Genomic DNA, 552,396 nt, shown 5'->3' on the forward strand with positions numbered 1-552,396 from the left:
AAAATCAAATAGATTTTATTATCTCAAACTTTACCTGGAGACATTATCTTAACGTTTCACATCTCGAAAAACCCAATTTTCTACCTAAGCTCTCAGGGCTTGAATGCTCCAAGTTTTCTGGCTTTTTGCTAAAGTTGAACTTCGCTAGCTATAAGCTGTGTAAATTATGGAACTCATTTGGGTAAGACACCGTTCAGTTTTCCAGTTGTTCTGTTTTCCTTTTAAAAATTGAAAATACCCCTTTGTGCACCGCTGAACACGCTTTGAAGAAACACAAATATTTGCTGAAAAGATAATAGTGTTTGCGTTTCTCTAAAAATGTGTCCCACTTGCCAGAGAGAAGTGAAAGATCATTTAAAACTTTGACAATAATTTCTTAACGATATGCCTGTTACTATCTAAAAATTAATGATATATGCGTTCACCGTCAGGCCTACTTGAAACTTTGAAACACCAGAATCATTTGATTAGCCACCATACAAATTCATGAAAAATACTGACTTGTTAACCTATTAACATTGAAACAAACGATATCAAACACAGAAGTCAAGTACTTTTTGGAGTGGTATGTCAACTCGATCGAAATCATTGTTACTGTCTTTTGATTTGTTTATTTTATTCCAAATATCTATTGACAAACGTTGGCCGTGAAGAAAACAAAACATATGTGATACACTTCATATCTAAATGATATATAGTTGGGTTACTTTAGAGTACTAGTTTTTCTTTTTTCTTGAAACACTGAAGCTTGTAGTCTTGGTTATGCGAAAATATCTGATTAAATATGTAAACGGGAAAACATCAACATTTATCTTCCTACTCACAAATAATTGAATGCCATACATCTAAATTCTCGCAAATAAACGCAAAAATTTGTCTACCAAGGAAAACGAATCGAGTGCCGAAGTGACACTTGTACTTGTGCGTTGCGTACACGATGCATCCATGTATTTCACTCTCAAGGACACAAACTCGACTCCATTAACATTAAACACGAGTGTGTTGCGTTCGGCTGTCAAAATCGCCCGGGGATCGATTCTGACAGATACAAATTTTGACGCACACAAAGAAAGGCCCCTTTAATTTCTTCAGCACGTTCTTCAGCGTTACACGTACCGCGCATGCATTTGGCAAATCACCACGCCTTATTGGTCAAAAAGGCATGTAACGCGCGCGTACCACCTGTCCACGAGCGTTGTGCCACCGCAGTAATTGCTTCTAGTTCTTGTTGTCGAATCTATGAGGGATATCAAACAATGGTAACTCCCGACAAGATGCTTATGAAAGGTGATAAAGCTTTTTTCCGTTGACTAACTCATATATAAGTACAAAATTTGATAGGATCACTGTGTTAGCGTGTAGGCCTACATGCACGTGTATATTTTATGTATGGTTGAGGCAAAACGTTTTCATACACCGCCTGAATGTTCGCGAGTAGACTGATTCCCGGTCAGAAGGGAAATTTGTTCAAGGAACCAGAGTAATTTGTGGGTAGCTCATACCCCATATGATGCAAAGGGGAACCCCTCTATTGTGTCTTATTTTGTGTTGATGGAATCTTTGGAATTCCTTTCAGGTTTCTGAGGGGGGTGCAGTTGGCGCAATAGCCATAGGGTATACAGCTTGTGAATCACATTGAGGGGAAGGGGCTCCCCCTTTCCCACGTATCGTGCCGGGTATCTCATACCCGGTGATAGATCCGTTACGACTGCTTAATGTTGATGTCGAACACAAACAGTGGACCATGGGTTGCAGCCAGCTGATCAACAACAATGGCGGCATGACGTGCGACGTGCTACTACAAGCCTTTGCTCTTTTATTAAATATGCCACTCATCATTTCGTGTCCGTTGCTAGCCTTAAAAACCCAACTGTAATTTAAATCCGAACATAATTATTGTGATATCAACGCCATCGAAATATACAACGTTCACCGCGGGATTCCAATTTTGTTTCTCTTGACCCCCCTTCTTCAAAACGGAGGGCCTAAATATGCGGTAAATTATATTCTCTATAAGAAGGAAAGTAACATGACTCAAGTGACAGATTTGACAAAGCAGGAAAATTTTTCTGATGTGAGTCGGACTCTCGAAGTCTTATTCACAGGATATTGTATCGAGTGGAAGCTCCCCCTCCATCGGTTGAAGAGAGCCGCGTCGGGATTGTTCAATTTGTTGGTAGCGATGCGACCGTGACGCGTGCTTTTCCTAGTCGTTCGTGAACCAGCGAAGTCCAGTTCCCATCAAAGGAGCCTCTGTTGCTAAGAAAATAGCGCCCTCTTATGGTCCAGCTCGAGGCTCATACTGCCCGGAACACTTTTGACACATCCAGTGAGCCTGATGATCGATGTGTGATACTGAATTTTCATCTTAGTTTTGGTTCCCTTTTCATGCATAATACACTTCAAAGAGAAGAAACTAACTATTGCGAACATTAAGTGCGAAAATGTTGCTTATTTTATTTTAATTTCACACATTTGGAATATTACAAGGTGCTTTTTAAAGCACTCTTCTAATAGTGACTGTAACTGTTATCACCATGTTACAATAGCACATGTTGTATTGCTACCTAAGTTCAATGCACGGATTGACCCTTCAACAGTAGAACCGCTTTCCAAGTAATGAGCCTCACTTAAGGAATGACTAGTTGAACCACAAGGCCCTTGGGGAGGAAAGCAGGGCTGGACCGGATGGGTCATGAGGCAGCCCACTGGCCTTATAAGGAAAAGTCAGTGTTCATTAATCTGACTAACCCTACCCTCAAATCCAAATGAACCAAACATATTCATGCACGCTGTATTAATATTCAAAGAATAGTAGCTAATACCTAATAAGGCAAGGAAACTTGTATGATGGATGAAAAATGGAATGTCCAGCAAATGTATAAAATCCCTATGAGTTCTGGCAATTGGGCAGGGAGCCGCACATCGAGCCAGCCGAATAAACCACATCAACTATTCATATAACCTGTCGGGTTATAATGTTCACTAAAACCAGTACAGAAACGTATGTTTACAAATTCACAGCAATTCAAAGAAGACCCTTTGAAAACAACATCGAAATCCTGCATTTGCGACTTGGAAGAATATTATAACTCAGTTATAACTGAACAAATTTCCGTTCACGCTGGTGGGGGTTTTAAGATTAAAGGAACCGGGAAATAGGAATATTTTTATAAATTTGACTAAAACCCTTGGAATTACATCTTGGGGTTTCAATTAAATTGATTTTAAATTTTTGTTTTGCAATTTTAATCCATATTTTGATGCTTTTTGGTTTTTATGCTAAAGTATATTTGCATATTTATGAGCAGAACTATGATGTCATCCAAGGTACCGAATCTCAATGTTGCTCTGATTTGTGCACAGAAAATTTCTAGATTTATTTAACCACTGCTTTGGCAGATCTTATTTTCTTTGGCAATATATTGCTGTTTAATTATATGGCAATAATCCAGCAAAATTCCTTTTGACAGATATGTTCCCAGACAGCAAATTAAGGGTTCACAATTTGAACGTGAAAACATGCAACCTGAACCATGTCTTCCTGGATTTACATCAAAGCAAAATCGCCCTCACTTGGCCAGAAATACTTGACCAATTATTTATGTTGGAAAAAGTGCACCGTTCAATTCACGTAACTCAAAAAAGATGTCAAACAGTCTTCATACATGAAAGAGGAGTAGAGAGATACACAAAAAGTTGTTCTAAGAAAAACTCATTTCCTGGTTCCTTTAACACCGCAGGTGAAGCTTTTTCTTCGACAGACCGTCAACTGCGTCCTCTTCTTCCTCCGCACTTTACATGTTACAATTAACTTTGAGAAATTGAATACTTTCGTCCTGTATTAATCAATATGGAATTATGGCGTGGCATATATTATGGCGTTATGCACAGTAGCCTATTCGTTGCATGATAACGACTTAAATAATACGTAAAACAAACCGAGAAATTCCTAGTAACTATCACAGTGTTCCGCAATAATGTAATTCTTAAGCAATGAATTAAGGTTCCATATGAACAGATTAATAATCCATACTATTTGATACCCCCCTGACATGGCACTGGTACAAAACGAAGAATACCAAATTTCACACTCACCATGCAGATCTAAGAAAAACGTTTACGGGAAAGACTCTTAAATACAGCACCTGCTGCGTAGCAGGTCCTTTCAGCGAGCCTATTTTGGATACACATGATAGAGGCGGGCGGCTACATTCAGAAATGAGCGCTTAGTTTTACTGCTGTTTTGGGGTATCTTTCTTGAAAGGTGAATAAAAAAAAAATTCGTGGCTAACCCCCATGAAATTTAAATGAAAAGTGATCTTTTGGCCATTATCTTGAATTTCCAGTAAAAAAAGGAGGCCAACCTCTCTTGACGAGAGTCAACAGGCGGCGCTATTTCGGTCTGATTTTGCAGCGTTTTCTATGGGTGCGTTCGATTAGCTTACACGTGTAAGTCAAACTTACGCGAGAGCGTTCAATTAGCCATCACGTGACGTTCGTGCCTGCCCTGGTGTCAGCCACTACTACCCCAGCTGGCGAGCCGGTCTCTGGAGGCTGCCCGAGTGTAATGACGTCACGGATGGACTGTTCGAGCATGAACGTACATGATGGAACGAGGCGGGGACTTGACCTTTTTCCCAGAATGCCTTGGAAAACACACTGCAGCGTTCGATAAGCCTCATTTTGAGGCTTCCCTTGAGTGTAACACTGGTGTTTTCAGGGAAGCTAATCGAACGCACCCTTTGGTGTGCGCGTATGGGTGCACCCTCGTATTTAGGCCAGAAATATGTCCGCCGAACTCATTAATAAAAGTTATAGACTCGTAATATTCTATATTAGAAGGTCCTGAGAGCCATGGGACTGAACTGGACCTCTGGGCTGGACTTAGGGCTTCCAATTCTGAGCAGTTTGGATGCAATCGGGTTTGAAAGTGGCACTATTTGAGCCATTTTGCCGAGGGAGGGTTTTTCAAAATGGCTACTTTTCTGGACAGGGACACTTTCTGCAATTTAGGGATGGTCTGCTTGTGGTGAAAATTTCTCAAAAAATCACTGGTCAACCCCCCGAAAATTAAAAGGAAAATGAAAGACGACATGTGGAACATCATTATTCTGTGCAGCCTGAACACCTGTGAGAGTTGTGAGTATTTTTTAAATATTTGTGATTTATCACTGCTGTCTATGGGAATTTATTTGTAGTGGTGCACCCTCTGGTGCGCGCGTATGTGCCATGAACGAACGAACCACGTGCCAATACGTAATTACGTATTGGTCAACAGGGGGCGCGTGTTTAGCCTGTGATCACTAAAATGGCGGCAGGTTCAAGCAATCTTCTCTGAAAAATGAATGACAAGAAAATTGCCGAATGACTTGACGGAGTGGACGCAAAGAATACGAAGAAACAAATTCAATATGCTGTACGTCGACTAGAATCTTATTTGAGGTGCGCTGGTACGAGTTTCGATGAGGGAGAACAGCAATCCGCAGCAGAACTTGACCAGTTCCGGTCGCGTTTTTACTGTCATGACTGTGGTCTAGGCCTACGTAGAGACGACGGCACATAGGCCTACATGTACACTAGTTCATACATTTGGTCATACGGCGGTTCATCCATTTTGAACTTTCAGCCATTGCTATTTTGTCTTTTGGCGTTCTTGAACTTTGAAGTTTAGGAAAAAGCAGATGACAGAAGGTGGGCCTAGGCTAAGTTAAAGAAGGCTACCCTATTCAAATGGTATCCTCTAATATAATCAAACGACAAAGATCTACTTAAGTTAGTTGATGTTGTATACAAATAATGAATGTTTTTCATTGGTGCAATGTAAGAAAATGTTTGTGAGTTGAAAGATGACGTGTTGAAAGATGACATTCAACAAGCCTGCGGCTCGATCGTTGAATGTAACATTTCGTCTTTCAGCTCATGAAAATATTTGTATACTAAATAAAATAAAAGTAGATTTTTGGTATAATACTCTGGACATCAGAAGTCTGTGTACAGTACCGACTGTCAGACACACTTTGCTATGGGAGGACGCCATGCTCGTTGATGTTTGATACCCACTATAGCCTAGGTCACGTGACTTAGTGGACACAATTGGTCTATTTAGCTTTTGATCAAAGATTAGTCGTTGGTCAAGGAGTGGCAATTGGTCAACTAGCTTGTGGTCAGCCAGTATCCTTTGGCCATTGAGTTATGTTACGCCCCAACTACAGCATCAGTCCCAACTACAGTTGGGACCATCCCAACTATATTTGGGTCCATCCCAACTAGCGTGCTATAGTTGGGCCGGCCCAACTACAGCACAAAGGTCCAGTGAGCATGTGCCTAGCATGTGCCAGAGTCATATTGTTTATAATATTGTTTATAAATTTTCTACGGAAATGGGTCAACAATAGTTGGACCAGCCCAACTGCAGCGCTACAGTTGGGACTGTCCCAGCTATAGTTTGGACCTAACAATAACCCGTGGTCAGTGAGTGAGTAGCCTATGGTCAAAGAGTAACTCTTGTTCGAAGAGTAGTTGTCAGTCTAAGGGTCATCGTTGATCAAATAGGTTAGTAGCTTGTGGTCAAAGAGCTATTAGAATGGTGGAAGAGTAACTTGTGGTCAAAGAATAGCTGTTGGTCACAGAGTAACTGTGCCATATAATAGCGGCTGCTGGTTGGAGATTGTAACTGAATGGAACCACACAAATGATGCCGTTCTTTGTTTACGTCTCATTTAACGGAGGCTTTGTGCCAAAGTTGGGGTTAATCTACTTAATCTCATTTGCTGCAATCTGACATTTTCTTGTCTGAATTCCAACGTACATGTAACTAAAGCTCCAAGAATCTACAAATTTTTCAATAGTCCAAGATAAAAATAAGTCCAAGATTCAAATCGTGCGGGTATTTAGAAATTTGGCTATTTATTGAGAGAAATATTGAATCTTTTCTTTCCACTAACCTTAACTTTGGAAATTTGTACATATTTATGAAATTTGGCCATTTATTTGGAGAGGTATTGAGTCTTTTCGGAGCTCTAACCTTAACTTTGCAAATTCGCACATATTTCACCCTATCTTATTTGCTGCATTCCGATGTTTTCCCGTATGAATTCCAACATAATTAAAGCCCCACATATCTACATTTTTCAAGAAATCAATTCCTAAATAGTCCAAGATTCAAATTGTGCAGGGTATTTAGAAATGTGGCCATTTTAGTTGGAGAGATGTATTTATTTAGTCTTTTGTTTTCTTTGGAAATTCATACATGTATTTGGTTTCGAGTCAACTTAGACCCAAACCAACTCGGACCCATGCCAACTCGGACCCATGCCAACTCGGACCCACAACCATCTCAGACCCATCCCAACTCGGACCCAATACTAACCCAGACCCATGACCAACTCGGACCCACAACCAACTCGGACCCAATACTAACTCGGACCTACGACCAATTCGGACCCACCCTGAGTCAACTCGGACCCAACCCCAGGAGCGTGATTAACTTGTTGAAAATTTTGATTTTGTCCACTTTTACATTTTAGCATTTGGTAAATGACACTTTTGCACTGCATGCTGTCGAGATGTAACGTCCTCTCTACACGTAATGCTTCCCAGAATTTCTCAGTTTTTGAGTTTGAACAGGCATGAGGGTTGAAAACCGTACAGGACTAGATTTGATATCAGTGATGTCTTGGAACACGTGAGAAGTAACAGGCGAGCGTCGTATTTTTATTGAGGCACATTTCCTTTGATGTCTTATTTACCGCTTGTAATCTTGAATCTTAATCGGTCATTAGCTTCCGAGGTACCAACGTGATTGACCACAAAGACTGATTTTGTCACCTTCCATTCTTGAAACCCTATGATCGGGGAGTGGGAGCTTGGGACAACCAATGGGAGCAGCTTTTGGAGGGTGATTGACAGTACCAAATCATTGACACCCTCTCTTCGAAGTTTTTTTGGCACTCCACATCACCAGAAGAAATCGAATGAACTTTCACCAAACAGCCCTCAAAGTTTTTGTTGCAATAATAAGCAACAGATAGACCCTTCTGCTGTACATAAGAGATGCTGCATGCGTACAACACATACTGCAGATATACATCAATATCACGAACATTGACCATTTATAATGTCTCATGGTGTTATCCCCCACCTCACTTTTCAAATTGTTTTGGCCTGGCAAGTTTTACACCTCCACCTTGCCCCATCCCCCCTGAATACCGGCAAAATTAAGGCAGATGGAGGAATTCATCCATACAGGCCTAAACTGACTGTCCAAATAACGCAAATAGGTTGGTAATTTAGAACAACACAAATCAAATCATTTTAAAATAAAAATGGGGAATATTCCCTATTGTCTTAAACTTGGAGACTGTTTTGAAGCGTCGTATGTCTGCTCGCGAGCTCATTATTATTTTGTGATCCCACTTTTTTTTTTACAATAAGACTTGCCATAATCACGAGGGATGATAGAATTATTCATATAAATAGAGTATTTCTTTCACAAAAAGCCCCACATTGTGGGCCTATTTTGGATAGAGACAGGCAACTACATTCAGAGCTGAGCGCATAGTTTTACTACTATTAGGAGGTATCTTCCAGAAAAGGTGAATAAAAGAAATTCATAAAATTGAAATGAAAAGTGATTGATCTGGCCATTTCTTGAATTTCCAGCGAAAAAAATTATCTTGAATTTCCAGTGAAGAAATGAAGGCCAACCTCTTCGCAAGGTTCATGAGTCGGCGCTATTTCGGTCAACGGGCGCGTATTTGGTGTCGTGCAACCACAAGACTCCGTGGGTCCGAGTTGGTTGTGGGTCCGAGTTGGTTGTGGGTCCAAGATGGTAGTGGGTCCTAGTTAGTATTGGGTCCGAGTTGGCGTGGGTCCGAGTTGGTTGTAGGTCCAAGATGGTAGTGGGTCCAAGTTAGTATTGGGTCCGAGTTGGTCCTGGGTCCGAGTTGGTCCTGGGTCCGAGTTGGCATGGGTCCGAGTTGCTTTTGGTCCGAGTTGACCTGATCCCATGTATTTCACCCTATAACATTTTGACATGGTTTGGCGACTAATGCATGTAGAGTCCAAGTACTGTAACAGGACAGTGTACCAGTCTGATTATGTAGAAGTGCATTATAGGAAGGCAAGTCTCACGGCTTGTCGAGATGGCTCCTGTAAGTTGACCATAGGCTACACTGATTGTTGTTGATAGTAATTAATGGACCTCTGCTGATATCTCATGCCCTACATCGCCATCCAATCCTGTAGCGACGGTACGCATTGTTACAGTACCTTCCATATACTTTTGGTCCCGTAATTCATTTCAAAAGGTTAGACCGCCCTGCTAAAGTTTTGCCGCCCCGCCAAAATTCTCACTGCCCTGCAATTTTTTTCTGTTGGATTTTCCCTATTCTCCATCTGCATCATCTTCAGAGTTTATCTAAATGCAAAGAAGTTTACCACATTTTATGGAACGAACATTATTAGTTTGCCATCATTATTCAGCACAACAGAAAAACATTTCGCACCATTTGTGATCAAAGCCAGACACAGTATGCATGTAGTACGAAAGGACAAAATTGGACTGGTTCCAGTCTCCTAGTCATAACATTTTCATTTTGGAGCGTCAAGAACCAATACCTGGAATTCATTGTTTTTTCCTTGGAAAATACAGCCAATTTCTTACATGTAGTTCCAGATTTTTCCTAGATCCGGATCGTTTGAAATAAAACTTTTTTCTTCTGCTTCTAAAAGTACTTCTTATGTGTTCTACAAGTTCAGGTGAAATGTAAGCTTCTTATACCAAAATTTTTGTTTTAGAAAAATCTAGAAAAGAAATTTTTGGCCAGCTAGATTTCCGTCTCGAACTTCAACATTTTTTAATGGTTCGTCAAAAATCACGAGAGCCCAAAAATTGACCTAAAAGCACCGGTTGATAAGTCATTCTGTACGTGTGATTCCAAATACTTGTGTCTTACTTAACAATCCTATAAGCGTTTGCATCTAGTGTATGTTTAATCAAACTGACTTTTGGAGTTTTTTGTAAATTGGCCAAAAACTAAATGCATATTTTTCCTGCATGTGTAGTTGTGGATTACACTGGTAGTACATTCATGTGCGTTGCCAACTTAACTACACGGGCATAACAGAATGTACATGTACTGTATGTAAGTAATTGGTCAACTGTGCAGCGTGGGGGATAGTCGCTGATTGCTCGCAGTACTGCTGAAAAACTTACTCAAGTTTCACTTGTTAATTCACTGAAATTGTTATTTATGAACTATTTTTCTCAAAATTAAGAAATTCTCAATTAGAAAATTGGCTCTGGCTGACTTTTTATACGAGGAAAAACTTGTTGCTATTCGGAACCGGTTAAACTGACTCAGAACTAGAAAAAGTGTTGTCACTTTTGTCGATCCCATAAGTCCAGATTAAAAGCTTAGATTTTGAAAGTAATTTTGTAATTTTACCACTACACAAAGTGGATTGCACCGGATTTATAGAATTTTGTCGCTGAAATCTGACCATGGAGTTATTTTTGAGATCCAGAATTAGGGAAGGGACTGTACATCATCCACTCGCACAGTGCCCATGTACGTACACTGTACATGTAATCCCGAACCATCCACTCAATGGCGAGTTCCAATCAGTCAAAAAAGAAAATGCCCCCCCCAAAATCAACTTTTGATGACCTCCCGATAACAATCTTGCCTTCATTTCAACACGAGCAAATTTGATTCAAGGAATCTACAGAAAATGCCCTGGAAATACCCCAGATTGCAGAGCATCTTAGAATCCAAAATCTGCTATAAGGGGTTTTGTTACAGTCATTGTAAGTTGAAGACCACATGCATGCTAGCCCATGAGAATTGAGCACAGCAGTGGAAGAGTATATGTTTTTGGTTGAACTGTCTCAGAAAACAAAGGGTGCTCGGCTAGAACAATAAGTGGGATTTTTCACAAAAATGGTGTCACAATGACCACAAAGAATTACTGTTGTGATATCAGAATACATGTAAATGTTAAGTGTCCCCACCCCAGCTCTTTTAAGATGAAGTTGATCAATGAGATGTTCTTCAAGAAATCCCCACTTGCATACTCGCATATTTCACTCTTTGTATAGAACAGAAGTTACTGGGTACCATCTTTTGTTTGTACAACCAAATCAACTGGCTTAGGCTGACAGTAGTTCATAAGTCTATGGGAAATGACTGCAGCCGCTTGCTTGTGGCTCTATACAGTAGTTATTGCCCTTACTTCTAGCTGCAGCCATACCTTTTGCACATTAGCTTTTTCAAGAGGTAGTTCCCGAGAACATTTGTCTACCAATGCAGACAGATAATAGTGACCTCTTTTTATCTTTACCAGGTACCAGATCTGGCATCACCTGATAGAGTAAGATGTAAACAGTGTGGTTGGTCCCCTGCCTGTGGGCTCATCTTCTGGCATCACTGGCCTGATAGAGTAAGGCGATAGCAGGATGGTTGGTCCCCTGCCTGTGAAATCATCTTCTGGCATCACTGCCCTGATAGAGTAAGGTGATAGCAGGATGGTTGGTCCCCTGCCTGTGAAATCATCTTCTGGCATCACTCTGGCATCACTGCCCTGATGGAGTAAGGTGATAGCAGCGTGGTTGGTCCCCTGCCTGTGGGCTCATCTTCTCACATCACTGCCCTGATGGAGTAAGGTGATAGCAGCGTGGTTGGTCCCCTGCCTGTAAGCTCATCTTTTAGCATCACTGCCCTGAAACAGTAAGCATTACATAAAACGTGATTTGCTGAACCGATTTGTTCTTGTACATTTATTCTTGTACATGGGTAATCCTGCAAAATTTGGCCCATAAAGTCCTGAAATAAGTAATGGAAATCAGGAACATGCCAACCTTGGGCTAATTTTGATGGCTTTATGGAATAATGATAAATACACAGGCTATCCTTGTCAGTCCGTAGGAGTGGCTATGGTTGTCGTTCATACTACCAAACAACTTTTCTCCGCAAAGTGGCATGAAATGTCATGGAAATTGTCGTATACTAGTCCTGGAAAGTCCTGAAAGGTTACCGACTTTGAGTAAGATTACTGTATTTGGTTTTTCAATTTCTATGGGAACCCTTCTTGTGCCAGTCAGACCCCACCTGACCTGTTACTCCCTGCACTGCCAAACACTGTGTGGTTTTATGGATTTAACAGCGACCAAAATAATACTCTGTGATTGAAAAACCTTAAAGGTAACCTTTTTTTGTTATTTTTTGTCATTTTTTCCTTCTTAGATTTGGGAAGAACTTGTCTCCAGTTGAAGGTGGTGCAATGGCTGGCTACTTTGAGACGGGCTAATGTATCCTGCATCATGGTGCAAGTTGAAGGACTTGTGATGAGATCTCCATAGCTGCAGACATAAGTTATGTCATAAGTAGCACAGGTAAGAGTCATGTGTTGCATATGATGGCTTTCAGCAAGGGTGTATCTGGGAAGGGGGCCATGCCCCCCCCCAAGGCAGCCAAAAGGAAATAAAGTTTCCTCGTGAACTGTGTATAAATAGCCCAATATGTTGCCAAACCCCTCAACAAAATTTCAAAAGCAAAACAAATCCACTCCGAAATTGTTGGTCCTGGATCCACCCTTGGCTTTTGGTTAATAGCAAAAAACAATGAGTTCTTTAGGTTAGCTTACACGGGGTAACCCTGACCTTGGGATGGCTGTGAGTGCTATGTCAAGCAAGACGGTGGGGCGAGATTCGCTTGTCACCCAGCGCCCAAACATTGTGCATGACCTGTGACCACGAGGTCACTTCCACGATCACTTCCTGTTATTGAAGCGTTATTTAAATTGTTTGGTTCGGGCTAAAGTGTCGGCTACATGTGTACGACGACAAGGCCTTGGTACAGTCACAGTGGTATTAAAGTATCACTGATCACGCGTCTTTTAGCAATATTTTTCAAATCGTTGGTTATCTTGACCAGTTTTGGACGAATGAATAAGTGTAGTGAAAATATTTTCAGCAATGAAGAAGAAAAAGAAAAAAAATATTGAATTGGTAACTGTCGCTTGTATTTCAACGCATGACATTGAGCGAGCTCGTACACCTGGCAGAAATCTACCCAAAATGCTCTGCATGTTAGTAGTAGTGACCCACTGTGACAACCTTCCTTCACTAGAATCTGTGCAAGGCCATGAGCCCTTCCTAGCACCCTGTTCAGGCGCTGGGTGATGGGCAAAGGGACATGATAAAGATTAAACCCTTGTAACCGGGGCAAGCTAGTTGAATGCACCAACCGTACTGGAATTGTTCTCAGTTCCTGGCCTAAGTTTCCTTTTCCTTGCTGTTTCATTGCAAATTACCAAAGATCAATGGTCAACATTTTCTGAGACATGTTCAAGGAGTGAATTTGGGTTTCTGAGTTTTGATGGAAGAACTCATGAAAGAAGCATCTTCCCCGTTGGTATAATAAATTGCCCAAAGATTGAGATTACAGCGCCCTCAGTTGTCCAGAAAGGCATGATGTCACTTTTAATTCACTTTACCCCAAAGGGATGTTGAAGTTTTCAAGTTTACGATGTGCAGTGTTAGTTTAATCCGTCAGAAGTCCTATCATGAGTTACAGAGACTTTTCTTTATACATGTAGTTCATTTTCTGATTAGAAATGGTTGAAAAAAAATGATAGATTTAGAGGAACTTAGGTTGAGTTTGGGTGGCCTGCTCTTAATGGGCAGCCTCTTCTTGCTCTTGCACTCGAATGGCTGGACCATAACCGGAGAATACTGTTCTCAGAACAGGATCATACACTACCTTCTCGCAGGGTTGGCCAATTTAAATCACCAATTTAATCATGATTTAAATCAAACGATCTTAGAAAAATCTGGGATTTAATCAACGTTTAAGCTTAAAAAAAACAGGCAAAAATGTTTCAACTCTTCAATTCTTTTCAACTTTTCATTTTAAACAATAAATCCCTCCCTCTGTGAGCCTTTCAGTTCCCAGTTTTGATAAAATGTAGGTGCTATACTGCATGCATTGCACTGGGTTTAGACAAGTTTCAAGGTGGTTTCTGAATTTACATGTAGTCATGTACTTGATTTAAATTTCTTTATTCAAATCCAAATTTGGTTAATTTTGTAGCAAGAGAGAAAAATAAAGACAATTAATATACATGCAGCTAATTTGCTTGCTTTGGAAAAGGTAATTTAGCCAATTTGTCTCCAATTTTCATTAAAAAAAATCTGATTTAAATCCCAAAATCTGATTTGAATCACAGATATCCAATTTTAATTTTTTTTATAATAAAAATATAAAAATCCCCAACCTTGCAGGTTCCTAGCCAGGTTTTACAGGAACAGACGGAAAAACTCGTGAGATTTTGGTTTTGAACAACCGCACAAAATAGCGAGATGGCTTACAAAGCCGGAGACAATGGGAAGTTTTGCAAAATTAACATTACTAATTTTCCATAACACAGAACTGAATGTTTCTTTTTAAATAGAAAAGAATTCCGGATAGTTATCCAAACATTAACCATCGGAGAACGTACATGGAGGCCTCCATGTTGCATGTTGATCACCACTAACTACATGTACCAGCAATAATCGGTTTTATGTTCCCAGCGTTTGAGCGGCTGACCCAGGAAGAACATATCAAGCTGTCTGTAAACATATGAGTGCAAGCCACCTGAACTCAGCCTTAATGTCAAATCCAATTACAACGCAGACTAGTTTGTATGAATAAGGTGTAAAGTTAAGGACTGTACAAAGATCCTTGAATGTTTGTCAGAATTCTCTGAGTATTTTGCTGTAACTCATTTTTCTGTGTCTAATTTCATCCCAGACATTGTTGGCATGGAAGCTGTGCGTAAGAACCAGATCTACAATGCCAATGAGAAGAGCGCCCTCGCCTCCTTTAACAAGGAGAGAAGCAAGATGGCAGGCAAGATCCTGTAGGACTTCCTAGAGATGATTCACGAGCATGTCAAGAGGAGGAGGTAACTCAGATAGATGCCAGTCCTCGCCTTCATCACTGAGGAGGAACAGCTTCCAAGACTGAAGGAGGGATCCTTATCAGAATCGTAGGCATTGATTCACAAAGGCAAGGAAAGGACTCAATCTTCTCAGAGATGCAGTTCTTTGCTTCTCCACCTTAGTGATGAAGCAAGTCTGTCTACATTTGCACACTACTCAAAAGGATCAAAGGAACAGAATTTTTAAAAAGATTTGCATTGCAACATGTGAGTGTCATTTAATGTGGTTATGTTCTGGCAACAAAACAAAGACTGTATTGGTTCCCGTCCAATGCAAACTTTCTCTACAGAGTACTGAAGTCCCATGACACTGAGAAACACTTTGGTCAGCACCTTGTCGAGGTCTTCTACACAGCCCTAAAAATGATGAAAGCGGAGTTTTGGAAGAATATGAGTTGTTAAAATGATGTCCTGTTAATGTGAGGGCGCTATTTATGAGTTAGAATTATATCCTGATAATGTGAGGGCGCTATTTTTTTGTCTGAAATTATTACGGCTGAGAAATGGAGCACTTCCAAGATGTGATGTGCATCGCAACATGAAAATATGAACTGTTGAGACCTTTGCTCAGAAAACAAATGCATACATCTGTACCACATACAAATGCATGTCACATTTTTTAATTATTAACAAAAATGAAGACTGATACATGACCAGCGAAGTTCATTTCTAACCATAGGACCCTCCGTTGCTCAGAAAATTGCGCCCTCTCTTGGTCTTGCTCAGGGCTCAGTGGACTCTGAAACACATACAGTAAAACTAGACACCTGGCTGAAACTTTCAAGACAAATGTCTGATCCTTTAATTTTTTTTGAGTAGTGTATGCAGTACAATGCTGCTATAATGAACAGGGCAGGGTCCATACACAATGCTTGGTGTAGCATACCTCGCATCTGTTTCGATTTCAGTGGATGATATTTAGAAGGCCCAAAAATTGAACCGTTCCAGTTTGTGCGAAAAAGGGAGAAAAACATTCTTAGCAAGAGGGCGCTATTCACCAAAAAGGAGGTGCCATTTTCAGAAAAAAGAGGGCGCTGTTTACAGAGTCATAAACTGGTAGCTCTGATTTTTCAATGTTGAAATCGTAGCTTTCGAGTCATTCTCATCAGTCTTAAATTTGTTTCTTGAATTTTAAAGCAAATTTCAGAAGAAATGCATGGAAAATTTCGGAGACAAGGGGCCTGTATGCCCAATTGTTCAGCATAGAGACATTGTACTTAGGAGGTACTTGTGTACGTTCACTACAGCCAGACACAGTCAGTCAGTTTGCTTTGAAACAAAAAAACTACTGTTCACAAATTACCTTGTATCTTTAATGTATCGTAATGCATCTACTTTCATATTTATGCACATTTAAAACATTCAGGTGTACGTAGGTTTTCACAATGCTCTACTCCAAAAATTCTAATGTACGAAAACTTGATTACCATTTGGAAAGCCGGTAGACACTTGATAGACTGGACTCGTATGAAAATTTTTAACTCTTTTAAAAAAATTTTGAACAGTAAATTATGTAATTCACATCTCCCTTTCCCATTCAGGCAGCCAAAATACCAACACTATTCAGTCAATCTAGAGGCCGTTCTAAACCTCACTTCAACAAGTTTTTCCTTGGACAACATTCCATGTGCATTATGTATTTTCCAAGTTGCACATTGCCAGAGCATTGGAAAAAGTCTTTAACTTAAAATTACATGTATCACAAAGCGGCAAGTGACAAAATTGCTGGCTCAGTACTAATAGGCCATTACTGAAAAAAAATAATTTTTGAAAATAGGGCATTACTCTCAATATGAAAAAATTTTTTTTGGGAACAAACATTTTTGAAACTTCTAGTCATAAACCTTTTTTTTTTGCAGCCGACATATAAATTTCAACCAATGTATATTCTCATGTTGATGTTTACAACGTTTTTCAATAAGGACTGTTTAGCACTGATACAAAATTTGTTCACGTTTGAAAATATTGCCATTGTGTGTATGTGAAACAATCACCATTTATTGCTATAACCAGTTAATTTCTGTTTGCAAGTGAAATAAATGTTCATTTATCTAAACTAACAGAACAACGTTTGTGTGTATAATCTGTTTGTGAAATTTAATACTTAGCCATTCCCCAATCTCAACCACACTACACTGCCAGAATTACATCTGTTTCCCACCTTTATATTTTACATTGCAGCATCATCCTAAGCCCTGCCAGTCTTAAACATCTTCCAAGCTCCTTATTTAAAGTTCCCTCTTAGAGCCTTTTAGTCTCAATCCCACAATGGCCACAATAAACCCACTGGCAATATGGAAATTAAGAAGCTATGTCCTTCAACCCCATGGGATCCTTACAGCTCTAATCCTGATAGTCTCAAGCCCTCAGCCATCCACTCTACCCTTCCTATCAGCTCTCAGACTTCCAGGCCCTGGGACTTCCACCCTTGCCCATCTCCTGTACAGTGTTTGGCAGAAAAATATTCTAAGTCCAAACAATGAAAGGTTTAACATTTAGAAACGAGCACATTCTTTCAAGAAAGTGCCGTGGCATAGCGGTTAAGGACACTAACTGCTATGCACAAGGACCTGGGTTCAATTCCAGGAGGGCATGCACAATTTTGCCAAAAAACTTAGTAAAAAAAAAAAAAAAAAAAAAAACCTCCTTTTCCAGGGACCCCGGGATTTGAACCGGGGTCCCCTGGCCTGGCAGCCAGCAAGCTAACCACCAGGCCACAGGCCTCTTGATAGATAAGATTTCGGAACTTATATTTAAAGGTTAGGATTGCGCAATTTCAAAAAAGGTCAAAGGGCACAACTTATCTGCATGTATATAAATAACAAAAGCAGAAATTTGAATATGCCAAAAGCCAGAATAGACAAAATATTCAGACCATGCATATACTTCAGTATGTTGTAGGTCCACAATATATTTGCAAGCTTCATTTTTTTTTCTCGAAATATCCATATGTACATGTAAAGTTATGTTTGTCACAAAAAATTCAACTGTTGGTGGAACATCAGAGATTGAGATTCTGCAAAGACTGAAATTTCAGGGCGTCTGAATTTTTAACTTTTTTGGGCCATTAGAAAGTTTGGTAGTAAGCCTCTAAGTCTATCTTGCTATATACGTTCAAGGAACATGATGGGCAATACAAGTACTTGCTTATTTTGAATAAGAAGTTCCTACAATCTGACGAAAATTATGCAAAAAATCTCAAAAATTCAGGAAAAAATGAAAAGCAGTAAAAATGGTACATCAGTTACTTTCTCCAGATTTCTCAAGAATTTATGAGTCCTATTTCACAGCTTAAAAAACGAACAATAGTGATTACTTTGTGCAATCATGAACAGTACGTATGATGGACATTTTGAAATGTCTCCACTTGAGTGAACACTTTGTCTAATGCTTTGTAATTTTTATTTACTCAGATGTGACTTTTTTTCTAGCAAAAGTAACTTAAAACATGCTTGATTTCTTTTTCTATAGACTAAAATACACCCTGAAAAGCAGTTCTAAAAATATGGATTTGTTGTGTAAAATGAAGTTGTGCATGTTCAACGTTAACTTAAACATCTACTCGTATTCCCTATTCCAGAAAGCCTAAAACTGTCCCAAACAAGACAAAAAGCCTTAAACCATGTTTACCATCAGAAGATAGTCTGTACACATTTTTTCTGCAAATCTAATCTTTAAGCATTGTAGCATCTGGTTTGTGCTGTCAAGGTTTGTCAATTGAAGCCACGGCAAATAACACGGCAGACAGGAACCACTTCAGCCTACAGGAACAAGAAAAAAAGAGAGAGTGTTTCAAGACGTTACATACATTGACTTCATGTAGGACAGTGGATGTTTAGTCATTGCCAAATTTAACTAACAGTATTTAGCAGACTACAAGTAGACAGCGCCCTCTGTCCTACGTAATCAAGCCAGTAAAGATCATCAGATTATCACAAAATTCAAACTATATTTGGCAGTCTGGTGAATAGCGTGCACATCTAAAATCACAACCTATGCCCCCAGCTGGCTGAGTTCAATCCAAAGGTGTCGTCCTTTTTCATCCAAGAAAATGAACAATGTTTTGGGTTTAAAAAAAAAACAGAGTGTAACATTTTCATGTTAATATTTGTGGCTCTGGAGGATTTTTTAGGGCAAGAAAACCGAATTTATGAGACGTCGCAATGATTTTGTGAAAGAAGACCCAGTCAAAGGACGATTTTTTATGGTGGGGAAAAAAGTTACTGTGTATGTGTCCGGCAAAATATTGTTTAGTAAACTTTGCCAACAACGGCTAAATATCCAATGTTATTACATTAGACTGAGAAAACTGACAGACAAGATTAAGGAATAGCTTAAATTTTTTCAAGAAAGTGCTGTAGTTTTTGCAGTTAAGTTTTTTACACTCCAACCTCACTACAGGGTAGCTGCAATCAATTCCTTTTAATACCAACCTTCAAAATGCACCTTTTTGCATCAGTTAATTGTCTTTTCAAGTTTAATTTCACAATTTCCAAGGGTATTTTACAACCTTTTTAGGTTTTTATGCAAATGATGAATATCTCCATGTTAATGAGCAAAACTGTGATGCCTCAATTGCTTTGTACACAAATCCTGCAGTTTGTAGATTTTACTTGACTCAGTTTTCACTTCTATATTGATTTATTGTTGTTTACGTGCGTAGCAACAAGAAAGCATGAATACCTCCCTCAGAAATGTTTTCAGTGAGTAAACTCTGCATTCACAATTTGAAGCACCTACATGTATAAACACATGTGTCCCGTAGATGACTTCAAGCAACAGCTCCCTCAGTTGTCCAGGAAAGCACGAATAGTTTGAACTATTTAAAAACAGGTTGTTTTCAATACATTTGATAAAATAGGATTGTAGAGGGGTTTTTGTACAATTAAAGAAGATACACAGTTGAAGAAACTTTTTTTAAGAAAAATACATCACAGCTATGCATTTTTAATAAGAGGTCCTTGGGACTTTACTGATTACCTTGTATTATCAGGAGAGATACCAATAGAGAACAAAGCATGGGGACCTCAAAATTCCCTTGTTATATTAAAGTAGAATGTTGTATTAACTGTGTTCTCAAGACTGAGGTTTGATTTTATTTTTCTGAACCCTAACAGAGTCAGGGGAGGAATTAGAATCTGCCCCTCCCTATGTTCCAATCTCTTCACAGTGTAGTTTTACACATCAAGCCTTCAGGAAATTTTCTAGTAATATCTTCCAGTCATTTTGATCCCAATTTGGTGAAAATCAGATATATTCCTTTCTTGTGCTGCACCTGCTTTGTCAAGAGAGCTCATTGGCCAAAATGCCAACTTTCCCTACTGATATGCATGTAAGCCAACACAAACGTAGCCCTCAAATGACAGGAACAAAAAGGCCATACATCAGATGGAATTGACACTTCCCCTCTGTGCTGATAATGAGTGTGTCTATACGCATGTCAGGTCTAAAAAAGATTGGGCAGAGGAAAGCTGAGTTCCAAATGGGGAGTGGGGATGAAATGGTCTGCAAAAAATGTTCTATGAAATTGTCTGGAAAAAAAAACAGCTATTCCAGGGATAAATAATTAGTTTTCAATTGCCAAATTTCAAAAGATTTTCTTTGCTTGCGAATTCAGTGTTACTCATTTCTCTGAACTCAAAAGTGAAAGAATCTATCACTACTTACCCACACATCATCAAGAAAACTGATTCTTCAAGATGGCAGACCACTGTAATTGCAGCACTGAAAGAAAGAAGTGAATAACAAGTTTGGTAAAATCTACAGCAATTGGATACGTTTGATGTTTGTAAATAACTCCAGAAACACGACACATGGCTCAAACAAAAATCTTCAAATTTATCCTGAACCCTGCCGTGTGTGACTACCATGCATGATATTTATACTGAGGCTAGAATTAGGATTAGTCTCTCAATCCTGGATGGTGTCAGGCTACCGGTAGATCAAGTCCACCTGCTTCTTTTGTTGCTAAAGCCAGAGCTAGGATTGGTCGCTCAAACCTGGATGGTGTGAGGCTCGAGTTAAACTCAAGCCTGGTAAGAGGCTCAAGAACTAGGACGGGTCACTCAAGCCTGGATGGTTTGAGGCTCAAGTCCATCTGTTGATTTATATTGCTGAGAGTAGAGATGGATTGGTCACTCAATCCTGAATAGTTTAAGTCTCAAGTTGACTCAAACCTGTATACCAGGCAAGATATGGGACGGAGGGGTACCCCCCTTACCTGTCCAGTCCCTATACACACTGTAGATTATCATGTTACCTAACATATCCCCCTAGAAGTCTGTAAAGAATTCCTGAGATTCCGATTAAACAATTGTAGAGATGCCCCATTTGGTTCCCCATTGTTGCTTAATTGTTTGTTTAATCCCTAAGTGTAGTCGGCAGGATGATAGGTAGTTGGAATGATGGGTAGTTGGGATGATGGGGAGTTGGGATGATGGGGAGTTGGGATGATGGGGAGTTGGGATGATGGGGAGTTGGGATGATAGGGAGTTGGGATGATGGGGAGTTGGGATGATGGGGAGTTGGGATGATGGGGAGTTGGGATGATGGGGAGTTGGGATGATGGGGAGTTGGGATGATGGGGAGTTGGGATGATGGGGAGTTGGGATGACGGGGAGTTGGGATGACGGGGAGTTGGGATGACGGGGAGTTGGGATAATGGGGAGTTGGGATGATGGGGAGTGGGGATGATGGGGAGTTGGGATGATAGGGAGTTGGGATGAGGGGGAGTTGGGATGACAGGGAGTTGGGATGACGGGGAGTTGGGATGACGGGGAGTTGGGATGACGGGGAGTTGGGATGACGGGGAGTTGGGATGACGGGGAGTTGGGATGACGGGGAGTTGGGATGACGGGGAGTTGGGATGACGGGGAGTTGGGATGATGGGGAGTTGGGATGATGGGGAGTTGGGATGATGGGGAGTTGGGATGATGGGGAGTTGGGATGATGGGGAGTTGGGATGATGGGGAGTTGGGATGATGGGGAGTTGGGATGACGGGGAGTTGGGATGATGGGGAGTTGGGATGATGGGGAGTTGGGATGACGGGGAGTTGGGATGATGGGGAGTTGGGATGATGGGGAGTTGGGATGATGGGGAGTTGGGATGATGGGGAGTGGGGATGATAGGGAGTTGGGATGACGGGGAGTTGGGATGATGGGGAGTTGGGATGATGGGGAGTTGGGATGACGGGGAGTTGGGATGACGGGGAGTTGGGATGATGGGGAGTTGGGATGATGGGGAGTGGGGATGATAGGGAGTTGGGATGACGGGGAGTTGGGATGACGGGGAGTTGGGATGATGGGGAGTTGGGATGATGGGGAGTTGGGATGATGGGGAGTTGGGATGATGGGGAGTTGGGATGATGGGGAGTTGGGATGATGGGGAGTTGGGATGATGGGGAGTTGGGATGACGGGGAGTTGGGATGATGGGGAGTTGGGATGATGGGGAGTTGGGATGACGGGGAGTTGGGATGATGGGGAGTGGGGATGATGGGGAGTTGGGATGATGGGGAGTTGGGATGATGGGGAGTTGGGATGATGGGGAGTTGGGATGATGGGGAGTTGGGATGATGGGGAGTTGGGATGATGGGGAGTGGGGATGATGGGGAGTTGGGATGATGGGGAGTTGGGATGATGGGGAGTAGGGATGATAGGGAGCTGGGATGATGGGGAGTTGGGATGCCCGGAAGAATACAGGAGTGTTGCAATTTTTGGTGTATGGTTGATCGCTAGTTAATTGTCAGAAAGTGTCAAAAAGTATGTAAATTTGCACTTAACTTTGCTGATTTGGATTGTGTACTTTAGTTTTCTGGAAAAGCAGAGTGTTTATAATCAAAAGCTAAGTAAGTGTATCAGTGCTAAATTACTGGCATTAAAGTTTTACAGTTGTCAAATGTATTAAGTGTAAATGGTATTTTTGACCGGAAGTTGAGCTGTAATTCTAAATTGCCTTGGAAAACCGTCATTTGCCAAGTGATAGTTGACCACACGTTCCAGTCGATTGTGTGTTTTTTCTCATCCTTGCCTTAAGTGCTGAGTATATAGTACTTTCAATAGAAGTTGGAGCTTTAATTAAGTCCAGGTACATAACTTCGGACTACCATAATTGATATTTTAATTGGTAATAGTTCATTGTTGACAAAAAGTATGAATCTACCGTGAATTATTTCATTTTTTTTTTTCAAATTTGTTTGCTCCCATGTGGTTATGTGTATTTCTGACATAGGGATCCAACTCTTGCGATATAGCCAGAATTTGAGTTGTTGTATATGTATACATATTTCTTGTAGTATGGCGTACACAAGGATTAAAGTTCATAAGTCAATACAGCGTTACCCCTTAGGTGGAGAGGGTGGACCCCTGTTGCTTGCCACCCTATGTTCACACCACCCTTCGGCTACTGGTTTGTTGTATGTTGAGGGAGAGGAGAAAATAGTTGTCCCTGCTCATGCTGATGTAGTGAAGCCACCACCAGACGGTTGGGGTGAACGCACGTATACAGTGCTTTACCCAGAAGATGCGAAGGGTATCACTGAAGCTGGTTCACTACAAGGACTTGAGGCAGAACTTGCAAAACTACTGTCCAGACCACAGGCTCCCTTCGTGATGGCCCCAGACTGGAAGATCACTGTATTTGATGGCAAGGATGGAGAAGTCCGTGATTTCATGTAGAAGGCCATACCGCGGAGGTAGGAGTAAAGGGCTCACCTTCCATAGATCGACACTTTTTAGCAAGAGCTGTTGGGGAGGCATACCTTGAGCCTAAGGGCTTCCGTCTGAAGCCAATTCCCGAATTCTTCTCTCTTGTCTCAGCCAATGGAAATGCTATCCCATATGTGGGATATTTTGAAACAAATATACAAGTCTTAGGCCAAACCATCCAGTCTCGTGTGGTGCTGGTGTTGGAAGAGAAATCACCCATGAAGTTAGGAAGAGAAGGAGTACCCGGCATTCTCAGAATGAATGTTTTGCAACAGTGCTGGGACCAGTTTGTGAATTCTTTGTCCGGTGAGTGCCTCACCAAGATCCCTTGGCCACACCAAGAAGTTGAAAGTGCTTCAGTTGATGGAGAAGACAGTGAAGTTTGGTTCTGGAGGAGGAATGGTTGGACGAGCATATCTTGGAGGTCAGACCATCGTAGTATCTGCCCGTCAAGAGGTTGTTGTCGAGGGTACAGGAGGTATCTACCCAGGGAGGGGTTCTTGTGATGCCATTTTGGAACCCCCAGAATGTGGAGGCCCACCTTCAGGGATAACTGTCCCACCGTGTTTTGTCAGGGTAGAGTCGGGGCGATTTTGTACCACCCTGTATAACGAGAGTAATGTTGACGTCGTCATACCCAAAGCTTCTGTACTGGGAACGCTACACCTTGGTAGAAAAGTTGACGAACACGCACAGAGCCTGGTCGAAGCAGAGAACCTGGACACCGTCATGTCAAACGGCATCGGTGCCTATCTGCGTGGAGGTCAGTTCTCAACTGACACCTGATCAGAAGCGAAGGATGGAGGCCCTGCCAGACAAGCATCAGGAAGTGTTTTCAAAGCATGAGAAAGACCTGGGATACGCAAACACTGTTACTCACTGTATTGACATTGGGGACACGCACCCATTAAGTCAGCGGCATCGCCCACTCCCACCTTCACAATACCAAATGGTGCGTGAACACATCCATGACCTGCTAGAGAAGAATATCATCCGAGAAAGCACGAGCCCTTGGGCGTCTCCTGTGGTCATTGTACAGAAGAGAGACGGTGGGATCCGACTGTGTGTGGATTACAGGCAGATGAATAGGGTGACGTACCGTGATTCCTTTTCTCTCCCAAGAATTGAAGAGTCACTCCAGGCTCTGGGGGGAGCAAAATTGGTCACGGTACTTGACCTTACCAGTGGGTATTACCAGGTAGCCATGAACCCTTCAGACATTGGGAAGACAGTATTTGTGGTGCCTTTTGGCCTCTACGAGTACTTGCAAATGCCATTTGGGCTTACAAATGCACCGGCTACGTTTCAGCGTCTCCTGCAGGGATGCCTTGTTTACTCTCGAGACTTTGACTCCCATATGATGCACCTTGATCGAGTGTTTACCAGGCTTGGAGGTCATGGGCTGAAGCTTTAGCGTACCAAATGTCATTTGCTGCAGTCTCAAGTTTGCTACCTTGGCCACCTTGTGTCTGGTGATGGGGTCGCCGTTGACCCGGAAAAGATCCAAGTGCTTCGACAATGGCCTCAACCAACCACTGTGAGAGAAATATGGGCTTTCCTGGGTTTTACTGGCTTCTTCAGACGGTTCATTCGAGGTTATGCAGCCATCGCAGGACCTCTCTTCAACCTCCTGAAGTGTGATGGAAAGGGCAGAGGGAAGTCCAAGCAACCGAACCGTAGGGTTGACTTTGGAAAGCCTGCTGGAGCAGCCTTTAAGGCCCTGATCGACCACGTGACCAATGCGCCAACCTTGTCATATGCAGACTTTTCACAACCATTCAGGGTAGAGACAGATGCGATTGCTACTGGCTTGGGGGCTGTGTGGCTTCAGTTGAATGAGGATGGAAAGGAACAGGTCATAGCACACATGTCCAGAGCGCTGCGACCTGCAGAATGGAGTGGACATTACAGTACATTCAAACTAGAGCTGCTGGCCATAAAATGGGCCACAATGGAGGTCTTCAATGACTACCTGATGGGGCAGAAGTTCTCTATCGTCACAGACCATCATCCGCTCCTGTTTCTAGACAAAGCAAACTTAGGCTGTGCAGAGATGAGGTAGGTCTTGCAGTTGAGTTCTTTCAACTACAAACTAGTGTACCGGCTGGGGAAGTCAAACCAGGTCCCTTATTTTCTCTCAAGGCAAGCTGAGTTTGGCAGCTCCACTGCTGCCTTGAAGGATTCCCCTGCCACCCCAGAGGATAAGGTAGACAATGGCACCTGTGCCCCCCAGGGTGAGCAGTTCAACTGTAAATGCTTGTCTAGAACACCATTCCTCTGGGACCACTGTTCTCTTGCAGCTTCATGATAGCATAGATGTCTGCCGGATTGGTGGAATCTCTTGCCTGCCACGGCGCTCCACTGAGGAAATTGTCAGCCTTCAGAAAGAGGACCTGGTTCTGGGAAGGGTGATTGAATTCATCAGAAGAGGGGTATAACCTGCCAGAGGGGAGCGTGCAAATTTCAGTAAGCTGGCCTTAGTCCTCCTTCAGGACTGGAAGAGATTGTCAGTGTACGATGAGCTGTTGCAAAGGAGGGTAGTCTGCCCATCTATGCATCAAGTTATTTCCCAGCTTCTGCTTCCCTTTTTATGATCACAATGGCCATTTTGGAGCAAAGAGAACCTTTCAGTTGTTGTGGGACCGGTTTTATTGGCATAACATGGAGAAGGCGACTAAAGAATGGTGCGCAAAGTGCAAGCGTTGTGCCATTGCAAAGGCTCCTACCCGGAAGACCCGTCCTCCTTTGGGGACACTATCAGCAACGGCACCTATGGAAGTCTTGGCCATGGACTTTACCATCTTGGAGCCCTCAACCAGTGGGATAGAGAATGTATTAGTTGTAACTGATGCATTCACAAAGTTTGTGTGGCCGATACCTACAAAAGACCAGAAGGCCCTCACTGTGGCCAAAGCCCCCTTCGCCTTCATTCAGATCGCAGGCAGAATTTTGAATCCCAGATCGTTTTCTCACCTGTGCCAATTATATGGGATACAGCGTAGTCACACGACGCCCTATCATCCTGCAGGCAATGGCCAATGCGAACGGTACAATAGGACCATGCACAACATGCTGGCGGCTCTATCTGAATAGAAGAAGCGGAAGTGGCCAGATTACCTTCAAGCCCTTGTGTATGCATACAACAATTTGAAACACTCCACAACAGGCGTAGACCCGTTCTTTCTGATGTTTGGGTGAAATGGCTGGTTCCCACTGAGCACCAACTCAGGCAGGGAAGCCCCAACAATGACGGTGACATAGGGAGCTATCTGTATCACCACCAGCTGCATCTCCGAACATTCGGGCTAGAAAGGCCATCCATGCAGCCAAGGTCCTTGAGAAGCCACTTGTATTTTCACTTCTTCATTTTGTAACCTAAAGAGATATTTGTTGGTTCTTAAGTACCTCACTTTTACAGCACATTATCATAGACCGGTTTAATGGTATATTTGGGGACAGCTGAGAACTAAAAGTGGTGATTTTTTTAAGGCATAAATTTGGTTAGTGTTGTCATGGAAATGGGGCCTCGATAGCCCACGTGTAGTACATGTAATGATGTGCATGGCATGGCCTTGAGTGATACATATAAGTGTACACGCATACTGTTATGAACATGTGTGTATGCGTTCAAGCAGTACTTTATGCGAGTGAATTTTATACATTTGTAACAAGATGGCATAGGCCCGGAGGTGCTCTGGTACTATAGTTCTGTGGTGTATTATCTCTTAAGTTTGGCTAGGGTTTATGTTTGGTGAAACGATAACGCACGGAACTTGACAGTAGGCTGGGGACTACTACAACTACCACGGCTAAACCAACCCCCCTCGCATCGCCCACTCTTCACAATGACCAACACAAAGGCGGGAGGAGGGGGTTCTCTCCGTCCCATATCTTGCTTCAAATGCAAGCCTGGTTAGGGACTTAAGACTTATGATCTTTTGATCGTTTGAGGCTTAAGTCCACCTGTTCTTCACAGTGCTGAGGCTAGAGCAAGGATTGGTCACTTGATCCTGGATAGTTTGCAGCTCAAATCCACCTGCTTGTTCAAATTGCTGAGACTAAAACTAGGATTGATCACTAAATCCTAGATGGTTTGAGGCTCATATCCTCCTAATGGTTCATGCTGTTGAGACTAGAGCTAGGATTGGTCCCTCAATCCTGGATAGTTTGAGGCTCAACTCCACCTGCTTATTCATTTTACTATAACGAAAGCTAGGATTGGTCACTCAAGCCTTGTTGGTTTGAGGCTCAAACCCACCAGCCGAGTCATATTGCTGAGACCAGAGCAAGGATTGATCACTAAAGACTGGATAGTTTGAAGATATGGCTTAGCCAAGCCCGGTTTGAGGTTCAAGAGCTAGGGTTGGCCACTCTGGCCTGGATGGTATTAAGCTCAGGTCCATCAGCTGGGTCATGTTATTGAGACCAGAGCAAGATTTGTCACTCAATCCTGTATGGTTTGAGGCTAAAGGTCACTTCCTTGTTCATTTTGCTCCAACTAAAGCTAGGATTGGCCCCTCAACCTGAATGGTTTCACGCTCAAGTTCATTTACGTCCTGTAAAGTCTCATGAGCCACGATTGATCAATCAAGACTGGATGGTTTAAGGCACAAGTCAACCTGTTTGTTCATGTTGATGAGACCAAGCCAAGGATTGGTCTTTCCATCCTGGAAGGTTTGAGGCTCAAATCCACCTGCTGGTTCATATTGCTGGGAGTAGACCCAGGGTTAATCACTCAAGCCTGAATGGTCTGAGGTTGAAGTCCAGCCGTTTCTGAAACTAGAGCTAGGGTTTGTTATTGAAGCCTGGATGGTCTAAGGTTCAAATTCACTCAAGTCTCATAAAAGGTTCAAGAACTACCGGAAGGACTGGTCAGTCCTAGTCAGGACTCAAGCCAAGAGGGTTTGAGGCTCATTCCAACCTGCTGGTTCATTATGCTGAGATCAGAGCTAGGATTGGTCACTCAAGCCTAGATGGTTTGATGCTTAAACTCACTCAAGTCTTGTAAGAGACTCAAAAGCTAGAACTGGTCACTCAGATCATGCCTGGATGGTCTGAGGCTCAAGTCCGCCTCATTGTTCATGTTGCTGAGACTAGAGCTAGGGTTGGTCACTCAATCCTGGATGGTTCGAGGCTCAAGTCCACCTGCTGGTTCATGTTGCTGAGACTACAGCTAGGGTTGGTCACTCAAGCAAGATTGTTTGAGGCTCAAATTCACTTGGACTGGTCACTCAAGTGTGGATGGTTTGAGGCTGAAGTCAGTCCAACCATTGCCGAGATTAGAGCTCTGATGATTATACTCTCACGTCCATCAGCTGGTTCAAGTTGCTGAGACTAAAGAAAGCTAGGATTGGTTACGAAGGCCTGGAAGGTTTGATGCTCAGGTCCACCTGAATCCATGAAAGAGATACTTCCTCATTGTTTGCCTTAATTTAAGCTGGTAATGAAAGTGTAATGGATGGGGCTCTTTACTGCAGTACTAACAGAAATGTAAGATAGATGATCACTTTTCTAGTCAGAGATTCACGATAACTTGAAATAAGAAAACGGAACCACGAAAGGCAACAACAGTGAACACCGGTTTGGGAAGATGAATGTGGAATAAAACATTTTGCAGTAAAACAACTGGAAAAATGTGCCAATAATATTTAAATACAACTCTACCAGTGAGAGATTGAGCTTATCTTCTACTCTGACTGAAACATGTCAGTCTATCTCTGGTTTTCTCTCAATAAACTTTGACAACCAGTTTAACATATGAAATACATGTCTCACTTCCGAATGGTTAAAAGCTAGGCTAAGGTAGGTATACTTAGGACAATTATATATAACAGGTTTTGCCCTTACCCAACGTATATTAATAAGCACTGTATGCTCAGTGCTTGTCTGAGAGCTTGCGAAAAAACCTCACAAGCTTACTCGGGTGGGACTCGAACCCACGACCTCCTGCTTACTAGTGCAGATGTCTTAACCACTCGACCACCGAGCTTGCCGGGGTCGGCTGGCCGGTCCGAGTCAAATGAAGCAGCGGGTACCGCGAACTATTTTCAAGATGTATTTTTGCATTGGGGAGATGTTAATTTAATAACTACTATTTAATAACTAATTACTCAGGACAAGTTGGAGTGACAACTTTGGTTAAAAATAGTATAAGTAACATCACCTGAATGACGGATGGTTTGGAACATCCAGTCAATGGACTGATCTGCATATGAAATCTCAGACTTCAATGCCCCTTTGGAAAGTTTTCCATATCCCTGAATTGGACAGAAAAGATCAGAATTTCATAGTATTATTAGTGATATCAATAGGATCAACAGATTTTTATATAGGATCAATCAACTGATAGCACAGCAGGATGGAACAATCACACAGATCCATCAATCACACCAAAACAATGTCTGTACATGTACAACACGGCGGCGCAAGCAGACAAGGCCTGTGAAAAATAAAATCACAAAACATGAGACAGTGCAGAGGTTGACCTCCAAGAATCTGATATTCCCTGACTCAAGACTCGTTTTTGCTCCTTGTCCCCAGTAGAGTGCTTGAGATGAAAGCAAGCTAGGGTTAGTGCAGAAAGGGTCTTTTGACAACCCACAGGCCACTTCATATACTTCAGGTGAATGGAGTAGCAAAGTAAATTAGACACCAAGAACGGAGGCGTTACTACAAGCCCCCCCCAGATAACGAGAGAGAAAAAAGGGGTGTGTGATAGTCAATCTTGGTCTTGGTCTGTGTTAACTTTGACCAAACCCCACTGAGTGTTCCCCTCTGAAAAGTGAGGACATCCAAAGTGCTCCTCCCTCCCGCAAAGTTTAACCCACTTACGCCGGTAAGTAAAAGTGAAAATGTCACCGCATTTCAGTGATGTGTTGTGATTCCAACAGGTGCTGCATGGTGTCAGCGACAGGACATTCACTAGTACTGCAGGCAGAGAGGTAGACGAGTCATGTCACACTACAGTCAGGCATCAGTGCTGTGAACATGACAAAACATTCAACACTTGGACATTAACATTTGCTGAATAGAACAATCATACACTTGAGCCTAGTATTACCAATTAAGGCTCAAGATATCCCATCGTCCAATTTCCCCCATTTTCCCCCAGTAACTCTGACTGGAGGGTAGGGTAGTGGTTAATCAAACTATACTAAATGGCGTCTTGGCCAGAGCATTTGCGACCAAAGCTAATCCAATCCTTTGTATTTCTCAGTGTCAGCTCATGCTAAGAACCACTGTGCGTAACACCATTAAGCACTTAAAGGCTGTCTACCACCAACGCACGGCCAGTTATCTCTTGAAAATGCCCTCACACTTGTGTATAGTTGGGTGTTTAACCAAGGGACCTGTCTATCTGTTTGCTAATTCCCATTTCTCGTATATCCCCCATTATTATTATTGTTCAGTCGTGACACCATAAAACACTAATCCACATGTGTGTCAGTGTTTCCACAAGATTTTGCAAGTGTAACAAACCGGTGACCATCTTCTTAAAAGTATTGCACTGAGGTATTCCCACAGGTCTGCATGAAAGTCTTCCCACTCCAATGGGCCCCAAACCCATCATCATAAAATGGCGTGTACGGCAATTGAACCCTGCTTGCAACAATGTCACTGAAGTCTGAATGGCCCTAGCAAACTGAGGAATTCGATTGATAAGGCATGCACATTTGAGTTTAAGCACAAGCTATATAGTTGTTAAGGAAGCCCAGGTAAAGCTGAAGAAGAATGGCGGTGCTCTCTCAGGCAGGATACTACAAATTCCCACATATATGTACAAACTGCACCTGCTGCTAGAAGACCGGTGAGGAGAAAGATGTGATCGAGCGCAGGGCTTCCCCTGCCCATTCAAAGGTAAACCATCCAATCTCGCTCGTTTTAGTGACCATGCACCGACATGTATCAGCAGTTAATTTTTATCAATGCTGGCACCTCGCATAAAAACTTACAAGCAAAAATTGAACAGGGAAAATGAATAACCCCAGTCTGAGGCGTTCATGGAGTGGTTGTGTTTCACATTGTCCTGAGTGGCAAAGGTCACAAAATGCAAGATTTGAGGAAATGAAATTAGAGTGAATGCCCAAGGAATGATAAAAATAAATTAATTCCAGTCACTTTGATCATAGTAATTTGTCTCTTTCTTTTTCACAAGTTAAAACAATATTGGGCCAAAAATAAAGGAAAGACAAGCTTACCTGGGGCTTGACTTAACTGACTTTGGATGGAGTTCCTTGATGTCACAGAGGTTAACATCTGGGTGGTCACAAAAGGGAAGGGTGGTTGTTGGAGAGGTGAATTGGATCAGCTCCATCAAGGTAGACCTATGGGACATCTTGTACTCTGTATTGACAAAGCATAGGAAATATGAGGTGAAAGGTATGAGTTCAAGACAAAGCAACTTTGGGACATTCCACCCGTTTCCTAGCTCAAATGAAACTTCGAAGCAAGTTCTTTGAACCTTAAAGTCATGTTTGCTATCAATCATTTCATAAAATACAAGAGTAATACAGATGAAATGCAGACTGAAAACCCAATCCACATGTATAAGCAAATTTCCTTCTGGGAAGGCCCCTGGTTGGGATGATCTAAGTACCTTTGTCATCAAGCAGGCAAGGAACGCACTTGCGAAGCACCTGGTTGATATCTTTAACAAGTGTCTAACAGCTGGAGTGTTTCCTGATTGTCTAAAAATAGCCAAGGTAAAACCAATTTACAAAAATGGTTGTAAGCACAATGTAACCAACTATAGACCTATTTCTGTCCTATCTACATTTTCGAAATTGTTTGAAAAGCTTAAATCTCAGAGATTAATATCTTTCATCAATAAACATGACATTCTTTCTGAATGACAATTCGGATTCAGACAAAAGTGCTCTACTAAATCGGCAATATTGTGTATTGTTAGTAAATTACATGAATGTAGTGCAATTGACAAACAGAATTTCTCCATTGGTGTATTTTTAGACTTATCACAAGCTTTTGACACTGTCAATCATAATATTTTAATTACAAAATTAGAGCATTACGGTATCCATAGTACAGCTCTGGAATTATCTGAAGTTATCTCTACAACAGAGAGCAGTCCATGTCATTTAAATCTGTTAATTCCAGCAGTCCAGCCATCACATGTGGGGTACCACCAGGTTCTGTGTTAGGTCCATTGCTATTTCTAAGTTACATCAACGACATATGCAGTACCTCAAACAGTACAACATTTTGTTTATTTGCCGATGATACAAGTTTGTGGTATACGCACAATAATGGAAATGAAGCAATCCAAAACCTTAATTTGGAACTAAATGAGTGGCTTTTAGCAAACAAACCGTGTATTAATGCCCTAAAATCACATAACATAATATTTTGTTCAATTACAATTTAAGTATAGACAAAATGCTCATTTCATCTTCAACAATTTGAGGTTGATGCAGGTTAAAAGTTCAAAATTTTTGGGTGTAACCTGGATGAAAATTTTACTTGGAAATCTAACTGTAGATTCGTAACTTACGAAAACAGCAAACTGTAGATTCGTAACTATCAACAGCAAAACAAATCTATAGTTATTGTTGTCTACTATAACTGTAGATTTGATTCGTGATGACGAGGAACGTATCCTCACGTCCACCCTCCACTGGTTTCAATCACACTAAGTGTGACCGGAAGATTGGTTTGGGTAAGAGTAACATTGCATTTGGCTGCCGTGACACTGATTTTACTGGGCCTCGTAATAGCTACAGTTGACAAATTTAAGAGCTACCAGGAAAGCCCACAATCCGGCATTATTGTGTATGTTTGCCTTTCTCCATAGAAAATGACGTATAGTTTGTTATCCCTCATGTTGTCAAGATCACTGCTTTATAAAGCAACATTTTCAACAAGGATTTGAATTTTCTCTTCACTTTTCAAGAAGGAATTAATTTGATGTGTTTTGGCTTTTCTGTGTCTACGTTTTGCCAAGTTTTCTTTTATGATGTTGGATTATAGCTTTTGATGGAATTTCAGGATGTTATTTGTGAAAGACAGCAATAAGTGGAAAGGTTTGCGGCAGCACCATGCGAAGGAATGTATCTCTTATGAGTATGTGTGGTTCTGAAAAGCCTAATCGGGAGTATACTCAACGTTTCAGGCTGTGTGCTCAGTCCGTCGTCAGGAGACTGAAGAGATGCTGATGAGGAAGCTGTTTATATAAGGTGACAGGATGCAGTGGAATGTGACGAGGATGCTAGTGGTGGAGCCAGCTGGGCACCATCATGCGGAAGGGGTCCAGCTGGTCAGTGAGGCGTGTCAGTTGGGCAGTGGTTGGGGTGGGGTGAGGTGGCCGGGGGGTATAGGAGACCCATAGGCGGGTGTCCTAGGGTATAGAGGACCCATTGGACTGGGAGGTCAGCAGGTGTTGCTGGATGTCACTGATGGAGAAGCCGATGTCTTGGGGAATGGTGTCTTGCTTGAGGATCTCCAAGGTTTCTCTGATGCATCTTGGGTACCAGTGCTCGATGCTGGTGATGAGATGGGCTTGGTCCCAGTTGATGCGGTGGTCTTCAGAGTGGAAATGCTTGACTATCGCTGACTTCTCATACTCTCCCTTCCTGCCATGGGCTTGGTGTTCTTTGAGTCTGGTATAAGAACGGTGGTTCTGACAGAGAAGGTTTGCAGGTACGCCATGTGTAGAATCAATCTCTTCTATAAGAACGGTGGTTCTGGCAGAGAGAAGGTTTGTTGGAACACCATTTGTCGAATCAATTTCTCCTATAAGAACGGTGGTTCTGAGAACTTGTGAGTGTGAACTTGATGTTTCCACCAGGAAGCTCCGGTTGTCTCCCCTGAGGAGTTCCCCCTCCAAAGAAGAGATTGATTCCATGTGGTGTACCTACAAACCTTCTCTCAGCCTAGTCTCCATCATGCAAAGTTTCAAATCTTACTGTCAGAACTGCTCTTTGATGGTCTCCACAGCCTCCATAAACTGATGTCCATGAAGAACAGAAAGTTGAGTATTCAAGGCATGGCAAAAATGCAAAACCATCAAGGAATCACTGCAAACGTGACAGTAACTTGCTAGCCCCTTAATGACTATATTTATCTCTCCCGCATCATGTTTAAACAGCTGAAAAGACAAATTGCATGCAATCCTGAGGGGAGAATTTACAGTATCAACGTCATCCTTAATGCTTGAAAAGACAACTTACAGTCACTGCAGAAGGTAGACTTCTCCTGGACAGACAGCACATGTTCCTTCCACTCTCATTGCCACCTCTGCTTCTATCCACTTGCCAACAAGTGCCCTCATAATGAAAAATGGAAAATTGGGCTGGAGAAATAGAAAGACCCATGTCTGTTAATTAACATGAATGATTCCAAAGCATAATTAAAACAAGCACAATATTGTTTAGATAGAAACCCCGCCAGACACATCAAACTGCATCATTTGTCAAAGTGGCTTGTCTGCCAAGTGTAACAAGATTCAACAGGTCAACTCTCCCCAAGGGCCAAACAGCCTGGAAGTCTGTGGTTGCCAGTCACCACAAGATCCAACAGAGGTATTGTTCAATGGGACTAGCTCCCATTTTCTTTACATGGCCAGTGCATCTGGCAGGGTTAGGATTAAGATGGATAAGAAAGGCACAAAGGAACCAGTCTATTCCAGAGATGGTGGTTGCAATGCAAAAGTTTGCTCCGAATCATGAGGTAGAGTAAGTGTCTTTAGTCTGCGGAATTCAAATTGTTACATTTATGCACAATCACATAACTCAGTATACCTGATTTTATTCAAATTTAACTTGCAACTGGCTTACTAACACAGAACCATACAGTTTTTGACTGGCTGCACCAAGAGGCAACTGGAACTTTAGTTTAAATATGTAAAGGTATTCAATTTATGCCTGATCTTCCTGACCCAAGAAGGGTGGGGAAAGGTTATTTTCCCCCTCCCCCACACACAATGACAAGATTCTCGCTTGCCACCCCATTTAACTCAGAAGGGTTAGCAGGTGTCAAGTATGTATGCATGAGCATTATGTCATGTCTAGACTTACGTACATGTACCTCAATCATCCAGTCATCTCTTACCTGAATGAGATGGATGTTCGTTACCCAGCTGCACATTATGTGCACAGGTGGAATCCAGCATCAATGCGTGCCTGTGTGCAGAAGAAGTATGTTCAATTGGCAAATGTAACCTGCAAAAATGGCACTTGACGAGGGGAGAGAAACTCCAACTAAATGAAGAATCTTCGAGGGAAAAGTTGCAGAGAGCAAAATTAGTAAGGACTCAGACACCATTTCTAGATATCAAAACCAAAACTATGATCAACACCCCCCAAAAAATGATGTAATCTGAAGAATTAAACAAGCTAGAAAACCAAGCACTATGAACTATAACTACAAGTTAAACCATAAAAAAAGCTTGGGGGGGCGTGTGGAATCACCTGCAATATATTTTCCGGTATCTCTGCGAAGGTTTTTTCACAAGCTTAACCTTGAGGCATTTTACAGTCTTTCTTTGTGGTCATTTTGACTTTTAATTAATGTAATTAAATTAATGTAATGTTTAATGTAATTTTGTAAATTCATATCAAATATTCCATTCTTGGGCAGTGCTCATTTTTCCAAGACAGCTAGATCAGCCCCAAATTTAAACTTCTCCACTACCACACTTGATACAAGGGGCCAGCGCATACAAGTATGTGGTCTTGAACTTCACATGACCATAACAACAAAAGCATACCTGTACATTGAATTGAGCACATGCAGTTTTATAAAAATGCGGTGTGCATTAATTAACATTCTCTGAGATCACCACAACTGCTGGTGCCTGGAGTTGTAATGTGTTCATCACCAGTAAAGATCTTGAGCAAATCACTGTAGAAGGGTGTCGACATGACAAAATTGTAAACAATTTGCCAACAGGCATGATGGTCAGAGAATTTCAGTTTGGGCAAATGAATTAACATGATAAACTGCTGGGTGAATTAATCAAAAAGGCAATTGAAAAATGTGTGTATGTTGCTCAGCTGTTCATGGCCAGGGAGCTTTTTCCCAATGTTTAAGCCTTCCTGCACTTGTTTCCAGTTTAGGAATAAAGCCAAGGATACGGAGGTACCCATAGTCCACTAGACTGGCCCTAGTATAGTTGAGTCCTCCAGCGTGCCGCTCTTCAACCTTTCCTTCATTTTCCTCATGCCTCACTGCCAAATCTCTTTGCTAAAAACATTTAAATTCATTCAGTTAAACAATGATATTATAACCTTCGTAACATGTTCCTGATCACCTCTGTCAACAATTTTGGTGTAATTAAATTTACTAGCCCAAAACGACAGCATCCTGAAGTTGGCACAAATTCAGCCGAGTGTTCCCTAATAATGCGGTGCACTAGAACAAATCTCTGAAAATTCCACATCCCACATGGTGGCCTTCGTGGCCAAGCGAGGCTGGAATTCTTGGAGTCGGCTTTTGGGAAGCAATTCCCGTCGTCAAGGGGTTAAGACAGGTGGCAATAAATACTGTGTTGATAATAAATACTGTTATTGAAGATAACATCTAACAAGTTACTGTCAATATCATAAGACAGGCATTTCATTTTTGTTTCTTTATAAAATATGTACCCATGTGTTGAAACTGACATGTCTATGTACTATAATTACACTTAATGTCTTATAGGAATTGCCTTTCTACACACCTGCACGTTCATCTGCTATTTCATTAAATGTTCAACTGATCAATTAATTAAAGTCAAAACAATTTTCTTCAATGTTATTGCACCACACAGTCTGGGGAAAGATGTCACATTACTACATCTGCAGAAAAATGGCAATAAATATGATTTATAAATGTAAGCATTCTTTGGAAATTTCACATAAAATTTGAACTTATTTGAACCTAAAAGTGCTCTGGCAAATCCAAGAACTTTATGTAACTGCAGGGAAACGGTTATTTCCATGTACCACGTAAATCCAACAAAATACCTACTCTTCACTTCTTTTGCTTGTGTTTCTAGCATTTTCATAATGAAAAAGTTCTGGAAACGGGGAAGCCAAGTTTGATTCGCCTTGTCAGAATCTCTGGCACAACATATCCTATGTAAAATTCCTTCAGTTTAGGAAAGACAATGTTTCCCATGCTTGTTGGTCAAACCAGATACGCTCAACAGGAATATCTTTTCCCTTGGGTGTTTCTATGTACATGATAAAATCACACCATTCTCTCTTTGTTACTGCAAGCTGGCACTGTACTTGGTAATAATACACATGCTGATGGTTAAGCTTTAACTTCCCTGTTGAGTCTCTCTGAAGTGGAAAGGATGAACCGCGCTGAATTACAAGGTCTGCCTCTGTTAAATTTGATAATGGACACTTGATTTCAGCGTTTCCTTTATGAGGTTGACTTAAAGGATCTGAAACAATTCTGTCTATACTGGCACCTAGCCATGAATTTTATGGCATGACAGAAAATCCTGTTTGCTTCAAACTTGACTCTCATAAACACCATTGTTATAACAAAATACTGTTACTTATAAAGGATTTTGAGAATCCCACTTTCTTGAATTCTTATTTATTCTTTGTTTTTCTACTCTTTATAACAAAGTCCTGGCTACAGCAAAGTAATTTGTAGTAGTAACAGGTACATACCGCGTCATTATTGGTGTCACTTAAAATTATAATGGCTCAACAAAGATATCCAACATCTTTCAAAAGTTCAGTAGTCTTCATTATGTCCCCACAGAAGTCATTTCAGAAAGGTTATTTCACTATTTGCCATTAGCATGATTAATGGTTAGATATCAGTATCAGTTACCTGTACAAGAAATCAGACCCCCCCCAAATTTTTACAATATTTGCTATGAAAAGATTCACGTAACTTACCTCTGTACAAGTTCTGATTTAACTCCAGAAGTTGAAGCGCCTCTTCTGCATGCCAACCATCTCTTTAGCTGCAGCACTGTTGCTGACAAAGGGTCGTTTCAAACTTTGCACCTGGAATATCATCCTCCATTAAAGATGATGCCATGATTGTGTTACACATCGGCACCATTCTGCAAGTTCTGTAAGTAGGGAGATAAAAACTACATTTATAAATTTGAGTTGTTATTATCTAAAAAAAAAAAAAGTCAGTTTCTCCCAAGGCCAACAGCAACACGCTCTTTATTGCACTTTGTAAAAAAATTAAATAAATTTTCAAATATTTGTGAGAGGAAAAATCACCCTTAATTGTCTTTTTTAAGGGCACAAATCATTCTAGGCTGAAAATAACGTGATTGGTCAATACAGGATGAATGAGCTACAACTTACAAGTCATGATTTTGATTGGGCAATAGTACTCACGATCTCAGTCAAGGCGTGGTCTATGACCAGATAGTATTATTGAAGGGATTCCCTGAATTTTTCTTTTCTGCCATGTGATACTTCAAGGTTTGTGACTATCTTCATCCCAAATCTGTAATGCAACACTGTGAGAAGAGGATGACTTGAACTGGAGTATGAAATAAAATGGTAACAGATTGTTTTGCAGGCATGTACACTTCACTCATAGGGTTGTGCATAAAATGTATTGCTTGCTTGTCATCCAAACCCATAATGCATTGCAAAACAACAAAAGGTTTATTATTGGTAGGGGAATGACTACATGAGTGAGAGCGCTGTTTATTTGGAAACTCGTTTTTCTTAAATAGTCTTTTTGCATGCAGTTCCATTCTCAATTTTTTTGAAATTTGAAGTAAAGCCTGCATTTGATTCATTGAAATAAGGCACAAATAAGAACAAAGATTTTACAAAAACATAAATGTTAAGCTTTCAGTTAAAGTCTACACTCACTTTTGTGTACAAAATAATCACAGTTTGCCCTGCATTACACGTGTACAAAACACATCTCAAAACATCCCCACTTCAAATAGATTTTTCTTTGCTTTGCAGAGTCCAATGGAATCCAAATTTATATCAAAATATTTCTTACGACATCCTCTTCAAGATAACATCAGTAGAGTGATGTAGGCCCTATAATAGGGAGGCTAATACAATTAATTCAACAATTTATTAATTTATGTTGCCGAGTGGTACTAGACCTAAGCCTAGGATGGTTTCTACAAAAAGACTAGCCTAGCCCAGCCGTGCACATGGTGCAGCTCACAAAGAAGTGAGGGACTGCAAAAATATTGAGGACTTTTCTCGGGGTTGAAGTTGTTGCATTAGGCCTATATCTTACCAAACTATCAAGAGATACTCACCGGAGCTTCACGCACAAAATGCTACAGATGGAGTCATCCAGCTTTTAACGAATGTGGCCTGTTCCCCCTTGGGGTAGATGCCAAGTGCCACGGCTAGCCAGCTGTATGCAGTCAAGGTCGCACAAAAACTTTCCTTCCTATCCTTGACAACATAACCCCCGGAAGTGAAAAATTCGGTTTTCGACAGCGCCCCCAGCCTTCATAGAGAAGAATCAAGACTCAGTGATGTTGGCCCAGGCTGGACAGACGTCCAGGGAATAAAACTCCTCCCATGATGCAAAATTTTTCCAAAGTTTTTCCTCACATTTTTACCTGGCGAGGGCAGCTCAAATGTCGTTCATAAGTGCCTTGTATCCCAAAGTCCATAAATGCTGTGTTGAAATAACGGAATACACCCGCAGACAATGTATTTTGCAGGAAATTTTGCAAAACTCCACACTTTGGAATACTAGGCACCTGTGAACAACATTTGAGCTGTCTTCGCCTGGTAAAAATGTGAGAAAAAAGAGTTGAGAAAAATTGCGCATTGTTGGGCGTTAGTCACAATGCAATGTACCGGTAGACGACGTCCAACCTGGGCTACGAGTGACGTCTAAAAGGTTGTGATGAAAATGAAATTTCAGATATTGTGAAATTTGAAGAATTGAGGTAAAAAATTATTCTAACCATGGAGCTATAAAAGCTTGTCCAAGTGAAGCAGCGGGCGAAAATCAAAGTGCGCCACGTTATGGTATGTTGCACGGACGGGACTATAGCATGTTCAACTTAGCCTAGTTCGAACTTGCTCGTTCAGATTCGAGGTGAAAAAATACTGAACAGAAGCAGTGAAATGCTAAAACTAGCAGTAATCTCTCATGCATTGAAAAAAACACTGGGCACAAATTTTGAATGAAATGTCTCCCTATTTAACACAAAAAAATGAAGCTACCTTTCGTCTGCTTACTCTTCTCTCCACGCACGTGGGCTCGCGAATGTTCAACAATGGCAGCTACAGCGCCCCCTATATGAATGCATTAAATTAATAGAAAATGAAGTATAATTCAGACGAAATCCATTCATCAAACACAATTTATTTCTTTTCAAGCAAGCTCTCGAGTTCCTCCAAGTTTCACTTACCACTTCTATAGTAAGGTAGGTCAAAAGATGTTTGGTGAGTTTTCACGAATTATATTATTTATTCATTCCAAACAATCAGTCACATTGTCATTGAGGCCTTGTGGAAGTCAGGATAATCCGTCATAACGTAATGCTGCACCTTAAGAAACCGAATACCAAAATCCTCAACATTTGACCAGATTTGTTTCTTTCCATAATATACTTCCGATTTATTCTTTTAATAGGTATAAGCAGGAGTTGAGAAACGACTAAAGAAAATGATCACAGATGATGTTCATCAGGCAATTAAGGTATACTTTTATATCGGTTTATTGTACCAAGACATTGTCAGGATACTTGCAATTGTACATGGAGTTGTATTTTCACTGCGTCAGCTAAAACGGCTACTGAGAGAACTTGGTATCTTTAGAAGGAAGAACTACAGTGGCATTGGAGACGTGATTGAATTTATTCGTGCACAGATACAAACTTTGGGAAAATTGCACGGGTATAGGTGGATGTATGAGAAATGCGTACTACGTAACCTGCAATGCAGAAAGGAGGATGTCCGTGTCATTTTGGCTGTGTTGGACCCAGAGGGGAATGCGCAAAGAAGAAGGAGAAGATTGCTTCGCCGATATTACTCATCAAAGGGTCCCAACTACCTGTGACATTTGGACAGTTATGACAAACTCAAAAGATACGGAGTGTGCATCAACTTGTGTGCGGATGGATTCTCGAGGACAATTTTGTGGTTGAATGCGTATCGTACTAACTCCGACCCAAGATGATTGGCGGCTACTTCACAGCAGCAGTAAAATCTCGAAGCGGATGTCCACGAATGGTACGCGGTAATGCTGGTGCTGAAAACGTGTATGTGCGTGCAGAGATTCATGCGAATGGAGGACAATGACGCCATGGCAGGCGATCTCAGCTACTTAGAAGGAACAATTAGTACCGCCAATCAGCGTATTGGGTATTTGTGGTCACTCCTCAGGAGGGAATGCACAGACTATTGGATGCGCTCCTTCCGCCAGATGCTGGACGATGGCCAATTCGGCGGATACTTCCTGGATGTGAATTTGATGCGTTTCTGTTTCCTGAGTCTTATTCAGGTATAGGACCCAGCATAAGTTAGAGATATTGGAACTATTTATCGAGCGAACATCAACCTGAACATTATCCTTCGTTTTGGGGGTTGCACCGTACCTCAAACATATTCAAAAGCTAACAGATCTTGTCAACAGTGAGTCTACACGGGCTATACTGCGCAACTGAATTTGGTTTGTCGTTTTGCAAATATAGATTGGCTGTGATAACGATTGTGTTAATATCTTAACTTTTGATTTACTCGTATTTGGTATGTTACTGCAGGGTGATCTTGATATAGTCACGACGTAGAATCGACACTTCATCCCTCCATCAAGAAATGCCCATTCACCAAGTGGTCGTCCTGATGTTATGTACTACATGCCAGAATTGCCACGGCCTCATTGACTACCTGTGTCCGATGTCTGATGAACCGTCGACATTCTAGCCTGTCAAGACGAATGTACATCGAGAAAGAACATTCCATGTGACAAAGATGTTTATGACATGTGTTGTACATGATTGGTGAAAATGGATGTCAGTTTCCAAAAGACGCTGGGTCAGCTCTGGACTTCTACATTCAACTCATGCGAGAGATCCTCCATCTTCATGTTTGCCATAATACCAATGAAATCCATTCTTGTGCACTGCACTTTCTGGTTCAGAGTGACGTCACACTTCAGTACTCGTACCACCGACCACCGAGACCCGTGTGCCACGGTCTTACCAAAAAAGCGTCCTCGTAAACCACGACAAAGCATGTCAAAATAACCATCGATATAAATGCAATAGAAGAAACTGCAGAGAGAGGAACCCAAGTTTTTGACAAGTTAGTTAGTTGTAGCTTACTTCGATAGCTTTCAAGGGGACACTATTTGAAAGGTTCGGGCAAGCTGCCAGCATGCCATTGCGGCTGTGCACCGAATCGATCCGGAGCTGTAGTCTCGGGCTCCTAACCCGTCTAATCTTGATATCAATTTGTCAGCGAGCGGCGGGAACCAGTATTGTGCATGCCGGGCGTACGTGATGTCTCCGAAGAGCTATAGCTGCTGTCCTATGAAAACTTGTGCGTGTGTGCGACGCGTGCACTATGTCGCGTTGTGGAAGTTTCGTTCCATTTCGAGTGCATTTTGCCGATATTCTGGTAACATTTAGTCGGTGTTTTTGAAGAATTCTTTTTTCAAACCTCTGATTGCAACGGTTCTTAAACTTAATATTCGCATTCCCCAGGAAAACAGAAGCGTATCGGGGATCTTCAGCGTGTCAGGGTTTTTGCTCAGTGTATCGGCCCGATATGCTTTTGTGCTTCGAAGGTATAAATGGGAACAAGATTGCAGTGAAAATCTGTCCTACTCTCGTCTGTCCTTCCCGTTCAGGAGTTGTCATGAGTTTTCCAATTTCCGTAAAGGCCAGGTGTAATTAGGCCTATGAGACATTATAAACGTTGAAATAATAACGAGGCAGGAGTCGATCGCTTTTGTCACGCATTATTGGAAACAGCTGCGAGACGGCGTATTCCTCCAGTCAAGAGCGACTATTTGATTGTTCTCGGGATCGCTGAAATCACCGGCCTCGCCGGCACGGTCTTTCACAGAAGTAAAGTTCTGTTCACTCAGCTCGCTCGTGATTTATGGTGCCTGTATTATTTCTTCATTGTGCAATTCGAAACCACCTCCGAGTCGAGACAACTTTAGGCCTAAAAGTATACGAAAGATCTTTGAGACATACGAGAAGTACTATAAGAAACAGAACGGCACATAATTTTCAGATGAAAAGATGGTGCTTTGCAAACTCTTCGTCCTTTTGCTTGGAGTAGCCGGAATCCAGTCACTAGACATCCTAGCCAGATGTTCATTTGGCTGGATACCTGGTGGTCAGTCCTGTTGGAAGGCCGTTAGAGACGCAAAGCTTGGATTGACTGAAGCCCAAAAGGTGTGCCAACAGAGGAACGGCAACTTGGCTGTTCCTAACTCAAAGGCTGAAAATGATTTCCTCAGTCAACTTTTCAAAAAAACGTGGCCGAATAGGAAGAGACATTTGTGGCTGGGCTGTATGGCCAAATTACCTAACAACACACTGACGTGTTTTCAGAATCTCACCGGCCCTGAAGGGTTCTACAAATTCGACACATCCAGTAGGCCTGATAAGCGATGTGTGGTACTGGCTAAATCTGGAATGCGGTGGATTGGAGTTAATTGTTATCGTTGGAGGTACACCATATGTGAGCGTCCTGCCACAAGTCTCACCAGGACCCTTAAGTGTTCTGCCATTAGCATCGATCACGCTGGCCACACCCGAAGCTGCTGCCTACTGAACCACACCTTCTCCGTTACCCAGACCAAGAACCCTGTGCGGTGTTGCATTGCCTGCATCAAAGATCCCAAGTGCCACTCCTTCAATCTGTCGAAGCAGACGTGTCAACTAAATAATGCCACCATCGGCCAGGTTGACCAAGGCAAGTACTTGAAGTTGAACCTAGAAGAGGACTGTAGATACTATGAAATGAAGTAAGTTCGCGTTGAATTGAACAAGTAATGAAGATTATTGAAGTTATTGGTAGCCAGAACTTGGTTTTATTCAACGAAGTACCTCTAAAGTTTGCTAAAAATTGGGTGAAATTTTACTTATATTTTCAATCCTGTTTGCCAGCGCGAGTATTTTCAAATGTCGCTCCATGACTTGATCACGAACCCAATTACTGTTTTTCCATCATTGTTAGAAATTGTGGCTCTGTAGAACAAGGTGAGAAAACGGTTGAAGCAATGCAGTGGGTCCTGAGATTTTTTTTCATCTGTCCTGTTTGACATGTTTTTTTTCTGGAAAGAATGCAGCCTAATGGACGACAGGAAGGGTATTCCTGTTTGACTGATCCCTAAGGGTGTATGTAAATATGCCTTTAAATTGAAGGAATTCGGATGTTTAGGATTAAAGTTCTTGACAATCTGGGTTTTTGCACTTGAGCCCTTTCCAGCTGCAGCCCACTCTCGCCAATAGAAAAGAGTAAAAATACTCTAAAAAAGAGTGAGTCCCTCATCAGAAATCCAGTCCAAATGAGTGAAAACCACTCTAAAAGGAGTGAAACCTAGTCTACATAGAGTGAACTTTCTGCTTTTTCAAGGAGCCGTAGAAAGGACAACTCTCGTTCGAGTTATATGGCTTCTCTGTTAAGGTGATTTTCACTCTTTTAGGGTGATTTCACTCTTTTAAGGGTGGTGTTTTACTCTCAAGAGTGGCTTTCACTCTTTTAGAGTGAATTTATGAGCGATTCAGTCTTATTGAGAGTGAGTTTTTCACTGTTTTGCCTTGCGGGACTGAAAGTAGTATTTTTTGTCCCTGTATTTTCAAATTCACACTATGTGAGCTGCACTGGAAAATTTTGATTGGAATACTTTCCAACCTATTTATTGCTAAATGGCGGGCGCAGGGGGCAGGGTATGCTCCCCGCGATCTTTTTTTTTTTAAAAAGGGGCATCAAATCCTGCAACCTTTATGCAGCCCCATTGCCACTACCACTGCTATATGCTGTACTCGTCAGACACGGCACATTTTAGTCACCGAAGAATATTTTACGGATACTTGCATAAATAAAAATGAAACAAGTAACAAGAATCAGACAGTAGTCTACCATTTTATGGTCAGCATCGTGTAATCAGGACCTCAAAGCCCAGGTATAAATTTTCTATTTTCTCTTCAAATGATAAACGGCAGTGGCTATTGAGAACACTTTATTTGAATGTTATGATCGAATTAAGAAGAAAAAACTGAAGCGTAGGGGCCTACTGTAATGCCTTTCTGGCAATCTTTGTACTCATGTAGCAAAATGTGTCCTTGTAGAGAGTTGCCTTCACTGGCTGTCAGTTAGGATAAGCGTACCAGCACTTGAATTGTACCTTTACTGTCTATCAGTGCCGGTCTGATAATGCACCCATTAACGTAGATGGTACATTAAACATTTCAAATGTCTAAAGTTGCAGGGAAAATCGCATGGAGTAGCCTAATTTTTGCGGTTTCATTCGGCTTTAACAAATGCAATTTAAAATTTTGCACCCTTGACATCAATATCTAATAACCTAAAAGATGTTTGGAGCGGAACGTATTGCATTAACGATTAATAGTTAATATCTGAACTTCATTTCAAATGGAATACATAAAACATGACTTTATGGTGTACTGGAAATTTTGCGGGGTGTTCTGTTGATAAGAGGAAAATGCGCAATGTTAAATTCTCTCATAGACAGCAGTGATAAATTCCCTTCAATAATTACGAAAATACAAGTTTGCCAGTTGTTCAAGACACGTTTCAAAGTTCGGCATCAGTTTTTATCAGTTTTTAGTGGCTTAACCGATGAATTTTGAAGATATAATATCTCCAGAGACAATCACCTCCAAAAGCAAAATTTGGAGAACCCCGTTTTGTCCCACACTTTCTGAAATACAAGCTGGCAGTCCAGTTACTTGCTCTCATCTCTTATTTTCAGCTTTCTTTTCATTTTCATTGTTCAAACTATCCAGTCCATGTGCCATGAAGTTCTCAGACAGCAGAAACTGATTCGACAGCATGCAATCGTGATTGGCCCGCGCAACCAATTTTGGGCAAAGGTACCGGCCTGCAACTTTCAAGACACGGCAAAATTTTTCAGATTTGCCCGAAAACATGCGTAAGAACGGATAAAGGGTGGAAAATGCAGTTTGGATGAAAGATGGAAAGGGTATAATTCCAGTAATAGGTCTATATAACCTGAGTCGTGGGCGTTAATCCCGGGAATGCGGGATATAACCCCCCCTTTAGGGGTGGGGATGAGCTATGCAGTCGACCCCCCACACACTTTCATGATGACGGACGACGCACGACGGGCGACGCACGACGGAAAATGGCATGTTTGGAAGTGGTATATGGCAGACTTGGGACACAACAAAAAGCAACATGTGACGGGAGACGGCAGATATGGAATTCCATATTTGCGTCTTGTCTCCTTACTTTCAATCGTCTGATCGAATTGAAGCTGACACATACAGCCTCGTTTTCAAACGCGGAAGTGCGCAGGTCGACGCTAAATTGGGATCCCTCTATTGGTCCAAACACGAGCAAATCACAAGTCTTTTTGTTAAAGTACAAGTTAAGCCGCGCCATGTGTGATTTCAGGACACAATGTGGCCTTGTGCAGACAAGACAAAAATAGAAGCCACGAGCGACCTAAGTCTTAAGCTGGTTGATAGGCCTAATGAAAAACGTTAATGGTTCGATTGAAACGCTTTTGACTTGTGTTGGTAACAAGTCAAAATAAGCCAGTCCAAGTCAAGTCAAAAGTCATATTCGTAAGCACAAGTCAAGTCACAAGTCAAAATTGATAGTTACAAATCATATCATGAGTCACAAAAATAGCGACTCGAGTCAGCTTCGAGTCCTGGTCGAGTGGCTCGAATCTTCAACTCTGAAAATTGCGCCCTTTCTTGGTCGAGTCCGTGGCTTATATAGTGCTGAATTCCAGCTTCCACTATTGCTGACTATACTATGTTGAGATTTGCCAATTGGGTCAGTTTCTGCTACTTCATAGTTTGTGCTAACTAGGGTTTCAATCGTGTTTAACTGGAAGAATGAAGCTGTATGGTTTTGATTTTCCAGCCTCTCAGACTGTATGTTGGCTGGTCAGGGTGTAATTTGTGCTCCGTGCAAAACACGTAGCATGTGAAAACAACATTGCTGAATTTATGACAATTCTCCATTAATATATATACATATTTCCACGCGTCCTCCATGTCCACGGTGTTTTAATAAAGTTCAAAATGAGCAGGCAAGAGCCGGTCGCTTGTTATCATAACTGGAAATAGCCACAACATTTGTGTTCCTCTGGTCACAATCGATCGTGTGCCGGGATCGTTGAAATTACTGGCCTTGCTGTCACTTCTTTCACAGAAGTAAAATTCAGCACGCAGCTCAGATGCAATCCACAGTTCGGTTTGAAATATCCTTCACCGCGCAATTGGAAATCTGCTTTGAGTCGAAACAAGTAAGAAAAACACATGAAAGGTCTGTAGAACGCAAGGAAGCACCACAAGAAACAAAGCGGCACACAAATTGAGCTCAAATGATGGTGTTGTGCAAACTGTTTGTCCTGTTGCTTGGAGCAGCTAGAATCCACTCACTAAACACTCTACCGAGATGTCCATTGGGCTGGATACCCAACTGTCAGTCCTGTTGGATGGCCGTCATAGACACTCAGCTGGGAATGGCTGAAGCACAAGAGACGTGCCAAAGGATGAACGGCAACTTGGCCGTTCCTAACTCAAAGGCTGAGAATGATTTCCTCTATGGGCTGTTTAGAGAAACTTGGCCGAATCTTGAGAGAAGTTTGTGGCTGGGCTGTATGGCCAAATTACCTAACAACACACTGACGTGTTTCCAGAATCTCACTGGCCCTGAAGGGTTCTACACATTCGACACATCCAGTGGGCCTGATGATCGATGTGTGGCACTGGCTAAATCTGGAATGCGGTGGATTGGAACTGATTGTTCTCGTTGGAGGTACACCATATGTGAGCGTCCTGCCACAAGGTTCACTAGAACCCTTCAGTGTTCTGCCATCAGCCTAACTCGAGGTTATTCGACCCAAAGCTTCTGCCTACTGAACCACACCTTCTCCGTTACCCAAACCAAGAGCCCCATTCAGTGTTGCATCGCCTGCATCAATGAGCGGGTCAGCTTCATCCAAAGTCTGTGTGGCTAACACTTTTATAACGTCCAACGGCAGCTGACGATTTTTACGGAAGCGTGCCAAAAAAAAAAAAAAAAAAACCCAGACAGGAGAAGAAAAAAACAAAAACAAAAACGAGAGGTTATCTGTCTGTTTGCCAACAGAACAGAGGGCTTTTCCGCATTCTTTTGTACATTTTAACAACTAAGGCATAATCACATCAAGTCTTTTTTCATATGTAACAGCTCTCTTTCAAGTTATCTGCAAAGTTTCAACCTGATAGAACATGTACTTCAGGAGATACAGGGCTTTAAAGAGTGCACCTTTAATGACAAGTAATCAGGTGGTGTACAGGTGCCGTATGTCTTGCTCAGCAACGGAGCTCACTATTGGAAATTGGACAGTTGCATGGCAACAGCCTGCACAAATTAGGGCGTCCCTTTTGTGCGATTCTACGGAGCTCTGGAAGTGCCATACGACTTGATGAGATCCTGACATTTTTTTTCACGGGATGACAACTTAAAAGTTGGATACACGACATCCTGAGATAATTAATCATGGGATGGCGACATCCTAAAAGTTGGATGATAACATCCTGAGATAATTTGTCGGGAAATGACAACATTGTGAAAGCTGTAAGATTTAATCTTCGAACTTTTTTTACCAAAGAAATACATTGAAACTTGACTGTATAATGTACTAGAGCTTTTAGGGTGTGCTGTTGATAACAAACGGAAATGTATTTTAAATTTTCTCTTAATTACACGACGAACTCCTCATAAAACAAACTGATAAAGGCTTTTCTAGGTGCTATTTCAATAGACAACTCAAGAAAACAGTCCACAAACTACAGCGCACGTTGCACCAATCCACTCCAGCCCCCTAAGAAATCCCATACATGCAAGCAAACAGACATCGATTTCAAACACCATGAAATTTCACTTCGTCGTTCCAACTTCTTTTTTATTTCAACTTCTTCAATGTGGAAGTTTCCATATGACAGTAAAAACTCCCGTTATAGTAGGCCTTAAATTTTTCACGCAATAAATGAAATCAATTTATCAGATCAGTATAAATTAAACACTGCGTTGTGATAGCATACAATTATATTTCTTCGACCGAAATGATTCATTAAACTAAATGTTACAAACAAAACCCAAAAATCATCCCAAGGTGAAAGTTGTGAAAACAGGAAGTAATAGGATATAGCACGTTCTTTAGCCTGTTTGACAACTATTTGACCAGGCACCCAATTCGACATGCGATAAGTGAAATTACAATGCTATCATTTAATGTCCTAATGTTCATTAAATGTTCTTAATTCAATTTAAGCATAGAAACAGCAGGACTGGCTGGACCATGGTAATGTACAAATCAAATCAAAACTGTTTCTGAGGTTACTTCAAGGGTCATGAAAATTGGAAAAAAATACTTTGATGATGGTTCATAATGAAGGTCCATCTGTTGATTCATTTGAAGAAAAGATGTTAGAATTCTAAAGATATGTCACCTGTCACACCACAAGATGAGCAGCGTTTTTGTTCCAAATAATGCTATCGTCGAATTGCCGAGAAAATGACATTGTAAATATGAGATCCTGTGAAATATTTGGAATTAAATAGGAGACGGGTTACTCTTTCCAAATATTACAAAACCCCTAAACTGACCTCAACTTCAATCGGACTTCGAACCCTCAAAATAGGAAGGAGCGGGATGCGACTTCACTCTCATTTTGTCGTGACGGGTAACATATTACTATCCTTAAATCTAGACAATAAATATTGTAAAATTGTTTTCTTAAAAAAAAATGTGCACTTCGTGGACACCTCTACATGTAAATTAGAAATAAGAAACGTGTTCCGATGTAAACATTTAAGTAGATGTACAAATGTAGACTATTATATAACATGTAAACATGCATTGTCTTACTAGCCGTTCCTCTGTTAAATGTGACAATGTAAATACAAAACTTTGATATAGGTTCCTGTAGGGGCAGACGGATGAGGGGTTGGTGGGTAGAGGGGTATCAAGCAGGGGAGAAAAAAGGGACAAGTTGCCATTTTGTCTTTTTTGGAATTGAAATCACAAATATTGAGAAATAGCACTGCCATCTTGTTGGATGTAGTGATGGGTCATGAGGATTCTTTTACTGATGAAAAAATTGGACGGTTGCAAAAAAAATTCAATTTTGCTCCCCATCCCGTCCAAACCTGGATAGGCCCCAGAGAGGGGGGACTAGGGCAAGTAGATTAGTTGTATTGTATGATCATGATTAAGAATGATCTCTCTGTATACAAACAATGGCAGTACAATTGGTGACTTTTTGTGAAGTTGTGACTTGTGTAAAGCTGAAGACAAAGTGCAAAAGTAAAATTCCAATTTATCTCTGATATTTTCTTCATTTCAGGTGGATCTGATCTTCACAAAAATAACACACTTAAATGTTGTGCTTGGTGTATTTGACTACCATTTTTAATATATATTAAATAAATTTTAACTGCCTTGATTTTGGCTAAATTATATCCAATCTCACGCCACAGGCTACTCTATAAGCTTGGCATTTAAGAACCTAACAGCTCTGAAATGAACCTGTAATGTAATCGTCCTTGCAATGAGATGGCGTGGTAATTGAAAACCATTGATATCTTACAAAGTAAACAGGTGGCCTTGCCTGAGTAGTGCAGAATAAAATGTTGTACAGTAAGCAGAGTCACTAAGTAGGATAAAGTGTTTAATAAATGCAAGTATCACAAATATTTCTTGTTTCCACTTGCAGCACACTGCATTTTATGTTTTCTCATGTATGTTAAACATTTTTAACTTTAACCCAGGAAAGTACTGTTATTTACATCTTTCACTCCGTGAAGAAGACATTGAATAGGGATCGCTTTGTCAATTTGGGCACAAGGTGCTGCATTGGCCGTTAGCAATTTTACACCGTTTGGTCAAAAAGCTGTTTTACTGTGGTGGTGTTCCAGGACATAACACATCTCAGCCCCCTCCAAAATTTTTTTTTCTGTTGGAGAAGGGGACTTTTTGGAAATTTTTGAGCACCCTACCTAGATGAAATCTTCAGTGTGCCACTGTATTCTTATGCAAGTTTAGGGTTAGGGATGTACACCATAGGTATGTGTAAGCACATATGGCGTGGTTATGGAGTACCAATAAGCTTCCATGAACTAAAGGGGACCATGGAAGGCAAGAAAGTAGGTCCTATCTTCCAAAGTCAACTGTCAAGGGAAATGGGACGTGCTTGACGTCACTCAAAGATGAAGGAACCACCAAGATACATGTATATAGCAGCCCAGCCCAGCTGGAACTTACATTTCTGCTTTCCACTGACATAACGCCAATAACAAAATTTCATGAGTGTAAGAAAAGCTTTTTACGCAGTGACACATGAAATGTTCAATGCAACACTCCATCTGCGAGTGAATGAAATTTATTCTTACCATTGCACAAGTATGAAAAATGCATCGATTCCATTTACACAACACTTCAATAAATCTTTGTGGACAAGTCACTACTGTCATATCTCAGTCGGTAACTCAAGAAAGGGCTCAGTTTAATGACATGTGCTTCACAGTACTTCAAAGTTCTGTGGTTCAGTTTTAATACAAAATAGTTCCTTTCTTTCACTACATTTCTGCCGTACTCTCAGAACAAATAAAAACAATGGCCAATGCCAAGGTAACGTGGAAATTGGTTGCACGATTACCAACTTCATTAACATTTTTAATTACAGAAAAAATTCAGAACATGAAAGTGGACAGAACAAGTAATATCATTACCTCTTATTTTCCTATTCATTTTTGAAAAAGGGGTCTTTGTTTATATATAAAAATAAGGCCAGTAACAGTATGACTGATTTCCACTTCTGTATGGAGTTGCCCTATTCCGATGAGCCAGTTCGGTATTCCAACAGTTCTTGCCTAAACTGTAGGCACTGCCAATATCGTATTTTGGACAATACCGATTTATCTTTTTTTTTTATAGCGATATTATCGATATATCGAATTTTATTCATTTATTCATTTTAATTTTCAAGGTATTATAGTAGGAGTGAATTGCTGGTAAATTGTTTTAAGGGTACAACGGCACCCTATACGGTAATGGAGTGATCCAATTCACTTTGGTGACATGTTCTAGCGTCCGTATTGCGTGCGTTGCCTACATGGGATGGGATACACGCTGCCGTACATAGCGATATCATCAGCACGTGGTGCTACTCTACGTACGCTTGGTTGGCATATAATTCTCTTTTTTTGGGGATACATTTTTTGATATTTTCGAGGCAAAGTGTATGCGAATTATTGATTGCCAGACTGAGATAGGTGACTGAATTTATTCTTCAAACGTCGCCGTATAAGCCGCCCACAGTATAAGCTACGAGGACGATTTTTACTCAGTGTGAGAACCAACGTGAGCCGTGGCTTATCGAAAAATGACGGTAATGTGACCATGCACTTTCATATTTTTTAATACAGTTCGTTCCTCAGTAGCGATATATTCCATACATTTTTCAATTGCGATGTTCTCTAAATTTCGATATTTTCGATATTTATCCAAAATCCGATATTTTTGATATCTCGATGTTACCAAATATACTGTGACTAACATTGATGATATCGATATCAACCCCATATTAATAATATTGATATATCAATATATCGATGGTGCTTACTAAATTGAAGTGCGTCCGTGGTTCTTTGGGACCAGGGGCACATGTGGGACAATCTGTCCTATCGGTGCAGCTCTACACAAACTCATGTGTGCACTTTGTACCCGAACGACCTTACCTTTCTGGCTCACTGAAGCATAACCTATCTCAGCCTAGTTGGTCAGGAGTGACCTGTTCCTCTTCTTTTGCCTGTGCTTGGAGATGCAGACGCCTGTTCCACCAAACACTACGATGATCAGAGGAAGACCCAGGCCTACCGATATGACGATGTAGACAGTCAGGGTCATGTACTCTTCAGGTGGCTTTCCGTAACCAAAGGAAGCTGACCTGGCAACAAGAAGGAAAAAAACAACAAACTTAAGAACTGTGGTGGATTTGGTCTTTCATTCCTTTAATGTAAATTATTTATTCAGCCCCACACACTCAGAACTTTTCAAGAGCTTGTGGAAATAAGGTTACTTACCCAGAAAGCACTCAGTTATTGCTTACTATAAGGGCCCACTCAGGGTTCCAGCTGGAAGACTTCAATTAATAGCCAAAGTTGTAGCCAAATGTTTGATTTTATAGCCATTCTACAAATTTATGTGCCAACATTATGTATTTTGGCAGCCAAATTTGTTTAAAAATAGAGATAACGAAAAACATGTTATTCACTCTGATTCATTTCAGTTTGTGTGAACTGCTTTTCAAATAGATTAATTATTATAAACAGAATAACATTTGATAAAAACTACATCCTGTACATCTCATGTTTCCAACGTTTGTTGGAATACATCTCATATTTCACACGTTATGCTGGTACTGTTTTTGGCTTGCCCAATAGGATAGGCCATGCCATAAATTTGTTTGCCCAAATTGGATCAACACTTGCCCAAGATTTCTCAGAATCAAGGATTATTATGGTTTACTAAGGCCCACTGCATACACGCAGTCTTTTATTTGGCCACATAAATAGTTGTGCTTCCGATTACACAATTGGTCGGTAGGTCAGAAATTTTGTTTGGGGGGAATTTTTTTTGTGCTGATTGAATGGCATGAATGGGGACGACAGCTTCCCAAATTATTTAAAAAGTGATGAACACCTGTGTTAATCTGTGTAAAAATTTCTATAGTCGATAATCCACAAGGATTACGGACAATTTACACAGTGTTACTCAGGCAATAACGATGGAAAACTAGCAAATAATATCCGTGTATCACATGGTAAGGGGGTTGATGCATCCAGACGAGCGGGCGATAAACCTTGTGCTACGGCAGGAAATTTGTTGAAACACGCTTGCTTCAAGTACAAGCAAAACAACCTCAAATTAAACTCATGAATACAGAAAATACATACACAAATAAGTGGCCAAGTTCTGTGAATTAACTTGCAGAAGACCTCTTGCAACATCAATGCTTTTTCGACCACCAGCTTTAGGGTTGCATGCGATATGCGTGTATGGCTCATGTAGAGTAATTGACCAGAATGTACAGTACATGTATAGAGTGGTTCTGGTTGCTACATTTCCATCACTCATTCTTTTGCATGGGTACAGCCGGCGGGAACCAGAGCAGCTTTGTTTAATGCATTGAGCTTTGCGTAAGCATTTTCACCACTGGACAGCGAATGTGAATGGGAACTGTTCGTGAAAGTTGGAAGTTAATACCACTCTACATTTCGGTGACGAACAAGTGGTAAGGTTTGTCTAAATTTGCAAAATAATCGCCAATTTTTCTCGCCACGTCAACGGAATAATAGCCAAACTTATAATTATTCGCCAACTGGCGAGAATGGTGAATGGCAGCTGGAACCCTGGCCCATTGACAAAAGATGACGGAAATTCCAGATGCACATACCTTCCATAAATTCCTTTTTAGTCAGAGAGTCAAAAGAAATCAATGAATGACAGATTTCCAATGATTTTGTTGCAGAATTTTACTTCCATTTTTTTAAACACCCCCATCCATTTTATTTGAGGCCGTGTTTGTTTCACACAGATCTAAATCATGATCAGTGAGCTGTCGTAGGTTTACTGACACAAAAACTCGCTTAATGGATGGTGTGAACCAGCATAAGGATAAATGATCGAGATCTGTGTGGAACAAAAAGGCCCTTATAGTTGTCCAAAAGAATCTCCCTACATGCGTATGGACTTGGCGGACGTGTGACGAGCCACAGGCACGCAGACTGATGACCAGTCAGAATCAATGAAACTGTCTCGAATCCAGATTGCCAGCGTGTGACGTATGCAGCGGGCATTATCACTTCTCAGCGGGCATTATCAAATGTTACATGGTTAAGTTGCACACTGTTGGGGAGGGAAGACTGTCTGTGGTATTTATGAATGGACCCTTTATCACTCTTCAACCCAGCACGCCGATCTGCCAGGCAGGGCTGGCCGGCTCACTGGAATCTCATGCTGCTGTGGATATTCTAATCACTGGCATGGAAGGCATTTCACAATTTTGATGCCAAGCTCAAAAAAGTCAGTCAGTTGCTGCTGTTTGTGTGTTTAGCAGCTGTAAACCCCCCCTACAGGTTCAAAAACGGGTTGAATTTATGACAATAAAAGACATATGTTATGATACATGCATGTAGAAGTGCGCCCTCACCGGCAAAGAGGAGAAAGGCTGGTGGGTAGTTCTTTCAACTGAGCTTCACAGGTGCCTCGCACACATGCAAAGATCATATATTCAAACAAAAATTGGTAGCAAGTGCTCAGGATGTCTGGCACCAAACGCACACGAAACTGCACAAGCACTGAGCGAGATCCCAACAAAGGATTGTCTTTGCTGCGTAAAAATACGCCCTCTCTTGTTCCCACTCGTAGGGGATGCATCAAGATGTCAATATTCATGCCTATTTCTTGTAAAGTTTTGCAAGCAACTTGCTGTATGAAAAACAGAAGGCCAACACTACCAGGCAAGAACATTTCCAAAAAACATTTTATAATAAATTTTTAACACATTTTTACATCAACCCATATTTTACATCAATCCATATTTAAAGTCAGAGTGAAGAGAAAAAAAGGATAACCCCCCAAAAAGAAAACTTAAACTCAATTTTTTTTAATGGAAAAAGGTTTACAGCATCGGCCCCTCACCATGAAGTGTAGTTGGTTTTCTTAAAAAAACCATCTTTGGTGATTCCAAAGGAGATATTCACGGCTCCGACCTGCACCATTTCAGCCGCAGAGAAGAAGGCATGAGCAATGCTGGCATTTGGCATCTTGATCTGGTCCCTTTTTGTGTCCAGGTTGTACTGATACACCTTTCACAAAACAAAAACAAGGGAAACTAACAACTTTTATTAAAGAAAATAATCTGAACCCTTACGCTGAGTACTTCCACCAGGCTGGCAACGAACTCTTTCTAAGCAACTTTGAGCAGGCATTAGTCAGAGACCTCCTGACAACTACTAACATCTTCATGAAAAAAAAACCGCACCAAACCGAATCCCCCCACCAAGAAAAAAAAAGTGGTAACTTGAATAATTAAATGAAGCCATGCTACAGATGAAGATTATTTGTAAAATTAAAAAAAAGGTCCACTGTAAATGATTTCAGAAGGCCAGCATACACTGAGAACCTACTTTCACAGAGTTGCCAGGCAGAAAACACTACTTGGAAAATGTCTGTGCCGATCCAAAAAATGTTAAATTCAGCTATCAACAGCTTTAATATAATTTTCAATACAAAAGGAATCATTCACATGAAAATAATTGTTGAAGATGCCATGAACAGCGAAGACACCCGGAGAGTTGCAGCCAATAGCAAAATGAAATGTGAGTGATTATGAAACGAGTGGTAACAAAACAGTTGAACTAGGCCCATACCAGTGTGGCTGTATTGCACGTGCATATTGTTTAAAAGCAATGGAATGGTGGTCCAAATTATAGTTCACACCCAAACCTGCCCATGACTGCACGACAGTTTGGCCAGTGACTATTAATTTACAGTGCAAGTATTTTCTATCATCGGCAAATTTCTGCATGGTCAACTGTATCAACTTGGCCCAGTGTTTCGAGTATAAGCTGGGCTAAGTTTGACCAGAAATGACTCACATGGCGTGCATTCTCCATTGTCCGCTCGGTCAAGACATAGGAAACTGGCTTCCACTGTAGATAACTTCCTTCTGGTGAGTCTGGCAGTTTCAGATTTAAAACCTTGTCAGAAAGTAAAAAACAGTGCCAAGAGTTCAGTTAAGACAAACGTTTCCTTTTTATCACAATCTTGAATTTTTGGGGAAAAAAATGAATTGGAATAAAAGCCCTCTGCACATCTTTCCAATTCAGCCAATTCACTATCCTCAGTTGAGGCAATGAATGAAGACAGTTCCATAAGTCATTGCAGTTTACAGACGTATGTGCACCTTGACCACGGAGAGTGAAGCAGCAAAGATGTGCGGTGGGCTTAACCCAAAGAGCTGGGGGGGATTTTCTTCTGCATCATTGCAGTGCATGTTTTCTTATGCCGAGCCTTAGGGCATTTTTCAGTAATGTCTTTCAGATGTTCTGTGAAAATCAAATGTACTATTCTTACACAAAGCCCTTTTTCCCATAACGGGGAAAAATAAAAATTTATTAATAATAATCTGTTCATTTATTGAGCGCAAATTTCATACAGGTATGTTCAAATGCGCTGAGATGCATAGTCGTTCCACTGATAGGCTCAACTGACACACAGGGGCTGACACAGGTCGGCACCACTCACTGAAAATGTACCAGGGGTGTACTGGTCGTCAATGGTTGTATCTTGCTTCAGCTCCACTCCGCCTGACCCATTACTGCTCCCAACCACCATCATCTCAAGAGCAAAGCGGGTGTTGACATAATTCGACGTCAAATTCTGCATGGTCAGATCTAGCTGAGTGCTGTTTTCTGTGTGTGGAAGGTGTGGCAGTGATGTCAGTCGACCGCTGTCGCTGAATGCCGTCAACTGATGACCGGAAACAAGCAAGAACCATCGATAAAACACCAAATAAACAAGAAGAAAATGACTCATCTCTGACAACTACAATCTTGTGACTTGTCAGGTGCATGTGGTGTCATCACAGAAATGGCATCTCATTGGATGAGTCTTTTTCACATTACCAATAATGTTTATGTAAATTGACAACCTGGGACCTTAATCAGATCAGTCCTTACTACTCAGGTTGAAAGTTTACATACACTCAGACTATAAGTGTATTCCTGGCAATCGTTCCTCTTCTACAATCAGATTATCTACTGTATTTTCAAAAATTATTTTCAGGTTTAAGTCAACGAAGTGGACGTGCTAGCCCATCAGCTATAGCGAAATAATTGATTTCCAAGAATCGGCACTTTGGTAGAAATTGTAATTGAGCATTTTCCGTCCAAGTGCATGTGAACATTTCAACCACAAGTGTGATCATACTGTCTCTTGAAATGCTAAAATAGAATCGATTGTTACACATAATAAACACTTCAAACGAGGTTCAAAATAATGTTACTGGGAAAGGCTTATCCCCCGAGCTAACCATGGGCATACATGTACAGTGTGACTCACTTTCATGGCTATGGTTCCATAATCTCCCAGCTCTCCCAGCGAAGTGTTGAACATGGCACTAAACTCTGTCTGATTGATGGTGGTGTTTTGCCATTGCAGCCCGTTCAGGACAGTCGGCACCAGGACATCTTTTGATTTCATCATGCCGTCGTCCTCTGTGTCATTGTACTCTATTAACTGAAAGGAACCAAGGAGAGATTTTGCTCGTGTTCATATACTGTGCAATGCTGCTGTAACAAACACAATAGGGTTCATGCAAAATGCTTGCTAAAGCAGTCGTTAGATATGGCAATTTTCAGTCACTGACACAACGATGGATCAGTTCCTGGCTCTAGCCCACATAAGGATTTTGGGCCAACACTTTCAATGCAAAAAAATATATAAAATGAAAAAACATGAAAAACCAAAAATAAAGTTTCCTATGGGCTTTCTGTGCACCATAATCTAAAACTTGCATGTGACAAGCAGCATGGTTGCACTGTTTCCCACTGCCTATTTACAACCATGACAGATGTGCCTGAAACCATTCTATAGTACTTGAGTCTCAGCAACATATGAAAAGTTGGCAATCGTTGAAAAAGATCCAAAATTAGCAAAATACTGAACAAAGAGTTCTGTCAGTCAAGTTGCAAACGTTAATCTGTCTGCGCATCTGTGACTGAATTTCTGTATAGATGAGTTTTTAAAGTAAAAAGCCTTGCTTCTGTAGCAGTAACACGCCAGAGTTTTGTACCCGTATGCCTGCACATTTGTAGGTACAGTAGGACCACTGTACCTACAAACGACATCAACTGTGCTAAGTGCTCACCATTTTTCTTTCGGGATTAAGATGCTTCTTGGATCATGAGTCATTATTATCTTTCCTAAATATGTTTTGTTTATCTACAGCATATTTTCGGTGTTGCATAAAAGTGCACAGAAAATTTGTGCCCCAGCCAAGGGGCATGTTCAGTACAACCAATTGGTTGGTATAGCAGTGTACCTTACAGTGGCTTTGTATTATTCTGTAATCCCCCATAGACACACTAGCAGGCAAAAGCATCTACCACCGAATGCAAACCTATGATATCAAGAGTTTGCACTGGGCATTCACTAAAGTTGAACTCATTTTCGCTTTCTTAGAACTGCCATGACTACACTGCGACATAAAATTGGTATTCACACCCTTTTTCCTGCTAAGTACAAACCAGCCTTTTCACATGATCAAGCGGCTCTGAATCATAAACTGTCTTTAAATCCTTTCTGGTCAATATGAAGGACACAGCACAGTTACTTTGCCAGCTTTCAGTGAAACTCTCCAAAGAGTTCACCACTGGTTGAAATAATTTCTCTTAAGGAGTCAATCGGGTTTTCCTATGAGACAACAAATCTAGACAGGATAAAAATCCCACCAGCTGAGATTAATTCAGAGCACAACAGCTCAACCCTGTTGATACATGTATGGAGGTACTGTACTTCACTGAAACAAACCTGAAATATACTGATGTTATGCTTTGTTAACACGTGCACTTTCCTACGGGGGCTTAATGGGTCATGTCCCATCTCACAGCCACAGGAAAGCACACCTGTAACACAGCGTGACATCGTTATGTTAGAGGTCCACTGTTTGTTTCCAGTGCCCTGCAACATGCTTCATGTTGTGCATGAGCTGCTAGAAATAACGAACAGGCTCATTCTATTTGGTCCTTTAAAACAATGAAGTTCCGATATGCACATGGACTATTGAGAGAGAACGTAATGCAGTGAATATGTAAAACCCCATCATCTGATTGGTGGATAACTGATCATGTGACATGAATTACTCATCCCCATACGTGGGCAGCTGTACCGCAAAAACAAAAAAACAAAAACAAAAAACAGAGCATTCTGTTTTGCAGTCTTTAAATTTCAAATCAATAGTCAATCCAAATCCCTTCCATTATTTGCACGGTTACACAATCTGAGTTGGCACAGGTTGAAGATGGCTCTTGACACAAAATAGCTGCTACAAGGAATCAGTAGGCAGGAATTTATTCAGGTGATTGAAACATCAGTTCCAGATAAAAATACCTTGGTAAACATCAAAGCTGACGAGTAAAGCACCGAGTCAGCCGGTTTGAATGAGATGGAGCCTGTCGTGGTGTCCTGAAGCAAGGCTGCCCAGTTGACGACAAGTTGAGCCTCGTGGGTCGTTCTTGCCAAGAGGAATGTGGGGGTGCCAATGGAACTCCACAGGAAGTGGACCGTGTCATTGTCTCCTGTCCCGGTGACGTGCACCAAGTTGGGCTGGTTGTCCAAGTGGGAACCCATGCATTCTGGAATGTCGCACTGCTCATTATATGTGATGCTTAGCTGGTGAAATAATACCGTCAAATCTATAACTTATACAACTGAAGTTAAAAAAGTTATACAACTGAAGTTGAAAATGACGCTACTGTCCAGCTGCTCGCTATCGTATTTACATGTGATCCATCAAGAATGGACAGGTGGTGGCCTCCAACTTTTGTGAAAACCTTAAACGTTCCTATGAGAATCTGGACATGGATGCACCCTGTTTCTTACACAATAAAGGATGTGAGAGTCTTTTAAATGTGATGAAACATCTATTGACGCTGTTTGGAGCATTCTCGGGTTGTTGACACATTGCTTACCACTTAGTAATCCATTCTTCTTTTTTTTTTTTTACAATGGCAGTGGAGATTGGACTCTGAACCTGTCTGGAACTGCTTTTGGTACAGCAAATCTCTAACTAAACATACATATACAGTGAGTGTTTTGGGGGCCTGAGAGCTACAAATCACATAAAAGACAATTCAATATCCTGCAATGTGAAACAATAACAAGGTAAGTTTGGGGATACACAAAAATTATTGAAACGGCCCGTGGTGGATCTCAAATCCAGGCTGTCCCCCCTCTCCGAAATCCAGTGCATTTCTTAGCATCTTTGCCATTTTTGGACACTGGAAGCAATTACATTTATGGACAGTCAGGTAAAAGTTCCATGTTTGGACATCACAAATTTTATCCAGTAAAAGGCGAAGAAGCCATCAGAAAGAGATACATGTACAGCTATAAACCAGCCTCACAGGGTTTATGTCTGTGTATGGAAATCTTTCCCCTGCAAGCAATGCCAAGTTGCTTCTGTGGGTTGGAGAACCATGAGATCACTTTCCCTTCTGCCGTCATGTCCGGCCCCTTCGTGGGGGTGCATTGCACTAATTCAAATTCAGCTTAGCTCACTGCCATTAAAAGTGTCCCCCAACAGCAAACTGTTTGGCCGAAAAAATGGAAGGATTGTAAAAATGTAGGCAAGAATCAACTCCCTGGTTTAAGGGCCTCCATTCGAGGGCAGAGTTGATAAAATTATGGATGGAAAATGGTCCTCAGTGCAGGGCAGAGCAGGGATGAGTTTGTTTTGCTTGAATAGGCCTAATTGAAAAATTGGCTAATCAACCAAAACATTGACAAGAAATGGAAAAACTTAGGTCAAAATAATAATTCAAATTTTGTTTGAGAAACTTCTGTGATGTCAACCTGCATGTTATTGAGCCCTGAACTTCGCTCATTTTAGAATGTTTTCAATGGGGATTGAAATAGTTCGTGGCATCTCTCAGGCAAGACCAGTCTTTAGTAACCAGGGCCCTTTGTATACTCCTCTGTGGATAGCCTGGCAGATTTCAAAGAAAAAAGTTGCCTGTGTTTCATATATCTCATCACATGGCTTGCTATTGATGGAGGAGTTGACAAAGGGTACCCCCAAAACTGTGGGGTTTGTCGTCCGTTGCGTTCATGTGGGAGTGCAGCGGAGGCCACAGTTATGGGGGACTGTACAGGTATATTTGGGGACCTCATTCCTATAATGGAAGGGGACGGGACGGCTATGTCAGGGCACGCAATACACACTGCTTTGTCAAGCTAGCTGTTTACGCACATTTAAAATGTTGAGAAATATATATGTACTTCAGGGAGTGATAAGATTTTGTGAAGATACAGTTGCGAAGTTGTGAGACTAATAAGGTGTCTTATTTCCATGTAATTCTGGGATTTATTTATTGAAAAATGGTTGAGCCGATATGTGATTAGTGTGGTTTCCCGACCACTGATTTTCAGACGTCTCTATACATAATCTTATGAGGACTGGTATCCAAAGCAACATAAACGTTTGTTACGCGAATATGCTGTGTCTGTTTTTGTCATGTGACGTACGGCTACAACAGAATGCAGATGTGTGCGGATCGTTGTGGGATGAGAGGCGAGGATGGTAGAAAAAACTCATTTTTTCACAATAATAAAGGTTAAATGCTACAAAATACACTCGAACCCAGTAGTTCGATATAGGCAGAATTTCAATACAAGGGTCTTCAGGTGAAGATTTGCTTATTAAGCGAGCGCAAACGGATGTTTTATCTGGTACGATCATTTGACGTTTACAGGGCAATTTTCAAAATGCCACAGTGTATGGAACCATCAAAAAGATGGCCCCAGTAAGGCCTACGGAGCAGTTACCCCCAGAAATTCTGGGGGGACGCGTCGGACCCCACAGTCTGACCATGGAGGTAGAATTCTACCTCCATGGTCTGACAGTTCCGTGGGTACCATGGGCATGATCATGATGATGGGTACCGAGTCATGGGAGTAAGTTACTGTTCAGGAAGGCCTAAAAAACTAGTACCTTTCTGTCAGCGGCAAGACCTTTCGCTAACAAAGCCAAAAGTATGCAGAAAACAAGTGGAGTTCCCCTTTTCACCCAGAGGGCCATCGTCGCACTGCACAGGAAATGACAGGTTTGAATGATTTGGCCGAAACAGTAGAAACAACGTTAGTTCGGTTACATGCCGTTATCCACTGTTCCAACATCGATGGCAATAGTCGTGTTCTTGGCAGTATATCCTGGTTCGGAGACTGTGTTAGAAGTCCAAAAACCAGACGATTTCCTAATCAGCAGTCACGTGCGAAAAGTCCTTGGTACTTGGGTGACACCTGAACACGTGCGGTAAAGGGGGACCCTCATGGGATGCACAAGCTGTGTATGCCCTAAGGCTATTCTGCCTATTGCACCCCCTTCGGAAATCTGAAAGGAATTAAAAGATTCAACCAACACAAAAGAGACACGAAGGGGTTCCCCTTTTATCGCATGTCTTGAATCATATCGGTTGGGTGACTGACCATGCTATGCATAATTATTCAGAATCCTTCTGAAGATTCCCCGGCCTCGCGTCACGGGTTTAACCGTGGTTTAACTGCTCCCTATTAAGGGTCACTTAACAGTATCTTCTGGAGGATTTTCGATTGGAAGCAAGCTCTGAGTGGAAAGAGGGGTGGGGCCAAATTAAGAAATCAGTGGGGGGGGGTTAGGCAAACCAAAATAATTTCGGGTGTTTTTTTTGGGGGGGGTTAACCCTAGAAGAGCCAGGGCGGAATGAGCAACTCTTTGCAGTACGTCATTTTGACGCTAATTTTGCGAAAATTGAATGTTACACTGTTCTTGTGAAGCGCACTTTTTCCGAGACGGGTCAGCCAAAATACTTTTTCCCCTGTGGTGCTCAATGCACGCAGGCTGGCACGCATACATTAACCTTTACCTTAATGACCGTAACAACAAAACCTTATATATGATTGATTTCAAACCTCAAATTTGTAATGATAAGGAGTGCCTTTACGTGCATGCGAAGTAAAAAAAAAAATCCAGCGTGGTGCAGCCGAGTTCTTAGGGGTATCCGCACAACGGCTGTGAGATGGGCCAAAATAACCTGGCTCTTTAGGGTTAAATTAAAGGTTTTTCTATGCACCTTGTGGCTTTTATAAGGTAAATTTTGGGACTTCTGTTAAATGCTTTGGGGAGGAAAGGGAATGAAATAGTTGGCCTTTCTTTCTCTTTGTTTGTAAGGTCCCTGAATAAAAAGACTTTTAAATATGAGTAGTCTTAAGTCTGCTAAAAAAAAGTGGCCAAAATGAATGTGAAACATATACAGATCTTGTTTCCTTGACCTCTTTGAAGGTGAGGGCGCTACCCTTTGTGAAGTGGTGGATTGGAGGGGGGCACCAATGTTCGGTCAGTAATAAATAGTGTCCAGTATGTGAGTTCCTTGCTTTATATGCGGGAGATGAGTTCAGTATTTTCAGAGGGCATACCAAGAACAAATTGAACCCACCTACCCCAAAGCATCACTTCTCCCCGTCGTTTCTCGAAAAGCTATCCATCATGCACTGGACATTCTGAACAATTATGCAGTCGTTGTTTCAAAACTGTGTTTGGCATCCCGTTGACACTTTTTTTTTTTACCGCTGAGCGTCTACTGTCCTTATAGAACCCCGTCCTGTTGGTGGCGTAAACCTGTGCCGGAAATGGGGGGATTGGGGATGATAAAAGGAGGTGGGGAGGGGCTATTGAATCATCCCCTCCCCCACTTTTTGTGCATGTGGTGAGCAAAAAAAGTGAAGCAGATTGGGAAGAATTTTTCAGAATTCCGTCGACTAAAATGCGTTCAAACATCACTCAAAAAAGGACAAAACAATCTTTTGTTAAAAAGCCATAAATATGCCCTTCTGAATACATATTACACATGTACATCAATATCATTGACCTACAATGTTCAATACCATTGAACATTGACGTCTATAGAGTCATAATGTCCCCCACCCCGCTTTTTTTGACGGCCGGGCAAGTCACTCCCTCCCCCTGCTAAGAATCCTGGCTACGCCGCTGCTGGCGAACCATTGTTTCCTGTCAGTGGGTATTTTATCAAGTACACATAGTTTTAAAAGTAGCAACTGGTCAAAAACTAGCCAGCGGTTTATCAGCAGGTGGTTAATACAGATGATAGTGCCATAGTGCCACGGGCTGGTAGCTCTATGGTAGTGCAGACGAAGTATATCGCATAGTCCAATCATAGAGCAGTGTGACGCACCCTGTTTTTCGTCGATAGATATTTCATGTGGTTGTCTAAAAGTAGACTGTGGTTTATAAAGTAGCTGCAAATGACTAAATGGATACACAAAAAGTGGAAAACATTCTTAACATGCCAACATGCCCCCGCCAAGGCCCACCAATCAGTCTCAAAGAGGTTGGTATGACTCGAAACCATGCATCTCCCCTCTGTTTACTGTTTTTCGTGGATAGTCTTGGGACTTAAAACTTCCCCAAAGCCCCCCCCCCGCGGGCCGGCCCGCCGGCGTATTTTTATCTACACTAGACTTTTTTTCAGTGGTGGTGCCAATTAGTGCAAGAAAAAAGACTAGTGCTGAGTACGTACACGAGCGCATGGGATTTAACGCAGGGGCGGAAACATGACACAATTGTGACAGTCTTAAGGGTTTCAATGCATGTCACTAAAAACTGGAAGACGTTTCGTTATTGCATAGCTTTAGATGTTGCTAAATGTCATGTGAGAGCTCCGCTAAGAATCGTGGTAGGTCTACGCAATGCAAAACGTGAACAAACCAAACGTAACTTCACGACCGAAATACCAGGCTCATAATGAGTAAAACTTTTATTAAGTCTTTTGACGGTTTCTCTTCTTTCATGCTTCAAATGCATACAGGCAGTGGCGTACCAAGGATTCGAATTTTGATATCATTCTTTGCTGTGCTATACGGTGCGTAGCTAGCAGAAATAATTTTTGATATTGAGAGTCTTTTACCGTAGGTATATGAAGCATTATTGACGCCTTTTGCTGCAAAGCCATAACCTGTCTGCTTGTTCGACTCTGTAAGATGAACAAGCCTAGAGGAAATGACGCAGATGAGGTTGCAATCAAGGCTTCAAGACCAACCTCAAGTTAAATATTTTGAAATTAAGATCTTCTTATAATGAAAAAGAAACAAAAAATGAAATAAGAGAGACGAAAGGGATGGAAATCTCAATCTGCTTGAAAACAACCCTCATTAATGACCAACCTAAATTGTTCATAATGTTTGCCCTCCCCCCGAAAAAAAAATAATGCTAAAAACATTGCGTGAGCTTGGCTATCCTAGCTCATCAAGCCAGCGATCACAGTGGTGATTAAAATTCTACTTTTTCACACACACCAAAGAAATCACTTGACCATCAGAGGAAGAGGAATCGCCCCAATACTATCGCAATCCATTGGTCTATCACCTCTGAAGTATCAATTGTCGGAACTAAATACAGATATTTATTTGTTGTAGTAGGCCTACGGGCACCATCGTTTCGTGTTCTCGTGCGCTCGCTGTGACTGGTTCAGTCAGCATTAGTCTCTTTTCAAGCGCGAATAAGCGCCACCAACGCGAAAAACCCTAGGCTACGGTGTAGATAAAAAATACGCGACCCGCCGCGCCTTTATAAACTTTATAAGCAAGATTAACTCTACAGAGGGCGCCCTTTACATCTGCCAGGCGCAACAAGCAGAAAACGGGGAATTTTTGCTTTACCTTCGAAGTTCGAATAAAAACCTCCCAGCCAACAGTTCAATCATGTCAAAGGCTGCTGCAAAAGAATTTGCTGATGCTGCTATTGTTGGCAACAAGGTAAGTAATGTGAGCGTTGTTGGAAGTAAATCAGTTCTTTTTAATTTTAATGTTTGCAGCAGTACCGCAGTCTTCAGGTGATCGTTCGGCCTCGGCCCGAGTTCGACCATGACAAAGCATGACATTGCAATATTATTTGCCGAGTCACGTCGACGCCCCAACGTTTTCGCTGCTCCAAGAGCCCCACTGCATGCTCAATTCGTCCATGCTTCGAATATCCTGAAAAGTTTTATACAGGCCTAGACAGGGTGCAATGCAATAAAAATGAGCTTAGTAAAGTGGTATCAGTTTTGAAAGGGGTTGTAATACAATTACATGTACATGTATTTTAGGACAGGCTCATGATAAAATTGCTGTCATAACTGACATCACTGCATTCCATTGATTTTGCTCTTTCCACTTTACTCCTTTGCTCTGTTATTGGAATCAAATATTGTTTCACTCGCCATGTACCTTTTTTCTTGTAGGCCTAATCTCAGTTCTCATTAAGTGTTTCTTTCCGACCAAATTTCATGTCCAATGGTCCAACTGTATCAACAAAGAAGTTGGGCATATCCCATTTTGGCACTGGATATAACAATCACCTGACAACGTATTCTTTTGTTTTACATAGGCGAGCATAACGCAACCCTATGCATATGCACTACTCTACTTTCTTGCTTGTGATTGGCCCTTAAATTTTCCCTAAGGGTGGGAGATTTTTGGCCACTTCCTTATGTCTCAGTTGGAGCCACCTGCGGAAGGGAGGGATGGGGGAAAAAATAACAAATGCATTCATTTTTGTATGGTCAAATAGTGTTCATTTGTTTACTGAAACCTTACCACAGTTTGTAGGACAGAGAGCCCAGAGTAGTAAGTTGGTGTAAGATGTTTTTTGTACCGTTTTTCCCTAGGTTGTTGTCTTTTCCAAATCTTACTGTCCATTCTGTAAGAAGGCCAAGGCTGCTCTGAGGGATGCCGGCTTGACAGATTTCAAGGTCATTGAACTGGAAGACATGGACAACATGGATGCAATCCAGGACTACATGCTGGAGTTGACCAAAGGAAGGAGCGTAAGTTCAGTGTGAAGAGTCGACGTTTGTGGATGTAGGGTGGAATTCAGAAGGATTTTTCTTATGCTTTGCAGGATTAAGAATAAGCTGGGCAATGCAGGGGGTTAAGAGATGGGCCATTTTGCAAATTTGGGGTCTAATTGGTTTTCTCATCTCCATATTATGTGGGGTAGGATTTGGTAAGTTCAGAACATAATCTTTAATAATGTCCAAGAGTGAGCAAGTATGGTAAATTACCTGCCATAACAGCTAAAATCAATAACTTCGAAGTCAATTTCACTGATATATGTACATGTATATCCCTTGTCAAATTACATTGGTCAGGTTTAACAAGGACAGAAGAAAAAAGTTACCATGTTGGACCCCACATTTATAGAGACCCAGATTTCCTCTGAGAGTACTGAATTTTCCATTTTAATACATCTCTACACAACTGAGGGGTTTCGGGTAAAACCGAAATGGGGAGGGGATTAGTTTAGGTAAGACTTTGCCTGCTAATGGTAAGTTATAGTTGAAATAAAGATCGAATGCCTACAATTTATGAATGTGAGGCAGTGGAACCAAACCAAATGCTGGTTTCATTTTTGTTCTTGGTGTTGAGGGGGGACATTTTCTTCTTGGATACCAACCACACGCATCGTCTTTTTTGTGTCACAGGTGCCGCGTGTCTTCATTGGAGGGAAGTTTGTTGGGGGAGGGGACGATGTGGCCCAACTGCAGTCCCAAGGCAAACTGAAGCCTATGCTTCAAAAAGTTGGAGCACTGTAAGCAGCATTCGTGCCTCCCATGAAAACCAAGAAGAACGACTCCTCAGTAGCAGAGGGAACACCTGTTCAGATCATGTTGTTTTTTTAATTCCCGGTCATTTTAATAAAGATCATCTTCAACCAAGATTGCCCTTGCTGGAGCATTTCTTTCACAAACCCAACGCAGTCTTCTATTGAACCTGCTGTGATCCTGTAACATCCCTCATTACAATGGGCCATTCTTGATGGGTGTTTTTGGTTTTTCCAGGGAAGGTTGGGGGGAAAGAATGGCATTGCTGATCACTCTTATCAATCTGATCAATATCAATGATTTACTCTCACTAAATACCAAATTTTCACCCCTGAAACGGCTGGTGAGTTCAAATCCTCAGACTCTCTCACTGAAACATTCCACCTCAACCACCATTCTTCCTCTTTTTTGAGGAATAATCCTGTTACAGTTACTGCTTGAACGTTTTGTTGGTTGCACCGCTAACGCAGCCATATTACTAAGATCGCACCACAAACTGACTTATCTTGTGCACTAAGCCTGTTTACACGATGTCGCTAAAGTGATGTGTATGAATATAAAGACGAGTCAGTTCGTGACAGACCAGCTTCTTCCTAGAACTTCCCTCTTTTATGGGAAGAACACCCAATCGTGTTGGGGCTGGTAGGCCATGTTGTGTTTACCTCGTGTTCTTGATCAGTTTATTCCACCGTGGAATGCTTTGGGATTGCAGAAATTGGCAAATTCAAAGACTCCTTTTCAAGCTGTTGGAAAACAGGAAAGCATGCACAGGCATCTTAAGACCACAGTCTTGACGTTGATGTATGATCAAGCAGTAAGCAGACTCATCCAGATACAGTTTCCTGTCAGAATGTCAAAAGCCATTGCCAAACCTGAACCAGTCATTTGTGTTGCAAATGTAAACCAGTCGTAAACAATGATGAAAAAGATTCAACTATTGTCACAACAATTTTAATTTGTGCATTTGTAAATGAAGCACTTTTGTATCCCCTTAAGGGTCTGACATTCCTGGCGGAAGTACCTGTTGGAATTGAAGAACGACGCTGAAAGAAAACAGGTGTTTCTGATTGTTAATTTTTGTGTCAAATATAAAGTCTTTCTTAAGTTTAGATATTGTTTTAAGTAAATAATGTAAACACCACAAATAGTTTATTGCTTATACTGAGAATTTACTCATCCTATTTTCGTAAACGTGGCACATATCCTCCTAAAGAATAAATCACCGATTACAGACTTATCCTCTTCGAAATAAAAAAAGAAAGAAATTGCTTAAATCTTTCCGTGCCATTTACTTGAAACCTTTTGTGTACACGTATCTGATGGATTAAAAAGAAGGCTTTCTAGCCTGAGAGGGCATTAGACAGAGCGGCTTGAGCAGAGACTACACGTGGGGCATTCACAGTAGTCCTTTGTGGTGCAAAATCAGCAGTCTAACCAGTTGCCCACTCTACCCCCATCCCATTTGTTACATGGTTTCGGTGTTTAAATACCTGCCAGGTCACTGACCCCAAGGCGAAAGAGGTGGAGATAAGGTGAACATGGGGTTCCTTAGACAAGAGCTGATTGTAAACCTTTTTTCGTGAAATTTTACGTAGATTCCTAATTTTAGCCTTACCTGTTGTGCGAGTACTGTGGGTGGCGACAGAAAAGGGGAGATTATTTGGGGGGGGCTGTGGCAAAGCAGTCATCAGCAGTGAACTTCCAGTCCTTTAAAAAATGAAGGGGAGGGTCATTTCAAAAAATTTCTCGTCTTTTTCACTTCAATTAAATACATGTATCACTTGACTGCAAGTTTTACTTAAAACCGCGTAGCTGGTACTTGTACGTGTAATGGAAATAATAGAGCAGGTGAAAAACTGTAAAAAAAAAAACAACAGCCAATTGGCGGTTTCACATTTTGAGATTGCCAAAGAATCAATGATCCCCCATTTGTTTTATTGTGACAGACAGGTTGGAAGAAAAACAGATTTCTAAGCCGTGTGTTAGGGCTACAAGCATTTTCTCCAAGATGGCTTTACCATTTTCAGTAATGCATTTTTGCATCCAGCAATGAGCCGAGTTCATTGCAGGTTGTCTCAACCGTTCTCTTATCCCCTGTCCACTACCCTCTCTTCCTACGCACTTGTACTGACTTGCCTCAGCACATCTCCCAAGCTTTGTACAGGAAAGTCAACTAAGGAGTGTGGACTCAAATCCCCGAGCAATTGTTTCCTAAATCATGTCACCCGTGACATGTCCTTAGTAGTGATTCTGTACCAAAGGACAGTTCAACCATTTTTTAACTGTTCAGGCCAGTTAATACCAGAGGCGGGGCGAATTTGACATAATGAAAGATTTGCAGCAAAATTTCACGGAGTTGAAAGGTGCTGTTTTTGTGAATTCGCAAGGTGTTCGCTTTCGAGCAAAGTGTGAACCGGTCTTGAGAGGACAGGGTGAAATTTTGACATGTCATCTGATCTGATCTGTTACGAGTTCCACGTACATGTATATACTTTATTCCAGTGTCGCAAAGCTGCTGTGGTATGCAGACATATATCCATTTGGATAAACATTCAGGAAAAAGATGACCCTATGTAACAGTTCCAATCTCACATTTTGGCTGTCGGTTGGGCACAGCACATGCCCTCGCCTTTGCCATTGGATGGGCATGTAAGGACTGCGGTTTTCTTTCTAACCTTTCCAAGAGTCCACTAGGATCTTATCCTCACTCCTGCAACATAATCAGTATCTTACCTTCTCAGATGGAAATAACACCAAACTGTGGAGAATAACGGCAGATCACAAGGTAATAGAGAAAGTGTGGGTACCGGTATCACTGCTCTAGACTTGAAGAGCACCAGCTATAAACGTATAAAATGAAAATCACAAAAACAGACATGAACATTCAGACAATCGGCATCACCCCCACATGTTACATACAAATGTTTTTCTTTATTTCTCAAACTCATCTGGAGCTCCTTTTTTATTTTACAGAACAATTCACAAGGTTTTTCACAATCTGTGATGAAATATTTACAGTTTTTTAAACGGTCTATCTCCTAGTATTTTCTTATTACAGGAACAGAACCAAAGTTTTTCGGTCAACCCATCCGTATTTAAAAGATGTGTGATGCATCTAGCTTCTTCGCAAGGTACACCAAGAAGAAATTCTCCTCGCTCATTACCAAACACCCGGTACAGTGAAGTCAAAAGGAACTGTCAAAATGTCTGATTTAAGTTCCACCTTGACATGAAAACATGATGGATATATATGTTTTTTCTAATTGTAAATATTTTCCCCCACAAAACATTAAATAGTGACAACAAACTCAAAAACACACAACAGGCTAGTAAAAAAGCCTCCATCGGAAATACAAAATATTAAACAATTTCTGCGTTGGTTCAGTCAAAAAATAATAAAAACAAAACCAAAACGAACAAGGAACAGACAAAACCGAACTCACAACCCATTCGACCTTATTATTTTTGGATTAACAGATTTTAAAGTATATTTTTTGGTAAACAGAATCAAGCAACAGAAATACTGCACACAAAGACAGATATGAACTCTTCTTAATACTTGTATGACGGGCACATGAATTTCAATGCACGACAAATAGCTGATGTAGTGTGTTCCAAAAGTTTGTTACCATTCTACCACAAACCCAACCACGGGTAGCAATATTAACACAATGTCTCATTTCTTCATTCGAATACCACAGGACTTGAATTGAGGTTATTTCATTGAAGACTTGAAATTTAGCCTGATGTAATGACACCACTGAGAGGAAAGAATCGGCCCATAGTTTAAGGCCGTTTTCCAATATTCAACTTCGTCTCCGTCTCGGGCTTCGTCCCCAAAACCGATCCCTAATTGTGGGCCTGAGGCGTTAAAATAAAATTGGATTTCTGTAATTTTTGGTTCTCTTGCATCTTATTTGATGTTTTGTGGCACTATTAGACTTATTACTGCGCTTACAGCTTCAAAGTCAGGTAGTAAAAAAAACAGCTGAAGCCTGAGACAGAGCTGAAGTTGAGTATTGGAAAACGGCCTATGAAATAAAATTCAAAGCGGGTAAACTAGATAGGTTTGCGGTAGCACTTTGGATATACATCTTTTTGAGCATGTGGGGTTCTGAAAAGAACCAGTGGTACTCAACGTCTCAGACAATATACTCTACGACGGACAGACAATATTGTCTGAAACACTGAGTGCCACCAGTTCTTTTCAGAACCCCACATGCTCTAAAAGAGATATTATTCATGGTGCTACCGCAAACCTATCTAGATTACATACTACCTCCACTATGAAAAGTTTCAAATCTCAAAAATTCAAAGTGCTCCTCAGTTGAACGCAGTATATGCATGTAGCACAGGACCTACAGTTTGAAAGATTTCAGTGCCAGTTTTGTTTGAACACAAGAACCAACTGGCGAAACAGCCAATCAAACAGAACAGTAAATGACATTCAGTCTAGCAACAAGAGTCTTGGACCAAGTCTCTCAATGGAGGACATGAGAAAAATGAATTCAAACCTCAGTTTTTGTTGCTGCTTAATAGACCTAAAACAATGACATCACACTTTGTTTAAATATACACTTTCCTATGGGACTCTGTGGATCACGTCTCATCCCAATGCCATAGGGAAGTGCACCTGCAAAGAAAGCATGACGTCATTATTACAGGTCTATTGTGTAACACCTGATCGTGTTTTGGCTATATGACAAACTCATTGTGATGTAATGAAATAATTTTGGGTATATCTTTTCAGACTACCAATCAAGTCATCGGCTATCGTATATTATCGCAAGCCATCATAAGTCACACAGGTCATCACAAATCATCATGACAATCCCTAGCCTGTTCCATTCGGTGCCAGTAATGTTAAATGAAACATGGAAAAAGCCACGCCTCTGTTCCTTTCCATACTTCTGGCCTGAAAGGTGATTGGACCTGGGATTGATCGGCAAAACAAAGCTGTATTCAATATAGAGCATGGCACGTAAAGCATGGGGAATGCGGAAGTGCTGTTTCTCATCTGCATGCCCTGTGGCCACAGCTTAAAACTGGAGACTGGAGTTCTACAAATTCCAAGAAACCAATACACTGCTGCATGTATTCTTCGCACGAAAGTGACAAATTTTGAAGTGTGACTTCAAAATACAAAGCGGAGAACCTTTGCGAGTAAAAATTGATGTGGCTGGTGGCGGTCGATGGGTAATACTATCAAAAAATAAGGAGTTCTGTGTCCCTGCCTGAAAAGTTTCCGAATGAAAGAAAAACAACTCCTGGTTAGTCTACCTAAAGTTTGAACTGAGAGAATTTCTTGTCTGCCGATTCCCTTGACATAATGCACCGCACACAAAGAGGAAAAAATATATATCATATACATATTATGTCATGATAGTTATACAGTGAAGTTGGCAGTACAAAACTTCAATAAGTCTTTACAGAGAATGTAGCCATGTCAAATTTTGTACATCAGAGTTTTACAGTGGTAAAGAAGCAACAGGTATTCCTCTTCAGGGTGATGCGCATCTCTGCTCAAGACTTCCCTGAAAGTGGTTGTGAGAATGTCAGTGCTGTGCAGAGTAGTCCTGGACACAAGAGCCAAGATGCACGGCTGTGGTATAGACCTTTCTTGAGCCTGCAAACATCAAGCCCCCAGTGTAACTAAACAGCTAAAGTAGGAAGAAAGTTAACCACAGCTGACGGTAAAACTGTTGCCCAAAGTGATCCATTTCTGCCCTCGTCATTTGAGGTGGTGTTGATTTATGAGTTTTTGGCGGCATCTGATGACCTTTTACAGATTTCTCAGTTGTAACACGGATGTTAAAAACAATTTTTGATACTCTACCATCGACTGTTTTTCCAGCCTTTAGATTGGCAGGCTGTTCCTTTGATGCAACATAAGAAAGATCTGTGAGTACAGCAAGAAAGTGCTTTCAAAAGTGCACACATACACATACAACTTTTGTAGACAGTTCATATTAATGAGACCCCCAGTGTTGAAGACGCCCTTGTGTGTAGCCCAGCTGAAAAGGTTTTTCTCCCTCCATTTTTATCAGCAAAAAAGATGGCTGTTGAGGGACACGCTGTAAAATACTCTCCATTATATCTAGGGCCATCGCTAGGAATTAATTTCTCTTGGAACAAATCTGCATAATTCTGTTTGGATCAGAAATATTTCCCAAAGGTGAATTTTCCTTAAAATATAAAAATCTCTTTAAATCATGCTGGTAGTACTTTGCAATCCTCCTTGCAATTATGTGTCAAGTTCCCTGGCTCTCCTATTCCTCTTTCATTATTCATTTCACATCACACCAAGATGACATCAACGTTGCATCTCAGCTGAACAAAATCATTTCACTGCAAATTATCCACATCAAAAAAGCAGGTCTCACGAGGTAAACGAACCCCCCCGCCCAAAAAACTTGCTCTTCGACCTGCCCTGCCAAAACTACGAAGGCACCATACTTCCATCTGTCAATAGGCAGATACACTTTTTACGATGGGAGCCTTTTTTTATTCTGTTAAACAGTTTAATAAATTAGAGCCTTTCACAACAAGACAGACCAGTCGAATGGGCTCAGGGGCTATAAAGACAATTCCCACAACCCCCAACGCGACTCTTCCGCCGAGTGGATTCCACAGCTACAAGAACATCCGTCCCTATTGATGTGTCTCCACAGAGGGTCTTGATGACTGTTTTCTCTGGATGTTGCGGGCACTAGTAGATGACCTCGTAGACGGTGGCCTTCTTGTCCCCTGATCCAGTGACAATGAACTTGTCGTCTGCTGATATGTCACAGCTTAAAACCGATGACGACTCTTTGGACTGGAAAATTGAGAAGAGATAAGACATTAAAAAAATTGGTTTTAAGGACCAGTTGCAATGATGGGATGGTGTAACCACACCCTTCAAGATTGGTAAAACAAACAGACCAACAAACAAGCCATTCCTGACTGATTATAAGTTAACTTGCCCCAATCAAGATTTTTGAAAAAATCGAACATTTTGATTAAGTTTATGTAAAAATCAGACATTTCTCTTTTTCCGCCTTTCACCAAGACCAGCACCCTCCATGTTGCAGAGGACACAGCGATAGCGAAATTAATCAGATGCAACTTTCAACTACATCTGGGGAGTGTCTCACTTTGTTGAGGTTTAATAACTGACTATGGAGATCTATGAAAGGATTGCGAATGTTTGCAACACCCGTAGAAGTACAATGCAGCCTAGCATTTCTCTGAAGAGCTCATGATCATGATGCATGTGTTTTCAGCCCAAAAATTAAAGTAAGGCTGATACAATCAGACTGAGGTAAATTCCTGTGGAATACCAAAATCCAACACACTGGCAGATAACATTTTCCAATGTCTAGCTTGCCCTGAATTTAGAACTAGCATGAATTTCTTCTCATTTTGTGGTGGCAAGTCACATCAGCTAAAGACGATTCAATGATTCAAGATGACCACCAACTGGCAGCGGTTTCATCCATAATTACTGGCCAGCAGAACCCACGTTTGGGTTCCTCGGCCAAAAGAAAGGTACAGAACTAGAAAACTGAAAAAAAGAGAGGAAATTCCAAATGACACAGGACTGCGACCCTGTGGAAAAACAATTAAGGCATACTTAAGTTGAAAAAAACCAAAAAAAAAAACCAAACTGATCCTGATGAACAGTTTCATGCCTGAAAAGGTACAGGCCCCCCCAAATCTTGGTATTCATCAGAGTGTGTACCTGGAAGATGCTGGCTCCATAGGGTGTCCGCCACGCATTGAGGAGGTTGTCTTTACCCGTTGAAACAAACCACTTGCCGCAATGGGCAAACTTGAGCGACAGCACGCAGCTCTCGTGCAGGTGCAACTGGTACTTGTCCGGTTTGCTGTTGTGTAGTACCTCGACATTGCTGCTCTCCATGCTGCAGAGAAGAGAGAGGATACAACCAAAACAATATCCACTGTTAGTTGCCACTTACTCGGAAAATAAATGTAGGTTAAGTTTTGCTCAGTGTAACACATCAATCACAACCTGAAGGCGGTGTGATTTGGACAGATATTTAGAAGGGTTTTAATTGAAATGGTTTAATTACTCAGAGAAATTGAATTGAATAAAGGGAATCTTTATGATGTGCTTTTTAATTTTGGGAGGAAAAATCTTCTAAATCAGTTTGCACTTGAACCCTAAAAAGAGCCAGTTGTTCCAGAACCCTAAAAAGAGCCAGTTGTTCCAGAAGCCTAAAAAGAGCCAGTTGTTCCAGAACCCTAAAAGAGCCAGTTGTTCCAGAAGCCTAAAAAGAGCCAGTTGTTCCAGAACCCTAAAAAGAGCCAGTTGTTCCAGAACCCTAAAAAGAGCCAGTTGTTCCAGAAGCCTAAAAAGAGCCAGTTGTTCCAGAACCCTAAAAAGAGCCAGTTGTTCCAGAAACCTAAAAAGAGCCAGTTGTTCCAGAAGCCTAAAAAGAGCCAGTTGTTCCAGAAGCCTAAAAGAGCCAGTTGTTCCAGAAGCCTAAAAAGAGCCAGTTGTTCCAGAAGCCTAAAAAGAGCCAGTTGTTCCAGAACCCTAAAAAGAGCCAGTTGTTCCAGAACCCTAAAAAGAGCCAGTTGTTCCAGAACCCTAAAAAGAGCCAGTGGAAAACTCTTGAAGGGATCACCACAATTAACCACTCCCTGCTGGGGATTCTGGATCCGGGCACCCATGCGTTATATGCGTGGTCGGGGTCTCCGAACTCAGAAAAAGGGAACAGGGCCTTGTAACAAAAGACCGTATGGGGAACAAAAGACCAGGCTGCTGGGAATTACCGACATTTTTTCACTCTCAAAAGTGGAGATAATCCAGGCTTATTTTGAAACAGTATACCACGGTTTGGGGCATTTAGGGCGAGCAGATTACCACCGGGGACAAAGCACTCCACCACCGCAGCGATGAGCCACACAGCACTGCTGCATGCTTATCTGGCCCCTACTGAAAAGAGGTCAGCAGCACACTGAGCCAGGTTCGTGAACAAAAGAAAGTTATACAACTCTGCACAATCTGGGCTCTTTTTACATGGCTGCAGGCCTGTCTGAAATACTCAGACGTCAATAGATTTTGTCTGTCGGGCTAGAGTGGACACCAGACAGTCCTTCACGTGTTTGTAAGTGTCCAGTAAATGAAGATAGGAATTTTTAAAGAATTTTGAAAACGGAAAAAATGATAACTATATCCCGGCCCAGCATCATCAACATTGGTAACTGCCCCAGTAGGAAGTGGTTAAACATTTAATGTAACGAAAGGATGGACCCGAACATGTGTATCATACATATGTTCGGGTCCGCCCCCAGCTCTTTTCGGGTTAGAAAAGGGTTAATGATTAGGGCCCACAGAACCGAGCAGGTCACTTTGCTCGATACTTTCTGGAGCACTATAAATAATCCATTATGACATTGTGTTATGAGTAGGATCACGCAAAAATCCCACAGGATGGGATGAAGGAAGTACACAAGAACACGTTTGAGTAAGACCTCCCCAAGTTTGCTTAACCCCTGGTATTTTAGAAGACTTCATCACCAATCCCCACTCGCTCCGGTCTTATCCCAAGTTGGTCTACCCCAATTACGGCTGGAGCTTTTACTGCATTACACGGGAACTGCTTAGACCAGTCACCTAATTCCAAGCGACGCTGGGATTACACCAGACCCCCCACAGACAGGAAGTCGCCAATTATCAGGCGGCAGGCGGTCTGGTGACCCCCAAATGCTCTGACGAAACCAACCATCATTGCTTGTGGCTGCTGTTGATGAGTGACTAGGGGGTGGGGGTTTGGTGATCATGTGGTGGGGGGGAAGGCGGGGATAAAAGGGAGGATTAGGCTAAATGAACAGGAACAAAGTGCCGTGCTTGGCCGTGTATAAACCGTCACTCATCACAACGACAACTTTGGTCTAATCAGTTCTGCTCCGCACGGCATGCTAGGCATCAGCTATTTACACTTTCACACGCAAGCCACTGGGTCACTCATCCGAGAGAAATGACTATCCATCTTTGCCAACCATCTTTTCAGACCTTTTTTAGCTTGACTGTCAAACCATATAAGGATTACTTAGTGTTTGGGAAACACTGCAAGCTTGGACTGTGAATGTCGCTCCACAGATTAGGGCTGAGGTTTGGTGGTTCTATTACTCATCGGGGCTTGAGGCGGATGCATCTGTTCTTTCAAGTTCTGATCAGTTTTCCAGACAGCCTGTGGCTTACCAGGGCTGCATCTGCATCACCTGCATCTCTTGGCTTTGAGCTACAAACACTGGCAAAAAACCCACCACCATATGCTTGGGTTAGGCCTAGACACCATCTGGTCAAAAGTATCATCGACAACATGCAAAGTGTCAAGATGCAGACAGTCAAGGTGTGTGATGTCATTTGGCTAGAAATGGACAACAAAATGACCTCTGAAACTCTGAAATCTTTGTAGGAAATGACTTCCGTAAGCAAACCTGGTATTTGCAGTGTTAATGTTGTCCCTCCTCTTGAGGTCAACAATACTTTCCGAGCAACTCTGCACCTAAGTGGTCTCTCATGGTTTGTCTTGACAAGCGGCACACCAAGACAAATTCAGAATGTACTGGCAAAATGTAATGACTTACCCGACAGCTAACCAGTCCCCGGCAGGGCAGTAACCGAGGGAGAAGATCTGAGATGTAAAATCATGCTGCTGTAACTGCCGGCCCTGTTGAAAAAAAAAATAAAAAAAAAACATGGTTGAACTTGGTCTAAAATTTGAATGTCTCTCTATACACATCAATACATTGCATATTTGATTCCTCCCTGAAATGAATTTACTGTATCCCACCAAACTGACACAGTTGCACCTGTTTCAGCCAAGTACTTTTCAGGTGCAGTGAGAAAAGTAAAACAGAGCCATTAGTACAAAGTGCATGAAAATACTTGTCTAAGAATTTTGGTAAAAATGTGCGGGAACTTTTCAATGGAAACACTATTAGGATTGTAAGTGAGGATGCTAAAATGATTCTTCTGCCGGCAGTATGTGAAACCAATTTTGATGACACAAACAAATGTCAAAGGTTGTTATAAGTTGAAATGTCCTTGTCGTGTCTTGTAATATGCAAATTAACATGAATGGCAAATATTATCTTCCTGTCCCCCTTTTTTAAAAACATATTCTGTGTTTTCTTGTGACTAGACTCATGTATGTATTCAGAACAGGTTCCAAAAGTCCAACTAGTTGGAACCGGCCCAACCCAGTTTCACCCAGTCTCCGCCAGTCTGGATGTCACAACGAGGTGTTGACTTTACCAGTCCGGGCAAGATTCACTGGGCACTAACGAAGTCTAACTGCGGAATTCCTTGACTGGATTAACCAGCTGTTCTCACCTCCCTCAGATCCCAGGACCGTATTGTGTTGTCTAGCCCCCCAGTCCACAGCTTGGTGCCGTCGGGCGAAATATCTATACAACTCGCACCATCTGTGTGCCCTTGGAATTGTCTAATTTTGGGAAGGGTAAAAAACACAGGTAGTTGCTCATTTAAACAGCATAACAGCCACTGCTATTCAAACTGAGTAGACAGTGCATCCATGTGACCTGTTTTAAGATACACCTGCAGAAAAAAGTGTCTGCATCGGGACATATCTCCATCTCCCTCTGTGTAACTTCATGACAAATGTTCATTCATCTTCTGTGATGGCCGTCCCAATTTTGTGGCTAGCTCCATGGGCGTGGAGATGCAAATTTGCTCTTATCTCTATTTCTATAGGGAGCAAAGATTTAGAGACAAATTGAGTTTACTGGACAGTCTGGTTCTAACTCTGAGCCACAAATCAAAAACTTCAGTCCCACTTCATAACAAAAACCAATACTCTGTCTCACTCACTGTGTGAGTACTGGGTAATTCTGAACAAATAACTCGGTAGCACAGATTACAACACGTACAAGAAGTAAAAAGAGGTGGCGCCATAATAGTGTGTTTAAGCATTGTGATGTCAAGGTGCATTTCTGCACCACTGTTCACCACAATTGTGGTTAAGCTGTTCTGTCAGAGAATGCAGCCGTGAACTGACCAGACAGAGTACTGGCTCACCAAGCCTGCCTCCATGAGATTGGACAACCTAATCCTCACCAAGATCCTAGCCCTTAATTCTTCTACTGACTGACACATCAGCACAGGGAACTGGAACTACCAGGGCGCTATCTTGGACTGACCAACATGCACTGTGCACAAATTTAATCTGCACTTCACGTTTGCGTTACTGACATGTGCTACACTGCCCCTTTCCACCCCTGAGAAAAAAAAAAATGAATACCCGCGATTGCAGAGGTGGTTATTGTAGGTTTTCAAAGCCATTTCAAAACCATTTACACCTACAATGCCTGCATTCAAACTGTATACTCCCCAAGGAGTTGAGACGATTTCAGGAATGTTAATAGGCTGGATAAGTGCATTTAGAGTCTAGTTGGCACCGGCGAGTGCTATTTAAAATACTCCATTTTTATTGTGTGCACTGAGTATACCAGCCGTATTGGTGAAAACAAATGTGAAACATCATGGCTTCATCTCTTTGTGTGCGTTGGACATCTAGGAATTTGCTAATGAGCTTCCTGTACCTGACTAGCGACTGGTTGTGTAGGTCCCACACGGCAATGTTACCGTCACTGCAACAACTGAAGCAAACCTTGGAATCAGGGCTGATGGCAAGGGCGTAGCACGCTGGAGCGCTGGACGTCAGTTCGGCTTTTATTCTGGGGGTGGGCTGGAGAAAAAAAATTAAAAAGTACGACAAGAGATAACTCAAGGACTGCTCTTGAATTGCATGATGCTTGTAAGCCTTGTTTCTTGCAATAAATAACATTTCATGTTCAAGGGTGGGAATATTATGAGCAAGGTTCCTGACCAACTCTTATTCAATGTTCCTCTATACATCAAAACAACCAAGACTGGGCCGTTTTCCAATACTCAACTTCGTCTCCGTCTCAGGCTTCGTGTAGGAAACCAATCCTCAATTGTGGGCCTGAAGCATTTGACTGAAATTGAAGTGCTGTAATGTTTGGCTCTTTTGCATCTTACTTGATGTTTTGGGGCACTCTCAGGCTTACAATTGAGCTTATAACCTCAAAGTCAGCGAGTAAAAAAAAACAGTTGAAGCCCAATACGGAGCCCAAGTTGAGTATTGGAAAACGGCCCTGGAAGTGTTAATGAGCTTAATGCAGTGTTGTAAAAGAGTCCACTTGCAGCCATAACAAGTCCACCTCAAGCCACTCAACTACTTGTCATATCACGAGCTACTTCCAATATTGCATATTTACTCCAATGCAACTAGACACTGTGATTGAACATGGCATTTGACTCTTAATAGTCTTGTGGCTGACTCAACTTGTTTGGTATTTAGGATTTAGATGATTCCCTGCAAAGCAGGGCAGCTCAGGAACTAAATATTTTTTTTTTCTTTTTTTGGGGGGGTGGCTTATTTTTTAATTCTTTAGGGGGAGGGGATGCCTTTTATCATGAGGGGTGAGGCTTAATTCTGCAGGCTTCCACAGGCTTTTGGAAGGAAAAGAAAAGGAAAAGTCCCCAATAATTGCCCTTTTCTCACCCCCCCCAATGCTGCTCCCGTTTAGAGGCCATGGTCCCTGTTGTCTCTCTCCCTTGACCTATCGATGCTGCCAACTATTAAGTGAAGCCATGCGGCCCTGTAATGATTCATCAACAACTAAGCCCTTCTTAATCCTCCCACACTAATTTTCCTTCACCCCCGGTTCAGATAACTCCAGGTACAAGCTAGAGATGACCCAGTTGGGCCAGACTTGCAAACTCACGGCGGCAAGATCCCAGATGGATAACGTGCTGGCCTCTCCCCCCACGAGCAGTGTGCGCCCGTCTGGCAGCAGTTTACACGACCGGATGTAGTTCTCCCGATTCAGGCAGTCCAGCTGGGACACTGGGCTCTTGGTGCCTGGCTGACTGATGTCCCACACCTTGACGCATCCCTGCATAGGAAAAAAACAGAAGGAAAAAGAAAGCCAAACGTTGTCAGTGGACATGTTCACTCCTTCACAGAAACATGATAAAATATGCTGATATGTAAAAAGAATGTACAACCTTTCATAGTGTTTTAATATGGCCTAATTGACGTCAACAACTGGTGCAGGAGGTGAATAAAATGTAAAGTGACTGGTTAATTCTCTTCCCACCACTCCAAGTGAGAGACTAGAGTTGATACTTCTTTCTGAAGCACCAAGTTTCAGAGTCATTTTTGGCAGTGTGTTTATCCACTGTCAATGAATGTAACTACCATTTTCTTTTGAAATCTTGTTCAGAATGACATGTTGGACTTTATTTTCATGCAACTAAGATGTGTAAATTTGGCCCGAGTTTTTCTTGCAAGTCTGTTAATCTCATCATATTCAGACTTTCAGATAACTAAAAAAAAGAAGAGGAACATCTTCCAGTTAGGTGAAGAAAAAACAAACTGATATTCTTTTGGTGGGTGACTGAAAGCTGGAAAATAGGTAAATTCCTTCCGTTAGCTTTAACTGGAAACTAAAAAGCTGTTGCTTTGGTTCCAAGTTTTTTCTTCTAAAATTCTGTAGGATTTTGTACAGTTTTCTCTCCAGGGGTATTGGTCACTTTAATCTTATTACGCCACTTTAATTCTGTTCTTGTTTATTAGCCCAGTCCACTGTTTCAATCAATAAAACATGGCGACCTTGGTTTCCTTCAAGGAGGGGCTGCTAAATCTGTGCCTTGCCTACCTTGCCGCCAGTGTAGACATGTCTAGTGGGGTTACTGATGGTGACTGCACAGACCACCTCGCCATGGTTCAGGGTGTTGATCTGGCGGGCATGCCTTGGGATGCCAGGACCAATCAGGGCGTCTGGTGGGAAGGGTACCGGTTGCATCTGGCCATCAGCGCTGACATGGAAAGAATAAGCCCTGCAAAGTGGCAATGTATTCAGAGCAATCCGATGAGTTACAATATTACCTCCTCTTACTCCAAACATAACAGCCAAAACGTTTACTCTAATTCTTCTGTTACAAAATGATACCCATCCCCAAACCAGGCATACCTCCAAACCCCAAAAGTTGGTCATTCTGCCATTACTCAAAGGTAGATTGTAAGTTTGATTAAATAAATAACATATAACAGTAATAAATTATCAACATCTGACTATATACTGTAGCATTTTGGCAGAATTCTCTATTTTTTGTGTCAGCCAAATGGCATTTTTCAGAATCCATGGACTTTTTTTTGTTGCCTTGGGTCTGACTGGGGCAAAACAAATATTTAAATGGCTAAAAAAGGAAACTGTTGAACTTCTTTTTTTCAATGTAACTAAGTGAGAGGTGTACCCACCCTGACTCTTGCTGGACCAAGTGATCGTTTTGTACGAGATTATGAAGTAAGGAAATGCCATGCTTGCTATCACTCTCATGTTAAGTGAGCTGGCTGTGTGTTTGTCTTGAGGATGTCTCCAGTGAAACGTATGTTCTTTGCTATGTACATGTACTTCTGTGTTCAATTTTCAGAAATGTGGGTGTGTCAGTTATAAAACTTTTATGCCCGCACAGACAATTACTTGTGAATGTTCATTTTACATGCATTTTAGATACATGTATGTGAAAATTGGCAAAGTATTCTTGCAGGGAATGGTGTAGGCAAGATAACCATTTCTGGCCTGAATCTGAAGAGCAATTCCATGCAAAAGTAGAAGTTTGGTCATGCTGTTACCAACCTCATTAACATTAAACACAAAGAGGTTTGTTAAAAAAAGATAGCAGAAAGAAGTAGTCTTAGAACTACCAATAATTCCTCTTCCATTCTTCGTAAAACCTTTTTGGTACATGAATTACAATTAATAATGACGTCCGCTACGGTGGGGACCAAACTTCCACTTTCGCTTTAATTACCCTGAAGTGTCTCTCACCAAGGGCAATTTCACATTTTGTCACCACCGTGGGTGGGTGAAGATATATCCTAATACAAGACCCACAGTTAATGATAGTCACTAATGTTGAGAGATAAGACCTCCTCGAAGTATGGCAGTGAATTATGAAAAAATGTAATTCCACACCAAAACCACTACGTGTAGCCAATAACGCCAGTGCATGATTGTTATCACACTTTTCCTCACAGTGACATCAGAGCTCATGTTGCTTCTGCTCACAGCAGTCTCTGAATTTTTATTATTATTATTATTTACACAATTTACTTGACTTCCAAGAGAATACAACCGCTACCTGTGCAGCCATCTCATTTTACAACCAAAAGTATGTCTCTAATGGTTTGGCCAATCACCACATACGTTTCTTAAGACTACTGTGTTTCAGCATAATGTTGCAACAAAATGCACAGGAAATCTCCACCAGACCCCCCTCCCTTTTGGCTTAAGTTGGGAAAGATGTCATTTCCTAACAAGCACAACTGCCGTACCAACATGTGCTATCTAAACCTGTTGCTCCTTGTTATTTTTTTCAGGCAGAAGTCTCTTCTCGAATTAAAAAGGCCTGTTTTGATATCGAGGTCTCCAATTTGTGCTGTCCAAATTAATTCGTTTTTTTTTAAACACAGCTTTCGGGTGCTCAGTAGTTCATTTGCAGACGTCTTGTTGAATTTGGACTGCACCGCAGTCATTCATGTGGGCAACTGATTTACCAATCATCCTGTTCTCATGGTGACTAATATCTGTCACTTGGTATTATCATCTCCACGCAGAAGGCAAATAACAGAGAACCACCTGTTTTGTTCCTCTATCACTTCCAGTGAGAATTCAATATCGGTCACTGAAAGTAAAACTGCTGCTACGCCGACAGGAGAAAGTGGCATGTTTTTCTGAACTATGTGGACATGTTGCAGATCATTTATGTGCACAAAACTGGTGAACAATTCAGATACTGCAAAAATCATTGCTGTGTGCCACTAAAACGTTAGGTTTCCTGTCTCAGAAATGGCAGCTGCCCTCAGAAGTCAGTCAGATTTTTTCATGGGCAGCAAATTTGGACAATGGCCACAGACTGACTTTTAACCGTTTTGAGTTGTGATTATCCCCTCTTTCTTCTTGCATACATTCTGATAGCAAGTGATAGTGACCTCTGACCTCGTGTTCCTGAGCAAGTTATTTTACCCAAACTTGTGCCTTCACTCAGATGTTACTTGGTACCTATGCAGACAGGCTATGGCCCTTGATGCCAAACAATGCACCTAGAAGGCTATTATGTGCAACACTGTTTATATTGCATATCACCTGAGCACTGTGTGATTTCAAACTAGCGTTCTACAGAAATGCCATACAGCAACTTTCAACCAATTGCTTCACATTAAAAATCGACTCTTCATTCTAAGACCAGCAAAAAACAAAATAGTGTGGTTTCAAAAAAATAAAAAACCTCGAATCCATAATACAATTCATATTTTTTTCCTGACAGACCTATGCATTGCAGGTAGAAAATTAAGAGTTCAAGGTTTTAAGAGAGTTTCACCAAGAAAACTGGCAGTGTTTTGTAACACTGCTGACTCACTTTCAAACTTTTGATACAGAATATTTTACAGAAAAAGATTGCACTTTCAAATGCAAAGGAAATCTGAAAGCTTATATCTGGGAGATGTGCAATTAAATGAAAAAAGGAGAAACAACACAAACCCTGCACTAATTACCTCTTATACAGATACATGTAAATCTATATAAAATTTTACGAAATCATAATGTATATAGTTTGAATTTATGAACTCTCAAGAAATTCCCATGTATAATTTAATAGCTTTTTAATGTATTTCCCCTTCACGTAATGGTAGTGTAATTTTTCTTCTAAAACTGTTGGCAATGTTATCTACCATCGGGCACAGCTCAAACTCAGAATATAAAAGCCTTCCAGTCAGAAGGTTCTTTGCCATTTAGAAATGACTTTCATGTATTTCTCTCTCCTCAAGGAAGGCAATCCAAGGGCAGATCTAGGTTTTTTTTTGCAGGGGGGGGATTTTTGAGGGAGGTACTATATTTATCAGCATTGTTGAACTCATTTAATCTTTTTGTTTTGTCCTCAACCAAACATGCAAATACACAGTTTATGCTTTTTGGGCACCTTGCAGATGCAGGCCACTAAAAAAAAGTAGGGGGGGCCGGAGGGTGATCCCTACTCCCCTTGGATCTGCACCTGCAATCAATCATGTATCTTGGTCTGGGATACCGGAGGAACTGGCACAGGTGGACCACCTGTGCCTAAATTATATTACATTCTTCGCTTTGATGCACTCAATATTACCATGGGTACCACAGAGGACTATAGGCTATTCTTGAGAAATAAAACATTTTCAGGCATTTGAATACATGCAAGTCTGTTGCTGTTTTACTTTCAGAACATCTTTATGTCCAAATGTTGCAAATATACCCCTGTGCCCGATGGCAGACATTGCGTCCCCGAAGAGAGAAAGGCTGCATTGTGCCTACATAATTCTATCCACATCTTGCCTAGAAAAATTGTGAACTGAACTAGCTCACATCATAAACTAATCTGTTTTACGTATCTCATCGAAAAAAAAAATGACATGCATGATTTTCAACGGGAAAATGAGCAACTGGGAGTTAAAAAAGAACTTGAAAATAAAACACTAAATAGAATATTTAGATGTTATATTTAAAAGGCATATATTCTCTCAAATTTATATTTTGGTACAGCAATTAGAAAAAAAATACATTAACAAATGCTGTGAATGCCCAGCAGTTTCAGTTCACCAGTCAGAAAAGCCTCTAAATGAGCTGATGTCCGAGCAAGTTACTGGTCACCGAACGCTTGATTTATATTCTAGAACCCATCCAGCAAAGGCGGATACAGCTAAAGGGTGGATAAGAGGGGCTCTTTGAAATCTCTATCTGCAAAGGAGGTAGCACTTTGTAGGGATACCACTTTGACAGCCACAGCCAACCAGAAGTCCATGGGAACCAACTCTTACAGACCTTGCCACAGCCTGAATATCAAAGGTCACCTGTGATGTTTAAGCATGTGCCATGTCATCCTATCCCAACATGAGCTGGACGTGACATGATACACAAGGCTGCTGATATTTGTGCAGTCTTGGCGTATATCAACATGTATGACCACTCAGCGTATTCACGCTAGGGAATGTTCCATTAACCAAGGTCTTCTGTAGTTGTCTTTGGTCTAACTTGGCAAATTTTTGTCAATTTCACATTTTCTTTCAATGAAATGGTGTGACTCTTCACGTGACTTGACTCAAGTCAAGGCTGGTTTGCTGTCTGTTCTTCTGTCTGCTGCTGGTAAGCGCTCTTTTTCAAATGCAACACATCAAGTTAACATTTGGTCTTCATTTTATATCCACTTTTTTTTCTTGGTCATACTGGTAAAAAAAACCACAATGGATTGTAACCCGAAATGGTTTACCTTTAGAGGTGAAGTTATAAGTGCAATTCAGAACAAGCACAAGAAACAAGAACAAAAACTACAGTAAACACAAACAGTAAACACCAACCATTATGTTTTACCAACCGTCCACAAAAGAAGTGGAAACAACCGACCGAATGACAACAGGACCAACAGGATTGGGGAGCTGACTAGGAGAAGGAATGCAAGACCAACTCTGACTTCCTGAGTGACCAACAAACCAGTCAAACAGACAGACAGACTGACAGGCAAACAAACATCACATTCCAAGGTAAGGCCATGCAGAGCTGGGAGGGAAAGAAGAAAATCTGAACTTACCAGCCAGTCGGCAGCAGAGGCCAGACCAAACCAGGGGTGAACTTAAGTGCGTGTGTATGTACGTATGGGTTTGCTTGAACTTCCAGTTTGATTTATGCACAAAAGGATGGCTGAATGAGCTCTTTGAGTTCATTCAAGTCTGAGCTGAGAAAATATGTGTGAGAAAGTATGGGTGTGCTGTGTCACATTTTACTTTGGAGACAGAATCTAACATGATCTGGCCTGGCTTTTCTGAAGGCCTGCTAAGGCTAAATGGAACTTACAACGATCAAAGATCTATACTGAACTTGTCTTGAAGCAACTTTTCAGGTCTGTTTGGATTTCGGTTGGCTGAATGACCATCAAAGTTAACATGGTCCTGATAAGAAACTGTGCACTGGCTGACAAAGGCAAAGGGCTCACTTAACTATCTCAACTACCAAAAGATACAACAACAAAAAAATTCATACCTAGGTGTATGTTATATGCAGGACAGTGACTTATAAAACCACCAAGTATCAATTTGGTTTTTTTGGTACAAATGTCTGTCTTTTCCACAAGGTGTTAGAAAGCTTCATACTTGATCTGCATAGGATGTGTCATTGACTGGTGTCAATGACAAATTCATGGTTAGGCTGAAGTATGCATTTATATATGATCCTGAGATGATTGGGTGCGTATGTGCATGTATGTAGTCTGTGAGTGGTTTGGCATGTGATTCAGAATCAACCCAGTGTGACCCCCATTTGTGACAGCATCTTTTTAATCCTTGCTCAGCCCCTGAAATCTTTCTTTCCCTCTCTCTCTTTCTTTCTCTCGTGTGTGCGTGTGTCTACGTCTACGGTCCTACTGCATGGGGCAGCTGTGTCCCATAGGTGTGACGGTAGGGGGGCCGGGCAGTCGGGGCGCCCTGGCGCTAGATGGAAGATGGCATTGGGTGAACTTACGGCTTGCCTCCCGGTATGCCAGCCAGTCCTGAAATGCGATTGTGCGAATGGGGGTCAAACGGCACCTGTGCATGATTGAACTGCAAAGAAACACAAAGACAGCAAGAAAAAACCAAATGGTGGATTTGGCCCTTTTTTTGGTGGAGGAAGAGGAATACGAAAAACAAGACAGGAACAAAAACTAAAGAAAAAAAGAGAGATACCTTGTTTTTCCCCCCAGAGTCAAAAAGCACTGTGCTACCCACTCCTACAAAATGAGTCATTTACATACATTTTTGCATGAGATCTTAATTTGGTATACTACCAGACTGAAAGATGACGAATGACTCCAAAATTGACAGCAACTTTGACTGCTGAAGTTGTGTTGGCTGTAACTCAAAACCTGAGTAAATGATGTCTGACTCATTTCATGGAATAAAGGTCACAGCTGGTTGTGAAAGCATTTTCTTGTTAAGCAGTGTCCCTGCCAATCAAGTTTTCTTTTCGTGATTGAAAACAAAAAAAATCAAGGCAAAACATTCACCAAGTGTCATTTTGGCTTGCACGAGTCACCGGTGCCAATGTTTCTTAACGAGGGGACTCTATGTTGGAGAAACAGTTGCTATGTGCCAAAGTTTTTCATGACGCAATGAGCCAGTTCAGTATTCCAACAGCGCATGCCCAAAATGAAGAGGGTCCAATGTCATTTGGATGTGCGCGCCAGCCCTGCCCCATCAGCGTGACCCTGCGCAAACTTGCACACGTGCTTTGTTCCCCGAATGACCTTGCTTGAAATACCGCACTGGCTCATTTAGGGACACTGAAAACGATTCCTCAATCAGCGGAGCTTTATGACTCTAAACAGACAATAAGTGAAAAACAAGCTGAAAGACAAAGAGAAAGGAAAAGCCCGGCAAACCAATAACGCAAGCAACAGAATGTCACCAACCAACCATGTTTTACTGGGATCAAACTGTGATCATACACCGAGACACTCTGGAGTGAATTGAATTAAAGCAGATTGTGTGAAATTACTGAGCATGAAGGCACAATCTGAGAATCTTGGTCCTTTTTTTCCCCACGTCTGCTAAACCAGATACCAAATTTGGTGTACGCTTTGAAGTTGGATAGCTCAGATTGCTGCTTGTGATCAACTATCGATTCACGAGAGGAGAGTTTGTCCCAACCTCAGCAAAAAATGACCAAATCCATTGAAGCAAATGAAAAGAAGCTGCAATCCATTGACAATCAATCGCACAGAAATGAAGACTCGACAACAACCACACCAGCATGCACAGAACAAAGAATTTCATCTGGTGTACACTTAGAAAAAGAAGAAAGATTGCTCTGACAAAATTTGTTGGCCCAAAAAATTTGGACGGCCACTAGAATTTCTGTTGCAGATTGCCGAGAGCAAGTAAAGTGCACACAGTGAGACCGGGAGACAAGGAGGAGATTGCAGAACAGACAAGGAAAAAAAAAATAAAAATCAGTGAACTCCTAGGCATGGCTTTCAACGGCACAGCCGTAAAAATACTTTTTTTTTTTAACCTCCAAGTTTCAACTTTTGCAATTCAGTAGAAATTTCCTCCCACCACCATGTATTTTTTCTTACTTTTATTCATGTTTCGGGTCTTTCTTGTTTGATTGGCTTTTTCAAAAGAGCTTGGCACAGTTGAATGCCATACTCAGGAGTCAAGTAATAAGTTTACATTCACTTAATAATGACTCGACAACAGGCTTTCATCACTGGACACAGTATTGTTCTACACGTTTTCCCCAACACTGAAGATTTGGCATTTGATTGAGGAATTTTGATTCAAGTACTTTTTTCAAAATCACAATGGACACTGCACAATTTTCCGCAATTTGAATGCATCAAATTATGAGTCGTATCAATCCTGTAAACTGGCTTCAGCTGAATCAAATCAACTGAGCTTGGTACAGATTTCATTTTTTTTAACTAAAATAAAAATACCACGGGAGAGATTTGAAAGATTTTGTTTTGGAGGAACTTTCACGTGGATGAATGATGAAAATCATTGGATGAAAATGTTCAACATTTGACCAATTTACCAAATACAGGTGAGGATACGCCGGAGTATTCTTGATGAAAGCCCGTCTGTGTTTGCCATGGCAATGCAAGGCAAGAGCAATCAACCATGTTGCACATGTAAATATAGTTATATAGGAATTGGTGAGGATGCTATATTGAAGAGTAAGAGTCCAAGATACAAATTGTCAACAATTCATAGTCTCAAGGACGTGTGGTTGCTCATCAGTTGCAGTCCATTACAGCTTGACATATTTTGGTGAAGGAGGTGAACATACTGAGTTTCTAGCTTGCATTTTTATGTTATAACACAGAGACCACCCTTTGCTGTAAACGCTTTCATTTCATCATGTTGGACACGCAAAATTTCCAGCAATTTCGAGCGGTCAAGTTGAGGCCGATTTGCCAGAGTGATGAGAAAAACCACTTGGCTGCAATCACTTTTCTCCATTCAGGTGCGCAAGGGTCATCTGCGATGTGCCTGGATTGGATACTATAAATCTGTCACCATGCACATACGAGAGCAAATTAAAAAGGTCTTTAAATGCTGAAATGTTATGAGAGGCTGCTTTGCTCTTGCCAGTAAGCTTGCCACCGCAGACAAACTGTGTCGAGGTCCTTTGAGGTGAACGAAGGGGACAGACACTCACCATTGGACCTCTGTATGAGTTCAGTGCTCCCGGGGAGATGTTATTGTGCAGACCCGGTGCAACGTAAGGGTTCGGCATGTCATGGTTCATACCCTGCGACGGCATGAACGGATATGGCCCTGGTGGAAACAAGACAAGACGACCATTATCTGACAGTTGATAGCAAGGCCGTTTTCCAATACTCCGTCTCAAGCTTCAACTTTTTTTTTACTAGCTGACTTTGAAGCTGTAAGCGCAGTAATTAGTCTAATAGTGCCACAAAACATCAGATAAGATGCAAGAGATTCAGAAATTACAGTAATACAATTTAATTTGAATGCTTTAGGCCCACAATCGGGGATTGGTTTTGGGAACGAAGCCTGAGACGGAGCCCAAGTCGAGTATTGGAAAAGGGCCCATTTACTGTACAGTTGATATCTGTTTTTAGAGAAGAAGGCAATATATAGATGAAATTTCTCCGAGGTAAGGACAAGTTTTTTAAGCTGTGGCTTTGGATTAGAAAGACCAACATCCATGAGGTGGCATTTCAGCTCACATCTTTATGTTAAGCACAGGTTGGGGACCTGACCACGATAAATACAAGAAAGACTTTAGTTTTGTGGCTACGATTAAAAACCAAAAGCGGCTTATCACCATACAGAGATTTGAAACTAGAAACCGGGATGACTTACCGAGGGGTGGGACCTTTCCGACTGGCGGTTTGAGACCAGGTACACTGCTGCTGGAACCCGGTGTGGCGGCCCCGCTGCTTGTGGGTGTTTCTGACTTGGGCACGGGAGATGGCAGCTTGTCATTCTGCAACAGGTCAAGATATTGTCGGAAAAAAAAAATACAACACCAGGGAGACCAAGCATGGGGCCAGGCTGAGCACTCATTTACCATCCCGGGTCAAGAGATGCAAGACGGGATAAAGTTATTTGCCCATAGTCACAACATGTGACCAGCTGGTCTGATTTGAACCCCTGACTTCAAGACATACAGTGAAAAAACCCTTAATACTAGGCCGAGCAAGATACAGGAAAACTTTTCACAATCCATGTCCGTTGACAGAAATTTACATCTAAACCATGTGTTGACCACTGAACGTATTCTGACTTCTGAAGTTTTGGACAGTAATGTCCGTGCTCAAACTCAAGAGATTTACTCTTTGGATACCAACCTCCTTGACCTTGGAGTTGGGCGTGCTGGCGCTCGACGCAATGCTGTTGGGTGTACTGGAGCGTTCCTTCTTTGGCCGATGCTTCTCTGTGTTGTTCTCGCGGGGGGACACTCTCTCACCATTTGCAGTCGGGGAAACAGGATCCTGCAGGATAACACCAGGAGGAACTATGTCTTGAGAGAACTTACAGAAATGGATTAAGTATTGCTACCAATTTCCTTCAAACTTTTACAAGCCATACAAAATGAGATGAATCAGACCAGGAATGATATTCCACAATGTTCAACTTAATATGTCTTTTTAAATCCAAATTGAACTTTTATTTTAAAACTGTCACTTTGTGATTTACAACAGCAACAAGGTACATGATCTAAGACATTTTCAGTCGTTTTTGTTGAGTGCAGTGGACATCCATTTACTTCAGAGTTAAATATACCGCTAACAGAGCAACAATCACAGGTAGGTTTTATTTCACACAGCATAAAATTTTGTGCGGCCAAAAATCAGGCATTCAACATCAAATGTTAATTCCAAATTTTAACGGAAAACATTTTTTACAACTTGGTGGAGAATGCGTTAGAATATACTTGTATCATCCAGTGTGAATGGTAAGCAGAATCTGGGCTGAGCACTCCGCTGGCAGCCAGTATGGTGACTACAGTGCCAAGGTAGGCTCAGTCCGGACTAATTGGCTATGGCTGTACAATAACATGCCAGCCTATGGAAGCTGCTGGCTCCAGCATTTCCCCTATAGACAAGGCTGTTACTGCCAGCCGCAGCCAGGCAGTTTGGCTGGGGCCTCAGTTTTAACCCTCCATACCTCATTAGACACATCCACCACGAGGTTATCGTCGCTCTTTTCTGCTTCACTGTCCTGAGGAGAGGAAGGCAAAAAAAGCAGCTCAGTCTCTGGATAATTCTTCATATATTCCTGTGGCTCATCAGCCTTTTGAGGCTTAGTTTGGACTTACAAAGCTCTACAACAGTCACCCTCTAACTGACTTGCATTAAGTGTGTAATGAAGTAGTGCTGAGAGAATGTCGATATAATACAAATCTTTTTCTCAGTTCAAAATTTTATTTCATCCTTTAAGTGGCAAACAACTGAACTCTCCACTCACAAAAAGACCACCCGCAAATCCTTCATGATGGCTATGACCATCTACATTTATTGTATAAAACAGTTTTTAGGGGGCTTATCATGTGATATGGTAGTCAGTGGTAAGTCAGGATAAAACCCTGGCAGTTTTTATCTTTGTGATTAGAAGCCTTAGCTTTGGGTTGAATGTGAAAGCTTCCTGCTGTGAAGCTGGCCAAATGCCCACTCAAAAGTTCAGCTCCCATCAACTTTACAAGGGTGCTCAGTGATGACTCTGGCAAAGTGTTATCTAGGAGAGGGGGGAGGGTTATGGCTGCCTTTGTAGATCAGGCAGGCAAAGCCCCCCTTTTTATCACTGGCAGGAAATTGGTTGTGACAGCAGGGTATGGAAAAAGTCAAGCTTTGTGTGGGGAGCCTGGGATAAATGGAGGCCTGAATTGACAGGGAAGGTTTGAATGAAAAGACTGGAGGAAGGACACCGCAGATGACCCCTTGAGATAAAGTTGCCAGCTGATATGAAGGTGCAAGCTGATTGGCTGACTTCTTAGTTAATATGGATAATGTGGATTGATGACAGCAGGGGTTACTCATGCGACCCACAATGGAGCAGAGTGAGTTATCATATTTTATTTCTCAGAATTATTTCTCAGAAAGTGAAATACAAACAACCCAGTAAACTCTCCAGAAGGTCCCTCCCATCTTCAAAATGTACTTTGCGCTGGGGACGTGCAGGGCTCGCAGAATCGGTAGTCCGACGTCCCGGGACAACCAAAATATTTTGCTGGGCAACCAAATGTTCCAGGCTGTCAGCCCGACAGGCAAGCACTTGTTTTTGGCAACACATTTTTGCCCGGCGTTTTGGACATTTCAGCACCGTGCACCGAAAAAAGATTGCAAAAAAGTCGACAAAAATCGACGTCCTAACCTGAATCGTTGGCATGAACAATGCAGCCGTGTCTGCATTCAGCCGTTTTCCTTGTTCCGGATCAGTCAAACTATATTCAGTCATATTACAGCTCAATTTATCATCAAATTCAAATGAAACGGGGTCAGAGGTCTACCTTGTACATGTACATTTTTAAATTTTGAGCTTTTAATTTGTCAAGATCGACATAGGTGACGACAACACTTTTCCTTGACAAGTTCTGGATCGGTTTAGCCAGTTCTGGATCACTTCAAAAATTTCTTTAAATATAAAAAGTCAAGTATAAACCCATTTCTCTGCCAAAACCATTGTAACAAGCATATTTTTATTGTAAAGCAAGTCTTATTTTAAAGGGAATTAGTTCATATTTTAGAATTTAAGTGGATCAACAAGGATAGCCTGCATAAATGTTGACTCGACTTTTGCTGCTCAGCAAGCCGTCGACCACAAATCCCCCCACGCCGCTAAGTTGACGAACCCATTACCTCATGCACCGATCTTTTACGCACTTGTAGTTGAGTTCATGACATTCGTACATAATTATGTACTTGCATGTGCAATCCGAAACTAGAAAAAACGTTTGTGGAATCTTGCGTAGCGAGTGATTTACCGACCTGTAATTTATTCCGGTGTTGATTTTTTGTGCTTCCGTGATTTTTGACAAACCGTCGACAAACATCGAAGCGCAAATGGGAAATTTAGCCAGAATTACTTTTCTTAAAATTTTCTGGGAGTAACATTTTCACTGCAAGACTTTTATTTTACCTTTCAAACAAAAAGTCATCTTGGCATGTATTCTGCAGAGCAATAGCAAAAAGGTGGGTAGGCCTATATATTTCAAGTGACCAGCAACTAAGAAATTGACTGTAATTACTGAAAGCTTGGAGACCATGCGTGGATAAAACTTCCTCGTCGGGCAACTGAAAATGAAGTCCAGGCAACACGATTTTAGACTCCCCTGCCCGAAGGGCAACTACATTTTTAAAAATTTCGCGCCCCCTGACGTGCATTTTTCTGACAATAATGAATTTTTTTGGGAAATAATGCACTTTTTCGGCGGGGTGTTTTGGACCATGCGGGTGGTGGACGCAAATGTAAAATTTTCATTCTCATGGGCTGACTATACATACAGCTATACATATTCAAATACAGAGGATCAAAATTTGTTTCCTTTACTTACTCCCGATTCCTTCTCCTCTCTCTTTCTTTTCGTGTTTTTGGAGCTGGTTTCACCATGGTCTGAAGTGGTACGGTACTTGTCTGATGAGCTCCTGTCTGGTGGTGATACTGAATTCTGTGACAAAGGAAAAAAAAATCTTCAAACTTGTTGATAAATTAAACAAGCAGAGAAAGAAAGAAAACTCCCAAAAACCAAAAAACACAAAACTAAAAACGGGAAACAAACGATAAAAAAAAAAAAACTAAACTAAAAACATGACAAAAAATTCAGATAAGAACTCCCGACCCTTGTCAGAATGTGGCTGAATACAATCAACCTGGCTTAAACCTATAAATAATGTGTGCATTATTAACACAGTGGTTTCTTTCTGTTGGTTAATTATTGACATGTACCTCCATCTATCACATCTTAATATGCATGTGTAATATTGATTTTTGTGTGGGATCCTACCAACAACGGCCAAATTTGGCTATCACTTTTTGGCTCTCACCATACTGGACCACCTGTCCGCCCAATCCATAATCTATCACTTTCATGTTTGGGCAGCTTTCCCCTCACTCATTAAACAGTGTCCTTTTGTGCTACCCATGCATCACAACAATAACACTACAATGTTATTGAGGCTAACCAAATAGTGCACAGTCTGTGTACTGCCCTCTGCTGGCACTAAACACCACCAATTGCTGGAGCAGTCAAGCATGGGACACCTATTTACACAAATTCAAAAAGATTGAAGAATCAAAAGGGTTTACAATGTCAGAAATTTAAATCCCAGAATTCATCTGTGCTAATGTTTGATCTACATGTAGATGAGCAGTCATGGTGTCTAACTGAAACCAATTTTGAACAGTTTATCATGGTTTCTCCAAAGACAAATAAACTGATCCTTCCAGTGGAAAGAAAGTTCCCCTCAAACCATCTTTAACTCACACAGGTACTTCCTAACCTGCAATGACACCATTCAGGTCTAATAACTTGTGGATATGGTGGCACAGCATCGGTAATTTAAGAGCTAAAGGCTGCAGTAACCCAATTCAACTCGACATAATTGAGTAATAAGCTCCCAATCTCAGACTCACAGTCTCTAATGACATACCCCGTCAGTGTTCTCTGGGGGATGGGGGGGAGGAGATTGGCTTCTGAAAAGCCCCGCCCTGTGGGGCATTAGTCTGTAAAGATCACCAGTGAACCGGTGATGACTGATCCCCCAACAGAATAAACTCATGCCTTTTGTGTGCGCTGGTCGCTCAATCACTCTGGTGTACAACAGGAACCTGGCCCTGGAAAGCTGTCAACAACTGTTTACTCTACATCTTTGGGTCCTTCAACAACAACCACACAAACATCCCTGGCCTGAATAAACTGGAAAGCCTAAACCTCCTGCAAACAACCCCCCTCCCAAAAGAGGAAAGATGAAGCACAGACAGAGCAAAAAGGAAACACGCTAAACTCACACTTCATATAATCCTGCAAATAGAGAATGTAACCCCTAGCAAATACTCCACTCTGAATTTACTGCAGGTTGCCAGTGAATGGAGCCAGGACAAACAAGGGCCATAATGACAGTCTGTTAAAAGTGTTTATCCAGTACTTCTTGGTCAATAGTGAAGGGTAGGCTTAAGGAGAATGGCACAGCTGCAATCCTCCCATTCAAGTGGCCAGCTAGGTCCTCTCCAAGTTTTGAAGAGCAAATAAGACAGGACAGACAACAGCTTACACTGCTCAATGAGTGACCCTTGTGTCTTCCTGTCCGGTTGGCATACTCAATCACCGGCAAGTGGAATATATTACCTCTTCCCCCCCCTCAAATGTGCATGTATGTGTCATGTGTCCACGCATACTTGCCACACACTGCTACAGGATTTTTTTTTTTTTTGAACATGCAAACAGACCGCCTTTCAACGCAGCACAAAACGAGTCATGCGTAAATGTCAGGGCGTCATTAAGGTAGGAAACAATGATCGATGATTGTCGTGATGAATTATTCATGCCGCAAGCCAGGGACGGGTATCCATCCCGACCAGCTAAAGAGCACTTCCTTGCACACACATAAACTTCACCGGTTGACTCAGTCCAATTAAATCTGTATTCGATGCTCGCAATTCATTTTGTCTTCCCCGCTCCCCCCCCAAAGCTCTGCCGGGCCACTGATGAAAATTCAGCGGTAAATATCTGCGGATTATGTACACAGCGTAGCCGCAGGGGGAGAAGGGGAGAGAAAGTAGGGGGGGGGGAAGAATTGCCGGTCAGTGAAGGAGGAACGCTTGCTTGTAGGGACCCGACTGTGCATATTCATTTGGGTTACCCACTCTCTCAGACTTGCAGAATTCATCCCGTTTGTAATATGATCGTGTACTTGTGTTGCTCCATGGCGACGGCGGGGCCATACGCTGACAGGCACACGCTGAATGACTAACGCCAGTGCAAACACAGCGGGACCGCACGCGGCGGAGGAGTAGCGACACCCCAATTGAAAATGCCAACGAAATTTGCCCAGGCACTTGTCCGGAACACTCGGCGATGCTTCAGACGGAGTTAAATCACTGAGCCACACGGCTTCTTTCCACACAAAAAAAAGGGACCCAAAAAATGGCAAGTGGAAGGGGAGGGGGGGGTTGGCATCCCTTCTCTCTATTTGCTACGTCAATACACAATTAAACCTACTTTGCCTTCAATGACAGTATTGAAGGGGGGGGTTCTTGGGAGAAACACAGTTCAATAAAATGCAATGTGCACACAAGACCTTGGACAAACATAAGTCGGTGTCTGCACTGGCTCACAATGCAAACACTCCACCGTGAGCGGGGGCTTGTGCTCCAATAAGGCAGGTAACGTGCGGTGAGCCGCTGTCATCCAACGTGAATGTGCAATCGCATCACGGTGCAAGCTGGGGCCACAGCAAACACCAAGCACTATCTATTGGCTGTGGTGACACAACACTGACAAATGCAACCAGCTGCATGCTGTGTCCACAAAGCCTAACCCAAACCAACTCTCTTTTCTCGTTTGCATTTTTTTTCTAGATAATTGAGCTCATAGCTTAAATTAACCTCTGGTAATTAGTCTTTAGCTTGTTCCACTTATCACTGGAAAAGTTACTGTTGTAATACTGAAGTACTATATAATGGACACAATTAATAATTTTTGATGCAGTAATTAAAAACTGCTGACATTTCCATTGCATTTGCAACAAAATTATGCAAATAAAATACCTGTAATACACCCTAGGCGGTTAGGGTTAACATCAAAAAGTAATGTCTATGAAAGCAATTTGTCAACATGTTAACATTCACTTTAAAAAACTTCAGTTGATTGCGAGCTCCATAATTGCTTATATCTCACAATGGCCATAAAGAGTGGTTTCACTTTGTAATGAATGTTGACAAATGAATAACAGATGTTGCTTGAGAGTTGATTAGCTGTCTTTTATAAACTCCACATTTACATTTTATGTAATAATTGACAAATGTGTACATGAAAAGAAATTTTTCAATGAAACTGGAAAACATACATGTGAACTTAATCAGCAACTTTTCACTGAGAAAAGAATTTGGATGACTCATGGTTGTATTAAGAAATTCTCTGACCCATAAACCCGATCCAGGATCCTGGATAAGCATACAGGTCTACTCTCTTAGTAACATGTTCCTTGGGCCTAATCGAAAGCAGTCACTCAAAATGGCTGAAATGAATACGTTGCCCTGTCACCGAATTAATTTGCCGTGCAAGGTCCGATGTCGGCCCGGGCCCAACAGACAGACAATATGTTTGCCGATCTGCCAGGCAAATGTTTAGAGAACGCTGGTTTAATTCCAAACCCATTTGCCTGGGCAAATATTGACCCTGGCGTTTAAATATGGCAAAGTATGAAGCTGTATCGTGTTTGACTAGTATAACTGTTGTGCCGAGTAAGTGCACTGCTGACAAGGTCTCCACACTACACCACCTCCTCATATTTAATTCACCTGTATATAACTGAATCTTTCAAAGATCATGGTGCCAATTTCATACATCTTTCTACCTGACAAATACCCAACCCAATAAATCATGTCCAAATTGTCCAGCATTTTCAAAAAAGGGCAGAGGTGCCTGATATTCACAAAAGAGAGATGCCTGAAATGGGGGTTAACATGGATGTATGATTATAGCATTTCTTTCCATCTCATTTAATAAACACTTAAAACACAACGGACAAAGGAAGAGGTATCTCCCTGTCCCCCAACGAAAATGGGAAGGGGGCACATTGGTTGCACCTCCTACCCCTCTGGATCCACTACTGATGTAGGAGCTGCCTGTGTTTATTTTCCGAAGAATTTACCGAGCCGATGGGAAAATGAAAACGGGCAAATTTTACCACCGTCCGCACTTGGACTTTCGACGAGGGGATTTTTACCGAGACGCGTGGGAAAAGTAATCAAGCTGTCACTATAATGGCACATGAGGGCGCTTTGCATGACCTTTCGTGTTCACCCTTTGACCCACGCACGTGCGCACCTTTTACAAACTTCCGGTCGTGACAGTTCTTCCAATGATACATTGGTGGGCCTAATTAAACTTTGGATTGTTTCAGTAATAATATCTGCGATCAGTCGAGAGACTCGAGAACACGAAATCACTGCACAGCAACTAGAATTAAGCTTCGTGGCGCATACTTGTATGTACATGTACGTCACATGGACGCTTGCAACACACATGCTCTGGGTTCATGTGAGCCTGACCTTGCCAGTAAACCGGATGTAGGCTTCCCTGAGCCGCTTTTACCGACTCCCACTGTCCACGCTGGACTTTCTGTCTTGGGAAAAGTGTCTCGGGGATTCTTCCTGGCCAGAAGTTAAAATTCCCGCGTGGCTTGGGAAAAGTAACTGAGAGGAAGTCTTCCAGGGATGTACGCACTGGATTTAAAATGGGCAAAGTACCCATCGTCTCAGTAAGTTTGCCCCCCAAAAGTACAGTGCGAACAGGGCTTTATAGAATAAATATGGACAACATAACTTTCTAGGGAAAGAATCCTGTTACTTTAATGACCAATATGAAGTCACCCAAATTCTTGAACCGCCTTGGGCACACCCGTACCCAGTCCCTACAAATCTACAGCGCATCCACCGACAAGCAGGCCAATATCCACCAAGGGAAGTTGATTTACTCCGGATCCCTTCTCAATTGCTCATCTCAGGATAACACATGTTTGTGGTGCAAAGGGGGAAGGGGTGGTGGGGGAAGCACACTCACCAGATGGGGTGGGGGAGAAGGAGGGGGTTCAGGCATCAAAAGAAAGATCCCTTACAGTCACAGTTGGAAGTGATTACCATTTATGATCCGTATTTGACAAGGAGACAGTGCCTTGTACAGTAAGAGTGTGGCTTACATCGACAAAACAGGTATCACAGAATTTGTAAACTACTGTTCCAGGATAATTTTGGAGTGTAATACATACAATATTCATAACTGCCAGAGGAATTTATACATGAGTATGTACTAACTTCCTTACAAACGTACACAAATTGCAGAGTGTAGTCTCCTATGCTTCTGTCATAAACGAGAACAATTTTAAGCCTTCTTACCAAAAGGTCATTTGCACACCGATTACACAAATCCTTGTTGGTTGGAGCATTCATGCACTACTAGTGATTTTTAGATGCCACTGTTTGACGCAATACCATTAGTGTCATTAGATCGTCAAAAGAAAAGTGCCAAATGACTTCTGGACTTTCTCACTTCCACCACAAGATTTTTTTTCCATTGACCAATCTTAATGCTGGTTCATACTACAATCAGACGAAAATTTGATCTGACATCACAATTTTGCATCTGTGTACACTTTTGTGCCAAGTATAAACTGGCCCGTAGTCTGTGAATGTCACTGGCTAGTTAAGAATCCTCATGAAAATTCCCAGAACTTAAATCGACCTGTGGACGCAGTAAACAACTACCTGAACCTGTAATCTTATTTCGACTAACACACGGACAAGGGCCTACCTCAACTTTGACTCGCATACTCTGAAACAAAAGATAACCCCCATTTCCCCCTCTTCCCAAAGCAAACCCTTGTCCAGACTGGAGTGCCACGCGTGGTCCAAATCTAGGAATTTACATTTCCCCGTCCCCGTGGTCTATGGCCCGGTCTTTCAGGCCATTGACTCATTAGGACATGGAATATAAAAAATGCATGCATGCTCCATCACGCTGTGCCGGATTACAGATGCGTTTACAACCGACCTGAGTGCAAAATAGCTGCTGGCAAGACAAGGAGTGAGTGAGGAAGAAGGAAAAAAAAAAAGGAAGGGGGGGGGGAAGAAGCTGGAAAATAAAGTAGATAATATTCAGTCCGGGACGGTGGCTTCTTAAGAGATGCATCCAGGGGGATGTGCACAGGTATAAATCTGGCCGCGGGGCATGATGGAGTTAGTGATGACGCGGATAATCCCGGCCCTAATTAGCTTAGAGCCCACTCTGGCAGGAGGGCCGATCCTGATCGAGTTAGTGCCTACTCCCCAGCGGGTAATCCACGGCCAAATGACGTTATCTTCTCAAAGTATTAGGCACTGACAAATTAGCCCAAATAATCCTTTTGTTGTGTGGGCATATTCGAGGTCATTTCGACCACAGTATCAAATTTAAGAAAATACAGACAATCTTACTGCACTACTATTCCATGTTTTCAGGAAATCTAAACACATCAGTCTGACTGTCAAACTCCAAGACACAAAATTTTTTTTTTTGCCCAAAGTGAAAATGGCCAAAATTCATGACATGGCACGTGTATATTATGTATACATAGATACATTTATCTATGTTAATAGATATGTTCTCGACCCTTGAATTTTAACACAGTGCCCCAAAAATAAAATTAATGTGCGTGACCATGAGCCTTGTTTTGCTGCAGTACCAAGGGGGTGAGGAGTTGAGCACAGTGTGGCAGGTGTAACGAGATAGATTTTTAGATTGATTAGATAGATTTTAGAAAAGCAAAATCCGGACAGTGGTGGAAGTAAAATTTGGATGAGTATGGGTTAAACAGGATGACAGATACTATTTTGTTACAAGCAAACAGACGCTTGTCCTCCTGTGGCTGGTTGACACAAAGGAATTGTCCCCAGTTGATCTCCATAACTGCACAGGTGCAAATCCATTGCCAGCATGAAGCCATGCATGATGCATTACTACTCAGCCTACTAAACTGTCACAGCGCCCTCACACTCCACTCACAGGCCATCCTCGCCTCCATTTCACATTTAATTCATTCCCCACTACAGCTTCGGCATTACCCTGTTCAGTGCCCTGTTACATCCACTTGATGGGCACAGGCTAGGGACAATGGGGCAGGCCCGCTGAAACCAGACCCATTCTAATGACAAGAGAGGCCTCTTTCAACCGGACTGTTTATTTAAGCTATTATATTAACATTTGCATATTGCTGAGACATGTGTAGGGAATGAGTAAATGTTTACCTATGGACTCTGCAGCCTGTCAGTGGGCCTCTGGAGAAATAGAAAAGAGGGGGGGGGTCAAGGAAGCTGTACTATTTCAACATTATTATGGACAGAACCCCCGAGGGAACTCCAGCATATTGTATCGGCCAAGGATATAGGTTAGGCAAATCACTGGCAGATGCAGCACTGATGCATGCATTGGCAATTTTCATTTCTTATCCACCAGCCCTCAAACCTCGGTGGGCATAAATATAAAAAGTGTTGTTTGTGCGGATCACCTCTCCATGATTAGAGAGAGAGAGAGAGAGAGACTGAAACAAACAAGAGGACCATGTAAGGAGGTTTATTTCCAGCTGGATGGATGGCTTGGGTGTTGCACAAAGCTTCTAGACCAATGGCATCTGACTCTGTACCATCTTCATGGCATGTAATATGCTACCAGGGTTAGTTGTAGACAAGAACACATTTCGTCGGCAAAAAAGAAGAAAGTGAGAGAGAAGTAAAATGCCAACTTCAAGGTAGTCACAGCAACGACACTTTGATGACAGAAAAAAGAGGAGAGCACACCTTGAAATCCACTGCTCAACAAAACAAAGATGCAGCCTCACCCTATGTCCCTGCATGGACGATGCAGTCAATTTTGGTTAGTATAGAAATCAAACATTCAAGGGGAAAACGGGCTGAAAGCTGAATGAGACCCATTCTAAGAGCAAATCTGAGAACACCGTGGAAGTCCGAAAATAAAGTAAAACCGACTACATCTGAAGGTTTACCTGCACTGTAAGGATGTGCTTCCAGAGTTATCATACCTCGTCATTTATTTTGAACGAACCCATTACATGTACCTACATTTACACCGTGCAACAAGCTTGCATTTATCACTTCCTGCCCAGCCACACTATTATTTAAATGATTATTCTGCACACTGCAGAATCACCTGCTTCAATTTAATGATTAACTGTTCCCCTCAAAAAATAAAAGGGGGGGGAGAATGCTGTGCTGTATCCAGACTAGTGTGGATGGGTTATGACTGCATTAATTCAAGTACATGTTCATGTAGTTTACAAGGCTGCTCCTCTTCATCAAACAACCGTGTGAGTTGAATGAAGCCAGTGTGTTCGCCAATGCAAAGTACTTCAGCAGGGTTAAAATGGTACAGCAGTTTTAACATGAGCGAAAATTTGGAGTACCTGTTTGCTTTGGAAATGCAGAGGTGTCATGTTTGCATTGAGTGGGACAATTACTGAATTACATTTTCGTTGCGTAGCTTCTTGGCCGAGATGAATTAAATTTTGGTTGCCCGTTTTTTTCTCAAGTGGTAATTTATTACCTAAAGGATGTTTTTATCATCACACTGTGCCACAGCTATTGCATCAGTTTTTTCCCTGAAATAAAAACAAACCTATAGTTGGGTACATTTAATACTTGGGCTTTTTTAAGAAGTACTAGGCTTTTTTTCTGGAAAGGCATTTTCTCCCAGACTTGTAGCACAAATGCTTCCTTTCCCTATCTGTCCACCAACACTATAGCCAGTAGTGCCCTGTCTCCTGAACTCAACATTAATAGCTCCAACAACAACCGAACTACATGTAGGTTTCATTTCTAACCACACAAACCACATGTCCCCCTCAGATGTCCACCCACAGGCAGGCAGGCATAGCATTACACACAATGGGCACACTCTATGGCTTCACAGCCAGCTGAGCCACCACAGGCATAGGTCTGGCTGGGTCACAGAAGGCCCTACCCCCTAATGAGATAGGGTCCAGAGGGGGGGGGTACAAATCCTGTCTGACTCAGGGGGCATCAATGCATAAGTGCTGGCCATACAGCTTGTCAGCTTTGATTGCTTATGCTGATGAGTTGTTCTGATGCAACTGGGTCACTTCCATAGGCTTGGGTAGTGATGTGTACTGCTTGCCAGGTCTCAGGTTTTTACAGGGGTAGCACACTGCCGTCAGCAAAGGAAAACAGGAAAGAACACTGTCACCTCAGTGAAAGGCCACTCTAATGCCATGCCAGGTTTGCCCTTGCTCTATGGTTTGCCCCACTGCTGTGGGAGGAGTACTGGTCTCACTCAAGGCAAATAAACTGTTTCATTGCTGGGAGTCAGGGGCTTATCTGCCATCCTAATCAACCCTAATCCTATTCCCTGAATAAAGGGCTAGATTACAGACACTTTCATGGCAGCCAGGCCATTCTCTGAGGTAGCAAGATCCATGCCATCATGAGGTACATGTAGCCATCCATGGGCAAGAACCATCCATGGCCTTGCATACAGTGTAAGGTGCGCAGACCACAGCACACCACATCGTGTACACAGACCCATGGAATGTTGCATATAGTACATGTACAGTGTACATCTACTCTACATGTGCACTCCAATAGCAGAAGAGCCAGTTTCCGAACAGCAAATCTGGACAGCCATTTTAAAAGCAGTGAGGGGGAGGGGGCACAGAAGGGATTAAGGCCAGTGATTGCTTCTGGATTAAATAGGCTTTCCATCCAATGACCACTCACTCCAACAACCCAACAAAAAGACCACCATTATGCACTCAGCCCCCAACAGGAAGCCATGGCATGGATGATGCCCAGGCAGGCATGAAAATGCGATTAGTGGGCTGCCACTTCGACCATGATCAAATTATGTGCCGGCCTAGGCTGGTCATTGACAGCATTTGTTGGCAGGGCAACTCAGGGATAAAGGGCAGGCAAAGGATGTCTGAAGGGGAAAAAATCTGTTCATGGTCATCCCAAGGTCTGTCTGAGACCTCCCCTTGAGGCAGCTGTGACCAAATGACCCGGGAAGTTGGTCAATTTGCAGTGGGCAAACAAAGGTTGCCAAAGATTCAAACTTTTCAAAAAGATCTTGTGAGGGGAGTGTGTTAATCATTCTTTTCACCAGTCTTTTCCATCGTTATGGTTACTTTGCATGTACATGTACATACAGAATGTGTACTGGTACTCTTTCATACAGGAAGGTATTGGGTAGAAGAAAACTATCAAAAGGAACAAAAAGAGCACAAAATAATGTGCCATAACTGATGTACCAAAGATGCACGGAGATCGGAGACACACCTTATCATAAAAAAAGATGAGTGTCAATTAATGACAGCTGAACAAGCACTTCAACCATAAAATGATTATTTTGTGAAATGTCCACTGATTTGCATTAGCAACAAGCACTTGCTCCACCACAGAAACAGGACCCAGACAAGCCCAACAAACCATCAGACAGGCCAAGGATTGCACAGTGCAAGTAAGTCAGGGATAATCAGGCGTCGATAATCAGGCGTCGCGCTTTAAACAGGCCTCTGGTTGGGCAGGAGCATGCCCCAGCTTTAACTTTATACAAAAACCCACAATAAACCTCTGCCCAGAACCTGCCACATGGTCTCGCTTAGCTGGCACTGTCAAGTTGTTTCTCTCCTGAACAACTCAGGGTGTTATTCCCTGCCTTGTATTATAAAGTGCAACTGCTAGATGGCTTGCCTGGTCTCTGGAGAGGGGGAACACATTAATCACATCGTCATCTCCATGATGTTTGTCTTCTTCAGCCCTCCATCTACCCTTCTCAGATCACAATGCCATCTGTAGCCCACCACAAACATCCTTCTGCCCAGCCCCTCCACCACCACCAAATACACCTCTCTTTTCCCCAAGAGATAAATACATTTTTCATAACTTGCTTTATCTGAATCTGCACAGGGACAAGACGGGACGTAAGCCGATTATTTTCTCCCCTGGCCTGGAAAGCGGCTTACAGGCTCTGACACCGTATCATCTTGCTGAGCTTTTTTTTTTCTTTTAAATCTTTTAATCCTCTTGAAAAACAGCACATTAGTCCAGGAAAGCTGGCGTCCGGGTTGAACTGTCATGCTATAGGGAGGCTTCAGTTGGCAATTATCCAAATGAGGGAGGGATTATGCGAACGTCTTTTGACTTCAGATGTGCCACAGCGAGTAATCTGACAGGAATTTCAGTTTCAATGGAGTATTAATTTCAAAGAGTTTGCATAATTTCTAAAATCTTTATTCATGGAAGGCTGCCATAGGAAACAGTGCAATTGAACTTACAAGGCTCATGTTTTTCATTATATCTTTGATAAGATATGATTGAGTTTCAGTAATCTCTTTAAATCCTTTACTTTCCAACAATGATGCTGAAGCTGCATATATGCAACTGCATGATCAGATTTTAAAAAATGATGGATGTTCTCAATGATTAAGTTTTAAGTCCTTCAAATTTTATCATGACAGACTTGACACAATGACCTCATGAAATTCCAGTTGATTCCATGAACTTGGGAATGCAAGTGACCCTCAATTTCCTCGGAATTTCCTTGAATGCTCTCAATGCAAACCTTGTATTGTACACTTGTGACACCCCCCCCACAAATGTCAATGTAAGTTTGCCAAAAAATCTGGCTTTCAGTAGCCTTGTGCACATATTTATCAAATGTTACTTCACACTGTGAAGTGGTGCATTTTTAGGTTTCCATTATTCCATCAGGAGAGGATTGTTCACCTCACCTGCACCTTATGAGACAGTAACAGGCAAACCTACATGTATGCAATATATGTCCTTGAAGATCTAAGCACCAGTTCCAAAAGGTCAATATATACACAGGTATAATACATGTACATTTTATCTTCTCTCCGAATAAGCCGTTTTTGACCTGTGCCATTCTTCAATGTATATTTATAATCTCAACCCCTGGCAAAACCCTTTGGAGGATGAAAAATCCAAGGTTTGCCCGAGAGATGATTGCATGATAAGTAATGCTGAAAAAGAAAGAAAGAAAAGAACAGAAAAAAAAGGAAAGCTGTATAGATTACAATCTACATGTATATCCCTGTGCAGAGATGATGTGGGGGCTGGGGTAGGGGGTAAGCCCCTGAACTGGCTGGAATCGCATTGCCCCACAAATAATCCCTCCAAAATGAAGGATGTGCTACTGTTACACGAAGGAGAAGTCTGGCTACAGTACAGAAAAAGTTTGTGCATTAATCCAGCACAAACCCTGCTAAATTTGGGAGGGGGGCAGACAGGTGCGGGGAACAAAGGAAGAAGACCTGCACAATTTCCTTCTCTAAATTGCTTCCACACAATTTAGAGGCTCATCAAATGGTGGTCCAATGCAAAGAGAAACTCATTCCATAGTTCTCTCATTCAATAAATAAACTATTACACACAAAAATAACCCATTGCCCTATAACTGTGTTATAACGGAAAATAATACCAAACTGTCCAAGCACAAAAAATAATAATAATAATAAATAAAAAAAGTTTGCAGTGGGAAATACAACATCTCCAATAAAAGCAGTTGTTTCAGTGCAAACATGTCCAACAACTTACTGCCAAATGGGTCTGCACAAGGTTAATGTTTTTACAGTCTAGTGCATACTCTCAGCATCCATGGAGTCAATCTACTGGTAGTCACATTGTAAATGTAGTCATCTAGTCTCCAGTGTGTGTAATTGCATTTCCTGGTATTTCCATTTGAAGGGATTACAAAGGAACTTCAGTTCTTTTGTACGCTGAAGCTTAATGTTCACATGCTAATTTGTTTCTGTGGACACATCATTTAGTACATGTACTTGAAATACACATCTCACTTTTTCAGACTGTCGAGTTAAAAAACTGCATGCAAATCAAGTCACATGTATGTACCTTATATGTAAAGGGAACACTCACCTGTCTCTCTGTGTAGACAAATGCAACGGTGGCATGATGGTAACAATCCATGGCAGAAGAGTGACAGAACAACATAAGAAGAGGTGCAAAAAAGACAGTATTGCAAGGCATTAGTTTTTATCTATCTGAAGCAAACACTGACGGGCAGTATCATGACTTCAAGTACACTCATCTCGCTGTACATAATCGACAGACTTGCAAATTGAAAAATCAAGTTTCCCAGCCACAACTAAATGCTGAATGCCAAAACGATGACAATATCTATGGAATAATTCCTAAAAGAACTAATCACTTTTCATATAACTCAAAGGAAAATGTTTTTTCCAGTAGTTTTTATGCTGAAGCTCTCTTACTGTTAGATCTTATAGTAATTTTGAAATAACATTCACACATTCATGAAAAGTTACAAAATGATGGTGTTAAAAAAATACAGCTATAATTTAAAGCAATAGATTGACTTAACAGATAGGGAAAAACTGATGACTTCAGCTTATACCTTTCTCATCCTTGACAGGAATTGGAGGGTGCGAGTTCATGGCATTAGACAACTGCAACAATCCGGAGCCGTGCCCTGACATCATACCAGGGGCTCCGCCTATGCTGGCTGGGTGGGCAGGCATGGGAACAGGTGGGGCATGGGCGTGGGGCAATGGGTGCTGGAGAGCTGCCTGGCCTCCCTGTGAAGAGTGGGGGGGGGATAAAAAAGAACAAACTAGGAAGTGAGCTCTCGATATACACCCACCAGTCAAGTCGTGACAAGAGAAATCTTATGGCTGAGATATCACTTTGAGAAATCTGATTGGGAATAATTATCGCCGCTGATTTCAGAGGCTCCTGGTGAAAACTGTAAGGGAGGGACGTTGAAACATCCAAACAAGTCAAGAATGGTTCTTACACATGTGCGGGACATTTTTGCTTTGCTGGAACATTACCAGCAGCAAAACGGGTACTTGGTGAGCATTTGTTTCAAACATCAATCTCAACAATGTAATACTGGTCAAATATCATTATGAGCAACATAAAGTACCGAAGTGAATATGTCACATGCACAATTATGTGTGTAAAAGGCAATATTGGTGCAAGACCCTGCGTGCAAACAATACGCTTGCGTACTTCATTAATTGGTACAGCACTTCCTGGTTCTAAATGGCATCACACTTCGGTATTCTATACCGGTAGTACTGGCCATGTCATGAGGCATATATGTAAATGACATCACACCTTGGTACTCTATAGCACTGGCCATTGTCACGTGGCATATATGCAGCTGTGACCACACAGGAATCTTTCATAGGAGCTTATTCGGAGTAAATTTGCTACAGGCAACAAGGACAATAAAAACCACAAATGTAACAACATTAGGAAACAGTCTTCCTTTCCCAGCAATTGTTTTAAAAACAACGTACATGTTACTAAACAACAAGCTACTGTGAGAACACCATATAGCCGTCCCACTATTAAGTTAAAAATTTCTGGTAGTTTTGTGACAGACTGCAGGCATAAATGAAAATTAAAACAGTCGAAAATCAACAACAAACTGTCCGACCATAACCAAAGCCCCAAAAATGTAATTTCAAAAATAAAAATTGAGCTAACAGATGTACATTAATTTTCTCATTCATGCTCCTATAAAGAAACACTACTGTGACAAGATGAAAATGCGGTGAAAACATTCCGAGCCATTTTTTTTTAGGACGAGAGAAACAAAGCTTGTAAGGGTTACTTCATAAGTGCAGGCAAAATTCATTGTTTTCTAAGACAGTACAGACATTAACTTAACTTATGGCATTTTAAACAAGCTGGTTCAACTACTGCCATCCAAAGGGATAAGAATTTAAGTCCCAATTTGAATCTGTTTGTCCAGGCTTTTTAATATGTCCATGTTATTCGTCATTCGAGTTACTAATCAGCAGCACATTAATATCTTTATCAAAAAATCAAATTACAATACGGGTACGCAAAATGAACCTTGATTAATGACTGCCACACACACTAGCACAAAGAAAAATGGTTGACGGCAAGGGCAGTTTGTTTGAAACACTGTGACTAAATTAACATCGGTGCTGTCTTAAGGAGCACACTCACTTTCCAAGTTGATCCCTGAAAGAACAGCTGTTGCTGAACAATGCCCTGTGTATTACACACCCAAAAACCCACAAGATTATTAGTGGCAAGAGTCAACAATACAGCATCCCATTCACACTAGCATTAATTAAGGGCGCTTCTCTTATGTGCTTGACAGAATGCTGTTCTGGGTGCCGGATGAGGAGAAAAATCAATGCAGCAACAAAGACCTGTGTTGGCTTTGAAAATTAGCTAAAAATCTCTCAACCTTTTAATCCAACTTGTTACTGGGCCAGTCATACAGTTTAGAAAGTCTAGAATTGAATTGCATGGAGAATATTGAAGTGTAGTTTAAAATGAAATATTGCACAGAGACCCAAAAGTTTAACAAATTTAATGAACACATCAGTGTCATTAAATGCAAAATATTAGGTTACCAAAGAAATGAGTAATATTTTTGACTTGATACTTTTTATTTAGTGCTCTCATAGAGGTAGGAAATTGGCCTTCAAAAAATGTATGCATCGACCATCTAAACTACATGTCAGCATTAAGTGTTCAAATCAAGCATTCAACGATTTTGAATCCCGACATCCTAAGTAAGCTGATGGCAACTGCTATAAATTCTGTTACTCCAAACTACTGCAAAAGTACAAAATAATCAATGGTGCTAACAGCTGGCTTCATATTAACTTTATCAGCCACAGTTCTACACCCCCCCAAACAAATATTAAACACAAACCAACAAATCAAGTTCTTAAATACCAATCCCTTTAAGCTGGGAGCACTTGGGCAAACATGCTTTGAATGCCAATTATCACTGGTTCCCTCTCTTAATCTGGTTAAGCAGGCTTGTCAAGTTGACACTGACTATTTAACAAGATGAAAGACTGCGACCTTGGCAACTATCCAATCCCATGTCTTAACCCTCTCCAAAAAAACCCTATTTGACTTCAGATAAAAAGTTGTTTATTTTAGTGGCAGCTGTAAAAGCTGGTAACCAGAAATCATCTACCCTCACATTTGAGCTTTGGGGAAGGAGGAAGGGATGATGACCGAAACGGTGCACTTGAATGCAGATACTTATCTGCTGGTGCTATGGTTTTGACAATCTTCATGTAATTCCAACAATTTTACAATGACCAAGAGACCTAGAACATAATGATGTCATGCTTTGTTTTCCTATGTGCGCTTTCCTACGGGGTTTCGATTGTGTCCCACCTCACTGCTATAGGAAAGTGTACATATGTAAACAAAGCACGATGTCATCACGTTACAGTTTGATGTATGCTGTGAAGTACTGTGATAGGTGTACTTCTAATGACTACATAGTACAAATAAACCAGCAAATAATATCTAGTGACTTAAAAGGGAGCACAAAGCCAGTACTGAATGTAATTACCCGTCGATCGCTCCTCCAGGGTACCCCAGTCCACAAATGTGGTGCGAGTGGGGACTTTCCTGGCTCCAAAATAACGCTTTTCAATCGGAGGTATTCTATTTTTTTAAAAATCTTACGTTGGACTAGGCTGTATTTAATAAGCAACTCTCTTTCCATATAATAAACATCTGTTCACCATTAAAGCTTTTGAAATGGACGATTTCAAAACACTAACGTGGGAAGTACCGGTATTGATCAATATTTATGTAATAAGAAAGTGTGTACTATGTAATTCACAACCAACATTACCCAGGCCCAGTCTCAAACAAACACATACAGCATGTAGAAACCATTACAATGATTTGAACAGACCCGAGTGTCTTGTGTTAAAAGCACTTCAGTACAAGCTTCACATCTTGAACCTTGTCCCTTCTAAAATGACTTGACCACTTACCAAACCAAAATGGCTGTGTCATCACACTAAGGTTGCAAATGGAAAGGTGTACTAGCACAGGCGTTCATAAATACGGATACATGTCCTCGCAGAAAACTCTCCACATAATGTTCTGTATACGCACGCAGCCTACTGACATGCGATTTAATTCCTGTTGTGTAACTCAGTTTCCAAAACCTAGTTTTATGCTTGACATTTTGTGTCTCAATAAACTCATGTGCACTGGAACACCTTTTGAGTAATGTAAAGTCAATGACTCCATCTGCTTCTGTAGTTACGATTTGTTTTTGATCATTTCTTTTTCCTTGCATTGGCAAACTTTTTCCTCCCGAACAAGAACCGAACCAAACCAAACCAAGCCGTTCAAGGGGTCTGTTTTCGCATCTACTTTTGCAACGCAAACAAGTGAAGTTTCCTTTTGTTCCCCCCAAACGAGAACCACGCCAGACTTTTTTTTTTCTGGGGTCTGTTTCTGCGTCTACTTCGTCAAAAATGTATTTTCAGTGAAAAGAGAAGGAAACTGAAACTTACGGAAAAGTGCGGAAACGCCGACTGTTGCTGAGAAAGAAACAAAAGATACAGGCCTACATGAGAAGGTGGTTGAGCTGGGCCTGATTGGGTAGTGGGCGCAATGGGTGTCATGGCAACAATATATGGATTTTTTCCTATTTTTCCTCTTTGGTTTGTTCTTTGAATGTTGCTTTTGTATCCTACATCCGCACAAAAAAAAAGAATGCTGATGATTTCAAAACTAAAACCTTAAACATCTTGAGACATTTCCATCTTCCAGTGGAAGACAGCAACTCTCCTGTTCTTTTGTGGCTGCAAACTAAGGGACAAAATAGCTCAGGGTGCAACTTTATCTATGTAGAGATGGGTATACGTTACTTGAATTTATCGTCCGCTCACACTTCCAGATAATCTTATCTGAAAAACATATCGTTAAGATAATGTATACCGAAATGCTTAAACACATGTGACAACAGGGAGGTTCAATGATTGGAGCGGTTGGGGGACGGCCCTACAGAAAACTTCTGTACTTCATTCTGTAGACAAGGAGCTCTCTGCTGTACTGGCATTCTAGCTAGCCCCCCCCTCCCCAAACAAAAACTGGATTTATTTTTGTCAAATGATGCCTGTGACCTTTTCAATCATTCTCTTGCAAGTCTGGGGACTGGCGAACCCAAAACAAACCAATCTCTGCCAGGGGTCAGCATCTTTGCCCTCTATTCTCTGTGACCTTTCTTTGGTAAACACACAACGTAAGTGTGCGACTTTCTATTATTATATTTCTCACTGATTAAATTGGGCTGCACAGTCACGCTGAATTTTACAATCAGTGGCTGTGGAGAATAGGGCAAATTCCGCACTGCCTGAGTCAGGCTATAAAATCCACTTTCACATTTGGGTGGGTGTACTGTGCTGTGAACAGAAAAACCGCTGAACCACAAACATTCACCAGACTCAAATTAAGATCTCATGCTAAGCCACGCCATGCCAACCCAACTGCAAAGAGGAATTTGAAACTTCCCACGTCCCTGAATTATGCTTGTTTTTTTTTCCAAGAAGGGGGTGGGGGTCGTCTTGACATCACTAATTGAATACTGGTAAGACCAACAAAAATGACATATGCAAATATGGGGGGGGGGCGAGTTTGAGGATAACATGTTTTAACAATGGACAAGCTTGGCAAATGCTTCCTTAATGTAATCTTGTTGTATGTAAGATGTCCAGATACATATGCCATTTGGGAAGACGTCCACGATAACCCAGACTACCGGTACTTTTGTCTGTGCAGGAAGGAAAGTCTGCTCAGACCTCTTCCTATGGGCCAGTTCCACGTGGGTTTATCCCCCAAACTCATACTGCAGAGCCAGGGGGAAAGTGGACGGGTCAGCCCTCGGTGGGTTGGGCTACGGCATAGGGGAAGGTGTGCATCACACACACAAATCCCTACTGCAAGCTTCCTCGAAAATGAAATACATTGTAGGGCGAGTTCTTCTTATAAGTTGTGATATAACCGGATGTCTTTTCTAAGAACCAATAAAAGAAGCCTGCAAAAAAAGGCTTTCAAATGTTTAACTTCTCTCTTTGCTTAAAGGCAATCACAACCACTCTTCAGTCTTCTCTTGTGATGAGACAGAACATGTAAAATCCATTTATGAATTTGTTGCAAACTAATGAACAACTGATTGACAATACTGAAGGACATCCTTCAAGGTTTTTAAAAACACGAGAAGGGCCCTAAGTTGATTTCTGTTTGTTGGGCTGGGGTTGTTTTTCCATGGAGGCACACACAAACATGACTATCCATTACTGGTAAAATTTGGCACTGCCTGTGGAGGGATTTGGTAGGTTATTCGGGACTCACCCCAATGATGGCGTTGAGCTCTGTCATGGTGACCTGCTTGGCTCTCTCCACAGCTGCTGCAACTTGCTGTTGGTGCTGCAAAAAGAAGACACAGCAATGGTGTGAACAGCAAGACTGCAATCAGTAGCACAAAATTGGCATGCATCACTGCTGGTGGAAGTGGGGGGAGGGGAGAAACCAGGGAGGTCAGTGCCCCCTTCCCTTTTCCGACTTGGGACCGCGGCCCCCCACTTTTGCTGACCCTATAATGGGGTGGGGCTTATAATTTATCGGCCTTCTGTATTAATGACTGATGCCTAATGGTCTCACAACTGTCTCCCCTGCTTTGGTGTGCATACGGCAAGTGTGAGTATGACCTGGTGCCCTAGTCTCCTGGCTGTAACAGCAATGACCACAGCAATCAGGAGCAAACTGCAAGTCAATACAATTCCGTTCCCTGCTCTGCTCTTATGCATGGTATAGGCCCTACATGTGTATTACATCACAAACATTTTGCCCAGAAAAGGATTTCAAATTGTTGGAAGCTAATTGGTGTTCAGTCAATTAATATACAGGTACATGCAATTACAATAGCTGTTGGCAATGAGGGACTTCATATTTTAGCTTTCCAAGAAACAACTGTCGTGGAGAAATAACCAAAAAGGTGTAAAAATAGCAAACCTGGTTCAGTAGAATTTAACAAGCTAAACTATCTTTTGCAATGAAACTGATTAAATTCAACATAAAAAGCACCAACTATACATCGGAAAATTGACCAGACAATCATAGCATATGGATATGCAGAATTTTTACAACATTTTAGAATGATCCAAAGTGCTTTTGAATCAAATGTTTCTAAATTTCAAACTAATTATCATTCTTACCTCTTGTGACAGAAATGGGATGATTTGTACACAGATCGCATTGAGACGTTTGGCAATTTCTGTCTGTGAACCAAATGAAAAATACTAAACACATTACGAACCCTAGGAGCACATAAATTTATGCAGTAAATTTTTTTTTCAGGTAACAGCTTTTCGTAGAATACAAACTGAAAGTATAAAGAACATTTCACAGAATACAGTACATGTATACCAGTCCCACAATTTGTGTTTGTGTGTGGGATGGAGGAGGCTTGGGAATTCCGTCTTAGATAATTACTATATCTGAACCTTAGAATCAATCTCAGTGGCTGGAGACAGGTATGCAAGGTGAACCAGAGCCCAGGTCAACTGCATGATGATGACGTGCATGGACCACTGTAATTACAGCAAAAAGTATAGAACAACCAAAGGGGGGAAGGGAAGAAAAGAAGCTGGAATGCATAAATAGAGCATGACTGATCAATCACCACGCTCAGCTGATGATCGGTGGCTCTCCTTTTAGCCAGACAGCCTCCACTGCATGGTTTACACTCCCCTAATGACAGTTTTGGGTTCACTCCCAGAGGAGGGAAGCAGTTTGCTTGATCATCTGGGAGGTTTTTTTTTTCCTTTTGGACCACCGATCTGTCTGTCATGTGCAAACTATCCAAGCAAGACATCAAAACGTGGCAACTGAACTCACTCAATTTAATGGGGCAGCTTTCATTTCTTAACAGAAAAAGACTCTATGCTGCACGCTGGCAGTCACATGTTGGGGACATACATGTACCATGGCTTCGGTAAAGGTGGATACATACATTAATTAAGCAATGCCAAGTGGAGGGGGAAGTAATGTACATGCAACTCAGAAACCAATTAAGGTAATGTCTCCTTGGGTACATTGTATGTGCATTTTCAAGTTCAAACCTGATTTTTTTCTGAGAGAGAAGAGATTCAGCCCTGAAGAGATTCTGCTGTGAATCACAAGCCAAACTGACTACTCAGATGATCTGAACTGAAGACAGACAATGCAAGCAGTGCACATTAGCACAACCCACTGTGTAAAAACTGCCTGCTTTTCAGAGCTCTCACGGGACACTTTAAATATTGTGAGCAAGAAGACACTGCCCTTGCTGAATGGAAGTCCTTTCAATTAGATGTACATCAAAAAAAAAGGCTGAGAGGAAAAAAAATCCTCTACTTCATCCAACTCCAGCTGGGCCACTCACAGGAAAAAGGTAACACAATTGCCAACAGTTGACCTTCTGGTAAGGGCAGCAAGGGGGCTAAATGGATATGCCCTGAATCCCGAGGGGAAGCCTCCCCCCTCCCACTATCACAAACTGTCCTTGACTTCATCCACTGACTGAGAATTGCCATCCTCAATTTGAAAGCAGGCCAAAGTGATTGTAACGCAGAGGAGATCTTTTTGTTCTTGGCTAACCAGAAGGGGATTTTCTTCTTTCTCCACACAACTTCCTGATGGGTTCCCTAATTCAGTCAGCAAAATGATCCTCTTTCTTAAATTCAACTTTCACAACAAAGAGATGACAAACACAACTGTAATAGGCCGGAAAGTACTTTGGAATATTTTTTCTGTTGGCTTAATGCACTTCACAGAGTAAGTACAGTATTCCAAAAAAAAATTAAATGGAATGACATCAAACCTACCCAGTACATGTACATTGCATCACATAACTTTATTAGTAGTTTTGTCTGAAGTCTGTGGTCTCAAGAAATTTCTTAAACAAGACAAAGGGCTGCTGTTAAATTCCATGAATGTACCCGTCAGACTGTAGTGTGGGCCATTACTGAGAACACGATGGTTTTGTGGAATATTGGTTTTTTTACGAGTACCGTTTGTGTACAAGCAGAGTTGGATGTATCTGCAACAATTCTTTTTACATGCATGTTTGATATTTGCTTCTTTCCCAAAACCAAGAATTGATTTCCATGACTTAAGGTTGGATTTGTTTTGTGGGAGAGGAGGGGGGGTGACAGTAACTGATGTGACGTGTCTCATGGATGACATGTGCTCTTTTGACTGTCACAAGCACTGGTGGCGTCATACACAAAAGATGAGGGTCCGACTGCTCAGACTGTCTAATTCCACACAGCAATTTTAAAATAAATTGCAAATAAAGCCTCCGGCAAACAAACAAGGAGCATGTGCACTTTACAATTTGCATAAGTTTCTCATGAAGCCATTTGACACGCAAGAGAAGTCAAAACAGAAAGGAAAAAAAAAAGAGAAAAGAAAAAAGAAAAAAAAAAAGCCATCCCTTTTCCTCCTTCCTCACCACAAACCAAATGTACAAATATGCATTTTCATCCTGCCAAGTGTGACGGTCATGCACAGTTACCCATCCATGACCATTAACAGAAAAATACGACTATGATCCTCTAGACAGCCTGGCACAGTCATCTGTCTTCATCCCGCGCTGCCTGCTGCTTTTGGAAGGCCAGGTTGCGCTTGGCTGGCCATGGGTGGTATTCCCAAAGCATAGGCTATTACTATGCGCTAAGGGCCAGTTCACACCCTCATTATACACGGCCAGCCAGCCGTGGCCAAGCCACTAATATATTAATGAAAAGCGTTGCTTTGTCGGCCATGCGTGTCTGCTTGCTCCATCTCCGTGTAGCCCTGGCCTGACCCACTGGAGCATGCCCAAGCATTTACTTGCAGACTCGGAAGGGGGGGGGTTGCAGCCAGAGCTAGCTGGAACACCGTTTTCAGCGTCAATTCCACTCAAAATGCACTGGGAGGGATTCTGCTTCACCTCGAAATTCATAAGAATTAAAAAAAAAAAACCAACTCTAGATGTATAAGAAATCTCTGGTGTATCAGTAAAGAGTGGGATGACTAATTCCATGTTCGCTGCCAAATACATGTACATGCGGTGCAGTCTAACTTCAGAAAATCTCCTCCACGTGCTGAGCATGTCGCAACCAAATTGTAACTGCCCAATACAATGTACCATATTACGGAGGTTTCAAAGCATGCACATACAACAATGATATTCGTAACTGATAGTGATTGTCCTTTGATTAATGCTGAAAATGTTGTGGAAACAAACAATAAACACCCCTCGCAAAAAGATACTTGAAATAAGGTGAGATTGTTATTCCATCGAAAACAGCCTTATGAGATAATTAATTAAATTTTTTTCTCTCTTAATTTTTTTTTCTTGATTTTTTGGAAAGGGGATCTGCAGCAAAGGCTCTCTGCATAGTATCCTTTGAGCCAAATGACCTAATAAAGACGCACTTGGGTGTTCTGGTTACAAACCAATCAAATTTTATAGCGCGGCGGGTGGATCGCCGCTGGTTTTTCGTGACCACTCCGGCCTGCCACGAGAGCACTGCGCCCAGCCCACGAGTGCGCCTTTCGATAGTGTTTTCACTTGGGGAAGAGTCGGGCACAAATGATGAGAGGTGTCCAGTGACTGTGTCAAGCGGGTTTCAGGTGGCGTACCACGGGGCAACGGGTGCTCGCGACAGATCTCAATTGTTTTCGCAAGTATGGCATGCATGGGCAATTGCCACCAGGTTTTGTTTTTATTACTTGTCCACAGGCCGATGTGTCTGCCCAGAAAATTTGAAACGGTGCCATGCCACGTGCACAACATGCTTGAGGAGTCTCCACATTTGTGTAGTGCATATGCAGTCTCTGAGCTGATATACTACTGTGGACTGTACTTAAAACTGCAGTGCTAAGCTTTTCCTTTTTGGAAAAGGCCCTTTTCAGTAAGCTGACTTGTTAAAAATATCAGTGACAGAGGAACAGATTTAATGCAGCGCAGCATGTGAAACTCATGTTTGTAAGCAAAGGTAGTAGGTTGGCGGTAGCACCATGGACTAATGAACCGGTACCTTGTATGTGTGGTTCAGGTAAAGAACTTATTATCTTGGCTTGCCACCTTCACCATGAAAAAAATTCAAAACTCAGCATGTTTGTAACTATTTAAAAGCAGTTTGAAATTCCTGATTGCCAAAGATACGGTAGTGCATTGAACAACAAGACCAAGCACCATTGCCAATTGATGGAAATGACGTTTCATTACTGTTTCTGTCCTTGACAGCATTTTGGCCCAATTAGTAAAAATGGTCAAGGCCAACTTGCACGAAATGCACAGGTCATATTTCTCAACACTCCTGGGCTAATTTTTGCTGTATTTCGTTCATTTCGCTTTCAGGGAATCTCTCCTTTTCAAGTCCAACTGCGCGCAGGGAAGATTTCACGTTCCATTTCCCCTACCCTGTTCATGTCAGCCTTGCCGAATTTGCTGACTCTCAAAACACCAGGTTCAGTGCACTTGGAAACAGTGGGCCCATCTTGTGTTTCTGCCTGCCTGCATGCATGCATTCAATTCACACTTCATGAAGTGGTCCATGGGAGTGTGACCGAGAGGCTGTCGCGCTTGGCCAACCAACCTCATTTGTTGCAGTCTTGGGCAGGAGGAGTGGCTAGGGGTGCTCTCTGAGAGAAAGGTCAAAGGGTGGGACAAACAGATATCCGCTGGACTGGAGAATTTGGAATTCCTGCCCACCAACAATTGCAGCACGAGTACAAGAAGGACCATGTGCATAAACACCAAGAGTTGCTTTCTAAGCAGTCTCCCATCAGGTACTTGTATTCTTACCAAATCAAACAACTATCCACAATTTTCCCACGTGAAACAATGGAAGTCTTACTCGGCTATTAGGAAATATAAATGTACACTGAGACAGGCATGTACTGGCATTGTAACAGATTACTGAAGAAACGAGGTAGAAATCCTCAGAAAAAGAATAGCTGTACAGCTTAGCGGCCATGGGTAACAGTGTCCAACACTGTCAAGACAAATTTCCATTTGAATTTCACTGGCCATTCATTACAAACACTGCCCGTGTGGTATTGATCCACACTGATCCTTGTTACAACACCGACAGCTAACCTCAAACATGCGGTGGATGCTGCTCGGGTGTGTGCTGCCGGATTCATCCGGCCTGTGCAGCCGCCATATTGACTCGGGCACTATAAACAAGGCCAGCAATTTACTAGCACTATACAGGGCAAAGCAAATGGCCGCGACCAGCATGGCAAACAGACGTGTGCAAACACTCACTGTGACTATGTGGGAGAGACAGAAAAAAAAAGTTGCCTCTTATGTTTCTCTTCCGCTCCTCCACATGGCTGGCTGCACTCAGGGCCCAGTTCCCTGTAAGCAGCTCAGTCTGGGGGGGGTGGTCTTTGGAAACACTTGACCCGCCTCTGACTAGAGATGCAAGCCAGGTTCTGAGGAAGGACTTTACATGGCTGTGCCCTTCCCCCCCTGCGTAATGGAACGAGGAGAAGGGAAAGAAGACGAGGGAATCGGACAAGTTATCACTCATCATTCACAACGGTTGACAACGGCTTCTGTGTTGAGTGCTGGCCTGTCACCTGTCTCTGTTTACTGAACAAACAGCGCCGGCTAGGGGAAGAGACATGTACATGCGGAGAGAGAGAGAGAAACAAGCAGGCCAGTCTGCCTGCACTGCTTTGCAAAGATGAACATTGATCGAGCCGCGCTGACTGCAAACACTAATTCGTGTTGCTGACATCAGCCTCCTTCAACTGCAGGTAATCTATTCCAAGGGATGCTAACAGCTAGAACTCCAATCAGCCTGTGCACTGAATTCATTCTGGTTATGCAGGCGGGTTCACGTTTTAGTTACAATCCTCACCATCTCTCGTGAGCTCTCCACACGCACGCATCTCATTTGCTGCGACAAGCAAACCCCCCCCACGCTCTCTCGTATACTCAGGCCATGTTTACTCAGTCCTCTCTGATTCTTCCAACACCACTCTGCAAACACCATTTGCTTGTGCAAACAGCGCCTCTCTCCACAATTTTGATTGCCCACCAATTCTGGCATTGGCCTCCATTATGCCCTGGCAAAATATTTGCGCTGCCATTTGTTAAATTTTAAACAGTGGATTCGTTGGGCTGACGAATAACACAGAGGCGTCCGAGGACAAGAGGCATATTAACGCCTGCGATATTTAAATCTACCTCTGATGATTCCAGGAGCTGGCTTATTTTCCAACTACTTAACTGACAATCACTTCACACAACAACACAGGATTGTCCTTTCGAAAGGGCTGTTCTAAATAGTTCGCCACAAAACAAGTCTGCCTCTCTAGGGTATTATGTCCGTATCGTCATTGTGATAATATGGCAAGAGGGTTGTTTATTTGTTCTGGACGGCTTCTCCTTTTGTTGTGCCCTGCTCTCAGATGTGTTGTGTAGCTGGACTTTGGAAGCCAAGCCTGCGCATGTGGTCTCTCAAACGTGTTTTTGTTTCAATATCTCTTGCATGAAAACACCATAAATATACTCCAACTCCATTCTAATATTTGCTCTGCACTTTCTGTATGCTTGTCATACAAACATACATTTTTTTCCTGAAAGGGCTTCTCGCAAAATGTAACTCCCCAAATACATTTCATTTGACAAGAGACTGTTAAATTTACATAACGACATGATGTGCACGTATTTCCTCCTCTGGGGCTTATTTCTGCTGCATTTTGAAAGGCAGGAATAAACAGTCTTTATATCTGTCACTACGAATTTAATCCTTGCTTCCAACTGCAGTCTTTGAAATTGTGCTTATCTCTGAGTAACTTGATAATTTAGGCAAAATAAAGCAGAATAATTCAACACTGTGAATGTATACTGAGCAGGCACATGAACAAAAAAAAACAAAATAAAATAAAATTAACAAGGAACTCGTAAATTTGGATCCTGGTAGATCTGGTTAAATTACATCTGACAGATTTGATTACAAATGCAGCCAACTAATTGGGAACATGGATCCATGTACGTGGATACAGAAAGCATGTAGAGTCAGCCGACCGCATCGGCTAATATTGCTGCTGTATCCAACCAGAACAGATCGGGGCGAAACGCCAGCCAGCCACCAGGGACAGCGGACTCATCCCGTCCCAGCTCTTATTCCGGTGACACCTAAGAGCGGGCCCGACGATTGGTCACGTTCGATTAAATGCCATAATCGCCCTGGAAAATAAATTACCCCTGTAGACTGCATGCTCGCGGATGCGCATCATTACAATCGACGGGCCGGTAATCAAGATCCCTTGCCAGACTTGTTCAAATGGTCCAACCGGGGCAGCTGGTCCTCATGAATAATTAACAGCTTTTTCACAACCGCAAATCTGTTAGCTGTCGTCCGCCGTTATTATAAGCAAGCAAGGCAGAGAGAGAGAGACAGCTCTCCAACGGTGTGTTGGACCCTTGTCCTTTTTTTTTCCCTCAACAAATCTAGGCCATGGATGAATATGCAATTAAACTTAAGTGGGAGGGAGAGAAGTAGACAAGGAAATAAAAGAGGGAGAGAGAGAGAGCTCATGTATTATTCAGGAAGACCGCTGGAGAGTAATTGGCATGGATGTGCGTGTTCGTGTAGTGGGCTGACGTGGGTCTAGGTTTGCACTGCACGTCTTAATGGTGCTTGAATGTCAATCAAGCTATCTTTGTGCGCAGGGTGTACATACTCGGCATCCGTGGAGCACTCTCACGGCAAGCCATCTCAAGGGCCGTGGCTACACTATGAAAACACCGGGCCGCCGATACACAATATACATGTATATATGCCGGGGCCCAAGACGGTCACGGAAAGCGTCGTTTCCGCCCACACCAACCAATGTGCACCTTCACTTTGACTCCGAGCTTAAGGACTGGCATTGTCCGCGTTGACAGAGGCCTGTAGTTGCCAGTAGAGGTGCTGTGGAAAGGTGCTAGAAATTTCGCCGCCATTTCACACGGCAGTGCATGATGGTGAGAAGGAGAGAAAAAAAACCAAGACGGGTCTAGTTACAAATGGGAAAGTTGGAGAGGTGTACACGTAAGTGTGTGAGGCAGAGTGGCTCAATGGTGTCATGAACGAGCAATACTGAGGCAATCTTTGTGCATGGATAACGCTTAAAACCACACTCTGACAAAAATGAAACGCAACTTTCATTCACGTAACAAATGTGATACAAAATGAGAAGCAAACTTTTGAAGCACAGTCAATCTGACTACAACTTGGAGTAGTATTATGTCACACGGTCTCATGGAGGATATGTCAATCTCTGTGAATGTAACACAACAGCTTCCCAAGAAAAATAACATCCAAAGTACATATATGTAGAGTTTATATCATGTTAGCTTTGTACCATACAAGTACATGTCACAGATACATGTTAACACAGTGGGGAGCATACTGAGCTGTTGTTATGATAGAAGTACTCTGCTCTCATTAGGTCATACATGTACATGTGTGTACATGTATATACATGTACAGTCCATGTACATGTGTGTACATATATGTACATGTATGTACGGTACGTGTGCTTACATTTTCCCACTCAGCCAGGAAATCTACATCAGCAACTTGATGAGGCACCTGACCTCAAAAATTAATCTGAATGTCAAAACGAACAAATGAGATTTGCTGTATACTCCTGTGGAAAGTATATGCTGTCAACTGCCAACAGTAATTTCCCACTGCCTTCTGTGCTATAAGGGTCACCTGCGTTTTGTACAGGAGGTCACTGACAATCTGGTAAGTTGATGCACAGTTACCTGAGTTTGCTCACAAGCTCTCCAGGCCTGAGACACTGCTGCCAGGCTGAGTTCACTGTGATTGAGTTCGCTGGCAAGCAAGAGTCCATATTTGACATTTACAATAAATAATCCTCCAATCACTGAGAGAGGTGGGGGGCACCGGGAGAGGGGTGGGTGGGTAGTAGGATGGGAAGCGGAGGGGAGCACACTGTGCCAACAATTTTATATTTGTGTGAGGATATTTGCCCTGGTATTCCAATCCATGCGCCGGTCAATATTGCTTTTGCATTTGTATGGTGCACTCAACTTTTGATGAGAGAGCGCAGACTTCCTTCCCGATCCCGACCAATCAATGGATCCACCTCTGGCACACAGTCCACTAACTGTTTGGACTCACATGGCTGTATTACAATAATTCCTATTACAACAATCACAATGTACATCCGACAAACCTGAAACTGCTTGGTGTACACAACCTCGTCCCTGAACAACATGCAGAACGAGATGTAACCTCTAACCCACACCCTTCAGGGGGGTCTTCTCTTGGGCCATTATATCAAGTTTCTGGGCTGTCTGTCCAGCTACCGGCATGCACCACACCTCAGTGGTTATTGAAACCTCCACACTCCACCGCCTCTCCGTAATATTTCCCAGACACCCCCCCCATAGCTGCTGTGATTGAATTGGGTCAGTGGTTGACAGGCAGGACTGCATTCCACCTTCCCTCTTTGCTGATGACAGCCAATGTAATTACAGGCATTGCAGGGAGAGAGGGGAAATCGAGAGACCCCCCCCTCTTCAGATCAATTAGAAGTGGAGGGGGAGTGGACGCACACTGACAAAAATCAACCTTCAGATTCAGACCTGCAGAAGCACAACAGAGTTGAAGTAAAGGCTTACAGCTCGGCTGAAGCCATCCTGCGTACAGCTGGGATTGACTGGGAAAACTGACATGTGTATTCAAGATTGCACAGTGTTAAAGTGTAACTGTTCAAAGACTGATCCAGGGGAATTGTGAGAAACACTCACAATATTACATCTGATTCCTCTTCCTAACCTTCACTAGTTAAACACAGCCAATACTGCGATAAATGTCACCCACTGTTGCCTTCCCTTCCACAAAGTAACAACAAAATCCTTCCAGAAACAGCTTTGCTATTCACACTTTTAATTGGGTCCATTTTAGATGCTTGCTTCCAGTTTTCCACGAATTGCTAGCTCTGTTTCATTAAAGTCCAATCAATCATACCGGTAGCTAATGACACAACTACAGAATGAAGGGCACCAGAATAACGTATGAACATAATCACAGTACTGATTTGGTTTGAAGAAATTTATGGGAACTTTCTTAAAGAGACTATTTGGGGAGGGGCTGGGGTAGTTACACATTATTGCTGCCAGTATTGCTTATTCAGCAAGGTCATAAAGAGGGAATGTGAAGAGCACCAACATAGCAATTCAAAAGCAGTTAACCAGAGTTTTATACTGTATAATTCGTTATTCATTTCAGGAAGAGACAAAGTGGCCCCAAATCATGCCCTTTTCAAATGTCTGTTTTCTGGTTTTTTTGCAAAATCAACTAAATGTAGGATATGTGATGCCTACTACTGTACTTGGTGTAATCATTTTTACAAAATCTACTGAAATAAGCCGTATCACAATGATCTCTGTGGGGCAAAGTTCAACTAAACTGTATTGTCTTCCACAGGTACATGTATGGCTTTGCATTAAAGGGCAAAACCATGGGCAAAAACTTGTTCTACAAGTTTCACGAAGAGACAAAAGTCACACGAATTTTAGCATTTTCACAAACAGATAAAAGTAATTGTTTCCAAATAAACAATTTTAAATGACTTCAATTAACCATTATTTTGTACTTTGAGTCATTTAAGATCCTTTCTTTCCTGAAGTAACTTTGGTTAAGTCAAAGGAATGCTACCAGTAGGACTATACTGGGGAAATTTATAAGCATTTCAAATGAGACCAATTATGTGATTTTCTCGAAAGCTAGGTTTTAATCTCTGGTGAGAAGCTTGTCTCTTCATGAAAATAGTAACAAATTACTCATGCCTTCTTCAGTCCTTCAGAACTGGAAATATTAGAGTTCCGGATGTAAAGAACGTACGGTAGGGGGACTTTTGCCACTGTTCAACAAAACTGAGAATTCTGGACAAAGTTCTGGTGTCTTACCTGTTTGTGCATTTCCACATTCAGGCCATAGGACATCTCATAATACTGTAAAATGAAGAAATACGTGGAAATGAAAATTCCCTTTATTTCTGTACAGATACATACTTTGCAGTGCTCCCCAATTTGATTTACTCACATTCACTTATCTCAAACACTTTCTGCCTAAGATGAAAGCAGAGTTAGCTGTGCTAAATGGAAGTGTACCTGTTGGAATCTTAGAATTTAGGCGGAGTTCGGGCGGGTTGTTCTCATATGTTCAGGAACAGCTCGAATTGTTGTTTGTAAGTCGGCTGCTTGAATGCTGGGAATGTACAACCGGTTATCGCTACTAGTTACTTGAAGCATGCAAGCAACATGCAACATGGCGGTGTCCTTGTACATTCTTCGAAAGTTAATGTTTGAGCTAACATCTTTTCCATTAAAAAAAAAATCATATCTGTCATGGAAAATTATAGATGTTAATTGTGCAAAACTTTCCATGGTCTCCAAAACAGTTTTGTAAGCCATCTCCATAGTTTTTGCAGCTTTTCAAAAATCAAATCTCACAAGTTTTCCCGTGTGTTGAGGAGGTGGTGTGTGAACCTTTTCCGAGAACAGTGTTCTTGGGTCATGTTCCTGCCGTTCGAGTGCGAGAATGTGAAACCCATGTCAAGAACAGGCCGCCCGAACTCGACCTTAGCGTCACCAAGAACAGACAAAAGTATCTCATTCTTCTATAGAGAGTGCATGGCAAGCCACATTTCACGCAGGCATACACACCCATGTCAGCAAATACATGTACATTTTCATTTTTAAAAACTCCAAAGGCAAAAAGTAATTACATTTGGAAAACTCACATAATTCATTTAAACATGTTACATCTGGTATTGAAATACAAAAATCTTGGTTTGCTATCAATCTCATGGTTCTGACTAAAATAGAACTTGCGACCTACATGTATGATGAATATCCATTGAACAAATACATGCTGTAAAGAGATTCCTTTTTTTTTTAAATGGCAGCAATTATAACAACAGGTTCATGTGCTAGCTGTTGACAATACGGTTTACACCTCATTGGAAAATGACTCTGTCTTTCCAGCCATTTTACGAGTGCTGAGAGATTGATTTGGCCTTGATGTAAATAGCTCTCTCAGAAAATGAGGGTAGATGGCCACAAAGTTGATTTCACACATGACTTCACTTCAGGTTTGTGAAGTTAAAAAACTGCACAACGGGCATAAGCTTTTCACACTGCAGCTTCCAAAAATCCAACCAACAATTAAAAACTGAACCATTTGAATAACTTGCCAGCCAAGGTGTATGGGCCTACATGTACATGAATATGTACATTAATAACAGGCTTGCAGTGAACTATACATCCATTTTCCTTCCCCGATGATACATTGTTGCATGTACACAAACACCGAGCGATCTCGTCTTCATTAATTAGTCATGGATATTTATGCACTGCCAAATGGGTTCCTTGAAATTTGTTTACTCTTTCAGTCTGGCTGACAAAATGTTCATGGACAAATATTGATTTTTTTTTACGAAGGGTGAGGGGATTATGGGTTTGAGCTCCATTTTCTTGTCTCTGTTCCTAGCTCTATGGTTTAATGCAGACTGTAAGCTGGCTTTTTAGCCAACTCAAAAGTATTGAATAGAGCTACCAAGTCAAGTCTGCGTGTACATGATATAAATAAACAAAGGCAGTATGTTCCCCGATCATTTAGAAGAGGTTGTAAATTGGCAGAAATGACGCCAGAGTGTAGGCAGCTGGCATTTCTCTCATGAGTTTGTGTCTCTAAACAGGCAGAAGTCACAAAATCTCTAGCGAGACCAGCAAGCCAATCAAGCTATGCTGTAGTGCCACCGTATCCTTTGCAAAACATACGTATGCACATAATTGTAAACATGAAGCCCTGCACGGAAAGGGGATAATTTTACCAATGCACTTACCATGACATAATGTCGCTGCATTTCTGTCTTTTCTTGAGCCAGTTTTTCACATTCCATTTTTAGACTGGATACAGAAATCAGAGAAATAGAAATTGGCAACATCATTTTCAGGTTGAAGGATATAGCTTATCCATAATACTTAGGAGAGATCCCAAGTTTGTACCACCAAGGATGTCACTGTCTTTTTAACACGTAGCTTTTCTCATGGATATTCAAATTTATGAATATTCAAAACTGGAGTCACTGTCAAGTGGCCCACTGCAGGCTCCCAAGACCCCAAGTGACCCCGCCCCTTGCCCCCATGCAGCTTGGGAATTGGTCAAATTACCAGTCACTGACTCAGCCAGCGGTGGTTCCAGCCCCTGGGGCCTCGGCAGTGTTTATTATTACTGGAATCACTCTCCCCTCAATGATTTGTAAATGGCTGGTTGTAAATTTCATCTGACATTCCTTGACCATGTGATATGTCACATGTGGCCAGCCTAGTCTAAAAATACAAGGGGGGAAAAATTGTTTCTGGGTCTCTCATTCAGCCTAAAAAAAATTGTATGTTGAGAAATGCCGTTACTACAAAATGACCCTATTCTCCTTTTATGGAACCTTGGCAAAAAAAAATCACACTGGCACCCGCTGCCATTTTGAAACACAAAACCTACATGAAATAAGTTCAATGAAATAATCAACAAGAAGTACCAATTTTCATTGGAAAATTGCTTTCGCTATACCACTCAAGTGGTACACAAATTCCAGTAACTTTAAGCAAATTCTGACATTTGTTTTTGTTTTTTTTATAGGGGAAGGTGTTAAGTTGGGTTAGCTTGTTTGATGTCCTAGCGATTGTGGCAAGGTTTTACAAGGAAAATAACATTCTTCAAACTCTGTATAATTGACAAAGTGCATCAATCACACCAGTCGCTTGTCACAATTTGTAAGCAATACGTGCATTCATCTGCTTTCCTGTCAACTGTGAAAAAAGGCTCATTTTCTCTACTGCCAATACTCTTATCAGCCCTACTCACTCTTTGGAGTTGAATTCAGGCCCAACCGGGCAACCGTGGGAAAAATACAACACAAGGAATTTTTCAAGCAAAAATGCTTCCACTTAAATTTTTTTGGGAGGGGCGGTTATTTTCTTTCTCAATGAAGTTGAAGTTCAAGCATACCAAATAACACTGAGAATTTATCCACAAACTAAAAATGCAAACCTTGTTACAGTATTAGGCCTATCTAAAAAAGATGTTTATCACAAGTTCTGATCAGGGCAAATGTTTGCTTCATCTGATAGTGATATCTTGAAAAATCTTAGGTACAGATGGGACTGGTTGTTTATTGATATTCATCCTGTATACTAGGCCATTGTTTCAAAAAGGTTTGATAAGCTATGACTGGGTATGAGTGCTTTACTTCAGAGACACCAAACTCTTCCAAAATTTACGCTCTTGACCTTTTGACTCTGTATGACCTCTCACCTGTGATACTGAGCTTGGAGGAAACTGAATTCCTCCTTGATACGGTCACATGACTCTGCCACCGTGAACTTGAAAGGTTGACCCGGCTGGTGGGGTGCCTGCATATCATACAAACGAGAATGGACAATAAAGATGGAAAGGGGAAACGAAGCACTAATTGCATTTATTTTATGTCCTTAACATGTTGGATGGGACAACTGGCTGTTGTTAACCCCATTTTCCCATTGTTCTATAAGCTCTCAATCTGCACCAGCTGCCCACAACTTAAGGCAAAACTGCAGGTACTGACAGCTTCGATTGAGGCCTACCTTGCCAGTTCAGACAATGTCCAGGCACTGTCCAGGACTGTTAGTCATTTTCTAATATTCTTCAGCCCAAGGGCACTCCACTGGATCTACCCTTTTTACAGGACAACTGGGACATGTCTTCAGAAATACATGTACTTCAGTGCGCCCAGCCCGCCGGCCAGTGCCACACATGCACTGACACGGCAATGCATTGTGCGCGGCTATTTCCTTGCTCAGTAAACTGTGCCATTCCAGTGATACAAGATACACGTGGACAGTGTGCACACATAAATTACAATGATAAACCTAAAACACCGCGTAGCCTAAGCTCCACGAACACTCTGAACCAAAAAGACAAACATTAACCCTACTAACTAAAGGGGCCATGGGTCCGCATAAACATGGCCAAAAACATAATTGTGGCAAAGGGAGCGTTCCAAACAAGCACGGTGATCTGTACAAATAAAATCAACAACGTGATGTGTGGGCGCAATGGATAATCTGGTGCAGGTCGAAAATTGATACATCATCATCATGTCCCGGTCCATAATTTCACTGAAAACAAGACACTAGATTCATGTACGCAAGACTCGAGCCAAGAAAAGAAAAACCTGTTTACACTTACCGGATGTCTGCTTTGCGGGTACATGGCTTAATTATGATCCACCGGAAAAGATCGAGGTGAAAGAATCGCTGGGAAATCGCCCCGCGAATTGGTTGACCCGCACAGAATGAGGTCCCGGACTCCACGATATGTATAATCACACAGTGCGACGCGACGCTCTACGTACCGCTGCTGTACGTATCCCCAATGTACTGTACATGTACGTGTACACTGCAACAATTGCTGCAACGTTATTTACCATCCAAGGAAACAGTACGATCCCAATGTAAATTCCTGCTAGAAAACACGAAACAACATGGTGGAACCCACACAGGATACGTCTGCGGTGCTGTTCAAGGCGTCCACCAGAATTTCTCACGTTTTTCGCATCAGGCAAAGGGGCAAAAATTCACCGAATTATGGTCGAGAAAAAAGACAAGCTGTTAAGATACCACACACACAAAGTGATCTCAACGCCGCTCGACAAAGAGCCAAATGACATAACCATATATGGAAAATAATTGATTGGCCGTATCACTGAAAGCAATCAGACGTGACCACTGAGAGAGCTGCAAGTCACCGACCAGACGTGCACAGTAGCTGACTCTGTCCAGGCTAACCAATCAAAGCGAGGCATGGGGTGATAGTCACGCCCCGTCGGTGATCGGTCCCAGCCGGGTAACGTGGTCCGCCGTTGACAAATTAGCGGTGGGCCCGCCCACCACTTATCCGCGGAATGCGGGCATGCAAGCGGACTCTGTTAGTACACGGGTTTTGAGCTGATTTTTGAGTCAGCTGTGTATTCTTAGGCTGGGGCAGGGAAACAGTGAGGCCCCTGCGGGATTACCAACCCCGCACAAAGAAAGGAAAATTATCACCTTCCCCTGAGGGCTTGGCTGCCACACTAGAATGATAAGACCTTCCAGAAACCGTGCGGCGGGGCGCTACCTCTCGCTCGCCCTCATTTATTAAAAATAAACATCTGCGCTACAGTAATGTACATGCGGACTAGCCATGAAAAAACATGGCAGCGGTGTGCGAGGGGCCCAGGCGAGGGGGTGAAGCCTGTGCAGATTGCAAACCAATCAAATCTTGTTTGCGCGCTTGATATTCACGATGTTACCACCTGAAATCGTATATAGTCCGGGCATGGTTCGAGAGTTGTTCAAATAGCTGACAATATTAATATCATTCAACGAGTATCAAGTCCAACACGAACCTGTCGGCGCAGGAGAGTGATATTGTCAACATGGCCTAGTCCACCAACTGTCATGGACTGGCTCAAAGTAAAATTTCATATTTTGCCAGTTGTCCTTTGACTCAGTTTGATCGATTTCTTCGGTTCTCTTACATATTCATCATTTTTAAAGTTTCGTTTTGCTTTTTGGTGAATCAGTGACAAAGTTCGAATTTAAGGTCAACTATACACACCATTTATAAGTTATTTCATCGAAGTCCACAAAATGACACAGCAACTAAAACTTCGCGAATTTAAATTTATTTTGGACATTGTATTGAAAATAAACAACACACACTCTTCGAATAACGAATATGAAAAAATTTAGCAGTATGAGTTAAAACACTTTCTTACATAAACAAATTTCTGTTGGGGACTCAATGAGTCCAAATTGCTTCAATTCAGCTCTTCGTTCATTTGCCAATGGTTCATCTGTTATTACAAGGCGTTCTGGATCGTCAATGTAACCGCTTGGGCGGGCTAAAAGTTTGCCGTCTTGCCGCCTGCTTTGTCACACCGTTGGCCGAGGGTAGCCGTCAACCTTAATAGAGTAAATTGAACAATGAAGCCAGCCGGCAAGCACTCAGAGAACTGAGACCCTTGGTAGTGTGTGGCATGCATTAAAAAAAGCCCCTGGCGCAACTCGTCAAATAAAACCTAGGTCAGAAAAAAAAAGTTAGGCAAAAAATGCACACAGCCTTTCCGCCGATGCATTCATAATCTGTAGTTTATTATACTCCCGCGCGCTTATTTCTCGCCATTTGAACATGGAGCCTTGCAACTCTGGCCCCCTATGCATCCAGCCATGTCATTACGGAGTCACCAGCTCTGACAATCAGCAGTTGGTGACGAGCCAAACAGACGGAGGAAATATATCATCAAGGGGTTAGAAAAATTCTAGCGGTACAAAGGGGCGCTTTCGTAACGGGCAGACCTGAAATTCGAACCAGTCACGGATCTCGGCGAGATCAGACAACAGCCGTTTATACACGGCACAATCCACACGCATAGCAGAGACCTCGAGTGTTACTTGCGTGCTATTTGCCGGGAATTGCAGTGATGGGAGTGGCTTAATTGTTGTCGATCGTGAGCGCGCTCTTTCTATTGGTCAACCTTAATACATCTCATTAATTCTTACGGTGACTTGCTCAAACTGGCATTTGCGAAATACGGGACTGCAATATTAAACGTGTCGATTCCTAGCTGCCAGCTGAAATATGTGGCCGTACTATCGCTGTTCAACAACACGTTACCGAAGTGGATTCATCTAAAATTTAAACGATTTTTTCTTTGGTGTTCCTTGTATCTTGCGGTAAACAATTTTCCGCCCTATTCATTAATTTTATAATACAAAAGTAGGCAGCTATGACATGAAAAGGTTCCGTCAAAAAAAAGTAGGCAGCTATGACATGAAAAGGTTCCGTCAACATTGCTGTTTTCGTGAGGGAAATAGTCGCCGCACAGTTTACTATTTGCTCCTTTTGATAAAACTCTTCGGGCAATTACACCACTGGAGTATCTTTTATCATATTGCCTTAGGATTACAAACCAGATGTGGGGGCTGCGTCATAACATAATACTGTGAATATTTGATTTGAATATTCTATTCGTAGTTATTTTTCCACAATTTAATAAAAGAAATTGCCAGCCATATAAGCAAAATGAAAAAATGTATATGGTTTCTTGGCCGATTTAAAAGGGAGGAGGCCCCTGAAGATCGATTCTTCCAATTTTCTTGACACTTTTCTTTTCTTATTTTTTTTTTTTTTTACAATACTTTGCATCTAAATGGAGCTGTCAAAGTGCACTAGGATTCGAAATACTGAAAATCTGCACAAGAAAACACGAGGTATGAAATTTTGCGATTAAGATTTTTTTTAAAGAAGCGACGGGAGAATTTTATTTTCAAAAATAAATTTTATTCCATTTTTTACACGGCCTGGAATGTACATGTAATGGTAATATTAGCCTTGTAAGACAGTTAACATTTTCTGAAACGGACACATAAAGACACAAAAACTGGGTCCAATCATTAAGTGGCCAAAAATAATAGTAAAAAAATAACAAGGCTGGAACTTTCAAAGGTACTGGTAATACATAGCCCTATTCATATTTTGTCACAAATTGAAGGAAAAAATATCCAGGGTGTCAATAATACGGGGCCCGATTTTGGAAGGACAGTGTTTCACCACGGCCACCAATTTTCAAACGTTTTTCAGTTAAACCGCCAATACTCTTAACGGTCTACTTTATGTGGTCGCGATTTCCGCTTCATGTATGTATAGGCAGGGGAGCAGTCTGTCGATTATCTAGTGATTTCCATCTCGAATCTCGCGTGTACTTTGGCGTGCAGTCGTAATCATATACGCCCCGTGCACAGCTCCCGTGGATTGGATAGATGACGGTTGCTCCATTCTTCCCAAATCGATGCTGAACAAATTAAAAGACTACCTCGGGTACACGGGGTTTATGCTCCTTGCAATTTGATTGCGGGCGGTGGAGGAGGCGCGGCCGGGACAAATACGGATTGCATGCCCACCGAACGAACCACCAATCAATAGGCGAGGTGTTGTGGCGTACTGATGACGGCCAGACTTCGGGGTGGGGTAGAGTGGGATGGGATGGTACGGATGGGAACTGAACAAACATGTTGCTGCTACACAGACCAAAAGGCTGATCATTGGACAATTTGGAGGAGCTGCGAACGGTGAAAAACGAGTTTTATATAACTGTTTAACACTGCTTAAATTTGAGTAACGAGAAAACTGACCAAGTGAGCTTTTGCTCTTCATCATTATTACTGAAACTGACCAACGTGCTGATTTCATGACACCATTACCAATTCTTTGAACTAAATTAAACCAAACCAAACAAAAATGCGTATTTGATACTGAGAATCACCTCGGTCTTACAGTTATCTGCTTGAAAATTCAGATTTTGAGTGATTATCCAACTCCAGGATTGGATGTAAACGCAACAGACCTCTGATAACTGCCTTGCGCTGATTGGCTGGTCAGACAAGGGCACCACAGCACCCGTGTCACCAGCACAGACGCATGCAGAAACAATTCTATCAACAGGCGCGATCTTCGCTTTCACTTTTCCAATCTGAGAACGGTGCGACCCGTCGGTGATGTGTAGCGCTGTGGGTGCAGAGTGTTAAAAAAAAAAAAAAAACCACACACAAAATGTGTCACCTCAACGCCTGCGCACAAAATCTTTAATCTTGCCAGACTTTGGAGTGGAGGAAAAACCGAGGGGAGAGAAAAAAGGAGAGCGCCAAATTCCACGGGGAAATTTCATTTAAATTCAATCAAATTTCATCCCGAATCCCTGGCTGACAGGCGGGATTTGGGAAACAACCAGCGCATTTCCCGTTTCGCGTTGGGGAGCAAATTTTGCCCCGAGGTCCTGCCGTTTCAGAGGCATCAACTTTGACATTTTGCCCGTTACAAGCCTTCAGCGGTTTCGGCAGTCACCGGGGACAGCGTCTCCCCAAGTCCGCAGCGGTGAACCATAATATAGATGAGAAATTAGACGCCTACTCACGTGTACCCGCCACAGCTTGCACTAATATTAATGCATTTCCCATGTGGGGTATCCTGCCTGTCAACTACACTCATGGTCTTTTTTTCCTTGAGATCAAGACAATGCCAGGAGAGAGCCCTCAGGAGACAAGACTAGGCTAATCGAACACCAGCAACAAGACTCAACCCCAGCTTTGTTGCATAACGCACGGGGACCCGTTTTGATATTAAGTTACTTTTGTAAATGGAAACAATATTTCTGAGGCTACAGTGCAAAGTCCAGAAAGCTGCTTTGAGCAGCCATATATTGGCAAGAAAACATGCTTAGTAATCTTTAATTGAGAATGATGAAATATAAGGCTCGTCCCAAACATTATCACATCATATTTGGGATGGCCAATCTGCTTGAGAAGGAGGAGTGGAAAGAGAAAACGGAGAGGTATTCAGCTTTCAAATTGGGCGACTGAGCCAGGACACTCTGAACACCTTTCTCTACCACAGGTACATCTGTGACATAGGACACTCTGGGGTGTGATGGGTGGATGGGGTGTGATGGGTGGATGGGTTGTGATGGGTGGGTGGGTGTGGAGGGGTAGCAGAAGAGCATAATTTCGAACATCACTGACGAGAGTTGAAAAACAAACAATGACATTAAGCTAGTAATATGAAAACGCATGATGTCACCAATGCAAACATAACTTCACTGAACTAGAACAGCACTGGAATGAGTTACAAGTAATTATGTCTCAACTCTCAAACAATAGCTCTGGCTTCATTTTGAACAACACCTCTCGCATGCAGCATAATTTTCTCCATCCAAACAGGATACACAGTCTATCAAAATGAGCCGTCTCCATAACAAACTCAACCAACGACTTTGATTTCTCACTGACAACCCAAGATTTTTGTTGCGGTGATCTTATCATCATTTTTTTTTTATGAGATGAGATTTCTGTAAAGTGAGCTAAAGTGTTTTTCAAAAATCGCAGCTTCGCTGTTAAGCTGTAAGGGCTGTCCAATGCATCAAATTAACCAATACTGAAACACATCATATTACCCTTTTGGTCGATGCCACTCTATACAGGACAGCTTTCACAGAAAATATATAAATAAATTATGGACAAATCTATGATGCAAAATATACAGCTCAAATACACAGAATAGTTTTATTCCACTTTTCTGTTTTAAGTTGTATTGTAAACTTGTACATATCGCAATGGCTACAAGAATAAAATTGTTGAGCTCTGCACGTCTCATTCAAACAGAAGACACTAACAATATGCTTCAGAATGGTTAGAATCCCCATGTTCAGGCTCGGACTGCTCAGGATGATAAAGCCCCTTTCCGTTACACTTGACTTTCAACTTGGCACAATTTGGACTCGTCGTTAAAGGACTGAGACTTTGACCTCGGAAGAACTATATTCTCAGAGAGGATGTTGGACTTGATAGATAAACCTGACAATCACATGGATGACACTGTCAAGGTGCTGCTCGATCAAGCTTGAAGACCAGTCAACGACCTTTTTGCAATACTAACACCTCAGAGGCAAGAATTAAAAGACATTTTCCCCTAAACTCTGAACATCACTTCTAACACAGACCTCCCGAAAAGAGTCCAACAGGGGTGGATCTAGGAATAGTTCAAGGGGGGTCAGGCCCCTAAGAGGTTTTTGTATGTCCAAATGTCGTGGATAGGTAGACACATATTCAAATGCATTACACTGTTACTAAAGACTAGAGAATAATCCTTAGAGGATGGCATCTTTTTATTATTACAATAATTGTTATTCCAGTTTAAATATATACATATTTCTTTGTCAGGGTGTGGGGGGTTGACTCCCTGCCCCATTCTGGATCTGCACCTGTCCAAGGATCTGAGGACCAAGATTTAAGGACCTCATTCTGAGGACTTATCAGCTATCAAGTTAACCTAGAAAAAAATGACATGACAGAAAGATCCACTTCCCTACTGAAAAACCATTTCATGCAACTAACCCAGCCCTCACTACCCTGACATGGAAGAAAGCCAGGGGAACAAAAAAGGCAAACAAAACAAGTAATTATCATTGGGTGTAAAAATTCTTTTGCAAACTGAAGCAGTCAAAGCCCCCGTCCCCCTTTTTTGGCTGGGCACTGACAACACAGATGAGACAGTGGGCATTTGTGCTGGTACATGGGCCATTATTTTCCATCAGACAGTAAAACCCCATAGCATGCCGGGCATGACAGGCGAAGATCAAGCCATTAATTTTCAAGAGGCGATTTTTCTGTTTTTTTTTTTCTTGGGGGGGCTCAACATAGCCAGGTTTTTGATGGCTTCATGTGACAACCTAAGTGCACCTGCAATTTACGATGAGTTAAATTGCAGGGTAGGTTTCAGGATGTGCTACAAGCAGGAACGACCATTTCCTTTTTTTTCTACCGTAAAAAAAGCCTCTTCACAGCATTTTAAGTTGATGTTGTGACAGAAAAAAAAAATTCAAAATATTTCTGCCTTATCTATAAAAAAATTGGATATTTTCCAAATTTGCTCCTGATAGTAGATATGTTAATAATTATGACGGTGCTCTGTTTTGCATCTGTTGCCTATCCCTTCTGGGTCTAACTCAGCTTTTGATTGAAAGCAGATTATTACTAACAGGGTTTTCTGTTGCATTAACACAATAAAACAAGGCCAGTATCTTTTATCTGATATAGATAAAGCTGCATGAGGTTGACCACAGACATTCTGATTTTTGGTACGTCACTTCTTTCAGGTGGAAAAATTTCTAAAACAGTTGACAATTGGTGGATTTTTTTTTATATGGGGTGAAGATTCATCACTGAGCTAGTCATGGAGTTCTGCAGATTGGGAAAAGAAATTCCACCGAAAACTGACAGTTTGATTCTCACAATGCCTCTCCTGATATTCCGCATTGAATCTACAACTGACACATCGGTCACAGAACATCCCTGTGTTCAATTTTCAATTCTACATAGAAATAAATTTTGTCAATCCTGAAAGTCTATCCAAGCTCCTTCCGAGAGGACTCATAATTTTATTTTTCACCTGACATTATTGCATTTTGGATCTGTCTGAGTTGCTTTGCAGTCTTTTTGGTGCTATTCACATTAAAAGGCAGTGTTAGGCTGTTTGATCATCAGTATGTTGACTGCCCCTTCTGCTGTCTGGGTGGAAAGGCTTGGCTCTTTAGTTCTATGCTTTGTGACCTAGTGCAAGCAAAGTGGACAAGCTGACTCTCTGGTATGATTCCCAGGAACTATTTTGGCTCTGAGTAGATAGGCTGACTTGGTGAAGCTATCCATTGGAATGAGCAGCTTGGCTGCATTCTCAGCAAGGTGGATGGGCTGCCTTGGTGGCGTTTTGCACTTGACTGGTTAATCTTGGCTGTGTTCTCCAAGGGGATTGGCTGACCTGATGACGCTATCTGAGTGGACTGCTTATTAAACCTGATGATGGTATCCAAAAGGAGTAGTTGACCTCTGATGGTGTTACTCTGAGTGGACTTGTTGCTTGACAGTGCTTATCAAAGTGGATTGGTTGAGCTGGTGACGCTATCCACGTTGAGTTGTTGTCTTTTGATAATGTTACTTGGAGTAGATTAGTCAGTTAACTATGAAGCATGGTTGACTTTGAGATGGACAGCTGGTTCTTGGAGCCATCAAAAGCATTTTCCTACAAAATATGAGAAGTACAAATTGAAGATATAGTTGGAGTTATTTGTATAATCTTAAGTTAGCTGTAACATTCTGATTACAACGTATACAAGGGACAGCGAAGGTAAAGCTGAGTCCTTCATCTTGTTACCTCCCTAAATTCAATCCCATTTTCATCCAGACAACGAATTGATGTTTAGAGGTAGGCCTTCCTTTACGGTACAAGTCTTTACTGTCAAAGAGGTTTCAGATCCCGCAGAATCAATCACCATGACAAAAGAATAGCACAGTCCTGATGCATTTACAGAGAAAACCGGTGATTATCATATCAGCTGCCCTTCTGCAGGAAGTACAGTGCAGAACAAATATTTGTTATTTTGAGGGGTCTAGGGGCCTCGTGCAGCATGCATGTAAAGTGATAGGCCTTCTTGATATTCCTGCGGTAAGGTGAGCTCATCCCCACAGTATTTTCACCCCTCTTCAGTTGTTTAAAGAAGTGTGCAGGATGAGTCTTCAAAGGAAATCCGATGCCAAAATATCAATAGAACATTTGCATGTAACCGAGCAGACAAAGGAACCGGGACTAAACAAACCTCCCAAAACCCCTCAAAATCTGGCAGAGTACAAAAATGTGATGCCAGTAGATTCTGAGAGGCGGGAGGGCTGTGAGTTGAGGGGGGACCTTGGGGCTGTTTTCAAGCCCAGGGTCTGATCACGCAACCGAGAAGCTAAGAGCTAAGGGTGAAAATTGCAGTGTGTGTGTGTGTGTGGGGGGGACGATAACTTCACATGAACACAACAGCCGCTACTAATTATACGCACAATATCCAGCAGCAATCCTTTTTTAATGTAACCCCCAAAATATTGAAGGGGCTATACATAAGCTTTTTTTGGGGGGGCGTCATCTGACACTGGGTAAATACTCTCTAACCCCTACAAGGGCTAAGGGATTCAACCAGGCCAAGGGATTAAACCAACATGCAGCAGCACCAGGGGTGATGTAACCTTTGTGTGGAATACTGTCCGCTGGCGGGTATGGTAAGATTGCTAAAATGGAATAAATTAACTAACAAGTTTCATACTCCGGATTTTGACAGATACAGAAAAAAACACGCAAACCAGTTTTGAAACTGTGTAAAAACCTGCTTTGAAACTAGAAATATGCCAAGCGTAAACAAGGAAATGAATAATATGTATTTCTAAATAGAAACAAAACAAACACACACCACAATACAGAAATCTTGGAAAGGTGTGTAACTTTCAACACATGTTGAAACAATTGTGAAAAGATGAACAAATCCTGTCAACCATTAACTTTCAATGAGTCAAGGAAATTTTTCTCATTCGAAAACTGGTAGAGTAACATACACGTAGTCTGATCATGTAAATGACAATTATGATACACAGGATGGCATAATTCATCATGCACAAATCCCAGCCACCTAGTAATGGTTGTCAAATAATCTCGGGCTTCATTAATAACTCTTGGCACACAACTGTAACAACGCAAAAACATGACGTGGCAAAACCCAACAAGTATTGTTATTAATATTATAAAAAAAACTACGTCCTTGTACGAAATTCCTAGTGTCCTCTCATAATTCCCATGCACTGAATGTCTCTGGGGACAGATACAGTTGGTTACCTTCCTGCCTTGGATGTGGTCCAACAGAACAAACATATACCAGCAAAACTGTTTAATGACATATTTGCATAACACCTGACATTTTATAGGCCAGGTTTGAATGCCTCATGTCAACCACAAATACCAGCAGATTGACCACGTTTACAAAGACAGCTGAGCCACAAAAACTTTCCCTTGCTATGAAAATATTGACTGAAGTTTATTCTTAAAGGTTAAATCAATAACCATTTTGCTTAGTATTTTGTGTGTGGAATGAATATTTGACAAAAAATGAACTTTGATTAGTAGCTAGGAGAAAAATGTCACAAACTCTAAAATAAGCACTGAGTGTGGTGAAATGCAAAATACTTTAAGAAACAAAATCCCGAAAGGACAAAAGATGACCCTTCTGCAGAGGGAGATATTTGTTACTGATAGAAAATAAGGGACTATGAAGTATAATCTGAAGACAGCGCAAGAAAAACAAACCGACACTTAACTCATAAAGCCAGTTAAATCGTTACCATTTTCAACTCAGAAATCATCCCTTTGTCATGCTACTGCAATCAAAACTCACATATCTCCTGAAAGAGACTGGGAATTTCACACAACTACAAATTTGCTACAAAATTAAGAGAGAAAAAACAAAAAGAAGTCAGAATGCCCACATTTCGGAGAGGGGTCATTCCATGAGGTTGGGGCACAATTTGTGACGGTGTCAATTGTTACATGGGTTCTGTAAAACTGAACAGCTATTTCCCTGCATGTGGATTCCAAATTGACATTGTTAATCATATTGCAAAGCTGTATACACAGGTGTGTTATTATTACAGAGAAAATGATCTATTCTACAGGTCATGACAGACGGTAAAATTTACCCATAATAAACAAGGACACCATCACAAATTGTGCCCCAACCTCACGTAATGACACAGAGACAAAACAAAGGCACTGTGAACAATACACGCAGACCACATATCGTTTGGATGAATAATTACATGACCTACACGGCTATCTCATTATTGAGCAAACAGTGGTATCCAGTGACAAAGAGTACACCTCTATGCATGACTAATAACCAAATGGCTCATAACAAGGAAGATCACGGGATAGCCAATCAAATCATTGCTCTTGCTTGAACATACATTAAGTTATCCCCCACAGAAAGAAAGCAAAAAAAACCACCCCCCAAAAAAAACCAACTACCTCCCCCCCAAAAAACCCCACCACCCACACCTATTTTCCAATCCATCAGCTCAAAGACATCAGTGCACCATTAGTGTGTAATATTTCACGGCGAAGGGATGAATATTCTGGCAAAGTGCGCGAATGATCCGCTGTTCCATTTCGAGTGGTCATTATGGCGGCGTATCGCGTGCCCGTACACAGGCGGCACGGGAAATCCAACCCTAAGTCAACACTGGACAAGAGGGCCGGGTACAAAGAGTGTGGATTGCGATTGCTTCCGATATACTCGCCGCTCACCGCTTCGATGCAAATGCGGCGCGGCATACAGATGAGCTTGGGGTGACACAGAGCAAGGCGGGGTGTGGTTCTCCTATACAACCCATCTGCACCGTATTCCCCCCTCCCTCAAGTCCGACAAGCTCCCCCCGCTGCTCAGTAATCATCAATAGCTCTGTTGTTGAGATGATGGGTTTGTTCCTAGCAAATAAGACGTGCAAAGGGCTGACAAAGTGATGCTTTTAATTCATCAACACTTTCCTATTAATCTCAAGATATACAAGTCCGTTATAACTCATCTTTTCAATAACTGCATACATGCGTGCAGTGGGTGCACAAGGGATATCTACTAACCAGCACGCATTTATTAAAAAAATGAACATGGTTGCCACTTAGCAATAGCATGTTCATTACTTGAGCCCCTTTTAGGGGCCGCCAGAATGAGCGCTCAGCAAACAGTCCTTGACAGACGGTTTGGAGTGCCATAATGTACGTCCAGCGAGAACATTAATCACTAGCAGGCCTGTAAGGCACCAGGTACTAACGAGCTACACCATTACCGGCTGCACTAACACGGGTTCGGCGGGGCAATTTATTACGTTACACCATTTTTCTCGGCCTGCTGAGAGCATTCCCGGGTTGGCATGGCGACAGACCTGGCTGGAAATAATGATGGCTTCGCCTCCTATTGACAGGAAATTAATCATGATGGTAACATTCTACAGGGTGGGGGATGGAACGCCATGGCCGAGGTAAATGCATTAAAATGTGATGGATGGGTAGGTGGAAAGCGTTAAACCTGTTTAGAGACATCCACATTTTTCCAATAATGAACGGTTCAATTTGAAGTGTCTAGGCTAACAACAACTGTAGAACTTAAAAGCAGCAGCTAATAAAGGACAATAATCTATTAATTAAAGAATACTGGACACAACTTGTGTCACAATGAGCCACATCTCAAAAAACAATTCACATGTACCATCGGCCATATAGAATAGTGTAACATTACATTCAATGAAGAAAGAGTTTTAGTTTTCTGCACGAGTGAGTCAACAGAGACTCAACTCCATCAGAACACAACATCCCTTCTACAGATGGAATTTTAATGCTATCAGTCTTGCAGTGCCAGTCAAACAAGAGCCTTCCTTTCATAATCAATGAGCATGCATCACCGGTACCGCCCACTAGACACCAGATCAGGCCACCATTTCAAGATCCATCATGAATATTTATTCCGTGGATTGGATGTATCACTCTTGGAAACCAACACCTCACGCATCAATGCCTCGGATGATAATTGGGGGGGGGAAGAGGAGGGGCGGGATTAGAAATGCTTATATTGTGGGGAGGGGGCTCCAAAAAGATCCATTTTAGGAATTAAAGGTAACACGGACATTAATGAATTTTACATGATTTTACATTAATGAATTGTTTCATCAGAATTTGGTCAGTGGTCACAACGCTCCTGGCTGTTAAAATCTTTGCATTTCTCACTTAGTTGGATATACCATGCACAGAGGATTTCTCTTTTGGAGCATAGATTCTTCATTCTTGTCCGCAAACAATGTGAATAAGCCTTTTAGGAGTTAAATTTGAAAAATCTAATGCACCCGTCAAGCTTTTGCAAAGTGACCGCCATCTCTGGAATGAACTGGTTCCTTTGTGCCCTTCCTATCCACAGTGTTTTGGAGCAAGGTGTCCCATGTGTAACTAAGCACAAGCTTACTAAGCAAAAGGTCTTGGGGTTTAGGCCGCATCTGAATCTTTTGTCTAGAGCTAGGCCTAGGTCTTCGCCCCACTGGAAATGTGTGGAGATGCGCAGACAAAAGAGCTAGCCGTAGCTCTGGAAGCCCGTTTCGGACATGGCCTTAGCAACAGTGTCTTTGGTATGGAGAATTCAAATTGTGATGTTCACATGAATTTAAAGAACTCGGTGTACCAGAATTTATCCAAGTTTAACTCGCAAAGGGCTAATACTTGCAACTGAATTCAAACTATGATAGCAATTTTTTCTTTGCTTCCTGAAGTCAGTGACTGTTGTGTACCCCTTTGGAGCGATGTTATCTGGCTTGTCCAAAGCTATGATGAATCATGCACAAACCTCAGAGACAAAATTCTCTTTGGCTACAGATCATGAATATTCATACTCAGTCTTGCCCTCTTGCCTTTCCCTCGCCCACACAGCATTAAGAAACACATGAATATTGCCGAACATGTGAGTGCAGGATAAAGTGGGAAAAGCCAATCAATTATCAGGCCTTGATTTTGAGAGGGGGAACAGAGGGGCAGCAGAGACACTGTACATTTCTCTGACAATGGAATTGTGAATCAAGTGGCGATCACCTAGATGTGATGAACAACAGCGGCGTTTTAATATCACTTTTTCATCAAAAGTGCATTTGCAATTAAAATGAGTCTTTGCAATGCACCTGTTATTTTCCAAACAATCCTTTTTGAATAATTTTGAAGTTTATTTGTGTGTTGAATTATATTTCCAATCTACTGTTTCCCTGTCTTTTTACTATCATCATTGATTGTTCCTTTTTTCTTTTAATTCATTTATTCATCCCTCATCTATTTTGCCCTTCTCAGTTCCATTCTAATGATTAATTTCTTAAGCCAAAGTCTATTGTAAATTTGAATGTCTTGAGCATGTGGGCTGCTCTTAGTGTAAATGAATATATCTATCTGTTTATTCATTTATTCATATAAAAGAGAATAAGGATTTCTTTGTGAAAGCCTGAAATTACAGAAGATACGAGGAGAAATTATAAGCTGGTTAATGTAACTGTGACTTTTGACCATCAAATAAGTGTGTATGCATGTGGATTTTCGTGATTTTACAAATTTAAACATGCAGGAACATTTTGAGACACATTTGCCTCATAAATCAAAGATAATTTCATCAGCCCGCTGGTTGCTAAAGAGTTCGTTTGAAATCTTCAGCGGCAGGAGTTGTAGATGGTGATTGATGTCATAGCTGGATTATGCAGACATGCTGCTGCTCACTGAGCGGTTGCATAAATTTATCAACCAGTTCATGCCACACACTCTTAACTCCCTGAAGGAAAAACAGGCCAATGTACATGTACAGTTCCAAACCATTCAGTTCAGAACAACTTTTTTTTCTGTTGGACGAGAGCAGTATTTTGAGTCTGCACACACTGTATAGGAGTACACACACTCCGCTGTTATCCACTACGCAATTCAGAGCCTGTATTGATTCAGGATCGGTCTGTTATTTGTCCCCATATAGATGGCACTGTGTACCTAACCCAGTGATCCAGTTAGACAGTCCAAGTCTATGAAAAAAAACTCCAGCTAGCGGCAATGCTGTGCTGTGTGTGTATTCTGGAAGCATTAGACAAGTCAACAAGCCTTTCTGGGCAGGAGAGAGGGGAATGGCATATAATGCCGGATTTAAGGGGGGATAAGATCTTGTCTCTCTGGTATGCTTTGCTTTGGTTTGTTAGGTACACAAACTGTAAGATCTTGAAATCGGTGCACAATTTACATGTACAACTCAGGAAGTGCTCCCTCCATTACGGGTGGATTTTCAAGGGCGTACAGAAATTTCGGTGTCTAGTTCACACATGAGAATTGGGGGAAGAGAAAATTTGCAATACTTTTTTGGGAAGGGTAAAAAAAAATCAACGTGTTACAGGGGAAAATAATAGGCAATTGAACATGTTTTTAAGATTTGAGAAGAAAAAGGAGAGTGCTTTGCTGAAACTTGAGTCTGCATGTGAACTGTTCACTGGGATAGTATTTGACTTCTTACGAGCTGGCAAATGTAGCAGGGAAGCAATCTCTTGTAGATGTATTGTCCTAAGCCTCAGTGAATACATTTTATATTTTTGGCCCAATACAACCAAAGTGATGAATACATCCAACGAGTTCAATGTCTACGTTTGACACACTGGGAAACTATTTCAAAACAAAACAAACAGGTGGGGGAAACTATTTGTATAAAGTTCTACTTTGAGTAAGGCTGTGTTCATTTTTTTGTCATGTGTGTGGTTTTTTTCTCTGTCGATGTGTACACTCGGAGTGGTTTGAAAGCTTGTGAAAAAAATCACGTGTTAATCATTGGAGGAAACTTGAACCCTGGGCCTCCTGTTGGCTAGGGTCATTTTTTGAGGAAAACATATAACCAGCAAGAGATGTCTTGTTTGTCAGCGCGCCTCCTATCTCCAACTCAGACAAAAGAGAAGAAAGTTTCTCTCTCTGTCCAAGAGATGATAGTGACAAATGTTCCTCCAACCGAAAGCTATTCAATAATTTACAAATAGTGCCTCCAGTACTCCATCCAAGGAGCCCCACATACCAGCTAATTACCTGGTTGATGGAGATCTCGTCATCTGGGTAAAATGCACGGCCCTGTTTGGAGAGAAAACAAGCAAATAAGGGCGGGCTGCTTCATCCATGCTCTTGGGGGGGAAAGAATCAAAGATGTGACAATGGAGGAAACTGAGTCAGGCCTCACATTATTTGGAGCTGGCCGCTTTGGGTTGTTTGTCTAATGAAATTACACTGAGAACAACCATGGAACAACCCACTTTCTTCCCTAATATTTGATAAAAGTCTGGTCATGTCTTCTCAAGTTGTTGGCATTTTCTTGACTTTGCAGAGACAAAGAGTGCATTTGACTGATTACTCCTGTTCAGGTTGAACCTCTTCATTTCAGATTTTCAGACAGGGCTTGTGCGAATTGACGGAACCAGCTTGAATTAACTGGATGTCAAAACTTGATTACTAGGTCCATACGCCGACCTTTATTGGCCACACTTTTTGTGCAACTCGGTAGTCCCCTTCAGTGTATAGAAACTACATGACATCCCTTTTGCTTTAAATGTAAGGAAAAAAAACTTGACACACATTTTAAAATTGTCCATGGCTTTCTGGACAACCGCAGGCACTGTTAGGTGTACAGGCTTTTCTTTTCATTTCGCAAACACAAAAAAGAAGGCAAGAAGGAGAAAAACTCACAATTTAAATCCATTATGGGGGTGGGACTTGGGGGGAGGGTTGGAAAAGTGGAGCATGTGTGCTGACAGAGCTTCCTCCGTCAGGCTGACAGAGCCCCCTCCATCAATTACATATCTTCAGATTTCTTGTGACGTGTTGCATTTGTTTCACAATTACAAATGAAGAGATAAACCCAAATATTGAACAAAATAACAAATGACATCACAAAATTTTCCCTTAAGTTTAGTAGTGGGTGATAACTCTGGGGGTGACAATCGCTTCTCATATGATATGCCCCTTTAATGCATTCTGCACCCCAACAGATAAACAAACACATGTGTAAAAGTCTGCAACAGCCAGCTCAATACTGTTACGAAAGGCTGCTGTTGGCGTGCGCTACTGTCCCTCGAAGCCAAAACCTACATATGCACCAGGACTTCTTCCAGCAGACTGCCAATCGATGGACAAGATGAAATCTAATTTCATATCGAACCCGGGGGCAGTAGTGGTACACAATGTGGCAATGGATGCTCAGCCACACAGACTAATAGCCGAATTAAAGGGATACTGTGACACTCTCCACTGATGGGACTCCGGGTACAAAAAGCCACTTGTGATTTGTGAGCTCCCCGTGCAAAAACGGCAGGTAACAATGCACTACCAGTACCTGCTCAGCACAGCCATATTTAAAGTTCAAGTTGCCTGTATCCAACAGGTTGTGTACGCAGGACCATCGTGGGGGGGGGAGGAAGGGGTGTGACCATCCCTGATTTACATTTGATTCATATTTGTGAGTGTACTTGTGAAAACCAGGTGGACAGGTGCATCAATAAGTTTCCACAAAGTATGCACAAAGCTGTGGCACATAGACAGGGAAGGAACTGAATGTGATGGCACAGTGGAAAAAGCACTCAAATTTCCCACAATGTTACGGGGAGAGTTTCAATTCATTTAATGCATGACCTACAAGTGGAAGTACACACATTGTTACAGTCAAGTACATGTACAGTACATGCCAATCAGTGTAGTACACAAAAACATACTGTTTTTATTATTTCAATTCTTGGGTGATAGTCAGGCACATTCAAAAGAAGTCTGTGTACAGAAAAAAAGTATTTTACTCTGTAAGTGAAAGTAAAACAAAACTATAGTTGTTGATGAGTGTTTTCAGTGAGGGTAAGTACAAATAAAAAACTCGGCTACAAATAGTCCAACACAGAAGTTGTAGTTGGGTGTATTTCTGAGCGTGAGTACAGAGAAAGGAACTCGGCTACCTGCGCAAGTCTGCCAACACTGTGGTTGTAGTCAAGCTCATTTCAGTGTGTACGAGTACAGAAAAAAGATCTTGGCTACGAGTGCTAAAAATCAAAAGTTGTAGTTGAGTACATTTCCATAAGGACAAGTATGAGTCCAATTAAAGTGCTCCAAGTAAGATCATGAGCAGTACAACACTTGTCAATTTCTGCCCTTTTGAATTCTGTACAAAGAACCGATCAAGCTCCGTATTATTGCCAAGTCACGGGATGCTGAGTTTTGCCTAATTGCTCTTCCGTGCAGGTTCATGTGGCGACCCAACACCTGGCTTGATGGCGTCATGTCCTTGCCAGCATGCCAGGGAGGCATTCCTACATAAATGACATCCTGTAACTGAAACTCTGAAATGCATTCAACAGGATGACGTGCCACTCTTCTTCCGAGGCTCCATGAATTACCACAAATAGGACAACAATCCCAAATCAGTACTACAGATTCCAACCCATATAGCTTACACATCTCTCCCATACAGACAAGGCATGCAGCTGATTACATCCTCTGTGTTGCACGGAGACGCACTGAGGTGATGAAGCGTGGATTGGTATCACAGATTTCTTCCACCTACAATGGGCTCCGTGGAAAGTGTCATGTGCTCTGTGCACCTTCCTTAATATTCTTTTTGCACGCAAGTGTCCCCGGGCTCTCTCTATTAATAGTAGTTGAATATCAGAGAAGTTTGCTGCTTCATTAAAGAAAAAATTTAAACAGTCCTCTTTTGTCGACACCTCAATTCAGTACAGATGTTTATCCTTGGGTGTATATGTGTGTATGAGGTGGTTTTTGTCTTCTTTTCACAGATGACAGCTCTTTCCAACAACATACGTGTATTGCCTTCATGTACACTGTACAAGAATTTTCTTTTCCATGTTATGTGGCCAGTGCCTACTTGTATATCTGCTGTTTAAACTGTCTAGTTACATGTTTTTAGTTTAAAATTTTAATTTGTCTTTTTCATTAGTTATTATTCTGTACATATATTTATATATCAATTCTATTTATTTGATATTATCCCATTTCTGTAACTGGTGTTTTTATGCTGTTGGATGTGGTTAACAAATAAATAAATAAATAAAGCCTTAATGAGTGCATGTGTGAAAAATGCAAGACCACCAGCCAAGGTCCATCAGTCAAGTTGACAAAGAAGTCAGAGAGTATAATCAATCAAAAACATCTCCAAATCACGTTTCATCCCCCCACCAGACTAACAAATATGGCAGTTAGGAATCTCACTAATTCTGCATCACGTAACATCAACAGCGAGCACAGTCCCCCAATCTCTGCACTGCTTTCAACTCAATGCCATCCCCTCCACCATTTACATTTTGCAAGCTTGATAAGAAGGCAGCGGTGCATGACTTAACATGCAATGACCGCAGGTGTCTGTAATGAATTTGACTTTGAATGCTTTGCGATTCATGGTGCAGAAAGTTTTGTAAGCGTAGGATAATAATTAACCATACAGCAATATTCTCCCCTCCCCATTGCCATCAGCAGGCTGTGTGCTGTTACTTCCTCCAGGACATGCTGGCATGCATGAATAAAACAGTTTGCTGCATGGATTAACAGAAACCTTAAAAAGTACATTTAAAGGGAGATTATGCAGTAGACAAGTGGTGCAGTAGTGAAAAACTCGAAAAATTACTCTTCAAAGGCACTGCCTCCCCAAAATAAATTAATGATAATTATTTACAAAATGTCCTAAACTGCACAGCCATAATTCATCCAATCGTATGCCGATAACAGGTCAGGTCACCGGAGGCAGATGATGACGAACGAAAAGGAAATTGTTGCAATGACCCTTTCGCGAGTTACATTTGAATAAAATATGGTACACTTACCTATCACATTGCACATAAACACTGTTGCTATACCTCCTGATTCGAGGAAAACTTTTGCATAGCGACCACCATCTCTGGAATGGACTGGTTCCTTTGTACCCTTCTTACCCACTGAAAATAGTGTATTGGAGCAAGGTGAATCACGAGGTAGCAACAGTGTGTCTAGCAGAGAAAATTCAAGGTATGTTTAGGTGAAGTTAAAGAATTTGGTGTACCAGATTCTATTAAAATTTAGCTTGAAAAGGGCTTATTCATTTGAAGAGCCTGGGACTTGACTTAGCACACGATGAACCTTCACAGACTAGTGAACTCTGCTGTAAACTGAGTCAGGCCGAGAAAATTCCAACTGAAACACCGTTAACCCCCCCACATATCCAGGCAATCGTTTCCATTCTAGATCAACATCTGTTTTGAGATCAGGACCCAGTTTGGTGGCTCTCTGCTGCTTGCATACAGACACTGTACACAAGCCCAGGCAGGCAATTCAATGTTAACCGCATGCGCATGTATACCACACCTAGGGGTCCAGTGCCCACGTTCATGACTCCGTAATGAGAAAGGAAATTGTGCGTTGACCCAAAGGTTCACATGTTCCAAACTAGGCACATTTAGCTTCCTTCACTGATTTGATAACTCTATATGCACGTCGTTGCTCTCAAAAAAAATAAAAAATAGAGGGAAATTCAATTGAGTGGAAGGCATTTTAAAACTTAATTTTGATATCAGGGAAAGTGCATACATTTTCTATCATTTACATGTAGTTGCAGATGTTATCCTTGAAAACAGTTGGAATTACCAGCAACTGACAAAATTAGTACATTGGTCGGAATTTGAAATAAAAAAGACCCCAATGGTAGACAAACATGCAACAAAAAAATCCAATCCTTGATATCATGCTAAAATATGGAAAGCCGTGTGGCCCACAAATTTTTAACAGATTGGCCAGGGGCAGTGTACACCACCCAACCTCCACACTGGCCTGACAATGAAAATTCATGAATGCCAGTAGAAAGAGCAAGGGGACCAGGCAAAATGAGAGAGGACGAAAAAAAAAACAGAAAAAAAGGAAACAAAGAAAAAATAAAGAAGAAGAAGAAGGAAAAAAAAAAAAAAACAGTCAGGGCAGAAAAACACTATGGCCTGGCTATTATCTATCTGGGTCAGTGCAGATCAGTCCTGCGAAAAGCAATCAAAAACTGTAACACTTGGGGTGACACTATTACATTACAGCTCCCGGTGATTTCTATATACACAAGGTAGGCTTGCAGGCAGGCATGGGGTTTGTTTTCGCTCCCCGCTATCTGCTCCCTCACCCCCTTCTTTTTCTGTGTGTCTCCGTTGAATGTGTGTCTGTCTCACTCTCTCCACGGAGCGACCTTATTTCGTTGTGTTTGTCCAAGACAGCTGCTTGTGTTACGCAGTGCGCAGCCCGGTGGTGCCCGGAGGGGGGGGGACAGGTTGGCATACGTGACCTTCCATACATTGTTAGTTTGGGACATAGCATGGGGGGAGGGGGTTGGCGGTGGGGGGGAGAAGAGTTAGCAGTGAATAGAGCCATGCTGTAGCCTGTCGTTAACGGCCTTTCTAGAGTTGGTGTTTGCTCTGGGCCGAGCGAGTCGCGATTGATTCAGGCAACGGCGGCTGGTTTACTCGCAGAGCGTAATCTGGATCAGGGGTGGACATTTGATATGCGGCTGGGTATTCACGGCTGGAGTTCCAAATTTGTGGGGGTGTGATAAATGCATAATGTAATTGAAGCATGCAGGCCTGGCCTAAGCCAGATGATAATAACAGGATGTAGCTGAACGCTCATTTGTATCATGTTTTCAGGCATCTGCATAATATTGTCACAAATTTTCATGCAGTACGTGCACATTTAGAGGATATCCAAAATTTAATTGCTATAAAATACAATCACTCAAAATTCACATTCTCATGCAATAGGTCCACAAACTCTGATCCAATTAGTATACATTTCACAAAGGAGGGCTGCGATAAATTTGATTACTGTAGACACACACAGCGACATGTCAAGGGGTAGAATTCGTGGAGATGTACGCGACTGAATCATACACCCAACTGTGAAACCACAGCGAGACAGTGTCACAATCGTGTTGGCCTGGTGCTGTTCCTGATTCCTCAAAACAGCTTCCCCGGAACTCGTTCGGTGAAGAGATGACAAGATCAGTGGCCGTCCGTCCTGCATACCAATTACGGTCTTCTTGGTAATGGTACAATGCAGACAACATACCAGGCAAAGGAATCTGATGACTTTTTTATATTGCAGAAGAGTGGTAAGAAATTTTTTGAGGGTGAGGGCAGGCAGGTGGGCAGTTAACCCTGTGTTTTTTTTGGGGGGGGGGAAGTCACCAGCTGTTTAAAAACAGAAGAGGGAAAGTTGAAGGACATAACATTTAATACTTGGGGATGCTATTTATGCATACATATACACATATATACATGATTATGAACACAGCTGCCTTTTGGGTCCCTTTCAAGCAGTTGGTACGGTTAGAGGTACATTTGCATCAAGAGTAAAATATGTCTGGAACCTAATCTTGTGTTCTTCCTTTTCTTTCTCTTGCAGAGGGCAAAACCCCTCAGCCCCCTCACTACACCATTGTTTTGGGACGTAACATGGCCGACATGAGACTGCAAAAATGTTGTCTTTGTGGGGACAAACTTTTGCGCAAGTTAATCTCCAATGTTGACAGATAATCCCCAACACCAGAAGGTGTGTGAAACATGATGTTGTACATACTCACGCATTCTAAACGACCAAAAAGAAATGCATCAAGCATTGCCAGTACAATGACAAAAAGCGTGATTCTCTTCAAAAGTTCAATGGTAAGAGCTGATGTGAAGATTGGATGTGTACAATAATAAAGCATCTTCAACCTTCTACTGCTATTGAACTTCCTGAAAATTTCCTGTTTCCTGAAAATAAACCATCCACCATGGCGATCACACATTTAAAATGGAAAGTTCCAACAAGTTTACAAACACATCACATGCCTTATCGATGAAAAAATACTCACAAAATTGGAGTTTCTATTTGTTTCTATATTTCAAAGGAGGTCACTTTGCTTTAAAACACTTTAACCTCATTACTGAATGATGTCCGGTTGCCATACTAATGGCTCTGGGTATCATTCATCCATTTGTTTTCTCTCCATTTGTTCAAAATCAAAATAATTTTCTTGAAAGCTTTCAGTCAGTTTTGTACATTTCCGTAACAAGACTTTGATCTCACTAAAGACATGATTTGACCAGCCCTCATAAAGGCCCCCAAAAAAGAAAGAGAAAAAAAGGAAAAACATTTCCAATTCTACTCCCTGACGTAATTCGTCAAATAACAAGATGTACTTCCTCTGTGCTCATTAGGCAAGCTTCATTAAGCCCGATCTTTTCAATCCGTTGACAGAATGGCATAATTGGTGTGGCTTCTTCCCCTTGAAGTCAACACTACGCGTGTGCGCCTGTGCTATTTGCATAAATATTGCTCCTTAAGCAGACAATCTTCGCCTGCTCAGATACCTCGCCTGCTGTCGACATAATACCGTTGCCATGGACAACCGTTTGCATCCCCGGCTTCATATTATAAAAGGCAGTGCGGGACAGGCCCTGCCTTCAGTAACGAGCCAATATATCAATTTGCTATGCATTAACGCCGAGTACATAGACTATGAAAAGCCTTGTAATTTTTAGTAATGTCCCAGGTTGGCTGTTAGGTCAGCAATGGGGGGGGGGAGGGATGGAATGACAAGGGAGCGTAGAGACAAGGAGAGATGTGTCTGACATTTAAGACAGGGCCATAATTCAAACGCTCTGGACAGCCATTTTCATCATGGTCTATGAATCGTAATTATGGAGGGGGGGGATTGACGTGAGAGAGTGAGCAGGCCTCATGGTAGTAAGGTTACCATCATGATCCTACTGCCCATGTTTACCGAACCGTGTAATTGTTTGCTGAGTAAGGCAGTCCTTTTAGATTGAAATTGACTTTACCTTCTTCCATGCACACTGCCTCCTTCCCCTGCCTGCTTTTTTCGGGTTCTTGTTTGGTTATCACTTCAGAGCATGTCAATGGGGCTAGACAAAAAGGTGAATTGATGCAATGGCAAGATTGCAAGAGTGCTTGGTTTGGAATAACCCAAGAAAGTGCGACAGCCCAAGTGCGCACTACAACTCTATAAACAGAGGTTGAACAGAATTTAATTTCAGCACAATTTTCTGAAGCAGGTAGAAATTGTCAGCTTTAGATATGTACCTTTACAGGCAGTATACCAGCATTTATCTATTTCAGACATTGTGACAACAGTCAACTTGAAGAGAAAATAAATGACAAAAAAGTAAATGGAAAACGGATAAGTATACTGACTTGTATTTGCAATTTGCCTTAATACGAATTCAAACAAATTTAACAGCAGTTGTATGCACCACACCTGTGAATGAAAAAAAAAAATTGAAACCTATTTACAGGAAATGAAATTAACCTTTGGGTTAAAAAACACATTTGGTGCAATTATTCCACATTGGGGCCTTGATAGTTACTATTAGTCAAAGCCCACGTGATCACTTCATGCTTACAGGGAAGATCAATGCTGATCTGTCCTTATCGATGGTTAAAAAAAATAAATACAGGCCATGCTTACTGCTTTACAGGACTGGAGACTGGGCGGAGAAAATGAGGCTGTAAATTACTGCTGGTGTTGTCTTGCACCACAAATGCCAAGGACATAGAACGATAGCATGGTGACGAATGCAGCAGCAACTCGGCATGGGGCTGGGAAGTCACGTCCAGATGTGCGATCATTTGAGGCCTGACATCAAATGTGTTATTTCAATGTTGATTCAGATATTCCCGCCTTTGGGTCCGTTTAGCCAGTTGTTAACAGTTCTTCCTACATGATCCAGATCAAAAAAACAAAGCAAGAAGGAACCCCCCCCAAAAAATTTTAAAAGACAAAAATTCGGAATTGTTCTGATCTAAATTGATTAACATTTTAATGTTTTATAATAATTTAGGTAGTATTTGCTAATATAGTGGAATTTGCTTCCCCTTTCTTGTCAAAATGAAGGAGTGAACCGATTTAAAAAATGTTCTTTTACTTGGACCCTGATTTCCAATTTTTTTTCCAGTTAATATTTACTTTCAGTCTATTTCTACTTTATGGAATAAAATATGTGAAAAACAGCACAGGTTTTGTGCATGTTGTTTTTATGCCCGTTCTCTGAGCCCGGAAAGCCCTTCCATAGTCGTTGTAACAATGTTACTTGAATTCCTTCAGGGGGATAGAATTGCAACTTGTATGAAATGCTTTGTGACTCATCCTTCCAAATGCCATTCATCCATATCTACACAAAGCCAGGATCTGGAGACTGCACTTACCTTCCCCCCCCCCCAAAGTATGAGTTGCCACTGGAAATATAATAAAAAAAAAACAACAGCAGCAGGCTCAGTATTAGTGAGCTGAGTGTGCTGCAGCTGGTAATTCCAGCCCACTGTTTCACAAAAGCCTTGGCAAACCACTGCCCATGTCCTTCCTCTACTCTGATTGGCTGCAGCTGATTTTGTGGGTGTCAACCTTACAGGTACAGTTCTGTGCATGTTAGGTCAGTGTGCATTTTGTACAGGACATGTGCATGTACACGAAATGACTGATGCAATAACCCCACCACAGCATTGCACATGTATATGCGCCCAGGCAAGCTTCCCACTGTCTTGTGCACCTTATGGCGGGCAACTCATGCATTATTTATGAAGAAGATCTGATGATGTGGCTGCAACGGCCTATACACACTCACCTGCCCCCCCCCAATCTCCTTAATTACAAAGGGAGCTAGGCAGAGGGATGATGGCCACAGATTAATTTGCCTGGATGCGTAATTATTGACTGCTTGTAGAACTGGCCTGACCCACCACACATAAATTATCCACTACACATCAGCCTTGCAACCTACATGCACCCTCATGTGGAGCATTACTATAAATATCCACTTCGTTTGGAGGGAGGTATTTTCCCCCTTCTTTTAGGGTGGAATGGAAACCGGCCAGATGGAAACGAAATTCTGTTTTCTGCACACAAAAGCGAAGGTGACAGTGTCCTTCTGATTATCAATGACCCCTGCACAACACCCATTCTACCTTGCTGTAATCAGACAAGGTGTGTGAGTTTAAATGCTTCAATGCTTGACCTGAATAGATTGATATGACCTTGCCGCACAATACTTATCAGACTGCCTCAATTATGCATCTAGAAGGAAGAGGGGAATACCTACTGTGCTGTTCCAACACCTCTGAATGATTGTTTCATGGACTCAGGTGGCCTACTTACAACATCCTTGAAAGTACTGAAAGAAAAAACAACTTGCTATCTTCTCTCTTGGCCCATCTACATGTATTTTCCATTCCAATTTGTTTTTTCACTTTTAATATACCTTTTAGACAGGCATTTAATACAAAAGACTGTTTTTCGGTTTGTTACAGAGGCATGACATTTGACCCCATCCACACCTTCGACGACTACACAGCCAGTTTATTCATCACTATATGACTCAAAATTTTGTGTCCATTATGCTACTTTTTGGAATGGTAGGACCAGGAACCTAGGCTCCACCAAAAAAAAAGGGTCTTCAGAAATGGCTTGGGTTGCAACTCCATTCATGCCCCCTGAAAAAAGCCAGTTCTGCCTCACTGCGATTCAAATCTCATGTCATCACTGAAGGTTTTCAACGCCAACACACAAAATTCATTCATTTATTTTAATTTATTTACCTTTTCATGTAATACTTTACAGCTAGACAATGTTATTGAAACAATATTTCTTTCAGCATTTTTTTTTAGCGGGAGGGGGGCTGTTCTTCTTATTGGGTTTTGTTTCTGGTTGTTTGTTAATTTTTTCCCCATTTTTATCCATTACAAAACAGGGTCTTACAAAACCAGAAAAACAAGTTAAAATAGACATGTTCACCCCAAGGGAATTGAACTATGTGTATAAGCTCTGCAGTTATTGTTGTGGTTTCCCATCATCTTATTACTTTGGGTGGGGGAGTGGAAAGAAAGCTTAAAATTGGGGGGGTGAAAGGCAGCACTCACTCATGTCAGTAAGTGAAGTGCATCATTAAAAAAAAAAAAAAAACAGGATTCCCACGGCGACATTGGGGCTTAAAAAAATACACGGAGGACAAGCAAGGGGATGGAGATGCAGCGAAGAGTGGCCATCTCTGCCGTCCTAATTGGAGCTGATGGCCTAATGCTATTACTGTTGGGGTCTTGTGGGGAGGCTGTTATGCAATTATCCTGCTGCCTCTCAAGGCTCATGTTGGAGCTAAAGACGAGTAATACTATTAATAGCATTTACATCATCACCCACGATTATTGGGGAAGGATTTGTGCCCCAGCTTAAAAAAAAGCCCATCCTGCTTGCCGATTCTCTTGATGAATGTTAATTAAATTGGCATTACAGGCATATTGGTAATTGGACTTGAATCAAATAGTTGCTGACGTGTGTTGTATTGTGGTCATTTCTCATGTGCATGCTTGGCTCAAATTTTTCATGAGCTTCCGTTTCTTGTAGCTGAATGAGTGCGTGTGTGTTTTTATTATGGCTGTACCCTTGATGAACAAAGTGACTTCCCAACACAACTCATTAAAATTGTCCTCTTGTTGGGAAAAACATACCACACATCTTAGCATTTACAGAGGGTTTCTGTTATGAAACATGTCACCTCGACATATCTTTGTGCAAACCTAAAAGGTTAAGATTTCCATTAAAAAGAATTTCTTTCTCTCTATATAGTTAGCAAAAACGTGTTTGTGATAGAATAATCCTGAATCATTTCACCAGAAAAAAATCCTTCCACGTAAATGACATTTACAAGCAGGAAAATTAACTGTGAAAAGATTTTTTATTTCACTTTTCCCTTTTTCTGGAACAAATGATGCTCTTCATACTGTGAACTTTGGCATCCTGATAAATGTTGACCTTTGGTGATGAAACTGTTAACAAGTCTCATCGATTTTCCTTCTTAGACATGTTCAAGGGTCTGTAATCAAAAGAAGCTCCAGTGACTTCCAGATCCCATTTAGAACATTTGGGTCACAAACATGGCATTCAAACATGTTTTTTTCATACACCAATAAATCTCAGCTCCCTTTTGCTCACATGCCTAAATAAACATCTGACTGCACATTATCATAATTAAGTAAACACATTTTTATAACACCTCCTTTTTTTTCCAGTCAAGCTGCAGCGGTACATGATTCTTATATACTGCAGATCTATGACACCTTCAGACACAAGTCCAACCCTCGTCCAATTCCCAGAAATATCCCACTGCCTCATGCCATGTGAATGTCCTCATTGATCTGGGAACCAAATTCCACGATCAATAGACCACCACAAACGGGGTATTGGGAGATCAATGCTAGCACAGCCCAGTAATCAATACAGCTTAACACGTGGTTACAGTCTGATCAATGAGTGTATTCCTCCCCTCCCCCCATGGATGTATCTGTTACTTCCATGCCCCAAGATCTACACAGAACAGCCCCGATTTGTACACTGTTTGGTTTGCCTTGTTATTGGGTGGTTTTGACAAGGGCCGATAGCTGATTTTTGTTTTGTGGTGACAACAAATGCATTCACAGGGGCAATTTCCTATCAGAATTGATCTGATGTAAAGACAGTTAACAGCTGATGGTCAGCAATGGATAACAGCTACAAAACCACTGGGCCATTAAAGTGCAGGTCGGGGTGGTTGCCTTAGTGATGAATCCACAGGACATGGTGGGATATCCTCCCAAAAGAAAAATTATTTTTGCCCATGTGGGAATAAAGATGGCAATGTTAACCCCAGTAATTATCAAACTGCATAAAGACACCCTGTCCCCCCCCCCAAAAAAAAAGAGGGATGGGAGGAGATCTGTTTCAAAAGGAAACAAATTTAAGTAGCCAAGCCAAGTTTCTTTTAAAATTTAATTTGAAGTCAGCAGTGAAAGAGGATGGAGGTGAAGTGTAGACTTGCAGGCAAAATGTTTCTGCCACGAGCAGCACCACTTGGGGTTGATAATGTCCAATCAAACCTTTCCCATCCCTACGCATACTTCCCAAATTCTCCCATTCCAGTGTTACTTTCCTTCTAATTATACAAAGAAATTGTGGCAATGCTCCCAACATCCACTGCACAAGTATATAGTGTCTCCTGCATGGTTATGGAACGTAGGTTGTAGGCCCTTATGAAACCTAGAATATCGGAACGTGGTTTTACTCTGACGACAACATAAAATGAACCAGAATAAGTGTGTGTCCTGTGGGATACTGATCCTGCTTCTTTAAGATGGGATTCATCCACCAATCTGCTCTGAGCGGGAACAAGAGAGGGTATGTTTTTACAAAGCAACGGCCATCCTTTGGTTGGTAATCAATGCGTGTGTGTACAGCTTCATGCACGTCTGACGCAAGACACGCTGAGCATGGTTACCAATAGACCTAAAACATAATGACTTAATGCAATGTTTACCGTGGAGCATCATGGGTGAAAGGTGGGCACGACAGTCACAACACATAACGCCCACTCTTGTGCATGGAAAATTCCTGGAAATATCCTGAGATTGAGTTCGCCTATATTTTCCAAAATGGTTTGTGTTAACTGTTGTGTGCCATTGTGTGTATCAAACACATGACAAACACCAGGGCTGCATTTTTCAAGCTTCCACGAGACCACAAGTTTGCTCCGTCCAATGCTGCGCAAAGGCTCACATGACTTATGATTCCATTCCCACTTTCACCCACAATGCACTGTGGTAAACATTGCATTACGTCATTATGTTTCAGGTCTTTTTCGTTTTGCATGTATGGACTTTGGATGTGTGCTGAGGGTGTGCAGGCGTTCCCCACTGAAAACCTTCCTACCAGACTGTCTCTTCTTTGCCAGTGAGGGCGCACTTCAACTTGGGGCGGATAACACGAGATTAATTGATCATAAATTTAGTAAATCCAAGATGCAGTGAACGCAACAGGGTAAAGTCAACCAAGAAAAATTTAATCAAAATACCTGATCACCTATTTGTGACCCAACATGTTTTTAAAAGGAGTTGATAAGAAAAATAAATGTCTGTCCTTGAAAGAGCAGATTCAAAAAAGAGGAAAATAACAATCTCCCCAGATCTGGGTACTCCCATTCCATCCTCTCTGGAAAAAAAATCATGAACTCAACAAAGCAACCTCGGAGTCACAAATAGCTGTAAGCACCCCTCAAGAACAGGGTTGGGGAATGGGAGCTGGGGTATATACCATTCCAACTTCTTGGTATCATCATTAATCTAGCAACTCTAAACTCATGAATCAATCTTGCCTACCCTGCATCCCCTAATGACCTGGCAGATTATACTCATTGGGGGGTGAATAACTGAGATAATCCGTCCCCAGGATTATCCATTTAAACTAATTCTACTTGAAATTCTACAAGGGTCTTTAGAACAGCCAGACAGAGGACCATAACCAGACAAAGGACTACTCTTGCAAGAGGGGGATTATCTGGGAAAAAACCTGCCTCAAGTGTTTATGGCGGCAATGCGCATATTGGACAGATCAGCTTCCTCCAGGAATGACAAGCACACACAAAAAAAGAAAGGCTCAGAGGGACTGCAGGGAGTTGAAAAGATAAGGGGGGCGGTTGTGGCCATATACTGAACACTGATAATGCCAGCCTGTCACTGTCTATCTTTTTTTGAATTTCGAAAGAGGGAAAAAAGAACGGGCGAGTTTCAAATTTTCAAGCCCTCAGGAAATTTGCATTCACCACGATCATTCAGACTTCGGAAATCTTCCTTGGCTTTGTTTTTTAACCTTTAAGAAAGATTCTGCTGGGATTGAAACATGAAGCCCTTTTAATTTGACGCTTTGGATGTGACCAGTATTGGGTCACTTACCGGTAAGTCAATAAGCAGCGACTGATGATTTTGATTTTGTTTGTACAAATCCTGTATTAGTTTGATACAATTTTGTCCAGCTGTTAAGAATACTGCACTACAAATTATTTAGAATACATGTACACTGCATGTGTGGATTCTACCATGAGATGCATACTGCGTGTGTACTTAAAATAAGTGTGCCTGAGTCCTCAACTCACAACAAACCTGTAGGTTTTCAAGAGTAATTAATTAAAGACCAACTCCAACGATGCTAACTTTTCTCATATTGAATCCTGTTCAGAAGAGCCAAATCTTATAAAAGAGGGACAAATCAATATCGCCCTTGCAATACACGTTTTTGTGTTAATAAAAATGCAGTTTTTGTACTCATTTTTCCTGCGAGTCCAGTTCGGTTTTGTAAAAATGGATGTGTCGTCACGACTCATTAGCATCTAATGAATATTGATTTTTGTGGTGTATTACCGAGGAGAGGAAATACCACAGTGTGTGCGCTTTAGGCAGGCATGGCTGTGGACGACAGCACGAACTTGAAGAACACTCCCATTCTTTGGAAATTCCAAGAATTTCAATCCCTTTTTTTTTCTTTTGCGGAATTTCTAGTACATCCAATGACGCACATTATTATAAATCAGGAAGAAAGGAGCATAAACTTGATGAAAAAGAGATAATGTGGCACAGTAGACCCAGCACACAGATCGATCCCCGCTACGTGGTGCACGCACATGTAGCTCCATGTTCATGTACATGTGTGTTTGTAGCGGAACCAGTCGTGCCACGGATACCAGTTTCAATGTTTTCTCCAGTATTACATAATACAAATTTTATTTCTCGACAGCGCCGCCAGCGGTCAGATTGTGGAAATTTTTCATAAAACACGAATACACCGTTCAGATGTTTCGGCAAAAATAAAAAAATACAGAAGCAATACAGACATGATTTGGTAATGAATATATGATTAATTACACACTTAACACAACAACAGTTTATTTTCAAAACTTTTAAAACCGTTGGAGTTGGTCTTTAATTTTGGATTTTTTGACACAGCATATTAACTACGGGCACAGATGCTGACCTGAAGAGCAAACTTTGAGAGAGAATTCTACCGAGATGATTTTATTTTGCCTTTTTAACAAAGTGGATTCGGGTATATTAGTAAATAAAAGAATCTGTAAAAAAGGCCCACCTTAAGCAGTTGTTTTAACTTGTCAACAGGCTTGGTGATCATATAATTGAGAAGATATGTGATCTCATCAGCCCTATTATCCACTCAAAGAAGGGAGAGTAGAAGAATAAGACACCACAAAGCCTCCTCTATCCTCCAATCTGATTTGGGTTTGGATTGCACGTACATGTACAAGGGTTGGCTTTTTTGTAACGAAGAGTGTGATAAAGGGTATAGTGTAAGACCAATCGGACAGGGCTGATAGCCTGGTACTGTGGTCTGAACACCACAGAGCAATGAGAGCGTGAAGATCAGGAGCCAATTTCATAGAGCTGCTTCAGCACAAAATTTGCTTTAAGCATGAAAAACCTTGCTTGATAAATCAGGTTACCAGCCAAAACTCCATGTGATGTATATTGTTTTGGAATGGTCTTCACCTGTCTTTTGGTTGGCATGACAATCACTTAGATTTTGAGCTGGTAACCTTTATTTTTTAAGCAAGGTTTTTTTTGCACTTAAGCACATTTTGCGCTTGAGCAGCTCTATGAAATTGGCCCCAGGAGTCTGCCATCCTTTCTCTTCGCACTGAGGATGTTTGTGATCCCTGGATCATTCTTACAATGCCAAAATTTGAATGCATTTGGAAAAACAACTTCATCATATATACATGAAGAGGCGTGATAGGTCAAGGGACCAGTGAAGGGTGATGTGGTGTCTCGTTGTAGTTGCTGTGGGATTACACAGAAGGATGTCTTTGGTAACAATTTGCAAGCATGCATGTGCCAACCTTTCCATCTCTCGGTGGACCTGAGAACAAGACAGGTCCACATATTGCAAGATGTGCGGACCTTGTGTGGACTTAGCCAGGTCTGCACACGATTTTGCTGCTTGGCCAAAAAAAAAGCCCTCTATGTACTGCAGTGCATAGAGCTCTTGGTAGAGATCAGCACTGTATATGTGGCAGGGTATCTGGTAGTCATCTTGGACTTTTTCAGACTAATACCATCTCAGTTCAAGTGACAGTCTCATGTGCATTCAGGGACATAAATCACTCACGCAAAGAAATACAGCTGGCTTCAATTTTCAAAGGGAGATTCCGCATGGCTTATTTTTGCAGGGGAAAACCCACCAAATATTGATCACAATGTTTGGCATACTGCACATAGATGTGTCTGGACAATGGATAGGAGGTTTAATATTTACATGTACATCACTAGATGTATTTCTTGGTTTTTGAATTTTTATTCATTTATTTAGATATTTTTTGGGCAAGAAACATGGACAAATGACAATACATTTATCAAAATTACAAATTGCAAGATAAAAACCAACAATGGAGATTACACGCAAAAAGTCAAATAACTAGATACAGCAAAAACAAGAAACTTAAACAAAACCTGTTGAATAACACAAAACACAGACCCAAATTGACAAACTTGTACTACCATATGCAAGCCCGCAGGATTGCCTAAAAAAGCTGAATTAAGGCTTATCAAGAGGCTCTCCGACTGCATCAGTACAACTTTGCAAAAAACAAACGAAAAGAAAAAGACATAACAAGAAAAGATTAGAAACACTCTATTTTTAAAATAAGCTAGAAAACGCATTGACAATGGTTGCGAGTAAATACCTGTCCATGAATAGCCCACATGAACAATACAAGCAGGAAGTTAAAAGATATAAACCCAACCACAAATAACCCAAACCCATGCAGAGAAGCAAGCCAAGGAACCCCAGCTCCAGCAGGAGGTTCATCTCATGGTCCATCCACAGACCACTTAATATACAACGACTAACCTGTCTAAAACCGGCTTAAGCCTCGGTTTAAAACTGTTTAAATTATAAAGAAATTCATCTCTAACTTGCAGGGGAATGAACTCCATGTGTGGGAAAATCTAAGAAGAAAAACAAATGTTTAAAAGCATGTTGGAATGTTTCCTCCAATCACTGTCGGACAACAATTACATGTACACGTGCCTTTAATGATCCTGTTTCCAGGTCTTCAAAAAGAAACGATCAAGAAACAGCAAAACCAAGAATGGGTGGCACTGTACACAGCACACAGACGTAGTCCTGCCCTCCAGTTCCTCCCCTAGCTCCACCCACTACATGGTCAGACAATCGCGGCGTGTAACCAGTCTGTAATCCACGTCTACAAGCAAACAATGCATAACACTGATGCCAATGCCAAATGTTTCCTCAAACAATTTCGCCCGCCTGTTGTTTTATGAAAAGCTCTTCAAAATAGAGCTTTTGTTTCCGTTAAAGTCAAGTTTAAACAAACAGAGATCTTTTCCTTCCTTGTTCATGAGGCTCGACCTGTCTGGGAAAAAGAGTAAAGGTTGGCTGCAACTACTAACAATGACCCAGTGGAAACTATTGGTCAACACGGGCACACATCTTTGTTTTCAGTGGAGTACTGTCTTTGGTTTTTTATATGTGGCCATGAAAGGAGGTGACAAGTAACTATAGGAAAAAGTTTTGGAAATGAGATTCATGGATGACAAAAATCCAAGGAACATCAACCAGGGGGTTGCGACAATAATGACAACAATAAAGCGCTATGAGATTTCAGGGCTTTTCGTAGCTTACAAAGCACTGTTTGTCTCCCAACACAGTGAGAAATTGAAAAGTGAACACAGTGAAAAACGAAGCAAAATCTACAGAGTAGTGAAGTCAGGAAATGCTGTGCAGAGGAATGGCGTGTGCTGGTTAACATGCTGGTTCTTGCGCTAATGCCTTTTACATGCACACTGTGCGTGTGACCTAGTTATTTTGGCACTCAATATGATAAGACCTCTCAGAGCGAGAACTGTAGTGAGTTGGACAACCCCAAACCCAGAAAAATCACGAACTTTACATAACAAACATCATCCCATTTCAGTTACGTATTCATTTTTCATTTGGACAATTCCATCTGTATTTTAAAGATATTTATTAAAATGTTGCTGATTTATGATTTTCCTGATGTGTCCTCAACGAAGTTGACGTCACTGAGAATGTTTGACCATAAACTGCCCTTTAAGGGTCACAATACTTTTCCAATGCTGTAATTATGTTTACATTTCAATCATTTGCAAAATTGAACAAACTTCTTACATTCACCAAATTATTGAAAAATTGGTCAATGTAGTATTTCTTCCAGCTCAGAACAGAAAGATAAACATTTCCTTTGGTTTCAGAAATATAAACACTAAAGGCATTATTGTTGCTATGGTAACTTCTTTGACACTATTAAACTGTGAAGCATTTAATGAAAAACATGACTTGTGAATCAATTAGCTCTACACCAATTAATTATGGCAGGCAGTTCATTTATTTTGTTTTCAACAGGTTTATTTAGCATTTACATGAGATACTGGCCCCTAAAATGCCTGTAAATAAATTCTTTTAAATTCAGATTCCAACCATACAGACAAAAATACCAATGAGATGTCTCTATTGTTTCCTGGCTTTCTTCCCTGGAAAGATTCATTCCCATAAACGATAAACACGCTTCTGTGGTACCCTTTTTTTTTCTGATTTAAAAAGACTGGGGGGAGGGAGGCATCGATCATCACACCCCCGTCTTGTCACCCTCAGCATCTTTTAATACGCCGGTACAAATTCTAGTGATGTATCAAATGCCTTGGGCACTCTGATCAAGCAAATGTCACGAAGACTAGTATTGGCTGAGATCCATTTTGATTAACTACCCCGGCTTCGCTGTGCGGTCCTCAGATTCCTGTCTGAGGCCACTAGCAAACAGGGCCATTACACTCTCTCCCTCTCTCCGATGGGTTTAAACAACACGGGTATGTCAGGCAGCGGCAACGGCAGGCTGCAGCAGAGAGATGACGCCCGGCTAAGATCCTGCTGTCTGTTGTCTCAAGCTGTCATTTCTCTCTCCCTCTCTTAAAAAAAAAAAAAAAAAAAATGAAGAGGCCCCAAGCCTGGGCTGTGCGGACAAAGACGGGGAAATGAGATTGCCGAGCTCGGCCTGCAATCACAAAGGAATCTACTTCCTGTCGGCGCTGATTTCTCCGTCACTGACCAAAGCCGCTCAGTTAATGGTTTTCATTTCCTCTTGGAATTGTTTTTTCCCCCCTGCTCTCCCACCCCACGCAATGCATTACCGCCAACCCTTTATTTCATCTTTTTCAGAAGAGGTGGAAACACAGATAGCAACTGTAGCACACATCCTTGTCAGTTTGTCAATTTGAAATCTGATTCCTACACGTATGGGATGAATATCCAGCTATTTTGTGATGTCTTCTGGGAAGAAACTGCATCTACTAGTTTATAAAGATATACATGTATATCTTGCAATATTCACAAACAGTGATTATCTTTTGGTAACAAATCTGAATAATCAATGTACCTTATGCATGAATAAATGGATATGTCAACATCACCAATTTGTTCTTTACTTCCCCTGCAAAAATTATGGTACATATGAAAACTGACAATGTAATGTAGAGCTTTCTTCAGTATCAACTGAATCAAAAAGGGCATTGTAAGAACATATCACATTTAATCCAATACAATAGATGCTATCCCTCAATAATTTGTAAAAATGGCTGCTATAAAAGGAAAGCATGACTGGTGGGAATTGACACGTATTAGTTGTTACGCAGGTTCTTTTTTTTTTGTGGGTTGGCCTATATTTGTTTAACCAGTTCCCATCCGTTGATTTCAGCACATGCTCATTTTACCGTGCTGTTGACAAATTCAATAAGCGGCTAATTTCTCTATCCTTGGAGAGTGGGTCACATGTCAGCCAGGCTGTGCAGCGATATGCTGGTTAATCGCATTTCCCTATTAGTCTCTCTGAGAGGCACGAGAATTGTTACACAACGAGACATTTCCTCTTCCCGGCTAAGAGAATTTTGCCTCATGGGTTCAGTTGGTGCACTTTAACAGGAAATGGTCGATCAAGGTGATGGTAGAAATCCACTGCTGATTGAGCGAAAAGGTTCTTCTGTTCTTGGTGGTTTGTGTTTTCTTTTCTTTTTAAGCTATAAGAGGTGGAAGATAAAAAAATTCCAACAGCAAACATGTGTGAAAATTCTTAGCGGATCAAAAAGGAGCATGCTTCAATTTTTGGATATCACTCTGAGACCCTACACTGTACATGTAAATGAAAACCTGACTCAAAGTTCTCCAAACCGATTTTATTTACAGCAATAAAGGAACATACAACAATTTATGCAAATGAGCAGCGGGGGTGGTAGTGTGGCTCACTCTCATCCATGGGACAATGGCTATTCATAGTGGTTTGTGAAAATGCAGCTAGGCTTCAAAAAGTGCCAGATTGTCCACCTTAGTAGAAGCACCCTCTCATTGGTTCAAAAGAGCCTTGTTGGTGGGGAGCATTCATTTTGTTGGTAGCGATAGGACTACAACACATGCATCTCATAGCCGTTCGTTCGTGAACCAGCAAAGCACAGATCCCACCAAAGGAGCCCCCATTGCTAGGAAAATTGCACCCTCACTTGGCCCCGGTCAGGCCAAATAAATAGGTCCAAGTCAACACCTTCCTGCTAGAATCACAATTCTTCAACTGCTATCGATGTCTTTACCACATGTTGGCTGGACTGGATCAGAACATGAGCCAAGAGCAACAATGAAGCAACCCTACACCGGAACTGCACTTTCAAATTACTGCCTACAAAGTTTACACTATGGTTCAACATGATGGGAAAACCTTGAATGCGCCAGAATGTGGCGGGAAATGACAACCGAGAAACCCCAAACAACAGCATCAAAACCAAGTTAAAGGTTAAAAAAGAAACCACACACACACACATATCTAGGTCTATGGTGTGGAAATTACCACGAACATCCTTGCCAATTTTGATTATCTGTAACAATACAGGAAAAGGCAGCATGCGAATTCAGGAAACACTTTTCTTGTCTGCTGAACACAGGTTTGGCACTATTAGGGAAAAAAAATATGGAGACTGCTCTCACATGTACCTACATGTAGATATTACCACAAAAGGGACAATACGGGAATAAACCTTGGGATGATTATACAGAATATGGTTATACAGAGTATGGAAATGGCTGAAGTAGAAAATTTATTGCCTTGAAACACACTAGCTTCACCTTATTTGATCATATTCGAGTTAATTGTGGAAAAGAAACGACTTCTATGAAGGAAATGATTCAGTTTTTCAGGCATAGAAATCCGTGGTCTCAGGTAAGTCATGCAATGTTGACACAGAGATTTTTTTCTGGGGGGGAGGTGGAGTTAACACATGACTGTGATGAAACAAAGATAAAGTTGGCAAACAGGGAAGGCATAATACTGTCAGAAGGGGAGGGGGGCTAAAATTATGACTGAAGATAACGAGTCCGATGGGTTAATTCCCCAGGAGGGCAGAGCAAGAACAGCGTCAATTTCTTTTCTCTGCAGGGTAAATGAAATAGTCTGTAATTATTTCACTCCAAGCAAGGCTGAGCCCAAGTAATTTAGATTGGACAGTGAAAGTGTTGCGTAGGAATATGAGTTCTGAATTGAGTGGATGCACAACAGAAGACAGAAACCTTGAAGTACGTGAGTAACAAAAACTTTGATTTAGCCGGCCAAATCAGGCAATTAGAATGAGAAAAACTCCAAGTCAATTGCCCTTTCGTGAAAACAGCCAGCATTTCCCACAATGCCCAAGAAAAAAAAGTACCAATTGAGGTTTGCGGTTTGAAAATATTGGACAGATCTGTGGCTGTTTCCCTCAAGTCATGGAAACCTTACAGTGGGGTGAATTAGACTGGATAAAAACCCTAGGATGACCTTTAGAGAACTCCAGCTAACCAAAACAGAACCAAGTCACTGCATCCTGCAGGAAAATATGTGGTGGTTTAAAAAAAAAAGCCACAAACACTCAGACCCCGTCTCCATTGTTTGTGGTTTTCCAGCATCTGTTGTCACTACCAGGCTTAGCATTTTTTTGGAAGGTTGAAAAGAAAAGTAACATGAGAAAACGAAAGCAAAGATATGAAACAAATCAAAAACTTAAAGGCGCCAATTTTAAAGATCAAAACGAATGTTCTGCTGAAATATTAGCATGGACTAAAGCGAAAACAAGAAAAGATATCACTAATATTGGACTACAAAAAAATAATTCCAGAATTTTTTAAAAATAGGACAGGTGCAAACTCGGCATCTTTTAGAATCCTACCCTCTCCTGCATGCTTCTGTCAGTTTAGATGGGTTTCACAAAAGATCAAGAGAGCACACCAAAATTAATTAATACCATACAAAAAATTACGTTTAAGGACATCCAGTGTACTTTTTTTCATTCCTCAGTACTTCAGAATTGTCGGAACATTCCACATTTTTATTGCACATAAAAATCATGTTTTGGAAATATACCCATCAACTATTTTTCATAAAAATCAGTTACATGTACAGTACATGTATGGTATTAAGTATTAAGAAACTATAATATACATGCATGTGTTTTACTTTGGCTACCACTCTACTAAACCAGCTCAATATCTGAATAAAACAAATATTCCAGCACTGGCTGTTTAATCAACAGATTTAAGGTTGGGTTTGATATGTCTGGTCTGGCTTCACAGTGTGCCCAACCTATTACCCCAGCTGCACACTTTATAGAGCTCTGTCTAATTGAATGCTACTGAGCTTTTTGTACAAGACCAGGCAAGTGTTACATCACTCAGTCAATTAATCAAGTACAAACATCTGCCCCAGTAAACAGACTGAGGCAGGGTTATAATTCATGGTATCTCTGGGATTCTAACATTACATCATGCTGCTATCTTTGTCTACAAACACTGGCAACTGTGGTCAAAGGTCACCTTAAACCATTCTGATCAGCTGTAGGCATGTGGTGATCAAATTACTCTGCTGACACAATGCTGGAGTGTGGGCTTCAGTTTTGAGAATTGAGTCACCAGCAGAGAAAGGACAACTGTGTCCTTCCTCCTTGCTCCGTGGGACAATATGCCACATGTGAGTTGGTGTGCACATGGCCCCAGCCATGTGTTTTATAGCTCTATGGTGTAAACTAGATCCACAAATACAAAGGAAATCCTTTGGCAGCAACAAAAGACTTGAATTGCTTTCTATGAAATCATGGTAAAATTAAATTTTTAATTCCTGGTAAAATGATAAATCACAAGATTTGTAAAGTTAACTCGGGCAGAGCATGGGCAGAGGATACGCTATAGAGGATGGGATGGTGTTGCCCAGACAGAAGCAGTGACTATTCAAATGAGTAGGTGGAGCTTGGCACTCACTCCTGCTCAGCTACTGCTTGGGCAACCTGCCCTGGCTCAGTGCCAATATGTAAATGAGAAGGCAGGGCTCCAGCTCCAGATGCACTCAGCACATCACCATCTGGTGGGTAGGTGGTCCACCTCACACAGAAATGCATCCTTTCATAATGAGGTTGTGTGGAGTAGTTAGGAGCATAAGGGATATGTGAAATACCACACCCCCTCCACACCACATGCCAAAGCCATATCACATGCTGAGGAGTCTGGGGACCTTGTTTATGTTATAAGTTTCACAGGCAGAGCAAAGGCTGGGGTCATGTCCTATCTTCTTTTTAAAAAAAAGAGAGAGAAAAAAAACACACCAGCCTGAAGGACCAATTTTCTCTCAGACTGGGTCTGGGGGATTTACTCAGGCAGTAAATTGCTCAGAGACCCTGGCATAGCTGTCAACATGGGACTGTTTGGTTTATTATTACAAGTCAAGGACAGGCCAGAAAAAAACCTAGTTTAAGGTGCTGTTGTTATTTCTTTCCCACTCCCTAGCCCCCGTTTTTTTGTTGCTTAATGTTAGTGTTTTGGCAATCGGGACCATGACCAACATAGTAGGAAAATACTAAAGTACATCCTGGCACCTGTGTTTATTGATATTTTCCCTTGCCATGCAGTTTTCCTTTCACTTTGACAAACAAATCCCACACACTGAGCCTGAAATATTTCAGTTGCAACACAGAAGTTGTCTATTATCACCACTTTAAAAAAATGTACACCGTAAGTGTTCACACTTACGGTGTGAGTAGCATGTGATTTCATAGAACTTCCTAGGGAAGAAAATCAACATACATCGATTTTGAAAAATGCTTGTACTTAAAATTGTATGTAATTTCCATTCAATGTGACCCAAACTAAACAAAATCAGTCCCAAGATGAGCCCGCTCTGAGTTAAACATCTTTACAAGAATCTTGCTTAATGTAAATCAATAAGAGCCTTTAACATCATTTGACCTTTTAAAACATGTAATGTGTATTGTCAACAGTATGCCAAAATGAGCAATACATCAAAATAAACAGGCCAACTTGCACTTCTTACTCATAACTGCAAACTGAAATAAATTCCAAAAGTTTTTTTTCTTGAAATAAAATTACCTGTATTACAAAAAATAGCCTCAAACTCATTTTATGGGATCTGGTCACAAATTTGGTTTCGGTAAATCTTCTCAGAGGAAACTTGACCTACTTTGAATTTTAAAAGTGCTTGAACTCAATGTTTACGTGATTCCATTAAATGTTGCTAATTTTGTAGAGTTTTGGAGAAGAAACAAATGAAAAATTCACGGTAAAGTTTACTGCTCTCTCTATATTTCAAGTCTTCCTGTGGTGTTCTAATGCCTTTTTATTCCATAAACCTAAATGTTCCTCTCGGGGCTGGAAAAAAGAATCCCAGACAAAACAAACCCAATTTCCAACTGCACTGGCTGTGTACTTATTAAAAGCCAAAAAAATGCCCTCCCTTAAATAAATGATTTATTGGAGTGTTGCCATGCCCAGACAAGCGGTATTTCAGCAGCCCACACCATGTGTTGCCACCTGATGGGTTCCAACAAAACATCTCCCTCAAGGAGGGGGAAAAAAGGGAGAAAAAAAAACTTGAAATTGCCAAGGTAACCCAAACACAAGCATGTGGGGTGGAACATAAATGAGAAAATGGCAAGGTCACATGACTGTGGTATGTAATGCTTTCATAATGGACAATCACTGTTGACAGCTGGAGTCTGAGATGTTTGCAGTCTTTTAATGTAAATAACTTGGCTGTCTCCCCTAGAATGTTTCACTTCATAAACACAACATTTAATTGACTCTGGGGTCACCTCACTGTTCTCATTTCCTGTTATAGTCTCTTTTGTTGGTCCCCTGTGCAGTGTAACTCGGTTGGGCCACATTAGAAAAGAGATCCTTCTCGTGTTTGCATTTAAACTCTTTAGCACGCACTCTTGTTTACCTGAACTTGTTTCGTCCTCCCATGCTGTTTTTAAAACAAAAATGTTAAAAGGCTAATCACAAGAAACCACTGTTCTCTTGAGCCAATGGTGTGCGCATGTAGAGATGTAATGTACTGTGAAGTGAGGTTTGGAGCCAGACCTGCCAACCTGTCATACTCCTTCCTGAGGTCTGGCAATACCACACAATAGATTAAAAGGTGTCCAAATGGGTGCTCAGTTCATTTAAATTCTAATCTATTATGTGGTGATGCCTGACCTCAGAAAGGAGTACGACAGGTTGGCAGGTACCTGTATGTGAACCCATGGCTAAGAACAATGGTACATCAATGGTGTACTCTGTGAGTGGTAAAGAGAGATCTTGTCTAACCAAAAGAGAAGGGAAAAAAAACTAGAACATCTAACACAGCTATTGCATCTGCGAGATGTGACTGTGGTCAGTTAATGGTGTTTCAACTGTGAAAACCCAATACATGTTGGCCTACCTATACATGTAATGGTATTTTATTATTGTTTTATTATTTTATTTTTTAAGTGGGCATGCTCTTAACGAGAAAGAAAATATGCAAAGAAAAACCTGCAACTTTTGAACCCATGACTGCATCGTTAACAGGTTATGGATTACTCTGGCGTGTCTTAGTCACCAGTTCTTAAACAGTACAGAAACTTTTTATTTTATTCTACAATCTTTTGAGTGTATGGCTGAAAATTAACAGGGTTAGATCAATATAAAGAGGGAAGAGGTATTTTGGGGGGTTTTTTGTTTTTATTTTTTTTCTCTCTTGACACTTCTTGCCTAGAATGGCATATTTCAGACTTGAGCCTCCCTCCAAAACCGGTACCATCCCAGCATAAGAGAGCTGTGAGGCAAAGCAAAACTAGACAACACAAAAAAATCAGGCTTGGGAAACTCCAAGCCAATTGTGTTTTGATGAATGACAACCATTGTTAAAAAAAAAGAAGAAAAAAAAAAAAAGAGAGAAAAAAAAAGAGAAAGGCAGCCAATGTATCACCCATCGGGTTTCACCATTTAGGATGGTCTCCACATGTGTGCCAAACCAAAACATGAAACCGTAGAATGTAACAAAAGCTTGGGCTCCATTGTTGGGATGGGAAAGTGAAACTATGTACACAGGCCAATCAGCACCGAAACAGGGACACGCCATTCATTTAGACCACAATAGAAATGGGATCGCAGCGCAGAACATAACTGATCCTCCTGCTGGATTGTTTTTTTTCCCCGTTCTTTTTTTTTTTAATAAGCTCATATGGACCAAGGCCTTGTTTACAAAAGTAAAACGGGACAATAACAAACATATCCCGCTGAAAAGAAAACTGAAAGGAGACTCCTCCATTGCATGTGATTACAACAGCACCGCGGTTTTGGCCTATTTGCATTTGGTTAACCGTGCCTGTATTGAGTGAGTATTTGAGATAAGACTGAAATTGTGGTTGAGAATTTTAATGATTAAAAAAAAAGTATATGAATTATGTGTTTGCGCTACTGTACTTTTGGCACCAACACACACGTGTATTTGCCTGCAACTGGGGACCCCCTATTGTTCCTCTTTTGTTTGTACTTTAACTTTTTTACAAGACCACCCATATGTTTTGTACACAGTTGTCAATCGGGGACCCTCTGTCAATCGGGGACCTTATTGTCCTCTATTGTTCAAGGTCCTCAATTGAATGCAAAAACAAACTCACACACACACAGCGTACTGTAGTAGTGGGGTCATACACCCGTCCTTTCACCTATATTGTGGGGACTGACAACGCAATGGGACATAGTTTGATTAAAAGAGGTCCCAAATTTCCTAACAAGGAAACTGAATGCCTACCCATGCACACGTACAGTTTGAAGCAAGAATTTCCAAGTAGAAGACTCCCTTTTCTCAAATTTCTGTTAAAAAGTGACATCTTTTGAAATGAACCAGGGGACAGATACCCCACATAAAGAGAGAGACCAGTACAACTTGAACATCACGCTAAACTGGGGAATAAACTCTTTTCTAGATAATTAGGTCTTGGCCTTCAAGCATTCAAGAAATCCCACCAGAAGAAAAAAAAAAGTACACCTCACTTCATTCTGGTAAATCAATAAATAACTCCCAATTTACCAAATTGCTATAAATCTAATCCGGCTGTAGCAGCCACTTCTGGAAACACTTCAATGGAATTATTGACAAGGCCTGCTGGATAAATTCCTGGTCCACGAGAAAAAAAAATGGCTCCCATAAAATGTTAACCTTGTAATGTGATGCTTCCCCCTTGTGGGCTCTATGCCGCAACACAAGCTGTTTTCAGTGTACATGTACCCTTCTTTTTTTTTTTCCTTCAGATCGTGGACAAGCTGGGGGAGAGGTCACCAGGGAGGCTGGCATCCCAGGGACATCAGTCTTTTGCCCCTCAGTGAGCACCATGTGCCACAAATCACAAGAAATTATTTGGTGCTGATCAACCTAGATGTAGAAAACATGTGAGGCCTGGACAGCCTACTTAAAGCTGAGATTACTCCATTAGCGGGGAGAAGAGAAAAAAAACTGTTACATTCTAACACTGTGAGTGTGCAGTGGTTGCTGAAATATGTTTGGACAAAGGCATGCTGGCTTTTGTTTGGCTGGTGGCTGGACCAGAACCAAAGCGTGAGGTAAAGCACAAATACTGTACACAAGCAACAGTTTGTCTCCATACTTTGCCACTGGATAATATGTAAATATTTCCACAAGGTGTGCCTATCATACCAGATTGGTTACTTATGCAACTTTATAAGACAATGTGTCCATCCTGTTTGTGCTGTCCACCTTGATTAAACTACTCTGTGGTTTGAACAGATCATCTGGTTTTGTTTTTTATCAAGTATGCTAACTCCCTGACATTGGTCATAAATCAAGGCAAGTTTATCTAGCATCACTGCCTACAGAGACAACAAAAAATGGCCAAGTATGCTGTCCATTAAGTCACAAAATCTTGATGGGCAAGTAGTGACTGAGCTCTGTAAAGTTGATTGTGGCATTGATCAAATGTTGCTTCCTTGGCCCATTTGGATAAACCATGGATAAACCGCAGGCAACCGCAAACCACATGGAGGGCTTTTGTTTGGAAGTCTGTAGCTGGATACATGGAGGCCGCAGGTCAAAGATACACAATCTCAGCTGGTGATGGAGCGAAAAAGCTCCAACATTGCTCCAACATGTGGGTACAAACTCCCATCCCGAGAAGCCATTCTTTGTCTGGCTGGATGGTGCCATTCACCCAGAAACAAACACAAGAACTATGTGTGCAACCACAAAGCATACAAGTGCACCCAGAGTGCAGATGGCGATCAATTCATGAAATGGAATTTCCACATCACTTGCCAATGTGGAATGTTTTGCACTGATTCAAACATCCCCCAACTACTGCTTTCATTTGCAACAGACTGGAACCCGGACGGATGGGCAATCAACTGAATGAAGACTAATGATAACATGAGGACAGGCATAAGACCAATAACTTATCTCCACATGTAAAAACCTAATCCTCCATGATATACTCTTCACAGAATGAAGTTGTAAGTACACACACTACCATTATACTACCAGAAACAGACAGAGTTTTTGAATACGGGAACAAAATGGCTCCAAACGAAATTCCCCCAAATTCCCTTAAATGAAAAACAAAATCACAAAAACCTTGCACCTTGTTTGTGTGACCCTGCAGATAGAGAATCTAATAAACATCTAAAAAAAAGAAAGAAAGAAAGAAAAGCAAAGTCACTTCATGTTTGTTTTGACTTGGAGAAACAAACTGTTTCCCTCCCCTCCAGTTTCTCCGGTGAATTCCTGTTGATAGATGTAGAGGCTACTGCAGCAACAATGCAGGGGGAATACAATGTACCTGCCTCACATGCACAGAATCTGATTGGGCGAACACTGACACACAGCCTGGCGTTAGTGAGACCATGGCGAGACCAATCACAGGGCTTGGCTGGAACAGGTCACTGCTGTACAGCCACAAGATTATAAAGTCTTGTTTCTAGTGGCCTTGCTTCACCCTTTGTCGAGCTGGAGATAAATCGAGATCAATTGAAGGCACTGGAGGGTAAACCTCAAGGGAGAGGGGTCTGCATCAGGGTGCCTGGGGTCCACCAACCTGGGGATACTGGCCTTGCTTGGCATGTGAGAACATTTGGGAATAGATCAGTTTGAAGTTGCATGCATACCTGTAGCTTTTGCGCTGCCTCTTTTAGCACTTCATGTGTGTCACAGGGTCAAGTGTAATTGCACATGCCACTGAGGAAATAATGCATCCGGTCAGAACTGACAACAGGTTAGTATCTAATTAGCCATGAGTTGATGGAATTTTTCATGGAATTATTTCAATGCATTTGCTTAGTAATTACCATCGGTCTACTAATATTACTGAGTTCAAAGCTTCCTTTTTTATTTGTGTACAGCCACAATCATGAGTACACTTTTTGTTACAAAGGTCGTGTCCGAAACGGGCTTCCGGAGCTACGGCTAGGTCTATTGTCTACGCGTTTCCACGCATTTCCAATGGAGTGAAGACCTAGACCTAACTCTAGACAAGAGAATCAGATGCAGCCAAAAACATCATTATGAGTGACACAGCAATGTGGATTAACTCTTTGCAATACTGGGATTTGCCAAATTTAAAATACTTCGTATTCTTACTAATGACACGAAGCTGGATGACTGATTCATGTGTAATCTCAGCGCAAGTTTACATCACTGTTGTTAAAATGGTGTTCTCATAACACAAAAAAAGGTACATGCACTTGATTTGCATTTTGTACGAAGTGTTTGAGGGCTCATTTTTGCACGATTGGGTTTGCATTCGGTAGAGTTAAAATCAGGTGGTATTCAGTATTTTGCTGTTTGCTTTGCACTGAGGATGACGAGTTGCAATTTCTACTTTAAATAATGGTAGCCTCTCTGCATTTCCATTGCTTGGAATGTCTACTGTCTGAGAATACAGTGAAATTCATGCTTCTAGTACTTTTTTGACGAGAATGAATTTACATGTACACACGATGCAGATGTCACTTCAAAATTGCCACCTTTATAAATGTACTGTATCTGGTCACTTTAAGCAGCTTCTGCTGAGTCAGTTGAGTTAAGTAGACTCCCCGCAGACAAGCTGGCTATGCATCTTTGGGGACATTTGGAAGTTTTGACATGAAGGTTTGCTTTAAAATGATACTGAATGACATGCTGATTCAGATCGATGACTTCGCACTCACAGGATGTGTGGCACACTATTTTGGGGGTCAAATTCCTAGAAAAAAATCACTTATGCCGGATGCTGAAGATGGAGGGGTAGATTGGGAAAGCTTTGGGAAAACAACCAATACGTAAAGCTTGAAAAATCTTCAGCGGCGAATGAGGTATTAGAAAAATGTGGGCAGTTTAAAAGTGATAAATATCTCTGGTGAGAAGGGTGTTTTCCCTCACATATTTGATCCAGTTCCACTACACCTTGTGGTCAAGATCCAATCCATTAAGTATGGTCATGGTATGACTCTCAGCAAAGTATCATCTCAGCATGAAATGTGAGGTATTTTATATGCGCTGACAGGTAATGGGATAAAATAAATAACAACTACTGGAAAAAAAATCAAGGTTAAAATGCGTACCTTCAGTGGCTGCAAGCTGTGTCCTGCTAGTCTCCAATTCAGTCTCCCTCCTGATTTCAACTCTGCACCGAGTTCTTCCACGAATGGTAAAACTCTGATGCATTCTCCACGCGCAGGCCCCGGCCCTGGGCCATCTCGACGGCTGCCATTGCTAGCGGGGATGCGGCCAGCTGGCCCGGCCGGTAGTCTGTCAGGACGGTTACCATGTCATGGCTGTCGTTGCCTTGCAGAGCAGATCGCTGGCTGAAGTAGAGGGCACACTCAATGATGTGATACAGAGTTCTGGAATGACAGACAAGCACAATGAGCAATGACCATTCCTGACTTTGGAGTTTTTTTTTAATCGGATGAATGGATTAACCACCTCTACTACATCAAATAAATTGCTGTCAGGGGCCCGGGTTGAAATTTTGCTCTATACATGCAAGACTAGAATATGTTTAAAGAGTAATATTTTGAGATCAAAATTTGAACAGCAAACTCCTACAATGAATTGTGCCTTCTTGACAGTGATGTAGTCAAGTACTTTTTGAGAACCAAGTTCTCTACCAAATATTGAACTAGTTACGAGGGAACAAAGCTGAAGTACATCGGCATTTGATGGTACATGCATAAAGGTAAGATTACAAAGCAACATAATGACTTCAGACCTTCACTGTTTGATTAAAATTAACTTTTTAGGATAAAAGTACTCAGAAAGTACTCGGCCGAGTACTTTCCGAGTACTTTTCTCCTTAAAACTTAAATTTTACACAACTGGGAGTGTCTGAAGTCTAACATTTATTTTGTAATCTTACCTTTGCACATTTACCATCAAATGCCTGTGCACTCTGGCTTTATTCCCTCTTACCCAGTTCAGTATTTTGCGGAGAACGTTGGTACTTGGAAAGTACTCGACTACAACACTGCTTCTTGAAATGGCAACACAAAAACAACGCCCCAATTTATCAGGAAAGCAGGAATCTGGTACACTCTTTCCAAAACTTACTTAATAGACTTGTCCTTGTCCTTTGGTTTCTTGTCTTTGTCGAGCTGAAGAACCTCATGTTGTCGCTGGACACGGATATGCCTTAAGACATGAATTATATAAAACTTAGATTTCTGCATTTTGAATTAGTTTATAGTTGTGTGCATTCATCTTTAATTCCCTCACTGAAGCATAATTCATCATCTTTGGTTTAACGTCCTCCAGTCTGTTCTGCGTTGGCCTGCTTTCTTGCTATGGCTCTCCTCCACTAATATGGTGATATAATTTATCTGTTATAATCCCAGGCTGACATGCTGAAAATGTTGTTTTTGGGGGGGGTTGTACAGTGCTCTGGGTGGTTTCTTTCCACATGAAATTCTTTTGGTTCTTCCGCCTACTGTGTTGTAAACAGCAAGAGCGAATGCTGACTATTTGGAGCGTGTCTCTAGCTGCAGTATCTGTCCATCCTCGGCTGTCATTCATCAGATTTCACCATGTGCTGTGATGCATCATAATTCCAACTGAGGTGCGGAACGCGAGCCAAAATTTTGTGATGTGCCAATTGAAGCCATCTCCCAAGGTTTGTGGCACACTGAACTGGTTGCGAGTCCCTTGACAACACATGCCAGTTGTGACAAGTCACGTTAACACAGATGTGTCTTCCTGGAGCTAGCTTCATGGAATGTGTAAGAGAATCTTGATCCCCAAGTTTAAAAGATTAAGAGCATAGATGCATTTACAAAATTTTGACATTGTTGAAAAATTGCCACATTTTGTTAAGAAATTGTTGCCCTTTTGAGGCAAACTTTGCTCATTTTTACAAAAAAGTAATCTGAAAATGCTGTATATCCTTAACATTTCTTTTTGGGGGGGCTTCACTGAGGTTTGGGGGAGCATGATGAGTCCTCAAACAACACCCCCCATCCCTATCCCATACACAAGAACTAGAGAGGACTGGCATCGGAAGAGGAGTTCACATTTTCAGCAAGTCTCTGACGATCCTAAATCACCCATGGTTAGGCTAAACTGACCTATTTCCCTTCTTCAGGATCTGCTCCAAGAACCGGCTCGCTTCTCGGGCCTCAAAGTGCTTCTTCTTGAAGTGGTCCAAGTGACCAACAACTGCAACAATAAAAAGCAGAGAGAGAGAGAGAGAGTCCCAGTGAAAAACCCCATCAGATCATGCATATAAAACAAAACAAAGAAACAAACAAACATATTCCTGACAAATGTGCAGAAACCAAAAGTGGATCGACAGCCAATTTTTCGGGGGGGGGGTTTAAGGGGGCCCAAAATTTGGGAGTTTCTCTTTGTAATCTTTTATGGCCTTGCTGGATTGAAGGTAGATTTAGGGTGTTTGACATGATGTTGAAAGAAAAGGGAAGAAAAAAGACTCCCCAAATTGCCCCACACTTACGGGGGGGGTATTATTTATTTTTTTTACTACAAAAACAATTGCCTGTTTTTTTAAGGAGGGCATGGTCCCGTTACCCCTTCCTGGATCTGTCCTCGCCTGAAACTGAAGCAACAACTGTCAAGTGTCAAGTATAAAATGGCATTATCTGATGATACAGGGGTCCATGAGTGGGGGGGGGGGGAAAGGGGAGGGGGAGGGGGGAATTCTGACAATGCGATGCTCCAGGGATGGTCTGAGTCACACATCTATCACACAGGGCTTGTGCACTTTCAGACACATCTCTCTCAGCACAAACATCACCACCTTGGACTTGTCTCCGACACATGACACTTCTAGGCCACAACACTTCAGACCAGCTGTGGGTCTCACAGAGGAATTCGGAGGAGTAAATTCGGCCACACTAAGCCTGCAACTGATCTGGAGATCTCCAAAGAGCTGTTACACTATTTCTCTGACCTGATACGCCTCGCGATGATAAGCTTCTTGACTCTCAAAAGAGACAGCTTAGTCTTGTAGCGATAATGTCTCACGAGGCCGACACGCTGCATACACTCACTTATTTGCACGCAAATGGTATGCCATCTACTGCTGTAACCGGGCGTGGTACATGTACGTCTAGTTGAGTTCATCACAAGTCCCTACAAGTCCATCACATGCCCATCATAAGCTGTTCAAATGAATGTGACAAAAGCATTCCTTTGTCATACATGTACATGTATTTCACTTGATTACTTATGACAGGTCTTGAAAAAGGACTTGTGACTGGACTTGTAAAGGGACTTGTGACTGGACTTGTAAAAGGACTTGTGATGGACTTGACTATAATACTCTGAAGTGCTCCAGGTCAGACTAGTACTCGAGTAGTTTTTAAAACCCATACAATGTACTTATGAGAACATACATGAACACGAATAAAAACTAGAGTGACAGAATACTCCTAACAATGTACTCAACTGCAAAGCACACATTATCGAGATGTGAAGTGCACCAACACATGACCTCCACATTTCTGAAGATGGACACTCCTCTTCTTGTGGGGGGGGGAGGAACAGTGACAGTAAGTGGCATTTTAGAGATTTTTAACAGTGAGACAACAGGACGATTGTGAGATAGCTTGGATTACATTTTTTAAGGTTTTAATATCAACATGGTCTCTACCTAGTTCCTTGATATTTTTTGGTTTTAGGTTGATACGGTGATCATTCTCCAGATTCCCCTATGCTACAACCCTAGTGTGTCACATCATCTAGAGAACGTTGAAGAGGCATAATAACCACAGTTCTGCTGAAAGGACAACTGCTGTAGCTCCTTGGGATGCAAATGGGTGATGGGCTCTGTATTAATTTCCTCAAGGACAGGAAGGGGGAGGGAGGGGATATCCGGGGAGGGGGGGAGGAGGGAGGGAAGGGATATCCCAGGGGGGGATATCCGGGGGGGGGGATATCCGGGGGGAGGGGGAGGGGAAAAAGAGGATGGTTCACAACACTTAATCACTCTAGCAATTCTTGTCACCTCTCCAGCTGGTATGGTACCATGTGCTTGCCAGATCTGAAGTTACATGGAACTTGAAAAGTCACAAGACATGTTTTTTTGGCTGCAGTTCTTGTTTTTTGGGGTTGGGTTTCTGGTTTTAAGATGCTAAAAATGCAAATCACATTGTACTCATAAACTTTACAGTGCTTTATCAAACTTGAAGTCTGTTTTCAGTATCTTGACAAAAATAAAGCATCCACTAAGCTGGAAAGGGAGTTCTCCATTTCATCTCACAAAAATGTATTTTACCTACATTGTAGGTTAATAGGAGTTGTTCATCATAGTCAAAACTCTGAATAAATGTACATGTACTTTTAAAGAATTGACATATAGGGGTTCTCAAATCTCGTAAATAGGCTTCATGACATTACAGCAGCTTACAAGGGATTATAGATTTTGCTAGTCCAGTGCATGACTTTGGCTTCCTGACTAGGCAGTGTCCAAAACAGGCATTACTGGCTACGACTACAGCTATTCACCTTAGTGTACTGAGGGTAAAATCCAAGCCATGGCCACAACTTGACACCTAGTTTGGAGACTGCCTCATCTGAACCACCATTGTGCCAAGATGGCCACGCAAATGGAAACAAATTCAAATGAAGGTCTGCAGGACTGTGAATCAATCACAACAAGTCTTTCAGTCCCAAAAGTCAAGTGAAAGCTACTCCAATGGAATGTGACAAAGGAATGCCTTCGTCACTGTTTATCCTATTACTTTTAAGGCATTATTTGTGACTGAACCTGGGTCATTTGACTTGTGACCAATCTGCCTACCAGTCATCCAATCAGGCTGTGGTGTATGACATAAATGCATAATCTAGGCCACTCAAGAAATTACCTGAGTAGGGAATGACAATGATGAAGCGCTCGCTGTCAGCCAGTAGCTGTATCAGGCCTAGGTGGTTCATGAGAGCATTGGCGTCTGGCACCAGGTAAGGGGAGAACTGGGTGTTAGCTGCCCCATCTTGGACTTGACCTTCCAGCTGCTGGATCTCATGCTGGGGGAAAATAGTTCAAACAAGAGAAAATATAATCAGAACTTGAGTGCCCTGACATACACTGTCCCAAGATTTGGAAAGTTGACACAAGAGACAACCATAGCACTTTCAGGGAGCTTTCTGAATCCTCTAAAATCAATTGTGCAAGAAACACAATCTACATGTACCTAACTCAACCCTGGAAATCCCTCCAAATGTTCTAGTGGATTTTGAAGCCGAGAATGACTCGTGTTGCCAGGGTCAATTAAAATTTTTAAAGATAATTTTGGCGTCTTTCCCAAGCTTCTTAAAAATGAATTGACACTTAACCTGCACTTCCAAAGCTTTCTCTGTGGTCAGGAATTCCAGGATCTTATTGCTGATAGAAGCCATTTTCCACTACACATTCAATCATCCTTGGGGTTTTACAAATTGCTGCATTATCACTCTCTCTGACTTCAGGTTTAAATTGTACAAGTTTAGACACTTAAGCTCTATGGAGCTCAATTTTCTTCTACAGGAAAGACCTACTGCCTGACATAAGGCTAAGGTTGAAGGAGTTCCCATTTGGTTCCAAAAGTAAATGCTCCAAACTTCACTGTGGAGCTCAGGGTGAAGGTAAAAGACAGAGATATGGCCACAGTCTGAGTACAGCATCAATAAGGCTGGGTCTAAATTACTTGGCTGTGGCTTGAAATTATACGCATGCACATGGTAGTGGCTGTAACCACTACCCATTGAGTCGTGTATAGATCCAAGCCTAAACCGAGCAATTTGGACACTACCTGACTAGTCAAAATAAAGTCTGTGAACAGCCACCAGGTGAATGCCCTCTTCTCTGACACAGGTCAATTCTGTAAAGTCTACACTCAAAGTCAAGCAGGCAATTGTGTTCTGCATATCTGTGTGCAGGTTTATACAACGTTGAATTACAGGACACTGTCAAGTAACACAAGTCTCAAAGCTCTGAGGACATTGCCCACCCACACTTCAATCTAAAGAAGAGGACAATTGTTTGTCCCAATCATCAGCACAAACATTCCATGGGCTGACCAATCATAAACTGACTGTGACAAACATCAGATTGACTTTAGAAGAGAAATCAGAAGCAGAGGCAAATAGTCCAGTGCTGTGTTTGTGATTAATTGATTGAATTTGGCTCATCGAGACATTTGGTTGGAATGCAGAGCCTGGGCTGACTGCTTTGGTTAACAGATGACAAGCTTATTCTTGCACGGAATACACCCTGCCCGACAGTCTGCCAGCACGTGTGAGAACGTGAGACCTCTCCATATGAACCAGACTGTTTAATGCTCTTGTCAAGGGCAAGGTGCACAGTTGCCAAAGCGTAAGTGAAATCTGCTAAGATAGAGCAAAGGAAAAAATGTAAACATTGCTTTGATCTATCCTGGTTCTCAATCAACTTAAAGGTAGTGTACACCATAGGTAAAATCCCCCAAATCGGGCTACCATATAATCCTGAAATATGTTACTTGAAAGAAAGTATATAAATAACAGCCTCAATCAGTCTGTAAAATATTTCCGCTCAGAATTTTGTAGTTTTCAAGAAAACAGAAATTTTGTTCTCTTTTTTCATGATGGTCTTTTAAGAGTTCATTCACTTTGCACATCACATTCTTTAACAGGTGCCAATTTTCTAACGTGTACGGTTTGCAGATGTTGTGTGAGTTTCCATTAATGAACAGGTAAACCTAAAAGCTGCTAAAAAATATGCAGACAGAAATTCACCAAAAGCAGGAACATGAGTGTAAGGTGTAAAGTAGGAAACAAATTGGATCAATTTGAAGTTAAATTTTATTTGCGGAAAGGATTTTCATAATGCGAAACTAAAACTTTGTGAATTCAAAATCATCCCTAGAGCATAATGGTATGATCCAAATATGGTGGCTGCTTCTGAGCAGAATGGTGAAAGGGATTTTTGTCAACAAAAGGTATAATTTCCACTCGTTAAACCTCTTGTGTTTCAAAACATAATTTCTTCATTGCTTGTAATTGTTGGTGAATCAACTACAAATAGAGTTTTGGTTTGAAACATGAAAATATAATTCATCACAATTGGAAATCATTCAGAAGCATAAATGGCATTAATTTGTAACGAACTTTGATTTCATTGTTTCACTTGTATTCTTAGGCCGTCAAAATTTAAAGCTAACCTCGCTTCTAATTCAAAATAGCTGACTTGTGAAAATAAATGTGCTCTATGACACTGAGGCTGCATCCGAATCTGTTGTCTAGAGCTAGGTCTAGGTCTTCGCTCCATTGGAAATGTGTAGAAACGCGGAGACAATAGACCTAGCCATAGCTCTGGAACCCCGTTTCGGACACGGCCTGAGTTCCCAGCTTTGCGGTATACATGTACTTAATAGTTCTGTAAATAAAATTGCAGTGTCAAAGTCAAGTACTTTTCAAAAACCAAATAATGAACTAAGGGTGAGCAAAGTTGGAGAACATGGACACAGGATGGTAGATGCACGAAGATAAGAGCGCAAAATAAAGACTTTAAGAAATTAAGAAATTCTCAGAAAAGTACTCAAAAACTACTGTACTCAGCTGAGTATTTGTTTAGTATTTTGTCTTTAATTTGTTTTTATCTTTTTTTAAGCTATTTTTTTCATAAAAGTGATAGTTTGTGGTCATCCATTTCCCAGTATTTGTAGTCTTACCTATGTGCATCTCCCCCCATTCAATGTCCATGTTCTCTAGCTTTGTTCACACCTAAGTTATTCCATGTTTTGCGATCAACTCGGTATGCGAATCGTTCTTGACTACAACAATGACAATTTCGGCTCACATCTCACCTCCAGCCACCTGACAGCCAGATCCTTCATCATCTGGGTGCGTCGCTCTTCCTTCTCTGCCTGAGGGAAGAGAAGTCATGATCAAGAGATCAGCGTTACATGTACATGGTACCACAGCAGCTGGATACAAAAAACAGTCTGTCATGGCGTTAAGGAGTCCATTTCCAGGTCTCATGAAACAGCCAAGCTACTCATGGTTGCTTGATAACCCCAGTGGATCGGAGTTGGGGGGAATTGACTGAGGGCATCGGGTCATTTTCTGGCTCCCCAAGTTTTAATTAAAACCAGATCATGAGGTGACAAAGTGAAAAAAATCTTAGCAACCGAGGCAATGTTGGCTGTGTTCTTGAGATTACCACAGACAGACTACCAGGAATTGGGTACACAAGAAATGTTCAATATTTGCAAGAGGACTTGGGTTTTCAAAGTTGTCCTGACAATATATGTTCTTCACTGCTCCATGCAATTTTAATTCCATATGAATTTGTGTTACTTTTTTGTGTTAATTTGTTAATTGCCTGTTATTTTACGGAACCTTTGCCATGTTTAACTGCTGTTTCAATCTGTGAAGAGCATTGAGATTCTGTACTTTTTGCTTGTATTAATATAATGTGCTATATATACATTAGTGACAGCCTAAGGCTGCATCCAAATCTGTTGTCTAGAGCTAGGTCTAAGTCTTCACTCCAATGGAAATACGCAGAGACATGCAGACAATAGGCCTAGCTGTAGCTCTGGAAGCCTGTTTAGGACACGGCCTAAGTATTTGGCCCACATGATCTAGTTCATCATGCTTCAACAGAACTATGTCAAAATTTCACCTGTCAGATCAGTGAAAAGGTTTTGACTACGCCTCTGTTTATGGCTCAGCTGCATCATAATATTGGCAGACAAAATTCAGTGGAGCAGCATGAGAGAGAGATAGCAAGGGCGAGACAGCAAGACTGACAAAATCTTTGACAGAGTGGGGCAAGCCTTCAACTTCTAAGGGCAGAGTGGCTTTGAATAGACAAGGGAATGACTGCTGAAAATAAGAGGAGCCTGGAATGGATTGAGGGGCAGTTGATTGACAGATTAATGACAGCCTTCATGTTGTCTGTCTAGGAACAGAATCAAAGAATATATTTTCAAATGGATGACACATGATATGGATGATGCATGATACTCTATATTTCACTCCTTTTTTACTAGACACTGGTGAGCACAGGTTAACTTTCTCCACATTCTCACTAATTTCATCAACTTCCCAGACCAGAAGGTTACTTCTGGAAGTGATGAAGTGCATACAATGAGACAGAATTTCAGCCCTTTCCTATAGAGGGATTTCACATTAGCGCCGTCTGCGCATATCTGCATCAAAACCGAGGCTCTCTGTGTTGAACTTCATCGCGCGTGCCCGCGGAGTCCACACAGTACATGGAGTATCCGGTTCGTAAGTGTGACGGCACTTCAGTTTAAACCACGCCCACTGCATAAGATACACGACCATCGCTGGTACGTTAGTTCGCGGTCAATTGTCGTTATTTTTTCTTTTGATTTTATGTGTCAAGTCATCCTGAAAGACTCCTCCTCAAAAATGTGCAGCCTGAAAAGTCTGAATTTAACATACCTTTATGTATTTTGTGTCTTAACTCCTTACTTTCAATCATCTGATCGTATTAAGAATTGAAGCTGACACATACAGCCTCGTTTTCAAACGTGGAAGTGCGCAGATCGACACTAAAAGCGTTGTATTGGGATCCATCTATTTGGGAAGTGGTTCAATAGCAAAAGTTTAAACACAGGCCTATTCCATACGAGGTCCAATCATTAAAATTAGATTCCTGTTCGTTAAGAACACCTGTCAACTGTAGACGGAATTTAGATTTTGTCTCCTTGAAATATTTACACATGTAAATGTCACTTTAATATGATGGATCTGTCTGACTTGAGAGGCAAGGGCAAAGCAGAAAGACAACACAATCAAGTGCCCCACAAACCTGAGTAAGAAACGATAAAGATCAAACGCTGCATCTGGCATGTTCAAGTGGCAATACACAAATGCCAAGCACAAAAGAAGGGAAATGAGACTTCTGCTGACTTGACCTTTAGATGGATGGCCTGGGGCCCATGGAGAAGGATGTGCACTCCCTCCTTTTGTTTTGGCAAAAACTAAAGGTTATTCTCAACAAATTCCCTAAAATTAGCTAACTCCAGTTTTTTGCTTGATGATCTGAGTCCCACCTAGTACTTTTTGGATCACCACGGGGAAGGGGAGGGGGCTTAGGAGGGTCTCAAGCCAGCTACAGCAAGTCCAAATGAAAACCCTGCAATATTTCATAAAAAGGTCCAAACGAAAATGCTGCAATTTTCAATTGAGAACTTACTGTTCCTTCTTAGACTTTGACATGTGTCCCTGAATGGGAATAGTGGTCTTTGTGCATGCACCCTGACTTGGGAACTCTTCGGTCCCATTTAATGTGAATATAGCAAATTGGGAACAAATGTTCCATAAAGGAGCCTTCCACTGGGAATAGGTCCCTCCTGACTTTTCCAACATTTCCTTTTGTCAAATTGGTTGAGGTAAACATCTGGAAAAGTCTGCTGAAGGTGCTTACAGCAAGACTTGACATTAAGCATATGTGACTCACAAATCCTTAAGAAATTCCAAGAAACTGGACTGTGGACTGCCGATGTTGCAAACAAAAATAGGAACATTTGAAACCTAATCTGTCTTCCATGCTGCCAAAATATAATCCCTCTAAGCCAGGACAAAATTAGCAGGGGCTTTGGAACTGATTTAATTACTGAGACAGCTTTGAGGTTTCTTTTTTTTTGGAGGGGGGAGGGTTTGAGGTGGAGGGGACAGGGGTCTGGGTGTAAAATCAGTTCAACTATTCTTTCCCAGAACTTCAATGACTGGTCTGCAAACCCATTGGATGGGAGAGGAGGATGGAGGCCAATATGACAAATTCAATTACAGGTTTTCCCACTACCACATACACTGACCTGATGATCAACTTATCAGTCGAAGTCCTGAACAGTACCCCTGGACTTGTGGGGGCAGCATATGATGTTTAGTCAGAACAGTGATGGTTGGCCCCACTGGGTGATTGAAACCCACAAACCAAATGTGGTTTGCATTAAATTTGGTTCCCATTATCCATGCCTTTCCTATCCACTCCCTTCACTGGGGGCACACTGACATCAGTTTCAACCTGATAAGGGCTGTAAGTATTACTGCCCAATTTTTCATGACATCACCACTGCAACCGTATGGATGGATATTTTTATCTGCGTAAAAATGTAATAAACATTGACAGGTCATAAAATGCATGTACCCTTATAATCTACTACCCGGGCCCTTTGAAGAGAATATGGTCTGACACCAGAAATTTCTGTGCATTTGAAGCATTTTTCATAATAAGAAAGCAACAGAAAAACAGGAGGCTCTGATCTGAGCTATTTTCTTCAAAATCTGCGGGGAGTTTCCCACCATCAACTGGTGATTTTCTGATGACCGTGACTGACGTAAACAGGGTAAAGAGAGAAGAGTGTCAGCCACAGTTGTGAACTGATCCATAAAGGTCAGGTCTATGACTAACGAATATGGGGTGAGGGGGGAGGTGAGCTGCCAGCCGCAATTACTCTGACACACGTCAGGATGAGCAGGTATTTTACCGCGCTCCATCACCGCAGCCATTGTCAACATCAAAATCCCTTTCTATCCCGACTGCCACAGACACGGCCGCTTGGAGCCCAACAACACGACACGTTCCAGTAAACACACAGGCGTGTGCACGGCTAACAGGAAGGAGCAAGTTTCAGAAGGGAAATTCAATGAGGAATCCATCTGCACTTTTTTCCTGATGAAATTGGGAATTATCCGGCGATAGAGTCATCTTGTACAAGCTTCTTTTTTTTTTTTGTCTCTCTCTCCACCTCCCGACATATTACGCAGCGCGGGGCTGCTTTCGAAGTGTGCCATCAGATCTGAGATCTAATGCAAAGAGGATGTGTGAGACTGTAGATTCAAACAAAGTCCCTATCTTTCGACACAGACTCAATCACTAGTGAGAGATCCAAGGTCATATAAATAATGCCTCAAATGCATGCGTACATAAAAACTGGGGGGGGGGGAAACCACTATATTCAACCATATCCTCTTCAAGAGATGTGGGGGGTGGAAGGGTCTTCAAAAAAGTTGGCTGCCTTTGTATCTGCCATGTACATTGGTAAACACTCAGACTGGATTAGACCTGTCTCCTGTTTAACCAGCCACTTGATTAATTTGCTTTTTATCTGATTTGAACAGGGCCAGTCCAAGTTAATATCGACAGATAACCATCAGAATATTTCTATCAATCCTGGCAGTCACCCACCTTGTGTTTGCCTTTTTGGTTCGTGCCCTTTGAGCCCCGGGCTCTCCCCTCCCTCTCTGTGTTTGCTGGGGCATTTATGGCGCGCTTGTGTCACCAAACATCAAATTTGTGATGGAGTTGAGCATTATTAGTATCGTTCTGTTTGTTGAGATGAGCTTCAGCTTTCTTGACCAAGTAGTTGATTCTCTAACAAACACCCCCCTAAAAGTGCAAGGCTGTGTTAACTACTTACTGATTGAGAGGTACCAAATGACCCTCAAAGAAAAGGTGTGTCATTTTCTTATGCTCCAACATTGATCTATGAACAAAAATATTGCAATAGTCAATCAGTTTCTTACAGCTTATCATGTAATATTAGTAAAGCCCAAAGACTGTATATTTAATAGTGTTATCACAACCAAAGCAGTGGCATGATCACAATACATTTTAAACAATGAAAGGAGGGAAGGCAATTTCCTTCCCTAGGCTCTGAAGATACAAGAAAATACTAAATTCTGGAATATCTGGTGCCTATATATTTATTTCCATCATCCCTGTTTTCCATTCATGATCAATTTTTATTGTGCCAATTTTGCACTCAGAATCGATCTGCAGTCCCAATTGTGTTTCTATCAGAATTCCTCTTTTGCTCTGAAATTGTTTTCCAGCATGTCGCATTATATTTACAAATAGGTCATTTGGGAGACATTTTGTGGTAAAATTAGGGAAACATTGGCTTTTAGGGAGACATTTCAGTGTCTCCCTTTTTTCAAACTACCAGAAGGAGGCCGAATTTTACCGTCCTTATTTTTACAGATGATAGTTTAGGGCCTAAAATGAAAACATACAAAGTTTGGTTCAGATCAGTTTAGGGAAAATTGAATTATGGGACAGTAAAGTTGGAAAATTTTTGTGCACGTTCTTATGGGAATGTATCCCTAATGACCCATTAGCGGTAATTATTATTATTATTATTATCATTTTTATTAATAATTTCTGGTAATGACACCATGGATTCCTCAAAAGCACCTTAGGCACTATAGCTCACAAGCCTGAAGAAACCTGTAGAGAGGAGATAATGAGAACCAGCTGCAGTTTTAGAGGTGGGAGGAAAACCCCAGAGGAACATTATTCTGGGTAAAACCCAGAGACTCAGGTAGGGACTGAAAACCCAATCCACATATGGACTGGGCCAGGATTCGAACCGGGACTGCAGAAGTGGAAGGCGAGGAAAGAACGACTACGCCCACCTGACTCCCCACGCCAACCAGTCAACCTAACTTCTTCCCTCCATCCCCTCGGCTACACTACCGAAAGACTGGACACACTGTAAGAACCATAGAGCTACTGGGTTGTAGCTCTATGGTAAGAACATTCGTAGCCCCCGATGAATGGAAAGCAAAGCTTGTACATGCATGACATGATGTCAGACCTGAGCTTTCTGTACATGTACCTACTGAAACAGAAACAGGAATGGAACTAGTCCAGTGTGACAGTGAGAGATCCTAAAGCACATATCCAAATTTTACATCTTTCTTGGACAAAGATTCCATTATTGAACAGTTACTAACAACAGCACCTGTTGATCTGTCAGTTACAAAATAGGGGACTGACTTTAGCAAACTTGTTGGTTGAATGGTTGACGTCTGCACAAGTAAACTTGAGGCAGTGAATTTAAATCCAAACTGAGAAAGCTTGGGAGTGTTTTCCACACAAACTCTACGAATTTTTTTCACCCCGAAACATATCCCAATGATCCTATTTCACACAAGGTTGTGTCACCAAATGTACAGGTCTCTTCTTTACCAAACATGCAAATGGACACTCTTAGACTTCTATGAAGGGTCAAATGGATAATGTAAAGGGGGTGTGATAACCAAGGTCTGGTAACTAATATTGTCGAAAGCATTTCAGGTAAACTTGGGTTTCATAAAATTCACTGCTTATCAATTTTGACATTAGTATTAAACAAATTCTGGAAAACACCATGTTTTAGAGTACATGTGTACTGCAACACAAAGTCACAGCACAAAAGTGCTTTTAAAAAATCGTGCCACACGGAACTTTTTTAGTAATTTTTTTGTGAATTTACAAAAGCTGCTGCAAACTGCTGGCTGGAAGGACCTAAAAATACATAAATCAAAAAATTGGAGGACCTGACATTTCAGTCCTAGCCAAATCTACATTGACAATGATTCTCCTAGTATCTAAACATCAGTCACCCTAACCTTCTCAGAATTTTTTTACCTTTTAACCTGACGTGGACCAAGTAAAGAGTTTTTAGCCAAATTGACTGTACACATACAGCTGACTGTGCACTTGCAAACTCATTCATACAAAATTCTGGACAGGTTAACATTAGACTACAGGAAACCATGAGCAGATCCAAGAATATTGTAGGCCTACTATTTCAACATTCTTTCCTGTGACAATTGGGCTATCTTGATGGGCATAACAATGCCTCCTCCACTGATGGGCAAACATCACACACAGAGCAAATAAACAGAACCTGAATCTCATCTTAACTGATGGCTTATCAGTATGAGTGGCATTGCTATGTGGAAATGTAAACAAGATTAATATGGCATAATGGGGCTGTATTTTCATAAAAAATGGGGCTGTATTTTAATAAATGGCAATGGAAAAAAAGGGGGAAAAAAAGAATTATGTAAACACCATAAACATTCCCTCTCTCCCCCTAAATAGCTTGTGGAGTTTGAAATTATGTTGTTTTCAACAATGTTTGCACAGGACCTCCCAAGGCTTGAGGAGGACTTGTTTGTATCATTTTAACCGTAATGGTCATAAATCATTTGGGTTCAAGTCTAACTACATGTACGGGCGTTTTTTATGATATATCAATGTGTTGTTCCACACTTGCTCCTCATTCTCTAGATGTGTTTTTTTTTCTAATGGGACCCTGAAAGGACATTGCAGTCACGATTTTCTTTCATGCCATCCAAATTCCTTGCAAACTATTACTACTTTCTGTCATGATGTAGCAAAGTCCTTTCAAGATATGCCAAATTTCATTCATGATATCATGAATTTGTGCCACTGCAAAGTTTCTCCCCTGACTTAAAGGTCTTTGGTGACATCACAGAGTTTTGCAAAGTGGCCTAACTTTTTCCCTTCAATGTGAAAGAAATATCCTGAAAGAAATCTGTAATGAGCAAGCACAATCACACAATCTATGACAATGACAGAGAAATTCATGACGCTGAAATCAACAGTCATAGTGAAATGGCACTCACTAAGTTTTATTTAATTTGGCTGTAATGTAATGGCATGTTCGGTATTCCAACAGCGCATGCCCAAAATGAAATCCGTGTGGGGGGGGTCTTTCAGGAACAACAATGAGGGTGCATGAGATCCACCCTATTACATGTACATGTACATGTACATGTAGTGTGGCCCTGTGTTGACTTACACACATGCTCTGTTCTGGCATGACTTGGCCTTTTGGTTCGCTGGGAATCACATTACATTTTCCTTGCTAGAATTCCTGGGCTGAGGCAGACAGAAGCACAGGAGAACATCACTTACAACCTGCCAGACAAAAAATCAGCCAAAGGTCACCAGCTAACCTAGCCTACCTTTCAATCAGACCACAGGTGAAGCCAACCACTTGGCAAAGTGTTACAAGCACTTCTCAATAACAAACTTACATTAAACCATGAAACAACAAATCAATCACTACATGATCCAAGTCAACAAATCAACAAGTCCATGTAAAAAAGATCTGTCAACAAAAACCTATTAACATCTATATGAACAAGCCCGTGAACGTTTTTTTTTAATAAGAACAAGAAAATGCTGAACAACACACTGACAATTGAGCCTACAAAGAAAGTAATTAACACAGAGAGTCAATTGTCTTTAATCATAGAGCGAGGACTCCTTGCTCTGTGCTTTAATTAAGCACTGTAGAAAAAAGCCCATAATGTGCACAACCCTGCCTAAGGCTGTTAAATCAAAGCAAATATACCTTGTAAATCTTTTCAACACACAAATTAAACTTGAGTGTTGATGAGGGAGGACTAGGAAAAGCTGTTGGCAAAAATATTTCCAAAGTGTTTACACAGATGACAGGTGCCCTAATTATCACTGAGCCATGAGCAATAAAATTTCATCAGCCAAGTCATCCAATGTGTTTTGAAAAAAAAAAGTGAGGAAAATTGAGCTTCAAAACATCTTGAGAGATTCGTGAGCCCTTCAAAATGACCCTTGAATAGTGCAGCTCGAGTGCTTCTGGACCTGCCTGATCAGAAAAAAAAATTCAAAAACTAGTCACGCATCAAGACTTCAGAGTCTTTTGAGAGACTCCATAATACCCGGCAAGATTATGATATTAATAAAAACCTGCCCTTGAATGGAAACTCCAGGCCTGTGTAAATGTATACTCATCTTGCATCAGGCCGTTCAAATAACATGGCAAAGTTTCCAGTTACCTGGTGACAGTATCGCAAACATGCCCCACATAATAGGGATCAATCTTCCTGATTAATCTCCCCAATGCCAACAACTAGGCCAGATTGCCCGGGCTGATAAAGCCAGGATGATAATAATATGCTCGGGCCACTTGAAATTTGAAACACTCGAGATGTTAACGCTTCTGCAATCGGCAACGCTTGTTGATTTTGTGATGGCTCCCACTATTTTTTCCTTCTTTGTCTCCCTTTCTTCTGTCGACTAGTCAAACATTTCAGTTGTGTCAGAAGACCACTCATCTCCTGCGCAACACCCAAGTGACGACCTTTGAAAGCCTGGACTGGCAAATGAAAGATTTTTTTTCGGTAAACAGGTCCTTGTAAGTGCAATGGGGGGGTTGAATTGCTGATACAGACGAAAAAAGAGTGCGATGAGCTGCAGATAACTCTTCAATTTATTCCACCCCAAGGTAGGAAAAAAGGAGCGAGCTTCTTCAAGCCCTGGAACGAAGGGAAGATTTAAGGTCCAGATGGCACCGATAGGGACATCTGATTCATCCATAGCCCTTGCTGTTGCTGGTGAATCAGTGCATAATCGGTGAACACATGTCTGCTGATATATATAAAAATTTGGCTTACCAAAAGACCATTTTAAAATGCAAAAATTAAATGCAAAACTGTGCCGTAATTATTGCCCATGTCATTTCAACTCGTTTTTCTTTCAATCATACATCCATCATCTTGAGCATACGTGAACATGTTTTCTGTAGATAAAGCAGAATTATACAGACACTGAATAGAAAATGCTTGAGAAATTAAAGAGTTTGGATAATCCAAATACTGTAAAAACTAAGACTTTAAGGCACATGTTTTCGGGAAGTATTTGCCAAGTACTTTTGAGTACTTTCACAACAAAATTTAATGAAGACTTATTATGTATCTAAAGGTCTGAAGTTTATTGCTTCTTTCCACCGTTAACTTCATTTGCCTGCAACTGCTGAGCTTGCTATATTCCTAACAAAAAACACAGTATTTGGTGGTTGAAAAAAGTACCTGAAAGTACTCGACTATACCGACTATAACAATGGGGTAACCAGGTGCTAGCAGACTTGCACATTTGACACATCTGATTGTACTAGTATATCATATGATTCCACGAGATCAGGTGCACAAGCAGTTGCTTGATCCATTCCAAGATGGTTGAATTTAAAATACATGAGTGCCAGAGAGTGACCCAAAATTTTTTTTTTACCAATAAATAACCACAATCCGATTCCCGAGTGTCTGGTCAAACGACGGATGACCAGCAGGACATTATTATTATCCTGTAATTGGCGCTAAATACGGTGTTAAATGATCAGACATAAATATAATAAAAGAAAACAAAATGAATTATCACCATTAATTTGCTGGTAAGTACCTGACATCAGCCTCAATTTCAGCTTGGCAGGCAAATCAACTCACCAGCAAATGGGCTCCTTTTCTGGTGATGGCCATTATGGATCAAGCCCAATGAATCCACTTTATTAATTGAAAGCTCTGATATGGAAATAAGAAGCGTGACTATTTTGTAACAATAAGGAACTGCAGGTTCAACCTCACTTTAAAAAATATTTTTCATTTGGGTGAAAAAGGTGACATTACTTTACATCCAAGATAACCTTTATCTGCTTTTTATCCATTGGAACTACTCAAGGATGGGAATCTTTTGCCCCTGTAGCATTATTCTGTTCATAAAGTCTTAAGAAAACATTTCCAGGGATCACCTTGCTTTCAATTCATGAGGGTCAACTCGTGAGCAAGGCCAGTCCCTTCAACACATCTGCTTTTTGCTGAACGCAGAGGGCAGCAGACACACTACTTGAACTCTCATGTGCACACATGAAACTTCATGTGCACACGTACTAAACAGCATGCTGGAATAAACCACCTCACTGCATTTGTTTTCTTTAAAAAGGAACCAAAAAAATTATATTTCTGTCAGCACAAGGGGCCAACCTTGGGATTAGAATTTCAGACTAGGACTGCTGGGATGGATGAGAGTCTGGGGAATTCCTCAGGCCAGGAGTCTGTCTCTAACTCAGAGTAAATTGCTGGGGGGGGGTTCTGGGAAGATAAGGACATCAAGTTTCAAGTGATATCCAGGATTGGGGGGACCCTGGCTGTTGTCTCTTGTGCACTGGGAAGCAACTGACAGATACCAATAACCGGCCGGATTAATTCCATTTGACTCCCATCGTCCCTTGTAGCCTGAAAAGAAAATTTCAGTGTTGACGGTGATCGTGCTGGCGCGACAGATTGTTTTCCCCCTCAAATAAAAAAAAAGATCACCGGGGAATAAAAATTATGTTATGGCTGTCAGGTGAGCATGTTTTGGGGATTAGTTTTATTTTTGGCTTTTCGTTTCAGGGTCAGATCATATTTCATCCATTTAGTTACTTTTTTGGAGGTGGAGACTGGACAAAGCCTGGATTGCAGTCTTTATTTAGCAGCAACATTTTAAACCACTGACAAGATTAAAAACTGGATCATTTTTGGATTCTCATTCTGTTCTGAACAGTTCAACAAATGGAACAAAATTTGTCTTAAGTAACTGCAATTAGCATGATTTTTGTGGCACAGCTGAGAGTGTTTTATTACGAAAGACACCATATCAAAAGAACAACTTGAAAAACCAATTAAAAATTTTTTTTTGGTGGGGGTTGCAAATCCAAATGTGTCATTAGCCCACTTGGAAATCCCATTATTTGCTGTAATTTCAACTGAACTGTGAACTCCAAATGGGGCCTCTTCACAGGAAGAATCTAGCCCAATAACTGTGCCAATATTTGGTCAGTGTCGGCAAGCCTTTTCACTACAGACATTTTATCTTGTCCTAATTTGGGGCAAAGCTGACGGGGAGCAGATAAGAAAAGAAAAAGACATCGGATTAAAGGTGGTAAACAAGTGGAGCTGTAATCTGTCGTGATAAATTAAGAATTGACTGCTCCCAGCCTGACACAGGGAAAATATTTGCACTACATTGTGCAAGATGCAAATAAAATACTTCTTATTTGAGGGCACTGGTGATTCGATAAGGAAGAAAAAAGCGGGTCATTGCTGATAGGCAAGGGTGGTTGCTGAGCAGGAGGCTTTGAAAGGGACCAATAGGTAACTGCATAGTCTGTTGGGAGCCTTCTTGTTTACTTATTCAACTTAGCCTAGTTAATTCAGATCATAGATGGCAACATTTGGCATGGGTCACACTTACATGAAGGGCACCACGTTGTGATTTATGGATAATTTATTCATGTAACCTATTTGGCTTCAACTTGAGGTGTGGTAAATAACGCCTCATGGTAGAGGAGTCTGCGATATGCATGAACATGGCATTCACAAAGCATTAAAGATTTGGGGGTTCAAATCCCTACATATGCCATTCTGTACCTGAGCAAGGCACTTCACTGTATTTCACACATTTTCCCACCTGGCAGATGATCACAGATCAGGTGGGGGAGGGGAGAGACTGAATCCCAACACATAATAATGTTACGTTGCTTAGCAACACAACCATTTTTTTTTTCACATTTCAACTTCCCATCTGGCAGTATATCAAAGATCGGAGGTTCAAAGCAAGGCACTTTATCCAGGGATGAGATTGACCAATGATAGAAATAGCTGAAAACAGCTGAAAAAAAGACAAAAAGAAGCTGAACTGTGGAAATCTCCTACACTTTTGCACACAGCCAGTGAGGAAAAAAAGATGAAATCCAAAACCAAAAAAGCTGAAATCAGCTGAAAAGCTAAGAAATCTCACCCTGTTTATCATAGCCCTGCTAGGACTGGTCTTTTTTGGGCCAAACTTACCAAGACCGATGGTTACTCTTCCCATTTAAAGTCCAGTTTGGATATTCCAGGAAGCTTTACTCTTGGTTATTTTTACTGAGCCGTGCAGTTATTTTTTACACTTTCCCTGGGATGGAAAGTCCAATGGTGTGGACAGTGCGAGTCGGGAAAAGCATGGAAAAAAGCAACTCAGCAGAGTGTAACGGTTCATCCCCTCCAAGCAAAGCAGCATGGGAAACTGCCCATGTGCATTTCACGTTTCACTGCGGTGCGGCACGTGGCCAGTATTTCCAGGGCACTGTTCCTCTTTTGGGCTCAGTCATGGCAGAGTTAATATTGATACAGCTGGAAGTTTAACTGGTGTTACACAAGTGCACCATTTCCAGATGGCAACATTGTGTTGATGGACGAAAACAAATGCAGAACGGTCATGCAAAGCACTCTCATAAGTCACTGTACTGATTGCTTGGTTACTTCTCCCTGCGGTCTTGGTAAAATTGTCCCATGTCGAAAGTCCAAGTGCAGACAGTGGTCCCTTTTAAACACTTTTCATTTTATCTTCGGCTCGGTAAAACCCTTGAAAAAAAAAAATCCAGTAGGGGCACAGCTTATGCTCCCCACTTGCTTCTCCCCTACTCAAGAACATCATTACAAATATTTGTCAAGGCATTATCTGGTTATTGTGCATTCAATTGGTAATAACAACGTGTAAAATGGTGCAGTGGCTGTGTATGAGCTGGTAATGTCTATGACCAAGCTGGTCAGGGGTAATACATGTACATGCACATGAACGTCTGCTCTGTAGAGAAAGTACTGGGCCCATGCGGTAGGGTAAATTGCTTTTAATTGTGGGCAGGTGAGCTCTTGAAGAGAGCCAGGGAACCCACTACTTTGGGCTGTAAGCTCTGCCCTAGGTCAAGAGACAGGAAAATCTGTTTCCTTCAAATTAACCAGTCAACAAAGGACTATTTTACTTTTCTCCTATCAGTTTTTTTTCCTAGGGAGGGGCATTAAACCTTCAGATATTAAAAATCGGAGGGATATCCTACCCCTATTCAATGACAAACTGGATGAGCATGATTATGGTAGTCCGTTAACAAACGTCCACTCCACCAACCCACCCCCCTATAAAAAATCAATCTACTACTACATCACCAGGACAAACGCTCGAAAATATTACAGATGATCTGGCAAAGTTCTCTTTGTACGAGAACTGACCGCTGGATGAGGGGTAGGGCTACCAAAGGGGAATTGAATCCACATCAAAACAACACCGTTATCGCTGTAATCGCCAAACAAATGTTTACCCCTCTAACTCATAACCCAGTTCAACATCTCATTACAGCCAATCAAGGTTCACAGATCAGATATCAAAAAAATTTGTAAGAGGGTAGATTAAAAAAAAAGGGGGGGGCAAAATTACAACACCTGAGCTCTCTAGATGTGTTTGTTTACTGGCAGTGTGTGGGAAAAAAAAAACCTGCATTGTGACCTCTACCAAATCAGTTTAACCATTAACAAACAACCCCCCCTCAGACAAACACACACCTGGGGAGTGGACACCACTTCAGCCTGTTTGCGCAGGTTTTTATCTATGCCCCTACTTGGCACTTGGCTATTATCGCTGTGTTAATATTGACAGCTTTCCAGTACCATTCCCTCCCCCTTCAACTCAATCTATATCTCTCTTTCTCACAGTGAGTTTAGTTATTACTTTGTGGTGATAAGATAAATGACACAGATAGCTGTGTTGAGTCATTGTAACTGTTCCCCCCTGTGTGTATATTGGAGGTGCCTGTGTGTACTTGGGCTGTTTGTGTGTGTGCTCAGCGTCTGAAGATTGGTGGGGAATCAAAATGGTGCATCAGTAATGTGCGATTTAGGGCCATGGTAGAGCAAACAATATTGGCTGCTGGCTACAACAATCAAAGTGAATAAGTTCAAGCATAGTCAGAGATCTGGTCCTCTGCAGGACATTCTGTAATAACTCATCTGAAAATCTATCCCTATGCTTCACGTGACAACGACTCTACAAAATCCACAATTTGTCAGCAAAGACGTGGGTTCAAGCCTGGTGGTGTTTACAAAGTTTGGGTGGGTGTGGGTTAATAATTTATTGATATATGTACATTGTGTAAATATGTAAATTAGTTAATCTTAATATTACCATGCAAATTAATATACAAATAATTAGGATGTAAAATGGGAGTTAAATGCTACAAAGGTGAGGTTTGGTTGGAAAAGGTTTGGAGCCGGAGCAGCTACATCTCATTTGTGGAGCAATAACACCCAGCACCCATTTTATACTTTTTCAGATGGAATTCTATAAAAATATCAAATGCAACAGATTCGATTGCTGAGGGATATTGGAATATCACAACAAAGAGGACTCACTACCAATCATCTTTGGGTTGAAACAAGTCATATTTCCCTGAAAGGTCTAAGGGGATTATGCCCTAAATAGGACTGTTCACACCTCAAACTGAGTGGCTGCAGAAAAAGTTAACAAATAAAATAAAACATTATGAGCTTCACACCTGCTCAATCTCCAAGCTCTAGTCCGAGGAGAGAACAGGGAGACACAGTTTCCAAATTGCAGGCGAGTGTAGCTTGCAACGTGATGAATGAACCCAGGACTTGTCACAACACGAGACATCAAGCACATCCCATTGTTCAGGAGACAACATATCCAATTGTTCAGCTTGTGACATGGGGTTGAATCTCTTTGTGTTTCTCGGCCAATCTGATAGGTTGGCCGGCCAAGCATAAAACAACAAAATGTCTCCACTTGGTTCTAGGCAACATGGAAGTGTAAAATCAGCCTACAAATTTGCCGAGTCTAGGGAAACTTCAGTTCCAATAAAGACGGTCAAAGCTACCGGTAACTGAGTGCAGATTGTACAAAACTCTGAAACTCTGGAGACTCTGAAACCAGAGATTCTGCAGAAATGCTGGAGCTTGACACAGAGTGAGGCAGCCTGTTATGCTGCCTGTTGGTACACACCATTCATTTCAATCAGAGCTGAACAAATCAGCACTGTGGTTGAGTCCGCTAACAGATCGTTACAAGTCACATAGTCTCAAGCCAAGTCATGAGCTATTCATATAAACTGTGACAAAAGCATTCTTTTGTCGTTGTTCATCTTGTTTCCTGTGGCTGATCTTGTGACCGACTTGTATAAGGCCTTGTGAAAGGACCTGTGTTGGGCTCAACTCCAACCCTGACGCTTTCCACTTTACATTTTCACTTTAATTTGAATGCATTCTTTAATTAAGCTTCTTCCCTTGATTACTTCTGTAGCAGGGAAGAAATGGGGTCCAACACCGAAACAAAAAGTCACGGGAAAATAAACTGATCCATAACTTACAGGCTTTGTCTCCATCTCCTCTGACTCTGTGCTTGCATCCTGCAAGTCAACAGCATCCTCACTTGATGGTACATGGAAAGCCTTGTGCTTGTCGTCGTGCACAAAACTCAAGTCTTTGACGGTGGTGAGGAAATGTCCGAACTGGCGGAGGCAAAGGACACGAAGAAGTGTCTGGAGGAAAATTTAGGAAGCAAAAAATAAATGAATGAAACATAAAAGAAATTGGCAAATTTGAACACAGATTTATCACTCAGAGAATAACTCTAATTTGGGTTTTTTTTAATGCAAATCAATCAGTTTTTATCTAGGTCATGAAGAAAAAGATAAAATAAAGATGCCTGGATGATAACGTTTCCTTCCTGCAAACCTTATAACCAACTCCCCCCCCAAAAAAAAGATGAACAAAAATTCCTGGCGGGGATTGATGTGGTCACCCGCAAATCTGTGCATCCGCGCATCTGGAAAATTAAATATTGTGCTGTCAGTATTACTTACAAAACAAAAACTCTGGTTACAGTTGCAGGACGGAATGGGACCATTTCATAAAGTCGTTGAGCAGGTTTCAGTGTTCAGGAAATTTATTTCCAAAGCAACAGGTAGCTGGGAACAATTCATGACCAATAACGTACTTAACACGACAACTTGACAAGTAACCTGCTTAAGCAGGGTACCAACACTCTTTGATGCTAATAATAAAGCATAAACCAACTGACTGGTCTTTGGGAGCAATTAAATGATGCTGCCCTGTGGTGAGAAAGAATAACTCTTGTTTTTGACAGAGGTTCTATCAACCTATAGTGTACTGAGGAAACGAGTGTGCCATATTTTGTCAGATTTTGCTGAGGTGCCATCTCGCCCTCAGTTACCATAACATTTATTGCTTAAAATGATATGACAATCCTTTCTGTTAGCCCCAAACTTCGAAATAAAGAAAAAAAAAAGAGAAGACCAATAGAAAATTGAGTACAAATCTGACAACTTGCATGCCTGAAGCAGTTTTTACAATGTTGCACTTTGTATCATAACATATAGGCCTACACCAGCAAAAATTTCTGACGAATACATTACTAGGGATCAACCCTTGTCCAGTTAAAGGCTTTTGTGACAAAGTGTCACATTTTTCAGCAGTGGGACAAGTTCCCGTCGAAGGGCCAGCTAAATTTAGATAGGAGATGCCACAGCAAATGATGCCATTTCAGCAAGTTATGTAAAGTTGAGGCAGATCTTAATTGCTGCATTTTCTTCTTTTTTTTTCATCCATAAACCATTCTCTTTGCCTCACTTTTATTTTTCTAAGTGGAATATCGGGGTCTGTGCCTGAGGTCAAGGTTGGAGAAATACATGTCTGCTACTAACAGGTATCTGCAAAGCCTTGATAACACAATTTGATTAGACTATTTAACATGCGTCTGTCTGTAGGCAGGCAGGATCCAAGAATAGATGAGGGATGGGGGGGGGAATGAGAAAGAGAACGGCATTCATCAACTGCACGGGGGAATAAACAGGAAATATAGAGCCAAATGTGATTGCCGTTGATAGAGGAGCCAATCACGGGGATGCCTCAGAGGCAGGATCACAGCCTTTTACTGGGTCTGGTACGTTAAATGTCACCCGAAAAACGAGGCAAGCAATTGCTACAAAACCAGTCAACTACAATGAAGTTTCTCCTCTGCCAGTGATGGTATTATACTCAACAGGTTGTGCTTGACATTTTTCTTTATCACAAAATGCAAGTTACCATTTATGAGCTGCAAGCCAACAAAAGAATCTTGCACGGTGAAATCCGTCAGGAGCCCTCAAACCATTTCACCTCATATTAACATCCATTTCCATTACGATGCCAAACTGTGCGATACATGATAAAGAGTTCAGGTTGCTTTTTGTGGTGAAAACTGAACCACAAATTACCTTCAAAAAACGGCTTGAAGGACAGTTCACGCTTCAGTAAAAAGAAGCAAACTTAAAGTTTGCAGTGAAATTTGCATGAGTTGAAATATGCTATATTTTGCAAATTTGCAGCGCACATCTCAGTGACAACATAAAATTGCATTCATATTTGCTTTTTTGACAAGTATGAACCGATCTTTAGACTCACTTTGTTTAAAATCTCAGACTGTAGGGGTCCAATGAGCATATACTAAACTAAACAACGAGTAAGGCTCTTAATTTAACATCTGAAGTGCCCTTTGACAACTTAACATTTGATAGAGCACTGCATGCTTGGTGCTTCCCGAGAACTTGTGAGAAAAACAATATCACGAGCTTGCCTGGGTGGAATTAAACCCATGACCTGCTTACAAGTGCTGATGTCACTGAACTTGTCAGGGTCAGCTGGCTGGTTTGACACATTCAAAGACAGTTGAAGGAAGTAAAGGAAGATGTCTGAAGATGTCTTTGTCTCTGAGATCTATAGAAACTGATTGTAGGTCTACAATGCTTGAATGAAATTGAATGCTCTCCATTGTTGGACTGACTGGATACAGGCTGATTGATGTTTCTCTACTAATAAAACATAACTGAGAAACTAGGACATGCGCTGTCCTCCATTGTCACAACATGCATGGATGTCTGTATGAGGACATGTAATTTATGCAATGTTATCATTATTGTTTGTGGCATGGCTGTGTCGCCAAATTGTACATGATTAATGACATTACAAAAAAGATATTAGATATACAGTTTTCAGAAAAACAGCAATTACAAAGGACAACTTTTTAACCAAAATTAAACAAAACAGCACACTATGCTGAGACAAGCCTAGCCAAACACAGAATACACGTGATAAATTCTCATTGGAATGAGCATGACTAGTACCACATGACATCTGCATAGTCATGGCTTTCTGTCATATCTCTCTTTCTGTCAAGGGGGTTATTCATGTACAAAACCAAGAAAACCTTGGAATTTGACATTTGAAAGGCATTTCCCAACGTTTTTTTTCTTAGGCTCGCCACAGGATGATACTGAAGCACCTTATGGGAAACCGTTCCCATGAAACAAGTCAGAATGGAATGCCAGACACCACGCATGAAGGTCCGTGACATTGCACTTTAAAAAAATTAGGTAACGGGATCCTTGAAATGTGCCACTTGCAATGTACTTAATTGAAATCCCCTCAAGTGAACGGGATGTCTACAAACCTGTCTGTTTCCTGGACATTAAACTATTTGGGCTTGTGCACAATAACAAAGTTAACAAAGCTGCAAATAATTGGGACAGTCTGTTTTCTTAAGTGGAACACCTGTAAACACCTTTTCACATTAGGAAAAAAATTCCCAGCTTTGATTACATGTGCAGGTCCAACTGAAAATGACAGCCAATTTTGTCCTCAAAGTGGAAACATGTGGCAAGGAGATTTGCTGTGACCCAATACTGTCCTCCCTTCCAAGACGAGGGCTAATTCAATCAGTGCCATGAAACAATCATAGACTCTGGTTCTTACAGGTGACTTTTTGACAGAGCTAAGGTCAATGATGACACATGCACGTGTCATCTTCAATGGGGTGCTGAATTGTGGCATGTTTCTATCTGGAAGAGATGGGGGTCTGCCCATGACATCTGGCTGGATCGAGGAGCGTCCCCAGCACCGGAGTGTGTCGACAGGAAAACAACAAAATGCGTGGGTTCGCAAACCTGAGTTTGTTTCTTTTTTTTCCTTTTTTTACAAAACTTACATGTAACATTGCTGGAGAGAGGAAAATTTTCACAATAGAGTACTAAAATGTGATATTATATAGAACCAGGAAGTGCCGCACAAGTGAATGGAATATGCACATATGTTGGTTCAATCACCGGTTCCTTTTACACTCATAATTGTGAATGTGGCATTCACTTTGGTATTCAATAGGTACCAATCTGTGTTATGAGGTAACACACTGAATGCATGGGCTTGCCTAGTCCAAAGCATGCACATGTTATTTCAACCAGTCAAGTTTTTACGATGTGTATAACACTGAGGAGAGGGCAATGCATTTCCAACTGTTCCCACAATGTAACACCCTACCACAGAGCACAGGCACCGTCCACTGAAGACAACAGACTGACTACAGAGGACAGGGGAACATCCTTTGTTCCCTTCATGAACATAAAAATGTAGGATACACGAAGTGCACCCCCCATCGACGAAAGAAAGACAGGTGGTTACGAGCGGGTTCTTGCACGCGTTCTGCATGTACACAAAGACCACACAAGCCGGAATAAATTAGCTATGCGTACTCAGTGTGCTCTGCATCAAACGCGCATATACTTGCACACCTACGCAGTGAGTACCAAAAAAAAAAAAAAGCCCTCTTTTGTTCCACTCGGAGTGGATTCATGCGGGCACTGAATACTGGGCACCAATGGGTTGTCTGTCATCCCGGTGTCTCTATGTGTTGATGGAGCATGATATTATTCTTTCCTGAACAAAAAAATCATCCATGGAAAGCTCACTGGTTTTCAAGTTTGCCCTTACATTTTCAATGTTACAAGGTTTGAGGACATGGTTTGGCAGTTCTTTCATTAGACTTACAAGAGGACTAGGTCCGATTCAAATGCTGAAGAACATATTATATATATGCCCAGTCAGTTTGTTTGAAATACAGCATGCAACGTTCATTTACTCAAAGAGCAGAGAATCGACCTTTGCACACTTTCAGCAATTTGCTGCGAAACATGCACATATACTTTGTATAGATTCTATGAGTCACCTGCACACAATGGCAGCAAACTGATTGACGAACGGCTGAAACATCTGGTTAAAATGTCATTTCTGCATTTTGTGAATGGGTGGGGTAGCAAGAAAGTAAACAGTGCCGATTGTGATCACAGAACAGCGGCACAGCATTTATGGTTTGAAAATCTATTTCCATGCACGTCACAGCAAAAAGCCTTTTGCGAGTGACCTTTGAATTAAATCTGGTACTCTGAGTTCTTTTAATTCACGGGGAACATAACAATTTAAATTCTCCATACTAAAAACAATGTTGCTATACCTCATGATTCGGGGCAAGCTTTTGCTTAGTTACATAAGAGATGCCCTGCAACAATACACTATTCCCCAATGGATAGGAAGGGCACAAAGGAACCAGTCCATTCCAGAGATGGTGGTCGCTATGCAAAAGCTTGCCCCGAACCACGAGGTATAGCAACAGCGTCTTTAGCCTGTGGAATTAAAATTGTTACGTTTGTGCGCAATCAAATAGCTCAGTGTACCAGATTTTATTCAAATTTAACTCGCACATGGCTTATTTGATCAACGGCCATGTCAAGGTACATGCATGTACATTCTGAATATTTATGAGATGTACTGTAAGCTGTGACTGTCCTATGCGCATGTTCTCCTGTCATGTGATCAACAGATACCATGTTGCTGCATGTTGCAAAATGGAATGGACTGTGTAGTTCGTACTTCCCATCCTGTCTATCTGAATTTGTGAGAAGCCCAAGACAGACATCACTGACAACATTCAGCTGTTGATGACTCTTGTGATATTCAAAGGATATGACAGTCTAGGGACTGACAGCTCATCTATCCCCCCCTCCCAAAAAGTAACCCACTGGATAACAAGTGTCTACCATCACTATTTCATTTCCAGCTCCATCAATGTGATCACGAGGCCTAGCTGGAGAAGTGAAATCGGACAAGCATCTGCTCTCTCATGTGCACACCCCACGTTTGTCACCGGCTCGATTCTGATGTTTCGCCAACATCTTGCTAGAGTAATTTTTCCCCATGATTCATTGAACTGAGTAACTTTCAGCCATTCAGAAGAGCAAACGATCGGTTTTTCAAAACCAGGAAAGCGTGACAACTGTTGATCAATAATCAATATGAGGCATGGGAAAGGAGGGTCCAGGCTCACTGAAATAATAGGGGCACACAGTAACACGCAGGGCCATGACCCCTCTATCCCCATGTATTTTAATGAGTGGATCCGTCATTAGGCAAGCATGGTATTGAGCCAAAGAGTGTTTCCGCGCGTCTGGCATATAAGCTTGCCTGCTGCTTAATCACAAGACACAGTCAAAATCCCATACCACCCTGGGTTAGTTTGTTACATACCCTGGGAGAGAATGCTGATTAACTCTCTAACCAGACATGACATGTCATGTAATAGGCCTGCTGGATCTTGTACAAACAACCTAATCTTATCATCCGTTCCAGTGATCCCTAGAAGGCACACTCTTTATGCTATATGAACACTGCTCACAGTAAACGAATAAGTCTGTTAATAGATGACCAATCTACGACTTTTGAGCCTAGTACATGCACGCAATAACACAGTTTACCATGATGAAGCACCTTAAAGTGAAACCTGGAAATGCTCTACAAACAGTCCCGACATGTAGCACATGCGCCACAGGGACAGTGAATAAATGCATTCCCTCGCGACAGCAAACCTCACAACATGAACTGTATCTGTACAGGAATGTTCATGCAGCTGACGGACAACATCCCAAAACATTCAAATCTTGGCTTTCTTTTAGCTTGTAACTGTAAACTACATGTACACTTGTATATCATCCTTCTCTCTTTTTATTAAGACATCGTCCAACCAGTCCTGTCAAAACTCTGTTTCTGTTGTGAAATAAAATCCTCCAAAAACGAACCTCACCCGACTTGGGTCAATTCCAGGTCAGCAGGTAAGTTACTCATTTCCATCGAGTGGCCTCATGCATCACTCCTTGCCTGTGTAATTGTAAGGAAATTACAGTTGACTCCTCTGGGCCCCCCCCAATAACTGGCAGAGTGAGCTCACCAGGGCGTGTAGTGATGGGTGTTACCGCCAGGAAGTACGCTCCGCAACCTTTCTCTTTCTCTCTCTCTCCCCACCCCAGACTCCCTCCCCCTCCATCCTGTCTATATGTGCGTGCATACCTCTCTAACCGATGACTGATGCTTTTCTCTTGCCCACTTTGGCATACAACCTCCGTTCTCTCTTCCACCCTGCCATAAATTGTGTCCCAAAAAGTTGAGCATTTACACTTGAGGGAAGGGCTTTTTTCCCCCCTTTCTCTCCCTTTATCTTCCCTTGGTTAGGGGAGCGGGGGGATCTAATGAAGCTGAAAATTGACTCTGACAGGGCATCAGGATGTCAGAGCTCTTTGCCGCTAACCATTGCTTCATCCTGTAGTGATTTGAGGTGGTCTTGGATACCTTTCCTCCTGCAAGGTATTTCCTGGTTTCCTGCAGGAGTGTGGTTCCCTAGGGGAGATTGGGAAGGGGTGGGGGGGAGGACTTGGATCAGCTTGTCAGTGGTCTCCTGACGCTGATTCCTATTTGCCACGAGGGAAACACTGGTTCATTACAATGCTAAGTCCCCCCCCCCTTGCAAAGAAGGAGGGGGGATGCTAGATAGCCCAGATCTGCAGGCTGGATACCCTGCCCGAGGGACCTGGCTGATTAACCAGGACAACCGGAGACTTGTGTGTGAGTGGGGGGGGAGGGCTGCATGATATATGGCTCAGCTGTCTCAGTGTGTTGGCTGTACTCCTTTGCCAGCTAACCACACACCTCACTCCTGGGCACCAGCTCTGTCTCCTTCACTCTGAGCAAATCATCAGCCCCTAGTGACAAAAACATAGTCTATGTATGTAAGTGACTCTCCCAGCAAGTGTTTGAGTGCCATTTCTTGACCTGCGGCAAAGCTATTTTGTTTCGCTTTTTGTTTTCATTCACAGGCCAAAAACAGGAGACAGGCTGGTGCAGTGGCTCATTCCTCTCCATCCACCTCTTCGGCATGGTTCAAATCCAACCCAAGTTGGCATGTGGATGGAATTTTTAATTCTACCAAATTTGAGAGTTCCCCTGGATAAATTTCTTTTGGGGTTTCCTCCCTCCTCTAAAACTGACCATTTCTAAATTACCTTCTTCACTGTGAAGGCCCCAAATGACTGGCTTTCACTGGATGTGTTACCCTCATTAAACGATAGCATTAAAGTGTAGCCGCAATGAAGTTTTCTAAGACACAATATGTCTGCAACTCTTCTTCAATGTATGAAAACTCTTTGACACTCCCATGTGATTGGATGCACGGAAAAGTGCGCTCCGTTTAACGCTTCAAATTATCTATACTTTCCTGGACAACTGAGGGCACTGTTGTTGAGATGCCATCTAGGGAAGGCATGGTTCGATGCATACATGCAGGTTCAGCTATTGAAACTGTGAACCCAGGATTTCCTTACTGAAAACATTTCTAGGAAAAGCATGGTAGCTCACTTATTGCTGTGCACACACATGTAAACAACAATGAATCAGCATTTCGTCCTGCAAAATCTACAAAAATGCATGACATTTGTGTGTACAAACCAATGTAACATTTAGGCTTTCTTCCTGGTATGACATCACAGTTTTGCTCATGAATAAGGAAATCTCCTCGGCTTTAGAACTAAAAAAGGCAGCAAAATACCCTTTGGAATAGTAAACAAAAATTAAAAATAGGGTTAAATAAGACAAAAAGTGCATTTTGGAGGTCTTTAGGAAAACAAATTGCTTGCAGGTCTACCCTTTAACACTGACCAACAGCCTACATTTGTGCAATCCATTTGCCCAAACTTAGCAAGTAACCAGCCAGTTACGGGACAATTTGTGTGTGTATCTTTGAGTCTATGCAAGCCACAGCTTGATCACTTTCTGGCTTGCACAGACAACGGCAATGACAGATGGCACTGACAAGTTGCTGTGGCTTCTTATACTTCCTGTATGGTGTTACTGAAAGTTCACGCAATCTGTTGGCCTTGAAGAAGTCCAATTTTAAGTGACTAGGCAATGAAATTCCAGTTTAGGGTTGACTTAAACCCCTTGTTGAGAAGCCTGTGCAATTGACTTGGGCAAAGTTGTTGGACTTGGTTTTGCTTCTGAAGCCTGTTTTCATCTCTGACAAAATTATACGTTGGATGCATACTTTTCTTCATGTGGAAGACAGAAACGTGATGCAAATTATCTCACTGCCTGAGGAATATGAATAACTTGAGCAGAAATAATGGTAATGAATGGGTCCAAGGAAAAAACTGTGATTAGTTTGTAGTCTGAAAAATTTTCTGCACTAAATTTTGTCAAACACTGCACAGATCAACAGTGAGTCTACATGTACATGTACTTCTGACTCATGATTTCACACTTAGACTAAAGGGAAAAACGATTTAGGTTAGCCGTCCCCAGTTCAAGTTTGCATGATTTTAGGTAACGGCTGACCTTTCGTAAGGGAACCATCTTCTCTTCTCAAGTGATCCCTAACTCTGAACTAGTTCCCCTGGCTTCCATCGCATCAGCTTCCATCACACGGGTGACTTGTGGTGGAACGGCGAGGTTGCCTGCGCCAAGCACATGGGAGATGGGTTGCTGTCTTGACTCATCCGAGTCTGCCTCCCCACGATAAACTAGTCAACATCTCAATCAATAACAGTGACAGCATTGTCCCAATACACGATCCCTAGGGTGGGGGGAGATTCAGCAATTACAGCAGGGGAAGGAGAGAGAGTAAGGGAGGGAGAGGGGGGCACTTGACTGGTAATCAGACTCCCTTGGTGTTCACGTCACCACATTGCCAAACACAGCTGTTTCAGGTTTGCCACTAATTCGTGATTCACCCTATGTTGGCAGATAAGGTTGGAGTGGAAATGAAAACATGTGAATACCGGAAGGGTTTTGGGAATCCATGTTGAGAGACATCCAGGGAGACTGATATTTGGTTTCTACGGCCGCCAGGCTGTTGGGGTTCTTGTTCGTGGCAGTTTGACTTCTTCCTGTCCTGGATGCTCCAAGATATTTCGAGTGATCAAGTAAACCAATCCCCATGCTTTTTAAAAAACTAACATACAGTCTTTCTTCTTCACAAACCCCACATTAAATTGTTCCTTCCTCCGAGAACCCTCCCCCCTTAACTTTGCATCTGACCTTTTCAAGACATTTAGCTGGCAAAGCAAGCCGTCTGCCAAATATTGTTCTGTCTGTAAATATTTCCTCTGTTATCAATTACAGCCAGTACTTCTGACCTTACGGGCTCCCTTCACAACCTCAGCCGATAATCGGAGGAGAAATTAACTCCAGTGTTTCTCCAAGCAGGATGGGGTCGACCCATCTTGACTTCTGGAAAAAACCAGGAGGAGCAGATTATGGCTATCCTGTGTCTCCTGGCTCTCCTGAGGACCCTGATCTTGTTGCTTTCCCTGCCCCAAAGCCACTCCAGAGTGACACAAACTTTGGCTGAAGCTCTCAACCTTGCAAACTCCTCTCTGTGATCGAGTTACTTAGGAGTGCTGGCACACTGGCAGTACTGTATACATCCTTGGTCCAATCGTTGCCAGCAATGCAGCACCATTTTAACTACTGGCAACGATTCCACGCATCCACTAATACTACAATATACACCCTTTTTGGTAGTTCAGAACGCTAAGGTTGCTTTATACTGACAGACAGTGACATTTCGGCTGTGCATCCACATTCAAGTACATTCTGTTCATGTGAAGATGACACAGGTTTGTGCGTACATTGCTGAAAACTGCTTGGGTGCCCCAGGCACAATAACTCTCCTCCCGAACCAAACCACAGCACGTTGTGGCCAACCATTTGTTCTTCCTTAGGTCTCTAGTGGTAATGCAATTTACACTTCCTGCCTGTGGTTTATGGCACAAGTGCTGCACTAAAGACTGTCTCATTAACCAGCCACAACTCACATTATATTTTCAGCAAATTAGTTAAAGGGTTGGACTCCAACTAGAAAGTCAACTTTGGAAACAAGTAAGACTTCGAAGCACAGTGGGTTTGAAACCTGAAACGATAGTAACCATTCGTGGTTTACACGCTTGCCAGTTTAGGTGACAGCAACTCTGCTGGGCAGTGGCAGCGAACAGAAGTTATCCAAAGGAAATCTTCATTGCTTAGGGGACCAACCAGGGTGGGCACCGGGGGACTGCTGGTTACACATCTAGCAGACTACTACTCGGATTGGGCCCCTTGGGGGGGGGTGGGAGACGGGGAGGAGGGCACACTGGCCTACATGTGACTCATGACTTGCTTGGTACTGATAAGGTAACAGCATCACAGTTTCAAACATACTAATGTCTTCAGCAATTTGGCAGCTGGGGGCTGAATGGACAACTGATACAGAGCAGAACTGGGTTGAAGTCTCGCACTATTTTACACATTAACCACTTGTCACTGGGGATTCCGGTTTCGGACACGTATTCTTTATACAAGTCGCCGGGATCTCCGAACTCGGACAAAGGGAACTGGGCCTTGTAAGAAAAGACCAGGCTGCTGGGAATTACCAACATTTTTTCACTCTCAACAGTGGAGATAATCCAGCCTTGTTTTGAAACAGTATACCACGGTTTGGAGCATTCAGCGCAAGCGGATTACCACCGGGGACAAAAGTGCTCCATCACCGCAGCGATGAGCCACACAGCACCGCTGCACGCTAAACTGGCCCCTATTGAAAAGAGGTCAGCAGCACACTGTGCCAGTTTCGTGAATAAAGAAAATTCCGTAACACCATAAAATCTGGGCTCTTTTTACCAGGCAGCAGGCCTGGCTGGAATACTCCAGCGTCAATATATGTTGTCTGTCAGATTAGAGTTGAAACCATACAGTCCTTCGTGTGGGTGTAAGTGTCCAGTATAATAAAGATATGAATTTTTAAAGAATTTTGGAAATAGAAAAAAAAGATAATTCTCCCGTCCCTGCATCATCAACATTGATAAATGCCACCGGCGCGAAGTGGTTAATCCTGGGCAAAGCTGACACCAAATGGTACACCCTGCCCTTATTAGTTCATTGGGCCAATGTGCCCATCTGGAGATTTCATGACACTTAACGACTGTGGGAGTGTCCCCCCTCCTTCACACAATATGATGCCTGGCTTATCTCCCATGACCCATGAAGCAAAGGTAACAGTTCGTGTGTGCTGAGGTCCCAAAAGGGGACCAGAGAGGGCACCTTGTCACCTTTGTACATGTGCATGTAGCAATAATGCCTCTTGGGCTGACTAACAGGCCTTCTGTGCATATTTCTATCCCTCGTATTACACTGTGGTATAAATAATTACAAGTTTACATGAAAGATTTTCATTTGTAAATGGAGAAATCTATGCATACAGTGATTACAGTCTTTACATGGGTGCCTGCTGTACATGTCACCCATGGTAAGATCTCCCATTTGAGTACAAACGTGTCCACAGTGCTCAACCATGGAAGTGATTCAGTGAAATGTTTCTCCTTGCAGACTGCTTATCAACACAAGTAGGTTTCAACCTGGGTGTGGAGCAGAGGAAGACACTATTAGCACCTATGCAAAGTGTCAGAAGGACACAACTGTGACCTTGCAAGATAACACCTGAAACTCCCTAGCCAAATCCCAAATCCAGGTGGTTTGTGACCAGGTACAATCCTGTGTTCCAAGTAGTAGCTGGAGGGCAAAATCCACCTGTTCCATAAGCCGAGTTAAACAATGGTGAAAAAATTTACATTTGACACAATTGAGGCACAACAACTGAAATATGAAGACACCGTGATAACCAAAAATAAGTAAAAATTAGAAGTAATGAACAGAAAAACCTCCTACTTTTAAAGAGACACATTTCTAGGAAGTATGACTGACTCCCTGGATGTGATCTTTCCTTGTCTTCAACTAGATAAGAACTGTCTTATTTTGAGGTGGTGAGTGTTGACACTCTCGGATTGCACTGACCGTTCTCTACCATAACATCAACAGGATATGGCGGTGCTCCCAATGGGTCCGTCGTAATTAACACTTGAGAAGCGGCAGACAAACACATTAGACTGACTGGCAGAGAGACGGCCTAGTCCAGTCTAGAAAAAGAAAGAGTCAGTCTTAACTGGCGTAAACAGGGTTAAGCCAAAAATTGATGGCAGACTAGAAGGCTTCTGAAAATTACTTCAGGTACTGGTGAGGAACTCAATCATTTCCAAAAGCGGACTCGACTGATGGTTCCAAGATTTTGACGAGGAATTTCTAGGATCTGGGTGACATCCGAGTGAATAGTAACAAGTCATGATACTTGCCACTCTGCTCTTAGCACCAGGAAGACAGGTGTAACCTACATGTAGTTCATGGAGCAAGAAAAACGGGTTAATTTGGAACTTGGGAGTAGGTAGGGTGACCTTTAATACAGCTTAGCTCTCGACTTTTCAGTAAAAATGACACAAGTTGAATTTAATTTTTGATTTTGCCCTGCCCCCAAATAATTTACATCTCCCCAGTGCAAATCCATCTTTGAAGTACAAGTTGAATTTGCCTAGTGTACTCTCTAGCATGAGATCTGGGGTTTTATGTCTTTTTTTTTGGTTGCCTTCTGCCATGGAAGACTACATGTGGACAATCACCCTTCACAATTACATCTAAACATGCAGTTTGAAATGCACTACATCCACTGAAATGTCAATCAGTGCCTTATAAGCTCATGCATGAACCTCTCCAACCAAACCCACATCCTTCCTGAGTACAGGACTACTGTTGAAATCTTGCCAAAACTAACGATATGAATGCAAACCACAACAGGACAAAACCACCACAAAACTTCAGTTTTACGTACATGTGAATGATTAAACAGGTCACACACTTCTAGATTGGACAATTTCAGGTTGAAATGATCGAATTTCCTCCATCTCCATGATAATGATCGTTATTTTCACTGGGTTCAGAGGAAGATTTTATTCTTAGAAGCAGATTTGTGTGAAACGACCAGTATGTACTTTCCTTCAATATATAAATCTATTTGGCATACTTTTGGAGTTATGAGTATCGAAAAGTGCACTTTAGAGGGTTGTAGGTGAAATCCAATGCAACAACAAACCTTCAGCATTTTATACCACAGATCGCTGGGTAAGTGGATATAAATTATTGGAAAGAACATACATGTCCATGTACACCTTCTGGGTAACCAAAAAAAAAAGTTGATGACTCTTTGGCCTTTCTGGAAGCTTAAATCACCTGGGGCTCATCTTTAAATACCACGGTTGATGTCTCAGTCCAGCTTCTTACAACATGTGGTCTCGATAACAGAAAAACCTCACAAACATCACCCTTCGGATTAACACCTGTTACTGCTACCCTGATCTAATTAGTACGGATTTCCCCTTCATAAATTCTACGCAAAGATATTTTAATCGGGTAATCCCACATTTCATCCCACATTAACACCTCTGAAGGATTATTTTTAAAAATGATGCAAAAATAAAAAAAATTTAAAAGAAGACTTTTTGCCAACTCAGCTGCAATGTGATCTCTCACTCCACCAGTGGATTAAATCGTTGAATAAAACTTCACACGAGACTGAGCTCATCTGTCAGAGTAACGGAAGCCCGCCTCCGGGCTGAGAGGCGACAAATTATAATTCCTGTTAATCATAACCAACTGAGTTCACTCACCTCGCACCCAAGCCAGGCCTTCCCTCATTAGTGCCCGGCCCAAATGACCTACTTCGCCCGCCCCAGGGTGCAGAATCTCAGACACCCTTTCACTTTTTTTCTCTCTTTTGTGGGGTACCAGCGGCTCCCTAGGTGTCGACTATTATGTTCCGGATCAATTTGCAGAGGGGGAAGTCGGGGATTTGGGAAACACATTGCTGAGTGCTAATCTAATTGACACCAAATCCTGCAGGGGGCTTTTTCGCAGGGATTCACGAAATGGCTGGCAACTTATTTTTAAACTTTGGATGGGGAGGGGGGGATAGATGGGAGTAAAAATTGGGGGAGGGGGCATAGAAAGTCCACAGCAGGTGGCACGCTGACTTCAACCATATTTGACACTCAGTTTTGGTCTTCATCGGCAGTGTCAGTGATCGGATCAGTTATCCAGGATAGGGAAAGTGTCGGACAGGAAATGGCGGGTAAATTCTTGCCAACGCCAGGTCCAAGTTCATCCAAAGGTTGAGGACCTTATTCCCCTCAGAACCACAGGAATGTTCACATGCCATCAACAATCAGGGGAGACTCAAGTACCTGCCAGGGACGGTATATATCTCATGTGCCAACAGGCCATATCACAGTCCAACAGTTACTTGGGCTTTGATTCCCCACAGAAATTATGAGGAGTTTCAATGAAAGTGAGACGCTAATGCAAGCACGTGCATCTTGGGCTGTGTCTCAAACGAGCTTCTGCAATTACGGCCATGTCTACTGTTGGCATGTGCCCATGTATCTGAAGCCAGTGGAGACCTACATGTACATGTAGCTCTGTACGCAAGATTTCTGTGCAACACTACATTGTTTTGTTTGTTAGCAAGTCAGGCACACAGGCTTGCAATGTCACACTGCAGAGGTGCCCCCTCCAAAGTCATTTGGCCTGCCACTGGTTTGCGTGACAAGACAATGGTGAGGTCATTATCTGAGATTGTCAATGTCAATACGTAAGCTTGTTTTGTGTTCTGAAATGTAGCATGTCGTATGTCATTCAAGAATACAGGTATGCACGAGTTTGGCCCTATCAGCCAGGCTGTAAGCTGACCCACTTACACTGAACATGTTCAAGTTGGCATGACGTTAGATGCTTTATTCTCAAATGAACTTTCCCTTTTTAAATACCAGACTGAGTCATTGAGTAATACAAACAACTCAGTTTGTTACCTTTCAGGCTCACACCAAAATGCACCATTTGGTACCCACCTCATCTTGCTCTGTAAGGTCGTGGGTCATATGGAGGTCAAAGGCCATGGCCTTCTGGGAGTCAGTGAGCGGGGGCAGTTTCATCACTGCGATGTCTTCGGTGAGTGGGAGGATTTGTTTCCAGACACCAGGGGCCTCCTGCAGGCTACCAGTGATTGCCTCAAGAGCCTCAGAAGACTTGCACCATTCTGTTGGGTACCAGTGACATGGTGGGAGTATATTTTAAAATAAGGAAGAAACAAATTAGGTAGCTGCAGTAACATCTGAAATTTAGGACTGACACAGCAGGAAGTTCTTTTCTCAATTCCATACATGAAAAGACACAAAGTTCACTGTATAAGAGGACAAAATTCTTCTGGTTAGCAAATGGAAAAAGTGACTAGATGCTTGCCAAATGAAATCACACTGGCTTTGATATGCATACTCTAAATTGCATTTGACAAAGTTAATAACAGCTCCCTCCCTTTATAGACTGCCATGCCTGATAAACTTATAATCCTCTTTCTCTTGGGGATATTGCCTGACTTGTTGACTTGTCTTTAAGGACAGGGTGGGCAAATCCAGCATAGTGGGATGGATCAAGGGCAGTGACATTGTGAAAAGTTTGACAAAGATTTTGTGGATAGTTTGACAGCAGAAGGTTTCATCGGTCACGTCTTGCCATGATTGTGTCGATGATTCAGTCACTGTGCACCATCGGCCAGGCAAGCTGCCTGATTCAAATATAATTTGCCTGAACACAGCTGATTAAAGTTTACTACTAAGCCTATTATCTGGAAAGCAAGGTTGGCAAACCGTGATGACAACAATCCATACGAACCGCTTCACTATTAATGAGTGAGCTTAACACTGATTCAATAGAGGGCTTGGCACACAAACAATCATTTAGTTCACTTACAGTGGGTTAATACCTACACAACCAATGCTGTAAGACACTTGCTGTCAATCTATTCACTAGGATTCTAAGCTGATGATTTAATGGAAAATTCTACATTTCCCCTTTAGAGTGGCCTAGTCAGACACATCTGATGAGTTGCCGGATCTCAGAAACTGAATGTAAAGACTATTTCCTTTCAGTAATACTGTTTTGATGTATCAAACACTTGGAATTCTGATCCAAATGGACCCCGAGGAGTGAAATTCGGAGGGTTCCTACTGAAATAAATTGTGCAAGATTCTTTTCAAAGGGATTTAACTCAAAAAGGGGCTTTGGCGACTTGTGACTCATTTTGTAAAGTTGGGTCACATATGATTCTCCCAGCGTGCACAAGTGTATCTTTGGCAAAAGTCAAAGGTGAAGGAAAAGGAGCTGAACTCAAGTCTCGTATGCCCTACCCTCTGAGCAGAAGTCTTCAACCTGGGGAAGCTGATTCAGCAGCAGGGCCAGCTTGGACCACAGCATCTGAGTGTTCTGAAAAGACAAAAAAGGATGCTACATTTCAAACAAAGTCTCAAGGGCGTGATCCCTGCCAGTTGGATCTGTCATCATTCCTGAAGTCTTGGCTGTGTGTGGAGTTATATGGCTTGGTGTAGCCATTTCAAGCATGACGTCGGTAATCTACCATAATTACTCCCTCTGTCCCAACAGCTGTCCATTTATACCCCTGGCCGGAGAAAGGCCAGCAAAGGGTAAACTTTCCCAAGGCCACAACATGAATTTGTGGAATTGGTAGCAAGTAATTTTTTGCACGTCCAGGCCAAGTCGCAAGTCATTTTTGGCAAGTCCAAGTCAGGTTACAATTCATTTCGTCCAGTCACAGGTCAAGTCACAAGTTGTTTGGTCAAGTCACAAGTCATTTGGTCACATGGTCAACTGAAGCCAAGTCATTTGGTCCAACACAAGTAAGTTACAAGTCTCTTCATTCAAGTGCAAGTCAAGTCGCATATTATTTGGTCCAACTGTAACAAGCAAACAGGGCATGGCATTAACTTACGAGTTACGAGTCACAAGTTTTGGACAGTTAAACTTCACTTGCTTGATCAGTATCCTTACACTTAATTGTTCAATTTCCACATGTACTACAGCACTACTTCAGGCACACATAAAGTCACTACATGCGAGTTAAAGTCAACTCAAGAGTCAAAGCTGGCAGTTACAAGTTGAGTCACAAGTCACAAAAAAAGTGACTCAAATCCGAGTGGCATGACTCAAGTCAACAACTCTGTGTACCCAGCTGCTGGATCTGTACACCTGACCTTGTGATCAGGGGCTACAAGCCCTTAAAGTACTAGGCTGGGCACCCCACAACACATACACGCTGATAATTGGGACTGACAGACTACCAGTGGAGCAGAATTCATGTGTGGATGCTCTGATCTGCCGGGAAAGAGACATGACCTTACAGAGCTGAACAGCCACAGCCCTTGCAAAGTGACCACTGGCATGACGACTTATATTACAAGAGAACTTCAGTGTGCCATGGCAAGCCTGGCATTCAACTAAGCTTTAGTCCTCAAGAGAAAGTCTCGTCAAGACTTGCTGATTTGGGGAATTCTAGAGTTAACATTAAAGAGCGTTTCTACATCCCCCAGGCATATCTGACCCTCTTTGTGTCAATAATACATCTTATGTTTTGGAATTAAGGACCATTTTTCTAAATCTCAGCTGTCTTTTCAGCTTTGGCATTCCTCTTGGGATCTAGAATCTCTGTAAACACACATATGGAAACATGTGAAACACTCCACAAGTTTGCCCTAACATTAGCCGCAACTGCACTTTGCTTGAGGGTCTCAAATCAAGGGACTGAATTAATGACACTAAAACCTTGAGCTCAACCCGAAATGAAGTCAAGGTCAAGAAAAACCCACAATATATTGTGACGCCTGACACCATTCAAGGAATTTGGCCCATGTTTGTGTCTGTCCTTTGTGAAAGAATATCTATATCTCTATCTGAATAAATTCTTCCCTCCTTAAGATCACAAGGTCCGGTAAGATACCCCCACACCAAAAGACAAACTGTGACCAAACTGGGCTCTCCTTGACTCACCTCTGCAGTCGTCGTAATGACATCGCTGTTGCCCCTCAGCCAATCAGTGATGAGCTTGACCGTGCACAGGAGCCGTTCCTCATTCAGGACCTTGATGTGGAGGTCTAACGGGCAGGGCTTGCTTTCTGCATCTTCTCTCGATGTATCTGCCTCGCTGGCCGCTTCGTCACCTGACAGCAACAAAACACCCAGTGAATTCCAAGTAGTCAGTTCAGACATCCTGAGAGACTTATCCAGCAACCGGAATTTAACACGGTGCACTCTTACTGTGGAGTCACCTAGTTCGCATCCATGTTATATCCTAGATTTCACAGAATAAATCAACATGTGGCTGTAATGGAGATAGTGTAGATATGCAGGAATATGACACACAGTACAGTGCACCACAAAGAGGCTGCCACAGCAAGGCCAATTTTCGCATTGCATTGTGGGAAATGGTTGACAAATTTTATTTGCCAACTGCACCCAGGGATCTTGAATTATTCCTTGAAAGATTCCTTAGTGTGTTAGATTAATCCTTCCTTCTTTCTACTGCATGGAATGTCCCAGTCTATCAAAATTTCCCAAAGATGCCTACGATCATACGCTCAAATGCAAATCGTGGCAAGGTGGTCATGCAAATAGACAATAAAATAATTAATGTGTGCACTGGTAAAGTGCAAGACAAATGGACCTCTTGACTGTACTGCACATTTTCAAAGCACAGAATGGGCAGTGAACAGCTAAAGGTTAAGGTGGGAGAGGGTGGCCGCTGAAGGTAAATGCCAATGCAACGCAATTTTAAAAGTTGCACATACATTCGCGGAATTGGTAGCAAGTAATTTTTGCACATCCAGGCCAAGTCGCAAGTCATTTTTGGCAAGTCCAAGTCAGGTTACAATTCATTTGGTCCAGTCATAGGTCAAGTCACAAGTCGTTTGGTCAAGTCACAAGTCAATGCAATGCAATTTAAAAAGTTGGCCAGAACTTATTTATTTTGATTTGTTAATAGTCTTTCATACTTGTATCCTCTTTCCTTTTTCTATTAAATTATTATAAGCGCTTTGATATAGTGTACTATGAATAGCGTATTAAATTATAATAATAATAATGCCAAGTTGAAAAACACTTGTGGAGTGGAATTCGCAGACATGTCTTGATCTGTTGCCAACTGGTGAGTCCTTCCCTTTTGTGCTAAATACAAACTGATCTTAAGAGATCTCACTGTTACTCTGGAGAAAGGAAAGAAGGATGTCTTCTATGCTATTCTCCCTGATCTCGATCATCACCTGTCTTCTCCTCCGTCTTGGAAGCCTCCCCTGTCCCTTCATCCGACCCCCCGTCTTTCACTGTCTCTGCCCTCTCCTTGATGTAGGCGTCGAAGCTCGGGGCCAGGCGGATGGTGCGCTTGAGGAAGCCCGTGGGGCTGGGGGCCAGGAGCCTGGAGGACATGTCGCGCAGGTTCTGGGCCAGGGACACCGGGCTGGTGGTTGACCACTCCTTGACTGGGGAGAATTGGTGTGGAAAAAAGAACAGTGTTAATTTGGAAATTCAACAAAGGCATAGTTTTTAAAAGCCAGCACCGACATTCTGAATCAACAAAATCCTGCAGTGTTCTGTCTTTAAGTCATTTCAAACGTACCTGCCATTACAAAGAAAGATTTTCTTTATCTGTAATCAATCCCTTTGTAATGTTCAAGTTTGAGCAAGACACTGATACAGCATGACCAAAAAAAAATGCTGGAAAGCTGACCTGCACTATCCCCCCCATAAAGCTGACCTGCACTATGCCCCCATAAAGCTGACCTGCACTATCCCCCCATAAAGCTGACCTGCACTATCCCCCCATAAAGCTGACCTGCACTATCCCCACATAAAGCTGACCTGCACTATCCCCCCCATAAAGCTGACCTGCACTATGCCTCCATAAAGCTGACCTGCACTATTCCCCCATAAAGCTGACCTGCACTATCCCCCCATAAAGCTGACCTGCACTATGCCCCCATAAAGCTGACCTGCACTATCCCCCCCATAAAGCTGACCTGCACTATCCCCCCATAAAGCTGACCGGCACTATCCCCCCATAAAGCTGACCTGCACTATCCCCCCATAAAGCTGACCTGCACTATCCCCCCATAAAGCTGACCTGCACTATCCCCCCATAAAGCTGACCTGCACTATTCCCCCATATCGTACAGTCACTACTCCCTACCTTTGTCTGCATGGGATGGCTGCTCCTTTTTGCTATCATCTACAGCCTTGACTGAGGCATCATCCATGTCAGCTTTCTTCTCTCTGCCTTTCTCTTTAATATGTAGGTAAACGACAAGTAAAGCTGAGTTTAAGAGTATATCATGATAGCCAAAGGTTTCTGCTTTGACGTGCAACTGTAGGTCAAGTATGAGGTCCGCAATGGCTCTCTGTACCTTACTGTCCACATGTTTAGATTTTCTCAGGTAAATACTTGCCCCTTCCTGAAATAAATTTCCTTTTGTTGATTTCATGCAAAAAGGGGTACTCAACTTACACCATCTGCAAGATTTACAACAAAAATGTGAACTGCAGTTGAGCAGTGAACTAAATGCAGAGAAACTTGGCACACCAATGCAAGGTAACTGACATTTGAAGCAGTTTGGATGAAGACAAAGATGATCCTAGATTTTTTGACAGCCATCGGAGAACAATTCCATAATTGTCTCAAGACAGCCACTGAATCGAGCCTAACTCTGACTGCCCTATATTTTGAAGACTAGTAATCCCTTGTTCTCGCGGTTGATTTCAGCTTGCCTCACAGTTGAACAGCTCTTATGTATTGTTGGAGTCAATGTAGCACTTGTGATATACATGGGGGGGGTTAGAATAAATTCAAGCATCAGAGATGGTAAATCTTGCTCTGCGCAAAATGCACCTACCCGGTGTCTGGTCCTCTTCTTGGTCTTGGCTGTCCATGAGATAGTCACTGTCTGACAGTGCAAGGAGCCCGCCCTCGCTCGAACCTTCCCCGTCCGATGAGCTGACGTCAGATCCGTCACTGGCGCTCAGAGCACCCTCGCTCAGATCAGAATCGTCGCTCTCGGTCTGGCCGTCTCGCAGTGGGCGCCGTCTGCGTCGGCGCCGGTTCAGGGCCTTACGCTGCTTGTCCTGCTGTAGACAATTCAAGGATTGCAATAGATGAAATGACGTTACTTTTTTCTCCAAGCACAGTCAAAACGCCACTTATGAAATTACTTTTGAGGGCTATGTTTACCAGCATCCGTTGTCATCCTGAACTTCAGGGAAAAGATGAGCCTACAAAAGCACACACACAATTGCCATAGAAGCACTCTGACATTTATGGTTCAATACGGAGATGCGGTTTGATTGGTGCATTATTGTGAAGACACTGGAAGGACATGAGGGAGTGTTCTGTCTTTTTCATGATAAAGCACTGCCTGTACATAGCACAAGCAGAACAAATGAGACTTGAACAGGACAAGATGTACATGATGGCAGACTAAGGCCGTGTCCGAAACGAGCTTCCAGAACTACGGCTAGGTCTATTGTCTACGCGTCCCCGCACATTTCCAATGGAGGGAAGACCTAGACCTAGCTCTAGACAACAGATTCGGATGCAGACTAAGAGTTTTTACAAGCACTTTTTGTGTCATTTAAAAAAAACCCAAATTGTTCATGTCTACCGTGAAAATGTTTCAGTTGACAATAACCAAGAGCGCTATATTAAACTCAACTGACCTTTTGTGGGAGATGTTTGACGGTACCGTCGCTGCAGGTGCCTGAGCTCTCTACTTCTTGGCTATGGGTAGGAGTCAGGGTACCAGCAATGCTGTGCTGCTCATTACCAGATTCATCGGTCTGACTACTGCTTTCCTCTGGAGAGGCCGGCAAAAGGGAGACAATGAGAGATCACAGACGAGCTAGTTATGTGTACAAGAATCATCTTTGTCCTGGCTCACATCTAATCTTCACTAAAGGACTGAAGCTTATCTTCAGCCCAGCTTAATCGATTAAGATCCGATATAAAAAGTATCTGGTATTCAAACAGAAAGGTGACTAAATGACTCAAATGTTCTGTGTATTGGATAGAGTTGCATTAAATAAACTACTAGTGGGCTTAGATCTGTCAGATTAGTTAGATCCATTAAGTTGTTAATTTTGTTTTTCTCAGCAAAATGTTAAATGAATCACTTCAGTTTTACTTCATTACTCAAAACAATAGACATGTATGTGTATAATGGGATTGTCTGTCCACGTGGCGCCTGAGCATAAAAGATAGAAGCTGTAGTGAATGACCATTTCAACTGGGCACCTACAGCTAGATTCAACTGAAAATTGGTTGTGCATGCTCCATGATCTAGATGAGGAAAATGCATCATCTCTTCTACACAATGTAAAGACCACACTACATAGTCATGAAGTAGATAGTCATGCGCACACCCAAGGGCGGATCCAAAACAGAATTTTTTTTGGGGGGGGCCCATTTTGGGGGGCGCGAGGGGTGCAAAAATTTGTTTATGTTCCCTTCTTTGGCCTGTCTGAGAGTGAATCTAAATTTGAGGGCTTTTTACAGTTTTGGAAGGAACAGAAATAAAGTGTCCCCAACATTGCCTTTTTTCTCACTATTTCTCAAAACCAGAAGAATTTCATGCTCTTTCTTTTTTGGGGGGAAGCAGGGCCCTGGTTATCCCCCTCTTCACAGACTCCTGTCCCCTCACCTGAGCTGTCCTCCTCATCCTCCCTGACTCGCCTCGGATGCTGAGCCTCATAGAGGGCACTCTGCAGCCGCTCGTTGACGTGCGTCAAGAGATGCGTGAACATGGCCAGCATGAAAACAATGGCGGCTGACACCCACTTGCGGTCTGTGAGTGGGAGGGGAGGGGAACAGTGATCATCAGGCAAATAGTGGGTGCCACATACTTCAGTAAAGGGGCATGTGTGCTTCAAGAATCTTCCATTTTTCCTTGATAAGTATATTTCCATTTAGTTCACCTATGCTCCAACCCTGCACTATATGGAAACAAGAAATGACCAGGATATCAATCAAGACTTCACTATGGAATTACATTAATGCCATTTTCTAGTTTGAAAATTTACTCAAAACCTGACACCTTGTTTTCATTACTGCACTGCCTGGCCACTGTGACTTCACATGGGGAGCTGAGGTTGCAATTTAGGGGCATATAAAGAATAAGTTTCCCATCTCCTGGCGTTCTGGGGATTAATCATTCTCCTGTAGCATGACAATCTGAGGAGTGAGATTGTGTGTCATTTTAAGTTTACAAGTCTAGTTTAACTCATACTTCCTCCCTTTGAATTTTCCTGAATCGTCTAAATTCCTCTAAAATCAGAGTATCCATGGCACATGCTTTGCACTTCCACATCAAGCCCCATGTCAAACAACAGTACATTGGTTCTACCTTCCTCATCCCTTCAAAATCCTCTAAAACCTCCTTGTGGATTTTGAAGGATTTGGGAAGGATTGAGTTAAAAAAAAGTGCAAACAGTCTAGTTTTTGCTTACCTGCTTTCTGCAGTTTGTAAATGGTCATCATGGTCATGACAAACAGCTTGAAGACCAGATCGTCTGACATGGCGGACTCCCTTGGGGGGTCGGCCCCCCTGGGCAGGGAGTTGACCCCGGCCTTGCCGGGCCTGAGGGACCCCCGGCGCTGGGTCAGCGTGTGGTACATGCAAAGGCTGAAGTCGTGCACCACAATCTGGCAGAGGCTAGCCAACTGGTCCTGGGCCGGCCAGGCGCCCGGCTGCAGCAACTCCTGCAGGTAGAGGAACTTGATGAGGAAGTGTTTCAGGTCTCGCGGCCTGCCCGGGGGGAACAAGAAGATCATTCAGTGGCTTAACCACAGTGGAATTTCCGAGGGAGCACTGAAAGCCAATTAACTTATATGAAGACTTCCCATGTTACGTGCTCCCCATGTTAGGCAACTACAACCAGCCACATTCACTCATGCTGTCACAACAGCCAGCCTATTGGAGAGCACATCAGGTCATTCCAATGAAATGAGTTTTGAAATAAGAAGTATGCGCTGCCATTTTCACTAAATGTTTCATACATGCTTTAACAGGGATCAACAAGATGAAAGCCGTAATACGAGAAAACTTAAGGATTCTTTAGCAGAACTTTGACAAAATCCAGACAATTCTAGATGTTCAACCTATTGACATTTTGATGGCAGTCATGAGATTGAAGAAAAGATAATTATCACAGGGCTTATGTATTGAAATGCACTGCTAATTGATTTTCAAATTTTATTTGTAAAGAAATAAGAAAAGAAAAAAAATAAGTAAAGAATTAATAAAGAAATTGGTCAAGTTTCCCAAAAGAAGTCAATAAAACAAGACTTATGATTCAGAAATACATCACTGAAAATAAAAGCTTTAAAGTCTGTGCACTGAATGAATAAAGGAAAATGCAATAAATGTTCAGGAAATTTCGGGCTCGCTAATTTCAAAACAGAACTTCATAGGTTCTTAGATCCTTGTTATTCTTTGGTATATCAGGACCAACTGAAATAGCACAAGGTGCTTGCTGCAGATTACGTGGAAACACAATCAAGTGACTTTTTGTGGGAGTCTAATTTACCATTAGTCCCTTGTCCAAATGACCCCGTAGAAAAAACCAAGCCAAAGGTTCACAGTGTACAGAATATCCTATATCCAGTGGCAAAGGAACAGTATGACAAATACCGTGCCATTTATCACTGTATCACATTGTGTATTCACTGCAGGGAAGTGCTGGGTTTATGGAAGGCATTGAGGAACTCTGACCTTTGCAAGTCAGGTGGAAGGTCACGGTTAGCCTGGCGGGGCAGCTCCTGATAGCGCTTGGAGTTCTGCTCGAGGGTCTTCTCTAGGTTGGCGATGGCTCCATCAAAAGGGATCTCGGACAGCCAGCTGGAAAGTGACGAGGAACGCAATGAAATGGTAGGAGAGCATGACCATGACATCAGAGATACATCACGGCAAGATTCCCTGCCTCTTTCACACATGATTTTGAACAAGTTGAAGGTATATTCGTTTCACTGAAAGAAAAAGCCAGACGCTTGGAAGTAATCATAGCGGAAGTATCACGTACGGGGAATATTTAGAGCAAAACCTGCTCAGATGCTCCAAGATTTTTTGAGGATTAAGGAGACTGTTACTTTTATAAAATGGACACGATACCCTTTGAAAGTTGAAGTAGAGGTACAAACAGTACATTATTTTGGGGGATACAGGAAGGTTCAAAGCAATAGGGCCTGAGAAATTAAGGCTCCTTGCCATGACCAAAAGCTAAAATTTTATTCATGAACGCTAAGAGGTCTGACAGAATGCGACACTAGTGGTCCCTCTTGGTCCATCTTCAGTAAAAGTAAGTATCGCTGTCAATGTTTGGAACTCCGAGGCACGCAATTAGTCTGAAACGTATTTGCCCTGATATATCCTCTAAAACACTTTGGCTTTCACGTCGGAGATCAAAGGCTCTCCAGTGGTAACATAGGAAGTAAGCCTGTTTGTCCAATTCCAGACTAGTTCCTACCCTGTTTGAGGTTTGAAATGCATGAAGGCCAGAAATCTTTTCATCATTCTTTTGTCGCTTTATTCCACCCTTCCAAACACAAACCAAATTGCAAATGCAAACACATGAACGCTGTATGAATCAGCCAAGTGGTCGTAAAACTTCAAAATGCCTTGAGATCAAAACACAAACTCGGTGAAGATCATGAACCTACCACCTCAGGTAATGGTAAGCACAGTCCAGTCCCTGGTGCCGATTTCCAGCCAGTGTCCCTAGCTGGTTGTGAGGCATTCCCATGGCTGGATTTAACAGCAGCGCCTGATGGTAGAAGCGCTCGGCTTGAAGCCGACTCCGATACCCGTCAAAATCTTGTCTGTAACGTGCTGAACAAAAAAGGGTAGTTTCAGCTTGAAGCTCATTGGACCAAGTCATTAGACAAAACAATTCTTCAGTGAAAATGATGAACAAGTTGTAATGATGCAAGGTTTTAGCCAGAGTAATGGGTGTTTCTTGGATCTTACATTGACAGCAGTTGACACCCATTTTGATGTGCAAATTCTTAACCGAATAAAACTTTCAACAACTTTCAGAGCACTGTATATTGGAATATGCAGGTTTTTAGAGATATAAATCCATGATATTGTAACTTTGATACAATTTTCACTTAAAGGCAACTTAAAGGCAACGACCACTTTTCAAATGCTGACTACAAACCCGCTATCATGTAATTTCCACTTACACTGTCACATTTGATGATGTAATGAATGAAGTTTGCTCACCAAGATCTCCAAGATAAATGAGGCATCGATGACAGGCCTTCTCTGCCCAGTCTCTGGCTTTGGCTCGCTTGCTGCCCGGTGGCGGTAATGGCCCTGAACATAACAGGTGTTACCTTTCATTCATGGGCTTCTTGAGCTAAAATTCTAATACCATCCTTAGACAGATTCTCACACACTCGGGCTGACACAATGCACATGCATGAACGCTCAGATCATCATGGTCGTTACGGCTTCTCCACTTCTGCTTTGCACTTATTCATTTCTACTATCAGTGTTCCGTTTGGTGCGTCCGTGTAAATTTCCAAGAGACGGATTCAACGGGTGCATCTGGGGTTCACTTTTGCTCGTTCACAGTGAAAAGAATGCGTCAAGTCTAGGTTTTGTTTAGATGTTTGTGGTGTGTGTATGTTAGACTTCAAAGAGTTGTTCACCTGAGTCGCTGACTTGGCCTCGAGTCAGACTCAAATAGCAATTGATGTGATTTGACCTGACTCGGGAAAGAGTTAACTTGTAGAAAATGACTTGTGACTTGACTTGTAAATGAAAAATGACTTGGTTGCAACATTGGTACTTTCACTGGACACTTTGCTGTGCTATCATGCCTGTAAATGGTCAACAAATAGTGTGGACCTTTGTATTAGGATATTTGTCAACTATTCGTCTGTCATCCTATTTCCATCCCCCGTCATCATACCGTCCCTGACCTTTGGCCGTCCAGTGGTCCCCTGCATCCACAAAGTCCACAATGCCACACAGGCTGAGCTTGTACTGTTGCTGGAGTCGCAGCAGGAGGTGGTGGTAGAACCCGGTGGCTGCCAGCAGGTGTGTGTGGTAGGCACACTCCAGGGAAGAGCCAGGCCGCACATGCTGAAGGAGGAAGGGGGATGGTGGGGGGATGGACACCAGGGTCAAATCTTATTGAGCGAATTTATGTGCTAAGCAAATATACCCAGAGAAGCAGTCACAAGAAACATACAACCCTCGGCATCTGGCCTGGTAACCGGTTTCTCCTTAACAAATAATTGCTTAGCAAATTTTGATGCTCTGTAGCTCTACGAAACTTGCTCAATGGTGCTCGTCCATGAGCTTGGGTGACTCAGAATGCATCCCATCTTCCCAGGAGACCAAAATCAATTTTTGTTTTCTTCTTTTTCCCTAGAACCTCCTGACACAAGCAATGCTGTCAATTTGGGCAGTTTTGAGATCCGCTTGGTAGACAAATACTGGTTGACAGACATGTTTAAGCTGAAATCGGATGGGTACCAGCCACAAGTAATATGCTGTGATAGAGTTTATGATTGGTTACTTGCTTTTGTTAATCTCCTTTTTTTCCCCTTAGCAATCTGTGGCACTTAACAGCTAAGTAGAATTGCATTTGCAATAATAAGCATTTCCAAACTGCCCCACTGTCGCAGACATTACAGCCATACACAGTTAAAAGTGCTCACTGGTCCAAAAAGTAGACGTGATGTATTGAAACAGCAGGGATCCTAGGAAAGGGTGTTTTCTCAAACCTCATGCACATTATACAAACATACTGGTATTTCTGCCATTAAAACCAATGCCAATGCAAACTGTACCTGGCTCTCTAACGGACCACACCTCCGATATGCCAAATCTACAATATGAGACAGAAAGGTCACCTTCTTATTTTTTCTGACCACGCTGATGACATCATAGTAGACTTTTCTCCACAGCAGCTCCTCTGCCTTGCGCCCATAGTCCACTGGCTGAAGGAACATCAACCGCTCACACAGGTCTTTCAGTCTGTTAACAAAGTTTTATAATTCCAATATTTTCAAACTTTACAGTTTTGAAGAGTTTGGCTGATTCAGATGGACAAAAATTGACTTGCAAGAACATCTTTGACTGACCGAGGCCGTTGTACACAGCACAATGGAAAGTGACTATGAGAATTGAGCACAGTAGAGTCCCCTCATGTGGTGTACTTTGATTATCACTTGACTTTCCTCATAGAGTGCTTCCATCTCTTGTTGAAAAAATACTTGAAATTCATTTTGTTAAATACTGGTATTATAACATTTGTAACACATTTTGTTGAACCTCTGTGAACAATTTCAGTATAATACAATTTCATTCAAAATTAAAAAACGGCAGCGTTTGGAGATTTGGCAAGAATTCAGCTGAGTGTTCCCTTACGTGGTGCACTTGAAAAAATCTCAAAATATCCCGACTAAACATTTCAGAAGTTCTTTAAAGTTGATGAATTCTACCTAACCATAAATTTGTTAGTTAGAAAGTTATTTTCCTATTTTTTGCACATTTATAATTTTTATTTTGTAGCGGGTGAGCAAAATCAAGATTTTCTAATCAGAATATCAGGAGTTTGATGAAATTTCACGGAAATATTGCTCTGGCAAGGTACAACAGGCAAAAAAACTAAGTGAGCCCTGTTTGGGGTCACAGCACATTAGGGTCCATCAACAATAAAGACTGATGTGGGTTTTTGCGCGGCCAACTTGTGCACATACACACCTAGATGTCATGGATGTTGCACATGCTGAAACAGAGTAGAATTGATTCCAAATGTAAAAGAGCAACTTTCAAGAGAAAGGCCTTTTTAAGATTCTTGCAAAATGAAAATCCATAGCAGTCCCTCAACATTTTTCATCAAAGATTGTCCATTTTCATCTGGATGGCAAACTGGGTGATGTATCAAAGCAAGGAACTCGGTTTACTCATTCTCAGGTAAACCAAACGGAATTACTGAAAATATGGCCTAAAGACTCATTTTGTGGGATCCGGTGAGAAATTTGAAATCCGAGCTATGATTCTGCTATTTTGAGACATCGACTCTCTGCAGCGACCCATTCCGGGTTGACCAGGATTGAATGCTAGACACTAAAAAACAAGGTTTGAGTGGGGAAATGCGAGGCATTTGGTTGAGTGGGGGAGCAATGCGCTGGTTCTCCACGATCTCGCAAGGAGAGAACAGCTCAAATTGCAAGGATGAGGCCAGTGGGCTACTTACTTCATCCGCAGCTCTACCGCATCCCATTCAAAGACGCTGCGATACGGCTGCTTGTGTCTCAGGACGCCATCCAGCTTACTGATGATATCTTGAGCACCTCTGAAAAGACAAATGTAAATGTTTAGCTCAGAACCTTTTCAGAAATTTGATTTGAAGCAAATGAACTCAATGGACTGGAGACTGTACCCAGTGTTTACGACTGCAGATAAACTACCTGAGTATGATCGGAGATCTTGCTGCACTGTTTGGTCCCTGTTCAATAACCTTGAGTCTTCAAACCGGTTTAAAGTTAACAGGTAAAGTAATTAATATGATTTCAGATTAAGTTAAGCACATCAGATTCTTTTTAAAAACGCTGCTGTTATTTAAGAACAAATACTCAGCCTAAGTGCACGAATTATGGTAGCCTTATTCGACTTGTCTAGGGCCCACATGTATCGTCTGGCACCCTAAATCTACACTGCCCTATTTCTATGCACTCACCTTTCAGTGAACATTTTGCAGACGCGCATGCTATCTAACAGCCAGCGATCACTTGTATCATTTGTCTGTGTTTAAAAGTTTTGCAAAATACCCCAAAATGTTGGAAATTAATCCTGTAATCTTAGTGCATGTGTAAAAGAAATAAACGTCCCTTTTGGGGGGGAATTTTCTAAGACACAAATACTAGAATTTGTGTCGTGAGTCCTCCTCCCTATTCAAAAAAATTCAGAAGTCCTCGTGTCATCTAACAGTTTGCCCTCTATTGTCTAATATGTACTTCAGGGGTGAGATTGACCAACGATAAAAATAGCTGAAAACAGCTGAAAAAATACATCAAGAAGCTGAACTGTAAAAATCTCCTATCCTTTCTACACAGCCAGTGAGGGAAAAAAAGCTGAAATCCCCCAAAAAAGCTGAATTCAGCTAAAAAGCTGAGAAATCTCACCCCTGGTACTTTTAACGTGTCGAGTGATATCATTCAAATTTGACTCAGTGAAGTGCTTCAGGGAGCAATTGGACCCTTTGCTAATGTTTGAAGTTTTAAAATGTTAATGTTTTATTTATTTTGTCAAGTAAGTGAATACATGTATGAATAAAAATTTGTGGTGGATCCCTTTTTAGTGTTTGTCTCTCATTTTTCTTACACTGGGTTGCCCATATTCGTGAATAAAGGTAATCAGTGGTGGGATGGGATATGCGCCAACCTGATTAACATGGAAAGGGTACAGACATAAACCCAAGGGTGTGGGGGGGAGGGGATAGACGGGGATGTTCACTAACTTGTAGTTAGTAACTATTGTTTCATATTGTACTCTTTTTCATGAGGGGGCGAGTAGTGTACTCCCTAAGAGGTGGAGGAACTGAGTACCTTTTAGTCCTTTTGTCTTAGTAAATGTAACAATACCTATTTCCGTTGAAAAACACAGTAAAAAATCAGCACTTTGTGATAACCATGGACTTATGACACTATGGACAAAATCACATTTTAGTCCTTTTCAGCCTGCGTACGGCGACACCTGTAAGGCTACGTGTAAGGACACCATGTTGACTGGCTGCTGTGCACACATACCCGGCAGTGGCCATTCAGAAAATCACTGTGCACTGCATTGCTCGGTGGTCAAATGTGCTCACCTGCTCACATTCACGATCTAAACCTCAATCTTTCTAGGGTGTTACGGACTCAAATTTTCCAAAAATGATACCTTGTTTCTTGTAGATACGTGTACCAGAAAGCTTCTAAAACACCACTTGAAAAATGTCCATGTTTAGCGGATCAAAACTTGCAGAAAACGTCATGTTTTTGGCAGAACTTTTGATGAGGCAACTCAACTGCTATCCATTTGTGCACAAATTGATGACAATAGTATGGTCCCCGCAGACTAGAAACCAATTTTACTGCATTTTGTCGTCAGGGAGTCTGGTGACCACGTTTTTGTACTCAGAAACGATCTATGCCTACAACGTGTCCACAGTGACAGTAGCCCATTTCGGTATATAACCTGTTTCGCTTCAGGTCCTTCTTGTTGATTCAGGATTTTCTGAATAATTTATCATGGTTATCACAGAGCGCCAAGAAAAGCCGTACACAAACAAACATGAACAAATCGGTTTTAGTAGTAGTACTAGTATTAGCCCCACTAGTGTGGCACGGACTCTCACTCCCGCTCCATCCTTAGCCACACATCCGTATGCGCAATTGCGTGTTGGCGTAGTGAAAAAGTTCAGCGCACCCTCTTATAATCGTAGGCGCAATTTTTTTTGCACACAGAAATGATCCTTAGCTTCTCCGCTTTCTAAGTGCCATTTGTTGAATGATTTCACTCATGTCGTTCTGGTATTTTCCAGTCTTTTTGCCTTCACCCATTTAATCTCACAGGCTCGCCCTTGCAGTCGCCATCTTTAAAATAAGGTTGTTGAACATTACGTCACTTGACCCCTCATCGTCTTGACGATATCTAATACATGTTTAGGGGTCAAGTGACATAATGTTAGAAAGCGGAGAGGCTACGGATCATTTCTGTGTGCAAAAAAGATTCCACCTACGGTTATAAGAGGGTGTGCCAAGCTTTTTCACGACACCGACACCCAATTTCGTATACAGATGTGTGGCTAAGGATGGAGCGGGAGTGAGAGTCCGTGCCACACTAGTGGGGCTAGTACTAGTACTAGTGTAGTAGTGTCCACATCCACTACGAATTACTCTGTTTGGTTGGGCAAGGCATGCAAAGTGTAATTTACTGTAAAAGATAAAACATGAGAAATATATAACTTATACGCCAATACATATATCGACACCCCGGCCCTGTTGACCATGAGGCCGACAACATTTTCCGATAAACACTGATCAACCATGGAGGAATAAAACACCATGGATCAACTGATCAAGCCTTCAAGTTCAAGTTCAAAGGCCGGCCTTATTAATATTTGCTTACCTATATATTCGTTTTGTTTGTTGTAACTTTTCAACTTCGGGCTTAACTGCAATCTTCAATTCCTCCTGCTCCATTATTAGCTTGGAACTCCTGAATTTCACGCGGACAGGTCTTACTCTAAGATCAACTGATAATGTTAACTGTTGTCATTACATCTACATTTACTATGATGTAAGCGGCCATTTTGTTTCTCCTTGCTGTACACTTTGGGAAACAATATGTTACGTTTATGTTGATTGGTCATGCTAGAAGCATACTAACAAAATCAGCCAATAAAATGTCAATTCTGAAAATCAATGACCTCTTATGTGATTTTGTCAAGAGAGGGCAGCAGATAACATTTACGGAGGGCCGGGCTATTGAAAACGCGCCCTGCCCACTCACTAGTGCCTTAGGTATACATGTAATTAGCACGTGCTTTACGCATGTGACGTGAACACGTGTCAAACTTTTGACGGCAAGTGTTTCGCTGTCGGACAATCACGACTTTGATTGCCCAGAAAGCATTATGGCGGTGCCATGGTGCGATCTGTGAAAGATTTCTTCTGCAGGTGGGCAGTGTTTTAATTTTTATTTTCTGGTGATTATTATTTTATGCCCCCGTAAGTCTAATTATATGATATGCATTTTTTAACATCTGGTGTTGTGATTCCTCCATGGTTTGGAACACAGGCGTTTTTCACAAGCCTGCGTTCTTTATCCGTAATTTTACTAGTACGCTGCAGTGGCGCAACTATGTCCCGTGGGCCTGAGGGTGCTCACATTTTTTGAGGGGACACAATGAGCTGCAGCCGCAAATAAACTCTGCGTAGATTTCAGATGGGGGTAGGGCACCTGGGGGTCACAGGCATCTTGGGGGGATGGCCCCCTGCAACGCTCTCAGATGGAAGTTTCCTAAACCCAGGGAGTCGATCCGGGCCTAGGCCTACATGTATATTTCCAAAATCCCCCTTGTTCTTTTGGTCGAACAGCTAGTCGGGGGCATACCAGCGCTCGCAGTTGCATAACAAGGGCTAAATTTATGTCCAGGGATGGAAACATTTTTCTCAAGGAGGCACAGAAAGAAAATAAGTTGCAGCTGCATAGCTGTTCATGAACTCGGCAGATATTTCAAATGGGGGCTGGTGGATACCCAGCGTGGGGGTACAGGCAGCTGTTGCGGTTAGTTATGCCACTGAACGCTTGATATAGCAGAAAATATCAAGTTCAATTAGTAGACCATGTGCAGCCCAGAGAAAAATGTATGGACAAACAATTAAAATATTTAGGAAAGACCCGCAAATTTAGCAGATAAATTTTAATTTTATTGTTCATATCACTAGCGAGTTCAAGAGATTAAAAGCAAGGTTAACACAATCATTCTGCGATATTAACAGTTTTGTACATCACATCTACTGTAACCAAAATTTGGTAATTTTATTCATTTTAAACATACCTCGAGTAAAAAAGACCCCATCTTTAGTAAAACACTCAAAGTTAGAAATTCTAAACGTGTATAATTCCAGAAAAAAATGTAATCTAACCTCAAAGAGATTTTGAATGTTCAAGGTTGTTATACAAATAGAATGATGACCATTTTGACAATTTGTACAGAGCTGACTTCAAGGTATTTGAAATTGCTTTTTTCTAGGCCAGTCAGGTTTAAAAAAATATAAGAATGCCCATAAACCTGAAGCACTTTTCATACGTAACTATGGTTGTCCGTAAGGCTTTCAAAAGACATAAATGCGATGTTCAAAAAAGGTCAATCCTGTTGCATCTGAAGATTGCCACAAAAAATTCTACTTGTCAGCTTTTAACTTAAAGAGCTAATGACGAATGTTCAGTGATACCCTGAAATTGCAATAGGCCTACTTACAACATATCTCCTGTAAATTTTACTGCCTATAATTTTCGTCAAAGGTTCAGTTGCACACGGCGAAATATAAAAGCAAAGCCACAGATTATAAACATAACAGATTGCTGTTGTGCCATTGTCATAACAGTTGGATTACACATTAAATAAAAATGAATGGGTTCTGTTGCTTGCAGTGAAATATGGAAAGCAAAAATAACCCATTGAAAATTGTATTGCCCAATTCATAATAATCATGCAGTGGTAGAAAAGTGGTAACAAAAATTCAAATATTTAAAAGGGTTACAACTAATCTACTACAAATAATTGGCATCTCTACACAATCTGAAAATAATACACACTATCTCCTTCTATAGTTCATGACAAGTGAAAATTAACAGACTACCGTATTTTGTCTCAGACTTGCACAGATATTAAATAAAGCATGCATAACCTATCTTCATGGATGCTGCCAGCCGCAAAACGATCCAGTCAGGCAAGCAGTCACACATCCAGTCAGTACCCTCGTGGAAGCATAAAATGTAGAAGTCAAGAGTTATGAAAGTCAAAAGCAATATATTCATAATAAACAAACAAGTACATATGCCAACGAGTCACATAACACAGACATTTTGAAACAGGACATGTGCAAACGTGATCTCGCAATGGCAGGGCCGATCAACTCCTGAGGGTAGCAAGAACTACCCCTGCTACCCAACAAACAAGGAAGCACACTTAACTGCCAAAACGGGGCAGCAGTTGCGTATCTGGTCAGGCAAGCAGTCACACATCGAGTCAGTACCTATGTGGAAACACAAAATGCAGAAGATAATTAGCGATAGGTTAAAACCAAGAAATTCATGATAAACAAATCAACAACATAAACCAACGAGTAACAGGACACAGACAGTGTGCAACAGAACATGTGCAAACATAATCTCGCAAGGAGGGCCGATCAACTCCCGGGGAAGTAAGAACTACCCCATGCTACCCAACAAACAAGGAAGCACACGTAACTGGCAAAATGGGGCAGCAGTTGCCTATCCAGTGAGGCAAGCAGTCACACATCGAGTCGATCAGTACCTATGTAGAAACACAAAATGCAGAAGATAAGAGTTAGCTACAGCTCAAAAGCTACAAATTTGTGAGAAACAAAACAAGTACATACACCAGTGAATCACATTACACAGAGAGTGTGAAACAGGACATGTGCAAACGTGATCTTGCAAGGGCAGGACCCATCACCTCCTGATGAGGGTAGCAAGAACTACCCTGCTATCCAAAGAGTAAGGAACGACACTTAACTTGGAAATCGGACCAGCAGTCGCACATCCAGTCAGCCAAGTCGTCACCAATCTAGCCAGTAGCTACGTGGAAGCACAAAAGGTAAAAGATAAGAGTGACAGGTCAAAACCAACAAATTTATTTATTTATACAACATAAACCAACGAATCGCATAACACAGACAGTGTGCAACAGAACATATCATGTGCAAACGTGATCTCGCAATGGCAGGGCCGATCAACTCCTGAGAGTAGCAAGAACTACCCCTGCTGCCCAACAAACAAGGAAGCACACTAAACTGCCAAAATGGGGCAGCAGTTGCATATCCAGTCAGGCAAGCAGTCACACATCCAGTCATTACCTTTGTGGAAACACAAAATGCTGAAGATAAGAGTTAGCGATAGGTTAAAACCAAGAAATTCATGATAAACAAATCAACAACATAAACCAACGAGTAACATAAACAGAGTTTGCAACAAGACAAAGTGCAAACATGATCTCCCTAGGGCAGGGTTCATCGACTCCTGAGGGTAGCAAGAACTACACCAGCTACCCAACAAACAAGGCAGCACACTTAACTGGCAAAATGGGGCAGCAGTTGCATATCCAGTAAGCCAAGGAGTCACACATCCAGTCAGTTTCTATGTGGAAACACAAAATGTAGAGGTCAAGATTAAGCGACAGCTCAAAAGCTACAAATTCATGATAAACGAAACAAGGACATACACCAAAGAGTCACATAACACAGACAGTGTGGAACAGGACATGTGCAAATGTGATCTCACCTGAAGGTAGCAAGAACTACCCCTCTTACCCAAAGAGTAAGGAAGGACACTTAACTTGGAAATCGGACAGGCGGTCGCACATACAGTCGGCCAAGTAGTCATCAATCCAGTCAGTACCTAGGTGGAAGCACAAACTGTAGAAGATAAGAGTTAGTGACAGGTCAAAAGCAACAAATTCATGATAAACAAGGCAAGGACAAACAACAACGAGTCACATAACACAGACAGTGTGCAACAAGAACATGTGCAAATGCCATCTCGCAAATGCAGGGCCGATCAACTCCTGAGGGTAGCAAGAACTACCCCTGCTACCCAACAAACAAGGAAGGACATTTAATTTGGAAATCGGGCCGGCAGTCGCACATGCGGTTAGCCAAGCAGTTACACATCCAGTCAGTGTCTACGTTGAAACACAAAATGTGGAGGTCAAGAAATAGTGAGAAGTCAAACGCAACAAATTCGTAATAAACAAGCACATACACCAACAAGTCAAATAACACAGACACTGTGCAAGAAGACATGTGCAAATGTTATCTCGCAAGGGCAGGGCTGATCAACTCCTGAGGGTAAGCAAGAACTACCCCTGCTACCCAAAGAGCAAGGAAGGACACTTAACTTGGAAATCGGGCTGGAAAACGCAAATCCAGTCAAGCAAGCAGTCACGCATCTAGTTAGTTCCCATGTGGAAGCACATATAAGATAAGAGGTAGTGACACGTCAAAAGTTGAATTCCTAGGAAAAGGAGACAAACGAGCACATACGCAAGAGTGTGCAACAGGACATGTGCAAATGTGACCTCACAACGGCAGGGCGATCACCTTCTGAGGGTAGCAAGAGCTATCCCTGCCACCCGAAGAACAAAAAGAGAAATTTCCAAAGCACTTACTTAGAAATCACATAGCTTTTTTTCCATTCAAGTCTCATGCTTGTGCACAGGGGCATCAAGTGTTGTCCGTATATGGAACTCTCTCTGCGGCGATTTTCTAATCGCAACACTATTCCGCCTTCTTAGTAAAGTTAGTAAACTGCCTTGAATTTCAATTTGATCACCAAAATTATCTGAAGTTCTGAAGATTTCTTTTCAGTGCTTCATGTTTCCATCATCACGAGCATCGATTTAATAACTTCATTATCCGCACCCAAGTACAGGGAATCAAGCCATGGTGTGGCTAGGTCGCCTTATAACTGGTGGCGGAGGATAAGGTGAAAGGGGGCCCTATTCATCTTGGCATAAAAATGGGCAGGTTATTTGCCATTGGTCATGTAAATTCTGTAAAAAACGATCGGGGGTTGGAGGTGGGATGACCTCAAATTTTAGTGGCATTGCTGTTGAAAGCAGATAAAAGCATTGGAAACAGTCAGAACTTTTTCAACCACTGCTCAAGTATAGGGGTGTTGGATGCAACAAAGAATTGGTTACATTAAGATAATTCATGTTCAATCAGGTGATCTAAAAATGATGATGCACCCGCTGAGAATGTGTTGCAGCTTTTAGGGACCCGGCAGTGTGAAGTCAGACACTTGCCGCCATTATATCGATGACTGATGAACCATTTTAGGATGTACCTATTGCACCCGCTACCTTCTTAATATATTATTCTCGCTTGATATACCATACTAATTTCATAAGCAGGCTACTTCCCACATAGGCCTACTGAAATTGGCGGAAATAAGACGGAGGCACACTTTTGTTCCAACTCCAGGACAAACAGGTGACCAGCGATTTTGTGTGCACTTGACTTGGTACATCCTAAAATGCTTTATCAGTCATCGATATAACGGCGGCAAGTGTCTGACTTCACACTGCCGGGTCCCTAAAAGCTGCAACACATTCTCAGAGTGACATGCCAGCCGCTGTTCGCTGTAACATGTTGAGGGAAAGGATATGTTTTAGCTGTTTATTTTTAAACAGCTCACCCACGTTTAGTCTCCATCAACTCACATATCCACGAACCTCGAACACCACGACCTGCAGCACGTAGGTTGAAGATCATTATGACGCTGAGCCAGGCTATGCACATATTGCACAAAGCAGGTTTGGTCTGACTGTGCTCGATCACCTGTTCGTGGCGTGTCAATGCAGACACTTCAAATTTCGCGCATTGTGCCGCTCGACGACCACGAGGTACCAATGAAAAGACAAGGTTGGGGAAGTTGGGAATAGCCAGGCAGAGTGAGAATACAAAGTAACGGCCTGAATGAAGATTTTGCATAACAACCTGCAGATCACGTCTGCCATTCTCCAGAGTTTAGGCGGGAACTGGAGACATGGTTATGCAAATTCTTTGCCAGATTGTTTTCCCAGCTTTAATCGCCCCGACAGAACAAGAGGGAAGCATTGTCAGGTGGATCTTTAAACGGGTGGATCTCTTCTGTAGCGTGGGAACTGCAAGGGCAGCGGGGGATGAGTTTCCCCCAGAAATGTTGCCAATGTCTATTATTATTCATTTTAGGAATTGAAAGCGCCAGCATCTTAGAAACAGTATTGCCACTTTTCTCGGTGGAAAGGGAAATAGTAATTTTAAACAGATTTTCTTTTCAAGCGCCGTCGTTTTTCAGACAAACTTTCCATCTCCCTTGGACCGAGGAGCTGGTACTTTGAGCGGGGGGGGGGTTGGCTGTGCAAGACGTTTATGCGCCCGGACGTGGAAATGGTATCACATTACAAGGGACGATATGCAAATTTTGAAAATACTTTTTGGCTACGGGAACGTTTAAGAATACCTAAAGTCGGCGGCATTTTTGCATCTTACCTGGCTGAGTGGGCCTGACGACAGAGTGGTCCACCCCTTGCCCAACTTCCCACTCTGTGATCTACGTCCCAGTAAACGCATTAAGGGAGACAAGGGAACCAAAGACAGAGCCCTATGGTTGGATCAATCCACCTCTGGAAGTGGAAACTTAGCCACGCAGTCCTCTAGTTCTGACGGGATGGTAAAGCCACAGGGAAACATTTGCCAAAGTATTTGCACAACCTCGCCTCTCCCCTGAGAAGAGCTGTGGAGAATTATACGGGAATGCGGTACAGGTGTTCTGCAAAAGCTTCATTTCCAACCGTTAGTTTGCAGGTTAGCTTCACAGAGCAAGCTGAATCCTCGCGATCGCCCAGAAAGCAGAGTTTCATTGCAACGAGTCACCAATTTTTGTGACTCGAGTCGAATCCAATCATTGTGAGGTAGTGACTCGAGTTACGCAAGAAAGTCGAGTCAAGTATTTAGTTCGAACCAATTCTAGTCACAAATATTGGAACACAATACTATAAATAAAAACAAAAGAGAAAGTAATTCTTCGCTGGGCATTTTTAAATTTACTTCTCGGTTACTACTTGTGGTCACACCACATCTTGCTCTTGACGTCTTACCCTTGATGGTTATAACAGGACGTGGACATTATAAACTGGCCCTTAAAGTCATTGCAATATTTGTTTTTCTCAAAGACGTTTGATTTTATTTTTGGAAGTCGAGTTTGATTAATTTTCACTAAAGTCAGGTCTTCTGATGAAGGACTCGAGTCAAGTCATTTATCCGTTGGACTCGGTCAAGTCGCCAAATTGTGACTCGAGTCGGACTTAAGCCGAGTCATTGACTCGAGTCATTACAACTCCGTGAGGAAGTCTTTCATTCAGGACCACGTGCTCACCGTTCCTCGGACAGCATAGTACAATGCACGAAATTTCAACTTTGCAAATACGCAAATGGTCGTGTGTAAGACCTCACGGTCTGTGTACGTTTCGTGCGAGAATGTCTTTTCTCGTTTGGTTTTTCACACTTCCAAATGAGAGTTGATAAGCGAGAAACATGTCTATTTCTAAGGAAGGATTTTTTCTTGCTCACTAGTGCAGATGTCTTAAACACTCGACCACTGAGCTTGCCGGTGTCGCGATCGGCTGGCTGGAATTCGTGGGTTGAAGTCCTACCTGAGTACGCTTGTGGGATTTTTTTCACGAGCTTTTGGGTAAACACTGAGTACCGGTATAGGCCTACAGTGTTACAATAAACGCTGGGCAGGGCAAAAAAATCCAACATTCAAGAGAAACATATCGTTTCTCATTCTTTATTCAATAACGAAAAACTAGTTATGTTTTTTAATGTAAATGTAAACAAAAATAACATTGTAATCTAATGATACATTTTTGAATAGATGAAGAACAATTCCAGTTTTCATTTGGTAATATAAGAAATTACATTATAGCCGCCGAATTAATTAAATAAGGCTGAAATCGAGATTACTAAGAATTCTTTACTAACAATGTAACAGATGGAGCAACCTACGAAGAATTTTATGCTTACATTTTGCTATTTTGTCATAGTAGTATTGAAATTCCTTGATGATACATGTAGTTTTCTCCAAATCATCCGATTCTGTTTGCACTGAAAGGTATAGGCCTATTTGGAGTTTCATCATGGACACATCATTTTCGTCATCAGTGTGAGAATTGTGGAATACGTTGCCTCGTGTCATTCAACATTCTTATTCGTGGACTAAATTAAAATTTCCCTTTCATTAACTGCTTATAGGTGCTGGTGTATTTGATTAATTGTGCTCATTCATTGAACGTCTTTAGATCGGTTAGATTCGTATTTTGTACTCGTCCTGTTTTATTGTTTTGTAATGCATATAGTTGATTATTGTAATGAGATCTCGCAATACAAATTTAAAAGTATTGTTTTGCACGTATGATTATATTTCACTCTGTAATTGACTATAGAAAAACGTTCACAAAACGTGCAAGAGATATCCACTGCAATCCTCTGCATTCTTAGCAATTTTAATAGCATATCAGTTGGACGTTCAGCTATTTGGCAAAACTATTTGTTAAAAAATGCACAGAGAATAGGCAATGGCTTCCAAGTGAACTATTTTTTATATACACTACGTTTTTGTGGCAGGTTTTAGACACAGTCCGCATCCATGACGGTGTGTGGTAATGTGTTTTGTTTTATGCGGGAGTCTTACAAATTATTCCAGACCAGACAAAATCGTGCGTACGAGTTAAATATTATACGTGCGACTTGTAACACAGTTATGTCGTATGTTTTATTATCAACTTTCGCAATTGAACTTATGCGTGCGACTTCGAATTTGTACGACTGTACGACTTATGAATTTGAAGTTTCCATACATACATTTATATTTCTATACATAAGTGAAACAAAGCATTGAAATACTTCAACAGCTTTTTCAAAATATTAATCTGGTCGTCCCGGCCTGCATTTTATGGGTGACAACCTTGAACATGAAAATATATTTGAAGGCTACAATACTAATTTCCTTTCGAAAAACTGCATTTTAATTATTTCTTCTGTATTTTGTAACATGAAATTAAACAAGGAATTTCACCATTATTTACTTTTTATACCTTGGTGCAGAAACATAAAAACAGAGTTCACTCAATATCCTAGCCATCATATGGATGGACATTAATATGCGATTATGACAATGTGACCCTGCTTCAAGTTTAGACCAGCTTGCGCGTCATTGATATGCTAAATAATGAAATATATTAGTGTTTCGTTTTCATTGTCTTCATAGTCATTTTGATGTTAATGGACAAAACAATAAAATTTCTAGAATCATTTACCTTGGAGGCTTGCTGAAATAAATGTGGGGGTCCTTTCAGGCAAATATGATGGTTGGAAGCAGTTGTGTTCCTCATTGGTTTTAAATCTGCCTAAAAAAACAATGAGGAACAAAACTGCTTCCAACCATATGATCCACCCACCAACCAGCCTACATTCCGGGCTACTGGACTACCTTTGTACCAATCACGACAGTAAAGTTACAGAGACAGTCACGTTCTTGTAGCCGGAATTAGGGGCTTTGCCTCCACTTGATTTGTCCACCCCCCACCCTAACCACACCCCTAACCCACCCTTTTCAACACTTGGAAAACACTGTCACGGTTCGGATCGATAAAAGAGTGAACAGTCTGAAATTCAAGAAACAATTACCCAATTTACTGGACTGATGAGAAATCACTTATCACTTAAATACATTAAGTGAAGCAAAGCAACTTTAAAATCTGTATTGCATGACTTTCCTCAAGAATGAGTAGAGCATGCAATATGTATACTGACAAATTAAACTATCAAACAATCAATAGTCAAAATAATTTTTAAAATGCATAACAAAATTACCCATGGCAACACTGCCAAATTAAATGAAAAGCAAGAAAGACACAATCATTAAAAACACCCAATAGTTCCAATAAATTAATACATGTATAAAAATCCATATCAAAATATGAGCAAAATTTATGAATAAAAAGCCCATTTGAATCCCTTTTGAAAAAGTAAGCTGCAAAATTGCTGACTTTACAACATTCATTTGAAAACACTTTCATGTACATGTATAAACAGATACTTTTCTTTTCATCGTTTTAATTAAATGTCATTATTTAAATCTTCACTTCATAGTCCTAGTATTTAAGACCTCTCAATATTCCTGTGTTACTGAGCTTTCATTTTATTCATTTCTAGTAACTACTTGTTTGCATGTTGAATTCTGTCAAATTACAAGGTTTCTATAGTTAGCTGTATATTGTTCACTGGTTTTATTAATTTTAATTTCATTTCAATTGTGGCGCTTCATATACCCAATAGTCTCATGATGCTCGTTCATATAATTGATTTATTAATATTTTGTAGTACATTTGTTGGTGGTTTTAAATAAACAATTTTAACGCTACTGAATTGATATTACTTTATTCATACTTTATAATTTTATTTATTTCACATAGTTATTCATCTTTTAACCTTTCATTAAGTTACTTATTTGTGCATTGTTAAGGCCTTGAAGACTGAATAGTAAAGCAGTGTCAAGGCTACCCTGATGAAATAAAACAAACAGTAAGAACAAGTTCAAGGTGTCACTTTTTACAACTTGAAAATGAACCAAATATACAGTCACTAAACGATATTATTTTTCAATCAGTTTAAATCTGTGCATTTTTTACATCAAAATAATCACAGACTTAGATTCTCAGAATACTTTACATGTAGATATGTGGCCAAATTGTCAAGGAAGCTTGGCATTTTCTCAGATTTTGATTAGCAATGATCTTCATGTACTTGTCAGAGGAGCTCTTCGCTTCTTCTGGTAATGAATTGAGTTACATGAAACAGACACCGAGAGATACTGAGAGATCACACGGTGATAATTTGTACTGCAGAGTTCAACCAGCAAGGCGATTGCACAAGGCACGGTGGGAGTTGTGTATAAGAAAGTCTGCAAAATTGATTGTTGATGGCACTTGAGGTTTGAGGTCACTGCAGTGTCAAGAAGCCATTTCTGCAGATTGAGAAAAAGCTCTTCCAATCACATCCTTTGAGAAATACTGCTCTAAAAATGAATGTGGCAGGCAGTGTTGTAGTCGAGTACTTTCCGAGTACCAACGTTCTCCGCAAAATACTGAACTGGGTAAGAGGGAATAAAGCCAGAGTGCACAGGCATTTGATGGTAAATGTGCAAAGGTAAGATTACAAAATAAATGTTAGACTTCAGACACTCCCAGTTGTGTAAAATTTAAGTTTTAAGGAGAAAAGTACTCGGAAAGTACTCGGCCGAGTACTTTCTGAGTACTTTTGTCTTAAAAAGTTAATTTTAATCAAACAGTGAAGGTCTGAAGTCATTGTGTTGCTTTGTAAACTTACCTATGTGCATGTACCATCAAATGCCGATGTACTTCAGCTTTGTTCCCTCCTAACTAGTTCAATACTTGGTAGAGAACTTGGTTCTCAAAAAGTACTCGACTACATCACTGGTGGCAGGACCATTTTTCATATATTTTAAAGATGAATACTATTTAGTTAATGCATATGTTTCTGCATCCTACAGATTTTACCCTTCTATAAATATCTCTAGACAGCAAACAACATCAGGTATTTATAAGGAAAAATCTGGATTTTTAAATGCATGGTCATTGGTCGGTATGTGAACTAGGCCACGTACCGGGGGCATATGGGGGGGGACATGCTTCCTTTTTTTTCAGGGATTAAAAGTGTCAGCCTTTTAGATATTGTACAACCACCTTTGTTGAGGAGTGTGAGGATTCTTTCATGAATGGAAAAAACTGGCAGACTTTCAAAAAAAATTCCATCCCCCTCCGTGACCCAACATCTCGATAGACCACAGCAAGAAATCAAACATCATGCATTCCATGATGCATTTTATACTCTCCTTTTTTGGTAATCTAGAAATGTCTGTATTAGAAAGTTATTTTCATCTGATCTATTTAATCCATGATTGAGTAATAGAAATTAAAGACACCTTAACACAAACTTCTGTATCTGAACCGAAATTCTCTCTGAGAAGACAGAGTCAACTGCTTAATCACTGTTTTTCTGAAGGACTGGCAGTGTGGTCAAATTGAATGCAAAAACTGTGCATGTACATGTACAGTGTATTTAGGAATTAGTAGGTGTTAGATTTGCTGTAATGACTGAATATTTGCTCAAGCCACTCAACTCTAGGCTCTTACATTTTAGTAGGCAGATCCCATCAAGGGGAGTGTGGCCTAATGCAACTAGCGATCATAGGGTCTACGGTTCCAATTCAGCTGCTGGTTACATGCTGCCTCCTTTGGGAAGTCATGTTGACCCTACTTGCCTCTCCATCTACGGCACAAAATGTACTTGTACCTATGTGGGCAGAGATGGTTGTTGGGGCTTGCTTGTTTTGTATCTAAAGAGGCTGCATTTGAGCCACATACTCGCCAGGAGCTGAGATTGTTTTAGAAAAGTTTATGGGCCCATTGAACAAGGATAATACATTAACAGCCTTGCAAAATTGAAATGTTGTGTGTACCATAATCATGCACAGAATACAGTGACCAATAAAATACCAATCTTTTTAAGGCAAATTCTATAATATTGTTAACTGCTAAAATTCATTTTATACATGGTGCTTTGGTGAAGCAGAGGTATTTTGGTGGGACAGAGCACAGCCTGAGGTAAAACATCACTCAACAAAACTGACTCCCTGACTAAGCAATTTATGTCTTACACCCAAATCACAGAGTAAACTGCATGATTCTCTTGTCTGCCACTCATTAAGATTACTAAAAAATGGCGGGAATGAGTGGCTAGCAACTGGAGACAAAATGGGAGAGTGTTTCCTGAAAGAGAATGAAAGAAATGTAGATCATTACTATTACCCATGATCTCATCTAGTAATTAGCCCACAATTTAGCACTAACTTCTGACATGATCCTTCAAAATCAAACCATGATTTTTAGAAGGCTTCTGATGGATTAATGAGGGTACAGTGCACATACTATCCGGCCAAAACCAAATTTCTTGATTGCCGCTTGGAATAACACTCAAGCCTGTGACAGTCATGCGTAGTTTCAAGCCATAGCCAAATAATTCAGACAGCCTCTTACTCTACAATGGACGTTATTCCCCGTGACACTTCAAAGAGGGAGCCACTGTGTTTTTTCTAGCAATATTGAGTTTACTTTCATTGGGAAGGTTCACTGGAGAAAAAGAACGTTTCGGGAGTTGGGGATAACCAATCTGACACAACATTTTGAAACCTATTAATGCAGTCACCAAATAAGAGACCTTGATTATACTCTATGCCATCTGGATTCTGAGGATCACTTCATGATCATGATAACAAGAGCATGCATGAAACAGCCCTAGCTGTGCAAGCAATTTGTAAATGTCTTTTTTTCCCATCATCTGGCAAACTGACTTGGCTTTGGATGACATGAAGCTCAGAAAGGAAATCTCACTTTTTCACTCGGACTTGGTGGCCTTGCCCGAAGACGGGTAACACCACAGAAGGTAGTACTGAATTGAGCCAGACACGACACCAGATATACTTGGCACCTGAGGGAAGGAAAGACAAATTTCATCAGATGTAACCTTTCTCTTTACGTTAATTTGGTTTGTTACATCAAGTCCAGAGAAGCATTTGACCTGGAAACTTTGCTTTTATTTTCTTCATTTAAGTAAATTTAACTCGAAGAAAATTCTGACCATGGCAATTTTGAGTGATTTGTACATTTTGCTTTGTAAGATTCAGCAAAATGAGGCTGCATACTCGGATGTCCATTGACCTCTAACAACAAATGCTGAAAAGTTTAGTAAGGGTAGCTTGAACAGATGAACCTGTTTGAATACTGTCATTTAATGACAAGGCTGGTCTCATTTCAAACTTACTAATGCCTGTGGATATCGCTTACAAATTGTTTTTACATACGAGCAGGAAACACTGAGAAGTCAGGCATATGGCCCATCAGCGACAGTTCAGCCAGGTGGTCAAATCAGAGGAACAACTGTCCTTCCTGTTTCTCAGTTTAAGTTTACAACAAACAGATGAGAAACTTTGTGCAGTTTGGTGGTTAGGTTCTTTCGTTATTTTTTAGTGATGTACATTTTTACTGTGGAGTTTCTAATGGGGTAAAAGTGGTTTATTGGCAGTCTTTTACAAGCATAAGCCAAAACTGACTACAACTCGGTTCTTTAAAACTCTATATGTATTTACCAACTAGGCCTGTGCAGAATGTACAAATTTTCAAGTACAAAGTACAAAGTATTTGATCAATTATGGAATATTCAAATATTCATTTTCAAATTTAAATATTCATTGCCAATTTCAGGTCAAAGAGTCAAATATTCAATTACTTGATCTACACATAGCTCAGCCCTACTACCATCATTTTTTTTCCAACAGATGATAAAGCTCATAATGCAAACACAAAAAGTCAACACAAACACTGTGAGTGAATATTTAACCAATTGATACTTTTTTAAGGGTCATCCTTTAACATTCACCCTAAAAAAACATGAGGGAATCCATAAAAGGCTACAATTTGGATTCAGCATTTGTACCATTTCTTCACGAGGGTTTCAATTTTATGTAGGAAGAAAATGTGGCCAGACCCTACGAAATGAGTCCTAAGGTATTTTTATTATGTTTGAACTTTTCCTTTAGGTAAACCAAACTGAGCTTTTGTTACGTGTAGATGTACCACTGAGTTTGGTCCTGTGACGATCATGGGCATGATGTGAGTGAATATGTCAATAGCTCTCCTCTTGATTTCAACTGAAGACTAGTTTCTTGAGGCCTGTAAACCAAAGTGGCTTGGGAAACTTGCGGCTCAATTTGTTGGGTTGGGTCACAGCAAAGTGTTAAGTTTTTGACAGACGCTGGAATTTCCCACTCAAGAATGCTGTTAAAAAATGCCCAGGCACTTCAGATAAAAATCAGTAATCCCTTTGCCAATCCTACAGCCTTAGATCTGCCCAGATTTGTGGATGATTTATAAATTTGGCGTGCAATTTTTTTCCTGTTCCTCTTAATCTGGCGTATGATTTTGTAAATTAGAACGAATTCCTTAATTTCAAAGAGTGATTAAGTAATGCAAATTATCTTCCAAACAAATAAAACTAGTGTGAAGTCAATTTCAAAGGTATTTCTCTTGACACATTACACAGGTCACATGTAACAGGGGAAAAAAAAGTCACATGGATTCCCAATTTGTGGAATGACTTCCACAAAAGCATTTTGATTGAATCATCCAACTCACCGACAGTGCTATGTCATTGACTGCAATGCCGTACAGCACCCAGAGCACTGAAGTGACAAAGATGGCAGAGGCCATGGATAAAGACAGCCCTTCACTGGACTGCTTCTTGAGAAGGTTACCCTGCCACCAACAAGGGGGAGATTGGGAGATGCAGAAAAATCAGCAAAACAACTACTGGGGAAAGTTGTAACATCGACAATAATACTGTAGCTGACCTGCTGCGTGAGAATAAGACAGACCTTTTTGGTTAATTTTGTTTCAGTTTGCATTAGAAAAAGTAAGCCAAGCTTTTTTGTGTAGAGATGTCATTCATTTTGGCATCATGAAGAAAATGGGCATTGTGCAGATGAATACATGTTGACATTCCTAAGGACTTGTAGAGTGCAAGATTCTATTAAAGACCGGTAACTCGGAAGTAGCAACAGCAATCAAGAAATGTCATTTCTACTGAGTGGGTTGCAAGTGCTGTGCTTATCAAGACTTTTAATCAAGGCTTTTAAACAATTACCAAGCCTGAATTCTCTCACAATTACAATGAATATGTGTATCTTGCTGAAAAAAGTTACATGTGGCATTTTCCTTAAGGTAAAAAGTGCAAAACCTCAAAAAATCCCCAAATTGGGGAGCAATCACAACCCTGCAAAAAAGAAGGCCTCACAATGATACAAAGATTGTGGCGGAAACATTATGAATGAAATTGACATTATGAGGCCTTTTTTTCTTTAATTAAAAAAGAAAGTTTACTTCTTGTAATAATTAAAATGTGTTCACTCTTTTAGACACCTTAGGGCTGTGTTGTCATGCCAACTTAGGTGGAACCCATTTTGAAGTTTGGTTAATATGTCTGCACGACTAAGCAGGAGGTTGTGGGTTCAAGTCCCATCTTAGTAAGCTTGTGAATTTTTTTGCAAGCTCCCAGACAACACTGAGTATACAGTCATGAACGCATGTCCATATAGGGACGAAAAACCTCTGACTAAAGCAATACAACATCAACTTCATGGGTCCTTGAAGTAAGGGATGAAACTATGATTTTTTTAATTAGTTTGGTAAAAGGAGTCAGCAAGCACTGAAAGCATTGAAGAGTGACCATCAAGCATATGGTCAATTTTGACAATGCAAGACCTGCGATGTACAAATGCATGGCTGTTTTACTCACCATATCTGCAATGGGTGCTATGTTCATGCATGTGATGAAAAATGTGACCAACAGCCCTAGCTGGATCTCAACAGCATATGGTTCACGGATGATGCGCGTCAGGTAGACATAAACACAGAGAATCCCCACGCCAGAGAACATGAGCTGCTTAAAAGTGGTACTCTGAGGAAAAGCAAAGTGGACAGATCTTGTTACTTACATTGCCCATCTCATTCCACTATAGAGTGTTGAGGTGAGACGTCATTTGGAACCAGAAAGTGCAGTGCAAACCAAACAAAATAATAGAGTACTACATCCGTGCATTTTTACGCTAATACCTTTTACACACATAACTGTACGCATGACTTGATCACTTTGGTACTCTATCTGCTGTGAACACTCCTTTGATGGGAACTCAATGGCGGGAACAAAGTTTCAAGTGTGTCTGGTATGGTATTACCTAGCAGTGTTGTAACGAGTCATTTTAACATTGTGACCCGAGTCAACTCAAGACATTAGGTCAAGAAGTTGAGTCAAGCCACTTTGTGTAGTTGAGTCGAGTCAAGAGCTCGAGTCTAGTACCGAGCTCGAGTCAATTTGAGTCACAAATTTTTGAATAAAATACAATAAAAACACAACTAAGTCATTTTTGGCATTTTTATTTTCAATTTAAGGCATACTGAAAATAAATTAGGGTGACAGGTATCTAGCTAACTAATGGCGAAACAAGTCAAGTCACTGTAATCCTGTGTAAGTGGTTTACCCGCTCACATGGTTTGACTTAAGGAACACCAAATCTGACAGTAACTTGTATGAAAGACGAAGCCTGTGTGGTCTGATTAATAGGCCACTTTCAGGGGTTATTTTCTAAATCCAGAGATGAAGCCTGTTTATTTTGTTAACTTATATGGCACTCTTTCCCTATGGGAGGATGTCCCTCAGTGTTCACTGATGTCTGATTTGCAAAATCTGCACGATGTTGAATGCTTATTTTTTATCTTTTTTGATTTTACAGTTACAGAGTCTGTATGCCACTACAGCTCTGAGCCTGTTCCATATTTGTTAAGTCTTTCACAAAACTGGCGAAGTCACACTTGTCATTTGCTGTGCACAATGGTGGAAGGAACACGGAACCAGTTTGTTTTTAACATTCCAACACATAAAATATGCTGTATGATACCCAATGAACAACTTCCATTGCAGGCTCGTGCGCAGCAAAGACCATTTCCGAAAGGATGGCTTCGGCATTGGCTTCGGCGTCCACCCTAAAATGGGGCTAGATCTGGGTCACTTTCAGGGGTTATTTTCTAAATCCAGAGATGAAGCCTGTTTATTTTGTTCAAGGGTTCATGGCGTCAGAGTGGCGATAGAGGTACTAGATAGGGTTATCTTGAAAAAAGCCAAAGACGAAACCAAGAGAAGTGAAAGCGTTTTAAGTCTGGTTCCGGGTTAGCATTACATGCTACAGAAACACAACGTGGGAGTCTGCGAAACGATGTATGCTTTCCATGCATGTGCATGTGCCGGATGTACACATACATCCTGTACTATGTATTCACGATCAATGTAAGAGCAGCGCCATGAGTCAGATTCCAAATATTTTTTCACCAAAAATATTTCGATTTTATTTTTTTTTTAGACTTCGAGTCTTCCTGTACTCGAGTCAAGGGAGTCTTCATGGGAGTCAAGTCAAGTCATTTGGTCACAGGCTCCAGTCAAATTGAGTCATATACTGGTCAGGACTCGAGCCGAGTTGCCAAAAATGTGACTCGAGTCAGACTCGAGACGAGTCATTGACTCAAGTTATGACAACACTGACTCCTAGGCATGCCTGACATGTAACACCAAGTGCACTGTACATGTACATAATACGATACTGTACATGCATGTGTCGTGATCACAAGTGCATGCACATTTCAGTTGTCTCCTGATCTAAACATACGTTGTTGATGCACTGTATTTGGACACCAGGGCCATTTTACAAACCATGGCATAGCATGGCATGGGCTCCATTTTTTGCTGCAACGTAAATTTCTGCCTGAATGGAGCTCATGCTGAATTAAAAGGTGTCGCTGTGATTTAGAGTGTCGGAAATAATGCAATTTATGCAGCAAGGTGTCCTGCGACACGCTGAAACTACAGACATCATAACATCCGTGGCGGCACCCCTTGGAGAGAACCCTGATTTCATTGACTGGCCTCATCGCCGCTCGTATGCAAATTGTGTGGTGTACGTGGACCGGGCCATGCCAGGTCATTACGGCATGGATGGACGATGTAAACACAGGGTATTTATACTACATGTGTGTATGTACGTTCATGAATACTGAACTTTAATATAGTGCTGGCGCATAGATTTTTCTCCATTAGGAACCAATGGCTACCAACTAATTTTTTTCTGTTTAAAGGGTTGCCCTGAAGGTTTATATGTCATCCAGCATAGGGCTGTTAATTAATTCATAATTTGAATAAGTTACCAGCCAGAAACTCTAGAGCCCAACAGTAAAAAGCTGCGAAGCTGACCATGCTGACAATAGCTGCTTAACAAAATGGCAAAATCTATACGTTCAACAAATGTTGACTGGTAACCTGCTTTTGCTAATCAAATTTTCCATGCTTTGCAACTTTCTGTAGTTACCAGCTCTGAAGAGTTGGCCTCTGGTGCAGAGAGGTAGAATATTTACTATCATTGTTCCGAGTTGGAAGTGCATGATTAGTTATCATAAAAGTACAAACAGAAAGGTGCTGGTACGTGTAGTGCTGTGCACAGGGAAAAATGAGTAGAAGCCAAGCTCTTAAGCCGAAGATTTTGAATGTATGTAGTCCGCTTTGACAAGTTGATTCAATTACATGTACATGTAATGATTTTAACATGAGGACACGATCTGGCGAAACACAGGCACAGCTGATGGGTTAAAACATGACTCATCTCCAGCTGACATTTAAATATGCTAATACCTTGTATATTTAACACATGTACATGTATACCAGGTCTGAGAAGTCTGTGGAGAACATGTTGGGGGCTGCCCCGAACTCTTATGCCATGGCATTTACCTGCGCTCAAGAGAAGGTACAGGGGACGAAAACATTCTTAGTCAAATGATAACCAATCATCATGCAATGAACCCTCCTATGCTGAAGTCGCTCTTTGGGTCATTTGGTAAACACCTCAAAGAAGCACAGCGGTGTTGTGTTGTGCACTGCACCAACTGTCCCTCACAGGAATATCAGATTGCACTTTTGTGCTGCCCAACAACTGTACTTCACTGTTTCATGTGCATCATTGTGCAGTAAACCAAATGCAGTGAAGAGGACTGCACAAAAGACCCTGGGTCATTTTGTGCTGACAACCTACTGTGTACACACTGAACCTGTGCATGTTTGAGTTCCATATAGAAACTACATGCTCACCAGTGACTGAGGGCATTTGTGCCCATTTGTGCTGTAAAACCATAGGAGGGTTAAATTAATATGTGAATTTGGGTATGGTGAACAAACTGTACCTTTTGACAACTGAAGAAGAGAAACAAGGAGACATAGATGGTACTCATTGTTATTCCTACCCCACTGACAATAAGCAGGACGCTGTCGGCCCGCAGCATTGCATAGCCCAGGCAAGCTGTGTTACTGAAAATGAAGGTGGGGAAATTTGAAGATTAGTTGAAAGAGTGGAGACAAAAAGGGGGAGTGGAAAAAGGGGGGAGTCTGGACATTTCATTATGCATTCGGGAAGAATTCCATATACGAAGTCCACTGTAATATCGCGTAATTACTACAAAAGTATCCTTACTATGATCGCTGAATGAAGACGATTCCAATAGGCATTGAAGAGCTGAACATCATAGGACAGAAATGTGGAGTTTTGGGCACACTTTTGGAGCTACACATGGACCAGGTTTACATCGACAGGCGGCCATCTTTGCTTCTGAAGAACATGGCGAATGCGCACGACGTGTGCGCATGAACCGAATCATATCCGGAAAGAACCATTATGTAACAGGGGTTGGGCTGCCACAAGCATTGAGGTAATTTTATGCATGAATCCGCAACACGAGGAGTGCAGAGGGCCGTCATCTGTCTGGATGGATCTACACAGTTCACGAAATGCTGCGCAATGTGCCCTACTGTACATGTACATGTACAATTTTTACTTGGGGGAAAATAGTGCGTGTTTTGCGACAATTTTAAAGTTGGACAATTTTTTTAGAAGGAAAAAAGGGGCCCAATTTCTTTTACAGACAGTTTGTAAGTTGGACAATTTGTTTAGAAGGAAAAAAAGGGACAAATTTCTTTTAGAGAGTGCTTGTCAGTTGGAGGAGTTTTTTTCTATATTTATAGAGAGGGAAGGGGAAAAGGGAGCTGAAACCTGTCTTTAGATTATTGTGTGGCTATCTGTGCTCTAAAATGTGAGGGGAGGCTTGTACAGGAGAAGAACATCCTTAAGGATTTGATTGAAGTGGTCTACTCCTGCATGTCGGCAGCGCCACATGTATTCGGCCAGGTAGAACCCAAACTGGTCGCTTCCACTGTATGGTGTGGATAGTCACCTCTGTCACCAAATGCGCGACTCCAATTCTCGCTCATAGTGCATGTATTGCTAATGGATGAAGCAACACTCCACCTAGCCTGAGTTCTTATACAGCATTGGACTGAAATTCCTTCTTTCGTACGGCCGACTGCATTTCTACTTGTTCTTTCTCTCTTGGTTTACATAATACGACGTACGGAGATAACTCACGTCATACAGTCAATTGTGCTCAGACATGTACCTTACCTAGTTGATTTCCTTTGGCACAACCTACTTATATTAACAACGGATAGCCACATTTATTAATATTTAAATATTCTAATTTATACAAATATTTGTGAATAATTACATATTCAGTTTCATAAATATTTAATTTTTTTAAATATTCATCTTGACCTCATCTTGACCTCTCCTTAATTCAACCGTAACTTTATATGGAACATATCGACTTTCTCCGGCAACAAGCGCTCGTGTGGCGTGGTCAGTTAGACTGCTGTATTTCTATACCTAACAGTTCTCTTCATTGCAGGTTCGCTTCCCCTTTACGACACAATTTGGATTAAATGTCTTAAATGTGTATACTAACTGTAATAATCCTTGTACTAATGACAGGAAAACTGTGGAGAAATAAAAGGACGGGATAGTGAAGGAAAGAGGAAACGGTAGAGGATATAGTAGGGAAAAAAAGAACGGCAAAAGGACTCACTTTTTTGCCGTTTTATTGCGTGGGGCCCCTTCTTTTTAAACCTGTCCCCCTAAGTTACTGAACCCCCTTTCACATCTCTATCCCCCAAAAATAAATGTCGCCCCTTTTTAAATCTGTCCTGGAGCAAAAATTTCTCCTAAAAAGTGAACTTCGTATATGGAATTCTTTCCATGCATTCTTGTATGGACTTTCTAAGGGACAATGCTAAAGTTTGGAGATTTTTACACGCTTGGATGGAAGGGAAATGAACTATAATACCATAAACTTTATTGACAAACAAAAAGACACATGTTTTGCTCTTTTGAAGGAATAATCCACATTCCCCCCCCCCATCTGCCAATGGGTGGAGAGTGATGGCTAAACACCCCAAGAGAAGTAAAAAAATAAAGGAGATGACAACAAATCCCTAACTACAGATTGGTTAGGTTTGAATCACTAGTTTGTCTCTGCCTGCAGCTCTATAATATCCACATGGTGCTCCTTCAAAATCCTCACATTTAGATCTCTCAGGTGAGCCCCACCTTTGAGCCATGCCCCTCCCTGAAGAGGGTACAAAGTTGGACAAAACAAATTTGAGAACTTTAGATTGTAAATGTACAAGAATATTTTTACAACATTTTTCTTTTTTTTAGATAGCACTCTAGAAACAGTTTAGATTACCGATATCTCACCTGACAAAGCCGGCCAAAAATGGCAGAAAAGGCACAGAGTGAGTGGTTCCCTTGCGGATGATATCAACAAAGATGGGTCTGTTGAACAAAGGATTACAACATAAAAGGTAGATGATACAACAGAATTGAAGTGCAAAACTAAACTGAACTCTTGAATATCCCTCATGGCCAACATCAACTTAGATCTGCTGATCTGAAAAGAAAAAAAATCTGTTCTGTGCTAGAACAAGGGATGTTGAGTCTGTTTTACAACTTCCCTTTGGCAGGCCAAACACTGCATGCCATTTACTGTCTTTGCATGTGTACCACAACTGTGCCTGTACTTGAAAAACTTGCCACCAGCCGGTCTCATCTTAACCAATTAGGGGGTACTTTCTAGTCGGTAAGCACAGACAAGGGAAACAAAATGACAAAATTTAGGAGGTAGTATTCACACTGAGTTGCCTTCTCTGCTCCTACAAATATGCAAAATACACTGACACACGGGTGCCTTTTAGTTCATTTATCATTGAAATAAGGCATTTAAGTCCCAAGAATTAACCTGTTCAAAAGATCTGGCAAATCATGTTAATTTTAGAAAATTTTCTCAAATTTTGAAAACTCAATTTAAAAACTTTCAATTGATTCATACTCAGCTATTGTCTTTGGTAGTTACGTTGTTATAATGTCCTTTCTTCTCAGTCATTTTATATGTTGCTATGCATACTTTGTTGGGTTACTTTTGTTCAGGGGACCCACAGTTGGCAAGCTGTATTTTTGTAGGTCTCCTATCTCTTGATATTTTTACTGTTCAGCGCAATCTTGACTCTTGCACAAGTTTATTGTTCTGCCCCCGAATTGATTACCCTATGAATGGATTTATTTAAAAATGCAAATCAACTCTGGAGGACTACAATAAATCTGCAACAGTTTCAAGATTGATTTCAATATTAGTAGGGTAAAAAGTGGGGGTATTCGACCATGTAAGAAAAGCAAGAAATTCAACCAGCTGTGTAGTTTTTTAATGCAGTTGGTCGAATTTTCCTCCTGGTCAAAATTCCCACACTCACCCTACTGACAATTTTTTTAACTGTGTAACTTACACAAACTATCACAGTCAATGAATAACAATTAATAGTACAGCATAGGCCTAGGTAGATCTATCTCTTTATGCTGCCATGGCATGACTGAGATATTATATTAACAGTTTAAAAAGAAAATTAACTAAACAAGTCCAACATGAGATGCAAGACTATTATTAAAGTAGCTAGGACATGTGCTAGCTAGTCCGAGCATGTGTTTTATTCCTCCATGGTCCGAGTAACTTGGATGTCCAAATGTTAAAAAGGCGATTTTTGGAGTCCAAGTTACTTGGACTATAGCTACACGTACGTATAGCCTACTAATGCCACACACCCACAACCCTCGACGTTACCACACAGCTCGAGCTCCCCACGGTGAAGGTAAGGGGATCGAGAGACGAGAAACGTCGAGTCATTATCCTACAAATTATCTTTCCCCGGCTATCACTTACATTCCTCCTCCATTGCTTGCAATCGTAACAACGATGCAAAGCCGCGAGAGTAAAAGCACCCAATCCATTTGTGCTTCTGAGTAGTGATAATGAGGTGAAACAGCAGCATAAAACTCGTCACTGCGGTACGGTGTGCCTTCGCACGTCCTGACTAGTACTACTAAGGCCGCGTACGCGCGCGTACATGTACTCGTATGTACATGTAAATGTACGTGGAGAGATGAATCGCCTCTTTCATTATTATATTGGAGGGTTGGCTGTCTGAGCGCCCTCTATAGTTTGACTTACCTTTATCAGAACAAGTGGCAGATCTGGCGTTTCTTTCTAATTCTCTGAACTAAAAATCAAAGGGACTGAAAGTCACTACTACGGATTATATCCCTTCATTTACAAGGCGAAGTAATTATCTACGCCCGGTGCTGGGATAAATGTGTTGAAAAGGGTTATTTTCGTTTCAAAACAGGAGCAGAGAAAAAAAAAATCCTGAACAGTAGTAGGCCCTACGTCACTGTTCAGGAAGTAAGTCTAGTCTATATCTGCCCATGATCTGCTCTTCATTATGATTTTTAGTGATTGAGCCATGGATCGTCAGGGAGATATGGGAGACCTTAAGACCAAGACTAAAGCAGAGCTGGTAGATCTGCTGAACAGACAGGAGAAACTGCTGGCCAATAAGTGAGTACAGTCACCCAAATCAAACTTGCAGCTATCACAGGTTCCTTAATTAACACATTTATCTCTACAGGGTAGAAAATCACAATCAATTAAGCACGGATGTTTAACACTCCTCTTCGGATCATCAAGCCACTTTAATCCACATTAGTGTTTGCTGTTGTAGTACAGCAAACTTTTGATTGTTTTCACAAAAGTCCTGTTTGAGTTTTGATATCATATTTGATCAATCAGGAAAATGCTGAGCATGCTACCAGATAAAGGTGAAAAGGTCACACTCCAAGCAGAAAGGCTCAGAGAGCTTATCGCACAACACGAGACCATGGTGGACGTTGCTGCAGATCTGCTTGAGAAAATGGACATAGGTGCTCCACAGGGTGTACGTCAAGCCCCAGAGAATGTATTCCTGAAGGTGGACTGCCGACCCGTGGTGAAGAAGACACCATTTAAACCTTTCAGGACATTGCACATGGACAGGATACCTGAGGGATTGGAGCGTCCACCTGCCCCACCTTCCAGGGGCAACACGCCCATGGCCGGGATTGAGGATCGTCCCCCAGAGGTGTCTGCCGTGGCTATTCCACCACTCAAACATCCCGGCACTCAAGCGATAGAAGTGAAAGCGGCTGCTGAACTGCTGGAGAAACAGAGAGCAAAAGTACAGGTGTGTGTGCCATCGGAGGTCCAGACTTTTCAATGGGCTTGTAATCGACTCCAAAATAATTGGACAAAGTTGTGCAGTGTGTTACCAGTCTATTCACCTCAAGTTAAATGGTGTCCTCACCGACAAAGAAAATAAAGCTTGGGGGATGTTTTCCAACTGAACTCGTACACGCTTCTAGCCAAGTAATTCAGATATGGCCAAATTAATGCACTCGTCATCCGAAGTCTACTTGACTGATATGAGTTAGTCATGCGGCTCCTCCACAGTCACTGCAGAGAGGCTGTCAGGTTCTGAGCACAGTTGATTGAACCAGTATGGTATTTCAACAGGGCATGCTCAAAATGAAGCATTGGTATAGATCGGCCTTATCATGGTGTCATGTGGACTCAGTTACACATTGAACATGTGTTTTGTTCTCAAATATAGGTATGATATCTTTAAATAGCAAACTGGCTCATGATATGGATATGGGAGACACACACAAGCGTAGCAACTAGTGTAATCCAGTAAGTTATAATCCAGACAGGTCACAAGTCTACTGATGAGTCCATTGGTTGTTCTAATTTTGTTGTACCTGTGGTGGTGGTGGTTGTCATCAGGCTTTGCAAGCTGAGCAGGCTGCAGAGAGATTGGCTGAGAGGCAATACATACAGATGGGAAGATACCAGCCAGACTCTCCAGGCAGGTATGCTCACATTGTAAAGATAAATAAAAAGAAAGATAGGGGGCCCGATTGATGATTACATAATGAAAGACTCCAGAGGTGAGAAGACTTAGATCCTCACTGATGCATCGATGGGAGGAGTGAAGGTTGGGGGTACAAGCAATCAGTAAATTTGGACACAAGGGTGGACAGACAAAGTGAGAGGCAGGGGACGCTGTCATTTTGGTATGTCAAGCGTCCCCTGTCTCTGAGTAAGGCACTCTTTCTCAGTCTTTTAGGCAGTACAGAGACCTTTTTCAGGATTCCGTCCTTCATGTAGGTTTGCATGTTCCAACGTATTTTTGATCGCAATGCAGTGGGTTAAATTATGGATTTTGATCTTGATTTCATTTTCCTTCAGGTATAGGGAACATGGCGCTGATGACAGTGATGACGACAACATGGATGACGACGAAGATTACAGTGATGATGGGAAATGTAACAAGGAGGAAAGCTACCTATTCCCATTGGATAATGAAATTGGTGTAGCTCCAGAAATATTACGTCCACTCACATTCGTTCTCCCAGAATCCATTGACCACTTGCGGCCGGGGAGCCCGGTTTCGGACACGAATTCCTTATATGTAGAGCCAGGGTCTCCGAAATCGGACACAGGGAACTGGGCCCTGTAACAAAAGACCGTACTCATAACAACAGACCAGGCTGCTGGGAATTACCAACATTTTTTCACTGTCTAAAGTGGAGATAATCCACCCTTGTTTTGAAACAGTATACCATGGTTTATGGGATTCAGTGCGAGCGGATTACTACTGGGGACAAAAGCACTGCATCACTGCAGTGATGAGCCACACAGTACCGCTGCACACTAATCTGGCCCCTATTGAAAAGACGTCAGCAGTGCACTGTGCCCGTTTCGGGAACAAAAGAAAATTACACAACACGGCACAGTCTGGGCTCTTTTTACAAAGCGGCAGGCCTGGCTGAAATACTCCAACGTCAATAGATGTTGTCTGTCAGATTAGAGTAAGAGACCAGACAGTCCTTCGTGTGGTTGTGTCGAGTAAATGAAGATATGAATTTTTAAGGAATTTTGAAAACTGAAAAAAATGGAAAAACCAAGCAGAATCAACATTCATATATGCCCCCGGTGCGATGTGGTTAACTAGTGGGAAAAAAGCAAAATATTTTAGACTCAGAAATGACCATGACCCTAAATAAGGCAGCCATATTAGAAAGTTTCAGATTTTATTGTAAAAAAGAAAAGTACTTTAAAATGGCACTTGTATTTTACAATAGTACATGTACAGATAAGAGGATGGAATTATGTTCAAATGCCTTGGCCAAAATATCCAATTTTCTGATCGTGCTGGGTGTAAACTTGGGAACGGAGCACTTAAGACAGTGTCCTGACAAAAGCGCCTCATCTTTTGATTTTGATTTGAGGAGGTACATGTATCTTCAAAGGCAGTAGAGTATCCAGCTTTTGGTGTGTGTTTGGGGGGGGAGGTAAATTCTAAAGTGAATGCGGCTTTAGGCTCATTCAACAAGATGTTGGGGGAGAAACACCCCCCTACTGGATATGCCACTGTTCAAAAGCTTTGATAATCAGGTTTCCTTGATAGAATTAAAAACATAAGCATAGATAAATGGTGGCAGGAAATGTTTCTGTAAATCTGGTAGTTACTGGCTGTTTCAAAATGCCTGAGGGAGTCAACTTTGTGGTAATATATTTTGTCAAGCTGTTGCTTTTTAAAGACTTGCTTCTCCCACTATGGTCAGGTTATGCTGCATCAGTATCAACGTCATCTGTGGATAAAATGCAATCAGTAGTGAAAGAAGACTTGCCCAAACCCCATGGGGTTCTTGTCAGGCACACGGCTAAATGCAGCAAAATCCAACATGGCAGACATGAGAACCATGCCGAAGCAACAAAATACAACATTGAATTTTGTGGCACTGTGCAGTGCCAGCCTGATTAAACACCAGCCTAGCAAGCACTATGAAGTTACACAGTGTACTCTGCCACTTTAAGGTCGCCTGCTATAAATATAACAGCATACAACATATTGGACCACTGCAGTATCGTGTTGCAATTGTGGCTCAAATGAAGACCTGATTGTCATTTTTGTTCAATGGTTTTCGATTGTTACGATCTTCACAAATTTACAGGATTTGGATGGATTTCCAAGGTGCTCTCAAGGTGCGTCTACCCACTGGTGCAACTCACAACATGCAATGACAAATGTTCTAGTTTGATTCAGTTTTGATTTCAGTGGTTTTTTAACCTCCCACATGTACATGTTCCCAGTGCAAAACAATGTATATCACTATTGCTGACTCGGTGGAAGTTGTTCATCATGTAATAAAAAAGAAAATCATGGTGATAATAACAGAATTCTTTGGTTGACCGTAGAGTACCTGACAACATGAATGGAAATGTTTAGTATTGGCTGGTAATGAAGGAAAAACAATATAAACATTTACAGAATGCTCACTTTGTGTTCAAATGGTGAACATGATCTCACACGCAGTTGTCGATGACTGCACTATTGCCCTTAATGGAAGCTTCCAAATTTGATTTGCAACCTTAGCCGAAGGGAAGTTCACTTATACTGGTTCTTTGGGAGAAAGACCAGCGTTGGTTTTCCACTGAGATTGACTACAGTCATTGGGCACTTTAAAAACTGAAATCTGTGTCTAACCAGTCATCTTCCTGAGGTACATACAGTTCACCCACACTCAAAACGGTCCAAAGAAACAACCGGCATCAATTCTGGCAAAAAGATGATGGCTGACCGCTCAACACCATGTACAACAGTGACACACAATTATACCTATACATGGTATACATATTCATGTTGGTCAATGACCATTAAGATTTCCTCACATGAAATATCATCACCCATTGTATGTACAGGTTGTATATAAAGTACTGTTACCTATTCCAATGAAATAAAACTTCCATTAAAAAAAAGGTCATTGTATTAAAACTCTAATACTGAAGTCTTTCAATAAATACATATATCATTTTAAATTCTACACAATACTAAACCCCTTGAAATGTAATGACTATAATCATGAAAGAAAATGGAACAAGCTTTACAATAAACTTCAAAACCAGATTTGAAGTATTTCTGAAATAGTCGACAATTTAAAAGATATTTTGTGACATACTTTCCCTGTTACGTCTCGGCCATGGACTGTTTCAATAAATGCTGGAAGTCTCGAGGCACCATCTGCTGAGAGTCTATCACAAAATGTCCTCAGACACCGACTCCTGTCGCACAAGTCTGCTGGGCATCAGAGGCTGCGTCTCCTCACTTCGGCTGGACGACGAATTGGAGGTTCTGGTGCGTGAACCCCGGTCGATGTCGCTGCCCGCGTCAGAGCCCCGCGATGTTCGCTTCCTCTCGAGGAGTTCCACCGACTCCTCCGACCTCCCGACGGCTTTGGAGTGGTTCCTTTTGGTCACGTGACCCAACGCGATGCGGCTCATAGGAATGTTCTCCGTGTTCCACTCCATCTGGCTAGTACTGGCTCCTGGTTGGTCCGCTTTGACATCACCTTTGCTGATTGGTTTCGTCGGACTCCTTGTCTTCTGACTACCAGTGGACCTACTGATGTGGGTACGCTGGCTGCTGGAAGTGTGCTGTTTATGCTGGGAACTTGACTGACTGGATTTCTTACTCTTCATACCTTTGTGCCGGATGCTGAAAAAAGTTTAATTGACCATGAAGTTTATTAACTGGAACAAATGGTATGAAACGTGAACACATTCCATTTTCTAAAGTTGGAAAATATACCTAGAAACAACAAATTTTGAGACTTGGTTTATCAGCTCAAAATAAGTCTTGGCTCCAAAGAAAATCCAATGCCAAAACTCAATTTCACGTCCTCTTTCTTGAACAACAGAAGCAAACACACACACACAGCATCATTGAAACTGCAGGGTTTGTGCTTCAGCACAAGATACCATGGTGTATGACATGCCATATGCACATGCAGCGTCTTTCCCATGCAGTGGCATGGAGCATATCTGATACATCATTAAAAGAACAAATATTTGTGTCACTGTAATAAAATGAAGCCCCTGTAGCCGATTTCAGGCAACTTTACACACCTGTGTAACGTCAACTATTCCCCCCTACATTTTATTACATATATTGCACAATAAATTAAGAGCCACATCATGAAACTTATGCAGTTTGTAAGTCCGCGACTTGCATTACAAATTATGGCATAACTTACGCAATCAGTTTAGGTGCTGTAAGTTGTGCCAAACGATGTGACAATGAATGATTTGACCAACTAATAGCATTTGATTAAGGCTCATCATTGCTGAACTTAACAAGGCTTAAATGTACAACTTTATTTTACAAGTTTAATGAAAAACTTGTTTGGATTTGAGAGATCTCCAAATTTTCTGCCCGGTTTTCTGACGAGGACAAAGAATTTTTCTAAATGGTGGGCAGAGGTAATTTAACGACTGGTGATAATGTTTGTAATATTGTAGATGAACAGCTAGCATAAAAGCTGTTATCGTCCTCGTCCAATAAGTTTAATATAATGAAAACGTTGTGCAGCAAAGCAAGTTTTCAAGAAATTGAACGCGAGTATAATGTGCAGCTACAGCACAAATTTGTGGTGCAAATCTTTAATACACATGGTTCAAAGGTACGCCACGTTTCGTTAAATTTGCCTGCCGGTTATATACAATTACATTCTTTAGAACTCACTGCACGTTTATACCAAAGATAAATGACTATACAGAAAATGAGATGCTTCTGTGAGCTCTGTTTTTGGCTACAAGCCCAATGGGCTCATAAGTACACATTTCTTCGTGAAACTCTAATTCAAAGTATAGCCTTAACAGTCCCAAATCCTCTGATTTCAATCTAATTTTACAAACACCCAAGGGGTTAGGGTTAAATTACCCCAAGGCTTTTGGAAAGTGTACAAATGCACTTTAATGTAAACAAAAGACTTGTGCCACTGTAGGAGCGATTCAATAAGTCCGACTGCAGAGTCAATCATACTGACGTTTTAACTTGTGGTGAAAGGGGGTTTGAAAAATAACAGTTGGAAATATGAAAAAAATAAAAGAGACACATGTATGTACAAAAACTGGGAGAGTTTCTAGCAAAGTGTAAGATAGTTTGAATAGGGTTAGACTTCTAGAAGAAAAGCCACCATGACACAAAACAGCAAGGATAGTACATGGAACAGTGACAATGTAAACAAAAAAACCTGAGGAGTGAGGAAGGCCTTTTTTTTATCCTATACAAGGAAATTCTTCACACTCACCATGATAACAGCTCATGCAGGAGTGTCATAAAGTTGTTATATTCTGTCTCACCGAAAGGCTGTGGGAAAAAGGACAGAGGGAAGAAATAGAGTTATATTTTGAAAGGTTTGCTCAAGAGGAAAAGGAACCTAGACTACAATGAAACTGGTCTATATCCAAGTATTGACTTAATTTTTACGTGAGTTCAAAGTTTTAAGTTCAAAGTTCCTCTAAACAAAATGAGTTGTATACGTATCATCATTTCTTAAATGAGTTACTTGTGTCAAAGGTTCATGAGTGGAAATTATATCCTATCTTTCATCGAGATATCTGTTAACTATAATAAATTTTTTCCATTTGTTTTATTCAATCTTTATAAACTCACCCTAAAAAACATACAGGGAGGTACTGTTACATACTGCCAGTAGAAAAGGCACAAAAATTTAACTTCTGGGTTAAAAAGAGAGTCACACACTCTAACCTACATGTCCCTCCCCTATCCCACAAATATGACAAAGACTGAAGTTGATCTTTCTCATGCAAGATAAAAAGTAACGGTGGATTGGTTCAACCTTCTGCACACTTTCAAAACCCTTTCATATCGGACACTTATTCGCTACCTTAAGCCCATACTGCGCACTTTCATAAGCTGCTGCAAAGGCTCCACACAGGTTGACGGAAGCTCCTTTAAGAGGTGCATGCGGAGGGTCTCGTAGACTCAAAATGTACTCCTTCAAGTTCCCACACGGAGGCCGCAATCTCCGAGACTCAATTTTTTTCAGCTGCTCATCTGCAGAAAAATTTTACAGAAGACCTTGATACGCCACTGAACAGAAACTATGAAATTCAAAAACACTGAAAATGAAATTTAATTTAATAAGAATTTTACAAATTTAACTAACAATTCTTACCTAATTTTGACAACGCATCAACAGCTTTCATTCTGTAGATATAGGTGCACTTCTCTGTTAAAATAGACCATGAAGAACAACCATGATAAAGTTGTTATGCACCGACCAAAGCATCTGTCCCGACTGTAGCTGGGATGATCCCTATCATAGTGCTACAGTTGGGCTTGCCTAACTATAGGCAATGTCATTTCATTTCTGTTGGTAACTTGCACTTACAGAATCCATTTCTGTTTGTATTAGGGAAGAAATGCCATATTGGTGTACATTAGTTTGGATGAATTCTGTTAGTTTGAGCCGCAAAAACCCAGAGAAGGTGGAGAAATTTTCTGTACAAAGTTTTCAACTTTTCCAACTATAGTTGGGCCAGCCCAAATACAATGCTACAGTTGGGACCATCCCGACCATAGTCGAGGGATATTCACATTTATATAAAAGCAACCATTCAAACATTTCACCATCTTGTTTCTCTTTTCTTTCCCCTTTTTCTTTGGTTTTACCTCCAGTGGTATTTTCTCCACTGAGAAATTTCAATCTGTAGTCGTCATCTCCTAGCAGTCGTGGCTCATACTTCATTCTCGAGACGTGCGTCAGTTTCTGCTCAATTTCCACCTGTAGGCTTCTCGGGGCACTGTGTCCAATGGGAACATGGGGACTTCGGTGGGAGCTCAGAGAAAACCGCATGATTTGTCGCTTGATGAATATAATGACAACAAGGAGCAGCTGGAAAGACCAAGATAAGTGTAAATAAGAACCCCTGCAAAAACAAGCAAACTAAATTTTCTGTGGCATCAGAATAGGGGCCTGAAAATATTTGATTACAAGTACATGTACAGGGCATATCAAAATAAAGGAAACCCAAATACAACCATAATTTATAGGAAAACTGCAGATTTCTTAATTAAGCATTTTATGTCTCCAGAAAGGCCTGAATGTCTTCTTTCCAATGACACTTTGCCCATGTGCTCAGTGTCACAGTTGAACAAGTAACAATGCATTGTTGACCAGCAGGTGAAATTTGCCCTGTGACAAGTTGGCATTCAAAAGCACCTATGTGTGTTGGCCTAAGCACATTCAAATGTGCATCATCTACTGTGCAGAGTATAAGAACTTGCAAACAGGAGTCTGCGATGGCACATTAAAGGGAGGGGAAAACACCTCATGAAACATTTTTCTGAAAATCGCATCTTTATAATATAGGTGGGGGGGGTTTGACTGGATAAGAAAGGGCTTGTTTCATTAAAATAAAAGGGATGGAAACTCACAGGAACTATGGATATCACTATTAGTTATTTACCTTTCAGAGTATTTATGCAAACATCGGTGGTTACAGTCCATGAACTTTGACCTTTTGAATGAAGTGGTCATTGTGCAGGAAAATTTGTCCAGCTGTGGCAGTTTTGGACCGGGGTAGAGGGGAAATTTTACCGCCGCTTACAACAGCGTCAAAGTTTACATGTAACGGCCATACATTCCCTCTGTACAGTTTGGATTTCTTCCAAATTCTAGACGAGATCAATACCGCTGGGTGGGGTATTCCATTTCCAAAAAGGGTGTGGTCACTTTTTTTAAGACTTGAGTGAGACAGAATGAGAACTGGGGAGGCTGCCTTTAAGAAGCCAAATTCTGGCTGGGTTTATTTCATGGCCTTCAGGGTATTATTTGAGAATTCCCAGTTGGTCAAATAAAGTATAAGGCGAGACAAGGCTTCAAAGAATGTGAACAAATTATTAACACATTCACAATCTTTGTCAAACTTCGACAATAGGAAATATGCAAAATTAAAGAAAACGGAGGTACAATCTTGCTTGTAATAAATTTCAGGACTACAGATGTCTCCGAGGTGTTCAGTGTCAGTGCCGGCATCACCATCAGCCTTGATTGACATTTTTAACAGCTTTTTCAACTTGCTATTTTCATATAATCGTAAAATAGTTGGAATAAAAAATACAATCAAAAGAGCCTTCACATTATAACAACCTCTCACAGTCATTAAGAATAAACTGAACCAAAATTTTAACTGCAGTTGAAATCATGCAACGCGCCACACTGCATGTACATGTGTAGGCATGCTAGGTAAGTACCCGCAATGCAGTTGTCAAAAACACACTCCACAGCACCCTCTGCTAGGCAGTATTCGACCACCCCTTCAGTAGTCCATCCTATCGAGCATACACTGTACCAACCAATCATAGTTCCAGCTGATTGCTGACGACAGAAATGATTGACATTTCTTCTTTGTTTCAGGTCATGAATATTTAACGTCACACAAATTACTCACATTTACATGACCCTGTAAGCATGACCTCTGCGACGCGGACACAGATAGTCACCCCCATATATTTACCATTATTTACAAAAATCACCCAGACTTTTTCTAACTTTTCACGATTCAAAAATTAAGGGTAGGAACTAATGATTACATTTGACACTTTATTACAACAACATTTAAGTACGTATTTTATCGACTTGTTAGTAGTAAACGATTGAATTCTCCCGCCGGTTGAATATACCCACATTAACCTTTACATATAGCATGTATAGTTAATCAAGTGACATGGCACAAAGTTCATAAAATCAACTTAAATAATTAAATATGAATGGCAAATATGACATGTGGATATTTTTGACTTACATGTAGGCTTGTTGGGAAAAAACCCCTTTTAAGAAGACATGCTCTCTCTCAGGGGACTGGTTTTGTCCTCAAATAAGCCTAAGGGACTTCTCTGCCCCTTTTTCCTTCCCACAATGCCTTTCTTATTGTGCAAAATCACCCATGCAGTATTTGCGATAAGGCTTATAGGGCATGCAGGGACAGTCCTCGAGTTGTGATGTGTGCCTACCCCCATCATTGAGGGGTCCGACGTCCGTCCCACAGTTCTGGGGGTATGTGGGAGCGGAGCGGACGTCAGACCTAAGTTACGTTCTGGGGGTAATGTGCGCTGCAGTGCTGGTTACTTACCGCGCTTCCAGTTCCTGCAATAAGGATTAATGTAGTATTGACCATAGAAGCAACATTTCCCATGGTTCCCGATGTAACACTTGAAGAGAATTCCGAAAAGGCGAGGTGACACACAACACATAAGACCACAGTTTCACAAAGAAGTACAGCTGAGCACAGATGTTGGTTCGATATGTTTAGAGGAAATGTATGGAAGCAGCCATGATAGGCTCTATCTAGTAATATTAATTTATTTTTTTCTTCTAATAATGCAAAGATTTTAAGAATAGACTCTTAGGAACAAATCGATTTCACGAAATTGATAATATTATTTTATCTAATCGATCCGATCTAGGCCGTATTTGAATATATTTACATTATAAAAAAATAATGATTAACTGGAGAAACAGTCATTGACCTTTAACATGTACATTTTGTACGTACATACATCAGTGTTTTCGTTTTTCTCCCAGTGTTGCAACTTGAAAGTTTTGTTTCTACTCTAGGGAAGAATAACTATGGCGACGGGGAACGCAGAGGAAAGAAACAATGCAAATATCTTACTGACTGGTTTGTTCTTTTTGATCATACCTTTTGCTCTAGTTTTGGGGCCGATTTACACAGCGTGCGGTCAAGGTTAACTCTGGCATGTCTGAGCGATCGATGGTTATTGAACACCAGCATATAACCAACTAGAACTAAGCACAGTCGTGTGGGTTAGATCCGGGCTGACTGCTTACACTGGTTACAGTTACACTGACCTTGCGTTATCACCCTGATTATTGCATTGACACATTTTACTAATTTACCACATTAAGACTTGAGATCAAACATGTCAAAGAATCGTTTCTGTTAATTTTTTCCCTATCCCCAAATCTGGTCACCACGGTCACAGGCATTACCGGGGGGGGGGGGTGACCTACCCGCATTATAGTCAGTTTTATCAGCAGAATCGTGGTGCTGTCAGCAAGAATGGAGAAGAGAGGGCAAAGGAAGGGGGACAGGTCACACAAGTGTCAGTTCAGGGAATTAATCAACAACCATACACTCATGAAACTTGCTGATGGTCCATCAGCAAATCTCATGACGGCACCATACCTCCTTTTAAAATGGTGTGGTGACGCCCATGTGTACTTGTTTTTTTTCCCCCACAATAACAGGGACTCCCGGAACTGGTAAAACCACCCTTGGTCAGGAGCTAGCCGATCGGTTGTCCATGACCTACGTCAATGTTGGAGATGTAGCCAAGGAGAAAGAACTGTACGAAGGATGGGATGACGAGTACGAGTGCCCATTCTTGGATGAAGAGAGGGTAAGAAGCAGTCACGTGTGAATAACTTGTACCCCTCCATGGGCTGTGCCCGGTTTACTTTGCTGCGGCTAGATATAGCATACATGTATTAATGGGAATCAGATAAAGCCGCTTGCTAATGATTTCTGTTGATTCAATTCAATTCAATTCAGTTTGATTCAGTACTTTATTAATTGTTAAAGGCAATTACGTGCAGTGGCAGTTCATGCTCTAGAAATAGTTACTAACATTCAACAAAATTCAAAACATTAATTTCATACAAATGCAATTAGTTATAAGAGAGAATAAGCATTGAAATTGATACAACTTTTCACCCAGCGATATTTGTTGTACTTAAAATCAGTGAATAAGTGAACAAAATATAAATGGAAATGATACAAATGTAAAAATAAAGATATCATTTTATGCACAATAAAAAGATTGAGGATCGTGAAAACATACAACTTGACTATTACACGTACAGTTAAACATTATTTAAAAATATGATGGCCATAGGAATGAAGGAAAACTTCGTCCTATTAGTTTTCCAACGACATCTGAGACAGCGTCCTGATAGTAGAAACTGAAACGTGGTTTTTAGCACACGGTTATTAGTGTACTTGCAAGAATGGAGTTTGCCTTCCTTAGGACCTGTTGCTCACAGAACTGACTTTGATCTGTCTGGGGCTGTCCAATAATTTTAGACCCCAGTTTAACCCTTTTGACCATGACTGCTGGGCTGTGGTATGCCCAGTATGCAAAGCTCTATCCAGCAGCAGGCCCCATTGAACCAGCAGCTGCATGATGAATAGACTGTATGTGTGGTACGCACTAGTCCTCACACAAAGCTGCCGCTGTGGACAGCTCCCGCTGTGAAGGGGTTAACAACCCTTTGCAAATTATTCTTGTTCTTAACACTTGGATTAAAATACCAGCAAATAAGTGAAAAGGGCAGCACACAATCAATGACTGATAAAAAAAGACTCGGGATGGTTTTGTCAACAGCAACACCTTCAACTTACATAAAAAATATAAACGCTGTTGGCACTCTTTGACAATTGCAGGTGTTTATGTCCCATCTGAGCTTGTCATCAAATACAGTTCCAAGATATTTACATTCAGACACAATTTCAACTTCCTGGTCATGAATGACAGTTTTCAAGGCATCTCTACCCTTTCTCCCACAATTGACAAGATGTTGCTTAGATTTGGTTTCATTCAATTCCAGATACGATTCATCACACCAATCAACAAAGTCTTGATGAGCATCATGATGATTATTATCAGATCTGGAAAGGAGTGAAATCAGAGTGCTTTAATTGGCAAATTTGACTAAAAAAATCTTTTGTCAAGCCTACATGAACTCCTGCAGTTGTCAGTATATAAAATGTAAAGTAGTAGCGATAAAACACACCCTTGTGGGGAGCCATAGTCACTGTGACACTAGATACAGTACCTGACCATTAACCTTGTGTGTTGATGTGTGATGTGTGTGATATACCCAACCCTAGCAGAGCAATTTGGACTCTGGCTCATATTTTAGTACCGACACACTTGCAGTATTCCCTATACATGATTTTGGGGGAAACTCTTGTAAAGATGACTGAGCAAAGCCCAACAGTAGTGTATTATTCCAAGGGGTTGGGAAATGGCACGAAAATGCCAGATTATACCTGGACTGGAGTTTGCTGTTTCAGGTTTGCCTTAAAATTCAGTGAAATACTGATGGATAATTCTGTGGAATAAAACACACAATTAGAAAAAGACTTCCAAGATGTTTGACAACTTGCATGGTTTATGAACGATAGGTAGTAAAGTTTGTCGACGGGTCAGTCACTCGAAAAAAAGCAATACATTTGTAGCTAAGGAATCAGATCTCCAGCACAGTTTGTTCCTTGTGGTTATCCTGTGAACTTTGTTCTTCTTGTGTTAACTTGAGATGACAAGGTAGTTTTTCAATTTATTCAACAGAGGGTTTGCATGGCTGCCATCTTGCAGGCCAGTGCTTTTGTTCCACAGGATACGCACAAAGGAGGTTTGCCTGTGGAACAAACAAACTGCCCTGCAAGATGCCTACTGTGCAAAGCCTCTGTACATGTATATAAAGGCTTTACATCTGTTGACAGCATACTGATCCCGTAGTGAAGACAAACTCTTCCGTGGGCATTTCGTGGGCAGATTTTGAGGGATGTAGGAAGGTTAGAGTTGGTTAATAGGCTCCAAAGTTTTGCCGTGAATTCCCCACATGCAGTAGCGTCTCTGAAGTTGTTGAGTGAAGTCTGCCATTGTCATGTCACAATGTTGCAGCGTGTGCAGTGTGACAAACTTACTTTGTTTTGCTGCTAATTTTTGACTGTACATTCCATTCATCACTGGCCTCAAATTCTTTAGTTGAGACTCTGTAGTAACAATAAGAGAGAGAGTGAGATGGAGGAAAAGAAGATTGTCATCATTTTTATGTGTCACGTTGCATTGGCTGTAGTAAGACTATGATTTCTGGTGCTGTACAATGTAGGTTATTGATGAGTTGGACGACGTGTTGAGGCAAGGCAACTGCATTGTGGACTACCACAGTTGTGAATTCTTTCCTGAGCGCTGGTTTGACTTTGTCTTTGTGCTGCGGACGGACAACACAAACCTGTACAACAGACTGGAACAGAGGTAAGAACAGCCTCAGGCACATTTATCTAGGAAATGTTGGAAATTTTAGTTCACATACATATGTAGTATAATGTCTCTTAACTTTGTATTACCACCTCAGGTGAAACTGTTAGCGTCGGTGTCAGCAAACAATGAATTATGCTGAATGTCACATTAAAGATACTTGTGTTTTATCTGTGGAAAAGCCGTTATTTTTAGTATTAATTTTTCCCACTTTTAGAGGTGAAAAATTACCACTTTATTTCACCGTTTTCCATTTCTACTACAAATAGAGTGAGAGGATAATATAAAAACTGGCAATGTGTTTGTATGTTACCTCTCAGATTGAAGCAAAGAGTGGTAGTCATAGTGGTAAATACTTTAAATGGAGAACAAAATCAAAGTTTGATATCAATTTGGCTTTGACACACTGGTAGTGTAAAAATCAAATTTTAAGATCATTTGATTCAACTGAATTGGAAGCATTAAAGTTGGAATAGGAACTGCTTTCACTCACCTTGCACACAGCTTGATTCAAGAAATGTTTCTCACACCTCTCCTTTCTTTTCTGCTCCATCAACATGTCCCTCTTTCGTGATTTAAAAGTTCAAATAAGGTTGAGTTTCTGACATTATCGAAGTAAACTTACAGCAACTTTTTCAGAAATTTTTCTCCAAGCCAAAATAAGTAGAATGTTTCGTTTTTATGATGTCTCTTGTTAGATTTCTATTGTCATGATATTGTTCTTATTTCAAACAGAGGCTACACTGGCAAGAAGCTGGAGGACAACGTCCAGTGCGAGATCTTCCAGACCATCCTGGAGGAGGCAGTCAGCTCCTACCTACCCAGCATCGTCTTTGAGCTCCAGAGCAACACGCCCAGTGACCTGGAGTCCAACCTTAGCACCATCGAGGAGATGGTCAAACGGTGGAGGTCCAACAAGAGATAAACGAGATGTTGGACGCCGAGAGGGTTTTTTTTCCTCTTAAAAGCAATTTTTGCCTCTGAATACCTCAAAGACGTTTATTTTTTTGTGTGGGTTTAGATGCAATATGACTGAAGGGGTTTGTAGCAGAAATTTTCACAGGTTTTTCGTCTTGATTAGGAGTAGGAGACAAAATTGACAACTAGGACACAATTTGACTACCGGCTATGCCAGCCCATTGTGGCCCGCAGTGCTGTTTCAATTCTAGTGTATTCGTGTGTATAAAATATTGAACCGTCTGACAACTCAATACTGCTAATGCATGTATTTTGTTTCTCTGTTGCTCATTTTATGTAGTCACCTCACAGGAGAGGTAACACATGCAGTACAGGTTTGCAAGATCTGCCCCTCTTTGTACGTAACCTCTGTGGTTATGTACCGCTAGACCACCAAAGTTATGCTTAATTTCCTTGTTTTTCCCTATTATCTTTCACAGAGGACATAGGTACAAGTTACATTTTTGGGCCCAATTTCACAGCTCTGCTTTACAAAATTGGTGCTAATCATAGCAGGAAATTCAGTGCAATTGGTTCGCATATTTCACAGGTTAGCAGGGAAATTTGGGTTATGCTCATCCGTAAATCCTGGAACTAGTCTGTGCTTACTTCAGAAGTGTGGAGTTTTTGCACTAGCGTTGCAAGGGTAGAATGCTGATTGTAACTGCAAAAATTCCGTAGTCAGCACAGCCACGAAATTGGGCCCAGGTTCCAATTAAAAGGACTTCAAAGCAGAGAATATTGCTGCACAGATTCCATGTTCCTGCTGAGCAAAAATCTGCCGTGAACCCGTCACAGGAAGTTAGGGTGCATTACACTTTGTCTGGTAACCTACTTTTACTTAGCAAATATTTGATATTTGATTTGCATATGTATCGCGCTGCAAAATTTGCTTCAACGGTTCAACCAACTCATCATGTATCTTTCATTTTGCATAGTTCCTTTGCTTCCAGAGAATTGGCTTCAGGGTGTTACCCATACATTATGTTCCACTGTATTCAGACTTCAGAGAATGTGTTGTTCTTCTGTAAGTTGGTATTTTTGTGAAAATGAGTAACCAGTGAAACCCTTGAAAACTTTAATTTGAAATTGTTTATATATGTATCTCATTATAGGCTGCCCCATGTCCCCTCCCCAAAAAAGATATCATTTTTTTCCCGGAGACCTACCAGTAGTGAATTGAAGCTACAATAATGAAACATTTAACAGTGCTGCTTAAACAATGAAAACATTTTGTATGTGATATGTAATATGTATGTGGTGTAATAATTTGGTAACTCTTGATAGCATGCCATAAAGTTAAACTGTATTGTATTGCATACTTACTTTACTGAAATATCATTAATCAGATTTTAAATACACCTTTCTTTGAACAGGTTTTTTTTTTCAAAAACATTGGTTTGAAAATGACCAGGGGCAATTGAAATCAGTATCTTTAAGGCCTCCTTTTTCTGGTTCAAGAAATCTCCAGGGGAGTCATAGATTTTTGTGTTTTATTCTTTCAGCAATATTTTCAAAAACTGTACGGCAAACATTTGTTGGTGGCATCATTAGCTGCAGGAAGGGACAGAAGAGCATTAAGGTTTGGTTTCTCCTTAGAAAACATGGGGGAATTGAAAAATCCCCTGCAACCTCCATCCCAAGCCCTGCCTCCGTTGGATGTTGTTTGATGGTGCAACCCATGCAAGGTGGTACTGTACTTGTACATTTGCTTTAAACGAGTTGAACACAGATAAGAATAGTACAAGATCATGGTTATAACAAGGACAGTCTTAGGTCCCAAGTCTTTGTTTTCCATTACTGAAGATACAAAGTAACTATTATAACAAGGTAATTTTCTAATGTCCGAAGTACTTTGTTATAACAGCTTCACTTTAGTCCTCAATCCTCCAACATGATTGGATTGAGGACCGTTAGGGTTAAGCTGTGTAAAAGACAATAGGATTTGAGTGTGCTAAGGAGGGGTCGTTGAGTGTGTGTGGGGGGGATTTTTTTCTTGAGGTTTTTCTGTCCACATGTCTGGCTTTTTGTGGGTTAGTTTTAATACCACACCCATTTTGTTCCTGCAACACTCAATCAAAACAGACATTTGAACACGATTGGGTGGCACACCTAACATGTCAAATGCTGACTTCTTTTAATCAAAATATAAGCTCCAGGGCTACTCACCGGTCCTTCAGGAAATCAGAAGTGAAGATTATTTCCTTCACTTTTTCATGCCCCCCTTGGCTAGCATTTGTACTGAATCCCAGCACTGGTGGCATAGGTGGCATAACGATCTTCAAAGGGGGGGGGTTGCAGTTGTGAGAACACTAGGCATCAGCCATTTGGCCGATAGCCCAACCCCATTATAGAACCTGTGAAAAATAGTAGGGGGGGATTTTCTCCTCCCTCCCTTGAAAAGTGAGGGGGGGTCACTGCTCCCCCCTCTTCCTGTAAACCCTAGATGTGCCACACTCTTTTGGTTATGTAATTATGTTCCCAATGACTGTGCAGATGTCTTAGCTTATTACCTTACACTTCGCAGTTCAGGATTTTATTTTAAAGAAGGGTTTCCTATAGATGAAAGAAATGTTCTTCTGAAAAATTCACATCCAGAGCAATTTTTCTTTTCTGCCAGCCCTTTTTAGATTTTGAAATTAAAGTTGCAAATGTTGCACATGAATGGTAGGCTATTTTGTATAGAGTGGTTTCTGTATGAAAGACAGCATGCAATCCTGGCTCTAGTTTCATAGGTCCAGGAAGTGAAGAATGTCACTGTAGCCTACAGAATTTGCTGGTCAGCAAAGCATTGAAATTGGGCCCAGTAAATGAAGTTCACTGAAAATCATGCATTTCCTCTTTCTTTGTGAATATGACATGCTGGAAATTTGACAGACCCACTTTTCTGTTCCACGTTATCTGGTGGATGACAAAAACATCATAAATTGTTACTATGGATTGGTGTTACTATTGTAGGTTAATGCAGTAATAAAAGTAGTTGAAGATGCTAATAAGGTGTTTGTCATTTTGAATTTATGCTGGATTTATTGTTATGTTGTGGAAACTCCATTTCACATTTAGTTGGGTCATCTTTTTTAACCAAACCTATCCTGTGAGCTAATTTCATTAGATCTGACTGACGCCATGTCTGAATAGCATCTGGCTACAATCTGTGAAAGCTCCCGTCAGTGTCTTCATGCATTTTTGCCAAGAGTCTGTTCTATCTCCTTCAGCTTATTTTCCATTTCAGCTCTTACAAGGGCGCCTTGCTGTGAAATTTCTTCAGCCTGATTAGCACTGGCCACAACCTTATGTGGCAAATGACCTTTGTTACACTCCAACCTTCTCTAAGGTCAAAGTAAGGGTTTCGCCCTTACATGGTGGATTTTGCCCTCCTTACTTGAACTCTAATCTCAGGCTGGTCCAGAGCTTCGACAAACTGGCCTCTCCCAATTTCTTCTCGAAACTTTGCTGAAACACTTTTATACGTCTTTGAGACTAACCTACAAATATCATTAATAAGCTCTTGTAAGGATTCACCCATAATTAATATAATAAAAAACATACTTTAAAAAACAGAACGGCTGCTACCAAACCCTGTAAAGAAATCCAAGGACCGGGCCAGTACAAGAATGTGGGTTTCAAGGGCATAATAAAAGATAAGATGAACCACTAAAATCAACAACTAAACTGTAAACAACTGGCTGGCTTCACCTGTCGGAAAAGTCTTTTTGGTGGTCTCATTATTTCAAAGAACAAATAATATATTTAAAAAAAATCAACATGGCAATTAGGATCTTAAATTTATTTAATTATAAAGATGGTTGCTCCTTGTTCCAAACAGGATGCAACAAGGCTGCGTGACATGTACATGCACATGTTGACGAATTTTAAGTACATGTACATGCAGATCGATTTTCCCAATTCGGGTGATGCCTTCCCCCGGAAGTGGACCTGGAACAAGAAGCACCAAATTTTTCCTGGCCTTGTAACAGAAACATACACCTCACGAGCAAAGTAATTGATTAACCCAAGTTTTAAAGAAATAAATTCATAAACTTACAAACAGCCTGGTAGACAGGACCATTCCACTTGGATGTTCTCCGGTGTGCCCAGTTAGAAAAAATCCCTACTGAAATTTCCTGAACCCTGGTTTTATATGGGCTGCCAACAAATCCTTTGGAATGAAGTTAACACGTAACATGCAAGACCCTAAAAACCTAAAAAAAAATTCTGCAACAAAAGAACAAAGGACCAATCCGCTTCATTCTCAGACCCTAGCAATGTAAAGGATAAGAATTCTTAAACAATAGTGAGCCTGGCATCATTTACAGACAAATACCTGATTTCACCACACCTAGTTGGACTGTTCCATTAGATGGAACCAGAAAAATAATAGCACAGCCCAAAATTTAGAACCAGGTCAAATGGTATGGAGATCAATCTATACCAGACCAAAGGCTAATCACAAGAAACCACTGTTCTCTTGAGCCAATGGTGTGCACATGTAGAGATGTAATGTACTGTGAAGTGAGGTTTGGAGCCAGACCTGCCAACCTGTCATACTCCTTCCTGAGGTCTGACAATACCACACAATAGATTAAAAGGTGTCCAAATGGGTGATCAGTTCATTGAAATTCTAATCTATTATGTGGTGATGCCTGACCTCAGGAAGGAGTACGACAGGTTGGCGGGTATGCTATTCATGTACATCAACATTCTGTTAAACTTATGTAAGATATGGAACCCAAACTCCCCCCCCAAAAAAACATTACGTTACATTACATACAAATAGGCCTCTTTTTGTGCTTTATATAAGTAGAGTATCCAGTGGGCAAGTAGCCCCCTGCTGACATGTTGCCTCTTTTATTTGGGAATTGAAAGAGCCATGCTTTAGATGTAGTATCATCACCTTTCTTGGGGGGATAAATTCTTGTATGGATGAAAACAAGTAGGCAATTCTTTCCGGAAACAAAAGAAATCCCCCACTCTGAATGACAGTAATAAATAATCACAACAAATGTACAAGGTTGCTCTAATATGGTCTTTTGGTCCGGCCGTGCAGAAGAGGCCAAACACCAGCTTTACAACAGGTATGTTGATTGGGAGTTATTCAGCTGGGAGCTATCTTAAGACAGCTCTCAAACTAGCTAGCTTCACCCAAAATAGGTGTTATTTGAACACAACTGAGCTCAGGACCAGCCACAGTCTTTTTGTCTACCATACAGTGAATTCGCACTTTGGGATGGTTTCTAATCATTTTATTATTATCATTTTACTTAACATTCAAAACGGTCTGCTTGCAATGGAAAGTCCGTCCTTGCAGAAACAGACAAACAGTACCGATGATCCTCTGACTGGTCCAACTCCAAGGAGGAAATGAAAGGATCTGCAAGAAGTAATGTCAATCCATTCCCTAGAAACAAAATGTTTCATCCATACATGTATGTTTGTAGCTCACGTAAAGCACAGAGACAGGGTGACAGGCAAGCCTTCCATGGATTCTTAGCTCCACTGCGCTCAAGCACCAGCATTACCATCACAGTATGAATAGGAACACATGTTGGACCGCACTGACACTTTTAGCTCCACAGTTAACTGAATTGGAGCTAGCTGAAAACCAGCCCTCCATCTGAACAGACCCAGAGTGCTGGCAAACACAACTATGGCTGTAAATTTCTGTTTCCCACTTCTGTGCTATGTCAGGCCTCTATCGGATTTCTTAAAATTCTGCAATATTAATATTACAATACACTCCACATGTGTCTTTAAAGCACCACTGTTCAGTTCAAAATTAGAGCACACAAAAACATGACCTACTGATCAAAAACAGACTGTAAATCAATGTAACAATACTATCTGCGTTTTGGAAAATAAATAAGCCTTCAGCAAATGAACACACTCTTCAAGTAGACTTTCAAAAATATACACATTGGTTATTTTGGCATAAAAGAGCGGAACACTCCTGAAAATGTACAAAACAAACTGAAAGTGAAAAGCTAATGCACGGAGGAGACCCACACACATGTAAAAACAGAATTAGATCGCATTCATCAGTGAAATCAATTTGCCAGAATAGTTTTCATAATTCTGGCTAATAGTACGTATTTCCCATTTCCAAAGACCACATGCAATGAATTGTTTAAATATTTCCGGTATTATCGTCACCATGCTTTCTGCCTCAAGGGTGATTTGAAAAATGTTTAATTATGACATTTTTCCTGTTATAAAACCTGTTATATATAAAAACCTGTTATATGCATGACTTTGGATACGGGAAAAAATAAAAAATAAGAAAAACAATAAAAGAAATGGGGAAAGAGATGCAAAAGAAAGGAGCTAAATTTTAAAAAAATGCCCTGAAATTGAGCCCCTCTACCGTGGTTTTCAGTCTTCAATGCTTCACATCCCCTCCCTTGGAAAGCTGTGCCCTCTTTATTATGGGCAATGCAAATCACTTGTGTGCAATAGTATCCTTGAAGGATTGTGTCAAATTTACAGCAATAACATGCAGAATCTCAGCTGTATATCCCACTGAAGATTGCTGCTAAAATGGACCAGTTTAGCTGAACCAGTACAGTTATGGTTGCTGAGATATCTTCCAGTGAGGCATAACCTGTTGGAAATCTCCACAGAAACAGTCATTCAGCCATGGCATACACAAGATGATTAATTCAAGTATCTTGCAACTACTATTTAGAGTAACACAGGCATGCAATCATTTCTTTGAATTTGCTGATTATTAAGAGAAAAAATTCTGTAGTCTGGCACTTGGGTATGGCTTTAAGTGTGGATGGCAATCAAAAGAAAGTGGATTATGAACAACAGATAGTGTAAAAAACTTTGCCCACTGCAACACATCCACTTTTCCTGGTATGATGCATGAAGTCCTACATCATCAGCTGTACAAACAAGGTTTCCAGTGAATCCTTGCTTAATTTAACTGAAAATGTGATCAGTTGTATCCTTTCCATGCAAATGAATTCAGAATTCCAATCTCCCTCAGCTTCCCTTCGGGCACACGCTTGGAGTCGGGCACCTTCTCGGTTGGCTTGCTGGTCAGCCTCTCGACCATCTTCCTGATGTCGGTACTGGTCATCTTGGGGTTTTGCCGGTTGTACTTGGCATCTCTGGCCTTAGGCACGTAGTACAGCCGGTTGACACTCTGCTCCACCTCGTAGGCGGTCAGTCTCTGGTGGCCCAGTCCCATGTGGTCGGGCTTGGTGATGGTGCCCCAGGGTCGTTTAGACGCTTTTTGGAGAGTTGCCATCTTGCCAGGATTATCTCCCTGGTGCTTTGATGCTGATCACTGAAGGAAAGGATAAAAAACGTGACAGAGAGTTAAGCCTTGGATTACCAAATTCAAGCTGCTGAAAAAGCTACTGAAGATTTTCTCAGCCGCATGTCTTGTTCCATGCAACTTTTCCCACATGAGATCTTTCGAGTCTATTACGTCTTTTAAAAGCCACATCATTACAACCTGGCTGCAAAGCAAACTGTAAGTTTGTTAGCAAGAAACGGAGGACAAACAATGATGAATGAAGGAGTACCATCGGTTTTTAGTTCATCAGAACAGGTTGCGACTCAAACAGTGACTGGATGAATTGCGCTCGATTACTTGTCAGGACATGTGAAGATTTGACTTCAACACTGCATTATCATATGTGCTGCATGTATAGCTGCTGCTATCTGGTTTGACAATTTGCTAAAGAGTTTCCAAAACCTATGTTTCACCGGTGACCATGGACATCGCAGCACTATGGAACACAAAGACATATCATGTATGCAACAAAACAACACTGGGTAAAGTACAGCTGAACCTGTTACCATCACAACTGAGCAAAACAGCACAGTATACAATGTTTCTAACCATGCTTCGGTGCCTGCTGTATCATATTACAGCTAAGGTGCAAGCCAGCCATACAGTTGAAAACGGCAAGTTTAATTGATTTTAGTAATGGTATGCTTTTTCTGATGACGTCTTATCAGATTTCAAACAGAGAGAATGGCAACCACAAGACTGTAAACAACAACATTCCAACAGCTGGTAGACAGACAGTCTGAGGAAAGAATAGACGTACACAACCTCGACGGCTTCTCCCACATACAAACTGCGGAACCAACAAATCAAAGTTTGAAGCATTTAAACATGAATTCTCAACAGTTCATGAGTGTCATGCAGTGACAGTTGTCATGAACTAAGTCAGCCTTGATTCAGAATTGTGCAGATTCTTTCATTTCCCAGTTTCATTAGAATTTTTACTTTAAGCTAATTAGGAGGGTTTCCAGAAACACCGCGTGTCTGATGAACAAATACTGCACGCACACGAATATGTGTATTAAATTTTCAAGTTCGATTTGATAAAACACAATACATGTATGTAACCATAACAATTAAGGCTATTAAATTATAAACCCGACTAAACGAAAATTTCCAGGTTTCAATATTTTTAACCAGGCCTAGGGAAGAGTTTCATATACGGATGCCAGTAATTATTCCCTACAGTGACTTCATAGCCGTCAGAAATCAAAAACATGTCCACAAAAGTTCAATTTAGGAGGGAAAATACAAAGTTGTTTACTGAGAAAACACAATTTGAGAACAGTCTCATAGGGTTTGTGCACAGGATGTAAAGTGGCGTCTGCATATGCGTAGAGCAAGGGTATATGGAACTCTTTCCCAAGGACTACCTTGTTTTCCACCCCGAAGTCCTTCTCTAGACACTGCACAGGAATAATTTTCAGTTGATCATGGCCAAATTTTGTGTCCTTCAAGTTATACTATATATGCATAAATGGTGTATTTTGATTCGCAAGGTGTCAGATCATGCAGTAACCGGCTAACCATCTTCAGCGAATGCTGATGAACTGGTGAAGCTGCAATCAGTTCCAGTATAACCACACGGGTGTTTAGGGCACAAGGTTGAGACATCAATCAATTACGGTGCACAGAACACCTGCTACGCGACGCCGCGCACGGTTCGTGGAACGCGTACCCCGTTGCCCAGCAACATTACCGCCAGTTGATGGCGCTATACATTACCCACCAGGTACGTCCGAGCGCTCTTTGCCAGGAACAGGCCTATGTTCTGTGACGTCTATTGTCAATGTACGCACGTGCCACTTTCCAATGGGCCCACGATCCACTGATCACACAAGGCAAGCAATAGAACTTAAACAAAACGTGGCTTCATTACTAGGGGTCTTATTGCTATGCTTATTTTATCGTTGGTAGATTTTGCTGGCAATAAATGATGCCCGTACCTTAAACCCTGAAACAGGCGATAAACCAATGATTCCATCCAGTTCTTGGTTGTGACCGCGGCGCTGTACGATCTTTGGTTATGACCGCCCAAACCCATTCCTGAATTGACAGACAGTGCTAGAAATGTAACTGTCAATCGACAACAGTGATAAATACCCCCACTTTAAAAAGTCGGGGAAATTACTTATATTATAATGCTCCTCCATTTCCAAGACTCTCCTCATATGGAAACGCCAGTGAGGAACTCGCTGAGTTCACTTTAAGGGGAAGGGGAAAAGGAGGGTAGTTGATGGCTTTGGGGCTAAGTTTCCCTGAAGGGATGCACTAATCCCTACTAGCAGTCCATGATCCCCAGTAGGCTTGACCCCCACACTCCATTGCTAAAATGCATGCATGTAGAAGAAGGCTCTTTTCACATCACATATTATTTGCGAGTTCTGAGTTGGTCCTAGTGGCGTACGTATCCCAGTGGGATTGAGTGTATATTGTAAATGTGTATGGGCATAAAAGCCATGGGTACCAAAACACTCTTGAATGTGGCTTATTAGTTAAAATGGGGTTTGAATGAGACACAAAGGAGCATTTACGAGTGGATTGTTTTTAAAAGATAAGACTGAGTTACAGAATTGAACACCGTACCTCCACTGGTCAAGGTATAGACAAGTTTTGAGAAGAGTGAACTTCATGATCAAAATACAATGGGACACTGATTTGAGACGTTTACAAATAACCCTAACCCCCTGCGTGTGTGTAAAATCATACTGAATCGGAGGATTGAGGACTGTTAGAGTTAAAGACCATGCCTCCTCCCCAAAAAGAAAGCCCATATGGCCTCATTAACATGGGCTGTAGATTTACAACTGTGGGACAGTTCTGGATCATCGACACTTCTGGAAAACTTGTTCAATCAAAATGTTAATTTCAGAGTTTGGTTATACCAGCTGGAGTGTCTAATCTCGCAAACGTCAAACGGACAGAAATTGCAATGAGGGGGCAGTTTGACGAAATCAACTGGTCATTGTGTACAGCTATAGTTATTGACGAGAAGCGCGAAAAGGCAAAATTCTGATTTCTCCTTGCAAGAGGTCAACCAGGGACGTAAATTCGGGGGTGAGGTGGAGGACGGGGCTACATATACCCCCATTTGGGGGGGGGGAGGCTGACATATTGGATCATACCCTCACTTTTTTGTGGTGAGGGGAAAAGGCGGTTTGAAGTGTTTTTTAATTTCCCAACGATAATCAACAGTACTGAAAAGGGGAGAGAGATTACAAAAGCATCAAATACGTCAGGCGGTAAGTTTACATATTAGATGTAACTCTGTATCATGATAACTGCCTCCTAGTGTCACGTGATGCCCAGCACCCACTCAGCTTTTCGAATTTCCAGTCATAACCCCATCCCCCAGTCCCGGGAACAAATTTACGCCACTCAGGTCAACAGGGAGTTTCTGTATTTCTTTCTCCATGACCATAGGCCCTATTTCATTTTTCTGTTTAAAGGAAATCATCATATTAAAGTACAAAGTAAAATATCTTGACATTTGAAAACCATATTACTACGGAAGTGTATAAGGGTCACTTGCACTTTTTTTCTAGTTACTACCTCGCCGCGGTGAGAAAGTAACTCGAAATTGTTTTTTTGCAAGTGGCCCTTATACGCTTCAGTATATTGCTGTATTCGACGAAGAGATTTTTGTTATAGGCAGAAGAAGGGCTGCGCCGAAACAACCTGGACCCATCTTTCCAGGCCATCAAGCATATTATGTGTGACCCCTCACAGCTGACGTCACCACATGCAAGTCAATCGAGGAGGCTCTATACCCGCTGGCGAGAACACTACAAGCTTTCTCTCAAGCATCCTCCTGCCATGCCCTGCCACCTCGATGCACAGGCAAATGCTACAACCCCCGCTACAGAAATCTCCTCAGTCTCTCCTACTCTGACTGAGGCATGCTGTACCATTAGCAAACTCAAGAATAGGCGCCCTGCAGGCCCTGACGACATACCTCCAGAACTGCTAAAGTGCGCAGGGGCCAAAACCAGCGCAGCTCTCCATGATCTGCTCCTCCAGATTTGGTCTTCAGGCAGGGTCCCCGCCTACTGGAGGGATGGCATCATCTCCTTTTACAAAGGAAACGGTCCCAAAAACCATTGCAGCGGTTACAAGCCCCATCTCTCTGCTCCCAGTCCCTGGAAAGGTATTTTGCCACATTCTGCCTTTTGCCTGGAGCCTCTACTCACCCAAGACAGTTACCCCGCGCAGGCTTTCTTTACAAAATACCGGTCAACCATGGAAGTAATGTTTGCCTTCCACATTTTGTTGGAGCTACACCGCAAGGCAGCCTTCGAGGCTCGGTAGATTAGAAAGCTTGATGGCAGGCTCTGAAAGCAAGCGCAGTTCCACCATCCCTGCTCCACCTGATCCAGGCCCTGCACGACGGTAGCACCTCCATTGTGCGTATCAGCGACGACTTCTCAAAGCCCTTCCTACTTCCTCTGGCGTCCGTCGGAGCTACATCCTCCGAACAGGCTCTATTCTGCTGTGCCATCGACTGGATCCGAAATTGCTGCTACTCTGACCTTGGAATATCTGTCGTAGACAAGTCCTTCACAGAACTGGTCTGCGCCGATGATGCAGCCCTGTTTCTAGGAAAACTCCACCAGTGGCCCATCCGTCCCCAGAGGTTTGAACAAGAACCTGGAGCGATGTGTAAGCACATGTCCTGGGGCCAAAATGAAAATCCTGAACTGCTCCGGTCTCGGTCCGTCACTGTCCTCACTTAAGGGCTAGCCTGTCAAATCACAGGGTTCGGGTACATCGGTTGTGACATCGACCTTCCGGCTATTCCTCCCCCGACATCCTGAGACGCATAGGTCTCGCCTCATCAATCTTTGGCCAACTGAGGGGGTGGGTGGCGGAACAAACCCCTCAGGCTCTTAACCAGGGTCTGTTCTTTTAACGTCGCAGTTGTGTCTTTCCTACAAGTAGCTGCTAATACTATGGCTGGCCGTCGGTATAAAAGTAAAACGATAATTCACTAAGTGTTACAAATCCCTCGCAGCTATCAGAACAACACATAACAATACACACGCTAAATTAAAATACAACTCCAATTAAAATTCATGGGACAGATGTCCAATTTGCATAAATTTGAGGTAAAATCGAAAACCAAATTATAAAGGTGATAATTTTATTTCGGCAAACTTTGCCCGCCCATACAAGTTGTAGGCAAAATGAGAGTGGTCTATACACGACCCGCATCCTTGCTGTCCTATATACATGTACTGTATGAGTCTGAGACGTGGACGCTCTTAGTTGAGGACTCGTATAGGCTACAAGCCTTCAATATGAGGTGCCAGCGGCACATCCCTTGCACCCGGTGGCTCGACTTTGTCCACAACTCCACAAACATGGAGCCATGTAACCATCTCACGGAGACGCCACTCCCCTTTCGTCCATGTCCGACGACTACCGGAGGACGCACCAACTCATGCAGCCCTTAAGCTCTGCGTCGAGTGCTGGAATTACTGATGTGACAAACCAGACCCATAGAAATTGGTAGCGTAGCAAAGTGAAGGGGGTAGAGTGGAGAATTGACAGCAATGGGATGCTGATATAGGCAGAATCAGCCGGTTGGCGAATGGAGGTGGATAATGGAAGAGTGTGTTGTACCCGGAGCCGTCGAAAGTGATCCATAGGCCTACTTACCGGGTTCAGTTCTGTGCAAAAGCGGGTGTGAATATTCCCTTTAAATCAAGTCTATGAAATGTTGTTTTTACCTTTTAAGAGAAAGAGGAAGAATATTGTCAGAAAGGATGCTATCTAGGGACACAAATCTTTCGAACTTACGCCGTGTAACTGGCATTCGTATGAAAGTGACCCGAAACATAAACCATGGAGGAAGGACACAGAAGGAGTTTGAACTGCCCGGTCTATAACATCTGGCCAAATACCGCTTTCTGGCATACCCGGTATGTCCATAGCCAGAGCGCAGCGCACGCCTGCTACTCACCACCTGTTATGCAACCATAAGCCCTCTTTGTACTATATGATCGTCGCCGCAATTTTTCGTTGGTAATCTGCATCCCTAAAACGTTGTGTACTGCAGCATAGGAAGTTGGATATTCATGCAATCGTTGGTGCTTGATATGATCCGACAACAACATCAAATTTAGTGCTTGCGTGGTTGCTTTTACTAGGCTGTGTACCCGAAGTGTTCATGTGCAGTTGTTGCCCTTATCGAACTCATTCTTCTGGACTTCTTTTTGGAAAAAAATAGCCAAGCTGTTTGTAAGATTTTGTGTTTTGTTTGAATCATATTTATTATGGCATTCGTACAAAGGCGTATTTTATGAGATTTCATGATCACTCCCTGTAATGAAATGGCGCATTTTGTTCCTAATGAACTAGGCTTTCCAGAAGTAGTGAAGATTTTGATGGCCAGTCTTAGCCAAATTCTTACCTAGTCTTTGAACACTGATGTATTGAACGGAGGAGACTAGAATTACAAACTTTGCATGGATAATGAAACAGTGTGTCAAAATATAAAAAGTTTATTTATGATGGCAAAAGTAGGTCTAATATCAGGAAGTTTTCTCTCTCTATTTCCTGGTCATATCGATAGTTTGTATTTAATAGCAAGCAAAAAATTAAAAGTATTGCGAGGATATTACTGGCCCCGCTTGTCTGGCTAAGATGCAGGCAGCAATAAGGCATTTTTGGAATGTTTTCTATTATTCGTCAGACTCGGCGGCGACCATCATTGGACGTTTTGAAGTGCCTGAGTTACAACTCCTTCTGTGTCCTTCCTCCATGCATAAACGCTATAGGCCTACATGCACAGAATCGGACGAGCAGTCACACCGCTCAAAACTTGATATAGTAAAACAAACTTCTCTTTTCAAAATATTTCTATGTATACGCGTGAACTAAGTTCTGGCCTTCATTTCTCCCCAAAATCTCAATTTTGAACCCGAGGATAATTTTGATAGAAGAATTGACAGAAAAGTCAAAAATTTCAATTCATTTTATCTAAAATATAAGAAAGAAATAAAATTTGTCTGTAATAATGCTGAACAGAAATGTACGGGCAGCAATAAAAACAACAGCAGAAAAAAATCACATCATGCAGGGATGTGTATTTTTTATCACCCACCATCTCTCACTCCCTCCGGCCGTAAATCTTTACGACTGAACCCAGAAAAACACCTGAGACTTGAAGCGTTGAATTACTTGGAATAATTCCTGGTACCTACCTTATTTTCTCCCAGACCTGCCTCAAGAAATAGCCGAAATAGCTGGAAAGATTACGTTTTAGTATGATGATGGCGGCTTGAAGTGGACCCGCGAAGTTGCTTCGGATCTCCACATCCTTGAGCAAAATAAATGCCCAAGACGTACTAAGAAGAAACCTTGATAAAAGTTTGAACAAAACAAGATAAACAAATCTGGTCAAACCATTTACTGAACGCTGAACTATTGAGCACAATAGTTTTTCTGTTTTGACAAAATATGCTTATTTTATTGTCTTTAATAAACCCCACACATTTGCCTTCTAACACATGAGGCTCTGAAAATATACTGGCATGCATAAAATGCACCAAAGTAAGAGAATTCAGTGTCTACCAGACTAGCACCAAAGTATACGTTGGCTTACAAACCAGCTGGAAATGCATCATAATTGATTGAACAAGCTAAATCAGGACAAAAAAGGGCAGTCTTCTAGAGAATATCGTGCCTTCATTTTCCGGGGGTAATGTTGCAGCTTATCCATTTTAGAAATTTGTCTCTGGTTTTAAAACCAAGACAAGAAACCTCATCGATGTCCCACTTATTAATCAAATTCTTGTACCGTAACATTTAAGAGCTGCAGACATTCTCATCGTTGCTAGAAATTTGGGTATTTTGCCGTTGTGAATGTTCTATTCTTTGGGGATTCAATGTTGAGCCAAAATGAGCAACCCTTTATCGTCAGTGCTTTCAAATTGTGGGCTTACAATTTGACAAGAAAATCGTTTCATCTGTAAATAGATTCGCAAGTAATAAAATTGCTGTGAATGGGCAATATTATTCAAATGAGCGCCGCAGATTTGTGCAGCGTCCAAAATACCTTAGCGCAGAGAAGTCACAGGGTAGTAGCCGAGGGACGCCCATGTAATACCGACGGCACTCAGCCAGAGTGACGTGGCCGTGCAGTTGGAGTTATATAGTTAGGGAACTGAAGGAGAGTAGCCTACTGTACAGTGTACACTAACTTTGTTTACATCAGTTCCATTACCGCGCCAAATCAGACATGCACGTGCCAAAATTATCACGAACTAAAAAAGGTTTAGAAAAAGCTCATAATGAGAAGTGACAAACAAAACTGTGTGTACTTTAAAAAAAAATGGAGACGATTTGCACATGACAATCAGTGAACCGTGTATTGTGAATCTTTCATTATATAAAAGTCTGCCATCAGATCTATTTTGTGGATTCACACCTATGAGCAGGCATCCCTTTGGCAGCTTCGAGACAACGTAAATTTAATACACAGCCTTTCTTAACTTCTAAATAAAGTAAACAGCAACAACAGTCAAACAAAGCAAAAGACAACTTACTTGGTTAAATATGCGGGTAAGTCGTCAAATGTCTGACGCGTGTCGCACACAAAATCAAATTGATATCACTTATTTCTATTTATTTTTATTTCTTTCTTGAAGGCCGAATCCATGCGTGCACTAACCAAAAAGTATATGTTTATGCACTCCTCGTACCAAAACGTAGCCTTTGTGGCTTTTTTAAGTTAAACGTACCCGCATCTATGTATACTTTGGTGGTCGAATTTCAGTTGGCACTTTCTGAAATGTTATACATATATATTCTTGCTATGAGCTAATTTTTTTGGACGGTGAATTCCTTTTTTTGCTCTCTCCACGTTAGCAGCTTTAGATTTCTTCAATTGTCTCTTTCTGTCTCTTTTGTCTCGTACTCACTGCGACTGGTGATGTTAGACTTGACTGCTGGAAAAAAAAGAACTGTAGGGGCCTATGCGCATTCAAATCGCGCTGGATTCCTGAAACATTGATTCAAAATTGCACTTTATTCATTTTATCTGTATCAGACTTGACATGACGCCACCGATCGAGGTTCCATCGGTCTATCATTCTTTCCTTCCGATGCATGTCTCTGCGTCTTGGAAAAAAATTTTGTGTGGAAAAGGGGAATGGGAGATATCCTACAGGATCGAAATTGTTGTTGATTTCTGTGGATTTATCTGTCCACCAAGCGTAACCGGTCAAACCTTAAATGACGAGCCAACCTGTGGTGGTTGTGGTTCCCGCGTCCCTTTTGTGACAAACCCATGCTTACTGGCTGACAAGGGGTGTTTCAAGCCACACATTGATGGCTCCCCCGCCCAGCTGAAGTGTTTTGTGGGATAAGCAGGGATCACGAGGCGGCTACTAAGTTAGTGTTAAACAGATCGGCTAACAACACAAGTGCTTCATCAGGTTACCTGCTGGCTGTGCCGTCTCTCGCCCTCACCTCTCACACCCGTGCACACTATTCAGCATCTACCTAAGTAGATCTAGTGTGAACTTTCAACCGAAATTTCAGATTGCCATTTTTGTAAACATCCCAGCAGGGGTGCGGACGATACTGTTTAACCCATTTGAAGCAAGATATGGGACGGAGAGAACCCCCCCGCCTTTGTGTTGGTCATTGTTTGATTGGAATCTCAGGAATTCTTTACAGACTTCTAGGGGGGATGTGTTAGGTAACAATAGTCTAGAGTGTGTATAGGGATTGGACAGGTAAGGGGGGGTACCCCTCCGTCCCATATCTTGCCTGGTATAGTTTAACCCGGACGAGGGTGCTACAGTGACGTCGCTCGTCGAAGACAAAACAGTGCGCTCTCCAAACAAAATGTCTACAGCCGTGCCAGCATAATATAGTTTAGTACACGCTGAGACAAGAATGAAAGTGACGCTGACTGAAACCCACAGTAGGCTATTCAGAACGACAACTTCATCACATGTGATGGAGAGGAAGTCGCGAATACAACAGTTAATGCTGCATATCCATACGCAGCAAGGTATGAGACAGAGAGAACCCCCCCTCCCCGCTTTGTGTTGGTCATTGTCTCGAAGGAATCTGGGGAAATCCTTTCAGACATCTTGGGGGATGTGTTAAGTAACAATAGTCTGGAATGTGTATAGGGATTGGACATGTGGGGGGGGGCACCCCTCAGTCTCATTTCTTGCTGGGTATATGCATATCACTGTTAATTTCAGTCCACAGTTTACTCGTCTCTTAGTATGTCTATCAGTAGTATTATACTCTCATCAAAAAAGTGTTGCAACCCCCCCGTCAAATCAGGTAGCTTAAAAGTACACAGCATTGTTTTGTTATTCAGACAAAGGAATAAAGGAAAGGATGTTATTCTTCACTATATGTGATTGTAACGTCCTGACGATGGCTACAGGTCAGTGGCCGAAACGTTGAGAACTCACCAATGTATCAGTCGGCCAGGGTGGTCTACCCGTTCCTTCCACAATGGAACCCGGAGTTCATTGTTCATGGAGGATGTGACTAAAAGTATGAAAAAAAAGGAAACATGATGGCGGGGGTTATTATGAGCACATACTACATGGGCTAAAAAGCAAGTGTAATAGTTCATGCTGACTTGCTGGTGCAAGGACTCCTGGAACTGCTATTTCCCATTAATGACAGTTGTCAATACCACTCACATTTTTCAAATTTCAAGGACCTCATTACGGATGGTAAACTGACATAGTATTCAGTCAATACCCTCCGCTGACCAACTAGATGTGAACCCGGAACCTTTCAGCGATTCTCCATCAAACCGAAACATTCGCCTTTCCTGGATTTGGCCAGTTATTCAGTCATTATTAGCGTAATTAGGAAAAAAAATTAAATACCTTAGCCCGGGGGGGTTAAGGGGGACTGGCACCGGTTTGTTGGCATATTTAAATTGCAAATTGGAAAGACGCACATTTAAACCTTCAAGGCGACATGCAATCTTGACTGTGGATCGCTCGTGTTCAGTGCACATTTTGGGCGAAAGCGCCGAGGGTCCGCGAGCCCCTTGCAACAAACCATGGACCCATGGGCTACGGGTTAATGAGGGATTGTTGAAGTAAGTTTGACGTATCAGTCAAACATAGGCCTAACCGCCATTTTCATTTTGCTCCAATCTTCTCACGTGCAGAGGAACTTGGCCTCGCTCCTCAAAAGGCAAAGGGTTAAATAAAACAATCCAAATGTTTTGCCGCCGAAAAAATTGCACCTCTGAATCTGCCCTTGATCACAGTAAACAAAAGTGCTTTTATACAGAATAGGACACGGTGCATGTACAGACGTCAGGTACATGTACATGTACATACATGGAAAAATCAACACGACACATCAATTTCTCACTGCAACAGCGAACAAGGTAATCGTGGGACAGCTGTTGCCGCTTCTAGTTTTCAGAAGTGTACCTTGGAAACGATGTTGCGTAATGCACTAAGCTAAGAACAGCTAGTACACTGAGTGTAAAGGCTGGACCCAGAAACTTACTTTCGGGTCAGGAGGGGGGCGGGGGAATGGGGCTGGGCAAATAATTAAGGATTTCCTCGTACAATCTTTATTGGACATTGTGTGTAAAATCTATAAATATAAAAAAAAATACACACTTGTGGGTAGGGTTGTCATTCTTTCATTATAAACAAACAACAACTCCCGGGGGTATGATTGAAGCCTTTCGATCAGATCTACCAATGGGTGAGTAAAGCCTGAAGGATTTTGCAATTTGCAAACTTCAAAAACTTGACTCTCCATCCTCCAACCAAGCTCAGCATACCTCCTCCTATTATCAGCGGGCCAGGACAAAGCGCATTAAATCGGACTTTACCGAACACCAACACTTCATTTGCCCTTAATTCGGACAAGCACTGGACAAACACATTGTGTTTGCAGGCAGATGGTACTCAAGGAAGGTGAGCCTGAGTGACACGCACTCCTTCAAAAAAGGTAAGCTACTGAAATGGCCTATCCAGGAATTAAAACAAGCAAATAAGGTCCCCTATTTAGAGAAGGGAAAGACTTTGAAAAGGGGAAACGTTTTAAATGGTGCTTTGCTCTCAAGAACGGGTGATTTGAGCAGTTGTTTTTCTTGGGAAGAGCAAATAGAGTGGATCCGTGGGTATATACGTCTGACATTTTGGCAGACAGTCATCGCTGCTGGGGGCTTAAGGATAACCTCCACTCGGCCACCAGTTTCTTCCTGGCCCACCCCCCTCCAATGATACGACCTATATCTTAACCTGCAGAGTGTTTCGGCAGAATGATTCGTTTATAGAATTCATATTGCGTTGTTCCCCCTTTAGCTTTTTAATGATCTTTTTAATTTGTAACTGCTTCTCCCTATTGGGTTTGGCTTTGTAATGTTGTATAGATGTATATCGATTTTCGTTTATTGTTTCTTTTGTAATGCCTTTGTCTTTTTGGTTGTTGTTGTTTGGGGCTATGTGCCTGCTGGCAGTAGTGATTAGGTTCAATTTCTCAGCTCCTGTCATCTTGGTGTCTTTGTGTATTTTTGTGTTGTCCTTTGTGATGAGGACAAATAAAATAATGACAATAATAATAACCAAACACTTGTCATTAGTGTGGTGAAATTATACAAAATAGATTGCAACATATAATTAATGGATGCCTGAATTCGGTGTAGATAGGCGGTCATAGTATAATTCAACAACCCTCTGTGTTTTGGTATATCGAAGTCATGTGTTTTACAGAAATTGGAATGTGTCACTTTCAACTACAGTAAAGACATACCACTGTTTTCTCAACTCTGTTGGAGAGAAAAAAGGTAAAGTCCAGTCACTAATTCTTAATGACAACATGGATGACTTTCTTTAGACCTTACGGATTGTTTCCCTCTGAGGAGAAAAAGGGAGCAGAAATTAACTGCTAACGCAACAGTCTTTCCTGGAGTCGCACTTGAAACGCTCTCAACGTGTCGAGAGGGAAATAGTTGGGGAGATTTTTGGCCACGTTGTGAAGGAGAAGTGTTTGTACATCGCCGTGCCAGTTAAAAATCCCCAGCGTTCCGAGGAAGGACAAAAGCCAGGTGTATCCAGCGCGACAAGTGGAGAGACCTGGTCCTTGGCCTCCACTGAATTCCTGAATTTGCACAGTGGGCTTTAGGAAGATTTCATCTGGAGCCAGGCCGTTTGTGTTTGCATTTTTCCTCCTTCAAGTCATCTTGAAGCGTGCGAGGACAGCACCTGCACGGGGGACGAAACTCATTAGGTCCGAGGGTGGGGCAATCTATTTAATTCCATCCATCGAGGGGTGCGACGAGCCGGTCAACAGGCCCGGCTGGACTTCCAACTTCTTAATAAGTATGTACTCAGTAAATGAGGTGGCCTGCAGGGAACCCAGCGAGGGAGCTAAGGGGGATGCTTTTGGTATGGGTTTTCAGGGCGGGACTGAGCAATCTCTGAGGTGCGAGGCTTCTTCCAACCGATGAAGCACCAGTAATTTATCCCAGACTGATGGGGCATTAAATGCCAATTAAATTCGCACCTTAACTGCCAGGGGGAAACATCGGTACACCTATAGGCTTTATTTTAAGGGGACTTATCCTGGTTTTGTTTGACGCTAAGTGTAGCTGGACACATCAATGACACCCATTTGTTCAATGTGATCCAAAGATTCTAAGCAATATAAAAACTATCCAAGATGCTAGAAGGTTGTCAGAGAATGCTGGTTTTCCTCAACTTCAGTTCTGTTTGTGCAATCAGTGCGAGATATTTGGCCGAGAATCTGTCCTCAGGAATTCTACCGAAAAATCTGGGATTTTTTGACATGGGGTAAGCGAGATTCCATGTCACAAAATTATGCATCGTGTATTATTCCCACGAAAGAACTATAGGGACGTACTGATTCGATTACGTAAAGCCTTGTAAATGTCCATTGAGAAACAAATCATTATTTCTCGACATAGACTAATGATAGATAGGGGGGCCAGCATGTTATATCAGTTTGTGATGTTACATACGACATAAGACAAATTTAAATAGGCTGAAATGAATAGGCCAACCACGAGTCATTTCGGGTGATTTTTATCTCTCGTAGAAAGCTAATAAAATGTAGATTGGTAAAGTTAAGGGCGTTGTTACGTAATCAAAGCTGCTCGAGATAGCTGCGGGCGGGAAAGAAGATTTCGTCACTTTCATAAAAATCAAAGTTTCCTCTTTCATGCACGTATTTTATGGGCAAATATGATCTTTGATAATACATATGTGTAGACTGCCTTGAATAAAGCACTTACATACGAATGGAAGCACATGAAAACGTTATCACAACGTACAACGCCACTTTGGCTGTGTCCGATGTACTGCACCGCCTTGCCATTTGGGATCGTTCCACAATTATCAAACATTCATAAGATGCAATATAAAGTGACAATGGTGTGCTTGTAAGGTTGCTTCTTTGGTAGTTTCCTCGCCTTCCAACCCTGTGGACCATGGTTTCGAATCCAAAGAGGACAACGGAATCAACTTGGGATTGGATATTTTCTTCGTTTGTTTGTTTGTGATATATTTTTGGAAGCCCTCATTTTTTTTTCGCAGATGATCGGCAGAATGCCCGTGCCGGTTATGCACGTTTTATAATCGCACACTGTTTGAATTACAGGAAACAACCTACGTTGTATAAGACAAGCGTCTTTTGTGTTGTAGTCAAATATCTTGCTCAGATAGAAGCTGAATTTGGTGAAATCGTAGCATCCCTGGAGTCTAATTAGTACCAGAAAAGATCAAGTGCCTAGAAATTGGGTCGTACGAATAAAAAGTAGCCTTTGCTTTTACTACCATTTTTGAAGCATTTACTCGTGTTTGTATGAATAATAATGAAGCAAACACTTTTACTTTAGTGAAATTGCTAAAAAGTATTTACCTTTTACTCTTTAAGCTTGTGCTTAACAATAAGCAGTTGCTTCATTTTGTATTAATAAAAATGAGTAAGTTTTACAGAATTGGAGTATTTACTTGACATTTTTCAAGACTGGGTCAGGGCAAGCTTGAAAACGAGGAGCATTTACTAATGTTCAAAATGGCAGCGTTCATGAATGTCATTCGAAAGGAAAAGCTAAATGCCTTTAGGAGGGAATCTCAAGAAACCAGATGCAGGCAGTTGTACCAATTTGAGAGTGGCAGAGCAATTTTCTTCATCAAGGTTTTTGGGATCAAAATTACTGTCATCATGCTTATCTGCCATGCTGAGGTCTCAAGATACAGCACAGTGCTGCACTGTGTGCGTCTGTACGCCAGACAACAGAAGCCCTATTGTGCAAAACCATTCGGCTGTGCAGTCAGCCACAAGCATAAAGCATTTGCTAATATTTATACCAGTAGATACTGAATAGTAAAAGAAACATTTTATTCCTACAAATTCAAGCATTTGCTTAATTCTTATTTGGTTTGACTTCTCAGTAAATGCTTTTGCTGTTTGCTTGAACTTCATAGCATTTGCTAGTTTATATTTATACGACCCAATGGGTAATTGAAGGAAAAGCGTGAAGGCAGTTCTGACAACGTATTAAATGTGGGAAGGTTAGACACTGCAACTTTAAAATCTGCAAGGCGTAAAACAAACACACACTACGCCATCATACTCTACATTATGTGGACTTCTTTTGTGCAGAGGTTCACACTATGTATGCCACGCCTGCACACTTTGTTACGCGCAAATTTAGAAAAAAAAGACACTGGATGTCATTTATAACACAGGCAAGATTCAGCTCCTAAAGTAACAAAGGACTTTAAACTTTCCTTAGCTTGTTGGACTTACAAAACGGAAAAATCACCACGCGCATAAAACATCAGGTGGCGTTCATCAGCCTTCGAATGAACAATTCTGTGAAATGTAAAACGAAATAATATATTGCTCAAACCATACAACGAGGTCCAACCGAGCCACCTTCACGATTTACGAGGTAAAGCGTGAATAACATCACTGAAAGTTTGGCGACTGAAACGCTTTGTGTTTGTTTAAAACCCATACTGAATTCCTAGACCCTACACGCATACGCCAAAATAAAAGCGATTTTAGCTTCAAAATAAGGGCCAATGGGTGACCTTGTTACTCTCTCCGATTTAGAAGGTGCCAGAAAGAATTATTCTTGTCGGAAATCCGTTATGCTCCAGCTTTAAATCATGACAGAATGGCAAATATTGTTGCGTATAGTGTTTAAAAGGGGCTTATAGTTTCAACATAATTGTACACACTTCTTGTCACGATCCACTTTTGACACGTTTCATCCACGACATGTTCAGATCTTTATGTTGAAAACGCAGTGTGTTTAAATGCTAAGCGCTTTCCACAAAGAAAAGAGTAAACCCATGGAAAGGAACTTTGCTTTTAAATTAAACACACTCCTAACCGCAGTTCAGTACAGACAAACGTCCAAGCGTGCCGTAGATTAATCGTGTTAAAAAAGTGGGTATAAAAGTGTTTGTACCCTTTAACGTCATTTTTATAATACAGACATTTTTTCTGATCTATGATAGACTCAAAGCAACAAGATCGATATGAGCAAAGTTGCCCTTATCTTTCTGTAACAGACATTTCATCTTCAGCAAATTGTACAGCCGGACAGTTCCAGTGAATGTGGTGTAGTCATGCATCGTGTGTAATTTCAAAGAGAGCCGGGGCACGCTTTTTCGATGAAGAGAATCTGATTGACATGATAATTGAAATGAAATGAAATGGTGTGAATGCAGGCGTGGGCAGCGGCTTGGTAATTCACTCTTCATTGTCTCCCAAGGTTCCAGAATGGGGCCAGTTTGCCGAAAATGTCCCCCATGTCACTCCAAAACCGATAGCCCGGACACACATGAGCTCTCACCATTTCAACGAAGCTACGAATCGGCGCACACAGCTGCAAGATTGACATTTGAGAAAATCGTGCTCGAAGTCGGTCGATTTTCCCGGATCGTATTTTCGTATGCATTAAAAAAATTCCCCCTTCAAAGAGTGTCATGTCGTCTAACTGGAAATACTTCGTGGTCACACACACACGCAAGCTTTTGTTTGGACAAATTCGTCGCACGCTCACGGTCTAAAAATGTATACATTTTAGAAACAACTTCGCAATTTCAACAAAAGCAAATCTTATAGAGGTTGAAGACAATAAAAGTAAGAACAGCATAAACATAAAGGAAGAGAGGTCGTCATTTCGTTAAAACAAAAAAAACTTAGTTTGCCAATTTTAGGTCTCCAAATCTTAGGAGTGAATATCGTCGTGAAAAATTCAACGGGTCCGTCGCTTAGTCGCTTAAAACAAAGACAGAGTGTGTGACACATAAGGTTGGGGCATTATTTGAGAATAATTTTAGAATTCTAACAGATTGAATTGAGATTTTGCTATTTGTTTGCAGAATACAATACACAGTCGGCGAGCCAAACCTTCGTTTCTGAGAGAATGGACCGACTGTGCAATCGTTCTCGTTATAAGCGACAAATTACTCCAAAATATTGAGACGGGTGCTTAAAACGAATCTGATGACGATAAACTTGCACGTGTCATATGGTCCATTTTTACCCGTAATACCACTTTCATGACTCTGTTGGTAGTTTTTACTCGTCAATTCAAATCGATTTCCATCTCAGCGTCTTTGATTTGCATTTCGTAAATGTTTTTACAAAGTGGACACCCCGAGCAGCTTATTGCTTTGTTGATGATGTAACAACTTGTCCTTTTCTGCATTTGTTTGCTTTCATCGAAGTCGGCATCGGTCTGTAATCGTCTCCATCGCTGAGTATCCAGTGCGGGTACTGCGAACTGCCTCTACGGCGAACGAACTGAAGACCCACACCTGTTAACCACATCTGCGACAAGCCACACTACCAGCAAAGTTATTGAACGACGCCACTAGGTTCATCATTATGTCTGAAGCCAAACCCTTCGATAAGTTTAAACCTGTTCGGGCTAATACCACGCGCTTACCGGGTAGGCAGTGGTTATTTTATGCAAATCGAGTATGCACTTTTTTAATTGCTGGTTGCAGGCATTTTACAATGTTTTATCTAAAGCGTCAAGCGCCCTGATCGGATTTTTTTTTAAATCAGACTGTCTGCGTTCAAGCGTGACGTTATGCGTGGGCCTCTCTCGCGCCTGCACGCGCCTGCTGACCAGTTTTATTGTTCAAGCCACACACAACTCTCAAAGAACATCGTTTAATAACAGAAAAAAAAGATAACGAAAAAGGAATTCAATTCTTTGAAGAGCAGATGTGCTGGTTAAAAGTGTGCGACCGTGGTGGTGTAACTTTCTGGGAGATACAGAGCTTCATCAACAGCTGGAATAAAAAAGAGGGAACAAAGATTACAAAGGAGCTTTTAACACTTGCACGTAACGCTAACCAGCATCCTTCTCAAAGCAATCCCGGTCTCGTTTTCTGCATTGCATTGTATCTAACTGAAAAAATATCCCTGTCGAGGCGGAACAAGATGCTGTGTGCATGCATTCATTAATTGTAGGAACATGTCCTTACTCTGTATTGGAGAATGTTCAGAACGAACTTTTAATTTTCATAGGGTCTTTTTCCGTGAGACAGAAAAAAAATCCTGATTTTGTCGACAGGAATTTGCCCTCATGAATGTGTAGCTCGGCCAATACTTCAGAGTATTTTCTTATTCTCCAAGCTCAATTCACTCTTCAGTTTTGCTCACCTGTGTTTGAAGATATTTTGATGGTTGAGCTTTGAGGATATAGTGTGCTTGATGCAGCTTTTATTTGTATCCAGGAAAGTGATGTGAATCAATAAAATGGGGGTTTTGTTTCCTATTAAACACAGTGTAGTACAAGTCACAGTCGGATTCGATTTATTAAGAACGCTCCCCAACATCGGCATTCTGACATCAAAACGGTGGTTTTGGTTTCTTTATTTGAGGAGTCTTACAAACATTTAAACTGGTTGCCTTCTTCATTAAAAGTCATGCATCGGGAAGAAAATTTAATTTATTCGACTGGTAAACCATGATATAATGCCATTCCAGTTCGTTTCCGTGGAATGTGCTTTAGCCGGAGAAGCCTAGAACGGATGATGGCTGGATACACGAGGAGAGATCGCAGAACAAATGCTCGAATTACGGATCAAACAAAAATCAGTAACAGCAAAAAGGATAAAAGCGAGATGGGCTGGACACCTAAGAGGGACAAAAAATATGGGTGGAGCAAAATCACAACAATATGGTAACCTAGAAAACGTGGTAGATGTCGAGCTGGATGGAGAGAAGGGATTGGGAGCCAGGTGGGAACTGCAGCCTGGCAAAGAATGTACACAGAACAGAAGCAGGCTTTCTAGGGCACAGTTTGGGAAAGGTCTTCGCCCTAGAGAGGGTTGATACGGACTGATGATGATGATGGTGTTGGTGTTGGTAATGGTATTGATGGTTCTGATGGAGGTGATGAGGGTCACGATGCGACTGATGATATGAGTGAATTTTCCATGGAAAGAAAAGTAGAAAAAAAACTTGTGACCGATAGGACAGTCTCAGTTGTTGGTCCTACACTCTGGAATTCAATGCCTCTCGAAGTCAAGTCACAACAAACTTTACACAGTTTTAAAAACAATCTTAAGACCTACCTATTTCACAAAGCTTTTGGTCGTCAGTGATTTATCTCCTCTGGTAACATAAACACTCATACGAACTTTGTTTTTTCCTATTGCTTTAGCTAATTATTGTAATTGAATGTAATTGCATATGTAATGTAATTTAATATAATTGTAGGCCTATATTAAAGTTGATAGTTATGGTTTTTGGAATTCATTTGAATAATTTTATATCTTTTACCGTATATGTCTGTAATTTTGATGTATATTTTAGATGTATGCACAGTAGTATTAATGTTTTGAAATGTAAGGCGCACGGTATAAATGTTAAAAAGGTTAATGTTAATGTTAATTAATACGCGGAAAACAGAGCAAAATTGTTTAAATGTTAAAAAGACGAGTGTTTCTCTTTGTGCCACCCCTCATTAAGGTCTCGTTTGGAATGGTATGAACAATTTTACAAAGGAAAAAAAAAAAAGAAAATTGAACAGAAGTTGCTCAGATAACAAAAAATACCCCGAATCAATTTAAGACAGCCTTAAACAAAAATAACAGAATGATAACAGAAGAATCGTTCAAGTCAGAGCCTGATTGCAGAGCACTTAAAGTAAAAGTTGCAACATTTGCTCAAATAAGCCGTATCACCGCTGAACAGAACACCTCAGGTGCATCTGCAATGAACTGTTTTTCAGACACAATACTTTTTTGCAACATTTTGACTTTTGTTACATTTTTTGACATACATTTTAGGTTATATGCATCGAAAAGTACATTTTTTAATCCATTGAAATTATCCATGCTTCCATAGACAAATGAGGGCGTTGTTGCAGTGATATCATCAAGGAAGGACACGGTTTACTGGTAATCGTGCACATGTTTTCTGTTCGAATAGTCAACCATGAATTAAGTCACTGAAAACATTTATGAAGAAGGGATGATTGCTTGCTTATCGCTATGTACTCATACAAAAATAAAACACCAAAAGAGAGAAAATTTAGGCCAGCACAATCTTTCAAATATGTAGAAGTTTTATGCACAATGTAAACAGTGAGGTTTTCTTTCGGGAATGACATCACAGTTTTGCTTATGAGTACGGAAAACTCATTATCATAAAAACGAAAAACGCAGCCAATGATCTTTGAAAGAGTAAAACAACAATTGGAAATGAGGTATAGAGTGACACACAAGGTGCATTTTGGTGGCTTGTATGAAAATAATTCCATTGCAGCTACTCTTTGAAGTTTGAAACAGACAGACAAGAACCGAAAACGAAAACACGTCCAAGGTTATAAAGCCTGGTGCACTTAAGTGAGTCTTAATTTGATTGCAACAAAAGAAAATAGAAATCAAACGTACGGAGTTCAAAACAATCTTGATCCTGTGTGTGAAATACTGCAAAAGTGGACGCCATTACTGGGAAAAAGAAGGCCCAGTGTGACCAAAATCGAAAATTGAATTTGCTGATTGTAAGGACCTGTTGGGCTGAAACTGATGTAATAAACCTATGAAAACTGCGCGTCGACGTAGGGCCTGACACATATTTCTTCACAGGTAAAAGAACCATAATACTAAAAAAAAAAATTAAATTGTGATCTTTAACACAGTAGTGATTTTGGGTCTGTATAACAGAACATCCATTTTTGTGGGTATCGACTGGGTGTTCATATGAGCCTATGGGGCCTCCAGGGTCAAAGGCAATATTCGAATAAAACAGGCAGACCTGCGCTTTATACGAATTACACAATACCCGTAATTTCTGAAGCACCAAACGCGTCTGGCTTCATCCGTACGCATTTCTTTTGATTTTCCCGTTATTGTGATCAGAAATGAATGTAGTAGTTCAATGCTGTCCATTTTGAATGGAAATATTGTTGAATTTTGTACTTTTTTCTATTGCCCGCTGAAGAACTTATAGCGTGGATTGCATTGGCCCTTCTACTAAGAAAATGATATCGACATGGGATTAAATCTCGGAGGGGGGGTTATATATTATTTGTGATGAATAACAACATTAAAGCGGGTTGTGAAGGATTTGCAGGGTTCCCAACGACTAAGATGTTTGCAATGTCATTAAAAGGGAAAAACGATTTTAAAAGCCATAAATATACCACTCTGATATAAGATTCTGCATGAATTTGATACATATTACAGATGTATATCTTTATCACGAACATCGCCCTCAATATAGTATACATGGTCCCCTCCCCCCGCTTTTCAAATTTCCATGGCCGGGCAAGTCATCCCAAACCTTTCCCTATCTCCCATGCCCTTTATCTCCAACACAGATTTACACAACTGGACGTTGACATGTGGTAAATCCACAAATCCTGTGGTAAATCCTGTGTCAATTTGGATCCATGGTGTCCCTCGCTAATACCAGCGGCAAGTGTGATAACTATTACACGGAGTCACTGGTACACTCTTCCAAGACGGTCTCTCCGTATACAAAACCCAGCGACAATACTACCCGCAAGTAAATGTATAATGGAACTTTACTGAAAGAGTCAATAAGCCATGTGGCTGAGGAATATAACGGGGCCTGGGTACGGGGGGAACGATCCCGTCTCCGCTCGAGAACCGTTCCCTTGCTGAGTAACTAAATAGTGAACTGGAGATCGATCTTGAGACCGCTAAGTCACTGCCTCCGAAAAAAATAATGAGCTCTTCCCCGATTTCATCACCAACTTTGGCCTTATTATTATGCTGTATACCACAGGGATCAGATCAGAATTTTGTAGTCATGGGCATCGCAGGGGGAAGGGGGAGCGGTTGTCCCCTTTCCTTATAAAACCTGAAAAATTCAAAAAAAATATAAAAAGCAAGTAAAACGGATAAAAAGGAGGACTGGGATGAAAATTACCCCTTTGTTTGAAAAAACGTAAGAACTGATCCTCTTTGACCGTTAACAAATTAATAATTTGTTGACGAGTGCTTTCCCATGGAGCCCCCCCCCAGCTGAAAAGTCCTGGCGATGCAGGTGTTTTCTGTGTACATCGAGAATCAAAAATTTGCTCACTGAAACTATTAGAAACCTTTGTCCATTGGCCAATGAAACAGCAGTTAATCGCGTAAAAAAGAAAGTTCAAGACAGCATAATAACCCACATTTTGGCAAATAGAGGAGTTGAAAAATCTTAACACTGACAATTTTGCTTGGAATTAAATCACAGTCTTTTGTTCATGAATATGGAATTTGGCATCAGCTTAAAAACTCCAAAGGCATCCCAAAACCCTAAAGCTCAATGCACGGATGGGACAGATTAATTTACAAGGCACAGCAGTAATAAAATATAATAGGCAAACAGGAAAGTTGGAACTTTGTTCATTTTTTGTTTGTTATGTTGAAAACTGCAGTCGTAATTCAAGCGATGAAACAAGAGCATTTCTAAAATTAGCTGACATTAACTTTTTGTTCCGATCAACACGCTATGAAGATTTGTTTCAGTTTATTCTGGAAATTCGGAAATATTGAAATCTTAGAACAAGTCAGACACGTCAGCACATCACATCCGCTCTCTCTCTCTCCCTTTAGTATTTAAGGGCTCTTTTAACTCCGGGAATGCACAAGTTGTAAATCGCAGCATCATAGACTTACACAGATCACAATGAATAAGTAGTATTTCTGGCGACCATTCACATGAGTACATACGTGTACAAATGTGCTCCTTATCGTCCTGATTCCGTAGTTCAATCATGTGCTGCTTCCGTCATCCACTGAACGCGGGAGGTTATTATTTTCGACGATTGGATGAAACCGGTTTGCGAAAACAATTAGTAAGAGACTCGATGTTGATATCACAATGGTGATTGGTCAGTGCCTAGTGTTGTGCGTGCTTCCCCGTAATCGTCTACCAATGACATGAGATGCTTTGATAAACAGATAAACTGTACTCGGCAAGCTGGCTTCAAAGATAATTAATTCATACATAAAAAAATGGTGGATCCCTGTTCTCACTTTTAATTGCAATACCAGCATGTTTAACACATTTCGGTCGGCTGTCGACTTAATGAACAGCTAATAACTTGCACGCTTTTTGGAAAAGACTGCCATACTGGTGATCGCGTGTGCGCACGAGCTGACAAGCTGTGGGTCCCTCCCCTTGGTTGTGAAGGTAGACAAAAGGCTACAATGTAGGACCGCAAGCTATGGTCAGCGGCCGGAGTAATTCACCGTGCAGCCTGATTGATGAGCCTGTCACTGGTGGGAGACCAGATCAGATTTAAGGGGCTCAGTTGCCAATATAATCCGGTGCTTTCTACTGGGCGTCCCTGACTGCAGCAGCGAGACGTGTTCACGCGTCTGAAGTAATCAGTCCGTAGAAGAAACCTATAGGCTACTTCAGTGGAATCAGGGAAGAACCGTTTAGAGTGTTCAGGTTTCTCCAGGAGCAACTGCCTTCTGAAATGCAAGTATAAAAAGTAAAGCAAAATATAGACCTTCTGCCTGCACCCAAAAGCAAGATCCGTGCGCAAAACTGGTCGATCTTGTTGACTTTCTCCCCTTATTAACGTCATGGACTTCACCGGAGGAGTGCCACTAAGGGGCTTGAACGAGAGCTGCCAACATCACGGGACAACCGGGGTGGGATCAGCCGCGAAGAACCCGGTGGTACGACGACACTCCCCGTCCAACTACAGCATCGATTTTATCCTGGGCACGCCGTCCGCAATTAGCGCACCGGCGCGGGCAGAGCCATGCCACATCCGCGTGCCCGTCTTCGGCACCAGACGTTGCTGGGACTTCACCGAGTGTCAACAGGGGAGAGACAGTGCCCAACGGTCCTCGTTGCACCCGGATGAGAGGACCCCACAGTCCACCGGTAAGTACCTGAAGCTGTACCGCGCTTGCACATTTGAACAGCCATGTACCGAGGTGTGAATTGATGGCCTACACATTTCTCCATGTATTGCATACAATACTGTACATTATGTATCACTGTGCCACTAACATCAACGTACCGAGTGACACTTAATGAATCCGCCAAATAAATTGTCCATTATGAACACCATTAAACGCGTAATACTGATGGATGTCTCCTTTTGCTTCCCAACATGTTTAAATTGCCAGTTATTGAATGTCGGCTTTTAGGTCCACGTTGTTTGGAGTCACTGTGCCCACATGAGAAATTTTACAGAGGTACTGGAGGAATAAATTTGCAAAATATCGTTTTATTCAAAAGGGCAGCCCAACAAACTACGAAGCAATTAACTACAACATCCTCGTTTTAATACCAGTTTGCGCAGAAGCCGAAAAATGGCCAAAATTTCTCCACCCATTTACGGTTTACACACGGATTAGAGATCTTTGTGTGATTTCTCGAACAATAAGGGATACTTAATCATTCAGAATGATTATTGATTTTTCTTCTTGAAAAGGGAAGTTAAGTTGTCATTAATGCCGTCTGTAGAAATCATTTCCACCAATAATCTGGCAACTCCAGTAGTTTAAAAGATAAAAGTAATATATTTTCTCCAAAACTCATTACAAACTAACCTAAAAATCAGCCTCTTTCGAAAATAAAATTTAGTTAAGAAAACCACAACTCCCTGCACAAAAGTGGAGGCCAAATATTTATTTCTGGAGAAAAAAACCTGAACAACATTCCAACAGAAGTTTATATAACAATTTCACATAAAAGATGCCAATTTTCTATAAAATACCAGTACGTTAATAACTAGAAAAGGATTTATAGGAAATAGAGGTTAATTATACATAAAAGGTTTATATAATAAAAGATGTTGATTTGAATTTTATTTCACGACCAGTTTTGCTACTGCGTCCTAAAGTTGATTGGATATTAAATCGTTATCAGAATAGTACAAGCTGGCATGTGATAAGCCCACATAATCATTAATTCCTTGTAATTATTTTGGCCTCGTTTCTTCGCTTGTCCATTCAAGGATTCTTTGCTCGCCTTCACTTTTCGTGCAATTACGGTCAGCAAACTTATTAATCATTGGTTCCCGTTGTGGACGCATCTGCCAACAATAGCTTTGTGTGTGTGTGTACAGATTAAAGTCGCGCGCGCGCCGTCCACCCGCATATTTTCGAAACCTCGCTCGTTAGCCAGTTCCGTCCAAGCGATCATGATCGAGACGAGCTGGCCCTTCACCTTTTACGACATCAACTCGCTAATTTCATTGGCTGAGTCTTTCATACGAGCTGTTCACAAGCAACCCGCTGGATGTCGTTTTACGACGCCAGCCGCGATAAGTATTCAGAGTAGATAAACAAGGGATGCTTTCTTTTTGGTGCGCCAAACGAAAATTCGACGTTAATAACATGAAAATTATTTCTGCAAACAGTGGAAAGAAGGGTTGTGAACGAACCCCTCAGAAGCCAAAAATTTTCTGCTGGTACACACCGTACACTGACAACCGGTCGTAAGAAAACTGTAATTTGAACGCTCCGGTTTCTTCAGTTTTCTTTGAAAAATGTAATGGCGTAGCAGGCGAATGTCTGAAAAGAAACGCCCAGTAAGGGTACTGGAGGCAATGTTTTTCACCTCGGGGGTTGAGAAAGAGGTACCTTTCAGCACATCCACTCCAAAAAGACCGAAAAATTTTGTGCCTGTGCATTGCACACATCAGAAAAAAAAATCGAGTTCCATCATTAGAACTTGAGTTTGCTCATAAAATACAAAATTAACGCAATAATGTAAAAAGAAAAAAAAAGAAAACAAAGAAAAAAGAAAGCTACACGAATTTAGCTCCATCCTACTTCGGTCCCACTGAATCTTCACAGATTAACAGGTGACTAGGAAAGTAAAGATCCCGAAGAACCCGGCGATTAAACAAACAGCACAAAACCAAGCGGTTTCACACAGTAATGGTCGGGAAAATAATCTATCCTAAGCACTCCGTCTGGCTACGGAACCTGCTGTTTGATAGACCAGTTCAAATAGATATCTTCTGTTCAAATAGGCCAAAAGGAGGTCTGAACCTTGGCTCTCAAGCTTAGCTCTTTTGCGAAGATTTTGCCAGTCGATCTGGGAAGATGGGTGTGTGGTTAGCAACCCATATTGGAGGAAAGAAATGGAAGGGAGTGTAATCATTCACAAATGCTCCGCACAGCATGGAATTCCGGTAGTTGCTTGAAGGCAACTATTACTGTTACTCTTTATCAAGTTGCTGACTCGTGAACTTAAACGTAGGACCTATGCACTTGACAAAAAAGCATACGTCTATGGACATGCAAGCAAAATTTCAGGTGTCTGTTTTTTTTTTAATCATTGTGACGCAGTTCCCAGCGATCCCAATCGGGGTTTCCAGCACAGGCCAAGCACCGACAACTCCCCGGGCTCCGACCCGTACAACTCGGACCCCGAGCCTTTGCTGGCGGCCGGGCCGTGCGAGCACGGTGAGAGCTCCTCGCCCGAGCCCGCCTCGCCCCAGTCGTCCGGCAGGGAAGACAGCGGGGAGGCTGACGACGGGGACGGCACAGGCCACCCCAAGGCGGCCCGGAAGGTGCGCCGAAGTCGCACCACCTTCACCACCTATCAGTTGCACCAGCTGGAGCGGGCCTTCGAGAAGACGCAGTACCCGGACGTCTTCACCAGGGAGGAACTGGCCATGAGGTTGGAGCTGAGCGAGGCGAGAGTTCAGGTAAGTGCGTCGAATTCTTAGGACGGAGACGCAATTGCTCCGGTCCCAGCCAGTGTCTTATCCGCGTGGGGGATGGACAAATGGAAATTTTTCTCTGAAACGATTGTAAAACATTTTAATCCTTGAAACCATTCCCCTCAAAAGGAAAGGGCTTGTAATATTTACATTTATAAAGTATTGGCGCTTTCAATTCTTAAAAAATGGCAACATGTCCCCCCGGCACGACAACTTGCCCCCCATGGATACGTCATTGCTACCGGCCAGTTTAAGCAGTCACGTTTCAAAGGAGGTTACATCTTAAAATCAATAATCAATTGGGTTTTCATCTATTAAGAAAATCATTTGCGTTTTTCAAACCATCCTGCTCATGCTCCTTCATTGTTCATCTATAATGAAATGCACCCGGTTTGACTTTTGCTCAAGTTATTAATGGCTATCAAGTTTAACATTTTAAAACAAGGAATGAAGGTATGTCTTCCAGAGTGCCTCGAACCTGCACAGAATGCTGTAGTAGAGAATTGTTAAGGAAACTTGGGGCCTACAATGTATTGCAACTGGCAATCGATATGGATGACCGTAAATTCTCCCTGTTTATTCAAGCGTCGTTCAAACACACACAAGCAATTTGCACCTACCTGCATTATACTGCAAATATTAATTGAATTCATAATCTAACCTGAATGACGCGGTTGATTAAAACAGTTGAAATATCCAATTTACATCGGGCATGAACCAGTAATTATACTATATGGAGCTAGTTTATTGTCTTAATATTCAACTGCACGTTTACTGTTGCTCATGAGAAAGTATGAATTGTTAATCAAAACAATATAACTCAATCATCTGCCACCAAATGAGCCCAGTAATTGGAAAATAGATTGGGGCCTTCGGCGACGGATCAAGCACCTTGTACATTCATTTCTAATTTGCACAAACACTTCGCCAGTCGTTTGCTGCTGCCTAGGTAATTAGGAAATTGTATATTCTGTTTGGAAAAACACGGGTATCTGTGGGGACTGTTACTGTGAAGCAGTTGGCACTGACAATCGGTAGACGACTGAATTAAATGAAAACACGAGAGATACTTTTTTAGGTTTCGGTTTTGTCGGCAAATCCTCTGTATTATTAAAAAATAGTACTTTTTATTATTTATGTTAAAGTGATGATCAAAATTGCATTTTTTGTTGAGCGCAGGTGTGGTTCCAGAACAGAAGAGCGAAATGGCGTAAGATGGAGAAGGTGCAAAGTCGGGAGAGTCCCTCGGGTTACTTCAGTTCTCACTATCCAAGTGACTTGGTGGGTTCTCATGGTTTGGACTCGTCAATCCCTACAGAATGTGCTTGGGCGATGCACAGCGGCAGCCCCGCCGGGATGAACCCTGGGCTACTGGCGCAGGTCCCTGTCCCAATAGCTGCACAGCACGGTCTCGGTTCCATGGTCAGAGGCTACCCGCTCTTTGGGCACCACTTTGCTCCCGGCCATTCTCACCACTACGCCCAACAGCACCACCAGCAGCAGGCCGCTGCTTCCTACTGGCTGGCCCGGCAAGCCACCTTCCCGGTCCCATGGCACCTATCCAGCCTGCGCATTCCGAGCCTGAGGCCAACCGAGTCAAAGGAACTGTCAACCGCCGCATCGCCCCCCGCCAAGAAGCCGGCAAGCCTTGGCGGTGAGTTCCACATGGACTCGCACTCTCTGATGAAGAAGCAGAGTATCGAGGCGCTACGAAGCAAGGCCCGGAGCCACAGCCGAGGCTCGGACGAGTCAGCAGTCACACCTTAAAAACTATCCCACTTTTCAACTTTCAATTTATCCAGAAGAATTTGAGTCATCTGAGAATTGAGGGGTCATTATAATAATATATCACATGGTAATATACAATTAAGGGGTGCCAACTGAATTGAGATCGAAGCAGAATCGTTCTTCACATAATCAAAATTTTTGTTCACATATTCAAAATTTTTGTTGAAGTAACGTGATTTATTTCTTAAGTAGTGCGAATTCCCTTTCTAGTCACGAAATGTTTGGGTAATTGCTACTTTAGATCAATATTATCATTTTAATATTATTTACAATAGAAGTACCATAATCATGATAACATTTTAAACATAAATTTATTGTTCTTTCTAAAATGAAAATTATTCCGAGTGCAATTCCTCCATTTATCAATGTGTTACTACGGTTTTTTATACTCGACATGTAAATGCGATATGGAGCAGGAAGAATCTGTGGTCGATTTGTCCTGATATCAAGATATCAACACGAGATGGCGCTAGACTTGTTCACATAAAATGTGGACAGAGTCTTCAAAGGGCATCCTTCCCAATGGCGAAGGACTCTGTAGCCCAGAACGCAATGAAACATCACAGTGTGTGAAATTTGTGAAACCTATGGTGAAACCCACGTACATGTATGTTCATGTGCACTGCCTGTTTAGTTAATACATGGGGTTGTATGGGGCGGCGCATGACAGGACTTGGCATGACCTTGTCCTGTCTCTTGCGACTACGGCTTCTAATTTTGATCAAATGAGGCAGCGGTGAAGAGCCGGAGCCAGTGTTCGATACCTGTGTATGCCGTAGTCTCACATGCAGACGCCACATCGCGTGTTAATAACATAGTGTGCAACATATAAACCGTTGAAAATATTTCTTGAAGGGGTTTTCCTGAAGATGTACCCCACATGTATATTTGCAATGGACGTTTCTAATGACACACACGATAAAGCCAAAAGTAGAAAGGCTTTTTAAAGTGATATTGAGCCATTTTATGCAACATCGTCGTAAGAAGCCAGTATCGATCCTTGACAAACTGATTTTTATCGATACCATTAAACCCTACAAAATTCTTCTATTCCACATCAAACCCTACTAAATTACGAAATAAATCGCTGTGACAAGAGTAAAATTACAGCGAACTATATCTCTGTAAGTTCGTGAATCTGGATTTAAAAACCTTTTCGAGCTAATGACCATCAGGATGGCCTTTAGTTCCGCGATGGCTTCATACTTATGCGTTTCACATCCCTGTGACAACTCAATCACGATTTTTTTTACGGAAAGAGGGGAAATAAACGTATTTTCACTGCTCGAAAATGACTGCTGCATATTTGATTGCATAAGATCATTGAATAACAAAATTATTCCATCAGGCGTCTCGTTTGTATCATAAAAGCTCGTATCGCTGGCGTTCAGTGTACGACCCAGAACAAGAAGAAAAACTAAGTTGAGGAAGGGAACATACGTGAACCAGCTAATTCGGATGATACAGAAGCGATGCATCATAACAAAGCCACTGGACACCTTGCAATGCCTCATAACCCCTCCGGCAGTCTTCAGATCTCCAACAGCTTGAATGACTGATGACTGCTCAGCTCTCATGAGGCACTACAGGTTGGGGGCCTGTGTGTTTAAGTATGAAATAGTAGACCCTTCTTTTGCTACGTCACAGGTTCATTTTTTTTTTCATGCAAGCCTGTCAGTGGTAACTTCCACAGGCGCACGCATTCATTTGAAGCCGCAACCAACAAAGCCGTGGGTCCAATGTCAGGGTGCTGCGTATGCGAGGCACAAGAAATTGCACTACTAAAGCTCGGTGTATTTTCACGAGGACAGTATAAATTGAAATGGCACGCTCACCTGGGATCGACGTTGTTCTCTGCTCTACACATGCAAACGAGGTCGAGTTACTTCCGGGGGCATTTCCAGGTTTATATATACTGTACCAAATTATATATTTCAGTAAAATGTCCCAAATAAAATGGAAATTTTTAACTCAGTAACAGTTTTTAGCAGTCAATAATTATATATGTGCAACCAAATCGATAGCATTTTACCAATTGTGATGCAGAATGAAAGAGTAAATGAATTATGTAAAGACAGAAACAGTGGAAGTGTGTCATCTCCTGCTTTCATAGAAGCTTTTAGATCAACACTAAACAACATCATTTGCATATTTGTGATCAAATTCTGTTCCTGGCACAGAAACACGGGTCTAGTCTTACAACAGAATACCTATTTGACTTTACTCGTGTAGACACATATAGTTAACTTCGTAAATAGACAGAGGCCTGCAGTTCCGTTCATGTATTCTGCTTCAGGCGGGCTAAGTCAACCGAGGGCTCACCAAATCAGCTCTTAGCGGATCTTGTCACTGCGCCCTCTATCACTAGTCGATTCTTTCATTCATGTAGTACGGCGATTGAATTTCAACCCCCCCCCCGCGCCTTCAAGTCTGGTCACCCCAATGGCAACTGTGTGTAATGTAATACAGATTGTATTGGGTACAAAGCTTTTTTTTGAGAAAGGGAAACTGTACCCTTGGGCGTTTCACATAGTGCGCCTCCAACAGTTTGCAACGCGTTGGCCAAGCACAATGCGCGAAAACTGTCGACCAAATGCGCGTTTAGAAAGGGTCGACAGATTTTGCGCGTTGTGATTGGCCAACCCGTTGAAACTCTTGGAGGCGCACTATTGTCAATCGTCTGTATTTAGAGCGAATAGAAAAGGTCATTTTGTTCTGCAGGGTTTTTTTTCTTGAAATTTACAATTTCGATACTTATGTCAATGAAGAGGTTGGTTCGAATGGTTCAACCACAGCGTATACCTCTCCCAGATTAGGGTTTTCCCCATACCATACAGTGCTTACATTACAATGCCCTTCTCTCATAAATAAAAAAGGATATGGTTACAAACCAATTTTAAACGGTTAAACAAAGATAACCACTGCAATGAGTATATTAAAACAACGTCCATTAATAACACATACTGATATGAATATTCACTCTGCTTATTGAGTTATTTACATTAATGTATAAAACGAAAGTCAATCAAAATATACCATCATAATGATCCATGATTTGTCAACTTACACATACGGTCACTGCAATTCTTGAATGTTTATTGTATTTCAAAAACGACCGAAGTATATTTTGATCAAGTTACAGCCATGATGCAATCCAACAGTATCTTGATCTTCTGTAAAAATGATCATTATTGTCTAAATGGCATTTTTATGACTGGTTTGTAAGCATTCCGAACATCTGCAAATTGCTTGACTGATATTCAGCTGCAAAACATACAACATACACAAAGAACAGATAGCTGCAAAACTGCTAAAACTAGCCTATAAGATAAGGCATAACACAGTTAAACAAATACTGGGAATATATATAGATCTATATAAATATATATGCAATAGAGCCATTACAATAGGATAGGTTGAGCGACTCCAAAGCATTGTAACTAAAACGATTAGAAATGATTTTAAACTTACGTAAACAAATACATGTAGATATGAATTAAAGATACCATTCCAACAAACTTCTATGTGACTCTTATCAATACACGTACAATTAAACCTCAGGTGAGGGGCTACATGTTTTTTTCAAATGGTTGTTCTGTACGGATGCCAAGAACTTAAGTGACACCAACAGTGTTATCATCAAGTTTGCTCACCAGCTTTCACCATTCTGTCATAAAGTGTCACTCAGAAATGGGTTCAGCCGCAACTTTGATATCTGAAAAAAAGAAACGGAAAAAAAACTATTAATACCTCTATCTATAGTGTGTAAAACCTAACTTGCATGGTATTCACCCTGTAGTCTATTACATGGAAGAGACGCTGTTGATAAACAACTACAATTTTGGAAGTGTGAATAATCCCCTACGTGACTGTAACAGCCCCACAGTTCGTCAAAACTATTTGTCTCTTTTTGATAAATTTATGAAAGTATATGTCAAATTGACCAAGCTGTACAGTAATAGGGTTTCAATTAAGACAGAGGTTGTCCAATAGAGCGCGCACTTTCGGAGACACAGATGAACAGCGAGATGGATCTCCATTTCCAAATAGAAGATTAGCAGCCCGTCAAAACGTCTGCTGAACGAGACTTGTCACTTATAGAACCATATTTGTGACTTGAACCCCAGACATTTGTTACATTTCCTCACCAGCATTTTTCCCGTTGATCCTTTCCTTTGGTTATTTACTATTAATCCAAAGATGTCCAAAGCTGTCTCTCACGAGACCAGCCCGTTAGGTCATCAGTCACTATGGTTTCGAACGCAGACGTACAGGTTTTCATGCGAAGAAATGTCTTAACTGGGTATGTCTGACAATTTGATCTGATGCGAGTGGTGACTGAGAGCATCATATCCCTGTACACGTGACGTTAACTTTACACGACTTACATGATGACTTACCGACCAGCTTCACGTCCTCATTCTGGATCTGTCTGAGCTCCGAGTTCCCGTGATCAGCTACCACCTCGCTATCGCTCGGGTGGTGCAGCTCGACGAACAGGTAGTAGAAATTGGCCCCGACGATTCCCCCAAGGGGCGGGACGAACGTGGGAATCCACCACCAGTGGACTCCCCGAGGTCTGTTCAAGAATTATGGAGTGTGGCGGTCAGGCGTGTTCATACCGAAGGTACCCTCCGCGAGCTAGAAGCTACTTTGATACTGGGTAGGCCTAGGTGTTTCAATCAAGCAGGCGAGCCGCGAACAAAATTTGCCAAACACGGCCGAGAATAGCCCCACACGTAGGGCTGTGGTGGCGACTGATAAGAGACAGATTGTAAAAGAGAGCCACCACAGCCCTACTTCAAGGCATGTCTTTAATGCCTGAAATCCAAACTGCAGGATTGTCACAAACTTTGAATCCTAATAATTCTCTTCCGAAATGAGAATGACTCGACAATTTACTTGCACCGATGTATTTCTCAGAGTTTGGACTTTTATATTAGCACCCTAAAGCTTTCCAAAACCGTATATTTTCCGATGTGTGGCTCCTTGAAAAACCCGGCCTGACATATTTATATTCCGACCATGGGCGGTGCCATTTTGAAAAAGGAAGGCAGTGCTTCGTGCGTCGGGCTGTGTGGCGACTGATTAGCCACACAGACTGTAAAGGAGAGCCACTACGGACCTACGTGTGGGGCCGGCTAGGCCGAGAATAAAAGGTACGTGGACCTACGGAGGCAAGTGGTTGGGGCCATACCCATATTCGATATATGCTACTCAGGCTGGCTGCGGTTTGATCCTCGAGCTGGACCGAGAGAGGGCACGATTTTCATAGCAGCAGAAGTTTCTTTGGTCGGAACAGAACTTTGCTGGTTCACAAACGACTACAAAAATGCACACATTACGGCCGTTGCTACCAACAAAATGAATATTCCCGATCAAAATGACTCTTTTCAACTGATGAGGGGGTGCTTTTGCTGGGTCTTGGACACAAGACGTTATTTTGTTGCTGTGCGTAGGCCTATACATAAACACTTATAGCACAAAATACTTGATCATCATCAGGGAAAATTTACAGTACGATGAACGTGTTCGGTAGTACGAAAACAAACGATATTTTTTTCCACGAGGGAGGGAAATTCAACAAAAGAGATCTTAATGGAACCAAGACTACCTGTTTGAGCATTCCAAATGCCAGAACTACACAGGCTAAAAAGACTGGATTGTTTGCTTACACCCAGACTTCAGATCCGTAGCCAGCTATCCATGTAAGAAACCTGCCAGCGAAGTCCCTGGCTGGGTTCATGGGTGAGCCTGCGTTGTGGCCCCACGCTAGGATAATCATAGCCACTGACAGACCCACGAAGAACGGCTCCATCCCTTTGGTCGGTTTGCCGTTCTTCTCGTCGAAAAACATTAAGGTGCAGTGCAGGAGGAGGCCCGTGTTAATGATCTGTAGAAGGCGAGAATCGGATCACGTTTCTCTCACTAGTGATGAGACAAAGCCCACCGACAGACAAGCTCAGCTTGCGTGTGGCTACTTCTTTGACGATTAAGCATGGAGGAAGTCTTTCCTCCATGGTTAAATAAGCAACGTCTTGCACCAATACACTGTTTTAACGGATAAGGGCACAAAGGAACCGGCCCACTTTAGAGATGGTGGTCGCTAAGCCAAACCTTGCACTTTTCTGTTCGTGCAACTCAAAAAAGGATGTCAAACAGTCCTTATACATTGAAGAAGAGTACAGAGATATGCAAAAAGTGCTTAAAAAATCATTTCATGGATCCTTTAAAATTGTTCTTTGTGCAAAGTTTTTCGCGCGCCTCCCCCCTTCATGGTAATAATGCCATGCATGTGGATCCCACACCTTCTACTAAGTCTTCCCAACCATCATTTCGATGCTGACCCTCATATCTCAAGGCAGCTTGCATCTTTGCTGCTTTCTGTTCTACCTTGCAAGCTGTCATATTCCTCATCCATTATGAGCAATCAAGAAGCAACCGCTATACGTCAATTCAGTCATTTAATTGCTTACTCTTCACGTAATGAAGAGCGTTTTTATGTTTGAAGGATTCCGGGAGGGGCTGTGTTAATAAAGTACCTGCGTTTTATTTATTTTGTTCACGAAGGTAGGATTCCGGAGAGACACTTGTTAAGAATGTACCCAAGTTTTGTTTTTGCTTCATTTCATAGTAAAGGATTCCGGGAAGAAATGCACCTGAGTTTCTTTCCTTTATGATGACTAATGCATTCTGCAGGAACTGTGCTGATAATGCACCTGAGTTTAGTATGTTTGTCATGAATATAGGATTTTGGGATGACGCTTGTTTGTCCTAACCTGATTTTTGTTCTTTTGTGACGAATGAAGGGTTCCAGGAAAGCTCTTGGTGCCTCTGCGCCTGAGTTTTGTTCCTTTTTTCATGAATGAAAGATTCCTTAAAGAGATACCCCAAAGGGCCAGAATGGCCATGATGGAAGAGATTTTTGTTTCGCTTGCTTTGACAATGCACCGCACTTTTCATTTTATTTGTCTTGAATGAAGGCTTCCGGGAAGACGCCCCAATGGGCCAGATGGGCCCTGACGGTGAATATTTTTTGTTTCGCTTGCTTTAGCAATGCACCAGGGTTTTGCTTTTATTTGTCAGGATTTAAGTATCCCAGGAAGACACCCCGAAGGGCTATAATGGAAGAAAAGCTTTTGTTTCGCCTGCTCAAACTATGCACCAGAGTTTCGTTTCATTTGTCATGAAAGAAGGATTCCAGGAAGACACCCTGAAGAACCATAATGGAAGACTATGAGTTTTGCATTAATACTGCATATATACACAGTCTCTACTTCTTAGAGCATCCTTATTTCTCACAAAAAAAATTCGTCAAAATGCGGCCCTTGCTACCGCTAGCCTGAAAGCGTTGACTTGCATAGTTATACTATGTATAACTATACATAGGTATACTGTTTCCACTTTTCCATTGAGTGTTTTTTTGTGGTTTTCGTATCTGGCAGTTCACACAGCAGTGGTTTTGATTAATTTACGAAACAAGCAAAATATAGCTAGTAAGACAAATTTTGAAATTGTATTAATGAAGTTTTGTAATGTTTTGTCGACTTAAAGTTAGTGGCATTAGAATTAATCGTGAGCGTAGTAATTATTAAAAGAACAGTGCTCTGTTGTGTTCTATACAGAAATATCAAGTCACTCATACTGCATACGCATTGTTTCCTACCCGTATAGTTCAATCTTAGCTGATACAAAATTGCTGGAATTTTATATTGGTTATAATTATTTGACCTTACCTGCTCGAAAGATCACTTTGTACATAAATATTTTTACATGAAATTTGTATAATTTACTCATTGGTAATGCATTCAACGTTGCTAATTTGTCAAGCTATTTGTAAGCAGAAGGTTGAAGCACTCAGCCACATTGTGAAACCCCCTATCCCATGCTGTGTAATAAAACCCAAAATCAATTCCTTGTTTTCTGTGTTGTCAAATTCAGTTTTCATTCAATAGACTCAAACTTTTTCACAGGCAAAGCGAAGGAGCATGGAAGGTCGCTTAACCCGTTAGAGCAAGGGGTATGGATGTCTGTGTCTTGGTGCCGCTCCCTTGACACTCATTGATCTTTCATGCAGACCCAAGACTCACCTGCTCCACAAAGCCAGGACCCATCCCAAAGTACTCCTGCGGGTAAGTACAGAAGATTCCACCGGTGCCCGTGTCACCGAAGACAGTCCTGTTACCCCCATCCAGCGCATTGATGCCCTCTGCGAACACAGGGAGGCAAAGCGTGTTTGTTTTCCGAGAGAGACAACACACGTACCCAAAGTGCTTTAATGAAGACTATTTTATAATTTAGTATTAAGACTAGGCCTATTTAATTTCATTAAAATTTGTCATCAATGTACATGGACTCACCTCAACCAAAATAATTATGCCTGTTTAAGAACAAAATACTGATTACAACACACACAAACAATACCAGTATTATCCACTAAAGTTGCATGAATTTCCCTTTTCAATTTTACTTATTTTCCCGAAAAAGCTGCAATGAGCATTTCCCCAAATTTTAAAAACAACACGTGCATGACACGTGTCGGGAATGAAGCAGTTAATTTAATACGTGGCCTAAATGCAAACGTCAGAAATGTTCTTGTAATTATTGCTTTATTTGACGAAGAGTTCTTTGGCAAAAGTTAAGGTTTTGGAAATAAAACTTATACAGACTTGGTCACCCGTCTTGTGACAACTCGGATTTACCAAAAGTATACTTGATATATTGCTTGCTTAACGGCTCTAATCTGTCAACAACTGCTGCTGAGTTCAATGACAAACGAACTATTTGTCACTTTTGACACTTTAAGCCGAATTGAAGAGGCTGTGCGAATATTTCAAAAATTGGTGAATAGGCTCCATTCGAATCTGGAAGAGGTATTCAGTGGACACTGTGGTCGAGTTCGGGCGGCCTGTTCTTGACACAGGGTTCTTGTTCTCGCGCTCGAACGGCGGGAACACGACTCAAGAACACTGTTTTCGGAACAGGATCACACACCAAATATCGTCAGGGTTTTACAGGAACACACGGAAAAACTCGTGAGATTTTGATTTTTGAACAGCTGCAAAAAGTAGAGAGATGGCTTCCAAAGCCAAAGACCATGTAGACAATGGGAAGTTTTGCAAAATTAACATTAATTATTTTCAGAATTCAGCCCATCCAAACCTTAACTCTCGAATAACGTCCATGGACGCCGCCATGTTGTATGTTGCTTGTGATAACCGGTTGTTTGTTCCCGGCGTTCGACTGGCCGACCCACGAACAACAAATCAAGCTGTTCGTGAACATACGGGAACAAGCCACCCGAACTCGGCCTGTGTGAATGTAGGGCACTCGAAGGTAATGGGAGAGCTCGTGAATTGCGCGCCCGTATACCGCACTGCCAGCGTAATAGGCCTATCTTGAAAATAGCAGATTTCATACGATTTGAGAAAGAGAAAGAACAAATTTAAGATCCCAAACAGTAACAACTGGTCATAGGGTTCAGCTCAAAGGAAGCTTCGTGAAAAGAACGTGCTATCACTTAGTTACTTGCTTTATTCATAATTAGAACATTCTCTTTCTGTGAAAGACCTCAACAGTGGTAAAACCCCCACGAGACAGAAATATGACATAAAGAGTGACGATGCAACAGTGAGGGTCTTTGGAAATGAAAATAATGCAACAACACTTTTCGTTGGTTTCTCTTGGCAGCTCACTTGTGACGAATACGCTTTGCCAAAAGCATTTCATGGCTTGCCCAGTGGTGCTGCTGACAACAGCTTCTGAGTTTAACAATATATCAACCACTTGCTACTGCCTAGATAAAGTTGACAGTTTTAAGCCGAATTGAATACACTGCACATATTTCAAGAATGGGTGAAAAGGCTCCTTTCAGGTACCGAATCGTTTAACTACAATTCACACAACTGTGGGTCAGTCGCAGCTACTGGGAACGGTAAGTTGCGAGACTATGATAGTGCACTGCCAGCACTTCGCCTTGAAGAAAAATGGTGGTAAATATTATTAGGAGAGGATGGAACAAAGCAGTACGAGGAATCCGTACAGTGACAACAGATGATAAGGTTGAGATCAAAGAAAGCTTTGTGGATTGTGACATTTTATCCAATTATTTGGATACTATAGAAGATACTCCTCCTGTGGATAACGTCAAGGGCATCCATTTACCTCGTCAAAAGCCGTACGCTGGTGACCCTTACTGATACCGGTACCAACTGGTTCCGGTTTGTCTGTGTGACTGTTAACATCTAACTGATCCAGGCAAAAACTGGCTATGTAAACAAGAAATGGTTGAGGTATACACGCATGAGAAATCGTTTTGTCGTTCAGTAAACCTAGCTCTTCGAAGGGATTTAAAATAAAGCACAAAGCTTCGGGCAAAACGATGAATCGTCGATAATGGAATACGTTTTGCTGTCGAGAGGGTTACGAGCCGCAAAATTTTCCAAAACTACGCAAACAATAGGAATCATAAATCATACGACTTCCCAAAATGAATACATTTGTATCTTTAAGTCACTAACGCACAAAAAGATCAGGCGCTCCATAAATACCCAGAAACCATTGGACAATAGAACTCGCATGAGATGGTGAAAACACTTAAAACTGGGCGGTTGACACTTGCTTGGATACCGTGCACGACATGAGGGCCGATGGGTACCCCCCCCACATATCCAATCCCTATACACACTCTAGACTATTGTTCACATCTCCCTAGAAGTCTGTAAAGAATTCCTGAGATTCCGATCAAACAATAACCAACACAAAGGCGGTGGGGGGGGGTTCTCTCCGCCCCATATCTTGCATCATATGCTTGCTTGATTTACCGGTATCACGATTCGGATCACTGTTTTTTTGTACGTGAAGGACGCAGATTTAAAAATAGAAAAAGGCGAGTGCCAGTGTTACTGAACATTTTCCACTACCACCTACGTTCTATCTATCGCAGCTTCAGTTTCAGAACAAAAAGAGAGTTTCCGTCTTACAATGCTTCCCCTTACTTTTTAAATTTGATACATGGAATTCCAGTTTCGTGCCTTTATAAAAAGAAGTTCATACTCACGATAGTATATTGCAAAGACAACCGAAGCACCGCACAAGGCGCCAACGAGTTGAGCAAGGATCCAGAGTGGTACCCGTCGCCATGGAAACTTGCCGACGGACGCTAAGCCGACTGTAATCGAGGGATTCACGTGACCACCTGCACGCCAAGGGGATTAAGACACATTCTTTCACTGGGACTCGATTTTGAAGTAAACAAAAATGAGTGAAAAATTCACCACAACGTGAACGTGATGTACGCATGCCCGTGCCCCTGCGGTTACAAAGGCGGCAAAAGCACACTGTACAAACTAACCCAAATCATAAACGCGTCTTTGCTAAAATTGCAAAATGTAATCGTTTGAAATTGAACATTTTTGGAAATAAACGTGTTTCGGTGTGCGTGTGTGGCTTACATAGTGTGGACCTCTGCACAAAGGAAGTCCCATAATGTAAGGTGTGATGGCGTTGTGTGGAATCGCACACGTCCACACAATGTTTTCGCCTCTCCGAAAAAAGACTTCAGAGGCATTTTGGGGTCAGGGTTGTTTGTGCCAAAATGAAGAGAAACAATACAGGCAATCATCATCAAAAATCCAGCTCGAAGGAGCTCCCCTAGTGGGAGAAAAAGGAACATTTTCCCAAGTTACCTTAACCGCCGGAGAAGATAGGAATGAGCACACTTTGTATGTGAAACAAGTGTGTGTTCAGAAAGGGTTACCAATATCATCCTACAAAAGTATTTTTGTATCTTGTTATTAACACCCAAACACATAAAAAATGAACACCACAACGTGATTAGCTTTAGATTATTACGGTAACACAACAACACATCCATGAAGTGTTACCGGGAAGGCGTTCAAAAGGCGTTAAACATTAACACTTGTTGTTACGGTAAAGTACACTAGTTGTTGGTACCGAAAGCCTTTAAGGTGTTTTGTGAGAAGATTATCAACAATGTAAAAAATACCAACATTTAATTCAGAATACAACTGACAAGTACATCCTTCGTATTTATAAATCCATTACTTAAAGCCTGCGTAGTGATTTTCTCTGTTTAACCTTACATTTTCTTCTTTGAGCACATACCTGATACAGCCACGCCGGTGTATATCCCGAATGCAACGCCCATTCCGGACGTGACGGCAGTAGACACCGGTGTCCCTGAAATCCATCCACTAACGATACCCGCGGCGAGACCCCCGTCAACAAAGAGCTGCGGAACCAATCAAGTTGATTTCTGAATTAGAATAGGGCCTCTTCACTATTACATGTATGTCCATGGGCATTGTGGGGGGAGGGGTCGCTGCCCCCTAGAAAACATTGAAAGAAAAAACCGCATGTGTGTGCGCATGTGTTTTTGCGACTACAGTGTAGGAATAACAATCTCAACACAGCGCATCGCAAATATCTGTATACAGCATAGATATCTGAAGAATAACTTATACATGTAATCTTATGATATTTATGGTGTAGAGAGTCGAAAGATTTACTTCAATAACCGTACTTACTACGAGTACGAATATCCCAGCCATTTCTGCAAGCATTCCCCGTACGATCTCATTCTTAACCGCGATGCAGTTCCGCGCCCTCTTCGGAACCAGAGGCAAACCCATCGTCAACAGAGCCTACAGTTTCTGCCTGCGACAATCGTCACGTCTTCATCAGTCTATAAAAAGGGTAGAACTCTTATTATCAGGCCTGTACTGAAATTTACAAAGAAAGGGTTTCTATTTTTCAAATTTGTTTACTCCAACATCTGTCGCAAGTTGTAGGAAAAGGTTTCATGATGTAGCGGGACCAGCTCCACGTCAGTTGGACGTGGGAGGACAGAGATTCCGTCCCCAAATTAAACAGGAAGAGCACTTAGGGAACACACTCAACATAAATGATGTCCAACTCCAGAAACCACTGTTTATTCTTTATGACAAACATAGGTGTAATACCATGGCAAGAGATCACCGTAAATAATGGTACAATAGCTGTGACGATCAAAGACAACCACATAACTAACACAGCTGTACACTACAGTACGACACATAATATTATACCAACTATAAGGGATGAAATCTCGCGAATCTGGCAGTCTTTCAAAAGCACGATTTTCATTTGACGCGAAGTGGTATTCGAGGTATACCTGGTCAAGAATTGAAATTGTTTGTGTACTAACTGTGTACTGGTTAAATGTTTGAATATTCATGACTGATGCACAACCATTCACGTTGTCTTTGGAAACATACCGACTTTTGTACGAATCCTACACATACACCGACGCTGACTCGAGGTAACCTTTCCTTCTCGTGCCACGTTTCTGCCACAATCACATAAAAGCTCACATATCATGGCCTTCTTGCAATGGCTGAACCGGAAGATGCAGAAAAATTATAGACTTTATTTGGTGTACAGTTTGATAAAAAAACACACTATAATCCTTCACGAGTAACATAACATTCATTATGGTGTCATGATTACTGTAACCCTGTATATTTCTAATCAAAGTGAACTTGTGAATTTGAATTACAGCAAATGAAAATGAATACTCAATACCGAAGGTTTACGGTAAAAGACAGATTTTCGGTGAATATAATTGCACATTGGTTACTATTGGCAACGAATAGGTCAAATCGAAATCCCAATCACTTATTTATAACCTCTTTAATGAAACGTAATTCACATTTATTTGAAGGATGCAAAACGAAGTCGAATGCTCGTATTGCAAAAAAGGAAACAAGGTTTTAAGGCATTTTCAAAATCCACGCGAAAGTGAATTTCTATTTTACAAATTAAACAGCGCATTTTCCGAAATTGGCCGGGAAAACCTATACATGTATTAACACAGCTAGGTTCGCGTGCAAAACTGAAAAAAAAAACAGTCTCCGTGTGGCGGAATCATTTCCAATTACAACTCACCACCTTTCAATCAGGAACACTGTTCTCTACCCATGGACAGTCAAACGACCTCACACATAAGTGTTGTTGTTAGTACTGTTCACAGATCCTGCAGAGCACACTTGACTTACAAGCTCGACAGGCCAAGCACAAAACTGTGCTTTAGTGCGGCTGTGAATTATCGCAGCTTCTAGTTGAATGGTCTTTTAATATGATCGTTGCTTTGATTCGCGGAGGAACATGAAAACCACGCATGCGCTGTGCACCTAACACACAGACATCACTATCGACTACCGAGCACGTTTTGTTCCAAGCAAGACTGGGAACATATAATACAGATTACAATAACAATTAGTACCTTACAGTCGAAAAGTAAAACCTTGCAAACATGCAGTTGAAATAATACCACTTAAGACTGTCATCCAATGTCAATGCTGAACCATACTGTAGGGCCTACGTAGTGTTTACATGCTGTGTTTTTGTCACCTAGACTGCATGGTTCCCCGAACAGTCGTTTTTCAAATTTGCCTTCTGATGGAAGCAAAATGGCTGGGATTTGGCTATACAGGCTTTTGGGGTGAAAATCGTGGCAATCAGTGCTTTAAAAACTTACGGTACATTCCCCTTTCAGCTGTATATGTATGAAGTTAAAAGGGAAATAACGTGGTTGTTTAAAAGCCCCGATTGTTGTTACTGTATGCATGAGATGAATTCAGCATTCAGCTTGTGAGAAGTATACAGCGCCGGTTAGGTTTTAACAGAATTCCGCGAATTACCGGAAATGTGAACCTTAGGCTTAAGGACCAACTAAGAGGGACTGGTGATTTGGCTTCATATTTGGGGGAAGACTGAACGAGTGTGATCACGTTGATAAGCCACTGCCTGAGGGGTGTCGCCAGGAGGGAGGGGCATATTGGCCGAGGGCGGGGGAGGCAATAGTAGCAGACTGAACTTACAAGTGAAAACATTCGACGGGGGGGGGGCTGATTCTGAGGTATTTTGTTGGGAAATTGACGATTTCCATTCCCTTTTCTCTTGCCCTTTTCTTTTCTTTCATTGTCTTGCCTCTTTTATCCTTTTCTTTATTTTCCCATGATTTTCCAGGGCAAGCACACCCCTTTCTCCTCATCAGCCGCGCATATACTCGGTTGTATTGACGTTCTCCTCGGTCCTGGTCCGTAGTTTTTTGTCACGCGGCCAAAGTTATCTTTGAGGTTTAAAACACAGATGCTGCGTACGTATTTATATCCTGATGGGTTAGTCTTCATCGCACAAACTCGCTCCTCCCACAACGAGCAGATGAATCCACTGTGAAAACTTCTGTCATATGAAATGTTCTTCCATTGTGTATTTTGCATGGCTAGAGATTAAGAGTTTAGATGACCACAGAAGACCTTGACAGTTTGACACATTTCGCTTTTCAAGGGGGAAGCATTTACTCTATAAAAACAACTATTTTTAGAGTTGACGGCTTACAAACTTTGAGTTCACACTCAACAGTTTTTCTCACAACTGGCACTATTTGTACAAAAGAGGTTGATTTAACATGGTAAACGCGCAAACCTTCTCTCCTTGGTGGCACATGAAAAACTGAAACCTACGTGGCATTGTTCTGCAACTACGGGTATTAAGCAGTAACATAATAGTGCTGACACGTGGACTGAAGTCGGTACTGAATGTGTGTGCGAAAATTGCTCGTGAAGGGGTAGCCTGTGGTTCACAACAATGGATTCGAAATTGCAGGGAAAAAAACTTGTGGCGTGCAATGCCTCCCATGGGGGAAGGACACAGAAGGAGTTGAACTGCCCGGGCTATAACATGAAGCCAATCACCGCTTTCTGGCATGTCCAGCACGTCCATAGCCAGAGCGCAGTGAATGCTTGCTACGCATATACCACCTGTTTCACAACCGTAGGCCCCCTTTGTACTCCACGATCATCGCCGCAATTTTTCGCTGGTAGTCTGGATCCTTAAAACGTCGTGTACGTCGGTATAAGAAGTTGAATATTCATGCAATCGCTGGTGCTTGGTATGATCTGAGAACAACGTCAAATTTAATTCTTGCGCAGTGTTCATGTGCAGCTATTGCCCATCTAACGCTTTCTTCTGAACTTATTTTGGGGGAAAAAATTCCTAAGGTTTTTTTGTATTTTATTTGAATGATTTTTATTACACAATTTACACAAAAAGGTATTTTATGAGATCTCATGGTCACCCCTTGTGATGAAACAGCACATTTTATTTTTCGTGAACTGTCCTGTGGTGGTCAACATGTTGTTGGCCAGTCTTAGCCAAAGTTGTACAAAGACTTTGAAAACTGACGTTTTGGACTAACAAAATAAAATTACAAACATTGTATGGATAATGGAAAAGTACATCAAAATCTAATGTTACATATTTTCTTTCTATTTCCTGGTCACCGAAGTTGTGGTTGATGGCAAAGAAAACACCACAAACATTAATTGCTACAATTGCTTACTGGCCCCACTTGTCTGGCAAAGCTGCGGGCAATAATCAGGCATTTTTTGGAATGTTTACTATTGTTCGTCTGACCAAGCAGCGATGACATCGAGCACTTTGATGTGCCAGAGTTGTAACTCCTGTGTCCTTCCTCCATGTGCCTACGAAGAGAGGTTTTACAGTGTTGCAAACATCGTCTCTAGTGTTGCAGAGGACTTAACCGGCCTCAAGCCCACTTTTGGACGGAGTCGGGCTCGGATGTTTGGACGAGGCAAGAGACCGGCACAAGTCCACCCCAAAATGACTGTTCTGGTATTTTCATTATACTTTAATCGCATAATAAGCAAATAAAATAATGGATACGTGAAACGACATCTTTAAATTTATTTCAATCACGAATATACATTGTATATAGGTGTAATATGTGTGTGGGGTGACTGTTTGGCATACTTGTTCTTTTCCCCTGAAGGTTTTTACGAGTCGATGTGGTCATTCACGAATATTTTCAGGCAGTCTTTATAAATGCAGGTTTGGTCAAATTAACCAACACTTTGTTGGTTAATAATTTTCTCAGTCTTAATGTACGTGAAAATAAAATTCTACCGGCTTTCCTGCGGGACGCGTTTCTGGACACTTATTGCTATAATGGGCCCTACTTTTTAAGTGAAATCAGCACTCTTTCTCTTGCAACCGCAGCAAATACATGTACGGATAAAAAAGGACGTCGTTTCAAAGCAATGCACGTGACATCGGATCTCTAAATGAGTGACCGAGTACGATGAAACCGACGCCCTACTCATCTATTTCAGATCAGTTCATGATACAATACAAGGATCCAAGTTTTGTGTGCTTTAAGGAAAATTCCTTTAGTAGTGGCTTGAGAACTGAGAAAGCAAAATCTAATACTCATGTGCAAACAGAATCACCGATTTTACTGCTATGGTAGCACGCACACGCATCGTATGTCAATTTCAAATACCCTGTGAAGAGACTCATACTTTTTTACCCGATCCAGACTTTAGAACTTATGAATCAAATAACTGTCGAAGATGTGTTTTTTAAATATGAAGTTCACCTTAAACCAACCCCCAAAAAATCATTTCATCACACTGGTGACAATGGAGGGTTGAGGAATTATGCCTGATGTGAGAGCTCAGAGGTCAGGCCAAAGCTAAGTTGAATAAAATGAGGTCAACAGTTCGCCCAATAAGCCTGATTGATGCCATGCATTAATTTCTTGCGAGGCTGAGGAGTGACAGGAGCAATTTTAGGGGAGCCAAATTGTTCGGTGGGGATTAACAGTGATTTATAACAAAATCTGCGGAGCGTTGACGGGTGGAATGACATAATTATTAATTGTCCTCGTCTCTCTGCGGGGTGTAAGTGACGTTATCAGGCAGTGGAGGCAATGTGGCAGTATCCTATTAAGGGGCACTCTGACAGGTGGAATGAAAGCATTCCAGGGAGGGGTTTCACGGTAGCGCTGCCTGCGCATATCCGCATCGAAACCGAGGCTCTCTCTGCTGAACTTCGTCGCGCACACCCGCAGACTCGACACTGTACATGCATTATACAGACACCTATACAACCATCACATATACAGGTACGTTAGTTCGAGGTAAATTGCCGTTATTTTTTCTTTTGAAGTACGAATTTTATGTTCTGGCTGCATACACATAGCTCAGAATTAATGCAGCCAGAATCGGTTGTTTGTCGTTGAATTTATCAGGATACTACCGTGAATTTCGCTCATTTAGATCTTCCAATTTTTTTGTCGAACGGTGTACTGTGTGCAATGCGTGTGACTATCTGCGAGCCGCTTTCCAGTTTCGGAAGAAATTTCATGACGACGAAATTGTTCACAAAGGTTCAGTCGCATGTACCATGAATTCTAGGCTTTTCAACAAAAAGGGTTGGCAACTGGTATGATAAAAGTCAAAGTTGAGGTTTTCAACGTTTCCTCGGGCCGGGGACGTTATACACATGATATCGACAAGTTAATGGGCCAGGATCACATCAACTCTCAAGCCGCATATCGAGTCATCTTGACAAACTCTTCCACCAAAATGTGCAGCCTGAAAAGTCTGAATTTAACACATCTTTATGTATTGTGTCTTGACTCCTTCCTTTCAATCGTATGATCGTAATACGACTATCGTGAGCAGCAGGTACGGCGTCACTTTGTGGCTGAGACAGTGCATATGCAACGTGTATATCTCGCCGTGCCGCTGTCAATGTGTGTGTGTGTGAAGCTGACGCATACACCCTCGTTTTCAAACGCGGAAGTGCGCAGATCGATGCTAAACGCGTCGTATTGGGATCCCTCTATCCGGTTCGCAAGTGATTTCGTCAGAAAGTTGGATGCACCACGATTTGCAGGCTCCCATTGGACGATCGCTGGAGTTGCACGTTAACTTCCGGTTCCATGTAAACGGCGATCAATGCCTGTAACTCTATGTGCAGTGCATGTGCAGTGGGCGTGGTTTAAACTGAAGTAACGTCACACTTACGAACCGGACAGCCTGTGAGCGACATAACATGAAAGCTGAACATTTCCAAACGGGGACTGCACCAACCTTTACTACACAGTAGCGGGCTGCTATTGGTTATGCGTGCATATGTACATCCATGGCCACTCTTTGTCGACAGTTTTCTAGGAATTTGACGTGAAATTTGCAGGTAAATTTAGGCTCCTGCATTCTCTACTTTCACTTCTCCCATTTCGCTTTTCATTGCCTCATTTGTTCGATACGAAAAATGGACGGGATGTGATACTACAGCCCACGGACCCCCGCCCCCATCCCCTGGGATAACGCATTCTGTGATAAGATTCAAATTCTGACTTCATAATGTGCGTGTAATGCGATCAGTGGATGTGGCCGTTCGGATGCTTATGACACTGCTGTGAATCTGGGGTGGGGCGGGAACAAACGGACTTTAGTGCACCCCAAAATAGGGGTATTTAAAATTCTTTTCCGTCTTCCCTTTAGAAAGCACGTGAAAGGCCTAAAATTTTAGCCAAGTGCTTGAGTGGTCCCATAAAGAAGTCCTCAATATCTAATCGCTCCGCCCCCACCCAAAAAAATGACACTCCGACACTCCAAAATTGGTCCCGATGGATCCAATCTTGAAATGAATGATACGAAATCCCTTAAGCGATCGATGTCACTCAGTCATATAAAAAGTATACTTAGAAAATATAAAAACTGAACCGAAATACTGTATCTTGAGACGGGTATACAAAACTGCAGTGCTTTAAGTGAAGTTACTGTCAGCCAAGAGAACACACGGCTTTGCAGGGATAACTCATGCAAAAAGTTCCAACCTCAATTAGAATTCACCAGAATAGGCTTTGTAATTATTTTAGAGTATTGTTGTGCTTTTTTCTGTTGCAACGAAGGAGTGATATTGGTCTTTTCCTGCCAAGGGAAACTTTAGTCTGAATCTTCGTCTTGAACTGTAAACGCGAGGATAAAGTACAAGCAAAACACTAATTGTACATGCTATGGTCAACTGTACGCTTCACTTTCATACAAAAATAATAAGATATCTAATAATATTAATATATTAATAATATAATAAAAATTAACAAAACATTTACGTTAGTGGTTCGTTTCGATGCACTGAATTAAAATCTTAAAACTCGCTTTCTTAAAAATCGACTCGCCATTTTCACTAAATGTTAGATCACATTTTCATGAATTTGGGCCTCTGACTTGAGAGCAACAAGCTCAGTGCAAGTTTTTTTTCCTGGTACAAAAAGATTCATGTCTTTGCTGGGCAGTCAGAGTTGTCGGTGTTTTTTATTTGGTTCCAGTGTGTAACCATTTACGGAGCTCAAGCCGAAGCCGGAGTTCAAGACGAAGCCGAAGCGGCAAAGACGTCGAGATTTAGGTCGTGTCCAAATTAATTCACCGTAGCTTAAATTACACTAGGCTCTATGAGGAGTGGCTGCAGCCAAAACCATAAACTCGTGCGTAATTTCAAGCTTCAGCCAACTTGAGCCAAGTAATTCGGACTCGGCCGTACATAATTGCTCATGGTTGGCGAGGCGAGTGATGAACGACCCGGCATATCACGAGAGGGCGGCATACGCTTTTCCTCAAAGCATTTTTTCGTCACCCGCAGGATTTAGTTCACTGTAGTTTGTTCAAACACCGACACTTGAGGAATAGGAAGTTGAGGTTTAGGTTGAAGAAATATTTGAAATAAACTTGCCCGAGAGATATCTTCATTAAGAATGGAACCATGTACCATAGTACCATTGTGATTTCTTCAACAGTTGCTCGAGTGTTTTGTGAAGCAGTAAGCATGACGTACTCGAAGACAAAGTCTGGTCCAGAACGGACTTTATACTTTTGAATGGAGCGCCAATGCCGAGTTTCTGGAGAAAGCTTTCAAAGTTATGTGTTTGGAATGGGTGTGTTATTTTACTGGTCCTTTTTCACGGCGGATCCCATTTCCTCCGGAACATGATCTGTTGCCTGTGGAAAATACTGACACACTGCGCACCCTTGTCTCGAGAAATGCCACAGGTCATGGCAACCACCTGCCATTAATCGCTCGGCTTCAGTGGGAACGGATTTTGTTGCATTTCTGCAGATGATAAGGAATACATATATAAGTACTGGTATTTCTTAAACAAATTGAGTCCGCGTTCAATTTACATCATCACATTATGTCCACATCCAAAGATTTGATCGATTACTTGATTGATTTCTTTAAAAATCTAGTTTAAAGAATTGAAGATGGGACAAAACGTGACATAAATGTTAGTTTTCATTAAAATGAAGAAATGCATCTGCACTTAATTACCGAGTTCTTCTGCTGGGGCATCTTGAACCCTTTGGTAGTCCTCGGCCATAGTTTCTGGATGGTGCATCTCAACAAAGAAGACGTAGAAGTTTGCGCCGCATATTCCTCCTACCAGCGGCACGATAGTAGCCACCAACCACCAAGGCGCTTCGCGAGGCCTGGAAGCATGCCGCAAATGCGGGATCAGAAATGTAAAACAAGAAAGCTGGTTTACAATTAGACATCGTTGGCAGAAGTCGTATTGGTATTGATTTCAGGAATAATGCTCAATAGTTTTACTCGTGCTTGACGTCACACCGCAGCAATTTGCATGTTCAACTCAAGCCTATCTTGCTGCAAACGTTTTGTGAAGTCAGATTTTGCTTTGCTGTCGCATCTGCTTGAAGTACACGGACCGGCCTTTGGACACGGAACAAGGAAGCCACTTAACAGACCTGTCGTTATTTTTGGTCCGTGATTAGTGTGGCTTGCAGGTGTGAGTGGATATTGGACATGTTTCAGTTTAGGGCTGGGATACATTTCAAATTTGTTTGTGCCCTTTTTGAATTTGGTTTTAGGTTTTGTTCGGGTTACAACTGTAGTTAGAAGGTACGTGAAAGCAGACTTACATCCATACTTCGTTTCCATACCCGACCATCCATGACAGGAGCCTTCCAGTCAAGTCCCTGGCCGGGTTCATTGGCGCGCCAGCGTTGTGGCCCCACGCAAGGATAATGAGGGTCACAGCCAGTCCACAGAAGAACGCTTCCAAACCTTGGGTCGGCTTGCTGTTTTTCTCGTCGAAAAATACCAATGTGCAGTGCAACAGAAGTCCCGCGCTGATTATCTATAGGTAAACGAGGATCTCTTGGAATCAAACTCGTGATTAATTAACAGAAAAAAATTGCATGAACATTCAATTTCTTCACCTTGGAAAAGCACAAATATGGTGACTGTCTTCAGAAGAGAAAAACCCGCGAGGGTCTACTTTTGGCATACATTTCACCATTCCCATGCAGTGATTACGTCCCTGAGTCGTATGGCAAGGCATATTTGACTGAATACTAATGAAACATGTTCATGTGGCATCATTTCACAAGGTCGCCACATGTCTGACGAGGAACGTGTACCGATCCATCTTCCACTGTCATCAACAAACGAGGCTTTAATAGCAAAATGTAAACATTCGAAACGCATGTGGAAGCAATTTATATCGTGTTATAATGTACCATACTAATACGCAAGATTTATCCATAACTCCACGCTCAGCTCACGACTACCTTTTTTCTCTTCTTTTGTGTTCGTGACCCTATTGTAATGATGCTAAAGCTGTTATGGAATCTTGTAGGTAATTGGTGTAATGTATTACCGGCATACTTCGTAGGATGGCATTTTGCTGTACTGGCCTTGCTTATTAGCAGCGGTGGGTCGTTGGATTGGGTGGGAGGTGTGCATACACTTTTCAACAGACAGATCGAGATGGTGCAGTTGAAGATATGCGTTCTTCACTATGCGCAACACGACGTTCCACAGGTAGGCAGTAAGTGATGAGACGACTCATGCAAGCTGCTGACGAGAGTATGGAGCAAGATGCCACCAAATGACGATTACACTCGACCGGCTAACGGCTGCGCGCGTCCCAGCAACGCCATTTTCAAAAATGACCCTGAGCACCACGCCCTATTCGAAATCCGTTTTTCAAAGAAAGTGAAAGTGGGACATCGATCCCGAAAATATGACAGAACTGTAAAATGTTGCGGAACTCCTTCCACAGAATCCGGAGAATGACCCGTTTATAGTTGAAGCCCAATCGTGCAACACACTCGTCTATACTGACCTACAGTTACTCACCTGTTCTGCCAGTCCAACCCAGATTCCGAAGTACGGTTGTGGATATGAGCAAAAAATTACTCCTGTACCCGTAGGGCCGAATACTGTCCGATTCCCACCATCCAAGTTGTTGATGCCAGCTAAACAAATGAAAGAATACAGCAGATTTGCCATTTTCGAGGAACAAAATTAATGTTTAGATGAACAATTGTGTCAGTTGGCCAAAGTTGGCTTTATAGATCAATTATATGTAATGGAGACAATGGCTGAAACAGTTTTGGGTCATCTAAATTAATGAGAAAACTGAAGATACACGTTAGCATCGCAGAGCAATGAAGACACAGTGCTCTTTTCTGAACTCAGAAGATAGGGTCCTATTTATAAAGATGAGCAAAGACATTGACAGAAGCGTAAATTTACCGGCAACCTCTGGAACATGTACCGGCGCTCTACCAACTGAGCTATCCAGCCCCTATTATATAGTAAAGGCTCCTCCCATTTGTCAATATCTATGCTAAGGAGGCGCTAGTTGGAAGCCATAAAATCTGAAACACCATACTGCTGGGGATCATGCCTCTATAGACAAGGGGGCTACAATACTTTGCTTTTGATTACTAATTTAAAAAGGGTATTATCTTGACAAATATCATTTTTAATAAAGACAATCTTCGAGGCATTTAACGATATTCACTTACATGAGCATAGAATTTCTATTTGAAAGGAATTTAACCTTACGGTAATATATTCCAAATACTACAACTGCTGCGGCGAGGGCTCCAATTAGCTGTGCGGTAATCCACAGCGGCACCCTTCGCCAGTCAAACTTCCCCACTGACGCTAATCCAATGGTGACGGATGGATTCACGTGACCTCCTAAAAAAAATCCAGTGAAATGACGAAGAGTTCCACATTAACACTGAGAATTCACTCAAAGTTTACACCACAACTTTTATACCAAGGATTAATATCAAGAAACACTACATAAACTTTACATGTATTAAGATGCACAGGCCCCCTGCCTCACCTGGACTGGGTTAATAAAGCAAGAATATCTATTAAACCTTGAAGGTAACTACCTCGCCTTTATGATGCAGAATTGAGTATCAACACTAAAGAAAACAGGTGTCAGTAATTAAAACTGGTAAAAATGGTCAAGGTCTAGCATTAACCAGAATAATGCCATTGGTGAACCTTGCTCCGTGGTCCATATTCAATAATTAACACCGTTTCTAATTTGATCTATAACAAATGTGTTATAATACTGCAGGTGCGGATCCGGGGGGGGCGAACCCCGCCCCCGCTCTGAGACAAAAACCAAAATGGTAAAAAAGGGGAAAATAATTTTTTTTAAATAACTGAAGTGTCCATAGGTAAGTACAACAATACCATTGTAAACAATGTATGTCATGTAATGCTTAATCATCATTTCCGGTTGTTCGCAAAAATGAAACCTTAAAAATAATCTCTGGCCTAATCCCCCCCCCGGAAAATTGCTGTATCCAATCCTGGTATAACTGATCTATTCACTTTTTCCTATGCATAGAAGTCTAGTGAAGTGTTATAGGCTCTTACCACAGATTATAATTATTTTATTACATGCGAAGGCAAAAAGCATTCAATTTTTTTCTAAAGTTGGCAAAAAACCTCATTCTACCAGTTTGGTCTACACTGGGATGTACAGTATCACCATCAAGCTTTTCAACCTCGTTAATTGAGTCCCACGGCATGAGGAACTAAGTATGAGTATGTGTGTTATTATGGGTAGGCCTATATGCCCGCTAAATAAATTTCATTTTTCCAGCCATGCCTCAACAAGGTAACAACACGCACCTGACACTCCGAGGCCGGTATAGATCCCGAACGAAACACCCAGTCCTGTGGTAAACGCAGTCGAGACAGGTGTCCCGGATGTCCAGCCGCTCACAACGCCCTGGGCTAATCCACCATCCACAAATAACTGTTTCATATAAATAAAAAGAATCCAATTCAGGACTGCATTTACAAAGGCTACATAAAGACCGACGACGATGTTGCTTAACCGTGTGCTTGACCAATGTAGCCCTCACTTTTAATACCGGTAATGTAATTTTTTTAACACCGCGTCATCTGTGATACAGATGATATTATAAAACCAACTCAAGAAGACAAGTCAACGTCTACATCATGCCAATTTGCGATATTTCAATATTACCGTAGGTTCAAAAGTTCACTTAAACATTTTCTTTAAGTACATTTAGAATATTTTTGTGTGAGGATCTTGTTCGAATCATGCCCCTTATTTCTATTGAAATGATATGATAGCCACATCCACCCGTTCCTCTGTGAAGAACACTAATATGCCATAAGTCGGGGTCAGAGCACTCAGATTTGTTGCAAGTACTCCTGTATTCTTCTCCGAGTATGTAATGTTTATTTGTTTATACCACAGAGAAAGGTATGCTTTAATGACTGATCACTTCAACTTTTCGGTGGTCCCTTTTCCATCATTTCACGAAAGTACAAAACGCCCTTTTCCTCTGACCCCTTCTCCTCCCGAAAGTGAACACATGCAAGAAAATGATCGTCGCTTTTCCAGTTTTTAGAGCATGCACACTTATCGGGACGTTTATCCAGCCATTAGCATACATTGCTACACTTGTGAAAAGAAACAAGGCAAAAAAAAATGAATGAATAAATAAAAAAATTCATAACCCCTTTTGGGCTGTAAGAGATTGTTTCGATATGAATATTATTTAGCCAAACGAAATATTTAAATGAATGCACTTACGACTAGTGTGAATGTTCCCGCTGTCTCAGCAAGCATGCTGCGAATCAGGTCGTTTCTTACTACGAGCCGGTTGCAGTGGCTTGATGCGCTTCCCGACATCTTGATTTGCTGTATATCCCCCACTCTCGGTTATTCCTGGTGGTTGTTCTCATCGATATTTACTCTAGAAATGGTCGAGCAATTATTAAGTGCAGAAAACACGGCTAAACATATCTGTATAAATAAACTTGGGTGGGCTGAACTGTACTGAAAATTCAAGCACCTAAATACAGCGGTAACACTCGGTCAGTTGTGATGTGTAGGCCTACTAGCTTGTTGTTGAATATGCTGAAGCTATTATACAAAATAATGACAGAAAAAGATATCTGCAGATCAAACAGAACATTCTCATACTATCCTCCAACAAATCATGCGTGGTGTCTGCCAGATATGTTACGTAACAGCGCTCTACCTTTATTATCCGAGCTTTTTCAGCTCAGCCGTTCAAATGCCGATATAATTAATGACCCGTTCGTTAAAAACCAATAATTTCAAAGATGCGAGTTAATGTTTGTCCACGTGATGTGAAAAAATCCCTCGAGAATGGTGTTATAAATAGCCTGACCTTAGGAAATTGAGGTTTAAAGACAGGTCGACCCTAGAGGTTATCAATGGGTGGTCAGAGTAGCACCCCTGCAAGACTAGTTCCGGTGCGCCCATGGGGGGGGGCAGGAATTTTTCCGAAAATGTCAGACCCCTCAGATTTTTTAATGGTTCACATACAATATGTAAAATATGGATAGGCCCACTTAGTGAATACACAGGCCTATAGTAATATAGTGATGTATTACATTGTTACTGATGTCCAAATAATACGTCTTTATACTTAAAGTCATCTTTGTTATTACATTTATTTCTTGTGTCAGAACGGGGGGGGGTTGACCTCAACCACTGGATCCGCACCTGTCCAAACTCATTTTTACGGGGAGTTTTGACCCTGAATCCTCCAAAGTGTGTCACGATGGGGAACGTACAACCTCCTCTTAAGATATTCAACCTCTGCTGAAGGTGTTGTCAGAAAAACGCAAGTGTGACTTCTATATCCTGTTCACGCCACATAAAAGCGCAGGGAAGGAAGGGGGTGGCCCACCCCACAAGTCATTTGAAAATCGTCTACAGCCGTTAAGTAACTCGTTGGTTTAACCTTTCTACATTTTCAGAGGTTTGTGGAGTTGATGAATGGCCTTTAGATAGGAATTGCAAGCAATTAGATTAAAGGCAGGTGGAATCGTGCGTGGATAGATTTGCCCTTTACAATTACTTTGGTAAATTGGCTATTCGACGTAATACAAACTAATGCAAACTAACGTTAAAGCAATCAATTTAAAGTCAATGCACTTCGCACTGCAGTGAATCGGCAGATGTAATCTGAGGTAAAATTTACATTTTTATAACTATTTAAATTCAATTTCGATTGATGAAAACAGAACCGACGGCTTATAAGCAATCCCTTTTTTAAAATTTAAATTTGATCGCACTTGTCGTAATATTCAACGATTTAACAGGCTTCAAGACTAAAGTGACGAAATACTGTGCTATTTTATTGGGGAGTGAGTAAAGGCTGCCAGTGCAAAGGGATATGAAAGGGATATATGGGCCACTGAGGGAAACGACAAGTAATCAAGAAATGACAGGAATATCGATGGATTAAGGAGAAAGAATATGAGCACGAAAACACTGACTGCATCAACTGTTTTCAACCAGGACTGCCCCGGTCGGGCGACCGTTTACAATTTGGCATGAAAAAAATAAATGCAGGAAGCTCCATCGTTGAAACACAGGCTCTACTGACGTTATCAAACGAGCATCATGACCTTTCTTCTAATATTTAATGTGAAACTATTTTCTATGAACAGCGAAAATAGCAGCAGAATTTATACATATCGTGATTTGCCAAATGCACGCTCGCCTCAAGGTGAAAAATGTGCGTGTGAGTACTGCGTCACCACAGTTAAGGCGTCGAATCGGATTAGTCTATAACTGATGAAATGTTAGAGATAGCAACGTTAAATGGATGATAAAATAGCCATTTGTAAAAGTATTAACTCACAGTCTGTGTAGCACATACTCTAACCAAGTTGCAACATCAAGGGGTAGCGCCAGGGTACCGAGAGATTAGACAAAATCTGATGGACTGACACCAAATGCCTAACAATTTCAGGAGATGTGTGGGGCCGCTGCGTCTGTTGTAATTTTGCAACGTGTTGTTAACGTGCAGCAGTGTGCGCAAGTCTGTGGCCTTCGCCCTGCCATTTGTCACACTCTAGCATGTACTTAATTAAAGCCAGTGTGGATGACCCTGCTGAGCGTTTCGCACACAATCACAAAATAACAATCACTGGCAAAGCAGACGTTTGGGTTGGTTGCCTCTTTTGAAAAACACTTTCAACAGAATATTTTTGTTTCCAGTGGATTCAGACTATATCAGAGGGGAGAATGCTAGCCACAAGGGCGGGAGGGACTGAGAATCGTCCATCATGTCATGCCAGATTAATTAGAAATAACATGCGGAATTATGTTTTGCATTGCAGTACGTTACGCATTCTGTAAAAATCAGAGCCGGGCAAAGAAAAAAAAACCAGAAAACAAGTGAACAAAAATGCATGATTTTACCGTGCTCCCCCTTTTTGTCCCAGTTGTTTCTTCTGAATGTTCTATAGACCTCTATCACGGGGCAGCCATCTTACTTTCTATCATGCAAAGTAACCAAACTGACGCTGGAACGAAGTCTGTTTTCTTTTATCAGTATGTGAAGTTGTAGTACTACTGCCAATGGGTCCACAAGGAACACGACAAACATGGCAGCGTCATGGTAAAGGTCTATAAATTATCTGCTTATTTTTGTGATCTTACAAAATATTTCCATTACCTACAAAGACGTAACAGAAAAAAATGCTCATAGTCCGTTCATTAGGAGTGAGTCGAAAGTTTTGTGGCCCGCGGTGCTTCCCATTCTACATCTATATAGCACACATATACCTTTAGTCACATTACTAGGCCTAATGGTGATTTCCTTCATTGCCCATCCCACGTCAAACTTACTTTTGTCTGACCTTTTCTTCTCATACTGCTTTTATTTCGTTTTTGTTTGAATAATAATTTTACCGGAGAAATGTCTAAAACTCTGGCATGGTACAGAAGTACTCCAACAAAGTTAGTCCCGTCCATTTTAAGTAGAAACTTTACCGTTTTTACCACGACATTAGGTAATTAATGCACCTGTTTTTAGACTAAAATCCTGCAAAACGGTTATGAAAACAATTACCTTAAACCTATCATGTAAAAATGTACCTCTTACACCTAAGAGTCCTATATAAAACCTTCACCTGTCAAATCATTAGCTGATTCGTATAGCGCACTGCACTTAAGTAAAACTTCAGACAACCTTTATATCTTCTGCTTCAAGTGTAGCCTAATTATGGGCCTTACATCAAACAGACTGAAAAACCTCGACAGAACGGGTGAGGACATGTCATGCGTCACCTCACATGGTACACTACGAACATCTAACAAAAGAAACACAGTGCACAAACAATGAAAGTCCATTGTTATTGCACCGTGCTTCTTTTGTTAGACGCGTTTCGTATGAATGAAACACACAATGTGTTCGGTGTTTGACTATGACCCAGCACCGTAGATTCTGTAACTGATAAACTCTATGATTAAACAGCGCCATCAACGAGAGTTGTCGGCATAACCAACGTCGCTGAAGCTTGGGCAAAAGAAAAATTTGTAGGAAAACACAATAAAATCCTCATTCATCACCTGCTGGTGTTAGATGGCCTCCTTTCTGGGAAAGGTATGCCTTGCGATTGAAGGGATCAAGGATCAAGCCTCATAGATATCGGGAAAAGATTCGACGTTCATGCTTCCGTCGTTTTGACCAGGCAGATGGGGCCATAGATCACCCAAAAATGATTTTATCATATGTCACACTCCCTGTAGAGCGTTCTCGTCCTTAGCACAGAAATTGTCCCCAGCATATTTGCAGTTCTACGCCCGTTGCCAACATCAGGCGTTAACATACGCTTAACTTGAAAGATAACTCACTCGACAGGGTTCGGCATCCAATAATTATCACAAATAGGTCATTTGGGAGACACTTTGTGGTAAATTGTTCAACCCCTGGGAGACATTGGTCATTAGGGAGACATTTCAATGTCTCCTTCATGCTCCAACTACAAGGAGGAGGCCGAATTTCACCATCCAAATTTTGAGAGATGGTAGATTAAATGAAAACATGCAAAGTTTGGTTAAAGACCAACTCCAACGATGTTGATTTTTCTCATATTGAATCCTATTAAGAAGAACCAAGTCTAATATCTCCCTTGCAACACACGTTTTTGTGTAAATAAAACACAGTTTTTTACCTATTTTTCCTGGGAGCCCAGTCTGCAGTTGTAAAAATGGACGTGTCGTCACGACTCATGAGCATCTAATGAATGTTGATTTCTGTGATGTATTACCGTGGAGAGGAAATACTACAGTGCACGCGCTATAAGCATCCATAGCGCGCATAGCTGCGGACGACAGCACGAACATGAAGAATGCTCTCATTCTTCGGAAACTCGAAGAATTTCAATCCCGGTTCTTTCACAGAATTTCTAGTACATCCACCAAGACGCACGACTTGGACATTATTGTAAGTCATGAAGAAAGGAGCACAAACTCTCGACCGAAAAGAGATAATGCAGCACAGTAGAACCTGCACACAGATCGATCCCTGACACGCGGTGCACGCACGTGTAGCTCTATTTTCATGTACAGTATATAGGCCTATGTACGTTCGTAGCGCAACAGGTCGTGGCACGGATACCAGTTCAAATGTTTTCTCCGGTATTACATCATAAAAATTTCGTTTCTCAACAGCGCCACCAGCGGTCAGATTGTGGAACTTTTTCATAAAACTCAAAGACAACGTTCAAAAGTTTCGGCAAAATTACAAAAAATACAGACACAATACAGACATGATTTGGTAATGAATATATGATTTATTAAACTCTAAACGCAATAAGAATTCGTTTTCACCACTTTTAAAACAGTTGGAGTTGGTCTTTAAGATCGGATTAGGGAATATTGATTTATGGGACAGTACATTTGGAAAAATGTTGTGCACCTTCTTATGGGAATGTCTTTTCGGTAATAATAAATACGCCAAAGTTCAAAATGAGGCGACGAGCGTCGAGATTGGGGCTTCCATGTGATAACCACGCAGCGACAATTGTGATCGGTGGACTAGGTCATGTCTACTTTCCTGTACCTACCACGTCCCGTCTGAGTTCAGGGAGAGTGCGGTGTTTTGGAGCTGACCCGGGGATCACACAGTGTCGGTGGCGTGTCATGGGGATATCATCAAGTGAAACTCGAACATATGTCAAAGCTATAAATTCATGGGATCATAATACCCCAATAAACCCACCTGGTAGGCACAAACCAGCACCAACAGCCGATCGAAGAGCACCACGGCTGCATCTGACCACGACTTCATGGTCCGACCTCTCGGTCCTCTGGTAAATGGTTGAGAGGAGCATGGCCACACTCAATCATTAATGATCCACTGAGTCCACTGGTTCCGAAATCACGGGAAACGTTAAATGCACTCGACTCCCGCTGAACACAGAATTCCACCGTAGCCACGTACAGGAGGGACACTGGATCACGGACTTCAAAGCTCGGTTGTAACTTGGTTACCGATTAGCGGTTGTCTACGGGATTACATCTCTTTGTGGGTAACTGCGTGACTCAATCAACAAAACGACTAATACAGAACGAAGTCCTGTTTGAGACTGAAAGTGAAAGTAGATAACGATATTCATTCCACAAGCGAAAGCATTTCGGAGTTTGAGAACGTTAGAGGAGTTGGACTGTTGTTTTGACGATGAAGCTCAGATCATTGCTCATACTCCTGTTGTGCGTGCTTGTACTGGTGCAAACGGCAGACGGTAAAAAGAGAAAGCGTAAGAAGCCCAAAGTTAAGGTAGGCCTAAGTGTTCGGATTTTCTAATTTAATTTACAAATATAATTATGATACATCTTTAAACACCTGTGGCAGATTCCTTTTCAAGGATAAACCTACATGAAATGAATTTCCGCTCGAAAATAGGATATAAATATGCATGGATGTAGGGCATGGAACGGAGCTACATTAAATCTGGCTTGTACTAAAAGTTGTAGGTATCATCATCATATTAATTCTGTTACAACTGTCTACTTAGAGCTAGGACAGTTTTAATTTCATTTATTGGCCATGAATACGTGAAAAGTGTTATTCCATTATTAAAAATACAAGACACTAACATACCAATATGACAAAAACTATATTTAAAAGCCACATAAATATGAGTAAAAAATGAGACAACTTTTAAAAAATCCAACTTACACCTCACAGCTCTGATTCCCAACCAATCCCTTGTATCCAATGGAAACTGGATTGTTAAACTTTCTGATTTCCGATGGGCGACAAAATCCCTAAATCGCTTTGCCTTTACTAGAGGGCGTCTGATTCTTCTCGACATATTTAAGATGACGCTACAAAGTAAATGGTGGTCAGTAGGGCGGGAGAGAAAATGAGGGTAGTATGTGGACTATTAAGTATTTCATAATGCTCAGTTGATGGTTCAGTTACTGGTTCTCTTAAACTGTTGTGAAGGACCATGACTATCAAGAACTCATGCTGAAAAAGTATTCAAACCTAGAAGAAATTCCTGTTCTTGCTGGAGAATCAGCAGATGATAACATGCTATAAAATATGGACGCCAACGAAAGTTCCTGGTGAAAGTGACTTTAAACTTTCTTTCTGAATCTGCCCGCTCTCTTTAAGTTTCACGTTGTTTTTAGTTGTAGTCTCGACTTGAGGTCATGGTCAGCCAGAGGGCTAGCCCCTCGGAGTACCAGGGCTTGATCGAATCGAATCGACCCTCCGAATGTTGTATTTCTTTGAAGTGCACTGGTACACGGCCATTGATAACAGGTGCTGAATAAATCTATGAATCCCATGTGTGTTAAGACAGGTATGGCCAAGTTAGTGGGAATTTAGTGACTAGACACTCTGCTGTCCCAAAAAGGTCCCAAATACTTCGGCAGGTGTTTGGAAAAAAGTCGTTAGTACTCGAAAAAGCGAATGCAGATGGAGATAAAGATATTTGGAATGCGGATTTGTGTCTTTCTTTTATACACGAGAACGAAGATTCCCGAAGTACAACATGGGGGTTAAAAATGATGAAATCGGGTTCTTCTTACTCTCAGACATTCAGTTTTTTTTCAGCTTCGGCATTGAAAGATATGTTTCACACCCTTTAATTAAGACTGGTCCATTAACAAACTGCCTTATCTGCTTAAAGATCTTTCTTGGAGGTTTGGATACTTGTATTTGTCAAAAAGACGACTTCGAGTGGATTCCAGGACGTAATCTAGTCGATTTACAATATTCCAAGTTCGCAGTGCGTAATCTTTATCTCATTGCGTATAGAAGAATCGAAATTGTACAGGACGAGTTCGCGATGTGAAAATTCTACAGAGTGAGAAGCATCCAGCCGTGATGATGACATTACCTAAGCCAAACAGAGCAGATCATGAACCATCTAGGGAGAGAGCGCATGAATAAACATCCATCAAGCAAAATAACTCATGGGGACATTTAATGTCCACCGATGTTATTCTAGTCGACGCTCCAGAACGGTGATTTTCTAATTTCAAGATGATGAGGAGAGACCATTCCACGCAGTTATGCGATGATTTCTAACACGTCGCGCAAGTCTCCTCTAAATCCACGCCTCCGCGAGAGTACTGTACCATGAAGTTCCAGCACACTTGCCTCAAACTATCTCCGCTGAATTTGCATTTTTTATACAGGATGCCTTTGCGCATTAAATATACACGGTGAGACGCTCCTTGCTTAGTAAACCAATGTAGCTATACCTCCATCAAATCTGTTAGGGGTACGATGAGCTCAACGGGACAGGAGATGTTATGGAATAACCATGTATTCGGAAACTTGAATTACATGTAGTTCCAAACGGATGCTCATCTGGTTGGAAAAATTCTGTAAAATATGCTGGCTTTAGAATTTGGCTATAGAATTTGCCTTCACTCTGCCTGTATTATATATGCGTGATGACCGTCACAACTGAAACGAATGCCCTAGGCAGGCTTCTTCTGATTTTGGTTTGTCGAGGGGGAAAGCGAGTCATGGGGTAGACATTCTGAGCCGTCTTATGAAAGCCACCATAAGTTCATTTATGTTGAACTGCTTTGGATCTACATGTACATGTAAGTATAAAGATCAATATAGTGACACACACATAGTGTACTTTGATTTACTAGGGCCACAGCTTTCATATTTGGTCATTGAATCAGTCACTGCCCACTCGTCTACTCGTAGTTCCTCTAATGTCTAGGCCTGCACCATTTTCATGGTCAGTCGTCCTGAATTCGTTACCAAAACTGAATTTAAGACAGTTGTTGGACGACGTTGCCGAAACCGGAAAGTGGGTATCTTTAATTGCAGTGCAGTTGTGCAACCACAATGGTAACGTTTCCGTCCATGCCTTGTCGCTAGTTGACCATGAACCCCTTGGGCTGCAACCCAGTTGGCATGGCCTCCGGTTATTTCCATAGCAACCAGTGGCGGTGTAACTACTTCACACAGAAACTGATGTAAGGACCAGAACGATTTACCTTTTAAATGTCATAATTTTGCTAATTAGACAAAAACTGACACAGTGAGCAAATGTGAAGCTTGGATACGTAACATCAGGGGCTTATTTGGTTTTACAGTTCAAACAACGTACGGTAAACTCGCGCATCCTCACAATTAATTCAATAGGCTGGAAATCCCACAATGCAGCAAACAGACCATCCAAGTGAATTATTCACTCATGGTTATCTTTGTAAGAAAGAGGGCTACTCCGAGGCCTAGTAAAGTTCACTCAACAAAACAAGACATACTTTAGGAGACACTTTTTGCAGATATTTACGCCAATCCATTCGTCGAAACCAGTGCCTCCGTTTCTCTTTGTTCGATGAAACTGTGATTCGAAGGTTTCTCTCTACTTAAACCTTCGAAGGTGTTCTCCCCTTCAACTGGTTTCCTGACTTTGGGCTGGTTTCACTCAGTGCAACAGTAAAATCTATAGCGTAGAAATGCCCACTATTGTTTAGCTCTCCACTGTCTGTCTTCATGCTATAATCTTTCTACAAGAAAGAATAAACTTCCATCTTTTATCCGTTTCTTTCTTCTCCTTATGAGTTTCAGTATCATAAAGTCTTCCTTCAGTGGTTTCTTTCAGCAAGTGATCATGCTTGAGGATTAGCCTAATTCATCCATCTCCTCTGACCAAAATCAATCCCCTCTAACCAACAGAACCTCTTCACCACTAATCATTCCATGCCAACAGCCTCACTCTCTCCACGTCCACGCATCTCACCAGACTCGTTTAGCCAATTAATCGTTATGTCCAGCTCACTTCGGCGTTGCCTCCTGGAATTCCCGCCTGCTGCTACTCTGGGTCTGATACGCACGCAGAACGTGGGGCTTCACGTTGCCTCCTGGAATTCCCGCTTGTTGCTACTCTGGGCCTGCTACGCACGCAGAACGTGGGGCTTCACAAACTCGAGGACACGACCTCACTCAGGTCACCAATGACCTCGATCAGGTCAACATAGAAAACCACATGTACACCATGCCCAAGCTGGGGATATCCGTCTTGTGTCTTATTTCACACAATAAGTGCCAAAAATGCTCTCTACTCTCTTTCGACCCCTGTGTTTCACATCCACGTCATCAATATTTCTGGGAAAATGGATGATTGGGTGGAAATTTACCAGCCGACTTGAAGGTGCAAACGCCCACAGTTCATCTTTTAAAACAAACCCATGGGTCGCTGTCCTCGAGATTATACTCTTTCTGCATACTGAAGGAAAAGGAATAATTTTATTTCTTTGGGCCTATATAGGTTGATCATTATTATGGAGTTTTAACTGAGGTTACAAAAATAAAGCAGGAAAAGCATTTTTTTCATTTATCTCCGCTCTGTTATCTGGAAAATTTATTCACAATTTCTATTATCGGTTCCCTAACAGAGAACTTCGGTACAAAATTCAACTTGCTTCTTTTCTCCTTTGAGACGTGAAAGTACGATTTTTCGCAACTGACTACGTAGGAGACCCTTCGTCAGAGATGAATAGAGCTACAAAATGACAATGAGTGTATTCTCAAACAATGGAACAATAAGTTCCGGAATGACGTGTGTCAGTGTCCAACATCCCACGGGAAGCTATATACCATTGCATCAATATGCCTGATACCGCAATGACGCTTTCCCAGGACGATTTAAAAAAATAAATTGCTGTAATTGATGATCAACTCCTTGCTTCTATTCGAACGAATGTTGTTTTACAATATATAAGCTGGTGTTTTGTTTATTTAATTCCAAGAAATATGAAGTGCTAGAGGTTCAAAAACTTGGAAAATCAGAATTTACGACTAGATTTATGGGTAGTGGAGAGCGCAATGGACAAAATCGACTCTGAATCCCATATCTAGGAAGGGAACTTTCAAGAAAAAGGAAGGGACCTCAAAACAATCAGACTAATTTCGCTCCCTAATAAAGTTACTGCAGGTTCTTCTTAAAGGATCGGTTATCAAGTGAAAGCTACGCTTGACGAAGCATAGGCACGGTTTGGAATCGGTAGGAATACGTCAGGATACATCTTTGATTTGCACATGATACATGTATGTGCAAAAAATACATTGATTAGTGATTACCAAGCTGCTACCACATTTATATGTCAACTATTGCCGTGTCTGAACTCTGTGAACAATAAAGGAATGGAATTTCACTTTTTCAATGGTTCCTTGCCATGTAAAAGGAAATATTACCGAGTACCAACTTCAAGGCCTCCATAATAAGAAAGTACACTATACGTTAAACTGCAAACGATGTATCGAAGAACTTTGTTCAACGAAAGCATTTTAAAACAATTTCGGGATCAGACAAGGCTGTACTTTATTTATCCTCAACACTCTTCGGTCTTCATTGTCTTCTTTGAACATATTACAATGGCGACCCTCAGGAACTCCAATGGATAGAATTAGCAAATAAATCGCTCACAAACTTGCGCTTTGCTAGTGGTGTAGATTTTTTTCCGGCTGGATCAGCCAAAGAACTCCTAGCACTGATGAGAAAGTTAGAGCAGACTAGCAAAGTTGAAAACTAGCACTGCTGCAAAGAGCAAAATACATGTCACCGATTCCGAATCGATCACCCTTGGTGAAACAATCTTCTTCCTGTCACAAAAGTTGCACATGTGAAGTTTTCGAGTGTCTGGACAGCATTCTATGTACACCATCAGTTGGCAGAATACGAGCATTAAACCACCGCAGTTTTGGTTTGCCTCTCTGCATCATGGAATTCAGAATATTCAGCATCGTGACAACAACTCAGCCTGGTGCCGCTGCCGTGGTCACTGTGGTTGTTGTATGCTTGTGAGACGTGGGCGCTAAGGAAGGGCGCCCACGCCCCCAATAAAGGCTGGAAGCTTTTGAGTTAGTTCATGATGACGTGCTATGGACGATTTCTAGGCATTACTTTCAGAGATAAAGTGTGAAATGACGGGGCAACCAGAAGAGTAAGATATTCTTGTGGCCACACGCCCTGGATACTTCTCCATATGGTTACGGAAAGGAAAAGCACAAGTTTGGCCACAGGCAACCTACTCTGCCAAGTAATTTTATTTATAGGGAGAGCACCAAGAAAAAAAACCAAGAACTTCTAAGAGACCAAGGCTTAGTTTCCCAACTTCTGAAGTTGGACTGGTCTCCCTGCGAAACAAGTTAAAGAAAATCCATTTTGCGCAAACAGCTGACAACAGCTATGGCTGACTGACTGACTGACAGCCATTTGCTTGGTGACTGGAGGATTAAAAAAAATGCACGGTGTAGAAAGTCGACTTAATTAAAGGCTATAATCGTGGCTACGGAGATTTTTCAAAGGGAATTGATGTCCGGGAAAGCTTCCACAAGACGTGAAGACTAGTCCTCTTTCAAGACTGTCAAAAGTGTTCTCATAGGAAAGTACAATGTATCACCACACACGAGCGTAATAAAACAAATACTGCCCGGAAAGCGTGTCATAATCCATGGTCACAATGTGTATATCTCACACAATATTCTCCCGTCTCCTCAACAGCCGACGACACGAGCACCGACGACAACCACAACCAGGGCACCAACACTGCAAACAGACCCCTCAACATCGTACACTCCCCAAGTTGCCGGTGAATGAGGAATTGTGTCATTCTATAAATTAGGGGTCCAGTTGTTTTCGTGTCCCTGTCATATCTGACATATGATATTGTAAGTTCAGAACAATTCTATAATTTCCACGAGTGATGAATCAATGTAAATTAATTGCCAAAGAGAAATAGTTTGAAATCAATTTCAGTGACATTTCCATGTCAAATAACACAGGTCAGGTGTAACAGGGACAAAAAAATTTCACACTTTTGGACCCCGAATTATAGAATGACCCATTACCATTTCAATTTTTGTTTGATTTTATCCTTTATCTTGGGGACCCATGGACTCATGTAATAAGTCCTAGACACCTCCCTTTTTGTAACCAGAGAATTCTAACTGACAATCCCCCTTCAATCGAAATTCATCTCTCAGGTTTCTGAATGAAACGCCCAGTCTCACTAGCCTGAATTGATAACTGCAAACCTAATGAGTACATGTAGTTGTTCACAAAATTCCCCTCCAATGTTCTGCCCCTCTTCCAACCGCTGATCGGCCAACATTCCGGCCTTTAAAACATTTTCCTTTTTTTGTTCTCCCGTGTTGCAGGTGCCTGCCGACGCACATGTGAAAGGAACTCGTACCTCATGCCGGACCGATGTGTTTGTGTCTGCAACCAGGGTTACGAATACAGCTCACGAACTGGCTATTGCGAAGGTTTGTACACCACAATACAGGGTGTTTGCAAACAATTCTAAGCTTTATCGTTGCGATTTTGATCTCAGACTGGTTTAATCATTATTGATTGGTTATCAGCTTTCCACTGAAACCATACTTGCATCCGTGTAGTAAGACTGACAGAGCGTTATCGATTTTTATAAGAATTTTCCGTGCTTGGCCAAACTGACTTGAGTTGTCTAAATAATGCACCGTCGCTGCGGATTGGTTACCAGTCTGCGTTGTGCGTATCATGTATTAAATAATACCTGCATAAATCCTCGTCATCTATTGGCGGATCGTTGATCACATGTCATGGAATTATTCGTTCCATTCAACGGTACCCATTAAATAGAACTTCATTTCACTTGACTGCATGGTTCTCAGCCTCATTTCATGTACATGTGTATCATTCCCCGTAAGAACTAAGAAAATAACGTATGGAACGAAAAACAGTCTAACATCGCACAGTATTGCCAGTGCGGTGGCGTGCTTCGGACACAAATTAATCCTTTCCACGAAATGAAGGACGCGAGGACCGTTTATTCTCCAACACTAAGAGGAAATAATGATAAGTATTCATCTAGGAATTGTAAAAACCAAATGATGACTGTTTCACATTTGTGCAATGGTAAGAACAATTTCATTCGGTGAAAGGTGATAAAGTCCATTCCACCCGGCTCCGCCTGGCGATTGGGAACATTTCGTGTGTCACCTCATGAAAACATTCTCACTGCACTCATAAACATTATTGTATACCGAACAATCGTAATTAATTCATGTAAATTGATCGATTTTTCGATGAATACCTTACTTGTCATAGTAGGATAGGCAAAGGTGCAACAATTTTCAACGCCATGCCAAAATTTGCTACCCTAAACCAGAGTCAGCCCTCTTATACCAAATGTAAAAGCGTGTGTTAGGCCTAGGATAACTGATCATCAGTCAGTTTATTTGGCTAAAGTACACCTTAAACACTCTGTAGAACTCAGCATGCAATCGACATCGTAACAAAAGATACACCCAAAGGCTTCCAAATAAAAGCTTGACAATGCTTACCTGTCATAACCCGATTAATCCATTTATTCCTGTTGGCAGATATCGATGAATGCGCAGATGAGTCGAACTGCGTAGGTGGGGCATGCACCAACAGCAGGGGTTCATACTACTGCATCTGCCCAGTCGGTTACAATCTCCATGCCAACGGGAAGCTGTGTCTGCTTGAACCAAGAGTCATGTGTAAGGAATACATACATGCAGATTAAAAAGCACTCATCTTGAATGATAACCCATAGCAACCAGACATTCAGAACCCCTTTGATTAAAGAAAGTAGGGAAAGAGGACTACAAAATACGTAGCCCAAACACTGTAGCGTTAGAGAGTGCAATGAACGTTCAAGGTATGGGCGTATATACCTGGAGGTCGCAACTGCAAATGACATTTCGCTGTATCGCGAGATTTGATGACATATTACCAATCTCAAGCATTCCAGTCAAATAACGATATGTGTCCGCTTTGTTTAATCGAAATCAAGTCATCATTTTTCACAGTGCAGCAAATATGACTCCGAATAGTTTTATTCAAATTTTAAAGCTTGTTAAGCACAAAGTTTGAGGAATCCCTTTTGTGGACATCACTTTTGCTTAAAATCATGACCGTGGATACCCATGAGATGAATTAGCTAGATCATAATTAGGATTCAAAGCCTGTTCATTCACACCATTGACCAATCGCACTCACCTCTTTGGCCAGGTGGCTGGTGCCCTTTTAAAAACACATACATTTTGAATCAAAGCTTTAACCATTTTAAAGGAGTTATGGACCATGCAACTATCGGTGGGTTGATAGGTAGTATACGGAAGAATAATCTTAAAATATTTAATGCTTAATGGTCCAGGTCCAGTGCATGGAAAATATCCACGGTTGTTTGTCACCCAGTGTCATGATGCACGTACCTTGGAAATGTCAAAAAGGTTTATTGCCCCACTTGGTCGGCATACGACAAGAAATACACCGCATACTTGGTTTATATGTTGCCAAAACACCCGGTTAGGTAAACATCCATTCATGCAGAACACGCTTCAGTCGCTGAGTATAAACATACAGACGTGGACAGCAACGGAAACTGCATGTCTCTAGACTTAATGTCCTCAGAAATTTTGAAAAAATGTCTACCACTTTCACGAACACACACGTAAACAGTGAGCATAGAGTCACTCGTACCGTTCCACACGTCAATGACGCCGTCTCTAGTGTAAGCTAATAGCTGATCACGCTTCTTCTCCGAATGTCTGACCAATCAGATTCGTCCAAACCACCTGTTTATCGATCGAATGAGCGGCATTGTTTCTTTCGAAGATAATTCTAGAATAGGTGAGGGGTGCGTGGACTGTAAAAATGAGGCCATCTGTCATTGAGCGAAAGCAAATTATTATCAAGTATACGATTCTTGCTACGAAGAAAATGTCTCTCAGAACTGTCTTAGATCAGACACCCTTATTTTTTTTCTGAAGAAAAGCCTTTTAAAGAGGTAGTTTCGTAAAAGCTGAATCAAGAGTGGCGCTTTGCTTTTCAGGTTATTCGTCTTTCGCTTAAATCAATACATTTATAGATTTTGTGTGATCTGTTGTGAAGATGAGGAACGCTGAAGGGTGATCATTTTTATTTGAAGTATTGATCACATTTAATTGATCTAAACTGTAATTGCCCCACATATTTTGTCATAAATACCGAAAGCACACAGGGCATGTGCCCCTTATTAGACTCTCGCCTCCTCCATGCTGGATTTTAATCCTCTGCACAGGCATTAGGTTGTGCCCCTGAAGCAAGTTGTGCACCCCTTTTAACTCAATCCCTGTCCCTCCCCCACACACACCAGCGGGTTTTTAGTTACGCTGCTGGTTGACCCAGATAAGAATTAAAGAGTGAAGCTTGAGGAGTGGAGCCAGCTGATTTTTCTAAAAAATAACTTGAAAAATATCAATTAGAATTCACTCATACGAACCTAAATTGATTCAAGTTAGTATAAAGATAGAAAATTGATTTAATAAAAAACGAGTCAATTCAACCCAAATTAAACAAACTGTTGATATCTAAAAAGGACAATTTCGATTTTTTTGAAAGTTATATCGATTTAGCAGAATGCGCTTTTGGTTTATAAGATTAATCATTACAAGACGACTACAACGTTGAAAAAAATTCATATTGGTTCTTAAAAGTGTTGTCAGAACGAGAACGTACATAATTTGAAATGATTGATTAAAGACGACAAGTGACCGGGGATATTAAAACCGACCAAAATTAATATTGCATCCCACTTTGACTTTTATTTTCCCAACATTTAACTTCTACACTCACTTCTCGGCGATGACAACTGCAAGAGACCCCCATCTTACCACGGAAGTCCTCAAGGACCCGACCCCTTGGCACATGCAGTATATTAATCGGTTTTCAAAATGTTGCTGTGTATGTTTTTTTCTGTATTCCCCAGCCTGCCGTGGGCTGGTCTGTTTCGACGGCGCTGAACTCGACGAGCTACGGTGTCGCTGCTGGTGCAGCGACCCGGGGCTGACGTACGACTACTTCGAGGAAAAATGTCAGGGTAAGCTGCCAACATGAAAAGATGACAGACATTTTATCCAGGGATCCATCATTCGTTATTAAACTTAACTGTGGTTTTTTTCTCCAGTGACGACAGATTGTTAACACCTTTGGGAATAAGCTAGCGCCGCATTAGTAAAGGGTAATCTAATGGCCTATACACGTGTATTTTGCCTCTGACATGTGAGATAGATAAAGGACATAGATTCTAGTTGCAACAAAATCCAAATTCTGTTATTTTTTTCAGCACGTCATGTTGATGCCTCAGTTATGCTTGACTGAATAACTGAATGCATGAGAGCTAAATTTGACCTAATAGAGACTTCCAAGCCAATTTGTCAATGAAATAGAGCTCTTCAGATCTCACTAAGTAAGGATTTTCAAGGATATTTAGCCAACGTCTTTTATAAAGATATCCGAAGTACAAAACGCCAATCTGTTTACAAATGGGAACACAAAACAACGCCACAATAAAACTGTTCGCCACAAGTGTTGTTTACATGGGCGTTAATCCTGGCATTGCATTGGCAGGCAAAGGTGGTCTCAACATTGGCGTTCAATCCAGACATAGCACTGGTACGCAAAGTTTTAGGGGGCACCGAAATGTGATCGTATTGAACTCTGAGCCGCTACCGAGAAACGGAAAAGCACAATCTGTGGAAGTCAGCACAATCTTCGCTGATAGGCAATGGGATCAGATTGCAATCGACATCAAGCAATTGAAATTCATTTTGACATACACTTGTCGCGTGCATCCGATGGTGCACATCAATTTAAATAGCTCACAAAAGATGTAAGAATAAAGATGGAATTTACAGGTTTCTTTGTCGACGTATCATATAAAACACACGATAGAAAGTTGATTGTGAGACACATAACCGGGTATGTGGGGGACTGGCAGATTCCAAGGGGGTGGAGATTTGAAAAGCGAAATCGGGACAATGAAAATTGGTCTGTTTTGTAGCGGACAAACAAGAAGACTGCTGTTATGCACCTGTTCCACAGTTAGTTGCAAACTTGCTTTTCATCAACTAAATACTAATCTTTTTCAATTCCATCCTTCCTTTCATTCTTCCATCCTTTCAGTTCCAACCATCCTTTACAATTCAATGGGCTCAAGCCATAGTCCGTCTAAATGGATTTTCCATAACTTGTTTTTCCTTGTAGATATAAACGAATGTGTCGCGGGCTCGCACAATTGCGAACACGGGTGCATAAACACAGAAGGCAGTTTCATGTGCTACTGTGTGTCGGGCTTTCAACTCGACGCAGACGGTACCACATGTCTTCCAAGTCCGCCGCCAGATCCAAGCACTATCCGTAAGCATCGCCATCAGATGATGACATTTACACTTTCCAAACGAAACTGTTTCCGAATAAGCCTACATAGCTGTGACGTAGCCACAGGGAGGACGGAGGGCACGTGCCCCCGTCCCCCCGATTCCATGTGCCCCCAGGTACCCTTCACTGAAAAAAACCCGAATGGATGGATATTGAACAAGGCTAACAAAAACTTGCCCCTCCCAAAAAACCCACACCACTGAAAGCTGGTGCCCCCATAAGATGCTAGTGTCCCCTTTGTGCCCCCACTAGTAAAATCCTAGCCACGCCACTGCTACATAGCGAATTCAGTGGAACCTATTCATAGTGATGAACATGTGCACATTGAACTTCTTTTCTTAAGGGTTCAAGATCGAGCTCTTTTAAGAAATGTTTTCCCTTTTGCTTCAAACAGCGGGACATGTATACGATGATGATTACATTTTGGAATGTTTCTATACAGGAACAACAGGTTTCAAACAAGGGTGATTTGCTCGAAATCTAACACCTTCTTCATGTGAAAGGCCCCAGATCACATTTGAGTTGTCCATATTCCGTTTCAATATAAACTCTACAAAAGTAAAGGTTCTTCCCGCCATTTCAGTATAAACCCTGTTGTATTTCAAGCAGTGTTAGTCAAAACATAAACATAAACTCATAACCTCCTAGAAGGCCTATGCCTACTCGTACTTGTGCAGTCGTCTCAACCAGTTGTCAGCTAAACTTGATCGGTCGACGAACAAGTATAAACAAAATGTCTTGGCCTTCCAGAACAATGGAAATGCGCACACTCTTTTTTTTTGCTCCCAAGTAATTGATTAAAGCTAATGTCACCGTATTTCTGGGCTCTTTATAGCGTGTTTTGGAAAATGTCCCGGTGCGACTGCACTCAACCTACTCAACTGCAATTGCATGTGTGAGACTGGCTTCGTATATGGCGAGGACGAATTAGAATGCGTAGGTGAGATAAAAACCTGAAACTTCTAACACAATGTGTTTATTCTAGAGTTATTTATATTCCTGTATCAAAACCGCATAAAAGTACCGCGATGGGGGTTGCCGAGGGAGCATGGGTGGGCGATCCCCCCCCCGAAAAATCAAAAGTTAAAGACATTAACCCTCCTATGCTAAGATACATTCTTGACACAGTTGTCATATCACTCAAAATCAGTCAAATTTCCCATACGTGTCTGTGTACTGGGGGAAATCAAGTGGAAGGCATTTCTGACTGTTTTTAACGGCTAAAACAGGAGGGTTAATGCATACTCGAGTGTAAACGTATTGACTAGCATTAAAAAACTGGTGACACCAACTGGACGAGAGAGTTCCCCTCTTTGAATTTCTTACGATGCATCCTCCAACCTTATCAACGTGTGGCGCTGCGTTATCGTTTCAGCGAAGAGTAAGCGAGGGCAAGAACGTAAATGTGAAAATATTTGTAGTATTTCTCTCTCTCTCTTCTGTTTTTTTCATTTTACATCTTTAGATAGAGATGAATGTCGTGACTATCAGGGTTGGTGTCAGGGTGTCTGTGAGAATACTCCTGGCTCCTATACATGCACCTGTCCCACAGGAACTGTGCTTGATGCAGATGGGTGGACGTGTAACGAGCCCGTGTCTTCATCCGGTAAGAATTAGAAGCCCAAGGTCTGGGAGTTGTATGCGACGCACAATTTTTGGTGCAGTTAGGTCTGTGTGAAATATGTGAGCAAACAAAAAAACACCAGATTGAAAAAGGTAATGCATAATCGCGCGTGCGAGTCTCCAAGTCAGAGGGCCTAACGCTGATATCCCAGCAGATTTTTTCTGACAGGAGGAAGACAGAAGAACAGACACTGCTTAAAATGAAACCAGAAGTTGTTGAGACCATTGGACATATTCATTTCTGTCCCAAAATGGTGTGGAAAGTGTGCTCTCAGCGCAGTGAGACCATCGGTATTCACATACTGAAATTCGTCAAATTATATTACCAAATGAATACTGGCAATCTGCTTGGTAGGAACATATTTTTCTAGCGTTCAAAACAAGTTATTTTGGTCCCTTTAACCGGGTTTGCCTTATACTTTTTCAGTGAAGCATACATCAATATCAAGGACAGTCAGATTTTTACACTTCAATGACGCGTACCTACCCAGTGACAATTCCTAACAGAAAGAAAAAAAAGGGGGGAAGGACCTGAACACACAGTAACAGAACATGACAGCACCGGCATGATAACGGGGCAGTGATGGCAAAGTGATACGACAGTGACAGTGTGATAGTGATCAGGTAATGGAAATTTGGCCACAGAGTGACGGCAGTTAGATTTTTTTACTAAAAATTGTCGACACTTTCCCGATGGTAGAACAAAAATATTAACTGACATTCTAACACAGCCAGATCATCGTCATTAAGAAATATCCATTAATTTAGGTACAAGAAGTTAAGAAGGGATTATTTTCATTCGCAATGATTGTGTAATCCATTTTTAGGGGAATTCGAGTGTTTTGATTATGAAATCTTGTGTGACCACGGCAACCAATGTGTTCAGGAAGGCGTTATTTGTGACGGGTACAGTGACTGCAGTGACGGATCTGATGAGAGACAATGTAAGTGTAAATATAAAACAACTGAAGCAGATTTGTGAAAATGGAAATGTACTGTCGAGTATTTTTATCAACTGGATGTTAATAAATGCACTTACAAGAATGCTAACACTATCATGATTTAACCCACAACGGTGACAATTGTAAATGTAGAAAAAATAATCACTAAAAAAGAGAAAAAGTGATCTGTGTACCAGCCCAGGCCAACCCGACCCAAGCAACATCATCCCTACACCAGTTTTGAAATCGATGTTCACATTCTTGTTCGGCGCACAGGTAAGCCCGTGTGTCGTCCAGACCAGTTTTCATGCGCCAATGGGCGTGCGTGCCTGGAGGCAACACAGCGATGTAATGGAGAAAACGACTGTCTGGATTTCTCAGATGAACTGGACTGCCGTAAGCCTTTTCATAATAATTTGTCTGAATTAAAGTTATATTTTTGTTCGACGGTGCATACAGGAATCAGCGAACGTGTCACCCCTCCAGAAAATGAGGATACCAAGTGCCCCGCCTCCTGAAAAATATAACCTCCTTATGCCATTGTTTACAAGTATACAAACAAATGTTTACATATATACTCTCACAGTTTGACCAGGTTGAAGACATTTTAAAAGCTGTTTTTCCTGTCTCCTTTTCCCCCCGAAGCATGTAAAGACGAAAAGGACGAGTGTCACGCGTGGCGCAACCGCGGGGAGTGTGAGAGTAACCCCGGCTGGATGAACTGGAATTGCCGAGAGAGTTGCAAAACCTGTATGAAGGACGACGGCACAGGTTTAGGACTTTCTAGTTTCCCAATTAAGATCGACACTGCAATAAAGGAGCCGGCCTTAGCAACAATTTATAATGTTTTGCTGTTAGCCACGCACGAGAAAAAACCGCTGCGTAATGCATCTATTCTGTCTCCCTTCTCGTTTCAGAAAGTGGTGTGGTGGAGGAGAGTGAACTTCCAATGTTATTTTTCTTGCGGAATTCGGAGGATTTTGGTGAGCACCAATTCCATAGCAATGCCCTCTCTTTGTGTATTTTCAGGTAGTACGCGTGATGTAAGGATAGGATGCGTCTCGTATTAAAGCATTTCATATACACAGCAATGTCTGCGAAAGATTTTTTGACCGTTAAAATGTTGTAATAATCCATTTTTTTCACTACCCAATTCGATTGTCACTTTTTAGAAGTAATTTGCAGTTGAAAAATTAATCATTTAAAATTCACGTTCTCTTTATCATGGGCCACGCTGTAAATTTGGTTTTCGATTTTTTAATTTATTTGCTAAAACACGAAAATTTCAAAGCGTCGAAATGACTTAATAGCTTAGGGCCTATATTTATTTTAATAGTCGGTTGGTTTTAAAGAATCGTTATTTTTTCAGATGACTACGGACGTTCCTTTACATTTCATGTAAGTTCTCTTTAATACATTCATAAACATACTCTCTACACAGCTTCCACCCTGCAGTATACTCTACGTAACACAGGAAACCGGGAAGGTGCATCGGGAAGCGAATGGCTTTGCCACACCGTTACCGAAGTCCCCATTGCCGTCCGAGCCCAGTTCCGTCTGAGCTACGCCTACAGGAAGTACGCTCAGGCTTACAACATTCCCATCCTGGGCACGGCACGGGCGAACGAAGACGCTATGACGCGGGCCTGCTACGTCGTCAGGTTCCTCCTTGCCGATCGGCGAGATCTCCGGGAGGCCTTGTACCGAGCCTGGGGGAGGATAGCCGTCATGGACGATGACGAAGTGACGGTCAACATCCCCGAGCACTCTCATCTACCTGAGCTGTACAACTCACTGCGCGGGTTGGGAGGCACGCTCCACATCCCAGTGGCCTCGGGCGCCACGGAGAACCTCATCTGTCTGGAAAATGATCCGAACAGTGGGCAGGACATGTTCGTGCACACCATGGCCCACACCATCAGGAGGGTATCAATCACCACGATGACATCAACCTACAACTCACGCCTGTTGGGGGCGTACGTGAACGCGAGAAAGACCGATCTGTGGGCGAATACCAGGGCGCAGTACACAGCAGACGAATACTTTGCTCAAGGGGTGATGAGCTTCTTTAACGTGATCACTGACAGCGAGATTGACTCCCGCGAGAAGTTGCAGCGCTACGATCCCGCATTGTATAACTTGGTGAAGGAAGTCTTCCCCTGCATGAATACCATTGTAGATCGCTGTGACGCCGACCAAAGTAAGAGTCTTGAAAATAATTTAATAATACGGTCTGCTGCTTTCAAAAGCATTCTGTCTAATGATTATTGTTAGCTTCTTTGCGTGGATACTGGTTAGTTTGTCAGTTGATAGGCCTGACATTTTTAAGTAATAACTGAATGTGGATGCAAGTATAGTTGAAGTCGATAGTTGAAGCAATTGGGATACATGTATGTATCTGGATACATTTCGGCCTCTGCATCCGCGAATACCAGCCGTTAAGAGGACCTAGCCCTCCTGAAAGCTGGTCATACTTGGCTCAAATTTTAGAGGGAAGGAAATTTGTTAAGGTGAGACTCAGCTACAGTCGTTGACGTCATAAACTTCGCTTTCCTTGTGATGTAGGTACAGAGTTGACCCGTTGTGAAACCTCTGACGTCTATGTTGTCATGGTACACATGCATGCGTGGTAACTACACTTAAAACATAATTTTTGGATACCTTTTGCCAACAGGTAAAATTTACACAGAGCAGATCAGAATGAACTGCAATGAACGCGGAGAACCAGGTGGGTACAACTAGATTAGTGTCCATAAATTACTTTGCCGCGGGTCTAAAAAAATCGTGATTCCATTTTCTTTCGATTTTACCTATGCAGCACATCATCTTTACAGAAACTAACAAGACTCAAGCCTCACAGAGTAGCACAGTTTACGATAAACAGTTATTAACGTGATGTGTCACAGGGTTTGGAAAAAACTCCACTGAGTTTGACATGTCTACACCAGATCGTGTGTTGACAAAGCTAGCTTTTGCAATGAAAAGCAACCCCTATGTCAAATTAGCAAATAACATTCATTCGTTCAGCTTAAACGGTTTACTTACAAAAACGCCTTTGGCCTTTTCTTCTTGTTAGATTATGGAGTTATACAGGGCATTCCTTCATGAAATTCATTTCATAAAACTCATCTATGAAGAAAGAAATATCCCGTAGTGTTGACATGAACATTTGAAATCATTTCATGGCATATTGTCAAGTGATCTCAATGGCTTACTATTTTGGAAGTGCGAGATGTAACGCTCAGCAGTTTCTGCTAAGTATCATCCTCAAGACCATGAAGTTTTAAAAACTGCATCAAGATCAAGATCTGGCGGCAATAATGACATCAATACCTTTTTTCGAATTTCAGATCGCCAGTTAGATCCAGATACAATGGCGGAAGACGGTAAAACTAAATTTTGCTGAAGAAAGTATAGTTAATAGTCTTAATCCAAACCGAGGAGATTCAAACTTTGATGAATTGCCAACATACGCAGTTAACACGCAGGTTAAAAACTACGTATATGACAGGTTTTTTAATGTCCTGGAAGGTATTCCAATGTTGGATCTGGGTGGGAAATGTGAGCTATAATTGCCTCATCCACTCTCTTCCAAGCAAAGATATCAATCAGTTTCCGGATTTATTGATCTCCGACTTCAACAGTGTAAGCGTAAACCACAGAATGTTTGTTGCTTATTCCTGACTGGTAGTTAGTATCAGGTACATCACTCTTATTCTTTCAAGTCGCTGAATAACTTCCGTGGGAATGTGGGAGGGCCTCAAGGATCGGTCGAGTCAAATCAGACATACTGGTTTCCATCCTTACAGTGTGCAGAAATCTTCACCACGAATGCCCCCAGTGGAAGAATGACGGTGGTTGCCAGAACAATGCAGTCTGGATGAGCACCCACTGCCCCAAATCATGCGGCACGTGTCCGGAACCTGAAGAGGAGCCGGTTGATGGTATTCTATTTTTTTTTTAGATCGCAGAGTTTTTCTAAGTCTGTTGTTGTTCGAAGGAGAAGTGAATACGTGAGTGACTGTGTTTAATGGATATGCTAGAGTGACATCCTGTCAAAAATGAACAAGAAGCCAGAGAAAGATTTAGCTAAGGGAAACAAATGTCAGAGGAGACCTTTATATTTCGTCAAAGAAAACAACATGACATACAACTTCTTTAATCTGGATTGGCATTAACTGACAATCAGAGCTTAATTAACAAGAAAAAATAACATGTGAGTGCAAGGATGAAAAAAAATCTAAAAATTACAAAGTTTATCAATTGTATAGTTCGAAAGATGAATGCAGAAAGTTAAAATGAGAGGGTCATCACACTTCACAGGGAAAGGAGGATTAGATTCACTTAATATGAAGCTTGACTGAGACTGCGAAGTACTGTAAGCCGGGTTTGGCCAGTTTACCGGTACTAACAGCACTTGTAGTCCAAGCCAAGTTACACAGGTTGACTGAAAGACAAACCGTGTAAGTGCCAACATAATTATGATGTGTATCCAGATCTTTCCCACATCCCACCCCACCATTTTCTTCAGCATGCCTAACTCTGCATGAAGGATGTATGCTAAATACTTTGCATGATGGAACTTCACTAGCATCTTATTGTCTTTTAACATGCTAGCAAGTTTGTCTATTTTGTTGGGGAGGGGGTTGAGATATGTGAATGATCTAACCATACAGCCAAACGCAACCTCTGTTGATTTTTCTGTAACACTGAACTGGCAGGCAAGGGGCCCATCAGTTTGAATACCACAGACTGTTGGCTGGAGGCCAGTTTGATCAATGCATATTGTATCCAGACTTTTCAAGACTGAGGTATTTTGATGAAGCTCTGAGGTCTGCATATTTCCTTCTAAACACTGCAATGAAAGGCTTGATCTTTTCTGACAATTTTGCATCCGTCCATTTACTACCCTTAATATATATCATCTGAATATCTTCAGCATTGCTTTAGCACTGTTCTCTCTCAGGTCCCAGTATTGAATTGGGAAGAGACGATGAAGGAAACATAAAATTCAAAGGTGAGAAAAAATCCTTGGATATCAACAGTCTGTTTAAAACTCTGCAGGGAAAACCCAGTCCATGGTTTATGCTCAGCGGACACTCAACCAGATTAGTGAGGAAAGAACAAAGCAAACCTGACTATCCCCTAAATACGAAATGCCTTTTCATATGCTACATGATTAAACTTTTCAAAAGGCCCTTTTTTCGATTTCTTTATATATTTTCTGCATTTATTTGTTATTATAACTGAGCATAGTGTGCAGGCCTCAACGAATAATTAACCTAAAATTGTCTAGAACCCTCAGATTGTCAGGATGCTGATGACCAATGCCTGCAGTGGGTACAAGAGGGAAGGTGCGAGACCCATGCAGGATGGATGGAGATATTCTGTGAGAAGAGCTGCAGTATGTGTGAAGGTAAAAAGACCTGCCCCGCCAGCCTGAGCGCAATTTGCAGACATTTGTGACCATTGGGAGGGTGAACGACTGGAAGGGGTGTGCAGTAGCATTTTATAAACTTGACTTTTCAGATATGGTAGGATGAGAATTTCAGACTCGAATCTGCTCAAGATTGCAGGGATGAGGGATGTGGTTCCCTCTACTATCACACCTGATGAGGTGTGATGAGGTGCGATAAATTTTATAAGAACGGCACAAAGTACACAATCCATACCAATACAGAAATTACCGATTTGTGAGGCCACAGTAATCGGCACGTAGCTACGAAGGTACTTTTGGGATGAGGATGCTATTTGACTGAAGACGGCATGTTAATCTGGAAGCTAACTGATAAATTTCCGCTTTTTATGCAAAACTCATAAAAATTTATACATATTGAAGAAGAGACCTGCCTTTTAAAAACTATGCACCAGTTTTACACCACTTAATTTCCTGCAGATCAAGAAGAAATAGTGTTACGAGAAAATGACAGTGACAATGAAGAGCAGACTCCACTGCCTCCTGATGAGGCACAATGCGTCGACAGCCACTTTCTCTGTGAGATTAACGCCAAAGCTGGGGAGTGCACTACCAATGAATTCTGGATGCGAAAACACTGCCCTCTCAGTTGCCATTTCTGCATAGGTAAGCACTCTGAATGAGCTTCTCTGATGCTCTTGTTTACGCGGAAAGTCAAAGTTTTTTGATATGGGGCGTCTCTGCTACCTCTCCACAAGATGAAGCTAGAGTTTTGTCATCAGTCAGGTACTTAACAGTTGGCCTCACTTTTTGATGCTGGATGTCCAGAAGATGGTAACTATACCCTGTTGCATTTGCTACTTTTCTGATGGGGTGGTTATAGCTATCAAATAATCAATTACCAGCCAGAAGGAAAGATAAATAACCCAAATATCCATTCCACCCAACACATGGTAATTATTTCTGTTTATACTTTTTAAAAACTAGAAGACACTCCGAGTTGCTACTGAGTGTTATCACGTATAAATTTTTAAGTTTTGTTGTGATTTAAACAGATGACTAAGACAGAATGATCAAAGTCTTTATGAATTCGTTTATCACAATTTATCAACAGATATATCAGTCAGCCACTTCACTTGTCAAGACAGTGACCCGGTTTGCCATGAATTGGCCAAGGAAGGAAACTGTGAAGTAGAATGGATCAAAGCAAACTGTAAGAAAAGTTGCGGTACTTGTCCTGCTACTGAAGAAAAGACAACCACGTCTGCTCCTACGCCAGTTCCTGTGGATGAGTATACCTGTGTAGATATCGACCCAATCTGCACGGAATGGGCTGACGAAGGAGAATGCATGAACAACCCAAGGTATATGGAAGAAAACTGCCCGGTGAGTTGTAGCTATTGTAGCAACTCAGAAACCAAGGAAGAGCAATCTCAGTATGAATTCATCCCCACACCTGCAAATGAGCCTGAGTCAGTCTGTGCTGATCTGGAACCACACTGTATTGGTTGGGCTGAATCAGGTGAGTGCGTGTACAGCCCAGAGTACATGCAAGTCAACTGTCCAGCGAGCTGTGGCTTTTGCAAGGGTCCTGGAGTGAAACCTGTCAAACCAAACTGTGTTGACCATGACCGTTACTGCCCTGACTGGGCTTCTGAAGGAGACTGTGCAACCAATCCAGAATGGATGCTTGTCAACTGTAAGCTCAGCTGTGGCATCTGTGATGACCCATTGATCCCAGCTGACAGTGACTGCTTTGACACTGACCAATACTGCATCGATTGGGCAGAATCTGGCAACTGTGAAACTGACCGACACTGGATGTTTGTCAACTGTCCACAGAGTTGTGGTCTCTGTGATGGTTCTCAAATTCCACCTAAGCCAACTATAAGCACTCAGACCTCCTCGTATCATTATGAGCCTAACTGCAAGGACAGTGATGCGCTATGTCCAGGCTGGGCTTTTTACGGAGGCTGCTACCAAAATCCAGAGTGGATGCTTCCAAACTGTGCCTACAGCTGCAACTCTTGCCATTACATTGTGACGAATGATACCCAGGTAGATCCAGAGCCATCAGAGCAGCCATTAAGTTGCTCTGACAAGCATGCACGGTGTCAAGATTTGGCAACTACTGGGGGCTGCCTCACCATTCCAGAGTGGATGACGGAGCATTGTCCAGTGAGCTGCAACATGTGTGGTGATAGGGAAATAGTGACACATCTACCACCCCCAGCCAAAACCAATTACCCAACTGATGATGAGAACATGGCAGTTACTTCAACAGCTTCACTTGGAGAGGTTGAGGAGTCAGAAAACAGTGATGCATCAGAGTGGACTGGAGATTGGATCCATACCAGTGACTCATGGAGAGAAAGCCAAATAACACAAGTGTGGGAAGACAGTCAATCTGATGACTCATCTGATGACAACAGCGACTTAACAGCTGAGGCCTCAATGATTGACATACCCGAGGAGGGGTTCTCGATTAATACAGGAGTTTTCACAAATGAAGATGTTACTCAATCCCCTGTCAGTGTTTCCAAGTCACAAGATAGCATCACTGTGCCTGGTTCAGTTCTCAGTACAAAAATAACCGAAAAAATGAGCACAAGCAGAGATGAAAGTGCACAACCACCCAACTCTGTGACACCATCTTTCCATTCCTTCACCAGTTTGTCAAGTAGTCTCACTGACTCACTGGGTGAGGTACCTCCAACAGTGTTTCATGAGGTAAGCAAGGTTCAAACCACTGACCCTGTTACCCGTGACAAGCAATTACCCAAAACTGATGGTAAATTCACTGAATCCTTAACTCAGGTCCTTAGTTCCTCACCTCCGCCCTATGTCACAAAACCACAAAAGGAATTAACTTGGAAATCAACCTCTGGTACCACTTACAGGACAGGAAGAACCACCGAGCCAGAGTGGAATCCACACCAAAGAACACCCAAGTACATCACTAGCTCGCCAAGAATGAGTACCATCTCCTTTCAAAAAGGGGGAAGCATGCCAACAAGCACAAATGATAAACATTTATTCACAGAAGCAACAGACAAACTATGGAGTAATCCCACACCAACACAAAGAACCATTCCAGTAACAGTCCCTGCAATAGGAAGCTCCTCAGTCAGCACAATTGACTACAGAGAGACCAGCACTGACGATTTGGCTGATAAAAACGTCAGGGTGCCAACCGCTACCACCCAACAAAATGACAGCCACTCATTTACCAGTGAGTACAAGACTCAAACATTCATCAGTGAAGTTGTTACCATCAACTCAAACAGGGTTACTCAGGTCCCTGAAGAAGAGTATACTTTGTCCACATTGGCAGACACAGACTTGAGAAATGATGTCTCAGACTCCAAGAACACTCAGTCATCAAATATTTTGACCACATCAAAGCATCTGCAATATCATACAACACTGGAACAACTGCTTCACAAATTAACTCCAATACCACCAGAGAATGGCACTCCAGTGACTCTACCTGAAGATACAACAGAGCAAACTACTGTTGAAATGAGCACGTTTCTGAGTGAGGTTTTGAAGATATCAACAACAGAACAACCAGTTGTGAAAAGTGACTGCAATGATAAGCACAAAAACTGCCCAGTCTGGGCCTTCCATGGAAGTTGCATATCAAGCTCATCATACATGCATCACAACTGTAAAGCTAGCTGCAATTTGTGTGAAGCCACTGAAGATGAATCAATTCTCCCACAAAGAACAACATCCCCTATCATCACCAACTCACTAGATGAGGGGTCTTGGCTCGACTGCAAAGACAGCAGCAAATACTGCTCTGTATGGGCATCATATGGAGGATGCACATCCAATCCGCGATATATGCTCCCCAACTGCCGAAGAAGCTGCAACTCTTGTGACTTCATTTCAAGCCTTGCTGAAGAGGTTGATGACAACATCTCAGGGTCTGACAATGACAACCTAGCATCATTCAATGATGATGAGTCCTTTATCCCAACAGCTCCTCCATCTGGAGACATGACAACATCTTGGGCAATCAACAAAGACTGCAAAGACACTATTGCATTCTGCACAACATGGGCAAAGCATGGTGGATGTACTGAAAACCCTGAGTGGATGCTACCTAAGTGCAGGAAAAGCTGCAACTCTTGTGACTTTGTTGAAGGTGTGTACAAATAATGACTTTAGTAAATTTTTTACTTTCCTTTTACATCTGTGGATTGGAGAACCAACCAAGAAATCTACAGTACCTCGAACTACTGCCAATCATTCTGAACTGCTTATACCACGTAACTTCGACATTTCCATAATTTTTTCCAGGTTTCACTGCAGTTTTAGACATTTTATTGGAATTCCTTTAATGTAACAATGATGCAAATGGGCAACATGCAATGTTATTTAATTTTTACCTACTTTCTATATTTAGTCGTTCCAGGGTTAAACTACATACCATTAAGACCCCACTGGTTGATATGGTCAGCCAACATCATAACTTCATAGTTCCTTCATGACGGACTCACCTGACAAGTGGGGCATTTTCCTTCAATCTTAGGCTACGCAATGCAACCAAGACAAGAAACTTTCCATTTGACATGCCCTGTGTAGTTTGCATGACGGAAAGCTTAGTTTTAATGAATATGCCTGTGCATGGTGTAAACTGACATACATCTCCTCCAGCTTTCAGTTTCTTTGGATTTCATTCTTTCATTTTTGTTGCCTTGCAACTTTGCAATCTGTACCAAATGAGGGATTTCACAAGATATAAAGAAATGCTGAAATGATTTCTTCTTTTTAGAGCCAAAAGACACATTATCAGAATCAATGGATGAATCATACAGTGAGCCAACATCATTATATGAAACAACAACAAACAGAGTGCCAGTCACACAGTCAAACAACATGAAGCCAACGGACCCAAGCTGTGCTGACTCCAATGCAAACTGCGAATACTGGGGATCCATTGGGGAGTGTGCGAAGAATCCCGTCTGGATGGAACGCAACTGTCAAAAGACCTGCCACACTTGCCAGAACTTCTGGTCCGATTGCTATGATGACTACGGGCCGGCCTGCGAGGGCTGGGCCAACATTGGAGAGTGTGAGGCCAACCCTTATTGGATGAAGAAGAACTGCAGGAAAAGTTGCCACACATGCAATGACACTTTCAATGAAGGTAACAAAGTCTGCCCTCATATAAAATTCTTCCACATTCTCACAAATATCTCAGAAGAAGGATCATCGCTTATTATAAAAGCTATGTCCATCAGTAAGATCACTTATTCTTTTGCTCAGAGGCACTACTATGATTTCCAGACATTGGAGGCTTTTTAACCAACCTCCTTTTTAGTTCCAGGCATGCTATGTCCATTTCAACCTATGCCTGTATTGAGATTAAGGAAACTGTACACATTTGGGGAATTCTCATTAAACGATACATGCCAGATCAAGCAAAGTTCAGGGTTAAAGCCCTGGAAGTTAGTCCCTAACAACATTTCTTGTTTAGAATCTTTATGCCTTTGCTCCTTTCCTGTCTTTTGTTAAGACAGATGGCATGTCCTGCATATGAATCATGTTTTCCCACAAATTAATGTATACATGTACCTTCACCTTGAGTTCTTTGACTGCACATCTCCAAACGGTTACTCTGATACCTACGTGCTTTCCTGTCTTCAAAAGTCTTGTGTCATTTGTTGGGAATCATGCAGATTTATGTGCCGACAACTATGAGAAATGTCCAAAATGGAAAGAAGAGGGTGAATGTGATTACGATGTGGACTGGATGCGAAGTAACTGTAAGAGAAGCTGTGGCTTGTGTGCTTTAGCCAAAGGTAAGTGTCTTTCAGCACCATCTCTCAATGGCAATGCAGCCTATTGGCACTGTAGACATCAAGTTCAATTGGCAGGTATTCGTCAGCCACTAGTTGAATTCACCTGATAACATCTGCACAAAATATATACTTCTGTGAACAGACAGTGAACAAATTGTAATATTTTCACAAATAAAAAGAATTTCTCACTCAATTTTCATGTGACTCCTGCAGATGAGAAACAATGCCTTGACTCCTTCGACAACTGCACCCAATGGGCTGAGGATGGTGAGTGTGATGGCAACCCAGTGTGGATGAGGATCAACTGTTGCCTCACATGTCTTGAGAGGGGTGAGTGCACAGAATGGGAAAAGTTTACTTGAGGTTCTTCTGGCTTGTTTTATGGAATCTGTGCAGAAACACCCACTGACAGGTGAAAGACAGAGAGGCTGGGCCGACTGCCTGGTTCCCACATTTATAATTATTCAGTTTTGGGACAATAATGGAAGGACCCAAACCAGTTCACCCACCTCCCTTGGTGAATAATTGAGTCCAGTGAATAAGTGAGGGATGGTTTATCCCAACCAAAGAGGTACAAAATTGATGTCAGCTCATGAAAATAACCCAAGGAGAAGTTGCTTGTGCAGGGCTCAAAGCAAAACATTTTCTTGATAAACCATTTGTAGAACACTTGCATAACGGTTTAGACCTATACTCTGTGGATTGAATACCTACACGTACATGTACATATTCTTAAGGCTTCAAAACCTCCCTTTGCGCTACTTTCATGTTTCCAATTTAATATTATAGAGCCTACTTACTGTGTGGACAAGGACGAACGCTGTGTACAGCTGAGAAAAGATGGCGCCTGTAACTTTGACAGGGAATGGATGTTGGAACATTGCAGGATGTCATGTGAAGCTTGCAATATATCCAATGTCAACAGTAAGTGCAAATAGACTCCAAAACCTGATGGAAAATGACTTGTCCATGACCTTTTGATCAGCCAGTTCTTTGCTTTTTGAGAGGCCAAAAAGCCCCGAGGCAATTTGACTGAAGTCTTACACTGTTGATTGTTGGATTTTCTCTATGCATGAAGTTCCACATCCAAGGAAGGACTGTGTAGATGATGGAGATTACTGTGCAGAACTGGCCCTTGAGGGCGAGTGTGAGACAGACCGAGAGTGGATGAAGGACCACTGTTGTCACTCATGTAGTCTTATGCCAGAAGGTAATCAAAATAGGTGTTGTTGAATTTATAACCTCCACATTTGGCTATTCTCTGTAATTTCATCTAAATGAGATACTTATTTTTGTGTGCTGTCCACTCAAGATAAAAATAACATGCTTAATGGTCAAATGGCAAAGTCTTTCAAAGCTTCAATATTAATGCTCGATGCTCATCAAACTCTTTGTGAAATACAATTCCTAACATAAAGAAGTTTGATTTACTAATCACTTTATTTTGACAACAGGAAATTTCTGAAAATGCATGGGACTTAAAGTTGCAATCTCCTGCGTACAACATGGTGCTTCTTTTAAGCCATTAGTGCATATGCTACCGATATTGATGTCACAACATTACTCAAGTGCTTGCCCATGGTCTGAGCTGCTTTCTTTCATGTGCCAATATTCGGCTGAACAATTTTTTGCAATTGTATTTAGCAAATCTTTTGCGGTGATGGATAATAAATAAATTAGCCCTTGAAAATCACGGCCTCCTCAATTTGTTTTAGACTTCATACCAGGATGTGCAGACACGAAGCGAGACTGTTCGAAATGGGCCGAGGCTGGCGAGTGTGACACCAATAAAAACTACATGACCATCCACTGTGCAAAAAGCTGCAACAAATGCTCAGGTGAGCAAGCTGACTTTTTGCAGTTGGCACATTAACCCTATCACTCCCAAATCCTCCAATTTCAATACGATTTTAACCCTAACAGGGGTTAGGGTTAAATAACATCACTTTTTTACCATGATACATGTACTATCCTTGAAATCTGTTCATGGAACATTTCTTGAATGGAGCAGCTTTTATTTTGAGACCCAACAGTTTTTTGGGGGAGAGGGATTAGAAATGGCACTTAAAACTCAGATCCATTTCCTGACCCAAACTGCCTCTGGATCAGATAAACAAATATTAGAGGTAGTTAAACACATCTGAATAAGGGACTTCAGAGGAGGAGACCAAACATGGGTGGGACAATCAATCAACCATTTTTCGGTTAATCCTTCAACTGCTTCTATGGTTCCCCAGGGCACTAAAAAACCTTTTCCCCTCAATTCTCCAGAGTGCATTGACACTGATGACTCACTCTGCTTGGAGCTTGCCAGCAAAGGCCAGTGTGTGGCTGACCCTGGTACCATGCTTGCCTACTGCCCGAAAACCTGTAACATGTGTTTTTAGTAAGTGATCTCTTTATTTGCAGTACATATCCTAGGTTTGGCAAATTAGACCAGGAGTATGCATTCCACAGATTTTGGTAAATGTAAACGATGAAGACAATCAAGACCAGTTTTTTCTCCCTATGTTGATCACAATTACAAGCACATTGATATTATCGCAGTACTGTACTCTGTATATTTTACAGTACCCCTTTGCAGAATTAGTACAAGCATAAACAAATGTTCATATTCATGTGTTACGTGCATTGAAACAATGTAGCCGTATTTTGGGGGGCAAATTTATACCTAGAGCAAAACTTTGATATAAGGTCACTACTAACTCACTAGAGATTATTTTCGTAAAAGTAAAAATGTACAGATTATTCATGTGAGTTACAAATTAAGCCTTGCACACTTTGCTGTTATAACCAGTCTTTGTGTCACACATTTGCCATTTACCAATAGGTACACCAAAAAATCAAGGCCATTAGAAGGCTATGGCTATGTTGGTAACATGAGGCTACATATGAAAGTCACTGTGTCTGGCTGCAGTACAGTACTTCCCCTAGTGTTACTCCAAGCCTCAGCCACTTGATTTGGACACGGCTAATACCTAATGAACTCCATCAGGCACCTTTCTGAAGCATGTATATGGGCTTCCTGGAAGCAACAATTTAATAAGTGAACAGAGTGTCATGTTATTTTTCAAAGCATTTTAGTTATAAAATAAATTGACTCACCATTGCAGACTATTGGCTGATTCGTCTCCATATATCAGCAAGTGCATTGTCCAGCTGTCGTGTTTACACCATCTGGCGAAAAACAGAACTCTTGTTGGATCTTGTGTGGATCTGATCTGGAGATGCCTTGAGTCCGCAGGGCGAGGATGAGGCTGTTACGAGAGATGAGTAAAATGAAGACCAGTTCCTTGAGATGTGCTAACTGCTTCATGCAATAACTCTTTGTTCTTGTTTGGTGCTTGTAAATGTTAAATGAGTTTGTTGACACAAAATTTAGACTTTGCTTACATACATCTTTGCTGTGCTGGCTGCGGCAAATGAACAGGTAAAGTATTGTGTCTTGTGTATAAGTATTGTGTCTTGAGGATGCCGATGTAGGTATCTCAGGAGCTTTGTTTCCCCAAAAATTTGTTGCAGAACTTAATTTGTATCAATGTCAAATTGATATTTGATGTCATATGCTTTTTAGTTATGAGATTTCAGACTCAAAGTAAAAACAGGACAGGATAATGATTTTTTTTCTTTCTTTCTGAAAAAAGAGGTTAAGAAATGTTTGAGTAAATGTATTTGTTGTGTGTTTGAAACTCCAAATGCATGCTTGCCCCATTAAACCATTGACTCCTGTGTAATAGCACTCAAATTCAGTTAATTTTTGAAAGGTCAAAGGCCAATTACAACACAGGATTTTGAAACAAATTGTCATGCTACCATCAGTTGATGAAAAAAGTTCAAAATGTGCCAAAGTTATCCAGAACAGAAAGATCAAGTTTTAAGCTGGAAAAAAATTACCCATGTTGTAACTGGCACATAATGAATAGCGTAAGCGTAGCATTACTTCATTTTTTGTTCATTGTTTAAACCACAAACCATCCACACCGTCATTCATTTCCCTGCTTTGTGACTAACTGAAACTTCTAAATGAAAGAGAATTTGGCATAGAATTTTGAAATTCAGTAGATTTTAGAAACCATCTATCTTTATAATGTACTAGTTAACTGTCCAAAAGTTTCAACTTGTACCCAACATGTCTTTGATCAATTAACTTTGGTTGAATATTTCATAATTAATATTCTTAAATTTAAAATCTCCCCACATCCTCAGTAATAGCCCAATTTTAATAAATTGGTCAATGCATTTCAAACCACACAACAGAAGCAAACATTTCAAATGTCTTTTCATTGTGTTGTCTGTTTTCCTTCCATCCTGAAGATTGCCCTGCATTGTCACTAACTTCACCTTAACTGCACACATTTTCTACCAACATTGTCTACTAAGATTTAAACTACCTTATATTTAACAGGCTTCTGTGATTTCATCTGAAAAAAGGAAGGCACAAACAATGAAAAAAATCGCAAAAACCCTGACACCGGAAAAATGTATTTACATTACTTCATTTATTACCAAAAATAATAACAGAGGTATTGCAACCCAAGTAGAACAAAAAAGTTAAAACTTGTGGCAAGGGATACCGAAATTCGCAACATACCATAAAAATTATTTTTATCTTTGATCTCTGGCCTGATTTTCTTAGAAACAATCGCATAGTTCTTTTAAAACGGTTGACAATTTTTTGGTGGAAACTAAAGAAGGACGTATTCATTTGATTAATTATCTACTGCGCTTGAAGATTCAGAAACATCTGAGTTTTTAACTGAAAAACAAGGAAGGGATTTTTGGATTTGGAAATAATGGTAACAACACATGGCTTTCTCCATACTTTATTCAGTTTATTCTGAAAGGAATTTGGTTTTATACTTAAGTTTAAAAACTTTTCACACCCCAGTCAACACTTGAACAATCAGGCCTGCCACACAAAATAAACAGAAATTTCGATCCAGTCATGCCACTGGTAAAGTTTTTATCAAACCACTATGAACAGGATAGACTAACAAATTTGGAACATTTCTCTAAGCAAAGCTTTGAGGAGAAATCACCTGATTCCACAGCCCCTCCCCGCCTTCGTCTTCTTTACCCCTGTTGGTTTCCACAAGACAAAATCAGACACCCCAAGGCAGTGTGACAAGGAGTATGATGCTTGAGAGAGTCTCAGGATGATTGAGGTGTGACAAAAAGTGGCGAAATACAGTGAGGGAAGTTTCAGTAAAGAGTCTGTGTGAATGAGGAAGATATGTATGTCTGTGGAGTGCACGGAAGTATGGAGGACAAAATTACTTCAATACCATACAATCTATTCGAGCCTGCTCTTTCTGATCTTTTGAATGCTGCATAGGAGCACTTTGTTGTCATAAAACAGGCCAAATGTAGAGGGACTACCATTACCTGAGGTGACAGAGTTTTATAGCAGCTCTTAAAATGGAACTAAATGCCATGTGGGCGGAACATACAAGAGCTGTCTGTGTGAAACAGAGCTCAAGAAATTTTTTGTAGGTTGAAAATAGTAACTTTGTCACGGATGCTCAAGCGATGGTTTAGTTACCATGGAAATCTGACAAGTTGCTTTGGAGAGGTTCTATTCGTTGTCACAGAAAATTTGGTTGCCATGGAACCTTGAATGTGGTCGCTGTGGAAACTTGATTTTGGTTATTATGTACAGCTTGTCAAGACACCAATGAGAACTGTGCATCTTGGGCCTCTCAAGGGGAGTGTTCTGCCAATCCACAGTGGATGCTGCCAAACTGCCCTGTCAGCTGTGACCATTGCGACTGTAAGTATAGATTGTTGCTGACGGCATTTTCAGAAATAAGTTACAACTCTACAAAATTGAAACCACATGTTAAGTTTATCTTGCTGTGCAATTTTGCCTAAAACGACTTTGAAATATCCATCAATTTCTAAAACGTCCCTTTAATTGCAACAAATTCCTGCAATTGGAAATGCATGTGAAAATAGCAAGTCACATGCACTCACATATCTAATTGGTGGCTTTCAGAGTTGACTGCTGATAAAACACTGAACATCATGGCAGGTCTTGCTCAAAATGATGTAGCACTCTCATAAAAAAAGTATCAGGGGACTTTTTAGCCACTTCTGTTGGCAATGGGCAAACATACCAGCTTTTTCTACTGTTTGCATGACATTTGAGCTAGTGGCTGCATGCTCAAAAGGACCCAAACGGCACTGGACTTGACACATTAGACCAGATTTTGCTGCCACAAGTCTCCCACAATGCCAATTTTTTCCTTCACTACCCAAATTTCGGCAGCTGAGGCCACGGCTCCAGTTGTCCAAACTACAAATCAAACTGATCAATAATTCTTTTCCAGTCAGTAAATCACTGCCAAGAATGTCATAACTTACTTTGTTTTCTTTCTGTCCCTCTGTGACCGTCCCCTGTCCTTGCTTACTACGCACCCACGCAGTCAATCCCATATGCTTTGACACAAGGGTTGACTGCATCATGTGGGCTGCTGATGGACAGTGTGAGACTAATCCGCGTTACATGCGGTCTAATTGTAGAAAAAGCTGTGATCGCTGTTAGTGCATGTGCCCTGCGACGCTGTGTATAATGCTTCTTGCTGCTTCCCACTTCCGGCAACTTCTTCCAAAGAGCTACTGACAAGAGTTCTACCACTGGAGGATAGGCACTTCACTTCAAACTGAAGAAACCAAGCAGAAAAGATGGTTACCATTCTGTATCAAGTACTCAAGCTGGTTACTTAAAAAATGGGTCTGTAATTTCACTTCCTGTTGAAATGAGCTTGTAAAAAGGCTATGCAAAGTTTAGCAGGGCAGAATTAGAATGGATAGCACCTTACTTCAAGATGGTAAACATCTTGCTAAAGAATGTATGGAACTTCAGTGCACGTACGATACATTTCTTTCAGTTTATACTTGTAAGTTTATTTTAGGCCATACAAACCTCCATGCAGGTCATTTTGAGGGAGATGCGACAATTTACTGCCCCGATTATGTGTATAACTATGAACTAGCTCATTTTTCATAGCTGCCCTACTGCAAACACAAAAATAAATGCAGGAATATTTGGCAAAGCCGTAAAAATGTATGGACAATGCAACTGGGTACATATTCAGGTATTAAATTGAACAGGTCCAAGTACTTGACCTTTTTTCCACCGTTTCATTGCAGGTGCAGTTTTCAGGGATGAATGTTGAATTTCTTTTGCTGCAACAAATTATAGAATACATTTGGTCTTATGTTCTGTTGATTGGTAAAATATCCCACACCTTTGTGGGTGCGAGACGTTGATTACTGAATTGTGACGTCATTTAAGCCAGAAAGTGTAGTGCAAACGAATGGAGTACACGCGCGTCGGTTCACGTGCTGGTTCTTGAGCTGATGCCATTTACTTTCAGATAATTGTGCAGATGACATATTCACTTTGGTTCTCTATACATGAAGGAGGCAATTCAAAAAAAAAATGGAGACCAAGGAGTGGATTTCAGCATATTGTTGAGATATTACCAAGAGTCCAACTAGAAAATTTTTTTTTCTAGAAGGAAATTATAGAAAATCCTACGCGCGAGTTGAACCGCATCCCGTCACGGTATTAGCACAGTGAAGACTCCTTCATGGGCACTGAGTGATAAACAAATATCTTTTGTAAATTTGTAAATCGCAAAGCCTTGGTTAGCCATCTTTGAAACTGGTTAAAACAATGGATGTTTGGTACTCACCTTTCTTGTGTAGGATATAACTCAGTGAACAAAAATACCTTTGACAAATCTGCAGACAATTTGTTAAGGAAATCAGTAAGATTGGTTAAAATGGACGAACACACAGTAGCGGTACAGACTGGGAGCACCCTTCAAAAACAGCCCAAGTATATAAATACACAGCAACGTGGTTTTACGTTGATACCTGCACATTTGGCTGGTGTTCTCAGGCCGTAGCACTGCATTACCTACAAGAGGCTACAGGGTCACTAGACTCTGCTTAAGACAAGACACGTCAAAAAACCTTCATTTGAAGTCACAGAAAGATGGTGTATAATTCCTATTTAGTTTGAGCTGCAGTTTGTCTGTGCATCTCCATTCTAATTTCGTAATAGAGGATAAACAGGTTTTTGGGTCGGTCGCTGACAATGAAAATACAAATCTCTCATGAATATTTGTGCCGAACCAAACTGGAGCAACATATTAATGTTCAATTCATAAGGGAAACTCCCCATTGATAACAAGAATACTGAACAGTTGTGACTCTTGGATCTTGTCCTAGCATTAATGTTTTAATAGCACAAATGTGGTTCTTTTTTTATTAACTAAACCTCTGGCATACTAGTATATCTTTAATTATCATTTCATAAGAATGAGTACATGTATATCAATAAATTTTCATCAACATGAATATTAAATATATCAAAGTACTGTCACTTTTCCAAAAATTACTCACGGATGCCTCAATTTACACTGTTGGTTAAGCAAAACGACCAGTCTTTAAAACTGGCTCCTGTTCTTTTTACTGATAAAAATATGATATTAAAAAGGTTGGTATATAATGTATACTGAATAATAAAACATCCCACAATGCAATGTCATGTAAAATATACAAATAATGACTTCATATCAGAATCAAGTAAGAGAACATTTCATTCCTTTCAAATCAAGACCAGTGACAAGAGAAACCTTTTCTTTACCTGTGTCATTCTTATTACACAAATCACTATTTCAGTTTGCATGTTTGGAGATGTTGGGAAATTCTGTGAGGCCATCAGCAAGTAGCAAATAGCAACAAATACATTAGCCTACTTTACATGCACAAACAAGCTTTTTTGTTGGCAAATGAATGAGAAGACAACTATCACGTGCTGTGGAAAAACATGACAAGAGTCTTTCCCATGATCATGAACAACGGAAGTCAATGTAACTGATATATCACTATGATATTTCTCACAAAGGAATATTGGAAAATAGTCAATGATAAGTTGTCCAACTGGGTTCCTGCAAGTGTTCAGCATGCATTCTACATTCCAGAATAAATCTGTTGCACTTACTCAGCGTGCTCCATGTCAACGTGCATAAACTTGCATGCCTATAAGGCGAGTTGGTACCAAAGGACTGTCAATTTGAATTAAACACACGCCCTCTTTTGTTCCCACTCAGAGCGGATTGGATGGCAGCATTTTGATTTGCAGAAAAGATGAATCTTGGTACTTACAAAGATCCATTTGTTTGCTTCGACACAATCTTGTAATGAAGCTATAATGCCGTTTGGCAAATGTAACAGTGAATGTTAGGCATCATAAAATTCACTAAATAAAATGATACTTCTTGATTTCCTTGGCAAAATAATCTTGGTACTTTCGCCAACTGTCGGCTCACAAAAGTTGAATGTTGAGACAGTGAGTTACTTTGAAATATACAAATGATTTTTAAAAGTGCACTTTTATTTACCTCTACCACAACTTCAAACCATCAGTTTATTTTCAGAGTTCTCAGTGGAGCAATTAATCAATCTTACAGCTCAGATATTATTGCTGGCACATAGCAATCGTCAAACATACATCGGCTGTGATACACATCTAAAGCAATGACCACACAATGCACACACTGACCTGAGTATGTATGAATCATAGGACGCCTGAAGCCTTTGGACAAGGGCACAACTAGGGTGAAATTGCTAAGGGGACTTGGAGCTGCATACAGGATTTTGCTTGTGCACAAGTTGTCCATGTATACGTTTCAAAATTTCACGAGGGGGCATCTGGGGAGGGGGGACACATGGGCCTCTGTCGGAGCCTAGTTGCACCCTTGCCTTTGGACAATTTATGCCTGAAACTTGGCTTCCGAAGCTACAACACACATTGAGATATACAACTAGCAACAGGTGCTGGGAGAAAGGGGTACACTTAGGCAGTACTTTCAGAGTCTGCAGTATGGAGTCCTTTCTCGCCTCTGCCAGGCTTGGCTGGATTTCCCGGTTCACTTGTGGGACCTGACTGCAGCTGTGAGTCTTCAATAGGCAACAGAGGTGAGACGAGAAGACTGCTGTTTCCTGGGGACTGCGGAATGGCTGGCAGATCCTCAATGACGATCAGTTCCGGATCAACTGCATTCACAGATGGCCTGGTTACTGTTGGGGCCACTTCAGACATGTCTCGAAGGCCACTGTTCTGGCGCTTCATCACCTAGCACACAATGGATACTGATCACTTGCAGTCTCCGGCACACTTGTATTTATCACACCTATTTTTAATGTAAGTTTGCACGGCAGGTTTATACCTCCTTTACCATGATTAGGAAACATCTCAAAAGAAAGTTGGGGACATTTGCATTCTGTAGGACTATTCCAACTGGATCACAAGCATTCCACTGGAGCATTGCAGCATTTCAGGAGGAGTGCATTTTGGGTCATGCCCTGAATTCTCATTTACTGGAAAACTCGATTTCAGCTGCCTGAACTCAGGTTTACAGCTCGGTGATACCAGGATTTTGAGCATCTCTCTTAATCAGCAACTGTACCGACACTGGGGGATTTCATGATTGCCAAACCACAGCAGTGAACAATCACCATCACCAGACTGAGCACTTAAAGGCATGCCTACGGTTTCTCAACACACAACGACCTTCATAAAGTAAATCACTACTGCTGAATTTTGGTGAAGTTTTGAAACAACATTTTCCAGTTTTAATCACTTATATTGGCGCCAAATGACCGAGTTAGTGCAGTTCCTGATTCTGTGAAGTTGTCTGTAAACTCAGTGACCAAAAAGTGAGTGACCAACACTGTATACATTGGTCGATCTGGTACACTCTATTATCCACCTGCAGTGTTCATAGATTGAGCTGATAATGTCACAGTCCCTGCTGCTAAGATAAACCAGGAAATCAAAGGACACTAGACATTTAAAAGAGAATCCACCTCATGATAGACCATTCCAAGGCAGCGTTCCACAGGGAGTGTCATGTTCCCTGCGGAACGTTCCAAATGGAATGTTCCAATTGTTGCAATTTACGAGACACTCCCTTACAGATCCTTCTAGCTTCAGTGAAATAGTGAAAATTTAAAGTTCCGCTTGTTTAAACCCTTAATTTGTTATCTGAAAATTTTTCAGTTGCAAGTTTGATTACATTTAGAATTTTCAGGCTTAACTTTTTGAATGGAAAAAACTCAAAGAAGGCTTATTTCAGAAGCAGCTTCATACGAGCAGTGAATGAGCTCTTAATCCACTGACAATTCTCAAACTGGGCCTGAAGTGAATTCTAGGCTGGGCATGTACCTGGCATCAAAACTTTGAAAGATCCACATCTTGAAGCAGTATTCCTGTCAATTAAATTGGATCACTCTTTCAGTACCCACAACACCTCCCCAACCCAGTTGAAATCCTTCCAATGGGTCTGTCATTACTAACGCACTGACACCTTTGTGACTTTGCCATCCTAAGACAACCACAGCGCGCTCACCTCCATCATGTGCGGCAGCATCTGATGCCCTCTGTTGCCCTTCCCGGCGTTGACGAACCTGGCCTCCCCTTCCGAGATCATCACCTCCTGGTCAGGCAAGACGGCAGTGCTCTTACGCAGCCTGATCACTGAGGGATTGTTGATCAGCGTGTAGGCTAGGTGCCAACGGAAGAACCTCAAGAGGTGGGGGCGCTCTGTGGGAATTTTGAAACAATTTTGCTTTGTTTTTTTTTTCAATGAAGTTTCGAAGTTATAAAGATGCCAATGCAAGCTCAGCGTCCAACAGCTTAGGTAGCCTGACAAAAAGTAAAATGTGTTAACGCTACAAACTCACATGCTGAGTGACTATACAGTTTTATACATGCAACAAAAAACTACAGAAACGTCAGGCCCTAGAAGATGCAGCACCAGCACTGTAAGTAGCAAATCGTCCCCAAAGGTGGTGAAAATCTTTACAAAATTTAAAATAGATATGCACATGAGAAAAACACTGCGACGCACTCTGTGCGCTAAAAATGTGTGAACTAGTGGTGGCGCAAGTTATAGTGCCAGGCAGGGCACAAAGTCTGGCCGGTCACACATATAACAAAATTATTGATGATATTTTGGCCGGTAACCTGTTTCTGCATGGCAACTAGTTTCTAGTATAAAGCTTCGTCCAATTCTCTGCTCAGCATCTCCACGAGCTGGTCCTAGATTCTATGTGGGAACTACTGCATCCCTGTTGGGCAGATATGCTGAGACGTGCATGTATACCAGTACTGACACTGACGTACTACACTGAAGTCATCTTGTAACTATTTCACCTGTTTCTGTTGAGGTACTCTCCAAATCAGTGTAACTAGGTGCCTGACTGTTGATCAGCCCCTTGTCGGACATTTGGCGGTGGAGTTGCGACATTCTCAGCTGTTTCCGTTTTGGATTCAGGATGTCAAAGACCATCAGGTGGCAGAACATGACCAGAATCGGGTTGCTGTGTGCGTTCTCAGTGTACAAGTTACCTGCATACAGCACGTACACTTTGCAGACCAGAAATAAAGACAAGTGAAACAAGACTTTGACGTTATTGGAGATATATGACTGATGAACACTCAAGTCGTTTCTTCCATGGGAACCTGGCAACATCAAAAAGGATAGCTATAACTATGGCTCATCCCTTTGCTGGAAAATGGAAAATCCAATGCTGTAGCCCCCAAGATACAAAATTCAAACTCAACCTGCTTCAGTGCAGGTTACATCATGTTTTTTTCACAAGTGCCCAAAGCGATATAGCGATACAGCCAGTTGTTGACAACTAACAGCATGGCATTGGGAAGCATAGTTTATAGAAATTGTCACGTTCAAAAAATAAATTTCGTTTTTGAAATTTCACCCAGAAAGTAAAATCCAACAACTACCAAACAAATCAAATAAAAAATCCAAAAAACAGAAAAACAAAACAAAAACCAATTGGGAATATTTTACATGACAAAACATTAGGAATCCATGCTTTTCATTCAATATGAAGCTGTCTTTTTTGAGTATATGATAAAAAAGTCGAGCGAACACAATTGCTCGAAATTCACAGCACTTCCCCCCGCCCCCCTCGCATTTCTGGTTGGCCTACCTAGATCTTTATCTCCTACACCAGGTGCCCAGATGGGCCGATCGATGCGTGGCAGCAGAATCACAGAAATGATGACCCCTATCACAATGCGGAGGACAGCAAAGATCAGGCCATACAAAAGATTCAGGAAGAGTGTCACATAGGAGTAGAGAAGAAACCACGCTCTGCGGAGTGCGAGGAAACAAGATGGGAATGGATGGCAGAAAGGATAATGCAATGGCTGCAGATACTTCTTTGCCCACCTCAAAATCCGAAATGAAACAGCCGTCAGCAGTTTGAGACCAGTGATTGCTCCTGTATGTATTTATGAAATCTCAAATTATGAGTTAAACAGTGACCTAATATGAAACTTTCCCCTTTCAACGAAATGTGGTTAATGAAATTTTCAATTTGGGCTTTACACAAGAACCATGGATGAGAGAGTACTCATCAATCATGTCAGGAACCGACTTCAAATCTTTGGACCAGGTACGAGAAACCAACGTTAGAAATTCTGCGCAACTTTCCTGACGAAGAAACTGTAAGATGTTTATAGTTTTAGAGAAGAAATTAAACAAAATCAGCAAGCTATATGTACATCGAAGACAGCAACAGATTTCATGGCCATGTCCACAGGCTGTTTTTTGCAGTTTGGGTAAACTGAATTGACAAAAATGAAAGCATTTTAAAATTTTTCTCAGGTATTTCAATAATGTTTCATCTGCTAAGTCACATCTAAATAAATTATCCTAACGACAGAAAAGGAAACGGACTAAAAATGCAATATACAGAAACTGTAAATCGCCAAACTTGTTCATTGACCAGAAAGTGGTTGAAAGGATATCTCTTCCCAAGATAAAAAATCTTGAGTAAAAAACACAGGGTTTACTGGGGTAGAGATACCTTTAAATTCAAAAGTGGTAAGAAATACAGTGGATCCTTATGTCACGTCCTCATTTTGTTCCAGTCTCAGAAACGATTGTTTAAAATGCTTTATAAAAGTTTGAAACGAGGGAGTGAAACAGTGCTATATAGCCAACAGGCGTCCCTGCAAGTCCCTGTAAGGCTATGAAATGTCCCTCACAAGTCTAAAGCCAGTTCACAAACTATTTAAATGAAAGGGTGACAAAAGCATTCTTTTGTTATTGCTCATGTTATCGCTTATGACTTCGCCTTGTGAAGGAACTTGTAAAATTACTTGTGTGGACAAAACTCCAACACTGGACTGGAGTCTGTTCCATGAACAGGCAAACTGTGACTTCTAAGACTCTCAATCCACCCACATATGCTCTGGTTAGCAAATCCAATCTGTGCATATAACCAACATTCACAAGCATAAACAACATTCGAAAGTACTGCTTCAGGCCGGTGATTTTCTGACAAAATGACAATGACAGCAGAAACATTGTTAAAGTTGAGCCCATCATGAGTCATCCAGTCTCAAGGTTACTCATGAGCTTTTCAACTGTGACAAACTCATCCCTTTGCCACTCTGCAACCCTTTATACTCGTGACTTTCAATTATTAAGTGTTTTCGACCCTGGCAACAGATAAACCTCACCTGTGCTGCAGGCTCAGGGGTTTATCAGCATCATCTGGCTTGAGCTTGTCTTGAGTGAAGAACTTTTTGACGACGATTCCCTGGCTTGACATCACCAACGTACCGACAATTATCGATGGTCTGTAGGTAAGGGCCAATACAAAAACTTTCAAGTCCTGGTCGCAGAGACTTCACCACAGTCAGGACAGTCACAGCAATTCCATCCTTCAATTTGATTTTCTTCTTTCGGGGCATGTCACTAAAACACATCTTTTGTCATATTCTAGGTTATTTTTGTTTGATTAGAAGCCATTGGAAGCAATAAAATTGCATGCTTGATTATAATTTTACTTCATAATTTGAGTCATTTGTATACCCCAATCTGAAACAGAGGTAAGGAACCTGTTTGGGCTGAAAACTGGAATAACACATTTAAAAAGAAAGTTACAACACCCCCCCAAAAATAAAAAACCTTTCAGGAGAATTTGCAGAAAACAATGAAAAGAAGAGAAACTTACATTATAATTTCCACAACAGAATTGACAAAAAACTCCTCAAAGAACCATGAACTGAAGAGCCCAAAGAATGTCAAAGCTATTAAAAGAAAAGTGAGGAATCCTTGGACGAACATGCAACCTGTGTCCAAGACAGAAATGAAATTCTAGGTGAGTCAAGTCATCGACAAGATCACAGATGCGGTACAGGCCCAGGATGACCGGCCCACATGTCAGGGATCAAGTGTTGTCTGACAAACTTCACAGGAAAATTTCAAAGCATGTGAACATACGCATAATTTACGCAGGGCCACCTGTATTTGAAATCTGAAAGAATTCTGATATCTTCCGACAGCAGAACCTATAATGTTAATTCAGCGACCAGAATTTGAAGACAGAACTATGGTGGCACAACACTTGGGAATAGATGGAACTTGCGCAACTCACACACCTGTTGGACCATTAGGGTGCTGTGATTTGTGACATGCATGAGCACCTTGCAGTTTGGGAATGTGCATGAGTGCAGTGCCACCACAGTTATGTTGTCTTTTCGGATTACTCTACATCTTTGGCAGCTGTGGGCAGGGGCAGGTTCTGAAGGTGCACCAAAGGAAAGTCTCAGGGGTTGGCTAAACGATGTAAAAGATCTGTCCAAGAGTGCTTGGCAAGACTGGTTGCAAACTCTGAGAATATAACAGCGGGCTCAGTAACAATCTGCTTGGCTCTCCTATCGCCAGTAAAACCTCCCTGATTATGTGTGTGCTGATTGAATGAGTGTAAATGACATTCAGTCAAGTGTTAAAACCTTTATCAATTCAAAGGGAGAAGTTAAGATCCACTGAGACTATTTGCTGTATGCTCACCTGCAATGAAAACGGCCACCTGGAACCCGATGTACTTCATGCTGCCAACCTGTGGAACCAGCAAACAAAATCACATCAAACAGCAGGCAAAATCTGCAAGGTAAGTTTCAGCCGAGTATAAACATCAGTGCCACTTTCAGAAAGCTGACATGAGACAACCTTAAACCTTGGAAATTTGTAATGCATGAACTCGGTAACAGTGTAAGCTTTTCTGTTCCTGTAAACGATTAGGCACCCAAATGTAAACTGGACACATTTTACAGCATCATGTACGCTGAATCTCTCCTACAAATGGGTCCAACCAATCGAATGCTAAAGCCTTGATCATGCTATGTAACACAGACAATGAGATTAGGGAACTGCAAAATTCTTTGTGACTAAGTATTCCCACTGGGACTTCAAATAGGTTGGACATGTGCCTTGCTACGAATGTCTGTACATCACATTTGCAATCGCGGGAAGCATGACCTGACATTCAGGCTTTTAACAGGATAGGGGGCCAGAAATTGAGCTGAGGGAAGTATACAAGCGGACAAGACCTTTTCCCGAGTCCAGTCACAAGTTGCTGGGTAAACAATGACAAAAAATGCTTCTGTCATAATACAACATATGAAAGCTTGTGACGTGCTTTAAACTGGATAAATTGTGATAGACTTTCATGGAACTCTGGTGGACTCCACTTTAGCTCTTGTAATCTGATTAAAAAACACTATGGCTACGTTTAGATAATATACTGCACATTTGATTTCTTCCCTTGCGTTTACCCTCGGTGCAGTCATAGGTTTACGCGAGCGTGTAATATTGTGCTAATAACTGAATAATCTCGTGGCAAACTCGATCTCATGTCATGGAAAGAAGATGTATTAGTATGACAAATCTGAAATGTCAAAACAATGGACATCCATACATAGGCCTACAAATGTGGCCTTTATTTCACAAGTCACTGGACTTAAGCCAAGACAACGAAACGAAACGAATGCAATGCAATGCAATTCTTTATATTGTCCAGAAAAAGGTGGAAATTATTCTTGTTTGCTTTACACACACATTCATAACATATCAACATAATATAATGTAACATCACAGTATTTAGGCGTTCTGTTCGTATTCAAATGTTTCATATAATTAATTTCTTGATTTTGAACAATGTAAAACACCATCAACTTTCATTCAACTCGTTCAACTAAGCTGCCCCGCTTTTGCATTGCATTGTGGGATACTTCCTCAAGTAACCTCAAGTTACCAGCTCAAACTCTGTGTGATTGTCATGTAAACCAAAAGATAGGTGAATACCATCCTAAAAAAATATATATCACAAGAAGTTTTGGCTGGTAATCTGATTTTTCGCTTAAGCAGCGCTATGAAATTGGCCCCAGGTTATCATCATCATAATTATTCATCTCATTCAGTGTTACTCACAATAGAATCTGTGGACGTCAGTGTGACGCTGGTTGGCAAGTTGTATTGGCCTGACCACATGCTCAGCAAATGCTTCCTGATAACAAGGGCAAATTACATAAGCTGGTACCTACAGACATTATCGTGACAACAAAGTTGGCAAACAATACTTAGTGGCAGTGAGTTATCAAAAGACAGCTCTGCTACACTGAAAATTTGATCCTGAAAACTTACAGAAATTTGATATTTGTGGAATGCTTTGTTGGAAATTCAAGAATGCGTACAAACAGTTTAACAGGGATGAGTTGGTGGATTCAAAGTTACCAGATACTTGCCTGTAGTTCTTAAGGATGTGCGGAATGTACAAAAGAGGTACAACGCACACTGACATAACTCCAGCAATCCACCAGCATACTGCGAAGGAAACAGAGCCGTTAGGCCGTATTTATTTGGTTTTATTGATTATTATTTATTATCACCCCCTTTGCAAGCCAGCTATACTGTCTATAGATTTGAGCAAGTCTGGTTCATTTATAGGAGAAATTCAGCTGTCACTGCTGCCTACAATTGCTGACAAAAACAAAGGCAAGAACAAAGGAGGTTCCACTGAATAATTGCATTTGAAAGGTACCCCAGCTTCTTATATGCTGATGCACTTTTCTATTATTTTGGCACCATTCTTTTGACAACACTAATGTGCTTATTTCAAGTTTCAATCGGCCCTTGATTAATGAAAAAATTGTGCAATTGTTGCAGCAGTGCCGCGATTTCACGGCTGTCACGTGAGGGCGCGCTTCATCAAAAGGCCACGCTTAGCGCCTCGGTTTATACAATTTAACAGAATTCGGAACAGGGTTTCAAATCAGCAATCATCATACATCCTAGGGGGTTCAGATGTATTCAGTTGGGTAAGGTATCATTTGAAATCTTTATTCAGTCAAGGGCATTTTCAAGCAAATAATGGAGCCTTTTATATGGGTTATTCATCTAAAATTTACAATGGGTTATTACGCACAAATTATAGCGGGAATACCAACACATCTCCCGGCGTGCCTTTTCATTCTTTTTAGACTGAGGTCAGTAGGAGAGTGTAACGATAAAAAGATCTTTATTAAATGTGCTGTTAATTATCTTTGTTTTCTCTTTACTTGAAGCTCACATATATTCAAGGGAGGGACAGCAACTACATACCGGGAGGGTTTTTTCTTGAATTTCTTCATAAATGCACCAAGTGTCCCAAGTTCTTGCTGAGCATGCAATAAACCAGATTGTCAACTAAACTTGGAAAATAGTCTACAGCAATGTTGGAAGGTTGTTTGGGGAAGGGTTTAGGTGAGAAATAAAAAGAAACACAGGCACCAACCGGTAAGCCCGGTGTGGGCCTGATCCAGCTTGTTCATGATGTCTTCCAGGGTCTCATTGTAAATGGTGGCATTGGGATTGGGAAAATTCTGCTGCGCTAGCTTCACTGCCAGACCATAGGCCGCATCAATTAAGTTGAGTCCCAGGGGTATGAGCCAAAATGCAATCTGCCAAAAAGAAAAAGTCAAAAAAAAAGTGGCTGTAACTTGCATTTCACAAATCCCACACAAAACGTACACTTTGGGATTTTGGAACCTAGGATTTTTCTTGAGGACATAACGTCCTACTGATAGTCCTCTTTTATCGGTGATCAATTTTATTATTTTTCAGTTTTTATGTCTTCATTTTTAACAAATTTGTTTTAATCTAAAAATTGTTACTGTAATTATTGTAATATAGTCACTCATTTCGTTTGTTCTTTGTGAGCAATTTATTTGCCATTGAATTAATCAATTCTTCCTTTTGCAATTAATTTATTTTTGTACGGGTGAGTGCATATTTATGTGAGGCTTTTGGCTTTGGAAAGAAAAGCCTTTTCCTGATCTTTTTTTCAGTTCCATGTTTTTGTTCGTGATTTCAGTGTGTCTGCATTAAATATTTTGTCTTCTGTTCCTCTGTCCTTCGTCTTGAAGAATGCCGAATACAAAAATAATAATCCAAAAAAATGGCTAGTGATTCAAATGCAGAAGAGGTGACGTTAACTTCAATTGGACTCTTCTTGGGATGAATTTTTATATTTCAGGCGCAGGAAAACAGGTAATCATACCTGGTAAAGGGCAATTATGCTGACAAAGCACGGCATGAGCACCCTGGTGGGGTAGATGAAGCCAGGATGTGGCTTGTAATACTTGGCAAGTTTAGCGCGCCAACCTGTGTACACGCTGCAGAGACAACATGGCAGATAAGACAAATTATTCACACTTTGTTGCTCTGAATGTTGACCTACAGGGGAATGGGAAATTCTTTTCACAAGTTTTCTCTTGTAAATTCATTTTCTTTTCACAAAATGCAAAAAGTCTCCAACTCTGGGAAAATATTTTCACACTTTTTCACACAAGCAGAAAAAAATTTCATGCCTTTTCACATCAGTGGGAAAACACTCTGCACACCTTTCACATCAGTGGGAAAACATTTTTCATGCCTTTTCACAAAGGTGGGAAAACATTTTTACACCCAAAGTGGGAGTACATGTGCACGCCTTATGAAACGTGAATGTGAATTCTTCCAAAAGATTTTCCACTCCAATTCACACAATCAACTTTCAAGTCCAATGTACTGTAGCCTGCCACTGCTGTCTTCAATGTATAACATGCCTGGGCAGAGTACGAATCCAAATGAGCAGGTAGATTTTTAGTGTATTACCAATACCGAGCGTTGGCGTTCAGCCTTCACTCTATGTTAGAGGTGACAGACTCTCAAGATGCCCATGGTCCATTTTAAGTGTCCCTCAGCAAGGCATTATACTCCAATTACTACACTTGCCAATATCAGATGTTGTCGAGGTGCTACTTACACTTCTCTGGGTTTGTTGAGGAGATTTCTGACATATATCGCCTGATGGGTCTTGTACAATCTCTCCTGACTCTGGAGTAATAAAGAAAAGACTAATTACATTAAACTTTCAAGCTAATTTGATAGGGCTGACTGTTGATGTAGCACACCAGGTTTCATTTTAGCAATTCACACTGGGTGAACTGGTTGCACAGACTTAACTGGTGTTGTCAACGAGTCCCCTCGAGACCGTTATCAGACAAGAGGCCAACACATGGTTGCCAGTCTGAATTCAAGTCCCAAACTCAAGGCCAACACATGGCTGCCAGTCTGAATTCAAGTCCTAAGCTCAAGGCCAACACAGGGCTGCCAGTCTGAATTCAAGTCCCAAGCTCAAGGCCAACACAGGGCCGCCAGTCTGAATTCAAGTCCTAAGCTCAAGGCCAACACAGGGCTGCCAGTCTGAATTCAAGTCCTAAGCTCAAGGCCAACACAGGGCCACCAGTCTGAATTCAAGTCCCAAGCTCAAGGCCAACACAGGGCCGCCAGTCTGAATTCAAGTCCCAAGCTCAAGGCCAACACAGGGCTGCCAGTCTGAATTCAAGTCCTAAGCTGTTGTACGGAACTCCAACAGATAATCCTCTGCCATCGTTCACCCTCTCCGTTGGTGACTAGTCGTGTGTTGGCCGTATGTTTGGTCTTGACTACAACACTGGACCTTCAATGCAGAATTTACAATGTCAAGGTGTTTCTGAGTGAGCGGTAGAGCGAAGCTTAATAGAAATTTCTCTCAGCTTAAGAGCACTAGGGGTGTGCATTTATTGTAGTACAGGAACTAGATGCCTCGTAACATAAAGCATCAGTGCTGTGTAATTACCAAAATCCACTTATACAGTGTAGTCGTTTTTATGTTGAAATCTCTCAATAAAAAACTTTGCACAACCTTTCCACTTTCACTGTTGGAGAGTTACCAGCAGTTACAAGTGCCCAATTCCACTATGTTGAACGGGTTCTGGACAGAAATAACCAGGTGCTCAATTAGCCCGTTCTGATACATCGTCCAAATTAAAAAATGCATTCAAATTATCCATACCGTTGGCGTTATTCCCCTCCGTCGTTGGATGAGAATGAAGATGAACATACCCAAGAAGTAAAAGACCAGCAGAAAGAGACAGATCAACACAGGAATCTGTGGTACCAAGACTGGAACCTGCAAGGAACAAAGCTAAGTGGATGAAGGTACCATACCACTTGCCGTAAGTAACCCATCAAGTACATTTTTAAAAAAGATATACAATTATTTAAATGCTAATTTAACTGAACAAAAATACCACAAGAACAAATCGGATGGTGGTAGACTTCAGCTGCCAACTCTTCCATATTCCAAAATCAACCTGAATGTTTCCGAAGACTTTGTAGGATTGAGAAAGGGACACATCTAGCCATGACGCTTGAGGCTTTGATTTCCTTTAAAGTGTCTCAACAAAGTGTGCAATGGCATTTCATATTTCTTAGATTTTGGACATTTTGGGTTAATTTCCAGATGGTAAATGATTTACATTAGATTCTATTGAACGCCGATGACTAACTGTCAGGTGATTACAGCCACTTTAATAAAACTGGCGCTTTGCATCCGTCTACTGTATAACCAATAGTTAAAATTAAATAGATAAGTTAATAACTACATCAATCTCCTGATAAGTAAAATAGACAATGAATGAATAGCACCAGCAACATGACAAGTTAAGTGTGATAAAAATCTTTCAAAAATCTCTGACAATGAAATGTTTTTGTGTGCTTAAAAACTGCATATTAGATGGACTCCGTAGCCCAAGAAGAAAAAAAACCACAAACTGAAATATACAAAATTGAGTTTAACTTTAAGTATGATAACTAAAATTGTTGCAGCTACAAACTTGGAAAACATTTCTTTGGATACGTATTATACAAACCTGGCCTTTCGCCTCTCTATTCTCACATCCAATGCTGATTAATATCAACAAGACAAACCTGGAATACCAAGGAGGGAGACAGGCAGAGGGAAGAACAGTTTAACTACAGATCATTTCTTGATGCCCAATTCAGTGTGGAACTCAGAGGCCAAAGTTTAATGTAGTGTTGACATAATTGATAAAACTGATAATCATCCTGCAGCCAGACTGTGATTTCTGCCTTCCTTGTGGCCTGTGATACCAGTTTATGGGGGGGTCAAGTGCATGCCTTGTGGACAAGAGTTCTTCTGAAGCCTAATCTGTTGACTTTACACAACGTTTGTTATAAACAACGCCCCGCATGGCCATAAATTTACATCTAGCTTGTGCATTAATCAAAACCAACAAGCTTTCCACTTAAGCATTTGTTTTACCAAAAATACACACTCACAATCCAAAGGAGAGACAGATAGAACAAATTTTTTTGGTACGATTGAAAATATTTGGTGCAAAGGGTCGCGGCATTAGGGCTGACCCAATTATTCAACTATTTGACTGATCACTGTATATTCAAATACATTCACCTTAAAAATTGATTATGAGGAAGGTTAAAATAAATGGGACAAAGAAGAGAAACATTTTTGGATTCAAAAGATTTAATTCTAAAAGCATAAATGTCTTTCAAGCTATTACTGGGCAAACTTTAATGCAGCATAGCCGTAGCAGTCCCCAATCCTCCCATAGGAACTGAAGACTGTTAGGGCTAATTCAAGTATTTAAAAATGACTCGCCTTATCCTTCTTTAGTTCCAGAGCAACTGCACAAAGCCAAAAACTGGACCTACTTTCCAGACATGTACGCAGTCAACCTTAATTTTTCCACAATTTTATAATTAAACACAATAACTGCACTTTATACATACCAGCCTGACAGATACAAGAATCCTATGCCATTTGCTAACAGCCGCGATTTGCAGGTGATGCATGCAAAGAAGGGGAAACAGTCGACGGCAATCTCTATCGTCACAATGGTACCAATCAATACTGAATGCACACACACACATGAAAAGGGGAACAATGATATGGGGCCGCGCGGACATCCAGGATTCTCGTAAAATGACAGGTACTGCGCCGGTGAAAACAGCAACCTTGCCGACGTATGCACGCACCAGCCAGTCCGAGGATCGGGTTATACAATCTTTTCTGTGATCTGTACGTACGTGCATGCTCGTTGCAGTTGTTTTCACCAGCGCGGTGTGGTTGCTACCCATGTTTTTGTGAAACTCCCGGATGTCCGCGCTGCCCCATTATATCAGAAGACAATGCGAGAAACAAACCGGCAAGTAGGCCTTTGTTGTGCCACCAGAGTAAAAGAAAGTACAGGATTTTCCACACTGCAATAATATTAAATCCAACATGCGCCTGCTTTGGTCTTTCGTAGAGGTGACGAAAAATGTTACATCAAGAGACTGTGAGTTGGTAAATTTTTGAGAGATGTGGCTTTCGTATGTGATAAGACTCTTGGTGCACATCTCCTTCACTGCTGACAAAGACGGACAAACTGATACTCAAATGAAATGACATCATTGCCGTGACCCTGGTAACGACATGACGCCGATGGGTTTACAGAGTTTCAGATCTTGCTTATTCTCCCACATTATATTATTGTTCCGAAGAACAAAGTTGCTACAGGTAGGTTCCAACATTCTCTCTCAGGTTTATTCTAGCAAGGAGTACATACCTACATGCGATGGTTAAAAAGTGTTTGTGGTAGTGCATACAATCACTGATAGGTTCAACAAAGGAGTAGCTTTCAACCCCCTCCAAAATGAACAAAGCACTGTGTCTTTTTTTTAATTTGAGAAAGGCACGTTAACTGTACTTACTCTTGGCCCATGCTGGCATGACCCATGCAAAGAAATAGGACTGGTAGTCACCGAAGAGGAGGTCAAGACATAAGGAGGAGGCAGCACCGAATGCCAGGCAGTGGGGCAGACGGTCATGGTTGTCAAACAAGTCAATTGGGCTGGGTGTTGGAAAAAACCAGGACACTCAAATAATCAACAGCTCTCCCCCAGAGGCACTTTAAGGTGATCTACACTATTGCCACCACTTAAACCTCCCACCCCCTTCCTTGGTCTACGGAAGAGAAGAAACAAGCTGCTTGGCAAAATTTCAACTGAGCACAGCACACTCGACGACAGGGCACTTCAGGGGAAATTAGTTGTGCACGTTGCTCAGTGTGCACTGCTCAGTGGCGTTGCTCAGTGCGCGTTGCTCAGTGCGCGTTGCTCAGTACACGTTGCTCAGTGCGCACTGCTCAGTGCGCGTTGCTCAGTGCGCACTGCTTAGTGCGCATTGCTCAGTGCACGTTGCTCAGTGCGCGTTGCTCAGTGCGCGTTGCTCAGTGCGCGTTGCTCAGTGCATCTTGCTCAGTGCGCATTGCTTAGTGCGCGTTGCTCACTGCATGTTGCTCAGTGGGCATTGCTCAGGGCGTGTTGCTCAGAGCGCCTTGCTCAGTGCATGTTGCTCCTGCGCGTTACTCAGTGCGCGTTGCTCAGTGCACGTTGCTCAGAGCGCGTTGCTCAGAGCGCGTTGCTCAGAGCGCGTTGCTCAGTGCACGTTGCTCAGTGCGCATTGCTCAGCGCGCGTTGCTCAGTGCGCGTTGCTAAGTGCGTGTTGTTCAGTGCGTCCTGCACCACGAACCTGTGCTTGCATGCAGTGCTTCCCTAGGAAAGGAGATTTTTCATGTAAAAATATGACATCCCTTGTTCCTGCACAGAGCAGAAGATACATGTACGTGTATGTACAGTGTACTTAGGATATGGTTGAAATAAATAATGTTGACAAAACCTGAAGATGGTTATTTTATGGAACATTTGAAGACAGTAAAGTGAGCAAAACCCCTACCTATCCATGCAAATGTAGTCACTGTATCTCCACTAGGAAATTTATAGGTACATGTAGATGAACTGGGCTCAGTTTCTCAGCTCTGCTTGCTACTGTGAAGCATCTCACATTTCATACTTAGTGAAATGTTCTGTGCTAAATGTTATTGTGTTTCATAAGTTGGCAATGAGTTTTTGATTTGTGCTTGAAAATAATGCTGATTCCTGTCTAACAGGTTGTCCAAGTCAGTCACAAGGTGAGTCCAAAAGGCTCCGAGCAGCGAGTCAAAGGTACATGTAAGTGTACTACACAGTCCGAGCTCAAGTGTGAGTCTGGGCTCAAGTCCTCCATCACTTGTTTGAAGGGAACAAGCTCGTTGATACCCTTGCTGGAAACTCAAACCATGAATAAACTTTCAAAGGACAAGAGCTTGATTTGTCAAATTCAGCAAATAATTTTTAACCAGTTGATAAAAATTCATCAAAAGATTTGACTGAAATCAACAAAAGAATGCTCATGAATCCTCTTCTGGTGCTTACTATAACAAAGAGAAGACATCTCGTAGAGGATTTCTGGAATCTCCAGGTCGTCTCTCCTTCTTCGTCCTTTGTATGTAACTGAGAACCAAGATGATACAGACCTGCGACCAGATCATGTGCAAAATCATAAGTTACCGTATTTCCAGGAAGTCACCATACATGCATAATATACTTAACCAAACATATAACAGAGTGCCATCTTGCCAGCCAACAATAAGAACATTTAAATTTTAATCTTTATTGGTATAAAAATACCATCCATAGTACATGTACATGTGCGGATCCTTATAAAACTCTGTATATTTAAAGTTCCATTTTCATTTCCATGAAATGCTTTACAAAGATTCAGCAAATGTCTTTGGACTTCTCCCAAACAGTCTGTTAAAACTCAATACATGTACATGTTTGTAGTTTTATTCTTGTATAAAGTCTGCACTTCTTGAAGTTTTATCCACTAAGTACAAGTTTAGTAACTTCATAAGCCATGTATCATTAAGTAGCTTAATACACAATACGTGATCAGTTGCCTTGATTGGTGCAATTTTAGAGACGATGTACAGTACTTTAAGCTTTCAACCACATGAACCATATCAACACATGTGGAACTATATTTTTCCCTGTAGGTCCCCTGGCAAGCTTGGGGAAGTCTCAACTTGTTTGACCCCAGTTCTGAAAAGCCACAAGTTATTTATTTACCACAAGGCTGCCCTTATGATAATAAAGAAACGGGCACATCAGAAAATGTTGTTCATTTCCAGAGAATTATTTAATGAGCTGTAAAACTAGTTGCTTCAAAACTGATCCCAAAATGTATCACTCACAGGAATGATTGAAACATTGAAAATATTGAAATCTTTTATGACTAATATGAAAATAATTTGAAAAACTTGACACCATGAAAACCTGACATCTCCCTCTCTTTTACATGAATTAAAGAATATTGTCAGCAGGTATCTGAAGAAATTATGTCTGAATGAGCTTGCTGTACTGTGGCTGATCACGAGAGTAATAACACAAAGTGTCTATGGCAAGTGGTTGCAGCGGCTAGCCAATGGCTCTCATAGGTGTATGCAGTATCTCAAGCCACAGTCATATCTTGTGGACACAGCCGTTTGCCTCCTAGATTGCTTCATTACATAATCTGATAAATGCACTTTCCACAAACTTATCTTTTGCAAAACCAGGTAATGCCAGAGTTGTTCACTGGCTTATTAGTCTTATCTTCATGGGTTTCTTAAAATTCAGCACTTACACAATCAATCATTAACTCACTGACACCTGGTTACCTATATGATAAGGACCATGTACCTGTAAGTTGTATTCATATGGGAATGAATATCGGATTAGAGCTTGTATAGAATTATCAATAAATAAACTCAACAGGTGACTCATAGACACACTTGGGTCAGTTTCTCTTTACTAAACCAAACATCGCTTCCTGGGTTTATACATGCATACTGTATACCTTACATGTGCACGTGTACAGAGTTACAAACATGTACATGTGGTACTAGTTGTGTTTCCTTATCCACTTCCCCATTTACATTTTGCAATGAGCAATGCATACAAATTGCCCACAATTTGTTTTAGTCAAAGATAATGTGCATAAATCTACATTTTAAGACAGGATTAAACTCATCTGTGCTGGATTTGACAAAGGACCTGCATGTATAATACAAGCGTCCAGGAGGTACATTTGTACGTGGGCATTGTTTGCAAACCCCACTTTGTCGTGCCTTTACATTTCTTGTCCCCATTTTCCCCAGTTGAGATTTCAAAACACACCTACATGTATCCATACGTACATGTACGTCCATGAAATTTTTCAATGCCACCCTTAAAAAATGTGTGCCTCTCCAGGTGCCCCCCCCAGAAATTTCACCCAAAATGTAGTTACACTAAGTGGGTTCACCTTAGGCCCCCCCAAAATAGTTAATCTCTGGTCAGCGCGTGTCGATTTTGAACATACCTGTCAATGTTTTTTTTTCCCATTTTTTTTCTCAACATTCTCAAAACAGCGCCCTCTATTTCTGCATCGCCTGAATGTTCGCGAGTAGACTGATTCCCGTCCACCAATCAGAAGGGCAATTTGTTCAAGGAACCAGACTAATTCGTGGGTAGCTCATATCTGGTGAAAGATCCATTACGACTGCGTAATGTTGATGTCGAACACAAACAGTAGACCATGGGTAGGTTACAAAGTTGCAGCCAGCTGATCAACAACAATGGCGGCATGACGTGCGACGTGCTACTACAAGCCTTTGCTCTTTGGTTAAATATGCCACTCATTTCCGTGTCCGTTGCCAGTCTTAAAAACCCAACCTCACCCCCCCCCAAAAAGAAAAACACCCTGAATCGCCGCATCAATTCTGGAACTTTGGTCTGACCAGAGACCGAGTATTCTTTTTGGCCTTATCCAGGAATCCAAACCTTGATCCATTAATTAATGTCATTCCACCTGTGAATAGAATTGTTAAATAACGAGACTCAATACACGGTACATGTACTTCGAGTACTTACAGCAAAGGGGAAGGAGCCGTGAACAAGAGAACCCCTGTATTCGGCAATAATACAGGTCTTGTTTGCCCTGAAAATAGTGAAGAAAGAAAATTATTGACGTTTCTGGGATCAAGGACAGGACCTGGCAAGGGCAGATGACTAGTTCCGCTGTCAACAAGGATGGCAATTCTTCCTTTAAGGACCCCTCAATATTTTTCTGTTGCACTCAAGTTTTTAACTTGGTAAACGGTCATGACGGTGTGTATCAGATGTTGTCCTTTTACACAAGAAAGGATCGAGGAGTTATTTTGGGGAGGAAGTTGCAAGAAAATGTGACATTACTAACAATTTCAGACAGTTTCAAAGACATTTATAAAGGCAGGCTCTTAAGACTCTTAGAGTGAGGATTGCCCAAAGGATGAACAGGATTCGGTGTGACCGAAACTATGTTGGGAAATGATTTGGAAATGTTACTTCAACTTTCCCCCTAAGAATGGGGACTTTTGTCACTAAAATGGTAGATTGTTTGCAAGACCTACGATGGGATGGGTCTTAATGGATCGAATCGACCCTGTGTTGTGTCACACTCCGCACAAGTATGACCTATAAGAAATCCCCCCCCCCCGTGTGACAAGAAATCTCTTTCGGACTGCTGTTGTAAAACTTTATAACATTTGAAGGGAAAATTGGTGTTGTCTGTATGGAAGTTGGAACTCTTTCCACGAGGAGTGCTTGGTGTTGCCAGGTTTTAATAATTAATTATCATAATGGCAGCATGAAACTTTATAACACTTGTTAAAAATGTACACCAGCATGCCTCGTAAATCAGGCATGAAATTATACGCTGAGTGACAGGCAATGTGTTTGAAAAAAGCAGACCATAAACATGTAGGCCTACTTACGCACTACTCATGGCACTCGTTGATGTCAGATCCAAAGTCGCTTCTCGCGGTCAGTGGTGCTCGTTCTATTTCTCTGAAAGGTTCAGGCTGAACTCGTTGCTTGACAAGCAAAACGACGCAGAAAGGAGAGTCGAGTAGGCCTAGTCAAACCTGGTTCAACATCGGGTCACCCTAGGTTATTCTCGTCGGGTCTCACACAACCGCCCGCATGCAGTCTCCAGCATTATGATCTCGAACTTCGAACAGCTGCACGGCTGTTGTCATGATTATCATCACAGGGCCGAGTTCTAATCTTAGTATCGGTTTGATGGTTTTACACATTAATTTATGCACTGCACGTGCCGCCGCGCTGATCATGACCAAAGATTGTATAGCGCCGCGCATCTTTGGTCATGACGGTTGTTTATAAATAGCGCCCTCAGTGGACCAATTAAAATTAAACACAAAGCCTTGGGGCGGTTTTTAGCTCATAAATAAAATTCCATTTTGACAGTAAACTAATAGAGCTAGAGTCGTGTGTGTAATTTCAAGCTGAAACCAAGAAATTCGTGCAGAACCTAAACAATTAACCGTTTAAAGCGCACCTTTGTGTTTCACGTAACCTTATTTTAATTTTATTAAAGGCACAATGTATATTACATGGCATTTTAGTGCTAATAATTTTCATGTGAGCGAATAATGTAACTGGAAAACCATTCCGCGTACCCAGCCGCGAGAAACTTCAGTGCTAGTGCACACAGATTCGGTTGTGCACAAAATATGGACTTTTTAAAAAATATTTTGCTTTCCTAAATTTCCTTTTCTTTGCTGACAGGTGTAAGCACACGGCAATTAGCCAAGCTGTCCTTTCTCAGAAATGCTTTCAGTATAAAGCAAAATTGTCTGAATTTGAACAGAAACACATCGACTGAAAAATGTCTTCCTTGAATACCATCAGAGCAATAGCTCCCTCAATTGTCTGGAAAAGCAGGTATATTAATTTTGTAAATGGTTACATCCAAAGTGTATATTTCATTACACTTGACCCAAAAAGAATGTCAGGTTGTTTTCATACACTGAAAAAAAGTCTGAGAGAAATCTATTTAAAACTAGACAGGGGCCTGGGCTTGACAATGGACCATGACAAAGGAGAGATTTAGGCCAAAACAGTTCAGAAAAGGGGAAAAGAGGGCAGTAAAGCATGAAGGTTTTGAAGCCCAGACTACCCGTACCTGTGATAGTGTACCTTGCATGTAGAGAACGAAAATCCCCCTGTATGGAACTGACTAGGCACATGTACTGACATATGCAGCAAGGTATGAGACGGAGAGAACCCCCCCTGCTTTGTGTTGGTCATTGTCTCGCAGGAATCTGGGGAATTCCTTTCAGACATCTTGGGGGGGATGTGTTAAGTCACAATAGTCTGGAGTGTGTATAGGGATTGGACATGTTGGGGGGGTACCTCTCGGTCTCATTTCTTGCCGGGCATATGTACTGAGCATGATACACAATTATTCATAGAACACAGATCAGTGAGCTGTGCCCAAGGAGGTCAACGGCAGAGACAGTGAAAAGTAAACATCCGACTCGGTAAGATGCTTGTAACATGCTCAGTTGTATTGGGCATGACTGCATGTCTGAGGTATTTATGAGTGCTAAAGAAAAACACAGATGTTACTTCTTTGATTTGGATCAACAATGACACTCAGTGTCTTTTTGAAGTTTAAGAGCAAATTGGTAAATGCTTCAAAAGCAGGAGAAAATGAACAACGGAGGGGGAAAAGAAACGATGAGTTTGCAACAAGCTTCTTTCTTCTCCTTGATAATGAAAAAGATCTGCTTTAATTGCACAAAGCAATCAACAAACAAACACACAATGTACGATCCTATAGACAGGAACAAAAACATACGGCAGGGCCTGATAATGGCATCAAGTTGTGAAGCAGAGACGGATGCAGGGGAAAATCTGCATGGCAAGAACAGATTACCAACCAAAACACCATGTTAGGCATGCACACCGGTAGTGAGGTAACTGGTTCATGTTTGACTTCGGCTGGGAATGTAACTTTCCGTCATCAAAGTTTTCTCACAGCGTGGGATATAGCATGAGACATGGGGATCTCAATTAGTCCAAATTGCACATTAAAGGTTGTACATAATAAATTGTTAATGATTACAGGCGCATTTACACCCATGCAAGAAGAGATGTATTTTTGTTGCAAGTTTAGTAAGGACCTCTGTCATCTCATTTCACAGCCTTGCTGCCACCTGATGGAGAGACCAATCTCCACAACTCAAATATTCTTTTCATCCCCAAGTACCAAACCAAACAGTAAAAGAAAAACAGGCACAATTTTTCTTATCGGCGATATCTAAAATAAGAATTGTTTTTCCCATTTTTTGATTGTCGGCATTCTCGGTGGTTCCTGATCTCATGAATTATATTCAAGTCCATTTTGACACTTGCCAAATTCAGCTTTGGATATGCTGGGGCAGAGTCACAATAAGCACACAACAACTGAGGCTTTATAAGGGGAATGTGGGAGGTTCCTGTGCAGTACATTAGTAATATGGGCGATTCACAATAGTGTGCCACCAAGACCTAAAACAACGCGTTGGCCAATCGCACACTGTGAATTGGCCAACGCGTTGCAAACTCCTGGAGGCACACTATTAAGAAACGCCCATATTGGCTGACTACTTCAATCATGTTGTTCAGACCTATCCACATTACAGTCTATGCATAACAGCTCAAACATATTCTGCTGCAACCCCAACTCCAAGACAACCTCTCGCATGTCACGGTCCTGGTTGATTCCAGTCCAGCTTTGCTTCTTTTTTTGATTTGGAAGAAACTAGACGCGTGTTTGCAGTCTACTTGTCATTACCATCGGCAGAAAGCTTGTGAGATGTCAAGATAGGTCCAGTCGACGGCAAGCCGAAATAAGTGATTGACCCATGCAAATGACAACTGCATCATCATCAAGCAGGACATTTTCTGCTAGAGTGTGTAGACTCATAATAAAATTGAATTTATGCAATTGAGACCAACGTAAGGCAAAACAACGACCACTCCTTTTCAGACGAGTCTCACTCTTTAATAGTTCCAGAGTGGTGGTGAGAAAATTACCGCAGTCTGCATACTGGTGTAATTTCATGGACCAGAGACAGGTGTCCTGGGTTCTTGCAAAGATTAATCCCTTCCTCCCGTCACTCTCTTCAACGCTCTTTTTCGTTTAGTACCTCCGCTGGCTTAATTCTCCAGGTTTCATTTGGTGTTATACGCTGCCGTTCTTTGGTTCAGCGGATTGTCCGGGGACCGGGCCCAGTCCTTCTTCAGCATCTGCCTGAGTTGGGACATTCGCAGATTGGGGTTCTCGGCTTTCAGTCGGGGGAGGTGCAACTCCTCAAAGGCCTTATAGGCGGCTTTCATGCGCCTCTCGGGGTGCTTCTCTGAGGCAGGCTCGTCAACGCTGGAGTGAGAGGAAATCACGCACATGTACATTCAAATGTGGCAAGCACACACGGGACATGGTTTTCAGGGCAGATGAGGAAAGTTGCATATCTCAAAGTGTTTGATGAGAGGATAGTTAAAATAAGAGAAAGGAACGGACCTGACGTTTGGCAACTCTACAAACAATGAGAGATGGACAGACATCATGTCTAAACAATGTCCTTTATTATTGGCAACATAACTAGTTAGACAAACATCAGGATCGACCACATATCTCAATGTCCACATTACAAGAAAGCGGTACAATTACGGTGATATCAACAAGAAGGATCTCAAAAAAACTGTCTGGCTGAGGGACAGAAATAACTTAGAAATGTATAGAAAAACATAGCAGACAGATCAAAATTTTAAAAAAGAGAAAAACAAAAAAAAATAGGGCTGGACAAGATTTGACACCACCCATTTTTGAAAGGGGGGATTTTGGGTGGCTAAATAGTTGGCGGCAGGCTTCTGCCTACCTACCCACCAGGGCCCACCTCTCCGTAAATAATAAAACTTGGATTGGGCCATCTCTGCAGCTGGGCCAATTTGTGACAGTGTGACCTACAGCTCAATCAGACTTGGCGAGCTTGAAGGCAGCAACATGCTGCAAGCAACCAACATGTTCGTGCAAGCCAGTGACTAGCAGCAACAACCACTTTGCACACAGGTGCTGAGTTCCTGCCAGTCAGCCACAGCTGTGACTTTTGGACTTGGGCTCACCAACTTGGACCAAGTTGTCTCTTCCAACCTCACCTGAGTGCGCTGATGGCTTCTTCAACGTTCCTGCCTACGGCATAGCCGTCCGCTGCCTGCTCAGCCAGTACAAGGTTAGGGTTCTCCTCCAAGGGTGCATCTAAGTGTGTGGTGGGTTCTCGCTTCTTTTTCTCTGCAGCTAGAAGGCAAGTGGAATTCTTGAAAAAAATATTACTGCATCAGCTTTAGGCCTGCAGTTTGACAGGCAGAGCAGAGATTTGGCACTGATACAAGAGGAGAAACGATGACATGGGCCTGCAGTTTGACAGGCAGAGCAGAGATTTGGCACTGACACAAGAGGAGAAACGATGACATGGGCCTGCAGTTTGACAGGCAGAGCAGAGATTTGGCACTGATACAAGAGGAGAAACGATGACATGGGCCTGCAGTTTGACAGGCAGAGCAGAGATTTGGCACTGACACAAGAGGAGAAACGATGACATGGGCCTGCAGTTTGACAGGCAGAGCAGAGATTTGGCACTGATACAAGAGGAGAAACGATGACATGGGCCTGCAGTTTGACAGGCAGAGCAGAGATTTGGCACTGACACAAGAGGAGAAACGATGACATGGGCCTGCAGTTTGACAGGCAGAGCAGAGATTTGGCACTGACACAAGAGGAGAAACGATGACATGGGCCTGCAGTTTGACAGGCAGAGCAGAGATTTGGCACTGACACAAGAGGAGAAACGATGACACGGGTGGAAAAGAGTTTGCAAAAATATTGAAAACCTTGCTTCTTTTTGTTACTACATCCCATACAACATCTCTCTCGTTGAGGTAGTAGCTAAGCTTCAAGAAAAGGTATGACTGCTTAAAAAAGACATTTTGTTCAAAACTTTCAGCTTTCAGATGCCATTGTGAAGGTTTGGCTCAATGACATCATACACCATCTTCACTGTAGTGGTGTTTCTACAGCAAAGTGTGGGGCACTTGTGAATAAGCAATTACTGAAGGGCTTTGGAGCATATAACAGAGCAAGGATTAATCTGAAACCCAAATCAGCGAGGAAGCCTCTGGAACTATACCCTCTGCAGCGGCTATTCTCTCCTGATCGGTCTGTATCTGAGCTCGTGTCAGCTTGCTCGGCTTGGCCGTCTTGGTGGAGGCCTTGATGGTCGCTTCCTCCTCTTCCAGAAGGCGACGAGCCTCCTGCTTCCTGGAAGACTGCTCCTCGCGCTTCTTGTCTCTGTCATCCTAAACGGTGGAACGGTTAACAAAAACAGTGACGAGTGATCATAACGGCACTGGTTGACAGGCAATTGGGTCAGTTTGCATGCCTATAACGGGAATTGGGAATGATCCATTTTAATCTGAATACAGACAAATGGACTGAGCAAACAACGGCAACAGAAGTCATATCTGCCCGACCTCTCTGTCAACATTTAGGGGGTATTTGTGAATAGAGTTCACAGAAGGGTATACGTCAGACCCTCACATTAATGGAAGGAAACAGATTGCTAGACATGTAGCAAACTCAAGAAAGGCCATGTAAATTTAAAAATTGTTCTCATCTGGGATTTTTAAAGACAGTGAAGAAAAGGCCTTTTTCTGTTTTTTAAGATCACACATTTTTTTCCCAAGATGGTAGATGGACTTTCTTGACCTTTTCTGACACTTTTGCATCTTCAGCTGTTAATACCCTAACAGATATCAAATGCTCCTACACGTGATTTTGTTTGAAAATAAGAAGTCAAAATACAAATTGAAAAAAAGGAAAGAAAAAGTTAAAAACCAAGAGAAAATAAAGAAGTGGGAGCAGAAAAAAATGCAGGCATGGATGGGACACTTACGGGGACGGCCAACCCTCCTTCCCCCTTTGGCTATGCTACTCCTGCCAGTGTTGTACTCGCAAGCCCTCAAAGACCATCACGACACCCTACAAGACAATCGCAAGACCAACACAAGATCTCCTGTCTGACCTGAACTCACAAGCACTCCTTTGTCTTTGGCCCTGTTACTTGCGACCAGTCTTGTGACCAGTCTTGTGACTGGTGTTGTGACTAGGCTTGTGATTGGTCTTGTGACTGGTCTCGTGGCTGGTCTTGGGATGGACTCCAACACCGACTATCACTGACCTTCCTCTGTTGTTTCTTCTTGACGTGCTTGTCATCATCTTCCCAGTAGGCGTCTTCCTCTGCCTTCTGCTTGGCGACTAGCTTCTCGTTCTGCACGGCCGCCTTGCGGGCCCGTGCAGCAGCCGCCTTGGAGTTTTCTCCCTGAAACTTCTTGGGCATCCCGCTGGTCGTGGCTACCTGCTGTGAAGGGGGAGGGGGAAATTAACAGGGCGCAAGAGAAAAAGGTTGGCATGGAAGGGAGTGAAATAATACCGCCATAAAAATTACTTTACAATATCGGACACGATGGACTGGTCTTGAGTGATTGCTAAATTATGATGCATTGTTGATTGATCCTGTGCAAAATCTGTGCACACCGTCACCACACAGAAAGCATGCCTTGAAAGAGGACTCCAGAGTCAATGAAAAGCAAGTGTAGTTGCTTTCAGGATATTTCTGACTGATGCTGCAGTTCAGGTGTACATATAACAACCTGCTTGATCTTTGTGCACAAGTAATGTTTCAACAGACTTTCAGGATCCTGCTACTAAATTTCATAGGTAATATGTCTTGATGGAAGTGGAACTACCAAATTTGGCAAGACTTTCACACATTTTGTGAGTTGTACCTTAAGCCTTGTACTTTTGTAGGCATAGTATACTATTCAAATCCAGGTCCAACAAGTAGGCTACCTCAAAAGACTCAATCACCTCAATCCTTCATTTTGGTTCATGTAAAAACTCCATTAAGCTGCAGTTTGGGCATGTTGGTTCTTTTCCAACATCCATGGTCAAACTAACGCTAAAGCCAGGCCCTCCCAGATGTACGATCCCCCACCTGCCCAGGATAGGAAGGAAGACCTTCCTCAGCTCCGGCTCTGTGCACATACGGACATCGCTAATTATTTCCTGGGCTTAAATATGCTAAACCAGCCATCAGAAAGTGATAAGATGTCCTAAAATGTTAAATTTAGCAGAGAAAATATTGAAGAGTTTGCTTAGAAAACACTTGAAATTTTCTGACCAATCCATCAATGTCTGCGCATTGGTGGCATGACGAGGTGTCATGCATGTCAAGTGATATGGTGTTTAGCCTGGGTGCCCGTGCCTAGAACTCTTTCCCTGGTACTGTCCTGAATAAAATTACATTATTTTGGGGAAAAAAACAATTAAATTTATGATTCTTTTTTTCGTGTAGATAATAAAGAAATTGCCCCAGAGAAATACCTGAAAATATTTGCAAATGATCTTCCCTGATATGCATCCGATAACACGCGCAGCTACATGTACCGGTAGCTGATTTTACTTTTCCTAAACAGCGCCCTCTTGGAACGTAACCAAAACCCCCAATTATTATTGTCTCTACCAAACATACGATCCGCTTTGGTCTCTACACCCCAAATTAAAGTTACACGTCAAAGAAAGCATAGCCAAAGCCAGCTTAACTGGGTCGATTGTGCCTTTCGGCCCAAAATTATAATGATGGGCATTTCAAAGCCCAGGTTCTAGCATCTATCTTGACATTCATAATCTGTGCACTTGGAATGAGCACCCCCAGCTCTTTGTTCTGAGTGACGCTTGAGCTTTTCATGACATCTCAGATGCAGATACTGGGCTGCAACAGCCCAGCTCGTATTTTGCAGGGGGGGGGGGAGAACTTTAAGAACGCAACCAATTGGACAGTTATTCTTTAAAAAAATCACACACCCCCTAAGATGTTGATTCGCATACGTCCAAACGTTTGTAATATACTCTGCTTTCTTGAGAGAGAAAAAACACTTTGTTTTTGCGTGCTGTAGACGCGGGCCCGTCGCCGGGGGGGGGCAGGGGGCTGGGCCCCGTGGTGGCGTGAAGTTGCCCCCCCCCTTGGTAAAAAGCATAAGCGTAAAAATTATACTTTATTCTTGTGATGTGGCCCCCCTAGCAGATACCGTAGCCCCCTTGATGTCTGAAGCTGGCGACGGGGCCGACTGTAAAGGATCCACATTTAAGACGCACAATCAATCGTCGACAAGTGACGGATTCAATCCCTGTTTCTATTTCATACAAATAAAAAATTCTCTTTCAATGAGAGTGCATGCAGTCGTATAAAGTCAGCGTTTAATTTCTCGGTATTACACTGGTTAAGCATGTTGACATTCATTTTTGCGCGCAATCGAATACATCTGCAATCCTTCATTCGCATCTTAACTTACTCAATGTACTCCTCAAAATATGCAGGCGATTTCGCCTGTGTGTTATTTAAGGTATGCCTAGTCAAAAATGGAATTAGTTTGTATGCTAACAGAAGTTATATTTTTAGAAGTTTTTAGTATTGGATTAAATGTTTAAATACTCATTATAGTCATGCTGTCTTTGGAAACATACCGACGATCATACGCAGCCTATTTAAACATCGAGGCTAAGGGAATCTTCCTTCTTGTGTTATGTGCTACGTCTTTTTTGCCAAACTCACATCATACAGCAGCTAAGTTAAAGGTCAAACATAGATTCTTGCAAAATCATCAAGTCCTTAATTATTTTGTGTACAATTCCAATCTAATCCTTCATGAGTAACATTACGGTACTTTTTTATGATGTCATAATTTGTGTATAACCTTGTGTCTTCTAATCAAATTGTATGTATATTTTTGCGAATTTGAATTACAGCAAATGAAAATGAATACTCATTTCCGAAGAATCACAATAAGAGACATATCTTTGGCGAATAAGAATGTACATTGTTTTGTGATGATTGGCAAAAACGAATACTTGAAACCGAAATCCCAATCACCTATTTGCAACCGCTTAAATGAGTCGTAATGCACATTGATTTATAGAAGGATGCAACACGAAGTTGAATGCTTGTTATTGCGAAAATGAACCTGCGGCCAATTTCATAGAGCTGCTTAAGCACAAAATTTGCTTAAGCGCGATAAAACCTTGCTTGACAATTCAGGTTACCAGCCAAAACTCCATCTAATGTATATTGGTTTGGAATGGTATTCAGCTGTCTTTTGGTTAGCATGACAATCACATAGATTTTGAGCTGGTAACCTTTGTTTTTTAAGCAACGTTTTGTGCTTAAGCAAATTTTGTGCTTAAGCAGCTCTATGAAATCGGCCCGTTAGTGTCCCGTTTGTTCCTTTTCAGCTTTTAAAAATATTCCCCTAACCTTGATGATTAGTTTCCCGTTTTTTCTTCTAAAAATATTATCATAACCTTGATAATGGCAGTCTACCATCACGTTTTAATTAAGTCGTGTTCAAAATCTACGCCAAATTGAATTTTCATTTCACAGATTAAATCGCACATTTTCCGAAATTGGCCAGAAAAACCTGTATTGTTATTCGACGACGACTTTCTTTTTTTTTTTTCTTTTAGTTCTAAGTGCTTTCTTTCATACTTATGCCTTTTTCCTCTTTGAAATAATAATCTTTAAGTTTTTGCTGCGCTTACCTTTATCTCATCGTATTCAGTTGCATATAATGGGGGCCTGGCCTGGTACAAGCAGTACCTTTCTGCCAGCCTGCATGGTTCATCATGTGCATTAACCAATGTGATTTTATGTTACAACAAGATGAATGGAAATAAAACCAAACCACACTTTCGATGAGCTCACAAGTTTGTATAGCGCCCTCACTGAAAGGTACATCCAAGACATTTTTAAAACTTTGGCTCGGTCTCCCAGTCGGCTCCGCAGTCAGTTTCAAAAATCGAAATTACTTGAGCGCTTACCTCTTATTATTTAAGTAAAGGTGAATTAATCAGAAAAAGAGCTGCACTGTGTTCGGGGATCTTTTAAATCGGGGACAAATTCGCTAATCTTAAGCCACCGCGGAGATGAATCCCCAAGGGACAACCTCGCGTATACCCGGAACCCGCACGCGTGGCGCTAGTGTGGTGGAGCTTTGTACTGTTGTGGTCCGGTACGGTCAGGGTTCTGCCGCTAGTGAAGAACTGATACGAAAACTTCATAAAGGCAACAAAAGCACACTGCCCAGTTGACCTGTGAATCCACAGATAGAACAAACATCAAGGTGAACTTTGTTCCGAGGAGCAACAATGTCAATGTCTGGGGGTACTTCACTGAACCACGGTCCAGTTAACAACAATGATCAGAAGCGAGTAGAGGCGGCACGCAGACGGGTGGTGTATGTGAGCAGAGCGGAGTCATTCAGTGCCTGCCATAGATTGCACAGGTGAGCAGTCTCAAATGAAATGTACACAAACAGCAATTCACAAAGAATTCCATATACGGACACCACTTGACACCCAGTACTCTGTGCACCAACCCTATGATTTATGCCGACAATATCAGCATAATGACATGTATGAGGCTGGTCTGAAAAATTCGAAGTGTTTTCTAAGCAAATGCCTTAATATTTTCACACCTAAATTTGGCTTTAGTTTAGACATGGAGGTGTGATTCTACCTCCATGGTTTAGACTATACTAGGCCTAGGTTGCTTTCAGACGTCAGATGGCTAATTCTATAACACTAAAATCTCTAAGGCCTAGGTCACTGCATGGACAAATAAGTGGCTTCCGTCTCTTAAATTCTTTCCCATTATGGGGGGTTACCAATTGTCTGTAGAACAATCCACTTTGTATGTTGTGGACAAATCACTTGAATAATAAATGTTTATGAGTGCAATGCACTGGTCAGAATAATTTCATGAGATGACAGATGAAACGTTTGATTCCACGAGGCAAATTAAACATTTCATCTGTCAACTCATAAAATTATTCTTACCAATTGCACAAATGTGAAACATTCATTATTAGTTGGAACAAAAACTGCAGAAATCCTCTTCAGTTAGGTGAACAAACATTGACAAATAGGTCCTGCTCATGTTTTACGTCAGTCAAATTTCAAAACCGATTCATGTCTGAAGCGCCGCCCTACATTGTTTTCCTCTTTCTTACCGAGAAAAAAAAATGGAGGTGGGAACCAGTCAATTGAAATGAAATTCTATTGAATAGGCACTGTTGAGTAGAACAAATAATTGAGTGAAATGTGATCAATGATCAACCAATCAGGGGAATCGGGTTGGCGTAGTGGTTCTTTCCTCGCCTTCCACCTCTGCGGTCTGGCTTCGTTCCTAGCTCAGTCCACTTGTGGATTGGGTTTTCCATCGCTACTTGATTCCCCAGAGTATTCCTGTGGGGTTTCCCTCCCACCTCTAAAACTGTAACTGCCTCTCATTGCAACGTGCCCGAGTCTTCAAATGTACGAAGCTGGCACATCTCTTGGAGGAAAAGAAGATGACAGGGATTTATCCAGGTTTAACACCCTGATTAAGGTGCGGTAGAAATAATCTATGTTCTCTGCATTTGCTTTTGATTTTTCACAGTCCGTGTCTTAGCGATGATGTCAACAAGGTCTTGTTTGGAAAGTGCAATAACCCTAATGGCCACGGCCATAACTACAGAGGTGAGTTGGGGTGAGCAAGTGCCGCTCAAAATAACTCTAATTTCTAGCAAAGAGTAAAGATCTTTTCATGATTGTGCCTTCTGGAGAAGGGTTTGCAGGGTTCACTGGAGCTAACCTGGCTGGACCCTTCAAAATCCACTGGGAGGTTTTTGGGAGTATTTTGCAGGATTTGGGGAGGTAGAATCCTGTCATTCTTGCTTTACTTGGGACTTGATGGCCCATGAGAGTTGAAGCACAGAGAAACAAATCACTATGATTAGGAAGGATTCCTGACCTAAAATGGCAACAGATTGACAGGAATCTAGGTACACGTAGAACCTCGGGAGCAAGGGTTTATTCTAGACCCCATGATCCACCAAGGTCAAACATTGACTGATTATGTTGTGTCTGGTTGGTGAAGGCAAGAAGCAATTTCCCTACTTATTCCAGGTCTCACAACCCAGCGCCGAACGTAAGCCATCTGCAGTCACAGATCATGGTTTCTAAGTCACTTGTTACTGATTTTCTGTACTGTAGTTTTGACCATCAGAACAAAATTTTTGTGAGTAGATCTACTGTACCTTGAAAACATGTTTAATTTAAATGGTGACCCCGTTGAAGATTTTCTACACAAGCTCTTGCACTTTCTTTTGTTAGGGCATTGCTGTACTCATGAATGTTAAGTAATCTTTTTCTTTCCTTTTGCAGTTGAAATCATTCTCAAAGGCGAGGTGAGATTTTCTAAACTTTGCTTTAAACATAACAGATTTAACATACAAGCTATATATAACCTGTGTCTAAACCCACATTGATATTTTCTGTACTTGTGCAATGATATGTTCAGCTTTCCTGTGAGTAAGTAAAGGCGACTTCTGAAGTTTGGGGATCTTTCAAATAAAGCCATCTTTCAATTCACAACCTGTGCAAAGATTACCCATTCCTCGTCCACTGTCCATTCTAACCCTTTGTGATATTAGAAATGTTTTTGAAAGAATGTTCCAAATGATTCATGTTTTCCAATGTTACAGGTTGACCCTGTCACAGGCATGGTGATGAACTTGACCGACTTGAAGCAATATATGAAGGTGAGGCATTCAAATCTGTTGTCTTGGGCTAGGTCTAGGCTTTCGCCCATTGAAAACACACAGGAACACGCTGTTAACTGACATAGCCATAGCTGTAGAACACAGCCCCAGTGTGTGTCTTCATACAGGTATTTATTTTCGTGGCAACCTTGCTATCTTTGTGAGGACCTGAGAACAAAGCAGGTCCAAACAGTGCAGGATATGTAGCCCTTCTGTGGACTGTGTCTGGTCCACACACAGTTTCCTCGCTGAAAAACAGGTTTAGAGCCATTGGGGGGTCAAGATTATACAAAAGGAAGAGGAACAGTTAAGGAAACTGTCAACAGTCAAACAATAAGAAAGATATTTTCACAGTTTTCTGAACTACATGAGAAAAAAACAGACATGTCTACACTAGATATGTGCACATGCTGCACTCGGAGATTCCTCGATTTTGATGTGATACATGTTTTATGCTGATTATTTTGATCATTGGCTTACTGCAACTGTGCAGCCAAAGCAAACCTTTAATATCCATTGAGTGTGCAGTGATCATGCACCTTGTGTACAGAGTTTGTGGTCTCATTTTCAGAGACAATGATGGTATTGTAAAGGCAGCCAGCAAATCAGGACTCCTTTTGGAGAGGTGCATGGAGATAAGTCACAGTACATGTGTCAATATGTGATTCTTACACAGAAAGCAATCATGGACCTCCTGGACCATAAAAATATTGACAAGGACGTGCCGTACTTTCAGGACATCGTCAGCACGGCGGAGAACATTGCCGTGTTCATCTGGGAGCAAATACGAAAGCAACTCCCCAACCCAGATCTGCTCTACGAGGTGAAGCTCCATGAAACAGGCAACAACGTTGTGTTCTACCGAGGTGACTGGTCCAATTAGGAGGGACGCTGGTCAGTTGGGGGACCAGCTTGCATGGAGTTGGTATTAGCTTAAACAGCCGTTGCACAGAGAAGACGCTTGGTGGGTTACCAGTCAAACTGTCTTACAGTACACACAACCCATTACTGGCTCCCTGCTTTTGTAGGTCCTTGCCACAGAAAAATTTGCCACAAAGCAGACAATCCGGGTGATATTGGCTCAGTGAAATTGTGCTCATCAAAACTGAGTGCACTGACTGATAGGGATACTTACCGACTTCACTGTTGAATCAGTGTGCAGTTGAACAAGAGATGTCCGAACAAGGGTTCTCAGGAAGCCATACACTCTCTGACCGAAGCCTTTTCCCTTATTTTGTTTTCCACGCAGGAGGTTTGGAAGCCATGTACCAGTTTACTTCTATTCTGCATGCATTCAGTTTATTTCATACAGATACATGTACATTATGGCTATATTCTGATTATTGTGGCTAAAATCTCTGAAATATATTTTACACATATATGTATATATTTGGATTTAAATGTATTCTCCCTATGCTCAAAGATTTTCACATATGTGTGTTTACTTTAAAAAATTGTTTTATCTTTAGGTGCTGCTGTTTGGGGACAGGTCTCACGTGAATTGTAAAGAAATGTTTTCAATTAAAAAAAACTTTTTGTGTGAATGTTGGTCGCCGATTACTATGTACCAAGTGCCTAGTTACTTTGGCTGTGGAGATCAATGTCACTAGGTACCAATTTTTGGAGGCTCCAAGCAAATCTTCGCGCTTGATGGCATGCCTGCGCGAGGCCCAAGATGTTTGTCACTGTTGGCCGGTTTTGTGGAATCAGCCTTTTTCTGGTAACAGCTCATGCCAGTGACATTCAAGCAAACAAATCCCCTTTAACCCATAAAATTATTTGTTACTGCTCGATAATGCTTCAAAGCTTGAAACTAATGATGCGATATGTTGCGCAGAATGTGTTGGCAGCCATCTTTGGAAGGCCCTACCCCCCCTTAAAACTGAGAGGCAGGGCCTCATTTGTTTGTGCATAGTCATGAATGAGCGCACTACATGTATCCAGTGCAGAGATCAGTGGCATCATTGCCATTATTTGAAAGGCGTTAGTGCATGGTTGGAAGTAGCTATTTCAGAAGAACGTCAGGTTGAAAACTTGTTAGAATGTGTGTTTTTTTTGCCAGCTAAAATTTGAAGGTAAAACATTTTGTTCGTTACTTTTCCATTTCTTAGGATGGTGACAAAGTAGAACTGTGTCGTGGGCTAATGGAGCTGGTTTACAGCTTTACAGGGGTTGCATGCGATATTCGTTTGGTTTTGGGCTTGTTCGTTGGTCTGCCTGCAGTAGTAGCCTGGCAAATGGTGCAATATTAACTGTTACTGAAGGTCGGTTCATACTTTGGGCAAACGCGAATGTGATGAAGCGACATGGATGCCTGAAAACATTTGCAACGAGGTTCGCTCAAGTTTAAACGTGTTCAACTTGCACAAAGTCACAGCCTACCTATTTGATCTTACGTCACAATTTAGCATCCATGTCCACTTTTGCCCCAAGTATGAGCCAGCCTTTGATGGTGGAAAGAGGTTTTATATCAGTATTATAAGTGCATTATAAAGAGACTAGAGTCAGACTGCTTTTGATCCTACTGCTTCCTGTTTATTAATTTTGGGTCTCCATATTTCAGATATCTGTCTACTACTTACAGTATGTACATGTACATCACTTACTGAGAAAGAAATTTATACAACAAAGATGGCATACAATTATCCTGGGTAAATGTGTCGTCATTTTTGAGTTGCTCTGCTGTTTTTACATGAAATGTGCGATTTCTCTAAATGAGCAAAGCTTTGCACTGTACCATGTACACTACACGCGTGTGCTTGCCAGATTACTGTCAACACCACCTCTGAAACATTAATTAATGAGGGCATGCTAATGGGAATCCTGGTTAGTTGGACACTGTACCAGCAAAAAGATGTCAACTGAATGAATGTTATACTGGCCATGGGTTCATTGGCCATACTTCCTGTGCCACTACAGCATATTGGGATATACTGGCACTACACGCTGTCTGCCTGTTGACACCATCTGTTCGCTGAAGTAATGCATTAAGAGACAGTCCATAAGCAGATGGGAAATACACAGAACCGTTTCTGAAGTACACACTGTTAAGCAGAAGCTTGGAATATGCCCAGTTCTCATTACAGATGTTTTGATATATCTTCTTTGTTTCTTTGATTTGTCTCCATTCGATATCTGAAATCAAGCTTTAAGCCAGTGATGATTGATTTTATTTAATCAAAGCAGTGCTGATGAGGCTATAGCTCGACACATAATGGCTGTGGTACAATATGCCCTCATATAGAGGTGACAGCAAAACATACAACAGAAGATGCTAAAAGCTTACATTCAAGATTTATATACAGACTTCTAGTTCCAAATTGTACATATGTGACTTACTCCACTATTTCTCACGGTCGGTCATCACCCACTTGACATTTATACCAAAGCAATTCCATCAGGTTAATCTTTTTAATGTACAGGTATATGAAGTCCATTGCAAAACATTCTTTATTTTTAGAACTTACTTAAAATTTGGCTCTATTGTCATGTTTTAAGTGTTCGTTTTTTTTGTTTTGGGCTAGCCGGTGGTACACGACCCTCAAAAATCACGCTTTAATTGGAATTCCAAAGATTTTATATTCTTCAAAACTATGCTTTAAAAAATCACTAGTGAATGTACGTTTGTTGAATTTTTTTCCAAGTATGGAGACACATCTACATGTACATTACTATCAAATTTCTTTGAATTAATAAAACCAGTCGAATATTATCAAGCTACATGTACACATGTATTACTATTTACACATTGTAAACTATAGCTGACTGTTTTTAAAGAGGAGCTTCAGAAAAAAAGAGGGTCTTTGGCGTTTCTATTCTAAGGCACTTTGGACAGCTCGTTCCATATATGGACAACATGAACAGGAAGAAATAGAGGCACTTATTGCTCATGATTTAACACGATTCTTTCAAATTCTTTTGTCAAAAAGGCAATTATTTCTACAAGCAGCTTGAAAAAGAAACAAAAAATTGTTCATTGAGATTGCCTTCACAATGGGCGCTTAGACACACACCATCCATTTTGGACAAAATATCCAGGCTTTTAAGCACCTGTAAAATGCTTACTCCAAAAGGAATTATATTCAGATTTCTTGCTTGTTGACGGAGCAAGTTCTGAAGAGAAAAAAATGAAAGGAAAACTTATCTACCTTTGTGCATGTACTTGAACAGTGATCACTAACATTCAGTGTTCTTTACAACTTAAAAACGAGTGCGCACAATTGGCAAGTACTGCTAATTACAGGTACATGTAGATACCCTGTCATTTTAAGTACATGTATTACATTTGATGTATTGCCTCTATTAAAATTACGTCTCTGAGAACACTATAAATTGCTCTAGCACGTACATGTACAGAAGTTGTGCTTTGTGACATCGGCTTGGCCTGCACTGTACACCAACATTTATGCATTTAATGTTCATGCTGCATCAACTAGTTTACAAATCATCATGGGTCTGAAACTGTGCAACTTTGATCAGCTTCTGAGGTCATCACCCCATAGCACGTACATTTTCCTTCAACAATCCTGATAAAATAAATTTTCTTCCATAGTAAGTGCATTGACTGTCACCTCCTTAAATTAGGTGGACTTTTTTCTTGAAATGCTGCGGTATTTTCATGAGAATGCTGTCTTGCCCGTACGTATGCTGTACTACATGTATTTTCAGCATAATCTACACTCATTTATTTCACTTTGTATTTCATTTTAAACGCATGTCTATTTTGTTTGTACAATGTACACCTATTTCAAAATGCCTGTCTATTTACATGTAGCTTGGCAGCATGTAATGTCTTTGTTGTATTCCATGTATAGAATAACCAACAATAGTGCCAGAGCGCCCCCTTGCTTTACAGCGGGCTTGTTGTTAAGGATCATGTTATCATTTGTGTATTGGTTTCTAGGCAACGACAGGCATGAACCAAAACAATGACTTAAAAAGAAATGGGGGGGGGTGCAGCAATCAAGAAAAGATCTGGATTAAACTTCAATAACCAACACATAATCTGTAACCAAGACCTAATCAGTGTAGCCTGTTGAACACTATACAAAGAAAAATGCTGTTTGTACAGGAGTCTGTAAGGATACCCCATGTGCCTCTCACACACAAGTAAGCTCAGTGAGGTATTAGTTTGGGAATGGCCTTATCACAGGAAGTGAAACCAAAAGTGTTGTTTTGTAACAGCTATTTGGCAGTTACAACCTCCATATAGCGTTTGCTTATTTGGCTGCCGAACATGATCTACATGTAAATAATTACATTTTATACTGCTGCATTTTAGGGCAAGTTTGGGCGCTAACTATAGGTAGGCCAGTAGTCAGTGGCTTTTTAACAATGCGCATGCGCTATTAAGTTACACTTGAACGACCTCAATCGGCCCATTTTGTTTTTAATTTCACTTTTACTCAAATTTCAGCACAGGCTGCGATTTTTCGTAGCGTACAAGGTCACTGAAATCTGGTACATTTATTTTCATGTGAATGGTTCCCTCTGTAATGATGAATGAAATATGTTATCGGTAACCAGCGGTGCAACCATACCCCTAAACCTGGTCCCAAATGGTCGACTAGACGTGTCCGACCATACACAGGTCAAGCGGTCTATGGTCAATTATAGTCGTTGCTCGAACTTGCCCTTAGTCTGTTTAACCATTGGTACAGATTTATAACAGCTGCAGCGACACACGATGGATGTGCATATGGGGATTACTGTGGTCATTTTGAGTTTCATTATTCGACTCAAGATATTTCAATTTGAGCCTTGTTTGTCTTCCATGTGTGTAGTGGAATCCAGCAGTCTGAAATTCATTAAAACACCAAGGGAAAAGGTTAATTTGAAAAATATTGCACTCTACCTTTGATCCTGCAAATTGTGAGACAGAGACGACACCGTTAGGATATCTCAAAATTCATTTGCATCCCAACCATTCCAGTATGCCCTAACCCAATATTCTCAGTGGGCTGTGCCCACGGACTTCAACGTATCCTAAGCTTACAAGTTGTACATTTGTAGCTGTGACATATTTTGTGATTCTGTGGACTGTACTAACGATCCTGCCTGCTCAATGAGGCATGCCATTACCTAATAACTGGGGCATACGATTACCTAGTAATCGTTTCTTGGGCCTTGCTTTCCTCATGTGAAGGTCTCATGCGTAAGTTGCCTGTTCAAGGCTGATTTGCTGGGGTGGAGTCTTCATCACTCGCTCTGTCTCCCCAGTCCAGGCGTTCTTCACCCACATCTCGTGCCCCCTCTGATCAGTCTGGCTGAACACGTACCCACTGGCAGGGAGGTTGATGGCCGGGCAAGGTGTCATTTCCTTTGCAGTAAAGTCCAGTTTGTAGAAAGTACGGTCATCAAATGGGTCGCTGCTCTGGCGGGCGGTGCGATCCGGACCCATGCTCTTCGCTGGCATGGCGTGCTTCGGGATGTAGTGCGCGCGGTAGTTGGTCGAGCCCTCAAACGGGATCTCTGGTCTCTCGTAGGGTCGCTGGGATGGGTCCCCTCGCCGCTCGGGCTTGCTGTTCCACTTGCGGAAATCGGAATTGTAGTTGGTGCGGTCATCAAATGGCACGTCTGTCTTGCGCCCTTGGGAGACCGGACGCCTAGCTGAGGCCGGCCTGATCTTGTGCGGCTGGTAGGCCAGCTTGTTTGTCGTATACAGATCCATGTCGCCTGCAGGTTTCTGGTATGTCTCAGGGACGTGGACCTGTATGGGCTCGCTGTCCCACTTCTTGTAGTCGGACCTGAAGGTCGTGCTGTCTTCAAAGGGCTGGTCGGACTTCATGGGTGTTGCGTCGGGTTTGAAGTTGTCTGATCGGTGAGCATCCTTGGCGGTGAAGTCGCGCTGGAACGTGGTCAAGCCGTCAAACTTGTGCGGGCTCCTCTTGTAAGGCTCCTGCAGGCGCACATGCCTGGCTTGTGGGGCGTGGGGGATGTAGGATACCTTGTGGCTTGTCTTGTCTTCAAATGGTGCATCAGATCGTTGTGTGTTCTCAGCCGGCCGTAGACTCTGACGGAGATCAACCTTTTTAGGCTGGAAATCTCGGGCAAAGGTGGACAGGCCATCAAAAGGAGCCGATGGAGGAATATATGAGTGGTATGCTTTGCCTTGATCTCTAGTCGGTAAACTCCACCTGCGATAGTCATCTGCAAACAGTGAAAATAAATCAATTTAGCGTGATAAAAAGAAGAAACATTCCACTTGAGTACAAAACAGCTGAACAAATAACGGAGCAACTTAAATATACACGTATGAACTCACCTGTATATGTTGGGTTCCCGCGGAATTCTCCTGAGGGCACATGTCTGATGTGGTCACCACGGAAACTCTTGACGGGCTCCGACTTGTGACCTGGGTAGTCTTTGGTGTATGAGGTCAAATGGTCAATGTCGCCGTCAGGTTTTCGATAGGTTTCCGGTTGGTGTATGGCAGGTCGGTTCACCTCACGGGGGATGTAATCCACTCTGCAATAACAAGTACAAAACACTGCCAGGTCTGTATATGAGGAACCCTGTTAAATCCTGGACAAATAAACAGCTTTGTAAAGAATTGAAGGGAATCCACAAATTTTTTACATTTAATCTTGCCACAGGTATCTTTTTACAAAAGGTAATCTCAGAAAATACTGAAAACTGGTCAGTATATTTGTTCAAAGTAGTATAGAAGTTTTCTTTTTGAAAATTTTCGACCAGACTGTGAGGACTTTGGTGTCCCTTCAAATGTCCTGGGTCCTCACAAGTACCATAGTACAGCATGTGTGGGGCTCCATAACTAAGGAACACCATGTGTCCATGTAAAATGCACGGCTTATATGCGTGCACATTTAAATCAGTAATGAACATGTACATTAGAGTTCATGAACACATTGGTTATCCTTAAACTGTGTACTGAGAGTTGGAAGTTGGTGTGTAGACTAGGGTTAGGGAGATTGGGTGGTGGTGCCATGGGGGGTTGGGATGGGGATTGAAGAGGATTCCCTTACCTGTGAGTGGTGGCATCCGACATGTTGCCTGTCCCTTGGATCATCTGCTCCTTGGGCTTGAAGCTGTCCCGCATCAGGTTGCCTGGGTATGGCTTGTACTTGTTGGTGTACTCTGACAGGACACATGGTCCCTTGCTGACTGGGGCCTGGGGTCTGTGCGGGCATCGATGACGCCTGAATAGACAGAAAGACAAATGAAATTAAAAAACACACAAAGCAGCTGAATATTCTAAGGGAAACAACTGATGGGGAAACCTTGATTTCCCTTCAAAACATCCCCATCATGGAAAAATACTGCAATAAAAAAGGGTTCATACGATGGCATATAATTTGTACATGTTGGAAAATAAGGAACTTTATATGAGACAGGTCTGCAAAGGTGATCATTGTAATTTCACAAATTTCACGTTTTATGAGTAATACATAAGTTTGTGAGTACTTATACTTAATACAAATACTTTTGCACAGAGAATATCAAGAAAGACAACGGGATATACTTTATGCATTTTATTTTATCATCCAAATTGAAAACAGCAGGCACAGCCGCTGCATCAACAAAACGGTTGCCACGGTGATGCCATCGCAGTTCATTATTGATACGCAACTACAAAATTCATCCTTCACGGTCAGGCGTTGCCGGGGTAACAGCAGTAACAGCTGAAAAATAATGAGCCAGACCACAATTTCCTGGATATTGATTGGGCTCACCAAAACCTAAATGAACTGCAGTAATGAGAAATATAAAGACCTGCTTGAATAATCCGATTATCCTCTTTACGCACAGAATTTCTATCGATGCTGTATGTGTCAGCACAACCTGACAAATAGTGGTTTTAATTCCCATGCAAGTTACTTCTATGTGAAATTTGAGGGGGTAAAAATTACTTTCAAGATTAAAGTGTTCAACTTTAAGTGTTACAAAATACTAATTGGGGGTACATGAGTTGCTTCAATTATAATTGAGTTGGTTTCTTGAGCAAATTTTTCAGTGAACGATCCTCGTCATCCCAATGCAAGATATACAGACCTGAATTGCAAACCTGTGAAAATTATACTCACAGATTCTCCCTCCAGCTTTATTACTAGAGTTTGGGACCCTGTTGGTCAATACCATTGGTCAATGCCATTTCTTGCAACAGAAATCTGATCAATATAAAACTATAGGATTCTATTACGTGTATACTGGTATATCATGTACATCGTTAAATCAATCTTTGGTCTGTATTACAAATCCCAGTCAAACTTCAAGCAGTCCATGTTTTGAGGTTTTCTTTTATGCACCATAATCCTTTCTTGACGTACATGAGTGAACCTATTGGTGTTTGACATCCTTTATGGATTACATGTGTTGAAACTGGCACTTTTTTAAAAATATAGACGCTTTTCTGGATGACCGGGGGTGCCGTTGCTGCGATTTGTTTACTGAAAATTTGTTTCCTGAAAGCATACATCTAAGAAAGGGTTGCTGATTGGCTTATTGCCATGTACTTTTGTACACATCAGTGCATCACACCAAGGAAAAGAAAAACAGGGAAGTAACTTCAAGTAAGCATTAAAAAACTCCAGCAGTTTTAGTGCACAAATCAACAGAACATAATTGAAACATAAAGGTGCATTTGGAGGGTTATGATTGAAAAACAGTATTGCATAGTCCCTTTAAAACCATTCAGGAATCCATTAATACACAACAGTGGGGTGGAAGAAATTGATTTTGATTTAGAAGTCACCATCACCTGATCTTTGAACTACGAAGTTGAAAGGTCAAGAACTATGATAGGAATCTCTGCCATTCATACATTAAAATGAGCCAGACAAAACCGCCAAGTTATCTTGCGATGTTAACCCTTGTACTCGATATAGTTTAATGGGAGCAGTTCTTACAATGTACACGACGATTTTGGATTCACACTTTGTGTAACAAACTCTTTACAAAGAACAGAATACTGAAGTGTGATGTCATTTGGACCTGGAAGTGAAGTGCAAAATGAATGAAGTGGTCCCAGAGCTAATGCCTTTTTACACACATAATTGTGCACGTGACTTACTGGTATTCCCTTCAGTATTCTGTGGAGAACAAAAAAAATTGCTATGTGTTGATCTACCCTTGGCTGTCACCATGGTACCCAAGTAAAGATTCATTTTTCATTTAAACTTTTCAATTCAGTTCTTGTTTGGACTTTCCGTTCCACAAGATTACCAGTACCTTGAAAAAAAGCACATACCTGATATATTTCAAACTATACATGCTCAGTGTTAATTCAAACAGCTCTGCCTCATGAACACATTTCAAGTGTGATCAGAAGTATGGTAAACTTGTACACAAGGCCAAGTGTAAAGTGTAAACATACATGTATTTAGTATCTGGATTCTTGGCCGAATCTTGAGAGAAAAAGAGATGAGGCTTTTTAGTTGACATTTTCAGGATGGCTGCTATTTTTGTAATATTTTCAACAACTGTTAGCATTTCTGCTTAAAAGTGACTGAATTACTGGATAAGAGAATTATAAACTGTTGGTATTTTAATAGCTTTTGGTAAGTTTGTCACATGGTTTCATAGAAAATCGAAACCACAGCTGCTTCCAAGAAATCTGGACATGGTTATACAATGTCACATACTGGTAGGAAGGCATGCTTGGAGACTACATGGTTGAATGTTGGTCTATAATGTGCAATGACCAGCAGAGTGTACGATTAGAAGATCCAACTGGCAAGTAATTTTGATTTTCAGACGCGTTTCTGATAATTTTATTTCTTTCATCTCCGTTTTGCCTGTGGTGAAAATTTGAAAAAAAAGGCTACCAAAAACAAGCAGGCTGGGACACTTAAAACAAATTATTTACCGGTAGGCCTGTTTATTTTTTTAATTTGCCTTAGGCCTGCAGCTCTCTACTCTACCATCTACAGGAAAAAGCCTCAAGCAACCATCTTAGCTTTTCTGTTTTACAAATGTTGGTTATAAAAGAATTACACGGTGAATAAATTTGTTTCATGAAATGTTCATTAACAATATAGATATACTGTGGTCCAAACAAGCTGAGCATTTGTGTGCGCGACGCTTTCATTAATGATTATTAGGCCCTGGATCAATTTTTTAATGACTTATGCCTTGGCTATTTCTTTTTCAAAGAAACACAAACAGAAATTCTGCCAACTCAAAGGTTTTGGTCCAACAGTTTATATTTCAAAAGAAATCACTTAAAAGTAAGCGCATGCAGGGCTACTGGGCAACAACTTTCAAGTTTTGAACACACGTTACGAGAATAATTTCAAAAACACAGCCTCCCGGGTATTGTTGGATTAGGTCTACATCTATTTAGTATTTCATTTAGCCGCTCGTCTAGAGGCTAATTAACACCAGAGTTATACATTTTGTGCTAGTAAGTAGTTTACTAGTACTGCCATGCTTACCCGCAAGTGCAAATCTGGCAAATACACTGTCTTGTCATCTTGGACTTGGTGGTCCCGGCTAGACAGGACCAACTTGGTACTTCTTCTTTGCAAAAATGAGCAAATTTCTTTCGATATTCTCCAAACTCAAGCAAATTTCCGCTGGCACTGACACAAACCGCTTCACTTGCCTGCCATGTGTTTCTAGCTGACGACGCGAACAACGCGAAAGCGATGCGAGGGAAATCAACACCGGCTCGTCGTCAAGCCAACGACGTAAATAAATATTAACTAAGTAGGCGGAGTTACGGGGTCAAACAACCTGACTCGTTTTCGGCAATTAGCATGCAACTGTGCACGGCCGGGTGGATACGTTTGATATTTACGACAGCTTATTTACATATAAGATTGATTGCTAATATGGTCCGTTTCATTTTACAAAAGAGGTTTTCAATACACAATAAATACGATACTGGCTGGCTTGACTAAGACAGAATATGACACCATGGAGGATTATAAAAACAATGATATTGTGATACTAAATCCAATTCCAGATGTATTTTTGATATTCTTATGTGTATTTTCTCCATGTTTATCCTTCAGGCCGTTCCATTATCGGGCCAACCCGTGCATGTACTAGTAACGCGGCCATTTTTAAACCCCGACTTCAGTTCGTGTGTTTGTGTTCCTCCACATGCCACAGTTAGTTGGTTTGCTTCCGTCGATTTGGCGGTGCAATATTTGTAGCCATTTAGCTCCCGACACCTAACCGAATAAGAGAAACCACCATGGAAGTCTTTTCATTTGATCCAAGTACTAGCAGTCTTATAGATTCACATTTAGAGATATTTGAGTATACCTCCGTATGGAACGTCAGCCACTAATACTAAAGGGCAGAGCACAGAGCTGTCACGTGAAATATAGTTTTTAGATATAATATTTCAACGGGAAGAAATTCCATGAGGGGTTGATTGCGTGAAAGCAACTTGAGATATCGCCTCGAGAATCTACCTCTAGAAATGCATGAATATTGGTTGCTCGGTAACAGTCATGAAAGTCCCCTTTGTACTGTCATCATTTTTACCATTTTCGGAAAGCAAACACGGCTTCCTTTAATATCGTTGTCTCTGTGACAATGAAAAAACAAAACGAAGACAACCCCTTAAATTCCCATTTATCCGGCTAACGCGTTGCCGTGGAACATTCACCTAATCTTCCAATGGGCCACATAACTTTCATGAAACGTTTACCTTAACTTTCTAGGTAGCTATTAAACGGCCAGGAAATACTGTTAGCTATTAAACGGCCAGGAAATACTGTTAAACGTTTTACACAATCATGTGGAGTCCACTAACTGAGGTTTAATGTTATAAAAATTTGCTCTATGGAAATTTGGACAATTTATATCACGACCGTTAGCAGCTCTGTGGAAAGTTGGGCAAAATTTGACTGTTTGCTGGTTCAATGGAAAGTTTGTCTTTTTTCACAGATTTTTTTAAACAGTTTATTTGCTGAATGGAAAGTCCGAGTAAGTTCTGTCATAAACATTATTAGCTTGTTCAGTGAAAAGTTTGGCAATTTTTGCCTGGCGAGAAGCTGGCACATTAGGAGACAGGGCTTTTTTTAAAGACCATTTGCGGATCAACAGAAATTCAAACAATTTTGTACCTCTATTAACTCTCATTACAAGGTAAAAAAATGCTACTAGGGGTTAGGTCCACAAGAAAGACGAGCGAGAGAAAAAAAGGGAAAAGAAGACAATGGATTCGGTGTAAAAGATGTTTACAGTTGTTGGAAACCTGGATGGAAGTAAGGACCACAGTCCTAAAGTGCAGTGCTTGAGAAGACACTCGAGCCCTGGGGTCAGCGTATGTGGATACGAGGAGTGAGCAGCTTTAAACTGTATGGTTGTAATGGGGAGTCGTGTAGCCCAATTTAACAGAACAGCTCTGCAGGAAATGTTGCTCAGCAAATTTCTTGTGCAGATTAAAAATCAGCCGGGAACCAGTCACAATAAATACACCATGAATGGCATTTGCTGAACAAATCCTTTTTTTGCTAAGGCCATGTCAAAGTTACTTCGCTTTGGCTTGAAATTGCACAGACTTCTATAGGAATTGGCTGCAGCCACTACCGTAGACTTGTGCAAAATTTCAAGCCACAACACATGGCCTTAGCATATGTCTATGGTAATTGGTCCATGAGTCAAAGGCTCAAGTACAAGAGTGAATTCAATGATAGTAGGCCCTAATAATAAAAAAGGCATAAAAAGACACAGAAAAAGTGTGAGTGGTCGGTCCAAAGCCTGATGGAATAGACTGGTGACCCACTAATCTGAAAGACCAGCTCAAATGTGGTGGCACACTTCATAACAGCAAATCGTGGGGCTTTTGCAAGATGGCACAGGGACGCATACATTGCCACTTCAGAAAACCAATCAAACGACCACAAGCCAATCAGTGTTCTTTTCAAGAAGCCTGCTTTATACAGGACATGACATATAGGGGCACATCTAATTACCTTTTATTAATTTTTATTTTCTGTGTTTTTGTGTGTTTGAGAAACCCATATGGGTATGAAAGTGCTTGTCAACCATGTCAAATTAAGCTTCCCTTTTTCTGTACTGAATACCATAAGTACAAAAAAGTTGTTTAAACAAAAATTTACTGAGACTAAAATGTTAGTCCAACTATCAAACAAAAATAACACAATAATGCAAACTACTACCTCTCACAACCAGTGGAATTTTATATTTCTCCACCGATGAAGGACAAACACCAGTCTAAACCCTACACATAGAAAATGTTGCACATTGCTATTAGACTGAAATACACTCAAATTATCACTTTTATTAACCACTTTTTAAGTGACGGACTTTCATAGCGTGAATTAGAATAATTAGGTTATAAACTTCAGGAGAATTTGAGTCAAAACTGTACCATTGCCTCAAGCACGTGCACTGATTTTGAAAAGTTGATTTTACTGTAAAAAAGCAGTTATCCATGTGGAATATGTTTTAAATGTGGGATTCATGTTGGCGGACGACTGTTTGGTGCAATAAAATAGCTTCAAAAAGATAACCAAATAAACCAGGATTTATGTCAGTGCTGGAGAATGACAGCTTTTATGTGATGACTTATCCAAGTGTTTCACAGCAAGTCCTTGTTGGTTGAGGTCTGTAGCGTAGAGTGCTGGCTACGATTGAAACTTTCAGGCGCCAGGCAGTCAATAGAGTGAAATGAAGTCGCAAGTCAAGTCATAAAAATTGTCAACTACATGTGCATGGAGAAGCTGGAACGGGTCACTGAGATCAAGGGGGGAATGGAGGGACGTCAGTGGCTCGCGGAGGCAGAGGATTTCTCCTTCTCTTTCTTCTTTTCAGCTTCAATCTTGGCTTCATTATCTTCGTACTCCTTGATGGCCACCTCCAGCTCGCTGAGTGGCATGATGCGGATCTTGGTTTTGTTGTCTTCCCTCGTTAGTGTGGCAATCTCGACTGCGATGCAAGTGAAGAAACCATATCAGTTTTTAAGGCAACTGTTATTTTGTGGTGTACCTTGACCAAAAAATGACACAATTTGCTCTGATCTGTACAAACAATTTAAGTGGTTTTCTGTCCTGTTTTTATTCAATGTCTAGTCACATTACTCATTTAATAACAGCAAGACAAAAATAGAGGCCATTTTCATAAATCTGCAAACTTGAAACAGGGTAACGGCACTGTTACAGCTAAGCCCATCTTCACAGGGTTTATAGGTTATTGTGCACAGTTGAAGAAAACACAGCCTGCTAAACCCTGACATGACGAGCATGCTCCCTGACAGTCACTCACTTTTTTCTGGTGTGATCTTGGTCATGTCCAGTGTTTTACTGAGGGTCTTCAGAGCCAGTTGTAGCGCCGCCTTCAGATCCACGCCTTCTTGCTTGTACTCCTGCTTCAGCAGGGATACTGCTGCCTGTTTTCAAAGGGAAAATGGCCGGTGACAAGTTCTGAAGATCAAATGCAATGAACACACAACATATATCATTCTTGTAATTCAAAAAAAGTCACTGAGCTAGGAACTCCCTGGAGCATCCTTCCACTGAAGTGTAACATTACTGAAGGCATGCACTTCAACACTGTCCAAATTTACCAAGTCACTCAGTGAATGCCGGGTGCCTAATTCTTGTTGATGGCAAATGTTAGATTACGCTGGTTTTTAGACTGCATTGTCACTGGTATCTATTGTGATCCGCAGCAGTTAACCTGAATATATGCAATTTTGTTTCCAACTTACAGCACTGTTGTTTCCGATGCATGTCGCTTTCCAGCCACCATAGTTGCCGCTGGGATCACTCTGGTAGAGCTGGAAGCCATAATGCTTGTCCCACCCCATGTACAGGATGGACACACCAAACGGCCTCTTGCCTGCAAGACACACCAGGGGTCACTGTGGTAACACTCTTACTAAAGGATTTCTTCAACACATACACTCCTGGAAAAGTCTTAGTAGCTGTGCACATACACTTAAGTTTTCGTTCAGAGTAACACTGTTCCTTAAACAGCTTGAGGGAGAGTATTGTCTTCCAGCTTAGTATCAGAACAACTTGACAGGATGCCTGAAAACCAAATGCGTACACCAAAAGCTGGGGGTGTTGACAGGATAGTTATTCCCAGTATAAAGTACAATGCTGGAAGGTTGAAGATAACCCTTGGCAGTGTAACAGGTGCCAATGGCTACAACACAAGTCAACACGAACTGGGAAAAGGTTGACTGGTCATACATTGAACCATCAATACAGGGAGATGTTGGGGTGAGTATCTTACCGCCTGCCTGTGTGTAGAACTGTTTGACATCACATAACGTGCTGACAAGCTGCTCACAAGGCATTGGTTCTTGGTACTGGAGTAAATATCTTGAGGGGAAAAAAAGGAAAAACCAAGAAAAAGCAAGCACGAATAAAGGAATGAATATCCAGTTTCCTCTATACAATTGTTCAAATATTCCCAAGCATTCAAGCCTGCTCCAGGAACATTTCAAATCTATGCCATATCAAGCACCAACATGATCTGAAGGCAGTGTTTTATTGGCAAATACCGATATCAGAACTAATGGGCCTACCTCTGTGCTATGAGTCTGAGTTCATTGGTGAGGACGTTTGCATCTGAGGTGATTCCTGACACACTGCACGCCATATTACTGTAAAATGTAAAAAAAAGAAAAATAAATGCTTCCTAAACAAGATATAATGCAAATTAAGTACAGACAAGGAAAAGGAACGTGATCAGTAACTGAAGATATCAAGGTTGACTGGTTGCTGGACCGACTTCCCCTAGTCTTGAGTTAGTTACTTCAGTGAATTGCGATGAATGGATACCCTGTTATTGTTCATGCCCCCATATTACGAGTGATTATTCTTACGAAGGGAATTTCGATGAGCCTGTGATGTACCACAGCTGAAAATGCAGGGGTAACAAAGACTTTCTGCTTCACAGACATGAAATCTAAGGCGGCATCCGAATCTCTTGTCTAGAGCTAGGTCTAGGTCTTTGCTTCATTGGGAATGCGTGGAGACGCGCAGACAATAGACCTAGCCGTAGCTCTGGAAGCCTGTTTCGGCACGGCCTAAGACAGATATCTCCATGAAAAAAAAACCTATGAACTTGATGTCACCAACAAACTTGCCCTGCATCGAATGAATATCTCAACCAATCTGCTTACTCGTAAAGCTTGTAGATCTTGTCTGAGAAGACCACCTCGTCTAACAGCTTGTGCGTGTTCCTTCTCTCGGCAGCCAGCAGCACGCCGTCGGATGCTAGGATTCCCAGGGAAGTGCCGGCATGGCCAATCGCCTCCATGGCATACTCTACCTGATACAATCGCCCTGTCCAACCAAAATCAGATCGCAGAGCAGGATTAAAGTACAGCTTTCGGAAAATGATGACAATTCTGATATTTTCCCGAAAACTGTTGAATTGTGAAAGTAGTGGACAAAATCATCTACAGTCATAACAAACACAGCCTGTGAACACATTGAGCTCCATCAAATGCCATAATTCATTTAATATAACCAAGAAAAATTTGAACATGGTTGATCAATTATTGAAACGCAGTGAATGCTGAGACTATAACAATAAAAAATGTTCACTTACGGCCACATATAAGCCGTGCTTTCTTTCTTTCTTCCAGCAATTTCCATTGAATTTGTAATTTTCATTTTTCAAGGGAGATGCATTTAATTAAACCACAAAGCATTATTTAGTTCAAGCAACCAGACCTACAAATTTAAAAATGAAAATGTTACACAAAATTTTACCTTCAGGCGAAAAGATGGTCGTCCTTGAATCATATCTACGAGACTGTTGATAGAAGTAAGCACATGTAAAGGACACATTACACAAAAACTATATTTTGACCAGATGTGGCAAGGAGACCTTTACCCACAAAATTTATCAAAATCCGACCGTTTTCGCTCAACACAAGCACAACACTTTATACACTTTTCGACGCCTCTCCCATTCAAATACGTGTGCCTAGATTTGGCTGGCACAACAACTCTATGGAGGAACATGGTCCTCTAACAAAACAGCCGTAGTCGGGGCACAAGATGTATTGATCCGGAAATAGTCGTTGGTCGCATTCCCAAACATCACGATCAACAAGTCTTGTGCCCACAGCACGTGTAGGCCACTCATGCGTGCATCTGGGAGGACCATGTTCACCCAAAGAGTTATTGTGGTAGCAAAATCTCGGCACACGTATTTGAATGGGTGAAGGCGTAGAAAGGTTTAAGTGTTGTGCGTGTGTCAAGCGAAAACGGTCGGATTTTGACAGATTTTGAAGTTGGAAATATCACTAAAGCCCCAAAAGTTTGCCTTTGTCATTTAAGAAAGCCAGTAGGTGGTGAAAAAGGTATTTTTGGTGAGTCTTTGGAATTTTTAGAACTGTCATCTCGTTACTGTAAGTAATATTGTAGAGTGTAAGGTTGACCCATCCAGTCCAAACTTCGAAAAAGAGGAATACTAACGTTCCACTCAGTAGAGATATAATCTAATCATAAATATGCCTAGTAATTCAGTATCAAAATAATGTGTACATTTTACCATGACTTGCAGACACAGTAAACAGGTAAGCCCACATTAGGCATGTTTGGGTATTGGCTGGCACTGGGTTAACTTGATATTACTCAAACACCAGCCTTTGAGTTTCTTTTTATAGAAGGGCCGTTAATGTAGTCAGGTGGGAACGGTGGTGGTATTGTTATGCCACAACGATAGCGTCTGTCCAAACTATAGTTCCAACTGTAGTGCTGCAGTTGGGCTGGCCCAACTATTGTTGATCAGTTTCTATAGAAAGTTTCTCAACATTATCAAAGTTTATGCATCTGACACTTGACACAATTCGTCTAAAATATGGCACTTCATCTATGACATGACACCGTAAACAATATGACTTTGGCACATGCTGGGCACATGCACAACGGTGCAGTAGTTGGGCCAGCCCAACTTTAGCATGTAGCCTTTTTGTACGCTAGACCTTTAGTATAGCACTCTAGTTGGGACAGTCCCAACTATGGTTGGGACTGATGTTATAGTTGGAGCGTAACATTATGTGCCCAGCCTACACAGTCAGACAGTGTGCTAGACGCTAGACGCGGCCGCGGACACATGGGACATTCGGAGTGACAATGCAAAAAACTTTCTTTGCATCACGTGCTTCAATTTCAGCTGTTTTCATCACACAGTAAACCTCTTAACAACGCATCCAATATTCTTCACGCAGAGTAACTCCTTAGATTCTAAACTATATGCTTAGTTTAACAATAAAGGTTTTGATTTGACTGAAACTTGAAATTTTCTCCCCACGTCACCTACCATTTTTGCCGGGTTCTGAGTGATATTTTCCCACAATACTCCTCGATAGTTCGTTTGCTGCTTGCGACTCAATTTCTCAACTCCACTCGGCAAAGATGAGATTTTATAGCCTTTTTGGGCTTGATCGAAGTGACAAAACGGGCGCTTTGATTAAATGTTTTAATGAATTTTGGGCGATTTATTGGGCTATAAATGGGAACGTCGAGAGCCAAGCGGTGATGATCATGCGAGTCGAGTCGCAAAGTTTCCTGTGCAATGCTCAGCGATAAAATGGCCCATAGAGACATTTTTGGTGGGAATGAAGAGCGCGCTGTTAGACCCAAGACTCAAATGTCTGGGGCACAGGAGAAGCTGGTGACAGAAATGGAGAATGCGGCACCAAAGCAAGAGCAGACGGGTGCGTGTTTTGGCTCATGTTGCTGGACCATGCATAGGTTACACACTCGTGTCTGCCATATATACTAACACTATGGGCTACATCATGGTTGGACGTTGTCTTCATTTCACGTAGTACGGTCAGGGAGCCCACCTGGGCTAGGGCTACATGTAGTCTGAGTAACTTGGACCCTACAAATCGCATTTTTTTTACATTTGGGTATGGTCAGGCGATAGTAGGGTCCAAGTACCCCATGGCTTTTGCTGGCATTAGGGCCTAATTTATTTCACTCAAAATAGCTCGTACCCCTACTCTAAATCCTCTGAATTCACCTCTAAAAAGTCTAATGCACCCATCTATGGATTAAGTGAGAAATGGGGATTCCAATAATGATAATGTGGTTCACTCACATATGGGAAGAAAAGAGAAATTTCCCCTTCAAACATGTCAAATCGGAAATGCTCTTGTCCACGAGCTTGAAACTGCCGTCTTTCCTCAAATAGCGATTTGACCTCAAATAGCGATTTGACAACATCACGGCATGCTGTGTTGGCACAAGCACATTGACGATTTTTATGTGTATTTTAATTTATCAATTTCTTTTTTGATTCAGAGATTATACAGAGATTTGCAGGCCTTGGTCTTGGCATTGCTACCTTACTCACAGAGAACGTCTTGTCTCATCCTTTCATAGTCTTCAGACGACAGTGTCAGGTATATCACAATATATGACATGATTCTTCAGTCTGGCGCCCTATCTTTTACTTTACAGTAAATGTGTCCACAAAATCTGGGCCCCATTTCTCAGAGCTTTTGAGTAGAAAGTATTGCCAGGCACCAGTTTTAAAGTGTCAAGCCAGGAATCAGCCGGAAACTCGGGCATAAGGAAGATGTACTGCACAGCTTTGTGGCTGGTAACTGGTTTAACTGATTTTTGTTTTGCAGAGTGAAAGATTTCTGTGCTTAAAAAAATTACATGTGTGTGCTTAGCATCTCCATGGAAAAAACCCCTGCAAGAAAGCGATTACAGAAAGTTGTTACATTTTTGTTAATTCTCTTAAAATCAGTAGTTCAAGTGTTGTCAAGATTTTTGGACAATGAAACAATGCCCCACTTGCTTTTTTAATTTTGGGGCTACAGGTTAACCATCATGCATACCGATATCATCTACAGCCCTTTTCAGTGGTGCAAGTGATTGTCAACCTCCAGAGACACCAGGTATGCACTGTTTGTATTAGAAAAGCACTTTGTTTTTTACTGAGATTAGCCTAGGGAAAGACAGTTATTTCCTGATCGGAACACTCAAAATGAGCCTGCTGCATTAGGGAGCATAGCAGGACCAAGGCAAGCTCATGAACAGGGAATTCTGTGAAGAATTTTTTTCAGATCAGACACTTAAAAGCAAGTCCATACATCGCTCCAAAAATGGCCAGAACTTACTGTAAGACGGATGTTACAGGCAAACCCTATGAGACTGATCTAAAAAATTGTAGGTGTTTTCTAAGTGAATACCTCAATGTTTTCAGTGCCAAATTTGACTTGTTTATGAGGACATTTTATTGCTTTCAGATGGCTGGTAAGTCACTGCAGGGAAAAATTAGTGGCATCCCTATATGGAATTCTTTCCGTTAATTTTGTCAAAATAGATGCCGATGTATGCCATAAGAAATTGAAAAATATGATTCAAAGTCTTGTACTGCTCTTGTAACTCCTTGAAGTTCCTCTCTCTTTTTGTCCTGACATTCCAGTGGCGTGCGTGATATCTTAAAGCCGACCTGCTCTCAGTTCACTCCAAAGAGATGATCTCAGAGAGCTCTCATTTTTATCTTTGGCAGGGCATAGCTACCATGTGGAAGGGCCTTGGTAGTGCCTTTGTGGTTCAGGGTATCGGTCTGGGCAGTGAGACGGTCATCAGTGAGGTCTCACCACTGGCAAAGTATGACAGAGTTTTAACACAGTAACACATCAGGAAATGTCTAACTTTCTAGCTCAAAACTTCAGCATTTGGAGCATTTTTTGCCCGTATGGAATATTCATAATGAAGTGAGCCTTTTGATTCACAACACAACTTTCAAGTCATTGAAATTACTGTTACACAGCAGAAGTGCAAGTACAGTGTGCACTGTGTGGCTATGAGTTTTCCTTTGCGAACAAATGTTAGAGTACACCGACTTAAAAATGTGAAATACATTTGTACCTGTAATTTAAATGTGAACTACATGTACATTGATCCATACAGAAGATTTTGTACAAAGTTTTTAACATTAAAGAATAATGACTGCTTTCTCTATATCTTGAAAAGTAAACAAGGCTTTTGTTATCAGAAATGCCGTTTTACATTTTTATTTCATAAATATTTGTGGCAGAGAAATCCACGTCTATAGCACCATTAAGCAGCTGTGTGGGCATCTAACACTGAAGGCCATCAGTGCAGCCATCACCATGCCATTCGTCTCAGCTAGTCTTGTAGAAATCGTTCAGGTAAATCAGTGCACATTGACAGCATCAGTCATCAAATACCATGTCCTGACCCCCTTCTGAAGTGGCCCTCTGCCTCCAGTTTTGATTAACCTCAGCTCTCAAGGTACTGTTTTGGGGAACTGTCTTGAGGAGTCCTTCCAAAATGATCCTCTCTGCAGGAAACGAGTGGTACATTCTTTGACCGTAGGCCTTTAATGCTCCATACAATGACCTTCCTTCAACCTTCAAAATCCTAAATTTAAGTAGAAGAGTAAGCGAATGAAGTTGGCCTTTGGGGCTTGTCTGCTGTACCCCATGGTAAAATGTCTTCTGCCTAAGATGTAACATGATACCCCTTAGTTCCCTGCAAATTTGCTGTTGCAATTTTTTTTCAATTGAAGGAGCTTTTTGGCCCAAACCAGGCCACATCTGAATTACTTGGTTATGGTCAGAAATGCCATTCGCTGGTGGCTGCAGAAAGTTTCCATGCCAAATGATTTGGACAAAGCTTTACCATGTGTAGACGTGCAAAGCACTGTGGGACCATTTGCCAATATCATGCAACACGTCTTGTCCATCCCTCCAGAGTGACATAGCCAGTGAGCGGCCAGGAGTCTTCGACTGCATCAAGGAGGGTCTGTACCGCCTGCTGGGCTGGGGCGTGCCCCAGACCTCCAACCTCCTGCCGATGTACACCCTGCTGCTCCCTACTGTGCTCCACTCCCTCCTCAAGTACATCCTCTCCTCCATAGTCCAGTTCGTCCTGTTGCAGGTCATGCGCCGCGCCCGCGAGGCGGGTCACCCGACGGACCGCCCCGAGGGAGAGCCCCTCCCCATCCCGAGGAGCGTCATGGAAGAGTACTTCCCGGAACTCCTTGCCAAATTTGCAGGGAACCTGTTCGCCGACGCCCTGCTGTACCCACTCGAGACAGTCACCGTTAGGCTGCACCTGCAGGGAACGAGGACGATAATTGACAACACCGACCACGGCTATGGGGTGATACCCGTAAGCACGCGCTATGAGGGCATGCTGGACTGCTGGACGGCAATCATGGCCGATGAGGGGACTTCAGGATTGTACAAGGGCTTTGGCGCCCTCTTACTACAGTACGCACTCCATGCTACAATTTTGAAAGTCATACAAGTTATATTCACAAAACTAGCTGAGGATTTCAGTATTGGAGTCAAGAAGGACGCTCCCCCAGAGTAGCACAGACGGCCGGAAGGCATTGGTTCCCGTTTCAATTTCTGACAAGCTCAAAGATCACTGGGATGATGCATCTCCAAAGTGGTGAGAATTGATGTTAATCAGCTGCCACATGGAAACCACGTCTGTTAACCATGACATGATGAGCATTTAACCATTAAAAAGATGACAAGTATCTTTGATACACAACTCCTTAATGTGACATTTGACTCGGTGACCTCCGCTACTTGTTCCATTACTGCTCCTGTTTCGGTTGCGAATCCCCTTCTGTGTCTCTCCCGTTCTGTGTTGCCCGGGGACCAATTACGTCTCTTGTAGCATTTTGTTAGTTCCGAACTGTCACATGTCAAATCTACGAAACACTTGTCAAAAGTTCTTTCTCACATTGGTACATGCTTATATGCATATTATGCTTTTTTTTTACCCGTAACTTTCAAACTGAAAGGCACTCTGGCTACCGTCTAACTGGTGAAAAAAACAAAGAGAAGATGGGACAACGTAACATTTGAACAGCCTTGTTGGTTTACGCACATTAAGATCGTGTCTTCTCCGTGGCAAACTGTGCGCACGTACACAAAGGAGTCGTCACACAGTCCTATGCTGAATGTCAGCCCAATGGGTGTGTGGGGATACTGTCGCTTAACAAAGTGCCTGTTGATGCTGTTGTTTGGTACCAAGAAGCCTCTCGTGTAAAGACAGTCAGTGGGGTATTGGCAACCTGTGACCGTTCAAATTATATGGACTACCTGTGGGAAAGTCCTGGCATCAAGTACGGGTACAGTTAACCACAGTTTGGCCCCCAACGCTCCAGTGATGGATGGTTTGCCTGCTTTATTTGACCATCTGGAGCCAAGGGGCATCGTTGCATTTCTGATTATCAGTAATTTTTTTCAGTAATCATGTACAGATAGGTTAACCGTTGACATCAAGATAACTGTGTGAGATGGCAGCAAGCATGAAGCACATGTACCTGTACATACATGTACATTGGTTTCGCATGTGTTTCTCCATATGCTTGGATCCACGAAATGTTGCGTGCACATTACCCTCGGGTCGCATTGCGCCAACAGGTAAACAATTATCTTTCTGCCATCTTGAAAGAACCATGCGGTGTAAGAACGTACGCACGGTCTGATGGAGAGTTTGCTCTCGTTTGATACCCATGGGTCATACTCCTGCCGTTTGTACTGTCGGGAGTTCATTCATGACGAGTAACACGCTCGACTACAGCCATGAGAAATGCAACCAATGGCATAATGTGAGTTACAATCAGATGTCAAGACTGGTTTGACGCGGGCTGTTCAAATGTGACTGCATGTACACATCAGTAGGAAATGAATGGCCAAAAATCAAACCATAGTTTTTGCTTGAACTTGCCAAAGTTTGCCTCGAGTGTAGTTATTTCCATGTCTTATTGCATCAAGCTACATCATAGCCTACATGATGCTGTCGGGTCTGTTCGTGCATCCCTTGGGTGAAATACATACATGTATAATTGCATAACACTGGTTAACAATTTAAAGAAGCTACCTAGGCAGTAACAATCAGTTATATCAGTGGTTTCATTGTTTTTGCTGCTGCAAAAAAGCATGAGTTGTCGGGGCTCTTTGTTATGAATATGAATGTACATATATGCTGTGCACGATCAGTGGATCTACGCGATCACTTGATCTTTGAACAATCAATCAATCTTACTGCAAGATTTGATCCTGCCATCAGTAATTTTTTTTTAAATTCAGGGTTCCAGAAAATTTGTTCCAAAAGGGAGTCAAGTTTGAGATTTTATACAAAAGTGAACAATTGAGCATGGCAATCAGGTGACTGTGCAGATGAGTAGATCCCGCCAACATATGTATTTATGAATTTCAAATATTTGCTACATTATATTAGGTGCGAGAAGTACAAAATCCCCAAAAGCTCTCAATTGTACCTCTCTTCAAAATAAATAAATTACTTCCAAAGTCATTTGTGTTTATATTTTCAAGATTTTTAAACCAATTTCTAGGAATCTCACCAAAACATTTTCTATTTTCAGAGATGTCACTCAATGAACGTCCAAAAAGCAATTATTGTATACATGTATGTGCTTCAAATGTCATTTGATGGATTCTTTTCTCATTTTGCAATATTGAGATGCTTTTCTTTACTTCCTCTTCTGAAGTGACTTTCAGAATCATGTGGTCTTTATCAGTGTATGAACTTGCCCTCGTTAACCCCAATGATAAATAAATTTCAGAAATATATAACCTTTACATTGTCTACCATCTTGTACTTGCTTGAAAATGCATAATTCATCACAGTGATTTGACAAAACAATATGCACTGCATTTAAGTCAGTGCGGGTGACTGGATGTTGTCCACACAAATGCCCCCCCCTCTTTTCCCTATTTGTATCTATTATTTTAACTTAAACGTAAAGTATCTTTAGCCAGGACATTTCAGGTAGTAACCTACAGGCAAAAAGATCACCTACATTGAAGCATGCACTTTTCTTACAAGTACATTGCTGACCTAGATGAAGCTTTTAGAAAGTTTTGAGATTTTTCTCCAAAATCAGATTTGCTGGCACTTGGAAGAAAATCAGGGAAGGGCTGGGTTCTGTATCAAAACCAATCTGCCCTGAAGTACATGCATATATTAAACTGCAGTGAAAATGGCATCATATTTTCACTGAAGCAAAATGCTCAAGACAACTGCTTTCAATGTAAAAGTTATTTTTTTATTACAGATATGATTTATACATAATTATAAGAGGCCGCCGTAAGTATACAACAAATTACATCTTAAGCCTGCAAATATCTAGAAAACTAAACATTTCTTATACCTTTTGATGTGCAGCAGTACTTGGGATGTCACTGTTTTGAATGAAATGAAAGGCTTATTAATTTGTAAGCAGCCCTCTTGGGCTGGAGTTTTTTTTATACCTGTTTCTAAACTTGTACTTGGTATTGAGACCACAAGCTGAAAGCACATGATTGGTCATTTGTGTTCATGAATATTTAACATGCTCAGGCTATGCTCACATTTAGATATATGAACTTAATACTCGTACCACAATGTGTTCTGTACTCGAGTATATTCTTCATGGTGAATATACAACACTTTTTAAAGAAAAATTGACATAATTTTTCCATGGCAGAGGCACAATGATTTACAAGGAAAGAAAAACATTTTATCTTGCTGCTTCCTTAGGGTTTGGGAGACAGTAATCCTATTTCGCGATAACACACTTCTTTGAGGGACAGTTAGGGAAAACTAACCCAACCTGCATCTTTCTACCAAATGTCTTGTACACTCTGCAAGACTCCTCCACAATATTTAGAGTCCAACACCACACCTGACTTTGATCTGGGCTACTACGGTATGCCTGGCACACCTACACCATATCATGCTTCTCCTACAATCAAATGACCCCCAAAATGTGAAAGAACCAAAAATACTGACTTTGAATCGACAAGCGAACATCACTTAATCCTTGCTCTAATGGTTTATGCTATCACGTACTAATGGTGAAGACATGGTCACAAACTATAACGGAGGAACTTGGAGCTTTATGTCCACTGAAGCAGCTTGGGAATTGGGAGTACAGTGAAAAGTAACTGTGTTCAATTGCGTAATGTGTGTTTTGCCAAAGTACCAGACAAATATTTTGTACTAACTGTAACTATTATGTGAGGAACTACTGGGCCAACACAGAAGTCCATATATCCTACCTTCAGCAGCACAATCTGAGTAGGCCTACTTCAATTTCAGTTGTAAGTCAGGCATTTCATGTTCCTAATGGGGCACTTTCTACATTTTGGTGTGCTTGTGAGTGCCTACCAGAACTGTTCAATACCCAGATATCTTATGCTAAGAGAGAAAAAAGCGTGCCCAATGAAAAACTGTATGTACAAAACTGACGGTTTTTGCCCTTTTTCCATCCAATTTCATGATGAAAAAGATATCAGCACAAGTCTACAAAATGAAACAATATACCTGGAAGAGATTTTTTGTGAATATATTTTTGAATATATATATACACATATTTGTATCTTTCACATATCTACTGCTAAGGCAAAAGTCTTGATATTCAAATAACAGTGATGAATATGTATATTCTATGAATATTTAATGTATGCTACTGTCCAGTCTAGTTTTGCTGTTCATCTGCTTTTGATGTCCTTGTTTTTTCACGCAGCTGCTTTGAAGTTGCGGTTTGTGTCTGACCTCTGTCATGTCACTTATTTGACCAGTTTGAAAAAAATCACGAGTAAAACTCACTAAAACGGAACAGAAACTGTCTATCAAATACTCATAGTCATTTAGAATTTCCACTAAATGCTTCTCAAATCTCAATATATTTATATATAACTTGAGGCAAAATGAGCCATTCTTTAAGGGAGTGTTGCAGTGGTATATACATATTTGACAAAATTAAAAGTCCCAGAATTCCAATTCAGCAGGAGCAGATGCCTAAACAATCTTGTGACGACTGATTCTGTTGTATTCTCACAATAAATGAGCAACAATGAACCATTTGATGCTCATTTCAGAATCTACTGTCAATGAAGTGAATAATTTCTCTACTGCAAGTATTTACTAAATTTAATAACTTCAATTTCCATACCATCCCTAGTGTAGTAATTTCATCAACCAATGTTTTGGTTGGCAACTATGTATTCTCTATGAAGTACATCATCTCAATAACAAATCAAATGGTACTTTGCTGATAATAAAATCTTTGAAGCATTACTGGCCAATAATACTGGTACCAGAAAGGGTTCCATTTTTATAATTCTATAAACAGACACGATGAAGATTCTTGGCTCATCAAGCATAATGAGCGTGCTGCTATTTCGACACATGACGATGTACCTAGTTGATCAATATTCATAGAGTATGCTAATATATGTAAATCAAGGTATTCAAGGCAAGCACTGTGTACCATAAGGGTAGCATCTCCCAGATTTCCCAAAAAGTACATGACACATTTAGCATTCAATTTTACAAGCATAAACTAGGAATAAAAGACGATTCAACAATTTTGAACACTGGCAAACAGGGAAGTCTGTCCTTCCAACGTGTTAGTGAACTACAGCTACAAATCTGAAAGAAATTATTTATGTGATGAGAAAAAAAAGCAAAACAAAACAAAAGCAAGAACTACGCGTACAGTGTCTGTACACCCCCCCAAAAAAGAAAATCTCTTTTGGGGGCCCTTCTTCAAAGGTGCCACAGGGATACATGCTAAAACGCGGCAAAAGTTAACTGAAAAAGATTTCAAAAACTGGGCATTAAATAAATCATTGATATTCTATACTGTTCAGCACCAACACTGAAAGCTCGTAGGGATTCTGTAAATCATGACAAAGACTATCACCGTGTTATACAAAAAAGGTTGGAGCCTAGAGGCTTAATACATACTGATTTACAATCAGTACGGTATAGTTCATATCCTCGTATGATCAGGGATACTGTGAATTTGGATCTAAGGATGAATGACACTGGTCTACCTGGGGCATTAGGGGGTTGACAATGACCAAAGCATGGTTCAAGAAATTGTGGCAACAGGTGACCACGTTGAAGGCTTTCTTAATGATGCAAATCTAGGATGCAAGCTGTGTTGAAAAATGTAACTTGGGACACAGAAAGTCTGCACTTTGTCAGACCTCAGCAAGAAGAAGTGGCATTATGTTTTTAACATAAGAGTAGCACAAAGTCCTTTTGGTGGGGAAAGACCATGTGTACAGGTTTGTGTGTGCTTAAAAGGGGGTGGTGCTGAGTATACGCCACCAACGTCTGCTGCGTACAAGGAGGGCGGGGTGCCCTGTTGAAATGATCCCCGTCAGGCCCCCTGGACTTTGCCGGTGATGAGGGGGTGATTCGGGTCAGAGCAGATGGGACTATCACAAGGATGATGGCATGTAACTCGGTGTGCCGGGCTGCCCCCCACCCCAGATCAAGAGCGAGTCATTTTTGCACACTGTCTGCCAGAGTGCTTATACTGCCACAGACGAAGGCCTTGAGCTGTATCTGAGTGATCTGGTGCTGAAGGGTGAGATTGGAAGTAAATGAAATATCCAGGACAAAATCATCAGCACTGAAAGGGCTATGGTGTAAACATGCATTTTCCTAAAATACCTATTTCTTGTGTTCTATATCAACTTTTACATAAAAGCACCTTAACAGCAAACATGGGATTTTCCAGAATTTTGAAGACATTTTCAAAATATCCTGAATTCGGGAAAATCCCGACGAAAAGATCCTGAAATCGGGAAAAATCCTGACACATCTCACCCCTGGGTGCTCAAGCTGTCTATGGGAATGTCTTATTCAAATACACATGCGTAGAGTCAGTCTGACTTAAGTCACCCTTCTGAGTAATAATGTTGGGAAGGGGAAAAACACGAAAGGTGTAATAACATATTCTTGCATTCTGTGTACAATTATATGGACTACAACTCCCAGCTCTCTGTACAATAAGAAGCATACATGTAGAATGCAGCAAATATTCAAAGAATACAGTAACCACTAAGTGAAGACAGGATACCACTTTAATAATTGTGTACAGATCTAGTGATTAACCCACAAAGGTTTACTTGACCAGTTTCAAATGTACTAGTTGAAAATAAAAAGGGTGCTTTGTTATCCACAGAGACTGTTTTCTACATATTTCTTAGATTTGGCTGCTGAATGTCACCGGAAATGAATATTTTCTCTCATTTTGTACAACTTAATATTTATGCACTTCGTCAAGCTGGATTCTGACCTCCTTTGCAAAGCGCAAGATGTATTTACAGTAGGAGGATGCAAATGATGTATAATGTTTAATTACATGTCTCATCAATATTCCATACTATGTCATAGGTACATGTGTTTGTCAATATTCATACAGGTGTGTTCCAGTAAACAAGGCAATGTGATCGTTCCTGTACAGCGTCAGTCCATCTTCAATCAAGGTTTGCTCAGAGGTCGTTCCTCAGAGGTCGTCCTCATTGAGTGTGTCGAAGATTTTACCAGTCTGCGGCTCCGTCCTGGCCCTGCCATTCGCTGAATCCTGTCCCGTGAAGAAGAGAAGTAAACAGGCAAAACTGTACCCAAGCCTCATGTAGTTCCAAATGACTATTGTGAACAGGTTGCTTAGCAACGCATGGAAAATACAGTGGCATGACCTGAGCCTACCGTAGTTTCATGGGCGCTCCAGTTTGGATATGTGACCCACCATTCCAAAACCTGGCCAAGGTGGAAAATGTTCTCATGTTTGACAATTTCTCTCGCCAGCTGTTAATTCTGTCAAACATTCTGTCCGTGGGAACTTTGGTAGTCACAGGCAATGAAAGTTGCATTCTTTATTGAATAATTTATGGATCATTTTCCTTTTAATAAGCTTCTAGTAACAGAAATTACGCAACTGGTCAACTGTACTAACGAGAAAATTCACGAAAGTCCTGTTGACCAGTTTTATGATTTGTATAACTATGGATCTAGCTATGGGGATGAATAAAAATCAACATCAGTTTAATAATAGCTTGTATTCGTAAGTCTGGTTTTGGACTGGTGGATCACATACGCTCCCATCATCTCTTTACCACACTGGCCCCTGAGGCGGCCTCATACAAGTACCTTCATCTTTTGTGATGCTAGGGCCTGTGCTTTCTCCTCCTCTTCTTCGTCGTCGTCGTCTTCTTCTTCGTCTTCGTCTTCTTCCTCTTCTCCGCTGTCATCTTGCTGGTGGTTGGCACTGTCTTGGGCCCATTGGATCTCCTTCAGAATGCGGTCCACGCACTCATGCATGAAGTCAAACTGCGAGAGATAACAGTGTGGCATACAGGAGCTGCTCTTTTGCGTCACTGTTGCGTTTTTCCGACAAGTGGCTGCTAAGAAGTATGCTTGGCCGTCAATACAAATGCAAAAGAATAACTAACCACTTGCTGCCGGGTGGATTTTTCTTTCCGTTATAAAAATTCTTCAAAATTCATCATTTCATTTAATGGCTGTTTATACCAAAATGAAGGACTCTTTGGGCACTGAATATTTCAGCCAGGCTTGCAGCCTTGGAAAAAGAGCCCAGATTGTGCGGTGTTGCGTAAGATTCTTTCGTTCCTGAAACCCGGCACAATGCACTGCTGATCTCTTTTCAATAGGGGCCAGATTAGTGTGCAGCGGTGCTGTGTGGCTCATCGCTGCGGTGGTGGAGAGCTTTTGTCCCCGGTGGTAATCCGCTCGCTCTAAATGCCTCAAACTGAGGTATACTGTTTCAAAACAAGGCTGGTTTATCTCCACTATTGACAGTGAAAAAATGTGGGTCATGCCCAGCAGCTCAGTCTTTTGTGCCGAGCACAGTCTTTTGTTATAAGGCCCAACTCTTTTGTCCCAGTTCTGGGCTCCCTGGCTCTGCATATAAAGCCTATGTACCCGAAAACGGGTTGCCCGGCAGGTAGTGGTTAAAGTCCCACAAAGTGATAAAAAACACTAAACGCTCTACTAAATAATGAATGCAAATGAAACCCCTCTTTAAAATCAATGGGACAAATGAACAAATTTGAGGCACAAATCGAAAAACAACCAAAGGGTAACTTTTCTGCAAACTTTGGCTGCCCATACAAATGTTAGGCAAAATGAAAGTGGGCTATTTATCTAGCCCACTTTAGCAACAATGGACTGTCAATGCATGAAGTAGTCTTTGCTCCCTTGGGATTAAAACAGCTTAATACGCGGGTATTTCCGGTGCAAATGGCCAAACAAACATTAATGCCGTATTTGCCCACATCGGTACCCATTTATACTCCTGGGTGGAGAGAGCCCAGTAGGGGCAAAGAGACTTGCCCTAGGTCACAACATGTGACCAGCAGCTGCATTCAACCCCCCCCCGGCCTATGATTAAGAGCTCCCAGCCTAAACCATTGGGCCCTGTGCCCCTGGTGAGGAGCAGCAGGAGTGATTCTCATTCAACCAAAGGTTTGGTGAAGATTTCATGACAAGGCTTTAGTCACAGAGATTTCTGAGTATCTTCTTGCAAATCCTGTAGCATTCACTAACAAAAGCTGTATAAAAACATAAAACTAGATGAAACTTGAATGCTCTGGTTTTCAAAAAAAAAAAAAAAAAGCAAATGTGGGTGTCTTATTTTAAAATGGCTGCATAAATGCCTACTTTCCGGGCCAATTTCACGGGTATGTTCAGTGGGGAATACTACTAACCAATGAAGCCCCGAACCAAATTGTTAAAGTATTATCCTGCAGTACAGTGGGGTGTGTATTGCCATGGACTGGTCCTTTACCTAACTCCGAGGGCGTATGTAGAATCCTACTGAAATCGGAGGATTGTGGACTGTTAGGATTAATTTCTATCAGCAACTAGCTATGCCTGACTGGGCTCTTATTCAGCTGTAAGGATATGAAACTCCGGATCCAGGAAGAACTCTTTGGATAAAATGAAGAATATTTGCATATGGCATTCACTCTTATTCATTGCATTAATTTTGGAGTACACATGTTTACATTACATACCTACTGTGGACATTCCTTTGTTTTCGTGCAGTTAAGAAAACTCAGTGACAATACTCATTTTTCTTCAACCAGGAACAAGATTTTTGGCTGGTTATTTGTACAAGGTTTCCTTGACTATTCCTCTTAATTTTACTATGGATGATCCCTACCCCAAAATGCCTCTAAACCCTTTTTCCAGAAAGAGGGGGAAACCTTGTGTGGACATGTGCAAGTCCACACAACGCTATCATACCCTGCATCATGTGGACTTCTTTTGTGCAGAGGTCCACACTATGTATGACACGCCTGTACATCAACTGCCAATGATGCAGTCAGTGATGCAATGGTCTTATACTTCAATACTTCAAGGTTCTGCACAATTTCTATCTGATCAGAAGGAGGGCTGTTATTTTGGGGAGAAGTAATCTTTCTATGCAACATCTTTTGCCAGTGCATTAGAGGCATTTCGGTCGGATGATGTTACCTATTTGCGACAAAATTCAATCCTGCATTCAGACTAACGCTGGGTTCAAAATATCTCTCTGCTGGTAATGCTGTGCTTTAGCCACTCAGCAAACCACAAGCAGTGAACTGCCATCACTTGGTTCTTCTTGCAACTTTATTTCTTCAGTTTGAAATCTTCTCAATGCGGTATCATGAAAAGCACTCACTGACATCACTCACTGGTTTGCTCAGTTGGGACTATGTATCTTGTTCAGTTGGTGAAGCACCATCACACTGGTCTGTGGGTCATGGGTTTGCAACCTGCATAGTAAAAGTTCACAGAGGAACAGGATCACAAGGAGCCTTACGTATTTAGTGTAGATCCTGACCCATCGTGGCCTCTTGCCCTCCTTGGCGTACTCAAAGCAGAATGCCATGCCTTCGTCATCCGTCTCGTACTGCTGGATCTCACCCCACTGGAAGCTGGGAACTTGCTCCTGATGTCACAAAAGCAGAAACAAAGCCATTAAGCCATACCTATTTCAGGGTTGCCGTTGGGGGATGAAGGCAAATCCATGAAGAATCCAGCAGAGGTGTTGTTAACTTGATAATAAAATTCTGTAAATTTCAGGGGTATTCGAAAGTGAACAAGGCATGAGCTCTCTCTCAAATAGCTGTGATTATGAGATATTATCCTTAATTTTTATCTACAAAGTTGCAAAAAGCAGCACAACTTGAGTGATCAAACCCTTCAAAATTTTTCGGTCAAAAATCTGGTGACATCGTCACATCCCTGCTACTTCCTTTAACCAAACTAGGAACCAATAAGATTAGAGTCACTGATGCACAGGAGAACTCAAATAGGCTGTTGAACAGGTCGCCTTTGGATTCTCTGTGCAGTAGGACTGCAAACTCCTGGGGCCATGCTAAAGTTCACTTGAAAATCAAATAAATTAAACGGGGCACAAAAAAGTGCACTGCGACACTTATTCAAAATAAAAGTTCCATTTCCGACCCGAGGGGTCTACGCTTCATCAGTAACTATACGACCCAACAGCAGCAACCGTGCTTTCAGGATGAGGGAGACTGATGCAAAGTTGACGAGCAGAATCAATTTTGGAACGATCACAGCATCCTTTATGGTGACAAGACGGGGAGTTGCAAGGTTTGATTACGAAAACATGGGACAAGGCGAGATGGTATGGAGCTGTGTGTGATTGCTAACAGAGTCATGTAACACTGACCGTTCCCCGCGACGCTGTGCGCACTTCCATTGGCTTGATCTCTTTGGCGACCGCATTAAATTGACCAACACCCAAATGACATGTACATGTACGTACAGCAGCTAGCAAGAGGCCATTTGCTCTCTCGAGACTGCATTGGTGACTCACCTCCAACGTTCCATCCTCTTTGCAGGCCTGGAGTTTGAACAAACTGAAGCCTAGGATGGGGATGACGTGGCCTGTCTTTCTGGCGTCGCAGGGACAGTGGGGAAAACAGATCTCACCGTAGCCATCTAGACTCCGGGCTATCTTTAAGTACTGCACCCCAGGAAAAAGGGAGTGTACTGGTAATTTTGTCTCTTCTTACAACAAGTTGGCAAGTGCTAAAAAGTACTGGTATTAAGCATAAAATCTCTTCATATAATGAGAATCTACACATGTACAACGCATCTTTTGCAAATATAAAAAAAAAGATAATGGCACGTTTGACAATTCTGACCTTTAGAAACAACTGGAAGCACATATTTCTTAACACAATATTCTTAAACAGGGGACTGCTGATGAACATCTGGGTGGTATAATGCAGGATATTTGGAATGGAAAACAATCAAACTTCCAGCATCATAAGAGACGTTAAAGGAAAACCGATGTTTTGGGTTGCAGGGCTGCTAGGGTGCTTTGTTAATTCAAAATACTGGCGGCGGTGTGAAGATAGCCTTTCTGGTGAAGTGATGACAACAGATCACAGCACTGACAGCTTTAACTGAAAAAGTGATACGAGTCAAGTGAATATCTCAAGACTGTAGGGGATTCCCACCCCTCACCTGTAGTTTACTAGATTTCTCCTGGTGGGCTTTGAGTTCGTACAACGTGGCGCTGTCACTCGGCTTGATGTACCCCTTGCTGATTTCATCAATTGCCTGCGAGCAAATCAGACAAGACAGATGCGAGTGAACTACCGACAGCCTCCATGGTACCTGCACCGACTACCGGTAGATTGACAGTATGCACATGGCCTGCAGTAAACAGGGTCCACTGACAGCACATGGGAACTGTGTCCACGGGGCAGGGCACAACGGCACCTTGACTGTTTTCCCCGGTGGCCATCCACACGGAACCAACATGGATGTACCTGTCTGTCCCTTCGGGTTCAAACATGTACCTCTGTGTTCCCCAAGAATACATTTGCTGTGAAAAAAACATACCTGCAGGGGGTGCCACGTACTGATCCAAATGGAATGTACTCCCAATGATGATTTATTATGCTTCATCAAAAATCTCTCAAGAGTTGAGCGAAACAAGTCTTAACTAAAACCGGATGTTAACACATTAATACAAAAAAATTAAAGAACGAGGCGTTCAAAGTGTTTTAACTGACAGAGGTTATTCCTTTTTGTTTTTATAAGCAAAATATTTCAGGTACTTTATGTCTGGGGCATGGTAAGGCCAAAAACGGACTTCAGAAAACTCATTTTTTGAAAGAGGTACGTATAAAAAGAAAACCCTCCTCCTCAAAGTGACTAAGGAATATCCCACTGTGCTCGGCCAGCCCTAAACTAATGCTTAAGACCGGCCAAGCACATTTTTATTCCCAGTCTTAAATACCTTTTTTTTAGTCATAGTGTCAAATGAAGTCAATACATGACAGATTTCCAATGATTTTGTTTCAGAATTTTACTTCTATTTTCCGTAACACCCCCATCCATTTCATTTTATAATTATCCAAAAGAGTCTCCTTACATGGACTTGGCGCACGCATGGCAAGCCACCTGCACACAGACTCTTGACCAAGCAGAATCCATTAAACTGTCTCGTATTCAGGTGCCAGTGTGTGATTTATGCAGCGGGAATTATCACTTCTTAGCGGCCATTATCAAATGTTAATACAGAGTCAAGTTGCACGTTGTTGAATAGGAGGACTGTCTGAGGTATTTATGAATATCATTTTATAAACCACGAACTCTCCAGATGCAAAATCATGGGCTACCAGAGGGCGATTTTGGTTTGATTGAATCACTGAGCTAAAGTTGCACATCCCTGGGTAAATGGTCCGTGATTGAATGAAGTGGATTTTGCAGCGCCATGCCATGCATCAATGAGAAACAATACCAACAGGTGTGTGCACAAACAGATGGTAATTCTAACCAATCAAAGGGAGGGCTAAGGATGTGGGTGGTTAATGTGGAAGTGGGTACAACCAATCAGGAGGAAAACCCAGGGACAAGCATGTGCCAGAAATAAAATGGGCATAAAGACAAAGAGAGGAGAAAAATAATTCACTTTTCTGATCGTAACTGTGTGATGATGACAGGACTCCTTAACCATCTATGCAAACAGTGGCTTGATGTCCACAATGAAAATATGTGAAAATACTTGACTCGTTTTAACAATTAACGAGGCGTTGATGGTGAGCTACATGTGGCATGGGAGGGACAAGATCTGAAGTTATCCATCAATACAGAAACACTTCTTATGCACTACCTGCCAGTAGAGGAAATTCATCGCCATCTGGTCGTGATTTAGGAACAGCTCTTGGCGCGGGGAGAAGATCCACTTGCGTAGGCCTAGGCAGCTCTGGCCTGCGCCGGACTTGGTGTAGTTCTGAATGTACAGGTTGTGGGGGAATTCAGTAAGGGCAAGCTTCCTCGCTAAAGACACAAGAAAAAGCCAAAAGTCAACTCAAAAGATCAAAATTTGAGGCTCTCACAGGCTGAGGGGAAGTCAAATGTCATTATGTCAAAACTGTGATCCAACTGGACAAAATCAGTCACAAGTCACAAGAACTTTTTACAGCACATCATGCAGAATAGACATCAATTCAACATGTACGATTAATGCATTCCATTTCCAAACAGAAGTTAACCTCTTACAACAGCACTGTGCAACACATTAACTTCCACGACTGACTCACCAAAGTCTTCTTGGAGTTCAAACAGGGCAAAGTATTTGGACATCTCTGGGTTTAGGCCAATTTTATGAACCATGGCCTGGAAGCAAATAAAAATGATTCTGCTGTCAGAAAAACAAACAGTGCCTGCGAGCATTATGAAGGTATTATTTTAAACTAACTGAACAGAAAGAGGTGTTCAAATCGGCGCTTATGGGCCAACTATAAAGATGTATCGACAGTGTTGAAGTTTTTGGTTGTCTGTAGAGATGTATTTGCGTGACTCTGGAAATCTCCAACACAAACTGTCCATGAAATCAGGGTTAGTATCATCTTGTCTTAAGAAAGACAATGTTGTAATTTTGGTGTAAATTTTGGTAGCATCGTTTATTATGTTTTGTATTTATATATATATATTTTGATTATTTGGTTTTTAACACTCCCAAAACAACAACAAATTTCACTGTATTTCAAGAGCTACCGGTATGTTGGATACAAATGATATGAAATAAATGAAATCGAAATAAAGGTAGAGATGAAAAGCAATTGCTTAGCACACATTTTGTGTTCTGCAAACCCACACATATATTCTCATTTCTTGCAACTGGGTACTACCCCAATCACCATTTTCATAAAATGTAACAAGTCACTTGGAATCTCTGTTTTCAATCTCGTAATCACCTACATTATAGACATCTTGCGTTGTGTTGTTCCTGCGGACAGTGACAGTGACCTGCGTTCTGTCTGGGAGGAGTATTCTCAACTCAACTTGGGCCTTGCCCTGATCCTCTCTCTTTGTAGGTGTCTCCTAAAACAACAACCAAATTAAAGATGGTGCTTTAAGACACCTTGCAAACGACAACCAGGCGCTCCAGTCCCATAGCTGGGGACATCATAACTCGACAGATCCACAGTCAACTCACGGGCTGTTCCTAAGGACTGACTAAGACCAAGGACGGATCGAGAACTAATTTTTTTTCGGGTGGGGGGAAATGTTGGAATTTTTAAAATCGTAATCTTTTCTACGGGCCATTCTGAGGGTTGAAGCTACATTGCACAGGCTACATTGGTTTTTTACACAATTTGAGAAGGAATGGAAAAGAATCAGACTTCCAAAATTGCCTTTCATTACTTTTCAAAACAAATTTTTTCTGCCCTATTGTTTATTTTTTTTGGGGGGGGCCTTCCCCATTCCGTCCCTCCTCCCTTGAATCCAACCTTGACAAAGGCAAGCCTTTTATCTGTTCATCTCCAATGAGCCAGTTCAGCTAACAGCGTATGCCCCAAATGAAGCGTGTCTGGAGTCACTGTGGAACAGCACATATGCACCCTATCAGCTCAACCGTGCGTTTACGCTGACACGCAAGAATGCTTTGTCTTTAAGTGACCTTGCCATTCTGAAATATCACACTGGCTCATCAGTTGTGGCTGGCCCTGTGAAAGATGGATCCTGTGAGGAATTCACATACAAGGCAGGTCTGAGTTAGCAGTCTACATGTATGTTATTGCTTCAAGTTAGCAGGCAAAAGATTCACACCAGCATGCATTACGAATACTTCAGTATGCGTAAGTAGTCCCACAGATACATGTAGGTCTCTTTTTGACTTGACAAGAATAAATTCATGACCCTCTGACGCCTTTAAAGATGGCAAATACAGTTAAGTGAAACTGACATGAGTCAACACTGGGGAAATTTCAAATAATTACAGTATCCCTGGTAGTAACAAAAAAGGGTTGAATTTGCATGGTTTTGTTGTGGAAGCACGGAAAAAGTATGTTTCTCTAAACTATGCTTGATGGCACGGCAACAGAAAGGCACGATGTGGACCTTTTCCCACAGTGCGGGGAAGGATTTTTGTTGAACTGAGCTCCAGGGTACTGGCTAAGCAGCGATTTGCAAATTTTTCCTATCTGCATCATTTGGCGAGACATGGCGAGACATGGCGAGACAGGAAGCATCTCGAGGGTTGTATGCATTGCAAGCTCTTGTCCAATCCAATCCTCAGTGAACATCTGTGCCAGGTGCCTCAACATGAATCCTTGAATCCACGAATTCTGTTGTCAGTTGCGTTGCCTTGAGGCAGGATGTGCAAAGCAGGGTAAAACCCAATTTGTCGGGGTTTGTGGACGACCTAAAGTCCTGGTCATGCTTCATATACTGCCCTACTTATAAATATCTCTTGATTTGACTATCGAATGCGCTGTATGCACTTCCTGATACCGTCTGAAGATGTTAGGCATTGTGTGCACATGTATGGCAAGGGATGCATTGTGTTTGGCACAAACATGAGGTAATAAGGAGTACATGTACATGTACGTGCTGTGCCCAATCCCATGAAAAGTTGGCCTGGAAGACTGATTTTTTTTTTAGTTTACCTTTTTTTCCTGAAGAGAAAGTTTTTTTTTTCCTGGCAAAGACCCTTTGCTATTACATTCGTAGCTTCAAAGAGGGAGAGTTAAAACATGTATATTCTTCCTCTCTGCAAACGGCGGCAACTGTAGCTTGATGCTAATTGCAATCTGTCTGAATATCTCAATGTACAAGAGCAAGCACATCCCCTCACGGGGAAAGCGCTTACATTACAATGATTCATCATCTGAATAGGATTAGAATATGATTTTCACAGTGGCAGGAAATTTACCGGGCATGTAAGAGTGTGTAGTGCAGGTCAATTTGCCAATTAACATATAACAGGGATGTGCATAATTGTATCAATAGATTGTTATACATAATAAATTAATTAAAACTACTTACGGTCAGGTAGAGGGGGCAATAACATAATCTACCTTTTTGAGTCAAATGTCACTGTATATGTAATAACATGCAACTACCCAAACAAACGTGCACGTTTAGTTTATTACTGTATGTACATGAATCTCAACACAAGAGAAGCATAAAGTGGGTGATAATTGTCAAAAGTTTGCAAAATCCAGCGGGCAGACTTGTGCTCCAGGCTGCAATTCCAAGGGGGAATTTGAATTTTGACATCATCTGAAGTGCCAGGCTCTTTCAAACCACGAATTCAGCTGGAAAGGTTCACAACATTTTGCATGACATCACTGCACTGCCTGTCTGCCTCAGAAAATTGAGCACAAGCACAGACTTGGGCAGCATCAGACTCTTCTGGCTAGAGCTAGGTCTAGTTCCTCACTGGTCGCAAATAGGCGGGCAAATGTTGACAACAGACATAGCCATACATGTACCTCTGATACCAATATCATGAAACAAACTAAATAGGGAAACTGACTAGGTGCTTACAAATTACAAAGTCGACAGAGAAATTGATTGGAGTGGGATTTGAACCTGTGACTTCCCGAATACTGTACCAGTGCTCTCCCAACTGAGCTATCCAGCCCTACATTGGTGGCTCTTCCCATTTGTCTTTGTTCAGGGGCACTAGTCAGAAGCCATGTAACCTGAAACATCATACAGCCAGGGATCATGCCCCAATCACACGATTCAACCTGGCAAGTGGTGTGTTGTATATCAGAAGCTGCCTTATTGGCACTGCTATCAGGTGTGGACATGACACCTCTTCTGAATGGATGGTGGCAAAGGGGAGGGAGGCAACAGGCTTGCCCCCCAAGCTTTGGAAAGGGGATCAATTTGAATGTTTTCTTAGTCCCAACTGCCTCAAATGTGTCCAGACGCTTACAAATTAATGTATTAATAATACATGTAACAATAATTAATGTATTAATTAAATGTATTCTGAATAACTGTCAATCAAAAAATAAGCAAATTCTTTAAAAAGTGGAGGTTTTGTCTCCTGCAAATGAACTAGTGCCGTTGCACACTGATCAAACTCCTTGGGCCTGCCCTATTGCCATTTCTTACGGCCAAAAACTAAACACAACTGTACCAAAGCTGAGGGCAGTGGCAAGAGATCAAATGCACATGCACATATCATTTCTGGAACTTTAAGTTAACACTAACAGTCTCCAATTATTCAGTGGATGAAGGATTGAGGAATGTCAGAAATAATGACCATTTCTCCAGGAGCTAGAACGTTAAGGAAATAAAACCGCAGCCTGGAATCCTTTTTTTCCAGGGGGGAAGGCTACTCGTGCATCTTTTTCCCTCCTGAGTATTATTTGCCTGAGAAAATGCCCCAGGAACATTCCGGGAGAAACCAAGGACATGCAAGTATATGTATGAACATGCCATTTTTGACCAGTCAGCCTGCATCGTGTCTCCATGCTTCAGTGAGGCCATGATTAGTTTGTTAGTGTATTGGGTACACCTGAAAGTACTGTTTGCTTTGGCTGTTCATCTGCTGATGGTTGGCAGTTTGCTCAACCCAACTCTGTCCACCCATTTCACTTGGGTGTTTATTCACTTGCTGCCGGGGAGCCCCGTTTCGGGTCCCTTGGGTTTGTACGCACAGCCGGAGTGCCCAAAATCGGACAAAAGAGCTGGGCCTTGTAACAAAAGACCGTACTCGGAACAAAAGACCGAGCTGCCACGAATTGCAAACATTTTTCCAGTTGTCAATAGCGGAGGAAATCCGTCACTGTTTTGAAAGTTTATACCACTGTTTGTGTCATTCAGTACGAGTGGATTACCACAGGGGACAAAAGCGCTCCAGCACTCCAGTGATGAGCAATACAATACCTCTCCATGCTAATCTGACCCGTATTGAAAAGACGCCAGTTTCAGGAACACAAGAAACTTATATAACACCGCACAATCTGGGCTCTTTTTACAAGGCGGCAGTCCTGGCTAAAATACTCGGTCATCAATAGATGTTGTCTGTCAGATCGGACAGTCATTCGATGGGGTTTAGGTATTCAGGATAAACTGATAGGAATTTTGGAAGATTTTTGAAACCTGAAGACATTGAAAAATCGCCCGGTTTTAGACACTGCATTTCCAAAGGCACCCAGCAGCAAGTCGTTAAGGTCCTTGTGACTACTGTAGCTTCTGACCACCGTGGCAACTCAAAGCATCAGTAGAACAAGCATGAAATGCACTGAACAAGTGTGAGCATGTTAGTGAAAGATGACCATACGTGTATAGCCACTCACTTCTGCTTTGCTTTTGTTTTCTGTTGTCTGAAAGACAAGAAAATCAGAAAAAACACACAGTTCAATGGAGAATGCCCAGAAGTGACTAAATCTGCAGCTTCCATTTGTAAATGCACGCTCAAAGATAGCATCTGCACCTGCATGCATCATTTTTCCACAGCCAAAACTCCGTTTGACAAAGGTACAGGCACAATGTGCACAAAGCAAATAATTCAACTTCCCGCTTGCTATAAGTAAGAATTGATACAGACTAGAGAGGCAGTCTGATGGAACATGCATATGAAGTCTACATCATCTTGGAATTTCAATCTTGTTAGGCCTCACCTTTCAAGCTGAAAGTTGCATACCTTGGAGCAAAGGCTCTTGGTTAACCCTAACAGTCCCGAATCCTCCAATTTCAATACGATTTTACGTACACCCTTGGGGAGCTAGGGTAAAAGATTCTCATTTCAGGCCGCATCTCAATCTAGCCAAGATGGACCATTCTACTGAAGAGCAGCAGCTTTGCTTGCTTTACGGCAACCAGTTTCTAAGACCTGCTAGTACAGGCCTCCCTAGCAAGCAATTTCTGTTGACTGGTTAATAACCTCACATGTGACCCTTCATAACAAAATGAGCGCAAAGTCGCATTCCACTCTTTCCTACATGTATATTGAGGGCTCGAAATCAAGTAACTTGAAGTGGAGGTCAATTTGGGATTTTGTAATATTTGGAAAGTATATCGGCCTCCTTCTTAATTCCATATTTTTTGCAGGATCATGTATGGTATTTAAAAATGTAATTTTCTCAGCAAATTTAATCAGATGTTTTGAAACAATGTTGGAAAGAAAGACACAAAGCTGCCGGAATAATGTCAAATTGTCACCTTATACTTTTACCAAAGTGTTCCATGTATATACCATTGGAAAACTCTTTTTTTCTGCTGAATTCAAAAACACCAATATCTCAATTTTTGAAATTTCCGACTTTCAGCTCATTTTGTGGTGACAGGTCACACATTTACAGTAATTGTGTTTTCTCTGCACATGGTAAAAATTGCACTCAAACCAAATTTTCCTTTGACTTACAGAATCCCAGACTTCTACATATTTGTGAAAAGATGTGCATCAAAGCAGCCTCACCTCTTGCTTCTCTGTGTCCTGCAAGTTTAGAAAATCCCGCATGAGGTCGCACTCGCCAATGACTCGAACACAGGTTACTGAAAGGCGCAATTAGGGAAAAGCAAAACAGAGGAACACTTAAAAATGTTTACTTGATCATCTCAAGTGCTTATCACTGTTTAAACGGGGGTGAGATTGGAAGATAAAAAACTCGATTGGAACAATGACCCCCCAAAATGTTGAATTCCAAGCTGACAAGTCAGGAATTCTCTCATACATGGCTAAAATTATGTGAAACTTGCACTAGAAAGAAGTAGCAAAACTTGAATGATGAAACTAATAAAAATTCAGGCGTTGGGAGAAAAAATCCTGAAATCTGGAGAGAAATCCTGAGGAATCACACATCAAGTTGGTAGCCCTCTTCCTATTTTCAATGTCTGTAAATTTTTTCATTTGGAAGCGATGCTAGTCCAGATATCATAATGCGGTATTGCAGTCGAGTCCAACAAGTCCTGGCAAGTCCCTGCAAGTCCATCACAATTCCATCGCACGTCATTCAGTTTCAAGTCAAGCCAAGTCCCACAAGCTGATCAAATGAAAGCCGGCAAAGAGCACTTCTACGCCGGTGTTAACCCCCCCCCGTTACTCATGACTGCTCTTGCGAGAGAACTTCCGCCTGGACTTGTAAAGGGGTTTGCGAGGAGACTCGACTGCGACGCTGCCATGCAACACATGCCAGCCGTGCCCAGGGCGCAGCGTTGTCGGCTCACCGACCTTTTTCCAAGTACTGCTCGAGCACTCGACGCCGCTGTTCCAGCTGCTGCTCGGATAATGAGAAGGGCCACTTGCTGGGAAACTTGGGAAACTGGAAGTCTGGAAACTCCCGCTTTAGCCGGTTGTGCAGGTCGGCAAACCGGCTGTATCGGTGGGAGGCCTTGAGCTTGCCCGCAATGTAGATGTTGTACACCTTGGGTGGGGGAGGGGAGAAGGCATGACATGCAACGGCTTGAAAATGATGGACAGATTATTTCAAAATGGCACACATATGACTCTGATCAGGGATGGATTTATAATGCCCTTTACTTTTCATTGAAAATCTTTGATACATTCCCTCCTATTTTTTGACTACTCTTTGATGAGGCATGGCTTATGCGACAGTCTCCACTGAAATACAGACACTTTGAGTGTCTCTCAAACTTTTAGCAAACCAATTGTACAAGCCAATGCAGCTCTCATCTCCTTTCCCCCTCTCTCATAGAGAGCATTGAGTCAAATCAAGATCACTGCACTTGCCTGAACAGTACAATGACCCACACACTTTATGGCAACATAGCTACTGCACTATTCACGGTATACGTTTAGAAGTGTTGATGATCAGGTATAGTGTGATGACCATTTAAACAGTAAAAGTCCATGCAAACCTGATATCTCAAAGCAAATTTAAACTGAATACACCAAACCCCATACCAATGTGCAAAGTGCACATGACCGACATCCCCATTGTTAAGAAAAAGGAAAAGTGCATGTTTTCCAGCATTTCTCAGTGAGAGAAATGCAAGAACACAGGCCCATGATGAAAATCATGGAAAGTGCCACAACCCCTGCTAAGTGATTCTTGCCTTTTTATGCCAACAGCAAATCATCTGGGAAGGTAGATCACATGATCCCCAGCAGAACTATTCAAATGGACATTAGACTTTAAGTAAAGCACTCACACACGGACATGTACATGTAAGCAAACAAGTAACCACGCCAGCGCTTACCACATGTTTGTTCCCAGCGGTGTTGACGTGTCGGTAGTCTGGTACCGTGATAGGGATCGGTTTCCTGTCGCTGAAGTCATAGTAGGAGTAGCCGGAGGAGTCGTCGCTGGGCTCCCCTTGGTCCTCTTTGAAGTTGGGCACCGAGATGACGGTGAGAGTCAGTTCGCTGCCCCCTTGCTTGATCAGGTCCACTACAAACTTGTGAGTGGCGCCCTCTACATTCTGGCCATTTCTGAAGGAGAAAATGGATAAAAGGAAAAACATCTATCTTACTTGATAGAGGCATTGAAAAATAATACAAATTTCCTTTCCTTGGTAAACCAAAATGGAGATGTACTTATACATATGCATGTACTTGTGAAGTGCTGCTAAAAAACACAGAAGTCATCCTTACTGCATGCAATCACATACTGTTACACACGCGCATACCATAATCATTATAAATCACTCTGAACAACCGAACTGAACAAAGCTGAATCTACATGTGACACAAGATTCCTGAAGGAGCTAAAGCCAAAGAGGTTTTAACAGCGGTTCTACATATATGTTAGCTGTTGGATTCATCGGGCTTCTTACTTTGGCTATCGTCAAGTTCTGTTGCCTTCAGTGGGTCAACTCGAGAAACATGGCATGATGACTGGTGGCCATATTTGTATTTTTTTCATCAAAAAGTCTGACTGTGCTTTTGAGAGGCAGGTGTTTTTTGGAGCCATTAAGCAGACCATTGACCTTATGCTGTAAACAAGCTACTGTGGCTGTTTCTAAAAAAACCCTCCTGTGCAAAGACACATTCTTGACACAGTTGTCCCATCAGTCAGAACCAGTCGAATTTCCCATATGTGTCTGTGTACTGGGGGAAATCAAGTGGAAGCACTTTTTGACTGTTTTTGACCGTTACAGCAAAAGGAGGGATTTATTAATGTTATCCTTTAATTTGGCTAAGCTATTCCCTTATGTCCACAATTCATGCCTTCTGGATGCCTATGGCTCTGGACTGTTGCACTGAAGATGCCGGCCGCTCTTGGTGTCATTTCCTTCGTCATCAATTGGCCGTTGATTATTGCAAGGCAGCAGAAGAGGGAATCTGATCTGTGCACTCAATGAATACTGGGGACTCTAAAGCGGACCCCTGGAAACCTGCCTGCTGATCATATATTCGCATTGGCGGCCGGGATTTCTGGGAGGAGGCCCAAGAGGAGCCCGACTGGAGAACGAAGACTGACTTTTCGCAGGGATTTCTAGTAACATGATTTCAGAGCAACACGGCACCAGAATCAGCAGCATTTTACAGTGCAATGTTGGAAATAAACCTTAGATAACCACTACTCTATGAAATGCAGATATATGGAGCTAAAGTGCATCTTGAGTAAATTTTTTTTTCACTCAATATTAACAGAACCGATTATAAAGCCGGATTTTGCATTTAAATGTTTTCATCAACAAACTGGATTAAAGGATGATACAAACTGTCGTACAGTGTCGTCATTCTATAAGTTTTTACCGGGAGGTCAACTTTTTTGTACCCCTGTAACATCTGGCATACCTAACTTCAGAATGCTTTCCGTAATTTCCAAGCGTGATTTAAGCAACGCAAATTACGTGCCAAACAAATACAATTAGTTTGAAGTCAATTTCAGTGATATTTCCGTGTCAAATTACCCTGGTCGGGTGTAACAGGGACACAAAAATGGACACACTTTTTGGACCCTGAATTGACAGAATGACCTGGTACTTCTACAGTAATAGAGGATAAGAAGGCAATGGACCAGGAAGGGAGGGGGGAGACTGAAAACACCATGCATGATTAAAGAGCTGCAATTATTCACAGCTAACAAGAAAAGGCACCATTTACGATAATAATAATAATAAATAAAGAAAATTTGTCATGCGCCATTTTCATTAAAATGATCAACGGTGCAGTACAAATTGACGTTAAAAAAATGGATTTAAGAAATGAAGGAATGAATGCCACCGCGCCAGTACCCAACCACAGTATGGGGATACATCTGTCCCGCCAACAGGGAGAATAATTTTACCCAGACCTAACCCTACTGGCATCGATGATGTCTCGATCTTTTATTATTATTATTAGTTACAATTCATGCTAAAGAGGCCAACGGTGTTCAACACATGAGTACGATCACAGATGGAAAAGTACATTTTTGTATGCAGATGCAATGCACACCAAGCCATCTGCTTCCAAACTGTGACCTACAGGATATGTACTGTGCACGTATATTACATTGTACAGGTGCAGAATGTCGATAACCTACATACCCGCTGCCGCTGGCAATATTATCCAATGCTTTTGGATTTTTTATTCCTTTTTTTTTTCTGAGAAAATGTATCAAATGTTCACCTGCACACAGGCAGGTATAAAGGGCATAAAGCTGCATGTTACAATTTAAAAAATACGAAACTTGCGGGAGAATGACATGTAAATATAGGTTACAACTCTGTAATCTGAACACTGATTGAATCATCTTCGCTGGGGAAAAAAAAGAATCTTAAAAATTCAGGTAATTTGATCCAGGCAGAAATTTTCTCAAATAAGAAATGAAGCTTCTGCAACACGTAGGATCCAAGTGTCGAGCTCTCTGACTTTTAGGATTTGTATATGGTATGTGTCATTTTTTTGTATTTTACATTTCTGACGCTGGAAAGGACTCGGCTTAACAATAAGTGTAAGCGGAAAAACAAATAAATAAAAAACAAATGGCAAAAAACGTAACTGTGAAACTTACAAAGTTTGGAAGGACCTTTTTCTTTTTCTCCGTCCATCTTATCTGTCAAGAATCCTGCTGCTTTGCCAATAAACAGTTAACAGAAATGAATCTTGCAGTACAGTATGCATGTATGTGTACTACTTGCGCATTTTCTGGCGACAGTTTGGATGAAGTAGGCGACTTCTGTCTGCTGACTTTGATGAGATGGCATCCCAAGCCCAGATAAGATTGGCTACATTTGACATTTCCGAGGCAAACAGCAGTCTACAGATGGATCTAGTTTTAGTTTGGTATAGTTTCCATATCTGGACGGAAATGAATTGCCAAGGGAGGTTTCCATTACACCTGTTGATGGATTTGGTTGCTGGACCCTTTAGTGTGATTGAACGGACTGCTATTTAGACCACATCCTTAGATGTTACTGACACCAAGGACCGTGCCCAGGATAGTGAGGGTGACTGTTTCCATGGGTTGTCCGACCACCTGCCTGGTCCTGTGCATGTACATCATGTGTAGCTCCTGCTGGACAAGACACCAAATTGAGTTCAACACCGGTCAAAACACACAAACACACTAACACTAATGCAGTTGGCAGCAGATCTGGACATGTACATGTATGACAGTCATCCATTGGTCAGGGTATGTGATCCATTCACACCAATGTTGTGAATGTTTACAAGGTTTTCGCACGTACACGTAAACCCAATGGGAATTTGGACAGTACTGCAAAACAGTTGTTATGGCAATGTTTGCGCAGGCGAGACGAACCTAAGTAAATAAAATGTCATTAGCACCTCAGTATGATGTGCGTGCTCTGCATTTCCTGCCCAAGCAATGTCAAGTCGTATTTCTGGTTCACAAAATAAGAAGCCCCCAAAAATTAATTTAGTCAGTGGGCAACAACATTGCCTGTTCTCTAAGGAATTAACTTAAGAAGGGGGGGGTGGAGATGCGATTAAATTATACATGTAAGTGTCGAAGGTGCACCTTCACAGAGGTAACCCTTTCAAAAACACAGGGAGCAACAGACCACTCTCATTTTGCCCAAGTAAGGCTGCTAAAGTTTGCCAAAAAAATAAGCTTTGATTGTATTTCGTTTTTTATCTCAATTTCATTCGAATGTACGTTTGTCCTCGTAATTTTAAAGAGGGTTATAACGTATTTCATGTAGTGTTTCGTAATATATGTATTGATATTATCTGTACATGAAACTACTTGAAACTTTGTGACATATTCTTTTATTTCTGTACTGATGACAGCCATAGTTTTAGCAGCCACTTGGCGCAAAAGGAGCAGTCCCTATGCAACTAAGAATGTGCATGATGTGAAATGTTGCATCCTGGCAATCCACGATGTATTTACATGCAAGTGCTGTACAGCGCAGTCATGACACATGTATGGGTAGCTGTGATGCCGCTGGCAACTATCGTCGAGTTGAGGCGCTTCCTCCTGGAGTGGGCCATAAAATGTGTTCTACCATTCTTGGAATCCATTCTGGCTCTGCCTGGGAAGAAAGATTCTACTCGGAATCCATTCCAATTTTCACTGGTGAAAGGTAAACATGCATCACAAGAAAATGCCAGGCCTTTTTGGAGGCTACGTGCATGGTGGTTAGTCCCTTGCAGGAATTCATTCAGATATTCAATCTACCTCTCTGCGACAATTGATCGCTTGCGACAAACTGTTTTGAAATTAGACGATTTATACATGTAAGTAACACGCAATTCAAGGAAATCGGATGTAGGCACCTGCTCCTTCTGTATATTTGTTAGGCACCTTCTAGAATTGACTCTCAGGGGAGCTACATCAATCACTCCAGGGAATAGATTCCTAAAAGTGGAATTTTGACTCAGGATTAGTCTACATTTTTCTCATCAATTCTCACACGGAATTGTCCAACACTAAACTCTTTGAATCCTACATGTACATGTATATATGAGTTTTCACACACACCCTTTCAGTCAGGGCCTTATCCTTATCCTTCGACATACTTTTCAACGATCACGACTTTTGGAAATCAGGCTATCGTCTTTGTGATATCTGTCTGCCACGGCACGAAGTGGAGAAAGCCAAAAAAATCCCCACAGTGGTAAAAAGTTTAACAGAGCTGCTTATCCCCCCCCCAAAAAAATATATCGCTTGTGGAAGAATCTCCACGACTCATTTCACTTACAGTGCATGTAGGCCTACGTGGGATTTTGTGACCCTTTCCAAGTGGATACTGAATACTTGAAAATTCAGTGACCATCTTCAGGGGGCCTGTGTACTTCCGTAGAAGCATACAAACAAGAAAACATGCACAAGGAAGGGCGTACATCGACCCAGCCTCCACGTACGCACAGAATTTCCAGTCGACATTCGCAAACACATGAAGGCCTTACATGTGCCAGCACATCTTACTGTATCCCAGCATTGAGTTCCGGCCCACTTAACCATACCCTATATTAAAACTCCATCACACACCTGTAGATTTTTGCACTTCAACAAACCTAGAAATGAAACGGAAGTTATCTTCAAGGTAGATTTCAAATTCTCTACTTAGAAGATAAAAATACTCTCCACCGCACACATGTACAAGTGCCGTGTGGCCATCATTCACAGACACATACCGAGTACAAACTTGTAGCCTGTACATGTACGTGTCCATACATGTCCATGAAGCTTTTAAGCTGCACCACACTCAGCAGCACTGCATGGATGAGCTGACAGACAAAGACAACTGTTTGAAGCCCTTGTTTACAACATTCCATCTAAATACGCCAATTGACGTTTATTTGGAATGTGTAAACTGTGTGCCCATGCTACAGGGGTAAATGCACTAGACAAATGCATATCTACCGGTACATTACAGGTCACAGTGGGCTTATGGGATGAAAGTTTCCTACCAATGGAGGCTCCTTAGGTGGGAACTGCACTTCACTGGTTCAAGAACTTCGCTGCGTTGCGCATGCGTCGCTACCACAAAAGCGAACACTACCCATCAGCATGGCACTTTTCAACCAATGAGGGGATGCTTCTGCTCAAGGCAGATAATATGGCACAGAAAGTGTTTCCCTGATGGTTTTTTACATTTTTGTTAAGCCATGAGCACTCCATAACCTGTTCCTCAGTGTGGAGGCTATAACCGGATTGAGGTAAAGGCACGATTTCTGTTTCTATTGAAAACCAGAGTGCACTTTAATGTCAAAATTGACGCGCAACTTTTGCTCCATCCATTCTTTAACTACAAAAGAGAACAGCAACTTTGTAGGAACATAAAGTTCTTTTACTGTTTTATTCAAACAGCAGCCCTCGTGCCTATTTACAAGTATAAAATGTTCTTGGGTGTTCAAACACTTGCAAAAATTAATAATCACTGGGCAAACACTGCTAACATGACTTACCCTCTTTAACTGTATTTTGTTTTATGTACATGTACACCACCATCTGAAAATGTACCATACCAATGTCTAAAAACCATGTCCAGTATGCATATATTCATGGGCACTGCCACCTTGGCAAATTATTCAAGGCATACATGCATGTGTACATTTACTGTATGTACATGTACTACTAAACCGTTTCGGGGAGTCAGGTTGGCGTAGTGGTTCTTTCCTCGCCTTCCACCTCTGCGGCCCGGGTTCGAATCCCAGCTCGGTCCATATGTGAATTGGGTTTTGAGTCCCTACCTGATTCCGTGGGTTTTACCCAGAATATTCCTTTGGGGTTTTCCTCCCACCTCTAAAACTGCAACTGCTTCTCATTGTCTCCTCTCTACAGGTTTCTTCAGGCTTGCAGGCTTTTTCAGGGAGCTTTTGAGGAATCCTTGGTGTCATTACCAGAAATAAATAATAATAATTTCTCCTTCACATTCCATGCATAAAATACAATTTTCATCAGAGCATTTCACAACAATCACTTATGGTTCATGAGCAAAGTCAGGGAATTTCAGTATTTCCAGATTTTATCACTGAAGTTCAAATACACTCTTTGCTTGAGAGGATAAATTTCCAAGGTTTATTTATGGTTGTTTTTGTTCGCTTTTTTTACTTTCGCATTTTCCTTTTTCAAAATCCTGTGGAGGTTTACCTCATCCTTTCAACACAAAATACATGTACACTGTACGTTCTGTGCTTCAACGCTACTTCCAACATTTCCACGTCCACGCACTAGTACTTCCAGCCTTCCAGTGTTTTGTCAGTAATCTGTCGAATCACCTGACAGATCAGATATTGACAAAAAACATTCACATGCACGAGCATACACATAAATCCCCCTCAGCATCTTCTCCAACAAGCAAGTCCAAAGAGATGCAGTGAGATGGCTTCACCTGGCAGCAACGTGTGAAGCAGATTCACAGTCTGTTTTCTCGCATGTTCCCTTTCCATTTCCGGGCAGATGGGTCCATTTATTTTTCTCTGACCTCCAAATACTCCTGGTAACCCACAAAATCCCCAGAAATTTTCCATCTCTAATCAGATCTTCCTGAAGGGCCTGTACACCTGTCAAACTAGTGATGCTACAATTCTAAGGCAAGGAGTACCATTAACCTGCACGGTCCAAGTGGTATTGGAGTGGCCAATGTACAGTGTAATAAAACTGCCATAAGTACCACAGCAACCCATCGCTCACATTACATGTACATAATAGGTTTGCTACAGAGCATCTGAACAGAGACAGATTAAAGTATTTAATTATTCTGTTGTGGTTTTAACGAGGCTTGTCTTCCAATCTCTTTTGTACGAGTACAAAGTAATGCGATTAGGCTGGGATGGTACTGCATTTTTTCCCCCGTGGTTTCCATGACAATAAAAAAAACCAACCCACTCACTGAAATGCGGTATTATACATGTACCAGTAAGTCATCAAAAAAGCTGTAGCAGTAAGCTGACATTCATTGAGAATGGAAACAACTACGGGCCAGCATGAAGGTACTTAGCAACGCAGAAGAATGTCTAAACTCAAGTATTATCACTTATCAATCTTTTTTTTTTTCAAAATAAACATTATTTTGATGATGGAAGATAAAACGCAAAGATTACGATATTTTGAGGTAAGAATGATGGTGTGTTCCAATACAAATATTGACATACATGTACAGGAAAGTGTAAAATGGAAATGACAGAGCAAGCTCTTGAGTGGTAACTGCAAGACAACATTGCGAAACATTGTTTGATACTTCCATTCAGACACCTTACATGTAGGCAGCTCAGTACACCAAAACCCCTAACACAATGACAGCGGCAATAAAAAAACTTCAAAGGCTTTTGGCTTGTCGGTCGGCAGCTGTTTAAGTTTCATGTTACCAAGTCAAGCTGAACAATGGCGTCTGACCTCTCCACTGTAAGTGACAATGGAGCCATACATGTATGACATTGAATGACTTGTACCACAAAGAATGGAATGATGAAATATGATGGTTTTTTCCTTATTTTAAAAGATTAAAACATTAGCAAGTATACTGCAGTGTTTAAATTCCGTACCGAGTTTGGCAGTATCTCGGTATTTATGGGCCATCAGTCAGTATTCTTTGGTAAATAAAAAAGCCACTATTCGGTTATAATGATATAAATATTTTATACCCTCCAAGCCTACTGTAACTGCAATCATAAATGCTCGTAATTTCAATGAAAATATCATTTTCTACCACTAGTGCAGCTTTGAGGTTGACAAATGTATGATCACCCATCTGAAATCCAACAACACTGAGTGATATAAAAAATGTACATGTACAACTGTTATTTCAACAACTGTAGAAACTTCATTCCGCACACTGTACAATTTGTTAGCAAGACAAAAAGTATTCTACTGGCCCCCCAATTATCACTTTCCTCCTGCTTGTGTCATGCAACAAAAAAGCACTAATTTAAATTAATGTAACCTATGGTTCTCCAGAAGGACGGCATCCATACTGTACACATGGGACCACACAGCACATGGGCACAAACGCACTGTGGATAACATGCATGTTCATACAGTGTACATGATGTAAGTGCAAAATGTACATGTGTACATGTGTGTAAACATGACAACTTCGTGTGGTACTCATGTAAAAACCCCAGCTGTGTACATGTACACTTCCATGGAGTCGAATGCAAACATGCACAGAAAGTGAATAAACATTCATTATTTTACTCTGCAGACTGAACCTTAAGTCACTTCCCTGTCATTGTGTTCTGGTACATTACATGTACGTGACTTTTCACAATGGTCTAAAATAACAGAAACGTCAGATTCACATCACACCACACATCGGAGGAAAGATAATTGCATATTAAGTACATGTACTGTGCGCCATAAAACCGCATGCAGAAAAGGGACTTTCAAGTTGCTTCCCTGATGAAATCATGGGCCTTTTAATGTCGGTACAAACAGGCTGATTTGACCCAAAAAAAATCTCACTTTTTGGAATTCTGAATAAGGAGACCGACACTTGAGACTCTGTACAGATATTGGATGGCTTTGTATAATTATCTGACAGCATGAATAGACCTCCTCATCAGCCATATCTATTTTATTTTGGCCCCGGATGACAGACAGGAAACCTGAGAAAGTCCTGCAGCCGTATTCTGACGTCATTCGCTCTGACACTCTGCTTTCGCTGCATGCACACACACACTGGCCTGGGTATTGAGTTATCAAGCCCTTCTTACAAATTCAATTCTCAGATCAAATAAGATTTCTTCCCCGAGCCGTGTTACGTTCGCATGGCAGGCGGGCAGCACCCGGAACACGTACCCGGTACAACATGGCACCCAGCGCATACCAGCGGTTAACATTTGTCACATATTCCTAGATACCGGGTACTTGCAACTCAGAGAGGACAAAATTTATGAGTATTGTGATTTGTGCGATTTGAGATGTTTACGCAGGAGGAGAGATTTGGCCTTTGGCATACATGTACATATGCTGTACATGTACACAATGTACATGGAGTTCTGTGCACGTGTGCCTGCTACTAGACAGTGTAATGGACCAGAAAACAAGAAATGCACACACACGTGCCTGTGCACTCTATTTGTACAAGTCATGTCTTTGTTATGTGTACATAGCCAAACCTCTCAATCTCACAATCTCATCCATCAGCCATGCTGCCCAATTATGTAAATGCTTATGCGCTGTACAATGTGAAAACGGTGTAAGGTACTGGTATGCATACTGAGTACATGTATTTGTAAATATTAAGATAAGATAAACTTTATTAAAATCCCAAACTGAAAAATTACATTGCTGTTGTCGCTCACTCAAAGCCAACAATTTCACATAAACGTAAACAAAAATAAATAAGATAATTTCCAACCCAGTTTAAAAGAAGACCGCCCCAAAAATGAAAACCTAAAAATTAAATTAAAAATTAAATAATCATACAAAAAAACATACACACAAATAAGGGAAGGGGCACAATCTGATCTGATCGAAGACACACGCGCATTTACATGGACTTGAGTGCTGCGACACTTGTTGTCTTACTTAACCTTAGAGGACCGGAACACAAAGGATGTTCCTCTGTCCTCAGTTGTATGTCTAATGTCCTCGGTGGTAAGTGCTTGAGCATTGAACATGCAAATGGCATTCTGCTTCCACCTGTCAGTTCCAGTTAGTGTCACAGTTTTTACACAGAGACTCTTGGACTCAACTCGTAATTCCTCATTTTCAATACTACATGTACATGTGTATACTTCTTCACCTGACCATGTGGAAAGTATAGGATGCCATGCTAAGGAATTAGGGGTTTTCACATCAAAATATTGTGTGGGGGGAGGGGGCTTGATTACTATGGGCCATCTCCTCCCCTGGATAACTTTCGTCGCTTTTCTGCATGTCGCTCCAATCAAGATTTGTTATTCACTGCACCAGATGACACCACTTTTATGAATGAGGCCACAAGATCACCACGGAAATTTTGTCTGTTGCCACCTGTCCACCTCTTGGACTGATCTACTTTTCTTTCCATGCGCGCCAAAATCCACCAGGTCTACTGAATGAAGATCCAAAAGTGGTGGTCTCTTCTGGACTGTAGCCGGATTCACTGCCACTGTCCAATGTGGTACCTGTCCACATCAGCCATCGTTGTGGCCACGTACATGTACATGTCCAATGTACCAGTATGTATCAACCAAGTGTTAAGCAGTGTGTCTTTACATTACCGTATAAGAACAAGTACTTGTACCACCTGTGCAACATGTGCGTATTGTGTACTACACATGTACATGTGCCCGTATGTATTCAAAGACCACAGACTGCTACACGTACACTATACATGTGACCTAGTACATGAAGCAATAAAGGGCATACTTCCTCAGCCACATGAACCAGACAGGAAACTGTCTAAAGATCCACCAAAACTGTACTGCCCTTTTCCACCGGGTATAAATTTAGCTCCAGTGCCAAGCACTGAGCCCCAAAGTAATTGGCAGAATAGCTGAGATCTCCACTGGATGATTCAATCTTTACGGTCGGCGTATGCTGACTGATGGCCTCTTGAAACAATCCTGTTATTTCAGTCTTCCCCAATTCTGTAGGGCTGCGTGCATGCACTTTGTGTGAGGATGTGTGAGGAAGACGAAGCCAGGTTTGTATCCCAGAAGGCTGGATATGGAACATCAAGACCATCGGAAGAAACGAGAATTGAGTTGAGGTTCAAAGCCGGCAATTAAAGGCCTTCTATCCACTTTGAGGTTCACTGAGAGCCAATTGGGGCAAAGGCTTTCTTTTTCAGTATGGAGCTCCCTTTTTTCAAAGTTTTGTCTCTACATGTACTGAACATTTAGTATAGAAAATTATAGGGGCCATTGGCACAAAAGTAGAAGAATAAATGTCAAGCTGTCATCCAACCATCAATATGATGTTGTACATGTACATGTATACCTATCTGTAACACTTGTGATTAAAAAAAAAAGCTGTTTAAAACGTACACGTTGAGGAAACAGCATTTTGGAGGCCAAATCTGTTATCATACTTGACAACCCATACAAATGGTAGGCAACAAGACTTAAGCAGAGGGTGTATATAACTTCTACATGTACCTGTACATGTACACTACACGTGCTACTTCCATACATAAGCAGCACATGGTAGCAGTGTATGCATTTTACTATGCACCGTATGTGCATATTGTTATATACACAATACACCGGTATACATATACGTAAAAGTATGTTAATGGTACTGAAAATTACAGGTACCCGGTAATGGTAGAGTTGCCGCACATACATGTACTAGTACTAGTAATTATTACCGAAAATGGGTCACTTGGGAGACATTCCCATAGGAACGTGCACAAAACTTTTCAAACTTTACCGTCCCATAATTCAATATTCCCTAATCCGATCTTAACCAAACTTTGCATGTTTTCCTTTCAGACCCTAATCTATCATCTCTCAAAATGCGGTGGATAAAAATTTTCCTCCTTTTGGTAGTTGGAGCATTAGGGAGAGACATTGAAATGTCTCTCTAATGACCGATGTCTCCCTAATGTTGAAAAAGTTACCACAAAATGTCTCCCAAGTGACCTATTTGGAAATATACATGTACACTGTACATGTATGTCCTCAAAAGTCAATCACAGCTCATTACAACTGTGCACATACTGTACGTGTGTAGCTTTGAACTTAAAACAGCTGCAGTGCCTGTGCATTGCTACCTGCACATTCGGTACACATGTACCGTAAATACCGTACTTTTCATTTTCCACTCACTACAAAAACATCTATTCCCAGAGGGCCAAGTATATCCACAATCAAGGGGAGCCCACTTCACAATCAGCTTTTCTGCCGAGTTGGCCACCGGCAATGAAAATAAGTCTGTAATAGCCTGGCCGTAATGACAGCCCTGCGGGGCCGTAGACACCACTCAATTAGACAGGCCGGATATCATCAGCCAATCAATGGCCATCATTAGAACGGCATGCAGTGCCCGCGTAGATAGGTGAATGCGCACTCACGATGCACCGAGAAGGCATCCCTGCTTGGGTGAGGGGAGCCAAAAGCTTCCAGTTTAAGTTTCCCTGCGGGGAGTCGGCCGTGCCGTGCTTTGACGTTTGTGGACAAGAATCCCTCATTTACCCCCCATTCTTAATCTAACCACTTGTGATGATACCTACTGTAATTACAAACCTCCAAATGCTAGATTGCACCTTAGGAAGGTTCCTTGCAGTTGCTACGGAATAGTTCTGCACTCCCCTTATCAGTGTGTCAGTACTATAAGGTCCTTACTGAAAAATTGCAGGTCCTTGAAAAATACAGCCAAAAATGAAAAAAAAAGGGGGCAAGAAGGTTTGGTGAAATTTAAGTCTCAGTATATTTACCCACTAAAAACTACATGCACTGTACACATGTACATACACATAAAATAATCTGGAAAATATATCTGTTTAGTTAAATACTGGTACATGTACATTGTATCTCTTCCAAGCTCACACTAAGGCCAACATAATACATGTACAGGCACTCGTGTACGAGTCAAACATACGTACAATGCACAAAAGAAAAGCAGATAAAAATGTAATCAGAGCCTACAAAGTGAGACTTACTAAGACCGGTTTCCAGTAATTTTGCTCCACTGTGGCTTAGAAAGCACATACAAGTAGCTCTTTCTTTCAAAGTACTGGTATCAGTCATTGATGAAAATGGACATTTATTGGGGAAAAAATGTTTGGGGTCTCTCATTGTGCAGGTTTCTTGAATTCAAAAGTGGCTCTGGTGACTTCTGACTCATTTTGACAGGCTGGGTCACAAATGAGACTGAGGGTCAGGGGTCAGCCAGGAAAGAGACAAAGAGCAGCAGCCAAATAAACCATATCAACTTCAATCAAATATCATCATTTCAGATATTTTTTCCTGGCCTCTGACCAGGGGTGAGATAGAGGAAACTGAAGTATCCATGACACAATTAACAGAGGGTTTGAAGGCCCACAGCAGGGTTTGTATTGTGTTTGAAAGTTAAGGCACCCCTTAAAATACCCATTTCCCCAAAATACCAAAATAAAAACATAATAATGATAAACCAGGATTTTCTAGATTTTGAAAGAGACTGTTTGAAAAATCCTGAAATCAGGGGAGTCCTGACGAAAAAATCCTGAAATCAGGGAAGTCCTGACGAAAAAATCCTGAAATCAGGAAAAATCTAGATGAAAAAAAACCTGAAATCAGGAAAAATCTGGATGAAAAAATCCTGACAAATCTCACCTGTCTGACAGAGAAGGGAACGTGATGGAAACCCTTGATGCTGCAATATCAGCTTCCAAGCTACATGTAGTGTGGTCTGATCCCCCCATACAAAACACACTGCAAAGGCTCCACTGTCATCTTGAACTCCTCCAAGCTTGTCAAATAAAAAAAATCCTGGCTCTCTGTCCATTCCCTAGGACAACACGAGGTGCCACAGTTAAAGTGCAGAGCTCAAAGAAAGGAACTGGGCCATCTCCTCTTGTGTAGTGACAATGTGTTATATAAGTACATGCACAGTGTATGTCAACTGTGTAAAAATAAATTAAAAAAAAAAAAATTGGACTTGTTCACAGGAGCATGTTTCAGTTTTTGAACTCATCATGGGGAAAAATAATAAAACAATACACCATCTTCTCACACAGCTCTTCTCTCCAAAACTGGAAATACATGTAAGACTGTAGGAGATAAAAGTACAGTGTACATGTACATACGAGCACTGTACATGTACATGTACCGGTATACATACATATGTACAGCAGGGATAACTGCATTCACTGTAACACATGTACATGTATAGGCACAGTATGTGCAAGTCACATGATGTACATGTATTCATATTTCCTTAAGACCTGCTGGCTGTACATGCAGAAAGCACAGATGAGATATTTTCCCTGACTGGTGTAGATTTGTAGGCCTATGTGTACATTCCAGTACATGTAAATGTCGCGTGCACAGTTGCATAGTACCGGTACATGTACTGTACATACATGTTACCTGTAGGCATACAGTACATGTATCAAGTACCGATATGAATTTTCGCTAATTAACGGATCATTTCAAATGAGGGAATGTGACAATAATCTCTTCTCAGAATGCTGGTAACCCTGTGTAATTATAAAGCAAACGCAAGCAGCTGCGGTACATGCTTTCTTAACAACACAAAAACCATGCCAGTTAAACAGAAAATACCCTGACTGCCTGTGGTAAAGCAGTCATACATCTTGTGGATTCTATCAAATTTATCAGGCAGGGTACCCATCACAGTAAACACATGGAGCTAAGAGAAAAACGTCCAGTCAGACCAATCTGTCTTGTATTACGTGAAAGCTGCCCCTTTAGGCATAAACTGTGAGAAAGCTATTATTTTTGGAAAAGAGAGCATGATTTAACTCACTTATTTTAACTTCAGGCATGCGCCCATTAATCACAGTTCCTTTTTTAAAAAAATTGATTTGCCAGGGACATGACAGCCAAGGGATAAGAGCTGATGACGATGTCAGGGAACCATCACAGAAGACGAGGAGGTGATGAAAACCACGGCGACGAGCTGGATGCACTGTAGAGAGGCTTTGGGTGATGGCTGGGGATTTGGCAAGCTCACCCTGATGCGGAGGGGGAGTTAGGTATAGCACGGGACTTGGCTAGCAATCACGCCGTTAGATTAACTACAGGTTGGGGGGCTCTATAAGGGAGATGGAAGCCAAGGTGATGACAAGGCGGATTTTTGACTATTGCTTTGAAATTAGCAACCTGCTGAAAATACCCTAGAGAGCACCATGTACCTGTGCCAGTGGGTTCAACGAACTCTCAGTACTTCAAATGAAATGAAGACAAATGTACAACCCATGGTAAGTGCTACACCTCATGCAGCATGAAAAAAGAAACTTTAAAACAAAGTAAATATATATTCTATATTTCACGCATTGCAAACAAGCAACTTTAAACAAATTAAAATAAATTACAATCTTACATGTACGTGTATACATGATCCAGTGACTGATTTTCACCAATATACATGTACATGTACTTCCGTGCTTTTATTCCAATGGCATGCATATTTCAAATGACGTGTACCAACAGAAACATTAACAGACAATACATCCTGTGATTCCACAATGATACTAGGCCTACAGTAGATCGCGCCTTCTTTACCAGACATCCAGCTCCTCTTCCTGGCTCCAAACTCTTAATTTTTACAGGGCACAACAGACAACAGGAACGGGGGAGGTGTCAAAACTGCTGTCACAGAAAATTAATGGCAAATCTAACCATGATCTTCATGTACATGTTCATGTGAACCAGTTCAGAATCTGAAGCGGAAAAAACCCTGGGGGAAACTGTCACCAAAAAGAAAAAAAGGCACTTATCGCTTGCCATCACCAGAGAGGAGCAAACTCCCCTAGCCTTCCCCCACCCTCCCAGCTGCCAACGATGATACATTACCATCGATAACACTACATCCCCATGACAACTGTACAAGCCCACTGGCTCGGCAAATCAATTGGATTCCAACAGAGACATGCAGAAAATGCAGAAGAGAGTAGAGATGGCACGCAAGTCACCAAAAAAAAAAAAAAAGTGTGGAAACCGAACTGATGGGCAAGACAGTTTGCCAGGCAAGGAGACTCCAGTGAGGCATCTCCGATTACTTGGCCCGGTTTCTCTAGCCAGCAGGTCCCAAAGCTAACAAAGTTACCGAGCCCCTGTCCTCCCAACAGCAAACCAGGGGCAATCCGTGCTGAATAAACATTCATGGAGCCTGGGCTGATTTCTGCAGATTGCACGCGAAGATGTCTCTTCTTTTGGGAAGGCAGCCACTGGGAAGTTTTGCCAGATTTTGTTCTTCTGAGTGAATTAAATTTAGAAAACAAATTATCGCTATTTAATAGTTTACGGTACACCTGCCGGTATGGCTACATTAGGGCAAGCAATATCCGGTGAAAAGCTGTAACTGGAGTTCAAGTTTGGTACCAGTAAAGCTTCATTTTCAATACATTTAATTTATGTGAAACTTGCTACATGTAGCTCCAATTTTTCTTTTGTCTTTCTTTCAGCATATGTGATTCATTCCACAATTTGGACCTTGCGTCAAATAGTCGGCACAAGTTTCCTTGCATTGCAACAACAGTTAAAAATATCCCATAAACCCAAACCAGAGTTCGTACATCCTTTTCCCAGGCCTTTTCCCGGATTTTCCAGGTCAAAACTTTGATTTTTCCAGGACTTAATTCAGGTTGGACACGCAATACATGTACAATAGATTGTGAAGTTATAACATAATGTATAAAAATCGAGCAGCACAGCGAGGAAGACCTGACAAGTTTTAACCTGACAACATAAATTTAATAGAGAATGATTTCACAATGATATCCACAACAGACAGTTCATCCTGAAGCTACAAAAAACGACGGTAAAATTTGACTACAAGAAAGTTTAGTAATGATGTTCTTGGTGTCCCACGCATGCAAACTCATCACGCATGCAAACTCATACATGTACATGTCATAGCGCTGCATGCAGCGCGGGTGGGCAGGCGTGGCATACATAGTGTGGACCTCTGCACAAAAAAAGTCCACATAATGTAGGGTGCGATGGCGTAGTGTGGACTCGCACACGTCCACACAATGTTTCCCCCTCTGTGAAAAACAGTTTCAAAGGCATTTGGGATCAAAGTTATCTGTGGCACAAAGAAGAGGAACAGTCCAGGAAATCATCCAAAATCCGGCTCGAAAGAGTTATCCTAGTTAGAGAAAAAGGAGCATTTTCCTCAAGTTTCCTTAACCACAGGAGAACAAAGAAATGTCCCCACTTTGTATGTACATGTAAAACAGGAATTTCTGTAGTTTTGAGTGTGTAGACCACACAATGGTGGTGAATAATGTACCGGTACAACTGTATTGCGCTGGGAAATAGTGTCAATGTACCCGGGGACGGATCGATTGCGGTACATTTTTTTGTCACAGTTTCTTAGATTATTTTTGTCTCATTTTAAAAGTAATATTGATTTTACTGCAGTTACCAGGAATTTCCAGGACTTCTTTTAAAAATTAAGCATTTTCCAGGACTTTCCAGAATGGGTATAAAATTCCACGATTTTCCAGGTTTTCCAGGAATTGTGCAAAACCTGCAAATACAAAAAAAACCATTAAAAAAACCAAGAAAAACATACATGTACATTGTAATCTTTCCTTTTTTATTAATGAAAAAAAAAACATACCGGTAGGTATGTACGTATCCGTACTTGTAATTTCTCTACCGATATTTCCTTATGTTTACTTGGTGCAAAAGATGAGCTGCAACGGGTACGAAGACCATGTCGAATAAAAACGACTGGGCTCGAGACGAAATGGCGAGGGCGTGATGACTGTCACAAATATGGGAACTTGATGATCCCCACAATCTGGAACTGGATTCAGTTCACAAAATCTCTCTTCTTGAACGAAATTTAGCTCTGCAGTTCACTTGGTCTGGATGAACTTTTCTTACAAATGTCGCTCCAAAGACAACTTGCCACCATGGGATGAAATGGTGCAGAAGTCAACAATTTCTCACACATACGGTAGAATTGCCTTCCGAAATCTCTCTAGCGGTGTGTCTCTCTCTCTGTGTCCTTGTCTGCCAAAGCCCATCTTTAAAAGTCTACAGCTCTTCTAGCTATACATAACATTAGATAAGCATTACATAAGTTTCTAAAATAGACCTTTAAGCATTACGTAATCTTACAAGAAACTTCCAAAACATGCACCAGACAACTAGAATATTCTGGACTACAGTGAGGTCATTCACAGTGGCCTGGGGTCAAACACAGGTCACACACAGAGTCTCGTGTTACGTCATGTAAAGCGACTGTGTGTGTATAAAGCAACTCAAAGCATACATGTACATGTGAATAAAAAAAGGGAAAAGTACAGTGAGAATATCATGAACTGTTCAAGAGACATGTCCACATGTACATGTACTTACTACATGTGGAGGTTCATATTCATTCCACTCCTTACTCAGTGCAAGTAATATTGTTCACTGCTCTTGTATGTATCTAAGAACATCAACATGGTCACTGTCAGTGTCACGGCTTTTGAATATTATATTATGCTTCACATTGCAGATCCCCCGTGGACATGATGTTCAGCCTTGTACCCTGGGGAATGCAGATGTCAAGGCATGCATGTCAACACCTGAGGCATGGCACTCCAGAATAAAAACAAGAAACATCCGGCTTTAAATTAATACCGGAGATGGTTTATTTATTGATCCATCAGCTTGAAAATATTTCATGCATAAACAAAAGGAAAGTCTTTGTGGTGGCTATGAGTAGCAGGTATGTCACCTTGACCTTTTTCTTAGTTCAGGAAAACATATCAAAAATAGCCAGGGACAGCAAGATTTGGGGGTTTCAAGGGATTTCCTCATTGCTCTTGAAAGTCAATTTTCAGTTTTTAGTGCTTCCTTAGTGCTGGGACACACGACAGCCAATCAACAAACTTTATCACAAAACTATTTCAGTGATTAGGTACATACTGGTAAGTTACATACCTGACATAAACTTCTGAACTGTATGGTTTGTGCCTATTGAAGTGAAATCACACCACTGATTTTCCCCTCCCTTTTCAGGTATGGGACTTTTTAAATGTCGAGAAAAATTAGCCCTCGAAAGTAATTCAACCAGCAATGTAATTAAGTTATTTTGGATGAGGATATTTTTAGGGCTGTGCTGAATATCCAAATAACTGAATATTTGATCGATTGTCAAATATTTTAATATTATTTTTCGAATTTGAATATTTGAATGTAAATTCATGAAAAATAGGGGAAAATTTTCTTTTGTTTTAAAAGAGAAACACTGCACTATGGAGGTTTGTTTCAAGCAGATTCAAATGAAAAGCATCAGAAATTTTACAACAATTTTAAAAGTAAATTATTCATTAAAGGGAATAGAAATTTTCAACAAGGCTATATGTCTTGTACATGTACTTCATCTCTTAAATCTTGCCAAATTGTGGCTAGAGATATTCCTAGATGTGAGAAGCTAATATATTGATCATAATGTACAGTTGTGTGTGTTATTGCAACTGATTTTGTACATGGTTTGTTCATCAACGATCTGCCGGTCGGTACGACAGAAAATTCGAATAGTCAATCAAATTGAAGGTCGAATATTCGAATAGTGAATTATTTGAATTGACTCAGCTCTAGATATTTTTCCAAGACAACGAATCAGAGCAACACTGATGTAGTGGTGCCTTTAAAAACCAATAACAGCATGTGACTTGTTGTTCCCACACGTATATGTGTAGACTGCAGAGTAGCTAAACTGATCATTAAATGATCACCAATTCCAATAAAAGCTGGAATATCAATTGTTACAAATTGCATATTCAACACTGGGTGTACTGAGGGTCTGATGCAGGTCTAACTAGTGGTAGGTCTGTGCTAAATATCTGAATATTTGATTGCTAATCAAATGTTACCCACAGATCAAATGGAAGGTCAAATATTTGGATGATTATTTGATTTGACTTAGCCCTACTAACTTGGCAAACCTGTGCAGGTGATGAGGAAGGACAGTGAGTTTGGGACAAAATGGCCAAGACAACTGCCATTCGGCATTTCATAAGCTCTGCATCTCAACCCAACTCCCCTTGTTGACAGACTAATTCTTCTTGAGCATAACATCGTTAAGGCCGGCCTGATAGGCGGTCGTAACTCAATTAAAGTCAGCAGTGGGCATACCATTACTGACAATTTATACCCATTGGCAAGGGTTGAGTTCCCTGCGCAGTGTGCCAAAGACTTCTTGCTTGAACTACATGTTTGTACTCTCTGATTGGGATCTGTGCACAAATACAGGTAAGTCCCCCTCACTAATCAATGGCAGGAAGACCTTGCTCAACTGCCTAGTTTCAACATCCATAATGCTTACAATATCAATGGAGGAGCCTTACTTGCCTCCCGTGGAATAGATGAATCCGGAAACCTTGGAAAGACAAAACTGAAAACACACTGGTACCCTATTTTGACGGTGCGACCCTCAAGGGGTTTTTTTTGGGGGGGGGAAGGAAGGGCAGGGGGAATTTTGGGATAATGTACCGGTAAAATGACAAAAAGAAAGCCAAACCGGTCCATTGTTCATGTAGTTTGAATGTGGTAAAAAAGGTTTTAGCACCCCTTCAAGTCTTCATTTCATTTGAAACAAATGCCAAATAACCTCTCTTGTTCTTGTTACATGTATTTTAATTACATGTAGTCATGCTGCACACTGACTAGAAAAAAAGCCCTTCCCCCCAAATCCTACCAAATATGTTTTCAGATAATGTCATAAAAAACAAAGATTTTTTTTTATAAACCTAATCACTATTACTGGTTGTCTGCAGAGGCTCACACCAAAGGCAGTAGAAAGCACTGTGTTAACAACTTTACAGATCCACTGTTCCAAGAGAGTTGTTCCATAACCCAAAGAATGCTTTTTTGTGTGTGCTTTTTTTGGATTCTTACAGTCCTCAATGCTCCAATTTCAATATGATCTTTTAAAGGGGACCATTGGGAATGACCTGTGACACATCACAGGCTGAGTTCATACCAGTGCAATATTAAGCAAATGAGAACAGACAAACAGCGTGTGTCACACGTACCTCATCCACGTTCCTGATAGGGAGCCATATTCTTGCGATACCTCCATGTATTGTACCTGCACATATCCAGGTTACAGTCTACTACACCTGCACGTTAAAGAAACTGCAGAATTGCTGCACAAAAATGCATGTACATGTACAGTACATGCATGAATAGTGCCTTTGGCACATGCAGCTACCGGCACACAAAAGATGGCAGCACATGCACGTCAGTGAATCACAATCCCAATTTCCCTGTGCTCAATGGCAGGATGAACTGGACAATACTTTTGTTTGAAATTAAGTTTGCAGAGGAGGCTAAACATTACATAATGTACATGTAACAGTACATGCATAAGGTACAGTGCAGGTACACCTGTAGATGTATACACGTGTACATGTTATGCACACGTTCAACCTAACCTTTAAGCCACAAAATGTTATTACAGGACAGTACTGAAATTATATTCTGCATAAACATAGAGGTACGGTACATGTAGATTTACAAGAACTGTACACGGACTAGTACAGCAGCACTGCAAAAGTCTACCTTACAATGTATACAGGTACATCCTTTGCATGTACCCAGTACACAGGTAGTGATGCATGGAAACACTTACACATGTACATGTACATTGCCCAACTTCACTGCATGTACATGTACACCTGTACACGTACAAGTGTACTTGTACAGTATGCAATAAAGTAAACACATGTATGCACATACACTAGGGGTATATATGGCACCTAGGTATACTGTACACTGTATACATGTACATGTACGTATATGTACAGGATGTACACTACCAGTACCAGAGCATGTTTTGTAATTGTCACACACATTGTTTGCTTCTAAGCTACCCAGTAGGTACTGCATATAAGGTCTACCAGTACCAGACCGTGTACATGTAAATTAGCTTGGCATTTTGGATCCAATAATGGGACAAATCTCAAATTGCTGAATTAATAACGGCAGGAGCAGTTTCTCCCACTTTGCCTCAAGGGTATTCGGCCTAGACATCTGCAAAAGCCCTTGAAGTTGAAATTGACCAGCTGAATGTATATGTACATGTACAGTGTATACCGCTTAGTCAGCAATACCAATGGCCACAGGTAGAGCCATTTACTATCATGCTCATGGCTGGTTACACATACATGTACAGGGTATGGTATTTCACCCAGACAATTCTATGTTTTTCAGTTAGTTACAAAATTGCAATGAAACCAGAAATAAATGTTACAAAAACAGTCATTTAAAAAAATCTAACATCGGAAACAGCGAAATAAGGCAGAAAACCTGTACATGAAGTGTTTACCTTTTCACTGAGCACACAATACTGTACATACCATAATTTTGTTCTATTTTCCTAATTTCACACCCTACACATACCGGGTACCGGTATATGTAAAGCCCAAAACACATTGTCTGAACTCAATCAACATATGTGACAAAGGTTTGCACAGTTTTTAACAATTGGTGATTTCATTAAAGTTGGTTTCCCTTTTATGGACAATCTGTATGCACTGGTATGAAGAATCCCTCACTGAAACTTGTTTCGATAATTTCGCTAGTCAAGTGCCGTGGTTTTCAGAATGATTTATGTCTAGATTTTTCTCACAAGAAGTAACTTAAGGTCTAACAATGACATCCCTTCCCTTTGAAAATGTGTATTGCATGTAATTTCCCCTAAAACAGACAAGAACATCGCAGACAAATGCTCCCCTTTGGGAATTTTAATGCCTTACTGCATTTTACTACGAACCTGTTATAACAAGTAGGCCTACTACATGAAGTAGATCCGTGCTGCGGTCAAATTTCTGAAATGTGGTTCCCTTTCATTTCTTGATATCTAGCAAATACGTGCTCGATGGAAACTGAAGTATACAGAACATTTAGTCCCACTCACATGGTAACCACATCATTCTGAGGGCTGTGCTCAAGTCACATGTAAGCAATTTGTGCAAGGAACCCTGCAGAATGCAACGAAAACCATTAGAGAAATATGAAGGCCACTGAAGCCAAAAGAATCAAATAACCAAAAGGGTCTGTCGATAAATCAATATTAAACGATTACCAGTATTTGATATCACTTTAAAATCAATACTGCTGATACAATCAAATTTTTGATCGCATAAAAAAAAATATACTGAAAATATTAAAAGCGAGTCAGACCATTACATAATGAACATCCAGTTTGAGACTGAATTGTTATATTAATTTTGCCTACAAATTGTAAGTGCAGTGTTGCGGTAACTTGTGCGCGCCTGGACATACATGTAAAAACATTACAAAAGCACAACACCCACGTCCATCCGTGTTCTCCATAGCTGCCACTAATAAGCTCAAAGCACGGAAATCTCTCCTACAGCATCAGGACGAGTACGTGCTGCACCCTTCAAACAATGACCTGCAGCTGGGCCACCGACAGCAGTCAGGAAAAATCCAAAGTAGGGTTTCCAATGCCCGTCACATGGCCGGTGCAAAGAGCCAGAGATTGGACTGTCAGCGCGCAGGTTACAATTACCGGTAGGTGGTAGCAATCTGGCGATATCAGATGTGTGATGTGACTGCACACTGCATCCCGGTGTGAAAGGACGAAGTTTTGAGTTGTCCAGTTGGAGTTTTTAAGAGTTTAATGTATTTGTGTATGAGGAAAAATTGATGCATGTACATTGTACACATTGAAAATACTCGACATTGGATTTCTGATAGATATATCAATTATCGAAACTCCAACAACAACGGACCCTGAGAGCTCACAATTATTTGTAGTTCTCTATTAAGCTTAACGACATCCAAAACACAAATTTTGTGCTGTTACATGTAGCCCTGGTTGAATACGGCCTTCAAGAAAAAGAGCATCAAGCTCTGACATCAATTTTCACATTATCAGACAGAATACAAAGTCATTTCTCTCAGTGGATAACTCATCTCCACACAGGGTACAGAAGCTCCTGAAAGCAATCAGGACCGAGATGAGAAAAAATGGATGAACAGGGAATTAAAGCTCCACAGCTCTAATACAAAGGATTTCTCCGTTTTTTTATAAAATCTGGCCAGGGACTCTTAGCAATAATGAAAGGCACTTTTCTGCCTGCCAGTTGCCATGGCGATGAATCCATCTTGAACCGTACCATAGGAGAGAAACTATGAGAAATCTGATATATACCCTTTGAAGGGGGTCAGCTCACGTCACGATGTGTAGTTAATCCAACGAGTATCCTGGGATGGGAGGGAGATTTTTTTTTTTTTTTACTGCTGAGATGGGGATTGCGAACTGTTACTTTGATGAAAGGTTTGACGCTGCTTTCAGGGACAGAGTTGTTAGAGGTTCTATGATACAGTGAGATTGGCAGCAGAGTACCTGTACCTGCAGTAACACTGTGCAGATACCAAATTATGTGTTAATAACTGAATACAGTGTAATACTGAAGTAAGATATTTCAACAGTATTTCTACCATGCTTTTTCCAAGAACAAATGTGTCGTTAATCAAGAATCATGAAACTTTGATTATATTACTGGTACCTAAAATCCACTTAAAACAAATAAAGCTGCAATACATCAGTGTGAAATTATCAGATTAAGAACCGTTCCAACACAATACGATGGCTATAAAATAAAATGTGTAAAGCCCATCAACATCAAATAAAGCCCATCAACATCAAATAAAGCCCATCAACATCAAATAAAGCCCATCAACATCAAATGAAGCCCATCAACAGTTAATTTCATACACAGCATAGGAAAAAAAGGAATAGAGAAGTGAACATGTGAATGAAAATTAACAAATTTCTCTAAAATTTCTAAAAACCTCAGAAAATCTACTAGTAGGTCAGAGCTTAAGAGTCTTTTGAAATTACATGTACGTGTAAGTTTTCAGTTTGGACTGGAAACCGATAAACTTTTGTTGTTGCCAAACGACAGTTGGGAGATCAATCAAGGGATGTGGTCTGGGAATGCAGGTTCATGTACTCACAATGATCGTCTCCAAATTTGTCTTTTAAAATTTGTGAACCTGTACATGTATTATAATGTAGTTTATATAAAGACCTGTACAAAATGTGGATAGAAATTAGAATGAAAATTCATTACAGGTACCCAAGGTTCCTTGTACAACAAAGTACTGCACACTGAACTGCCTCACATACATGTATATGGATGCATTTCATAAAAATGTCAATTATACATGTACATGTACATTGTGCACGTGATGAAGGGAATGAGTGAAACGTACATATACAGTGTGTATGTGTACAATGTATGCTACGGTAGGAAGACTTTAGAACAAGGTATAATGTACATATACAATACATGTACAAGTATGAAACAGACGACTGCTTAATAAGTATAAAATGTCGCAAGTATATATATGGACATGTACAGTACTAACATACAGTGTACATTAACCACTTGCACACATTTTTATGTCTTGTTCTTCAATATCTACGTTTATACATGGAAAGTAATAAAGATTTATGTACATCACGTATTGGGACCGCCAAGTGTTTGCTATATTCCTCTACAAAAACCAAGCTGTCAGCTTTTATGGCTAAAAGTGAACGCAAGAGATAGAGTGCTGACTAAGTACGGTGCATGTGCTATTAAATTTTCCACGCTTAACACTTTCTACAGCTGGAGAGCTGGCCACTTCATAGCAGAAAACATGCTCCAGTGTGAAAAGGATCAGAATTATTGCTTGGAAATAAAATGTACTCGTATCTTAAGGCCCACACACATACCAGTAAATAGAGGAAAATTTCTACCAGTTGAAAAGCACAAATGTACCCGGTACCTTGGTATCGTGTGACTGTACTGCCAAGTATGAAACTGGATAGGTGTGATCAAAGCTGGAGAGCAAAGATAGAAAACGGGCAACTAGGCCTACACAGATGAAGATTATTTATAAAATTTCAGACTTCCCATCATCACCATTTTGTAAAAATCAATTTTTTAGGACAGAAGTATTAGAGACGAGTATCTTTGAGTGCTTTTTTTCTGCCTTAATGATAACATCAGTGGTTTTCTGAATTCTGACAAATATGTAAAATTAGATTAAAAAACTGCAACAGTCCCAAAACTGCCTTTCAAACAGTAACATGACAACTGAAAATGGTAACACCATTTAAAGTTTTAACTGCGTAAACTTTTAGGGCTGAGTCAGCTCGAATAATTGACTATTTGAATATTCAACCTTCAATTTCATTGAATTGTCAAATGTTCGGTCATACCGGCCGGCAGATTGTTGATGAAGAAACCATATACAAAAATCAGTCTCAATAAGGCTCAAAATTGTACATTATAATTTAGCTTTTCACTCAGTGAACTACATGTTCATTAACCAGCTAAGATTACGCAACGAAAAAATTTGTCTGAAACTACCAAGAGACCGGTACAATTTCCTCTGAGGCAGCCATCTTCCTCTGTGGACCTCCAGTTATTTAATTTCAAGTTGAAATAATGTCATCAAGGTTTCGTCTTATTTTATTTCAACAAAGTTTGCATCCATACATCATTATTACAAAGACTACTATCTTGGCACATTCATATTTTTTGTCAAAAAGCATTTTTCTAGAATGGATTCTACATATACATTGGACTGTTGGGAACATGTACATTGTAGGCCTACAGTATATCAGCTGCCTTTAGGTGTCTGGAATCTGCTTGAAACAAGTAACAATAGTGTAGTTTTTCTCAATTAAAAAGGAAACTTCTCCCTTTTTTTCCATGAATTTTGCATTCAAATATTCGAATTCGAAAAATAATAATCGAATATTCAACCATCGATCGAATATATTCAAATATTCGGCACAGCCCTATGAACTTTTGTGGCGTCTCCCAGTATACAAGATCTGGGCCAGGCTTCTGAGGAAATAAATAAAGTAAGCTGTGTACATGAAGCGTAGACATTCTTGACAGATTGTCCTGTCCACTGGGGAATTGATAGATTATCATGATAAGGCCTCAGTGTTCAGCGTCTGTTCCTGCTCAGTTGAATCCTGTTAACCATGAGGTAACCAACTCTGCCTGCATGCAATTGCAAAGCATGGCGCTTGATCATCCATGCATGCATGCTCATTATAATCACACAGCGCCCTCTGTAGAGGCTGTATGTACCCCATTATCTTTGCACTGAACAATGCCAGGAACTGCTAAATACAGATATGTACATGTACATGTATGTCATTAACACATGCATGTACTTACATGTATACCCATGTATTTGACATGCAAACCCAGCATATCATCAAGTACAGTACTTTAGTAATACTACATGTATGTTTACCTCTGAAACGGCAAGGCGAGTCCTTCAAAACCATGGCATCCCAAAGTGCCTTCTAAATACATACCACTGCTTGGCTGGGCTGTTGACAATGACAAACCAATATGCAGCCAGCATACCAGTTCTCAATGCATGCTGATGTATACACGGATGTACATGTGCACATGCATGTACATGTATTTAGTCAGTAACTAATAAGGTCTCTGTACTGTACAGTACATGTATACTACTGGTAAACCTTGAAAAAGCAATCCTGTCTAATGGGGATATCAAGCTAAGCACACAGGTACAGGTAAGTGCTTCAAGAATGACGTCAACATCCCATGTTCAGTATGGACATGTTTACTACAAGTAAACGAGGTACAATACCAGTAAATTAGTGTGGCCACCAATCTGTCGAAAATCAGAGCAATATGACACGAAGAGTGTCAGCAGTGCACAATTAGAACAAGTACATATACATGTAATAATCAATTTAAGACACTGATTTTTTTCCTGAAAAAAAATTCTCTCCTAGCAAAACCTCTTCATACGTAATGTCATGAAGCAGTAAGGTACAAGTTATGCATACTGTACAATGCAACTTTAACAAACGTAACAAATTTTCAATATGGTGGTTGTTCCAAATAGCAAAATTTTAAAGGTTATGCAGGATTTCAATGGTCCCTAGGGGGTTAGGGTTAATAGGTCACTGATGCACAGGCCACACCTCATCCAGCCTTTACACTGTCCATGTCAAAACTGAACATTTACATAAAATCAAGCTACAAAATAAATACCACAAAAGTCACATCGCGAAGTGAAATCGAGTACATCGACTCATTACCAAATGTTGCATGTGACATGCAGAAAAGTTACAAACTACATGACTAGTACATATAACAGCACTGGAACCACAATGGTACATGTAGTGACACGTCTGAACTTAGCAATGCAAGAAATGCCATTCAAATGCTTGTCAAATTTTTTTTGAAAACAAATAAAACTGACAAAATATTTCAACGAAGACGTTTGTGAGGTCTGGTCACAAACACTGATTTGTCTATCTGTTCACCTGAATTTAGTTTGAGGTGAAAACTCTTGCCTTCGTAGTGGTCAAGCGAAGCAAGATTTGCTGCATAACCATTCCTACATGTACATGTACTTGTACATGTGTGCATGCACAATACTCAGCAGGCGGGCTAGATGTACACTATGAGTACACAACCACCTGTGCATGCGTGTAGCCACGAATGATGTGGACGGCATAATTTGTTTAATCTTTTTTTCCAAGCAGGACTTAAATTGTCCTTGGTTTTCCAGTCATTATCATCAGTTCCGACTTTTATCTACAGCAAATTTCCACATTCAGTTAGAGTGTATGGAAAATTTGGGTGGCACGAGGAATATGTCTCAGTGGTGCAGCAAACTGGTGTGTTTTACAGCGGTATTGCACTATACTACACGGAAACAAGATAACGGGGGTATTTTGCATGGCATTCATACACATACATGTAGAGTGCATGCATCCTTCCAGTCCATTGTCCATGGAGTGATGACAAAAACTGTAGTCTGTCACTGAATGCCAAATGCAGATCCACTGCAAGACAAGAAATTCAACCTGCTTACACAGGTGCAATTCACACCAGTTGATTTATAGTGGTGTGTGCCTGCCCAATTGCCTTGTTCAATCGCCAAAGTAGGTGTCATAAATCACGACAGGGAACAGTACAACATGCATGTTGAAATATAGAGTTTGGCACCCGAGAAACGCTGCACTCGATCTTCCTGAAACTATTACACAGCATGCGGGTACTTTTGAGGAAAAGAGTCTGCGAAGCCCGAGATGGAATAACAATGGCAACACAAGCCAAACGGCAACACAAGCCAAACGGCAACACAAGCCAAACGGCAACACAAGCCAAACGGCAACACAAGCCAAACGGCAACACAAGCCAAATGGCAACACAAGCCAAACGGCAACACAAGCCAAACGGCAACACAAGCCAAACGGCAACACAAGCCAAATGGCAACACAAGCCAAACGGCAACACAAGCCAAACGGCAACACAAGCCAAACGGCAACACAAGCCAAATGGCAACACAAGCCAAACGGCAACACAAGCCAAACGGCAACACAAGCCAAACGGCAACACAAGCCAAACGGCAACACAAGCCAAACGGCAACACAAGCCAAACGGCAACACAAGCCAAACGGCAACACAAGCCAAATGGCAACACAAGCCAAACGGCAACACAAGCCAAACGGCAACACAAGCCAAACGGCAACACAAGCCAAACGGCAACACAAGCCAAACGGCACTGGAGCAAGAAACCACAAACATTCCAGGCACTCATCCAGCAGGTGGAAAAGGTTCACTTAAACCTTTAATGCAGGGTGGCAGTCTTCATTGTGCAACAGAAGCATATTCCTTGAATACACGTACATGTATGTAGGTGGCATGTTGTGGCTGGCATCCCCACTTTTTGAACCTCAAACGGGCAGATGTGGTGTAGGCCCATAGTATTCAGGCTGTGACCTACCGCCAGTACATGTAGTGTATGTACATGTATGTATGTGTACGTACATGTACAATGTACATGTACTAGTACATGTACCGGTATACATCATTACATGTATACATGTACATGTACTTAAATGTTAACATAAGAATACATAATGCACTTAATGGCATATGTATAGTATAAACACTGACTGTCATAAAAACGGGATGGCAAGATATATCAGCTTCAAGTAGGTCAACTCAAACAACCAGGAGCAAAAGAAAAATCTATTAATAGTCAGTTTGTGTACAATCACATACATGTACATAGGCAAAATCCATGCTGCTTCCACTGCAGCCTGGCATGGAAATTCACCAGGGACCAGGGTCCACTGATAAATAATGGTCATACCACTATACATTGTACATGTACATGACAGTACAAGTACCAAGTTGCTGAAGAAAAACTCTGATACCATAGTGCACTAGTACCAGTTATTAGAGATGATTTACATGTACATGTACGTCTGGATACAACGTACAACATGTGCTGTATATGTATGATGATTAACAAAAAATGTACATCATGGGGCGTGTACATGTACATACCGGTACCTGCAAGAACAGAATTACATGTACATGTAACATCCTAAACGTGCAGTTGAAGATGAGGATGTGTACAGTCTGTACATGTACATGTAGGTTACATGTACATTTAAGACAATGAGCCAGAGCCATTTCAGGACTCCAAGAGCGCAAACTCAAAATGACACATATGCCACACATGTACATGTGTACATGTAGCAGGTCACTAAAGAACATTAAAAGATTTGTGTGCATGAGAACAGCTCTATTAGGAGCTCCGTACACCAACTACTACAGTAAGTAACCTGCAATGCAATAAACACGCTTGAGCAGGTGACTTTGTTCGGGAATGACCTTGCCTTAATTAATGAAATACTGAATTGGTTCATTATACATGCCTGCTACCTGCCTGAGATAGCGATAAATAGATAGCAAACTGCACCTGCTCTGAAGCAAAGCTTTATGGTCTGTTCATGTACTAATAGCTACTGGTACATGTAATGATGCAGTCCAAGTGATGGCTCTGCTTACTGCCCAATCTGTCTTGGTTCAGCTGACGACTAGGATGGTCCAAAGTACAGTTTAATGGCATTTGGCATGATGTCATGAAATCCAACACATGTACATGTACTGTTTGTACATGCACTACAAGTAGCACCGGCTGACGTTAAATTAAAAACCAATCAAACCGCTCTTTCGCCTTTATGGGGGTGGGAGGGGTTCCACAATACTGCTGAAACGTGCACGTGCAGTGACCCATGAAGACACCATTTGATCAAATCTGCATAAAAATTGACAGAGCACTCCCAGTATAAGAACATGCACACCAAGTTCATGCACATGCACATTATACTATACTGGTACATTGCAAAGTGGCCAGTCTACCTGGTACATGTACTAACATAGTACATGCACGTGTATACATGTACATGTGCTACTAGTTTGTACAAAATAATACTACAGTTCTGACGACAGTAATGACATATGCATGCATGCATGAGGGTAGAAATTTGACTTTTGTCACATAAAGAAAGGCTATTTTTTCTAGCGCAAACACTACACGTATTTTGTAATAAAATTCAATGCTGTATGGTACATGTACACGTAAGTACATACATGTACAACACAGTAATTGTAAATGCAGTAATTACATGTACAATGTATACAATGTGCAAGGAATTTAGCCTTCATCCAAGACTCTTCTGAATGGATCTGACAGCAGGTGGTGAATTTTAATGTACTTGTTTCGGTATGCATCTAAAAGCACTTGCGAATGTGAAGGATATTCAGAAATTGCATCATCCACACAAATGGTAAAAACTACTGATGGGCAATGTAGTGTAGAGTTGGCTGCTTGTGGGGTTTTTAAAAGGGTTTTTCTCTGTGTGTTTGGGTGGGGCTTCCCAGCAGTAAGGGGACAATTTCTCTTGTTAGGAAAGTCAGAGCAAAACTGTGGGGAACAAACTGTGTCCCCCTGATGGTTTTGGTCCCCACACTGTCTTATATTTCAACACCTTCTTTTGTAGTCCCCGTAACTCGGTGACAAGTACAGCCTGTGATGTTTTAAAACTGACGCCATGCAATGATGGCCAGCATGTTGTCGATACATTCATGCAAACATACTGGGGGAAGAGAGGATACAAAAACTAGATATTGGGTCATATGAATAAAAACTAGCAAATGCTATAAAGTTCAAGCAAACAGCAAAAGCATTTACTGAGAAGTCAAACCAAATAAGAATTAAGCAAATGCTTGAATTTGTAGGAATAAAATGTTTCTTTTACTATTCAGCATCTGCTGGTATAAATATTAGCAAATGCTTTATGCTTGTGGCTTACTTCACAGCCGAATGGTTTTGCACAATAGGGCTTCTGCTATCTGACGAACAGATGCACACAGTGCAGCACTGCGCTGTACATGTATCTTGAGACCTCAGCATGGCAGATAAGCACGATGGCAGTAATTTTGATCACAAGAACCTTGAAGGAAATTGCTCTGCCACTCTCAAATCGGTACAACTGCCTGCATCTGGTTTCTTGAGATTCCCTCCTAAAGGCAAACAGCTTTTCCTTTGGAATGACATTCATGAATGCTGCCATTTTGAACATTAGTAAATGCTCCTCGTTTTCAAGCTTGCCCTGACCCAGTCTTGAAAAATGTCAAATAAATACTCCAATTCTGTAGAACTTACTCATTTTTATAAATTCATACAAAATGAAGCAACTGCTCATCCGCTCCTCACGTAACAAAAGAGGGCATGGTTTTTTTAGTACTCACCGCATAGGTGCATGTTTATAATGGAGATCAATGGCGCGTTTGACACGGAGCACGCTGAGTATGCGCAACCAATTTATTCCTTAATGTATGGTCTTTGTGTACATGCAGAACGCGTGCAAGAACCCGCTTGGAAAACTTACTACCATCTGTCTTTCTTTTGCTGCTTGGGGTGCACTTCAACTCGGGGTGAATTTTCAAGCGCAAGCTTAAAGAGTAAAATGTAACTACTTATACTTTTGAGCAATTTCACTAAAGTAAAAGTGTTTGCTTCATTATTATTCATACAAACACGAGTAAATGCTTCAAAAATGATAGCAAAAGCAAAGGCTACTTTTTATTCATACGACCCATTATTAACCCCTTGACGACAGGAATTTCTTCCCGAAAGCCAACTCCAAGAATTCCAGTCTCGCTTGGCCACGAAGGCTACCTGCCAAACCGCAGATTCTCGGTTTGTGGCCCTGCGTGCTCTGCACGCTTTGAATTACATGGTGAAAAGGCTGATTGTTCGGTGGCATGCCGCCCTACTCAAGCTTCCACATTCCCGTTGCCTCTTTTCAAAGTGGGGACTATTGTGAAGCTGGTGATTATGATGCAAATTCGGTCTTTTCATTTCTGGGCTACGCACAAAGACAATTACCACATATACAAGAGCCAGGGTCTGCCTTCTTTCACTGTGTTCGCTTGAGCGTGGGCCGAGAATATTAGCTGAAAAGCGGGCTGAGGTTCTCAATTTTTACGGCGGCTCTATCCGCGTCCCGGCACGAAGGGGTTAAGAACAGTAAGTTTGGTCCAAAATTTCAGACTCCTGGAACTGTGCACGAAGAGTCCAGTAACTTATGGATCCAAGCAGGGGATTCAATATCTCCCCACTCTGACACCCCAAAAATAAAGATAAATGAAATACCAGTAATAACATTGAAAAAATGACACCCTGTAAGGGTTAAGTGTATTTGTTCCTCAGTAACAAGTTGGTACCAGTATGTGTCTGCTGCCCGAAACAATCAGATATAAAAGAAATCTGACTGGCCTGAATCCCCCCCCTCCAAAAATTCCTGGATCCACCCCTAGAGTCCAAAACTCAAGGTAATGGGAACATTACAGTATATAGGCCTACACCTGGAAATAGTACGGTAGTAATTAGTTGGCGCCTGTCCAACACTCCTTCACTACAGCATACCTGTACATTTGTCAAAAGGAATCTAGTCTTGAACTCTTGATCTTCTACAAACTCACTAATCTATCAACAGTTACGCCACAGGACCACTGAATAGTGAATTTATGTATGCATTTGAAAAGTTGATCATGTACCATGGTACAAGGCTTCAGCATGTTCCGATTGACACCATTTGGCTTCGACCCGGGTGCACAGTAGTACCGAAGTGAAGACCCTAACGAAACCTGAACGATATGTAAGATTTTAAATTGGGCTGGGGAAATACATGTATGGGAAACCTTTACTTCTGGAACATTTTGGAAAATTTCATCAGCTGCAGAGTGAGTAACGTTGGCAATGGCAGGATTTTGTTGTCAAGACATTTTTCTGCACGCCTCAAAGTCTCTGTCAGGATTAATTTCATACAGTGATAAACGGAACGGGCACGGATGTGGTCATCGGAGCAACTGTACTGTGCGATCAGTGATCACACTGTCAACTGTTGATGACATCTCCATCAGTCAATCGCATTTTTTGTTCTAGGCTGCGGAATATCGTTTTGGAAGGGCAGAGTAAATTCACAACAAAAATATTCTTCCCAGTACATGAATGGGATCACCCGCATCATACCAGTATGTTTTGCATAATGGCTGAAAAACCTGAAAACATCCCGTCCATCTCCCCCCCTCAAAGTAATCCCTGAGAAAGAATTCAATTGGAACATCACAACTTTTTGAGCACCACAGGCCTAGGTGTCATAAACATCAATATCCCTTCACTTTTTAAACCTGTTCGTCCTTACATAGTACCCGTTTAAACCCTTTTCCTCACCAAAAGCCTGTCTAGAGATTTAACCTAGCACTCCCTTTAATACTTTTGGGTACTTGTGACAATGATATTGCCATTCTTACAAACTTACCAACTACCGGTGCATGGATTTAGACCTGGAACATTCTATTTTTACACACCAGACCATACAAACCAGATGGCCATGCAACTGGCTGATACTGACACTGATAGACTGATGGTAGACCTAACAATAGTTGTACACCCAAAAAAATCATATAAACCAAAAAATCATATGTTCGGAAGTGGGGCCTAGGCCACATATTGTAGGCCTGTAGAACATTCAACCACTAGCACTGACTAGTGCAGCGAATTTGTGAAAACAGTGGGTATAACAAGTGGGTGTAACACTAACAGGCCTAGGGCCATGAGGGCCCAGGGGCCCTAGAGAAAAATCTGCAGAAATCTGAAAAATCGTTTTTTAAAGGCAGTGTTCTGTGACAATTTGTGGATTAAATATGCTCCAACGATTCAGCAGGCTATTTCCGACCCTCCCAAAACAAGGCCACTCAGTACCAGCTAGTACGCGTTCATACTCACACTTCCAGGATCCGGTCCCCTTTGCAGATGCCTGCTCTCTCTGCTGCCCCTCCCTCCAACACCGCGCTAACGTGTTGCAGCGGTGCGTACAGCTCCCCGTTGATGCTCTTGAGCTGCCCACCCTCGCTGACCTGCCCCCTCACGTTGAAGCCGAACCCCGTGTCGCTTTTGACGATGGTCACCACCCTGGGGCTCTTGGATTTCTCTTGGGCTGTGGAGGACCGCTCAGAGGCGGTCGAGCCTTCGTCGTCGTCCACGTCCGCCATGTTCACACATGTCAGGTCGTCCTGCTGCCTGAGCCGATATCGCAATTGCTAGGGATGGCTCGTATCACGGCTGTCTCGCGCCGCAGACCTCTCGCAGATTAGCTGTGGAACAACCAATGTGGAGTTGAGTTATTTGAGTAGCGAGTTTCTTGTGGAAGAATAAACATAGACTTTTAATTCCAAAAATGACACTCGTTATCCAGCAGAAACGCAACCAAGGGGAAAGATGTAAATCGTGACTTAAGGAGCAATTCCTCTATTTTGCGAAGTTGGGACGCACGAATATCATGTGACTTGTAAGATCAACTGGAGAGGGCGCCGTACTCAAACAAGGACATGCACATGCAGCACATGGTGACTGACTATCTCGAAACACGGACTGCCGTGGCGATCACTCGAACCGTACCAAACATGAGGAACAGGTAAGTTACAAACACTAACAGGTGTCAAACGAACATTAGACGAATCAGGAAGGGAACGAGCACCTTAATTTTGGTCTGAGCAGTGATATAATGATATGTTACGATATCTTGGTTAAATTGCCTCTTAAAGCTCGAGTCAAGATCCTGTTTCCTGTTTCATTAATAAAACTGTACGTGTTACTTCCTGATTTTGAACCGCAGGTTAAAACGCCCTGGATCGAAATTGTTATTTAAAATACGAGAAATTTGGGTCTATCCAGAGTAGATCAGGTATTACAACTATGCAGTAACATTTGCCAAAAACTTCAAAAAGTCATATGTATGCAGAAATTCTGTTGATTACATAGATCACATGCTTGCCTACAGAATAGTGTCTATTTGCATGGAATTGTTTAAAAGGTGACTTAGACTAGAGTGATACTGATAGTACTCTTTACAGTGTATATTTTGCCGTCATCTGATGACACGTTATTTTTCTTTGAACGTTGAACTGAACAACTGATACGATATAATTAGCAAATTCACCCCCCTTGACCCGGTGATCACATAGCCTTTCGTCAAGGCCTTCATGGCTGTGTGTGTGTAACTGCAAAGTGACTGGACAGGTGACCAGTCACTTTTATGTAAATAGTTGAAGCAGATGAGTCTCTGAAAATAAATGGCATCCACTTCAAAGCTTATGCATTGTTTCCATCTGGTTTTTCATGAGGGCGATAAGTGGTGAGATGACAACTATGATGCTTGTTGGTGGGGTTGGTGACGTTGGCGTAATGCTAGAAAGTAGCAGTTCATCAAGGCCGAATGGTCAAAACAAAATGGCCGTGCTTGAACTATGGAGCTCAGTCTTACCACATCCCGTAGGTAAAGACGAAATTGTCATGCCCGTGTACAGATGCTTCAATAGCCTAACGATGCAATGGTTTTAACTCGGGAAGGCGAATTTTCCAGCAGCATATTCTAAAGAACTGTCCAAATACTGCTTAGACAACTAACCTGCGCTCACGGCTGCCGACACACTTGACACGCTCGCTATCTTTCGTATACTTTCAATTTGCATAATAGGTTAATGTATGCTAACCCCCTCGCAACCCCAACGGGGTAGCAAAAATCGAAAACATAAAGAAAAAGATAGGAAATTCCTGACAAGTTGGAAAAGGCCTCGTGGCTGCGCCACTCGTGCATGTGGTCTCTGGCCCAGCCGCTTTGCAGTTACACATAAACACAGCCACGAAGGCCTTGACAAAAGGCTAGTTATCACATAGCCGAGTGTCTTGCAGCACTAGCTCTGGTCCCCATCAGGACACAAGGAATACAAACTCACATTTCCCAAAGATTTTAGACATAAAATTGCTTAGTCCCCCAAAACCTTGACTGCTTGTTTTTGTCACAAAGGCGTGTCAGGACCGGTTTATGGTCTAGAAACTACTGTTTATTTAAAATGTTTTCCAACCTTTTGCACATATTTTTGCCATCTTGTATTTTACTGAGTGATAAACAAATATGAGCACTGTACACACTAATGTCACTAAACCCTCCTTTGTGAATATGTTGATTTCCTGTCCAATTCAGGGTAAAAATAATGAGCAGATTAAAAATGTTTTAGACTTGTACAAATCATGCAAAATGCTAAATTCTGTGACCTACATGTACTTGTACATAAGAGCAAAATTTGACAGTCAACAAGTTGAACACGTTCTTGATGTACCAGTAATTTTTTTTTAATTTTCATATCTTTCTGGTTTAAACATTATTGAAATGTGAAGTGAACTCAGGGAAATCTCACTGTCTTTTTGGGGGTTCACAGACTTTGAGTTTAGAGCTTGGAAAAACTGTCTAAGTGTGAACACTTAAAAACCACACCATGTTGGAGATATTTACCGTCATAAGACCAGTTCAAATGAAGTTTTAGGTAAACATTGCCACCCATTAGATTTTTTTAAAAACTTCTGAAAGCTTTCTTTATCCAATAAAGTGAATTTTTTAGGCAAACTTCGTGCCAAATCTAAAGTGCTCCTGACTTGCTTCCGCTCACAAGCAATGAACAGAATTCAATTTTGCTTAATGTACCACTTCTGTCGGATACCTATAACACTGTCAAAGCACATCATGTAAATCTTTTCTAGCTCCAGAATAGTCAAAAATGATATTCTGCATATTGGCATATTTAATTCATGCTACGGTACATGTACAATATTTGTGGTGTTATAAGCCGTGAAATACCGTAAAAGAACTTCCAAATAAATTTTGTATTTTGTAGTACCCGTATGCGCATGCATGTTTGTTTTGTCCTCTTCTAAGTTTAGTGCTTTTTGCCAAATTATGGTACCCTCTAGTCTCTTTAGATATGAAAGTTGGGAGTTCATAAAATATGAAGGAGAAATTTTCTGCCTCGCCGCCTGTTTGCAATTTCATTGATATTAACCTAAAAGTGTATGCAATTTTAACTGGCCAAGTTAGAGCTTGGGTGAAGATTTACGTATGCAGGGTTACTGCTGCCTAGAAAAGTCATGGAAATTTGTTTTGGTTTTCTAGGCCTGGAAAAGTCATGGAATTCGAAACCGTCCTTTAGGTGGAATGAACTCTATTTACAGGGACTGTTTCCAAGAAAAATGTGCATGTGTACATGTATTGTCCCCTTTTCTGCAATATTATGAAACAGTCTGACTTTTGTTCTCGTTTATTTATTGCTGAGTATTACTATGCAGATTTCTGTGTCATGAATACTGTTATGTTTCATCCCTATACATACAGTACCTTACGTTTATATTTAAACATTTGCTGCCATTGCATGCTATGTGTAATATAAAGGGAAACAAACTGTGCCACATTTAACCAGCTGGAACTGAATGATAGACACAAATAGCAGCTGAAACAAACGTTTTTACAATAGAGTACCGAAGTGTGACGTCACTTTTTGACTGGACAGTTCACCTGCATCAATATTGCACACAACATATCGGTACAGTGGCTGTTGTGAAGCAGTAGGTAGAGTACATTGAGTGAAACCAGATTGTCTCTGTTCCCTGAAAAGTGTTCACACCGAGTCTGTGATTGTGTGCATGAAAGATGATGTTCAAACTTTCCATAAGGCATTTGCTACTGGTACGGTTTTTAAAAAATTTCCTGAACCTTAGTGACCAGATCCCACGAAAATGAGTACTGATCATAGCTCATTTGGAAGCTTTCTGGCTCTTGCTTACATCAGAAAGAGCCACCTCAGGTCTTTGATGTGGATGCACCGGTATCGACCAGTTTGGCATTGCCGATGAGAAGTGGCGTTGTTTGGGTGACAAATTGAGGGGGTTCTTATTGAATTCCATTGTGCAAAGAGTCTGTGCGAGGTGGTCAGAGGAAAAGTGGCTCAGGTGACCTGCAATTTATTTTGCAAGGCTGGGTCACATTACCTTACATGTAAGTCAGTTTGTGTTCCGGATTAGAATGTGGGCCATAGCGGGGAGATTTTTTTACCTTGATGGAATCTTACATACATATATCTCCAGTAGGTTTACAAGCTACATGTACACTCAAGGATATTCTTTTGAGTAAATTAAGTACAGTGTATTTGTAACTTACACATGTACAGTACATATACGTACATTTGTGTGTGTTCTTTTCAAAAGTGAAAAGGACAAGCCACAAAATAAATCATTTTTTAAATCATTTGCAACCTATTCTGTCATAATTTTGACACAATGAAAACTCCTTTAGACCCTAAGGTATTAGCAAAAGAATTGCATCAATCTATTTTGCTTTTTAGAAAAAGGAACGGGGACCTCTTCTCGTCCCTCTCTTGAAGAAAACTTTGACGAGGAAAATTTTAAAATTTTGACTTGGCCATCACTGTACTTGTTCATGTTGTTTGTTGTTTTGGTATATTGCATTGTACATGTTGGTTGACACTGCCTATATTTATATCCAACCACAAACAAAATACAACTTATTTAGCATACATACAATAAAGGAAGTGGATATGATTATGCAAATGAAAAGCATAAGGAAAATTTAATGAAAAAACAAAGCCATAAAAAGCCTTTGCCAATGGCAGGTGCTGGAAGAATACTGTGAAACATTCAAACGTTATTAACTGAAACAAAATCTATAATAGAACAATTATGGGGACATTAAGACTCAGTCATAAAAAAATGCGCTGGGAACCCTCGGTTTATGGAAAACAAAAAAAGTGAATGAGCCATATTATACATGTGAATAGAAAGTGCTTGTATAGTTGTGTAAGGAAAAATAGCTTACTACTAAATGCAATTATTTTTTTCTTTGGAGGTAGGGTTAACTAGCTGTGATAGTTATGGATCCTCTGTTCAGTGAAGCGTACCAGACGTTGATCATTGAACCGTTCTATGGTGGGTCACATCAGCAGCTGGTCGACCTGCTCATGGCCAACTTGCCTTACTCAGTCAAGCACACGCTGCCGGCCACTAAATGGCATTGGAAGGCCAGGACGTCCGCCCTGCACTTTGCCCAGGTCATTCCCAGGAGCGAACACTATAGGTGGGTGGAGTCCGTTTAAACCCCACCTTTCTATAGCCATCCTCTGGGACACCTTGTATTGTCCTCAATGATCTTCCTGTAACTTTTATCAATGGCTGTGATCAGTGCCTAATTTAACAACGTTCAGCAAGAAATGTACCACTCACTGAGGCCGAGTCTTTTGGAATAACTGAATATTGAAATATTTGACTTTGCAATCGACAAAATATTCAAATACTCAGTTGTACCAAATTCCTGCAAAAGCAGAAAAAATTGCATATTTTTACAGAAGGTAACAAAGAAAAACTTTGAAAATACTTTTTGGCCTTATTGTTGGTCATAGGCATTCAACTGAAATGTTTTTCTGGTTAATTTTTTCTCTTCAATTCACTGTGAGAGTTGGTTGCAATTGTACTGAATCATTCATACGTGCTTGTCCAGTGACTTTCAGCGTACACACTGATACCTGCAGGATGCAGTGATGTAGTCAAGTACTTTTTGAAAACCAAGTTCTCTACCAAATATTTAACTAGTTAGGAGGGAACAAAGCTGAAGTTCATCGGCATTTGATGGTACATGCCTAAAGATAAGATTACAAAGCAACATAATGACTTCAGACCATCACTGTTTGTTTAAAATTAACTTTTTAGGACAAAAGTACTCGGAAAGTACTCGGCCGGGTACTTTCTGAGTACTTTTCTCCTTAAAACTTAAATTTTACACAACTGGGAGTGTCTGAAGTCTAACATTTATTTTGTAATCTTACCTTTGCACATTTACCATCAAATGCCTGTGCACTCTGGCTTTATTCCCTCTTACCCAGTTCAGTATTTTGCAGAGAACGTTGGTACTCGGAAAATACTCGACTGCAACACTGGCAGGATGTAGTACTAATTCACATAATTGCAGACCCACGATATTGTAACCACAGTAACAGTGATTCAGCTTCATTTTCAGGTGATAACTGGTAGATTGCATAATCTCAGCGATCCTTGTGCATTGCCCCCTCCAGGGTCCTGTTTTCCAGCAGTGTCTTGAATCTGGCCGAGTTGGTAGCCATGAGAACAGACCTGGCCGGCCTACACAAAGTCTTGTACTTCCATGAGAACCAGCTTGTCTATCCGGTCCGGAAGCAGCAGGATCGAGACTTTCAGTATGGCTACAACCAGATCATCTCTTGGTGCGTTATGAAATTCAAATTCTCTGCCACATCAGCTGGCTATATTTTTTTCCTTCTCAGCCTAGTATTGAGCTGTAGTTGGGTACGAAATATTCGTCTTGATTGAAGAAACACGGTTTCCCGTTCTTTGTTCCCATAATTGGGAAACTCCAATAATGTGAATTTTTCAAACACATCTCAGTGTGGAGTGGCTTATTGAGGTTTGTTTGAAAACATGTGAAACTCTAACTATTCTTAGATGTAACATGCAGATGTATCCAAGTGGAGAATGGCTCAATTGGGATGGTTTAGAGTGTTAACCCTAACCCCCTAGGTCCTTTTTGCTAGGGACCCTCCTCAATCCTCCAATTTGGGGGTGAAAAAATTGGGTTCTCCCTCAATCCTCCGAAATCTTCCAAAATTTCTTGGAAATGTTCTTTGGAGGTGTGCCTACCGCCTCAATTCTTCAAAATCCTCCAGCAATTCCTGTCAGTGTGTTGAGGCACTCTTGAGCAGTGCGGTTGATTCAAAAGAAATATGGATAGAATTTTGAAACTTTTGTTTAAAGGAACTTTGTTACTATGTTTTTGTGTAACTCATTTTGCAAGTTGTCCAGTTTCTTGGGCTGTCTGTGCTATTGGCTGTTGCCACTGCTTTCAGTCACTCATTGAAAGCCACAAGTACAGTACGTTGTGAGTATTGTTATTTAGTGTTGTCAAATCTACTAGATGGAAGGCTTAACCACTACCTGCCGGGGACTCCGAAATCGGAGCCGTATGGTTTATATGCGTGGCCGGGGTCTCCGAACTCGGACAAAGGAAACAGGGCCCTGTAACAAAAGACAGTACTCGTAACAAAAGACCAGGCTGCTGGGCATTACCGGCATTTTTCACTCTCAAAACTGGTGATAATCCAGCATTATTTTGAAACCGTATACCAGGGTTTGGGGCATTGAGAGCAAGTGGATCTCCACCGGGGACAAAAGCGCTCCACCACCACAGCGATGAGCCACACAGCACCGCTGCACACTAATCTGGCCCCTATTGAAAAGAGGTCAGCAGTGCACTGAGCCAGGTTCGTGAACAAAAGACAGTTGTATAACACCGCACAATCTGGGCTCTGTTCACAAGGCTGCAGGCCTGGCAAAAAAACTCGGGCGTCAATGAAAGTCACCTGTCAACTTAGAGTAGTGCCTAAAGATTACTTGGTGTGGCTGTAAACGACCGTTAAATGGAATGATGAATTTTTGAAGGATTTTGAAAACGGAGAAAATGATAGTCATGCTGGCCCAGCATCATCAACGTTGAAAAATGCCCCAGCACGAAGTGGTTAATGCACCGCTGTGTTGCAGCGGTAGGGCAATGGAAAAAATGGACAGGTTAGGGGATGGACATCAGGACTGGTTAATCTCTGTATTTCACATCCAAGATGACTTTGAAGGTTTTATGTTCTATTCTGTCCCCAGCCTCATTGCAGACACCATCCTCTTCAACTCTGCCTACAACATGGAGTCCTTCCTGACTAGCATCGACTCCTTCCTGAGCCTGATTCCGGTGTCGGGCTACAAGTCCAAGGGCATGCACAAGCCCATCCGGCCCAAGTGCAGGGTATTGTACTTCCCCTTGCAGCTGCCCGAGCTGGACACTGTATCCCCGGGGGAGCCCAGCGGATGCCAGCCGTTCCTGCCGGGCCAGAACATCAGACGCGTGCAAAGCGAAGATCCGGCTGAGGTAACCACAGGGAGCCTTCGAGATTCGGACCCTAGGTGCACGCTGGCAGAGGATGCTGATGGACACGAAGAAGATTGGTTGGACACTGCTGCACGACCGAAATTTGGGAACTTCCGCTACGCCAGACGGGTCTCGAGGGAGAACTTGGAGAATGACAAAAAGGGCAACTGCGTAGCGGATGCAGCCACGAGGAGAAAGCAAAAATCTTCAGCGAGTAGGAGCAGGGAGAAGGAGGATACCATGGCCCAGTCTCATGACCAGGCCCAGTCACATGATAAGGCCCCGTCACATGACAAGACCCAGTCACATGACACCAGTCACTTGGCAGCTGGGGAAAGGAGAGCCATGTGGCGATCAGGTTCCCAGAAACCACTCCATATACTCTGGGCTCATAGATGGTAACATGAAAATACTCAACACTCTTTGATCAAGTCTGGCTTCAACATTCTGTTCAGGATTGGTCACATACACATACTCTTAGTTGAAGGGATGTTTTAACACAGATACTAATTCTTTGTGTCTCTTCTCCATTAGACCTTTACACTCCTTGATACAGTCATAGGACAAGAAATCATTCTTGCATTTTTAAGTTTAATTGTGGTCAGTTTTATGAATACCCTGTTTGTGGGAAAGGCATTTATGTGCATGTGCAACTTAACGCGTGTGGTACTAACCACACTAATGGCTGCAAATTCTGATCACTGGATCAGTCCTTAGACCTTTTCCATATGCAGCAGCCGTCTTAATAATGGCTTTTGTCATTGAGTTAAGTTACAGTTAACAAACAAGAGTTACATGCAAATATTTTGGGGAGCAAAAGAACATGCTTCAAAGTACCTGTAAAAAGATGATTTTATCCACATTTTTGTAATTGTCCCCCCCCCACCTAAAAAGAATCAAATCTATTTGAGTTAAACATATACCAAATCATTGCACCTTGAAGTATTTGCCAGTATGAATACAGATACAAATTGTGGACATGTGACAATAAGATCTTGTCTTCCTATTTGGATCAAAGTGCATTAAAGTCATTTTAGTGCTTTTTGTTCCAAAAGAACTATATTATTATTCATTCAGAAGTTCTGAAAATGCTTTATTGCCTTTTCTGCTCCCAGGGAGCATGACAAGAACCCAGATCTGTTCCTCCACACCTTGATGAAGTTACACGACGCAGGCCTGGAGTTCCGAGTCTCAGTATTAGGGGAGCACTTCAACGAAGTACCAGGTAGCTTCAAATTAAAGTCATAACCACCCCTCCCCCGAAATCCTGTATTGCTTTAAAAGTACCCAAACAGCTAATGCCTTCAGGCATGATCTACCTTGAATGTAATTTTGGTTTCTTCTCTACCAACTACCAAAAGATTTTTTTCCTGACTACTCCAACTGTTGGAACATTTCAAACTGTTGGGGTTATGAATCAGATCTGTTGTGTCAAATCTCAGTCATTCACTGCTTGTCCGATTTATATCCTAACAGAATGGGCTGTCACTGCACATCATGTTGATAAATAATGGGCATTTCACCTACTTGCATGTTACCTGTACATAAAGGCAGGTTCATACTTGGTGTGGCAGCGAATGCGGATGCAAATTTGTGACGTCAGATCAAATATTCACATTGCAAATTGGTAAAAGTTGAACACGTTTCAACTGGAGTGGAATTTTGTAGCAAATCTTTTGTGACATCAAATTCGCTTCACTGTCGTGTTTGCCTGAAGTACCAACCGACCTTACTGCTTTTCAGACATTGGTAAACTGACTCCTAAACCAAGGTCACTGAAGGGTTAAAAATGTAAGTTTCAACTGTTACTTGGAAGTTATAATGGACCATAGGAGATAAACTCACAAAGGGAACAAAACACTTTCTTGGGTGGTTAGTCGTTTGGTCAGTTCTGCCCGTGAAAAAGAGCCAGAAGGAAACGAAACAATGCCTCGTCCACTAGGTTCCAGGATATTTGACCACATGTATGTGTTTAATGTAAATCTCTCCCCTTTACAACACAGAAATATCCTTATTTGAGAGTTTTTCGTTTTTCCTCGCCTTATAGAAATTTTTGCTGAAGCCAAAGCCAAGTTGCAGGACCGGATTGTCGATTGGGGTTACCAGTCCAGCAAGGAGGACTACTACCGTGTGCTATTTGCTGCTGATGTGGCTGTGTCTACGGCTGATCATGAGTTCTTTGGAGTTGCAATGTGAGCGATTGACTTAGAATACAAATTTATAGCTCCCTCTCTTCCAAGACCTTAGCCGATGCATGTGTTCACGGATTTATTGCATTATTTGAGGAAGTACTGTAGTTTTCTGGGAAGAGAGTAAATATCTCAAAAATGTGTATTTTATTTTTTTATTTTTATTGAAATAATATTTTATATGCTGAGATTCCTTGCTTGACATTTTGTCAATATAAAAACTTTTGGGTGTCAAGATTTCTTTTATTTTTAATCTGCAGGTTAGAAGCAGTGCATTTGAGGTGCTATCCGCTCTGCCCTAATTGCCTGGTATACCCTGAAATATTCCCCAGTAAGAAAGTCATCTTTTCTTACCTAAGTTTGACCACGTTTGACAGATAGCAATGGGAATAATACAGGAGAGTGTTTCGAATGCCTGTATACCCAATTTGTTGGGAAGAAAGAACAGTGACAGTACAGAATCAGAGATTAGGGACAGAACAGGACAAAGGAGTGCAGATTAGAGGGTTTCAAGGAGGCATGGTATTGACTGGAGGAAAGTTGGGGGAAACAGGACAGAATAAAGACATGACTGGACAGACTAAAAGTAGACAAGAGTGGGCAGATATTGACAGTAAGGGAACACAGTACAGTAGTACAAGACAGGATGGAATGTGGCTGTACAGGTTGTGACAAGACACGACCATGGGATTAAACACAACATTGAAGAGGTATGACACAGCAGGGCATGACAGGACAGAATGTGACAAGAGAAGACAGTGCTGTTCAAGAAGCAGTGTGCACAATGCTGACATAACCGCCAAGAACAAAGTAAGACAGGACACTTACAGTATTTCATGACAGGGCTGGACTTTGCCACTCATAAAACAAGAGATGACACAGTAGAAAAAAATGAGGGATAACATGAAGTATTCATGATGAACATCTCGAAAGATACACACCTTGTTTTGTCCGAAACAGGGTTTCTCTTTTTCATTTTGGTCATTTGTTGTCCACAGAGCAGTACTTGTACAACACTTCCCAGCAGCTGTTTAAGAGATTGCGAGAGTTTTGTAGGCACCCACAGCTTGTCCGAAAACACGATCTCCAGGTTTGTGGAGCACATCGCACCAGGCATTTTATCCAAACGATTGCTCAATGCTGATTTCGTTTGCTGAGGGACACCAAGCAGGCTATCATGCAGGATTTAAGCTGCCATTTATTTCCAGATGCCCTGTATGTGACCGTTTACCACAACAGGTCTCTGTTTGCATTGGGCTGACTGTTTGCTGTGCAGTTTATGCAAGTGGCATAAGACCGTGGACTTATTGTTCTGGTTCATTTGTTGTAATTGTATCTCATGTGAAGCCCATGAGTGGCTGTCTTGGGAAAACCACTTTTTTTACCACCATATCCTCCAATCTGAGAAAGGCCCTTCAAAACCCATGGCATTACTGTTCCAGAGTGGAACAGAAGCACTCTTAACTTTTCTACTGAAGTCAGTCATATGTTTCTAATTTTAATCCAGATCTAGAATTTTCCTGAGCAGTGATCTTTTTTTTTATTTTGAAGTTTTGGCATCACCAGAAGTAACTCAACATAATTTTGTGTCTGTCATGCAGGTTGACGTCAGACAGTATTCCTGGGAGGTCTTGAAACACGACTACCTAGAGATCTTGTCCTCTTCCTCTGCCACCGTTACTATGAAGACATTTCCTCGCTCATCATTTGAATATGAAAAGGAAAGCAACCAGTCAGTTACCCAGCAGAATAAAATGATCTTCCAGGCTGCCGGCCGAAGGGAAATTGCACAGCCATCAGCCACTCGCGATAGCAAGGCACTCACCCGGTCAGCCAGCCAAGAAGACAGAGCAGTCCCCCAGTCTACAATTCAAAAGAGCAAGGCACTTGCCCAGTTAGCTGCTCATCAGAACAAGACACCAGCCATTGAACAGCCAAAGCCAGTGTCCCTGTCGACTACTCAACAAGCAAAAGCTATAGCCTTGTCAGCCACCGAAAAGTACAAACAATTACATAATCACCCACCCAGTAATACCAAGCACTAACGTAGCCAATCAACCAACTGTCAAAGTGTCAAAAGTCACATTCAAGTTCAACAATGGTCATATCCCAGTCAACCCTCCCACAAAGGCCATGTATTCCAGTCAACTTACAGTTAAAGGCTGTTAAATTAACACTTAAACTATATTTGTTTGTGTCAGCCACTCAACACTTGAAAGCCATGTCCTTGTCAAACACCCAACGGTTAAAGGCCATATCATTGTCAAACAACCAAATCCTAAAGGCCATACCCTTGTCAAACACCCAACAGTTAAGGCCATATCCTTGCAAACACCCAACAGTGAAAGGCCATATCCTTTTCAAAAACCTTACAGTCTAAGGTCATAACCTAGTCACCTGCCCAGCTGTCAAAAGTTGAGTCAGCCAACAAAAATCGAAGGCCATATCCCAGTCATCAACCAAGAGCAGTCATTTCTCAGTCAACCATCAACAGTCAAAGGCCATATACTAGTTGAGTAGACAAAAATTAGAGCCCAGTTGACTACCTGTCAAAGGCCAGTTTAATCCCAGACAACCACTTACTAGTCTGAGGCCATATCCCAGTAATTCGCAGTTCACCTAATTATTAAATGTATTATCCCAGTAATTTACTGTTATCCAACCACCAAAGACCATGTCCCAGTTAACTACCTCGTAGACCATGTAAACCACTAAACCGTCAAACAAGACAAATATCTCAGCTAACCACCCACTGATGTCAAAGGCCAAATCCCAGTCTAGGATCAAATTTGTAAGGGTCAATACCCCTTTTTGAGCACCCAATTTCAGTCAACCTAAAGCGCAAGAATTTCCCCAACCATGCATCCAGTGATGCCAAGCACTCATCTCTATGGGCAACCTACATTGAAGGCCATTTTCCGCCCAGCCATCCAACTGGATGATGGCCAGAACTAGGAGGGGTAACATTAGCGGACGTATTTGTTAACAGAACAGCTCCTCCCGTGCCTGTGACTATTTTTTTAATGCAGTAAACAAGCAACAGGGTCAACTAGTTTGTTAAAAAAAACAACTGTAAAACCTTTTTATTTAATGTAAGCATTCTTTGATTAATAAAGTGCCTGTATTTTAATTTATGCATTTTTGAATAACTTGTATTTTTCAATTTTTTCCAATGCAGTATTATGCCAACTTGCAAATATTTTGCATAACTAACTAAATTAAGAACTATCAGGACATACTGAATGGACGTAGATATTTTCATGCAATTGCTTGCCATATGAATTTTGTAAAATCTTTTACCATTTTGTATCTGAAAGTTGCAAATTGCGGCTTGAAATGATACACTCTGACGGCATCATCTACGTGTAAATAACTGTACCCGTTTTACATTTCAGCGATGTAAACCTTGAAAATGACTTTGAAATCTCGTATTTGTTCACCAGTAACCTTGTGTGGTCACTATATAGAGGCTCGTTTGCAATTTTTTCCAGCTTGATGCATTCACAGTGCACTGTTTTTCCTTGTAAATCTATAAAAGTGCGGAGCGAGGATTAAAAGTAAACATTTTGTGGAGGCGGACAGTTTTGTTAACAGTAATACAATACTTTTTTCTTTGACCCACATTTTAAAGCCTTTTCTTTTTTTGGATGAGAATCCAAGTGGATTTATTTTGCAGTTGTGATTAGGTTTTATTTCGGGGAGGAAGGAAATCTCCCCTCTTCGTTGGGTCATTATGTTGGACTTAGTTTTTGTGCATAATGCTTGTGTGTGCTAATGTACGAAGATTGGAGGAAAAGCTATATGTGGGTGGAGCTGACGAAAATTGAAAGGGTGGACTGCAGTACGAAGGAAGAGTTGGATAGCTAGTGTAATTATGGAATGTTTCTCGAATGCTTTGATTTTAATAAGCTATACCAAACGTTGAGCTTTCTCCTAAGTCATTTTGTTTATAATTACGCATAAAATAGAAACTAACTCGTGTTGCCTTTTAACAGTGAGCAATTTTTGTTCCGCACAAATCAAAGATATGTTTTCAGGTGTGCTTTTCTGATTTTCAGTACTACATATGTAACATTTGCATGAGTCATTCTATACAGTCGAAGTAATCACTTTTGTTAAAAAATAAAATATGCATTGACTTTCTAACGATTTTTCTGTGATTTTTTAATGATTGGCTGTTGGTTGGTTGTTGACGTAATTTAGAGCCTCGTGCTAGAGCTAGCGATGTCGAGCGTGTGATTCAGACGGAGGCCCGGGGCGAATTTGAGCATTGCAGCAACCTGAGGACAGCTCTTGCCCACATTCGTTTCTGATCACTGGCGTTAGGGTTTTTAGGGGGGGTTCAAGCAGCGCATGCGCTGGTTTTTTTTTAATTTTAATTTGTTTTATTAATAAGTTATTTTATTTATTATTTATTTTATTTATTATCCACTTAAAAAATGTTGGGGGGGGTTCACTCTTGTAGTGAACTGAAGCAAGACATAGGTCTGCGTGCTTGAAGAAGCCTAAAAATAGAAGACGAAGGAGACATTTTCAGTTTCAGAGGTGAAAAGAAAACGTCCAAACGACACTCCGGGGGAATGCACGGAATCAGGCCAGAGAACCCTATCCACGGTCTACATGCCGCCTTGAGAAGAAAACCACGATTACAACTCCCGCCCGCCCACAATTTTCCAGAGAGGAAAAAACACCCCTGGGCGACATTCTGACATCGCTCACGTTGCACCTGCTGCTAGAAGAGTGCCTCCTCTTTTAACACTGCCGACGTGAACTTATAAATGCAGTGACACTGCAGACAGGTAAATTTCCCTAGACTTTCATGCAGTTAACATTGGGCTATCTCAAAAATTTACAATTAATGCATACCATATCATAGATACCAAAAAGTTTCACGTGCAGTGAATATGTTTAGTGTGAGCGCTTATTTAGATTTAACAAAAATGACAGCAGTTTAATGTAACAGCTGATTCTGAAAGCCCCAAAGCTAGGGAAAAAAACACCCGGTATGGGACTTTAACCCATGACCCTCAGATTAAAGGTCTGATATCTTATCCCCTACTGAGCTAACCGGGCTACCAATTTTCTGTCCACTTTCGATAAAGCCCCGCATTAGAAGCATATCGATTATTGAAGACCAATGCAAAAGAGAGAAGCAATACCCTTCAATGATCAAAACGAGGAACATGTACCCCAGATATTCACTAAAATAAATTTAAAAGCAGTTGGAATGTTGCAAAGGCAAGCAAATAAGCAAAGTTTAACCGTCAGCCAGTGATTAACATAACAATTGGAGCCAGTGTTCCTGCCATTCTGCTCTCTCCCTACGTGTCAATTTTCAAACACTGAAGACTTGGATGATCGATTGTCGAGTGAGCTCCTTATGGACGGAGTGGGCTAGTAGACTAGTATACTAGAAAGCGATTATCGTCATCAACACCACGAAGTAGTTTATAGATGTGTGCGCCGCTTCAGTGCGTATTTTACAGATATGTGTCATTTTCACCAAGTAGCATGCACTTTGAGCCGTGCGGCACGTGCTCCGTAAATTGTCGTTTTGAGGAATTGACCTTTTCCTCTATTTAAACAGTTTAAACGAGTTTTAAGATCATCTTCCAGTGAAGTCACATATTTACGGGTGAATCAAATCATTTTAGACCTTTCAAAAAGTTTCTATCCATGCTATATTGACAAAACACACGAGTGCTACTTCTTGAAAACGAAAATCGTTCGATTAGGCCTATATATCAGTGTACCGATGTGCGCACTCACACTTGAGTGCTACTGCGTGGTGTTGGTGACGATATATATATTTTGCACAACACGCTGGAGAAATTATTTCAAAGATGGATTTGCGCTAGGGAGATGTAAACTCGACTGGAGGAACTCGACTTGAATTAAGGCCATATTTGTGGCTCTGGATGATTTCTTTTAAGGAAAGCCCGAAATTTCAATAGGCCTAAGGGAAGTTTCAAAGAGGCGGGAAGACTAGACTAGTGTCCTCCCAAGACTGGCAATAAAACTATTTTCTCCTGAGAAAGTACATGGTATATCCCCAGGCAGCTGTGTAGTAACAAAAAACACGTTTATATTCAGGAAACAGCAGTGCCCCCAGAAATTATGAGATTGAAGGCTAATGGACTTGAGGCCTCTTCCAAATGCTCTGTTGCGGTTCTTGAAACACCGCGTGGTAACCACGGTTATATACGTACGAAAGCCCAATCGTGCCTCTGAAGTATCAATTTTAAGCCACACTAATTCGTTTTAACGAAATAGTGTCAGGCTGAAAATTGGTCCTTTATTGGCGCGATTGGGATTCGTAACCTTATACGCAAACAATTTTTCTATGCGAGTGGGGACGTGGGGTTTTGGATTCATATGGCATGTTAACAGTACAGGGCCGTACAAAATCAATGTTATGCGCTGATTGCTTTTGGGAAATTAGGAAAGGAAACTAATAATCGGGACTTATCCGCCCCTCAAGGGAACTGTTCATTGAAATAGTAAAGAGGAATCCTTGACACATAGACCTTGTATAAGTCAGACTTTGCTTCGATAGGAAAACAAACAAAATCCCAGTATTTGTAAATTGGCAATAAAACAAAGTTTTTCATTTGAAATGAAAGTGGTCGACTTGAATGGTTTCTCTTTTTTTCACCTGATCAATAATTTGGAAACCTATACTTTTTATTGAAATATTTTGAATGACTTCTAAACCACAATATATTGACACTCGCGTGACATTTTCTTTAAAAAAATGGATCGCCCAGTATGGGACTTGAACCCATGACCCTCAGATTAAAAGTCTGATGCTCTACCGACTGAGCTAACCGGGCTCTCTGAGGTTTCCTGCGGGCACAAAATTGTTACGTCGATCAGCCGATAACAAAATAGGCCTATATTCGAAGAGGGGTTGCTCCTTGACAATGAATAAGCTATACCTGACCTAGAAAGATAGAGGAGTGACTTTTATACTGTTTTTAATGTCGTTTTATAACATAATTTATGTTGTTTTATAACATTTCTATGCCTGTAAGAGAAATTCTCAGTATTACCAAGGAGGACGTGACAATGGCCCATCACCTCTTGGGTCTAATCTTAGGCTAAAACTTTACACGATTGGCTAAAAAGTCTCACACCATCTGTTTTTGGGGCCGAGGAAAGTTTGTTCATGTTATGTTTCTTTTTCTGTCCTGTTTTTCTTTTTAATGACTTTCCGATCTATGGATTAGCAGAAACGGAAAAGACTGATCTCTCAGTTTTGAGACTTTCAAGAATAGGCTGTTGTCAACGTGGTGAACGAGATAACTCGGATGGATGTGTTAAGCAAATGCAGGACAACAAGATAATTTGATGCGATAAATCGTGTACATACAATATCTTGGGGCACATTCCTAAACAGAAAGTGTTCCTCAGCCATTTTATGTGCTTTGTAAAAGTCAGCAAGAAATCTGCGAATAGCGGTAGGCCTAGGCCTATGCATCGTATATAGTACCGTTTGGCCATAATTCCCGTTTTGTCGAAAATGTTTTGTGCGCAGGCGTTCAACAGTTGGTACCATTATTCGAAGCCAAACAATAAGATAAATGCACTGCAAGCTCAGATATCACGTGTCCTAACCTACTCTGGGAAGAGACGTTGCTGGGTATGCATTACATTTCAGCACTGTCTTGGTCCCACGAAAAACGAGGCTGACAACATACTGTGCATGCCCCGTGCCCGTTCTTGAATGATGTGAAACTTGACATGACCCAACTTCACAAGCCCGCACAAAACAAAATAAAAAAGAAGACGCTCCTTCGAGCCGGATTCGAACCAGCGACCTATGGATTTTTGCCGGTAACGTACCGTGCTTTTAATCGTACCAAGACCTGCCTACAGTCCACCGCTCTTCCAACTGAGCTATCGAAGGACACACCACTGAATGACGTCTTTGGCAGAGTGAAAACCACCACCGTCTTTTCACGAAAACGTTTTGGTCCGCTCTGGATCCGTATTCGTTGAACGCGTTCAGTTTCATTCCTTCAGAGAAACAATCTCTGCAAGTTTGTATACCACACAGTGTGACGCAAAGCGCACCCAAAACACGTGTTATAAGTATTATAGGGTCACAAAGGTAACTATATAAAGTTAATGGAAGTGTGTATGCCTACCCTGTTTCATAGCAAGTTACGCCAGGGAAGGTACGTATACAAGAAGTGTTTAATACTGGCCCAATGCCGAAAATGCCCATTCGGCTCAGGTATTTTTGGCGTCCATTCTCCTGATCCGAACGTTTAAGACCGGCCAGGCACCTATTTATTTCCTCAGTAAGCACACTACTCAAAAACGTCAAGGACCACTTTTTATTTCGTGTATACTTTTTATATGAGATGTTTTACTGCTGAATGTCTCTTGCACCATTGCACATTTTCAAATTTTTTGATTCCAATGAGAACACCATTTAGACAAAAAAAAAAATGAAAGCTCATTGGTTGGAAAAAAATACAAGTAAAAAAAAGTGGCCCTTGACGTGACGTTTGTTGAGTAGTGTAATTCTCACCGTAAAAACGTCGAACCAGTAAAGCCCACCAGCTCTGCTATAAGCGTCTTTCCAACCGGTGCCGCGCATGCCCGTTCTTGTCTCCTCATGTATTCATTTCATATCATTCCTCCAAATCAATCAATAAATAAATAAAACCAAAAATTAATTAATGCCTTTCCATACCAGCAATTATGAAACACTGGCAGATGGGGGGGGGTTACTCCCAAGGAGGAATTGTGTAGCAATTTGAATTGGCATTATTTCTTTTTTCCCTCCTTCAAAAAGCGTGTAAAACGCCCCGAAATTTAGACTCAACCCTCTGAAGGCAATAAAAGATTACCGGAAGAAATTCCCAATTCACCACCCAGAATTGTCCCCCTCCCCCTGTCCCTCACATGGTTCTGGATCCGCCCTTCCCTCTGGATGGTTTCCGTCATTTTGACACCACCCTTTAGAAGCGAACTGAGAGGCACCGTGAAAATAATAGACAATACCCCTTTTTCATCGACGCAGGCGTCTGCAAACAAGCTCCTGCTTGATATCAAGATGGTTAACATAGCAAAAGTCGGCTTAAGGTTTGGCTCAAGGGGCGGGGAAATAACTGTCAAGAAGGTTTTTGAACAGGACTGCCTTTTTTGTTGTTTTGCTTTAATTTCTAATTTTTGATGGCTGAAGGGGTGGAAACAACCCAAACCAATGTCCTACACTCACCAGTGCATTGTTTTTGTTAGCCTATACACTATTTCAACTTTGCGGAATGCGATTGTGCGATTTTTACTCTGAGTTATTAAACAGCATGAGAACGCCCACCTGTCTAAATAGGGGTCGTGACGGAAATAGAATCTGTAAAGTACCATTTTTCATCTTGTATCAAAAAGGAGATGTACGCCTCTGCTGGATCACAAAGATGGATCACACACACTCACATCACGGTGCCGTTGTTACAAATACATGTATAAGAAATCAGTTTAAAAGATTTTGCTGGAGAACACCATCTTTTGGGTCCTGTTTAATTGGCAGCCCGATCTCGCGGTAAGCAAGATGATTAATGTTGCCTGGCTTCTCTGTTAATCATAACTTCTTCTCGCCTTGCCGCTGTTACGCAGGACATTTGCGCAAACAAGCCTGGGCAAACCTCAGGCCACTCGTTCCTGGATTCTAAGTACATGTACGTTAATACGGTCCAATCTGTACGGAAACATTTACCACCACATGCATAAAATTATTTCCGTACGTATGTGAATAAGTACGTGAAACTGTCACATACGAGTAGAAGTGAAAAAATATGGTTCTGTTGTCCGAATGTAAAGCACTTGTCAAAAAGCAGCATTCCTTCGAGCCGGAATTGAACCGGCGACCTATGGATGCATGCTTGCACTTGACTACAGTCCACCGCTCTACCAACTGAGCTATCGAAGGATGTACGTTTTGAACTGGACCTTATATTTGCTAGTATTATAATTTTAGTTCATGTAAAGGTACAAGTTTTCGATTAGGAAACAAGAAAAGAAATAAAGTTTACAAAAGTGCTGGATAATATGGTAGGCCTGCATGAAGTTAATTTCATGTTCTGACAGAAAATTATGTTTGATTTAACCTACCAGAGCCGGGTTATTTTGGCCCATCTCATAGCCGGGGTGGAATTCTGCCCCCCCCCCAACTCGGCTGTGCCGCAATTGAGTATTTTAATGCTTAGCATGCATGTATGTGAAAAAACTCCTTATTACAAATCGGACGTTTGAACTCAATCAAACGTATGTTTTTTCGTCTTGTGGCCATTTGAAGCTACAGGCTACATGCGCGGTAGCCCGCTTACATTGAGAACCGAAATAGAAAAATATACCCAAAATATAGCCAATATAATTTTGGCTGACCTTTCTCTGAAAAATTCACTCTACGCAAGACCATTGTATTCGATTTCCTCAAAATTGGTGTCAAAATGACCGAAACGAGTTACTCTAAAAACTTCGAAAGGCTCAGCTCCTGAAAAAATGCACTGCGGCGATATCGAATGAAATATCGATGGGGATGAGGCGGCGGCTTCCATCCAAGCTCTGTAAGGCCGATACAGAATATGGGCCTTGAGAACAGGGAAAGGTTAATTCATTTGAGCCAGAGACGAACCAGATACCTACAAGCAAGAATAAGCAAGCTTCGTCCACTGTTCGTGTAGTTTTGAACAAGCGAGCAAAAATTAAGCGCGGTGATATCGGATAAGCCCGTTTTTATACGGCTGCTCATCAGTGCTATTTATAACAACGCTATGAAATGTTTGCCCGTGAAAACAAATTGGACAGAGATCACTTTGAGCCATGTTCAAATCAAGCTTTCACCATTATTGCACCCAATGTACAAACCTTTTTGTCAAAACAAGAAAATAAAAAAAAACCACTTCGCTACAAGCCGGATTTGAAAACGATGGCGCTTGACATCACGCGTTATGACTGAAGTCCATCGCTTACAACTAAGGATGTTTGTGTTGTTGATGTACCCTAACGTAGCGCACTTTCACTTTTCGACTATTGTGTCTTAACAGAGCAATATTTTTTTGCTCAGATTTTTTTCCGATATGCGAAATGAACTCTTCAAAAATGTGCCCAAATAGGGAAAAAAATTCCCACAAACATGTGGATGGTTTTCGGAGTGGCAGTAATGGTGATTTACAAGAATTTATCAACTTCAAAGGATTTTGTAAATGTTTATGTGGGATTTTTTCTGAGATTTTTTTCAAGTGCGCCACGTTAGGGAACACTCATCTTAATTTGAGCCCAATGTCCGGACGCCGAAACTTTGGATTTCGAAGGAAATTTCATGACACTGAAATTATTCACAAAGGTTCAACACCGTGTATCATGAAAGTAATAGTGCAAGTTTTTAGCCAAAGGAGTTCTATGTTTTTCAAGAAAGAGGCTTGGTAACGTTGTGTGAAGAAAGTCAAGTGAACGTCGAAGCTCGCCACGTTTGTGGACTATACTGTGCTCGCCCCAATACCTGTTTACAAAATAATTACAATGCATTCAAACGTGCAGAATGTTTCACTTGGAAAAAAATCACAATAAAATCATAACAAATCACGACAAAAAGCCTGGCGTTATCAGAGGACCAATCCAATACATTCCACCTGTGTTAAAATTTTTGGTGTTATTTCAAAGCTGTTGGTGTTACTTTTAACACCCTCCAGTGCATTTTAACTCTTGTATGTGTATAAAGTAACACCAGCGGTGATGAAGTAATACATTTTGGTCTTTTCATCTGATAACACCAAAAGTTTGCTTTTAATCCCGAAATTGTTGCAATGTTACACTACTTGCAACTCAAGGAAAAAACATGAAATAAATTCTGGAAAGAAAGGAAATTCTGAAGGAAATTGATGTGTGGTGACTAATACAGAGATAAGGGCCTTGTAGGCAAGGCAATTCCAGAGTTTTAATCTAAAAGAAAAGGTAATTCCTTCGAGCCGGATTCGAACCAGCGACCTATGGATTCATGCGGGACTGCTTAACCTACGGGCCCTTAATTCCTACAGTCCACCGCTCTACCAACTGAGCTACCGAAGGAGCCATTCAGTGTCCCGATTTTTTTTTTAACTATGCTGGAGTTCCTGTATTTCTTGACTAACAAAGTGCTTGCCAATTCTTGTCTCCTCTTATCCACAAGTTATATCATTCCCACAAAAATACACACTCAACCCTTACTTGCTGATACAAGTACATTTCATGCAAACGGCAGTGTTTTCTTTCACGTGGAAACTAAAAACTATATGCAAGCTTGCAACTCCAGGATAAAACATGAAGTTTATTTTGTGGTCTGAAAGAAAAATAATGTTTGATGATTAATTCAGCGATATGGGTCTTGTAGGGAAAGCAGTTTCCTTCTTTTAATTTGACTCAAGAAACTAAAAAAAAAATTAGATCCTTTGAGCCAGATTCGAACCAGCGACCTATGGATTCACGGTGTCGAATTTGTTTAAACTATGACAGAGTTCTCGAAATTCCGGACTTGCGAAATTTCTGACAAACGTTGACACCCAAGTCTGTGAATATCAGGGGTCGATCCAGGATTTTCCCAAAGGGGGTGTGATTCCCGATTTTCCAAAAGGGGGTGTGAACGAAAGCAGAAATGGTAAAATGCCTGCGAGCGCGTAGCGCGCAGCCTTTATGCTGTGGGGTCTAGGCCATTTTAGATTGTAGGCGCTATGTGGTGCCATTTTAGGCACTATGACCCCTCGTTTTTCTTCTCCTTCTTCTCCATCCCTCTATTTCCTCTTTTTTAAAATTTATGCATTTATTTTTTTTTTTGTGAAAAAAGGGGGCGTGCGCCCCCACGCCCCCTTGGTACCGCCCCTGAATATAACCTAATACATAAAGATGAATAGCATGATATTCCAAAATACTGAGCAGATAATGGAGCATGGCTTGAATCCCTTGTGAATCTCAAATATTTTCATCAAGAACATGAAAACTTCGGAATTGACTAGCAATAATTAATCACATCTTTTGTTAGGTAGCGCTTGAAGGTTTGCATGGCGGATCGACAATTAGTTAAGGATTTTTTTTTGCGGTTACACCATGTACAATATTCTCTTTTATGAGTATGTGTGGTTCTGAGAAGAACCGGTTTACTGTCGAGAGTAAACCGGTTCTTCTCAGAGCCACACATACTCATAAAAGAGAATATTGTACATGGTGTAACTGTGTAACTGTGTGTACAACGGTGTAACTGTGTGTACGGTGTACTGTCGAGAGTAAACCGGTTCTTCTCAGAACCACACATACTCATAAAAGAGAATATTGTACATGGTGTAACCGCAAAAAAAATCCTTAACTAAAACATCTTTTGTTTATATACATATTTTTCGTGAAGAGTCATGTTCCCCATTATTTGTCACCTCCCTAAAAAAGACCTTTCTGCTCTGAAACAGTGTCGAGATCTGACTCCAATATAGCGATTCCCCTAACCATGCTTGCCAATTCTTGTCTCCTCTTATCTGCAAGTTATATCATTCCCATAAAAATACACACCCAATTAATTCTGGGCAAACGATTCTTGGGCAAAAATTCTTGGCAAACGATTTTTTTTTTAATGTGATAGAAGACCAACATTACAAAACTCAGAGTATGTATTATTTAGCCAAGTTTTCCCGCTCCGGGACTTGATCCATTGACCTTAAGAATTAAAAGTCTGATGTTCTACCGACTGACTTTACAGAGCTTCGTCCACCACCAAAGCGAGGCCTAGCCTTTGTTTGACATTGAAATACCCATGGTGTCGATCACTTTCTTCCAAGTCGAAGCAGAGTGTCTGAAAATTACGAATTCTGGTCTTTAAAGCGTTGAGCTGGCGAAGCCCTCTCTGCTCGGAAACAGTGTCGAGATCTGACTCCAATATAGCGATTCCCCTAACCATGCTTGCCAATTCTTGTCTCCTGTTATCTGCAAGTTATATCATTCCCATGAAAATGCACACCCAATTAATTCTGTGTTCTGAAAAACAAATAATGTTTGAGGTTTTTTCATAAATGAGTGTCTTGTAGGCAACACAGTTTCCTACATTAATTCTTTTAATCTGAATCAGGAAAATGAAAAAGAAAAAGATTTAAATCCTTCGAGCCGGATTCGAACCAGCGACCTATGGATACATGCAAGTCTGCACTACCTACGACCGGCCATAATTCCTACAGTCCATCGCTCTACCGTCTGAGCTATCGAAGGTACTATGTACGGAACTTTTTTAAACTACATGTATGGTGGAGTTCCTGTATGTCATGACCCGCAAAGTTGTCAAGAAACCTAGTTTCTGACAAACGTTGACACCCAAGTCTGTGAATATCAGGGGTCGATACAGGATTTTCCCAAAGGGGGCGTGATTCCCGATTTTCCAAACGGGGGTGTGAACGAAAGCAGAAATGGTAAAATGCCTGCGAGCGCGTAGAGCGCAGCCTTTACGCTGTGGGGTCTAGGCCATTTTAGATTGTAGGCGCTATGTGGTGCCATTTTAGGCACTATGACCCCTCGTTTTTCTTCTCCTTCTTCTCCATCCCTCTATTGCTTCTTTTTTTTTAATTTGTGCATTTATTATTATGTTTTTGGTGAAAAAAGGGGGTGTGCACCCCCACGCCCCACGTGGTACCGCCCCTGAATATAACCTAATACGTTAAGTTGAATAGCATGATATTCCAAAATACTGAGCAGATAATGGAGCATGGCTTGAATCCCTTGTGAATCTCAAATATTTTCATCAAGAACATGAAAACTTCGGAATTGACTAGCAATAGTTTTGCAGTTTTGTGAAGAGTCATGTTCCCCATTATTTGTCACCTGCCTAAAAAAGCCCTCTCTGCTCTGAAACAGTGTCGAGATCTGACTCCAATATAGCGATTCCCCTAACCATGCTTGCCAATTCTTGTCTCCTCTTATCTGCAAGTTATATCATTCCCATGAAAATACACACCCAATTAATTCTGTGTTCTGAAAGAAAAATAAAAATAAAAGTTTGTTTTCAGAAAAAGGAGTCTTGTAGGCAACGAATGAATCAAGAAAATGAATGAATCAAGAAAACGAAAAAGAAAAGTTTGAAATCCTTCGAGCCGGATTCGAACCAGCGACCTATGGATTCATGCGGGACTGCTTAACCTACGGGCCCTTAATTCCTACAGTCCACCGCTCTACCAACTGAGCTATCGAAGGAGCTATACAAATTTACGAAATTTTTTTAACTATGCTGGAGTTCCTGTATTTCTTGACTAGTAAAGTGTTTGCCAACTATTGTCTCCTCTTATCCACAAGTTATATCATTCCCACAAAAATACGCACTCAACCCTTACTTGCTGATACAAATACATTTCATGCAAACGGCAGTGTTTTCTTTCACGTGGAAACTAAAAATTATATGCAAGTTTGCAACTCCAGGATAAAACATGAAGTTTATTTTGTGTTCTGAAAGAAAAATAATGTTGATGATTAATTCAGCGATATGGGTCTTGTAGGAAAAGCAGTTTCCTTCTTTTAATCTGACTCAAGAAGCTAAAAAAAAAAATAAATCCTTCGAGCCGAATGCGGACCAGCGACCTGTGGATTCATGCGGGTCAGCGTTACTTACGGCCGGCTTTAATTCCTGCAGTCCTCCGCTCTACCAACTAAGCTATCGAAGGTGACAGAGACTACCTTGAGGTATTTGCAAACTATTATAGAGTCTTGTGTTTCTGGGCCTGCAAATTTGTCAAAAAACTGAGTGTTTGGCTTATGTAACACCCACGTCTGTGAATGTAACCTAACTATGAAAATCTTTCAGAGTGATTTCTTTTTTTTTATCAATCTAAAAGTGAGGGTATATCGTCCCAAAATGCGCGCATGGTATGATGGGACCAGACACATGACCGTAGTCTGGTTGTCTACCGAGTGAGCTTACTAGTCTGAGAAGTTAGTACAACAAACAAGTTTTTAACCTACGAATTTGGGTTCAAATTAGACATTAACCCCCGATATAGACGAATCTAGTTACCATGGTAACGCATCATCCCATCATTTACAGTGGCCTTAGTTCATATAGTTTCCAGTGCAATTTGTACAATGGGTATTATTGTTACGGTACCATGATCAAGAAAACGAAATCGTCAGTGAAGAACGTGAAAAAAAAATCTAAATTTTTAGTTCAGTTGCCCTGAAGTCAAGCCAATAGTAACAACCTAATTAACAACCGTACAGACTACAATACATGTCCACGCCTTAAATCTATATTGTCACCAGTATCCAGGTCTTGGATTGGGGGGAGTAGAATTTTTTTTTTTTGCTAAAAAAACTGTCCAAATTTTTCATCCATAAAATAATCCTCACCCCCATAAAGAAAGGCGTTAGTACTGTTTTAAAACATTGCCGCTTTCAATTTAACAAAAGAATTACAACACGGCCGGTGGGGAACAACTTCCCAGCTCTCCTCCCCGCTGGATAGGCCTATTCTACCGCATGGCCGTCATTTGCCTTCAAAGAGACAGAGAGGTATACAGAAGCTGGAAACATTAGGTTGAACATTTGCACCAGCGACCTATGGATCACGCATGCATGCTACTGTCCACCGCTGTGCCAAATGAGCTGTCAAATTAAGGGTAAAAACGTACAGGGGGTATGCGGGGGTGTGTGAAAAATCCGGTACACTCCAAAAATGTAAATCAATTTTATAACCCTACAGGTTACTTCCAGATATTTTACCTTTGGTTGAATCATTGTGAGCAGACTGAATTCTACATCACCACCCCAACCACACCTCTTCTTTTCGGATCTATCCCCGCCCCTTAAGAACGTTCTCATCTTCGTGGAGGATTTATCAGCCAAAGGCCGATCATTTCTAAATGGAGAGGGACTAGTTTCTGCAAGTCAGTTTGTGTTTTTGGTTTGCTTTTTTGAGTTTTTGTTTTCACCCTTTAAGATTTATTGAAAATGTGACAAATTAGAGGATGTTAAATGATCTAAAAAAATATTTCAATAAAATCTGAGGAAACATCAAAGCCGTCCGTGTTTATGACTATAATTTGACTGAAAATTACAGACTTGGAATTTAGAAGGACGGTTTCTGGCGGAGAAAATCTTTCGGCCTCGTATTAAACCAGTGAGAATATCTGCAAAACCTTGGAAGGTTTGGGCAAGACGCTTAACGGCTGGCTCATACGAGGCCTTCGGAAGTCACGAAAGTTTGGCAGCAAAATTTTACTCGAGCTGAAATGTGCTCAACTTTCGCGAAATCGCAGCACGATTATTTGAACTGGCCTTACAAATTGGCATTTATGTTCACTTTTGTGAGAAGAGTGAACCGGCCTTTCAAGTTTTTTGGGAGGGAGATAGTTCCCAACACTTCCAGAATCACAAGCCAAATATTTTCAGTTGGTAGGCCTAGAATCTGAATCTAATTCTGTCTGATCCGCATCTATGCATGAAGTCAAAGTGAATAGGCCGAAATGTTTTGCCACATGCAATTCGTCCAGCTTTTCAGACTGGACTGAGAATGTCTTGAAATTAAGTTAACAGACATCTGATGAAATGGGTACACGACTTGAATTTTATACAATGGCTAAGCTGGGTCTCCTTACAACCATAATTAGAATAATGAATGTTAGACTTTTTTATTTTGAGTATTAAAGGAGGTACTGTCTATAGATGGAATAAAAAAGTCACATCGGAGTTTACATCAGCATCTGTTTTCTTTGTAAATAAAGAAATTGACTACAAGCCATATAAGCATCAAGTTAAGCAAATGTGGCTTAGGTACTGTTAGCCGTTAAGTTTATAATTTTTCTGACACTGCTAAAACAACATTAAAAACTGGCACAACTAGATTGTATCTGCCTCCCTCCAAAAAGGTCAGCGGATCCCTAATCCGAAAAAAATAAAAATGTGTAGCTAGCCTTTAGTTTTTCCTCGAGATCGTATCTGATCACCACGGTGGTTCATGTCTCCACGGCAAGATCCGCACTGAAGCCCAAACATGCAGCAGTCTCGTAGCACGTCGGCATACACGAAACCTGCTGCACCTGCGCTTGCTCGTACATGTACATGTACATTACAATGTAGCTGTAGAATGTACATGTACAGTACACTGTGCATTATATTAATACATTCTGTGCAGGGTGCGTTGGCTTTGTTGGTGCTCGCATACAGTACACTTGTACGTCAAGGCACGGTTTGTCCTTGCGACGTACATGTACATTGTACATGTAAGTAACATGCACATGTACTGTACATGTTCAGAATAGTGTACTCTACATGTAGATGTACATGTACATGTACACGTACATGTACATCCATTCATAGCCTTTGCATCACACAGCGCTAGCCCTGGGTATCGCCTCCACAATGCACACGGAAATTGCGATATTGCTCTCTGCTGAGGGTCATGCGCCGAACGTTTTGGGATCCGTGACTAACTTAACTCCACCCACTCAACCTGGAACTTATTATAATGATTTTACCATACTATTTTACGGTGTCCCTGAGTGACACTCAAATCGTGCAAAGCATTTCACAACACTACAGGCAAACGTCACGTTATCGCTTTTAAACAGTTATTATGCCTAGTTTGTTAATTAACTCCAGGCCAAGAAGAGTCTTCTCTCTCAAAAAAAAAAAAAAAAAAAAAAAACTCATTTATAGTGACATAATGAATGTTCGGCTGTTTAAAGAGTCTATCACATGAATTTTACTGGGGCCATCGCACAACCTTTCGTTTCTCATAAATACAAAGTATTTGACATTTACTTTTACTGTCTTATTAAAATATTTTATTATTATGTTTTTCCGAAAATGAAAGCGCTACTTTCTCACCACGACTCCTAAAAAACGTGTTAAAGTGAAAACAAAACAAAGTTACAAGGATGAATGGACACCGAGGTGAATAAACTGCGTATAAGATGTAATATATGACACTTTAAATTTGTTTCAAGTAACAAAAGGAGAGTGAGTTGACATGTTTCTTATCAATACATGTTTGGTGTAATAGCCCTAACAGTCCCAAATCCTCTGATTTCAATATGATTTTACATGCATCCCACGGGGTTAGGGTTATGAAAGATGGTACTATTCTCTTCACAGTGGGCACTCTGACAGTGTGAACTGTAAAAAGAAGCCAATCAATAGAAAGAAACAAAATCTTATCTTATCCTTCGGGCCGGATTCGAACCAGCGACCTATGGATGAATGCCTTACTACGACACGTCTACAGTCCACCGCTCTTCCAACTGAGCTACCGAAGGAAGTCCGCTGGTGTACCCAGTCTTCTAGACAGGAAATATACTGCATTGTATTTTATGGAGGCTTTTTTCCCCTTAAGATGTACATTCCTTGCTTCGGAGTTTATCGGGAAATATTGCAAAGCGTTTTGTTTCCCGTCCACTAGCTGGGTGCTCATCAACAGGAGATATATAGCCAGGATTTAATTTCTTTTAATTTGTAATTTCTTTAAGTTTAGCCTTTTACTGCATGGTTCAGGGTTTTACTCTAGTAAGATAAACTTAAAGATACGAATGAGACACCACATTATTTGGTTTTATAATCATCATTTATAAATGTAGTTATGACAAGCACGGGAGAATTTGTACAATTTAAAATTTCCTTAAGCACCTTACACGATTTTAGAGCGCGGGAATGATTGAAATACATGCGTGGGTGATTGCCATTTATTATAAAGGGGAGTAAAGTCGTGGATTAATTGTAGTTTTTTGGGGGGTTGTTTCACTTTGAAATGGCCTTGGCCTCGGCCTGTCAGCCGCTTTGTGCTATGCTTTGCGTAAGAGGCAAAACAGATGACTTTACTGAGAAAAAAAGTGCTCATTTATTTCGTCTTTACATAGCAAATACTTACCTTTTGCCTTGCAACTACTGACAACCATAATGAGTACTCTGTAATAATTAGTAAAATATTTGTGACGCAGCCGAATTACCCGTTTTTATGCTTAATATCTTCTAACCGGAAAATTTCCCCTTTAAAAGCTCTGAAGAGCTTGTATCAATCGATGCGATTCTTGAGGCTGTCTCAGTATGTCAGGTCAGTCATATATTTACTTTGATTTTACTGTACAATTTTCAAATATATGTTTTGCCTGGACACAATGTCCAGTCAAGGTTTACTTTTCTTTTGCTATATACTATTCTCAAAAATCTAGTTCTGCCTGGACACGATGCCCGGTCAAAGGTTTACATTCTTTCGCTATACTGTTAACAACAATTTAGTTATGCCTGCTGGACACAATGTCCAGTCCAGGGTTTACTTTCTTTTGTTATACTATTCACAAAAATCTAGTTCTGCCTGGACACAATGTCCAGTCAAAGGTTTACGTTCTTTTGCTGTACTATTCGCAAAAATCTAGTTCAACCTGGACACAATGCCCGGTCAAAGGTTTACATTTTCTTTCGCTATACTGTTAACAACAATTTAGTCATCTTCCCGCCACCTCCTTTGAGACTTTTGGCTGTCTAGTTGTTTTTGTGCATGTTAGTGTTTTGATTAAGTTAGTGGTCAGTATTTCAGAGGCATTCATTCATGGTGAGTGAAAAGAGACGGTAGTGCAAAAATACCACCTACTCATTACTCAAAGGTTGTGGCTGCGGCTACTGTCGTAGACTCGTGTTTAGTTTCATGCCGCAGCCAAGTAACGAAGACAAAGGAGGAGCCGGGGTGCGGGGGGACCCGCCCCCACCAACTTTGGGGAATTTTGTTTATTAAAAAAGCATTTAAAAACACACCAAAACTGACCTCATACGTCAGATGATGCCATAAAAGGTTACATAACGAAATCTTCAAATGTTCTGCCCCAAAGGAATTCCACCCCGAAAAACTTTGGTTTTGGGGTACGCCCTTAGGAGAATAAAATTCAATTTCGTTGATAAAAAAATGAATTTGCGTCTAGATTCTGTTTCGTGGATGTTTTCTGTGTCCTTTGAATTTTTCATCCTTCGATTCTGATAATCCGAGCTTCGTGGGTGTTTTACTACATGTTGAAAAACATAACCAGAAGTCATAATAACCTTTTGCAAGTCTTTCTTATTCTACTTGAAATAAATCAAGAAACATCACACCTAAATTGACCATTTCATTGACCATATCCTCTTTTCTAGTTTAAGATCACTTTCGCATGTCACAAGTTTTAACAGAAATATTCTGAGAATGATATTTGGGACGTGAACATAATAATAAACAATCCGTAGGTGGGTCGGATTTAGGAGCAGTTCCATTCCAACTTACCCTGCAGCCACCAGCCGCATCAACCGTGAAAAATATATCCTTTAATATGGCTTTAGAAATTTGGGCGATTTTCAGTCGAACGGTAAGGAGAGTCCTACTAAATTGTAACCAAAAAAAAAAAAAAATGCGATGGAAAACATTCCCCTAAGTATCATGACAGAAGCAACAGCGTAACCGTGGGAGTCGGGTTGCAGCGTGGCGGCATGCAAAATTTTCATGTGAAATAGGGACAGTAAACATAGATTTTAGAGTAAATAAATAAATTCCGGGATGTTTTAGGACAGTAAAGGTATGTTGAATATTGTTGACATGATTAACCTTCGAGTAGCCTCGACTCATGCAGCACAACATAACACTGACTTAGTGTGCCTGCATGGCAGCTATATTGGGGGTGGAGATGAAAAAAAAGGGGGGTGGAGATCACGTTTGCCCTCCATAGATTGATGAACTGATGATTTACTCAGCCTCTGTGATCTATAACATTTCCTGCGATAAGTTCCAACTCTTTTTGCTTGTTACTTGCAATTGGCAACGTCGACGAAAATTCTTTCTATTATTTCTCATGATACTCTCTGACTTACTTTGACCCGGTTCTTAATTAATGACACAACACCTTGGTTTGCAGTGAACTGGCCAACATTTCGATATCTGAAAAGTGTTAACGACAAGATAGCCAATGTAAGTACATAGACCACACCCAACTGAAATTAAAACAATAAAAAACCCTGACATCAGCGACACGTCATGCATGATACGAAACCACTGGCCTGATACCCAACCGCAAGATTTCACGAGAGGGCGCTATGTCGTTTTTGGCGTCCTTCATCAGACAGAAAAATCGTAAATCGCGAGCCGAGTAGAAAAAAATCCACCAGCGGGAAGGCCCAAGTTACGACCCCGAAAATGGCGTCTGCCCCGCCGATACCCACGGATTCGTGGTACCTGGCTCTTCTAGGGATGGCGGAGAGTTTCAGGACGGCCAGCCCGCCCAAAATCAAGCACTGTATCCACTGTTTACAGTCCATTTTTCACTTCAAACCGCCGTCGAGGATCGAGGCGAGAACGCACGTCCAGCTAGGCAGCTTATTGTTCACGCATACGAAGAACGTCGACCTGGCGCGGACGCATTTGGAAAAAGCAGTGAGTAGGAATTAAAATTTGTTTACCCCTGTAACCCCTAAATACGCTGTTCAAACCCGTGATATTTGCGCACACAGTAGAATGATGGTTTCTTATTAGAAATGTCTCGTTAAGGCTGCTAACTAATGGTTCTTTTTCTCGTTTATTTCCTCCCCAAATTGCAGTGGGCCATATCGCAGAGTGTATCCTTTTCCATTCATTAGTGAGCGTGTGTGCATATATGCCGCTAGTACGGATAGTGTACATGTATGTGTGTAATGCATGATGTCAGATAGGGGTCAGCACGCATGCGTGTCCATGTAATCAGTACTATTATGTTGTTGATAGCTAGCTAGGCACCCGATCAAGCAGTGATATACTCATGTCTGCTCATACTAAATGAGCTGTTTTGTCCGCTTGAAAAGGCCAAGTATTGTACAATAAAAGCACTGTATTTCTTCCCACAGGATTAGCTTTTTCAAGATGTTCCACCATTTCCAGCTCTTCTGTCTTTTTCTTCACAAGAACCTATATGGTTTTAAATATAACTTGGGTCTTTGACCGTGTTGACAATACCTGTTAGTCAGGTCTGCCCATTCAATATGGTAAAAGTTGAAGACGGATGAATTTAGAAAACTTTGTCAAAATCTGTCAAAAGTTTTAACAACTGATTGATTCAAGGTTGACCCCAACCGTTAACATTTCCAGGAAATAATTTCAAATGTGAAAATATCGGACAGAGTTCCATATTTGCCACCACCTCAGACCTTGTGCACAAAATTAATGGGCATTGACAGAAAAAGACCGATTATTTTTCAAGAAAACTTGAAAATATGTCCTTCCTGAATTAGTGTTTGTTCGTCAAATTTTTACACTCTATGTAGTTTTAAGTCATATTTAAGGACGATAAGTGGTCGCCGGATATGGAACTCTTTCAATGATATCTACCATTCCACCATTGAGCGTGGAGTGAACAGAAATAATGATTGAGTATTCTAAAGTCTTTGCCTTGCTTGACTGCACTGCCAAATTATCCCAAGTTGTCTGATTAGCAGATTCATTTGTAAACTAACAACATGCAGGGATCATACCTTTCAGATGTCAAATTCTCCTCTGTGTAAGTGGCTTGTCAGGAAGGTTAGAGACTACTTTATCCATTTATTTTTTTTTCCCATTTTAGGAAATTAAAAACCTTAAATTCATGACTTTTGCTCTTCCTATTATTACGTTTATCACTGTCTACCCCTCTATTGCTTAAGTCTGTCGTTGAATATTTGTGCTTTCCAAAGATGGTGCTGTGGAGAAAATTTCAACAAGCAAAATAACGGTAGATTCTCAATCTGAGAACGGATGATGTTGTGAGATGCTTGTAAGATGTGTGTTTTGGGGGCCTTTGCGACTAAGTTGCCTTTTCATGTGTGGTGATAATATGCAGATACATTATCAAGTGATTTGCAGCTCAAATGTTTCAATTTGTGGGAAAGCCATCTTGTCCATGCTGCAGGAACATTCCATGTGGCTCGTCTTGCGTCTCGGAAAAGCGTTCAGTGCCGTCGCTTTGCAGATGAAGTGCTTTCATTTCCATGTATTATTAATGAATGCGCATGTCAAGTCAGTGCATTGATCTCATTCAACCATGCCTCCCGCTTATATTGACACTAATGAAATCCCGAATACACAAGGGATCCATAATAAGCAGGCCTTGTTCAGACATGAGATCCGGCTGACATTTTGTCTGAAATCAGACCTTTTAGAATGTGAAAACTTGGCGTAATTTGTCGATGAAACATGTTTTCGGTTCAAAGCATAGCTTGTAAACTTTACGCCCTCTCCTTTTGACATGCTCTTAATTTTCGTTGTCCATACCCCAGGAGGAAATATCCAGATTCCTAACAGCCTTTCTATGCTAGCCTCAGTAAAAATTTTTCAGAATTTTTCTTTGAGCTATCTTGTAGAATCGTCCGTTGTCATGTTGACTTGCCATCCGTGTACTGTTCCCTCCCTCCTCCCACACGACAATTGAATTAATAAATTGCAATATATTGAACTGGCAATCAATTGAAACTTGGACATGCCTTTCAGCAAATCAGCGCGGGCATGTTATTACCTTTTTCACTGATGACAAGGGACCATTTTTCTGCTGGCAGTGAACGGGAAGCATGTCTGTTTTGTTTTAGTCAAAGGACTTGGAGGCTTCACAACCATTGTGTGCAGTGTTCATGCCCATTGGGTAAGTTTTCTATACCGCTTACCAAGGGTGGGGTAGGACCCAACACCAGCAAACAGAACAAATTTCATGGCCGTGTTCGGCATGCGTGTTGCCTTGTAAAGCCCCTGCTCTCATGTCACTGGTTGCCGAGCATGTGAGTGCTGTTAACTTGTGTCCTGTCATGGAAATGCATCTGGTAAGAAGAAAATATAGTGGACGCTTTTACTCCAGAGTGGATATGGATGGTATCCATTCAAATCTTGATCTCTCACGATTTCCTTGACGAGAATTCACCGCAGATTCCATCATTCGATGATGTCAAATTTGAAGCAGCAAGCCAGTTAGCGAGGATACATGAAAAACAAGTAAGAATAATTTTTTTGTTCCTGCACACCAATGGCAAATACCCATTGCAGATGAATTTACATTCTTCTCTGAGGAAATGTTTGTGTTGTTTTGAGCAGACTGAGTTCAAGGTGAACAATATCATTTGCCTTTTCACTGTACACTTCAGAACCCCTCCCCCCAAAAAATAACCAATTGTGTTGGATAATTGCTTCTTGAAAAAGAGTGTGAAAAGCTACGTTGTTTTCCCCTTTTCTTGATGTGAAATCATTGTGTCAATGACCTGGGTGCGATGTTGTTTCCGTTTAGCAGCCAAATACAAATGGATGCCCAATTAGCTCCAAATTCAGATTCCCACTCTGGCCAATCCAGATCACTTGAATACGATCAGAAACAGCATGTGCATCTATGGGAAGAGCATGAACTCGCTCTCTGGTGACTTGAACTTCCATTGGAGTGTGTTGTTCCTGTCATAGCCAAGTGATTTGGACACAACCTTACTTGGGTCACCAGACTTACAATGTAATTGGGCATGACCGTGACTTGGATCACCAGACTCAATTGGGCACAGAATTTGGGGCCAGGTTTGGGATCTGACAACAAAAAGTTGTCCCTTTAAACACTGTAGTTTCTTGGTACCTGTGATGTTAATCTTTGGGAGCATTTCTAATACGTGAATGTCAAAGACAGTGATTCGTTTGCTTTGACTTCTGGATGTGGTCGTTGAAGCAAAAGGGCAGATTTATTGTTAAAGACTTCAGTTTTTATTTAGCATCAATTTCCATTACATATTGTAAACTCAAAGTTAAATCCAGGCATGGTCATAATGTGCTGACACTCTGGAAGGTCACGGTAACAGTAAACAATCATCCTGGAAACCCTCATCAATACACTAAAGCCAGTTATTTTGCATGGTAGCCGACACAGAGCTTACTAAAGGCTTCTTTGTTAAGAGTTACGTGTATCACTTGTCCTGAAAATCTGAAGAAAAAAAAACTGGTTTTCGGATCTGCTTCTCCTGGGGAACGAATCCAGAAGTTGGGCTTGTTCAAACATAAAAAGTGCTCTGTTTGGCCTAAATAAAGCCTGTCTGTTAAATCTACATGCATTTTCTTGTTGGGGCATGCTGGTTTCATTTTGTCTCATTAATTAAGCAAAGCAGCAAACCTGAGAATGGTAACATTGTTGTATTGACAATCAATGAATATGGTTTATTTTTTTCCCCCTGGTTTACTCAACAGAACCAATTACATCTCGCCAAACAAATTCTACGCAAAGCCATCGGTATTTCGCAGCAGTCGGCGTACTGGCATTGCCTTCTCCTGTTCCAGTTAGCGGTAAGCCATCACATCCTCTTTGATCAGTGGTGACCGCAACGGCGGTGTGGCATAATTCCCATGTTGCTCCCCCTTTATGGCTGGGTGCAAATCATGTCCCTTTTCCCCTGGCAGTTGCACATACGAAAAGTGCACATTGCCTGCATCCAGTTATAATCATCATGTGCACAACGTCGATAAGGCTCCCATTATAATGGAATTACTTACCCTGATTACACTTGTGAAGAAAAAAAAATTTGACAAGTGCAGCGGCGATACAAAATGACATGCAGCCTCTTCATCCTTGTGGCATACAGGATACAGTATATTCACTAGTTCTCCAGGGTGTCATTTTGCCATATTTCAGGATTTTTCGTTGCCGAATTCTATTTTATTTTGTTTTTGTAGAGGTTTAGTCATGCGGGCTTACATGTAGCTGCTTTTCCGTTCTTTGCCTACCAAGAGTGCTTTGCGTACTTTTCTGTACCAAGTGCAAGATTTACACAATCATACGTGTCGCTATTTGCGAGAGGACTCATTCATCCTCTCTCTTTCAGATTCCCAAAGAAGATCATGGTGCTTAAGTGTCATTATTATACGTTCCACCTGCCTCTCAGGTGGATCTCTCTCTATTCCCCAACCTCACCTCATAGTGCAGTTATCTTGTTCTTTCATGGCAGCAACAAATTGTGCCTTCAGTTCCGGACTTTGAAAAAATAAGAAAGTTTTCACTGTGTGAAGTTGTATATTTACGGACTCGCGTTTCTTTCATTCTTCCATGCATTCTCTTTGACGCGTGCAGCAAATCCACACGCACGAGAAGGATTTCATCTCGGCGTGCGAGCTTCTCGGCGTCGGGGCAGACTATGCGGTGGTCGCCAGCTCCGAGTACACGAGGGCGCTTTTTCTTCTCAGTAAAGGAATGGTGAGTTGGTCATTAATTTGGAAAAACTACAATAATTCAGTACTGTCCAATATCTGTGAAAAGTTTTTCATCATTTTAGGGGTCGGCATCACTGACTTGCCCAAAAGCATCGAGCCAAAAGTGGTGTCGTAGTTAAGATCCCTTAAGATGTCACAAGACTATATATATCACCTGGCTAGCACAGGACTTCCCTCCCCCGTGTAGAGCAGGGAACTGCATGCATGGAACCCTAACTGCCCAGTATCCATCAAACTCCAACAGCAGGTTTTGCCAGGTTTTGGCAAGTTTGTAACCATACCCAATTTACTTCTTGTTGAATTGTGTTGGACTTGGTATCAAAGACCCGGGGTGTTCGTGTTGGATTTTGTATGAGTTGGGACGTGAAGGGATCACTGTGTGCAGTGTGTGGCTTGCTGTACCAAGTGTCATGAGTGTTGGACCATACTTGATCAGGTTTGGTATATTAGTGCAAGTCATCCTATACTGCATAGACCCATCCGAACCATATCACTCAAACTCCAACGGAGCACTTTGATGGAGTTTATCAGGTTTGGTACAGTGACCTGCATGTACAAGTGCATAGACAAGTACATGTATCTGTTGGAGTTTGTCAGGTTCAGCATGCTCCTTACTGCAAGAGCCTAGGGGGTAATATGGATAATGCCAAGGCTAGTGTTTATCTTGCTGCATGATTTGCCTTGCGTTGCATGTGGCAGACTTCTCCAGTAACAGAAGTGGCTGTTCTTTCGTCAGGATGTTTTGTAGGAAAATACAATGGGGCTGGAAGTGAGGGCATACGTATTTAAGGTCTGCAAAGTGTTGTAAAGTGGAGTATTTTGTCAGCAGTAAACCAGAGGAACGCATTTTAAAAGGTTTCAGTGCGTATCATTTCACCTTGCCTATTAATTGTGTAAAAGCAGGGTCAGCTCTTGTAGCTTTGCCCGACTGCCGGGGATGGATAGTATCAACTTGACCCCTCCCCCCCAAAAAAATATATCCGAAGGAGACAATCAGTAAAGCCATACACTCTTGTATGTTGGATTGTAGCTGATGTTGATAGACAAGAAATATGCGGAGGTGCACCCTGTGCTGTCGATGTGCGGGTCCATCATTGACAACTACACCGGCAGTGCCACCAACAAGGAGTCCCTCAAGGTTTATTTCCTAGTCTTACAAGTCTGCCATTACCTCATGGCTGGCCAGGTAAGTCCCTCTCTCTGTCTCGCAATTTTTTTTTTTTTAAAGCAAAGCTCTTCTTCAGTTGCACCACAAAGTTACATGTATGCCAGTTCTTGGTGTGACAGCAGATTTAAATGGGAAATGTACGGAAAGTTGAAGAGCTCCAGCCGACGAGATTCAAATCCAAGTGAGGTTGTTCGCCCTTCATGAGCTGTAGAGATCAGTTCATTTCTGTAGTTTTGCTGTCAGTAATGCTTTTTATTCCTCCGTTCCAGGTAAAAAGTGTGAAGACGGCACTGAAGAACCTCCAGCAGTCCATACAGACGATAACCATGCTGCATTCAGATGACGGTGAGCCCTTTGAAATTGGTGGGTTATTGTCTCAGTTTGAGGTGCGAAGGGGGTGTCTCATATAGCCACCCGTCCACCCGTCCAGAGGGCAGACAGAAACACATATGGACAGGCACTTATTGTTTGTTTAAAATTTACAAGCCCCCTTTTTACATAAATCTATAACATTGGGAATTGGATTCGATGTGTTTATAGCCCGGTGCTGGTAGCGTTGGTGTCACTGCTGGCTGAAGACACGTATGTCAGGAGCCCTCTTGAACATGTCTACGTGGGCGCAGCTGGTGCCCTCAAATCTGCTGGAGTGTATCATTACTTCTTATCTTAACAATGCTTCCTGCCTTGTATCCTGACTCTCAGGGGCATGTACGTGCTGCATGCAGTACCAGTTCACGCTCGTGTAGACACATCAACGTGTCGGCATCTGATCAAAGGACACATTGGCTTATTACCAGACCCTGTTATTGAGCAAGAAATAGGCAATGTACAAAAGTTACCGCTGTGAGTGGAGACAGCGTGCCTCGATGGAAGCCACTAGCTGACGGCTGCAGCTGCTTCCCATAGAGATGTGTGCTACGCCCAGCCGCAGCCAGTTGCTTCAGAAGCGGCCAGATTGAGGCTTTAACTCGGAATCAGAGCCCGGGTGTAGAGAGAGTTGTGGCATGAGGGTCACTATTGTTGGAAAGTGGCAGGTGTATGCGCCGGTGCATGTGGGCAGTTGGTAGACAGTAGCCGCACACTCTGCAGTACATATAACGAACCGCCATGTTGTCTCCAAAATCTGAAGCTGGCTCTAGCTCTACTCGGACTCGGTGTGTGGGTTGGTTGGCACCATATTGCCTTGTGGAAAATTTCAGTTTTTGCCATGTGTCTCATTTTTGTCTCATTGCAGAACCCATCTCAAGTAATCCAGCAGACCTGTTTCACTGGTTACCAAAGGAGCACATGTGTGTGTTAGTGTATCTGGTGAGTACAATCTTCAGTCATGTTTGAGAAGTCTTGTAATCGAGACCACCACAGCTCAGACGTAGGTCAGAGTGCAATCTCTTGCCTGTAGTAATGCATATGCATGATGCGTCTCACACACTGTAGTACTGTACAGGTTTAAAGATTCACATACAAGAATATTTGACTCTGAATTTGATACAGTATTCAAATACCCAATGAATTTGAAAGACGATACATTTGTGGTGGGATAACAAGGGCTTTCAATTCTAACTTCAAGTGCAGTAAATTCCGGCTAACCTTTAGCCCAAAACTAGGTGAACATGTATCTGATGACTAACAGTGAGTCACCGACGTGTAACACATACATGAAGTATCATGCCACTTGTACAACGGAAGAAGTCATGAATCTCTTTCTCATTTCCGGAGGAGTTGAGACCAACCACAGTTTTGGAATGTGAAATCTGAAAACTGCTAAGCAAATATTCTGAATACTCCATAAATTGGGCACATGCCTATAATTCACCAGAGCCCTTGTACCCGCTCACACCACGCTGTCCACTTTTCCCCACTGAGACCCAGTAGCAAGGAATCAATTGAATGTTTTCAAACCTCCCGACCCCTCCCCCCTCAGGTCACGGTGATGCACTCGATGCAAGCGGGCTACATGGACAAGGCCCAGAAGTACACCGACAAGGCCCTGCTGCAGATCGAGAAGCTGAAGATCCTGGACTCCCATTCCATCCTGTCGGCCTTCCAGCTCATGCTGCTGGAGCACATCATCATGTGCCGTCTGGTCATGGGCCAGAAGTCGCTGGCCGTACAAGAGGTGAGAACGCAAGAGGCTGGGGAAAAAAAATCATCTCCAAAAAAGCCAGTCTTTCTCAAGAATCTAACCGCGATAATCATCTTTATTTATCTGGCTTGAGCAGAAGCACCCCCGCCATTACTTGACAAGAGCCATGTTGATGGGAAGTGTTCCTTTTGTGATAATGCTTGCATTTCATAGTCGTTCGTGAACCAGTCGTGAATGTTCGTGAACCTGTACAGTTCCCGCCGAAGGAGCCTCCGTTGCTAGGAAAATGGTGTCTCCTCTTAGTCCATCTCGGGGCTCGTAAAGCCCACACATCCATGGTCACTGATGGTCCGGCGCTGCATCACTATTGTCCCCGCTCACTGGGCCCAGATGTATTCCCAAAACCACCTCAGCTGCCTGGAGAGTAGACAGCTCAATGCTTCTATTTCACCAAAAAAAATTAGTAAATCAAACACAATGGCTGTTTTTCACTGTCATAGGTAGGCATTGATTCTCCTGGGTGGAGAGAGACAAGTGGGTGTAAAATGACTTGCCCAGATTGACAGTGTATGCCCGGCTGCTTGACTCGAACCCCTGACCCTAGCATCGGGAATTAACAAACCCTGACTACTAGGCCACACAGTTACTAGTAGGTGCAGGTTGAACTGTAACAGATGTGCTGCTTGGGAGTTCAGTGAATGAATCGTTGGTGCAGAGAAAAGAGGTTACAGGGTACTTTTTTTCTGAACACTGTTGAAACTCGGCGTCACAATGCTTTGATCTTTAACCGAACCCCGAGCAGGTTTTAAAGTCTACAACTTTTGCTTGTTTGCTCGCTAAGTTCATCTGTCAACCTCAACATTTCCTGCCACTTGTTGGGTATCATTCTGGAAGATTGAGCACTGAAAGGCTCTTTCAATTTTGTTGGAATTTTGCTAAGCTAAAAATAAAAAGCACTGGATTCAGGAAGACTTAAAAAGGTACCTGTGAAAGGTTCTCTTGTAGCATTCTGACTCTTTCATCATTAAACTCTAACCCCCTAGGGACCATCGTAATTATGCATATGCTTGTTGGATTCAGATTGGTTAGGGTGAATAATCGAGGGTCTCTTGCAAGTATTTAGAGAATCTAGTTTGATAAGTCTGACATGCTGATTTCTTTTGTGGACTTTTTTATGGAGGAGACGGGGTACTCGTGGCAAAAAAAACAGTTGAAAAATAAAGTGGCAGTCAAGCCATTGGATAAAACTTCAAATGGAACCAACTGATTTTTGTTGGTCTTTTAAAAGTGTGAAACTTGTCTTGTTGCAGATCTCACAAGCATGCCAGGTGTGTTCACAGAACCCACGGCTACTTTCGACACACGGAGCCCAGCTTCACACGTTACTGGGGCTCTACTCAATGTCCATGAATTGCATGGAGAGCGCAGAGGCGCAGTTCACTGCAGCTCTGGCGGTGAGTAAACTCGATTGGCCCATATCGGTCCCGTGTCTTGTGGTATCCTGAGCTTCGGTGTTTTCAATGGGAATCTTTGGGGTGATGTGTTGAATGAACCTCAAGTGTATGGCAATTTGGATTTACTGTACGAACAGTTTACAGGTCACAGGAGGTCGAAACAATATGTACCTTCGCCTATCTATTATGATCAGCACAGAACGTTTTGTACTTTCTGGGAATGTTTGAAAAAAAAATGGATGTCGCCGGCTACTTGGTCTCCAGTTGTGTTGCAGGAAGTCACACGGCTTTGTTTTCAGACAAAGGCAACACGGCGACTTGCAGTATGCCGTGACTAGTCCATTGTGTTAAACCAATCAGAGAAATTCATGAAGCAGTTTCCTTTTATCGTCTCTGCAGAGTACAACGCAAACAGAATTGTGGCAGTTTGCATCCCTCAATCTGGCAATAGTTTACCTCAGGTCTGGCAATAGGCAACAGGAGGTTAGTGGACAACTGTTTCTATTACCATCAGAGCTGGTTCAGTCTTTACGCAGGCCGGAAATGAGTGATTTTCCATAACTAGCTTTAAATGTGATCAAGTGTCTTGCTCAGGGACACAGGTACTCTGATTCATAGGGCAGTGTGGATTTGTTTTTATTGTTATTTCCATGGCAGCGCTGAATCTGTTCTTTATAATGTTTTTTATAATCATGCGGCTTCTTTTCAGTGCCTCACAGAACCCTTCACATATTTAAATATTTTCGTGCAATTGAATGACAGCTTTCAAAATCATAACATTGCAACCAAAATATAATTTCGTGTAACTTTTGCATTTTCAACCCTATTGTTACTTTGTCTTTGAAAAAAAAGAAAAAAATCGCTTCCCATTAATGTAATACGTTGTTGTGGTTAAGAGGGTCCTCCACATGCTGGTCGTGCAACATGGTCTGGTGACATTAAAAGCAGTTGTAATGGTTCCAGCCTAACCCAGAGCCACACACAGAAAGAGTTGGCAGGTGAAGTTCTGCGTGGAGTGGTGTACAGTGCCACTGTGTTTCCAAAATGATGGGTTGTTGCCCCTGGGGTTGTAGAAATTTGTCAGGAAATGGCAATAAATGATTGGTACATGTACTTCGATGTGACATGACACGTGACCGATCAGAGAGGGGTGATTGTTCACTTCCTGCATAAACGCGCTTGTTGACTTCGGAATCAAAATGGCTTCTAATCTGAAGTTGTCGTAACTTTCTACATACACTGCTCTTGCTTAACCCTAGACATGGCCTCGACAGCCAACCATCCATCGCATTTCTATTTCATTCGTGTCTATTTTGTGCTCTCCTTGTCCAGTTATTAACGTTATTAGAACGGATCAACCCAGAGGTGTTACCCACAAACTCACACAGTCTCAGAGCGGCGTCCTACTATGTCCAGGGTCTGCAGGCGTTTTTTCAAGCGAGGTACAACGAGGCAAAGTAAGTCAGCGTCGGGCCGACTTTTGGTTCATCACAGTAGGTCCCCTTAGTTGTCCAGCGGCTTCCTGACACTTAGTAGTCCCAGCGTCAAAGATGCAGCTGCTTTCCTGCATGCGGAGCAATTGGTTTATCCCTTGCTTTGTGGACGCGAAGAACTGGTGGGCTGAGTGGCCGGGTGGAACGGCAAGTTTTGGCCAGGTTGAACAGAAGAGAGTGAAATGGGATGTACTTTTTTGTGTGTTTCATTTTGTGGGTGCAAATAAAACAGACGCCTCTGAGAAAGATAATTGACAAAATTTTTAGACCGTCATTTCTTAGCTTTCTGGCTAAGTATAACATCCTGAAGGATATTTGAGGCGGGCGGGGGGGTCATAATCATTTTCTCCCGAGGTTTGAAGTATTAGCTTTGTTGGGAAATAGATATTAATAGGTAGAATTTATTTTCTGTCACTGGTGGCGCTGTTTAGCAGCATCCAAAGCCTTGGTTTATGCCAGAGGGCAATCTGGCAATTAGTGGTGGTTGACGGGTCAAATCGTAGAGTGTTCCCTGAGTGCGTGGCGGCAAACTTGTATGCGCATCCAGTACCCCGTTTGTTTTGTTCACACACGTTGTGGAAGTTGAACTTCAACTTGGCCACTGCAATAGAAGCAAATATTGTAAAAGTGATGGAACCTCTGAGAGTTTATTATACGAGGTTGCAGTGGGAAATATTGCACAGGTGACTCTCCAAAAAGTCAATCTGTGGGATGTTTGATTTTTAAAAGGTGGCCGATATATTTCACCCTTTACACAAGTCTTTTTTTGGCCCCAAATACTGCCATTTGGAAGTGGTTTAGTTATCATTCACTGAAGGTTTGGGAATTGCCATTGGCTAAACACATCCTTGGCTTCTAAGAAACAGCCCCTTTTTTATATAAAGATGTGTTTTTAGCCTGGATAATGTCAATGTTTTATCCTTGTTACGTCCTAACCCAGGAGATACCTGAGGGAAACGTTAAAGATGTCCAACGAAGAGGACTTGAATAGATTAACTGCCTGCTCACTGGTGCTACTGGGCCACATATTCCTCTCCTTAGGAAGCACAAGGGTGGGTAGATCACAGAGAGTCAATGTCTGACGTATCGATGAAGCAGTTGTGTTTTTAGACGCCGTACATGTAGGGTTGAGATTTGTCAGGAGTGTTCCTGATTTCATGATCTTTTCATCAGTATGATTAATCTGGAAAGTGACATATTTTGCCATGAGAGGACAAAAAATGGGTGCTTTAAGGGGCACCTGTCGGCAAAGACGTATCCCATAGACCCTACGTTGCAGGGGCCCCTCAAAACCTATGGTAGTTTATGTTCCTCTAATCTCAATGCTGGAACACGTGTGGCTGTAGCCAAATGACTTGGCCATGGCTTTCTATAATACGCATGTCTATGAGAAATGGCTCAAGCCGCTAGCCTCATAGAGTACTTTGTTATTGCTAGCCATAGCCAGGCACTATAGACATGGTCTTACTGCTCCTGGACGACATTCACATGCCTGCTACGTGTTTTTTCCCCCATTCAGCGATGTTACAAGTGTGTGTGAGCACTTTCAAAAATTGTGTTGGAGATTCGTGACCCGCTCTGTGAAAATGAGTCATAAGGCCATTTTTTCCCCCGTCATTTTGTTTCGCTTTGCATGAGAAAGACCAAGATTAGGTCTGTGTTTTGACGTTTCTGTCGTTTTTGTCACCCTGATGAAAATGATCGAACAATGTTAACAGTTCCCATTGATTTACCCGGAGCAAAATTCTTTCAGAAGCCTGTTACTCAAAAGTGGCTTTGCTAACGTGAGTCTCACTGTTACATAAATTTTGCAACAGTAGGAATAGATTTTGAAAACTGGAACGTACATGTATGTCAACTTCACGTATTTGGGTTCTCGGTTATATTGGCGTCTCGGTTTGCAACTCCGCCTTTTTGTTTTTTGTGAGCAAACTCAAATACGTCTTGTCTTGGAATGCTCATTCCAGGAAAGCATGAATATGGTCTTACCAGCCATGCAACTCGCTGAAAAAATCCCAGACGTGCACGTTCAACTGTGGGCATCGGCCCTGCTCAGAGGTGAGTGGATAAACTTGTTTAATTTGCATCACCGGTGCTGGTGCTGGAGCGCTGTCGTGCAGGCTGCCGGTGTGAACACAAGTGCACACTGCTGAGCACGCAGGCAGTTAAGTATGTGACACATGACATGACACAATAGTAGGGGTGTACCAAGTGCAGAGGGCGCTATTTAGAGGGCCAGGCCACGTTCCTCAATGGCCTGTGTGCCCTATAGTAGACTGCTGTATCAAACAGTCTTCTGTGCCAGACGTCCCCTTAAGGCTCCAAAACCTGGTTGTGTAATAGCCAATCATGGAGTATTTCTGACAAGTTGCTGAAGGTCAGTCCATTCTTGTAAGGCACGGGGAAGTGTAGTCAAGCCGTTGCTTGTTTCAAGTCGCAGGCGCTATCACTGGGCCCCGTCTTTTCCCCCACCCTCAGATTTGTATCACTTGGAGGGCGACCCGGTGCGGGAGAGAGACGGCTACCAGATGCACACCTCCTTCTCACAACAGCTCCTCAAAGACCACTTCCAATCATCTCAGCAGACAGAGCACAACCTTATACAGGTGGGTGTTAACCCCAGATTTCTCAGAACAATGAGCTAGGAGGCCTGCCCCGAGTCCATCAGTACCCTCCAGTGTGCAGTAAACCAATTCTTTGTGTCACGGGGACGTATGTCATCCTAATTGAAGTGGCAGTACCTTGGCTCCACCCTCACCATTAAGCCATTTGCAAGTTAAATAAAATCTGATGCAAAAAGTAAATTGTTCATTAAACAATTTAAATGGAATAGAAATTGTCAACAGAGCAAGAAGTATTGTTCGTCTCTTAAATCTTGCTAAATCGTGGCTGAAGATACTCCTAGATGTGAGAAGCTATCATAGTGATTATAATGTAGAATTGTGTACGTTATTGCAACTGATTTTGTATATGGTCTGTTCAACAATCCACCGCTAGGTAAGACCAATATTCAGATATTCAATCAAACTCAAAGGTCAAATATTCGAACAGTGAATTATTGGAATTGACTCGGCCCTATCAGTGATTGATATTAACTGTCTACATTTTACCTGTCTCATTTCCCCACAGTGGACAGAAGGCCCGTGCCCGATCCATTTACTTCAGGGGGATGGAGCTAGTTCCAGTATCTTATAGCACTCGCCTCTGCTCTGCAACACACACCCAACCCTTTGCCGTTTGAAAAAAAAAAAGGGAAAAAAAAACAGACAAAAATATCCGACAAGTGTGCCAATTCTTCTCAAGATAAGAAACTTTTACTTCTTTTTCACTTTCCTTTTTTCGACTGCATTTTCTTCCCGTAGTCTCTCTAATAAAAACCAGAAAGAATCTGAAATGTTTTGATACAGTTTTTAAAAAAAGGGAACAAGAAGATTTGCTAGAAGAGAAAATATAGGTTGTCTTTAGAAGTCCAGCAGAATTCCAACTGGGGAACTTGTCTGTACCCCCCCCCTATTTTTCAATCTCCCCTTGCACTTGTATAAGAATCTTTTGACCGGCAGTCCGTTTTTCCCCCTTCCTTACTGAATGACTCCGAAATAAGATGCTCTTCAGTACGTCCTGTGGAACAGACCTGGTTGATAACCGTGTCTCTCTTCATTTCTTGTCAAGCGTTTCTGTGTAAGAGCTAATGGTAGTCGGTTTACATGTAATGGGAAACTTTGAGATGCTTGATGGCAGCAAACATACCGGTCCCGTGCAGCAGTTCTGAGCAGGTGCCCATGGTTCTGAGCATGCGTGCATAGTTCTGAGCACGCGCAGCACTGTGAAAAAGGACTGTTATGTCTTCTGCCACCAGCATCTCAAAGTCTCCCATTGTCACGTGACACCCCCAACAATCTGCCTTTTATCTCTGGCTAGACACCCCCAGATTTGTGCGAAGTCAGTTTTCGAGTTCCTCACCAGGAAGACTTCTCCATTATTTTTTCCTCCCATTGTAATTCGGACTTGCATAGCAAGCATAGCCAATTTAGATGCATTTGTGAAGTGTGGAAAATATTTTTGACAAATCTTAGCTGGTATTTTTTCATGACGTTCCAAGTGCGTGTTATAAGATGTACCCATTTGTGTTTGAGACATCTGCTACAGGATAATGGAATTGCCTCAAATACCACTCTTTCCATGTTTTTTTTTCTCGCTCCAGTGAGTAGTTGTTCAGGGACATATTTCAGTTTGAAAATAAGGGATTACGTGAATTCCTGACATTTGGTGAATCATCAAATGGTATGTGTTATGGAAAACAGATAAGTATTCCCCCCAAGCGCCTACATTTTACCCCCGAGAACCTCGTATTGGCAATCTCGTCAGTTTGTCGTTGAAATTTACTGACTGGTTTGGGCAAAATTGTCCTGAGATAAACTATCAGTATGGCGCCCTCTGTTGGCAAGCATTGGCCAGTTCTCAGAATGTCTGTAGCAGTGAACACTTCGGATCTGGGCTAGAGTGACTAGTCCAGGCACTCCCACAGAATATCTCTGGAATCTTGCGCTGATCTTGAGTTTAACCATCCTGAAATTGAGGGTTGACAATTGCAGTCATTATTATTCATGGTAGAATTTTGTGGCAGTGTACTGGAGAGTCCTATATCCGGAATCATCTCCCTAAGAGAGAGATGGTTTTCCCTGAGGGAGAGATGGTTCTCCCTGAGGGAGAGATGGTTCTCCCTGAGGGAGAGATGGTTCCCCCAGGGAGAGATGGTTCTCTTTGAGAGAGATGGTTCTCCCTGAGAGAGAGATGGTTTTCCCGGGGAGAGATGGTTCTCCCTGAGAGAGATGGTTCTCCCTGAGAGAGATGGTTCTCCCTGAGAGAGAGTTTTTCCCTGAGAGAGATGGCTCTCCCTGAGGGAGATGGTTCTCCATGAGGGAGATGGTTCTCCATGAGGGAGATGGTTGGATGGCAGTCGCATAGGGAAAAGACACTCTGAAAGGAAACACATGGTGTACAGACAAATGGGCTCAAAAACAAATTAAACTTTGTGAGAACTTCTTGGGATACTGTTCAGAAACTCTTATTTCACTGGATTCGGTAGTAAAAGTCAAACGGTTCTATCGTAATTTTCTTTTGTAGTGTCGCATATTATCCCTTCAAAAGCCATCATTTGTTAACTCAAACACGTAGGGTTTTTTCACGTGACGCAACATGACTGGCAAAGGCTAACCAGGAAGCGTACCATGTCCATGGAGGCGCGTGCATTTTTGACTCTGTGTATTTCTACTGGCAGTTTCTTGTACGCCAGAATGTTGGCAGACTAAGAAGGTGCGCGCGTTTATTGCGCACATCTGTGTAAATTGAACGCTGGCCGTCAAAGATCACGTGACTAAAAATCCTTTGTGCTTCGCTACAATTTGTGTACAGTCGGGCATGTTGGGATATTTCCTCGATGTTGTGTATACCGTAAACGAGAGTGAAGAAAGAATTTTTTTATTATAAGGAAAATTATCCAAGTGAAACTTCAAGAAGCCTTGTTATTTTCTCACGGGGCTGAAATTGTAAAGAGATTAAAATTGATATGAAGGGGAACAGCGACTTATATTGAGTGGTAGATAGCTAAACATGTATGTATGTATCTTTTATATAAAAACTTGTGTATTATTTGTCTCATTACCTTTTTAACTTATTGCCGTGGTAATACCAAATGGTGTCACGGGATACGAGAAATATCCTGCGCCATCTTTTCTTGTAAATTGCTGTAAATACTGTACATTATCTTTTTTTTCTTTGAGATACTATCTTTCACAAACTGGTGTCTGCGAGCGTTTAGTTTTACATCTTTTTTAGTGGTTGTTGCATTTTAGTACAGATTTCTAACGAAGTCAGATTTGTCCAAGTTAGTCGACCGATACTTTCTGTTACGTCAGTATTTCTGAGTGGAAGTTTGTTTTATTTACCGTATGCATTGTTTCTTTTCCTTGCACAGCCACACTGTTCATGTGTCATAGCACACCGCGTCGAAAGTAAAATGTATTCATAGGAATTCCTGATGGCCACTGAAAAAAAAATGGTTAGTTAGGAAAGAAATGATCAACTTTCAAAAAGCATTTTTGTTTTTCGTTTGAGCCCACCGACAAAGTAACAGAGAAAAAAACGTCAGGTTTTACTATTCGCTGATGAATAAGTCCTTTTGAGAGACAATCCGTGGCATTCAACTGATATATAGGCACACTGGTCATTCGGGCCTTCATATTTGGCACTACTGTATATTTCCCCTTTCGCGATTTCATTCGAATTCAAATCTACAACACGCTGAGGCTAGTTCATACTTGGCGCGAAAGGAACACAAAAAACACGAATTCATGACGTCAGATCAAATAATAGCGCTCCGAATTCGCCAGTGATGAACACAATAACTTGGGCGAAATTTTGCTGCAAATCTTTCGTGAAGTCAAATTTGCTTTGCTTTCGAGTTTGCCTGTAGTATGAACCGGCCCTTAGACAGTCCAATTCGCAGCGAAAGTGTTTGTTCTAACCGATTGACCGCGTTGTACACAACATGCTCTTACGGGTCGTTAACACTAGCAGGTAGAGGTTTTTGCGTTTCGTGAAGGTATACGACGTGTGTGAGCAAAAGCGGAATGGCAGATGAACCGGACCTTTCAAAAAAAAGGAAACACAAAAACCACGTCATTCAACCAGTTTACCTCACGTACATTGTGACATACTTTGCGGAAAAAGAGTTGTGTGTCTGTCAGTTACCGTAACTTTTGACTGGTGTCTCTCAACGGATCAGACAAGCCGCATTTTCCATGAAGATACGCGTGTATGGCCGGCTGTGCGTGTTATCAGAGTTTGGTGACACGTGGTTGAATTTGACCGTCATCCCAATCTCCAGTGTATTTTTGGTCAAACCCTTGAGTTCGGACTCGTGCCACACGCCATTTTCTTAGACCGAGCTTGTGTTACGTGTTTTTCCCTGATGTATCGGAAAACTGTTTTGTATTTATCAGTTTTGTAAATAAGTATAAATCAAAGACTTTTTAATTTAACTGTGCAGGATTTGTACTAAAATCAGATTAAGAAGGAAATTATCTCGCACGATTGCCGCTAACTAGGGACAGCCTGTATAGTTGTACATGTATATTGGGAGTTTTTAACGAGCCTGAATATTCGAATAAAACTCAAAACCTGAATATCAAAGCAATTCCCACAACTTTATCATACTATTTGTCAGTTGGGACTTGGAGTTTATGGTTTTTGTGTTTTGATTTTTTTAACACTGAAATGGTACAGCGGACACCATTTTGTGTCCAACTGTCATTGTTTGACGCAGCCATCTGTGCGGATGATGTGGACAACAGAATTCCAATCAAGCTTTGTGCGTTGGTAAAAATCCACCATTTTGTGTCCGACTGCCATTGGTCGTTGACGATGTCAGTGTGGCTTATGCGGATACCGGGAGTCTGATTAAGCTTTGCGCGTTCGAAGAAAAGTATCCATGTGTACATAACAGAAAAAGGTCAGATACCAGCGAAAAGTGTTCACCTTGCCCCCACTTGTTTGGAGTGCCTTCTATTAAATTGGTCATGCGCTATGCACGTTGGAGTAATAATAATGATCACTAATTAACCAGAGCACTTCAAATTAAGCATGCTTATTTGCGGGTAAATGACTTCAGATAATGCAGCGATGTCGTACATGTATACATGTATACCCGTGGTCTCTTGCCGGGAAATCTTTGGCAATACCGTCGTACGGTTTCCAAGGGCCCTGTCCATTCTAAATCTGAGCGGGCCGGGCGCACTGTAGGGCTATTTATGCCAAAATTCAGGGGACATAAAGCAGAACATTGCTATTCTTTTACGTGGACGCTTCCAGAGCTCTTGGAAATAAAGAACGCTATTGTAACGCACTCTGCAACTCAACTGACGGACATTTTATACATGTTCCAGATTTTGGAGTATGTTCATCATTGCAGAAAACAAGAATGATGCTGTAGTGAGATTCCATCTTTTGATTATTTACTAGAATCCAGTTTCGACTTTGTGCAACAAGATTTCAGTTTGCCAATGTACGATACTTCACAGTTATTGACAACGTCTTCAGCAAGTTCGTCTGCCGCATCTTTGCAATAATTTCGTGTGACGTAGCCTCTCAGGTCGAGTTCGGCCGGCCTGTTCTTAACACGAGTGTCTTGTTCTCGCGCTCGAACGGCGGGAACGCAACCCAAGAACACTGTTCCCGGGACAGGATCACACACCACCTCGTCGTTAGGGTTTTACAGAAACACACGGAAAAACTCGTGAGATTTTGATTTTTGAACAGTCGCAAAAGATAGCGAGATGGCTCACCAAGCCGGAGACAATGGGAAGTTTTACAAAATTAACATTTATCAATTTCCATAGCAAAAAAAAAATTGAGTGTTCCTTTTTAAATAGAAAAGAATTCAGCCCAGCCTTCCAAGTTTACTTTGAAAGTACGTACATGGATGCCGCCATGTTCCATGCAACAACTGGTCGTACGTTCCCAGCAGTCGACTAACGAACAATAAATCGAGCTGTTCTTGAACATACGAGAACAAGCCGCCCGAACTCAGCCTCAGGGCACGCTTTCAAGAACATACTTTTCGATGATACCCAGTGGGTAAATTGCATACCCTGTCACTGAAAGATGATTGACGTATACCCGCGAGTGACAAGAACGTTCCCTGAGCATGCTTGATTAATGTGCAGGTGAACGCAAGAACTTGTATACCGTAATTTTCTACAAAATCATGGAGCATTACATTACATACTTTAATGTTCCTGCAAATTTTGTGAGTTTCTCTTGAAAAGTTTGAACACATCTTTATACATAATAATTATACATGTAGCAAAGGAATAATAATTTTGGATACCTCTCTTTTCTGAAAGCACTGGGATAGAAACATCTTTAATACATTTTAGTTTTAAAGTGATGTCAAAATAATTGCCCGAACATTTCGGACATTGGCCTTTCAAGAAATTTTCTGCAAACCTTAGCCTATTCCCGGAGAAGCTATACTTGATCTGAGATATGATTTGATTTGATTTCATAAATGACCAATGCTGTAATCGTGAAGTAGCACGGCAAACAAAATTGAACTTGGACTAGTAGTGAAAAGCCTATCATTCGGCCGAACGACGTATTGCGTACGGTGTTAAATGTTGAAAAAAAACCAGTGCAACCTGTACGGTTCAAGTATGCAACTTTCCCTCGGATCAGCTGATGTCCTCGTTTTTCACTTCACACTGGTCTCATTAGGAATTGCAAAACTGAAAATATTGGAAAATATTAAGGATGGATGTTTTGGACGTGAGTGTTGTGATGTCATTCTGACAAGACGCTTCATCTTAAGGGTTTCTTGTTCAGATAGCAAATGCAAAATGTTCTCATTGAAAATAGTTTTAAAGAAAATTATGCTTTATTAAAAAAAAATGTCAAGAAAGAAAAAGAATTTCTGGCAGCAAATATGATATACTGGTACCCAATGCTGACAATGTTGGAGTAGAAATAGCCGTAACTTTTGAGGTTTTTGTCCTGATAATGACACACATTTTTGCTCATAAACATGCAAATTTGTATTCGCATGTAAACCAAAAGACGACGAAGTACCTCGAAATGGTAAGATGAAAAAAACTTCAGCATTTCTCCGTTGTCTTAATAAATTACTTCTTTTGGTCAACTTGTGCGGCAAAAATTTCGTCTCAAAGGGCAGGAGATGCTCTAGTTTTTCTAAGACATGCGGTCAACATGCAAGTCAGAGGTGCCGACTTTGATCGATTTCGTTTTTAACACCACTGCGACAGCAACTCTTTTTCTTTTCCACGAATTCAGACGGATGCGTGCAAAAGGAAAGCGCTTGATCCCTCTCGGGGTCACGATTCTCTCGTTGCCGGGCTACCAAACAGGTTTGCAGTCGGTTTCAGACTGCCTTTAGGTGATCTTGTAACTTGAGGTGCCGTCTCTCTGTCTTGTGATGGTTCTGAGAAAGTCAGGTTAAAGGGTCACAAGGTTACAAACCATATTTCACCTTAAGATAGTAATAATATACGGGTCATTCACAAAGGCGGGTTTACGTTTGCGGAATTAAAACTCATAAAGATTATAAAATTTTGTGGAAAGATTAACCGTAAAAATTGTAGAGATTTTGGGGTTTGTTTCAATAGGCATGATTTCAAAATACCTTTGTTTTCGATCAGCTATGAAAAGATACGCTGCTGGACTATTTTCATGAAAAACAGTTGGTTCAGGCAAACCACTTGAAAAGATTTTTCTGCATGTACACTTCACCATGCACAAAGACACTAGACTGGTGATCAAGTCCTACAAAAGGCGATCCCAAGTCACTCCTGTTTTCACATCGAGTGACAAGCTTTGAGCCGTGACAAAGGTATTTCTACCATTCCCCTGTTTCCCGTGGCCAAACACTTGTGATTTAATTCGTGACCGACTCGCATTGGCATGATATCGATGCGGGAAAGATCCCCCGACTGCTGGCTTTTGTGCATCTAGTCTTGAGATGGCTTATCTCGATGGAGCCCGCTCTCCTTGAAATGGGCTCCCAGAGTCCGTGCACTTTTAACAGATGAAGGCCTTCAGTTCCCAGACCATCCGGAAGACGACTCGATCTGGATTATTGATTTTCTTTTCTCCTGACTGCTGATAGCATACTCAACTGTGATTTATAAGGAGGTGGAATACTCGAAGAGCATTTTTTCAACCCTTCGGCCTTCATATCGAGGGCCGGCAAGGATACACCTCTTTTCCGGCTCACTGGTCCTTCGAGGGGAGAGACATAGTTGAAACATACACACCACCGAAGGCGCATAAAAATTATGCAGCCCCGGTGACGTGTTCCATCCCCAGCCCTTTTTCCGCGGGAAACCCTAGATACCTGCCCCCTTTCCGCGCTTTTCTCTCACCACCCTAGTACAGACTGGTGCGCCAGTTTGAAACGTCGGATGGCATCTCTAATTCGCAAACGAGCCGGATCGGGAATTTTCCCCGTGTTCTTTTTTTCCCATAGGTTTTTTTGCGGGGTTTTCGCCCATCCCGTGATCAGTATTGAATTAATGCCTTGATTATGTAAATGTTCACATGTGCATGATATTTTAGTGGTCTGTATTTGTAAATATTAATGTTTGTTGTATTTGTCAATTTTACTTTTCGTCTTGAGTTTTTAATTATTTTATTAATTTGTACTGATTGCAGGGCCCCAATGGAAACCAGTTTGTATAACTGTTTGGGCATGCCCTGGGTAAAGAAATGGAATAAATAAATAAAAATGAAAAAAAAATGGGGCACCGTGTACTTTAATCAACACGGGGCGCTGAACAGTTTTCATGGGGTTTCAAGATGACGTTGCTACAACTTGACAGTTCCACTTCGGTTCCTTAATTTCCACGTTCTGCTTTCCATGCATGGCTTCACCAATGTCGGTTCCAGATAAAAAGTTTCAGACGAAAGTTTTTGTTTGATGCTTGAAATCAACGTGAATGATTCTGCTGTAAGTCATAAGCAAGGGCGTTAATCGCTTATCAAAATTGGAGGGAGGCATAACCTGAATTGATCACAATTAACGTGAGGGCGAAGTCTCAACGGCTTGGGGTTCGGGTCTGCTTAAAGGCCCTTTAAAATTTGATTTTCTGTGGTGCGATCTGAGGCAATTTTTGACCACTTTGAATTTTTTTGGTAAATGCTTTTGCAAATAACGTTCCTCTTTCAAGATTTTACATGTAAGTGGAGAATTTTTTTGAGGGGGGGGGAGACAAACGATATGATATCCCCTAACCTTTGCCCCACCGATTGACGCCGTTGGTAATAGGTGTGTCTATTCTGATTGGTGAACCTAGTACGATTTTGCTCTGGGGCCAATACATAGACTCTGACCGATTAGCAACTGCCAAAACAAGAAGTTGCATTCCTGTAAGGGAGCAGGTGGGCAAAAGCACACGACCTTCCTGATGGGTTTAGCTTCGTACGGGTCAGCTCCTCGCCTGGCCCCGACGAGGTCTGACGGTGCAGATTTCGGGTCCGAGGAGTTCTTGTTCGATTCCCGGGGCTACAGTTATCCTCTCCATCCAGTGTCCCAACTTTAGGGCTTTCGGTCAGAAGCTATATTGATGCGAGCGCCTTTGTGCGAAATCCAACTTAGGTTTTGCTGCCGGGATTTAGTAAAACTATACAACATAGCCGTGCCGTGCAAAAATAATTGAGGCGGGGAAGGGGAAGTAACTTCAGAATTCGAACATTTGCTTAGTTTTTTCTTTAGCTTGAGACGAGGCTATTACATTTGAAGTTTAAACTTACATAAAAGGGGGGGGGTGCTCGATGTACATCCGCGTGCGGCCATGCTTAATTCGTTCATGACTTTGCAGTCGTTGAAACGTCGGCGGGTTTTTCTACTCGGACACAACACCGGAAGATTTTCACACGCATCAGCCATGAGATCTAATCAAACGTTTTATTTCGTCTGCTTCTCACAAACTGTTCAAGCTCAGATTTTTTTTGGGGGGGGGGAGTACTCATCAACAGCAAACTGACAAATCATTGGTAGCTGAATGAGGTAACTTCAGAAGTATTTCAAGCAAACTGGCGATTGTCCCCTTTTCCTAGTGTTTGTTTCTTTCGCCTTTTCCCTCTTTTTTTGCAAGGGGCAGCGCCCACTGTCCCTATACCCAGCAAGAAATGAGACCGAGGGGTACCCCCCAACATGTCCAATCCCTATACACATTCCAGACTATTGTTACTTAACACATCCCCCCCAAGATGTCTGAAAGGAATTCCCCAGATTCCTGCGAGACAATGACCAACACAAAGCAGGGGGGGTTCTCTCCGTCTCATACCTTGCTGCGTATGACTGTCCCTCCCCCTTCGTGACGCTCAGGTCCAAGTTGCTCGTTCTGACAGGTGTAGTTGGACTACTGAGAGACGGACTCGCCGTACCGGTCGTACATGTGTATTGCGTATGGCGCAGTGTGGCACAGATCCTTGGACACCATGACGAAACAGAAGGGATTTCACCGTAACATCCAAATTCAAACGATATCCGCAATGCTTTTTGACCGCAATCTAGGGGCAGACTGGGTGATTCAAGTAGTTCTATGAACACGCCGCGCTAAGTGAATCGAGCGTATCATTTGTGTATTATATAGGCATGGAGGAAGGACTCCATGACGTAGATGACAATATTCCACTGGTATCGAGCTATAAAAATTTCATTGTGCAATAGAATGTTTCAAGCGCCGAACGTAGGGGTTCCGTTGAGGGAATTTCAAATTCAAAACATTTCACACTCTATGTTCATGTTTACACGCTCTTGCGCGGCGTTCAAGTTGCATGTACAGTATGCGATACAGACCACCATGCATACTTCGTTGACCCCATGGTTGACCACAGACGACATGATTTGCATACAACAGCTGGCATGAAATCAAGGCGAAACTGACCCCGTTTCTCCTGCTAATGAGGAATTGTTCACAATGTGTACAGGGGCCTCGACGGCAGAACTAGTCTGAAAGTTGGGGAATCGTCAAGGACTCCGAGTCGGAGAATTGTGTTTCAAAAGTACATGTACATTTCGCGCCTTCTCCTTGTCTGCATAACGGGCGTAGACCTGGCGGCCTTTTGAGTAAAGGAAAACGGATACCAATAGGCCTACTTGCATGATTCAGACTTTCGAATTTCTGCCTTGGAAGGAATTTTTCAGGTAAATTTATGAAAAAGTAGTTACCTTTGGCTCAAACTCAGTTAAAGATTTGTGCACTAGACCCACAACCGACTGTAAAGATGTTCCTGAACGGATTGATTTCTTGATCGAATGATGTTGAAATAAGCCTTTGACGAGATGGAATTTTCGAAAAAAAAAAAGATGGTCAGACCCACCCTTGCCACTCGGTGGGTGTAAGAAAGTTAACCACGCGCGTTGCACGTTAATTCAGTAAACATGATTGTTTACAAATCAAGTTGGGAATATTTTATATCAGGTCATACGTAGATCTAACAGCGCTATTTTTTTTTACCGCAGATTACACAAATGGCCCACAATGGCACACCAAGGCTATTTATCAAGATGAAAATACCAAACTAGAGACTCATCCAGCAGTATGTTTGATCAAACTCCGAGTGTGATAAACATTAAAAAATTGAAAAGCGAAAAGGTTTTATATTTATGAGAGAATTGGAATTTTATTATTTTCCCCTGTGACTTGATATTTAGGCCTTCATTTACACCAATCCCGTGCCGCGGTGCGCGTCTGGAGAAAGACCTGATTGATCGTGACACTCATCACTAGTAACGATAGTTGGACGATCCGTTTGACAACCCAACTGCGAAGATCTGCAGATTACCGGCTAGTTTTATAAAATCGGCACGAAGAAGCTTTCACAAAGACAGTGACCGCAACCTTGCTGGAATTGCACAAAGAAATTATCTACGGAAGATAGCAAAGCAATGCATTGCTTCAGGGTCTGCCTAAAATACTGGCCTTTATTTTGGGGTCTGACGGTATTTTTGAACATAAAATGTGACTGGATGCAAATAAGTTACTTCATGGGGGCGGGTGCAAAAATGTTGCACATCTTTTCCTTTCGCCCAATGATTATCAGCTCACCAACCTCTGATTAGAGTTTGTTTGCTCTTTTCATGCTGTTGCCATCTGTCTAAGCTTCATGTCTATTTCTTAAGAGACATGCCAATGTTAATTGTCAGTAATTTTCTTTTCATTCTTTCCCGCCCTCGTGTGGATGGGCTATCACAGTTACAAAGGTAGTATTCCGTCATGAATGACATTCTCACTCACTAAGTTCTGATTTGGTATAAGGTTGCATCATCGACACTGAATTGGAATCGTGTCGTAATTGTGCCAATCTCAATCTGGAAAGCGGCCACTTTCAGATATGCGTCACGGCTGTTGATGGAACTGACGGTTCTTGCGTTGCATAAGCACGCTCAGGCGGCGGTCGTTGATTTTGTATCCATACTCCTATAATACATTTTACCGATACGGCTGTCACGTGACTTGGTATTGACTTCATGCACAAAAGGCCAAAGGGCTCGAGAGAGAAAGAAGCGGGGACGAACGGCCATGTACGTCACGTGATTCATTTGCATGTGATGATGTGGAAAGGCGGGGTGTGACCGGACGCGGCAATGGGTAAATGCGCCGTCACAGCTCACGTGACTCCACTATCTCAGTGACGCATGACGCCTTCGAAAAAAATAGCACCAGTTACAGAAAAACATCATGGCGGCCGGGATGCCAGTAGTCTAGTCGTCACCATCTTCTGTTGTCATGCACACAGAGTTTTGCAGAGATGTGTACACAGTTAACAGTTCTGTGCAGCTCTCTGAAGATCATGCTTGGTCTCAAGGTTATAAAAATACACACTGTGAGAAAAGTAAAATCGATAACAAAATGATCAATTAATTACAAATCAATAAGCATTAACATACAAAGAACTTAAACGTAAAACATAAAACAGGTTTAATTACTTCCACACTGTCAAGAGTCTTTTATTCTTAACACTTTCTCCCTTGAGTTTTTCCTCCGAAATTCAATCACATTTTAATGGCTGTTGCAATTTTTACCGATAACATCAGTTAAAAAGAAGACTAAAAAGCGTATGTCAATTACACACTTGAAGAGCAGGTGATGAAATAAGGTATAAGAAATGAATAAATGAAAGATAGAATTAGAAACAACGATAGGCCGCCCGGTGCGTTTCCTCATTTATAATCAGCATTTAAAGTTCCCCAAAAGTGAAGAAGCAGATTAATCTGCGAAAAAGAAACTTGTTAAAAGTGAAGCATCAAACAGATGACCGAAACTGGAGATTAATCCATCCCAGGGTATGAGTTAAATCATATTGAAATCACAGGATTCAGTCCTAAATGGGTTTAAAAAAATACCCGTGTATAGATAGACCTTTATATAACTCGTCCAACATAATACTTAGAGTTCCTGCAGTGTACAGGCTGTAGTAATGTGCACTCTCTTGCTTCAAAGTAATAGAGACACTGTTGAAGCACTGAGTTGGAGTTGCAACTATACTATTGAACACCAATAAATACTTGATCGTTTAGTTCATGGATTAATAACTTGTAACTTTTTTGTATTATGGAGTTGTCTGAAGAAGCACTGGATTTTTAACTTGAAAGTGTTCCGATTAAATTGGGTGAGTAAAAAATGAAACTATACAGATTAACCTCTTTCAAAAACTTCATCAAAAGAATTAACACATTTCCTTTTCATTTGCTATGTCGTGTCACTGTGCCATTTGCTACTCGGAGTAGAAAACTGAGGTGTGATACACTGCCAAAGAGCCCAAAAAGCGAAAATAATATCGATATTGACGGCTTGATCAGTACTAATATACT

The 552,396-nt window shown here is 41.5% G+C and overlaps 25 protein-coding genes, 2 long non-coding RNA genes and 7 other non-coding genes across 66 annotated transcripts; 13 read left to right on the forward strand and 21 right to left on the reverse strand.

The window, feature by feature from the left end:
- Positions 1-5,310: 5,310 nt before the first annotated feature.
- LOC110980989 (uncharacterized) lies at positions 5,311-15,773 on the forward strand. Of its 2 annotated transcripts, none has more exons than XR_015425309.1 (4): positions 5,311-5,694; positions 11,350-11,732; positions 12,249-12,397; positions 14,799-15,773. It is a non-coding gene; the product is annotated as an uncharacterized LOC110980989 (long non-coding RNA). The 2 variants fall into 2 exon arrangements; XR_015425310.1 differs by having other exon boundaries at positions 5,311-5,445.
- Positions 15,774-18,034: 2,261 nt separating this feature from the next.
- On the reverse strand, positions 18,035-40,879 carry LOC110982577 (uncharacterized). 5 transcript variants are annotated; one of them, XM_087137098.1, is made up of 12 exons: positions 40,834-40,879; positions 39,007-40,102; positions 35,756-38,726; positions 34,876-34,997; positions 33,812-34,325; positions 31,891-32,035; positions 30,524-30,671; positions 29,856-29,949; positions 28,688-29,082; positions 20,656-20,712; positions 19,729-19,807; positions 18,035-18,749 (listed from the first exon to the last, which is right to left on the reverse strand). In XM_087137098.1, the coding sequence occupies exons 3-5, from the start codon at positions 35,814-35,816 to the stop codon at positions 34,044-34,046; spliced, it is 465 nt and encodes a 154-aa protein (XP_086993224.1). In that variant the 5' UTR covers positions 35,817-38,726; positions 39,007-40,102; positions 40,834-40,879; the 3' UTR covers positions 18,035-18,749; positions 19,729-19,807; positions 20,656-20,712; positions 28,688-29,082; positions 29,856-29,949; positions 30,524-30,671; positions 31,891-32,035; positions 33,812-34,043. The 5 variants fall into 5 exon arrangements, with proteins under 5 accessions (XP_086993224.1, XP_086993220.1, XP_086993222.1 ...); XM_087137094.1 differs by lacking the exons at positions 34,876-34,997; positions 35,756-38,726; positions 39,007-40,102; positions 40,834-40,879 and having other exon boundaries at positions 33,812-34,869; XM_087137096.1 differs by lacking the exons at positions 28,688-29,082; positions 34,876-34,997; positions 35,756-38,726; positions 39,007-40,102; positions 40,834-40,879 and having other exon boundaries at positions 33,812-34,869.
- Positions 40,880-41,866: 987 nt separating this feature from the next.
- On the forward strand, positions 41,867-47,067 carry LOC147799072 (C-type lectin lectoxin-Phi2-like). The gene is made up of 2 exons (XM_087137500.1): positions 41,867-42,115; positions 42,375-47,067. The coding sequence occupies exon 2, from the start codon at positions 43,866-43,868 to the stop codon at positions 44,598-44,600; it is 735 nt and encodes a 244-aa protein (XP_086993626.1). The 5' UTR covers positions 41,867-42,115; positions 42,375-43,865; the 3' UTR covers positions 44,601-47,067.
- An 828-nt stretch (positions 47,068-47,895) lies between these two features.
- On the forward strand, positions 47,896-48,853 carry LOC147799073 (C-type lectin domain family 9 member A-like). Its single transcript, XM_087137011.1, has one exon. The coding sequence runs from the start codon at positions 48,176-48,178 to the stop codon at positions 48,812-48,814; it is 639 nt and encodes a 212-aa protein (XP_086993137.1). The 5' UTR covers positions 47,896-48,175; the 3' UTR covers positions 48,815-48,853.
- An 864-nt stretch (positions 48,854-49,717) lies between these two features.
- glmp (glycosylated lysosomal membrane protein) lies at positions 49,718-63,829 on the reverse strand. The gene is made up of 7 exons (XM_022240180.2): positions 63,621-63,829; positions 61,019-61,300; positions 58,970-59,146; positions 58,154-58,378; positions 57,505-57,606; positions 56,546-56,712; positions 49,718-53,789 (listed from the first exon to the last, which is right to left on the reverse strand). Exons 1-7 carry the CDS (start codon positions 63,705-63,707, stop codon positions 53,615-53,617), a joined length of 1,215 nt encoding a protein of 404 aa, XP_022095872.2. The 5' UTR covers positions 63,708-63,829; the 3' UTR covers positions 49,718-53,614.
- Positions 63,830-67,280: 3,451 nt separating this feature from the next.
- On the forward strand, positions 67,281-70,544 carry LOC110982282 (uncharacterized). The gene is made up of 3 exons (XM_022240595.2): positions 67,281-67,435; positions 68,329-68,487; positions 69,145-70,544. The coding sequence occupies exons 1-3, from the start codon at positions 67,382-67,384 to the stop codon at positions 69,253-69,255; spliced, it is 324 nt and encodes a 107-aa protein (XP_022096287.2). The 5' UTR covers positions 67,281-67,381; the 3' UTR covers positions 69,256-70,544.
- A 1,631-nt stretch (positions 70,545-72,175) lies between these two features.
- LOC110982404 (transducin-like enhancer protein 4) lies at positions 72,176-132,765 on the reverse strand. 2 transcript variants are annotated; one of them, XM_087136825.1, is made up of 23 exons: positions 132,263-132,765; positions 131,351-131,448; positions 129,882-129,945; positions 127,942-127,986; positions 117,179-117,241; positions 116,316-116,390; positions 114,476-114,502; positions 112,131-112,175; positions 110,542-110,722; positions 110,046-110,053; positions 96,919-97,032; positions 94,536-94,589; positions 93,716-93,859; positions 93,228-93,351; positions 92,557-92,675; positions 89,875-89,954; positions 83,989-84,169; positions 83,053-83,223; positions 81,844-81,989; positions 80,615-80,726; positions 79,867-79,949; positions 76,988-77,168; positions 72,176-76,081 (listed from the first exon to the last, which is right to left on the reverse strand). In XM_087136825.1, the coding sequence occupies exons 1-23, from the start codon at positions 132,284-132,286 to the stop codon at positions 75,974-75,976; spliced, it is 2,247 nt and encodes a 748-aa protein (XP_086992951.1). In that variant the 5' UTR covers positions 132,287-132,765; the 3' UTR covers positions 72,176-75,973. The 2 variants fall into 2 exon arrangements, with proteins under 2 accessions (XP_086992951.1, XP_086992952.1); XM_087136826.1 differs by lacking the exons at positions 110,046-110,053; positions 112,131-112,175 and adding an exon at positions 103,334-103,347 and having other exon boundaries at positions 132,263-132,761.
- Positions 132,766-138,146: 5,381 nt separating this feature from the next.
- On the reverse strand, positions 138,147-236,504 carry smg5 (SMG5 nonsense mediated mRNA decay factor). Of its 7 annotated transcripts, XM_087136824.1 has the most exons (25): positions 236,277-236,503; positions 233,362-233,460; positions 232,013-232,136; positions 231,074-231,236; positions 230,370-230,462; positions 229,805-229,973; positions 228,861-228,986; positions 227,596-227,894; positions 226,791-226,934; positions 225,811-225,947; positions 224,991-225,222; positions 224,291-224,383; positions 223,368-223,583; positions 222,100-222,269; positions 220,446-220,521; positions 219,111-219,298; positions 203,508-203,678; positions 187,545-187,604; positions 184,587-184,746; positions 181,830-181,920; positions 180,820-180,900; positions 179,832-180,113; positions 156,528-156,776; positions 151,873-155,964; positions 138,147-140,683 (listed from the first exon to the last, which is right to left on the reverse strand). In XM_087136824.1, exons 1-22 carry the CDS (start codon positions 236,348-236,350, stop codon positions 179,888-179,890), a joined length of 3,192 nt encoding a protein of 1,063 aa, XP_086992950.1. In that variant the 5' UTR covers positions 236,351-236,503; the 3' UTR covers positions 138,147-140,683; positions 151,873-155,964; positions 156,528-156,776; positions 179,832-179,887. The 7 variants fall into 7 exon arrangements, with proteins under 7 accessions (XP_086992950.1, XP_022094425.2, XP_086992949.1 ...); XM_022238733.2 differs by lacking the exon at positions 151,873-155,964; XM_087136823.1 differs by lacking the exons at positions 151,873-155,964; positions 156,528-156,776 and adding an exon at positions 163,995-167,866.
- Positions 236,505-236,688: 184 nt separating this feature from the next.
- Positions 236,689-251,764, forward strand: LOC147799074 (uncharacterized). 2 transcript variants are annotated; one of them, XR_015425214.1, is made up of 4 exons: positions 236,689-236,827; positions 250,392-250,526; positions 251,121-251,193; positions 251,624-251,764. It is a non-coding gene; the product is annotated as an uncharacterized LOC147799074 (long non-coding RNA). The 2 variants fall into 2 exon arrangements; XR_015425213.1 differs by lacking the exon at positions 250,392-250,526.
- Positions 245,179-260,452, reverse strand: LOC110982307 (sugar transporter SWEET1-like). 2 transcript variants are annotated; one of them, XM_022240641.2, is made up of 7 exons: positions 260,272-260,451; positions 258,759-258,836; positions 256,357-256,480; positions 252,875-253,036; positions 251,716-251,835; positions 249,916-250,012; positions 245,179-249,294 (listed from the first exon to the last, which is right to left on the reverse strand). In XM_022240641.2, the coding sequence occupies exons 1-6, from the start codon at positions 260,337-260,339 to the stop codon at positions 249,920-249,922; spliced, it is 645 nt and encodes a 214-aa protein (XP_022096333.2). In that variant the 5' UTR covers positions 260,340-260,451; the 3' UTR covers positions 245,179-249,294; positions 249,916-249,919. The 2 variants fall into 2 exon arrangements, with proteins under 2 accessions (XP_022096333.2, XP_022096340.2); XM_022240648.2 differs by lacking the exon at positions 251,716-251,835 and having other exon boundaries at positions 260,272-260,452.
- An 81-nt stretch (positions 260,453-260,533) lies between these two features.
- LOC110982299 (uncharacterized) lies at positions 260,534-264,688 on the forward strand. 2 transcript variants are annotated; one of them, XM_087136749.1, is made up of 4 exons: positions 260,534-260,946; positions 261,178-261,607; positions 262,130-262,292; positions 262,672-262,937. In XM_087136749.1, exons 1-4 carry the CDS (start codon positions 260,852-260,854, stop codon positions 262,797-262,799), a joined length of 816 nt encoding a protein of 271 aa, XP_086992875.1. In that variant the 5' UTR covers positions 260,534-260,851; the 3' UTR covers positions 262,800-262,937. The 2 variants fall into 2 exon arrangements, with proteins under 2 accessions (XP_086992875.1, XP_022096320.2); XM_022240628.2 differs by having other exon boundaries at positions 260,536-260,946; positions 262,207-262,292; positions 262,672-264,688.
- c1orf43 (chromosome 1 open reading frame 43) lies at positions 263,770-280,436 on the reverse strand. Of its 2 annotated transcripts, none has more exons than XM_022238836.2 (6): positions 280,362-280,436; positions 268,964-269,186; positions 268,467-268,520; positions 268,176-268,345; positions 267,576-267,634; positions 263,770-265,981 (listed from the first exon to the last, which is right to left on the reverse strand). In XM_022238836.2, the coding sequence occupies exons 1-6, from the start codon at positions 280,383-280,385 to the stop codon at positions 265,522-265,524; spliced, it is 990 nt and encodes a 329-aa protein (XP_022094528.2). In that variant the 5' UTR covers positions 280,386-280,436; the 3' UTR covers positions 263,770-265,521. The 2 variants fall into 2 exon arrangements, with proteins under 2 accessions (XP_022094528.2, XP_022094519.2); XM_022238827.2 differs by lacking the exon at positions 280,362-280,436 and adding an exon at positions 271,426-271,640.
- On the forward strand, positions 271,805-279,312 carry ak6 (adenylate kinase 6). The gene is made up of 4 exons (XM_022238857.2): positions 271,805-271,974; positions 272,565-272,716; positions 275,211-275,356; positions 276,095-279,312. Exons 1-4 carry the CDS (start codon positions 271,923-271,925, stop codon positions 276,282-276,284), a joined length of 540 nt encoding a protein of 179 aa, XP_022094549.1. The 5' UTR covers positions 271,805-271,922; the 3' UTR covers positions 276,285-279,312.
- Positions 280,437-281,537: 1,101 nt separating the features above from the next.
- On the reverse strand, positions 281,538-290,966 carry LOC110981299 (uncharacterized). Of its 3 annotated transcripts, none has more exons than XM_022238814.2 (2): positions 290,822-290,966; positions 281,538-283,607 (listed from the first exon to the last, which is right to left on the reverse strand). In XM_022238814.2, exon 2 carries the CDS (start codon positions 283,566-283,568, stop codon positions 283,254-283,256), a length of 315 nt encoding a protein of 104 aa, XP_022094506.1. In that variant the 5' UTR covers positions 283,569-283,607; positions 290,822-290,966; the 3' UTR covers positions 281,538-283,253. The 3 variants fall into 3 exon arrangements, with proteins under 3 accessions (XP_022094506.1, XP_022094489.1, XP_022094472.1); XM_022238797.2 differs by lacking the exon at positions 290,822-290,966 and adding an exon at positions 285,144-285,242; XM_022238780.2 differs by lacking the exon at positions 290,822-290,966 and adding an exon at positions 284,990-285,240.
- Positions 290,967-307,047: 16,081 nt separating this feature from the next.
- On the forward strand, positions 307,048-314,668 carry LOC110981880 (uncharacterized). Its single transcript, XM_022239878.2, has 3 exons — positions 307,048-307,991; positions 310,415-310,776; positions 311,971-314,668. Exons 1-3 carry the CDS (start codon positions 307,685-307,687, stop codon positions 312,556-312,558), a joined length of 1,257 nt encoding a protein of 418 aa, XP_022095570.2. The 5' UTR covers positions 307,048-307,684; the 3' UTR covers positions 312,559-314,668.
- Positions 314,669-315,554: 886 nt separating this feature from the next.
- LOC110981886 (aquaporin-10-like) lies at positions 315,555-325,265 on the reverse strand. 2 transcript variants are annotated; one of them, XM_022239935.2, is made up of 7 exons: positions 325,128-325,265; positions 324,706-324,832; positions 323,639-323,776; positions 320,670-320,788; positions 318,255-318,472; positions 316,980-317,158; positions 315,555-316,294 (listed from the first exon to the last, which is right to left on the reverse strand). In XM_022239935.2, the coding sequence occupies exons 1-7, from the start codon at positions 325,230-325,232 to the stop codon at positions 316,260-316,262; spliced, it is 921 nt and encodes a 306-aa protein (XP_022095627.2). In that variant the 5' UTR covers positions 325,233-325,265; the 3' UTR covers positions 315,555-316,259. The 2 variants fall into 2 exon arrangements, with proteins under 2 accessions (XP_022095627.2, XP_086992869.1); XM_087136743.1 differs by having other exon boundaries at positions 316,968-317,158.
- On the reverse strand, positions 325,147-352,545 carry LOC147799075 (aquaporin-9-like). 5 transcript variants are annotated; one of them, XR_015425212.1, is made up of 9 exons: positions 352,407-352,545; positions 338,357-338,519; positions 337,420-337,546; positions 336,325-336,462; positions 335,611-335,729; positions 334,389-334,606; positions 333,781-333,938; positions 325,857-325,975; positions 325,265-325,285 (listed from the first exon to the last, which is right to left on the reverse strand). XR_015425212.1 is itself a non-coding variant. In XM_087136748.1 (8 exons), exons 2-8 carry the CDS (start codon positions 338,453-338,455, stop codon positions 325,281-325,283), a joined length of 864 nt encoding a protein of 287 aa, XP_086992874.1. In that variant the 5' UTR covers positions 338,456-338,519; positions 352,407-352,545; the 3' UTR covers positions 325,147-325,280. The 5 variants fall into 5 exon arrangements, 4 of the variants coding, with proteins under 4 accessions (XP_086992874.1, XP_086992870.1, XP_086992873.1 ...); XM_087136748.1 differs by lacking the exon at positions 325,857-325,975 and having other exon boundaries at positions 325,147-325,285; XM_087136744.1 differs by lacking the exons at positions 325,265-325,285; positions 325,857-325,975 and adding an exon at positions 333,422-333,561.
- LOC110981859 (uncharacterized) lies at positions 343,680-375,734 on the forward strand. Of its 4 annotated transcripts, none has more exons than XM_022239846.2 (28): positions 343,680-344,372; positions 350,584-350,671; positions 351,240-351,347; positions 352,446-352,586; positions 354,839-354,949; positions 356,116-356,268; positions 357,125-357,229; positions 357,755-357,895; positions 358,740-358,856; positions 359,130-359,249; positions 359,499-359,624; positions 359,771-359,836; positions 360,295-361,053; positions 361,528-361,581; positions 362,204-362,239; positions 362,663-362,797; positions 363,820-363,870; positions 364,150-364,269; positions 364,750-364,935; positions 365,384-368,422; positions 369,053-369,427; positions 369,960-370,082; positions 370,296-370,412; positions 370,872-371,006; positions 371,161-371,292; positions 371,798-371,920; positions 372,354-372,468; positions 373,196-375,734. In XM_022239846.2, coding segments are annotated over exons 1-28 (6,876 nt in total). In that variant the 5' UTR covers positions 343,680-344,273; the 3' UTR covers positions 373,197-375,734. The 4 variants fall into 4 exon arrangements, with proteins under 4 accessions (XP_022095538.2, XP_086992865.1, XP_022095542.2 ...); XM_087136739.1 differs by lacking the exon at positions 373,196-375,734 and adding an exon at positions 372,913-373,188; XM_087136740.1 differs by lacking the exons at positions 363,820-363,870; positions 364,150-364,269; positions 364,750-364,935; positions 365,384-368,422 and having other exon boundaries at positions 343,691-344,372; positions 373,196-375,729.
- Positions 375,735-378,312: 2,578 nt separating this feature from the next.
- Positions 378,313-399,375, reverse strand: LOC110981873 (stimulated by retinoic acid gene 6 protein-like). Its single transcript, XM_022239864.2, has 19 exons — positions 399,001-399,375; positions 398,120-398,186; positions 395,600-395,700; positions 394,058-394,197; positions 393,095-393,215; positions 392,194-392,251; positions 391,335-391,451; positions 390,264-390,334; positions 389,517-389,631; positions 388,752-388,917; positions 387,724-387,802; positions 387,410-387,485; positions 385,991-386,039; positions 385,152-385,269; positions 384,655-384,774; positions 383,115-383,278; positions 382,315-382,527; positions 381,509-381,702; positions 378,313-380,232 (listed from the first exon to the last, which is right to left on the reverse strand). The coding sequence occupies exons 1-19, from the start codon at positions 399,009-399,011 to the stop codon at positions 379,954-379,956; spliced, it is 2,259 nt and encodes a 752-aa protein (XP_022095556.2). The 5' UTR covers positions 399,012-399,375; the 3' UTR covers positions 378,313-379,953.
- Positions 399,376-400,575: 1,200 nt separating this feature from the next.
- On the reverse strand, positions 400,576-406,597 carry ccdc124 (coiled-coil domain containing 124). Of its 3 annotated transcripts, none has more exons than XM_022241067.2 (5): positions 406,512-406,597; positions 405,307-405,483; positions 404,257-404,425; positions 403,229-403,367; positions 400,576-402,452 (listed from the first exon to the last, which is right to left on the reverse strand). In XM_022241067.2, the coding sequence occupies exons 2-5, from the start codon at positions 405,463-405,465 to the stop codon at positions 402,248-402,250; spliced, it is 672 nt and encodes a 223-aa protein (XP_022096759.2). In that variant the 5' UTR covers positions 405,466-405,483; positions 406,512-406,597; the 3' UTR covers positions 400,576-402,247. The 3 variants fall into 3 exon arrangements, with proteins under 3 accessions (XP_022096759.2, XP_022096750.2, XP_022096732.2); XM_022241058.2 differs by having other exon boundaries at positions 405,307-405,486; positions 406,512-406,585; XM_022241040.2 differs by lacking the exon at positions 406,512-406,597 and adding an exon at positions 406,309-406,468 and having other exon boundaries at positions 405,307-405,486.
- Positions 406,598-408,984: 2,387 nt separating this feature from the next.
- Positions 408,985-415,539, forward strand: pts (6-pyruvoyltetrahydropterin synthase). The gene is made up of 5 exons (XM_022239551.2): positions 408,985-409,465; positions 410,620-410,699; positions 411,387-411,409; positions 411,707-411,763; positions 412,440-415,539. The coding sequence occupies exons 1-5, from the start codon at positions 409,329-409,331 to the stop codon at positions 412,644-412,646; spliced, it is 504 nt and encodes a 167-aa protein (XP_022095243.1). The 5' UTR covers positions 408,985-409,328; the 3' UTR covers positions 412,647-415,539.
- On the reverse strand, positions 414,277-423,365 carry saxo2 (stabilizer of axonemal microtubules 2). The gene is made up of 4 exons (XM_022239540.2): positions 423,157-423,365; positions 419,749-419,922; positions 419,028-419,230; positions 414,277-418,912 (listed from the first exon to the last, which is right to left on the reverse strand). Exons 1-4 carry the CDS (start codon positions 423,192-423,194, stop codon positions 417,912-417,914), a joined length of 1,416 nt encoding a protein of 471 aa, XP_022095232.1. The 5' UTR covers positions 423,195-423,365; the 3' UTR covers positions 414,277-417,911.
- A 2,232-nt stretch (positions 423,366-425,597) lies between these two features.
- Positions 425,598-431,100, reverse strand: psma4 (proteasome 20S subunit alpha 4). Its single transcript, XM_022240299.2, has 8 exons — positions 430,991-431,100; positions 429,433-429,475; positions 428,838-429,000; positions 428,238-428,315; positions 427,943-428,031; positions 427,413-427,543; positions 426,968-427,091; positions 425,598-426,631 (listed from the first exon to the last, which is right to left on the reverse strand). Exons 1-8 carry the CDS (start codon positions 430,991-430,993, stop codon positions 426,468-426,470), a joined length of 795 nt encoding a protein of 264 aa, XP_022095991.1. The 5' UTR covers positions 430,994-431,100; the 3' UTR covers positions 425,598-426,467.
- An 88-nt stretch (positions 431,101-431,188) lies between these two features.
- Positions 431,189-437,285, forward strand: slc25a46 (solute carrier family 25 member 46). Of its 2 annotated transcripts, XM_022240278.2 has the most exons (6): positions 431,189-431,387; positions 431,980-432,080; positions 432,507-432,584; positions 433,202-433,302; positions 433,733-433,847; positions 434,413-437,285. In XM_022240278.2, exons 1-6 carry the CDS (start codon positions 431,246-431,248, stop codon positions 435,034-435,036), a joined length of 1,161 nt encoding a protein of 386 aa, XP_022095970.1. In that variant the 5' UTR covers positions 431,189-431,245; the 3' UTR covers positions 435,037-437,285. The 2 variants fall into 2 exon arrangements, with proteins under 2 accessions (XP_022095970.1, XP_022095979.1); XM_022240287.2 differs by lacking the exon at positions 431,980-432,080.
- Positions 437,286-437,730: 445 nt separating this feature from the next.
- Positions 437,731-492,861, reverse strand: snx27 (sorting nexin 27). Of its 2 annotated transcripts, XM_022240245.2 has the most exons (13): positions 492,380-492,861; positions 456,949-457,180; positions 455,960-456,152; positions 455,207-455,283; positions 454,086-454,112; positions 449,743-449,865; positions 449,082-449,157; positions 448,652-448,818; positions 446,995-447,090; positions 446,339-446,488; positions 445,316-445,444; positions 442,639-442,818; positions 437,731-442,072 (listed from the first exon to the last, which is right to left on the reverse strand). In XM_022240245.2, exons 1-13 carry the CDS (start codon positions 492,643-492,645, stop codon positions 441,995-441,997), a joined length of 1,794 nt encoding a protein of 597 aa, XP_022095937.2. In that variant the 5' UTR covers positions 492,646-492,861; the 3' UTR covers positions 437,731-441,994. The 2 variants fall into 2 exon arrangements, with proteins under 2 accessions (XP_022095937.2, XP_022095946.2); XM_022240254.2 differs by lacking the exon at positions 454,086-454,112.
- An 81-nt stretch (positions 492,862-492,942) lies between these two features.
- On the forward strand, positions 492,943-506,776 carry gtdc1 (glycosyltransferase like domain containing 1). Of its 3 annotated transcripts, XR_015425152.1 has the most exons (10): positions 492,943-493,067; positions 497,350-497,573; positions 498,565-498,732; positions 500,177-500,839; positions 501,557-501,666; positions 502,489-502,633; positions 502,891-502,961; positions 503,629-503,720; positions 504,232-504,914; positions 504,947-506,776. XR_015425152.1 is itself a non-coding variant. In XM_022240224.2 (9 exons), exons 2-9 carry the CDS (start codon positions 497,371-497,373, stop codon positions 504,673-504,675), a joined length of 1,896 nt encoding a protein of 631 aa, XP_022095916.2. In that variant the 5' UTR covers positions 492,943-493,067; positions 497,350-497,370; the 3' UTR covers positions 504,676-506,776. The 3 variants fall into 3 exon arrangements, 2 of the variants coding, with proteins under 2 accessions (XP_022095916.2, XP_022095924.2); XM_022240224.2 differs by having other exon boundaries at positions 504,232-506,776; XM_022240232.2 differs by having other exon boundaries at positions 493,000-493,067; positions 497,346-497,573; positions 504,232-506,776.
- A 2,614-nt stretch (positions 506,777-509,390) lies between these two features.
- Positions 509,391-509,463, reverse strand: Trnak-uuu (transfer RNA lysine (anticodon UUU)). Its single transcript has one exon. It is a non-coding gene; the product is annotated as a tRNA-Lys (tRNA).
- Positions 509,464-510,422: 959 nt separating this feature from the next.
- On the reverse strand, positions 510,423-510,539 carry Trnay-gua (transfer RNA tyrosine (anticodon GUA)). The gene is made up of 2 exons: positions 510,503-510,539; positions 510,423-510,458 (listed from the first exon to the last, which is right to left on the reverse strand). It is a non-coding gene; the product is annotated as a tRNA-Tyr (tRNA).
- A 1,942-nt stretch (positions 510,540-512,481) lies between these two features.
- Positions 512,482-512,570, reverse strand: Trnay-gua (transfer RNA tyrosine (anticodon GUA)). The gene is given in 2 exon segments: positions 512,482-512,517; positions 512,534-512,570. It is a non-coding gene; the product is annotated as a tRNA-Tyr (tRNA).
- Positions 512,571-514,599: 2,029 nt separating this feature from the next.
- On the reverse strand, positions 514,600-514,708 carry Trnay-gua (transfer RNA tyrosine (anticodon GUA)). Its single transcript has 2 exons — positions 514,672-514,708; positions 514,600-514,635 (listed from the first exon to the last, which is right to left on the reverse strand). It is a non-coding gene; the product is annotated as a tRNA-Tyr (tRNA).
- A 2,043-nt stretch (positions 514,709-516,751) lies between these two features.
- Trnay-gua (transfer RNA tyrosine (anticodon GUA)) lies at positions 516,752-516,862 on the reverse strand. The gene is made up of 2 exons: positions 516,826-516,862; positions 516,752-516,787 (listed from the first exon to the last, which is right to left on the reverse strand). It is a non-coding gene; the product is annotated as a tRNA-Tyr (tRNA).
- Positions 516,863-517,728: 866 nt separating this feature from the next.
- Trnay-gua (transfer RNA tyrosine (anticodon GUA)) lies at positions 517,729-517,837 on the reverse strand. Its single transcript has 2 exons — positions 517,801-517,837; positions 517,729-517,764 (listed from the first exon to the last, which is right to left on the reverse strand). It is a non-coding gene; the product is annotated as a tRNA-Tyr (tRNA).
- Positions 517,838-521,795: 3,958 nt separating this feature from the next.
- Positions 521,796-521,889, reverse strand: Trnay-gua (transfer RNA tyrosine (anticodon GUA)). Its single transcript has 2 exons — positions 521,853-521,889; positions 521,796-521,831 (listed from the first exon to the last, which is right to left on the reverse strand). It is a non-coding gene; the product is annotated as a tRNA-Tyr (tRNA).
- Positions 521,890-524,703: 2,814 nt separating this feature from the next.
- On the forward strand, positions 524,704-543,201 carry mau2 (MAU2 sister chromatid cohesion factor). Its single transcript, XM_022239820.2, has 16 exons — positions 524,704-525,017; positions 525,182-525,199; positions 527,505-527,570; positions 528,792-528,887; positions 529,669-529,791; positions 530,839-530,994; positions 531,246-531,321; positions 532,211-532,284; positions 532,898-533,092; positions 534,370-534,513; positions 534,913-534,996; positions 535,846-535,970; positions 536,947-537,058; positions 537,974-538,064; positions 538,485-538,612; positions 539,136-543,201. Exons 1-16 carry the CDS (start codon positions 524,781-524,783, stop codon positions 539,199-539,201), a joined length of 1,791 nt encoding a protein of 596 aa, XP_022095512.1. The 5' UTR covers positions 524,704-524,780; the 3' UTR covers positions 539,202-543,201.
- Positions 543,202-552,396: the final 9,195 nt, after the last annotated feature.

Source organism: Acanthaster planci, linkage group LG05, assembly GCF_054643075.1.
Source record: "Acanthaster planci isolate LZ-2023a linkage group LG05, COTS_SCS, whole genome shotgun sequence".
NCBI classification, from domain to species: domain Eukaryota; kingdom Metazoa; phylum Echinodermata; class Asteroidea; order Valvatida; family Acanthasteridae; genus Acanthaster; species Acanthaster planci.

Coding starts and splice junctions, on each gene's coding strand:
- LOC110982577 (XM_087137097.1), bottom strand. CDS start 34,550: ATGGAATCAATCTCTTCTTTGGAGGGGGAACTCCTCAGGGGAGACAAC.
- LOC147799072 (XM_087137500.1), top strand. CDS start 43,866: ATGGTGCTTTGCAAACTCTTCGTCCTTTTGCTTGGAGTAGCCGGAATC.
- LOC147799073 (XM_087137011.1), top strand. CDS start 48,176: ATGATGGTGTTGTGCAAACTGTTTGTCCTGTTGCTTGGAGCAGCTAGA.
- glmp (XM_022240180.2), bottom strand. CDS start 63,707: ATGGCCCTCTGGGTGAAAAGGGGAACTCCACTTGTTTTCTGCATACTT. Junction 61,301..63,620: donor GTCTTGCCGCTGACAGAAAG/GTACTAGTTTTT, acceptor TTATTTCACCAG/CTAAGCATCACATATAATGA. Junction 56,713..57,504: donor CAATGGAGAATGCACGCCAT/GTGAGTCATTTC, acceptor GTTTTGTGAAAG/GTGTATCAGTACAACCTGGA.
- LOC110982282 (XM_022240595.2), top strand. CDS start 67,382: ATGTCAAAGGCTGCTGCAAAAGAATTTGCTGATGCTGCTATTGTTGGC. Junction 67,436..68,328: donor CTGCTATTGTTGGCAACAAG/GTAAGTAATGTG, acceptor GTTTTTCCCTAG/GTTGTTGTCTTTTCCAAATC. Junction 68,488..69,144: donor AGTTGACCAAAGGAAGGAGC/GTAAGTTCAGTG, acceptor TTTGTGTCACAG/GTGCCGCGTGTCTTCATTGG.
- LOC110982404 (XM_087136825.1), bottom strand. CDS start 132,286: ATGTACCCGCAAAGCAGACATCCG. Junction 129,946..131,350: donor CTCCAAGCTCAGTATCACAG/GTGAGAGGTCAT, acceptor TTCTGTATCCAG/TCTAAAAATGGAATGTGAAA. Junction 89,955..92,556: donor ACTCATACAGAGGTCCAATG/GTGAGTGTCTGT, acceptor GTTTCTTTGCAG/TTCAATCATGCACAGGTGCC.
- smg5 (XM_022238723.2), bottom strand. CDS start 236,350: ATGGAGCAGGAGGAATTGAAGATTGCAGTTAAGCCCGAAGTTGAAAAG. Junction 230,463..231,073: donor GGACCACTGGACGGCCAAAG/GTCAGGGACGGT, acceptor TGTTATGTTCAG/GGCCATTACCGCCACCGGGC. Junction 223,584..224,290: donor GCCATCCCATGCAGACAAAG/GTAGGGAGTAGT, acceptor AATTCTCCCCAG/TCAAGGAGTGGTCAACCACC.
- LOC110982307 (XM_022240641.2), bottom strand. CDS start 260,339: ATGGATTGGGTGCTTTTACTCTCGCGGCTTTGCATCGTTGTTACGATT. Junction 256,481..258,758: donor TTTTTGGCCGGCTTTGTCAG/GTGAGATATCGG, acceptor CTTCATTTTCAG/TAACACAGCTTGCCTGGGCT. Junction 250,013..251,715: donor TCAATGACATAGCACTGTCG/GTGAGTTGGATG, acceptor TCCTTCCCTCAG/GTGCCAAGTATATCTGGTGT.
- LOC110982299 (XM_022240628.2), top strand. CDS start 260,852: ATGGATCGTCAGGGAGATATGGGAGACCTTAAGACCAAGACTAAAGCA. Junction 260,947..261,177: donor GAGAAACTGCTGGCCAATAA/GTGAGTACAGTC, acceptor TTGATCAATCAG/GAAAATGCTGAGCATGCTAC. Junction 262,293..262,671: donor CAGCCAGACTCTCCAGGCAG/GTATGCTCACAT, acceptor ATTTTCCTTCAG/GTATAGGGAACATGGCGCTG.
- c1orf43 (XM_022238827.2), bottom strand. CDS start 271,488: ATGGGAAATGTTGCTTCTATGGTCAATACTACATTAATCCTTATTGCA. Junction 269,187..271,425: donor TTGCAGGAACTGGAAGCGCG/GTAAGTAACCAG, acceptor TGGTCTTTCCAG/CTGCTCCTTGTTGTCATTAT. Junction 267,635..268,175: donor GTGCGCAGTATGGGCTTAAG/GTAGCGAATAAG, acceptor TTTTTCCCACAG/CCTTTCGGTGAGACAGAATA.
- ak6 (XM_022238857.2), top strand. CDS start 271,923: ATGGCGACGGGGAACGCAGAGGAAAGAAACAATGCAAATATCTTACTG. Junction 271,975..272,564: donor TGCAAATATCTTACTGACTG/GTTTGTTCTTTT, acceptor CCACAATAACAG/GGACTCCCGGAACTGGTAAA. Junction 275,357..276,094: donor TACAACAGACTGGAACAGAG/GTAAGAACAGCC, acceptor TATTTCAAACAG/AGGCTACACTGGCAAGAAGC.
- LOC110981299 (XM_022238814.2), bottom strand. CDS start 283,568: ATGGCAACTCTCCAAAAAGCGTCTAAACGACCCTGGGGCACCATCACC.
- LOC110981880 (XM_022239878.2), top strand. CDS start 307,685: ATGGACTTCACCGGAGGAGTGCCACTAAGGGGCTTGAACGAGAGCTGC. Junction 307,992..310,414: donor GAGGACCCCACAGTCCACCG/GTAAGTACCTGA, acceptor ATTGTGACGCAG/TTCCCAGCGATCCCAATCGG. Junction 310,777..311,970: donor TGAGCGAGGCGAGAGTTCAG/GTAAGTGCGTCG, acceptor TGTTGAGCGCAG/GTGTGGTTCCAGAACAGAAG.
- LOC110981886 (XM_087136743.1), bottom strand. CDS start 325,232: ATGGGTTTGCCTCTGGTTCCGAAGAGGGCGCGGAACTGCATCGCGGTT. Junction 320,789..323,638: donor TGTCTTTGCAATATACTATC/GTGAGTATGAAC, acceptor CTGTGTTCGCAG/AGGGCATCAATGCGCTGGAT. Junction 317,159..318,254: donor TACGGATCTGAAGTCTGGGT/GTAAGCAAACAA, acceptor ATTCTTGAACAG/ACCTCGGGGAGTCCACTGGT.
- LOC147799075 (XM_087136744.1), bottom strand. CDS start 338,455: ATGTCGGGAAGCGCATCAAGCCACTGCAACCGGCTCGTAGTAAGAAAC. Junction 336,463..337,419: donor TACCGGCCTCGGAGTGTCAG/GTGCGTGTTGTT, acceptor GATTTTTTTTAG/GAGGTCACGTGAATCCATCC. Junction 333,939..334,388: donor TATGGAAACGAAGTATGGAT/GTAAGTCTGCTT, acceptor GCATGCTTCCAG/GCCTCGCGAAGCGCCTTGGT.
- LOC110981859 (XM_022239846.2), top strand. CDS start 344,274: ATGAAGCTCAGATCATTGCTCATACTCCTGTTGTGCGTGCTTGTACTG. Junction 358,857..359,129: donor CGGATCTGATGAGAGACAAT/GTAAGTGTAAAT, acceptor TTCGGCGCACAG/GTAAGCCCGTGTGTCGTCCA. Junction 370,083..370,295: donor CTTGTGTGCTTTAGCCAAAG/GTAAGTGTCTTT, acceptor TGACTCCTGCAG/ATGAGAAACAATGCCTTGAC.
- LOC110981873 (XM_022239864.2), bottom strand. Junction 389,632..390,263: donor CTCAACAAACCCAGAGAAGT/GTAAGTAGCACC, acceptor TTGTCTCTGCAG/CGTGTACACAGGTTGGCGCG. Junction 387,486..387,723: donor CACATCCTTAAGAACTACAG/GCAAGTATCTGG, acceptor CCTTGTTATCAG/GAAGCATTTGCTGAGCATGT.
- ccdc124 (XM_022241040.2), bottom strand. CDS start 406,356: ATGCATGACACCTCGTCATGCCACCAATGCGCAGACATTGATGGATTG. Junction 403,368..404,256: donor GAGAATAGCCGCTGCAGAGG/GTATAGTTCCAG, acceptor CTTGCCTTCTAG/CTGCAGAGAAAAAGAAGCGA. Junction 402,453..403,228: donor GAAGCCATCAGCGCACTCAG/GTGAGGTTGGAA, acceptor CTCTCACTCCAG/CGTTGACGAGCCTGCCTCAG.
- pts (XM_022239551.2), top strand. CDS start 409,329: ATGTCAATGTCTGGGGGTACTTCACTGAACCACGGTCCAGTTAACAAC. Junction 411,410..411,706: donor AAATCATTCTCAAAGGCGAG/GTGAGATTTTCT, acceptor CCAATGTTACAG/GTTGACCCTGTCACAGGCAT. Junction 411,764..412,439: donor ACTTGAAGCAATATATGAAG/GTGAGGCATTCA, acceptor ATTCTTACACAG/AAAGCAATCATGGACCTCCT.
- saxo2 (XM_022239540.2), bottom strand. CDS start 423,194: ATGACAAGACAGTGTATTTGCCAGATTTGCACTTGCGG. Junction 419,231..419,748: donor TCGGATGCCACCACTCACAG/GTAAGGGAATCC, acceptor TTGTTATTGCAG/AGTGGATTACATCCCCCGTG. Junction 418,913..419,027: donor CGGGAACCCAACATATACAG/GTGAGTTCATAC, acceptor CACTGTTTGCAG/ATGACTATCGCAGGTGGAGT.
- psma4 (XM_022240299.2), bottom strand. Junction 429,001..429,432: donor GACCATCTTTTCGCCTGAAG/GTAAAATTTTGT, acceptor TTGGTTGGACAG/GGCGATTGTATCAGGTAGAG. Junction 426,632..426,967: donor CAAGATCACACCAGAAAAAA/GTGAGTGACTGT, acceptor CTTGCATCGCAG/TCGAGATTGCCACACTAACG.
- slc25a46 (XM_022240278.2), top strand. CDS start 431,246: ATGCTCAGCGATAAAATGGCCCATAGAGACATTTTTGGTGGGAATGAA. Junction 431,388..431,979: donor ACCAAAGCAAGAGCAGACGG/GTGCGTGTTTTG, acceptor TTTTTGATTCAG/AGATTATACAGAGATTTGCA. Junction 433,848..434,412: donor GTCTTGTAGAAATCGTTCAG/GTAAATCAGTGC, acceptor CCATCCCTCCAG/AGTGACATAGCCAGTGAGCG.
- snx27 (XM_022240245.2), bottom strand. CDS start 492,645: ATGGCGGACGTGGACGACGACGAAGGCTCGACCGCCTCTGAGCGGTCC. Junction 446,489..446,994: donor AGAAATCTAGTAAACTACAG/GTGAGGGGTGGG, acceptor CCTGGGGTGCAG/TACTTAAAGATAGCCCGGAG. Junction 442,073..442,638: donor TAGCATCACAAAAGATGAAG/GTACTTGTATGA, acceptor TTCACGGGACAG/GATTCAGCGAATGGCAGGGC.
- gtdc1 (XM_022240224.2), top strand. CDS start 497,371: ATGGATCCTCTGTTCAGTGAAGCGTACCAGACGTTGATCATTGAACCG. Junction 497,574..498,564: donor CCCAGGAGCGAACACTATAG/GTGGGTGGAGTC, acceptor TGCCCCCTCCAG/GGTCCTGTTTTCCAGCAGTG. Junction 501,667..502,488: donor GCACTTCAACGAAGTACCAG/GTAGCTTCAAAT, acceptor CTCGCCTTATAG/AAATTTTTGCTGAAGCCAAA.
- mau2 (XM_022239820.2), top strand. CDS start 524,781: ATGGCGTCTGCCCCGCCGATACCCACGGATTCGTGGTACCTGGCTCTT. Junction 532,285..532,897: donor TGTGTGTGTTAGTGTATCTG/GTGAGTACAATC, acceptor CTCCCCCCTCAG/GTCACGGTGATGCACTCGAT. Junction 535,971..536,946: donor GCGAGGTACAACGAGGCAAA/GTAAGTCAGCGT, acceptor GTCCTAACCCAG/GAGATACCTGAGGGAAACGT.